This window comes from Spermophilus citellus (genome assembly GCF_964194105.1).
Source record: "Spermophilus citellus genome assembly, chromosome: 4".
In the NCBI taxonomy this organism is placed as follows: domain Eukaryota; kingdom Metazoa; phylum Chordata; class Mammalia; order Rodentia; family Sciuridae; genus Spermophilus; species Spermophilus citellus.
In genome coordinates, this window is record NC_138185.1 from 216,390,015 (window position 1) to 216,896,614 (window position 506,600).

The 506,600-nt window shown below is 45.7% G+C and overlaps 5 protein-coding genes and 2 long non-coding RNA genes across 30 annotated transcripts; 3 read left to right on the plus strand and 4 right to left on the minus strand.

Annotated features, from left to right (window-relative positions):
- Positions 1-8,586: 8,586 nt before the first annotated feature.
- Positions 8,587-273,487, plus strand: UNC79 (unc-79 homolog, NALCN channel complex subunit; the record flags this gene model as incomplete). 5 transcript variants are annotated; one of them, XM_081289012.1, is made up of 52 exons in its annotated part: positions 8,587-8,791; positions 48,968-49,088; positions 54,743-55,047; positions 58,332-58,502; positions 66,945-67,037; positions 76,101-76,156; positions 76,899-77,028; positions 104,900-104,964; positions 108,812-108,900; positions 109,660-109,700; positions 112,819-112,847; positions 126,911-127,140; positions 128,860-129,031; positions 130,397-130,627; positions 142,697-142,887; positions 143,470-143,593; positions 145,583-145,723; positions 148,251-148,472; positions 150,713-150,940; positions 158,373-158,511; positions 161,722-161,801; positions 161,916-162,064; positions 166,169-166,326; positions 168,831-169,012; positions 172,893-173,094; positions 174,484-174,663; positions 176,053-176,118; positions 183,503-183,789; positions 185,409-185,591; positions 186,672-186,834; positions 189,285-189,434; positions 190,014-191,222; positions 199,532-199,639; positions 202,960-203,076; positions 205,695-205,778; positions 208,905-209,007; positions 210,958-211,098; positions 214,277-214,315; positions 219,487-219,599; positions 219,687-219,772; positions 220,507-220,680; positions 222,654-222,722; positions 225,584-225,694; positions 233,766-233,870; positions 240,743-240,820; positions 244,676-244,765; positions 247,590-247,765; positions 248,698-248,884; positions 250,224-250,421; positions 252,537-252,614; positions 271,652-271,693; positions 273,287-273,487. In XM_081289012.1, the coding sequence occupies 50 exons, from the start codon at positions 54,801-54,803 to the stop codon at positions 273,485-273,487; spliced, it is 7,908 nt and encodes a 2,635-aa protein (XP_081145138.1). The 5 variants fall into 5 exon arrangements, with proteins under 5 accessions (XP_081145138.1, XP_081145139.1, XP_081145141.1 ...); XM_081289013.1 differs by lacking the exon at positions 8,587-8,791 and adding an exon at positions 48,099-48,255; XM_081289015.1 differs by lacking the exons at positions 8,587-8,791; positions 176,053-176,118 and having other exon boundaries at positions 48,976-49,088.
- A 12,147-nt stretch (positions 273,488-285,634) lies between these two features.
- PRIMA1 (proline rich membrane anchor 1) lies at positions 285,635-331,961 on the minus strand. Of its 4 annotated transcripts, XR_014021392.1 has the most exons (6): positions 331,268-331,404; positions 330,523-330,646; positions 323,963-324,098; positions 295,670-295,799; positions 289,195-289,361; positions 286,737-286,854 (listed from the first exon to the last, which is right to left on the minus strand). XR_014021392.1 is itself a non-coding variant. In XM_081289397.1 (5 exons), exons 2-5 carry the CDS (start codon positions 330,613-330,615, stop codon positions 286,752-286,754), a joined length of 462 nt encoding a protein of 153 aa, XP_081145523.1. In that variant the 5' UTR covers positions 330,616-330,646; positions 331,424-331,961; the 3' UTR covers positions 285,635-286,751. The 4 variants fall into 4 exon arrangements, 3 of the variants coding, with proteins under 3 accessions (XP_081145523.1, XP_081145522.1, XP_081145524.1); XM_081289397.1 differs by lacking the exons at positions 289,195-289,361; positions 331,268-331,404 and adding an exon at positions 331,424-331,961 and having other exon boundaries at positions 285,635-286,854; XM_081289396.1 differs by lacking the exon at positions 289,195-289,361 and having other exon boundaries at positions 285,635-286,854.
- A 58,047-nt stretch (positions 331,962-390,008) lies between these two features.
- Positions 390,009-428,848, plus strand: FAM181A (family with sequence similarity 181 member A). 13 transcript variants are annotated; one of them, XR_014021539.1, is made up of 5 exons: positions 390,589-391,040; positions 391,617-391,698; positions 392,754-397,520; positions 398,018-398,083; positions 398,215-400,073. XR_014021539.1 is itself a non-coding variant. In XM_081290569.1 (4 exons), the coding sequence occupies exon 4, from the start codon at positions 424,522-424,524 to the stop codon at positions 425,398-425,400; it is 879 nt and encodes a 292-aa protein (XP_081146695.1). In that variant the 5' UTR covers positions 390,125-390,177; positions 391,617-391,698; positions 392,754-392,832; positions 424,435-424,521; the 3' UTR covers positions 425,401-428,848. The 13 variants fall into 13 exon arrangements, 5 of the variants coding, with proteins under 5 accessions (XP_081146695.1, XP_081146693.1, XP_081146694.1 ...); XR_014021542.1 differs by having other exon boundaries at positions 392,754-392,832; positions 393,136-397,520; positions 398,018-400,073; XR_014021543.1 differs by having other exon boundaries at positions 392,754-392,832; positions 397,342-397,520; positions 398,018-400,073.
- A 342-nt stretch (positions 428,849-429,190) lies between these two features.
- On the minus strand, positions 429,191-465,326 carry ASB2 (ankyrin repeat and SOCS box containing 2). The gene is made up of 10 exons (XM_081290564.1): positions 465,170-465,326; positions 454,045-454,320; positions 447,288-447,386; positions 445,183-445,349; positions 444,382-444,537; positions 442,502-442,747; positions 440,045-440,216; positions 433,224-433,785; positions 432,179-432,332; positions 429,191-429,851 (listed from the first exon to the last, which is right to left on the minus strand). The coding sequence occupies exons 2-10, from the start codon at positions 454,248-454,250 to the stop codon at positions 429,715-429,717; spliced, it is 1,899 nt and encodes a 632-aa protein (XP_081146690.1). The 5' UTR covers positions 454,251-454,320; positions 465,170-465,326; the 3' UTR covers positions 429,191-429,714.
- Positions 465,327-465,409: 83 nt separating this feature from the next.
- Positions 465,410-494,471, plus strand: CCDC197 (coiled-coil domain containing 197). Of its 5 annotated transcripts, XM_081290570.1 has the most exons (8): positions 465,424-465,545; positions 469,177-469,296; positions 485,951-486,173; positions 487,235-487,317; positions 488,540-488,718; positions 489,847-489,975; positions 491,016-491,132; positions 494,074-494,471. In XM_081290570.1, the coding sequence occupies exons 3-8, from the start codon at positions 486,079-486,081 to the stop codon at positions 494,446-494,448; spliced, it is 978 nt and encodes a 325-aa protein (XP_081146696.1). In that variant the 5' UTR covers positions 465,424-465,545; positions 469,177-469,296; positions 485,951-486,078; the 3' UTR covers positions 494,449-494,471. The 5 variants fall into 5 exon arrangements, 1 of the variants encoding a protein (XP_081146696.1); XR_014021545.1 differs by lacking the exons at positions 469,177-469,296; positions 485,951-486,173; positions 487,235-487,317; ... (2 more) ...; positions 491,016-491,132; positions 494,074-494,471 and adding an exon at positions 466,152-467,591 and having other exon boundaries at positions 465,410-465,545; XR_014021546.1 differs by lacking the exons at positions 469,177-469,296; positions 485,951-486,173; positions 487,235-487,317; ... (2 more) ...; positions 491,016-491,132; positions 494,074-494,471 and adding an exon at positions 466,388-467,591 and having other exon boundaries at positions 465,425-465,545.
- Positions 467,603-481,133, minus strand: LOC308646963. The gene is made up of 3 exons (XR_014021549.1): positions 478,613-481,133; positions 468,276-468,942; positions 467,603-467,951 (listed from the first exon to the last, which is right to left on the minus strand). It is a non-coding gene; the product is annotated as an uncharacterized lncRNA (long non-coding RNA).
- LOC308646964 lies at positions 481,163-485,360 on the minus strand. Its single transcript, XR_014021550.1, has 3 exons — positions 485,230-485,360; positions 482,568-482,960; positions 481,163-481,456 (listed from the first exon to the last, which is right to left on the minus strand). It is a non-coding gene; the product is annotated as an uncharacterized lncRNA (long non-coding RNA).
- Positions 494,472-506,600: the final 12,129 nt, after the last annotated feature.

Sequence of the window (506,600 nt, forward strand, 5' to 3'; positions counted from 1 at the left end):
TTTCTTTCCTGTCCATATTTTTTACTGGTGCATTATTATAGTTGTACCTACAGATGGAATTTTTGTTACATATCCATACATGTACACAATATAACAATATAACTTGGCCAGTATCACTCCCCAACATTTCCCCTGTCCTTCCTCTCCCCTCATTCCCCGATACCTTTCCTCTACTGATCTCCCATTGATTTTTTTTCATTAGATCCCAATTCCACCTCCCACCTTTCTTTTGCTTTTTATTCTCTAGTTTCTACATACAAGAGAAAACATTCGACTGTTGACTTTCTGAGTTTGGCCTATTTTGCTTAACACAATGGTCTCTAGTTCCATCTGTTTTCCTGTAAATGACATTATTTCATTTTTATTTATAGCTGAATAAAACTCCATTGTGTATATATACAATATTTTCTTTATCCACTCATCCATTGATGAACACCTAGGCTGGTTCCATAGTTTGACTAATGAGAATTGTGGTACTAGAAACATGGGTATACATGTATCACTGTAGTATGATGACTTTAATTCTTTTGGATAAATACGGAGGACTGGTATAGCTGGGTCATATAGTTGTTCCATGCTTAGTCTTTTGAGGAAACTCCATAATGATTTTCAGAGTGGTTGTACTAATTTATAGTACTATGAACTGTAAAAAAGAGTTCTTTTTTTCTTTATCCCCTCTCCCGCATTTTTTTAATTATTTTTTCCTCTTTTTAAAACTTAATTCTGTTTATTCTTTTTAATATGGTGCTGAGGATCAAACCCAGTGCCTCACATGTGCGAGACAAGTGCTCTACCATTGAGCCACAACCCCTAGCCCTTTTGTTTGTATTCCCGATGACTGCCATTCTGACAGGTATGAGTTGATATCTCAGTATAGTTTTGATTTGAATATTTGAATTTCCCTAATAGCTAATGATGTGGAACATTTTTTCATATATTTGTTGGTCATTTGTATTTATTCTTTTGAGAGATATGTTTAATTTATTTGCTCATTTATTAATTGGGTCATTTGTTTTTTTTTGGTGTTAAGTTTTTTTTTTTTTTTTTTTTTAGTTCTGGGGATTGAACCCAGGGGCACTTAACCACTGAGCTATATCCCCAGCACTTTTTAAAATATTTTAGTTTATAGATAGAGTCTTGCTGAGTTGCTTAGGCCCTTGCTAAGTTTCTGAGGCTGGCTTTGAATCTGTGATCCTCCTGCCTCAGCCTCCTGAGCTGCTGAGATTACAAGTGTGTGTCACTGTGACCAGCTTGGTGTTAAGTCTTTTGAGTTGTTTATGTGTTCTAGATATTAATCTTCTGTCAGAAGAGTAGCTAGCAAAGATATTTTCCCTTTATGTAAATTCTCTATTCACATTCTTGTTTACTTTGCTGGACAGAGTTTTTTAATTTTTTGTCATCTGATTTATTAACTCTTGACATTATTTCCTGAAAATTTTCTCCTATTGAGAAAGCTATTGTCTGTACTTACATCCTGGAGTGTGGACTCTTTAAGTTTTCTTCTTGGAATTGCATAGTTTCTGGTCTAATTCCTAGGTCTGAGATTCATTTTGAGTTAATTTTTGTGCAGGGTGAAAGATAAGGGTCTAGTTTCATTCTTCTACATAGGGCTCACCAGTTTTCTCAGCACCATTTGTTAAAAAGGCTCTTTTCTCCAGTGTATATTTTTGGTGCTCTGTCAAAGATTAGTTGACTATAGATGTGTGGGTTTGTCTCTATATTTTTTATTCTGTTCTTTTTGTGTGTTTGTCTGTTTTTATGAAGTTTTTGTTACTGTAGTTCTGTACTATATTTTGAAGTCAGGGATTGTGATGTGAGGCTTAATTTTAACTGCATTTTTTTTTATCCTTCTTGGGGGTTCATACTTTAAAAAAAATTTTACAAGTTTTTTTTTCATTAGTTTTGGAGATTTTCTAGCCATTATTTCCTCAAAAAATTTCTTCCTGCCAGGTCTTTTTATCCTTTCCTTCTGTGATTACAATATACATTAGATCTTTTGCTGTTATCTCACGGGCCCCTAGACTTTGTTGATTCTGTCTTATTTTTTCCCCTTTCTGTTCTGCAAATGGATAATTTCTATTGATTTATCTTTAAATTTACTTGCTATTTCTCTATTTTCTTCTGCCATTAATCCCATCCACTGAATTTTTAAATTTCAAATTTTGTTTTTAAGTTCTAAAATTTCCAATATTTTTTTTAAAAAAAAATTTGATTCTCTGTTGACAATGCATATCTTTAAATCATTATGAACATATTTTTTAACTCTGCTGAGTATTATTATATAATTTAAAATTCTTCTCTCTTATAACATCTAGGCCACCTTGGATTCATTTTCTGTTGTCTTTTTTCTTGACAGTGGGTCAGATAGGTCATAATTCCTATTTCTTTTCTCTCCTTTTCCTTCCTTTTTTCTTCCTCTTCCTTTTCTCTTTTTTTGAGACAGAGTCTCATTTTGTTGCCAAGGCTGCTCTTGAACTCATGGGCTCAAGCTATTCTTTTACCTGAGCCTCTCAAGTAGCTGATGAACTATAGTCTCCACACCTGGCTTTCTGTTTCTTATATTTCTAGTAAGTTTGGATTGTATTCGAGATATTGTAAATGTTATGTGGTAGAGACTCTGCATTCTGTTATTTTCCTCTGCAAAGTGTTTTTGGTTGTAGTTTATTTGTTTTAAAGCAGATAACTGATTTAATGAGACATAAAATACAAAATAACTCTTAGGTGGTAGCTTAAACTTGGTTTAGTTGTTTCATCCCTAGTTGAATTATTGTTGTTTATATGCAGCCCTGCACATATGTGGGTCAGATATCAGCTAGAAATTTGTGCAGAGAAACAATTAGTATCTCTTCCATTCTGGCTCTCCGTCATAGCTGATACCTTCACTTTTTGGCAGTTATGTTTACTTTAAACTATGTGCTTTGTGTCAGTCAAAGAGTCTTTGAGTCTTTGAGTCTTGAGTCTCCAAGTCTTTGAGTTGGAGTCTATAGCCACTATGTGTGGCATCTCTTAAGTTAAAAGCCATAAGGAGTGGAAACACATTTTAGATCATTCCTTTCTTTGAAGTATCAATGTCTTTTGCAGAATGTCTTCAATTTTTTAGATAGTCAGAGTTTATATTTTTGGGGGGAGGGTAGATTTGATGGTCATTTATTTTGTCCTGATAGAATTTGAACCTGCAAGGAGTCTGTATTGGTACAATCACCTCAATGAAGAATTTGGAAGTATCTAATAGAAGTTGAAATTACTTATATCCTTGAGAATTCTGGTCCATGTATATATAAGGACAAGTGTAAGAAAGTTTATTGTGACTTTATCTTTTATTTTATTGGTTGTTCAAAACATTACAAAGCTCATGACATATCATCTTTCATACATTTGACTCAAGTGGGTTATGAACTCCCATTTTTACCCCAATTACAAATTGCAGAATCACATCGGTTACACATTCACATTTTTACATAATGGCATATTAGTGACTGTTGTAACAGAAAAAAAATGGGAAATTTAAATTTTCATCAACAAGATAGTAAATAAGTTGTGGGATATTTATAAAAGGAAATACTATATAGTACTAAAAATGAACAAATTGGTGCCTAATTAACATGTTTAAGATGGACATTTGAGCAAAATGTATTAAGTTTTTTTTGTATGTAGATTTTTTAATTTGTTTTAATTAGTTACACATGACAACACAATGACCTTGACATAGCATACATTTGAATCAGATGGGATATAATATCTCATTTTTGTGAATATACAGGTTGTAGAATCACATCGGTCATGCATTCACATGTATATACACACAGTAATAATAATGTCTGTTTCATTCTACTATCCTTCCTATCTCCCCAACCCCTCCCCTCCCCTCCCATCACTTCTCTCTACTTAATCTAGGGTAATGCTATTCTTTTTTTCCCTCACATCTCCATACATGTATTTTGTATAACAATGAGGGTCTCCTTCCACCATCCATGCAATTCCCTTCCTCCCTCCCTTTCCCTCCCACCCCTCTTCCCTATGTAGAGGTAATCTTCTTCCCATGCTCTTCCTCTGTTCCCCATTTTGAGTCAACCCCCTTATATCAGAGAAGACATGTGGCATTTGTTTTTTTGGAATTGGCTAACTACATTTAGCACAATCTGCTCTAATGACATCCATTTCCCTGCAAATGCCATGATCTTATTATTTTTTAGTGCTGAGTAATATTCCATTGTGTATATATGCCATATTTTTTTTTTATCCATTCATCCATTGAAGGGCATCTAGGTTGGCTCCACAGGCTAGCTCTTGTGAATTGTGCTGCTATAAACATTGATGTGGCTGTGTCCCTGTAGTATGCTGTTTTTAGGTCTTTTGGGTATAGTCCAAGAAGAGGAATACCTGGGTCAAATGGTGGTTCCATTCCCAGCTTTCCAAATCTCCATACTGCTTTCCAAATTGGCTGCACCAGTTTGCAGTCCTACCAGCAGTGTATGAGTGTACCTTTCCCCCTGCATTCTCACCAGCACTTGTTGTTTGTCTTCATCATGGCTGCCATTCTTATTGGAGTGAGGTGGTATCTTAGAGTAGTTTTAATTTGCATTTCTCTGATTGCTAGAGATGATGAGCATTTTTTCGTATATTTGTTGATTGATTGTATATCCTCTTCTGAGAAGTGTCTGTTCAGGTCCTTGGCCCATTTGTTGATTGGGTTATTTATTTTTTTGGTGATTAGCTTTTTGAGTTCTTTGTATAGCCTAGAGATTAGAGCTCTATCTGATGTGTGAGAGGTAAAAATTTGTTCTCAGGATGTAGGCTCCCTATTCACCTCACATATTATTTCTCTTTCTGAGAAAAAACTTTTTAGTTTGAATTCATCCCATTTGTTGATTCTTGGTTTTAATTATTGTGCTATAGGTGTCTTATTAAGAAAATTGGGGCCTTGCCCCCCGCCCAAAGTATTAAGTTTTAGAAAGACATGTAAAATTTGTCAATAATTACAAGTTTTAGTAAACATAATCTTATTTTTTATTTATTTTATTTTGGAGTGCTGGGTTTTAAACCTAGGGCTTCACATATGCTTGGTAAGCACTCAAACACTGTTACCCCCGCCCCGCCTCTATTTTTTTTGTGTTTCTGTATTTCAAGTCCTTCATTAAACAACAGAAGGAAATGTTTGGAGAAGATTTTTTTTAAATTTATTTTTTAATTGTAGTTGGACATAACACCTTTATTTCACTTGTTTATTTTTTTATGTGGTGCTGAGGATTGAACCTAGGGTCTCGCATGTGCGAGGTGAGTGCTCTACTGCTGAGCCACAACCCCAGCCCCTGGGTTGTGAAAAGTGCTACAATATGAAATCAAGGGAAGAGGGAGTTTTAAAAAGCAGTAGGGAGAGATTTCAAATGCTGGTATTTGTCATCAAGAAAAGTTGGGCTGGGGTTGTGGCTCAGTGGTAGAGCACTCACCTAGAATGTGCAAGGTGCTGGGTTCAATCCTCAACACCACATAAAAATAAATAAATAAAATAAAGGTATTGTGTCCAACTACAACCTAGTGGCAGAGCATTTGCCTAACATGTGTGAGGCCCTGGGTTTGATCCTTAGCACCATACACACACACACACACAAAAAAAAAAAAAAAAAAAAAAGAAAAAGAAACAAATAAAGGCATGCTGTCCATCTACAACTACAATTTTTTGTTAAGTTATAAAAAAAAAGAGAGATAAAGTAAGACAGGTGTGGTGGCCCACGCCTGTAATCCCAAAAAGAGGCTGAGTCAGGAGGATTACTAGTTCAAAGCCAGCCTCAGCAAAAGCGAGGCGCTAAGCAACTCAGTGAGACTTTGTCTCTAAATAAGATACAACATAGAGTTGGGGATGTAGCTCAGTGGTTGAATGCCCCTGAGTTCAATCTCTAGAACCAAAAACAAACAAACAGAGGGAGCGAGAGAGACAGCGAGAGAGAGAGAGAGAGAGAGAGAGAGAGAGAGAGAGAGAGAGAGAAATTGACTATTAGGAAATTATTAGTGACTGATGAGAGAGCCTACTTGAGCCAGGAGTTGACTGCAGATGGAGTGGTAAGGAAGTTCAGGCACTAGTTGGAGAAAGAGAGGCCATTTATTCAGTAAGATGATGAGTACAGCTTTTCTAGATAGGAAATTTATCCATGTTTGTAAGCAGAAAGAGTCATGCTTAATGAAATTGCTAGGGAGAGGGACATATAGAGCTCAAATTCTGGAATAAATGGGAGTACATTTTTAATTAGAGGTATAGATTAAGAAAAGACATTTCATTTGACAATGAGAAGAGGCACTGCTTCTACAGTAGAAGAAAAGATACAGAGAAAGGTCAACCCAGTTGGAGATAAAGAGAAGAAAAGAAAAGGTGACGGAGTTTATATTTGTTTCATTAAAGGAGTAAGTCAGGTCATATGTTGGCCTGGAGGAGCTGGGCAGTGGAGATGGTCTGGGTTGAGGAAGTACCCTAGTCACAGGTCTGAAGGCTGAAGTTGTGAGAGCCTCGACTGATGATTAGGGTATCAATAAATTGGTTGATTCAGACTTTGAAAGGCCTTAAACAGTCTGAACTAACCTGAGAGACTGCTTGCATTTGAGCTACTTGAGCAGTAACACCAATAACAGCAATTACTTGTATGGCAGGGATTGTTCTAGTTCTCATAGTATACTCATTCAATCTGGACATTAACTTTAAATGTGACCCTAATAAGGGTCTTTTGTGAGTGAGGAAATTGAGGCATAGAGAAGTTAAATGGCTTTCACAAGATCCCTCAGCTCATAAGAGGCAGAACTGAGTCTCAAACTTGACTAACTGCAGAGTCCATGACCTTAAAACTGTTATATTCTCTCTCAATGGGAGGTTTATTAAGACAATAGCAGAAATAGTAAGCAGATGAAGGGAGAATAGTTTTCCAATAGATACTTTGTCCTTTGTTTCTGTTTTCCAGGACACTTTAAAAAAATTCAATTATTGTTTTCTTAATCAAAGCTTCAAGCTTCCCAGAAATTTCTGAATAAATCCTTCAGTTTTCCTTTAATCATACAAAATGTTTATTATCATCTTCTCAGAAATGTTCATTATATTCATATTCAGAATGATTCCAATATATTTTTATCCAGGATTAACTCTCCATCATTGCTCTTCACAGAATTATTTATCTTTGACTGAAAACTGGAACTTCTTTTTTTGGGGGTGTGGTTGAGGGGGTTTAGGGAATGAACTATGGTATAGGATGATAGCCCCATCATTCAGTCTGGCGTTCCAAGGCCTAAGGCGGCAGGGTCCAGTCACATATATATGCCAAAGCACCAAATCCCACTCCCTGATGAACATTTTGCAATACCATGAAACTTGGCCACTGTTTCATCATAATGCAACTTCATTATAATGGACAATCTCCGTATTGTTTGAGGGCTTTTTTCCTTGTCTCAGAAACATCTTTTCTTGACATTAGTTCATAATATTTTTTCTTAATCGTCAAAGATTTTAATTTGATAATTTGTACATATCATACAGAACTTAATGTTCTTTCCCTAAAATACGGATCATTCCTTTTTTTTGTGAGATGGAAAAATATTTATCTAGTAAACGTTGAAAATCACTGATGAATTTATAATTCCTATAGCCTCAATCAACTTGTTATAACCATTGCTCCTTAGGTTTACAAACTAAACTATTTGAATGAAGAATGGTCACAATGGGTAGCAACTGGACAGTACTTTAATTTTAAAGAGATTTTCACATCCATTATCGTATTTGACCTGCCCTATAACTCTTTGGGTGACAGGGCAGATTTTATTTTTCCCATTGTATAGATAAAGAATCTAGGTTTAGGGAGATTAAAAGATTAGTTCTGGAGAAGTAAGTACTGAACTGGGTCTTCAATCTGATTTTTCCTGACTCCAAATCCAGGTTGAGAATGCCTCTCCACTTTGTAGTAGACTCTTTTGGCATCTTTCTGTTAATATGCATGATGCCCTTTTCTATTGCCTTGTTTTCTATTGGCTTCGATTCCCCAGCAGAGGGGCTTCCTATCGTGCCTGGATTTAGACTGGACGTTTGCAAGGGAGCACACCTGGGTTCTTCCTGTCTCCAGTTTTTCGTCTTCCTTTTCGGTGGCCTTTCCAGCTTCAACATCCGTGGAAATCTCCTCCTTTCTCTAGCCCCCACTTCTCAAGTCTTTTTACAGCCCCTGGCAGTGGGACCTCCCATCCTTAATCATCAGCAGGAGAGCCCATCCGCCAGGGGAGGCAGAGGGCACGGACCGCAGCACGCCGGGAAGCCATGCTAAGGGTTACTTCTGCATTTCCTTCCTTGAGGTCCTCAGGAGCATCCTCGTCGCCCTCCGGCCCTGGCTCTCTCCAGCCCGCCCCGGATCCGCCTCCCTCTCCTTCCTCCCGGAGGTTGAGACGAAGCCTGGGACGCACCTCTGTCCCTCTCCGGTCACCGCGTTGAGACACTGGGGGCTGCTCCGGGAGAAGGATTTACAGGCCCGGAGCACGCCAATGGGAGATCCAAATGGTCGGGGACTCCGGCACTTTAAGAGGCTTTTCCCTGGGAAACACCCGTCCCCTCCGTGCGCCTTATGAATGGAAATACTCCTCCCCCGGTCGAGCCCATTTTCCCATTTCACCAGGAGCCGCAGCTTGCTCTCTCCTTTCGGTCTCCCCGCCCACATCAACGCGGGCAGCTCCAGGAGGGGACGGACAGGAAGCCTTTGGCCGCCTATTAAATCCCACCCATTTCTCCGGGGGCGATTTCCTAACCTTCCGGGACCGAATTCTGCAATTTGATGTGCGTTTTGTCCGAATGGTAGCGACACGGGCCTAAGGGAGGGGGAAAGCGAGGGGGTGGGGGGTGGGGGGTATGCGCTCTTTTCCTCGCAACATCGCTGGCGGAGCGAGGGAGCTCACACGACACAGATTTTGGGGCAAAGCCTTTCCATCTGGACAGCACCATGTCCACCAAAGCGGAGCAGTGTAAGTAGCAGCCGGCCCGGCACTCCGGCCCGGCCCCCGGCGGGAGCTATCGCAGTCGCGGCGTTTGCGGCTGCTGGGAGACCTTGGCATTGTGCTGGTGCGGGGGTGGGGGCTGAGGTTGGGGCGGGTGGGGGGTGGGGGTGGAAGAGGAGGTGGGGGAGGGTGGACGTTGATGGCAGCGCGGCGCTGTCCCCGGTGCTGAAAAATAATGCGGTCTTCCCAGGCTTGTGGTGGTTTCGCAAGACTAAGAGACCCTGCGAAATGAAATTAAAATGGGGTCATTCTTGGGAAAAAGAGAATTCGTATCTTTCAGATAAACATTTCAGTATCTCTTGTTGCAGTGGGGGAAGGGGGGCAGCGGCAAATCAGGGGCGGGGAACTGTCAGTTGCAACCCAAAGCCTGCCTGGCCTTCTGAGCATGCCCAGTTCTTGGTGCTGGAGCCATCGGGGAGTTTGAGTCTGCAGTTTCCACTTCGGGTTGAAGAGGCAAGAAAGGAGAGGAGGGGGAGGGAGCAGGGATCCAGGCAGAATTCTGGATTTAGTATAAGGAAAATTAACTCATGAATACCAACACTAGTGCTAAAAGTAACCACAACCATGCGGTGCTTAAAGAAAGTGCAAGGGGCGCTGGGAAAATGATCTAATGGATCTAATTATTTTTCCAAGAGCAAGCTTCCTTTGTAGGGCAGCTTACACAAACTCTAACACATAGCACAGGAGAATTTTGGCTGTCCCAGTAATGTTAACTGTGTACTTGATTGGAAACAATCTGCTACTCCTTATGGACGGAGTAACTTTCTAAGTCGGTCCCTACAGTCTCTCTTATTGCAGTGCGCACAAATAGGCCTTGGGCATGTACTTTATAGGTTGATAAATGTGAAACATTTTCCTGAATGCACTTGAGGGATTCAGGAGCTTCAACTTCTGGTTGAAAATAAAAGATGTTTTTATTAAGTAATGAGTTTGGATTTTAAACAAATATACCAAAACTTATTCATCTAAATGACTTGTTTTTTCCCAAGCAGTAAACACTTATGTTGATAATGCTGACCCTACTTGAGAGTCTTTGTAATTCTTCTTTGGAATGGTTATTAAAGCCATTTTATGAGACACATAAAACAGTAGTCTCTTTGGGGAGCAGTATCTTATTTTTGATAAAATGCATCATGTCACTTATTCACCAGAAAGGCTGAATGGACTGAAGGCTCAGAATTCTCACACTGCTGGTTCTTTAGGGATTGTGCTGACCACCTACCAGTGCTTTCATCTCTTTACATTGTTTTTGGAATCTGGAAGGTCCTCATTTGAATCTTAGTTCTGCCACTCTTTGACCTTGGGCAAAATAATTGACCTCTCTGAACCTTGTTTCCTCATCTGTAGAGGGTAATAATGTTAATGGGGTTGTTGTGAAGATAAATGAGAGAACACACATGGAAGGTTTAGTAGGCCTAGCACATAGCATATACTCAATAAATGAGGGCCATGACACTGACAAGTATTTTCCACTTAAATAGTCCATCTCTTCTAAATAGTTACGGAAGTCTTTTGTGATTATTTTTTTGCCTGTTTGCAAAAGTTGAATCTACCCTGACAGTGAAATATTCTGCTTCCACAGAAGCTTTTAAAGAAATTGGATGCACTCTGTTTTGAGTAATGGTAACATAGTTGGAATCAGTATAGAACTGCCCACTGGAGAATATCATACCCTTAAGGATTTTATTATGGTATGATTGTCAAAAAAAAAAAAAAAACAACAAAAACCCCCAACAAACCCACCACCTGTCATTTGATTTTACAGTAACATATTACATAAGTAATTTCAGGTTAAAGCCAGTGAGTATTACTGCCCTCTTACTGTGCTCCCTTCCTTGGTATTTTTTCTTTTTTTTTTTTGACATGCACTCAGTGGTTTGTTTTTTCTATTTCCTGGGCAGTGAATGCCAGGATGAATAAAATCTAGATGGGGACTTGCTTGTATAGGGCAATTTGTGGGCTTAAATAGCTATTTTATACTTGTTTATAAAACAGATGTTTTCATCTGTAGAGGATGAAAGACACTGTATTTGGAACTACAATGTGGATTTGAGCTTTGCATGCCCTTCTGATTAACTGTGACACATAGGGTAATTAACTTAATAGTTTTGTGCCTCAGAATCTCCAACTGTAAAGTATGGAATAAGTAGTATTCATCTTTGTTTAGCCCTAAGGGTTTTGGAGGGCAAAGGAGGTAAATAGGAGGAGGCTGTGAAAAGGATAAGGAGGCTTTGGGTGTTTTTAGACATTTTTATTTGGAGTGAAGATGTTAGGAATTTTTTTCTTTCCCTCTTATGTGCACTAACATGAGTGACACTCCAGTGCACATTACGTACCTGAAAATAGAGCAGAAGCACAAAAAGATGCATAGTTGATGTTCTTGAAGAATAAATACTTTTTATTAAAGAGAAGTTGCATATTGGTGATAGTTTATTGTCAGACTTGGTAGGAGTATGACGAGGGGAAAGGAGAGAGAGAAGGGAGGGCCATGAGATTTTTCTTTTCTATTGAGTGTGAAGATCACTAGAAGGGAAGAGACTGAGATTTCATTTCTCCTCTGCATTCAGGAGCATGCTCAGTACCACTTTCCACGGACCAAGGGGGAAGAGTTAGTTTTAATATAATATCAAGATATTATTTTTATTACTCTTTTTCTTGGAGCCTCTTGATGTGGGCAAAGGTTTCACTGGTGCAGGAAGTAGACATAGTTTGGTTGAACCAGCAAAAGGAAGTACTTGCATTTCAACCTAAATAGATTACGTGACTTACCTTTAAAGAGTCATATATCACGGAGAAATGAAAAATGAATTTTATTTTTATATGGTGGCATTCTCTGTTATGAGATAAGTAATAATGATGAGAGACAGGTTAGTTTTAACAAAGATATAGTTTGGAGGCTGTTTTTAAACATTTAGTCTGTTTTTAGTGCTATCTGCAGAGCCTTATAACAGGAGGGGAAATCTTCCTAGCAATTTCTCAGGCGATTACACAAGAGTTAAATTCTTTTTCCTCTAGATGTTTCTTTTTCTAACAGTCAAAGTTCATTATAGTGAAAATGTTTATGTAGCTGACATAGAATTGGGAATAATAAAAGTAAGAATTTATGGTTTCTTTTATTTGGGATTCTAAAGAAGAGTCACTTCCCTCCCCCAACTTTCTCTGTCTTCCAAGAGTTAAAACTGACCAATCAGGAGTACTTTGGAAGTGCTCTTTCAAACAAAGCTCTGCTTTGTATGACAGCAGAAATTAAGAGTTCGGGTTCTAGAGTCAGTTCACTGTCTGGGTTTGAATCCTGGCTCTGCCTGCTGCAAGCTCTGTGACCTTGAACAAGTTAATTTAACTTGTCTAAGCACTGATTGCATCATCTTTATAATGGGGATAGTAATCATTGTTGTGAAGATTAAATGAGGTGATCCATGAAAAGTGCTTACCATGGAATCCTGACACATAATGTGAAGATAATAGATGTAAGCTATTATTACCATCATCAAGAATAAAATTATGTGCTTGCTGCCAAAATGGGGATAATGATAAAGTTTGGATTAAGCCTTTCAGAGTGTAACAGAACAAGAAGTAGCCATGATGTTAAATGGGGTATGGACTGTTGGACTATTCTTCCTTGTCTCCAGGCCTCTTCTCTAGCTGTCAGGGTGGAAGGGCATGCCTTCCCGGCAATTCTTCTGCTTGATATGTCTCATAGGGTACTGGCTAATCCCCTTAACAGAAAATTTCTAAGGTATGAACTGCCTAACTATCACTTTTTATGCTGTGAAGACAGTGTAGCAGCTGTTAAATATACATCCTTTATATAAATATCCATCAAAATATTTTTCAAATTTGGAAATCAATCTGTTGATAATTTGGGTAACAGCTAATTATAGAAATGGGAATGTATAATATTTTTATTGTATTCACCCAACTCCGTATCTTTATCTCAGTAACTAAAAACTTTTGATTACTTTAGATAATTACTTTAGATATTTAAGAATATATTTAATTATCATGATTTGAAGTTGAAATGGTCCCTCTCTCATGCATACTTGACGACCACACTGGAGAAAACGATAGTTTTTTTTTTTGGTTTTGTTTTTTGCACATTATATGGCAACATTTCTAAAGTAGAAAAGTACATTGTTATAATCTTTTAAAAGAACCTCTAATTTTATTCATATATGCAAAAAATTAGAGTATGGCTCTTAACTCTTGTCTGTGGTTGCAAAAAGAACAATGATTTTCAGCCTTTGTTTTGCATGATTTTTCTGTATCATTTGATAGTAGTTGCTGGATTCCTTATTTATGCTTTCCTTTTCTGACTGTTCCTCCTCAGATGTTTCCTGAGGGCTCTTTCTTCCTGATTTTTAAAAATTGTGTTTACCCAAGTTTCCATGATTGGTCCTCTCTCTTTTTAATTCCACAGACTTGATGTCATTCACTTGGATGGTATCAGTTATCTCCTCTATGTGAATGATTTCTCAGTACAATTTTCATTTTTGTTTGCTTGTTTTTGTTTTGTTTTGTTGCTGGTGGTTGAACGCACAACCTCTCAATACAGTTTTCTAGTTCAAACATGTCTCTGAAATTGGAGGCCTCTGTCTTTATCTAAATCTTATCCCCAACGAATCCAAACTCATTGTCCTCTGTTCCAAAATCGGTATTTCTTTTTGTATTGCTCATTTCAGAGGATGGCACTACCATTTTCCAAGTGAAAAATCTGGGAGTCTCCCTAAACTCCCGATCTTTGTGGTAACTCTTTGACAAACCATGCCCTGTTGATTCTAGCCTTCCCAATTTGATCTCAGCCCTGCGTCTTTGCTCTAGTTACAGTGGACCATTTTTCAGTTAGTTCTTCCAGTGCTCCATGCTCTTTTTGGCTGGAATGCCTTCTTTCCCTCCATGGCCCTCTTCTGTGCTTGTCTGATGCCTACTTACTGCTCAGTATTTAGCTTGGAATCCCTGACTGATTTCTGCCTTCTCTCATACCTTGTTTGTGTGTTCACAATGTATTTTAATAATTAGCTTTCTTGTTAGTCACCTCAATTTACTTTTTGTGTAGATTGTGTTATGTTCATATTGTGTCTTCAACATGCAACCCATTTCCTGGTGCATAGTTTGCACAAAAATTCCTTGAGTAAGTAAAAATGATTGAGGGTGGATGAAATATCTTTTATAGGGAAGAATTATATAATCAAGTTTTGGTATAGCATTAATTTGGAGATTTTACTTTTTTTATTATGTGAAGTTCTATATTCCATACAATGTGAACATTGTATAAAATGGATGTTTTTCAAATGTATTTATTGGGAGATAAAGCTATAGTTATCAAAAGTACTTAAAATATATTTGCTAAATTAAATATTATAGTATTTATATAACAAGCTAAACTTTTCCTGAACATTCATTGTAGTTTTGGTTCTTTCTAATTAGCTAAATTTTCCTTTTATTATGTTTTTCATAATAATTATGATTCTAAGTTGGTAAGAAGTCTTAGCACACAGATGACTGTTATTTCTTAAGATAAAGCAGCATTACGTTTGAAGTTGGAAACTCTTTGGGATGTAGTTTTACTTGGATCCTGTTCAAGTTTTATGTATTGATTACTCAACCAATAAATAAGATTTGAGTTGGGATTCTTGTATAGCAGTAATTGTGTTAGAGATTCATGTGCATTTATTTTTAATATTCTAAAAAGATATGGGAGTTTTTTGTATAATTGAACACATATATTGACTTAGAAATGAAACGTTTATGCCTTGAAAAGTATAGTTAGCAAAAATGTGTTCTTATCATTGAACTAGCTTTCTGTAGTGTGGAAAGCCCAACCATTTCATTTAGGATTTTTATCTTCTTTCAGTCCATATGTTCTGTTTTTGTCTTTTTCTTTTCATCTTCTGGACTTTTCAGGAACAATGTTCCCAAGCAATATATTGATTATTATGTGAGTCTTACTTAATATTTGATGTGGATTAAAGTTGGAGGAGTGTTCAGCATTTTGAGGTATCTTTTGTTTTTATAGGTCCTAGAGACTTAGTCTCACACACAGGTAAAATTGAGTGGACATATACATTTGTGTACATATAATGTTAATTTAAGAATAAATGATCTGGCTGAAGTTGTGACTCAGTGGTAGAGTGCTTGCTTAGTACCTGTGAGGCATTGGGTTTAATCATCAGGACCACATAAAAATAAATAAATAAAATAAAGGTATTGTGTCCATCTACAACTAAAAAAATATATAAAAAATGATCTTGCCTCAGAAGTGGAAATATATAATAATTCATAATCATATAACCAAATTAGTATGTCAGAGTTATATATATTTGAATTTAAGCTTTCTAAGAAGGAGAGTTTAGACATTTATTTGTACCTACTCTGTGCTAGGCACTTTGTTATAAAATAATTCATTCTCATAATACCTTTGAAAGACAAGTGTTGTTACCTTAGTTCTATGGTTATATCTCCTAAATATTCCTCAGATATCTCACTTCTTATTTATTCTTACCATCATCAACCTAATTATGGGGTTTATCATCTCTACTATGCCTCCCTGTGTCTGCTTCTGCCCTCACATAGCTGTCCAAATGATCTATTGAAAATACAGAGACCATCATGTCATTCTTCTCTTTAAAACATGTCAGTAACTTCCCATTACTTTTGACCCATATTAAAACGCCTTCTCTTAGGGAGTAGAGAGAGCTTTTCCTCGATGGTAGAATATTTTAAATATATGTAGACTGCTCAATAATTTTTGATAATAACGTGATGAAATTTCTAGACACTTACCTCTTTACATCACTATTTAAAAATGTGTTCCAGTTCTTCCTTATGACCTCTTTAAAATGTGGCACTTATATAAAATACGACTTAGTACTTCATATGTACCCTAGCTAGTGCTGAGTACAGGAATTTTTATTTCAGAATTTAAGTAATCCTTCGGCTCTTTCAATAATCTCAAGCTGCCGGCCCTCTTCAACTGCCAGTTCTGTTCCACAGGAATAACTGTAGTTTTCCTTCATCCTCTATCTGTGCTGTTGAAAGATAAAATGTTCAGCTGTATATTAGTCTCCTAGGGCTGCTGTAACACATTACTACAAACTGGCCACCTAAAACAACAGAAGCTTATTGTCTCACAGTTGTAGAATTGAAAATCTACAAAAAGGTGTTAGCAGGCCCTAGGCCTCCAATCATTCTTGCCTCTCTCTTGGCTTCTGGTGGTGGTCAGCAATCTTAGGAATTCCTTGGTTTGCTGTATCACTCCAATCTTTGCCTCTATCCCCATATGGCCTGTATTTCTGTATACAAATCTCTTCTAAACACACTCCAGTCATTTGATTTAGAGTCCATCTTAATCCAATCTGACCTCATCCTAACTGATTATATCTTTGAAGACTCTATTTCCAATTAGGGTCATGTTTACAGTTACCTGGAGGTAAGAATTGAACATATAATTGAGGGTGGGGGGGCAGAATTTAATTCATTATGATCCTCATTAAGCACTATCTTATTAGTGTTATTTCACTGTTATGACTGATTCTATCATCCAATGTATTAGCCATCCTTCGTCGTGAATTTTGTATCAACTATCAAAAATAATGTGCATTCCTACATGAAGTATCCCAAATGAAAATGATGAGGAAAAAAGAAGCACAAAACCTCTGGGAACTGTCATTAAAATATTTGTTTCAAGTTGGCTCTGAGCCATTAATCAATACTTTTTTAGATATGACAGTTTCACTAACTACAGATCTATTCTATTGTGGTACTACTCAATATTTTATCTATTCACTTATTCAACAAATATTTATTGGGTGTCTACAATGTGTTAGGCACTGAACTAGGTTCTAGGAAGAGCTTCCTTGTGAGTCTCCAAGGGCATCAGATTTTGGAGAAATGTATATATTCTTCAGCTTTTCTTTAGTAACCTATCAAGATCTCTAAAACAATAAGATATTAAAAAGAACTTGGCATGATTCTCCTCCTCTTCCTCTTTCTTCTGTTTAAACTGAAGGCTAATATTTTTGTAGAGAATTTTGACTCTCCCCTTTCTCATTCATTATTCTTAATTTTCAAGTTTTTCTGGCTTTCTTTTTCAAATTCTTCCAAATTAATTTTACAATTGAGTTGAATAGCTCAAAAAAAAGCTTCATAGAGTTATGAATATCACATTACATTCATAAAATGTCTTATTTAGGAAGAACTGACATCTTAATGATATTTAGTTGTACTGTCTGACAACATGGTATGTCTTTTCATTTGTTCAAGTCTGTGCCTTTGCAGGGTAAAGTTTTGTCTTATAGTTGGGCAAGGTGACATATACCTGGAATTTCAGCTACTTAGGAGACTGAGGCAGGAGCACCACAAATTTGAGGCCAGCCTGGGAAACTTAGTGAGACCCTGTCCCAAAATAAAAAATAAAAAAGACTAAGAGAGCACCCTTGGGTTCAATCCCCAGTACCAGGAAAAAAAAGTTTTTGACATATATATTTTGGAATTTTTTATTAAACTTATGCTTAGTATTTTATATTTTTTATTATCATAATAATCGGAATGTTTCTTTTCATTCTTATCTTTTAATTTTATGGTTAAGGCTATTGATTTTTGTCTGCTAATTTTATAAACTTACTTTACTAAATATTTTGCAGTCATTTCCCATCTATTCTTTTCGGTTTTCAAGATATATAATTATATGTTTGCGAATAGAAAATAGTTTTATCCTTTCTTTTTCTATTCAATTTTTATGCCTCTAATTGCATTTTTTTTCTAATTTCATTGGCAAACATCTCTAACACAGTGTTAAATACAGCAGAGAGAGTAGGTGCTTTTTTTCTTGCTTTTACCTTTAGCAGGGAGGGCCTCTGGTATTTCTCTATTAAGTACGATATTCTTTTGAGCTGATGTAATATGTTAAGGAATTATCCATCCATCAAATCCCATTTTATTGTTCTTAAAATATTTTTCCTCAAGGGCACTCAACCACTGAGCCACATCCCCAGTCCAATTTTGTATTTTATTTAGAGACAGGGTTTCACTAAGTTGCTTAGTGCCTTGCTTTTTGCTGAGGCTGGCTTTGAACTCACAATCTTCTTGCCTCAGCCTCTGGAGCTTCTGGGATTAAAGGAGTGCACTGTGCACCACCATTCCTGGCTTTTTTTTTTTTTTTTAACCTGAATGGATGTTGAATCAAATTCATTTTCTCTATATATGGAGACCATATGATTTCTTCTCTTAACTTTATTAATACCCAAGATTGGATTTTGTCACATTTTGCTGAAGACATTTTGTATTGCTATTAGTAAGTTAGATAGATTCATAGTTTTTTGGGGGGGAGGTATAGTGTAAAGATTAATTCTAGTCAGGATCTGGGAACAGTGTTTATTTTACCCATAATACAAGGTGAGTTTGGAAGTTTTCTTTCATTGCTGTGGAATAAAGTAGAATTGGTATTGTCCATCTTTAAAGTCTGTTAGAATTTCACTCTGAAACAATCTGGCCTAGTATGTTTTTTTGTTTTGTTTTGTTTTGCAGTAGAAGTCTTTAACTTCTTTCTGTATTTGCTCTATGACATTTGTTCAATCTAGTAATTTTTTGTTTCTACTGGGGTCAAATCTGGAAGTTTTATTTCCCTAAAAAATTATACATTTCAGGGCTGGGGTTGTGGCTCAGCGGCAGAGTGCTCGCCTCGCACATGGGAGACCCTGGGTTCCACCCTCAGCACCACATAAAAATAAATAAAATGAAGGTATTGAGTCCAACTACAACTAAAAAAAAAACAAAACTAAAAAAACCCCAGTGTATTAAAAAATTATACATTTAATATAAAATTTCAAATATGCATAGAATTATGCAAGGGAGTTCTTAGAAATTAAAAAAACCTGTATTTGATGTTGGTTTTCTCCTTATCATTTCTAATGTTGTGTATTTAATGTCACATTTTTGTGCTTTCTCCATTGGGCCCATCCCTTTTTTTATTGGGTTAGTTATTGGTTTATCTGTTTTATTTCTTTTCCAATGAGGTCTTTTTTGTTTTTATTTATAATGTCTACTGTGGTTTTCTCTTGGAAGGGGCAAATTAATTTCAATATTTATATTAAATACTGATTATTTTGTTCTGATTCTTTGTTTTATTATAGTGTTCCTTTTCTAGGTTTTTGAGTTGGTTGTTAATATATTGAAATTTTTATTCATATAGGCATTTCATACAATATATTTTCTTTGACACTTCCTTTGAGGTAGCCTGCAGATTCTAGTAAGGTCAGGCCTTTATGCTCACTCTTTTCAAGAAATTCTGTAGTTAATTTTGCATTTTGCCTTTGACCCAAAAGTTGTTTGGGAGTGTTTAAATTTCCACATGGAAGGACATTTAAAATTTTTGTTATCGATTTCTAGTTTTATTGCATTATGTTCTGAAGATGCTACTATATTGTTTTTATTCTTTAAAACTTTGAGGTTTTCTCTGTGTCTTAAGATTTCTTCAGTTTTTGTGAATGCTGTTTAATTGTAATTAATTGTAATTAGTTGTAATCTCCATTATTAATACAATTTCATAGTTTGATAGATATCTATAATAGATACCTTATTTATGTTGTTCAGCTCTTCTGTACCTTTATTAGTTTCAGTTCACTTGATCTTGAAGTGTGGGAGGTCTGTTAAAGTCTCTATTGTTGGTGTTTCTGTGTCCCCTTGCATCTTCTGTGGGTGGTGCTTAATGGAAGGTTTTACTGTGTTGCTGGGTGCATAAATGTTAATAACTAGTTTCACTGTGAATTGTGCTATATGCACTAGGTGCATGTAATGCTCTTATCTGTGTAATGCTTTTTGATCTGAATTCCACCTTGTCTGAAATCAAGATTATGACCCCTGTTTTCTTTTATTTGTGTTTGCCTGATATATCTTTCTCTATCCTTTTATTTTTAACTCTTTTGAATCTTTTTGTTTTAGGTGTGTCTCTTGTATTCTGCATAGTGTTGGATTTTGCTTTATTAGCCAAACTGAAAATCCTTTTCTTTCAATAGGTGAGTTAAGCCCATTTACATCTATTGATATGATTAATATGTTTGGCCTCAGTTCTATCATATTGTTTTATCGTTATGTCTTTTCTATCTAAGCTCTTTCATTATGCAGTGGGTTTAATTTGCTCATTTGTTCTGCCATTAACTTTATACTAATGCCTTTCTATAATACCATTAGTTCACTTGTGTTTTTTTGGACTAATTGTTTCCTTATATTGAACAGTGTTGGAGTAGGCTTACAATCTCTTGTTGTCCTTCTCCTCCTTCCATCCCAGTCTCTGACATAAAGTAGTGTCCCTTTATTTCCACTTCATACCCATTAGGCAGTCACATCCATATGCACTACCTATTCCCCACCTGCCCTCATTTCTAAAAATTGTACCTTGTCTATTATATGCTCTGTCTTATAACCATGAATTAGCTTTTTCTACAAATACTTTTACATTTCATATTCTCCACTTGTGCTGCTGCTCTCTCAGTATTTTTGGTTGTGAATCTCCTTTTCTAATAGATTCCTTAGGAAAGACTCAAAAGATCAATATTCCCTGCATTTTGGCAAATTTGTTTGCAGCTTTGTACTTGAAGATCAGTTTGGGAAGCTATAAAATCCTTGATTTTTTTATTTCCTTTACTTGAATGTCTTAAATTCATTATATGATTTTCTTTTGGCATGAAGAATTGGTGAGAAGTCTGATGACAATCTTAGATCTTTTTTCTTATTAACGGTTTAATGATTTTTTGCCTGGTTGCCCAAGTAGTTTTTTATTTTTTTTTAAAGTAGCTTTAACTATAATTTGATTCAGTATTGCCTATGCTTAAATGATTACAGCATATCTTTCCAATATGTAATTTCAAAAATTTTTATTATAAAATAGGGAAATGTTCTGTGTATAACATAGAAAGTGTTCTAGTGAAGTGTTCTGGGAATGGTTTTGGTATTTGTTTTGTTCCATCGTGTAGGCACTCTTCCTTGCCATCCTTACTGTACAAACATTGCCTTGTTCTTTCTTCTGTATGGATTTCTTTCTAATGAATTTTTTTTAAATAGTGTTAGTTGTTATTTATTTATTTATTTTTATTTGGTGCTGAGGATTGAACGCAGAGCGTCACATGTGCTAGGCAAGTGCTCTACTAACTGAGCCACAACCCCAGCCCTCTAGTGAATGTCTTTAAAATCTTTTTGAAACCTTTCTTTTGTATTTTTCTTAGAGCTATGTGTACAATGTACCTTTATCTGTCTACATGTGAATTAGCCTATGTATATTGATTTCATCTATATATAGAAATATATTTATTTAGCCCTTAAAAATAAATGTCAAATATTTCTCATAAATCCAACTTATTCATTTATAAGTATAATCATCTGACTCTGTCATTACATCTTCTAGTGTAGACATGCCCAAATACCTACATTTTTTTTTTTATTGGTTGTTCACAACATTACAAAGCTCTTGACATATCATATTTCATACATTAGATTGAAGTGGGTTATGAACTCCCAATTTTACCCCAAATGCAGATTGCAGAATCACGTCGGTTACACATCCACATTTTTACATACTGCCACATTAGTGACTGTTGTATTCTGCTACCTTTCCTATCCCCTACTATCCCCCCTCCCCTCCCCTCCCATCTTCTCTCTCTACCCCATCTACTGTAATTCATTTCTCTCCTTGTTTATTTTCCCATTCCCCTCACAACCTCTTTTTTTTTTTTAAAGAGAGAGTGAGAGAGGAGAGAGAGAGAGAGAGAGAGAGAGAGAGAGAGAATTTTTAATATTTATTTTTTAGTTCTCGGCGGACACAACATCTTTGTTGGTATGTGGTGCTGAGGATCGAACCCGGGCCGCACGCATGCCAGGCGAGCGCGCCACCGCTTGAGCCACATCCCCAGCCCCCCTCACAACCTCTTATATGTAATTTTGTATAGCCATGAGGGTCTCCCTTCATTTCCATGCAATTTCCCTTTTCTCTCCCTTTCCCTCCCATCTCATGTCTCTGTTTAATGTTAATCTTTTCTTCCTGCTCTTCCTCCCTGCTCTGTTCATAGTTGCTCTCATTATATCAAAGAAGACATTTGGTATTTGTTTTTTAGGGATTGGCTAGCTTCACTAAGCATAATCTGCTCTAGTGCCATCCATTTCCCTGCAAATTCCATGAGATTTCAAACTATATTACAGAGCAATAGTGACAAAAACAGCATGGTACTGGTACCAAAACTGGCGGGTGGACCAATGGTATAGAATAGAGGACACAGAGACTAATCCACAAAGTTACAACTATCTTATATTTGATAAAGGGGCTAAAAGCATGCAATGGAGGAAGGATAGCATCTTCAACAAATGGTGTTGGGAAAACTGGAAATCCATATGCAACAAAATGAAACTGAATCCCTTTCTCTCGCTATGCACAAAAGTTAACTCAAAATGGATCAAGGAGCTTGATATCAAATCAGAGACTCTGCGTCTGATAGAAGAAAAAGTTGGCTCCAATCTACATATTGTGGGGTTGGGCTCCAAATTCCAAATACCTACATATTAAAATGTTATTTTTCCTCTTTTTGTTGATTATGGAAATAATTACATATAATAAAATTCATTCATTTTTAAAACACAGATCGACTTATCATGTTATCACTATCATAAGCAATATAGAGAAAAGTTGCTTTACCTCAAAGAGAATGCTTGTGACCTTTGTTCTCAGTCCCCTCCTTCTAGCCTTAGACCCAGGAAGACATTGATCATCTTTCTGTCATTATTGTGACGCCTTTCAAAGAATTCCATACAAATAGAATCATTCAATACATAGGCTTTCTTGTTTGTGATAGTCAACTTTCTATCACTCTGACAAAATATTTGAGATAACCATTTTATAAGAATGAAAGGATTATTTTGGCTCATGGTTTTAGAGATTTTAGTCCATGATCACTTGGCCCTGTTATCTTTGGGCCTGTGGCAAGGTGGTATATGAGTAGTAGGAATGTGTAGAAGAGGCACGTGCTCACCTTGTGGCAGCCAGGAAGCAGAGATGCTCCTTTAAGGGCATACCTGCAATTATCTAAACTTCCTTCCCCTACGCCCCATCTCCTAAAGGTTAAATTCCCCATCCCCACTGGCACCACAGTCTGGCAACCAAACCTTTAACACATGGGCCTTTGGGGGACATTTATCCAACCTATAGCAGCTTTTATTTAGTATAGTTTTGGGGGGATTAATTTTGTGTTATTGTATTTATTACCACTTCATTCATTTTTTTATTGTTCTATAGTATTCCATGGCATGAGTTTACCATTCACCAGTCAATATACATTTGGGTTGTTTCCAGGTTTTGGCCATTATGAATATTGCTGCTGGGAATATTTGCATACATGTTCCAAGTAGACATATGTTTTTATTTCTCTTGGAAAAACATTGTTTGATAGCATAATAAATGGATATCTAATGTATAAGGTGTTGCTATACTATTTTACCAAGGGACTATAACATTCTGCATGCCCACCTGTGTGATACAAGAGAGAGCTCCAGTTGTTCCACATTCTCCCAACACTTGGTACTAGTCAGCATGCAATGGTATCTCAGGGTGGTTTTAATTAGCATTTCTCTGTAATATAGTGATGTTGAGTGTCTTTTCATGTGCTGATTGACCATTTGTATATCTTCTTTTGGACAATGTCTGTTCAAAACTTTTGTTCATTTTTATTCAATTTTTGTTTTTGTTGAGCTGAAAGAGTTTTTTTATATGCTCTAGATTCAAGCACTTTGTTTTGAAAAATTTTATTTCCAATCTATAGCTCCTTTTCAAGAAGTAAAAGTTAAGCTGGGCACTGAGGCTGGGGAGGCTGAGGCAGGAGGATTGTGAATTCAAAGACAGCCTCAGCAATGGTGAGGCACTAGGCAACTCAGTGAGGCCCTGTCTCTAAATAAAATACAAAACCGGACTGGGGATGTGGCTCAGTGGTCAATTGCCCCTGGGTTCAATTTCACGTAATCCCCGTATCCTCAGAAAAAAAAAAAAAAGTAAAACTTAAATCACATAGTTTATTCTATGGATTTTTAAAAAATCATTTGTCCTTTCAATATCCTGTGTAAAAGATCTTTACCTAGCCCAGTGTCTTAAATATTTTCTCCAAAGTTATCTTCTAAAAGCTTAATATTTTTATTTCTAATATTCAGGTCTATGAACAATTTTGAGTCAATTTTTATGTATATTGTGAGGTAAGATTTGAGGTTATTATTTCCATATGCAAAGTCTATTTATTCTAGCACCATTTGTTGCAAAAATAATCTTGTCTCTATTGAATTATCGTGGGATCTTTGTGGAAAATCAATCAAGTATATGTGTATATATCTATTTATTTATCTCTGGGCTCTATTTTGTTTATCTATCTATATGTCTCTTTATGTCAAGAATATACTGTCTGAACATACTCTCTTTATGACTGTATGTCTTCCATGATTTGTTATTGTTTTCCCAAATTGTTTTAGCTCTTTTAGGTCCTTTGCTTCTTATTTATTTATTTATTTATTTTTGGTACTGGGGGTTGAACCCAGGGGCGCTTAACCACTGAGCCACATATCCAGCCCTTTTTAATGTTTTATTTAGAGACGGGATCTTGCTGAGTTGCTGAGGCTGGCGTTGAATTGGCAATCCCCCTGCTTCAGGCTCCTAAACTGCTGGGATTTTAGGTGTGTACCACCTATAATTTTAAAATTAGTATGTCATTTTTTTCCCCAAAGGAAACTGATTTTCATTGGTTTGTTGATCATTTTAGGGAAGATTACTAACTTAACATGGAGTTCTTCAATCTTGGGATGATACACACACAGACACACACACACACACACACACTCTTATTTAGATCTTACTTAATTCCCGTTTGCAATGTTTTTGTAGTTGCTGTATCCTCAGTAAAATTTATTCCTAAATATTTTTTATGAACGGTGTTGTTTTTCAAATTTGATTTTCTAATTATCTGTGGTCAGGATAATTAAATACAATTGATTTTTGCATGCTTCTCTTTTATCCTGCACTCTGTCACACTTGCTTATTAGGCTGAAAAAAATTATTAACTTTTTTCTTTAACGAAGTTTTTTTACTTAACGTCTTCAACATGATGATCATGTTTATATCTATTTTCCCAATCTCTATGCCTTTTTATTTCTTTTTATTGCCTTATTTTATTACCTTCAGAACAATGTAAAGTGATGTGTAGATTATTATTTTTTTATGGGGAGGTTTTAAATTTTAAATTCAATTTCTTTAATTGATACAAAGCTATTCAAAGTTTTTTTGGGGGGGGTGCTTAATTTTTTCTTGGGTCATCGGATGGTATGGAAGAAAAACAAACTCAGTTTCTCCTAGTGTATGCTTATAATATAGGTCTCTTCTGTGACATCAAGAGTTTTGGGGATTTCTCCCCACAGGTAAGCACTAAGTTAATTCTGTAGTGGATATCAGCTGGGTAGCCTCTAGTTTAGTTCAGTTTGATACTGTGTACCTGGAGATCTCAAAAGGTTGAGGGCTCTGTCCTTGACATTGGGTCCCCTGCTCACTTCAGATGCCAATCTTAGGCCCCAGTTTGTTTTACCTGTGCTTCTGGATGACAAACTATAAATCAGGGCTCCCACACTCCCTCCTGAGGTGTACTAGTTTGCTTGAACCACACACACAGCTTGGGGAAATACTTGTGTATGTTGGTTTATTATTACATGTTATGCAAAGAATACAAATGAAGCTATGCATAGGGCTGAGGTATGGGGTAAGGGTACAGAAGCTCCTCGGAACCTTGTCTTTTGGGGTTTTTATGAAGACTTCATTGCATAAGTGTGATTGAAGCATGTGTAACCATGTAGAACTATGTTTGGAAAGAAAGGGTGTAATCTAATTCTAGGAGAATGACAGGGAACCCAGCAAGGCTTGTTCCATTTCTTCTTGGCTCTCAGTGGCCCGCTTGGCCTCTCTTCCTCCTGGATATTGGGCAGGACCCTTCTGAAATGGCCATCTAATGATCTACTATTATTCAAAGTAGGTCAGAGAAGATTAGAGAAATCCTAGTTCCCTAGCCTGTCTTAGGGAGAAAAAGGAGCAGGTGAAGAAGGGCAGGTGATCAGAGGGAGAGATTTAACTCTTTGAGGCCTATTCTGAGGCCTGAAGTGCCCCACATTATCATAAATCCCTTTACCTTTAGCTCTCTGAAGCAGTTCCAAAGGAACCAAAGACAAAAGGCCATGTACTTGAACTTCACTCTTGAACTTCACTCATTTAGTAAATAACAAGGGCTGTGGGAGTTATGAGCCAGAAACTGTGGTTGAAAACAACAACAAAATATCATCCTGTCACAGGTGGGTTATGGTTATTTGTATCTTTTGAGAAATTTGTCTGTGTGACAGATTTGTCCAGATGTCTATTTATTGGCAAAAAGTTGTTTGTAATAATCCCTTATTGTCCTTTTTACCACCTGTGGAATTTGTTGCTGTGCACTTCCTTTACTTTTGATATTGGCAATTAATATCTCTTTTTTTTTTCTTCATGATTTGTTTGGTTAGATGTTTATAAATTTTTGGGTCTTCCCTGAAAACCAACATTGGTTTTGGTGATTTTCTGTATCATTTCTGTTTTTTATGTAATTGATTTCTGAATTTAGCTGTTTCCTTTTTGTTTAATTTGCTCTTTGTCTAGTGTCTTAAAGTGAAAGTTTGTAATATAGATTTGAGATCTTTCTTCCATTGTAATATAAAACTAATTTATAGCCATAAAATTTTTTATGAGTCTTGCTTTAACTGGATCCTACAAATTTTGATAGGTTTTATCTTCATTATTGCTGGGTTTGAAATAGTCTATAATTTCTCTCTGTTTTGGCAAAGTTTCTTTAGAAATATGTTGTTTAATTTCCACATATTTGGAATTTTTCTGGTTATCTTTGGTTTGGATTTCTAACCTGAATCCATTTTTGTCAGAGAACATGTCTGTGTGATTTTAATTTTTTGACATTCATTGAGACTTGTCTTATGGCCCCCAATGTAGCCTATACTGGTAAACACTCCATGTGCAATTGAAAAGAATGTGCATTTTTACAATTGTTGGGTGATGTTTTAAAATCTTCTGTGCCTTTACTGATTTTTATCCAATTTTTCCCATCAGTCGTGATTTTGGAATTTATTTTTTCCTTTAAAGGTATCAATTTCTGTTCTATGTGTTTTGAAGCTCTGTGATTGGGTTCATATATAGGCTATTCCTGTTGAATGTTCATGTTTTGCTATGAAGTGTATTCTTTATCCTTGCTAATATATTTTTAAATCTATTTTATCTGATACAGATATTGCTACTCCAACTTTTGTTTACAGTTTGTGTGGTATATATTTTCCATCAATTTCCTTTCAACTTTTTAAACTTTCCTATTGGCTTCTTAGGCATTTTTTCTTTCATTTTAAAAATAATGATTGCTCTAGCAATTAAAATGTATATCCTTAATTTTTCACAGTTAACTCATAGTTAATAATGTACAACTTTATTTAAAATATAGAAATTTTGGGCCAGGGATGTGGCTTAGTGGCAGAGCACTTGCCTAGCATGCACCAAGCCCTGGGTTCAGTCTCTAAACTGCAAAGACAGATAAAACAAAACAAAATAAAAGAAATAAAATATAGAAATCTTGCAGATTTATGGGCTCATATATCTATTTGATAATTGTTCTTTGTAATATTTATACATATGTCATAAAATCCATAACACAGTGTTATGACTTTAATTTTAAAGTTATATGGCTCATAAAGAAATTAAAGAAATTAAGAGGAAAAGAAAGTTGAATCTTTTGCTTTTACTTAAGGTATTTACCATTTTCTGAGAGACTTCCTAACTCATGCCATTTCTTTTTAGCCCAAAAAACAACTTCCCTTTTCTTTTTTAGTAGTGCAGCTCTGCTTTTGACCAAATTTCTTAGATTTTTTAAATCTGGAAATGTCTTTATTTTGCTTTTATTCTTGAATAATATTTTTGCTGAATGTAAAATTCTGCTTTGACAGTTGTTTTCTTTCTTTCAGTACTTTAAAGATGTCATTCCATCTGGCCTTCATGTTTCTAGAGGGGGAATTCAGCCATTGTTACATGTCCATGAAGTATATACAATTGCTTTTATCTTGATGCTCTTTGTATTTGGCTTTTGCCAGTTTAAATATCAGGTGGTCTTCTAAGTATTTATTCTGCTCTGTCTTTATTATTTTGTGTTTGAAAATGTCTGCTTTTTTGTCAAATCTGGGAAATCTTTGGCCATTATTTCTTCGAAAATTTTCCCTCCTCCATTCTTTCTCTCCTTCCCTTATGTATTCTCATTACACATACATCTTACTCTTTGATATCATCTAATAGGCCTCTGAAGTTCTATTCTTTTTTACCTCCATCCCCCCACCCCCCTTTTTTTAACCTTGGACACTTACTATTAATCTGTTTTCAAGTTTGATATCCCATCTCATGAATTTTTTTTATTTCAGAAGTCATATTTTTCAGTTCTAGAATTTCCATCTTATTCATCTTTCATTGTTTTTGCTTTTCCTGCTGAGACCTGCCATTTCTCTGTTTAGTGTTTCATGCTTTGAAAGTGTATTTTGTTTTACTTCATTGAGGATAGTTAGAGCAACTGCTCTAAATCCATGTCTGTGAGTTCTGACATCTGTTTTATTTCAATATTGGACTAGATTGACTTTCATTTCTTTTGAGAATGTGTTTAATTTTATTTGTTCTTTTTTGGATAATTTTGAATCCTATACTGGATGTCTTGAATATTAAAGTGTGGAGACTTTGGATTCTAATACCACCCCCCCCCCACACACCCAATTACTATGTTTTCTTTATTTCAATGGGTCATTTTCTTAGTTGGAATTGAAATGCGAATTCTTGCTCAGGTAGTAGCTTGTGACTCTGTTCAGATCTTTTCTCTTAAACTGGTGTATATCCCAGTGTATTATTTTGCACTTGTATGATTCAGGGGTCAGTCAGAGAGGTAGATGTGGAGAGTTTGGGATTCCTTTTCTGTTCCTGCTCCCTTTTAGAATTTCCCCATTTGCATGAGCATTCAGTTTGCTAACTTTCCTTTTCTAGTTTCCCAGGCTAGAAAACTTGAGGGTTTTCCTTGTCTGCCCTTACCTTGTGTGGTCTGAATACTTTATTTAGTCCCAGAAGCCAGAAGCCACTTGGTTCCCTCCTGCCCCTCCTTTTCCTGGGAGCTTGAACTCTGTAAATGATGGCTTCTGTTCATTCTCCTGTAACTTTAGGTGGCTTTTTTTTTTTTCCTTTTCCCATTATGTGAAGCTTCTTTAGTTATTTTCTGTGGGAGGAAAAGGGCTCATTGGTAGAGGTTTAGTTTATCATAACCAGAAACTGCTTCATTTCTTTTTAATTTTTAAGAATTTCTCCTTTACCTGGCTGGGGATATAGCTCAGCATAGAATGCTTGCCTGGCATGCATGAGGCCCTGAGTTTCATCCCTAGCACCATGGAAGTGTGAAAGAGTTTCCCCTTTCTAGGCCTTATTTTTCTTAACTATTACTCTTTGTATTTACTCATTCTTTTATTTTTGACTGATTTAGTTTTAATTTTTGAAATATTTCTTTCCTTTCTAATTCTCTCCATAAAAATTTTACCTTTCTTTTCAAAATCTTTCTTTTAACTGATCACTTAATTTCAGTGTTTTACTAATACAGTTTCAACAATTTCTTATTTTTTCTAATTTTTTTTTTAAATTGTAGATGGACACCATGCCTTTATTTGTTTTTATGCATTGCTGAGGACTGAACTCAGTGCCTCACATGCCAGGCAAGCGCTCTACCACTGAGCCACAACCCCAGCCCCCAATTTCTTAATTTCTTTTAGCTTGTTTTGAAGTCTAACATTTCAAAAAAATATGGCTATGCTGTAATTTTCATCTGTTTAGCAGATATGTGTACATCTTATTCTCATTTTCTTTTTTTCCCCTAAGTTATTTTATTTTTTAAATGGAGAAACTTTATACATACTTATTGTGTACAGTATTTTGTTTTTAAATATGTATTTACTGTGGAATGGCAAAATTGAGCTAACTAGTAAATATATTGCATGTTTTCTGTGGTATTCTTTTTCTTGTGTTGAATTTGTATGGGATTTTATTTTATTATGATTTCTTAAAAACTTTTAAATTAACATTAATGTGTGTGATTTGTTTTTTTTTAAACATCAAATTGTATATTTTATTTATTTTTATGTGGTGCTGAGAATCCAACCCAGTGCCTCGCATGTGCCAGGCAAGCGCTCTACCACTGATCCACAAGCCAGCCCTGGGATTTGCTTTTGATAATTTTTTAGGTGAAATATAATTTTTTCTGTAATTTTTAAGAAGGAGCAATGTAATATTAGGGCCCCTCTTCCATGTATTTATTTACTTATTTTTTGTAACGTGGTTAAAAAATATGCCCTTATTCTTTTTGAGATATGCTTTCTTTGGTTCTCTTCTCTCCTGCATTTATACTTGCTTTTTTATCTAGTGTCCTTACACTGTTTAATCTAGATTCTATTCCCGGTGGCTTCTCCATGCAGCCTTTCTTTGAAGGTAGCTTTGTTTGGCTACTTTGGATTGAGAGGCTCCAGCACCATCAAATCTGTCACCTGGAGAAACCCTTTGCTTGACGGCTGTTTTTGGATTAGACCACCATGGTTTCCAGTGAGTCCTTTTGACCATCTGGGAGGACTCCTGTCCTGACAACCATTTTCTTTCCTTTTGTGACTTCCTGCAAGGATGCTGATACCACATGGGTGTGTCTCTGACCTAAGTTTGTCTTTCCGTTTTATGTGTTTCATGAGGTAGACATTGTTAGTCTTGTTATCCTCATTGATATGTTAAGTTTTTTTTTTTAGATTGTTTTAGTTGTAGTTGGACACAATACGTTTAATTAATTAATTAATTATAATTACTTTCATTTTTTGTTTTTGATACCAGGGATTGAACTCAGGGGCACTCAACCACTGAGCCACATCCCCAGTCCTATTTTTATTTTATTTAGAGATAGGCTCTCACTGAGTTGCTTAGGGCCTCACAGTTGCTGAGACAGACCTTGAACTCATGATCTGCCTGTCTCAGCCTCCCAAGCTGCTGGGATTACAGGTGTGCGCCACTGGTGCCTGGCTTTAATTTATTTATTTTTATGTGGTGCTGAGTATTGAACCCCATGCCTCACACTTGCCAGGTAAGTGTTCTACATTGAGCTACAACCCCAGCCCGATCTGTCTAGTTTTTTAATTATAATATATGCATACATTCACACAATAAAACAGTATAATTTGATCAGTTTCATTCCCCATTCCCTCCCCTTTCCCTCCCCTTGTTTCTCTTCTTCTATTTTACTGGTCTCCCTTCTATTTTTTTCTTTTTTAAAAAATTTGTTCCAATCAGTCACACATGGCAGCAGAATGCATTTGGACACACTGTACAACAAATGGAGCACAGCTTCCCATTCCTCCTACTGTATAGGGTGCAGTCACATCAGTAGTGCAGTTATACATGTACATAGGGTAAATAGGGGCTGTCTCACTCCACTGTCCTTCCCATCCCCACCACCCCAACCTTCCTGTCACCCCCCTCAACACAGTCCAAGTTCCTTTATTCTCCCCCACCCTCCACTATGGATCAGCATCTGCTTATCAGAGAAAACATTCAGTCTTTGGTTTTTAGGGATTGGCTTATTTCACTTAGCATGATATTCTCTAGTTCCATCCATTTACCTGCAAATGTCATAATTTCATTCTTAATTAAAGCTGAATAATATTCCATTGTGCATACATACCACATTTTCTTTATCCATTTGTTGAAGGACATCTAGGTTGGTTCCATAGTTTAGCTATTATGAATTGAGCTGCTATAAACATTGATGTGGCGTGTCCCTGTAGTATGCTGATTTTAAGTCCTTTGGGTATAAACCGAGGAGTGGGATAGCTGGGTCAAATGGTGGTCAATCTGTTGAGTTTTAATGGGAGGCCTTGTGTTGGCTCAAAACTGTGCTGCTGCCATTGCCCTCTTCCCAGAAACCTCCTCTTTTAGCATATTTAAGTTGACTCATTTTTTAAAAATGGCAGTTGCCTTTAGAACCAGCCTTGTGACGATTCACCCACTCTCAGTTTCTGGGTCAAAATAAAGACAGGCAGCTCTTTTATTCCTGAAAAAAAGAGTGATGATCAGGGGTTGTGATTGTGGCTCAGTGATAGAGAACTTGCCTACCACTGGGTTTGATCCTCAGCACCACATAAAAATAAATAAAATAAAGGTATTGTGTCCATCTACAACTAAAAAAAAAAAGAGTGATGATCAAACTTGTAAATATGGGAGCCTTGGCATTATTATGTTTTTCTTACCCTTCTGAGGTTATGCTTGTTCTTCAGTTTTTTAAAATTAATTAATATGATATTTGGATAACAAAACTATAAAGAAAAGCAAGAGAGGGATATCAGAAAAATTCAGAAACTGTGTCTATAGTAAGACAGGGGGATAAAATCTGAGATAGGTACAGGTGAGATACAGAAAATGTTCTGTCTTCTAATCTGGGTGGTAAGTAAGTGGGTGTATATATATTACTGTTTTTGTAAGTGTACACATAATTATATACCCTCTTTCATATCATGTAGACATTGTACTAAATGAAGTCTGGGAAGTTCTGGATTTAGCTTACTTGAGAGCTCTTCCCTGGGATGTCACTGAGCAAGGTCAGAAGTGAGCCCTAGGAAAGAAGGATTCATCCTGCTTGGGGTTTGGTAGCTACACTGTAAGCTGGGAGACCCCTGGGGAAAATGTGGTGGGGTAATGGGTTGCTTTGTATTTTCTGCTTAAGCTCAACATGACCTACCTTTACCTCTTAGAAGTAGGTCAAAACAGAATACTTCTTTGGGGGCAAAATGGGTGTCCTTAGCTATTTGAGAATTTTGTGGAGTGAGAACTTCATTGAACACATAAGAATCTGAACCCAACTTGCCCAGGTATTCTGCTTTTAAAACACAGTATAGTGGGCATGGGCTCTTGATGATGGGAACTTGAACATTCTCTCTCTTGAGCTCTGTTACTCTGGTCTTGATTGATTGCCCTCTCTGCCTGACATACAATTGAGTCTTTCTTATTCCAGGAGAAGGGCTGGCTGGTATTCATGATTTGTAGTTTGCATGAATATAGAATTATAATTTGGGGATGTTTTGTTTTCAGGGTTTTGAAGGCATGGCTTCAGGATTGTCTTGCTTCCTGTGTTGCTTTTGAGGAGGATTAGGCCATTTTGATTCTTGATCTTTCCTAAGTGATGCAAAACATTTTAGAAATACTAGAAGTATATGGAATCTTTTCTTTGTCTCCAGTGCCTGACATTTTGCAATGATGTGCATTGTGGTGTTTCTACATTGTAATGAGTCCTCTTAATTTGCTACTATCTAAAATTTTTTAAAATTTTGTTAATGATTTTAACCCTTCTGCTTTTGCTATTGTCTTTTTCTGGAATCTCCTGTACTAATCATCTCCCAGATTTTGGCTCTTTTTTTTTTTTTTTTTTGGTGTACTTTGGTGAAATTTCCTCACCTGTTTCTTCTGACCTTTCTGTTGATTATTTCTGGGATTATTTCTGTTTTTAAAATGCACAAAATCTTTTTTTTTCTTTGTATGTCATTTTTTCTTAGTATGACAACATTCATTCATGGGTAGAAGATCCTCTTTCTGATATTAATAACAGTTTTTTTTTGTTTTTGTTTTTAGTACCGGGGATTGAACTCAGGGGCACTTGACCACTGACCTTCTGAGAGGCCGCATCCCTGAGCCCTATTTTGTATTTTATTTAGAGACAGGGTCTCATTGAGTTGCTTAGTGCCTCGCTTTTTGCTGAGGCTAGCTTTGAACTCACAATCCTCCTGCCTCAGCCTCTCAAGCCACTGGGATTACAGGAGTGAGCCATCACACCCGGCTTAATATCAAGTTTTTAAAAAAGGTTTTCTTCTTCTGTATAGACCTTCTTCCTGAAAGTTGATTTTCTGTTCCTTCTAGTCTGTCTTACATGTTGTAGGCTTTCTTTAGATGTCTGTCCATTCCTTGCTGTCTACTCATGATTAAGGGTTGGGCCAAGAAGCTGACCTGAGCATCTTGGTAAATCATTTATCAGAGGAACCCCTGACGTCATTGTCTTTAGATCTGGCCTTTTTGGTCAGGTTCACAGAAGGAAAGAGGAAAGAAGAGATGTCCAATCTCCAGCCTAAAGGGTAAGAGTCTGGCTGATAGGTGTTGGGGGTCAGATGTCTGCTCAGCTCTGCGTTTACCATTCACAGTTCATATAACCAGCAGACCTTCTTGGTTTATGTAGGTTGCTTCTGTCTTCAAATGTGTGTGGTCTGCTTTACAGAGTCCCTCTGATGTACGTTCTTTCTAGGTAGATTCTTCAGATCTGCTGAGCTGGGGAGAAATGTCCCCTCAGGGATGTGAGGAAAGGGAGAGAATTTAGGGTTCTAATTTCTCTTAAACTCTTTTCAGCCATCCTGCCTCCTCCCCCACCCCTTTGGCACCCTTACCCCTTCCCTTCACCTCTAGTTCCAGGCTAACTTATGCTGTTTGTTTGGGGCCTTTTGAGAATTCTGAGAGGCACATGCCTTGATTTTTTTTTTTTTTTTTTTTTTTTAGCCTTCTGTGTTGCTGGCCTGAAGAAGATGATTGTTCTGCCCAGTCAACTGCCAGTTGCCTATTGGTTTTCAAGCTTCCAAAATTATGTTGTTTTGTGCCTTCTTGCTTGTTTCTTCTTTCTTGTTGTCTTAAAAAATTTCTTTTCTGCAGTTGAGTGGCATTTCAGGTGTGTGTGGTTTGATTGTCTTCATTTAGTAGACTTAAAACCTCTTCTACTTTTTAAGCCTTGTTGTTTTTTTTTTTGTTTGTTTGTAGTACAACTAAGAATTGAACCCACCAGAGCCTTGCTCATGCTAGACAAGCACTCTACCACTGAGCTACTTCCCCAACCCCATTCCATTTTATTTGAAATAGGGTCTTGCTAAGTTGCCAAAATGGTCTCAAACTCCTCCTTCCCCAGCCACCTGAGTAGCTGGGATTATAGGTGTGCAACTCCAAGCCTGGCTTTCTCTTCTTTTGTCTTAGTATCATCTCTTCTGAGAGGCCTTCATTTAATACTCTATGTAAAAAAGATATTCTCTGACTTTTTTTTGCTTCTCTCTCTAACCTCTTATTTATTCTCTATTTTAACCCTTTGCTTATTTCTTTGTAGACCTTTAAAAAATACTTTTCCTTTTTGTTCATTTATCATGCTTTCCCATCTGCTACATGAGCTCAGGGGCTGTGGTTATATTATACAGTATTATTTTCCCAGGATTTGGCAGATAGTTGACCCTCAATAAGCATTTGCTGATTGAGTGAAATTACAGTTATACATTACTGAATGAATTTTTAAATATATTTTTAGTTGTTGATAGACCTTTATTTTACTTAATTATATGTGGTGCTGAGAATTGACTCCAGTGCCTCACACATTAGGCAAGCGCTCTACCACTGAGTTACAACTCCAGCCCAGATTGAATGAATTTTAAAACTGATAACTAATTCTTCAGTTTTCTTATCTATAAAAATAATAATGGCAGGGGAATAAAATCAGCATCCACATCATAGGATGGGTGAAGCTTACTAGAGTCAAAATTCTTTTTTTGTGTGGTAAAGTGCTTAGAATAGTGCCTGTCACATGGTAAACATGCCAAAAATGTTGGTTGTGTTTTAGAAATTCTTCAAAAATGGTCTTTAAAGAGGTACAGTTTTATATTTAATTGTTCAATTTTGATCAAATTAAAGAAAATATTGTGATATAATGGACTGAATTATTCTTCAATATTGTATACTACACCCTGAAAAAGATGTACATCTGATTTTAGTTCCAAGTTGATCATGAATCGCCACTGACTTTAGTACTGTTGTGAAATGGAATATTTTTCCACAAGAGAGCAGGATCCCAAATATTTCCCGGTGGTTGTCCACATAGGCAGCTATTTGAAAACAGTGTTGGCTGTGATTCCTCTTCTTATTGAAGCAATTCTGGGATATCTGTGTCTGAGGGACTAGAATCTCTTTTCAGCACAATCATTTTCTTTTGAAATTGGACCACATAGATTAGATGGATGTTTTATAATTCCAGGTATATCTTCAGTATTAAATGAAGATGTAGAAACTTAAAGAATGATTCGTAGCCATCAGCCTCTGCATATCTCTGAAATTATTTAATTCCCACCAAATTGCTCCTCAGTTCTTCAAATATCGATGATTTTTATTTTTGGAGGGAACATGGGTCTTGCTAAATTGCCCAGGCTGGCCTCTAATTCATGAGCCTGCTGCCTCAGCCTCCCAAGTAGCTGGGGTATAGGCATGTGCCCTGTGCCTGGCTTATGAGGTTTTTTTTTTTTTTTTAAAGAGAGAGCTTAGTGCCATTTAGAAACAAGATTAAAGCTTTTTCTAGTTTTCATGTGTTAAATCCATGTGCCCAGATTTATACTTTCTGGAACTTATCAGCAATGCTCCTTTTCCTTCCCCTGAAATTTCAAATACTGTATTCACATGCTTTGTCACATGGCAAATACAAGCTTGTAAATCATTCTTTTGATGGGTAGGAGGGGCTGCATAAAATTTGGACTCAAGTTATTTAATTCTATTTATTTATTTATGGTACTAGGAATTGAATTCTGGGCTACTTTGCTATGGAGCTATATCCCTAGCATTCCCTCACCCCTCTTTAAACATTTTGAGTGAGGTCTTGCCAAGTTTCTGAGGCTGGCCTGGGCTCTGCAATCCATCTGCCTCAGCCTCCTGGGTTGCTGGGATTATAGGTGTGCACTGCCATGCCCAGCCATATTTAATTTAAAATCTTGATCTGAAGAATCTTTTTAGTAAACTTTAAAAATGTGCTTCTATGACCTAACTTGATTGCATCAAAATAGGATAATCACTAATATCCCATAAACACTCAGCTTGAAGAAAATTCTCTGCCTTTATCACTTTCTCCATCACACCATGAAATGAATCTGACTTTCAAAATTCCCAGCTGGAGTTTTCCTGACCAATAGCACTAGAAGCTGGAATAACTAGCTTCTATTTTGATGTGCATAAATTCTCCCCATTCCCTTCTGTTTTATTGCAATGTCCCATGTCTGGCAAATGTTGTGTGTCCACATTCAGAACTTTCCTGATTGATGAGTGGTTAAGTCTTACAATTCATGTGTGAAAGCTAACTGGATGATTTTATGTATATATGCATTTTTTTTAATATGCTAAAAATGTGCTGTTGGTCACAGTTCTAGTGTTCCTCTTTTTGCTGACACATCAAAAAGTGGCTATATCATTTACCTCTCTGTGACCTTGGGCAAGGTACTTAACTTGTGTAAGCTATGGTTTTCTCACTGGTAATATGGGAATCACAATGCAACCATTATTTTTATGTTTACTAATGTTCAGTGAAATCAGAATTTAGAATTATTATTGTGACTATTGTGACCTTCTCAAGGATGAGAAGTGCGTCTTATTTATTGTTGATATATTAGCACCTCAAAGTGTCAATCAGTGTCTAATGAATAAGAATGTTGATATCTTTTCCTTTACCTTTGCTGCTTAACTTGTTTATTGTCTAAAATTCCCTAGAACTCCTGACATATTGCTTTGCACAAGTCAGATGCTCAAAAACTTTATTAAATAATGTATGAGGAAATACTTTGAAAAATATAAACGTTATACAAATGTTTGATTATGATGGAGTCAGTTGCCAAAGAACCCTGGGTATTCTTTGTTGACCTTTCCTGTCTGCTGAAAGTGCCAGGTAAAATTGCCACCTGGACCCAAACTGACTGCAGAATATATATGTAAGTATGCAAATATTTGGAAGAGCTTAAGGAGGCCATGTGTGGTTCTGACATCCTCTGCACAGGGTTGGCTTTCTACCTGTGTATCCTGTCCCATCACCCTTCATTTGTATCTTTTGTGAGGTTTTGCTTTCAGTGAGAGGGTGACCTTGCTTAACAGAGGAGTAACATTCTTTGATCAAGGATTTGCAAAGAGCTCTGCTTCACCACTAGAATTCTGAAAACAATGTTTTGTTTTCCCCAGATCTTCATTTCTGAATATCTTATTATTAGCAACATTTATTTATTATTCTTAAAAATATGAGGATGAATATAGAACGTAGTTTCAGTGTCAGATGGCTGCAGTAGAGTGTGTGTGTGTGTGTGTGTGTGTGTGTGTGTGTGTGCACAAGCAGTTATACTTGATTTTTCTGATGCAAGGTCACTGGTGTGTCTTCCTTCCCCCACAGGTTTTAGGAACAGAGTATTAGACTGAGAAAGGAAAGGGAGAGGAATCCATGTGTCATGGCTGATTCTGATCGTAGTTTATTGTCTATTCTGTGCCAGGCTTTGAACTAAATAGTTGATATGTGCAATATTTTAAAATCCTTATAGCAAGCCAGTGAGATAGATATCCTTACCTTTATTTTATGGATTAGGAAATTGAGGCTGAGATAAACTCCTTACTGTATCCACATTCTCATAGCAAGTAAGTAGAAATTTATCCAAATTCAAGTGAAACTTGGGTTTTAGTTTTGGTTGTGACTTTTATTTTCTATATGACTTAGACTCTCGGTGCCACCATTTTTTTCACGTGTAAAATGGACTTTTCTCTTTGTGTGTGAAAAGTTGTAGTTGTTGGGGAAGGATTAGGGAAGGGGCTAACATGACTTTTGTTTTTTGATACTGGGGATTGAATTCAGGGGCACTCGACCACTGAGCCACATCCTCAGCCCTATTTTGTACTTTATTTAGAGACAGGATCTTACTGAGTTGCTTAGTGCCTCAGTCTTGCTGGCTTTGAACTCATGATCCTCCTGCCTCAGCTTCCTGAGCTGCTGGGATTACAGGCGTGCACCACTGTGCTTGGCAGTTGATATGACTCTTGTAGTAGCTGCATTAAGTTACAGATGTATAGTGAAGTAAATGATGAAAGGCTTGGAGATGCTGGACTGTGGAGCTGGAAATGGAAATACAGAAACTACATGGCCTGTACTCTCTCTATGTTCTCATGGTCTTCCTTAGGAGTCTGGTGAGTGGGGATTATGCCTACGAATCTGGAAGGGTATGTGCAAGGGGTGCATGTGGAATTTGGAAAATACCCTTCACAAATCTTGTTTGGATTCTGATATTAAGGGATTTATTTGTTAATTTTGTTGGATGTGATAACAGTACTATGGTTATAAGCATCTTTATTAGTCAGAGATTATACTAGAGTATTTATAAGTGGAATAATATGATGAATAGGGTTTTTCTTAAATACTCAAACAAAAAAAGGAGGAAAAATGGAAGGGGACAGATAGTTACCACTGAAGCTGAGTGATGGGCGCCTTCCAGTTCTTATCCGACACAGGAAGGGAGCCTAACTCATTCTAAATAGAGTAGTGCCTGTTTTAGCTGCACCAAGCCTTGTGTTTTTTCCACTTCTTCTCCTAAGTTTATTTCCTAAAAGATCCTTCCCAATGATATGCCTCTGTGAAGGGTGTGTCACTTATGCTTGGAGGCACATAGCTGAAACCTTGTCAAGACTGACCGACTGACTCAGAATGAAGAATGCCTCTGCTCCGACTACTGTCTGAGCTGGTCATGTTGGGAATGGGCCCATATCCTCCTAGGATCTGAAGGCCAAACTTGGTTTCACACAGCTGGGTCCTTAGAGTGGGCTTTCTGTTTGTTCTGCTGCCTCTTGGAATAGATATTCTCTGCTCTCACTCCGTCCTTGCAGATATTATATCATCTCATCCTTCCAGTCAGCTGTCAGCCAGATCAGCTCCATGCCCCAAAATGGATAGTGGTGGAATTGGGGGGTTTGGGCAGAAAGTGACATAATTGGTTCTGTGATACAAATTGTTGTTTCTATAAGTACTAAGAATTAGAGAAAAGTTAGCATCATATCCATGATCCAAAATTAGTCCATGAAAGCTATTTTGTTACGTTGGGTAATATGACATATTCAACAAACATTTATTTAGAAACAAACACTTATTAAATGCTAACTATGCAAAGATAAAGGAGATATTTCTTTCTTCTCCTCCTCCTCCTTTTTCTTTTTTTTGTACCTGGGATTGAATCCAGGGATTCTTAATGGCTGAGTGATATCCCCAGCCCTTTTTATTTTGAGACAGGGTCTCACTAAGTTGCTTAGGGCCTTGCTAAGTTGCTGAGATTGGCTTTGAACTTGAGATCCTTGTGCCTCAGCCTCCCCAGTCACTGGGATTATAGGCATGCACCACCATGCCGGGCTAAAGGAGACATTTCTAATAGCACAGTGGAGGAGACAGCCATTGAGTTAATGGTTATGCAGTAAGTGACATGACAGAGGGAAACTCTAGGTGCTATGAATGTGCTAAGGAAGTACATCTAATGTAGCTTGTGTCAGGGAAGTAGTTGTAGTTGAGCTTTGAAGAAATTTTAGGAGTTGGTCAAGCAGAGAAGTATAAATTTTATTCCTATAGTAGAGAGTGTGCACAAAACCATGGATGAGTAGGAGCATTGTGAGTTGGAACTTTTGCAAGTTAGTGTGGCTGAAACCTGGTTCACATGAAAAAGAACAGAAGATGAAGCTTGACAGTTAAGTAGGGAGCCATTTTTGTTGGGTGTCATATGCTAAGATAATTGTTTGGACTCCAACAAACAGCAGAGAAAGACAATATGAATTTTAGAAAAGTCACTCTGGATGTCATGTGGAAAAAGAATCAAAAGGGAATAAGTCTGGTTATCACAGCAATTAATCTAGGCAAGAGGTTGTTTGAACTTGAATTAAGGTGATGTTAGTTGGATGGAGAAAATAGTAGATCCTAGAGATGATATTTAGATAGAATCAGTAGGACTAATAAGTAGAATCTATTAGGGGAGACACAAGCATAGTGGATAAAGACTGATGTGCTGTGGTGCTTATGGAGGAGGTCCAATTTCCTGCTGATCCTCTCATCAAAACAAGAAGTTAAAAAGGTATCACGCAAAATTGTTTACTTGAATGATTATGATGAATTGTTATGGCAATCCATATTTGAGAAATATGTCCAAATACTTTTTGTTTATATCGTCATTTCTTAATGGAAAGGTTAGACTGAAAAGAAGGTGCCCTAAAAAGGAACAATGACAGCAGATCCTTTGAATCTTAGGCTTCATGTAATGCTAGAAGAAATCAATAAAAAGTAAGATGGAATTAGAACATATATTATCAAATCTACATTAATAACCAACATTTGCAAAAAATGTGAAGTACTATTTTAATTTCTCAGTTGGCAAAACCAGAACAGAACAAAATAAATAAGAACCCCCGAGGCTCTAAGATATTAAATGGTTTGCCTGAGGTCACACATAGCTATAGGTGAGAACTCCTCTATCCAGGGCTCTCTGCAGGGCAGCAGGATAACTCTAGGACACATGCCTAGCCTGGTAGGGTCCAAGTAATGAAAAGTAGAATCACAATGGACAATCTGAAGAAAAAAATGTCTACCACAAATGATACTAAAGCACCTATAAACAGCTTTCGAATATGTATCAAGAGAAGTGATTATTCTGGAGTTCTGTTGGAATGAGAGACAGAAGGAAATAAATCATGAAAATAATTCTGCATTATTTACATATTATACAGGTATATTTTAACAGAAGTTATTTGTGTAAATGCTGTTATAATTTTAAATAATTTTTTAGAAAGTATCCATAGACCATAAGTTAGTTTACATTTAAACTTTCAACCTATTCCAACCACTGTGGTACTGCTGGCCATCTGCTATGTGCCTAGAATTGTGACACATTCAAAGGGAATTACATATGAAATATAAGACAGTTCTGTCTTCAAGGGTCTTAAAATGTCAAGGAACCTGGATTTGCAAACATGAAACTAATTTGGAACCATCGAATGTAGCTTATACTCAGTGAAATATGTATATAATGAAGTAACAAAGGAGGCAGGTCAGTAGTGCCCTGGATTCAGAAAAGGGAGATATCAGTGATGCGTGGAGTCAATTAGAGACTTCATGAATGATGTGACTCTTAAGATGGACCTTGAAGAATGGAAAATGATTTGATTTCATGGAGAGGGCTAATTTCAAGGAAATAAACTAGTTTTTAGACTAGTTTATATTGAAAAACAAATAGAACAACTAATTTGTATCAACAAACAAATAGAAATTTAGTTTAATAGTTTATCTCTTGACTACAATGTTACTTAATGAGATATTGAAAACAACCTAAATGTCAAACAATACAATAAGGGAAGTATTTCTAATTGAATATTATTAAATGAATAAAAATAGAGAATGTGGTCCAGTAGAAAAGCATGGCCCACAGCCAGTTAAACTATCAGTTCTATCACTTACTTAGGGCACATCACTTACTGTTTTTGAGCTTTGGTTTATTCAGCTTTAAATTGGAATGATAATACCACATGGAAAAGTTATTGTGAGAATTAAAAATAATGTTTATAGAGCACCTTGTACATAATGGATACTCAATATATGTTATTATTCATGCTTAATGAGATATACTCTGCTGGAAGGTACTAGGTACTGTTTTCTTGAAGGGCAGTTTCTCAATTTTTCCCAAAAGTTTGAAAATGGATATTTTCTACTTGACTCAGTGATTTCATGATTGAAAATTTATTCTAAGAAAATAAAGAGGGCTGGAGTTGTAGTTCAGTGGAAGAACACTTGACAGGCACATGTGAGGGACTGGGTTTGATCTTCAGCACCAAATAAAAATAAATAAATATAATAAAGGTATAAAAAAAGAAAATAAAGATATGTGCATATTTTTGAAAATATATTCTTTCCAGCATTGAATAGAACCATGAAAAATAACCTCAAGTCTCATAAATAATTGATGAAATAAATTGTGATTCACTTCAAGAAGAAATTAAAAGGCGATAAAATAATGTAGAAAGGAATTTCATGTATAAATTAAAAAAACAGATTCTGAAACTATATACAATTTAATCCATTTTTATAAGTATATAGTTATGCAGAGAAAATGTTAATTATGGTTTGTCCCTGAGTAGTGAAACTTTAGGTGATTTTTATTTTCTTCATTGTGCTTACCTGATTTTTTTTTTTTTTTTGCTTTGATGATAATGAGGATAGATAAAACTTAAAAAAAAAAGAATGGATCACTTTTAAGCATACTTAGTGACATAAGGAAATGTTTAAGATTTAAAGAAAAAAGATTCAAAGTAACTTAATCTCTGAATCTTGGTTTTGTGACTGTTTCCTCAGAAAAAGTAGCAAAGCTTCCAAGAAAATGGTGGGGATATAATGGGGCGAAAGTAGCTGAGAGTGGACATTAGATTTTTATGTGCACATAAAAAAATCATCAGTTTCTTGGTGATGGATGAAAATAATCACTTCTCAGACTCGTTTTGTTTTTTCTTCATTTTCATCACAGCTTGAACAGTTAGCTTTCTTAACTATAAAAAACAAAGTTTTAATTGCTGTAAAAAGCCACTCTCCCTCTCTGCCTATTTTCCTTTCATCTTTATGAGGAACTCAGTCCTTGCTAGGCCCTGGGGATCCACAGTAGTGAGCAAGAAACATAGTTCTTGGACCTCTCTGTCCTTTTTTTTTTTTTTTTTTATTTGCACCAAGCAGGTTTTGAACTCAGGGGCGTTTAACTACCGAGCCACATCCCCGGCTCCTTTCTCACTGAGTTGCTTATGGTCTTACTAAGGAGCAGAGGCTGGCTTTGAACTCCTGCTTTAGCCTCCCAAGCTGCTGGGGTTACAGGTGTCTACCACTGCACCTGGCTTCTCTCTGTCCTCTTGAAAGAGATTATGAATCTCACCCAAGTAAATGTACAATTACAAATTGTGCTAACTACTGCAAAGACAAAAAGCAAAGAACAAAAAAACCAAGTAGGGTGTTTATATCAAAGAAAAAAGGGGCTGGGGATCTGGGTATCAGGTCAGACAGGAGGTTAACAAAAATCTCCCTGAGGAAGCAGCAAGTATAGTCAGGCAAAATGTGGAGGGACAGCACTCTAGAGACGAGAGCATGCATCAGGTTTTCAGGTAACGAACAATTATGTGTATTAAAAAAACAAAAACAAAAACACAAACTGGGCAAGAGCCACTGAGTCTGGCCCTTGAGACGCAACACCAGATTGGAAGAAGGCCTGGAATCTTGTATGATACAGGAAGGGTTTTGGATTTTGTCCTGAGGGCAGCAGGCAGCCATTGAAGGATTTTAAGCAGAAAGTTATGTGAAACATTTATAATTTAAAAGATCTCTGTGGTTGTTCTAAGGAGAAACTGAAGAGAGGCAAGAGAGAATCCAAAAGATGAGTCTGGAGGCTTTGGGCATGGTCAGGTGGTGGTGCCAAGTGAAAGATGAAGAACAGAAGACAGTTTGGAAGTGTATTTTGGGATAGTGTGGCTGGGACTTAGTGATGGATTGTGTTCTGTGGGGAACAGAGATCTTCCAGAACACTTTGTGTGAGTAGTGATTTGTAGATTATCAGAGGATGGAGATGATTTCTTTTGGGGGAGGAGAGAATTCAGTGGTGGACATGTTTACTTTGAGATATCTATCTGTAAGATCACCAGGTAGAGAAATTGAGTCTATGACGCTTATTATTTAAAAGGTCTGTGCATATGGGATGTATATATATGTATGTATATATGTATATATGTACACATATGTTATGTACTTATTATGATGATTATAATTATTATTACTATTTATAAAGAGTATTTGGCCCATAGGTAGTACTGAATGGAAAGATTGGTCACAGAAAGGACATTCAGAGAGAAGAGCAGAGAGGGTAGGGTTGAGTCCTGATGAATTCTGACATTTAAACTTCAAGTAGAAGAGGAGGTAGCAAAGCACTTTGAGAGGGATGCATTAGGGATGTGTTCCAGGGGAGGAAGCCCAGGAATGTGATGTCAGGGAAGCCAAGGGGAGATGTGTTGAGGAGGAGGACTGACTGTGGCATGTGCTGAAAGGTCTAGTCCTGCGATGGAGGACTAGGTAGGACCCGCTGGTTTGGGAATCTGGAGGCACTAGATGATTACTGGGAAAGCAGACTCAGTGCAGTGGTAGAAGCATGAGCCAGACTGGAGAGAATAGGGGAAAGGAGAGGAAGTGAAGAAGAGACAGGAAGGTGGGTTCTACTCTTCAGAATCTCTGAAGGCAGACTCCAGTAGCTGGGGGGAACGGGAAGGAAAGGGGAGGGGTTTCTTTTGTTTTTACCTTTGAATCAGGACATTCTATAGTTTGTTTAAATGCTGATGGCAATGATTTAGTAAAGTGTGAGAGATTTATATTGTAGAAGGGATGGCTGATGGATGGAGAGCTCACGGAGAGCTGATGGACTGGTGTTTGATTGGACAAGGAAAGGAGATGTAAGTAGGTCTTTGACACCTTCTATATGTCAGGTATATGCCATGCTAAGTGATTTGCACAGTTACTGATTTACTATTCACCATAGCCCTATTAGGTTGATATGAATATCCCCATTTTATAGAGGAGGAAACTGAGGTTAAGTGGAGATAGAGCCAAGGTCTTAATTCAGAACTGTTTGATTTCAGAGTTCATACTCTTATAGGATTTCCTCTGTGATGGTGAATTAGTTTGCTCTTGCTGCCATAAAAGTATCATTTAAATTGAAATTTATTCTCTCACTGTTCTGGAGGCTTGCAGTCCAAGATCAAGGTGTTGGCAGGTTTCATTTCTCCTGAGGCCCCTCTCCTTGGCCTGCAGATAGTCGCCTTCTTCTTATCCTCACTTGGCCTTTCCTCTGTGCCTCCTGTGTGTCCTAATCATTTCTTACAAGAACACCAGGCAGACTGAATTAGGGCACACCACCATTTCGGCTTCATTTTAACTTAGTTACTTCTTTAAAGGCCTTATCTCCAAATGCAGTCGCATTTTGAGGTTAGAGTTTCAGCATATGAATTTCCAAGGAACATAATTCAGTCCATAGCAGATGACTTCTTAAAGCGTAAGAAAAGGGGCAGCCCTGGGCAGTCCTGAAGAGTATGTAATCATAACTGAAGAGCGTAGAAGACTGTTAGAGAGATGTGGCCTTAGAAGCAGTTGAGGTTGGAGATCATTTGCATCTACCTATCCTGCTCAGCTAGCAGCAGTAGTCAGTGTACGCGTGAGTGAAGAACAAGAACTCTGCGCTCCAAGGAGGCTGCTGGGTGTGCACAAGGCCTTATTAACCAAACAACTGACAATCTTTTGTGTGCCCTGTTAAAATGCAAATGAGTTTTACTGATATCCTCAGCACAATTACAAGTTATGGTTTGCCAAGGACCTTTCTGGATGTTCTCAAATAGTTCGAAACATGAAGATGAAATCTCTGACTGCATTCACCACTACACAGATTACCTGGAACATTTTTCCCAGCTTGTTCTATAAGCTGTCTTTTGTAATTACTATTTTGTTCTTTCTCTCCCCTCTTCTTTCTTCCTTTTCCCCCTACCTTCATTCATCAGTAATTTAATGAGTACCTAATAGGTGTCTAGCATTAAGGTTAAAGATCCAGTATACGTATGTACATATACTGAACATATATGTACATACACACTGCACACACACACATATATACACGTATATATCTAAGTGATAAGTGCTTTATTAAAGTGTCAATGAATCCTGTGAATATATTGAGTACCTACTAAATGACAGTGTGTTAGGCTTGGGATCCAGGCCTGAGTAAGATATAGTTGCTGCCTTCAAGAAATTTTATAATCTGGTATAGAAAAATTAACAGGTAAGTGAAAAAAGATAATACCATGTGAGTTTGTAAGATGTTAAAAGATCTCAAAGAAGACAGGGCCTCTAGTTTGCTTTCTCATGCATGTTTAGATACCTATTGAAAGGAGCTATTACTGCATTTTCACAAAAGGATATAAAAAGAACACTCGTTTCACAAACATTTTTGAGTTTTGTATTTGTTGTAGGGTGACAGTTGTAGCTTGAATTATGAGAAACCATTGAGTTGGGGGATCTACAACTTTTCTTTTCTTTAGAGCTCATTGTCCACACTATCAACTCTTTTTTAGGTGGTGGAACAATTAATGGTAATTAATGGTATACCTGACACACTCTACAGAAGCCTGCTAAGTATTAAGACTTGAGAAAAGCTGCAATAACAAAGCATTATTGTGATAGTGGGCGAGCAGAGAGCGTAGGCTGGCCTAGCGTACACCTCGGATACTTAGGATTTAGAACTGTGTATTAACAGGGGTTTCTTGTACTGTGATTTTTAAAAACTATGATGAACAGCAGATTAAAAATACTGAGAAGAAGATGGTTTGCAGATTATGTAATTGATATATTTTCAAGTATCACCTATTTGTACCTTACCTCAGGAAAATAAGTTGTTTACAACCAAACACTCATGGAGTTAATTAAGATGGACATAAATGTGTTGCTTTCTTTGGAGCTGATGCGCTATACAAACTGAAAATATTATTGTCTGCAGTTTCAACATTTCTCTGGGAGAATGCTAACCATATTATAGAAATGGTTCAGGAAGTAGAAGGGAGAAAAACAAATCTGATAAATGGTGTATGTAGATTGTAGGTTCAATGATTAACCTAATAATGTCTGAAGATTGCTTTGATGTCATGCAGTGAACATTGACTGTGCATGTTGACTTCATTTCACATTTGTATTCTAGATAGTATCATAGTGGAAAGAGCACTGGATTGGGAATCAGGAAAGTTATAAGATAGTCTAGCTCTGCCATTTCTCCCTTGTGTGTCTCATTTCCCCATCTTTAAAATGAAGTGGTTCTGGGAAATGGCCTCTGAGCACCTCCCAGTTCTGATATTTTATTGTTCTGTGATTCTACATCCCATGCCTATCAAAAGCATTTTGACTTTCTTTAAGTTGCTTAAGACAGCATTTCAGTTAGAATGTATCCAGCTTATTTCCATGGGCTATTGGGAACAGCAAGGCCTTGCTTCTCCAGGACTTGATATATCTTCTGTTAACCGCTGACAGTGAGCCATACCACCTAAAAGGCTCCTTTGGTAGCCTTAAAGATTGAAAGGACAAATGGACAGTATTGAGAACTCTGTGGAAGAGGAGACCAGAGAGACGTTGATCATCATGGCTCCTTGGGATTTGCAAAGAGGAATGACTAGAACTGGGCCATTCACTACTGCCAGGTCAAAGGTCAGGTCAGGAATGTGGACAATGCTGGTGACTCCAGGTAGGTCTAGGAGGGTAAAAAAAAACCAAAAAAAACCCAAATACCTATTTAGTCCCTCCTGAATCTTGAGAAGATCTGGGCAGCCAAGCTCAGAAAGCAATTAGGAAGTTTCCTAATTTATGAAATTCTTTGGAAGAAAAGTATGACATTTACTTTTTATATCTTTATTACTACACAATCATTATATTCTTACTTAATACCAAACAGATCTACTCTTGGGATTAACTAACATGCTTTCATGGTCACTTATTGAATTAAAAAGTCTGATTTTAATTGATGCTATTATGCAATGGATTCCCTATTTTTTAAAAAGGATTTTTGGAGTGTAGTTGAAAGATCTTCAAGTTTTTCCCTTCAATTTTAGTTAAGCAATATTAAATATAATTCTCTGGTGACAGAGATTTATATCTATTATTATTTTTCTAATAATAACTAATTTGGGGGTAATTAGCTGCTTGTAGTATTGCTTTTCTTAGTGATTAAATAAAGGAATGGAATTTGTGAATAGCATATTAAATTAGGTAACTAAAATAATTTGTGTGCTGAATACAATAAGAAATTAAAAGACTTTTGTAATTGTTCTAGCATGGAATTTCAGTAAAAATTCACAAATATGTTCTGTAAAATACTGATTAAATTAATAACTATGTCTAATACATATTACAAGATGATTCTTCTTCTTCTTCTTTTTCTTTTTTTTGCTTTTATCTAGTTGCTTCCAAGATCCGGTACTTGCAGGAGTATCATAACCGGGTTCTTCACAACATTTATCCTGTACCATCAGGAACAGATATTGCAAACACCTTGAAATACTTTTCTCAGACCTTGTTAAGGTAAGCCTTAAAATAGCCTCCACTTTGAGAGAATTATTAGGTAGTACTGCTGAATTTATTGGGACCTAGATTTCTATTAAACTGAAAGTTTTGAAGGACATTAAATTTTCTAGTGCTCTGCCAGAAGAGTCTGGACACCAGTTCTCTGGGTGTATATAGCAGATCAGATCCCAGGCCTACCTGGAAAAATGGATTGTATGGCTGTTGCCTGCTTTTTCTCAGTTGAATGACTTGTCAAGTGATAGATAAGTGGTGAAAGTTCTGTCTTTGGCACTAAATCAGTGTGGGATTAAAAGAAAATCTTATATTGCTTAAAATCAATCTTTTGGTCTTATCATTAGTGTTTCCTACTTCCCAATATTACCTAATATATGGTAATAATAGTTATTTTTTAACCTGCGTAACACTTCAAGTGTTTAACATGTTTTACTATTGATAACAGAAATTCTGTGGAGTTCAAGGAAACATAACAGAAGCTCTTGTTGTACTGTCTACTTTTACTACAAGGTTGAACCCAAGAGCCTTTTGACTTTACACTTCTCATTAGAACAAGTGAACAAAGGTGATTTTTCAAGCAAAGCCTCAATTATTTTGGGGAAATAACTGCAAAGAAGTCAGAATACCCCACTTCCCAATTAAATTTCATGGCTTGGTCTTTTCCATCACAATGTTCTTCTCCTTCAAGTCTGATTTTCAAAATACATAATTTGATTTGCTACTATCTTGTCTCTTCTAGCTATAACACAGCAGATGTTTTCTAAATTATTTGGAGAAGAACGTAAATTGGAATGATTGTAATGGCACTGGAGTTTCCAGTGCTCTGTGACTTTGCTGTGGGCAGGTTGTATAAAAGAAGCTGTATGCCAGCAGGTTGGTCACTAGTCTTCTGCAGCTCCTGTCTCTCAGCTCTCCTTTTTCTTTGGAGGATCTTTTCATCTTTAGAACCCTTAGTATTGCTGTTCTAGATTGAAGGGATTCTGTTCATTGATGCATAGATGCCAGATTTGCATAGTAAGTTTAGGACCCTGTTATAGGATATTTCCCTTCTTTTCAAATTGCAATATATAATTAGCCCTGTTCTTATAGTAATAATCAGATAAATTTAAGAATCAAGGTATTTGACTCTATTTTTTGAATTCTCCTTTTTGTTTTTGAGGTTGGGGTTCTCAATGGGAAACACTTTTCCTTTATCACAAGTTCAGAAAGTCTCAAAGTAAGAGACACTTTGCAGTAGGAAGCATTGTGAATTCCATTTGCAAAGAAGCTGTGACATCCTAGTTAGCACTTCAGAGTTTGCTGCTTAGGTCTTAATAACTGTGCCAAAAAGTTAAGAAATTTAGGGTACTGAAGTCATGTTTACAAGACATGAGATTCCATTTTCTTGAGCAGTCAGTCATTGGAATATGATCATGGGTGGTAGCATTTTAATGGTTAAGCTGGTTGAAGTGGCTTGTGGAGATTCTGTGCAATTGAAATGAGTCCATTTTCAAAGGGAGGTAGTTACAGTAACTTCTCCTAATGGTAATAATAGCAATAACTATCATCGTAGCAATATTGTGTTATCATAAAATTGTATGTATTAATCATTATTCTAAGCACTTTAAATGTATTGTCCTATTTAATCCTTCATAATGAAATAAGTGAATTATTATACCTGTTTTATAGATAATGAAACTAAGGTACAGAGTGGTTAGATAAGTTTCTCAAGGTTATTTATCTAATATGTATTAGAACCAGGATTTGACATTGGTGATCCTACTCTCAGCAGTTTGATAGCCCCTACTCTCAACAGTTTGGCTGTACTGCTTCTTCTTAGTGCCACTATTTAATTATAGTGGTGGGACACTTCTTTTAGTAACAACAACTTGGTTTGGCTTTTGGGAATGCCTAGTTGAGTCATAGAATAGTTTTGGCTCTCTTTGAGATAAGGGAAGAAAGGGAGTGCTTATCACAAGCTTTGCTGTCTTCTCCGAAGTTGAACAGTTGTATCTGAGGCGATGTGGATAGTGTTTTGGTTCTCACATGCTTTATTTCTACCTTCCACTGATCCTTCCTGGAGGTTTCCTAAACTTTAATCATGAAAGGGAGTCCTGTGTAGTATTGGGCTTGCTAGCCATTGTGCCTAGAGTGGTGTTTGGCCCTTAGAAAGGGATTAGTAAACATTTGTTGAATTGAATTGACTTTGATCAAATTTCATCCAGTGCAGAAAACTTCTAGGGCATTAACTGAGTCTAGTAGTGAACTGAGGTCCTGGGTAAAATTACATCCGAGTGCCAAGTTGTGCTCCTTTTCATTTAGCAGGGACCTAATTCTGGCAGAGGCACATAGTTTACACACAACTTGAGAGTTTAGTTTTTTTGTTTGCTTTTATCAGAGGCAACTATAAAAATCATTTAGTTTTATCCCCTTACTACTGTAGAGGATTCTACTTATTTTATATTAGAAGTATTCTGTGGTCATATTTTAAGCATCTAAGGTCTTTAAAGATCCTGCTTTTTACCTGGCAGAACATTAAAGGATCCCAATCTTCTATTGCAAACATTCTTTTGGAATTCCTTTTCTCAGCTCTCTCTTCTAGTGCTGTTCAAGCTGTTAGCATGTAAATCTTTAAAAAAAAAATCCTTACATTTGGGGAAAGATACTTGCTGCTAACTCTTTAGAAAATTTCAAATATGTTTTTAAATGAGATTCTATTGTCAGCCCAATAATTTCATTGAATAGTAATTTGTAATTGCCTATGAAGAATATATCTATGTATCATGGCATAATCAAGTAAATTCTGTTTAGAGCATAGACACAATTCAAATGTCAAAATTCACAATTGTGTAGAAAATTTATTTGCCATATAACTTTCTTTGCTATAAATACCTCAGGGTGATTTCTCCTCTTCCCCCACCCCTGCAGAAGCCCTCTTCTCTTGCCTTTTCTTGATCATGGAAGCCAGCTTGAGAAGGGGACCTCCGGAGGGAAAAGGGAATGTGAAAAGTCAACTACTGGGTCAAACTCTTCTGAGCAGGGCATCTTAATATTCTGTTTGGTTGGGTGTATAGGCCTCCGGGAAAGAATTTCAGATGGGGAAGATGGTTTGATCTTTCCCAAGGTAGACAATTTGGTTGGGGAAATAAGTTTTTTTTTTTCTCTGAATAAACTTCACAAAGCATCATAAAATCACAATGCATTGTACATTTATTCATGAGCCCTTCTTAAGTTTTTCCACAAATGAAAACATTTCCGTACATTGAGACATGAATGTAATTTAAAACTGGTTTCATGGATAACTCATTTCCGCCATTTTTCTCAACCTCACCTACTTATTAAACCCAGAAGCAGTGAGTGAGAACTTTACTGTTTCAGTGCTGACATTCTTCCCTCCCTGCATGTAGGACACTGTTGTTGCTATCATTTGGGAACCCCACATATACAGGAAGGGAAAAATATCAAAGTAGAGCCTCCAAATTTGATTTGATGAATGCTTGATAAATTATTTCAAACTTTGGAAAAATAGTATTGTCTGTTTGAAAAAAATGTGTTATATTTCCCCCACCAAGGAGAATTTTGATAAGAGCACTGAAATTAATTCAGAAGGAGGTTTAAATATCATTAGTTCATGATATTCAGCTATTTTTATTCTGAAAGGCAAGATGTTGCTGCTCTTGTTATATCCCTTTTGTAAAATCCATATCTTATAATTTTGAAAAGAGGCTGATGGTTGGCCAATTCAGGGTTAAAGTTTGAGAAATAATAAACTGACTTATATCTATTGTGATTCAAAAGGAATTTTCAGTGGGATAGACTCCTACAGGATTTAAACAAATTTTTTGGTGACTGGGCTTGTCAAGAATATGACACTTAAAGGTGGCACTCTTAGGAGTACTTGAGTTCTATGACAAAAGTATGAAGTCTGATGGAAAATCTGATGGCATTTATAATAGGTATAGGCAGGCAGTGGTAACTGGAATGTTGATATTATCCTATTGTAAAGTATAAGCTTACGAAGTCAAATACATCACACACGAACAAGCTAGATTAAATTCCTTTAAAAGCCAAAACCAAAAATTACACCAAATTTTAAGTTATTTATTGCTAAGAAGTATTACATAACTATTCTGAAATTATTTTTATTATCAATTGTTTTTCCCTGGACTTGGGTAACAGAAGACAAAGGAAATCGAGGTAAATTAGGCACATGGAAATTAAAAAGCATGTAGTCATTTTTTTTACTTTATAACTTTTTTTTGTGCTAAGAATAAATAAAAATTAATGTAAATGTGACATAACAAGCATGCTTGACACTAACCAATTCCTCACATCACTGTAAAACTATAGATGTGATATCTAACTAAAATCTTAGCCATGTTTAATGTGCATAGAATAAATGTAAAATAAGGTCATTTTATGTAATGAAACATTTATAAATTGTTATCTGTTTTGACTAACGTAAGTGGACAAGCATAAGTGAAAAGCACATTGTAAGTGCTGCAGACATTATTATAATGTGTAGATATTATCTTTAGTGATAAATAGTATAATCTAGTCTTAAAAACGTAAATATTTGGCTAAGCAGTAATTTCCTTTTTTTTTTTTAAAATCAACAACTTTTCTGCTTTAACTAAAACATTTTTATTTTAAAATTAAGGCTAAAAGAAAAACCATTTTTAGAAGTTATTTTATTCCCATTAAACTTTTTTTAACTTTCTAAATTATCTTTCCTTTAGTTTTTAGAGTTTTGTTGAATAATAACGTAAGTAGCAGTAGTACCATATGAGATCTTATTGTATGTTGGGCAGCTATGTGACAGATACTGCTTGCTTAGTCTTTAGAATTTTGAAGGTAATTATTTAATAAGCCAGTGTTTGTATTCATAAAAATAAATTGTTTCCTCCCCAACACACAAAATTAAAACACACACACACATAAATAACCATTATCATTAGTTCACAAACATATGCTATGGACCATCTACTATATATTATTTTATAGCTTTTCCAATGTAGTTTAGCTAACATTTTAGAAATATGTATTATTTCTAAATTCATATGCCTGTTTAAACTTCATTATCTCAAATGATACTGACAGAATGTCATGAAACAGTATCATAATATACATATAGACATTATTTTGGTGCAATAAACATGTGATTTTTAAGACTTTCTTAATAAACGCACATGTTTATTCTTTGCTAAAACATGTTTCTGCAAGTGCCATACCTATGTTTTGCAAGTTTCTGTTTGCTTGGTTCAGACGGTCTTGCTGAAAACTTCTTTTCTTTGAAAGCTCCTTGTAATTAGGAATAAGAGCCCTTCCTAATTAGACAAAGCCATTGCTTTTACTTCCAGGAAACCTCTCCTTCACCAAATTGACAAACTGTAAAACATGGGTTTGGCACTGAAACATGCATTTTTATATTTTTGCTCCTTACTAACCAGATAACACATGAGATGCAATGAAACTTCCACAAAGTAAACCTGTGTTATTGGTACCTCTGAGCAAAGCTATATGACCAGTACTAGATTTGTAGATCCTGCTGGTGTGGCAATTGCATCTTATGTGGGATGTATCTGGTGTTTTATTATTTGTTTTAGAGTGTCATTTCAATGTAATGTGCTGTTCTTTGTGTCTTTGTTGTCTCTTTTTTTTCTTTGTCCCCCCAACAGCATTTTGTCCCGCACAGGGAAGAAGGAAAACCAAGATGCCTCCAATTTGACAGTGCCCATGACCATGTGTCTTTTTCCTGTGCCATTCCCACTCACCCCATCTCTAAGACCGCAGGTCAGTTCCATCAACCCTACTGTTACTCGCTCCCTCCTTTACAGCGTCCTGCGAGATGCTCCTTCAGAACGCGGCCCGCAAAGTCGTGATGCTCAGTTGTCAGACTACCCTTCTTTGGACTATCAAGGCCTCTACGTGACTTTGGTGACTCTCCTGGATCTAGTTCCTTTACTACAGCATGGCCAACATGGTGAGCATTTAATTGAAACCTTTGGAAATGTACATGTATGTTCATGAATATGTATGATGCTGAGCACGGGGCATGGAGATTTTGTTGTTGATGTAAATTGCTTGAAAGGGCTTTGTGTGGGCCTCAGCCTTTCTTACAATGAAGCTTAATTATGGTGTTTCCCATCCTATCCTTTTACACTGTTGTGGTGCTCAGGGATATTACCTAGCAGGCCTGTGTTGGGGGCAGAGGGGCTGGAGACTGGAGGAAGACTCTCAGGAGGCTCTCTCTTCTCCTTTGATTACTTTATCAAGGGAGGACTCATTGAAATCACAATTGGGGAGCTAAGATTTTAAAATTTGCTTTGAAGAGCAGACTCTAACCACTGATTGATTTTTTGAGTTTTGGGGACAAATCACAAACTCTTTCTGAGACCCATTTTTCCTGACTCAAAAGTCAGGGGGTTAGATAAAATGAACTTTCTAAGAACTTCCAAATTTACTAAGAACTTCAAATAATTATTACAAAATGTTGTAAAATGTTACAGTACAGAGTGTTAGTGGTGATTTAGCATAGAAGCCAGAGAGCATGCTTCCTTTCTTATTGCTTCTCTCTTTCTTCTGTGTCTTCAGTAGATTTCATTATCTTGCTTGCTATTAAATTCTTCTAATCTATAAAAGGGAGTATAGTAATATCTACTGTTAATTATCTAATATGTATTTGAGAGAATCAAATGGAAAACCATACAGTAAGAAAAGAGATTTTTTTTTTTTTTTGCAGAAACTGTACCTTAAAATGTTAGTTGTGTAGATCTTAAAATACTGAAATTTGGTCCCTAGAAGTATGATAACCAAAGTTTCACTGTACAGAAAAGCTGGAGTCTTGGGAAACTGGTGGGCGGTGGGAGTTATTTTGCCTTTTAGTTATAGTTAATTCTCCTAAGAGAATCCTTAATGGTTTATTTTGTATGATGTATCCCTGATTAAAAAAAAATAATGTCTACTTTCACAAAGATGATGAGATAATGATTATTGAATTTGTTTTTTTTACATTTATAATTCTGCATTATAGTGAATATAAAAGTGTAGAAGTTTGTAAAGTTACTTATTGTGTATTTTTGTGGCTGTCTGAAAGCTTAGCTGCTTCTATTGTAATCCTTTCCCAGCTCAGAATCTTAGTGAGGCTAATGTGAACATCAGACTGTCAGAGCTTACTATGGTGGTGAGCTCCTCAGTGCCTCCCCTTTGTGACATTCAGTTCTGAACTCATCACGGACCTGTCTGCTCCTGTCCATGGGTTTGGGAAGCTGCCCTTTATCTTCAAAGTCCCTTGATTAAGATAAAGATATTCAATTTTGTAAATTGCAACCCATATAATTGCAATTAATGTGTGAATTGTGACAATTTCAAGGGAGATGATTTATATTTTTGCTCTTATAACTGTTTTGTGACTTTCCTCTTTATTGTTATCTATAACTTTCTTGTTCTGCATATTTGAGCTTAAAAAATAGGAAAGTACTCACTAGTTCATTCTAGTGAATGGTTCAGAGAAACACCTGAGCGTGGTCTGAAGAGTCTCAGAATCTCCAAGGAGTTTGTGACGTGGAGTTCTTGCCTAAGAGTTATTGAGGGTTGGGTCCTGAGACCTGACATTTTAGCCAGCTTCCTGTGGATGCTACTTTTGCACACTGAGACTGAGAATCCTGCACTGTGGTGGAGGTTGTGTCCTCTTTCTGGGTCTGGGGCCCTGCAGGGAAAAGCATTAGGTAGGGCTTTTGTAACATGTCAGCTAACATTCTCAGGGGATCTTGGGCATTCGCTTCCTCTCTCCAGGTCTCAGTTTCCTAGTATAAAAAAATACTCTAGGTGAACTCCCAGACTCCTTGGGTTGTTAATGTTCTGCACTTTGGCTACAGGGCTCAGTGGAAAGCAGCTAAGGTTATCCTTTATGGTAGTCTCAGATAACTCTTAGTAAACCACCTGTGAATTTTCCATTTCATTGATTTGAGCCCAGGGATTGACTGATCCTGGCTCCCCAGTATGCAGTGTGGCCATGTTCTCTCCATTGTCAGTTGATAGGCCTGCTGAGATGCCAGAGTAATTCTAATGATAATCAGAAATGACATTCAGGATCAAAATGACACAAAGGAGGTAAATCTGCAAAACAGGCAAGAATCTAATACTTTACTATTTCTATGAATGCAAATATGATTTGTCAAATCTTGGCTGATGGCCTACATTTTGGGAGGTCCAGAAATATGAAAATGTACATTTAGTATAATGGAATTTGGTCTACATGCATTCTAAAGCTAAATAGTTGTGGTTTTACTAATGTCCACTATTTTTACTTCTTGTGCAGGTAATAATAATAGTAACTGTTAACATTAATAGTAATAGCTCTTATTTGTGGATTGCACATTATGTGCTATGCTAACCTCTTTACATTTATCACATTTAAAACTCCTAACAATCCTAATGAATGAAGTGAGGTAGGTATTGCTACTATCCCCATTTTAAAACTTTGATAAGTTATTATTAGGAGGCACGCACTTCTATGGTGACTGATGACTAACTGCACAGGATCACACAGTGCTAGCTCATAATTTCCTTTCTTTAGTGTGTGCTGGATTTGTTACTCTATGGAGGTTAAAAATTACCTCATGGGGTTTGGGGGTTATAGCTCAGTGGGAGAGTGCTTGCCTAGCACATGTGAGACACTGGGTTCGGTCCTCAGCACCATCTAAAATAAATTAGTAAATAAAATAAAGGTATTTTCTTAAAAATTACCTTGTTGCCTAGTATTCCAGATATAGAACCATTGTAGCTTTGATTGGTGGAGCAGAAATAGCCTAGCGTTATCTCTATTCCTACCTCAGTGACCTTTTATAAACTTTCAGGGGGCAAATAATCTAACATCTCTATGCCTCAGTTATCTTGTGTAAAAATAAATGGAGGTAAGAATGCTGGAGGGATTCAGAAATCATTTTATATTGGAAAGTGCTTTGAATTTATGAGATCGAAAGATGATATGGATATTAAGAATTTCTTATGATTTATATGATATTGAGAAAAACCTCACGTAATAGATATTTATATTTCTTAATATATTCACTCATCAGTCATTTATTGACCAGCTCTTGTACACATAGCACACTATACCAAACAGTATGTTTCAGAACTCTTGATAGGAAGGAGACTATAGTTGCTTATAATTTAGACCAACTCATTAAAACTTAAGATGTAAAATTAGTATATTTTGTTAATGGGAAAATATTCAGTGACTGATTACTCAATTTTGTTTTGTAGATCTTGGACAGTCAATATTTTATACAACTACATGTTTGCTACCCTTTCTCAATGATGATATTCTGAGTACTTTGCCCTACACGATGATCTCAACGTTAGCTACCTTTCCTCCATTTCTGCACAAGGATATTATTGAATATCTTAGCACATCTTTTCTACCAATGGCTATATGTAAGTTCAATCTTACCTAATACTAGATTATTTTTACGTATTGTACAAATGAAAATTGCTTTTGCTGTTACAGACTCTTGATTTTTAATATTTTAATGGAATCACTGACTGTGTACATATGCTATGATTTAAATTCAGTCATTTTAGTATTAACATTATGATGAAAATCAAAGAAATGAAAGACAATTTATACCTTAGAATTGTTTTATTCACTTAGTTTTATCTTATAGAATAGGAAGAAAGAACAGGTCAAAGAAAGTCTGTATTTCCTAGTTATAAATTAAACATCTTTTGCCACATTAGAAAAAAGGTGAGAGAGTGTTGCCTCCAATGTAGAAATTCTTTCTTTTGTGTCCTAAGGCAGTAGGCTCTGGTGGAAAGAGCAACAGGTAGAGTTGGCACTTGTAGATTCTGGAACCAGCTCTGCCCCTAATTTGCTGTGAGATGGTGGGCAGCTCACAGAGCTGAAACCCCACCCACAGACTGATCCATCAGCTTTCCCTCACAGGGGTGTTGTGATGATAAAATGAGTCAGAATTTTTGAAAACAGCTAAGGAGTCTGTATACAGGAGTCTGTACAGAACTGATTTAAATTCTTTTCCACTTTTAAATACTCAATTCTGCTGGCTTATTGGACATTAAAGCAAACAGGAAAAACATTAGGTTGTGGTCTTTATGATCATGTTTCTTCTAAAGTATTCTTCAAGGAAATGGATCATGGATTGATCTGTTTGTGCGGATGATCTGAAAAGATTGTGTGTTTAGGAGTCAAACAGATCTAGATTCCCCATCTCAGCTCTGCCACTGGCTAGTGTTTGGCCTTAGGCAAGTTAGTTAATCTTTCTGTTTCTTACCTGTAAAATGAGAATAGTATTCACAGAGCTGTAGTAATCATAGGCTGTTGTGATGATTAAGACTTTAACCTGGAACATTGGCAGAGTGCTGGCACAATACTTGCTAGCAGTAACGTTAGTTTACTTCTCTCCTTCCTCAATTTTTGTCTATAAAAATAACTTTAGGGGCTTGGGTTGTGGCTCAGTGGTAGAGCACTTGTTTAGCACATGTGAGGCACTGGGTTCCATCCTCAGCACCACATAAAAATAAATACATAAAATAAAGGTATTGTGTCCATCTATAATTTAAAAAGTAACTTTATTGGGCACATTTAGCTCCTAGTGGTCATTTTTCACCATTTTAATTTTATGTACTTATGATCTTATTAAAGTTGTTGTGGTGTATCAACAGTTGGTAAATATATGCACTAATTGAGCTATATTTGTTTATTTTAAACTCAAGTTTAATTTTAGGTATGGAATTGTAATTTTCATTTTTTTTAGAGTCTTAACTTTTTCCCTAAATTCTATGGTAATTTGGAAAAACTAGCAGATTTGTCATATCATTCAAATAATATAATATTTGGTCATTTTCTTTTTTTGGTTCTCTGTAAACTTATGGACAGGTACTTGTTTGTAGATACGGTCTTAAAGTTGTATAGAGCTATTCTAAAATAAATAATGTTGGGATGGGGATGTAGCTCAATGGTGGAGCATTTGCCTAGCATGTATGAGGCCCTGGGTTCAATCCCAGCACTGGAAAAAAAAAAAGCACTAGAAAAAAAATAGAAAGTCTTGTTTTTTGAATTATTGCAAGTGAGGCTATATCTTTCTAATAACTAATCTAATTTACCGTATTCCTACTTCTTAGGAATAAGTTAATAATTTTGGGAGAGACATTGAGTATGTCAAGATTCTGAAGTTATACTTAAAATTGATCAGGTATTGTGGAGCTGGCCATTCATTTCATCACACTTGATTTTTAATTTCTACTTAATTAGAAATACAGAACCTAGAACACTAATTAACTTGAAGTCAGGTTAGAATCCTTACTCATAAAAATGTGTGCACCTTGGCAATTGAAGAGATCAAAATAGTGAGTCGAGTTTACAGAATTTGTGTGAATTTTAGTGTTGATTAGAGGAATAACTTGGTGTTCATTTAAAGGTGTGAACAAGTTGCTTCATGTCTCTGGAACTTAATTTTTTAAATTATTTTTATTAGTTTTTCAAAGCATTACAATGATCTTGACATATCATACATTTGATTCAAATGAGGTATGAATTCTTATTTTTCGCACATGTACAGATTGCAGCATCACATTGATTGTATTTTTCAACCTTAAAGGAGGTATCTGGAAAAAATCAATCTGTGAGGTTATTTCTGGCTTAATAGTCCTAGGTTAAATCGTATTTTATATAAAAGGCACATGGCTTCCTCTAATCTAGTTATTGATATGGTTCATGTATTTATTTTATTGTCTGAATTTAGTCTTTTAGTTTTAACTTGGATTCTTATCTCCATTTTGGTAGTTCAACATTAGACAATCTTTGTTAGCTTCAAATCTTCAAGAATAAATTGTAATGCTAACTTTTATAGTTGCATTCTGTTACACTGTTCAGATGCTGCTTTTGTGTGCTCATTATTTCACAAAGTAGGTACGAGATAGATGCCAAGATGGAAGGGATCTGGTTCCAGGTTACTCATGTCAAGATGAATTGATGTGAGAATGTGGGACTGTTCATTGTAGGGACCTTGTTTTTATTTTCTGGTGGTTGTTTCCATATCTAGAAATTCTGAGTAAAAAAACACACACAACACAGAAGGCTTTAAGTTCTCCTAGAATATTTTAATTTCAGTACCAAGGAGTTAGGATAAAGATGTTGCCCCTTCCTTCCTGCAGTGCTGGTGGAACCCAGAGCCTTCTGCATGCTGGGCAAGTTATCTATCACTGAGCTACACCCCCAGGCCCAAATGTTGAGTCTTTTATATTCTTGATAAAGTGATAAAAGTCTTTAAGACAGAAGGGCTCTTTTAAAAAAATTCTCTTTGGTGTGGTGTTCCTTAGGTCAAATGTAAAACACAGACAAATTTTCAGGCATTAAATGATTATATCATTGTCTGTATCACCTGGATGATGAAGTTCTGAGCTTTGGAGTGAACCTAATGAGATATTACAGCTCCTTCAGATTAAAAGGCCTTTATGTGTATCTCATTTGTCCTTTATGCCATCTTTGTTGGTAAACTATGTGCTGTGCTTTTAGTTTTAAGTAACTCCTTTTGAAGTTCTGCAGAGCAAATATCAATTTATTTATTATTAAATTTCCCTTTTATATAACCTTTCTTTTTAACTCCTTCCATAAATAAAATATATTTTCTTTATTCCATATGTGTGCAATATGCTTTGTTTATTAAAAAAATTAAAGGAGTTACTAAGAATTGAAAAAAAATTATTTCATGTCACCATGGAAACCTCTCTTTTTCCAATAAAGGATCTGTGATTTGTGAATTGAATTGAAATGTGGATGTTTGGAAGATAATGTCTTCCAAAGAGAAAAAGCAGAGAAGAGAAAAAACTAATTCCAAATGAACCTTAATTGATGCAAACAACCTTGATTTAAAGATACTAATAAAGCTGAAGTATTATATCAGTTCAAGATGCTTCTAGTATATCCTAGTATCGTAGACTGTGCAGGCAAATCTGGTTTCTTTTCCAAGTTAGACTTTCTGAAAAGTCAGTTACCCTCAGGAAAAATAAAGATTTGTTCAAATCTTTGCTTTGACTTAAAAGTAATTGCGTGACTTAATTGAATGTCTGGTCCCAGGCTGTTGGCCATGTGTCATCTGTTTCATTACTTTTATGTAACCTTTTTTAAAAACTATTATTGTATAGGATGTGTGATGTTTCTGTGGTCTTCCAGAGATTAATACTTTATGGAAAAAAAGTTAAAAAAAGAGTGCAAGATACTGATGATGTTTAGTAATATTTAATATATGATGTCTATTTTATTAGCTAATGATTGTTTTTATAAGGCAGGTCTTCTATACTTTAAGAAGACCTTGTTGAATTTTGAGAAATATTTTAGTACTGGAGTTTGGAAGAACTGAATATAGTCCTTTGTCAGTTGGCAAATATCTCAACCTCATCAAACATTAGTTCCCTTATAAAATTGTCAATAATCAAACTTCCCTTGTCCACATCCCATGTTTATTGCAAAGAAAAGGAGATAACTAACATATGAGAATGGCTTTTGAATATTCTATGACATTGTACAAGTGTATGCATAATGGATCAAATGGTAGTCAGATCACAGATATGTTAAATCCCATTATAATTCTAATATTCCACTGCAATTTCCATGTTTCTCTGAAATTTTATCATCTTAAATATTGCTTGAGGTAGAGGGCCATCTACTAGCGGGAATTAGTTTGTTATATAATAACTGTCATTATTATGCCAGATGTTGTGCTCCTAGAACATGTCAGAACATCTCTTCAGTGTTGAGGGCTGTCCTGCCTCTATGACTTTGCACTAACCTGCACATCTGCAAATATTTTAATAGACTTAACCTACAGAAACTCAGGATCATATTGTCTTGTCTTTATGTTTCACTAAAATACCCTTCTGAAAAGTGTGGCTGTCTTTTGGAGAAACCCTCTCTAGTGGAACACAATTAACTCTGCTCACACAAACCCAAGGCACAAGTGCAGAAGAAGACTACTTTTCAATTCAAGTGATGCAGTATAGAGAAGTTCAGGAAGTGGCTCTGTTGCGTACACCTGAATGTGTCTCTTCTTCCCAGATGATTCTCTAAGACCAGTGGGGTTTATTTCAACATATGTCAACTCAGACCACTTTTTACCACCATCTCTCATGTGGACCTACCCAATGAGCTGGTTCTCTGTGTTCCTTTTTAACTCTCCTGAGGGCCACTGGTCCTCGTAACTCACCTCTCTGTTCCTTTTTTAAGCCCTGCTACTGCCTGTTCACTAAAAAGCCAGAACTTTTCTCCAAGCATGTAAATCAGATCATGTCACTTCCCTCATCCAAATCATCTATCTTACTGTCACTCTTAAAAACCAATTTCAAAGTCCTTAGTTGTCCCACAAGGCCCTCTGTGATCTGGCTACTGCTTACCTTATTACTTTCATTACTGCCTGTCTGTGTCCACTCTTCACTATGCACATCACCTTTCTGCAGTTTCCTAAAGGTACTGAGCTTTTGTGTTTTCTCCTCTGTCTCAATGTCCTTCTTCCAGATGATCTCCTGATTTGCTTCCTTATTTTCTTTAGGTCTTAGCTCAAGTGCCACATCTTTCTAGATGCCCTTCCTTTCTTTCTAGCTAATATAACTCCTGGCATTATCCTCTCTCTTCTCTCTTGCCCTGCTTTATATGTCTTCACTAGTAAGACTGAAGAGCTGAATTTTAAGTTTGATTCAGTTTTAATTTAAATACTCAGTGACTTGTGGCTATCATATTGGATAACACATCTCTAGCATCTAAGTTCCAGAAGGAATGAGGACTTGTCTACATTCTTTACTATTGTATTCTCAGGGCTCAGAAAAATGTTTGGTGCATAGGCGGTATTGAGAACAATACTGGTGAATGAATAAGTGACTAGAACATTGGCTGTGAATCCAGTGTGATTTGGAATATAGTCTCAAAAATTAGATTGCAAATATTTTTTTCTCTCTTTTATAAAATGACTTTCCTTGTATACTTACTTTTTTTGGTGACAATCATAAGAGCTCTACATGATAGTACATTAGGAACTATAAAATGCAGGAGCATATTAAGAGATTTATCTTATCATGGAAAGAGGGGTGTTGGTAATGATCGTACTGGTGGTGCTGAGAAGATAGGGAATAAGACTGGAAACTTTTTTTTTGAGTATGATATTAAGTGTAAAATTTTCTCATTTTTTTGTGGTGCTGGGGATTGAAATTTTCTTATTTTGACTATCTTCTATTGTACATATTTTTTTTAACACCCTCTTGGGGAAAAACTGCACATCTGTTTACATTATGCCTTTTAAACAAAATTCAATAAATAGTGTGTACTTGTATTTGTTTATTAAACAAGATTTGCAGTTATTTTGTTCAGTCTAGTAAAAGGCTATGAAATTGGAAGGTACCGTCTGTTTATATAAGTATTAGAGCCAATTTCCTAGGGCCAGAGCCAAAAGAACACTTTTGGCTTTATGGCTGGTCATACTTGAAGGAAGAGCATAGATTTGAAGGGGTAACAGGGACAACCAAAGGTTGCTGAGCTATTTGGGCAGTTCTCCAAATAGACTTCCCCTAAATCATCCGAGACGGTTGGGCATCGCTCCCATTTTTAAAGGCCTCCAGGCACATTGACTCTCAGCCTCTCTTAGCTATAGTCTTCCTGATTGAGAAATGCTTGTTTTTAAAAAATTTGAGATGAATTAAACAGAGGTGAAAATAATTGTCTCAAAAAGAATGGAGATACACAAAAAGATACATTCTTTCTTTCTTGAATATGTTGGAAACTAGACTTTTTTCCTCTTTCTTTAACAAGGGGCACAAAGAATATTGTCTTATTCCTTTTGGTTATAAATGAGATATGTCCCCTATGTATTGTAATTTTATATAAAATAAAGCAGATTTTGAGGTTTTCTGCCAATTATTCTTCTACCCCTGGACATCTTACTGGGCATTTCCCTTCTTATTTCTCATCTCTCTACTAGAACCTCTCAAAAGGAAGCCCTTGGCCAGCTTGCATCAGAGTCACCTGGTGTGCTTATTAATTTGATATGTCTTTCCTGCTTCCCAGACTGTTATAATCTCTAGATATGGGCACCCAAGAAGCTGAATTTGAAAAAGCTCCCTGGCTAAAGCCTTAGAGCAATGCTGTCTTGTTCTTTAAATGTGCCTCCAAGTTCTTTTTCCTTAATTAATTGTATTTGATTAATCAACTTTGTCATCTAAGAACAGTATACTGCTCTCTATATCTCTGTTTAATTATTAATGCTTATTTATACTGTATAGCCAAACTAATTTATCTACCTGAATATTGGCTGCTTGGTGGGTTAGGAGCACTCAGCTGCCAGTAATTGAAAACAAACTCAATGGAATTTAACTATGGATTTACTTTGTTTGTTTTTGTAAAGCTTTTGTGAAAGCAGCCATCCATTATGGGTACTGAAAGTTCTTTGTGTTAAAAAGAAAAAAGAATCATGTTAAACATTGTTTCCTTTATTATGTGACATATCTTTCATTGGTATTTTGATGGTTCTACTATCACATGTTTTATAAAACTGTCTTATCTTTTTGGATGTAAATGAGATATGTTCCCTGTGTATTGTAATTTTATATAAAATAAAGCAGATTTTGAGGTTTTCTGCTTGCTGGTTGTTGCCAAAGTCATGGTATTTCATGTTCAGGATATTGAGAGTTGCCTCTTTGAGGGTTTTATACTTCCTGCACACCGTTCTGTTCATGCTTGACAATTTTCCACATAAACCTAGGAATAAGAGGTATCTTGTACTTTTGCAATTATTCCCCAGAAAAGGAGAATCATTTTTCATTCAAATCCTAATAAAGGTCTTCCTATTGTGGATTCTTTCTCAATTACTGTGCTTGGGATAATAAAGTACCCTTTAGAGACAACACAATACTTCAAGTGACTTCTATCAGTGCTTGACGTGAATCCTTAAAGGAGTTATTTGATGTACTCTATTAAAAAAAGACAATGAAATTTAATATAGTGTTTAATATTGCCATGAAAAAACCACTTAAAGATGTTTTAAAAGCAGTATGTAAATGGAGATCATGGTTTTACATATGTAAGACAGGTTTTCAATAAAACAACTTTTGCTCTGTGATTGATACTTGTTGATGTGGGATAAAATGTCCAGCAATGGCATTATTCACAGATTCAAAAGGTGCTTTATTTCAAACTCAGATGGATTTGAAGATGGTAAGTTTTGTAAAACTTAACAAAGTAGTGATTCTCATGGTAAAGAAGACAATAATGATAAAGTTACATATGAAGGTTTGAATAAAACTGATGATTTATGAGCATTGAAAATAATTTAAAAATTAATATTGTATTTTTATAACATGATTTAAAATTTCTATGTGTAACTAAGAAGTTGCATGTTATACTAACCTTATTTCATCTGCATCTCTAGATAATTTAGTAATTCAAGTTGGGTTTAAAAACATTTTACTTTTTTTTTTCCTTATTGGGACAACCTTCAGTATTCCTTCTTTATATCTGAGCACATAGAAGATTTTTTTCCCTTTCTTTTCCATCTAGACATAAACATATTGGAAGTAGTGATCATATCTGAGCATGGCTCTGTTAAAGCCATTATGTCACATTCTGGCATTGTTCCTTCTTGGTGATACTCTGTACGTGTTTGCTATGATGTTGACAACTGTTGCATTTGTATACAAGGAAAATTTTATGAGTTTTATTTGTGTAAAGTTTCATTGGCTGACTGGGACTTTCTTTTTAAGTTCCTTCTTAGTTCCCATGCTCTATGTGAAGCAGCAAGTATATATGCATATATATGTGTATCTATCTCTCTATCTATATATAGACTAAATTGTGTCTAATCAAAGAAATTTTGGTTTCAGTGGGTTCCTCCAGGAGAGAAGGTGTTCCTGCACATGTTAATCTGTCTGCATCCTCCATGCTAATGATTGCAATGCAGTACACATCTAATCCAGGTAAGTGGAAATCTGTCTTGACTAATTCCAAAACCAATCATTAAGTAAGACGTTAAATAAATAAGCTAGAAGTTTTCATGTGAGAACTTCTCTTGGTGGATTTGGCAATTGGAGGTGTGTTAGAAAACAGATTTTTGAATTAAAATAAATTTTCCTTGCCTATTGTTAAAAGTAATTAGTGCTCTTGCAACTAGTGGTTTTTTTTTTAAGAATGTTTGAGGACAAAATTTTAGAACATTGACTGGAATTTGATTGAATATAAATATATAGAAATAGTTCAATTAGAAATATAAAAATATCTAATTCTAACAACTAAAAATAACTTTGGTTAATAATTTGACAAGTTTGGTCCTCTAATGTCATACCAATGTCCTTGAACACAAACCTTTTACTACATTTCTGATTATTTTCTTTAGAATAAATTAATAAAAGAGGGATTCATGGGTTAAAGGGCTTGAAAAAATTTCAATATTCTCAATAGTTGTATTTGAAAGTACTTGTCTCATTATGACTGGTCACTGAGTATCATCATAAAATTTGTAGAGTTGAATAGATTAAAAAATCTCATTTTGATTTTTATGTCTTGGATTTACTAGTGTTGTTGGACAGGTTTTATATAACTTGCTCTATTTGATTTCCATTTGTCAGTATAATTTCAGATGAACTTTGGGGAGCTGATCTAAAAAGGAGCTGACTATAGGAGTCATATGCTGAGATATGAACTCAGTTTTTTTTTCAGTTATTGTTTATTTGGAAAGTGAATAAATATTATAGCACTGTTTTAAACCTTCTGTTTAATTAAGTAGAATAATAATTGAGATTTTGGAGTTTTTGACTGAAGAATGAGGAAAAAATTTTTTTTCCATTTCAAAATCTTAATGCTTCTTAATCTAGAGTGTTGGCCTTGAAGGTTTTTTTTTTTTTTTTTTTTAAATTGAGATGATGTCTTGCTATTTTCCCTAGGCTGGCCTCTAATTCTTGAGCTGAAATGATCCTTCCACCTCATCTTCCAGATAGCTGGGATTAGGAAGTACACTAACTCACCCAGCTCTCATCCTTTGCCTTAGTTTGTTTGGGCTGCCATAACAAAAATACCATAAACTGGGCACCTTACACATAACATTTACTTTTTATAGTTCTGGAGGCTGGGAAGTCCAAGATCAAGGTACTGGTAGATTTAGTGATCTGGTGCTTCCAGATTCACAGATGGTCATGCTTGTTTTGTATTCTCTCATACGGAAGGAGCAAGGGAGTTCTAATTCCATTAATCCCATTCATAAGGGTCTCACTTCACTTCCTAATACCATTACATTGGATGTTAGGATTTAATATACGAGTTTTAGGGGGATACACATATTCAATCTTTGTCATTCTATCACTGTCCCCAACCCCAACTTCATGTCTTTCTGACATGCAAAATAAATTCATTCCATTCTGACAACCTCAGAAGTGTCAATTCATTTCAATATCACATCAAATGTCCAAAGTCCAACATCTCATATAAATATCATCTAAATCAGATGTAGGTGAGACTTGAATTACGATTTATCCTGAGATAATTTTCTTTCCAGCTGTGAACCTGTGAAATCAAATAAATTATATGTTTCTAAAATAAAATAAAATGATGGGGACTTGGGTTGCAGACACCCAGTGTTGGAGCATTTACCTAGCATATGAGGAGTACTGGGTTCTCTTCCTAGCACCATCAAAACAAATACAACAGTGAGACAGGCATAGGATGGACATTCCCATCCAAAAGAGAGAAATGTACAAAAAGAAAGGAATGACAGGTTCTATGTAGGTCCAACACCCCAAAACATTAAACTTTAGGCTTGAGAAAAATCTTTGACTTGATGTTCTTCCTTCCCAGCAGCTTTGCTGGGTAAGGGTTGGGCTCCAAGGCTCCAGGTGGTCCTGCCTCATGGCTTTAGGGATCCTGGCCAGCATGGCTCTCCTGACATTGCCCGAGAAGGGATTTCCATGATAATCCTGCTGCCATGTCAGTTTTCTGCCTCAGCCTTCTCTGACAGGCTGGGTCCTGTGCTCATGACCCTTTTGGGCTCCACTGAAATCTAGGTGGAAGCCCTCACAGCTTTGTCAGTGCAGCATATGCTATGTTGGGGACAAAGGCACTTCACTGAGGGGCAGCTGAAGCACAAGGCATCAGAGTGTAGGAACTGGAAGCAGCCAGCAGTGAGGTGGGCCAGGTGGCAGGTGTGAAGTCCCCCAAGTGTGGGTGGCTTCTTCTTTTCTTCCTTTTTCCCCCCCTGGTATCTGGGATTGAACCCAGGCACACTTATCCACTGAGTCACATACCCTGACCCTTTTATTTTTAATTTTGAGGCAGGGTCTTGCTAAATTGCTGAGGCAGTCCTTGAACTCGTGATCCTTCTGCTTCAGCCCCCTGAGTTGCTGGGACTATGAGTGCACCACTGTGCCAGGCAGCTCTGAGGATTCCTAAAGTGTCATCCTCCCTCATATGGGGCAGCAGCTCCTGCCTTCTCCTGGGAAGGCTGGCTGTCGTTAGTTTCTGTTCAGTAGACTGTTTATTAGTTGCTTAGTTATGCCCTTAGTGTTTTCTTCCTAACAAGTTTTTCTCATTCTTTTAATACAGATAAGCAGAGAATTTCCCAAATCTTTAACTTTTGCTGCTTTTTTGATTAACATTTCTGTCTTTAAATCATTTCCCACTTGAGGAATTTTACTGTAAGCAGTCAGAGATGCCAGGCTGCTCTTTCAGCATTTCTCTAAGAACTGTGCTCAGCCAGATAGCCAATTTCATCATTCAAAAATTCTACCTTCCACCAAACACTAGGACATCAACATAACTCAGCCAGGTTCTTTGCCACTGTGTCACAGGATGGCCTCTCCTCCAGCTTCCAATATTGCGTTCCTTATTTCTGTCTGACACCTTATCAGAACTGCCTTTACTGTCCATATTTCTACCAACATTCGTTCAGGATCACTTAGGCATTCTTTAAGAAGATGGAGGCTTTCTCAATGGCTCTGTTCTTTTTTATCTGAAACAGTTAAAAAGGTCCATTCATAGCTATGTAGGCTTTTCTAGGGTGTACCTCAAAACTCTTGTAGCTCCTACATATTACTTAGTTCCAAAGCTGCTTCTGCATTTTTCGGTGCTGTTATGGCAACACCCTACTTTTCAGTGCCATTTTTCTGTCTTCCTCTGTTTCAGATACTATAACAAAAATACCTTAAGCTGGGTGGCCTGTGTGTGCAATAAACACTTATAGTTCTGGAGGCTGGGAAGTCCAAGATCAAGGTGCTGGCAGATTCAGTGGTCTGGTGAGGACCCACTATGTGGTTCATAGACAACCATCTTTGTCTATGCCCTCACATGGCAGAAAGAGCAAGGGAATGCTGAGGCCTCTTTTATAAGGGCACTAATTCCATACATGAGTGTTCTGCCCTCATGAGCTAATCATCTCCCAAAGACTCCCACCTTCTAATACTACCACTAAATTTAACATGAATTTTGAGGGAGCATATTTAGTCCATAGCATTTTTTAAGTATAAAATGATTTATGATTATCATGTGGATTTAATTAAAATGTATGTTTGGGGGAATGTTATATCTCACATTTCACTGTTTAGCTTCAAGGACCATCAAAATATCATTTACATTTAAGATCTGTTATGTTCTGAAAAAAACCCTTGATTTGAATCTAATTAATTAAAGTCTTACCACGTAATAAAAGATTGATACTCATTTATGTATTTAATTTAAAAATAAAGTCTTATCATGAAGCCTAGATTCTAACATTGAATGGTAAAATCCTGTACTTTGAGGTACTTTGAGGTACTTTGTATATGGATTTGTATCTGAGTTTACCTACAAATGACAGTGCCGTGTGGAGCAAGTTCTTTAACTTTCCCAAGATCATGTGTCCTCATCTGTGAAATGGGAATAATTCTTCTTATATTACTTTAAAATGTTGTTTTGAATTTGTAGTGAGTTAAGTATAGGTAAAGTGCTTGGCACAGTGACTGGCACATTGTACCAAGTAAAAGAAATGCAAATTCTATGGTTTGGCATTTTCTTCATAGAATTGAATATTTTTATCTGAATATTTTTATCTCTACTGTGATCAGGTAGAATTATTTATCAGATTATTTCCAATGTATTTTCATATGTTCATGGGAAATGCTTATAACCAGCTATTTTATACTAGGAATTACAGTTCTGGCCCCAAATAGTCTTGTGATACGGGAAAGAGTTAAAAAGTAAAGCAAAATCCACTGGGGCCAAGTACACAGACATCATTCTGTTGTTTAAATTTTTTTTTCTTAATCTTATGGCTTGTCTTTTTAAAAAAAATTTTTATTTGTTTTAATTAGTTACACATGATAGTACAATGACCTTGACATATCATACATTTGAATCAGATGGGGTATAATTTCTCATTTTTCTGAGTGTACAGGTTGCAGAATCACATTGGTATATACACACAGCAATAATAATGTCTATTTCATTCTACTATCCTTCCTTTACTCTCATCCCCTCCCCTCCCCTCCCATCACTTCTTTCTGTCCAATCTAAGGTGACGATATTGTCTCTCTCTTTTTTTTCTCACATCTTCATACATGTATTTTGTATAATGATGAGGGTCTCCTTCCATCTTCCGTGAGATTCCCCTTCTCTCTTCTTTTCCCTCTCACCTCTCTTCCCTATCTAGAGGTAATCTTCTTCCCATGCTCCCCCCCCCACCCCGCCCCTTATATCAGAGAAGACATTTGGCATTTGTTTTTTTGGGGGATTGGCTAACTTCACTTAGCATAATCTGCTCTAATGCTATCTATTGTTTAAATATTTATTGAGAGAAGCAACAAGTGGCAGCTTGTTTCTTTTAGCTGATTATGTGTCAAGGACAGAGCAGAGCACTTCCTCAAGTAAGAGGAAGGTTATTCATTGAATAACCTCCATGTACAGGATTCTTTTTTTTTTTTTTTTTTAAAGAGAGAGTGAGAGAGAGAGAGAGAGAGAGAGAGAGAGAGAGAGAGAGAGAGAGAGAGAGAGAATTTTTAATATTTATTTTTTAGTTCTCGGCGGACACAACATCTTTGTTGGTATGTGGTGCTGAGGATCGAACCCGGGCCGCACGCATGCCAGGCCAGCGCGCTACCGCTTGAGCCACATCCCCAGCCCCATGTACAGGATTCTCTGTTAGAAATGGTGATAACCACACAGAAATACAAAATATGACTCTTCTTGTGGAACTTATTTAATTGGGTCAGTTAGGCATATTTATTTAAGTCATTAATTAACCATGTAAAGGGTATGTGGAAAGTGCCAAATAAATGCTATAGATGGTGTTAATTAATCATGGGGGAGAACTCCATGAATTGAAATGATCAGGAAAGGCTTTATGTTCCTTGAGCAAAGAAAATATGGATAGAGTTTTGATTGATAGGATAAGTAAGACATTCTGTGAGGGAAATAGTTTAAACAGAGGAACTTTCCAGGTCTGTTCAGGGGGCAGTAGGTGGAATACTACAGAGGTTCATGTAGCAGAACACGCAGACAGACACTGTATAAGAGAAAATGTCTTGGAACATGTGTACTTAAACACTCAGTGGTGGCTTAAAGACAACATTCCATTTCTAGAGTAATATGGGACCCTATGGTTAATAAAACAAAACAGATCCCACCTTCATCTTGTGAAGCATATCACATTTTGGAGGAGGGGAAATATATTAATCAAGTAATTATAAAACCAAGGATAAAATTTCAGTTGTGACAAATGCTTGAAGTACCTTGTATTATAAAACTCTATGAAAGGAAATTTTGCTTTTGTTGAGGAGTTCGGTGGGGGCTTCTCAGAGGAAGCAAGTTTTGGTACAAGAATTGAATGATGAGTGAGTTGTATTAAGAAGATCTACAGGATGCGAGTGAGACAGAAGTTCAGGTGGCAGAATCTTGTGTCAAGAAGGAGCCTGGCAAGCCAGTGAGACTGAAAGATGAGTGTAGATGGAACTCTAGGGGAGGGCTAGCTAGTACGAGCTGAGAGTTAGAGAACATTCAGGATGTTGTAGGCTGTGTTAGGCAAGAAGTCCTCTGTTTATATCATATCTAATGGGAAGCCACTGAGGGGTTTTAAGTAGATGCAATGGAGAATGGAATGAGAAAGGGCCAGATTGGGTATAGATGGACTGATAAGGCATTCATTGCATTTGTTCAGGCATGCATGTCAAAGGCAAGGACAATTGAAATAGAAAAAAAAATGGATCTATGCCGCAGTCTTGGCTGGGCACAAGATCACAAGCCACTCACAGCTTTGTAGATTCAAACAGCAGTTCTTTATTCCCGAACTCACACCGGCCTCTACACACGTTCTGGGGAAATCCAAGTTCTGCCGCACAATTCACGTCCCAAATACTTTCTCAATTCCATGAGAACTCAACGGGAACTCAGGCAGCAGGATACGCCCTATTCCCAGCAGCAATAACCTTAAACCTGGAACTTCCCTAAACCCAGATTGTCTTAAACCGGGAACGCCTTAAACCCAAATTATCCTAAACCGGGATACTTCCTAAAACCTGCAGGATACACCCTAAACCTGGATCCACCCTCGTCCTTGAGCAGGGTCACCTTTCTCAAACACACATGCAATGTCACAGCGAATTTCCAAGGCAAGTCCATTTAACATGGGGTACGCTGGCAAGGAAATTTTGATGCGTCATTCCTACTTGGCAATGGCCCTCAGCAGATCTACTGAGAGCTATTTATGAAGTCAAATTGATAGGACTTGGTGACACATTGGATCTAGTGGGTTTCTTCTGACTTGCTCTAACTAGGCATGGAGGTTATATTCATTGATAAATGAGGCACCGGAAGATGAGGCTTCTGAGGGAAGAGCAAGAGATCTGTTTTGGACATGCTGTGTTCAAGAAGCCTTTGAGACATCTCAGAGGAGATGGTAATTAGGTAGTTGTGTTATAGTTTTGGACCTCACAACAGAATTCTAGACTAGAGATAATGAATTCTGAGCCTACACCTGAGTGTCAAATGACCTCATCCAATTTCACATAGATGGCTTCTGTAGTTAATATGAGCATGAGATTGCTTGGGGGAGAGTGCAAATGAAAAGTAGAGTGTTTCTTGGTTCAGGCCTCTAGGAACTCCAATAGGAAGTGGACCTGTGGAAGAGGGTAAAGTTGCCAAGGAGATTGAGAGTTTCCTGCTTAGCTAACAGATACTTTAAACTACATGTACAAATGTGTAAGAAATCCCACTATTATAATATTCATATATAATTATACACAATTATAACAAACCAATTAAAAAATGAAAACTGAAATAAAAGCTGCAAAACTCTTTTGTGGTTTGCTCAGTAGGAAGTCTTAAAGTTAGCTCTACAGTATCAAGGGCTGAGATAGCATCTTTGTGTTTCCTTAGATTTTCCCTCACGTTTGTGCAATGGCTGCCACAGTGGAGGTCATTATTTCCTCAGACAACCACATTCAAAAAAAAGATGAGTTAGAGTCGTTAGAAAAAGGTCTCCTGGTTGGCCCTTTTCTTTTAATCAAAGAGGAAAACAATATGAGAAGTTCCCTAGAAGTTTTCTCTCTTAGGTCCTACTGGCAAGGATGGAGTCCTGTAGCTGCAAGGGGATTTGGAAAAGTCTGTGCATTGGCAGATGACAGGGAAAAGGGGTTGTTGATAGCAGTGTCCAACACAGGTGATAGGAGAGGGTCATGTCACATCAGGAAGCCATGGGAAGAGAGTGATTTAAAAAACGACAGTGGTCAGCAGCACTGAATGCCACTGAGACATCAGTGAGATGCAGCCTGAAAACCATCCACTGAACCGAGTGCCATGGGGTCACTGGTGGCTGAAGTGAGAACAATGTCAGGGTCATGATGGAGCTGGAAGGTAGAGCAAAAAGGCATCTAACTAGGATGACAGTGTCTTTACTCCTCAAGTGAACATGGGAAATCAAGGGAGCTTGTTGCTGTGTAGCTCTGAAAAAATTCTTTCCCAAAATGGAATTACTGCTTGCTCTAGTCAGCTGTTTTGCTGCTGTGACTAAAAGATCTGACTAGAACAATTTTTAAAAAATGTTTATTTTTTATTTATAGGTGAACGCAATATCTTTATTTATTTATTTATGTGGTGCTGAAGATCAAACCCAGTGCCTCACACATGCTAGGCGAGCACTCTATCGCTGAGACACAACCCCAGTCCTGACTAGAACAATTTTAAAGGAGGAAACGTTTATTTGGGGGCTCACAGTTTCAGAGTCTCAGTCCATAAAAGGCTGGCTCATTCCTTGGGGCTCTAGGTGAGGCAGGACATCATGGTGCAAGACTGTGAGAGAGGGAAGCAGCTTTCATGGTGAATAGAAAGCAGAGAGAGGTCTCCACACTCCAGATACAAAATATACACCCAAAGCCACACCCCAATTCCCACCTCCTTCAATTACTCCTCAGATAATCCCTATTGGGATTAATTCACTGATTGGGTTAAGACTCTTATAACCCAACCATTTCTCCTATGAATCTTCTTACATTGTCTCACACATGAGCTTTTGGGGGACACCTCACATCCAAACCATAACACTGCTCAAGTGATAAAACTCTCATTCTAATCCCATCAGTCTGTCGGTTGCTATCTGTCCATCTTTGGGCAAGATAGGAAGCTATTTTCTGAACTGAAACATGGAGGGCGTGAGATAATATGCCATAAAGCTTTTAGCCTGATACTTGGTACATAATGAATTCTCAATAAATGAGCTTTCATTGCGATCCTGTTTTCCCTTCTCTGTAGTTCTTTATTGCATTGATACAAGTTTATGTTGCAGAAATATGATCACTAAAGACTTTTATTAACATGTCTAGTAATATGATATGTGTCATACTTTTCAAAGACCTTGAGTAAAGCTTGATAAGTCAAGAGATTATGGTATTTTTGAAAATATGAATATGTGGCAATAAGTAATTAACAATTTAATGATTGGAATTGGAAATCATATTAAAGTAGTTTATGTATCTCAAAGGATGTTTGGTATTTACATTTCATGTGCACATTACATTTTCTTCTTACAGTGTATCATTGTCAGTTACTGGAATGCCTCATGAAATATAAACAAGAAGTCTGGAAAGTAAGTTTGGGGTCAAATTTAACCCATAGTCACTACATTAATTTATATAAAATGGTAAAAATTATTTGCATATTGTATCTGTTGCTTAGGTCAAAGCTATTGTTGTCTTAGTTTTCTTATGTGGCAGTGGATATTCTTTTTTCTTTACTAAACTATCATTTAGAACAGTGTCTTGACAGATAAAGTAATTAAATACATCTTATTCTTGAAATTAGGCAAATATTATGCTGTATGACATGTATTTTTTTAATTTGAAAAGTTGAGAATCTGCTTTCTTTCAAATAGGAGATGTGAATTGTTAAGAAATGTGATTAGGAAAATATTTTTTAAAACTGATGTATGTTATTCTAAACACTTTCTTTGAGTTGGGGTATCGCTCAGTGGTAGAGTGCTTGCCTAGCATGTGCAAGGCCCTGAGTTCCATCTCCAGACTGCTAACAAAACAAAATCCCTAAAATCTTTCTTTAAGATGAATCTAATTTGGGAAAAATTTTTATAAGACAGTGTACTTTTGAATTCTGCCCAGAGGGATCATTTATAGAAGAAAAAATAAATGAGCAAATAATGAATAATTATAATGCTATAATGTGGTCTAAACTGTGAAGCACACCTGGATGATGGATTCCAGGAAAGTGACCCACCTCATCCTCTCCACTGGAATTCCCATGTTCTAGTAATATTGAATGAATATTTATTGTTATTTGATGGTGCTAAGTCAAAATATGCTTCCTGTTTCCTGTAGGACCTTTTGTATGTTATTGCCTATGGGCCTTCACAAGTGAAACCTCCAGCTGTGCAAATGCTTTTCCACTATTGGCCCAATTTAAAACCTCCCGGGGCAATAAGCGAGTACAGGGGGTTGCAGTACACAGGTAAGAAGAGAAGAGGCCTGTGATGCCCCATCTTTATTTCTCCTATGCCACACGTGGCTCATGGATTTTAAAAAAAGGCTTTCGGGATTATATTTACTGTGCCTTTAAACACTGTCATAAATCCTTTCTGAAACTAGGTGGTTTAAAAATAAATTAACTGGCCAGTTGTGGTAATCCAGGCTACTTGGGAGGCTGAGACAAGAGGATCCCTTGAGCCCAGGAACTGGGGGCCAGCCTAGGAAACACAGCGAGATTCCCATCTCTTAAAAAAAATACAATAACTAAAACCAATTTCAAAAGTATTTATGACATCATAGCAAACTGCCAAAGTTCCAATCCCATTTGCTATATACAGCTGACCTACAGTTGTAGCTATTGATAAAATTAATCACTTAATAAGCCTGAATGGTAAGAGTAGTACTACGCATTTGCTCATCATTTAGCAGAAACTCCAGCTGGCTAATTCTGCTCTGAGATTCTTGGCAGCACTTTCAGTGGTGTTTCCATTTTATGCACTAAATAAAAATTAAGTGATCCTGATAGCACCATTGGTCAGGAAGAGTCAATAATTGATGAGTCTTGGTAATTAATCATGTGACGTAAACATTAATTTTAAATGTAATGACATATCTACCAAAAAACCTTGCAAAACAAACAAATTTGAGGTCCTACATTGTTATTTTTGTTTATGTGTTATAAAAACGAAAGGGCGAAAATCCTTTATGGCAAATGGAGTTTCAAAGCACAATCCTACCCCCCCCAACTCCCCTACCCAGCTTAATTGAACACATGTTTTTCTGAGAATGGGAGGGGTGGGTGTTTTTGCAAGGGCAGCCTTTGTTCAGATCATTTTGAGTGTGTACTAATGTTCTGAGACTTTACTATTTTGTTGGCATCACATCTTTACAAAGGTGATTTGAGTTGGTTCTAAGAGGATTTAACTTATTTTAGGTGTCTGATTTATATTCTTGATGAAAGATTTAAAGCCAAGTGTTACTAACACCTATTATTTGGGCTTTGATGGTCCTGTGTGGGCTTATTTTACCCAGACTAAAGGTGGGTACAAGAATAACAAAACAATTAAGATAAATAATAAGTAAATTTTTTGAAGTTGGAAATTGGCATCATTGGTATTTTATATCATCAATAGAGAATGTTTCAGTGTTGCTAACTAGATAATAGAAATGTAAAAATTAGCAAAAAATGTTGAACACATTAATAGAATAAAAGGTGAAACTATTGAAGTATTAGACACCAAACCTTTCTTATTAGGTCCCTGAAATAAGCATATGTGTGATGGTTTGAATAGATAATCAACATCAAATGAAGTTTATTTATTTGATGAGTAGCTACTATGTTCCAGACACTATCCTTTTGCTGATGATATAGGAACCAACTCAAAACCAGACCTCATGGAGCTTAATACAATCTGGATGTGAATCATTCATTTTATTCCACACATGTTTTTGGGGTGCCCATTATTATTAGCCAGGCATTATTCTGGGTACTGATGGCAAAGCAGTGAATTTAACAGACTAAAGTAATTAATATCTTGGAGCTTACATCAGGTTGTGGGGAAAAGACCTGGATACTATAAGTGCTAAGGTGGAGCAAATACAGAGAGCTGTGGGAACACATAGAAGGGTCTCCAAACCTACCCTGATGGTGGGCTAGTTTGGGGAGGTGCATTTGTTAAGGAAGGCTCTAAGTAAAGGACATTTGAGCTAAAACCTGAAGTATCAGTGTGTACACACTAGATGTCAGAAGGGAATAAGTGTGATTGGGTTAAATGTAAGTGTGAGGCAAAAGGAAATCCATGCTTCAGAGGTGGAGGTCAAGAATAGCAGGGTAGTACTCAGGAACTGGAGAAAGTCAAATGCAGCTCCAGACAGTGGAGCTAGAAGAGAGCACTGAGAGGTAGGTAGAAGGGTTGACAGCCTGTGAATGGCGTTTGGATTTTACACTATGAGCAAAGGGAAACCAGGTGCAGGTTTAAATGGAGAAGCCACTTGAAGACATTTGCCTATCCAGAGTATCCCATAATTCCAGCGCACTGACAGTCCCTTCCACTTACTCCTGTGGCCATACTTTCTATAAAGGTCAGACAAACCTGTCTTCCCAAAATAGCTTATGTCATGCCTACTAGGATCAGAGCATCTCTTTCATCCTCTCTTGAGTTGTTTGACCAAGACATGGTTGTCTCCGGTCCTTCTTGAAATTGTATGTCCATGCTTCTGTTCATTCAGCAATGTGTTATGGGGCACCTTCCATGTGCCAGGCCTTATCTCAGGACCCTGGGAGGTAGCTCTCTTATAATTCCAATTCTGGTAGACCATGGAATTCCATGCAGGGAACAAAAGATCAGGAAAAATTAATCATTTTGGTCTTTATATTACTATGTATCCAGCATAAGCTGTTTGTCAGACATTGTTCTAGCTGCTTGCTATCTAATTTTTCAGCCTTCTAATTGAACACAATTTATGGACTAAGACCCACAGTAGATCTTTTAAACTTTCTCAATTCATATTCACAAAAATTTTCAGGAGTAGGTTTTCTTATTTCAATTCTGCAGATGATGAGTGGGAAACAGAATTTAAGTCACATGCCTTCTTTAACACAGATAATGAAGGGACAGCTTGAATTTAAACTTCACATTTTCTCTTCTAACAGTGTGATGTCACTTTTATGAATTCAGTTCTTAATTAAATTTTAGCTAAAGCATTAGAATCTTTCTTCAATACCTGCTGAAATGAAAAGCATACCAAAGGATGTATAGTTAGATGGCACTGCAATCTCAAATATTCTCAATAATAAAATTTATATAGAGATAGGATTTTATGGGCTTCAAAGCTCAAAAATGAAATCTTTCTTAGGGGCCAGCAATTTTTGTATGTTTTCCCAGTGATTTATTTCTTTTTTGAAAAGTAAATTTAATTTTTATGAAAGGAAATAATTGCTTATAGAAAAATTAAACCAACACGTAAGAAGGAAAAAAATATATTGCCACTTAGAAATGACCACTGTTAACATTTTGGTATATTTCTCTCAAATTTTGACACATGTTTTAAAGATCATATTGTATAAAATGATACAAGTTTCCCCTCAACTTTTATTGTATATTTCAAATACAGAGACATTTAAGGAATAATACTATGAACACATATAGCTTTAATAATTGTTATTAATTTGCTGTAATGTATATAAACTGTATTGCTTTTTTTGGGGGTACTGGAGATTGAATTCAGAGGCACTCAACTTCTGAGCCACATCCCCAGGCTTATTTTGTATTTTATTTAGAGACCGGGTCCTCACTGAGTTGTTTAGCACCTCGCTCTTGCTGAGGCTGACTGAATTCTCCATCCTCCTGCCTCAGCCTCCTGAGCTTCTGGGATTACAGGAGTGTGCTACTGCACTCATTTAAACTGCATTGCTTTTTAAACATAGTTAACAAAAATATTTACAACTTATATGAAGAAGATAAAATAATGAGGATTTAGAGATCCAAAATGTTTACTTATTTTTGTTTTATTGATATATACAACAATATACACCAATTTTGATTAAAGTATGAGTGTTAAAGATAAAAAAATTGGAGTCTCATATATTTTATGTATAATTAAAATATTTTTCTCCTGTTTAAAAAAACATACAAAAGATTATAACAAGTTTCTTGATAATGAAAATAACCATTATATTGTTCTAAGCAGCTCTGCTTCTGTAAGGGAGAAAGTAATTACTTAGCAATTTTCTTGTTATAGTGTCCCAACTAATAAATAATTTAGCCTTTGTAGCAAAGAATACCACCAGTTGTTGTTTAGTTTAGATTTGCACTATAAGACAAAAGATGTGGCATCAGAGTTACATTTCTAAGACAGAGACTTTTGCTAAAAATAGGGAATAACTAGAAGGTTAAACTTAGGCCTGTCTACCACATATCTAACTCCACATTAGTATTGTTGGATTCTTGAGTACAAGCAGAAGAAGGTCCATCAGTCCTTTACTCCTCATTATTGAGTTCTGAGTTATCTTTTCTGGCTGAGGATTGAATTTACTATACCACTGAGCCCAACACAGTTATCTTTTTATTATCTTGATTTTATCCCCATATAATTAAAATGTTTTAAACTTTTTTATTGGTGCATTAGACTCATGCAGAAAACCCTCATAAATTATTTGTATGTGGAATGTCTCTCACAATGTGCCCCCTCTCAATAATTATCTCTTTCTTCTTCCAACACCAGAGATTAGATTTGTCTGTTTTTGAGTGTTATAGAAATGGAAGTATCCATTATTTATTTAATTTGTGTGTGTGTGTGTGTGTGTGTCTGTGTGTGTGTGTGCATGTGTGTATATGGCCCATGGTGCTGAGGATAATTGTACTTTATTTTTATTGCTATAGATAGTCTATCAAATGAATATGCCATGTTTACCTATCTCTTCTTCTATTCATGGATATTTGCGCCCATTACAAATAATACTGCTATGAACATCCTTCTGTATGGTTTTTGGTATAAAATTGCATGCAGTTCTGTTGGGTGTATGCCTACAATGGAATTACACACGATCAGAGGGTGCTCACATGTCTAACTTTAATGGAAAATAGCAAACAACTTTCTAAAGTAGTTATACTAATTTTTATTCCAATTATCAGCATATGAATATTATTTTTATCTTATAATTCCACATTTTGGGAATACTTTGTTTTGTTAACTTAAAAAATTTTAGTCATTATCAAGGATGTGTTGAAATATCTTATTGTGGTTATAATCTGCCCTTGCCTTATTACTAATGAAGTTGAACACTTTTTCATGTTATTGGCCACTTGGATATCCTGTGTATATAATCTTTGTCAGTGATATATGTCAATTATAAATACCTTTTCTTATTTTTTACTCTCTGAATGTAGTTCTTATTTTTAATTTTAAAAGATTGGCAATCTTTATGTTTAGTCTTTTTTATATCTTATCTACAAAAAATTTTCCATACCCTAAAACTAACTCAATGTTTTTGTTGTCTTCTATAATCTTTGCTTTTAACCTTTTAGATGTATCTGGAATTAATTTTTCTGTATGGTGTTGAGGTAATGTTCTTTTTTTCTCTTATGGATAGTCAATTGACTCAACATCATTTATTGAAAATATTGTTCTTTCTTTACTGCTCTGTAGTATCATTTTTGTCATAAATCAGTTTTCTATTTAAGGATGATCTGTCTCTGGATTCTTTATTTAGTTCTATTTAAGGATGTCTCTGGATTTTTTATTAGTTCAATTGGCATATTTTTCCCTTTGCCGATACCACAATGTCTTAATTACTATAGCTTAATAATAAAATGTCATATCCAGGAGTGTGAACCCTGCCATCTTATTGTTGTTCTTTTCCTCTTCTTCATTTTCACTCTTCCTGTTCTTTATCCTTTTCTATTTCCTCTTTTGAGAATAACTTGACTATATCCAGCTTTGTTAAGTTGAAGATTTTGTTAAGTTAAATGTAAGTACAACAACCAACTGCTAGGATTTTGATTGTCTTCAGATTATGTTGGGATAATTTTGATCAATTTGGGGAATTGATATCTTTATAATATTGAGTCTCCCAATCCATTAACATGGTATTCTCTATTGTTTTCCTTTCTTTACTTTCCCCCATTGCTGTTTTAGTGTTCTGTGTATATTTTTGATGTTATTGCCAATGATATACCTTTTAAAAATTACATTTTCTAACCCTTTGTTCTGGTATGTGGACATGTAATTAATTTTAGTGTATTGATTTTGTATCCAGCAATATTGCTAAATCATTTTTAATTCTAAAATTTTATTGTGATAGCTTTGTTTAAAAAACTTTTAATGTATGCAACTATATTGTTATTGAAAATAAAAGTATAATTTTTTTTTTCAATTTGTAAATCTTTTATGTCTTTTTGCCTTATTGCCTGGCTAAAACCTATGTTCTGTGCTCATGTCCAAGTTCCTTCATGATTTCTTCTTTGTCCCATGGATGATTTACCAGGGTAATTTAAAGTTTGGTTCTTCTTGGTCAGATAACACACTTTGCTTTATTTTACATAATTGACATTTTAACACTTTCTTTAGGGATAAGCATATAGTTATTTTTGTAAACATTTCTATGTACTTAAAAATTTGTATTTGGCAGTTGTTTTTATAGTGTTTTGTGTATGTCAATTAAATCAATTTTAAATTGTGTAGTTCAGATCTTCTTACTGTTATTGCATTTGTGTTTATTTTTTTTCTATCAGTTACCAAGAGTAGAGTGTTAAAATATCTTACTCTGATTGTGAATTTGTCTATTCCTCCTTGTAATTCTGTTAATATCTGATGTTTGTATTTTGAGACTACGTTCGTTATTAGGTGCAAATTTAGAGTGCAATACTTTTCTCATGAACTGAAACTTGTATCATTTTGAAATTCCTGTTTTTAATCTCTCATGAGGCTTTGTATAAAACTAATGCAGCAACACCAGCTTTTACAAGTGTTTGATTGTTATAACTTTTTTCATTCTTTTAAGATTTTATAGTCTGTATTTCATGTGTGTCTTGTAAGTAGCATGCAATTCTTTTTTAAACTCAATTTTTGTGAACTTTGTGTTTTAATTGGAGCATTTAGGTCAAATAAGATTAGCCCATATATAATAATGGTTTCTTTGCTCTTTTTGGCGGGGCAGGTACCAGAGATTGAACTCAGGGGTACTTGACCACTGAGCCACATCCCCATCCCTATTTTCTATTTTATTTAGAGACAGAGTGTCATTGAGTTGCTTAGTGCCTCACTTTAACTGAGGCTGATTTTAAACTCACCATCCTCCTGCCTCAGCCTCTTGACCCTCTGGGATTACAAGCATGGGCCATTGCACCCGGCTCTTTGCTCTTAAATTCACATTTTTTTCCTCTCCTTTTTGCCTCTTTTTGAGTATATTAAGTATATTTAAATATCTTACCACCTTGTCTTTGTCTTAGTGCATTATTCAATCTTTTTCTATTCTTTTAATCACTACTCTAGAGATTGTACCATACATTTGTGGCTTATAAAATAGTACTTTTACCTTTTTCTGTAAAATGGCAATAGGTTTTAACTTCTTTTATTCCTTACTGATATGTAATGCTATGATATTATTATTATAATTTTGTTATATATAAAATAATTGTTATATCTATAACTTTTCCCCTACAGACTATAATTATTGTTCTATTTAGCTGATATTCATTATGTTTTCTTTTCTCTTGCTCTGTACTCTCTCTCCCCCATTTTTGGCATCTCTTTGCTCCTATCTGGTATTTCATTTTTGTTTTCCTTTTATATTTCCTTTAGTGCCATTCTACTGGGGACAAATTTTCTGAGTTAGTGCTAGTCTGAAAATGAGTGTTTTGCTGTTATTTCTTAAGAATTTTCTCTGTGTATACAATTTTAGATTGGCAGTTCTTTTATTTGCATTCTTGGAAGGAATTTCATAATCTTTTAATTTTTCTCACTTCTTGTTTCTACTGTGAAGTCAGTTGTCATTTATCACTCCTTTGAAGATAAATTGCCTTTCTCCATTATTTAATTTTTTTCTTTATTTATGATTTTTGGCACATCTAGTTTTGATAATTTGTTCTTGTCTTTTTGTGGAGTTCGTATTACTTTCCTATGTGGAACTTGACCTTTTGTCAGTTTTAGAAAACTGTCAGGCATTATACCTCTCTTTCGTTAGAGATAACAGTATTTAATTAAGGCATATTTTGTACATAGCAAGATATACAAATATTAAGTGTACAGCTTATAATTTATGAAAAATCTATAATTCTCATGTAATTATCATCCAGATAAAGATAATATAATGTTACCATCATCCCAGAAAATAATGATATGCCTCTTCTAATCATCAGCTCCTCTTCTACACTTAGATTATCACTAATCTGGTTTCTGTGTCATACATGTATTCATTTAATTCAGGTATGCATATAAATGGAGATCAAACAGTATGTACTTTGTCAAATCTGACTTTAATCATTATAATTTTATTTAGGTTAATCCATCTCCTTGTGGATATTAATTCTTTTTATTCCTAAGTAAGTATTTAATTGCATGAATATGCCATAGTTTAGAGGGATTGCTTTCAATTTTTCTCCACTTAGAATAATTTTGGCCTGGGGCTTAGCATAGATAGCTTTTACAATGTTGAAGTATGTTTCTGTTATTTCTAGTTTTTAGAGGACACTTTTGATGGTGTCCTTTATTTCCTTGTTTTATATTGATCTGTTTAAATTGTGTATATTTACTGTGTATTATGTTTTGAACATAAAGGGATGCTGTAGATTATCAAATGCTTTCTCTGCATCTATTGAGATGTTCATGTGATTTTTATCTTTGAGTCTATTGATGTGATGAATTACATTTATTGATTTCCATATGTTGAACCAACCTTGCATTCCTGAGATGAATCGTATTTGATTGTGGTCACTATCTTTTTGATATGTTTTTGTATTAATTTGCCAGAATTTTATTGGGAATTTTTGCATTTATATGCATTAGAGATATTGGTCTGAAGTTTTCTTTCTTTGATGTGTCTTTGGTTTTGCAATCAGGGTGATATTAGCTTCATAGTATGTGTTTGGAAGTGTTCCTTCTTTTTCTATTTCATGAAATAGTTTGAGAAATATTTGTGTTAATTCTTCTTTAAAGGTCTTGTAGAAGTAGTTGTGTATCCATCAGTCCTGGGCTTTTCTTGGTTAGTAGACTTTTGGTGGTGTCCTCTATTTCCTTGTCTTAAATTGTGTATATCATGCTGATTTAGTTTAGGTATATGGTATACCTTCAGAAATTTTTTGATGTCTTCAATATTTTCTATTTTATTGGAGTACAAATTTTCAAAATTATTTCTAATTATCTTTTGCATTTCTGTAATGTCTGTTATAATATTTCCTTTTTCATCATGGATGTTAGTAATTTGAGTTTTCTCTCTCCTTCTCTTCATTAGCATACTTAATGGTTTATCAATCTTAATTATTTTTTTTAAAGAAACAAATTTTGTTTTGTCAGTTTTTTTAGTTATTTCTTTTGTATTAATTTTATTGATTTCAGCTCTAATTTTAATTATTTCCTGTCTCCTACTGCTTTTGGGGTTGATTTGTTCTTCTCTTTCTAGAGCTTTGAGATGTAATGTTAGGTCATTTATTTGTTGAATCTTTCTTCTTTGAAGGAATGAACTCCATGCAATGAACTTTCCTCTTAGCACTGCCTTCATAGTGTCCCATTGATTTTGATATGTTGTATTGGTGTTCTCACTTACTTCTAAGAAGTTTTTAATCTCCTCCTTGATATCTTTTGCAACCCATTGTTCATTTAATAGCGTATTATTTAATATCCAGGTATTGGAATAGCTTTTATTTTTTATTTTATCATTGATTTCTAATTTATTCCATTGTGGTCTGATAGAATGCAGGGTAGTATCTCTACTTTTATATATTTTCTAAGATTTGCTTTGTGGCATAACATATGGTCTATTTTAGAGAAGGATCCATGTTCTGCTGAGAAGAAAGTGCATTTGCTCATTGATGGATAATATACTCTGTATATGTCAGTTAAGTCTAAGTTATTGATTGTAGTATTGAGTTCTATAGTTTCTTTGTTTAGCTTTTGTTTGGTAGTTCTATCTATTGGTGAAAGAGGTGTGTTAAAGTCACCCAGAATTATTGTGTTGTGATCTATTTGACTGTTGAACTTGAGAAGAGTTTGATTGATGAATGTAGATGCTCCATTGTTTGGGGCATATACATTTATAACTGTTATGTCTTATTGATGTATGGTTCCATTAAGCAGTATGAAATGTCCATCTTTATCCCCTTTGATTAACTTTGGCTTGTAGTCTACTTTATTTGATATGAGGATGGAAACCCCTGCTTGCTTATGTAGGCCATGTGAATGGCCTTTCACCTTCAGTCTATTTGTCCTATAAGTCTCTTGAAGGTAGCATATTGTTGGTTTTTTAAAAAAAATCCAATCTACCAGCCTATGTCTTTTGATTGATAAGTTTAAGCTATTAATATTTAGGGTTATTATTGAGATATGATTTGTATTACTGGTCATTTTTGTTTATTTTTGTTATTTAGCTTGACTTGGTTTCTCCTTTGGTTGGCTTTTCTTTTACTGTATTTCTTCCCTTTGCAGGTTTTCATTGCTGTTTCATTGTTGTTTTTCATTTTCTCCTCCAATATTTTGCTAAGAATGTTCTTTAGTGCAGACTTTCTTGCTGTAAATTCCTTTAGCTTTTGTTTATCATTAAAGATTTTTATTTTGTCATCAAATCTTAAGCTTAATTTTTCTGTATATAAGATTCTTGGTTGTCATCCATTATCTTTTGTAGCTTGGTATATGTTGTTCCAGGATGGCCGGGCTTTGAGAATCTGGGTTGAAAAATCTGCTGAGATCAGAATTGGTCTTCCCTTATAGGTGATCTGATTTTTCTCTCTTGCGGCCTTTAAAATACTATCCTTATTCTGTATGCTACGCATTTTCACTATAATGTGTCTTGATGTAGATATGTCGTAATTTTGTATATTTGGTGTCATATAGGCCTCTTTTATTTGAATTTCCAATTCATTCTTCATACTTGGGAAATTTTCTGATATTATTTTATTGAAGAGATTGTGCATTACTTTGGTTTAAATCTCTGAACCCTCTTCTATCGCAATAAATCTTAAATTTGGTCTTTTGATGGTATCCCATAATTCTTGGAAGTTGTGTTCGTGATTTCTTACCATCTTCACTGTGAGGTCAACTTCATTTTCAAGATTGTATATTTTGTCTTCATTGTCTGAGGTTCTTTCTTCCAAATGGTCTAGTCTGTTGGTGATGTTATCTATTGAGTTTTTAAAAATTGGCTTATTGTTTTTTTCATTTCTAGGATTTCTGTTTTTTTTTTTCAGTATCTCTGTGTCTTTCTTGAAGTAATCTCTTGCAACCTGTTTTATCTCTTTGTTGGTGTGATCGATTTTTGCCTGTATCTGCTCACTTAGGTTGTTCTTTAATTCCCAAATCATTTTAGTTAGTATATTCTGAACTCCTTCTCTGACATTTCACCTACCTCACTAGCTATGGATTCTATTGTTGTGGTGTCTTGGTTTGTTTGGGGCACTTTTCTCCCTTGTTTTTTCATGATGTCTATGTGTCTTCCTCTCTTGCAGTGTAGATCTGAGGTATTACAATTTCTGTCATATTGTCTTATAGTTACCAATACCTCACTTTTAAGGGAGAGATCAATATTATAGCACTCAATGTACCCAACATGTAGCCATATATCAGTTAGCTTCCATTTTTACATTTACAGTTTTGTCACTATAAACAGAAATGACAAGTTCAATTATCTTCAACCATATAATCAACTGATTTGCATAATGGTTTACAATTTCTTATGGTGGATGAGGGGACTGGGAGGTTGGCTGAGATGTTTATGAGGCAGGCTGTGAGAATATGCAGGTATTAGATTATATGACTAGTGAGAGGATAATAATAGGAAGTTGGTTGTTAGTAGGAGAAACAAGAGAGAGGCAATCCTATGCAAGACTCCTTGTTACCTCAGTCAGTAACAGGATAACTATTAGCACCCCTAGTAGAGAAACCTCTGGTGCAGCCTGTCCTTAGTGTCTCTTGATAGAAGCGGCAATATCCCACTTTTGTGGCAGTGGCAACCTCAAGCCTGTATGTTTCCTGATGTTGGACTCTGGAGTCACGCTTTGGTGAATAAGGAACCCCAGCTTGGGGTGGCTCTCAGCATGGGCATGGGGTGGCTCTGTCCTAGAACTCTGGGCCTCAGGTGCAGTGCAGACAGGCAGGCTCTTCCTCCAGAACTGCAGGCAACGGTGATGCAGTGCAGGCAGGTGGGCTCTGCCTCGTTTGGTTTCTTTTATACTATTGTAAGTGGAATTATTCAAAAATTAATTTTCAATTGTTTATTGCTAGCCTAAAGAAATCCAATTATTTTATATATTAATCTTTTATCCCATCATTTTTTTAAAATTCAGTGATTAGACCTTGTGGGTTGTTGGATATTTTATATAGACAGTGAGGTCATTTGTGCTGCTACTTTTCCAAACTTGGTACCAGTCATCATTGTTTTCTTTTTAGTTATCCAGGACCTTCAGAACAAAAGGTCTGATGAATAGAAATGGAAAGAATGGGCAATATTTCTTTGTTTTTAACTTTATAGACTATTTCACCATTAAGTATGGTGTTAGCTGTAGGGTTTTGCAGTTATCTTTTATGTCAGTTAAGAAAGCCTCATTTTATTTCCAGTTTTCTTAGAGTTTTTATCCTGAATAGGTATTACATTTTATTGAATGCTTAAAGTAAATAAAAGCCCAAAATGATGAAAATTATGTCTTTATTTCATTTCTCTGCCTTTAACTTTTACTTTCCTGAATTTAATTTTTTTCTTCTTTTTTCCTAACTTCTTGGAGTGAATGCTTATATTGTTGACTTACAACATTAAAAAGTTATAATCACCTGTTTAAAATGACCAGTTTCAGGCTGGGGATATGGCTCAAGCGGTAACACGCTCGCCTGGCATGTGTGGAGGCCCTGGGTTTGATCCTCAGCACCACATAAAAAAATAAAATAAAGATGTTTGTCCACCGGAAACTAAAAAAAAAAATTAAAAAATGACCAGTTTCCCTTACTTTCTACCTTAGCTGTATTCCACGAAATATGATATATTCTTACAAGTATTCTTTTAAAAATGTTTAAACATTTTTATTGCTATATTTTCCTTTTCTAGTGTTATTTAGATGAGTGTTGTTTAATTTCCAAATATTTGAGTACAGTTAGTTATCTTTTTTTTTGATTTCTACTATAATTTCATACTGTAATTGGTGACTATTGATTTTCTCATTTAACATTACAAAGATGTTAATTAATTTTTTTTTGTTGTTGATGTTACTGGGGATTGAACTCAGGGGCACTTAACCACTGAGCCACATCTCTAGTCCTATTTATTTTTTTGAGACAAGGTCTCGAAAAGTTGCTTAGGGCCTCACTAAGCAGCTAAGGCTGGCTTTGAACTCACAATCCTCCTGCTTCAGCCTGCTGAGCTGCTGGGATTACAAGCGTGCACCACCTCACAGGCCTAATTACTGATTCTACTAGAAAACCATATGCTATTCTTATTTATTGGATCTCTGAATGTAATGTGATAATATATTTTCTCCCTGCCTCTTTTTAAGATTTCTTCCTGGTTTTTTTTTTTTTTTTTGGTAGCTAGTAGTTCCATTGTGGTCTACTTAGGTGGTGTTGTCTTTATATTTATTCTGCTTGGGGTTTGTTGAACTTCTTGATTCTGTGGTTTTATGTCATTCAGTTTTAGAAAAAAATTAGATATTATCCTATCTAGATATTTATTCTACTTTTTTCTTTTTCTCCTATCATTCCAAGACTTTAAAAAAATATTTAATATTGTCCCAAAGTCTCAGATACTTTAAAGAATTATTTATCTGTTCTTTAGTTTGGATTCATTTTAACCTGTCTTGAAGTTCACTGATCCTTTCTTCTTCTGTGTCCAATGTATTTTTTTAAAAAGCCCATTCACTGAATTATTTATTTTATGCATTCTAGTTTTTTTAATTCTAGAATTTTCTTTTAGTTCCTTTTTAGAGTTTTGGAATTCCCATCTTAGTGATTTATTTTTCTGTAATCTTTTCATATATAAATTACTTATTAGTCCTTATTCCTAATTCTGAGTGAGTCTAATCATCTGTGTGTCTTTTTTTTTTTAACTTTAGTTCTTGATTATGGGTCACATTGTCTAGCTCTTTCCCATGTCTTGTGAATTTTTTATTATATGATAGGCATTGGGAAGAATATGTTGTAGAGACTTTGGACTATTTTATTCCCCCCCAAAATATTGAACTTTGTATTTTGCATTTGTGGGAGTGAATTTACTGGTGCATCGCTTTCTTCTTCAAGGCTTACTTTTTTAATGTGTTAAGCCAGGCGTATTTCAGATTTTCCTTTAGTCCTAGAGCATAGCTGTTATAGCACTAGCTTCAAGATTTATGACACGTAGTAAAAGCAGTGCTTAGAAGAAAATTTATAGTATTAAAGACAGATTAGAAGGGAGGTCTAAAATCAGTAATATAAGCTTCTGCCTTTTTCTAATGAAACAAGAGCAATTTAAGTCTAAAAAATCATAATAAATAATAAAAACTAGAGAAAACGTTAGGGAAATTTAAATTTTGAATTTCCATTAAGCAAACAATAGAGAAAATATTGTCAACTGTGGCATTATAGGTTTTCGTTTTTTCTCTTTAGCTGAGGCATATTTAAAACATGTCTATTCACACATGAAAGAAAATTCTGCCTTTACTATAGAAAACATGCAGATATTACTTCATTGTTTTCTCACATTTAGAATTGTAAAAACAAGAATAATTTTATCTTTCATAGGACTTCCTATATTTTTCTTGATTCTTGGAGACATTTATTTATTTATTATTAAGGTTTTTGTAATATTTCTATACATGAATTAATTTGCCTTGATTTTTGCTTGTAATTTGAAGAGCACTTTCAATCTGTGAATTGAGTTCCATTTTTAATCTTTGTTCAGGAAATGTCTCATTAGTGAAGTTTGAAATTTCTGCTTTTCTTCCAATTGTTTTTGTCTATTCCTCATGAACACCTACAATAGTTAAGTCAGATTTTTATTTTCTGTGATCTCTAGCAATTGTAGCCACTGTTTTCATATCTTCCCTCTATAGTCTCAGCATCTCAGGTTGGTTTACTCTCTAACTCTCTAGATTTCCTCTTTTTGTTTATTGCTTTCTGTGAAGTTTTCTAATTGTGCTGTTTTATTTTTAGTTTGTTTACACTTATTTTACATTTATCCAATCCATTTTTATCCCATTCTGTTAGCTTTCCGTCTGACTTTGAATTGCTACGATTTTTCTACTCCTGTTTTTACAGAGCCCATGTGTTCTCATATCATGTTGCCAGTTTCACATGGGTAGATCATTTTCAGCATGTGTTTACTTGCAGCGTTCAGTATGATGTTTCTTTTCAAGTATATTTTTGGTTTGTCCTTAATTTTTTTCCTTTTGAAAAATTATATTGGTATAATTTTCATTCAATCAAATGATCCATTTTAAGCATACTGTTTTGGTACCAGGGATTGAACCCATGGGTATTTAACAACTGAGTCACATCCCCAGCCCTTTTTATTTTTTATTTTGAGACAAGGTATCTCCAAGTTGCTTAAGGCCTCACCAAGTTTCTGAGGCTCTTTGAACCTGTGATCCTCCTTCCTCAGCCTCCTAAACTGCTGGGATTACAGGTGTGTGTCACATCTAGGTTGTTTGATAACTTTGCAGATGTATACACTAATCTAACCAACACCAGAGTAAAAATATAGAACATTCTTGTTACTCCGCAACAGTCTCTTGTTTCTCTTTTCAGTCAGTCCACTACAAGTAGCCACAGATTAGCTTCTTTTCATTATAGTTCTCTTATTCTAAGATTTTTTTTAATGAATGCAATCATATATGTACCATTTTTGTATCTTTTTCTTTCACTCAGCTAATGTTTTTGAGATTTATCCATTTTGATATATTTGTGGTTTATTTCTTTTTTATTGTTGCATCATATTCCATCATCTGGATGTATTATATTGAGCTCTACTCCTTGGTGGTTGTTAGGCTATAAACACTCATGTAAAAGTATTTTGATGAAGGTATTCATTTTTTTGATAAATACTAGTGTGAAAATACTGTGCTATATGATAAGTGTATGTTTAATTTTATTTGAATTGTACAAACAATTCTTCAAAAATGATTGTAACATTTTATATTTCCTCCAGCAATGTGAGGGAGTTCAGTTCTATATTGTTGTCAACACTTATATGTTGATCATATAATTTCTTATCTTTATTCTGTTAATATGGTAAATTATATTGATTTGCTTTACCCTGTTAAACTAATTTTGCATTCTGGTGGTCATGTTGTAGTAGTTTAATTTGCATCTCCCTGATGAATAATGATAGTGAACATCTTTTTGAGTTCTTGTTGACTATTCATATATCTCTTTGTTTGTGTGTAAATTTTCCAATGAGATTTTGGGTTTGCTTTTGTTTTACCCATTTTGAAATTGAGGTACTCATTTTATTATTATATGTTGAATATGTATAATACTTTTGTCAACTTTTTGTGAATGTCTTTTCTAAGTCAGGGGTTTTCTTTTTAAGTATTTCAAAGAGGAAAAATTTTAAATTTGGATAAATTTCAGTTTACTAATTTTTTCTTCTCGTGGTTCTTCGTTCTGTTTTTACCAAGTTTGTTAAGAATGTTCTTGTGCTTCTACAGGTCTTAAGGCTTAAGATTTTACATTTAAGCATACAATCAGTTTGGAATTAGTTTTTATGTGGTGTGAGGAAGCGTTGACTTTTCCCCATTAGAGTTATCTAGTCATTCCAGTTTGATTGCTGAAAAAATTATCCTTTACATATTGAATTAACCTTGGTAATTTTATTGAAAAGTAATTGACTACATACTTTTTGTGGGTCTGTTTCTAGACTAAGAATTTTGTTTAGACTTTTTATATTTTTCCTTACACCAATGTTATACTTTGTTGATTACTGTAGCTTTATAGTATACTTTGAAATCATGTGATACAAATTTTTTTATATTTATTTCTTTTCAAGATTGATTTGACCATTTTAATACCTTTGCATGTTCATATAAATTTTACTATTGGCTTGTCATTTCTACAAAGTAATTTTCTGGGACTTTGGGATTTCACATGGAACATATAGTTTTGGGAGAATTTGGACAATATTGAGTCTTCTGATCCATGAATGTGGCATGCCTATTGTTTATTTAGGTCTTTAATTTTAGCAATATTTGCTTGTTTTCAGTGTACAGAAATTTCAAATCAATATATTGCTTAAGCTACTCCCAAATGTTTTGGATGCTATTGTAAACAGTATTTAAAAATTTAGTATTTAACAAATAGTGTGTAAAAGTAATAAAAATTTAATTTAATTCTATTTATTTATTGCTACTCTTGTAAACATAACTGATTTTTATAGAGACTTTATATCCTGCATCCTTGCTAAATTCACATTATTTTTGTAGTTTTTTTGGGTAGTTTTTTAAGACTTTCTATATAATGAAGACTCTCTGCAAATAAAGGTTCTTTTCAGTTTTTCTTCTTCCTTTCTGATTTATCATTCCTTTCTTCTTCTCTTCCTCCCTACTTCCTTCCTTGCTTCTCTCTTTCTCCCTTCTTTGCCTCCTTTCTTAGATCTTTTTCTCGTTGTTCTGCCTCATGTCTCCAGTTCAGTGTTCAGCAGAAGTGCTGAGAGTGGTCATGCCTATTCTACCCCCAAGCTGTCAAGGAGCGTATTCAGGCTTTCACTATGAAATATGATGTCAGCTGTAGGTTTTTCATGGATGCTTTTTAAAAGATTCAGCTTGAGGAAGTTCCTGACTGTTCTTAGTTTATTGAGAATTTTGATCAATTTTTGGAAAATGCATTTTCTCTTTCTGTTGAGATGATCATATAATTTCTTATCTTTATTCTGTTAATATGTGATTTGCTTTACACTGTTAAACTAATTTTGCATTCATGGGATAAACCTCACTGTTATGCTGTATTACATTGCCAGATTTAATTTGGCAATATAATACAGACTTTGTTCATTGTTATTGCTCCTACCTTTTTTTTTTTTTTTTTTTTTTTGTACCAGGGGTGCAACCCAGGGGTACTTTACTACCGAACTACATCCCCAGCTCTTTTTATTTTTTGAGACAGGGTTTTGCTAAGTTGCTTAGAGCCTTACTAAGTTGCTGACGCTGGTCCCAAACTTGCAGTCTTCCTGTCTCAGCCTCCCAAGTGAGTGGGATTTCAGGCATATGCCGGCATACCTGGCTCTTGCTTCTACATTTATGAGGCATATTTATCTATTTTTTAATCATAATATTTCATCTAGTTTTGTTTGTGGACTAATGTTGACCTCATGCCATGAGTTGAGAAGTATCTCCCTTCTATTTTCTGTAAGAGTTTATGTAGGATTTATTGCTTAAATGATTCATATCATTCACTAATGAAGTAATCTGGACTGAGGGTTTTTGTGGGAAGGTTTTATATTATAAATTTAATATTTTAAATAATTATAGGATTATTTAGATTTTAAAGTTTTTGTTGAACAGTATTTTGTAATCTGTGTCTCTTGAGAATGTGGGTATTTCGTCCAAATTATTGAATTTATTGGTTTGTTTGTAGGATATATAGTGATGTCCTGCTTTCGTTCCTTACATGGTAATTGATGTCTTCTCTATTTTTTCTTCATTAAGCTGGCTAGAGGGCTTAAAAAGTTTATTGAACTTTCCAAAGAACCTGCTTAAAAATTTTATTGATTTTCTCTGCAGTTTTCTGTTTTCAATTTTATTAATTTCTGCTCTTCACACCATCATCATCATCATCATGTACCAGGATTGAATCTAGAGATGTTTAACCATTAAGCCACATTCTCAGCCCTTCTTATTTTTCATTTTGAGTCAGGGTCTTGCTAAGTTACTTAAGGCCTCATTAGATTGCTGAGGCTGGCCTTAAGCTTGCAGTCTTGCTGTCTCAGCTCCTGAATCACTGGGATTACAGGCATGTGCCACCATGCCCAGCTTATTATTTTTTACCTTCTACTGATCTTGAGTTTGATTTGTTCTCATTCTGTTTTCTTAAGGTAGAAACATAAATCATTTCTTACACTTTTTATGTTTTCTAATATAAGAGTTTAAAACTAAATTTTGCTGTAAACATTTCTTTATTTGCATTGCATAATTGTCATGTATGTTGTTTTCATTATATTGCAGTTCAGAATATTTTCTAATATTTTTCATTGACTAGTGAATTGTTTAGAAGTATTTTTTAATGTATAAATATTTGGCAATTTCCCAGATATCTTTGTGTTGTTGATTTCTAGTCTGATTTCATTCTTTTTAGAGAATATACTATATGAAGTAGCAACATCTAAAGTTTTTTCTTTTTTTTTTTTTGTATTGTGGATTGATTGAACTTAGGGCCCGGCCCACACATGCTAAGCACATGTTCTACCACTGAACTATACCCACAGCTCACCATCTAAATTTTTTAGACTTATTCTGCGGACTAAAAATATTGTCTATCTTGGTAGATGTTGCATAAGCACTTGAAAACAGTGTGTATTCCACAGTGGTTGTGTGGAGAGTTTTTATTATCCATTTGGTTAACTTCTTTGAGGGTGTTGTCAAAGTCATATTATGACTGATTTTTATCCACTTGCTTTATCAATTGCTGAGAGGGGATTGTTTAAATTTACAACTTTAATTATGAATTTAGTTCTCTTATCAGTTTTATTAGTTTAATATATATAGACATATTTATCATTATATATTCTTGATCAATTGGCCCTTTTATCTTCATAAAATATATTTCTTTATTTCTGATAATAATCTCTGACTTGGATATACATGTTTGATATTTATATGGACATTCCAGCTTTCTTGTTTTAGCATTTGTATGGCAAAAGTTTTTCTGTTTACTTTTTTTCTTTTTTTAAAATTTTTTTTATTAGTTGCTCAAAACATTACAATGATCTTGACATATCATACATTTGATTCAAATGGGGTACGCAATCTTATTTTTCCATGTGTACAGATTGCAGGATCACATTGGTTATACAGCCATGTTTATACATACTGCCATACTAGTGTCTATTGTATTGTGCTGCCCTTCTTATCCCCCCTCCCCTCCCCTCCCCTCCTGTCACCTCTTTCTACCCAATCTACTGTGACACGTTTCTCTCTTTTTCCTTCTCCCTCACACCATCTTATATGTAATTTTGCATAACCATGAGGGTCTCCTACCATCTTCCGTGCAATTCTCCTTCTCTCTCCCATTCCCACGCACCTCTCATCACTATTTAATGGTAATCTTCTTCTCATGCTCTTCCTTCCTGCTCTGTTTTGAGTCGCCTCCCTTATATCAAAGAAGACATTCTGCATTTGTTTTTTAGGGATTGGCTAGCTTCACTTAGCATAATCTGCTCTAATGCCATCCATTTCCCTGAAGACGCCATGATTTTGTTTTTTTTAGTGCAGAGTAATATTCCATTGTGTATAAATGCCATATTTTTTTTATCCATTCATCTATTGAAAGGCATCTGGGTTGGTTCCAGAGTCTAGCTATTGTGAATTGTGCTGCTATGAACATTGATGTAGCTGTGTCCCTGTAGCATGCTCTTTTTAGGTCTTTTGGGTATAGTCCGAGAAGGGGAGTAGCTGGGTCAAATGGTGGTTCCATTCCCAGCTTTCCAAGGAATCTCCATACTGCTTTCCAAATTGACTGAACCAATTTGCAGTCCCACCAGCAATGTACAAGTGTACCCTTTTCCCCGCATCCTCTCCAGCACTTGTTGTTGTTTGACTTCATAGTGGCTGCCATTCTTACTGGAGTGAGATGGTATCTTAGGGTGGTTTTGATTTGCATTTCTCTGACTGCTAGAGATGGTGAGCATTTTTTCATGTACTTGTTGATTGATTGTATGTCCTCCTCTGAGAAGTGTCTGTTCAGGTCCTTGGCCCATTTGTTGATTGGGTTATTTGTTATCTTATTGTTTAATTTTTTGAGTTCTTTGTACATTCTGGATATTAGGGCTCTATCTGAGGTGTGAGGGGTAAATATTTGTTCCCAGGATATAGGCTCCCTATTTACCTCTCTTATTGTTTCTCTTGCTGAGAAAAAAAAAACTTTTTAGTTTGAATACGTCCCATTTGTTGATTCTTGATTTTAACTCTTAACTTACCTGTTTCTTTATATCTTGTGTGTTTCTACAAGTAGACTGTATTTGAATAAAGCTTTTTGAAAAACTTAAATCCTATTTGACAATCTCTGCCTTTTAGACCATTTGCTTTTAATGTAATCATTGATACAGTGGCCTTTGATCTGTCAGCTTATGCTAATTTAAAAAAATTTTAAGTTATAGATGGACAAATACCTTTATTTGGTTGACTTATTTTTATATGGTGCTGAGGATTGAACCCAGTGCCTCACACATGCAAGGCAAGCACCCTGAGCCACAGTCCCAGCCCTAGCTTATGCTAATTTTATATTTTTCCCATCTATTCTTTATTCCCTTTGTTAATATCTTGCCCTCTTTTGAATTCTTTTTAGTATTCAATTTTATATCTATATTGAATCATTTACTTTTCTTTTGAAAAAATTTCTCTAGTGTTTACAATGTGCATTTCTTTGGTATTTTTTATTTGTTCTATATGGAAATAGAATGCATTTGACACATCATACATAAATGGAATATAATTTCTCATTGTCTGGTTTTACATGATGTAGAGTTTCACAGGTCATGTAATCATATATGTACATAGAGTAATAATGTTAGATTCATTTTACTGTTATTCCTAACCCCATACCTGCCTTCTCTCCCTTCACTCCCCTCTGTCTAGTCCAAAATACTTCTATTCTCAACCACATTCCCCTATTGTGAATTAACATCCACATATCAGAGAAAACATTTGGCCTTTGGTTCTTTGGGATTGGTGTATTTCATTTAGCATGATATTCTCCAGCCCCATCCATTTACCGACAAATGCCATAATTACGTTCTTCTTTAAGGCTGAATAATATTCCATTGTATATGCATACCATAATTTATTTTATCCATCCATCTGTTGAAGAGCACCTAGGTTACTTCCATAGTTCAGCTATGGTGAATTGAGCTGCTATAAACATTGATGTGGATGTGTCATTGTAGTATGCTGATTTTAAGTCCTTTGGGTATATGCTGAGGAGCGGGATAACTGGGTCAAATGGTGGTTCCATTCCAGGTTTTTTGAGGAATCTGCGTACTGCTTTCACAGTGGTTGCATCATTTGCAGTCCCACCCTATGAGTGTATCTTTTTCCCACATCCTCACCAACATTTATTGTTGCCTGTATTCTTGAGGGATTGCCATTCTGACTGGAGTGAGATGGAATCTCAGTGTAGTTTTGATTTGCATTTCTAGAGATGTTGAACATTTTTACATATATTTGTATTTCTTCTTCTTCTTTTTAAAAAAATATTTACAATTTTTTGGTTGTAGTTGGACACACTATCTTTATTTCATTCTTATGTGGTGCTGAGGATTGAACCCAGAGCCTCACACGTGCTAGGTGAGTGCTCTGCCCCTGAGCCACAATCCCAGTCCCAGTTTTTTTTTTTTAAGTTGTTGATGGACCTTTTTATTTATTTATATATGGTGCTAAGAATTGAACTCAGTGTCTCATGCATGTAGGCAAGTGCTCCACCACTGAGCCACAACCCCAGCTGTGTATTTCTTCTTCTGTGGAGTGTCTGTTCAGTTCCTTTGCCCATTTATAGATTGGGTTATTTATTTATTTATTTATTTTAGTGTTAAGTTTTTTGAGTTCTTTATATATCCTGGAAATTAATGCTCTATCTGAGGTATATGTGGTAAAGATATTTTTTCCCATTTCTGTAGGCACTCTCTTCACATTATTGATTTTTTTCTTTACTGTGAAGAAGCTTTTTAGTTTGATTCCATCCCATTTATTGATTGTTGATTTTACTTCTTGTGCTTTAGAAATCTTGTTAATTAAGGAAGTCAGTTCCCAAGTCACCATGGTGGAGATTTGTGCCTATTTTTTCTTCTATTTGGCCCAACGTCTCTCTTCTAGTGCCAAAGTCTTTGATCCACTTTGAGTTGATTTGTGCAGGGTGAAAGATAGGGGTTTAAATTCGTTTTGCTACATGTGGATTTCCAGTTTTCCCAGCACCATTTAATGAAGAGGCTCTCTTTTCTCCCAAGTAAGTTTTTGGTACCTTTGTCTAGTATGAAATAACTGTATTTATGTGGGTTTGTCTTTGTGTCTTCTGTAACATTGGTCTACATATCTGTTGTTTTTGTTACTGTGGCTCTGTAGTATAATTTTATGTCTGGTATTGTGATGCCTTCTGCTTCATTTTTTTTCTTGCTAAGGATTGCTTTGGCTATTCTGTGTCTCTTATTTTTCCAAATGAGTTTCATTATTACCTTTTCTATTTCTATGAAGAATGCCGTTGTGATTTTAATAGGAATTGCATTAAATCTCTCCAGTGCTTTTGGTAGTATGGCCATTTTGGCAATGTTAATTCTGCCTATCCAAGAGTATGGGAGATCTTTCCATCTTCTTCAATTTCTTTCTTTAGTGTTCTATAGTTTTCATTTACAATGTGCATTTTTAACTTTACCTCTACCTGTCAAATATTATTATACCAATTTACATGTTAATATAAGAACCTATTTATTTTCATTTGTCCCTCCTCATTCTTTTTGTACTTGTTATCAACATTTTTCACACACATACACATGCACATACACAATTAACCTCACAATACATAGCTATTACTTCTATTTTAAATAGTTATCTTTTTATAACATATTGAGTAAAGAAGTCTTCTATAGTCTTCTTGTATGGTACTCTTTATGCCTTTGTGTAGCCTGAGCTTCTCTTTGGTATCCTTCAGTGGAGCTCAGCTGGCTATAAATTCTCTTACCTGGTACTTGTCTTCAAATAGTCTTTATGTAATGCTCATTTATGAGGAGTATTTTCTCTGGGGTTAGAATTCTAGGTTGACAGTATTTTTTGCTTTCAGCCTATTAAAGATGTCTTTCCATTGTCTTCTGGCTATTATTTCTTTTGATGAGAAACCAATGATTACTCTTAACTTGTCTTTGTTTTCCTGTGAGTAAAGTGTCTTTTTGTTTGTTTTCTGGATACTTTCAAGACTTCCTTCTTATCATTGGTTTTGTTTTCATTATATTAATTTTGATGTGATTTTCTTAGTTTTTTTTTTCCTTGCCTAGGATTCATTGACCTTCTTAGATCTGTGAGTTAATTATTTTCTTCAAACTTGAAAAATGTGGTCATTTAAAAAAATATGTACTATATTGTGGTTCTTTTGTGCTTTTAATCATATTACCTGAAATTTTCCCGTAGCTCACTGAAGCTTAGTTTTCTTCCAGTACTTCACTTTGGATAGTTTCTGTTATTATGCCTTTCAATTTACTATTCATTTCTTATGCATTGTCTAATATGCTGTAAAACCTATTTATTGATTTTTTCATTTTTATCATCATTATGTTCATGATTATGTTTTCCTTTGAATATGTTTATAATAGTATTTTAAAAACATTGTTTGCTATTTCATCTTTGTAATTTCTGGGCTTGATTCTATTGATTTTTCCCCTGGCTTACAGCAACATTTTCCTCCTTTCAAATATCAAGTGCTTTTTGACTGATGCTTGATTTCATGAATATTGCATTATTGTGAATGTCTGGATTTTTTGTCTTCCATTATAGTGCATTAAATCTTTTTTGGCAATCATGTTACTTGTGGATCAGCTTGACCCTTTCAGGCTTTGTTAGGGAGACCCTAGGGTGGCCTTTTCCATGTTAGCTTAGCCCTATTACTTAGGTGTGGCCTTCCCAGAGTATCTATTAAATGCTTTAGTGAATTCCTCCACTTTAGCGGTTAGAACTAGAACATCTCCCAGCTAGGTATAAACTCTAATAATTATTTAATTTATAGTCCCCCCCAGTCAATCCATTCTCATGGAGATTTATTTACCTTAGACATGTTTGGCTTAATATAAAGCTAAAACCAAAAGAGAATCCTACTTAGATTTTTATAGCTATGATTGCACAGCTCCTGATTCCTTGGTATTCTACCTAACAAAACAGCACTTTGCCTCTTCAAGCTATGGTTTCTGTCCCCTCAACTAAAAACAAAAAACAAAAACAAAAACAAAAAACCCCCGCCCTGCTCTGCTTATCTATCTCCTTTTTGGACCAAGTCTGAGATTGTGTTCAGGCTGAAAACCAAGTGATCATGGGACTGTCTGCATTATTTCTCTTCTCTCATGAAGCACTGTCCTCCCTACATTATCTGTAGTTCAGTTTCCCAAATAGTTGTTTTATATATATGTTTGTGTGTGTATGCGTGTGTGTGTATTTATTTTATAAATAAATAAATGTGTGTGTGCGTGTGTGTATGCGTGAATACACACACGCGCGCGCGCGCACACACACACACACACGTTTATTTATTTATTTATTTATTTATTTTAGTTTTCTAGTTGTTTATGATGGGAAGGCAAGTATAATATCAATTACTCCATCACAATTGGAAACAGATTTTTGTTGTGCTTTTACAATGTCTTTTGTTACTATTTTTGAGTGGAGCTCTATTATTGATATTGCTGGTGATGAGAATCAATCAGGGCTGAGTTCCATTTCCCCAGATATGAAGTTTGAACACCTGAGAAACGCCTTGAAAGGAAAGCGTAGAAAGCAAGTTTTATTTGAAGGATAGAACAGAGATAGACTTCTCCACAGAGAATGGGCAGAGAGCTGGGTATTGGAGGAAGTGGGGGTGTCCTGTCCCTTTTACACATTTTAGATTTTCTTTGTTCTCATGCTCTCCTCCTCCCTTTATCTTGTCTACGTGACCAGATGCCAAAAGATAGGTGAGAAGAAAGCCTTCCAGGAGGTGCCTCTCTGGGGCTGCCCAAACAGGGCAGGAAAAAGGGCCGCCCAGGAGGTGCTTCATTAACAACCTTTTGGGAGGAACAGTTCTCTGGAGGCAGGTAACCTTGGCACCAGATTGGGGGGAGGAGGGGTAGGGCTCTGGAGGCAATAGCATTTCAGTTCTCCAGCAGCAGCCTTCATCTTCCCAGAGCCAAATCAGTGTCCATCTTCCTGATCCAATCCAATTATTTATTATCTACATTGACTGCCTTTTGTCCCCTAGCTTCATTATGACTATATTTGCCACAAGAGTAGGTGTGTAGGTTGTCTTTATATCAGAATAAATTGTAGTGCTTTCCCCATTTACAAATACCTGTGCTCTATTCTCAAGAGGTTTTTTTTTTTTTTTTTTGGAGAGAGAGAGAGAGAGAGATAGAGAGAGAGAGAGAGAGAGAGAGAGAGAGAGAGAGAGAGATGGAGGGAGGGAGGAGAGAGTGTGTGTGTATTACCAGAGATGGAATCCAGGGCCTTGTGCATGCTAGGCAAGTTCTCTTCCACTGGGCCCTCTTTATTTTTTTCTTTTGAAGTAGAGTCTTGAGTTTCCCAGGCTGGGCTTGAGTTCATGATCCTCTTGCCTCCAGTTCCCTGAATAGCTGGAATTATAGGAATGTACCACTGTCCCTGGCTAATCTCAGAAATTTTGATTCAATAGATCTAACATGGGCTTTAGATCTCATATTTTAAAAACCTTAACAGGTTTAAAAACAAATTATTGGAGGATCTCACTAAGTTGCTAAGGCTGGCCTCAAATTGTGATCCTCCTACCTCAGCCTCCCAAGTCTCAGGATTATAGGCATGTGCCACCATATCCAGTGACAAGTGGTTTTTGACATTAGCAAAATCTAAGAATCACCCTTCTCCTAATGTGATGAATATAGTATCCTACAAAATATTTCTAATTCAGTGATACTTGGTAAAAGTAGAATGAAAACTGAGAGGAATGCAACCTCCTGCATATCCCCACTGTCCACACAAAAGGCATGGGTTTATGGCAGAGCAGAAGTATTTAGAACCTTGATCAAGTGCTATGACTTTTGCACATTCTTGCACATTCAGTAGGAAGGAATGCTGTGATGTCTGTCATGAGTTTGGGATTGGAGGAATGAGCCACGTGTCCTATGTATTTACAATGTGTATGCAGTTAAAGGCAATCACTGTCTTTAAGTTTCTCTAATTGCACAGGAAAATATATTGCCACTCTTTGTATTCATCTTGATTTTGCTACATTTGGGAAACAAATCTGTTATGAAATACCCCTATCCAAATTATCTCTTTATTCATTCATTTACTCATTTATTTCTTCTTTCTTTTCTCAAGATGTAAGCAGTATGATACTATGTTATTAGAATAGTGGTCTTTTGTGTATACTTCTTATCTTCTTTTTAAAAAAATTGACCTGTGGTCCTATAAGTTTAGTATATGGCAATTTAGAAGGATGTCCTACTTTCAATCACATTACATTAAAAAAATGATGGAATATTGCTAGTTAACTCATTGGGCTACATGATCATCTGGAGGATGGTAATTACTGGCTGTGATTTTTCCCAGGTCACTTAGTTCTTTTCCTCATCCTTTATATATGCTTAGTTAAGGAGTCAGATACGGATGTCAGCAAACTAGCAGAGGTTCAGAACGTGGGTCATGTGAGAGAGAGAGGTCAGTTTCATTTGGGCAATAAACTTATCTTCCCAGTTTCTACATTTGATGGGGATGCAGTGGGAAATGGAATGTTGGAGGATGCCTTAGGCCATTTATCAATGTGAAACATTTCCTGACACCAAAAAATATAAGATGTTTATTATAGTATACCACAATGAAAAGAGAAGAGCATCAGAAATCAAGGGATATAGGTTCAAGACCCAACTTGTGTTGACTAACTATGACCACGTCAAGCTACTTGACCTTTTTAATTTCAAAACTTACCATTACATTAAATGAAGTAATAATTGGCTATACATAGCCCACTGAGTTATTGTAGAATCAAGTGAAAATATAGTTGTAAAAACTTTTGCAGACTTGTTAATGTTACACATTGTGAGGTAATGTATGGTGTATGCTGCCTTCTGTTGTCTTTCTCTTCTTTGGAAAATGGATAGAATTGTGATATCTTTGCCTGATTTAAACATTTTTCATAGATTTTTTAAAAATGATTCTTCTAGGAAGCCATCTGATGGTGCTTCTACTTAGGGAAAAAAAGCTAGTGAAGTATGCTGCGTTTTCACTAGAGCAGGAATAATTTCAATGATAAGTGCTCATCGGTTCTATTTTGCTTTACAGCTTGGAATCCCATCCACTGCCAGCACATTGAATGCCACAATGCAATTAACAAGCCAGCTGTGAAGGTACTGTTTTATTGGACTTGTTTCCATGTTTTATTTTCAGTGGACACATTATTTGGAGCAAATTACTGAATGAAGTGGAGAAGACTGCATGCTTCTCTGTAAAGCAAAGCCAATAAGTTCAATCACCTATGTTCAATCTAACTGTACTTGAGCAGACTGGGTCAAGACAGAGCGATGAGTAATCATGACTGCAGTTTTTGGATATGAGTTCATGGCCAGGTATTTTGTAGCACTGAGTTGATTATCAGAAAAATCCTGGTGAATCACTTAAATGGCCCTTCTTTGGCTTCTATCTGAGCTAATAAACTCAAGGAAATGTATTTTCCCTCAGTTTTCATATGTGTGTTACAAAGTCAGAGTGCCTAATGTGCAAATGTGCAAATTCAAGAACTCTAGGGCAAAAATAGATACAATTGTGAAGTGTTGGTCAAAGTGACTGAGAGGTGTTTGGATAGCATGCATGTGGAAAGTTACATTAGAGATAAGGAAACTGTGGTCACACAGGCAGTTAGTGTCAGCACTGGGGTCAGAATCAGGTACTCTTATTCTCAGCCTCATTCTTTTCTTAACATCAGATCAGTGTGGTCCTGCTAAAGCCCCAAATCTAGGATGTTGAATGTTAGAGAAACAATCATATCCTTTAAAAAATGGTGTGTGGTGTATTTGTTGAACATCAAACACTTGGCTGGATAGATTAGTGTCTGCATTTGTAAGGGTTAAATGTCAAATGATGAGGAGTTGGTGTCAGCTGAAGTTACTGGAGTTCACTTTTAGAACTACTGTCATGAGAGTTTGTTTCCCTTTTTCTATAGAGAGATGGTGAAGATGATCAAATAATTGAAAATCATACTATCACTTTAGAAAAACAAAGAATGGTTAAAATGAGATCTAATAAATATAAAAAGAACCAAAAATGTATTTTGCCACCAAAAGTGGCAACCAGGTGCCAATAACAACCTGGTAATCTCAAGATATCATAACTGCCTCTGATGAAGGCAGATTTAATGAACGTTGACAAAGAGCAGATGATAGTGACCTGCCAATGGAAGTGTGGGCCCGCCCATTCCACCATGTGCACCTCCTATTTCAGTAGGCATTGGGGTTCACAGGTACTTTGTGGTGAGGTATTTTGAGCTAAACACATGTGAGATCATATATTATTCAAGAAGTTCAGCTTGCTTAATTTTTCACAGGGATGAGATGTGCATGGTTCCTTCTTACTTTTATTTCTATATCCTTCCTTCCGTCTGCCTGTTACAGGTTTCTCTAGTTATTTTTTCCTAGAGTTTATGTCAGACCACATCCTCAGGAGTGCTCTGACATCTGTTACTAATACTTTCTAGCCTTCTAATCACAGAAATAAATCAGGAATTAGATTTCCTCTTCTTTTAGGCAAACAGCCTAGTCCATTCCTCTAGGTTGGGCTTAAATTTTCTCCTCAAAGCCAGTCCTCTAGGATAGGTCTGATCACCCTACTTTCTGTCATTTAAAAAATTGAGGTAAAATTCACATACCATAAAATTAACAATTTTGAACTGAACGATTCAGTGATATTTGGTACATTCACACAACTCCTAATTTTATTTAGTTCCAAGACATTTTCATCACCAAAATCTCATGTGCCGATCTCTAGTTTTCCTAAAGAACTCTCTTTTCTATTTTAACCCTACACTTTCCAGAAAGGTAACATTCTTGTGAATGCTTCCTGTACTTAGACCTGGTATTGTTCTGTATTTCCAGTGTGAGTGCTTGAAAGCATGCATCATACCATGAGACATTCAGATCAAAAGTATCCAACATCCAGATACTTACAAAATTACATTAAGTGAAAATCAAAGTAATGATATTGCATAATATGCTAGTTTAGTTTAAATATCACATCTATACATATTCACAGTAAAAAAACCAAGATGAACTCATTGGAATGTTACAGGCAATGGATCAGGATGGAGAGTTAATGAGTTATTTGAATTTCCTTCTTTTTCTTCATTTCCTGAGCCTCTGTAATGGGCAAATATTTTATTCATAAACAGAAACAGTCATTTTTTAATGCAACATCCAGATATGAACTCATTAGGAAAGGTGTCAACTGCTCTGTTTAGAATAGAACAGAATTGACTCTATTGCCCAGAAATCTGGTGGGTCATGTTAATTAAGTCACTTAACAAGGTAAGTGGTCAACCAGCTAATCTCTAGTGACACTAGTGCTAACATTCTAGGGAGTTTTTCCTTTTGAGTGGAACACCTGGCAGAGGTATCAATGAATTGTTAGAAATGAGAGTAAGGTAATAATGCTCAAGACAAAGTATAGATGAGATGCATGGGAAAGACTCAGGAAAAATGGATTAATCCTTTCCAAAAGGTTGAATTTCCATAATGCCACCAGGCTCTCATGGTTTTCCAAATAGGAAAGCATTATCTATTTTTGTTAAAATAGGGTGCAAAAAAGTAATTTTTAAGTAAAAGTTAACAGCTTCAATAAATAAGGTTAATGTTAAAAATATACTGGAACTTATGGTTATGGTTTATGATATCACCCTCTGCTTTTGGTTTTACTTGGTTCTGTTTGAAGTCCTCTTTATGAAGTACTCTGAATCCCAGATAATTGTTTTAAGACAGGGGTTGGGGCCATCTATGATCCATAGCCGAATCTGGCTGGATGGTTGTTTTTGTAAGTAAAGTTTTATTGAAACATATCTATTCTCATTTGCTTTTGTTTCATCTAAGGCCACTTTCATGCTATATCCGTGGAGTTGAGTAGTTGTAACAGAGACTGTATGGCCCACAAAACCTAAAATATTTACTTTTTGGTCATTCATAGAGAAATTGTGCTAATCTCTGATTTAACAAAAAGTAGTTATTCATTATTGCATATAAGGAAGCATGAAACTTATACAACCAGGCCTTTAGTATCTGGTAATACATAATTGACAATTTTGATGGTGTGTTGATTTAAATTTAGCAATTCTAACTATTATTTTCCCAACCACTGAAACTCATCAGGGTTTTAATTGAATTGCAGTCTGATTTGGGTCATTTTCCCCTTTCAAATCAATGAAAACAACTAAAGAAGAGAGTAAAATTTTAGAAGAATTTGTATACTAGACATTCATTGTGTCATTTGGTATAGCATGGGTTGATTATTTCTTGAAAGCCGGGAACAGAATTTGAAATGACTTTGAGAAATCATTGTGATTTAAATTGAAGCCAAGTACAGAATGCAGCTAATCATCTGAATGTGTTCCCTTGATCTAAAACATCCAGGTATTTGAAATATCCTGACACTCAACTGTGAAGTGAACACTTTTCATCAGTGCTTGGGTTAGTGAAACCCCAGCCATAAACAACAAAGCACTGGGGGTGAAAAATTGTAGGTCATGTGTAGAAAAAATAAAAAACATGAAAATGAAATGTTAGATGACTTTAACAGAGTTAAGATTCCAGAGTAAGAAGAGTGAACTACTCGATGCTAGATTTATGCTATTTTTTCTAAATGGGTCTTAAGAAGCTAAGTTCTCTTCTGCCAGCAGGTTCATATCATTTGTGATTTTAAGATCTAAATAATAATATATTTTCCTTTTTTTAAAGGGAGATTACTGTGTTTATTTTAAGCAGCCATTGAATAGATGATTTTTTATCTTTGTGGAATGTGGGTGGGTTTCTTGACACCACAGCCACGATTAATGTCTCAGTGTGCACTCAGTGAGTGTGGTATGAGCAGTCACAGGTCAAATGGGTTTGACTAATATCTACTCCACTTTGCCTATGGGAATGTGTCACTCACTGTGAAGCACTCATCTCATCATACGGGAGCAGGAGAGTTCATCTGTCTTTTCTTGTGTTTCAGATGTGTATAGACCCTTCCCTGTCAGTTGCTTTGGGGGATAAACCACCCCCATTGTATCTCTGTGAAGAATGCAGTGAGAGGATTGCAGGGTAGGTATAGGACTCTTAATGGGAAAATAAGAAAAAATTATTTGGACCTAAATTGCTTATATTACACAGCTTTCCCAGTAGCCTTGCCATGCTTTTTGTTTTTTTAATTTTTATTTTTGTAGTTATAGATGGACAGAATGCCTTTATTTTATTTGTTTGATTTAATGTAGTGCTGAGGATGGAACCCAGTGCCTCATGCATGCTAGGCAAGGGCTCTACCACAGAACTCCAGCCCCAGCCCCTTGCCATGTTTTTTAAAGGTTCATTTGACATTTAACATGTAGCAAAGTGTCATTTAGAAGATTACAGCTTTGTTTGCAGTGTTTTTCTCCATGTGACACGAGAAAGCAATTCCACTTAATAAAGCAGCTCTAATTTTGAAGTAGCCTTTTAAAAAGGCCTCAGAGAAAAATAGATGTAAAAGGAGACTGTGGTTTCCAAATATGACATGTAATTCAAGTGGTTTCTCTTTGCTTGTTATTTTTGCAGTCACACTCAGTTTTGTGCAGATCATGCAGTATTTTGGTTGGCATAATTAGCATCTGGAAAGTATCATTTAAAGATAACTGAATATGATGAAATGCCTATAATTTATAATTTAGCTGGAATGCATTAGAGTTTTAAAAGTTTATTATGATAGTGCTCTTAATTATCCTTTCTATTAGAAGCCTTTCAACAATAGTGTGCATCTTATAAACATTCATGTGGAAGGGGAGCATTTCAGTGAAGCTCAAAAATGAATTTTATTTTTCTTTATAGGGACCACAGCGAGTGGTTGATTGATGTTCTTCTGCCACAAGGTATGGTTTACTTCAGAAAGTGTGAATAATGAGTAATCACAACTAATGACATGGTTGATTCATCTCCCTTTGTGCTATTTTATTTTACAAAGACAGTAACCAAAGAATAATATCCCATGAATATTCATTGGGATATTCATTTTATCAGTGTCTTGGTGTTATATATCCAAACATTTAATAATGAGGGGCAGAGTGTCAACTCTATCAGAATTAAGGTTAGATGGTGCAGTTAGGCTTCTGTAGGACTAAAGCCCTGCTGAATTGTGTCGTAAGGGATTTTCTGTGTATATAACAGGTTTATCGATGATATTTTGCTGTGCCAGGTCAGAAAGAATAAAAAAAAAACACCAGTAGGAAGAGAATTTAATAATGGGCCTTTTTCTTGACACTATATTTTGGGGGAATGACCTTTAATTGCTCTGAGACTCAGGTTCCCTAACACTAAAATGGGGATAAAGTACATCTAACCCATTTCAATGGAAAGACAAGATTTTTGACACACTTTTTTTTTTTTTTTGATACCAGGGATTAAACCTAGGGGCACTTAACCACTGAGCCACATCTCCAGCCCTTTTTTATATTTTATTTAGAGACAGGGTCTCACTGAGTTGCTTAGGGCCTTGCTAAGTTGCTGAGGCTGGCTTTTAACTTGTGATCCTCCTGCCTCAATTTCCCGAGCTGCTCAGATTACAGGAGTGCGCCACCATACCTGGCCTGCAACACTTTTTGATGTTTGTTTCAATTCTGAAAGTTGTGTTTCAAAAGTTGATTGATCCGGGCTGGGGATGTGGCTCAAGCAGTAGCGTGCTCGCCTGGCATGCGTGGGGCTCTGGGTTCGATCCTCAGCACTACATAAAAATAAAATAAAGATGTTGTGTCCACCGAAAACTAAAAAATAAGTATTAAAAAAATTCCCTCTCTCTCTCTCTTTTAAAAAAAAAGTTGATTGATCCTACTGAGAGCATTCCTCTGCATATGGGAGAAGCAGATATTCTTGCCACCTCATTGGTGGCTACAATGACAAGGGAAAAGTACTTAGCAGAGCAGAGAAAGACAAAGGGTGGGAAAAGCTGGGGACATAGTGAGTATAGATCAATGACACAGGAAGAATTGATATCTGATTTAGTATGTAGATAATAAAAGGATTTATATGAAAGGCTCATTTAAAAAAAGTTAAAACCTTATGTTAATAAATTCTGTGACCATTTAAACAACAGCCTTAAGGCATTTTCTCAATGATAATTACACTACTTCTTTGTAGTCTTACTTGCTCTCTGTAAAATAGAGCGATATATCAGTCTTCATTTCCTTCAAAAGGACATTGTGAAAAGTTATATAAGGTTATGTAAAGGCTTGGGCCTGTAGAAGGCTTGGGCTTGTATTATGGGTAAAGGTAATTTTTCCCCCTTAAACTGGGCTACTTTATTAGTGAGCTTCCAGTGCTCTGAGGTAAAGCTGATAGTCAAGTACTAATAAACTTTCACTTTCTCTTTCTCTCTCTTTCTTTCTTTCTTTCTTTCTTTCTTTCTTTCTTTCTTTCTTTCTTTCTTTCTTTCTTTCTTTTTTCTTTCTTTCTTTCTTTCTTTCCTCCTTTCTTTCCTCCTTTCCTTTCCCTTTCCTTTTCCCTTTCCCATTAGGCCTCTCAATGTTGTATGTTGCCCAGGCTGGCCCTAAACTCCTGTGCTCAAGTGATTCCCTTGCCTCAGCCCCCAAGTAGCTGGGACTATAGACATGTGCCACTGTGCCCAGCTTTTAAAATACATTTTAAATATAAGATATGTTGCTGAATTTTGGTCATCATTTGTCGATGACATTCATCTTTGGAAGAATTGATCATAACTTTTTTTTTTAAAAGAGAGAGAGAGAGAGAGAGAGAGAGAGAGAACTTTTTTAATATTTATTTTTCAGTTTTTGGTGGACACAACATCTTTATTTTATTTTTATGTGGTGCTAAGATTGAACCCAGCACCCCATGCATGCCAGGCGAACGTGATACCGCTTGAGCCACATCCCCAGCCCCAAATCATAACTTTTTATTATTTATCTAGAGATAAGACACTAACCTCAGATTATTTAAGGATATCAAACTGTTAAATTACCATTAGTTATACAAAAGCAGCTTTAAGACTGAGTTATACATTTCATTGACTTGGCATCCACTAATTCATAATTTGCAAACAGTTTGGGGGACATTTACCTTTAATCTTTGAATAAATCGTAACATAGACCATCCTATAACAAGGCGTTAGTCCATTTTTTTTAAGTCCTTACCGTTTCAAGGAAAATGCTAATAGATTTTTGGAAAAATTATTTTCAAGTATTTTTCTTAAGCATCAATTTCCATGGAACTAATTGGTATGCCCACTAAAAAGATTTTTTATGAATTTGTTGAAGTTAATTCTGTAAGTAGACAGTAGTTTGATGGCCTTACTCCAACTGGTCTACCCTTTGGTTTGAGAATTGGTTTATCTTGTATAACCATACAGCTGGTTTTACATGAGTTAAGTCTGGTATAAATTGATAGTTCAAGTGTAAGTAGACCAAGGTAGTAGGCTTTTTCTACACTTTAGATATAGCAGAGCATCGCATGATAGCAATCTAAATATATCATATCAAACCAGTATCATAGTGTATTGGATAAACCTGCGAATAGGGGATGTAGGAACTGTACCTATACATATGTCTCTATCATTGATAGGCTATAAGATCTTGAAGAATTCATCCAACCATAGTGGCCTTAATTTTGTCCTCTATAAAATGAGGAGGTTAAAATTAAAGTTGTTTGACTTTAATGTGATCTGATTTCTAAGTCATAACTGAGAAAATTGGGTTAGTTGTGAGACTAGGTGACATATTTGCTGCATGCAGGTGTTTATAACTTTATTAAACATAAACCCTGATATCACTATCAGGTAAGAAAGAGATATTTTATACTTTAGGAGGAAAATAGAGGCCAGGAAAAGTAGATGACAACTTATGAGACAAGTCCAAAACTGTTTAGCTGAGTTTCAAGGTTGTGTGAATTATGGTTGTTTTTTAAAAATTATCATTCACGGCTGCCCTTATTTAAAATGGGCTTTCTTTCTTTGTTGATATTTTGTGTACCTTCCCCTTACAGCTGAAATATCTGCCATATGTCAGAAAAAGGTAAGAGCCAGCCATCTGTGTGGTGGGGCATGGTTTTCTGTGTTTGTATGTCAATTCGTGCATTGACATCTGCCTCATTTCTGCACCATGGTTTCCTAGTTTGTTCATGTCATTGTATTTGTGAAGAGAAAAAGGAAATAATTTAGCATGCAATATTGTGATATTAAAATGGTCTCTATTTCCATCACTGCTTTTGCTTACCCATCTTACATACAATGTTTTTGTTAAGTAATTTGAAATAAAAGCATATATATAATTCTGAGATAGTCTAATTATAAAAACATTTGAATGACAATGCAATTCATAGAACTTAACTTTAGTAAAGAATGTATCTTATATATTAACAATCTTTATTATTTTGAGATGTAGTATGAATAGTCTAGTATATATGTGTAAAAACATATCCTGATCAAGTATATATGGAAAATATTCATTTATATGGAAATTGAACAATGACCCTAGCTAAAGACTCCTCTAAAATTTCCCTTAGCCACTTTTCATAGTTTATCTAAGCCATTTCTATTTTCTCTTGTTTTAGTGGTTTAAAAGTTATGAGAAGATTATTATAGTCATACAAAGAGCTTTGATGAGTTAGTTGAGATGCATGGGTTCTTTCCAGCTCTGTTCTCTCTTACCTTTGTGGACCTTGTACGACTCATTTAAACATTTTTGGAGGTTGATTATGAGCAGGTATCTTTGGAAGGCTGTCTTGGTTATTTATTATTGCATAACAAACTATACTAACATGTAGTGGCTAATAACAACAACCAAGTTGGACAAATTGACCTATGCTCAACTAGGTAGTTCTTTATAAACTCTTAGGCTCATTGATATAGTTGCGTAAGTTGGTGTGTGGGTTGACAATTGGCTGGTTCCAGATGGTCTTACTCCCATTGTCATGTCTGGGGTCTTAATTGGTTGCCTGGATGGTTGGGATGATGAGGAATATGGGCCTCCTCCTTTCTAGGAGATGTCTCATCCTTCATGGGGCTGGGCTGGACTTGTTTACAAAGCAGCAGTGTTCTGAGAGAGGGAGAGGTGGTTGCAAGGCCTCAGAGACTTAGAAGTCTGTGTCAGTTCTGTTGCTTTTCATTGGTCAAAGAAAGTCCTGAGGTCAGCCCAGATTCAAGGAATGGGGAAATAGGATCCTCATGGTTATAAAAGGATTGGTAATATTTAATCCACCATAATCTACTATTTAGCTATAACTAAATTTTTTCCATATGTAAAATATACTCACCACTTTACAATGCCCCCCCTTCCCCCACCACAAATCTTATCCATTTATGGCTTTAAGCTTAAAGTTCAATACCTCATGATATGATATGATCACCTATGAAATTCCTTGGGTACAAATTCTCTTTATTCAGAGACCCATGAACTACAAAGGAAGATTATCTGCTCCCTGCACATCCAAGACACAATGGTGAGATAAGTATAGGATTACAGCAATAAACCTCTGTTCAGAAAGAGGAAGAGGATACAGTTGGCAGTCCCTGGTGTATAGCAGCTCCAGCCATGAACATGTCAGCAGCTGCTCACTGTCTTCCAGGCATGGCAGATGGGTCTTTATTAGGGTCTTGTTTTAATTCCTGAGAGTAGTTCCCTAAACCATCCCTGCTCCTGAGTTCCTGTCCCCACTCTCTAAGACATCTTTCCTTTATAATTAGAAATGGCCTGTGCTGCAGCAAGTAACTCAACTGGCTTCCTGTGTAGAAGTTGGGGTTCCACATGCCATTTTTTTTTTCATTTTGGATTGTGTTTGTATGCTTTAGTTTTAGCTGGTGGTGTTTTTGCTAATATGATTCCTAAAAACTTTGGGATTTTCAATGAATCTAATTGGGTTTTGGGTCCCCAAAGCTACATTTATAATTATTTTTGAGAAAGTTTTTTTTCTATCGTTGAGCATTTCATACTGTACATAAAATTATTATAATCCCTTTTCTAGCCACAAGGTTCAGCTGTGCACACCTTATAGCTTTCTGAAGTCTTAACAAAGGATCTTCTATTAACAGAGCACACTCTTGATTTGATCTTGATCCTGAGGCCTTTTTTTGAGATTTCTTTTTACAAGTTTGAAAGACTATGATATGAAGGTTGTATTTTTCTTGTTTTGTGATGCTGAATCCCTGTGCATGCTTCAGAAATGTTCTGCTACTGAATTACATCCCCAGATCAAGTTTTATTTTCCAAATCAGTATGTCTTCTGGTGTCATACCTAACATATTTGAAACCCAAATTAGATAATTTTTTAACACTTCTCTTTGCATGACAAATTTATTTTTAGTAATAAGCTTTAAATTAGCACATTTTATTATTCACCCTTTAAATGTTATATTTTATAGGAAAGTTAATTTGGATAGCTTCCATTAAGTTCATAATAGTTCAGAATTGTTTGAACTTGCTTTGGGCACAGTTTTTGCCTCTAACTTTTTGGTATGACATATTCCTACCTTTGAATAGTAGGTTTGAAATAAATAATGTTAGTATCATGATTGAAAGTTAAAGACCTTGATTTATTTCAGTTCTGTCATTATGAGACCAATTGGAATGCATATATTCCTTGGCTTGCATGGGGTTATATCCTGAAAAACCATCATAAGATGAAAAAGCATTTAATACATTTAGCTTGCCAAATATCATAGCTTAGCCTAGACCACCTTAAATGTGCTCAGAATACTTATATTAGCCTACAATTGATGGCAAAGCCACCTAACACAAGGTCTATTTTATAATAAAGTATTAAATATCTCATATAATATATTGAATACTGTACTGAAAGTGAAACAGAGATTGGTTATGTGGGTATACTTTCTCACCAAATTAAAAAAAAATTAGATTGAGCCACTCTAGAGTTGGGAACTGTTTGTGTTTATGTGTGTCTAAAATTCAAAGCAGTAAAACAGAGTGACTGGAGTGAATATTTGAAAACTGCACCCAGGTCAATCTGTATCTAAGGGGAAATCTCTTCAGTTTACTTTGGAAATGAATGCATATAATTGAGTGCACCATCATTCCTATACAGCTGGCAATAAGGGCTATAGATGTCAAAGTAGACACTGGAAATTTATTGTAAGGCTGCACATCTGTTGCTAACATTAGTGATATTCATGTCTCCACCCCCTTTCTTTTCAGAGGTGCTAGAAAGTGATTGGGACACTTCAGGTTCGCAGAGTAGAGACCATGGTGCTCGGCAATACTCCCAACTTAGCCAAGTAACAGCAAATCTCTTCTTACACATGATTTAGCCCCACCTAAGCCTCAAAAATACTTTAACACATAGAATAGAGGAGACAAAAACCTCAAACCAAGGAGGAACAACTAGAGGGGGACCTCAGGTCCCACTCCTGGACATCTACTCATACATCAAAAACGGAGAGACGTCCCAGAACAAAAAAGATGACTACACACAAAAGGACACATGCATAAAAGAGAAGGGGGCACTCATTTCAATCAATACACAAATCCAATATTTTCTTAAAAATATATTTATTTATTTATTTTTATGTGGTGGTAAGGATTGAACCAAGTGCTTCACACATGTGAGGCAGGCGCTCTGCCACTGAGCTGCAGCCCCAGTCCCAAATCCAAGATTTTTGAAAACATGAGGAAATAGGCAAATAATCTCCCTCCAAATTCATTATCCCCCAACAAAGAATTCCACAGTTATGGATGAAATTCCACTGATTATTAAAATGTTCATTGAACTAAGAGAAGATTTAAGGAATGAACTAAGAGATCAAATACAGGATGAAAGGCCATTTCAATACATAGAGATAATGAAAAGAAACCTATCAAAAGGAGATCCTAAGGAAGTACATTTCTTTACAGAGCTGTGTCATACCATCCTTTGGGCTCTCTGCTAGAAAAGTGGAATGAAGTCTCAAATAATTGCCTTTTTAATTGTATCCTCAGGTATTATAGATGTAGGACAGTACTGTATCATACTCTGTGAATGTAAAACCTCTTGTACCTGCTTTATAATACATAGTAGTGAATGTACTTTATCAGAGCTGTTTTTAATGATGTTACTCTAGAATGTTTTCTTTTCAGATGATGATTGAGAAGCTAATATAAAGTGGTTTTTAAAAAAAGAAACCTATCAGAACTCCTAGAAGACACAAGGAATCAAGATTCACTTGAAAGCATCACCAACAGATTAGATTGCATAGAAAACAGAACTTCACACCTTGAAGATAGAACTTAAGGCCTTGAAGATGGGATATATGAACTTGAATACTCAGTATGTAATAAAGGAAAAAGAAAAAGGACCATGATCAGAATATATAAGAACTCAGGGATGGCATCAAGAGAACAAACCTGAGAGTCATTGGGATAGAAGAGAACATGGAGATACAGGCTGAATGCGTTGAGAATATTTTCAGTTAGATAGTAACAGAAAAATTTCCCCATATTAGAAATGAGATAGACATCCACTTATAGGAAGCATACAGGACACCAAACAGAACAGGTCAAAACAGCTTCTCTAAGACACATCATAATTAGAATGCCTAACATGTAAAATAAGGAAAGAATATTCAAAGTTGCAAGAGAAAAGTACCAGGTCATATTTAGCGGCAAACCAATAAGTCTCACTTCTGACTTCTCAACTGAGATCCTAAAATCAAGAGGGCCTGGAATGAGATATTTCAAGCTCTAAAAGCAAACAATTTCCAGCTATGACTGCTATATCCAGCAAAGCTACCTTTCAAAATAAAAACTTTCCGTGACAAGGATAAACTAAAAGATCCATGATCACTAAATCAGCACTATAAAGAATACTTAAAGATATACTGCACATAAAGGGACCCCCCAAAAAACCCCAAAGTTCTCAAATAGATGAAGATCAATAGAAGAGCAACAAGCTAAATGAAAATAAAGATGGAATTAAATACAGCAAATAAACCGAAATGGCATAAAACAACACATATTTGTGGTAACACTGAATGTAAATGGTCTCAACTTTCCAATTAAAAGAAATATATTAGCAGAATGGATTAAAAAACAAATCCAACTATATTCTGTTTTCAGGGTACTCATGTCATGAGCAAAGATACCCACAGACTGAAAATAAAATGATGAGAAAAAAATATTCCATGCAAGAAAGCAGGAGTAGTTATTCTCATTTGACAAAGTAGATTTTGAGCAAAAATTAATCAGAAGAAACAGAGAAGGCCACTATATATTGGTAATAATGCAGCAAGAAGATATAATGATAATAAATATATATCCCAAATTTTCAGTGTACCTAATTAGACACACACACACACACACACGTGCACACACAGACACACACTCACATGAACACAATACTTCTTGACATTAAATCTCAGATAGAACTGAATAATACTGATTGATTTCAATACCCTTGTCACCAATAGACAGATCATCCAAAATATAAAATCAATAAAGATATCTTTGGCCTAAATAATACTATAAATCAAATGAATCTAACACGAATCTACCAAATATCTACCGAATATCTCATCCCAAGAAAGCTGGATTTACTTTCTTATCAGCAGCTCATGGATCCTTTTCCAAAATAGACCACATTCAAGGTCACAGAGTAAGTCTTAGTAAATATAAAAAATTGACATATCCCTTGCATCCTTTCAGATTATAATGGAATAAAACTAGAAATCAATAACAAGAAAAAAATAATAGAAACCACATAAACACATGAATATCGAATAATGAATCATAGAAGAAATGAGAGAAGAAATCAAGAAATTCTTTGAAACAAATGAGAACAGAGATAAAACATAAAAATCTCCAGGGCAGTAGTTCTAAGAGCAAAATTTATAGCACTGAGTGCTTGCATTAAAAAAATAGATCTCAAATAGATTTATTTGAGAATAAATAAGCTTATGCTTTACCTCCATGCTTTAGAGAAGGAAGAATAAACTAATTCCAAATCAGTAGAGACAGGAAACAAGTAATATCTGGGCCAAAATTAGTGAAATTGAGAATAAAGAAACAATACACAGGATCAGTGCAACAAATTCTTTGAAAAGATAAGTAAGATTGATAAACTCTTAGCCAAACTAACCAAAAGAAAGAGAGAAGACTCAAATAAACAAGAGATGAAAGAAGATATTACCACACACACTGCTGAAATCCAGAGGATCACTAGGAGCTATTTTGAAAATTTATATACCAATAAACTGAAAAATCCAGAAGACATTGACAAGTTTCTAGACACATATGACTTGTCCAGATTGAACTAGGAAGATATAGAAAACCTAAGCAGACCGATATAAAATAATGAAATTGAAACAGCAATTAAAAACCTTCCAACAACAACAAAAAAATTCTAGGACCAGATGGATTGTCAGCTGAGTTTTACCAGGCCTTTAAAGAAGAACTAGCACCAATCTTTCTCAGAATTTTCCAGGAAATAGAAAAGGAAGGAGCACTTCCAAGTACATTCTATGAAGCCACTATAACCCTGATAACAAAACCAGAAAAAGATACATGAAGGAAATAAGACCAAAGATCAATAGCAATGATGAATATAGATGCAAAAATCTGTAATATAATATTAGCAAACTACATTAAAAATACATGAAAAAAATAACATACCATGATCAATTAGGTTTCATCCTAGGTTGATTCAACATAAGCAAATCAATAAACGTGATTCACTTCATAAATAGAATTAAGGATAAGAATTATATAATCATTTCAATCGATGCAGAACAGGGTTTGAAGAAACCCAGCCCTCATTCATGTTGTAAATGCTGAAGAAACTAGGAATAGAAGAAACTTACCTCAACATTATAAAGGATATATATATATATATATATATATATATATATATATATATATATATATCCAATAGACATATATATATATATATATATATATATATATATATATGATAAACCCAAAGCCAATGTCATACTGACTGAATATAAACTACAAACATTTCTTCTAAAATCAGGAACAAGACAAGGATATCCACTTGCACCACTTCTATTCAATATAGTTTTTGAAACTCCATCTAGAGCAATCAGACAAGATAAGGAAATTAAAGGTATATAAATAGGAAAAGAGGTCATCAAATTATCTGTTTGCCGATGATATGATTCTACATCTAGAAGACCCAAAAATCTCCACTAGAAGACTTCTAGAGCTGAAAAATGAATTTGGCAAAGTAGGATACAAGATCAGCATTCATAAATCAGTAGCTTTCCTATACTTCAGTATTGATTATGTTGAGAAAGAAGTTAGGAAAACTGTCCTATTCCCAATAACAAAAAACAAAAAACCAACAAAACAACAAAACCTTGGGAATTAATCTAATCAAGGAAATAAAAGATCTCTACAATGAAAATTGAAGAACACTGAAGGAAGAAATTGAAGATAACCTTGGAAGATGGAAAGACCTCCCATGTTCTTGGAGAGGAAGAATTAATATTTTCAAAATGATCATACTACCAAAAGCAACATACATATTCAGTGTAATCCCCATAAAAATGCCAGTGACATTCCTCACAGAACTAGAAAAAAAACAGCCCTAAAATTCATTTGAAAGAATAGGAGAGACAGAATAGTCAAAGCTCCTAAGCAAAAAGAGCAAAGCAGGAAGCATCACAATGCCTGATCTCTAATTGTACTGCAGAGCTATAGTAACAAAAACATCATGACATCAGCATTTAAATAGACACGGAGGCCAATGGACTAGAATAGGAGACAGAGATAAACCCACATACCTAATAGTCATCTGATATTTGACAAAGATGACAAAAATATATGTTGAAGAAAAGATAGCCTTTTAAACAGATGGTTTTGGGAAAACTGCATATCTATCTGTAGAAGAATGAAACTACATCCCTATATCTCACCCTGCACAAAAATCTAATCAAAGTGGATCAAAGATTTTGTAATTAGACCAGAAACTTTGCAACTGCTAGAAGGAAACATAGGGTCAACACTCCATCATATTGGTGCAGACACCAACTTCCCTTCTTTAAGAAGACCCTAAAGTTCAAGAAATAAAGCCAATAATTAAGAAGTGGGGTGCCATCAAATTAAAAAGTTTCTGTACAGTAAAGGAAATGATTAATTAAGATAGAGCCTATAGAATTGGAGAAAAGCTTTGTCAGCTATTCCTCTGATTAATATCCAGAATATATAAATAACTAAAAAAGCATAATAGCAAAACAAAGAAAGAAACAAAAACCCAAATAACACAGCCGGGCATGGTGGCTCACACCTGTAATCCCAGCAGCTCGGGAGGCTGAAGCAGGAGGATCACAAGTTCAAAGCCAGCTTCAGCAAATAAAATACAAAATAGGGTTTAAATAAAATAAATAAAATACAAAATAGGGTTGGGGATGTGGCTCAGTAGTTGAGTATCCCTGAGTTTAATCCTGGCACTCCCCCCCCAAAACCAAATAACTCAACTAATAAGTGGACTAAAGAACTAAACTTCGACCTTTCTCCAAAGAAGAAACATAAATGGCCAACAAATATACGAAAAGGTGTTCAGCATCTCTGGCAATCAGGGAAATGCAAATCAAAACACACCAAGATTATATCTCACTCCAGTTAGAATGGCAGTTATCAAGAATACAAATGCTGAGGAGAATGTGGGGTGGGGGGAGATATGTTCATGCATTGTTGTGGGGACTGCAATGAGTACAACTGCTCTGGAAAGCAGTATGGAGATTCCCCCCCAAAAAAACTAGGAATGGAACCATCATATGACCCAGCTATTCCACTATTTGGTATTGATCCCAAAGACCTACACTCAGCATATGATAGTAATATAGCCACTTCAGTATTTACAGCAGCTTAATTCACAATTGCCAAATTATGGAACCAGCCCAGATGCTAGATGCATGGATAAAGAAAATGTGGTATTCATATACAATGGAGTTTTATTTAGCCATAAAGAAGAAAGAAAATATAGCATTTGCCAGTAAATGGATAGAAATGGAGAACATCATGCTAAGTGAAACAAGACCAGACTCAGAAAATCAAGGGTTGAATGTTTCCTCTCATATGCAGACTAGGGCAAAATTAGGGGGGAAAAGGTGGATTGACTATCTTAAAAATATAGGGAAGATCAGTGGAGTAGAAGAAGAAGGAGGGAGGAGAGCCAGTATATATGACCAGGTGCATAAATTGATATGCCACAGTGAATTCCACCTTTATGTGTATGTAGAGAGCATAAATCAAAATTAAATAAATAAATGAGGGAAAAGACGATCCTAGAATAGAGGAAGGAGAATATGGGTAGGGAAGAGAGGAGGGAACAAAGGGGGTGGGAGAATGGGACTGAAATGGGGTAAATCAAATTCCACGCATATATGCTTTTGTCAAAATGAAGACAATTATTATGTATAACTATAATGCTCTAATAAAAAATAAAAATTATTTTTGGAAGAAATATTTTGTTGCTGATACTGTTTAGACTTGATGTTGCACTATGATAGAGTAACTTTTAGTTATTTTATATATATATGTATAAATATTTTAAATACATATATATGCATTTATTTATTATATGCAGGCACTGCATAAGAAATTACTCAAAATGTGGCAGCATAAAACAAGCCCTGAATTATGTTCACAGATTCTGTGGGTCAGAGTCTTGGAGAGGGCATAGTGGAGATAACCTGTCTCTGAATGTTTGGGGCCTCATCTGGGAAGACTTGGGTACCTGGAACTGGAATTATCTAGAGGCTTCCAGGTCATGTTTGGGCTATGGGATGAAATGACTAGAAGACATGGTTAGTGGGTTCTGTTGACCAGAGACCTAAACATGGAGCCTCTCCATGTGGTTTGACCAGAGTTCCAGGAGAAATATCCAATATCCTGATGAAGAGGCTTCTAAAGAGAGAATGTTTCAAGATAGCCAGATGCAAACCACATATCTTTGGCATTGAGAGTCATATAAGCATCACTTCTGCCATGCTGTTTTTTTTTTTTTTTTTTTCCTCCCATTCCTGGGGATTGAACTCTTGGCCTCAAACATGTTAGGCAAGTGCTTTACCTTTGTGCTACATCTCTAGCTTTTAAGAAAAAAAATTGTTGAGTCAGGGTCTTGCTAGGTTTCCCAGGCAGGCCTTGAATGATTCTCCTGCTTCAGCCTCCTGAGTAGCTAGGATTACAGGAATGTACTGCCATTCCCAGCCTGCAGTATTTTGTTGATTAAAGCAGTTGCAACCGGGCTGGGGATGTGGCTCAAGCGGTAACGCGCTCACCTGGCATGCGTGTGGCCCGGGTTTGATCCTCAGCACCACATACCAACAAAGATGTTGTGTCCGCGGAAAACTAAAATAAATATTAAAAAAAAAAAAGCAGTTGCAACCCCATCCAGATTCAAGGAATGGAAATAAACTCCACTTATTGATGGGAGGAGTGCCTAGTATATTACCCTGCCGGACATTCCTCTCATTATTTCCACATCACTCCTGTAGAAACACTCTTCTGCAGAATGAGGGAATGAGAGTCATACTGAGATTCAGCTGAGCACAGGGCGTCTGTTTGTTATTCCCTAAATTCCTGGGAGTTGATTTCTTGGCTGTTGGCGCCACCGTCTGGGAGATACCCATCTTTTTTTCTATAAAAATATCTCCCATCTTTTTTTCTATAAAAAGTAGCCTGTTTTACAATTAAGTAGTCATATTAGTTTACTTTTTCATCACAAAAAATGTGGAATTTCAAAAGCATCTTCTTTTGAGGCTCTCAGTATGTATTTCTTTCAGTCCACATTGATATAATTCCATTAAAAACATTGTGGCCTTTAATGTAGCAGTTTATAAACCTACTTCAGTAGGCACAAGTTAAATGCACAAACCAGTCTGAGATAAATTCTTTTATATTGTTGAGTCTGTGAGGCAGCTGGGAATAATGCCTTTAAGGTTCTTAGAATCCCTACTATTTAATGGAGAGGATGGTGAGACTTATCCCTCTGAGTCTCAGAGTGGCTTGCTCTACAGTGGTGTATACATGCTATAAAATACAGGTTTCCTTTTTCTAGCTTCCTAAGACCATTTTCCTTACTGCCTTTTTAAACCTCTTCCAGTTTGCATCATTTCGTGTTTGACTGCTTTTCTAGATTCCACCGCTGCCTGGTTCCAACACCAATGCTACATATTTTTAACTTATGCTATGGCTGCACCTTACTTCTGGAGACATTTTCTATTATGGCATAACAAAACATATTATCTTGTTATAATAGCTAATTATTTGTGTTCACAATTCTGTAGACTGGAAATTTGACCTGGATTAACTGGGCAATTCTTCTGGTCTTGTCCAGACTCATACGTGCAAGCATTGTCATTCAGTGGGCAGGTCGGGGGTTGGATGGCCCCAGATATCCTTACCCTCATGTCTGGGGCATCAGCTGGGATGGCTGGAAGGGCTGGAACACTCTCTCTTCTTGAGGCATCTCATCCCCAGGAGGCTAGCCTTGATAGTTCCTACAAGGCGGCAGTGTCCCAAGAGAGCAAGACCTCTTGACACAGAAGCTTGAAGTCACACACTATCACATCTGATATATTCCAGTGGTTAAAAGATAGTACCAAGGCCATCTCAGATTCAGGAGGAGGGGAAATAGACTCTATCTATTGGTTAAAAAAAGTTGGAAGGGCCTCTAGATAACAGGGATTAGAATAAGGCATGACATAAGGAGTCACTGTCTGCTGTTTGAATATGGGTGAACACAAACAGTAGGACAAAATAAAAAAGCAAATGGGCAATTGGTCAACAGTAATGGCCACAAGTAAGCATTTACTTGAGGAATAAATGTTATGCTAGGTATATAATGGACATCTCATATTTTCTTGTTGTATCCATAATACAGCTATGAACCTACTGGATTTCTTTCTGATGTCATCTTTATTTATATAACTCAATCTTTTGGAAGGGTTGTGGACATTTCTCTTTCTTTGTATATCTGAATTGTCCATTCTACATAAGCCATAGCAAAATGTCACACTGATCATAGATAATTATAATAAGAAAAGTTCCCTTTCTTGTACATAGTGAATCAAGAAATCTATAGCAAAAAGTCAGAAAATTTTGAAATGATATTAGGATTTGGATGGCATTTGGGCAGTAGAAAATAGGATGGGAACTAGTAGGCCTTAACTCAGGGCTATATTATATATAGCCAATAACTGCCAACTAATTTATGTCCACATCCTCTTGTTTATGTAACAGTGGAACTCCTGTAGGACCAAAGACTAATTATCATTGTCTTGGTCTCTCTGGGCTGCCACAACACAATACCATAGACTGGGTGCTTACAAACAAGCCTCAGCAGATTTAATGTCTGGTGAGGGCCTGTTTCTCATACGTGGTACCTCTTGCTGCCTCCTCTCGTGAAGTGGGAATTAACTTGCTCTCCTGGACCTCTTTTAAAAGGCCACTATTTCCAGTCATGCAGTGTAGCCCTTGTGACCATTTAATTACCTTTTAAAGGCCCTACTACTAATATCATCACCCTGGAGGTTAAGATTTCAGTATAGGAAATCCTCCCTATATTTTAGGGGGAGGGTTGTGCAATAAACTTAACTAACTGAGAGGAAAAAAATCAACACCAGAATACATCCTGATACATGTGGCTCAGCTGGTAGAGTGGTATGTTTGGTGGGTGAACAGAAGGAGCCCCAAACCAATAATTCATGTACTTCCAAAGGGAAACTGTGAGGGTGAAAGAGATGTTGATCTCAGGAAAAACAACCCATTCTGGAAAAATCAGGCTGATTTGGATGCCAAAGAAGATAAGGAGTCACAACAAATGATTTTTTTTAGGAGTCACAACAAATGATTTTTTCCCCCCAGAATTATTAGTAAAAAGAAAATACACTAGAAATATTTTAAACTCTTAAGACAATAAAGATGTAGCTACCCGATGAAGAGATTGATGTTTTGTAAAATACAGGGGCTGATGATGTATTGGTCTGAGTCCTATTCGGAACTGAGTTTCTAGCACTAGATCCAGAGTCAGCAGCCTTATGATCAAAGTGTAACAAGCTTTGCTTTGAGATGGTAGTTCCCATGACGATTCATTAGTGTCGACAGTTCTGTGTAGGTTTTGGGCTTGCTTTCTTCTTTCCATCTCCCATGGGGATATCTGTCCTGGAGCGTTCTCAAAGCTTTGCCAACCTCTGAGTTCTTAAAGATGACATGCCCCAGAAGTGTTCACATCTTTACAAGCACCATTGAAAGGCTGAAGAGCTCTGACATTGAACATGTGGTGGAAGCATCATAACAGGCTCAAAGCATGTGGTTTTTTGACCATTTGTTTTTGATGTCGGAGTGTCCTGCCTGGTCCTCAGATTGCTTTCCTTGGATGCTGCCTAATTTCTGGCCTCCTGTCAGGGCAGCTCTGACAACAGCCCCCTGAGCTTAGGAATCTATTATGCTGCACCACCCGACTCCCCCTGCCCACCATCACTTTATCTGTTGATGCTTCCTGTGGTTGATTTCAGCAGCTGATTCTGTGAACGGTTCTGGCTGTGTTTTGGCATGTCCTGTGGTGTCCACTGACACGTTCTTCAGGTCTTCAGAGTGTGTTGGTGAGAGTGAGAGGCTTGCTTTGGGGCCATCAACTCAGCACAGCATGGCCCCTTCCTGTCCTTGAATGCAACAAGGACAGACTAGCTGCTGTGGAAATCTGCTCTTCCAGTGGTGGATAAAATAATTTTTAAAGAGTTTATTCCGGGAGTTAAATTCTTCCTTTTCTACTCTGATGTGCTCTCTCTAAACCACAGTTCTAATTTTTCTTTATATTTCTGTTGAAAACTCTTGAATCATTAACTCCAAATAATCCTGAAAGTGTCCTCATCCCCTGGCTTTTCAGTACAGTTCTACTGATCTCTGGAATGTTTCTTACCCTCTCACTAGAAGACACCTTTCACCTTTCTTTTTGACTACAACTGGAATCTAACTGATTAGAGAATAACCTGCATTTTGGAAACCAGCAGTACTTTGAAATGAGCTGTTAACTTCCGGTGGTCCCTTAAGTTTCCCATTATTTTAGTTCTTAGCCAAGTTTACCTAAGGGATCAGTTTTTAACTGATTTCATCACTTTTGCTTCTAGAACTGCAGTTCCCATGTTAGAAGAGCAGTCGTCACCTGCTTTTCCGCAGGGTGCTGCGGTCGTCACGGAAACAGGCCTGTTCGGTACTGCAAAAGATGCCACTCGAATCATCACAGTAATGAGGTGGGGGCCGCGGCGGAGACCCACCTCTATCAGACCTCGCCGCCCCCGATCAACACGCGGGAGTGCGGTGCCGAGGAGCTGGTCTGCGCGGTGGAGGCGGTGATTAGGTAACGCAGCTAGCCAGAGGTGTCTCTGAAGACGCCCTGCGTCCGCACTGACCTTGGTGCACCAAGAAGCTTACATCCAACCCAAGTTCGGATGCCCGCAGTCTAGCAGCTCACCTTCCTGCAGAGTGGCCATGATGATGCTTTCAATTGTGAATTCAATAAATATTTTTGTCCAATGCCAGGTACAGGCCAGGCATTGCACTAGGCACTTGGGAGACGGAAGTGTCTTCTAATTACTCAGGCAGGGACTAGAAGAACTTACAAGTTTGTAATTGTGAACCACTTTAGTGAGCAATGACAGCCCTGAGCCAGGGGTAATAGGTAACTGGAGACCTCATCAGAGTGAGGGGTGGGGATAGGGATGCCTGCCTTGAGTGACAGCAGCATTAGCCAGTAAGGAGGGCAGCAAAGCCACAGGAACAAATCTTTTGCATGTGAGCAAGAAGGGGGACTCCAAGTTCTGTGGTACTGGGGTCAAGCTTGAGGCCCAGGAATTGAGACAGGGCGCGATCTGAAGGCTACAGGGGTTTTCTCCTTCTATTAGATGAAGGAGAAATCAGCATTTGAAATGATAATCTCTATACTTGTTCTTCTTATTCTTTTAAAAATATACGTAATATCCAAGGAAGCAAGATTAAAAACAAAACAAAAACACCACTGTTAGAGTGTAAGTTTTAAGGACAGAGAGGGTCTTTTCTATTTCTCTTATCCCAGCGGTTGACACAGAGTAGAAGAAATGTTTGTTAAATCAAGCATCATGGCAAGTTTGGAAACAGAAAACAAAACAAACAAAACCAAACAGCCATACTGTCATCATGGTTAGTTTTGCACATCATCTAGTTTCATTCGAATTCAAGTTTTATTTATATAACTCTAATCACAGTGAATCTGCCACTCTTTTTGATATAACATTATATAATTAGCTCTTTCAGCGTTGTGAAGTTCCGTATTTTATCACTATTTAGTGAATATATCATATTCATCTAGATATAACTTATTTACTTCCACCATTAGATATTTAGATTGCGTCCAATTTTTCAAATTTTATAAAGAACTCTTTAATATGTTTGTGCATAATGTTCTTCCTGTGCTTTTTACTTTCTTAGGGTAGATTACCAGATATGGGTTAACTGATCAAAGGGTCTGAATATTTTAATTGTTCTTGATAATTTAGTAAATTGCTTTCCAAAGCATGTATATGAATTTACAATGCCAACAGTGTATATGAAGTTATTAGTTTTTGCTAAACCCTTATCAACATTATTATTTTTAAAGTTGTTATTTGTTTAGCAAATTGAAAAGGAGTCTTCATTTATTACTTTCAGGTCTTTGAATACCAAATATTGAATATTTTTCCATTTGGATACAGGTGCTCAGTTTCTCCTTGAATCATACATTTCCTATCTATATGCCTTCATGGTAGACATGAAGAAGAATGGACTCACAGTAGGATGGTTGGTGAACCAGAAATTAGAGACATCAGTTCTGCTTTTTTATAATTGATGGGAGGCAGTAGCCTGGTTGTGCCTCAGTTTGTTTGTTCATCTTTGAAATGGGAATAGAGTACAAAATAGTAAAAAAATGAAATTAGGCTTCTTGATGTAATTCACACCAATTTAAAGGAGGTGATCTGTGATGCTTGAATTAGTTGCTCTGGATAGGTTATGATTTGCAGTGTGTTTTTCCATAATCTAATTTGAAATCACCCCGTTTTGTCAGCTTATTGAAAGAAGCCGAGTTCCATGCTGAGCAGCGGGAACATGAGTTGAATCGCCGGCGGCAGCTGGGCCTCTCCTCTTCCCACCATTCCCTGGATAATGCTGACTTTGATAACAAGGACGATGATAAACACGACCAGAGGCTGCTTAGTCAATTTGGAATATGGTTCTTAGTAAGAAAAAGAAGTTAACTATTCTCTGCTTTCTTGTTTTTTATTGCACCGATGAGGGATTTCTCCTGTTCTTTTGAAAGGAGTAAATACTAAATATTGAAAAATTATCTTAGTGCTTATAAATTAATCTTAGGGCTGTATACTTTGAGGTGCAGTGGCTGTCATCTCTGGGTTGCCCATTAGATTTACCTAAGAAAATGTTTAGAAACTAACAGTCTAGATCTTACCTATAGTTCCGGAAATGTTTTAAAAAGCTCCCTGGTTGACTTTAATAAACACTCAGACATTGAAACCTACAATGTCACATACTTGCTTGGTTGAAATGCACTTTCTTGACAAGGAGCAAATGGGAAACTTGCTAGTATGGATTGTAAAGTACTGGCTTCAACATAATTTACAGATAACTTACATCCTTTCTTTCATGTACATGAAATTTTTCTTGAAAGCCGTTTCTATGGAGCTTTATGTATATTTAAGTCAGGTTCTTGTACACTACAGAAATCACAGCCAAACTTACATAAGGAATCAGTGATAGCAACTGACTGATTCCATTGCAACTCTTATTCAGTGGAGATTAACCCTATAGATCTAAAACCTGAAGCCAGCCAAATGCACTGATTGTGCAGAGAAGCAGGCTTTTATTTATTCATTTATTTTGCTGGCTACAGACATGGATTAAGTCTCCATAGTGATGTGTTTCTTTTATGCTTGCACACAGTTTCCTGAAAAAGTCTTTACCAAATTGGGATTTAATTGTTGATTTTGCATGTCTTGCTTCCAAGAACTTGTTATCTAATAATACCATGACTACTATTGCTGGGAACTCTGAGGGCAGGGGCAGTGCTTTCTTTACTTTTTGTATTCTTGTACCCTGCCACAATACTGAATAAAAGATTATCTCCAAATGAATGAATAAATGATTTTTTTAAAATCTACTTATAATATGGTAATAAAGTAGGGGCCTCAAAGTATTAGAATTATTACTTCTACAAAATTCTTACCTAAATCTGATCATGTTAGAAATGAAATGTATGTATATTATTTTTCTTTGAAGATATTCATGAAATATCACTTCATGGACTTAATTTTAGGAAGCATTATCTAGCTAGGTTATGTAATAGATTTCTTGTAGGAAAAAATGCTATTGGGAGGCAGAATCTTGAGGGGACATTATTGTTGCACTCCATCTGTCCCTGTAGAGAGGAACATAATTTCTGGATAAATGATCATCATTTATAAAACTGCCTGTTTCAAATAGATTTTCTGGAACATTGTTTTTTTTTTTTTTTTTGCCTATAAATGTACATGCAGTAATTTTGTAATGAAGGATGGAGACTGAACAAGTGTCTACTCTTTCTGCCCCAGGTGAGCCTGTGCACACCCAGTGAGAACACGCCTACAGAAAGTTTGGCCCGGCTGGTGGCCATGGTATTTCAGTGGTTTCACTCCACAGCATACATGATGGATGATGAAGTTGGAAGCTTGGTAGAAAAACTGAAGCCACAGTTTGTCACCAAGTGGTTGAAGACAGTATGTGATGTTCGCTTTGATGTCATGGTCATGTGCCTTCTTCCTAAACCCATGGAATTTGCCAGGGTAAGTGGAGGCCAATAGCTTGAACCTTGTTAGGAGGAGGGCTCAGGGAGAAGCACCACCTTGACTGTCAGAGTGTTGTCATTGTGGACAGAGGAGTAGCATCTCTCTTTCATCTTTTTAATTCTGACCAATAGCCAAAGAAGTTTAATAAGTGCATCTTCTGTGATGTGCTGCTTTGATGTTGGTTTGGGATATGGAAGAATGAATGGCAAAATGGATTTTTGAGGTGTCTTTAAGAATTTAAGAAAGCATTCTCTCTTGACATTGCTGAATATATCTTTTAAGAAACAACCAGCCTGGAGTGGTGGCACATGCCTGTAATCCCAGTGGCTTGGGAGGCTGAGGCAGGAGGATCGAGAATTCAAAGCCAGCCTCAGCAATTTAATGAGGCCCTAAGCAACTCAGCAAGACCCTGTCTCTAAATAAAATACAGAAAGGTCTGGGCATGTGGCTCAGTGGTAAAGGGCATCTGGGTTCAATCCCTGGTACCAAAAAACAACCAAAAGCATTCACAGCTTTTTCTGTGGGGTTGCTAGGGCTCAGTCCTTTCCTGGCTTAGTCTGTGGAAAGGCTACTATTGAAGAAGAAGGACTTTCTGTGGTTCTAAAGATGGTGGTACAGTTCCTACACTGCCATTTGAAATTCCAAAATTGCTCAGAGACTGCCAGAACACTTCTATTTTCCCAGTTTAGAGGGCAGATTTCTCTGTGAGTACCTTTTGCTTCCCTCAGTGGATCACAGGTTGCAGATGTACAGCTGGGAACACCTCATATATTTTCAATATGATATAATTTGTGTGTAACCCAGAAAAAATAGATGCCCCAAATCAGTTTTTGGCAGGAATACATGAAATTTTTTTCCAAGTATTTTTTAAATATATTTTTTAGATGTTGATGTACCTTTATTTTATTCATTTTATTTATAGGTGATGCTGAGAATTGAACCCAGTGCCTCAGACATGCGAGGCAAGTGCTCTACTATTGAGCTACAGCCCCAGCCCTCTAAGTAGTTTTTAAGTTTTATTTGTAATTTTTTTGTTTCCTTTAAAAGACCTTTAGGCAATTTTCAATTTAAAACTGCATTGAAATAGGACACTTAAGGATAAAACAGAACACAGACCATCTGAAGGAGTAGCTTTTATTTGATTTCCAGGACTCAGTGATGTGTGCATTTATCAAGATATACTTCTTTTTTCTTTGGTGCCACCTACTGACTCAATGATAAACTTGCATTTTTACATAATGGAAATTTCCCATTTACTGGAATTCTTTGCCTGTGTTAATGTTTTCTATCATTATTTCTCTTAAAGTGGTGAAGAATTGGTGTAATCCAACCCAGGAATATGAGAAGAAATTATTATGTTAATAGGAAAACTTTCCTTAATTGGGTCCAGTTTTTGGTGGTCTGAAAGTTAACTGATAATAGAGTAACAGTAGAGAAGACACGGTTTGTTTATGAGTACATGTGGGAGTACTCAATGATGAATTACTCCCCGAATAGACAGAAATAAAAGATTTATATGTCAAACCGAACAAAGGGTTTTTTTTTTTAGGAGTTGCTGAGATGTTTTGGAAGTTTTTTTATTTTTTATTTTTTTGACACTACTGCATATGGGCAGGAAGTGGCCTGTCTGCATGGCAGCTGAATTCATAGGAAACTCCCTTGGGAGGGAGGTTTATTTTCTGGACTCTGTTTTAGTTCAATATTAGAAATTCAGATAAGGTTTCTTTCTGTTCCTTCTTTAGCTCAAATGTTTTCACTTTAAAATAGTCTTGATGCCAATTCTGGGCGTTTGAGTGGATCCTCACCTTTCTTCCTCTGAAACTTCCCTTGAATTTTCACACTTACAAAAAGAAGCTAGGTAGATTGCTGTGGAGAGTTCTAGTTAGGAAATGTGAGGTAAGAGATCTGCACACAGGAAAAAGCATAGATTAGCATGAGGAACAAAAAAGCAAAACAAAGATTAATGATTGTAGTAAATTATAAATCTAGTTTCTGAGTCCAAAGAACAGTAGTTGAGAACATTTTAGATATTGGACTGGAAGCATCTTGATTTCCGGAAGGGGTGAGAACATTAGTGTCATAATTACATTATTTCCCAGAGCAGAACATGAAAGATCATGGGGGTTTGACGAACTTCTCGAATGGCAGAAATTATTGTAGTAAGCCCTTTGAAATTTATATCAAGCCATCCAGCCTCAATATGTGAGGTTTGGGGACAAGACAATGAAAAGCCTTAATAAGAGTCTGGGCAGTTAGGTTTTAATTTTAAGTTGTTGACACATCAGGAGAAAAAAATAGAAATATTAATCATTGAAAATATGGGCAAGATGGCAAAATCCAGTTTACAAAGGGATGAAAAATAGCTCAAAGATAATTAACAGGACTAGAATCTGGGATGGGTTATACTTTTTCATTGAAACATAAAATTTCTTTCTAAAATCATCAAATTAGTTCCATTAAATCTGGTCTGATGATAAACATAAATACAGCAAGAATGATGATTGACTATACAGGCTTTTTAAAATTTGCTCTGACAGAACTTTTATAAGAAATCTCAGGTTGGACCTTCAGAAGACTCTCAATGCCAGAAACCCAGGCAAGAACTCATCATCAGACTTCTTCCATGGTACCTATAGATCTGGATTCCTTTCTTCCTAAGGTTCCCTAAGTATTCTAGGACCTTGGCCTTGCTAGGAATTCCTTAATCATTTGTAAGGCTGAGGCTGCTGTAAGCCAGATACCAGGCTGGTTTTTTCAAAAAGGGCTTTGTAAGTGCTGGGTTTGTAAAGTCAATCATAGTTCCTTAAAATATGAATATTTTGTTCTATGCACATTTTCAAAGACGACATAACACAAGCTTTGGGAATACAACCAATTTTTTCAATTATGAATGTTACAAGTAGAACAGATTCTTAATGAACTTATGCAAATAACTATAATGCTATGAAAATAAGAATATTCAATAGGAGTTTCCAAATCCTGGAGGAGTTTGCTAGGGAGAAAAAGGTAAATGTTTCAGTTTTGTTTGTGAAGGTATAATCTGCCACATCTTTGTGAGTAGGTGATAGCTTAGAAGAAAAGAGAAGAGGGTTCCTTATAAATCCAGAAAATAGAACATTAGAAAACCATGAAGATTAAAATAATTTTCAACAGTTCATTTCATTTGGTCTCTTTAATCTGCTCTGAGTTAGCAGTTTGACGAGCCACCACCTTCTCCACAAGGGTTTTAGCAATCCGTCCTCATTCCAGTGGTCTGAGCTCAAAGTTACTGAAGCGCTGCCATAAGAAGCCTGTCCCCAAACACACCTGCCACAGTCCTTTCCATGAGCTTCAGTCTTTTGTTGACGATAAAGCATCCTGGCTAGGTGGTGATCACAGGAGATATCAGGAAAGCATCATAATTAAATGATGCCATCTGAGTGACAAAAGGCTTAGAATTAGAATGGCTGTAATGATCCAATGTTTATTATGATGTGGCTAACAAGGAAATTTTGTTGTTTCTGTAGCATACAACTTTCAGATTACTGAAATTACAACTGATAACATTTTGTCATTGTTGTCTCATATCCGATAAAAAAAGCTTAAGGACTTAGGGCAGTGTGGACACTGACAGAGTTCTAGGAATTCCTTATAATTCCTAAAATACTTACATTAGTATCATTTACCTACACGAAGAAAACCTAAGAAAGGTTAAGCTCCTCTTCTCATTTGACAGTGCTTTCCATGCAATTCAACAAGTCAGACAAACCTAATTAGTTTAGCTATGTTTGGCAAAGTGAGAACAAATCTTCGGAGATTTTCAAGGGCTTACTGGGGAAACCTTGAAGTCAGACTGAGACCGATGTTTAATTTAGAATTTGATTTTGGAAAGGCAAAATAAAAAAAAATGTTAAAAAAAATGTCAAAAGTTTCAAACACTGGATTAACCAAAAATCACAGATCACTGTGAAATAATTCTTAGTTGTTCATTTAACTAAAATGGCAATGAGAGATTTTGAAAGTAAATATAGGAAGCAACATGGTCATAAAAAAACAAATCAAAACAAAAACAAAAGAAAAACAAGGGTTGTGATGTAGCTCAGTGGTAGAGCACTTGCCTAGCAGGAATGAGGTTCTGGTTTGGATCCCCAGCACTACAAAAACAAAACAAAACAAAACAAAACAAAACAAAAACATTCGTTCTTTTAACATTGAGAAGACTTTTTTTTCTAGAGTAATCCAGGATGTGCTAAACACAACAAAAAACACAGGAAGTTACTCATTTATTTATTTGTTTTTGTGGTGCTAGAGATGGACCCAGGGCCTTGCACATGCTAGACAAATGCTTTACTGCTGAACCTCACAGGAAGTTGTTGTAATATGACAGGCAATCTTTGTTTTCATCTTAGTTTACTTAAGCTGCTATCACAAAATATCATGGATTAGGGCGGTTTATAAACAGTAAACACTGATTTCTCACAGTTTTGGAGGTTGGGAAGTGCAAGATCAAGGCAGATTCAGGGTCTGGTGAGAGCTTTTCCCTGTTTTATGACAGTTCTTCCTGGTTGCATCCTCACGTGGTAGAAAGGGCAAAGCAGCTCCCTGGGGGTTCTTTTATAAGGCACTAATCCCATTTCAGAGACTCTGCCTTTGTGGCCCCAAAGCCTCCCCAGTGGCTCCTTTTCTAACATCATCACATCGGTGATTAGTTTTCAACATATGAATTTAGGAGACTGTAAACAATGAGACTAAGCAGTTTTCTAGGCAGACTGGTCAAAGGGTCAGAAAAATCTTTTGTAATCTCTTAACAAGAACAGAAGTAACATAATCCAAGAAACTGTTCTAGGAAAGAGAGAATGCCACTGGGCTCAATCCCTTGCACAAAAAAAAAAAAAAAAAAAAAAAAAAAAAAAGAAGAAGAAGAAGAAGAAGAAGAAGAAGAAGAAGAAACTAAACTTTATTTTTCATCAGTATACTAATAATATTAAAGCTCATTTAAAAATGTTGTAATGTAATAAAAACAATCAATCTTAGCCATCATTGCCACCTAGAATTCTCATTCTTTCTCTGTCTCTTCTCTTATCCCCAAGACATATTGTTTGTAATTTCCAGTATCCATTCTGGTTTTGTCCTTCACTTTGTTCTTGATCATTCTGGAACAAACTACTAAGTAACTGCTCTAGAATTACTCCTTTTTTTTTTCCTTGTGGTGCTGGGAATTGAACCCAGGGCCTTGTGTAAGCGAGGCAAGCATTTTACCAACTGAGCTAAAGCCCCACTCCTGCTCCTGTCTTTTTTTTTTGCGTGTGTGCGCGCGACGGGTGGGGTGGTGGTGGTGGTACCAGGGATTGAATTCAGGGCACTCAACCACTGAGCCAGATCCCCAGCCCTATTTTGTGTTTTATTTAAAGACAGGGTCTCACTGTGTTGTTTAGTGCCTTGCTTTTGCTCAGGCTGCCTTTGAACTTGCGATCCTCCTGTCTTAGCCTTCCAAGCCACTGGGATTACATGTGTGCGATACCATTCCTGGTACTGCCCCCCCACCCCAACCCCACCCCACCCGGCTTTTTTTAAAGGAAAGACAGCTACATTTTTTGAATACTTTTCTTAGAGTTTTTCCCTTAACTCTTATTATTATACCAATTGTTTGATTTACATATATTGGTTATAATTTTAAGCCCTATAAAACTTTACTTTCCAGAGAAAACTAGGGAGTAGACAACTGTGACTTTTCCTGTCATATATATTTGCCAGCACTTTGTAGTATAGTAGCAAATTTTGCAGGTGTGCCATCTAACAGTTTCCAGAGATATGTGCTTCTTTGTAGTCCAGTTTCTCATTGTGGCAAAATGTGTTTATCAACAAAACCAAATATCAATAAGCTATGTAAAAAATAAGAAGCTAAAAGTAGATAAACTTATATTCAGTAATTAATGTTTTAATATTTAATCTTTTTTAGAAGTGATCTAGATTTTCACTGAATATCTACCATTTAATTTAACTTAGTATGCCTTGAATGTTTCAAGATCTCAAAAAGATTTTGGAAGCTACCTCTAAGCAGATGTATTATAAAACCCAATTACTGTTGAAATAAAATTTGTCAGAATGATGATTTAATTTGATTAAATTAAAATCAAAATCTGTGTTGTCTTTTTTTTTTTGTACTGGGGATTGAACTCAAGGGCACTCAACCACTGAGCCACATCCACAGCCCTTTTTTGTATTTTTATTTAGAGACAGGGTCTCACTGAGTTGCATAGCACCTCACTTTTGCTGATTCTCCTGCCTCAGCCTCCTGAGCCACTGGTATTACAGGTGTGCACTGTTACGCCCAGCAAATCTGTGCAGTCTAGAACATCTAAATACATTAATGTATTTGACTAGTAAACTCAAGAAGAATAAAAATATAATGTTTATCATATGCAGTGCTAATAATTCTGAAAAACAGTTGCTTTTATTAAACCAACAATATTAAACTAGTTTTATTTACCAAAAATTTACACAGATCACATAAACTTAACACATTTGGGTCAGTCCCTATGTTTTTGGGACTTTTAGGAATATTTAACTTGTATAAGCACTTAATTTTTTAAACCTATTTATAATAGGGCTCTCTTGTAAAGGATTTTATAAATAATTTGGCAGTACTAGTAGGTAGAGGTAAGAAGAGATTCCACATATACATAATGTATATACAAATACATATAGAGAGACAAAATAGAGACCTTGCAACTTTCAAAGGAGTACTAGTTTGTGTAAGGTTTGGTCTTCATCTTTGTCTGACTTTTATTTGAATTGTATTCTTGCAGATGGAATAAGTCCTTCCCTGTTCAATGCAAGGGCTAAAGCTTTTTACCAATATTTGTCAGAGAGACCTTTAAGCTCTTTTTATTTGCCCTGATATGTAGTCTCGGGGAGGTTGTGCTAAACCTCAGGTGGTTGTTTTAGTCTAGAGAAGCTATTTTTTTCCCCATGAATACACCTCACTTCTGTAACCCCATCTCTACCTAAACAATGTACTATTTTTGGTAGTCTTTTTTTTTGCCCCCAGGTTCTTTTATTTATTTATTAAATTCATTTTTCATTGGTGTATTATAATTATACATAAGGGTTGGATTCAATTTATCACATGTGTACATGCACATAGCATAATTTGTTCAATCTCCTTCCCCGGATGTGTGCATATACACACACACACATATAAATACACACTCATATATATAATCCCCATTTTGTGTGTGTGTGTGTATACATACACACATATACATATATATATATATGTGTGAATGTGTGTATATATATATATATATATATATATATATATATATATATATATATAATCCCCATTGTATATACAAGTTGGATTCATTGTGGTATGTTTGTACATGGATATAGCATAATTTGGTAGATTTCATCCCTGAATGGATAGGCTAATTTTTCTGAGATGAACTAAGGAAAAAGGCATTGGGTTTTAAAATTTAAGTGTTCTGGGCATGGTGGCACATGTAATCCCAGTGACTCGGGAGGTTGAGGCAGGAAGATCATCGGTTTGAGACCAGCCTAGACAACTTAGTGAGACCCTAAGAAATTTAATAACACTCTATCTCAAAAAGCTAAAAGGGTAAAAGGGTTGGGGGTGTAGCTCAGTAGTAAATCATCCCAGCATTCAATCCCAGTAACATCCCAGCATTCAATCCCCGCCCCCCAAAGTATTAAGGGTATTAATTGGTGTTTATCAGGAAAAATTAATTTCTCATATTTTATGTCAAGAAGCAGTAGTACAGTAAAGTAACGGGCCTAATTCTGGGGCTTAAGCCAGAGTTCTTTTCCTTGGAGTCTGCATTTTAAAGAGGCTCTCAGGTCCTGTAGGAGATGTCTAAAGTGCCTGCTCTGGGTGTGTCAGGGGCATGTTTGCCAGTTACCAAGTTTTGTGTGGAACAAACAGTGAATTCTCAGGGTACTGTTGAGCTTTTATAAGCAGGCATTTTTAAGGGCAGTCGAAATTACCCGCCCTGAGAGCCTGCAGGTCTTATAGCCAGGCTGAGGGCTAGTTGATGTGAGGTCTCAGGGTGGCTGACTGAGCAGGCGGAGGCATAGGGCAGCTACTATTTGAGCTTTTCTTCTCCCTTAGGGCAGGACAGTTCCTTTTTGTCCAGACTTTTTACAGTATCTGCAAGTATTGTGTGATGAACAGCAGAGGTTTGAGATTGGTAAGAAAGATGGGTGGCTCAGGGTTACTCCTAGAGCCACATTTCTGTTTTTATAAAGTTAGTAAGGCAAGGACAGTTGTTGTTTTTTTTTTTAATATTTATTTTTTAGTTGTAATTGGACATAATACCTTTATTTTATTTATTTTTACATGGTACTGAGGATCGAACCCAGGGCCTCACATGTGCTAGGCAAGCACTCTACCACTGAGCCACAACCCCAGCCAGGACAGTTGTTTTTAATTCTTCAAAGAATTGGGTGGTGGCCTCAATAATAACATTAAGGGGATGGCCTGCTCATCCAACTAAATTATTTTGAATTTGTTTCTTTATATCAGAGAAAAAAATTTCCACTGATATAGAAATGAAGATTTCTATATTCTGGGGTTTTGGGATTTAGAGCTCTATGTTTTGGGAATGTTTTTATAAATTGTTTAACAAAGCCTTTAGGATGTGTTGCTGCCCTCTGAGCAGTTTTACTGTAGTTCAGTTAACCTTCTAGGGAAGGCTTCTAGAACAGTTTCTATCAGAACTTGAACATCAGCCTTCAGCTGGATCATTTGTAGGGAAGGAGTGCAGGGAAGTTTGTGGTGGGTGTGGATCTTAATTTTAGCTCTAAATTTGATTTTTCTTCTTTAATTTTGTTGAGGGAGTCTTTTCGACTAGCCATGGTGCTTTTTTGTTTTGTTCTTTCCATTTGATCCTTTTATATGGGCAAAAGGACATTTGTTCAGTAAGTGCTCTCTAAAAATACTTTTGTTTATTTTCTTTGTCTAAAGTGGTGTGTTTGCCCCCAGTGTTGGGCATTGAACCCAGGGCTTTGTGTATACTAGGCAAATAATGTAGAGCTCCCCTGAGCTATGTATGGCCCCAGCCCCTGAAGTTGGATCTTTTATTCCTCACTTGGGGAATTCCAAGTTACTGCTCTCTTCCCCCATTGATTTCAAGGTAACATAAGAATTGGTGATGTCTGAACTATTTTACCTCTTTTTTATTTATTTTTATTAAATTTTGTAATTTGTTTTAATTAGTTATACATGAAAGTAGAATGCATTTATGCACTTTGATATAACAATCATAGATGGGATATAATTTCTAATTTTTCTGAGTATACATGTTATAGAAATGCTGTTACAGACTACAGTTACCAAATACAAAGTATCAAACCTTCTATTGGTCCCACAATTTCCTGTCTGCTAGGTAGCTTGCTTGCTAGGTAGCTGGCTGCTGTGGTCTTTGTGGAGGAGGACTAGTCCTGTGCAGGTGTAGAGGTCATCTCACTTTCAGCTTATTCTCAGGAATGTCCTTTCAGCCACATAGGTCCTCGTGTTGCCAGGCACCTCTTCTGGTTGCTTAGTGTCACTGCTAGCTGTACAGTGTTGGTATATAGTCTATCACCCCAGTCCTACTAACCAGGCTGGTGCATATTGCCATAGGATCCTCTGGTTATAGTTCATGATATCATTTCTTTAAAAACAAAACAACTGCTCTTCCAGAGACATCTGACTTAAAAAATTGGGTCCCCAACTGTTCAGTACTTCTCAATAATAAAGTTGTTAACTGGTGTTCTTTCCATCTTTATAGGAGTCGGGTGCTCTCCTTATTCAGCCTCTCTTGCCCAGGGTCCACTGTGAATTACAGACCATCTAGTACTTGGTCCTATTGTTGACATCCCACTGAGCCACAAAAACGAGATTGATTATGTAGGCCTTGTTACAGAGTTGGACACAAATATCTCTGGTGTTGTTAGCATTATATTACAGCTGATGGGACCATTTGTGTAGATTTCTGTTGTCGTGTTCTTCCCAGAGAGGGATCCGCAGTCACTCACTTTTCAGAAGGCACAGCTCTGAATGGCATGGAACTCTCATTTTAGTGCATATCCCAACTGGCTAACCATGTCTAACTGCTGGCCCTTGGCCTAGTAATTCTTGCAGGTGTCATTGGGAATGCCTTACTGGTGGACATACTCCCAAACCAGTAGCCTGTGAACTCCCTTACATGCTCTTGCTCCAGAACAAGGTGGAGGGTCCTGTGCCCTTCCTCTTGATGTTGGTCAGATCTGCCCTGGCACTGGTGCTGGTATGTTCCAACAGGAGCTTCAGTACTGGGGGATGTTCCTGGTGACACTGTCATAGTTGACATCATCCACACTCTGCCAATCAAACTCTAGGGCAACTCCATTAGGGACAAGCACTCATGAATCCAGGGGTACATCCTGTACCCCAATGGCACAGCTGATTCCCCCACAGGGGCCAGTAGCGGGTCTGGCCTGGAGGTGGCAGAGGCAAGACTGTACAGTGCCTGATGCCTGCAGGAGCAGCAGCAGCAGCAGCAGCCACAGCTGCACCTGCCTGGATGATGCCTTCCTGCTGGCTCCTGCCCTAGATCCTAAATATTGTGCTGGCTTCCCATCCCTGTGCTGGCCTCGGGCCAGCAAGCACCAAGCCAGCCCTCATGCTCCCATGTCCTGACCTTACTCCTTAAAAATCTTTTTGAGCGTGACAGTTTTTCCAAATAAAACGATCAAAATGATCTATAATCTGGCTATTGACAATTTAGGATCTCCAATGGCATTCTAAAATTTGATTCAAAATCAAGTCTTTACATGGCTTAACCATGAGTTACAATGCAAAGGAACCTCCATAACAATACATTCCAGGTTCTCAACATTACCAATGTCAGCTCTTTGAAGTCTATCTGTGCCGCAGTCTGGCTGGGCACAAAATCACGAGCCACTCAAGCAGGAACAAACTTTATTTTTGAAACTGCCGCCAATACCCCGTACACGTCCGGGAAGAAACCGGTACACACACACACACACACACACACACACACACACACACACACACACACACGGCAGCCTTCTCCCGGAACCCCAGAACAAGTTCCTCCCCCGGAATTCCCTCCTACTGTACTTCCCCAACCAATGGGAACTCTCCAGGAGTCCCCTAGCAGGCTGAGGTGAACAGCAAGAGTCCAATATGCATATGAATGCAAATCTTAACATAATCATATCATCTCAATGGCTAGCTGGCTAGCTTTCAACCAAAAGTGCCATGCATCATATTACTTGGCTGTGGCTCTTAGCATATCTGTAATTAACAGCAACAATAAAAATCCCAGAAATAAATTCATTTTCTGAAAATAGCTAATCATCTGGGATTTTGATCAGCATAACACCAGATAGATGTTTGAGTTTTAAAATAGAATTGGTTAATTTTTTAAATAATCTAGAATTCTAGATATAATCATTAAACATTTAAAATTGGAGTAATTGGGCAGGGGTTATGTAACTCAGTGGTAGAGTGCATTCTTAGTTTGTGCTAGGTCATGGGTTCAATTTGCACAGCCTAAAAACAAACAAATAAAACAAAAAACCAAAAACACAAAAAAATTGGATTCATTTAAAATAAGATGATTTCCTATAAACCTTATCTTCCATGGTAAAGACTCGGGAACTGTCAATGGTCAACCCTTTGTTACTTTTATGCTTATAAGAGAAATATAGTATCTTTAACATCAGAGTTAAAACAACTTATATTTGTAAATTTATGATTAAATTTTTTTCCTCCTCTAGGAAATTGATGTACTATCTTGATCATTACAAAATGCATCTTTTTATTCACAAATTCAACCAGCCTCAAAACATTCTTAGGAAAAAAATTGTGGCAGAATTTGCAGCTTAGAGAAAAACAGAACTCTACTGAAAACCATAACCTGAAAAAATGAGGAATTACAAAAAAATATTCTTGGCCAAGAACTCCGATGTTATGGGCTCTGGCCTTTCTGTGTACCCATTTCCTTTAGGAAGTTCTTGAGTATGATTGTAACAGGAGTGTTTTGTTCTTTTCCCCTGTGGTTGTGAAAACCCCACCAGGTTGGTGGATACTGGGATAAGTCGTGTAGCACAGTCACTCAGCTGAAGGAAGGTCTCAACCGGATCCTTTGCCTGATCCCCTACAATGTGATCAACCAATCAGTGTGGGAGTGTATTATGCCAGAATGGCTGGAAGCCATCAGAACAGAAGTCCCAGATAATCAGTTAAAGGAATTCAGGGAAGTATTAAGGTGGGTAAGTAGTTTAATGAAGTCACTGCAATTATATTGATATCTAACATTTATCGAGCATGTACTGTGTGCTAGGTACTCTACTAAGTATTTTGTGTAATCTCCCTTTTTAACAATTCTATGAGAATTGGGAAGCCCCAAATAAAATAGCTACTATTAATTGAATCAAAATGATTTGAAATTGTTCAGAAAAGATCTTGTTCTTGAGGAATAATAAATATACATCATATTGTTTGCTTATTTTCAAATATGATTTGAAATTGGCTGTGTTGGAAAAGTACAAAGATAAAATATTTATAGAGGCTAGGATGCAGCTCTAATTCCTTAGATATGTAATTCCTTCTGTTAAACCTAATATGCATATGGGCATTAATGTGATTCCATGTGAATTATTTATATGTATTTCTATGATGTAAACAATTCTCTTACAGTGAAACAAGTTATACTAATAATAGGTCAGAACACAAACTCATCTAAAAGGTTTGGCTCTCCAAATAGGGTATAGTGAGAAATACTTTGGTGATATCAGTTTACCCTAATGTGTGCCCATTGGTCATTTACTTTTGTTGCTCTGCTTTTCAGCAAAATGTTTGACATTGAGCTCTGTCCTCTGCCTTTTTCATTGGAAGAGATGTTTGGATTTATTAGCTGTCGGTTTACAGGCTACCCCTCCTCTGTGCAGGAACAAGCTTTATTATGGCTTCATGTAAGTGAATGATACTTATGATTGTTTGGGGTAATAGTTCTTATCCTAGAAGCTAAGTTCTTAGCCTTGTTAGAGGGGTGGGAGGTTTTGCAGGGTCATATGTTCATGTGTTCATTGAGGATTATTATAGACTAATATCTCCTAGTCATAAATAAATGATTAAATTTCAAATATATGTAGCTCTAGTTATGGTTAACAAATATAAATTTATGCAATAGTGTTACTGAATTCATAGAGATTTTTGGTCCTTATATATTACTTGCTGTCTGGGATTCTGAAAAACTTTTAGTATTAAACAGGTCCTTTATTTGGAAGGGTGAGGACTACTGATTAAGGGAGGGAGTGGCTCGTCTGCTTCCTCAACCAGGAATGACTCTCTTTTCTGCCTCTTCTGTGAGCTCCAACCTCTCCTGTAAAGCCCAGCTCGGAGGGGTCTCCTCTGACGTTTCCCGCTGCTCTACACCCCCATTTGTCCATCGAGCACTTTTCTTTCTCCCCAGTATCCAGACAGCTTCTCTGTGTGAAATCTGTTCTTTCTTAGAGTTAGTTTTTGTTTCTTCTCCTGCTTACACACTCCTTGGGTTCAGGGACTGGGTTTTATTTTTTTGAATTTATAACTCTCTTCATCCTTTCCTCTCGTGCTTTGTATTTAATGAATATTTAATAAAAATTTATTAAATCAAGTTGAATATCTGATGTAAAGTTTTGGGCAGTTTCAGAAAATAAGGACAAATTTATTGTTTAGAGTAACTATGGTTATAGTTACTTTTTTACAATTTTCTTTTGCTGTGCTGGGGATTGAATCCAGGGCCTCATGCATTCCAGCATATTCTGTCCCACTGAGCTACGTCTCTAGCCTCAGATGCATTTCTGTGTCACACAAAGACGAACTCTTATACACCTTTCTCCTATGTGCCTTTCAAGTTGCAAAAAAGGCCTTTCTGGCATCTAAACTAAGGAACAATATTTTTTACAATTAACAAAGAGTAAAGGGAGCATTTGAAAAAAAAAAGTCACCTTGGGATTCAGAATTTTAACTTATTTTATCTCCACATAGATTTCAGTAAGATAATTTTTAATTTAGGAAAGCCAGTCTTTCCTATACATGGCTAAATGTTGCCTCAGTATTCTGTGACACACCCCTTAAGCTGCAAACCTCTGTCCCCACCAGAGTTAGGTCAGATGCAGTCTACAGGTTCTATGAACTTGGCTCTAATATGGCCTTACTGTGAAGGCAGTGTGCTGTAGTTGAAGGTTTCAAACTCCTGGTCTCACCTTTTGGGGAGGGGACTGAACAATACAGTGGTTGGAATTGAATCATATATGCATTAGTTGGAAAGTTTTTCAGAGCTCTTGTGTGCCAGGCACTGTAAGGTGGCTCTTCCCCCATACTTCCTTTCTGTAAGCAGATCATGGTGTGAGGGATAGTAACAGATAATTAAATGCAGCAAAAAGTGGTAATTACTACAATAAACATATATATATAAAGCTCTAAGAAGCAGAGACTAGGGTTGTTTCTTTTCTGTCTGAAGGAAGCAGGTATAGATTTCCAGGAAATTCTTTTCAAATAAGATGACTTGATTTTGGCCCAGAAAGACATAAGCTTGTATCAGACAGCAAGATTGGATGGGGTTATCAGGTGACAGTGCAGAGGAACTCAAGGAAGATAACGACCAGATTCTGTTGTCCAGGAGAAAGATGTGAGCAAAAGCAATAGCACTGGGTATAAGGAGGAGGGATAGCATCAAGAGAAACTTGATGATTTCTGTGGAAAGAACATGGCGACTTATTGGATATCAGGGTAAGGAAAACTCAGTTTAAAGACACCCTCGATTTTCTTGGTGCAAAAATTTGAGGATGACTGTAGAATATGAGTAAGGTTGAATGTCCTCATGATTAATAGTTTGATTTAGGGAAAAAATTATCAAATGTAGCTTTCTGAGTTTTAAATTTGACATGTTTGGGGGGAATATGTCCTTTTTTCTCCAGGTATTATCGGAGTTAGATATCATGGTTCCACTTCAACTCTTAATAAGCATGTTTTCTGATGGAGTTAATTCTGTCAAAGAACTGGCAAATCAAAGAAAATCAAGAGTCAGTGAACTGGCAGGGAACCTTGCAGCTCGAAGGGTAATTATTACCTGATTGTTCTTGTCTGTCTTAAGATTTAAAAAATCCTTGTCAGTTTTATCAAGCTTGAAAGTAGCATCATAAGAAATCTCTCTGAAGATACTTTTTAAAATCACATCTCATTTCAGTAATTTTAAAAGTACATTAAATAAAAAATATTTATCCGAGATAGTTTTGGTATAGTCTATAATTAATAAGTTATTGAGTTTTTAATTTTTCTTTGGGAAAAATTAATTTTAGCTCTCTCTCACTACTGATAAAAGGAAAAGACAAAACAAACAAAAAAACATAGCTTTTTTGATGCACCCTCTACCCCACCTCTCCTGATAAATGAGAGTTCATTCCAGCTACTGGGCAAATCAGTGCTTCACACACATTGTGAGGAGTTTGGATGGTTTTTTGTCTTTTGCTTTTTGTCATTGTGTTTTGGGAAAACGAAATCAATTGGTGGTGACTGTAGATAGTGCTGTCAGTATGAACTAACTGAGCTCATTTTATTGACCTCTTTACATCTCTGTGGATGAGAAAAGTGTTCAAAAACTGTTAGAAAGTTTTGATACTGTTTCTGTGGGGAATCTGATGTGGTTTCTGCTGGCCATGTGCAGTTTCTGAGAGGCTGACTCTCCCTGGAGGGTGGGCAAGGACTTCCCAACCCTCCTGTTAGACCTCTCCATGGAACCCGCCTTGTTTAGTCAGCTTTTTGCTGCTGTGACCAAAAGACCTGACAAGAACAATTTTAAGAGGAGGAAAAGTTTACTTTGGGGCTCGTGGTTTCAGAGGTCTCAGTTCATAACCTCCGACTCCATTCCTCTGGGCTGGAGGTGAGGAAAACATCATGGTAGAAGGGTGGTGAGAAGGAAAGTGGCTCAGGACTGGACACCAGTCATCAAAAGACCATTCTGCTCTCCAGAGACAAATATATACCCCAAAGGCATGTCCCCAATGGCCCCCCTCCAGCCATATCCTGTCTGCCTACAGTTATCCCCCAGTTAATCCCTATCAGGATCAATGCACTGACTCTAGGTTAAGGCTCTCGTAACCAATCATTTCACCTCTAAAATTTTTTGCATTGTCTCACACATGAACTTTTGGGAGACATCTCATATCTAAACCTAACACTGTCCCCATGCCACCTGATGTCTAAGGAATAAGAAACCTAACATGATGATAGGATCATGGTTTGTATTCATTACTCAAAAATAAATCACTTCTTTTTCATCGGCCTGTTAGGAACAAGCTTCCAACCACCTAATTTTATTTCTTTCTTCTATAACCTTTAAAATGGTATTACTTTTGTGGTACTTTATTCTGTGCAAAGTATTCACAATGAACAATATCACAGAATTGTGTGAAGCAGTCAGGGAAGAACTCATTATCCTCACTTTACAGCTACTTAACTTGATACTTGGTAAGTGAAGTGATTCATAAATAACACTGTAAATATCCAGGTATTCCAATTCTTAATGGGGTGCTCTTCCTCTTTGCCTTAAAAATAGTGGCTGTGGAGCTTTCGGGTTCCTAGAAAGATCTTTATGAGAGAAAATATGATTTGAAAATAAAAGTGATACACAGTTATGGCAGTCTGGGCTCTGATACAAAATTTATTCCAGATGGTTAAAATGAAGAGACTTTAATGGAAATTCTGCCTGTAGAGTTATGGAAAAGGTTATAGCAGCAATAAGAGTTGATGAAGCACCCAGAATCTAGTGACAGTCTGGTAGGAAGCCTCTATTCCCCTAGGGCTGAAAGAACAAGGAAGAAAGTTCCTGGTGCCAACTAAGAGCCGACACTAGAAGGAAGGGCTGCTGGAGAAGCTTCAGAGTGCTGCGACACTTCCCAGGTGCAGCTCCAAAGCCAGGAAGTGGGTGGGGAGAAACACTCCTGCCTCCTGCCCTGCCAGCTGCAGGTGCTCTCTGGTGCCTTCATCCACTGAACCCACCTGGAAGCCAAGCAGCAAAGGAGCAGGGTATACTTAGTGCACAACACCCATGGCATGAAGGTGGGCAGAGAAGGGCAGTGAGGGCTGGAGGTGAGGCTTGGGGGATATATAAGCAGAGTGGTAGGTTTTGCATTTATTATTTTCTCGTGATAGTTAATCATTATAATATCCAGAGGCCATTCTTCTTTAGTCATATTAATCTGAGATTCTGTGCTTATTTTTCTAAAAATTATCTTGCATTATTTTACTTTTTGTAATTCCTCATTTTTTCAGGTTATGGTTTTTAAACTAGATTCAGACAATCTAGTTTAATTGGAACTGTTTGATAGGATGAAGAATATGACAAATGCCTTCATTTTCCAGTGTTGATGTTTCATTCTTTGACAATTAGTCTGAAAACTTGGATGGTTCTGTCATTTTAATGTGTTGAGAGGATTAGTTGTATTTGGAGGTACTAATGTCATTGGGTAATGTCAAAGGAAATCTGTGTGACAGCTGGAAATGCCTTCTGTAGAGTCCCTAATTATTTTATGCAGCCATTTGAGCTTCTGTGAATTCATTTATGTGTGTTGACATTCTTTCTCATAGGTGAGTGTTGCCTCTGACCCTGGACGACGAGTTCAGCACAGTATGCTGAGTCCGTTTCATAGTCCTTTCCAGAGTCCATTTCGGAGTCCTATGCGTAGTCCATTCCGTAGCCCTTTCAAGAATTTTGGACACCCAGGAGGAAGGACTATTGACTTTGATTGTGAAGATGATGAAATGAATCTAAACTGTTTCATCCTCATGTTTGATCTTCTCCTGAAACAGGTAGCTGAAGCATGAACTTCCCTTAGTTCAAAGGTGAAGAAGGAGGAGAAACATTGTATAGTGATTCTTTCCATGTGTTGGGCATCTTCACACTTACTGAAGTGATTTGAAAATAAAAGTGATACACACTGGCATCACTCAGGTCATTTTACATATTGCTTTGGAAATTTCCTAAAGAGCCTGAAAACTACTTGTGCAGATATCTGCAATGACATGTGAGAATGGATTTGAACTTTAGAAGGTTATGGCTTCATTAGAATTGATTCTGTTGAATAAATTGGATGAACAAACTGGACAAAACTATTTTTGTGAAACAGTGAGGTACAACTCCATAGTGATGAGACTAATTTTAATATATCTTATGGGTTGATTTTCAAAGATAATTTTTAAAATATAAATTAAAAAGACTTTGATCAGAAGAATATTTCTTCCTAATTTTTTATTCTTAAATAATTTTAGATTTGCTGACAAGTTGCAAGGATAGTATAAAGAACTCCTGAGCACTCCTGTCTCAAATTCTTCAGATGTTAATATTTAGCACATGTACTTCTTTCTCTCTCTCTTTCTCTGTATGCGTATAAATGAATTTTCTTAAGGAATCATGTGAGAGTAAGTTGAAAACATGGTATCTTTATCCCCAAGTACTCCAGAGTGGTTTCTAAAAAATAAGGATATTATCTAACATAATCACAGTACAGTTATCAAATCAGGAAATATTTTATCTATCTTACAGAAATTACTCATTTAAAATTGATATAATAACAGTATCATTTTTATATCATAAGGAAAAAACACTGTTTTTTTTCTAGGAACAATCTAGGGTCAATCACGGCAACAACTGGTGCTGGTTTCTTGGTCTTCTTTAATCCATGACAGTCCCTCAGTTTTTGTTTATTGTGCATGTCTTTGACAGTTTTCAAGAATATAGTTTGGTTGTTTTGTTGAATGTGTTTCACTTTGAGTTTGTCTAACATTTCCTTATGACTTAATTTGGCTCATACATTTTTGGCAGGAAGAACCAAAGATGTGATGTTCTGTCCTTTGTAGTGCATCATGTCAGGAGGCACAGATATAATACTGACCCCTTACTCGTGATAACTTTGATCACTTGGTTTACAACATGATTTCTGCCAGTTTTCTCTATTGAGTCATTACAAATCAGCCCTGTGTATGTAGGAGTTCCATATCAGCAGATGTAACCAACCAAGTATTAAAAAAAAATGGAAAACACTGCATTTATAGTAAACATGTACAGACTTATTCTCTTGTTATTATTCTCTAAATATAGTGTAACAACTATTTATATAACATTTACATCATGTTAGGTATTGTAAGTAATCTAGAGATGGTTTGACATAAATGGGAGAATACATGTACATTACATGCAAATATTGTACCATTTTTATATAAAGGACTTGAGCAGCTATGGGAATTCATATATGTGGGCAGGTTCTGGAGCCAATCCCCTGTAGATACCAGGGATACCTGTATTTTCCCTTTTGTAAATAGCAAGTAACTTGTAGGGAAACACTTTCAGATGATGAGATTTCCTTTTTTTTTAATGAGACTGTTTAGCACTGACATTCATTTCATGCCTGCATCAATTTTTACTATGATGGCTGCCAAATGATATTTTTTATTTTATTCGGTAAGTTATAATCTTTAACTATGATTATTTATTTTGTTGCTCATATTGGCCAGTGGGAATCTGTTAAAGCTGGCTCTGTGTTCTCCTGACATGTTCATATCATTCTTTGAACATTTCCTTAATTTCTGGCATGACAAGATATTCCAGGTTCATCTTATATTTTCCTTGCCCCAGCCCTGGAATTGGCCATTTCTCCAAGGATCCCTGATTCCTATCCACTAAGTGGATAGCAGTAATTAGAAACCAGGATCTGGAAAGTAGATGAGGAATAGCATTTTTTTAAGTGTATAAAATATCACAAAGTGATGCATTTTAAAACAACTCCATTAAATGTTATGTGATTTTAAAAATAATTCTCATTATTTTGTCTTGTGTTTATATTTTTTCTAGAAGACTCTTTGGAAACCAATATCGATCTATGATATTGAACCTATATTGTCATTAAATAATTAGTTGGTGTCATTAAACATTAGTTGGTGTCAGTAGTGAAAATTATCTCCATCTAGTATGTCAATGAAATGTTGGATAAAAATACCAAATTCCTTCTTTTTCTTCTTTTTTTTTTTTTTGTCCTTTTCCCAATGTCTTTCAGATGGAGTTACAAGATGATGGAATCACAATGGGTTTAGAGCACAGCTTGTCAAAGGACATTATTTCTATTATAAACAATGTCTTCCAGGCCCCCTGGGGGGGCTCCCACACCTGCCAGAAGGAGGAAAAAGCAATCGAGTGCAACTTATGTCAGTCTAGCATCCTCTGTTATCAGCTTGCTTGTGAACTCCTAGAAAGACTGGCTCCCAAAGAAGAGAGCAGGCTGGTGGTAAGCAGTGGAAGAAGCGAGATGACTTGTGTACAGTAGTAATGAAGATGGCGGCAGTGGTGTAATGGGGTCTTCCTCCAGGGTTATCTTATGCTCTGTGCTGGGTTATATGTGAGACTGTACCAAAAGAAAGTTTTCCTATTACTTCCACTAACACAAGTTCCTGGAAAAAGACTGGAGATGCAGCCACATTATATGGAATTCTATTAGGTGGCTTGAGTTAGGGTTGTAGAATTACATTCATGCAGTTTCCATAAACATAAAGCATTACTGGTATTTTAAAAGAACTTGTATCATACAGATTTAAGATTTTTTTTAGTTGCAAATGACAGCATATTTTGACATATTATACAAACATGGAGTCCATCTTATTCTAATTAGGATTCCAGTGTTGTGGTTGTACATGGTGTGGGGTGTGGAGATTTACTCTGGTGTATTCATATGCATACATAGGAAAGTTATATTAGATTCATTCCACTGTCTTTCCTATTCCTGTCTCCACTCCCTTCCCTTCATACCCCTTTGTTTAATCTACTGAATTTCTGTTCTTTCCCTCCCCACTGGTGTTGTGTGTTAGCATCCTTATATCAGTGAGGACATTTGGGTTTTGGGATTGGCTTATTTCGCTTGGCATAATAGTCTCCAGATCCATCCATTTATTAGCAAATGTCATAAAGTCATTCTTATTTATGGCTGAGTAATATTCCATTGTGTATACATTCCACAATTTCTTTATCCATTCATTTGTTGAAGTTTGGTTCCATAGCTTAGCTATTGTGAACTGAACTGTAATAAGCATTGATGTGGATGTGTCACTGTAGTATGATGATTTTAAGTCCTTTGGGTGTTAACTGAGGAGTGGGATAGCTGGGTCAAATGGTGATTCCATTCCAAGTTTTTGAGAAATATCCATACTGCTTTCCAGAGTGGCTGCACCAATTTGCAGTTCCACCAGCAATGTTTGAGTGTATCCTTTCCCAGCCAGCCTTGCCACCATTTATTGTTACTTGTATTCTCGATATTTACCATTCTGATTGGAGTGAGATGAGATCTAAGTGTAGTTTTAATTTGCATTTCTCTAACTGCTAGAGATGTTAAACATTTTTTAAATATATTTATTGGCCATTCATATTTCATTTTCTGTGAAGTGCCTGTCAGTTCCTTTGTCCATTTATTGATTGGATTATTTGTTTTGTGGTGTGAAGATTTTTGAGTTCTTTATGTATCCTGGAGATTAATACTGTGAGGTGCAGGTGGCAAGGATTTTCTTCCATTCTGTAGGCTCTCTCTTCATGCTATTGATGGTTCCCTTTGCTGTGAAGTTTGATACAGTCCCATTCATTGATTCTTGATTTTACTTCTTGTGCTCTAGGAGTCTTATTGAGAAAGGTGATTCCTAAGCTGACATGATGGAATGCTGGGCCTACATTTTCTTCTAGTATGTGCAACATTTCTTGTCTAATGCCTAGGTCTTTGATCCACTTTGAGTTAGTTTTGAGTTGAGTTTTGTGCAGGATATGAGATTAGGGTTACATTTTACTCTACTACTCTATAGATTTTCAGATTTAATCTATATTCTATATAGATTTTCAGTTTTCCCAGCACCATTTGTTGAAGAGGCTGTCTTCTTCAATGTATATTTATGGAGCTTTTGTGTAGTATCAGATAACTGTATTTAAGTGGGTTTGTCTCTGTATCTTCTATTCTGTTCCATTGGTCATCATGTCTGTTTTGATGCCAATACCATGCTGTTTTTGTTACTATATCTCTATTAGCTATTGTGAATTGAACTGTAATAAGCATTGATGTTGATGTATATCTCTGTAGTATAATTTAAAGTCTAGTGTTATGATGTCTCTGGATTCACTTTTCTCACTAAGGATTGCTTTGGCCATTCTAGGGCTTTTATTTTTACAAATGGATTCCATGATTGCTTTTTCTGTTTCTATGAACAGCATCATTGGAATTTTAACAGGAATCGCATTAAATCTGCATAGTGCAAATAGGAATAGTTTGGGTTCTTCTTTTCTTATTCATATCACTTTACTTATTTTGCCTAATTTCTCTGCTTAGAGTTTCAAGAACTATGTTAAGTAGAAGTAGTGAAAGAAAGCATCCCTATTTTGTTCCAGTTTTTAGAGGGAATGCTTTCAGTTTTTCTCTATTTAGAATGATGTTGGTCTTGGGTTTGTCATATATAGCTTTTACCATGTTGAGGTATGTTCCTACTATTTGTAATTTTTCTATTTGTTTTAAATGTGAATAGATGTTATATTTTGTCAAATTTTTTTCTGCATCTATTGAGATAATCATGTGATTCTTGTCTTTAAGTCTATTGATGTGGTGAATCATATTTATTGATTTCTGTATTTTGACCCAACCTTACATCCCTGGGATGAAACCTACTTGATCATGGTGCACTCTCTTTTTAATATATTTTTGTGTGAAGTTTTCCATTATTTTATTAACAATTTTTGCTTTTGATGGTGTCTTTAATTTCATTACTTGAAATTGATCTGTTTAAATCTTCTATGTCCTCCTTGTTCAATTTAGGTAGGTCATGTCTCTAGAAATTTGTTGATGTCTTTAAGATTATCTAATTTATTGAAGTATAAATTTTCAAAATAGTTTCTGATTATCCTCTGTTTTTTAGTAATGTCTGTGGTGATATTTCCTTTTTATCATGAAATATAATAATTTGGTTTTTTCCCCCTCTTTCTTTTGGTTAGCTTGGTTAAGGGTTTATCAAATTTGTTAATTTTTTCAAAGAACCAACATTTTTGTTGAGTTTTTTAACTTTTACAGTTTCAGTTTCATTGATTTCAGCTCTGATTGTAATCATTTCCTGTCTTCTACTGATTTTGGTGTTGATTCATTCTTTTTTTAGGGCCTTGAGATACAATGTAGATTATTTATTTGGTGTCTTTCTATTCTTAGAACAAATAAGTTAAATGCTATGAATTTTCCTCTTAGAACCACCTTCATAGTGTCCCAGAGATTTTGATATGTTACATCATTATTCTCATTTACTTCTAAGTATTTTTTATTTCTTCTATGATTTCTTCTGCTATCCTTTTGTCATTCAATAGTGTATTATTTAGTCTCCAGGTATTATTTTTTATTTTATCATTGATTTTTAATTTCATTCCATTATGATCTGATAGGATGCATGGTATTTTCTCTATTTTAAAAATTTCATTCCATTGTGATCTGATAGGATGCATGGTATTATTTCTATTTTTTTATTTGTTAAAAGAGTTGCTTTGTGGCCTAAGATATGGTTTATTTTAGAGAAGGATCCTTGTGCTGCTGAGAAGAAAGTGTATTCAGTCATTGATGGATGAAATAGTCTATACATGTCTGTTAGATCTAAATTATTAATTATATTTTTTAGTTTTACAACTTCTTTATTTAGTTTTTGTTTGGACAGTCCATCCAGTGATGAGATAGGCATGTTAAAGTCACCCAGTATTATTGTGTTGTAGTCTATTTGATTCTTCATATTGAGAAGGCATGTTGATATGTGTATTATATCTTCATATTGAAATGCATAGATGTCCCATTGTTTAGGGCATAGATATTTATTGTTATTTCTTGTTTTATAATTCCCTTAAGTAGTCTGAAATAACCTTCTCTATCTCCTATGATTAACCTTGACTTGAAGTCCACTTTATCTGATATGAAGATAGAAATCCCTGCTTGTTTACAAGATCCATGTGAATGATATGTTTTTTTCCAATCCTTTCATATTCAGTCTGTGGGTATCTTTGCCTATGAGGTGAGTCTGTTGAGACAGCATATTGTTGGGTCTTGTTTTGTAATCGAGTCTGCCACTCTGTGTCTTTTGATTGATGACTTTAGGCCATTTACATTTAATGTTATTAGAGAGATGATTTTTAGTCCCTGTCATTTTTATTTATTTCTGGTTTTTAGTTTGTATTAGTTTCTCCTTTGATTGACTATTCTCCTAGTGTAGTTCCTCCCTCTGCTGTTTTTGAATTTTATTTTTAATTTCTTCTTCATGAAATATTTTATTGAGTACGTTTTATAGTATAGGCTTTCTAGTTGTGAATTCTTTTAACTTTTGTTTATCATGGAAGGTTTTTATTTCATCTTCAATTTGAATGTTAATTTTGCTGGGTATAATAATTTTGGTTGGAATCCATTTTCTTTCAGAACTTGTATATATTATTCCAAGATGCCCTAGCTTTTAGGGTCTCGGTTGAGAAGTCAGCTGAAGTCTGGAATGATTTATGTCTAGATATGACCTATGGTTTTTCTCTAGTAGCCTTTAAAATTCTGTCTTATTCTCTATGTTAGACACTTTCATAATAATGTGCCTTGATGTGGGTCTATTGCAGTTTTATATATTTGAAGTCATATAAGCCAACTGTATTTGATTTCTCATTACATTCTTAAGGTTTGGGGCGTTTTCTGATGATATTTCATTTAAAAGATTGTGCATTCCTTTAGTTTGTATTTTCAGAGCCTTCATCTATCCCAATGAATCTTAAATTTGGCCTTTTCATGTTATCCCATATTTCTTGGAAATTCTTTTAATGGTCTCTTAACATCTTTTCTCCATGGTAAACTGTATTTTCAAGATTATATATTTTGTTTTCATTGCATAAAACTCAATCCTCCAAGTGGTCTAGTCTGTTGGTGATGCTTTCCACTGAATTTTTAATTTGGTTTATTGATTTCTTCAGCTTGAGGATTTCCATTTGGTTCTTTTTTAGAAACTATCACTTTATTGAAGTGATTTTTCACTTTATTTTCTTTCCAGTTTCACTCCTTACATCATCTTTTACTTTATAAATCAGTTTAACTATGAACTTTTAAAATTCCTCCTCTGACATTTTCTCCACTGTGATGTCAATGGATTCTGTTATTGAGGTATTTTTATTTGTTTGGGATGGTTTGTTCCCTTGCTTTTTCATATTGTTTGTGTGTCTACCCATTTATTAGTATCAATCTGAGGTGGCAGAGTTTCTACCCTGTGAATTTATAGTATCCATGAATACTTCTGGTACCTAATGGTTTAGGGGAAGACAAAATAATAACAACAACAAATGAAAACAGTATACAGCATTGAACTAAATACTTAGTTTCTATTATGACATCTACAATGTTAATTGGCTCAATAAACACAAATGGGCATGGTGGTGCATGTCTGTAATCCCCAAAACTCTGGAGGCTGAGGAAGGGAGATTGCAAGTTCAAAGCCAGCCTCAGCAACTTAGCGAGGCCCTAAGCAACTTAGTGAGATCCTATCTCAAAATACAAAATAAAAAGGGCGGGGACACCAGGCGTGGTGGTGCACACCTGTAATCTGAGCAATTTGGGAGGCTGAGGTAGGAGGATCTCGAGTTCAAAGCCAGTCTCATCAACTTATCAAGGCCCTAAGCAACTCAGGGAGACTCTGTCTCTAAAAATATATATAAAAAGGGATAGGGATGTGGTCAGTGGTTAAGTGCCCCTGAGTTCAATTCCTGGTACAAAAAAAAAAAAAAAATAAAAGGCTGGGGACATGGCTCAGTAGTTACATGTCCCTGGGATCAATATCCAGTATTAAGAAAATCATGGTTCAGATGCTCATCAACAGATGAAGACTCTTAGAACATATAGTGTCTACTGCATGTAGTAGCTACTTCCTAATTGGACAAGTGGAGATCAGGAGAGTGGGTGAGGACAAGAAGAATGGGCTGGCAGGAGGCTTTGGCTAGTTTGCAAGACAGGTCACATCTGGTCTCTGCCACCTTGGTGGACAGTACTGGAAATATGGGTTCCCAGGTGTATGCAGGAGTCGGTATATAGCAGGCAACTCTCCATTGGGCCAAACTGTGTGAAACTCAGTTTATGATTTGCTGTGGTGTTTTCTTTCTGTTTGTTCCAGGAACAGGGCCAGCCTCAATAAAACTGTAAAGTTGGCAAAGGTGTTTGTTCAGAGCCCTATCAGTTACTGTTTTAGCACTTATTTTTTCTTTTCATGATCTTCTTTGTCCCGCCAATCTTTATCTCCTATTTGCTTGTCAAATAAATTTTGAAAAAATGTTTAGTGGTCAATGTGATAGTTATGAGGATAATTTTATAAGAAGATATTTGAAGATGAGTCATGAAAGAAAAAAAGTAGAAGAGTTACCCGAGGTTAGATGTTTTAAATGGTAGCCATACCTATCCCTCTCTCTTTTTTTTTTTTTTAATTTAATTCCAGATTTATTCCAGAAATGCAAGGGTAGTTCAACATTAAAAGGCTTAAAATGTAACTACAAATTCCAAATAAAGATAAAAACCATATGATCATCTTGTTTAGACAAAGAAAATGTCTCAGAAAATTTATAGCACACTTATGATAAAAACTGCTGGCAAAATAGGAAAAAGTAGGAACTTCATTAACCAGTGAAAGTCACTTACACTAAAATCCATAAATATATATATTTTTTCCAATAGTATAGCATTAGAAACATTGCTTTGGGGCTGGGGATATGGCTCAGTGGTAGAGCCCCCTATCCCTCTCTTTAAAAAAAAAAAAAAAAACCTCAGAAAAATTAAATATTTTCTTTTCCTTCTATTTTTTTGCAGCCTGTTTTATTTGCATGTACACACACATATGCATATACATGACGTGTTATGTATAAATACAGAACTTTAAGTATATTTGCATTGTTATACAACCCATCTCCAGGACTTTTTCCTATTGCAAAACTGAAACTCTAAAACTATTAAATGACAATTACTCCTGTCTCTTTTCCCACAGCCCCTGGGAGCCACCATTCTTCTGTTTCTACATTATACAATGTAAACTATATAAGTGAAACTTGTGTAGTATGCCTGAGCAGAATGTCCTCTAGTTTCCTCCATGTTGTAGCAGGTGTCAGAATCTCCTTCTTTTTTAAGGCTGAGAAATATTCCATTGCATGGACAGACCACATTTTGTTGATTCATCTGTTAATGGACACTTTGGTTGTCCTACCTTGTTCCCTTTTTCTCTCATGTTATGGTAACTTCTTGCTTCTAATATTTTAACTTGACTGGACAATTAGCATTTCTATTTGAACATATCTCTGAAAACCTCTTATTTTCCCCTCCTAAATAAATTCTGAACAAAATGTTCATGGGTGGGAGTCCTTGGGTGGGTGGTATACTTACCAATCTAGGGGATTAAAGCAGAAGTGGAGAGTAGCCTAGGAAGATGTGAGAGTCGCCTAGATGATGTGTTCATTATTTTTTCTTTTTTATTCAAGTGAAAGCAAATGCTTCAATAACATTTGGTACAGTTCTTTCACTGTTATGGAAGCAAACTCAGGCTTCCTGGAGGTGTGCTGCCTTGCCCTCCTAGCTCAGAGGGTTGAACAGATCAGGCCATGATCCATTTTTATTGACTTAAGCCAAACCTTCTGTGCAGCCCAACGGTTTGCTGTGTTTGTTTCAGGAGCCCACAGACAGCCTGGAGGACAGCCTCCTTTCTTCCAGACCAGAGTTCATTATAGGCCCTGAAGGAGAGGAGGAGGACCCAGCAGCCAAGCATGGGGAGAACCCAGGCAGTCACACCACGCCCACGGAACATGCTGGTAGGTGAACTTGGCTGATGGGGAGAGCACAGTATGCACCTTCCAGTTTGCCCAATGCTCAGATCCTTGGTTTCTTAGGTTGATATTGACTAGGGCAAGTTCAGATGCACCTTTCTTAATGCTGACTTATGCAGATGAACCATTTCCTACCAGATTATGAGGTGGAAGATCCATTATAGCTTCAGTGGAACACAATCTGATCATCTTTCTGGAAACAGATCTTGTTACCCATGAAAAACTTATGTTAGTATAGAAAACTAACACAATTCCGACAAAATGAGTTGTGTTCGTTGTGTGCAGAAGTAACTATAAGCAGACGCTGATTGGCTGAGGTGGAGGGTGCTGGCAAGTTCAACAGCTACTCCGGGCACGTGGCCAGAGCAAAGTATTTTCATTCAGAGGGAACACAACTTGCTTCCATGCAGTTTCTGCACCCCATGCACTTGGCTAGGACCCTGGACAGTGCACGTTGGTAGTTGCTAAGGTCTTTCTCAGAGTCTAGATGACTCCACTCCCAGTTGGGAGGAGGTATGACTTTATAATTTGCTTAAAGGCTCTGAGTGGGCAGATTTGGAACAACAAGATGACAGGAAAAATGGATTAATTTGTAATTTGTGCTCTGAGGGAGTTTAGGGAATTCAGGATGTGACTCCCATGTGCCTCTGGAGAAGCCTAATTTTCTAGATCTGGATGGTGGTACTCTGGGAATTTGAACAGTACCTGGGGCAATTTGGGCAGCTTTAAAAAAATATTCCTGCTTTCATTATCCTGAACTATTAGACTATCTTCATCCTGGGAGACTCACTCCAGAATCAGAAAACAAGGGCTTTACATCATTCCTTCGGTGAACAGTAAGCATTCTTAGGGAACTGTTTTGTAGGGTTCACTGTTGCTACTCAGTGTCTTATTCAGACCAAGGTAACCATATCATTGCTACAAAATTCTTGGTCAGAACTGCTTCCACTTGGTAAAGTGAGTATGAATATCTCAGCCCACACCACTTGATACCATTGAAACTTAGAGTTTGAAGGAATGTCTGAGGTGATCCATTTTATTGGTTTTTGAAGGGTACTTCCTGGAGCTATGAAAACTCCCTGTTACTTTCTTTGGAACTTCCTTCATTGGGGTGACAATTGGTGGGAAAATGAGGGCCAATGATAAAGATTTGGGCTCCCTGCCCAGCTCTGTGGGATTGCTCCAATTTGCTTTACTTCATACACTGGAGTTCTAAGCAAGATTTTCCTTAAACAAAGCATCCTTCAGAAAAGAAGGTTGAATCTGCTAATCTAGTTCAGCCTTCTAACTTTGCTGATGAGAAAATAAATCCCAGATGGGTTAAATGATCTGCCCATGGTGGTGTAGCTCTTGTGATTCATTTATAATTTATGCTTATACATAAGTGCTTCCAAGGCTGTGCTGGATGGAGCATCACAAACATCTGAGGACTGGAAACAAACAAAACAAATGAGCTCCACTCTCCACCCCCAAATTTGAGTATATTCTGGGTGGGGGCCTAGGAATTAGAAATTCGAATCTTAAAAAACTAGTAGTGGCAGGAGTTGGGACTAGAACCCAGGTCTCCTGCTTTACTCAAAAGTAATGACAGCCCAGAGTCATGCTTCTTTCAGGCTTCATGCCTAAGGGAAGCCAGGGCTTCACTTAGAATCTCCTGACCTGTGCTCTTTCCACACAGATTTATTTTCTAAACCTAAGATAATGCACAAATCAATCAATTGCCCCTTCTATATACATTATTTTATTTGAACAATGGTTAAAATTGAGCAATTTTTAAAAAATAAATTACAGATGTCCCTCAATGTCCTTAGGGTGCTAGTTTTAAGACACATCTGCTCCGCCTGACAGAGATCAAAGACTGTGTGGTGCTCAAGATAGTGTAATATTTGCCTGTAATCTACACACATCCTCCTATGTGCTTCACATTATCTCTAAGTTGCATATAATCCCTAATATAGTGTAAATGCTATACAAATAGTTGTTGTATTGCATTTTTTATAGAATAATGATTAGAAAAAAATCTGTATATGTTCAGTATAGATGCATTTTTTCCCTCTGGATGTTTCGGAGCCTTAGTTGGTTGAATCTATAGGTACAGAGACCGTGGATGTGGAGGCCAGCTGTACTATTTTTCTTGCTGACATAACATAAACTCTACTTGTAAGGCGTTTACTCTGCCCTTCTTCCCCAGACACTGCTTCAGGTTCTGGCACAGTGTCAGCTGCTTCCCTTCTTTTGCTCTCTGCTGTCTTGCAGGACACAGCTATGGACTGTCTCCTCAAAGAAGCCCCTGTAAACTCTCCCATGACCGCGTTCCTGGCTTCTCAGAGCTGCAGGCTGCCCCAGCTCTGTGGCCTTCAGGCAGCGATCCTCACTCCTCCTCAGGGAGTCAGGGGGTGGCTGCTCCATCCGCATGTTCAGTGATTCCATTACCTTCAAGACAATTTTGTTTTTCTGCACTCAGTGGCCTGGCGCCTATTGCATATGACAGTCATCTGTGTCCACCACTAAAATATTGTATCAAACTTCCACATTAAACAAATAGAGTCAAGGGCTGGTAGCAAGTGTTTAAAATATCTTTGAATGGAATATTCCCAGTAAACTGTTTAATATATAGGCCGAGAGGATTAGACTGACATTGTCTCTAATCCTAGAAATTGCCAAAGCTTACTACATTGGTGTGTTATTTAACACATTTTACACTAGTGTCTTCATTTGGTTAACTTCATTGAAGTTACTATTGTATACTATTGCCCTCTCCCCACCACCAGGGACAAAGGGTTTAGAGATCCTACAAGAAGATAAAACAAAAAGATAAAACGAGTGGTGTTCTCATCTGAATATACTCATCTTTTTTCCTAAATGCCCTATTTTGAGTTAATTTATGGGATAAACCCCTCTGGTGCTAATTGACCTGCACAGGGCTGGGCTGGGGTAGCTCAGGGAGCCAAAGATCTCAGAATCCATGATGGGCCAATAGTGAAAATGGAGGCAGAGAAGCCTACACTGAGGCTTTCTGCACTTGTCTCATGGAAGGGCTATACTCTAATTTGGAGAGCAAATAAAAACATGTAAGGTTTGTGTACAAACACTTATCAATATATTCTGTATTTGGTTTCATAATCTTGATCAACTGATGATGATTGGGGTGTGTGGAGTAGATAGGCTAACCTTTGTGTAATTATTTCTTCACAGCAGTAAAGAATGATACTGAAAGAAAGTTTTGCTACCAACAGCTTCCTGTAACGTTGAGACTAATATACACCATTTTCCAGGTATATTTTCTGAAATCTTTGAATTTTTGGATTAGTAGCATGCTGTTTTGGAAAACCCAGTAACCATGTGGGGTTTTTTTGTTTGTTTGTTGTTTTTGGTTTTTTTTTGCATAGGAAATGGCTAAATTTGAAGAGCCAGACATTCTTTTTAATATGCTCAATTGCCTGAAGATTCTCTGTCTGCACGGAGAATGTTTATACATTGCTAGAAAAGATCATCCCCAATTTTTAGCCTACATTCAGGACCACATGTTGATCGCAAGGTATGTCTTCCTAATGTCTTATTTTGTTTGTTTATATTTTAAGCTTCAGATGTGAACTTAGAATATGACTTACTAGCTCATTTGGGTTATTTTCTCAGGGAGGACAGCTTTATTACCTATGGAACTACTTTTATTTATTTTATTTCACCTGATATTAAATTATGTCAATATGAAGATTATGTTCACTTGCTAGATACTGTAGGAATATTAAAAAGTAAAACATGGGTTATTTTTATGCCTTTTAGTTGTTATATGGGTTAAGAATAAAGCATGCCCTATAAAAAGTCAACAGATAATTTAATAATTACTTAGTATAACTAAGTAAGGATTTACTCATTTTCTCACGTGAAATGGAACTGCTAATAGAAATTTAAAATCCCTCCATGCATTGTCTGGGAAGTTATTTTCTTAGACACTGCTGAGGTATTTTGAGAATAATAATAAAATATTGCCCTGGATATACAGTGCTTTCTTCTGGAGGACCTTAAAATAACTGTTAGAGTTTTCCTGGCAACAAGACAAAAAAATATTATCCTCATCTTACATGTAAGAGAATAAGATGAGACAAAAGGAAAATGATAAAAAAGGAAAAGGAAAAAGGTTCCTTCAGGTTAAGGGTAACTAGGAGACAAAACCAAGTCTGTCTTTACTTATTTTGTTCACTTATTTATTTACTCATTCAAAAACTATAATGAGTGTTCACTGTATACATTACTATTCTAGGCACTTGGGGAGTTTGTAGTCTTGTTTAGAAGGGATTAATTCTCAGTATACAGAAGATGATCACATATTTTATTATTTAAATTGGTCTACTTTTTAGATTAAAGTGGGATGGCCTTCACAATAATATCAAAACAACAGGATAAACTAAGATCTTGGATAAACTAAGACACATGGTCAATTTATACACATGTGCGCACACACACACACACACACACACACACACACACACACCCAAATATGTATATATGTGTAACCCAAGGGAATGTGATAAGTGACTATTTTGCACAATTCACAGGTGGGTGAGCTCTTTTCTGGATGAATGGCTGGGGAAGGGCTGAGCAGTAGAGACGATTTGGGTACTACAGCAAAGAATTTTGGTTGATAAGTTTGGAGATAGGTAGAACCTTTTTGGGGAAGCATAAGTGTTAAGAGCAACCAGAGGATGGAGTTGCAAAGAGGAGGTGAGAAATGAGCAAGGCCAGCCTAGGTGATGCCAAGGTTTCATTTTTGCTTCATGATTCATGGTGTGGTTTTGTGAGGTAATAAGGAAAAAAGAGGCCAGAGAAGTAGGTTGGGACCCAACTGTAAAGAACATTATTCCCACATGTTCTGTCTTTCCTCTTCTTATGAGGCCACCAGTCATTAGATTTAGGGCCCATCTTAATCCGGTATGAACTTGCCTTAACTAATTATGTCTATTCCAAGTAAGGTAACATTCTGAAGTTCTAGGTGGACATGAATTTTGGGGGACACTATTCAACCCACTACAGAAGCACCTATGGGAAAGGCAGAGGAATGATAGAAGGAAAGGTGGAGAGGCTACAGAAGTTTCCTCATAATAAATAGGGATTATCCAGGTGTAGCAGGAGGAAGGAGCTGAGAGGTAGACATGCTGACCTGAATGTGGGGAAGAGTGAGGATGATCTGAAAGGTTCAGGCCAAAGATGAGACAAGCTGCAAATATGGTCAGAATCAATGATGGAACAGTCAGGGCAGATGCTCTGTTAATTCTAGAGGAGTGGGGATTCTTAATAGGCAGACTTCAGTTACTGAACTATTCCCCACAAAAAAATGTGCCCAAGCCTAATGGATTATTGATGCTGTGCTTTTGGGGTACTTAGTCCAAGCTTTTTCCGCAAAGTCCCACCCTAACATCATGACAATGAAGGAGTCTGGGAAAGGACAGTCTTCCTCTTTTCCACCCAAGCTGCCTTAGAGGACTTCAACAGCCAACAGGACAGTCCAGATCCAGCTTCTCGCCCTAGCATGGTGTTCTGGAGGTTCTGTGTGTGGTTCGCCTCCTTTATCTAAGTTGAAAGTTCCACAAAGTGGCAATTATGTCTTCTCTTTCCTCTTCATTCTTCATAGAAACATCATCATGCTCCCTCACAGGGATGATGGTAGTTCAAGGTCTTTGAATAACTCCTGTATGCCAAGCACCCTGCATCAGCCCACATTGGGAGGAACCGAGAGTTCAGAGGAGTTGAAAACTTTGCCCTTGGTTATACAGCTGATTGACGGCAGTGCTGGGATTAGACCCACGTTTGTCTGACTTCCAGTACTCAGGTTGAACTGATGGTGTTTGAAAATGGCTCTTTTTTATGCTATAGTTCTGGCATGTCTTCTGATTAGCAGGCAAATTTATTGTGTTGTACGTCAGTATGCTTTCTGCAAAGAAGAGAGAGAAAGTGTCATTCTGCTCATCTCTCTGTGGTGCATTATAAGCTTTTTTTTTAAGTTGTTGATGGACCTTTTTAAAATTTATTTATATGTGGTGCTGAGAATCGAACCCAGTGCCTCATACTTGCTAGGCAACCGCTCTACCACTGAGCTACAACCCAGCCCTCATTATAAGCTTTTTAAAGTCACAAATTGTTGCCAGCTGGCCAGGCTGACAAGATGATCTGAGTTATATATCAATAACTAAGAAAGTGGCAAAGAAACTACACAAACATGAAAATACCTTTTTCTTAATTGCTGGGGTCAGGGATGGCTCACTGACCTCAAAGATCACCTTCCATGCTGGAAAGAGGGCAAGGGGAGCAAGAGGCAAGCAAGAGAGCCAGCACACCCCAAAGCCCTCTACTTATTGAGGAAAAGACAAGTTCCACCCAAATAAGGCAAGGGATGGGTTTCGAAGGGTGGAGGCTTGCTTGGTGATGTCTTGTGGTCAGGTAATTGATTGACATTTTGGCAAGTCATGCCCATTTCAGGTGCTGTATGGGATCATAGGCAGAGTGAGAGAAAAGGCACACTTGTGTTGCATAGCCCAATAAGTGCTCGACACCAGACCCGTCCCCTCATATGCTCAAATGCGCATAGCTCACACACACAGCTCATGAATGGCTCACGACAACAAACAGTATTGCTTCTGATACTAACTCTGGAGCCACATGAAAAAAAAAATCCCTCAAATAACAAAGAAAACCAATAAAAGGCATGCATCATATAGTTAAATGAAAAATTGAACCCCAAATATATTGAGAATTATTCTCGTAGGGCTTGATAGGGTCTTAGTTTAAACTTATCAGGGGCAAGGTATTACCAGGGACTTTCCTCTTGTCCCCTGTCTGTCTTTTCCCTTTCCCCACCTACCCCATCACTTAGCCTAGGTCCGTCTTGCTTATTAGGTAGAACCAAGTGTTGGCTTCTTCCCAGGCAGGCTGTCCTGAGAAGTGGGGAAGAGAGCCTCTGGCAGCTCCTTACTGACACTGCCCTTTCTTCCTGAGATTTCAGAAGGAAAGAGATCTTTTCTCTCCCAGAGACCATATTGCTCTCTGAACAAACACTTGGACATTCCCATGCTTGAAACATATGCCCACTTGTAAGACTGGTCACTGTTCTGGGTATTGAAAGACTATTGTATTTTGGGTTCACCCTTATGATAGGGGAGTGGGGGAGCTTGATTGACAATACTGCCAGTTCCCGAAGAGGCTGTTTTTAATAGAAAAATAGTTGTTCTTTGCCATAATAAGGGGACAGGGCTGCTGGGCAGGCAAAACCAACAAAACTTTACAGCTGTTCATTAAAAGAAAAATGCTAAAAATCATGTATCACCCCATCATCTTAACTAATGACAGTTTGGTATATTAAGTCATTGTTTATTTCTGTAGCTGAAATTTGTAATATGCAAATTTTAATTTTATGTTAAAATGTAATAGTTATTTTTCTGTATTGTTACATGAAAGTGATTTCTTTAAAAAAATTAACATAACACTTAGAAAATGTTATCAGAGGATTATAGTCTTGCAGATGAATGTAATTTCACTGAAAGCATCCCTAACAGCTGACAATTAACTATACTCACCAGGAGCTAAGATAAGAGGACATTTTTCTGGGAAACAATAAACTCTCACCACTTTGCTTCTCTTGACTCCTCAGCCTGTGGAGAGTCGTCAAGTCCGAGTTCTCCCAGCTCTCTTCACTGGCGGTCCCTCTCCTCCTCCATGCTCTGTCCCTTCCTCATGGTGCTGACATCTTCTGGACTATCATAAACAGCAACTTTAACAGCAAAGACTGGAAGATGAGGTTTGAAGCAGGTACTTCTGTATTAGCTTAAAAATTCTCTGCTCATAATGTAAACCAGATGTCCAGTTCTGACATCTGTTTTTGGCCTCCTTCCTCCTCCTGCCATTTAAGGGACATTCTCCTGATGGCTGGTGTTCCTCAACTGAGTCTCCTCCACACAGTTTTACAGAGTGTTTGACATAATCCAGGCATAATTAGTTAACCCCCCCACTTTTTCACTCCCAAATGTGTCCATTTGGGTTATAAATAATGGAGGTAACTTGTATCAGAGTTACTGAGATATTTGTTAAAAATAAAAGTTATTGAGCCCCACCCTAACCTACTGAATCAAAATCTCAGGGTAGTGGTGAGGATAGGAATCTAGATTTTAAACAAATTATCAGGTAATTCTGTAAGGTTTGAGAATTCCTTCTGTGTTTTGCCATCGAGGCACAAAGAACCAAGTCTGGTGCATGAAGGGTCTAATTTGCTAGTGCATAAAATGGCAAATTCTCAGAGTAATATGGTAGAGAAGGACCTTGGATGTTTTCTTGGAACTTTATATCTTCTGGCTTATTGTTCTCAGGGGCAGCAAGCAGGGTTGGATTGTCAGAATGTTGCTTATAAGAATGGTTCCACGTATTTTAGTGTCTCAAAAGTTTGACCCAGAAATGGAAGTTCCATTAGATGAATTAACAGTTTCCTACACTCTGGCCACTTCAAAGAGTTCTTGCTTTTTGACATTCACATGAATCCCAGGGACTAGTTAATATGCCAGTTCATGATGGTGTAGGAAATTAGATGTTGTAGGGTAAAATTTTCTAGCAAAAATCTGCATGGCATTTGCAATGTTTTATAGGGAATTTGTATTTAAATGCAAATAAAGCAGATAAATATTTAAATATGCTTCTTCATTCCAATTTAAGGATTAGATTATTGCCAGATTAGTCTTCTGAATCATGGCTCTGATTATGTTACTTTTCAAATAAAAATTTTTAATGAGTTCTCAATGTCTAAAGAATAAAAATATTCAGGCTCCTTCAACTGCTGTACAAATTTCCCCATCGCCTAACTGCAAGTGTTCGCTGCCTGGTTTGCCACTCTCCTTTCTCACGTACCTTTGTCATTTGCCCATTGCTTCTTGCTTCCCTTGGCCCATGTCTTGGCCATTCTCTATTCTCTGTCTGAAATCATCTTCCATTCTAGTCCCTGTCCAAATGCCATCTTCATTTTATCTATGCCACCATTGAGTTCCACCTTCAAGGTGATCTCAGTAGAAAGTAGTTTATTTATTCCCTGATCTCTCATTACATTTTATTTGTACTCCATTAGAGTTTTGTATTACATTTCTACTAGTTGTATTTGTCTTATTGCTTTTAGTTAATTTGACTTTGAAGTCAAGAGTTGTGAATGTGGAGAGTCTTCCATTTACTTCCTTTCCCCACAACTGCTTACAATAGTCCCTTAATTTCAAATACATAAAACACATACATTCTTAATAAATTTTAAAAACAAGTGAATCCATGAATTTACTGAATAAATACCACATGTAAGAGGTACTATGTGAGTAGTAAAAGTGAGTATAAGAAAGTGTATGAGAAAATTTTTACCATCAAAAGCCTTCCAACTTAATTGATGAGCCCAAATACAAGCATATATGAAGTTGATAAAAAATAAAAGACATAATGTAAGAACACTAAAGAACACATGTCCTATGGGTATGTAAGATGAATATACAGATGCCAGATGTAAATTAATAATGTGCAAATGAGTAGTATTTTTTATAGGAGTTCATTGGGTGGAAGGCCAGAGGAACTTCATTGAACAGATAGAACCTCAGCAATTAATAGGAATGATAGAATGTCAACAAGGATAAAAGAGTAGAAAGAATATTCTAGGATTCCAGAATAGCTTAATCAAAGTACTAAAATGTCTTTATTCACATCACACTGTATTGCTGTGCTTGGTATGAAAATTTTTTATGAGATTGTGCTGTAAGAATGGCTAGAATAATTTTACATAAATTTAAAGAATAATTTGAAATTCATTAAACGAGGGTATATTTGTATCCTGGAAGAAATGTGTGGCTTCTGCAGCCACAGGAAATTATCCGTCATTTCACATCATGACCATTAAGAGTAGACCCAAACCTAGCGCCTGGCCTGGTGGGTGCCTCTTCTTCCCCGCTGTGGTCCTCAGAGCTCCCATGGAATGGCCACTCAAGTGAGCAGACAGACATTTTGAGTAGTTTGAAATGGAACTGAAAGTTAAACAAAGAGAAAGACCATTTAAAAAGCCTAGACAATGACTAAGAGGTACATCAAGTGAAGAGCTACATCAGCAGGAAGGCACTGCCCCGAGTGGGAACGGCCTCTGCTGCAGATGAAACAACACTGGAGATGGGCACCGGGATCTCCCTTTGGTGTTTACCATTGCCGTGTGGGTCCCTGAGTTAACTTTTTCTCGTGGGTTCAGTTCTCAGAGTAAGTGTAATATGTACCTCTGTACATTTTGTCCTCTGTATTTTACATTGCAGTGGAAAAAGTGGCTGTGATTTGTAGATTTCTGGATATTCACTCAGTGACCAAAAACCACCTGCTAAAGTACTCCCTGGCACACGCCTTCTGCTGCTTTCTGACAGCCGTGGAAGATGTCAACCCTGCAGTGGCTACCAGGGCAGGTCTCCTGCTCGACACCATAAAGAGGCCAGCGTTGCAGGTGATGTATGATGTGTATTTTTGTTCTGCAGATGGTCTGTGCCAGTACCACTAAATCACTGAGGTATTTGTCAATGTCGTAGTCTTTCAGGCTTGCTATAATAAAACACCATAAATGGAGTAGCTTATATAACAATAGAAATTTACTCGTCCTAGTTCTAGAGGGTGCTGGCAGATTTCAGTATCTGGTTAGGGCTTGCCCTCTGGTTCACGGTTGGTGCCTTTCACTATTTCTGGGGCCTCTTTTAAAAGGACACTAATTCCCTTCATGAGGATCCCACTGATAGTACCTCATCATCTCTCAAGGGCCCCACCTCCTATTATGATCACAATGGTGATTAAGTTTCAACAAATAAATTTTGGGGGGAACACGGACCTTCAGACCATGACATTGTATAAATACAATATGGATGACAATGATGGTAACGTGGAAATTCTGTGGGTGTGTTTGAAGGCAGGTTTGTTAAATTTTATCAAAAACAAACAAAAAGATGAGTTATTTGCCCCGAATCTCTACCCATACAGTATAATTATTCAAATTGAAGATCATCCCAGAGCTTGACCTTATTCAGATATTCAGAGATCCCCCTTTATTCTTTTTTGTTGGCTCTTTCATTTTAGTTTTTGTCCACCTGTTGACCTCACTCTTTGATAGCGGTAACTATTGCATAGCTTTTGTTGTGTGTAGCACCTTTTTAAACTAGGCTGGTTTATCCTAGGCCATTTTGTTAACTGCTGGGCTGGAAGCCCCTGTCATTACAGGATAGATGCTAAGAGAAAGCAGATGAATCATAATAGCAATCAAAGTAAAGCTGGAGAAGGCAAGTGTGCCACCAAAATGAAACATCACAAACGTGATACAAGACCTTGAGAGAGTCGTACATTTATCTCCTGTGGCACCTGTTTACTAAACTTCAGAAATTTCACAAGTCCTGGAGAGATAGGACTAATTGAAGGGTACAGAGTAAATCAGTTTGGGATAATCAAGACTAAAATCTCTACTGTTTCTCCATATTGATACAGATTTGTTATTTTGCCATTGTTATCAAAACTAACAGTTAGGGCAAGAGCTAACATTTGTCAAATAGACACTATGTTGCCAATGCCCTGTATTAAAAGTGTTCCATCACGCCTTAGCTTATTCATATTCACAATACCCTTTTGTGCGCTCCCATTTTACAAATGAGAAACGAAGGGTTAGAAAGGTAAAGTACGTCAGAGTCACATAGCTAGTTGTGGCAGAACAAACTCAGGTCTGATTCATAATTAAGTCCATGTTTTTAACTGTTCTGTGTATGCAGGTGTTTGTGTGTACACACTGCCTCCCAATGGTGTGAGGCTTTTTTTTTCCCCCCTATAATTTAAGACCAAGAAGCAAGGACAAACTCTTCAGGATCTGACAAAATGTAAGAGTGTGCTGCCTGTGGCCCGCTTTCCTTTGTAAACCCCAGCTGTCTTCTGGAGTCTCCTCTGATGTCTTACCAGGAATTCTATGTCCCACCCTGCTCAGGGCCTGGAATATAAGAGGCACTTGTTAGATTAAAATTAAATGAGTAAATGAGATGGTTGAATGAATTACAGCTTTTAAATTTCACTCAATTGAAGAGAGGTGAAATGGTAAACTCATGGAATAGAGAAGGGGATTCTCCATCCATTTCTACTCTGATATTTTTTAAATTTTTTTGTAGTTGTAAATGAACAGAATGCTTTTATTTTATTTGTTTGTTTGTTTGTTTATTTACTTATTTTTATATGGTGTTGAGGATTGAACCCAGGGCCTCACACATGCTAGGCGAGTGCTTTACAACTGAGCTGTAGCCCAGCCCCCAACTTTGATTTTTTAAGTCGGTTCCACTCACATTCCAAAAAGACATAGTGACTTTTAGAGAACCATGCAATTTAGAAGTGAAAGGGAATTTAAAAATATCTTCATGTGTATTCAGAAATGTAGCTTTTTGTTGTTCTTGGTTCTTGTTAGTTATACATGGCAGTAGAATCCATTTTGATAAAATTATATAAGCATGAAATATGTCTTATACTAGGACCCCATTCCTATGAGTGGGTAGATGGTGGATTCACTTAGGTATTTTTATATACATGTACACAGGAAAATTATGTTAGATTTATTCTACTGTTTCCTGTTCCTATCCCCCTTCTCTCCCTTTTGTTCCCCTTTGTCTAATCTACTGAACTTGTATTCTTCCCCTCCCCCTTGTTGTGTGTTAGCATCCACTTATCAGAGAGAACATTTGATCTTTGTTTTTTGGGAGATTGGCTTATTTCACTTAGCATTATGGTCTCTAGATCCATCCATTTACTAGAAAATGTCATAAAGTCACTCTTTATGTCTGAGTAATATTCCATATATACCACAATTTCTTTATCCATTCATGTGTTGATGGGTATCTTGGTTGGTTTCATAGCTTAGCTATTGTGAATTGAGCTGCAGTAAGACATGTGGCCATGTCACTGTAGTATGCTGATTTTAAAAAAAAATTATTTGTTTTAATTAGTCATAAATGACAGTATAATGCAATTATGCTCTTTGATATATCAGACATAGATGAAATATAATTTCTCATTTTTCTGAGTGTACATGTTACAGAATTATATTGGTCATTAGTATGCTGATTTTAAGTCCTCTAGATATATACTGAGGAGTGAGATAACTTGGGTCAAATGTTAATTCTATATCAGATTTTTCTGAGGAATCTCCATACTGCTTTCCAGAGTGGTTGCACCAATTTGCAGTCCCATCAGCATGTATGAGTGTGCCTTTTTCCTACATCCTCACCAACATTTGTTGTTACTTATATTCTTGATGGTTGTCATTCTGACTGGAGTGAGATAAAATCTCAGTGTGGTTTTAATTTGCATTTCTCTAATTGCTAGAAATGTAATCTTTTCCACCTGCACCTCAAATAGGGAACGAATTTCCAGGATATACAAAGAACTCAAAAAGCTTAACGTCAAAAACCCCACAAATAACCTAGTCAATAAATGGGCAAAGGAACTGAACAGATCCTTCTCCAAAGAAGAAATATGAATGATGAACAAATACATGAAAAAATGTTCAACATCTCTAACAATTAAAGAACTGCAAATTAAAACTACACTAAGATTTCATCTCACTCAAGTCAGAATGAAATGTAGCTTTGAAAACAGGTTTTTCTTAATGAAACTCCAAAAAACAAAAACAAGGACACACTGCCTTGAGGGCTTGGGGGTATTTGAATTGAATGGTTATTATTTAATGCATTAGAAAACGAATAACATACATTTCATTCACATTTCTGAAGCAAAATTCAAGAGATATTCTCCAATTAGGAGGAGCTTCTCTTCTGCCTTTTTATATTTCCTGCCAAAACTTACCATCAAAAAAGATTTGGGGCTGGGGCTGTGGTTCGGTGGCAGAGCACTTGCCCCCTACATTGAGGCCCTGGGTTCGAACCTCAGCACCACATAAAAATAAATAAACAAAATAAAGATATTATGTCCATGTATAACTAAAAAAAAAATAAATTAATTAAAAAAAGAGATTTCAAGCTGGGCACTGTGGCATATGCCTGTAATCCCAGCAGTTTGGGAGGCTGACAGGGGGATTGCCAAATTCATAGCCAGCCTCAGCAACTTAGAGAGGCCCTAAACAACTTAGCTGAACCCTGTCTCTAAATAAAATATGAAAAGGGCTGGGGATGTGACTGAGTGGTTTCATGCCCCTGAGTTTAATCCCTGCTACCAAAAAAAAAAAATTCACTTGAATCATTCTGCTTATAAGTGTGGATGGAGGAGGTTGCCTTGTTTATGGACCTGTTTAGTATATTGCCATTGATGTACCATAGATATTTACATTTGACTTTCTTTTTTCCCTTCTTTCCCAGGGCCTTTGTCTTTGTCTTGACTTTCAGTTTGATACTGTGGTGAAAGACCGGCCGACAATATTGAGCAAGCTTTTACTCTTGCATTTTCTTAAGCAAGATATTCCTGCTTTGAGCTGGGAATTCTTTGTCAATAGGTTTGAGACTCTTTCTTTGGAAGCTCAACTTCATTTGGATTGTAACAAAGAATTTCCTTTTCCTACAAGTAAGTAAAACAAAAAACTTGTAAATAGTCATAGTCCCTGTTTTTTTTTTTTTTTTTTTTTTAGGGAAGGATGTAGAAGGATGTAGGATGTAGAAGGATGCCTTGATTTCATGTGCTGAACTCATCAAATGTTTATTAAACATCTATTAAACTAATCCATAGATTTAAGTATATACTGGTATTCCAAAATACAAATTATTCTCATTTCCTTGAAGACCTGTGATAACCATTTGTGACTGTGTATTCCTTAAATATTTTTCAATCATTATGCATCTATTGTTTATTAGCATTTTTGTAGATATATTTGCACCTTGCAAGCTCTTGTATACTTATTAATGAGTTGCTTATAGCTCTAAATAGATGGGGGAAAGATAGAAAAATTATATAATTTAATCTGGTGGTCTAAACAGAAAGATTATAGATGACGTCCACAATGGACAGCAATCTTGATTTTTTAAAATTTAAGACTTATCATAGGGGGAGAAGGAGAACTCATACACCCATGAAATATATCTTTTAATACTGAAAATACACATTGGAATGTTTCAAACTAGCTTATTACATAGCAGTGAAGGAAAATAATAACCTCTCTTTTAAAACTGTTTTTATTAGTGCATTATACATAATAGTGGGGTTCATTTTGACATATTCATTCATGCATATAATATAGTTTGCTCCATCTCAGCCCCCACCTTCAGTCCACCTTCCCTTCTCTCCTCCCTCTTCCTATTTCCCTCTCTCTACTTCACTGTTCTTCCTTCTATTTATTTATTGTTGATGCTTTATAGATATACATAAAATGGAGATAATTGTGATACATTCATACATATACATAGTATAATTTAGTCAATTTCTTTCTGCAATTCCTCCCCTTTCCCCATTGCTCCTCCCTCAACTCCTTTCTTCTACTCTACTGTTCTCCCATTTTACATTTTTAAATTTCTCTCTAGCTTATGCATGTGAGTGAAAACAATCCATCTTGACTTTGAATCTGGCTTGTTTCACTTATCCTGATGTTCTCCAGTTACAGTCATTTACCAGCAAATGTCACAATTTTATTCTTTATGGCCGAGAAGAACTCCATTGTGTACACTTTTTCTGCTAAAACTTACAATTGTATACACACGTTTTCTTTATCCATTTGTCTGTTTACAGACACCTAGGTTGGTTCCCTTCCTTGGCTATTGTGAATTGCACTGCTATAAACATTGGTATGCATATATCACTGTAGTATACTGATTTTAGTTCTTCTGGGTAAATGCCGAGGAGTGGAATAGTTGGTCATATGGTAGTTCCATTCCTGGTCTTTGGAGGAATCTCATTTCCAAAGTGGTAGTACTCATTTGCAGTAGCACCAACCACGTAACCTCTTTAATTCCTTTTGCAAAGCCATCACTGCTGTGAGGACCAATGTTGCTAACCTCAGTGACGCCGCATTGTGGAAGATCAAGAGGGCTCGCTTTGCAAGGAACCGCCAGAAGAGCGTGCGATCTCTGAGGGACAGTGTGAAAGGACCTGCAGAATCCAAGAGGGCACTGTCCCTCCCTGAGACTCTGACCTCCAAAATTCGTTGAGTATATTCTTCCATTCTTCATTAAATCTGTTTATGTCTTTCTGAGGCTGATGTGTCTTGTTGAATGTTCACAGAGAGTAGCAAAGTTGGCAAACTGACCTTGTTCAACAAGTTTGGCTTTTAGATTCCCTAGAAAATCACCAGGGATATAAATGGGTGCAGCAAAGCCTGATCCAGTGGCAAATTGTCTTGAAATGTAGAAGGCAGCAAATTCACTGAAGCTTTGCATGAAACTTGGTTTCTAAGTTCTATAATGTGAAAGTATGCACACCAGCCTTGTAACTTAAACACTTTTCTGAATAAGATGTAGATGTTTAGATCTGTGCAGCTAGACATGTAGAGCTGAATTTTGGAATGCATTTTCTCCTCATGCATTCTAGGAGAAGCCACGCGAGCCCTCAAACCAGTAATCATGGCTGCTTTTGAAAAAGAAAAATCAGACTGAGGAGAAGTTGGTTCCTACTCAGCTTCACCAGATAATTAAAACAAGCTTCATTGCCTGTTTTTTTAAAAATCATCTATACTTGTTTTATAAAGTTTTTTCTTTATATTGCATTTTTAAAGAGATAAACTTTCCCATAAATTAATCAATGACTAGATAAACTCTAACGTTTAGCAATGGTACAAGAGTTACAATTAAAAATTCTTAACTAAATCGTCATATTAATGAATGAGTGTATTTAAATATATTACTAACTTGTTAAAACTATTCAATGATTAAATCTTTAAATAAAGCCTATAAAGTTAATAACACATAAAACACATTTCTTATCCTGTCAGAAGCTAAAAGATTTGCTTTTACACTGCTATTTCTTAGAAAACAGCCTTATATAACATGGTCATTTTTAATCATAAATATGATTTTATTTTATTACATTTTCTTTATTTTATGACAAGCTATGGGAATGTGGTATTTTGAACTTGGGAAGAGTCAATGAAAGCCCTTTAAGTAATCACTAAACCAGTTTTTCAGGAAGCAAAGATAATCACAGGTGACCATTTAGGAATGACCTGGAGTAGTGTGAGACCTCAGAAGAAGCTGTTTTAGATCCTAGAAACCAGTACCTCAATTAAATAAATTAATTAAAAGATCTGTTTCCCAGATCAGTTTCTCATCAGTTTGGTATATGAAGTTTATTTATTATCATTTCCTGTTAATTAATTCACAAGACAATTTTAAAGATTTAAGAACTGAAGTAACATTGAAGGATCTTCTTGAGATCCCTATAAAACCACAAAACTTTGGTTGCATAAACATCATTTATGTAATGTTAATTACAAGTAGGAACGTGTTTCTGCTATCAGTGCAGTTAGCACTGAGTATTTTTTCTAGGCTCAAGTTGTCTGTAATGCTTATTTAAATAGAGTTGTTGTTGATTTTTAAGCTATGAGGTTGACCAGGCATGAGCAGTCTGCTCCAGCCCTCGGTGGGACACCTGAACAAACACCAGGTGGGTACTTCTGACGTTGAAGGGCCGTGTGCAAGTGTCTATCACAGGTGGACAAGGTAAAGAATCCGGTGTCTCTAACTGGACCAGAGTGATATTCTTAGAATCTGAGACTTCCAAAGGGTCTTCTTACCCACCATGCTCAAATGTTTGAGTCCATGATATGGAAATTCTTTCCATATTCCCAGCAGATGATTTTTGATCCCTTTAACTTTTGGTCCAGTAAGAAGCATCATATTGTCCCAGTATGCACCTTTTCCCAGAAGCCAATATGACTAGAACTATCATAGTACATATTTCTATGAGTGTTTACACATAGAAATATTATGTTTACATACTTGTCTATATCTGCTATAGACAAAACATACATTTGATTCACATTTTAAGAGGTTATACATTTGAACCACCATCATCCACTCATCATCCCCTTAGCCATTCCTGATTCTTTGCAACTCTACATGCATTTCTGTTTCTCAGAGCAAGGAAGATTTTCATTTTTTTTGGAGGTTCATAGGCCCATATTCAGCATGGCACAGTGTAATTTATCATCTGATGTTCCATGATATGTTACAACTTACCATGAAGTAGCCTAAGGGTTAAATAGATATTGGCAAGGACATTGCAGGCTGAATGTTACCCACATGAATGGTGCCATGACTCACTGGGAAGACGGTAAAGGTTCTGAAAGCCTGCTTATTTGTCAAAAACAAACTTGGTAACTACCACCTGTGTATCATGCTGGAAAATATTTGGTTTTTGATCTAAGGATAGTTGGCAAATTAATCTTTTCAGAATGATATTGACACTCAGAAAGAAAGTTTTAGGTATGAAACTTTGAAGTAGTCTGTATTATGGAAGCGAGGAAGTCAAGAGTAGGAGAGAAGAGAGAGCGTCTCGAAGATCATGAATACAGATGGCAGATAGTGGCCAATAGTGTATTTCCTATTTTAAAATTGATGAGAAAAAATAGGTATAGAAAACACTTCGCACAATCATTCCACCTTGATTTACATATTGCTCATGTCTCTTCTTTCTATGATTAAAAATAGAAATAGGAATTTCTGATCTTAAGCTTTATTAGAAATCTGAAATGCATCCAGTTCCCCTGCAGTTACCTTTTTGAGATTGTTACTACACAATTTCCTAAATGTTCTTCATTTTATCACAGTTTCTCTTTTTGTCTTAAGGCTTACTTGAAAAGTTAGTCTTCAATTATTATCTGCTTTAGCAATCCAGCTGAAAGAGTCCTGTCACATCTCCATGGGAAAGCAAACATACAAGTTTCTTGAAGTTAAGAAAAGCCTTCAGGCATCTCATTAACCACCCAAAATGATCAGATGGTAAAGGGGCAGAGAATAGCATTGTTTAAATTAAATATGTAGCTAAAACTTATGGAAAGATAATTTATATGACACCACCATGAGTAAGAATTGCTTAGATTCGGAAACAGTTGGCTCAGCTTTTAAGGCAAGTTCAGAATGCTGTTCCTTTTTGCATTATTATTTGCTGGACACTGAATATTTTAACTTTGAAACAAAAACATGCCAGGATAATCATAAGATTGTGCAGATAGTTTAAAATAGCAATTAAATGGAAACTAAAGGACTTGCTATTTCATAAACATACTTTTGTTTGGTCTAAATAATGAGCTCCTCTGTGCGGACCTTTTATTGATTAGGCCTGAAATAAAGCAGATGCTATTTAATTATGTAGCAAGACTTAATTTTAATTGCTATTTAGGCTGAAGTTTTGGGCACTGGATTTATAATTTATGACTTTCTGATCTTAGCCTTTACATAAGACACACAGCAACTAAAACAGAAAATTCTATTTTTTTATAGAAGATATATTCTGCAGAGCTCTACAAAGTGGCATTCCTCTGTGATTTTTATGAGTCAAATTAAAGGCCTTTGTTTACATAAGTAAAATTCATAGAATGTTATAGCTGAAACATTAGGGATATGCTAACATTCTCATTTTTCAGTTGGAGAAACTGAGTTTCCCACAAAGGACAAATGTTACAGGCTTGCTGGTGACAGACCTGGGTCTTGAGCTTGGAGTTCTGGAGTTTTCTATTTTTAAGGCACATATGGCCAAGGCTAATAGGCTTTCCACACCTTGTTTTTCTTCCTAATTAATTAAATATGTAATCTTTTAAACTGCTAACCTGAAATTTTAAAATTAGAGATAAGATATATTTTCATCAATGCAGAACCAGGAATTCTTTTTCCTTGGGTGTCCAGAACACCTGTTGAAGAATAAACAAACATAATGCAGCAGTTTTATGAGCACAATACTGAACAGTCAACCCAATGAATATAGGGTGCTTAATTTTACCTTGTTCCTCACTTCCTGGAATGAATAATTAAATGATAATAGGTATATAATAATACATACATACATGAACAGTACTATTATGTGTTTATGCAAATTACCTGACTTCTCAACAACTCTGGATATATGTAAAGTATTATTGTTGTTATTATTATTATTATTATTATTATTATTATTATTATTCACTTTACAGAAGGACAGAAAAACTGAATTACTGAGGGATTAGTGAGTCTGCTTAAGGGACTTAAGATCACATCTGCCTACATAGGGACAGGACTAACACTAGCATCCAGGAGACTTGGCTTTCTTTCCACTGTAATTATCTCTTGATGAATTGGTCTTAGGGTATTTCTGTCCTGTGAGACCTGAGAACACCAGTCTGATTGGGGAGCTGACCTGGACATTCATTTAATCCTGCAGTAGTGTAGCAGAAGCCCACAAGTGTCCAGACCAAAAGACCTTCACCAGCTGGATCCAGAGGTTGGACTCTCAAATGATCCACAGCTGTCCCCATCCTCATAGTCCTTGCATTCTCCTGTTCTACCCCAGCCTGCAGAGAAACCTGCAGATCTTTTGGCCCACATTGGTAATGACAAGAAAAGGGCCCAGTGCTAGTTAGCATTGGTGAAATTTTCTTGCATTGACCTTTCCTGCCTCCTCAATGGTGCCCCAGCCTGGAATTCCAAATTTCTCTCTGGGCTCTTTCTTCATTCCTATAAATGGTTTACAACACTGCTTCACTAACCTGCAAAATCCCTATTGATCATTAAATTCCAACAAATCAAAAGAGTACAGTTGTTTTTAAGGAATGCTCTTGTTTGAAATAATATCTTCAGGAAATAACCTTTATTTAACAAACATTTACTATGTGCCTGACATACCAGGAAATGTGATGAATTCAAAGATGCATCAGAAGTTTTTATATGCTCCACTTGCTTGTGTGTAGGGGAGGTCAAGTATGAACTCTCATCTGGAGTGAAAGTGACAGTACAGGATGGGTCCTGTCAAGTGCAGTGGAAGGAGAGCAGTCTACCAGCGGGAACATTAGGGAGGCTCCTGTGAACAGGCCACTGTCAGTCAGGCTGGGACTGGGGGGCAGGGCGTAAACCCCCTGGTGGAGATACGATCATAGGGGGGAGCACCAGAGGATGTGAAGTTGGCCCTCAGCCCAGCTTTCTAGCCCTTCTATGGCTGCGAGCACGCATAGCAGACCTGCTAGGAGCCACGCTGTAAGCTGAGGCGATGACTGGGGAGCCAGGGGGCAGCGCAGTGGGGCTGCTGTGGGAGTCAGCCTCGTTCACAGCGTCGGATCACCAGCTCTTCTTGAACCAAACACAGAGGGGCCTTGTGGAAGGGGCACTTTCTTCCTCCACCTGCTTGTCATTTGCTGCTTTCCTGGAGTGTCAGCGAGTCAACTTACACAGAGATAGTCCCTGTTTCTCTAGTCACTTCCTTGTTATTTTGGTTCTTCATCAATTTTTCTTTTATATGGAAGAAAAGGTCTAAAATATTAATTGAATTCAGTGCACTTAGACATTCATGAACAATTAGCATCTACAATATCAGACGATGTCCCGTGTTCTGTGAAGGATCTAAAGACACAGCACTGTCTTCAAGGAGTGTGTGTTCTTATAAGGAAAAGGCAAAATAGATTAGTGCAAATTCCTGCCTTGTGTAATAGTTATTTGCCACATGAATGTTAGGAAATGCTACAGGAAATTTCCCCTCGTTCTTCTCTTTCTCCCATCTTTCCTCATTTTTTGTCTTTGAAAAGTAAAAGAATTTAGGGATCACATCCCAAATTACTGAGGGGATATATAATACGAATGGCTTCTGGGGCCAGACCCACAGCAGAAAATAGGGGCCGGGTGGAGGTCAAAAGGCAGAGAGAGCACCGTGAGCAGAGACAACGGTGTGCCGGTGTTGGCTCTGTTCTGAGATCTGCACGCAGCCCAGTGTCTGGGAGCGTGGAGCACTACAGGGGGAGTGACAGGAAATAAGTCTGGAAAAGGGGATCCTGGTCCTGCCTGGTTTCAAGTCATGTGAATCAGTAACGCTGCATTCCACTTTGTGGTTTCATGGGTTACCCCTTGTGACCAGCTGACTGAGTCACACTAAAGCTAGGGCAGGAGTAGCTCTGCCTCCAGGATTATAAAAATGCCTACATTTTTCATTATAGAAACAGTAAAATCAAATCTTTTAACACATTGGATTGCTATGGTTAAGACATCTAAAGGAACTGCATGCACTAGAATTCAAAACTAGTGTCTTAATTGTCATGCCTTAGAGAAAACATTGTAATTTAAAAATGGAAATTTCATACCTGTCACAGGTAATTAAAGCAGTACTGTTTATCACTAAGTGACATTTCTGCTTATCTATATTATTTTTCTTGATTTGATTGAGGTAACTTTAAGCTTACTTTATTTTAAAGAGATTAAGATAAGATTTGCAAAAGCCCACAATAGAAAGAACAAATTATTGGAATAAAAATACTTTTTTTTTTTACTCTTTGCAAAAGGTCCCATTAACTAGCTCTTTTTTCAGTACACCTGATTTGTGAAGGATCACTTAGTACTGGCTGTTCTGGGGAAGCAAACAAGAGCAGCAAACTGCGCACTCAAGCAGCAAAGATCAATGGGACAAGTCTGCAGTGAGACTAGGGTACAGGTGAAAGCAGTACTTAGTCATTGGGAAAACATGATTTGTTAGCAAAACCTAAGGCCACATATTTAAAGAAGCATTGTGATGGTAGGAAGAGTTTTGGAATATGTAAGCTGCGTCTGTTGGCTTATTTTCTATACTTGACTTGTGATGAAGTGAGCAGGGCCCTTTTTGGGAGCTCTTTTCTTCTACAGCCAGGTCCCTAGATTCTCAGGGGTGTAAATTGAAGGTGCAACTCCTTCTCAGGTACTTCCTGCTTCCATTTTTTAATTTTAGGGCTTTGGGGTTGAGTCCATCTGCCTTGCAGGAGGTAGTCAGGACTCAGTGATGCATGTTCCCCTAACCCTTGCCCTCCAGGGCTGAAGAGTGGAGTGTTGAAGCTGTATTCTAACATCTATCGCTTGCTGATGCAGTAACATTGGACCTTGCAGGGAACCTAGATGCCCACGCTCACATCCTTGGCCCAAACTTGCTCAAAGAAATAATGTCCTTCTAGTTTAAAGTAATACTCTAAGAGGGAAAAAAAATCGAAAGAAGATATTTTCAATGCTGAAAAGAGTTCTCTAAAATGTTTTTATTTAATTTTACAGGGGTGTCCATAGGCATTGCTTTTGGCCAAATTGTATATTATAGATATTTAGTTTAATTATAATATAGTGAGGCTTCGTATTGCTAACCTTGCATTGAAATTGTTGTTCCACAAAAAGTGATTTCTTTTCTGATGCACACCTGCTGATAAACAATGATAATATTTATATTTCACTGATCACTCTCTGCACATGAACCACTGAAATAAACAAGTCTTTAGGTTGTATTTGAGTGTTATTTGGTAGAAAAATTTCCTAAAGGACATTGCACATATTCATTTCTTTATGGACAAGCTTAATGAGACAGAAAATATTAATGTTCTAAAGTCACACAGAGGAGTGTCTGATGATTTCCCCGACATTTTAAGTTTTTAGACTAAGTTGACTCACTGTCAATTATCCCTTTTTCACTATATTATATATGAACAGACCAACATTCTTCTGATCATCTAGGGAAACTAAATAATCAAGCTTGTTGCCTTATATGTAAAAATTCTGAATTTGACATTAACTTCATGCTCACTGTCCCAGAGAGAAGCAGTTGGGCTTTTGCCAGCTAATTTTTTGGTCCATAGAAATATTTCTTATTTCTTGCTTCTCTGGACTGTGTCCTGGAAGACTCAGATATTGCCAAATTAGTTGGGGAGTTAATAGGTATAAATAGCTTCCTAACTCTTTGTTGCATTACTAATAGCATGATTATAATGGATGTAACCAGGGCTTAAAAAGGTTTGCAACCAAAGTTTGTCGTCATTTAGTGAACTTTTCCTTGTCGCATGAGAGATGAGAATGCTGGTGTGCTGAGCTCACCTCTCAGACAAAAGCTTTGTTTTCAAATTAGAAATTCTAATGTTGCTTGTCAAAAAAAGGATAAGAATGCAATGAGTATTTTGAATAAGCCCCCAAACTTAAATATAGAAGAGCAAAAGTCCTACACCAAACCTGATCACTAGGGACAGAACAAAGGGAGGCACGATATAATGTCTGACTTTGGAAAATGACAGAGAAAGTCAGTGTCAGGAAAAAATTAGCCTCATAAATAACCATAACTCACATATGGTTATTTATGAGGCTAAGCATAAGCCAAGAGCTCAGGTATTTTTCTTTCCATGTGAACTTCCAGCTCACCTTCATGTGGTGTTTTTCTGTTTTAAAAATTTCATGCTTCTCTTTCTTTCTGTCTGTGTCCCTTCTTATACGTTCTCATTACATATCACAGGGCTTATATTTTGCTATTTGTGATTGTGATTACCTCATTCAAAGAGTACATACACATGCTGATAGCTCAAGATTTGAAAAAGAAAACTTTTGTTTTTTGCACCAGTTGGTTCTTAATTGAGGTAGTATTAAAAAAATAACTCAATGGATCTTTTTATGCGTAGTGGAATTTTAAACTATCATTTTTGTGGTAATTCTTACATGCTTATTTTATAAAGCTCGAATGGAAGCTTCTCTTTATCACTAAGGATAAAATTTTGCCAATGTATTAAAAATTGTTAAATACAAAATTTGCTTAGACATTTGTCTTGTTAGAGGGTAACTTGTTTTATGGTTCCCCAATTTTATTTCCATTCCTTTTTTACTCCCAAGTAAATTGGCGTTTGATGAGCATAGTAACTTCCACCCTGGACTCTGCTTTGCTTAAAAGGCTGTATTGTTCCTTTCAGCTTCTGATCTAGAACAGAACCCTTAAGTACTTAGCAGAAGCAGAAAAAATGGTGCTTTATCAATGTCAAGTGAGATTGCAGTGTAAACTCACTTGCTGGGGAGCTATGCTCTGACAGCCTTTCTTGTACTAACAGGACAACAGTCTCCTGAGAATGACAACACCATCAAGGACCTTCTCCCAGAAGATGCTGGAATTGACCACCAGACAGTGCATCAGCTGATCACAGTGCTCATGAAGTTCATGGCCAAGGATGAGAGCAGCGCTGAGTCAGATATCAGCAGTGCAAAGGCCTTCAACACGGTCAAGCGGCACCTGTATGTCTTACTTGGCTATGACCAACAAGAAGGTTGCTTCATGATTGCACCTCAAAAAATGCGCCTGTCAACTTGCTTTAATGCATTTATTGCAGGAATTGCCCAGGTAAGTGTGATGACAGCTTTGAGAAGTCAAATATAGGGTTTCCATAGAAGCAAGGCATTAAATTCTATTTAGTGAGTATTGAGTGGAGTATAAAGTTTTGTGCACATGACTTGATATTAGGCATGGGTATGTGGATATAATAAAGATGAGCAAGAATTAGTAGCCTGGTACTTATGAAGAGAGTGTATGTGTGCATTCATAAAGTACACGTTAACATAAAATTTACCATTTTAATCATTTTCAAGAGTATAATTCAGTGGTGTTAAGTACTTTCAGAGTGTTATGCACCATCACCAGCATCCATCTCCTGACTTTTGCAAGGTCTTAAACTAAAACTCTGTGCCCATTAAACAATAAGGACATACAAGATTATTTTGTTTGTGTGGGGTTTTAAGATCCTCTTCCTTTTTGGCTTTAAGTGGAGAGAGTTAGTCATACAACCTACTTCACGCCACACTGTTATCACTGGCTTTTTTTTCTGCTACTTCCAACTGCTTTGTCACTTGCCATCTACATGATCTTCCACACTTTATTAACCCATTCCCTCAGTGATGGACACTCATATTGCTCCCACTTCTTCCCTACTCCAGACAGCTCAGTAACGAACATCCTTGTGTAGGTACTTATCAACCAATGTGAGAATTCCCTTGGGAATCTGGGTCATGGGCTGTATACATATGTCTAATTAGATCAGAGCTACACATGTCACTCTCTAGCATAGCTGCACCAGTCTGCAAAGGTGGAGGACTTGGGGTAGAAAGATGTGTATGTGGATTTCAGCTTTGCCATTGTTGTTAGTTCTCATGGCTTTAAACATCCTCTGCTTTCTAGTAGCAGAGATTTATTAGCGACACCGTAGTGGAAAGCACCTTAATTAGTGCCTGTCTCTTGGCAGGAATTCGATGGATGGTAGCTGTTACTCTCAATTGGCTCAAATAGATTGTAAAATAATGAGCACGGATAGGCAAAGTGGGAGGAATTTTCATGTAGTTATCTTGCCTTGATACTGATAGCTGGATGGAGCACCACTAATGCTCAGCTATCTGTGATGAAGAGAGAATCTAACATGTCTTCCTTCCCTTCCTCTTTCCCTTCTTTAAATTCACATTATACATATTTACTTTAGATCTCTATATTGTTGAATATGGAGATCATTTTTAATTTGGGGCAACAAAGCCATGATGAATATCTTTACCCACATACTTTGGAGCTGATTATTCCCTTGGGATATGTTTAATTATTGTGTGAGAGGGTGTGTGCTTTTCCTTACTTCTGAATATATGTTCCTAAATTGCTCTCTTGAAAGTGTCTATTTCTCTACATTGTTACCAGAATGAATTTTTTTGTTGAGACCAGTTTAGTTCTAGTTTAATAGATAAAATTTTAGTTTCAATTGATGATGAAGTAAATAGATAATTAGATAAGAATTTTCAATTTACAAGTTTTTGATTTTTGTGAGGTTGAACTTCACTTTATATAAACTGGCTATTATTGTTCATACTTTGTGAGCGATCTTAATGTTTTGCCAGATTTTTGTTGTGATGGCTCAAATTTTTCTTTTTGAACTTCTAAGTGTTCTTAAAATTTTATTTCAGTTACTAATATTTTTTCTATTTCAGGTTATGGACTATAACATTAACTTGGGAAAACACCTTCTCCCCTTGGTGGTTCAGGTGCTCAAATACTGCTCTTGTCCTCAACTACGGCATTATTTCCAACAGCCACCTCGTTGTTCCCTCTGGTCCCTAAAACCTCACATCCGGCAGATGTGGTTGAAGGCCTTGCTTGTCATCCTTTACAAGGTGAGTTGCCACAGTCACACTGTTTTTGGATGTACTTGTAATATATCTTTGAGCAGACTGTGAAGAGATTTGAATCTCTGAGGACTTGGTAGGAGAAAAATTTGACCTTCAGAAGAAGTACCATGATATTCAATCAGTTTTGGGAAGCAGAAGAGCTATTGGAATGGAAATAGTAGTAGGAGGGCTGGGTTGTGGCTCAGCGGTAGAGCACTTGCCTAGCACATGCGAGGCCCTGGGTTCAATCCTTAGCACTACATAAAAACAAATAAACAAAATAGACGTATTGTGTACAAATAAAAAATAAATATTACAAAAAAAGAAAATAGTAGTAGATTGTGTCAATATTTGCTTTAAAATTGTTTTTAAAGGAGCTGAGGTTGTGGCTCAGTGTTAGAGTGCTTGCCTTGCACGCATGAGGCACTGGGTTCGATCCTCAGCACCACATAAAGTAAATAAATAAGTAAAATAAAGTTATTGTGTCCATATTCAACTAAAAAAATTAAAAAACAATATTTTTAAATGAATTGCCAGTGGCTCAGGAGGCTGAGGCAGGAGATCACAAGTTCAAAGACAGCCTCAGCAGCTTAGCAAGGCCTTAAGCAACTTAAAGAGACCCTATCTCAAAATTTAAAAAAATAAAAAGGGCTGGAAATGTGGCTTAGTGGTTAAGTGCCCCTCGTACAAAAAAAAAAAAAGATGAATTGTGGGAAGTGACCAACGACAACCTCTGATTGTGCACAGAATCTCCTATTTTATCTAAACATTAATTATTATGTCAGAAAACAAAGAATATATTTGAAACTGTATTCATCAGATGTCTGTGCAATATAGTTTTCTTAAAGACAATTGTAACTGTGAAGTCCTTTGTTTCTGTCAGGAGTTTGGTGCAAGAGGAAGAGAAGTAAGGGCATTATATGGCTTTATAAAATAAGGCCATTATCAGAATCTGTGTTTTTACTTTTCTGTATTTTTTCTTTTATCCCCAAGAGGTACTAAGAAAAATACTCGGCAATATTAAGTGGAAAAACTTATTCTTTAAAATAACTATTTATGTTTTTCTCCCTTCATTTTATTGAGCAGTATCCATACCGAGACTGTGACATCAGCAAGATCCTGCTGCACCTGATTCACATAACAGTCAACACACTCAATGCGCAGTATCACAGCTGCAAGCCCCATGCCACGGCAGGACCTTTGTACAGTGACAACAGTAACATAAGCAGATACAGCGAAAAAGAAAAAGGTACTTTCCATATTGGAATTCTATCCCAAACTTAGCTTGAATATATAACACATTTCTGGAAAGTGCTTTTCTTAGGAGACATAGGTGGAGTAAAAAATACTTAATATTTTGTTACTTTCCCATTAACATTACTGCTTTAACTTCTTAATTTGAGAATTTGAGAGAAATAATTGATATGCTTCTAAAACCCATATAGTAAGAAATAGTTTGTAAGATATTTTCTGCTATTTGGTTAAGGAGCCTTTGGAAGCCTGCTCTTAACATGCTGGAGACATCTTGCTTTGGGGCTGTGACACAAACTTAGTTTTGCACTTAGTGGAATCTTGAGGGTCTCTCTAGTTTGCCCCTGAATTTTATACTCACAGAATTTTCATGTAGTCTAAATTTTCTGAAGCGCTTTTCCCTAGTCTCATTATTCAATGTGAAGTGATTCAAGGTGATGAGTGAAACATTTCTGGGCCATAAATTAGAGTAATTTCCAATATTGACACCTTTTTTATTCATGGCTTTTCCTTAAAGGAGACAGTTGAATGAAACTTTAAATAGAGTAAAAGTACAGCCTGGATATTTTCAGGTGCGACGAAGAACTGAGGTATATATCTGTGAATGTCACAGCATGACTAGAGTTGTAAAAGGTGACATTGTCTAATCCAATCCTGGGAAAAAGCCAAGTGCCTGATGACCCTCTGGGTGCAAGAACAGTCTGAATTCCAGACTGCTCTGGAATATCTCAGTGGGATGGATTATAGCTGAGTTCTACTGTTTGTTTATTGCTGAAAGGTTTAAGAATGTAGGTTCTTCAAATTCTGGAAAAATTTAAATCCTTCCTGAAGAATATATTGTCTACTAGCTGAGGTCTTAGTCTCTGGGAAATTGAGTAGGTTTGGTTAAGCTAGGGGTATTCTTTATGCATACTTAGTGTTTGGGTCAATCTCAGTGAACCTGGGTGGGGGGTATCATCTTGCTGTCCTTCCATCTCTGTCATACAGTACATCTTGAGGATTATTCCACAGCTATGTCATGGAAGTCATAATATCTATTTGCAAAAAAAAAAAAAAAAACACACTATTTTTCAAAGGGGGAAAAGCTTAAATAGAAAATGAAGAATTAAAATAGAGCATTTTGATACATTCCCCAGAAACATTGGGACTTGATGGGCTTTTTCATCTTTGTGGGAATTCACTGGGAGCTGTTATAACCATTTTGATTGACAATATTTATTTTTTATTTGGTTAAAAAACTACTATGGATATTTCATCTAAAATTAACAGCTTTAGCTTTCATTTTCTTATAGAACTTGTGCATTAAGAAATGATTGGTCCTTAAAATTAATGCTTATATTCCCCTGTATTCAAGAAATCCTGAATAATCATAATCACACCTGAGCCTCCTCTTGTCATATATAGGTATAAATATGGACTACATATTTTCATCTCAGTGATATTCAACTCAAATAGTAGGTTAATTCCATTTACTGTGGTATTAAATGTGTCTAAGCAGCCTTTTCTCTTGCCACTTTGCATGTGGCTTTGGCTTTTCAAAGGATGAAAGAAGATAATAAGTGAACTTTGTGAGTTGCAGCATAGCAGTTCCTTCCTCATTAATGTGTTTTTGAGTGTATTTCTATTTAAAAATGGCCAAATGAGAAAAGAAGAAAGGACATAGAAACAAACTCAGTAGGCACTTTTGGGGACCCTTTTGTTTATGGAACCCTAGGATCATAACAGTCAAAGATTCTTTGTAGGATTCATGAGATCCGTAACAGTTACAAATGGCCAGTGACTCAGAGAAGAGTCTTACTTTAATAGGAGGAAATGTTTTTTTTTCTGTTTTCTTTTTCCTTTGTTTACTCTTTCAGTCCATAATCATTTGTGGAGCTTTTGAGATAACAAGTGGCTTTTCTAAGCTTTTTCTGTGTGTTGTGTGTTTCATTACCAAATGTAGAGTACAGTATTTTGCATTCACAAAGTATAAGGTGCATGTACTGTTAGGCTGTGTCTATGCCAGTTCCCAAATCCCAGGAAGGCATATATTGTTAGAAGGGGCAAGACCCACTTATGTTGTTTAATTTCCTTTTGCCAAATTAGACATTCAGGCAAGTTCAAGCAGTGTCACAGATTCCTAGATAAAGTTACTAGCATCTGTGTCATTTGGTTTTAAGTGTCATTTGGGAAAGTTTCTCTAGGAAGGCTCTTTTGGAATATTGAGATGCCTCTCAAAAAGTGCTGCCAATTTTCATTTAGAAAATGATGGGCAATCTTGTAACCAGTTGCTTTGTTCAACATATGCATAATTTGATACCTGGATGAAATATCAACCCATGGCTAGACTTGGCTGGTACAGAAACCACCCAGACTGTTCCAGAATGCTTTCACTGAAATGCTTGTGTAGACACAGCCTAAGAGAGAATAACCTCTTAAGTGTAATTTTGACTTTCTCTCCCCAATTAGAAGAAGATAGTGTTTTTGATGAATCTGATATTCATGATACACCTACTGGACCCTGCAATAAAGAGTCTCAAACTTTTTTTGCAAGATTGAAAAGGATAGGCGGCAGCAAAATGGTGAAATATCAGCCGGTTGAGATGAATGTTCAGAGAAGTATGAATTTTTTCTCTTAGTAATTTTATGCAGAAATGTTGTACTCTACCGTTTGTTTGGGGTGAAATCTTACTTTTATTATGTTACTACACATTTTGATACCGTTGATTTTTATATATATGTATGCACAAACAGTATATATATATTCACATTTATATATATACGTGAATTGACAGATACATCATTAACGTCATTATCGTCTTCAAGGGCCATTGCTTGATTTGATTTGTTGCAAAATGTTTGCTTCTCTTCCACACAATTTGAATACAGTTTCCTAGATCTGCCTCAGCCAAAAATGATTCCTTCTCCTGTGCACAAATGAATAGAGCTGAGGAATTATCCCGGAGCTTGATTTTGGGAATCAGATCTTAAACTACCATTTTGGTTTCTTTCATTCCAAAGTTCTCCTGTTTTTGAAATTAGAATGAACCTTAAAAAACCTTGGCCAGAAAGTCTGTTTTTCCTTCTGGTGGAGCTGGGATTGTGATTATGATTTATGCCAATAGTATGCCCAAGTATAAGGGGAAAAATGGTGAAATCTCCAAGTAAAATAGTACTAGCTTTTTCTGTTTTAATCAGGTGAAATAGAACTGGCCGAATATAGAGAAACGGGTGCATTACAAGACAGCATTCTGCACTGTGTGAGAGAAGAAAGCATTCAGAAAAAAAAGCTGCGCTCTTTAAAACAAAAATCTCTTGATATAGGGAACGCAGACTCCCTCTTGTTCACACTAGATGAGCATCGCAGGAAGTCTTGCATAGATCGGTGTGATGTAGATAAACCCCCTGCCCAAGCTGCTCACAGCACCCAGAGACAGAATGACCACGGGCGATCGAGGCAGAACTCTGCTACGCGGCCCGACACTATGGAAATCCCTGAGAACCCAGCTGTGGAAGGTTTTCCAGAGCCCCGAAGGCCTGTAATACCGGAAGTTAGGTTAAACTGCATGGAGACGTTCGAGGTGAAAGTTGACTCTCCAGTAAAGCCTGCTCCCAAAGAGGATTTAGATCTGATAGATTTGTCCTCCGATTCAACTTCAGGGCCTGAGAAACATTCTATACTCTCAACATCTGACAGTGACTCTCTCGTATTTGAGCCCCTTCCACCTCTCAGAATAGTGGAGAGTGATGAGGAAGAGGAGATGGTGAACCGGGGGGCTGGTGGCAAGGGTGCCACCTCCTCTCCCCCCGTCCCTCACCACCCCTCTGCCCTCAGCCTGAGCACAACTCCTCTTGTGCAAGTCAGCGTGGAGGACTGTTCCAAAGACTTTTCTTCTAAGGACTCAGGAAATAACCAGTCAGCAGGTAACAGGGACCCTGCTCTCATAGCCCTGGAGGAACCTACAGACTCAGAAGAATTATCTCAGGCAGAGGAGCTGCAAGAGTTTTCCTGTGGCAGCCCACTGACGCTCAAACAAAAACGAGACCACCTTCAGAAGTCATTTGCTGTCCCTGAGATGTCAACAGATGATAACCCTGAACCCAGCACCGAGGAAGAGAGGCATGGGCAGATGCCAAGTTCAGGGCCCAAAACCGTGCTCCTTAAAGTTCCTGAAGATGCTGAAAATCCAACAGAAAGTGAGAAACCTGATACCAGTGCTGAATCTGATACAGAACAGAATCCTGAAAGAAAAATGGAAGAGGATGGAACCGAGGAATCAGAGTTCAAGATTCAGATTGTCCCCAGACAGAGGAAACAGAGAAAGATTGCTGTCAGTGCTATCCAGAGAGAGTACCTTGACATCTCCTTCAACATTCTAGACAAATTGGGAGATCAGAAAGATCCAGGTAAGCTCCTAATGTGTTTCTTCAAGCCTTTATCTTCAAGTCTGTTTATCTTCTTGGTAGAGTTTTGCACTGAATGTGCATCACACTCAAAATCTTATAATGTCAGAGTGTGGCATTATAATCGCTTCGTAATCACTCTGAATTCTTCTTGCTTACCAGATTATGGTGGATTCAGAGGTGGTTCTACTGGCTTCATAAATGTTTCTGTGCTTGTTGTCACTAAACTCTGTAGTCAGTTCTTAGCCACTGTTGGCAGTAGAGGCAATGATTAATCTATATCAGGATATTTCAAATGAAATTTCAGTCTTCCTCAAGCAGCAGAAGAGATTAAACTCCTTTTGCTTTTTTTTTTTAAATTTTCCTGTTTGACTTTAGCAAGCTATGATATAGTCCAAAGGACAAACAAATGTGAAGGGCTAAAATAAAGCAAAGAGGGCATGGAATTATTTAAGTATTTATTTTAGTCATTAGGACTGTAGCTGATTACATGTGCTACTATTAGGAAACAGAAATTACCAGTTACAGTCTAGGCCCTAATTCACGGACACCATTTGATGGTGATGAGGGCACAGCACAGATTTCCTGCCTTAAGCAGCATTCCTTGTGTTTTCTTGGAGTCACTGAAGATAACTTTTAGAAAGTGGCAAACTGAGAGTACATCTTATTCTAAAACACAGTCTTTCATAGTATCTCAGTGCTGATTGGAAGGCTGCTTCATTTCTTAGTTCAAATCTAAATGATGATGAGGAGGAGGAGGAGGAGACTCTTCAGAAAAAAGGAATTGGCCAGAAATAATTACTTTAGTATATTCATAGACTTGAGACTGGTAAAATTCTTGGATTCCTTTAGACTGGTTCCTGATTTTATACAAGAGGATCCCGAGGCATAGGGGAGGTAGTGTGTCTTGTCCCAGGTCACACTGCCAGACAGAAGCAATGCCAGGGCCATCCTCCATCCTCCTGCCTTTCTCATTGTTCCACCTGAAAGCAACTTATAAGAGAATGTGCCCAGGCTCTTTATTTACCCCAGGTACTATTGAAAGGTTTCTAGCTGTTCTCTAGCTCACAGGACAGAGCTGTGTACCTCAAAGATGCTCTGTGAAAGTCTGTTGAATGAGCACTAGTGTATTTGGAAAGGGTCATGCTCCAGCCAGGTAGGGGAAGAAAAGATCTGTTAATAATAAGAAATTTTAAGAAGCTAAGAAGGTCTCAAGGGAAAGTGGGACACCTTTTATTGTTGGAACCAGAAAAAAATGCTACGTAGGGTTGGAGAATAGTGCTAGCCTAGAAGCTGTAGAGGTCTATGGGGTGTGGATCCAAGAAGCCAACAGGGCCTATAGGATGAGTGTCTATGATCAATAGGCTGTATGTAGGCTGTAATATGTATGTTTGTGCATATGTCACCTTCTTTTTTCATCCTTATGTATGATCCTTCCCCAGGGAGGAAATTGATTTTATATTATTTGATACCAGAACAAGAGAAAAGTATCTGACAAGCATATATATAAATAAAATATGCAGTATGCTATCGTAATGACAAGCATACACATTTCTGCCCTACCCTGCTGGGTAGTGGAGGAGGCCTAAGTTTCCCAGGACTTTCTTGTCTCTCTCTGCAGGAGCCAGGGCGGCCCTGCACCTGCTTCTGGGAACCCTCCCATGCTCACAGCCTTGCTGCTCATTGCCTCAAACCCAGGACTGAGCTCACTGTGCACTTTCTTTCTTTGTGTCAGTTCTTGTAAGAAGCATCAGGGTGCTGGGCATTCTTCACCTCCACGAGGCTTGCACACTTTCTGTTCTTATTTTTTCTTTCAAGTTTCTCTATCCCAACTCCCTAACCCTTCCCTTGTGTCCTCAGAAATTCAAGGACCTTTAGGAGCAAAACACCTTTATGTTCTCTCTCCTGTGATTGTTCCCTTGGCCTTCTTAGTCTAATGGACGTCTGACTTTCCCTGGGGACACTGCTTTTCTCACAGCCTTTGCATGGCTGGGGATAAGGCATCTTCCTTGCCCATCATTACTCACTTCAGACCATTCCTCCCTTCCTCTAAAACCCCAGCTCTGAATCTCCTATCATCCAACCACTTTGTAATGCAGTTTCCTTGCTACCTTGTTACTAACCCTCAGTCTTCTCATTTGCTGTCAGACAAGATTCCTGGCTCTTCTTACTCTCTCCCAAAACACTCCTGCCTTGGTTCTTGTTGATTTCAATATTGGTATAGATGCCTCTTCTAACACTCTGGTTTCTCAATTCCTTGAATCAATCTTTTTCAGTGATAGATTGTGTGTGTGTGTGTGTGTGTGTACATTTTTTTTAATTCCTCACTTTAGCTCAGCTACTTACTGCCATGGGTCATTTCACAGACAAATACCTGCAATCTTTCCAAGATCTCAATTTTGTCTCCTGTTCTCTGATTACCACTTCCTAGCCCCTGCCCCCAGGCAGTACTATATCTTGTGCCATCTTTCCTGGCCTCTCCCCTACTTCATGTCATATCTCCTTACTACTCTTCAATTCAGGTCTCTCAGTGTAACCCTTCCTTGCCTATACCTCTTTGGCTTTTGCTTTTTCAGATTTCCTTGGCCAAACACAACCCTTGTTAAGTCAAAGTCTCCATATACTGGCACCTATTAGATTAGTATTAGAATCAGTATTAGAATCTCCATCTACTGTACCTATTAGATTAATGTGCCTGTATAAAAACACATAATGTGGATGGCCTCATTTTAAATTCACGGCCACAAATCTCAACTGGGTCCTTTTTAAAAATTGGTACATATTAATTATCCAGAATATGGGTTTCATCATGGCATCTGTGCATACGAAGAAACATGTTTCACTCAACGGCACCTTCCCTCCCTCCCTCCCCTCCTCTGCCCTTCTAATTTGAAGGAGTCTCTTTTTCCTCCCTATTTTTTCCTTCTAGTTTCCATGTATGAGAGTGAAACGTACAATAATTTTCTGAGTCTGACTTAATTTCACTCAAAATTGAAGTCTCCAGTTCCACTTTTTCCTGTGAATTATAATTTCATTCTTCTTTATGGCTGAATAAAACTCCTTTGTGTCTATGTAACATATTTTCTTTATCCAGTCATTTGTTGGTGGACACATAGGCTGATTCCACAACTTGACTATTGTGAATTGTGCTGTAAGAAATACAGGGATTCATGTATCTGTAAAATGTGCTGAATTTAATTGTTTTGGATAAATACTAATGAATGGTATAGCTAGATCATACAGTAGATCTATTTTTGGCTTTTGGAGGAAACTTTGTACTGATTTGCATATATACTAATTTACATTCCCACCAACAGTGTTTAAGTATCTCTTTCTCCCGCATTCTCCCCAGTTTAATTTTAAAATATTTTTTAGTTGTAGTTAGACAAAATACCTTTATTTTATTTATTTATTTTTATGTGGTGCTGAGAATCGAACCCAGTTCCTCGCACGTGCTAGGCGAGCACTCTACCACTGAGCCACAACCTCAGCCTTAGTGTAGTTTTGCTTTGCATTTCCCCAAGTGCTAAAGGTGATGAACATTTTTTTCATATAATTCATTGTACTTCTTTTGAGAAGTACAATGTCTGTTCAGTTAATTTGCCCCTTTATTTACAGGGTTGCTTGCTTTTCATATGTTGAGTTTTTTTGAGTTCTTTATATATTCTGGATATTAGTCCTTTGTCAGAGGAGTAGCTGATAAATATTTTCTTCCATTCTTTCAGTTTTCTCTTCACTCTGTTTTCTTTTAAATGCAGAAGATTTTCAATTTGATGCCTGCCTGCCTGCCTGTCTTTCTTTCTTTCTTTCTTTCTATCTATCTATCTATATCTATCTTTTTCTCGTTTCCTGAGCTATAGGCAATCTTATTCAGGAAGTCTTTGCCTGAACCTGTATGTTGAACTGTGTTCCTTTTTTTTTTTCTTATAACAGTGGCAAAATTAAAAAAGTATATTTAGGTCTTTGACCTATTTTGAGTTTACTCATGTACAGGGTCAGCAGGTTCCTTATGGCTACCTGGCAAACATACTTCATTTTCCTGATTCACAGTTCCATTCTCCCAAATGACTATTTCATAGATACTTTTCTCCCTCAATTTTCATTTCCTGTTCCTATTTGACATCATCAGAAGGAATTTTCACAGCCTCCTACCACTTCCTACCTTCCAGTGTTTGCACTTATGCACCCTGACTTCCTGGCTGTGTTCCTAAAGGCACATTTCCTTGATATTTCCTATATCCTACTCAAAGATATAGGCACCCCCAAATTCTCTGCTCTTTTTCCTCCCTCAGATTTTTTATTTCTAAGGGATTCTTGACTTGATCATACAGAAATAATCTTATATATCTCTCTTTATATATTAAAAAAACCCTCTTGATCCCAGTTCTCCCAACTATTATCACTATCTTCAATTTTTTCCCATTGTGTTCTTTCTAAGAATCATTCCAGTGAAGTTTCCATTCTTACTCCACCACCAAAAATGCACTTGTCAAGGACACCAAGGACCTTCTTGTTAATCCCAGCAGTCAACTCTTAGGTCTTTCCTCTGACATGTAAACAGTATTTGACATGGTTCATTGCTTTCATTTCATTTGGCTCGAAGGGTCCTTACTCTCTTGGTTTTCTTCTTATTCAGCGGTCACTCCTTCTTATCTCTTTTGTTGGTCCATCTTTATCTCCCTAATGGGGAAGTACTCTGGGGTCTCTTTCCTTGGTCCTTTGCTCTCTGGACCCTCTTTTTCTTGATGTTCTTATCTAGTCTAAGACTTTGCATATTGTCTATATGCTGAGGCAACTATCAGTTACCTGTTGTTGAAAAAACACTGTGTAACAAAAATCGGTAGCATGTGACAATAAGCATTTCTTTAGTTTGAGACTCTACTGGCCTTCTGGGGATTGCCTAAGCCAGCCTGGGCTGGGGCAGGCTCTGCTCCTCATGCTTGCAGACCTCCGTGGGGCACCATGAGGCCTGGGAGTATTCTCATGGTGATAGCAGAGCCACAGGAGAGCAAAAGCAGTTATGTAAGCACTTTTCCATTTGGTCATACTATACCTGCAAAAATTTTGTTAGCCAAAGCAAGTCATATACAGACATAATCTTATTTCTTATAGCTTGGAGGGGACATATACTCAGTCTCTTTAGTGGGAAGAACTTGGGAATCCCACAGCGAAAGACATCAATTCAAGGAGGAGTGAAGAACTGGAGCCACATCTCTCAAATATTGCGTGGATGTACTCACTCTAAAGGGTGATCTGTAGTTCACCTGAGATTAAAATGTAATTGAGCATTCTTCATTTTAATCTGGCAACCTTCATCTGCCTTCAAAACATCCAGAACATTACCCCTTATTACATTCACTGCTGTGAGCCACCAGTAGTTCTTACCTGGCTTAGGTGCTGTTGCCTCTTAACTGGTCTCTCACCTTCTACCTCGGTTGCCTTCACATCCTCTCAACACAACAGCCAGAGTGATCCTGTAGAATTTGAGATTATGCTTTTCTTCATCTTAAAACCTGCCATTTCTTCCATAGTAAAAACGCAAGTTCTTGAAGTTCTTGGAATTCCCAACATGCTCCTCACCCTCATTAGTGCCCTCACTGCATGTGCCCAGCTCTCTCCACGGCTTCGCTCTGCCACTGTGGCCTCTTGCCAGTTATTGAACACTGTCTACACCTTTCCTCCTTTGCCTTGGCTGTTCCCTCGACCTGGAGCTGCCCGATGCTTGACTCACATCCTCACTTCTTTTAATTCTTTGATCAAACATCGGGTTCTCAATGAGCCCTGCCCTGGATGACACTGCAGTGTCCCACCCCCACCTGACCTTTGCATGCTCACTCTCTCACTCTCTCTCACTTCTCTTCCACAGAGAATTAATCTTCTAACATACAATGATTAACTTACTTTTACACACATTAATTATTGTTTATCTCTCCCACAAAAGTGAGAGCCCTTCGAAGCAGTGATTGTAGTCTGGTTTGTTTGCTGATTGTGTCCCAGTGACTAGGAGAGTGCTGGCAGGTGTCTGATGCGTGAAAGGAGAGCTTCACAGTTTCTGCACAACACTATGAAAATTGAATGCAAATATGTTACGTGGATAACTGTTCTAGTATTTGTCTTAAAATTGTATACAAATAAAAAGTTTTATAAAGTGATTGAAACATCTTGATACACTGCTGATTGTTAATGACTGTCTTACAGTAATGACATTTCTTTAAGATATAGATGTATCAAGGATTTTAATAAGCATAACAGAAACTCCCAAAGTCTTGCTAATCTTTCAAAAAGTTCCCAGAAATTAACTTTAAGCATTTTCACTCCCCGTTCCTGGTGGGATTATTGTGTCGCAGCTGTTGCACACACGGAATGCAGGCAGATCAGGGTGAGAAAGGGAGCTATGCAAGTTTGTGACTTGTCGCTTGGGGAGGATAATAATACCCAATCTTTCCATATCTTGATGATAAATAACTTAAATTAATAACTATTTTGTGCTTTATCAAGATGGCTTGGGAAACTTTACAAGAAATTTTTTGGTTATCAAGAAGTCATTAATCTCACAACTATATCTACTCAGAAAGACCTGTAAGAATCAAAAATAGTTGTTTCAAAATCAATACTTAAATTTTTTTTTTCACAGGCCCTCCCCTGGAATCTATTTTACTTTTTTTTCTGACAGTTGAATAAGTTTAATAAGTAGCAAACTTAAATTATATGTATATATATATGAATGTATGGTGGATTGTTCTATGTCAAGAAAAAAACAACTTATTCCATGCAGATGATGAGATGGAACATTTTTAAGCTTAAGAACTTGGACCATTTAGGGCCAGTCTCCCTGATTGGCAGCATAGTGTATCCATGGAACCTATCATGGTCACTCCAGGCTGGCAGGATGCTCACCATCTGGTGCTACTGAAGATGGCAAGAGAGTCTGTAAGGAATTTTAGGAGGTTTGTTATGACAAACCATTAAGCTTTAAGAAGTTTTAAAGGATAATCTGTAGTTGTCTAGAATAATATGGGAAAACTTATTTCCCAATATTGATATTAATAAGACAATAGTATATGCAGAAAATATTTCACCTTAGATATCAAATAGGAAATGAAAATAGCATTACCTGGTGATTCATGCCTATAATCCTAGCTACTTGGGAGGCTAAGGAAGGAGGATTGCAAGTTCAAGGCCAACCTCAGCAACTTAGTGAGACCCTGTCTCAAAAAAAAAAAGTTTCTTTCTCAACAAATAAAATACAAAATCTGAGTTAATAGTATTTATTCCATTTCAGATACAGTCCGTACTTTTAAATTACTTCTGGTTTACCAAAGTTCATGGGCAAGTACACAGAAAGTTACATTATAGTATGTTAAGTTTGCAAAAAGTTAAGGGCACAGCTCTCTCTGATTATTCAAGAGGTCACTCGACCCAGGGTTTGTTTGTATTTTGGGAAGAAATAGGATTTTGGAAGTATCCTTGGAGCTGGAATTTCTATGTAAATTGAAATATAAATGATGATTAGGAAATTTCCAGACAAAGATGGAGATAGATATTAGATGAAAAGAAATTCAGCATGGAAAGGTGTTTTAGTCAGCTTTTCACTGCTGTGACTAAAGGATCTTACCAGAATAATTGTAGAGGAGGAAGAGTTTATATTTGAGGGCTCACAGTTTCAGAGATCTTAGTCCATAGAAGGCTGGTTCCATTCCATGGGGCTTGAGGGGGGCTAAATATTATGGTGGGAGAGAGTGGCGAAGGGAGACAGCTCATATCATGGTGACAAGGAAGGAGAGAGAGAGAGACTCCACTTGCCAGATACAAATATATACCCCAAACCATGACCCAATCCCAACCTTCTCCAGCCACACCCTACCACTTCAATTACCACTCAGTTAATTCCTACCAGGGGATTAAATTGTTGATTGGGTTAAGATTCTTACAACTCAATCATTTCTCCTCTCTGAACCTTCTTGCACTGTCTCACATGTGAGCTTTTGGGGGACACCTCACATCCAAACATAACAAAAGGTAAGTGCCTCATTTGAAGATGTGCATGGTAAACATTCTGAGCTGTAGCTTTGTGGTCATGCTATCATGAATTTCTAAGAGACACATCAATAGATGCAGAAGGTAATGTAGAATCAACTCCTATAGAGCCCTGAAACTTGTTTGGATGCAATTCCCTTCAGGTAATTATTAGAGCCAAAAAGTACATTAAGATTTGAGTGGGTTTAATAGACAAGAGTGAAAAGGATATGGAAAAAGCTCTTGAACTTGCTTTTCTTCAGTGTCCTGAGTTTCAAATTATTTTTCCTTTGTAGATCCCTCCACTAAAGGACTTTCAACCTTAGAAATGCCACGAGAATCTTCATCTGCCCCTACATTAGAAGCAGATGTGCCAGAAACAAGTAGTCATTCCTCAATATCAAGTAAGAGTCCTTCCCCTGTGCATTGTTTGGAACACGGTCCTGCTGTACTATTTCCAATTGTGCAATCTGGTTGTTTTCTCTCTTTAAAAAATATTGTTTTAGACTCCTAGGTGGCACTATGTTGTATGTTTTATGAGACACTGAGGTGTAGCACAACTCACTTTTGTCCCTATCTCCTGTGTTTGCTTAATCATGTAATTATTGATTGACCAAGAATCCTAATCTGTTAAAGAATGATGACTGAATTTTATCATTCAGTAAAATAAAAATTATCTATTATGAGCCTAAACGTAAAGCATGGAATTGGTTATATGACATGTGGAAATCAATGTTCATGGCAGAATTTTATGCAACATGTTTATTTAATTTGAATCATCTTCATCATTTCCAAAATTTTATCTAGCTGATCATAGAATAAACATGCCATATATCATGATCCCAGATCATGATCACTGAAAGTAAAGATGGCATGATGTTTATAAGATCCATAGGAGGCTAGTGCTTTGAAACTGCCTTCTATTGTTGAGTTCCAGTAAGGTTTCATCAAGGTGTCCATCCAACTTAGCAGGGTCAATTAAGAGACTTTAGCATGGGAAATCCTTAACAGGAATCAGAGATACAAAGGTGCAACTTCTGCAAACATTTGTCACGTGTGCCAATAAATTTTGTGTTCCATGTGGACACTGCCTGAAGAGCTAATTTTTCTTTTGGACATCTTTTGAAATGAGAATGATCCTGAAAAGCCAGAAAATAATCTTAACATAAATGCTGGACTGGTAGTACGAACATCATCATCTTCATCATCCATTCATTCATGCACTCATTCATGCATTTATTCAGAAATTATTTACTAAGAGTCTGCTGGGTGCCAGGCATTGTGCTTGGCACTGAGGATCAAAGGTGAATAAATAAGATACCCCATGTTTTCAAGGAGTTTACAGTCATAAGAATAATTATAGCTTCCATTTATTTGGCACTTCAGATGTGCCAGGCACTATGCTGAATGGTTCATACACATTGTTACCTGAGCCAATCCTTCCATTAGCACTGCATGGCATATTATTGACCCTACTCTGTAGATTAAGAAATTGAGGTTCAAAGAGGTTGAGTGACTTACCTAAAGTCATACAGCTACTAAGTGATAGAGAAAGGAATTAATGCAACTCTGTTAGATTTTAGAGCTCAGGTTCTTTTCAGTGTAACATTGCCTTAGAGTAATTTCAAGTCAACTATGATAGAGATTATGTAAATCCTGAGATAGTTTCCAAGTGACACTTTGCCTGTTTGGTGGCAAAGGAGAACAGCTAGTTCTCAATATAATTGTTCTTCTTTTATCATAAATACCTGTTTGATAACATGATAAAAGGCCAATTTTTAAGTTCACATACCAGAGTCATGAAAATGTGTTTTCTTTTCCTAGTTTACATGAATCATTAATAAAAAGATAATGAATACCAAGTAGGTATAATTTGAGATAGCAAGGATGTTTATGTCCCTGTGACTTCAGTGCTGACAAAATGTATTGTAAAGTAAATGTACCAAAATTGTGACTGAACAAAGTCATGTGTATCATGATCCCAAAGTCATGACTGAACATAGCCTTTTTGGATGTAGCTCAGCATATCATTAAATTTCCATCTCCACTCCTGGCCATTCAAAGCATGTGTGTTGTGACTCTTGGTGGTGAGCTCTTGGAGCCATAATGCCAGGTGCCTTAGACATTAAAGGCTTTTACTCTCAGAAATTCTGCTGCCTTTAAAAGCAACTCAGAGGTGAGGTTGGAGCTCAATGGAGAGCACTCACCTGGCCTGTGTGAGGCCCTGAGTTCCATCCCCAGCACCACAAAACAAATCCAAACTGAGAATTGGAGAAATTTTGCAGTCACTAGAGGTTTTAAATTCTTATTTGACTTAGTATGCAAGATGCTTCTAATTTTTAAATTCGTTAACTCTTTTGAAAGATTTCTGCTTTTAAAAAAATTTTAAAGCTGTACTTTTAAAGTGAGTCCAAAAAAATTGTGAATTTTACAAATCAACAAAGTTAGACTTGTTTAATATTAGGTTGATTTGTCAATTCCCTGAATTCAATTAATATGGACTCCAAGACACAAGAAATCCCATCACATGCTTCTTGCTCAATTTATCAGCTGATTATTTTGTAGCTAAACATGACCACCATAAATCAAACTCCATGCTAATTACATTAGAAATAATGTTATAATTGATTTCACCTCAACCCAAATTGCTGCCTTGGCACTATGACTGTGAAACTTATGTATAACATTCAAGATTTTCCAGGGGCCATACAGTCATCTTGGTTTCTACCATCCATTTCTAGGGCATGTAAGTCATAACTTCATTTTCTCAAATTATCCTGATAAAAGCACGAAAAACCACAAGTTGTCAAATATTCAATGTTTGAGGTCATGAAAAAAGGCCACATGGGTGATGCTCTGTCTTTCACTCTGGGCTGGTTGTTGGGCTGAGGGGGGACTGTGCCATGGAATAGGGTTGAAGGAAGCAGGCTGCCTCTCCACAGTCTGCTGGCAGAGTGCTTTCTGCTGTTTTCCTGTTTGGAGTTGCACGTAACTTGACATTTCACTGGTGGGATATTTGCCAATTCTTAATTTCATGATAACAACTTTATCATTGTTTTCTAAAACAAAAATATGTACTAGAATATATTTGTGGAACATTATTCGATTAACATTTTTCAAACAATAAACAGAAACTCCTACAGAGGTTGGAAACAACATTGACTTTGGAGTTGATATGTTCTGGTTTTAGGACTATCTCAGTTGCTGACTGTTTCCATTTGTTTCAATTTCTTTCTCTAAAAATTGGGGTGGGTATATGTCTTCCCACTCCAACATATATATGTGCACACATACATCATACACACATTACAGTTAGGGACTTTATGGGACACACATTGCAGACTAAAACTGTGTACATGCAAGCTCCATTAAAGACAGTTGAGCTATAAATTCAAAGTAGTAGTGTCTGCCTTCATTCCTCTTTGGAATACAGCAGAGTATATAAGGGAAAAAATAAGTGAGAATAATCATAGTTCATTTTGTTGTTACTGGGATATTTATAGGCAGTAGATCATTGCTAAAGTGTACTGTTATTGTCTGAGTAAAGAAAGACACTTCAAACAGCAGAATGCCTCAGTTTTTCCCTTGGACAGGAGCATATAATTTACCAAAAATTATGACTACCAATGAAGGTTCAATTAGGACTCATATGGTTGTGTAGAGCCTTTGTGTGCTTTGGAAATTGATGCCCCCTGGTAATCATCTCCTAATTTCCTTCATATAGCTCAGTATAGGCAGATGAAAAGGGGATCCCTGGGCGTTCTCACAATGAGCCAGTTAATGAAGCGACAGCTGGAACATCAGTCTAGCGCCCCCCATAACATCAGCAACTGGGACACTGGTGGGTCAGCCTTTTCTTCTTGTTTTACCTCTCAGATTAGCTAATGCCACTTTCTCTGTGTCCACTTTGCTCCCTTGTTAAGGAATACATTTTCTCTCACATTATTTGGTTCAAATAATTTTTAAAAACTACTGTAATTAGTAAGTCTATGCAAACTTTCCAAGTGTTCCAGAGTAACATGTTTATTCATCTAAGCTGGTCTGATTCTTTTTTCCTTTAAGACCTTGATTCCAGATCTTAGATTATCAGTCTGAGGAGGGAATGGAACTATGATCTCATGATGCAAATTAAAACACGCACACATTCACTAGATTATCAATATTTTTTATAAAGTAGCAACAATTAAAGAAATAGTAATAATAATAGCAATAACAAATGTTAGCTTAGCGACTCCCTGATCTCCATTGGGTTTGGGAACCTGAGTCCTATTTTAGTCACAAGGTCCCTAGGCTGCAGCTGCTCACCCTCATGTTCCTAAGATGGAGCTGGATCTAGCCTCAAGATGTGTCTACTTTACACATTATCTGTCTGCATTTTTTAATCTTGGTTCCCACGTTCTGTATATGTACTACCTTCACCAGTCAACAATATGCTGCAATCCTAATTTAAGTGCCCACCCTTCTTTTTTTTTTCCTTTGTAAATTAAATGGGTCATTTGAGTTACAGGATTATATATGTGAATGCACTCTGCAGCATGCATGCATATGAAAATACAAAGGCTTATTATTGTGATATGCTTGGAGGCCAGCACCTGGACTCTTTTAGCATCTTGGTTAGTACTTCCTGGCTGCAGTTACATGAGATTATTTTAATATTCTTTCTTATGATTAGGAAGTACAGTGTCCACAAACTCAAAAATCTGGCAAATGAGTAAGCCATCTTATTTGCACTCAATATTCTTCAAAACAAGAGAGCTCTTCTAGATAACTAAACACCACACCCAATTCCACATGGAATAAATCATTTCAGTTCTCCTGGACTTTATAAGGTTGAATTGTTTTGGTTTGGTACTGTGGATTGAACCCAGGTATGCTTAACCACTGAGACACATTCCCAGCCCTCTTTATTTTTAATTTTGAGACAGAGTCTCACCAAGTTGTTCAGGGCCTTGCTAAAGTTGCTGAGGATGCCTTTGAACTTGAGATCTTCCTGCCTCAGCCTCCTGAGCTGCTGGGATTACAGGCCTGCATTCCTATGAATGGCTGTAAGGTCAACTTAAGGCTTAATGTTTTCTCTTCATTTAGTAATAGGTGGTAGTAAGCAGTGAAAAACCAAATATAAACAGGCAGAAGTGAGGAGACAGACCCTGGATAGCCAGCCTCAAGAGTTTATTTGTTTGGGATAAATACTTTCTATCTAGACCAAAGAGGACTGTGTTTCTTTCTTGAGATGAAGCAATGTAAGGAATGAGAACCAACTTTTATTTGGTTAGGTCTCAGGTATTAGATGTCCAGGTTGACTTGGGGCTTTGAAAATTATTTTGCTATGCTATTGTTTTTTGTAACTAGTGGCTCAGCCTATACTAACCATTTTAGATTTTGACTATAATTACCTAGTTTGATTGACATAGTAAAGTTATGAAATGGCCAATTGATCTCAATTTCCATCTGAATTTTAATCTAAAAACCAATATGATGCTAAATAACCCATTTAACTGAATTTTTCACTTTTTAACCAGATTTCAACTTTGTTCATGTCACTCTGGTTTCTCATTTCATACTTCCCATTTACATACTGTCTGAATTTCTTTCACCTGAGTTTTCCTGGGCTTGTTTTCCATCCTCCGAGTTGGTTCTCTTGTCTTCAAGTGCGACTAGAGCTTCATCTCAATCTTCTTTTTTAAAATTTGTGTTGTAAAAAGTACTTCCCACGTCTAAGCCCAGAAGAGAGCCCATGAATGTGTAGTACGGTGCTAAGTGCCATGTCACTCTAAACCACATGGTCACTTGCTGGTCTCACAAGAACAGATCCAGTCATGTAGGCGTACAGAGAATGACAGCCTAAAACATGGGTCACGTGATTCCCCTCAGCTTTCACCACTGACTCACAGAGCACCTGCCTCTGCTCCATAGGACACATCTACATGGTTTGCTTCTCTGTCTTGTCTTTCGTGTGAACAAATGTTCCTGAGGTACCTGTCTTCCATTTCTGCTGTCACCCTTCATTTCTGTTCTTCATCCCTCAAACATCTCTAATTTCCTTCTACCAGGTCCATGTGTTTTCTGTATGAACTTTCTGGCCATTACATCAAATTATCACTTATGTATTTATTGGTTTGCATAAAACATTTCTTTCATGGCTGTGACATTGATCTTTCATTTCATATCAGGAGATACAGGATTTGCACTTTTTTTGAGGTATGGTGGGATCTGGCCTCTTTTGGGATAGTTTTGGGTGGTCTCCTATTTTCAGGTATATTTCATTTAATTGAATGATAAATTTGTAGCAAAACCTCAAATAATCCTACTCTAAAGTCTAGGCTGAATCCTTTAAATGTTAATAGTCTACAATAATGTTGACACAAAAAGGGCCCCAAGAGATTATTGATTATATTCATTGTGCTGTGAATTGTAGTCACCTGACCACACTGAAGACTGAAATGCTCTATTTATCCACAGAACAGATACAGCCTGGGAAACGCCAGTGTAATGTGCCAATGTGCCTAAACCCTGACCTGGAGGGACAGCCGTTGAGAATGAGAGGTTGGTTGAGTCAGAGTCTCAGCCTGTAAGAGCTGCAAGACTGTACGTGTCCATCACCGAGTCACCCAACAGGAGCAGGTGCTGAAACCTTTTCTTCAGCAGCTCCATGAAGTGATGCAGCCTCTGCAAAACATCTTCAGGGACTGGAATGCATGACAGTTCATCTTATATCATGACCAGAGGAAAGGTCTTCCTTATCATGGATTTCTAGCCCTTAGGGCCACACAATAAAAGCCTAGTATCCACCAGTTTTCTTGACATTTGAAAATATCCACCTTTTGCTTATTCTCTGTTGTTTCTAGGCCCTAGACCCCTCGGTATTCCTCCTAATACGTGTGTCAGTTTTCTGTATCACCTTGTCCCTAGTATGTTGTGATCGTAGGCGAATAGCTTCTTTTCAGCTGCTGGAGGGGTATATTGAAAATATACACTTGATTTTATGTTGTTGATGGTAGCCAGCTAAGCATAAATGTATGCTAACAGCATCAGAGTCTTTATTTTCAAAATTCATCTGTGAATTTTAATTACAAAGGTAATTAATCCTTACTTTGTTCTTTTTTAAATTCAAAGGAAGTTAACCTATCATTGGTTACAAAAAAAAATTAAAAAGAATAGTGATTCCATCTCACAGCTAGTCCCTTACATCAAGTAGGTCTGTTTTTCTAGCCCATGCCACTCTTCTGGGTTTCCTAAGGAGGATGGAAATGTGTAGCTCTCGTCTCCCTCAACACTTGTTGACAGCGAGTAGCAGCTTCAGCTCCTGGATCAGATCAGGTGAGACTCTTCTCACCTTTATGAGTGGAAGCCAGGTGGGTCATACAAATCTCTGGTGCTTGTTTATGATTCAGTAGAAGCAAAATTGCAATGAGGAAAAGGGAACAAAGATGGAAAGTCATTCTCTTTCATGGTGAACAGAAGAGTTGACTTCATGGTTTCTCCTGTCTCCAAGATTCTCAGAGAGACTTTTATCAACATCTCCAGCTTTGAAGTTGGGCTGCGGAGTCCCCTCCTTCTTCAGGTTTCTGAGAACATTCTGTTTCTGCTTCTAGTTCTGTACAGAGGGCATTCTGGATAGTCAGGAGGGGAGCCAGCAATGTCAGTGTTGGCAGAAGTGTTGGCAGCAACTGGGAACAACACTGCAGTCTTAGCTGTGGTGTGACTCAGCTATAGCAAAAGGGAGTTAAGGTCTCCAGCTTCTGTTCTTGCATTTCCCACCTTCTCCTTGTACATCATTCTTTGTTCCCACATCAGCAGAAGGATTCAGAAATCCATGGATTCAGCTAGTGTTATCCTGTGAGGCTAGTTCCCAGTACCACAACCTACCTGCCTTCCTATATGACTGCTGTAAATGTTGCATCATATATTCTGTATTGTCATATGAACAACAGCTTCACAATGCTATTGTCAAAAATACCTCTTCCTTAGCTGATGACTGTTTTGAAAACACAAAAACGACTGGGTCCCTCTTTTTACTTGACTTTATTTGTGATTACAATATAACAGAAATTGACAATAATCCTCTGACAGCCTTAACACAGAGTTGTTTGTTGAATTACTTTTTCATGTTTTTAGTAGGTCTGGATTATGTGTCACCATTATAGGCTTAATTCTTCTGCTTTTAGCACAGGCATTTTGGCATATGGTTCAGAGTTCAAGAAATGTGAAGAATTATATTTAAACTTTCTGTGTTTTGGTTTCTTGAAGCAACTTCATGCTATTTACCATGCTGTCTAATAATCAAGTATGTCTTCTTTTATCTTGGCCTAGTTCTTGCTTCTTCGATTACTAATCAATTTATAGTTATGCTTGTAATACGTTGCTTCCACTCAAAGAAACATCTTCTAGAAGCAGAGATCTTTGTTAATGATACTCTGAGGTATATTTTGGAAAGAACATTATCTCAGAGACAGCTGATGAATATTGTAGTAAAATCTGTATTCCCACTTGGGAGTTTAGGGAGTGACATGAAGTACACGTTTCTGGATACTTTTCTTTGCCTTGTGGGATTACAGGTCTTCCGCTTCTCAAGTACCTTTTGTAGCCTATAATATGGAAGTAACTCAATTATTTTGAACACTTTTATCCCATTTTTTTCCTCTCAGATTGAAACACTTGTCTACTTGGTTAGGTTTCTAAACATTTTATTTTGATTCCTTTAGAAACCAATTCTCTGAATTGTTTTTCTTCTGCTTAAGGAGAGATGGAATTTCTTTCCAGTACCAAGTTCCTTGAGAAGTGGATTTCTTAACGGTCATTGGTTTCTTCTGCCTTCTTTCCTGTTTGAAGAACACAGTCTCAGGGATTCTTTGTATAACATGGTATTATTCTAAATTGTTGCTTTGGGATCTTTTTTGATGCTTCATTTGCATGGTTCTGGAAAACCTCTCCAACACTTGTGGCTTCCTTAATGGAGAATACCCTCCTGATTCTCCAACTTTGCTCATCACTGGAGCATGTTGCTAAGAGCCCTGCCTCAGATTTCTTTGAAGAAAGTGAAACCCAAAGTTTTAAACATGGTGGTACTGTTGGCCAAAGTCAAGTGAGTCACTAAATGGTATCTTCAAAACACTGCATTTTCACTCATAAATACTTCAATATGAAAAATGGTCTTTTGGTTTGGAGCTTATGATATTAATTTCCAAAGTAAAATTTGCAGTGATATTTCTACCTCATATATACCCTGGGATCTTATTTTCTTCCCTCATTAGCAACACTTTAATAGATATATATGGTGCCTTTAGAAATGATGTATAACATGGACAGCTTCCACTGGGGCCTGGCAAATGAGGGGGTGACTGACTTAAGAGTACTCTGGAATAGATTTCCCTCTTGATTTGTCATTTTTTTTTTAGTACCTTGTTGGTACATCTGAATGCTTTCAGATATTTTCAAAGTCAAGAGGCAAGGGAGACATAGACATCCAGTTCTTAACATCATAGAAGTAGAGACAAATCACAATAGTTCGTGACTTCATCATACCATTGAAGCTTTTCCACAATGCATCTGGATGTCCAGGCTGCAACCCTTTGAATGTGATCTGTGGAGGGCTGTAAGAGCAGAGTGGGGACTTTCCTGGTCCCAGGAGCTGAGCTTTATTCACTGGTTGTCTCTTTGCTGCTTACCCAGGTGCCACGAAGTCCAGCCTGCTGTCAGCACCCAGCATAGTGAGCATGTTTGTACCTGCTCCTGAAGAATTCACTGACGAGCAGCCAACGGTGATGACTGACAAGTGAGTGCACATAGAATTAGAGTTTGGTCATCAGAGTTGTGAGAAAGTATAAGAGGAAGCAAATTCTGCTTTTAAGTCATAATTTGTTCTTCAAAAGGCTGTAACTGTAAGTGTTGGTATGTGTTTGTGATTTAGGAATGCTGTCTTATGAACACCTTTTCTTTGTGCTTAGGCTTTGTTCTTTTTGTATTTGAATAAATTTAAATAATGTCACTCACTTATTATCCCTAGTAATAATTTCACACCTATAAAACCCCTCAATAAGAAACCTCAAATTGTTAGATTGGGAATAAGGATGATATTCCATTCTTTTTCCATCCTGCTAGCAGAATCTGTTCTTAAACTGATTGTGTCAGCTCTCAGCTCGTCAGCCTCCAATAGCCCTAAAGCCCTTCTAGGACCAAGCACAGTTGCCTTGGTTTCTTAGATAAGGTCCTTCCGCTTGGGAAGGTTCGGCCCTCCCACTCCTCACCAGGACCCCTTTCCCAACCCCTCCCCTTTTCCAGAGCCCCCCTGCTGTGCCCTCCCTGTGTGCCCTTTTGTACTTTCTCTTCTTGGTGAACTGCTCATGCTTGAAGGTCCAGGTGAAAGTAAGTTCCCTGATTCCATCAGGCAGCATCAGTCACGCCATTCTCCAGCCTCCTCTGCATCCGGTGCATCTCTATCCTGGTACTTACCACATCGCATGTTATATGTGTTTTCTTAAATAACTCACACATGTTCTGTAATAGATTGGGAGTTTCTTAGGGACCAGGACCATTTCTTCTATATTTTATACCCTAAGTTGTATATTGACTGGCACATAAATGCTTGCTCAGTGAATATGATAGAGTATACTTGCAGGATTTCAAGTTTGGAGAGGTCCCTTTGGGTCAGGACCAAGAATTCCAGCTACATGGATACTCATACCTGGTCCTGGTCCAAAGGGGTCTCTCCAAACTTGAAATCCTACAAGTCTTAATTCCTCAGCTCTCATCCAGTAACCATCTGACAGTCCTTGCTGAAGTGGCCTTGGGATGTCCACCTGGGGAGCTTTGTATTACCTGGGAGGGCTCTTCTTGGCTCTTCCTCTAGTATAATGTTTTCCTTTCACATCCTCCCCCTCCCAAGTCCCAATTTTTCCTAGTTGCTTCATATTTACTTTGTTTTTCTTCTTTTTTGGTTACAAATATGAAGGCTATATAAAAGCCATTTTGTAATAAAACTTTTATTTACTTATTTATTTTATTTTTACCTATATTTAGGAGGGTTTCAAATCGAAGATCACAACAGCAATCATAGTTTGGGTCCCTTGCTATTTCCTCCTACTGTATAAAGCTGCCTTGGTTGAGTTTAATTAAATGGAACTCACATTAGAACGCATGAGAAACAGTAAGTTGTAAGTTACTTAAGAGCAGGTACCATTGTTTGCGTTTTCACACATTAGGCTCAGTAAATTCATAAAATTGATCTAAGTAAGTGGTAGAGAAGGGACTCAATTGAGACCCCCAGGCTTTCTAAACTGTTATCTTCACTCAAGTTCCCTATCTCTTACCCACAAATAGAACATTTTTTGAAAGCTTCTATTCGTGCCTAGCCATTTTTCATTTTGACAAAATGAGAAAACTATGTAGTCATTGACAATCTCTAGCCGTATTTTCACAGAAGCTTCACACCGATAGTTCAGCTGATGCTCATTCCAACAGGGTGCAATAACTCCCATTTTCCAGATGCTTGTGAATTTGAAGAGCATTTTCAGTAATTAAAGGGACTTCCACCACCTCTGCCAAGTGTGTTTTTTCTGCGTCTGTGGTGGTGGTGGCCCTAGGTCTCCCGCTTATTGTTACAGTGGGGACACTGACCTCCTTTTGGGGGATTTTCCAAGACTCATGAGAAATGACTGTGTGTTGTATGTTGTATCTTGAAACAGTGGTTGGCTTTCAGGAAGGCATTCCTCTGTTTTCCTTGCAGATGCCATGACTGTGGGGCCATTCTTGAAGAATATGATGAAGAAACCCTCGGGCTGGCCATTGTGGTCCTCTCCACATTCATTCACTTAAGCCCCGACCTGGCGGCCCCGCTATTGCTGGACATCATGCAGTCTGTGGGAAGGTAAGGGTCAGCTCGAGTTGTTTGGTAGGATGGAGCCTATCCAAGACAAATCTTGAGATAAAATCCACCAGTTCAAAAGGCAAGCATGCATTTACCTTGTAGATATCTGTGGAATCAATTCAAACTAGTTTTTTTTTAAATTTTTTTTTAGTTGTAGATGGACACTATACCTTTATTTTGTTCATTTATTTTTATGTGATGCTGAGGATTGGACCCAGCACCTTGCATATGTGAGGCAAACGCTCCACCGCTGAGCCGAAACTTCAGCCCGATTCAGACTAGTTTTAAAAATTGAATGAACTTATTTTGTATTGAATTCCCCAGCTGTGTAGATTCATGAGTTACAACATCAGAGTGAAGCTAGAAGAAGCTGTTCTTGTACTGTTTGTTGTTTGTATTTACTATATGAGCTAACATATGTAACAGTGCTCAGAACTATCAGTTCATATTAAACACCTCATTAGCTAATATTATTATTACTATTATTATCTCTCTTTTTATTTTGAGATGAATTCTCTAGGTATTTTGTAATCTCAAGGGACCCTCACTTAACTATGCAACTTGGCCTAATTATGTGAGGGGATAAATACAAGTAAATAAGTGTAGCAGCTTCACATTTCTGACTCAGATAAAGGAAAGATAAACACATTTTTGCAAACAGGACCTTCAGCCTGAGGGAAAAATAAGCTTAGCTATTTTGAGTGTTCATATAAAGAAAATTCCCTTTAGTAGAAAGACAATAGGAGATGGATGATGTATTTCATGGATATGCATAAAGTTCTAATTCAGTAACAAACATAACATATAGTGGAGGACTGAGTAAAATTAAGTTTCCAAGCTGTGCTAGCATAGTGGTAGGTGCTTTGGATTAAAGGCACTAAGGCCTAGCTCCTGCCTTCAAGTGATTCATGGCTGAGTTGTTAGAAGGAACAGTTCTGTGCAGAATCATTGAGTGGCTATATAGACAGGGCATCGATTAAGTGCTATGTTGAATGGCCACTGGGGTACAGGTGGGGCATAGATTAAGTGCTATGGTGAATAATATGAGTGTAAGTGCTATAGATGGAAAAGATTTCACTGGGGTAGGACAAGAACTGAATTCTGAAAATTCCTGGCATTTAAGAGAAGGAAAGAGCATGAATCTTAATGGAGCTGAAATTAAACCTTTTTTTTTTAAATGAAGAAATACTGGGCTGGGGATGTGGCTCAAGCGGTAGCGCGCTCGCCTGGCATGCGTGCGGCCCGGGTTCGGTCCTCAGCACCACATACCAACAAAGATGTTGTGTCCGCCGAGAACTAAAAAATAATAAATATTAAAAAAAATTCTCTCTCTCTCTCTCTCTCTCTCTCTCTCTCTCCTCTTTCACTCTCTCTTTAAAAAAAAAAAGAAATACTGATTTCAATGTAAACAAGAAAAACATTAAAAACTTGACCCCCAAAGTATCTCCCTCTCTGCAGATTTTTTTGTAGCATCTTTAGAGTCATATGTGCAGAGACAGTATAAAGTGAAGTGTAACCATTCCACCTTCACCTTCAGAGTGGCCGAATGCAGAGGAAGTGATAAGCATGGGGATATGGAGAAGAAAAAACATGAACTATGTCATTTAACCCTTCATTTTGGCTGATCTTAATAATTGTGGAATAAACATTATATCAGCTTTCAGCAATACTAATGGAATTGAGGGTTGTTATTAATGTGTGGTCACAATTCCTACTATCAATACTTTTTAGTTTCAGAGGAGATGGAATTATTGTTTTGATCTGTTATTATGTTCTTGAAACAGTTGATCTAAGTTATTGAGGGGATTGTTTTTGTTGTTTTAACATAAATTGGGATAACCCATGTTCAAGCATTGCCAATTAGTAGGATGGAAACATATAAGCTTTGAAGAAAAGCGAGAAAAAACAGTATCAGACACATTTTTGCATATTTTCATATATATATATATATATATATTTTAATCTCTGTTCTTTGGAAGACTAAGGGGGAATAGGGAAAATATTTCATGCAAACTGTCAGGATTCTAGAAACCTAAGCCTCATGGCCAAAGCTTCCCAGAGAACAGATTCATCCACTTCCTAATTAGGGGCTTCCTTATTATATGCCTCAGTTCCACTGCAAAGAATGGAGGAGGCAATGTGGATTTACAACCATTTCCTTTACTCCCTGCCAGTCAGGAGCACAGGCACCATTCCCAGAGTTTTCTAAGACTCTGTAAACTCAGCTAATCCTTTCATTTGTTAGTTGAACTTCTCTATGAGATTTTGTTTATATTTTGCTCTCTACCTGGATGCCTCTTGAATTTTACCTGTCCCCTTTTTCAGGTACATTCTTTTGACATACACATTTCCTGTACCCTTAATTACTATTCAGTTTATTTGCAAATGTCTTTCGACTCACTGTAAAATGAGAGGACCCACAACCAAAGCAGCCTGGAATCCTGTCTGGTGTTAGTGGTAGCTGGGAGCCATTGTTCCTCTCCAAATGGGTTCTTGGCTCAGGTCACTTCTGTAGCCTTAATGAATTGATTTGTGACCCTCTCCATATTTGTTTCTTTAATGCTTTACTGATTAAAATATATTTTCCTAAATCTTCCAATGTAGTACATTCTCTCTGTATATGATGACATATGGGATATTCATTTATACAGAACCATATAATTATATCTTTCAAAATTATGTTATATATCGATTATTTAACCTAACATATTTCTGTTCTCAATACAACAGTTTTCTCATTGTTTTTATTCAACAGGTAGCTGACAAATACCTGTTATCTATTTTATTAACTCATAGTGTTTTTTACAATTTGTGATTTGTTTGTAGACAGGTTTCAGAGGTTGTAGACTGTGATGAATTTGAGTTAACATGGGAATGAGTTGGGCAAGTATTGTCCTGGTTTCTATTGTCCTACTTGGCAGTGGAAGCCATTTTGTAGGGTGGCCAGTGACAGCAAACTGATTTTGACTATGTGTCACTCTATGGAAATATCTGATTTAATGCAGAAGGCAGATTTTGGGGCTGGGACACTGACCTCTGAGTGGGCCCTCTGTCCCTGGTCAAAGGGCGTTACACAAGTCCCCCTGTTTCTGAACCACAGTAGGTCCACCTCAATACTACAGCATTTGATCATGAATAGCTAAGAAATTTGTGTGACTGTGTTTACTTTGTTTCCTAGATTGGCATCCAGCACTACCTTTTCTAACCAAGCAGAAAGGTAAGATCCTACAATGGGCCCGGATCTCACTTTCTTTTTGTTTCCTGTGCATGTTCATCCTGTTTCTAAGACATGATCTTATTCCAAGAAAGGGTTATTGTTGGTTCCAGTCAGAATTCCAGAAAGCACTAGTTGTTTGATTTGAGTTCATGCCTTTGTTTATCATTCATTAATTCACTCGTTTTAGTAAAAGAATACTTTTAAGCCTACCCTGTGCTTGATACTTAGGCTTTAATTAGGGGCAAAACTAACTGGATTCCTACCCTTAGTGGGGTTTTGTGCTCTGTTAGGGAGGTAAACATGAATGAAATATTCACAGAAATTTGTAATTTTAAAACATACTACATGCTATGAATAATAAGTATAGAGAAACTTACATCAATTCTTCCAACAAGTATTTATGGGGTTATCTAGTGATGTTGAGAATACAATGGTGAAAAGCATACCTAATCCTGGCTCTCAAGGAACCTACATTCAAGATGAAGAGGAATAAGGAAATCAATCAACAAGTAAATTGATAATGTGGTTTAATATCATTTTGTGCAAAGTGCTGTGAAAATCAATTAAAGTGTAGGTGCTAGAGAGGAACTGGAAATGGTCATTTTAGATACAGTGGTCAAGGATAACCTCTCTGCAGAAGAGATAATTAAACCAAGCCTGAGCAGAGTAAGAGCAATCCATGCGGTGCTTTATGGAACGAGCAGCCAGGGCAGATGTGTTAAGTTAGGACAATGCCTAGTGCATTTGGGGGATGAACTAATAACGTGGCTGAAATGAGCATAGAAAGGATGGCAGATGGGATGGACCAGGTAGTGGGAGCCAGGCCAGGTAAAGCCCCGTAGGTTACTTAAGAAGTTGAGCTGTTGCTGAATAAAACAGGGAGCCATTGGAGCACATACTTGATCTTGTGCTTTGAAAGGATCACTCTCTGGTCAAATTCCTAGACTCAGAGTGGAATGATGTTGGTGGTCCAGGGGAGGGGAAGTAGGGAATCAATCAGCAGGCATAAATGTCAGTTAAGGAGCTCTACAACACTGTATCTAGACTCAACAATAATGTATTGCACACTTAAAAATTTAAGAGGATAGGTCTTATGTAGTGTTCTTATTAGAAAGGAAATTATTATTATTATTATTATTATTATTATTATTATTATTATTATTATTCCAGGGATTGAACTCAGAGGCATTTAGCCACTGAGCCCCATCCCCAGCCCTTTTTATTTTTCATTTTGAGACAAGGACTCCCTAAGTTGCTTAGGGCCTTACTAAGTGGCTGAGGCTGGCTTTGAAATCATGATCCTCCTGCATCAGTCTCCCAAGCCTCTGGGATTTCAGGTGTGTGCCAGTGTATCTTAGCGAAAATTAAAAATTTTAAAAAGGAAGAATTAAAAAGAAGAAAAATAAAAGATCACTCTGGCTTATATGATTTAAAACAAGTCACGGGAGTGAGTGGAAGCAGGGAAGTCAGTTTAGAAACCATTTCAGTGGAGCAAGTAGAGGAGGATGGCGACTTGCTCTCAAGTGGTGAGGAGTTGTCACATTAAGGATAATTCAGGAAATACTTTAGAAGTACTCTAGATAAAGGAAATATCATAGAGCCAACAGAATTTTCTGATAGATTGGATGTTTGGTGCAGAGGTAGAGAGGAGGCAAGAATGACGCCCAGGCTTTGGTATGAACAACTGGTGGAGAGATGTGCCATTTACTGAGGTGAAGGGCCTAGGTGAGAGCCAGCGCCATGAGTGGCTATCACCCACTAAATGCTAACCACCTGAAGTTATGTTAGTCACAAGATATGAAAGACTGGGTATTATTTTTCTCTTGAGTATCCTTCCCAAATGACAAGTCACAAACCTGCATAACTGCCTTTCTCACCCTGATCTGCCTGCATTCTGTGTGTGCATCAGCTACAACACAATAATCCCACTAGTAATGGGGAGTGAAAATGCTTAAAGCCAATGTCCACCTCCAGAGAGGCCGACACTATTGTGATGTTCTTCTACCATGGATTAGTTTTGTCTATCATAGGGCTTCATGTAATGGAATTAAACCACATATGCTCTTTTGTGTCTGTTTTACTCAACAGTGTCTTGAGATTTATCCATGTTGTTGCTTATATCTGCAGTTTGTTTCTTTTCCAGAGCTGAATAGTGTCCTATAGTTTGTTTATTCACTTTCTGTTGAAGGACTTTGGGTTATTTCTGGTTTGGGGCAATTATAAATAGAACTGCTATGAATACTCTTATAAAAGCCTTTTTGTAAAAAATATTTGCATTTTCTCTTGGGGATGGATTCATGTCTCACAGGATAGGAGTATGTTTAATTTCATAAGAAATCACCAGCACTTCTCTTACATAAAGATGCTTATATAGAGATTGTTGTAACATTTCTCTTATGTATAAAATAGTAACCATGTTATATTCCCATCATCAATGTATGAGACTTGGGATTGTTCCACATCTTTGCCATATTTAGTGTTGTTGACTTAAAATTTTAACCACTCACTCAGGTGGGTGTTTAGTGGGTATCTCATTGTAGTTTTAAATTCCATCCTTTGGTATATTCTTTTGTGAAATGTCTGCTCAAATCATTTGCATCTTTTTAATTGAATTGTTGTCTTTATCCAGAGTTGTAGGAATTCTTTACATATCCTGAATATCAGTCCTTTATTAAATATTTGAAGAACATCTTCACCCAGTCTTGGACTTATCTATTCCTTTTCTTAATGGTATTATTTGCTGAGGAATATTTAATCCAGATGAATTCTAATTTATTAAAACTTTTTTAAAAATTATAATTGTTGCTTCCTGTTATTTATCTAAGAACATATTGTCTCCTTCCAAGTCATGCAGATATTCCCCAATGTTTCCTTCTAAAACTTTATGATTTTAGTGTTTATGTTTAGCATTTATATGATCCATCTCAAATTAATTTTTATGTATTGTGTGAATTAGGGCTAGGGTATTCTTTTTTATCCAGGGTGGATATAGTTATTTCAGCATCATTAAAAATGGAAAAAACTCAATGGATCCCTACAATGTCTGTTAAACTCAAAATACCATATAAGGGCAGGTCTGTTATATGTGTTTTGTATATGTTCTATGTGTTGACCCTTAAGCTAACACCCACACTTGATTATAGTAGCTGTGTAGTAAGTCTTGAATCAGGCAGTATGAGGCCTCCAACTTTAACTTATCTTTTTCAAGATTGGTTTGGATATCTAGAGTCTTTACATTTCCATATAAATTTTTGAAGCTTCTCATTTTTTTAATCAAAAAAGCTTTCTGGGATTATATTAAAAGTATAAATCAATTTTATATAAATGACATTGAAATATTCAATTCATGAACATGATAATGTATCTCCATTTCATTAGATCTTTAAATTCTCTAAGCAGTGTTTTTTTAGTTTTCAGGTAGATTTTGTGTATATCTTTTGTTAAATTTATTCTCAAGAATTTTGTTTTTTAATGCTAATGTAAGTGGAATTATGAAAAATTTTATTTTCAACATTTGTTGCTGGTATATAAATATAAATTGTTTATTATATATTAAGTGTAGCCCAGCTAAATTCATTTATTAGTTCCAGATGTTGCTTCATAGATTCCTTAGATTTTGCATGGAAAAACAGCATATCATTTGCAAGCAGTGATAGTTTTACTATTCCTTTTTGATCTTGATTTTATTTCTTTTTATTACCTTACTACAATGGCTAGAACCACCAGTAATAGAAATGTGTGAGTGGACATTTTGCTTTGTTTTCTGCCATACAGGGAAAATATTCAGTATCTCACTGCTAGTTATGTTAGCTATAGGTTTTTCACAGATGCCCTTCAGCAAATTGAGGATCTTCGTCCATTTCCAGTTTATTGAGTTTTTAAAATCATGAATGTGTGTTAACTTTGGTAAATTGTATTTTTTGTATCTATTGAAATAATCAAAAGGTTTTGTCCTTTTTATTTAATTACACTGACTGGTTTTTTATTATTAAACCATACCTATATTCCTGAGATAAACCCTACTTGGTCATGATATTGTCATTCTTTTAATCTATAGTTGGATTCAGTGTCCATGAGAAGTATAGGTCTGTTTTATCTCTTACCATTTCTTTTTGGTTTCCTTTTTAGTTTCATTTCTTTCTTTCTTTTGATAATGACTTTATCTGATTTTAGCTTTAGGGTCATGTCAGTCCCATAAAACAAAGTGGAAAGGGCTCCCTTCTTCTCTTCTCTATTTTCTTAAAGTTATTATACATTTGGGGTTGTTTTTTTTTCCTGAAGAACATTTCTGGCTTAAAAGTTTGAACCAGCATTTCAGGGTGGGCTTGCATAATGAGGTATAATTATACCTATTATAATTAGGTAAGCAGAACTTTTCTCCCTTCACCTACCTGAGTGGTTTGATTTCTTTTTTCTTCCTTCTGGTAACTTACTAACCACCCCAGGAAGTCTCCCTTCTGGTCCCTTGGTCTAAGGGACAGGACCACATGAAGATCTCTTGGTTCCCCTTTTTGACATGCAGAAGTGAACAGTGGGTGGAGGAAATGCACCTGTCAAAGTCCTGTCCTTTCCACAGGTGCCAGCTTGGATGCCCCAGGAAGACTCCCCAGGTTTCCCAGCCGGGAAGAACCTCTCCCTCACTGCATTTTCCCTCAGAAAAGCTCTTGCTTAGCCAATTACACTTTCTTGGGAGGATCTTGCTGATAGTTCTCATCCAGGGTTCTTGTCCTAACTCTGCCATTCTCTAGACATGAGGCCTTTGTAGGTCACTTTCCCCACTGGTCCTGGGAGCCCTCATACATACTTTAGGAGGCCTACAGCAAGCCAGGGATCACTCTGGAATTTCATGATTTTATCTTTCTTTTTTTTAAATATTATTTTTAGTTGTCAATGGATCTTTTACTTATTTATATGCAGTGCTGATGATTGAACCCAGGGTCTCACACATGCCAGGCAAGCGCTCCACCACTGAGCCAAGACTCCCAGCCCTTATGGTTTTCTTTTTCTAAAAAACAAAAATTGTTAACAGGGATTAGGTTTGACTAGACTATTTTATTTCACTGATGGAAATGACAGGTTTTACATAAGATTGTTGTGTAAATGCTTCAACTCTAAATAAATAGACTCTTGGCCCATGGTCTCTTGCATCTTCTCTCCCTGCTGGAACGCAGCATGATGGTTCCTGGCAATGCAGCAGGGGTGGCCAAGCAGTTCCTGCGCTGCATCTTCCATCAACTGGCCCCAAATGGCATCTTCCCGCAGCTGTTCCAGAGCACCATCAAAGGTAATTCCCCCGCTGAGGTCTGGACACAACAGACTTGCTGAGTCTCTGAAACCCGATCTCTACTAAAGCTGATTGTTCACTTTGCAGATGGGACTTTTTTGCGGACCTTAGCCACGTCTCTCATGGACTTCAATGAGCTGAGCTCTATTGCTGCTCTTAGCCAGCTCTTGGAGGTAGGTTTGCTTTAATGACACCCTGGGCCCCAGCCGAAATTGCATGCCCTATTTGAGTCACTCCATTAAGTACTCCAGCGGGAGAAATCCAAAGTCATTTAACTTGAAAATTAAATTTAGATTTTGTGTGTATTTCTATTCATTTAAAACTTGTAGACTTCCAACTAAGTGGTGAACCCCAGGATTGAAAACTCACCTCCACAAAACTATCCTGTTCTGAATTTTCAAAATGCATGGTGGGTAGAGCATTACTGTATGGTGAGATTTGGATTCCAAGATCCGCTATGTGCTTATTCACAGAGCAGTATTGTATCGCAAGACTCAGGTTCAAGCCTCTGCTCCAAGGCCTGGTCATTCAGCCATTGCTAGAAGGGAAGCTCCTGCTCCTTAATTTTTAAGTTTTAGTCTTTGTTCTGGAGAATTCTTTCCAGCCAGCAACATTCATTTTGTCCTTTTAGCACCTAACTACATCAATGATAGCTCCTAAGAAGATATTTCTTATTTGTTGCTCACATTTCACCTCTCAATCAAAAGATCCCAACTCCTTGGAGTTTGTCTGAACGTGTCTATTTTCCTTTACATTTCTCTTGCTTATTGCAATGATTGGCTCATATGGTAGGCACTCAAGGCATGTATATAACATGAATATGTGATTTTAAAACTGATCTTCAACAAATAGCTGTCTGAATTCCCATGCTGTTTCAGCAGTTGATTGCCTATGCTTTTGTTTTTAGGGTCTAAATAACAAAAAGAATTTACCAGCAGGGGGTGCTATGATACGCTGTTTGGAAAACATTGCTACTTTCATGGAAGCTTTGCCCATGGATTCTCCTAGTAGCCTCTGGACCACAATCAGCAACCAGTTTCAGACATTTTTTGCCAAGCTGCCTTGTGTTTTACCTCTGAAGGTAAGCTGATCCCAGATTTCACTGTGAATTACCTTTTGACCATTTATCTCTAGAGAGCAACACAAGAAGCAAAGTCTTGGGTGATTTGATAAATCCCAAAGGGCTAGAAGGAATCTGTCAGCTGCAAGTGAAGATTATTATCTGGGTTGTTTTTTGTGCACGATTTGATTAACTTGAAATCAAATGAATCACTTCTTGATCTGACAAGTGAAATAACATGTTAACAACTCCACTTCTGAAATGAGTATTATACGAATGTAAAATTTTATAGAGATCAGCCACCTGCATTGTTGCTAAATTGGCAGACTGCTAATAGGGTCTGTAAGGATGATGAGTCAGGGCCCCTTAAATTTTTCTGTGTGCTTTGAGTTTGAAGTTTCTTTGCAAAACAGGGATACACAGGAAGGATCTTTACTTCTTTCATTCTGTGATCCTTGTTTACCCACAAATCTGGAGTAGCTAAATAAATCCAAGCAAGGAGGATTAGTACTTTGAAAGTATGTCTGTATATAACTACTGTACATACATGCATAAACAAATCAAGGGTATGCGTTTTAACTTAGCCACATAGAACCTCCTTTAGACCAGAGTTATTCAGGGTCATTTATTGCTAATAAGCCACATACTCTAAGAAGAGTGCAGCAGGTATGACAAATTCGAATGACCAGGTGCAGATATGATAGTCAAAATATTTAACTTGAACACTGATCAGTTGGAAGTATTGCCAGCTATAAATTACTGAAATGCCTAATTTGTGATAATCAGCTCTGCCCATAGGGACCCTGCCTACAAGTTAAATGACTAAAGTGGAATGATCTAAGATAATAATAAGAATTGGGACCAGACTCTTAAAAATTGTAATGTACCAGTCCTTCTGCTGGGGTCAACTGCTACCCCAGTAGTTATATGAGAAATGAGGTGTCATGTTGTGGATTTTCCCATCTTTTCTAGGATGACATTTCCTGATTTTTAAATCACTGGGAGGGCCTCATGAGTAGCCAGTTTTCAGCCCCTGGTTTAAATTAAGTAAATTTCACATCAACCGTGATGGGTATTGAGCACATTAAACAGGCCAGCAGTTCCTTTAGAAAGTACTTGTGGGATGCTTTCAGTATTTATGTAAGAATTTCCCCTGCTAGGTCGGATCTGGGCACTGCTTCTGTTTTGTTTTTCATCTCTGAGGAAATTATAAGCCTTTGAAAAACACATGGTTTCACCAGTTTAGAAAAGTGGGTCTCAACGTCTAGTGTGCATCAGTGTCTCAGTAAGTTGCTAAGGCTGGCTTTGAACTTGTGATCCTCCTGCCTCAGCCTCCACAGCTACTGGGATTGTAGGCATGGGTCACCATGCCCCGCTCGTTGTTTATTCTTGCTGTAACATTTCCCCCAAGTCCCAGTAAACTCAATTTGAAAAGTACATTTTGATGTGAAGTTTTGCCAAAATGGAACTCTAATAAATTTGAAAGTGTAATTTTTCCCTTATAAAAATTTTAATACTTTCCCTCAGACTTTTTTCATGTCTTTTCATGGCAGAGAAAGTGAAGGTGAAACTATTTCTTATTTGGACTAATCATTCTTAAATAAGTTTTATTTTGTTCTATTTCTAACATGGCCGTTTACAAATTTGAATTATCTCTTTAGAATTGGATTTATGTAATGTCCTCTTGTCCACCTGCGTGTCCATTTATCCAGCTGGCTATCTGATTCTCTGTGCAACTTTCTGTAAGATTAAATTCTAGAGCTGTGTCTTTGAAAAATAGTTTAGAAGCTGTGTTTAATTATTTACTTATTTTAATTGTTTCATTAAAATATTTTAACCTAAAATAATTGTTTTCAACATGAATATATGGCATGGGAAACTGAACAGAGGTAGTTATATTTCAGATTTTTCTTTTTACAAAAATAAATATAAGAAATACGATGTACAAAAGATATGTTAAAGGAACTGAATTCTTTCTTCATGTTTATTCACAGTGTTCTTTAGATTCCAGTTTGAGAATTATGATATGCCTCTTGAAGATACCCTCTACCAATGCCACAAGGGTACGTATGCTTCAGAAAAATATAGCCAGTTGTTTTTTTGGTCATTTTTTAACCTAAAAAGACAGGTGCATAGCAACACAGAAGACACAGTCCTGACATTCAGCATCCGTTCCTTTCCTCACACCAGGTCATTGGCTAATACAACATAAGGTCACCATGTGTAGTAGGTTCCCAAGGCCTAGGCTATGCCTACCAACCCCTTCTCCATAGACTAATGAGGTGATCCTTCTGAACAGCGCATCATGTTGGTTCCTTCCTTAAAAATCTTGGACAGTGCTTGATTTCTTTCAGGATAGTGTTGGAAATCCTTAGCATGGCACACAAAAGTTTACCTCATTACTCACCAGCCTACTTTCCAGCTTATTCTCTGCTTGATTGTCCACCACTGCCGCTTGTGCTCCTGTGAGTCAGCATCGTTATCCTCCTCAAGGCAACAACGCCATTTGTTGAACTCTTACCAAGTGTCAGGCCGCGGGCTCAGTGCGTTCCATGTAGTCTTATTTCATTTCATACCCTCTTTGCCTTTGCTTAGACCTTTTCTTTTCCTGAAATTCTTTGTACTCTCTAGTGAGATGAACTCATTCTTCAAGGTCCCATTTAAATTTTTTAAAATGCTCATATTATTAGTAACATCTGTGTCCTGTATCAGCTCCCACAGCACGTGACTGAGCTGTGTTAGCACTTGATAGTCTCAAAGCCTCCCCAGGGAGACCATGAGCTTCATGGACTCCAGTACTGTATCTCTTTCTGTATCCCTGCTACATTGTGAATTGCATTATATTCAGTGGTGATATAGTTTGATTTGCAATAGTTTGTAATTACTACTTAATATACCAATAGTGCATGTTTTCTGCAACTGTTTACCTAGACTGTGCTTTTATAGACAAAGCTAGAAAGTTTATGCTGGAAAGTTGCAAAGAGATAATTTGGTTCAATCTACTCATTTATAGATAAGGAAACAGTCTCAGAGAGTTGAAGTGTCTTGGCTAAGGTCACACAGCTGGTTCCTAGAATATTTGAAACTTCAACATAGGTTCTTTGGGTCCTATTTTTCTGTTGTTCCATCATCATGCTGGTTTTCTAGGTATAAGAGCAATTTTCTTTATAACTTTGAATTGGAGTTTCTCTTTTTGACCAATGAGAGTGCTTATGTGTCAACTTGAGAGGTATTCCTATCCCCACCCTCCGCTGTCAGGGTTTCAAATCAGTAGCATTTGAACAAAGAATGCTGGACCAACAGCACTGTTTCAAAAAGTGTAGGATTCCCTACTTGTAAAACACAATAGTTTCTCTGGGGAGTACAAATAAATGAAAGACAATTCTTATGTTCAGGAGCAACTAACATGTAGGGCATTCAGTTTTGTATCAATAAGGAAGAAAAAAAACCTCAAAAATGCACATATCATTGATTTAGTGTTTCCTTTTCTAGGAATCTATTCTAAGGAAGAAAATGATAATAAAAATTTTATGCTGAAATATATTTATTAGGGTATTACTTATAGAAAATTTGACTTTGTGGCTATTAAAATGAATGGGTTATAAGAATTAAGTGGCACTGGAAATTCTTAATGTTATTAAGCTAATAAAAATATTATATTATAAACATATTTGATCTTATGTGAAAATTCAGCTAACTAAACTGGCAAACAATGAAGAAGGGAAATATAACAAAAAAACATGAAGTAGTAGTATGCATGACTTTTATTTCTTCATGAGTACTTTCCTACATATCCTGTGTTTTACATTAAACATGTATTACTTTTATAATCCAGACACTCCAGACTACAGTGGTTGAGAAGTAGTGAAAATCATGGCATGGAAGTCTTTGGGAGTCTAGTTAAAACTCTGACTTCTCTGCAGAGCAGTTAAACCTCTGGAAAATTGCCCTGGAATTTGGAGTTGAATCCCATTCCATAGCTGTATGGCCTTAGGGAAGTTAGTTGTGTACGTAACTGATTCTGCTGTGAACACAGAGTGATACTAGAGCTTCAGAGGGTTCATAATGAAGATTGTAGCTAGCATCCATGGAGAGCTTACTGTTGCCAAGTTCTTTGCATACATTATCTCCTGTAATTCTCACAACAACCCTAATGTGTGTAGTCTATTATTTTTCCACTTTTAGAGAAGGAGAAAACTAAGTCTCAGACAGGTTAGATCGCTTATTTAATGTCAGCAGAACTAGTTTGAACACACTTAAATCAGATTCTAGAGCTGTGTCATTAACTAACATGCTGTTTCCCAGGATAGTTAAGAAATTTGAATGTGATAAACTGTATGAAAGCAATGAGCTCTGCCTAACACTCAGTAGGTACTCAGAAAATGTTCCTAAAGAACTTAATAAAGTGTACTAAGAAATTAGAACTGGCCCTTTGTGGATGGGATTCAGATGAAGAAACCAAATGAACAAAGTCTTCCTTGGCAGGGAGCTGAGGAAGGGTTTCTATCCAAGCTAATTATACTTGGGTTCTTATATGACAGAGTGGTTTGCACTACTGAACTGTGGAGACAGGCTTCTGGAGGATCTGAATCTGAAGAACCAGATACTTAGAGGTTCTGAGGATAGAGTAGAAAATCCTAAAGCAGACCTCGATGGGTGAACAGGGTGGTAGAGTGATGGTCAGATGGTTTGTAAATGATGCCATGTGGAAAAATGAAGTTTTTGAACAATAAAATCATGCTCTTTGAGTCACTGGTTAAAGGTGTAGTTATACTTTAATTAGACCACCAGGGTTGCTACGGTGGCCACCTGGCAGTGATTTTAAATAAAAAAGAATAATTCCATTAAAATATAATAATACTTTAATGGTTTTCTTTATGAAGGAAACAGACAGACATTTTATTTGGCCCCAATCTCATTGCAGAGTTTGTTGGAACCATTTTCAAAACTGCTCAGCTTTGTAATTCAGAATGCTGTCTTCACTCTGGCCTACCTGGTGGAACTGTGTGGCTTATGTTATCGAGCTTTCACTAAGGTAAGGCTGCATGTGTGTGTTCCCGTGAAACTGGAAACTGGCAGAAATATAGTCTTTCTAATCAGTGTCAAATCCCTGTTATTTACTTGCTTTAATACCTTAAAAATTAATAGTTCTTCTAAAGTCTGATAAATAGTATTGGAAGAAAACACTTTAAAAAACAATATACACAAATATTTCTAAAATATACAGATTTGGAGAATTGAGTGTCGTGGTTTAGAAGAGGTACTTTCAGTGAGGGATATTAATTGTCTTAATGATCTTTTAAGGTCCTTTTCAAGGTCACCATCCCACGGTTAGTGGGTGAGTCATCACTACATATCATTTTTATACCCAGAGTGGAACAACACCAGATGGTCATTTGTAGAAGCCTGTGAAGCACCTTAAGGCTCATCATTTGTCTTTCTCCCAGTTCTGGGTTCATGACCTCTGAGATTCAAATCTCATCTTTTGTCATCTTGTCCTAATCATGGTTCCTCTATTGAATTATCTTTAGCACCCCCCTCCCCACAGCTGAGAAAGTGGAAAAATACCGATTGCCCAGTTGGTACAGCAGCCTTATCGGAACCGGCACATGCTGTCCTGATGGAAAAGCAGAAGGCCAGGAAAACTTGGAGCATTTTTGTTCTTAGGACAGTGTGCGAATATTACCCTCTTGATCTCCAAATTTTCCAAATGTCTTTTCAATGGGGTCTCTGTTTCTGTTGTTTCTGCTTAAACACTCAGAATGCCCCTTTATTCATGTCACCAAGACTATGAACCCTTTATTTTCTTCATAAAAATCTAATTTTATAACAAGGCTTTCATTCTATTTCAAACGCCCTTGTCTTCTTTCCTACCAACTTGTGTCCATTCTGCCACATTAAATATTCCATAATAATCTTCTCTTTGGCCTGATTATAAACTATTTATTACCCTGCCTGGAGCAATATATTTTCTATTAAGAGAATCAGCATTTTTAAATTCTTTTAAATTTTTCTTAAAAAAATATCTCTCCCCCTTTATTTCACTTTAAAAAAGTAAAACTACAACAAAAAGATGTTTTATTTTTAGAATCCATTCTAATTCTTAATTGTCTTTATATTTAATTTGTTTAAATTCTACCTGTTTTAGAGAGGAAGACTCACAATGAGTTTGTTCGTCATGTGATGGGCACTATAAGTATTGATTACTATAAGTATTAACTTCCCAGCATTACAAATTTGAGATATTTGTGATTTTGAATGCTATTATACATTATATACCTTCATAATCCATCATAATTTTAATGACATTTCACTACCTGTTGTCATCTATCCTTCCTCATTTCTCCAACACAACATGATTGTTATTTATAGATAGTATTAATCAAGAGTGTCCTACTTTCTTCAAAGATAATGAGAAACTGTAAGAAACAGTTTAAAAACAGCAGTATCTACTTACATAATTAAAAGAAAAAGCATGGAAAAGCAAGAGCTTAGGAGACTTCCTTTTCCGGCAACATGGCAGTCCAGATAACCTGGAAACTATCTCACTTAGAATACAGAATTCTGATAAAAATGTAATAAACATGACTTAAAAGGTTTAGTTAATTTTATAAGAATGAAAAAGGCAAAAACATGAGCTCAGAACTTAAAATTAACTCTCTCCAAATTGAAGAAATAACCTACTACAAGCTAGATTAACAAAGTCAATAAATAGCAAGTTGTCTCCTCCAAGAATGACCAATTTGAAAACAAGACAAAGATTATAAAATCATGCTTTATGCCAAGTATATAAAAGATAAGAAAAAATGCAGGAAGAAATATAGTCATCACAAAAAAGACTGATTAGAATAAAATAGAAAGTCTAGAAATGAAAATCAGTCACTTACATGAGAAAAAAATCACATTCCAAGTGTGGAATCTAAGTGATCATTGACAGTATAAACATTGAATTAAACATAGCTAAAGAGAGAATTAGTGCAATGGAAACTAGACCTGAAGAAATCACATACAATGTAACAAAGTGCAATAAAAAGATGAAGGATATAAAGAGAAGTTCTAACATATATCTAATAAGTGTTTCAAAGATGCAAAATAGGCATTTTATCAATTGCAACGTTAATAGAAATCATTAATTTTCTGATTCAGGAAGCACAAGGAGCCCTAAAATGATTACAAATAAACTGAAGTGTTACCTGCTTATGTCATAATTTATATGAATAGGTATAATTTGACATAAAAACCAAGACAAAGAAACTATTTTAACAGCAACCAAGAGAAGACACTAAAGATAGACTGACAACAAACTTTATAATAGCACAATGGAAGCCCAAAGACAATGGAAAAATGTGTTCCAAATGGTAAAAAAAGAACTGTTCTCCTTAAGTTCTCTACCAGCTACAATATCCTTCTGGAGTAAAGAATATATAAATATGCCATCAGGAAGATAAGAAATGTTCTAGTAGAATTTATGGAAATAATACCTATGAGATATATTACAGTAAGAAGAAAATTGAACTAAAATGGAAGAAGTAAAATGTATGAATGCAGTTTACCAAAGAAGTTGGTGAAGTGTAGAAATGCAAGTGATCATTGAAAATATAAAGCAGCAATAATAATAATAATAATAATAATAATAATAATAATAATGTTAATCAGATAACTATAAAAACAAAAATGACATGAAAATACTGGATATGAGAGCTTATGAGAAGTGTGTGTGTGTGTGTGTGTGTGTGTGTGTGCGCGCACATGTGCATGTACATGCGCATGAGCAATGTTTGTAGTTGGGAATAGAAGCCCAAGCATCCTGTGTATTATTCACAAGAAGGGCAGAGATGATAAATAACTTTAAATTCTTAAGAATACATATAGCAAGGTGTGGTGGTGCATATCCCTAATCCCAGCAACTCTGGAGATTGAAGCAGGAGGATCACAGGTCCAAGACATTGGCAATTTTTCTCAAAATAAAAGATTAAAAAGCACTGTGGGTGTAGTTCAGTGTAAAATACCCCTGGGTTCAATTCCCAGTGCAAAAACAAAAAGGAAAAAAGAAAGGAATATATGTAAATGTTTTAAGTATAAACTCTGAAACATAATGTGTTAGTTCCAAACAAATAGAAGATAAATTAGATATAAAACTCACTCAAGACAAAAGACAATCACAGAACAAGTTATAATAAGAAATTAAGAGGATAAAAATAAATTCCAAATATTTAATCAAATATGTTTGCTAGAATCAGTAGGGATTGTCAGATTGCATTATAAAAATAGACCTATATGTTTTTTTATGAAAGACACATCTAATGACACTCAGAATGTTTGAAAGATAAAGAGTAAAAAAATACACTAGGTAAATACTAATGAAAAGAAAGCTAAAGTCAGTAATCTGACTTTAAGTTAAAAACATTATGAAGTCAGTATATATTGACTAAAGGAACAATTCTTCAGGAAAATGTGATAAGATGTGAAAATGTGTAAAACTCTGTAGAGCTAATAACAGCCTCAAAATATACTAAAACAAAAATTAGGATTATAAAGAGGAATTGACAAATTCACATAGTTTGAGATTTTAGAATTCAGAACTGAAAGATCAAGCAGATAAGAAACAAATGTCCAGAGTTGATTTGAATGACACAGTGAGTAAATTGGATCCAATGGACATGTAAAGAGTTTTGAATCCACGAGTTGAAAACAATATTTTTTAAATTTAGAAATTTTTAAAACACAGAATAGGTAACAGACTATTTTTCTTTGGGGCAGGGGGTTGTTTTTGTGGAACTGGGGATCCAACTCAGGGTTATAAAACATATTGGAGAGTAGGTTTCAAGGAGACCAAGTTTTCCATCATAGTTCAATTAAATTGTAAATCGATAACTAAACCATCTCTTCATGTAGATGTTCAGAAGTAGTTTGAATAAAGCCTCCACATCTATAGAGGCACTATGCACAACATACATATATAAATTTTATTGAGTATTGAGGGAGGTGTAGAGATTTGGGACTCCCTGGTTAAATCCTAAAGCAGCTGGGAGAGCACCCCACCACACACACACACACACACACATAAAAGCCACATCAGCTCACAAGCCTTCAAACATGGAGTAGTATATACATGTATACATCACTGGTATATATATGGCTGTGCTCTGTCCCAGCTATACCCTAGGTGCCTTTAAGAGTCTTCTATTGACTGTTCCTTGTTCTCAGATGTCTATATCCTGTGTCCCCATCAGATTTTGGTGCAGTCCCTTACTTGCTGGGGTTGGAGAGTGTGTGGTCTTGAGGGTGAGTGTGATTGGGTGAGAGTAGATGTGTACATATACAGTCAGGGCTGTTGACTGCCAAAGTCCTGAAAACTCAGATGGTTGTTCAGGCTTTGTAATCATGTATTTGTGTGTGTGTGTGTGTGTGTGTGTGTGTGTGTTTTCAATTCATACAAAGATGCTATATGGGTTATTGGCGTCTGAGATTTGCTATATTTGGAAATAAAAAATACTTGTAGGGCTGGGGATGTGGCTCAAGCGGTAGTGTGCTCACCTGGCATGCACGGGGTGCTGGGGTTCCATCCTCAGCACCACATAAAAATAAAATAAAGATGTTGTGTCCACCGAAAACTAAAAAAAATAAATAAATATTTAAAAATTCTCTCTCTCTCTCTAAAAAAAAATTCTTGTAAATAAGGCAAAGAACATAGGAAATATTATAAGAAAATTTATAGAAGTATTTAATACTAAACAAGTATGAAAATATTCCCTTTTCAAAATTTGACAGATATAGCCGCAGAGATATTTAAGAGAAATTTTGTTTTAAGCACTTTTTACTGAAAAAAACAAAAAGAGAAAGAAAAGCTAAATGAACTAAACAAGTCAGCTTAAGTTATAATAACAGGGTAATCACCGAAAATTTAAGGAAACAAATGATGGAAGATAGAGCAAAAATCAATAACATTAAAAACATAGATATAATAGAGTGCCAATACAACTAAAAAGTGGCTCTTTGATTAGACTAATAAAGTGAGCAAACCTTTGGCAAGATTGATCAGAAAAATAGATAAAAGATATAGGTAGCAATGAAAAAGGGAAAATAACTGTAGACTTAATGGAGATTCAGAAATGACCAGCTTTATGCTTATTCCAGTACATTTAAAATCCTTGACATGAGGGACAGCTTTCTAGAAAAATGTAATGTGTGATAATCTGGAAAAAGAAAAAACTAACTAGTTTTAAATAAGTAAAAAATGCATTCAATAGTTAAAAACCTGTCCAAAAATACTATTACAGCCTCAGAGACACTTTCTGTCAAAATGTGGGAATAGGCTTATCCCTGCTTCACACAAATTAATGAAGTGGAAAAGAGGGAATATTTCACTTCCCAACTCTTTTTATGAGAACAGTAGAATCTTGATACCAGTCATACAAGGGCAATAGGGGAAAGGAAAATTATAGGCCAATATCTTTTCATACATGCAAAAAATAGAATGAATAACAGCAATCAATGCATTAAAAATAGAACATCATGACCCAGTTGGGATTTTCCTGAAGTACAAAAATGGTTTAAATATTAGAATATCTATTAATGTCACATAGTGCCAGATTAAAGGAGAAAACTTTTGGCAATTTTTTAGCAGATGCAAGAAAAGCACTTTTTATAATTCCATATTCATTTATCATATAGTCTTATCAAAGTAGCAATTGAAGGGAACTTCCTTAACTTAATAAAAGGAGGTCTACCAGAAACCTCTAGCAAGCCTTATTTTAATGGTGAAGTGCCACCAATCCCCTTAAAATCATAAGTCAAGGATGCTAATATCATTGCTTCTGTTCATCATAGTGCTACTTTGTTAAGCAAGAAAGGAAAAATAACTTAAGTATAAGACTTAGACAGGAAAAATACAACTCTCATTTTCCCTAGGTGATGTGATTGCAAATGGACCAAAGAGAATCTATAGACACCTTTTTAGAATTTACAACAGAGTTCATAAAGGATGCTAGATACAAATGAATACCCAGAAATGACCCATTTTAATGTTAAGCCACATGTGATTATAAAAATGTACTTTAAATTTCATTTGTTGTGGCAACAAAAAAAAAATCTAACAAGAATGTGCAAGAATGAGACAACCAGAAAATTTTATTGAAGAATGTTGAATAAATGGAGAGATCCTATTTTCAAGGACAAGAACCAATTAATAAAGATAGTTCTTTCAGAATAATCTGTAATTTTAATGATGAGCTAGGAAATTTGCACCTATCTTCCCATTTAACGTTAAAAAAGTTTTTTTAAAAGCACACATTTTCATTTAAACTTCTTAAAACTATCAAAATTCTAATCACATACAGAGGAATTGTGAGGCCAGGATCTCGGAGAACACTGAAACACAGGGTTGCAAGCCTCACACTGAAGGTCAGTTTTGCCCTGTGGGTGTTTGTTGATCTAAAAGATCTGGTTGAGAGGCTCAGTTGCAATTTTGGAAGCTGTGTGAGGCTAGGGAGAAGAAAGTCAGTTGGGGGACATAACAAGAGTGGGAACCCTGATACCATATCCCTCAACCCACACATCTTTGCTTGGGACCACAAAGTACAGATAATTTAGAAGTATACTTGTCTTCAGTGGGCACAGCTTAGTGTCAAACCCAAGGTAAGATATTACAAGCCTGTATGTAGATGAAGGTAACCGTGATTTGCCATGCACCTGGCAAAAAGCAAACTGAAAGCTCTTGGAAGGAAGGTAACATTTTAGCTGCAAGTTATTTCTACGAATAATTTTTAAATGGAGCATCCAGCATACAGTCAACAATAACAGACATACAAGGAGGCAAGATGTGAGTGAAAGTGAATAGCGGGGAAAGATCCTGAACACAGACCCACAGGAACTCTATTACTTACTTATGGAAGGATCAAGGAAGGACTCCCAGGCCCTTGAAAGGGAATTGCAACGTGCTGTTTTCATCTCTGGGTGGCAATTACATGAGTGTTCAATCCATCTTGATCCACTTAACTGTATGCTTATATTTTATGTACTTTTCTGCATGTGTGTTATACTTGACAATAAAAAAGATTTATAAAATTAAAATCCATCCAATGTGCTATCAACAGCAGGACTGATTGATGAATATTGCTATATTCATACAATAAAAATGTTATTAAGCTGCTGAGTTGAGAGCTATGTCTATTAGTAGGGATTATTTTTAAAACTTATGTAGTGGGCTGGGGATGTGGCTCAAGTGGTAGCGCACTTGCTTGGCATGCGCGGGTCGCTGGGTTTGATCCTCAGCACCACATAAAAATAAAATAAAGATGTTATGTCCACCAAAAACTAAAAAATAAATATTAAAAAATTCTTTCTCTCTCTCTTAAAAAAAACTTATGTAGTGAAGTCACCATTATGCACAATATGATGCCATTGTAGAAAGTTTTTTAAAAAATGGAACAATATTCTATGTTCTAATGGAGGTATGTATATAGTCAAAGTGTGAAAACATACATGAAAGATTAAGCAACAGATTCAGAATGGTGCCTACTTTGAAGAAGGGAGGAAGAAAAAGAAGGGTACTCTATAGATATATTCAACTGTTTCTGTAATGTTTCATTTATCATTTTGAAAAGGCTAAATTAAATAAAGCAAATGATACTGTTTGGCAAGATGCGGGTAGGTATACGACATATTCCATTCTCTTTCTTTTTCTGTATGCTTGAAATAGTCCACTTTAAAAATGAGTTCCTTGGAGAAAATATGGAACTTTTTAAACAGTTACATGAGTTTCTCTCTAACTCATTTTGTATTGAAAAATACTTTAGATTTGTTTAATTGTTGCAGTTTTTGGAATCTATTTCTTAAGACTGAGTACTAAATCCTATGGTTTTATATTTAAGAAACAGTCTATCACTTCATACCCATTAAATTATGTGTCCTTATTGCTTCAGTAAACTCATTATGCATGCAAAAATGCCTTTTTTCTTTCTTGCTTTAATTTGATTTCTTCAGCACAGCTGTGCTTTTTAAAATATTCTTATTTCTGATCTTGGAATTTTGGGAAGCTCTTTGACATATATCTACTCTAACTACATTTTAAAATCACTTACCTTTGCTGTTTTGTGTTTTTCCAGGAACGGGATAAATTCTACTTATCTCGTAGTGTTGTTCTAGAACTTCTACAGGCCCTGAAGCTCAAATCTCCTTTGCCAGATACAAACCTCCTTCTGCTTGTCCAGGTAGGCTTATGCTGTGTTTGTAAAATGCTTTATGGGGTCCATGCATACTTGGAAAGATTAAGAGATGAGGGGCAGATGCATAAGTGCCAGGTGCCTTTGTTCAGAGATGAGAAATAATATATTGTATATGAGCCGAAGTTCTAATAAATATGATGCACTCAGCACTTCCACTGGCTTAAAAAGAAAAAAAAAAGAAGCATTAGTTTTGACCCTAGTGAGGAACTGGTTCTGTTAGGGACAAAAAGAAGAATGAGGTGATAGTTTCTATCCTCGAGAAATTTGTAATCCAGTAGGTTGGAGGGGGAGCTCCCTCACCAGAGCGGAGATAGGCCAAACGAAGCAAAACATGGGGCAGCAGGCTCCAGAGTGATCACAGAGTCTGCTCAGTGTGGCTGAGTCAGTGAATGTTCTGGAAGGTGAGGTGAGCCAGGCCAGATACTGTAAATAACAGGATGTGCTGGTCCAGTCAAGGTGTAGGTGGGTGTAAATCAGCTATCGAAAGATCACTGAGGCAGACTCTGGAGAATCAGCTGTCATCATGCTTTTGGGTGTTGCTTTGAGGACACATGCATCCTCAGTGACCTTAACTCAGCATCTAGACAAGCAGACAGATTTTGATCACCTGAGACAGGCTGTGACGGGTGCCATAAGAGAGAGAGGTAAACAGTTTGTGGGGAATTTGAGAGCAGGAGTGATCCCATCTTATATGGTATGAAATCAGGGAGGACTTCAGAAGAAGTGGCATTTGAGTTGGGTCACAAAGGATTAGTGGGTGCAGACAAATTTTTTTTTTGGGCCTGAAGTTGGGGTTTGGCCCAGAGCTTGACTGGCTTCAAACAATAGGGGAGACAGAGGCAGGAAGTTAGGGTAAATTTAGGGACAATGACATGAGGATGGAACTGAGCACAAGCAGGCCGGTAGCGTTAGAGGAGTCCACAGGCATCTAGTAAACTGGGCCCCTGCCTCCACTCCAGGAGCTGAGGCTGAACTTAAAGCCATGAGTTGCAGTGGATCAGGGTATCATTCAGATGGCCATTGCACAAAGTGCTCACTAGCCAAATCACAGCGGTTTCCATTCTCCCTGGATTAGCATTAAGGCCAGTTCCAGAGTCTGGGCCTGCCAGTTAGAGGTTAAATGCCTGAAGGAAATTGGGAGCTTCGCATCAAGGAACTAGAAAGAGAGCTAAGATGTGGAGAGATAAAGACAAAGAGAACATTTAATTGATTAATTGAACGTCTATTTTATGTTAAGCCATTATGAATCTTGAAACATGCAGGTGCTATTGCAGGATGATGGGGAAGAGACAGATGTGCCATATGAGGTCCTTTCCCTCCAGGAGTTTAGACTCTAGTAGGTGAAGTTGATATGTAACCAAAACTTTAAACATAGTGTATAGGTATAAGAGACATGTGTTTAGTTAGAAATTGGTGTCAAAAAGGGACCATGTGGACGTTGAAGGACACACAGAAGTTCAAGTTTACCTGGTAGAGAAGAGGAGAACCACACTTGTCATTTACCATGGGATATCCCCTGCATGGTTCCCTGACTTTCCCACTATACACTAATCATTAGGACCAGAATTGAGTTTTTCTCATAAACCTGAGATTTAGTAAAAAGTTGGTGTTCTTTCAATGTATACCACTTTCATTGTATAGCCCAGGAGGAAGACAGAAGCAAGGACACAATCAGAAAGTATCTGTGCTCCTAAGGAGACAGACTGTATTTCTCCCAGCAGGTTGTTACCAGCAGCCACTCCTACTCACATAACCTCAGTAGCACTATCTTTGAGTACAAGTAAAGCTGACCTTAAAGATGAACAGGTTCTCCCCTGGAGGAGGGGCAGGTGCACAGGCTTTAGTGAAATAGCCCAGGAGGGATTTAAGGGTAGCATTGGTAGTGTCTGCAAGTGCTAATGGCATTTCAGTGGTGGATGTGCACCCAAAACAAAACTAGGTTTCGGGGCCCTGAGGGTGCTTTCCTGTAGACCTCAGTCTTGAGCAAAGCAGTTCTGTGTGGCTGATCTCCTTGGGGTCTGGCATCCCACACAGTAACTGCTAGGGGCTGGATTTCTATGAAGTACGTTAGTCAACCATAATAAGCACTTGTCACTAAATAGCAAAAGAACACTGGCAGTTTAAATTACTTAATGCTTAAGGAAACTATGAAAACAGTGATTATTGCATCACAATTAGGTGAATAAATAACAAAAACAAATTAGCTTTAGGAAGAAAGAAAGCAAAAAGTAGACATTTCTAAGTGTATTTTATGAATTTCACCTTCTGTTTCAAATGTAACACTTTTATCTTAAATATGTATGTGCGCACACACACAGTCATTGAATTGTGAAATTTAAAAAGTCAAGTTGTAAAATTATTCAGATTGGAGAAGTGTTTTGAAGACATTTTAAGTTTCTGCCCATGATGTACAACTTTTTGAATAATGTTTCATCCTTTTATGGCAAAAAAAAGTTAAAAATCATACCATTTTGAAGTAACACATTCTTCTTTTACAACCTCTTAGAGTAAATCATCTCCATTATTAATGAGAGAATGAAAGGGAGGCATACCCTGAGAACAGAGTAGTTCCCTTTCCCACCCAGGGCTTCTGCACAAATTATGGAGTCCTCCATGGGGTAAGGGAGGAGCACCTTTATCCCTCTTCATGACCAGAGCATCTTTCTGTGAGTTTCCTAGTTGCTTTTTTCTTGTCCTTGATGGCCTGGACCCTCATACTATTCTCAGGAGGATGATGGAGGTGGCAGCCTGCTCTCCCACAGCTCCTCTTAGGCTGGAGGCTCTAGGCTGGACTCAAGGGAAGCGTTCTCTTTCCTGATGGGCACTGTCAGTTTCTGGCACCTGGACAACCAGGCTTACAGCACAGACAGAATGGTTCCCGAGAAACCAGACTTTCTTCATGGATCATCAGTGGCCAGTCTGAAGGCAGTAGAGGCATGTCTGTTCAGCTGAAAATGCCCTTGGAAAACAGAAAAGAAAAGAATAATTGGGAGGAAAACTACCCCAGTGAACCCCATGAGCACTGGTTCCATCACTGAGAAGACTCAGTTGTCCCAGCCTTGGGCTCACCAGTGACCCTTTTACCCTGTGAGGAACCACTGTTTGTTTCATCTACTTCTCTAATTCGTACCTTAGTAGACGGGTACTTTACTGAGGTGGAACCTTACGGTCTTCTCAGGCAGGCCATACCTTTGTGGTTTACCAGACACTCTAGCAGTACAAGAAACCCCTCAGAGGACACTGGAACTCTTGCCCAAGGAACGTGGGGTTACCAAATCTAAACAGTCCAAGGCAGTAACAGGTACCACCAGTCTGCTTTTTTTTTTTTTTTTTTTTTTTTGGTGCTGAGGATTGAACCCAGGGCCTTGTGCATGCAAGGCAAGCACTCTACCAACTAAGCCAAGCTATATCCCAGCCACCAGTCTGATTTTTAATTCCCACCAAGTCTGCCTGGGCCTGACATCAGGGGAGATTGCCCAGCCTCTCCTTGTGGTTGTCTGTTATTATTTGTTTGCTGTTGCTGTTATATTTCTTTCAGTGAAGTCAGGTAATCTTAAATTCTCAAGTGGAATTCCCCCCCCCCAAAGAAAAAGAGGCACCCAGACAGGAAGTAATTTGACAAATAGAAAAAAAAGTGACCCTTTTCAGAATCTAAAATTGTCAACCACTAAGCCACATTTCTCCATCTATACTTGGGACAGATGGACTGTCATGTTATTTTTTAATTCAAATCTAGTAACATTTTTGCCTTGGCTTAAACATTTGTCTTCTGCTGGTTTGCTATAGATATTTGATGTGTGAGAGATTATTCTAATTGTTCTTGAGATGGATTAAAGGAAAGCATTCATAATAGAGCAATAATCCACTGAAAGTCATCATAAAAACTAAGTTCAAGTCAAAATGAATTTCCCTCAGCTCTTTTATGGTTCAAGAGTAGATATTCTGCTAATTTGCATGTACCACTCCCATTCTGTGGGATATACCTGCATATTCAAGTTATGAGAAGTCATGTTGGTAAAAGGTTTTCTTTTAAAAATAGATTGATTGTGGGCTGGATGACAAAGAAATGGCAGTGGCACGGCTGTTGTCTCTAATTCACAGTCACTGCTGAGTGGAGTTGTTCATATCAGTTAGGTTCATCATAATCTAATCACTCTCTGGGATGAGAGGTGGAGATACTATTTTGGGTATCATTTTGATAATGAATTTAGTAATGACACATAATGGATATCATGTTTCTTTTGTGTTCTTTTGTACTCCTGGAGGAGTGCATATTTCAGTGTCATATTTCTCTCTCTCTGAAAGTATGGAATTCTTCTTTCTACAGCAATTATCATTCCCCACTCTGATTTTATTTAGTCATATCTTTATACTTGGAGCAGTTCTGTGCAGATCTGGTGGAGTTCTTTACAGTTGTGGTTGGCAGCCATAATGAAGTAAAGACATTCATATGCTGGGCTCTTTGAGGCACCTCCATTACTTTAGGGTAATTTTTGATTGATTTGGACTTGCACAAGTCATCACAGATCTGACAGGTGGTGACTGCTTACATGCTGTTGAGGAGCTCACACTGTCCTCAGTCTGGTTTACTGAGAGTGGCAGGTGGTAAAGGTGCCTGCTGAAGGCACACAATGGTGCTTGAATGTTTTACTTCTTTGCAGATCCTGTCTTGCCATCAAGGGCCACCAGACATGCAAGCACCCATTGGGGGGCCCAGACTTTGAACCATACATAAAGGAACAACTCTAAGCACCCCATACCTCATGCATTAGGTGTACTCTGTCTTCCCTGTAGCCTCTCTTAGCTGTGCAGTTGCAATTCTGTTGTAAATAAATTAGTTAAAATGAATGCTGGTGTCCTGACTAAGATTTTGGACTTAGGTATAAGTCATTTGCTTCCAATTGCAGACTCAGAGAGCTTTGGAAAATACTGTCTCTGTGAAAACATGCAGCATCTGTCAGGAGGTCAAGTTGGGGTGCTCCTGCTGCTTTTCACTTGGTCCTTCTATCAAGTGTTATTTTTTTATTTCTTCACTTACAGGTTTTGGCCAAAGTTAAAAGCTTCACAGTTTTTAAACCTGATTTAGTCACTTTTCCTTATACAGCATTAGAATAAATCTAAGTTAGGTCAAAAGACATAAGCATACCTGAATAAGATAATAGAAATTTTTAGGCTTCCCAGGATAATCCCAGCTGCTACTTTCTTTTCCAGATTCAGAGTAGCTGGCCTAATACATTCCTCACATTCAGTAATAGCATTTGAGACAAATGAAAATGACAAAATGTTAATGAGGAGATCTGGTATCTAGTTCTGTCATGCAACTCCCAGGACAGCTCTGCCTGCTACCCTCTGCCCCAAGCCTGGTTACCTGTACCTAAACACCTTTCATGAAAAACCACATATCCCAAAGTTGAAGACCAGTTCTTAGTCATTATGCAAGAATTCTCAGGGCTCCTGGCCTCAGAAGGCTTTTGCCTTGTTAGCCCAAACCTGCTGCCCAAGAATAGTGCTTAGACTTGGGCCCCTACTTAGCCAGACAATATACTAGTTTCTGTTCGCTTGTTCTAGAGCTCCTCAGCAGGCCTCCCTGAGATTTTCTGTGGGACCCTAGTCTGTGTTACTCCTCCCAGTTTGCAGGGAAGAAGCCTACCTGGCTGCACTTGTGGTCTTGACCCATCCAGCTTCCCTGTGCCTTCTGCATAGATGACAAGGAAGAGCTCTTGGTGTCAAAACTTCTTCAAAGCTTCTGGACTCTGCATAGCAGCTTCAGATCTCAAAGGGTCACTGGCCAAAGGCCAAGGAAGAAAAATTAAACAGGAGTAAATGACTCATAGCCAACTTTTCAGACCTTGTTTAACTTCTTTCCAAAAACTATAAGTAAATAGTTGGATGTTACATTAAGTGGGAAACACCTGCCAAAATCTGTAAGGAAGCAAATTAAATTGTAATCTGGCACATCTATCTTCAGTATGATCTCAAGTCAGAATTGATTAATTGGCTTCTTTCTTAAACTCTTGCTGAGCCCCTCTGGGATGCCAGACACTAGCTAGTGCCGAGGAGAGGTACTTGAAGGCTGGGTTCTTGAGAAGCTTGTGGCCAGCTGAGAAATAGACTGTTAGGTCGCCACCGTCTAATGTGATGGCTCTTGCAGTGGACATGTAAAAAGTCATGTGGGTATGTGGAGCACGACTGGTGTTATTCTCGGCCCAGAGGAGACATGTGAATGAAGTGGGGGGAGGAAGACAAGACACCAAGGATCCTTGGAGGGGATGAAATAGGCAGAGCACTTGCTCTGAAGCTGACTTTCTATTTTCATTCTGAATACATACTGTAATGACAGACGTCATGAAAATCTATGAAACCTTGCTAATAGTAACTGCCAAAAAGTGCTACAGAATAAACAGAATGAGTGACTTGTGGGGGGAGCTGAGGCAGGAGGATTGCAAGTTTGAGGCGAACCTGAGCAACTTAGTGAGACCCTGTCTTAAAATAAAAAGGGTGGGAATGTAGCTTAGTGATAGAGCACCCCTGAATTCAAATGCCTCTCAGGGTGGGGGGATAATAAATAGATTGACTCCAGAGTAACTCTGACAATGTTGACATCTTTTATTTCTTCCACGATTGAACGCACCATTTCAATACCACCTGGTTTTTCTGGGCAAAGTAAAATCTGCATGCTCATGCAATTTCTATGCTGATAGGAATGAACTGTCACGATTAACATGATTAACTGAGGTATCCAGGGCGGACTGTCAAGAAAGTAAACACTAATGAGTTTAAGCCATTTTAATAAAATTACAAATTACTTATTACTGTCCAAATACTCTTAAAAATAATTATCCTTTCTTTTTTATTAGTTTATTTGTGCAGATGCTGGAACCAAACTAGCTGAATCAACAATCCTGAGCAAGCAGATGGTAGCCTCTGTTCCTGGAGTAAGTCCTGACCAAATTAATTGTCTGCATTTTTGTATTTCATAAAATAGTGGTTATGAATGTAGGCTTTAGAGTCACACCAGGGTTTGAGGCCTGCTTTTACTAGCTGTGTGATTTTGTGAAATTATTTAACCTATGATTCTTTGATTTGCATCATCTGTAGAATAAGCTATAACTGGGCCTAAGGTACAGGCTGAGGGTGACTGGGACGATTCATGTAAAGCATATTCAAACAGTGCCAGCCATGTAGTTAGTAATGCATAGATTTCGTTGCCTATAATATCTATTAAAAATAATATTAACAAGCATTGCCTATTGTTGGATACTTTTTATTATTTTCTGCAATTGTAATTAATATGCAATGAACACCTTTGTGCATAAATCTTTGTACTTTGGATTACTTCTTATAGATTTCTGGAGTAGAATTATTATACTTTTAATGATATAAGTTTTTTTAAAGTATTCTTTGTAGTAATTAGGGTAATGAAAGATGCTATGAGATAAAATCCCAATTCCCAGCAATTTAACACCAAAGAAACTTATTGTTCCTGTGAAGTTTAAGTGAGCACGCTGATGTCAAGGGAAAGGAACTACCACGCGTGGGCTCAGGGCTCAGGTTTCTTCCTTCATCTGCAGTCCTCTGTCATTCACTGGTGCTTGGGGAAAGAGAAGAGATTTTCGTGGGTCAGGTCTAGAAGTGCATGTTTCTTCTACTCACATTTTGTTGGCTGGAGCCCAGTCACATGAGCACACACATCTAACAGCCAGAGAGGATGGAGAATGTGATCTACCTGTGTGCTAGGGAAGAAGAAAAGTGGCTCTGGGAAGTGGCCAGTCCCTCTGCGGCACCCTCAGTGTTCCTGATTGATTAACTTTAGAACTCAATATTTGCTACCTATGATAGTTTGGGAAAAAAAAGCCCTAATATGTAAAAGGTTTAATGAAATCAGTAAGTAGAAGGCAAATGTTCAGTAACAACAACAAAGCAGCAGTTGTAGGATTCACATATAGAACCTTTCCAAGGACCAGTTAATAAGCCATTTGAAAGATACCTTTTACCCTTACATGTAATCAATGAATTACAAATTAATAAAATAAAAATAAAAGTAAAGCAAAATAAAAGAATATTTGAAAATATAAAAATTAAAATTGGCTAGTAAATCAGTATATTTATTTTTCTTTTTAAAAAATAGTTGCTTTAAGGGAAGGGAAAAATCCTTCTATTAGCGTCTAGTTGACCTTAATTGGCTGGGGGGGAGGGGGGAGGACAGATATAAAAAGCACTGCGTCCTTAATGTATGCCGCTTGATGATTGGAGATGGAATATACCTGTGGAACTGTCACAGCACAATCTCTGCTTATCTGCCATCTCCCATTTGCTTATTTATTATTATTATGATAAGAACACTTAATATATAAGAACACTTAATATATTATAAGATCAACCCTTGTGACAAATTTTACGTTCATGGTATCATTGCTAACTGCAGGCACTGTGCTGCCCAGTAGAGTTCCAGGGCTTATTTATCTTGCATAACTGAAGTTTTGTACCTTGTGGCCGGTACCCCCATCCCAGAGTTTTCTTGATGATTAAACTTATTTATGGTGAAGGGAAACAAGAATTTTAGCTGTTGGTGGTAGTGAAAGCAACTTTACTAGAGTACAGTTTAACAAACTACTTCTAGGAATATGTTTGAGAAAATAAATATGCATCAAAAGATTTATAAGCAGGTATATGTTGTAAAGCATCTCTTAAACTAGCAAAAATATGGAAACAAAAATAAGTGTCCAATATTAGAGTTTTGTTTAATAAAGTAAGGTACATCTGACTATTATAATGTGGCTACTAAATCAATGTTTCAAAGAATATTTAAGTAATTGGAAAATGCTTGTGATGGGTTTAATTAAAAAGCAAATTAGTAAAAGGTTGTTTCAATCTTATAAATATTATGCATATGTGTGCTTTTTTATATGCATTCAAAAAACTTGAAAGGAAATTTTAACGGTTAGTTTTCAAAGAGGTGGAGAACAAGTATTAGGATTACAGTGATTTTAATTGTTCTTTTTAGTAACTTGTATTTTCCAAATTTTCTACAATGAGCATACATTCTTCTATAATTAAGAAATGTAACTTAAACCTCAAATATGTTTTAAAGAAGAATTGTGTGTGCTCTGCTTCAATTCCTGTGTCTGAGGTTAGAGTACATTTTTCCACTCCTTTTTCATCATTTTCCTATTGAAATGAATATGGGCCTCTGAAACAAATGGAGCTTGACTCCTTATGTTCTGTTTTGTTTTTAAAAATATCACATTTAAGTTATACTTCTGCTTTACAAAGTAGAAAAAGAGGGATTGTAAATTACCTATTTTGTTTTGTGTATGTAGCTGGCTCCCTACATCCTGAATAAAAAGTGGATTTTAAGGCTTTTACTGGGCATAATTGCTGTCTCTAGAACAAAATACCTATGTAATAGTAAAGTCTTTGCTCTCATTTCTTGAGATTCAGACTTAAAAGGTGAATACTGAATAATGCTCCTGGTAATGACTTTCCGTGACATTTGCCTAGTTGAACTGGTATAAAATACTGCTTATGAAAGAAACAAATCCCTTTCAAGAAATTCAAGAACAGAGTCTATGCTCCTATTTGCATGATGTGTGAAAGGTCAAAGAAAATGGAATAAACCAGGGGGAAATCCTCCTTGCACAGAAGGATTCATATTGCAAAAGCAGGAACACAATAACCTTTTACAATTCCTTCACTTGATTCAAATTAAAAGAAGAAAACCTTAGAACATATGAAATGCTTGGAAAACACTCTGACAGACTGCCACTAGCCTTATTTTACTGTTTGTTATCCTGTCAGAAGAACTGACAAGCGTAACATTCTAGAAGAGAGAGGAGGTGATAGAGTTCAGTGCTATGCAGATTTACATGAATATGGGAAAATGAGAGCCACTGGGTGAGCTAGTTAAGTCTATAATGTTCCAGATTTTCCTAAAGAAAGCCAAGAGAAGCCTTTAGCATGGTATTCATACTGCTTCAAAGACTGCCTGCTTTTGATCCACATTATACCCGGCCTGATGTGTGGGTTCTCTCATTCGGCTTTGATGTAGCAGCCTGTCTGTTCATTTTCCTTTGCTTTGCTTATAATCCTACATTTGCTGCATTTCCCCGAGAAGGCAGGTCTCTGCCGCTTAATAACCTCAAACACAAACATGCTTTATTTTCCTTTAAAAGTTCCCTAACATACTTTAGGTATGTACAGAAGGTGACCATTTTTGTTTCTTTCTCCTATCTATCTCTAGCAAGAACTTGACATGGATACCTGTGTCTATTTAGTAGTGCCCCGACTATCTACATGAAGTTAAGTTGTAAGCGACTTGACTTGAACATAAGAATTTTTGAGTCAGCAAAACAATGTTTATATATATTTAGTTAGTAATATATATGTGCACACATTTAAAGAGATAATATTCTGGTGGTGAAATTTGGTAACACATTTTACTTACATTTTAGATTTCCCCAGAGTGATAGTGTTAACAGTAGTTTTGAGGTGATAATGGCATTATGTATGATTCATGTGTACAGACCAGCTTAAAAATAAGCAAAAATCAGTCTCATTACCCAGGGGAAACAGCATTTAACTCTGCCCCTGGAAGGCGCCCCTGTGTCTTTACTCTGCCACAAACCTTTGAGTAATTTCTGCCCAAACCATGGGCAGACAGTCACAGACTAAGCTGGGTGGTAGAGTGAGTCAGAAATCCAGAAAATGCAACAAGTCCTTAGCAAAGAGGGTACAAGTAGAGTGGGTTGGACAGAAATGCAGCTGTGGCCAGTCGTGTGCTTGTGTTTCAGTGTGGGACCGCAGCCATGGAGTGCGTGCGGCAGTCCATTGGTGAAGTGCTGGACTTCATGGCGGACATGCACACGCTGACCAGACTGAAGGTAGGACCCCATCTGCTCATATCTTAGATTCACTAAATGCAAGATGTTTTTAAAGGATTAAACAGGCCATGTGGGGAATTTATTGGTACCTGGGGAGGCAGCTGGAACATTGTTAAATGAGCCCATATCTTGGGGTCTGAAGAACTAGAGTCCAGTTCTGCAAAAAAAGAAAAGAAGAAAGATAGTCATATGACATGAGCTTTGTACACACCTTTATTTTTGCCATTTATTCAGTTTCACAATATCCCTATTATAATATTATCCCCATTTTACAAATTCAGGAACTGAGGCTTGGTCTGATGTAGCATTTTGGTCAAGGTGACACTACTAATAAGTAGTTGAACCTAAGGCTGTTGTGACTCCCAATCCATCTCCTTTTACTGTGCCACATGGAGTCATTTAACTCCCTAGAGCTTCAGTTTCCTCATTTGCAAAGTGAGTCTATGACACCTCCCTTGCCTGATTGTTATAGGGTTTATATAAAATAATGTATGCAAAGAGAATTTCTTACACAGTAGCACGTTATGCAGACATAGCCATTTATTATTTTTATCTGCAATTGAAGTTATCTTCTTCAAGAAAATAATTAAAGAGGGGCTGGGGTTGTGGCTGAGTGGTAGAGCACTTGCCTAGCATGCGTGAGGTACTGGGTTCAATTCTCAGCACCATGTATAAACAAATAAATAAATAAAGGTCCATCAATAACTAATAAAAATTTAAAAAAAGAAAATAATTAAAGAAGGGGAGAGAACAAAATTTAATTTGCATATGGACAAAATCTCAGTGAAGTTGTTGAGTTTATTGATTGTTTTACAAGGTGGAATTAATAACTGATATGGGTCCACTTCTCTTCCATGATTCAACCAGGGAGCCAAAAGATTAATAATCTGAAAGTCTTGAGGAAGGCCCTGGATGGAGGGCAGATGAGAATCCAAACATAATCCAAGAGCAGCCAAATTGCAATTTAGCACTGAATGATTTCTTTTTGATAAACAAGAACTTAGTGATCCAAGAAGTTCAACAGCTAAAAATGTGGTTCCTTTTTCACTGAGCTTAGTTTTTAGACGCTGCTTAGATGATCTTGGTACAGTGATAAATCTGCAAATGTTAGGTGCAAAGGAGAATCAAAATTAAGCTCATTATGTGTAATCTAGAGAAGAAAAATAAAGAATGACATGAAAGTAGGAGGGGGATTATAAGAGAGGTGAGAGGGGACACGGGGGAGGTGGGAGGAGAGGAAAGATAGGGAAGCAGGGAAGGTAGATATGACCAGAGTATGTTATATGCATGTGTGAAATTATCACAGTGAAAGCCACTATTTTGTACAATTAACACATTAATAATTATAATTAAAAAAATAAGCTGAAAATTTTTCATCATGTGTAAACCCTGTCATTTTTTTTTTGGTGGTGGGGGGGGCGGGTACCAGGGATTGAATTTGGGCACTTGACCACTGAGCCACATCCTTAGCCCTGTTTTGCATTTTATTTAGCGACAGGGTCTTGCTGAATTGCTTAGCACCTTGCTTTTTCTGAGGCTGGCTTTAATTTGTGGTCCTCTTGTCTCAGCCTCTGGAGCTGCTGTGATTACAGGTGCCCAGCTTAACCCCAGTCATTTTTTTAAAGCAAGAATATGCATTTTATATCTTTATCTTATTTATTTGTATGTGGTGCTGAGGATCGAACCCAGGGCCTTGCACTTGCTAGGCAAGTGCTCTACCACTGAGCCACAATCCCAGCCCCAACCCCAGTCATTTTTAAGAAAACTCCCCTACCATTTGGTCACATGCTGGTTACTAATTACTGAATATAGGTGCCCACACTTAAATGACATTGATGCATAAAGAAGAGGAAATTATTATTACTCAAGCATTTTGAGATTGTTTTGCAGACATTTTCAAAAAATATTAAGAAAGAGACATAGGCTGGGTATATAGCTCAGTTGGTAGAGTGCTTGCCTTGCATGCACTAGGCCCTGGGCTCAATCCCTAGTACCACACAGACACACAGACACACACACACACACACACACACACACACACACACACACACACAAAGGATCCATGATGATTAAAAGGTTGGAAACTGTAGACATAATCCAACCATCTGACCTTGCATATTAGGAAACAGATCAGAAAGGTCAAGTGGCAAGTGGTTTCTCTCAGGCCGTGTAGCTAGTTAAGACAGGAGTGGGTCTCAAGTCCCAATTCACTGTATTTTCCCATTAAGCCACACTAAGCATAAAGCTTTCAAAATTAATTAAGAAATATGTATTGAGCACCTATAATGTGTCTAGCTCTGTTCTAGCATTGGGGCTGCAGTAGTGAGCCAAAGCAGACATAATTGCTGCCCCCACTTAACTTATAGTCTACTAGAAAGCTGAATTTAATGAACATTTCACACAAACCAAAGTGAAATTATGACTCACAATTGGTATAAAGAATGAGTAGACAGTGGCATGGACCAGCCAAGGAATTCAGGGAAGGCTTCCTAGGGGAAGTAACTCTTGAGCTAAAATCTGAACAAATGGGTGAAAAGGGCAGGGACAGTATTTCAGGCAGAGGAACAGCAGAGCCAGTGCAGCTAGAGCTGTGATGGATGGAGGTGAGATGTGGAGGCTGCAGGAATCAGACATTCTGGCTGTACAGGTCCTGCTGAGGAATGATTCCCTACTTGGTCCTAAAAACGATGTGAAACCATTCTAGTTTAATCAGGTTGTGGGCTTGAGATGGTGATGGGAGGGGAAGGGACAACCTGATGTTTGAAGAGTGCCTGGCATGTCTCCACTGTCTGCCAAAGTCACAAAATATCATTTGGTTTTGCAGAGCCACATGAAGACGTGCTCCCAGCCTCTGCATGAAGATACATTTGGCGGACACCTCAAAGTGGGTCTGGCTCAGATTGCTGCTATGGAAATCTCCCGGGGCAACCACAGAGATAACAAAGCCGTGATCCGCTATCTGCCTTGGCTCTACCACCCTCCTTCTGCCATGCAGCAAGGGTGAGACCCTTGTTATTCTAGGGATGAGGGAAGACAAGACCAGAAACGCCCCTGAGGCTCCTGGGGCTCATCCAGAGCTTGCCATGCACTGAAGAGTCATGAGAGTCAAGTATGATTGGTTAGGAAGATGGAAATCAGGGTCCCACCCCATACCTACTTGCTGACCTTGGGCACCTTGTGGGATGCTGCCAGTAAAAGAAACTTGCCCTTGTACATATGAAAACCTCTATCATCCTCATGGAGGATGAAAACTTAAAACAGAGTTATCACTTTAGCTCAGTTTCAACTAGTGAAATAATTCCATAGGTACATTTCTAGCACTCGCATGGCCTGTGCTCTTAAGTAGCTTAGTTTATAGCTGGAACCAAGTGTCAGCAGGGATGAAATAGTGCAAGGAGATGCAAGCCCCTGCTCCTCCCTCTAGGGGGGCTGGAGGAGAGGCAGGTTTCCCTGGGAACTCAGAGAAGACTTGAGCCTGCTGTTTTGCATGGTCCGCCTTCCTGTAGAGGAAAGGATGGGGGTGGTAAAGAGAGCAGGAGGAGAAAATTGTGTGCAGAAAACTGTGCAGCCAGGTATATGTCTGCTCCTCTGTTCCCTCCCTCTAGTGAGAATGTCAGAGAAGAACTTTCTGATGAGAAGAAAGGAAAGGGTTCAAAAGAAGCAGGTCAGAGGCAGCCAGGCCACAAAGGAATGATACTTAATCCTCTGCCACCAATGGCCGTTCTTTGCTCAAGAAGCTAAGCTGCAGGATTAGAGTGAAAAACAAGAAAACAAATGCATCATTTGATTGATACTCTAGCGCCTTGGTGTCATATTTTATGTAATTGATGGCAAGACCTCATTTTTAATCTCTTCCTTCAATAAACATTCATGTGCCTCCAACAAAACAGAAAAAATAAACTCATCTTTAACACATCCTTCTTCTCTAACAGACCTAAAGAATTCATTGAGTGTGTCTCCCACATCCGTCTGCTGTCGTGGCTGCTTCTGGGTTCCCTCACTCATAACGCAGTGTGTCCGAACGCCTCCTCTCCCTGCCTTCCCATACCTCTGGATGCAGGTTCCCATATTGCAGACCATCTTATTGTTATCCTGATTGGATTTCCAGAGCAATCAAAGGTAAGTGATTTCTGCAAGATTAGGACCATGTGCATCGAAATTGCTAATGGAAACCCTTATCAGCCAATTATGTTTCTTCTCAGAAGTAAATGCATCTTGTCACTTGCCCTCCTGTGGATATTAGAAAAGCAACTTTGTGCTGATGCCTTATTTAAAGTTGTTTAAATTCCCAGACTGTCTTTTTTCCCCCTAAATTGTTTTCTGGCTTACTTTTATGAAGATAAATTATGGAGGCAGGCAAGAGTTGGCTTCCCAGGCTAGAAATATAATAAAAATTCTGTGATCAGTTTTCCAAACCAAGACTGAAGAGGAGAAAAACTTATACTCTAATTCTTCATGCACTCTTTCCAATTAAAATCTCTAGGGGTCCATGAAAATGCAACATGAAAATAAGAAGGCTAGTGGAAGCTCCCTAAAGCACACCCTGGAATCACCTGCACAGAGAAACTTTGTAAATCATAGAGACAGGTGATGTAGTTAAGGGGATAAAGTAAGCTACTGATCCTGACTCTGCTTGTGCAAACCAGACACTCCTAACAAGCTACAATGGCAAAGTCCTTTTCCAGAGCTCAGACGAGTCCACGGAGGTCCCAGTGGGTTTGGGGAAGTTGGGCTTTGGGCCAGAACAAGCTGATAAAATGGAGCACCCACCCATCTATGGTTGCCAAAAGAAATCAAGCAATCCATCAGTTTCTTCTATTTCAATCCAAATCTGTGTTTGATTCCTGACCAAGGTACTTATTAATTTTGTGAGCTTGAGTATGTTACTTATCCTTTCTGAGCTCCTGTGTTCCATCTGCAGAGTAGATTGAGGGGATAATTTGAGAGCGATAGAAGTGATCTTTGGAAAGTCTTTTGTACTGTCCCTGGTATGCTGTAGGTACTTACTCAATGAATCCTTACCAGTGAGGAAGGAAAACCCTTACTGCTGCTGCTGCTGCTACAAGTGTAATTATTAAGAGCTGAGAATTGTGTTCTGTATTACCTCGTTTGCTCCTAACTCCACTTCTTGGAACAGGCTACAATTATTCCCACTTTACAGATGAGGAAACATCCTAAAACAGTAGAATGATTATTCTTCCTGATATGGTTTACGGATGGGAATGTCAGTTTCATTAAAGAGCAAGGGGGGTGAGTAGATTTGTTCTGCTCATGATGATGCCCTCTCTTGGAAAAGAGGCTTTGTTCTCTGAGCACACTCCCACCTACGAGGAAGACCAGACTGTTCTAAGGTGATGAGTCACGAGTTTGTAACTGAGATAACTCCTGTGTGCATGGGCTGTGCTCCCTGGCAAGGCTGCTAGAGGCCCGCAGCAGCGCCCTGTCTTCTCCTCTCCAGACATCCGTGCTCCACATGTGCTCCCTCTTCCACGCATTCATCTTTGCTCAGCTCTGGACGGTATACTGCGAACAAAGTGCCGTAGCTACGAACGTGCAAAATCAGAACGAATTCAGCTTCACAGCAATACTGACAGCACTGGAGTTTTGGAGTAGGGTGACACCCAGCATCCTCCAGCTAATGGCCCATAACAAAGTGGTGAGTTCTCAAAGAAGACTCCCCTCTGGGGGACAGTCTCATAATGTCTAGACCACACTCAGTCCCTTCTGACACCTGTTCTTTTACAGATCTCAGTGGTCAGATTGTGTAAATACGTCAGGGATTTATTTTGTTAATAAGATGGACATTCTACTTGCATAAGAATTTGGTTGAAAACAACACAAATGGTAGTCAAGAGATCTGTTGTACTTCATGGTGACACTTGAAAATTGCTAAGAGGTATATTTTAAGTGTTCTCATCCAAAAATAAGCATACAAGTAATGCATATGTTAAATATCTTCACTTAGTCATTCTACGTTATATATATATGTATCAAAACATCATATTATAGACTGTAAGTATTTAGAAACCCAAAGCAAGTAAAAAGCAAACAATTTTTATTTTTCCTGCCTAATGCCAAATAAACTTTATATGAAATTTCGACCTTTAAGGTTTTATTGTTCTATGAAGTCAGACGGTTAAAAGGGAGATTCAAACAATTTTTGGATTCCAAAGCAATTTGGGAAAATCTTAGCCAGTTAGGTCATCTTTTTAAGAGCGAACTGACCCCAGGAGTTCATTCTAGTCAGCCCAAATGAGCCTTACCTTTTTGGGTTGCCTTAGAAGTGATTTTTAAACTGCTCCCCAGATTTCAAATCCATTTTACTATTTATGGCTCACCTTAGAAAGGGGCTGCTCCAGACTGCATGGGAAATATCTGGAGGATGCTTAGCCTAAGCACACGTCATTGATAAGGCTGGTCCTCACTGAGTCAGTTGGAGGGCATGGGAGGAATTTACAAGGAGTCTGGGTTCCAGTTGCTATGCCAGAGGAGGGTGCTCAGTCAGGAGGACGGCAGCCAGTGTCTTGCTTACAGGGGCACCACCAGTGGACAAGGAGTGGGGGACCCGGAGCAACCATCTGATGATTCCAGTGTGCGCGAAACCATACTGCCCTGTGCACCAAAGGCATTTGGGACATGATTTTTTAGTTGATTGAATATTAATCTAGAAAATATTTTCTTTTAGCTCTAGTTAGGAAGGGAATTACACATTTTCTTCAGTTAAGCCCTTTCTTTGTTTTAGAGAAGCACATGTTGCAATTTTATAGAGGGAGAGGTTTTAGTTGAATGTAAAGAACATTATTTGAAAATTTTAGGCTTTACAAACAATTCTGACTGCTCCAATTCATTGGATCACAGATTCTAGCATTCTACTATGTTATTTTAAATAAAACACTGAAATTAGAGGCTGAGGCAGGAGTATGGCGAGTTCAAAGCCAGCCTCAGCAAAAGCGAGACACTGAGCAACTCAGTGAGACCCTGTCTCTAAATAAAATACAAAATAGAGCTGGGGTGGTGGCTCAGTGGTCGAGCACCCCTGAGTACAATCCCTGGTACCTGCCCCCCAGAGGCCCCCCCCAGGAAAACAGTGAATTTGAATCTTACACTTTAATCTAGATATTAAAACTCTCCTTCTGCTGTCATTACTTTTTTGATACCAAATGTTATGTGTTGCCAGTGAATTTTTTACAAATGATGTTTCAAATGAATTTAAATTAATTTTATTCTGAAAATCTTGTCGGACAATATAAGCCTATCTGGTAAAATCCTTCAGGAGTCTTAAAAATCCAGCCTCAGGCATTTCCGATGAGGGATCTCATCTCCATTGTACTTTGGAACTGTTGTATTTCATGGCTCCCTTGTTCAGTAGAGAACAAAGCCTCAGAGGCAGATCTGCAGTAAGTTAAGCAGCCATTCCCTGTGGGAATCAGGGAAGACAGGATCAAGGTGGAGGAAATGACCCAAGCTTTATCCTCTGGTGTGAGTCCTAGGCTGTGCAGATTAGTGAGGTCAATGCCTGAGTGCCCTCCGCAACCTTGAGTTAGGTGATAAAGGAACGACAATTCCAAGACCTCTGGAGGGTTTTTAAATTCCATTTCCTGTTTGAGTTTTAGAGGTGAATGAACACCACTCTCTGTGGTTCCCTGTGGCCATTATGCAGAAAGCCTTCCTGGGCACAGGGGCATTAGGCGCTTGTGACTGTAGACTAGTTCATTATATTAAGTCGGTATATCACTGGGAGTGGAATTGACTTTCATGTTTGTTGTTTCAGATGGTAGAAATGGTGTGTCTCCATGTGATTAGTTTAATGGAGGCATTGCAAGAATGCAATTCAACCATTTTTGTCAAGGTAGGACAATCTTACAATTTTCTTATACACCATTTTATATCGCCAAAAACCAATGTGGATTTATTTCAAATGTATGTTCCAAAGGAGAAAATAAAATGGATTTAGTTTTAACATTTAGAGTTGGGAGTGGAGGATTTAGGCTTCTTCAACAACCTTTTACCAGATGGTTCTTGTTATTTTTGCTTTTGTTCTACCACTGTGACCAACTCTTCCATGTCAGACCATGACTGCATGTGGCACAGGAATGAAAATATTACTGCGGAACACTGATCTGAAAATGACCCTATTGTAGTATAAATCAGTTGGTGGTACTTCATTTTGTGACAGATATCTGGAAAATCAAGGAAAATAGTCTGTAATTGTTGACCTGCTATCTGGTGCTTTTCTCTAAGATAAATGAATTTTTATTTTAAATATTATATTAAGTCAGTATACAGCATGTAATAATTCAAGCATATGTCTTCTTCCCAGGGACATTAGGAACAGACTAGTGTGGTGCACAATTAAAAAGTAAAGTAGAACTTGGTTCTCACTCCCTTTGTCTTGCTAGCTCCCCCTTTATCTTGTCCTTTCCATCATTCTGCCTCTTTGTTTTACCTGTCATTCTTCTTTCCTCCTCTCTTACCTTTTCCACTTGCCGGAGTGTATCATTTTGGAACCTTAGGACTTGCTATTTCACTTCATGATTAATTTCATTCTTGGTTCAAGACACTTTTCATGTTAACTCACACTGTGATGAAGAAAAGCAGCTTTTTTTCAGGGAAAACTTGACTGTTACCAGAACTGTGCAAGGTCATTGGTTCAATGGTATAGAGATATGTTTTATCTAGCTCAATATAGCACAAGTCAATACTGTGACAGAAATGATGTGACTGACAATTGGATGCTTCTACCTGGTGTTATTTTTTACTGAAGTGTAATAATTTATATATGGCAAATTGCATGTATTTAAATGGTGCATTTTGTTAAGTCTTGACATGTGTTACTCTCATGAACCCATCACTACAATCAAGATTTTTTTACCCCCCACAAAGTTTTCTTTTACTAATTTATAGTCCCTCTATTTACTACTTCCTGTCCCCAGGCAGCTACTATTCTGTTTTCTGTCACATATGTTAGTTTTCTATAAATAGATTCATTCTACTTTCTGCTTTCTTTTTCTCATAATGATGACATTGCAATTAATCCATGTTTTTCCATGTATGAATAGGCCATTACTTTTTTAAAGAATTTTTAATTTGTCCTTTTTCATTATACATGACAGTAGAATGTATTTTGAAATATCATATTACATGGAGTATAATTTCCCATTCTTATGGTTGTAAATGATGTGGAGTTACACAGATCATGTATTTATATATGAACATAGGAAAGTTATTCTGATTCGTTGTATTATCTTTACCATTCCCATCCTCCATTCTTTCCCCTTTATTACCCCCCCCCCACCTGTCCAATCTGGTGAACCTCTACTTCTCCCTCCTCCCTTTCCTGGTCTATTGTGAGTCAGCATCTGCATATCAGAGAGAATATTCGGCCTTTGGTTTTTAGGTATTGCCCTATTTCATTTACCATGATAGTCTCCAGTTCCATCCATTTACCAGCAAATGCCATAATTTTATTCTTCTTTATGGCTGAGTAATTTTCCATTGTGTACATGTACCACATTTTTCTTTATCCATTCATCTTTTGAAAGGCACCTAGGTTGGTTCCGTAGCTTAGCTATTGTGAATTTTATGACTGCTTTTTCTGTTTTTATGAATAACATCACTGGAACCTTAATAAGAATTGCATTAAATTTGTATAGCACTTTTGGTAGTATGGCCATTTTGATAATATTAATTCTGCCTATCCAAGAAAATGGTAGATCTTTCCATTTTCTATTTCTTTTTTTAGTGTTATGTGATTTTCATTGTAGAGGTCTTTCATCTCTTTTGTTAGATTGATTCCCAAATATTTTATTTTTCCTTGAGGGTATTGTGAATGGGATATTTTTCCTAATTTCTCTTTCAATTGATTCATCACTAATATATAGGGATACAATTGATTTATTGGTGTTAATTTTATATCCTGCTACTTTGCTGAATTCATTTATGAGTTCTAGAAGTTTTCTGGTGGAGTTTTTGGGTTTTATAAATATAGAATCATGCATCAGCAAATAAGGATGGTTTTGAGTTCTTCTTTTCCTATTCATATCTCTTTAATTTCTTTCTTCTGTCTAATTGCTCTGGCTAGAGATTCCGTAACTGTTGAAATCTGTGGGGAAAGAGGGCATCCCTGTTGTGTTCCTGTGTTTAGGGGGAATGTTTTAAAATTTTCTCCATTTAGAATGATGTTGGCCTAGGGATTACCATAGATAGCTTTTACAACGTTGAGGTATGTTCTTAGTATCTCAAGTTTTTCTAGTGTTTTGAACATGAATAGATGCTGTATTTTGTCAAATGCTTTTTCTGCATTTACTGAGATAATCATGTGGTTTTTGTCTTTTAGTCTATTAATGTGATAAATTATGTTTATTGATTTCCATATGTTGAACCAACTTTGCATCCCTGGGACGAACCCCACTTGATCATGGTACACTATCTTTTTAATATATTTTCCTATGCCATTTGCCAGAATTTTATTGAGAATTTTTGCATCTATGTTTGTCAGGGATATTGTTCTGAAATTTTCTTTCCTTGATATGTCTTTGTCCAGTTTTGGTGTCAGGGTAATACTAGCTTCATAGAATGAATTTGGAAGTGTTCCCTTCTTTTCTATTTCATTAAATAATGAAAGAAGTTGTTTTGAGGCCTATGATATGGTCTACTTTAGAGAAGGATCCATATGCTGCTGAGAAGAAAGTATATTCACTCTTTGAAGGTCTGGTAGAACTCATCTGAGAATCCATCTGGTCCTGGGCTTTCTTTCTTTGTAGGCTTTTGATGGTATCTTCAGTTTCATTTCTTGAAATTGATCTGTTTAAATTTTCTATGTCCTTTTGATTCAATTTGTTTAGGTCATATGTCTCTAGAAATTTGCTGATGTCTTCAAGATTTTCTATTTTATTAGAGTATAAATTTTCAAAATAGGTTCTGATTATCGTCTGTATTTCAGTAGTGTCCATTGTGATATTTCCTTTTTCATTGCAAATTTTAGTAATTTGAGTTTTCTCTCTATTTTTCTTGGCTAAGGGTTTATCAATTTTATTGATTTTTTTCAACTTTTTCTTTTGTTGATTTTTTTTATTGTTTCTTTTGTTTCAATTTCATTGATTTGAGCTTTGATTTTAGTTATTTTCTGTCTTTACTGCTTTGGTATTGATTTGTTCTTCTTTCCCTAGTGTTTTGAGATGTAAAGTTAGGCTATTTATTTGCTGACTTTCTATTCTTGTAATGAATGAGTGCAATGTAATGAACTTTCCTCTTAGCACTGCCTTCATAGTGTCCCAGAGATTTTGATATGTTGTATTGCTATTCTCATTTACCTCTAAGTACTTTTTTTTATTTCATCCCTGATTTCTTCTGCTCTCCAGTCATCATTCAGTAGTGTATTATTTATTCTCCAGGTGTTAGAGTAGCTTTTATTTTTTATTCTATTGTTGATTTGTAATTTCATTCCATTATGATCTGATAGGATGCAAGGTATTATCTCTATTTTATTGTATTCTCCAAGAGTTGTTTTATGGCCTATGATATGGTCTACTTTAGAGAAGGATCCATATGCTGCTGAGAAGAAAGTATATTCACTCATTGATGGATGAAATATTCTATATATGTCTGTTAAGTCTAAGTTATTAATTGTATTTCTTAGTTCTATAGCTTCTTATTTAGTTTTTGCCTGGAATATCTATCCAGTGATATTTAATTTGAATTAGTGGTGAGAGAGGTTGTTAATATCATCCAGTATTAGGGTGTTGTGGTCTGTTTACTTCTTGAAATTGAGAAGGGTTTGTCTGATATACATAGATGCTCCATAAATACTTATGATTGTTATGTCTTGTTGATGCATAATTCCCTTAAGCAGTGAATGATATTTTGTTTTCCATCCTTTTACCTTAAGTCTCTGCATGTCTTTGCCTGTGAAGTGAGCCTCTTAAAGAAAGGATATTGTTTGGTCTTGCTTTTAATCTAATCTGCCAGTCTATGTCTTTTGATTAATGAGTTTAGATCATTTATATTCAATGTTATTATTAATGAGATATGATTTTTATTCCCTGTCATTTTGACTTATTTCTAGTTTTTAATTTGAATTAGTTTCTCCATTGATTTGCTGTTCTTTTAGTGTAGTTTCTCCCTTTCCTGGTTTTCACTTTCATTTTTCATTTCTTCTTCATGTAATATCTTATTGGTTATATTTTTTGTAATGCAGGCTAATTGTGAATTCTTTTAACTTTTGCTTAGCATGGAAAGATTTTATTTCATCATCAATTCTGAAGCTTAATTTTGCTGGGTATAGTATTCTTGGCTAATTTCCATTTTCTTTCAGAGTTTGGTATATATTATTCCAAGACCTTCTAGCTTTGAGGGTCTGGGTTGAGAGATCAGCTAAGATCCAGATTGCTTTCCCTCTCAATGTTACTTGTCATTTTTCTCTGGCGTCCTTTAAAATTCTATCCTATTCTGTAAAGCATTTTTATTATAGTGTACCTTGGTGTGGGTCTGTTGTAATTTTGTATATTTGGCATCCTGTAAGCCTCCTGAATTTGATTTTCCATTCATTCTTTTTTGGGGGGAGGGACCAGGGATTGAACTCAAGGGCATTCAACCACTGACCAGCCCTATTTTGTGACAGGGTCTCATTGAGTTGCTTTGCACCTTGCCATTGCTGAGGCTGGCTTTGAACTTGAGATTATCCTGCCTCAGCCTCCCAAGCTGCTGGGATTACAGGCATGCAGCACCATGCCCCAGCTCCATTTTATTCTTTAGGATTGGGAATTTTTCTGATATTATTTCATTGAAAAGATTGCTCATTCCTTTCATTTGTATCTCTGAGCCTTCATCTATACCAGTAAATCTTAAATTTGGTCTTTTCAGTTTATCCCATATTTCTTGGAAGTTCAGATCATGGTCTCTTAACATCTTTTCTCCATGGTCAACTTTATTTTCAAGATTGTATATTTTGTCTTCATCATCTGAAATTCTGTCTTCCAAGTGATCTAGTCTGTTGGTGATGTTTTCAATTGGATTTTTTATTTGGTTTATTGATTCCTTCATTTTGAGGATTTCTGCTTATTTTTTTCCCCAAATCTCTCTTTATTGAAGTGTTCTTTTTACTTCCTGTATTTTCTATCTGATTTCACTCCTTAAAGCATCCTTTACTTTGCAACTCTTTCTAAACTCTTTCTCTGACATTTCTTCCACTGTGGTGTTGATGGATTCTGTTACTGGAGTATCTTGGTTTGTTTGGGGTGATTTGTTCCCTTGCTTTTTCATATTGTTTGTGTGTCTACCCATCTAACAGTATGACTCTGAGGCAGTAGAGTTTCTTTCTACCTTGTAGACTTAGAGTATCCCTGAAGGTTTCTTGATGAGAAGCTTCCTGTCTGCTTTCTTGGTTTCATGCCACAGAACAGCTGGAAAGTGACCTCTTCTATTCCACCATCTTTTTTTAAATATATTTTTTAGTTGTAGTTGGACATAATTTTTTTAGTTTAGTCGGACATAATACTAAATGAGTCTTTAGATTAGATTTACTTATTTAGTTTTTAGATTAGATTTACTTATTTAGTTTTTAGGTGTTGCTGAGGTTCCAACCCAGCACTTTGCACGTACTAGGCGAGAACTCTGCTGCTGAGCCACAACCCCAGCCCCTATTCTATCATCTTGAAACCCTTCCCTGGCCATTACTTTTTATTTCTTAGTATTATTCCTTGTATGGTTAAAGATAAATTTTGTTTATCCATTCTTCAGTTAACAGACATCTGATGTGTTTCCAATAAAACTTCTATGAATGTTTACATATTAAGTTCTTGTGTTCATATATGCTTTCATGTATGTTGGGCAAATACCTAGAAATGAAATGAAATTTCTGGGCTGTATGTTGGTATATGTTTAACTTTTTAAGAAATTGGCCAACCATTTTCAGAGTGTTTGTGCCCTGTTGTGTTCACACTCCCAGTATATGAGTGTGTATCCCTGTGCATTTTTGTTAATCAGCATTTGGTAGAGTCAGTCTTTAGTATTAGAGTGTGTATCCCTGTGCATTTTTGTTAATCAGCATTTGGTAGAGTCAGTCTTTAGTATTAGAGCTGTGTACTGGTATCTCACTATTGAAATTTTGTTAAGCATCTTTTTATTTGCTTATTTGCTGTCCATATAACTGCTTTGTGAAGTATCTGTTAATTATTTGCCCAGTTTTTATGGGGTTAAGTTTTTTTCCCTATTATTGAATGTTGAAATACAAATCTTTTATCAGACATGATCTGCAAAGATTTTCTCTGTGGTTTTTTTTTGAAAGTATCTTGTGAACAGTAGAAGTTTTTTTATTTTGATAGAGTATCATTAACAAAATTCCATTTTGAATTAACTTTTATGTATGGTATAAGGTAAGATTGAGGTACTTTTTATGCATATAGTATGCAAGTATTCCAGAATCATTGTTAGAAATACATTTTTTTCTCCTTTGATTTGTCTTTGCAATTTTGTTATAAAGCAGTTGACCATATTTGTATTGTTCTATTTCTGAGTTTCCAATATTGATCCATTGATTTCTTTGTCTGTCTTTATGCTACACAGTCTAGATCACTATAACATTATAATATGCTTTGAAATGAAATAGTGTTAGTCTTCTGAATTTATTAATCTTTATCAAAGTTGTTTTGGCTTTTGTAGGTTCTTTCCATTTCTAAATAAATTTAAAAATCAGTTTGTTAATCTTTTACAAAAAGACTACTGAGAATTTGGTTAGGATGGCATGAGTCTTTAGATTAGACTGAAAAAAATTGAGATCTTAACAATATTGAGTCTTCTGATCCGTGAATGCACTATATATTTCCATTTATACATGTCTTCTTTTTTTTCTCAGAAATTTTTTGTTATTTTTCATATGCAGGCCTAGCATACTTCTGTGAAATGTATCCATATCATATTTTTATTCTATTATATGGGGTTTTTGGGCACTTAAATTTCTTTCCCCCCCTCCTCCTCTTCCTCCTCCTCCTCCTCCCCCTCCTCCTCCTCCTTTTGTTACCAGGGATTGAACCCAGGGGTGCTTAACCACTGAGCCATATCCTCAACCCTTTTATTTTTGATTCAAGACAGGGTCTCATGAAGTTGCTTAGGGCCTTGCTGAGTTGTTGAGGCTGACTTTGAACTTGCAATCCTTCTGCCTCAGCCTCCCGAGCCACTGGGTTCACTTAAATTTTTAATTGTCCATTGGTAGTATTTAGGAATACAACTGCTTTTTTTAAATTGATCCTCTACCCTGAAATTTATTAAACTCATTTATTAGTTCTTATTGATTTTATGTCACCTTCATGAGATTTTCTATGTAGATGATCATGTCATGCGTAGAAAAGGTCATTTTTTTGTCTTTTTTTTCCCCATTATTTGTACTTTTCATTTTTTTTTTTCCTCATTTGATTACCCTGGCTAGATCCCTCAGTACAAGTTGAATACAAGTAGTGAGAACAGTAAAATTTTCCTTGTTCCTGATCCTATGAAGAGAACATCTGGTATTTCATTACTCATTATTAAATAAATGTTAGCTGATAGTTTTTCATAGATAACCTTTATTAGATTAAATAGGGTTCTCTTTTATTTCTACTTTACTAGGAATTTTTCTAGGAAAGGGTGTTGGATTTATCAAGTGCTTTTTCTACACCCATTGAAATTATCATAGGTATTGTATCTATTAACTGTTAAAATGGTGAGTTTCATTGATTGACTTTTAAATATTAAAACATCCTGTATTCCTAAGACAAACTATACTTGATCATGATATATTATCCTTTTTATATCTTACTGGATTCAACTTGCTAGTTTTTTTAAATGAATTTTTCCACAGATATTCATGAGGAATATTGGACTGTAATTTATTTAGTTTTTATACCAGGTCTCATAGAATGAATTGGGAAATATTCTTTTTCTGTTTTCTGAAAACAGTTGTGTAGAATTGATAGTATTTCTCCCATATATTTGGTAGAATTTCCTGGAGAGCCACTTAGATTTTTCTTTGCAAACGATTTTGAATTATAGATTAAATTTTTAAAGAAGATATAGGGCTATACAAGAATCTGTCCTTGAGTGAGCTTTGATAGTGTGTGTCTTTCAGGGAATTTGTTCATTTCATCAAAGTAGTCAATTGGCATGAAATTGTTCATAATATGTCTATTTTAATTTTAAAATTTATAGGGTCAATTGTTATGTCATCTCTTTAATTCCAGATATTGGAAATATATGACTTTATTTTTCCCCTCCTCTGTCTGATCAGATATTATCAATTTGAGTGATGTAAAAAAAATTTTTTTAAAGCCCAACTAGGGCTGAGAGCATGTGGAGTGTGTGCTTCACATGTACAAGTCCTTAGGTTCCATCCCCAGCACTGAAGAAACCAGCCAAAAACAAGCAAAACAAATAAAATTGGAAGATAAAGAGGTATCTGATAGTTTAAAACAACTATTCCAGTTGGTTTTCATTGATTTTCTCTGTTTTCTGTTTAATTGATTTCTATTCTTTATTATTTTCTTCTTTCTAATAAATTTAAATTTGACCTATTTTTCTGGCTTCTTCAGGAGAAATGGAACTCATTAATTTCAGACATTTTTCTTTTCTAACAAAAAACGATTAGTGCTGTAAATTTCCCTGACAGCGCTGGCTTGGCTGCAACCACAATTTGGTATGTTTATGAAAATAACATTTTCATTTCATTCAGAATTTATTTTCTGACTTCTCTTTTGCTTTCTTTTGGTAACTATTGATTATTAGGACATATATTATTTAGCTTCCAAATGTTTGTGTATTTCCCAAGACTTTTCTGTTATAGATTGCTACTTATATCCAATGTAGTCTAAGAATATACTTTATATAGTTTGAAACATTTTAAATTCTTGAGGCTTGTTTTATATCCCAGAATCCTGTCTATCTTAGTAAATGCTCTGCATGTCTAAGAAGAGGATACGACTTCTGCTATGATTGGGTGGAATTTCCTATGAATTAGCTCACACTCTTAGATAGTGATGCTCAAGTCTTCTGTATATCCTTCCTTCTGTGTCTGTTTATATGTTCTATCGATTATTGAGAAAGGAGTATTAAAATATCTTTATAATTGTGAATTTGCTTATTTCTCTTTTCAGATCTACTAGTTTTTGCTTCATATAATTTGAAACTCTGTTATTGGGTGCACAAATGTTTAGGACTGTTACTTGTTTTAATGAATTGAAATTATGAAATGTTCCTCTTTAGCCTTGGTAATCTTTTTTGCTTTAAACATTATTTTATGTGATATTAATAAAACAGTTCAGCTTTCTTTTATTTACCCTTAGGATGATATATCTTTCCCCATCCTTTTATTTTTTTTTATTTTTTTTTAAAGAGAGAGTGAGAGAGGAGAGAGAGAGAGAGAGAATTTTTAATATTTATTTTTTAGTTTTCGGCAGACACAACATCTTTGTTGGTATGTGGTGCTGAGGATCGAACCCGGGCCGCACGCATGTCAGGCGAGCGCGCTACCGCTTGAGCCACATCCCCAGCCCCCCATCCTTTTATTTTTAACCTCTCTTTATATTTACTATTTAAAGAGTGAACCTATCTGTCATTATACTTAATATTTAAAATGTCTGTCATTGTTTTCATTTTCTTCTTCTTCTTCCTTCTTCCTTCTTTCTTCTTTCTTATTTCTTCAGTACTAGGGATTGAATCCAGGGGTACTTTACCACTGAGCTTCATTCCCAGTCCTTTAAACAATTTTTTTTTTTTTAAATTTTGAGATGGTCTTGGCAATTGCTGAGGCTGGCATTACATTTGCAATACTTGTACCTCAGCCTCTTAAGTAGCTGGAATTCAGATATGTATACCCTGCCCAGCTTAAAGTGTACTTCTTATGAATAATATGCAGTTAGATGTCACTTGTTTAAAAAATCCAATCTTACCTTTTGATTGGTGTACTTAGACCATTTTCTTTTACTGTGTTTTGTCATATTGTTGGGTTTAAATTTACCATCTTACTACTTGTTTTCTATATTTCCCATCTGTTCTTTGTGTCTTACTCTTTTTATCTTCTTTTGGATTAATTGAGGATTTTATAATAAAATTTTTGATATACATTAACTTGAGAATTTTCTTCTATTCAGACAGCAATATTTAGTGCTCTAAATTTCCTTTTAAGTACTTCTTTAATTACTTTCCCCCAATTTTGAAATATTTCACTTCTCTTCAGTTCCAGATAATTTCCATTTTGACTTCATCTTTGACCCATAGGTTATTTAGAAGCGTTTTAATAGTCTTACTAGCTACATGTCTTTTGTTGTCTTTGTTTTGGTCATTAATTTAGTTTAGAATATACACTTTTAACTTACCACATTCTGCTGTCAAGTAATATCATACCACTTCCTGTATTATAAGAGAACCGTATGATATATTTCATTTCCCACCTCCTGGTTTTGAGTTATTGTCCTTGTTCATTTACTTCTGTATATGTTATAGACCACACCAATGTGTTGTTACTTTTACTTTAAGCAATCAATTATCTGTTAAAGAGATTTTAGGGCTGGGAATGTAGCTCAGTGATAGAGAGCTTGTCTAGCACTTGTGAGGCACTGGGTTAGATCCTCAGCACCACATTAAAAAATAAATAAATAAATAAATAAATAAATAAATGTATTGTGTCCATCTACAACTTAAACACTTTTTTAATCTTTAAAAAGGAGATTTTAAGTGTTTATATTTATTTAAATTTTCTATTATTGTCATGTTTATGTTTGCTCTTTTCAGTGATCTGCATGCCTTTGTATATCTACAAACTTCTTTTACCAATCATCTTTCTTTCTGCCCAAAAGACTTGCTTTGACATTTCTTACACACGTCTGCTGGTGATTAATTACTTTACCCATTGTTTCTCTCAGAAAGTCTTTCTTTTGCCTTTATTTTGAAAAATAATTTCACAGGATATGAGATTCTAGATTTACTGTGTTTTGGTTTTTCTACTTTTTCACTACTTTACAGATATTGTTTCTTTACTGTCTTCTTGCCTACATTATTTCCAACAAGATTTCCATCAGTCTTTTATTCATCTGTATATAATGTGTCTTTTTTCTTTGACTGCTTTGAAGATTTTCTTTGCCATTATTGTTAAGCTGTTTGATGATGCTGTGCCTTGTTTTCTTTGTGATTCTTGTTCGTTAGTTTGCTGAGCTTCTTAGATCTGTGAATTTATTTTTTTCATTGGATTTGGAAAAGTGTCAGCTATCATTTCTTAAAATATTAGGTGCCTCCATTCAATATGCTCAATCTTTTTCTTCTTCCTTCTTTATTGTACTGGAAATAGTTATAACAGTTGTTTTAATGTTCTTGTGTACTAATTATCTAATTATTTTTAATGTGTCATTTTTAATGTATATTATATTGATAGATTTTCCCCTTATTTATGGGTCACATTTTCCTAATTCTTTGTATGTGGTAATTTCCCCCTTTTATTTCTTCCATGTTTTTATTGGTGCATTATAATTCTCCATAATAGTGAGATGCATTGTTACACATTCATATATAGCACACAAAATAACAATGTCATTTGGCCAATATTGTTTCCCAAAATCTTTTCCTTCTCTCCCCTCTTACTCTCCTTGGTCCCTTTCCACTACTCTACTGGTCTCCCTTCTGTCTTCATGAGATTTCCCCCACCTTTTTTTTTAACCTTTATTTCTCTGTAGTTCCACATATGAGAAAAAAACACAATCCTTTACTTTCTGAGTTTTACTTATTTTACTTAACATAATGCTCTCAAGTTCTATCCATTTTCCTGAAAATTACATAAATTTATTCCTCTTTACTGCTGAATAAAACTCCATTTTGTATTGATGCCACATTTTCTTTATCCATTTATCCATGGACAGACACCTAGATTGGCTATTGTGAATTGTGCTGCTATAAATATGGATATGCATGTATCATTATAATATACTGACTTTTATTCTTTAGGGTAAATACCAAAGAGTGGTATAGCTGGGGTCATATGGTGATTCCATTCCCAGTTTTTGAGGAACCTTCATACTAATTTCCATAGTGGTTGTACTAATTTACAATCCCACCAGCAGTGTGATTGTGCCCCCCCCCCCGCCACATCTCTAGCATTTATTGTTTGTTTTTGTTACTGGGGATTGAACCCAGGGACACTTAGCCACTGAGCCACATTCCTAGCCCATTTTATTTTTATTTTGAGACTGGGTCTTGCTAAGTTGCTTAGTGCCTTGCTAAGTTGCTGAGGCTGGCTTTGAACTTGCAATCCTCCTGCCTGAGCCTTCCAAAGAGCAGCTTGGGCCATGTGCATGCACTAAGCTTTGTTTGTGTTCTTGTTGGCTATCATTCTAACTGAAGTGAGTTGAAATCTCAGTGTAGTTTTTATTCACATTTTCCTAAGTGCTAAAGATGTTGAACATTTTTGTATATTTGTTGGCTATTAGTATTTCTTTTCACAAATGTCTGTTAGTGCCTTTGCCTATTTATTGATCAGGTTATTTTTTTAGTGGTAAGTTTTTTGAGTTCTTTATATATTCTGAGTATATTTTCTCCCATTCTGTAGGTTCTGTCTCACACTCAATTTCCTTTGTGGTGCAGAAAATTTTTGATTTTATGCCATCTCATTTGTTATTTCCTGACTTTTAGAGTCCAATTGAGGAAGTCATTGCCTGTGAGTGGGAGTGCTGATCCTACATTTTCTTCTAGCAGTTGCAAAGTTTCTGGTCTAATTCCTAGGTCTTTGATCCATTTTGAATTGGCTTTTGTGTTAGGATAAGAGATGGGTATCTAGTCTCATTCTTTTACATATGGATAATCAGTTTTCCCAGCACCATTTGTTTAAAAAAATCTTTCTTTTTTCCAATATATATTTTTGGCATCTTTATCAAGCATCAGATGACTGTATTTGTGCGGGTTTGTTTCTGTCTTCTATTCTGTTCCATTGGTGTATGGGTTTGTTTCTATGCCAGTTCCATGCAGTTTTTGTTATTGCAGCTCTGTAGTATAGTTTCAAGTTGGGTATTGTGATGGTTCTAGCATTGCTTTTTTTTTTTTTGGCTTAGAATTTCTTTGGCTATTTGGTCTTTTATTCTTCCAAAAGAATTTTAGGACTATTTTTTTCTAGTTATATAAAGAATGCCATTGGTATTTTGATAGGGATTGCATTGAATACGCATATTGCTTTTGGTAATTCACATGATGCTTTTTGGCCATTTTAACAATATTAATTTTGCCTATCCATGAACATAGAGGTCTTGCCATATTCAAGTGTCTTCTTCCATTTCTTCCTCAGTGTTCTAAAATTTTCATTGAGAGGTCTTTCACCTCCTTGGTTGGATTTATTCCTAGGGGTGTGTATGTGTGTGTTATTTATTTATTTATTTATTTAGGCTACATTGAATGGGATTGTTTTCCTGATTTTTTTTTTTTTTTTTTTGGTACTGGGTATTGAATTCAGGGGCACTCAACAACTGAGCTACATCTGAAGCTCTATTTTGTATTTTATTTAAAGACAGGGTCTCGCTGAATTGCTTAGCACCTCACGTTTTGCTGAGGGTAGCTTTGAACTTGCTATCCTCGTGTCTCAGCCTCCCAAGTTTCTGAGATTACAAGTGTGCACCACCACAACTGGCTCCTGATTTCTTTTTTTAGCATATTCATTGATGGAGTAGAGGAAAGCTATTGATTTTTGTATGTTGATTTTGTATTCTGCTTTTTTTTTTTTTTTTTTGGTAGTGGGGAATTGAATCCAGGGGCACTTTACCACTAAGCTGCATCTCCAGTCTTTTAAAAATTTTTTGTTTTGAGACAGGGTCTTACTAAGTTGCTAGGCTGTCCTTGAACTTGCAAAAACTCCTGCCTCAGCCACCTGAGTTGCTGAGATGATAGGTATGCACCACTACTCCTGGCTATATCCTGCCATTTTGTTGAACTTGTTTATTAGCACCAGCAGTCTTCCAGTGGAGTTTGTTGGATCTTCTAACAAAAGGATCATGTCAATTATAAACAATGATGTTTTGACTTCTTTCATATTTGTGAACCTTTTATTTCCTTCTCTTGCCTAATTGTTCTGGCTAAAATTGCAAGTACTACATTAAATAGAGTGGTGAGAGTTGACATCCATTCTTATTCGAGATTTTAGGGGAAATACTTTCAGTTTTTCCCCATTCACTATGATGTTGGCTTTGAGTTAGTCATATGAAACCTTTATGATATTGAGGTAAATTCTTTCTAATTTTCTTCAGTGTCTTTTTCATGAATAGGTGCTAAATTTTGTTGCATTTATTAAAATGACTATGTGATTTTTGTCCTTAATTTTATTTACGTGGTGAATTACATTTATTGATTTGCGTATGTTGAATGATTCTTGCAGCCCTAGAGTGAAACCAACCTGGTCATGATGTACAATCTTCTTAATGTTGTTGACTATAATTTGCTTATATTTTATTTATGTTCATCACGGATATTAATCTGTAGTTTTCTTTTTTTAATGTGTCCTTGTCTGGTTTTGGTATCAAGGTGATACTGGCTTCCTAGAATGAATTTGGAAGTGTTCCACCCTATTCTATTTCATGGAATAATTGAGGAGCATTGGTAGTAATTCTTCTTAAAGGTCTGGTGGAATTCAGTCCCAGGCTGTTCTTTGTTGGAAGGTTTTTAAAAACTGTTCCAATCTCATTGCTTGTTATTAGTCTGTTTAGGTTTTCTATAGCCTATTAAAACAGTTTTGGCAGATCATTTGTGTATAAAAATATATTGGTTTCTTCCAGATTGTTCAACATATCCAAATAGCCCATAATGATCTTCTGGATTCCTGTGATATCTATGTTAATATCTCCTTTTTCACCTCTAATTTTATTATTTTGTGTCTTCTCACTTTTTTCTTTTGGTTAATTTGTCTGAGGGTTTATCAGTCTTGTTCATCTTTTCAAAGAGCCAATGCTTCACTCATTCTTTGCATTTTTTAAATTCTGTATTTCGTTGATTTTGACTTTGATCTTAATTATTTCCTTCCTTCTGATAACTTTTGGAATTGGTTTGTTCTTGTTTTTCTAGGGCCTTGAGATGATGCTTCATTAGATTATTAGCATCTTTCTGATTTTCTTCTGTATGCACTCATAGCCATAAACTTTCTTCTTAGTGTCCCAAATATTCTGATTACATTGTATGGCTATTATAGTTTGATTCTAAGAATTTTAAAATTTCTTCCCTGATTTCTGTATAACCCATTCATTGTTCAAAAGTGTATTGTTTAATTTCCATGTGTTCATTTAGTTTATATACTTATATAGTTTGTCAATGTGATGATTTCTAATTTCATCCCATTATGATCTGATAAAATGCAAAGATTATATCAATTTTGTTTTGTATTTGCTAAGAGCTGCTTTTTATGCCTGGTAATTTTTTATTGGATTCTTAACATTGTGAATTTGACTTTATTGGGTGCTGGTTTTTTTTTAAATTTATATAAATAAATAAATAAATACTCACAAGCTAAATTACATCTAAGTTTTGTTAGGTGGATAAGAGCAGAACTTTTTGGACAAATAATTACTGAGTACTACTATTGCATTACCAGTGTCCTTATGAGTACAGTGTTATATGATTACAAGATTTTTCAACTGTGACTAGTAGGAACACAAACTATCTTGACCTTATGCGACCACCATGGATTTTATCTTCAGTACTGGGTCATTTTCTTACCTATGTACATTGGTTAATATTCAGCTGAAGACTCAAAGGGATCCCTTTGCATATCTGTCTGTGTCTCTCTCCCTCCCACTCTCTTTCTTTCTTTCTCTCTGAAAATCTCTCCCTTCCAATCTTGTACCCTGCAAATCTACCCTTGACCTCCTGAACCTCAGCTGCATCTTAACCCAAGAAGACTACTGGGCTCCACCTGGGTTCCTCCTGATGTGTTACTACCTGGAAAACTCTCTCCAGACAGTGAGCTAGGGCTCACCTTGTTTGTTTCTCTGTCCTGCATTACCTGATGCTCAATATCTGAAAAATCACTGTTTCACATAGTTTGTCTGGACTTTGTTGTTCTTTCAGGTAGTCTGGTCTTGGCTGATAGAGATGGTTTTACCACCATCTTTAATTCTGAGGGCAGGAACAGGCATTGGTGAAATGAATACAGTCCAATGAAACAGGAAGTTTTCGATTTATTCTGTAGCATAAATCAAGTTAGGAGAAAAGGTATCACTTTTATTTTGGTGAGAAACAGCATATTTTTTCAGTGCCCTTCAGTTTTCTGGATATTGTTTTTAGAGAGAAAAAAAAAACTCAACCAGCTTTGTTATAACATTACAGAGCCCAAAATAAGTTACATCTAATTCTTACTGACAGCTTTGTAGAAACCACTAGCAAAAAGAGAACTAAAATGAACATTACTCAGTAAGTCAAATTAGCATTCCTGAAATAGGATGACTATGGGGTTATATAATGCTATCAGTAGTGATGAGCTTTAATGGATGCCTTCAGTCATGTGATTTCTAAGTCACAAACCTGAGAGTCCCTTGCAGGCATATTTTAGAATTATATGATCACATGTTACATCAGTAGGAAGAGAACAAAGACCCTTTTAGAACCAACATCACTGTGCTCCTTGTTTGCATTATCTGTACCCTTAGTGCCAGTGACATTACTGGAGACAAAGTCCACCCAGGGCCACCCCCCTCCCCTTCCCAAGTCTCTCAGGATTTTTATTAGGAGGTTATTTCAGGTATTTCCCCAGAATTGAGAAATATAGGCCTTCTTCCATAAGAAATAGTCAGAGTCAGTCAAAGTCTATAGACATGAGGACCCCCAGGGCTTGCTTTCTGCTATGCAGATGTTGTGTGGGGAAATGGTTTGACCGTTACTTTTTGCCATTCAGAATGTTTAGCTGAGCAGTCCTGTTCAGAGAGGGCCAGAGAGGGCATGACCTTACCTGGCACCAACCTTTGTAATCTCATGGTTTGGTGTTTTTTGTTTATTTGCTGTTTCTTTTTTAATGAGAGTTCCAGGCTAAGTGAAGCATGGAGAAGGTGTGATTTTGTTTTAGTCCAGTCACATCTTTTGGTACACCATGCTCCATATCTAAACACAGTGTTTATGTTAGCCATAGAGTGGTAGCTGACTGCAGTGTAAACACTGTGTTTAGGAATGTTGAGGACTAAATGTCAATGCAAGTTAGCAACTATATATCTTAACAGAATGTTAAAAGTAGAATAACAGCCAGATTTAGCCTTGGAAACAAAAACAGGGAGAAATGCAGTTTATCAGTTCAAGAAAGTTTATTTTTAGGGAGTGTCTCTGCAGGCAGAATCTTTCTCCATGCCCAGAAGCTGTCCCTGCTCATGGTAAAGGGGGCACCCCTCTTCAGAAGTTGTAGGGATCTGGATTAAACTCCAGGTCCCTCACAGGGCCTCCAGAGTCATCTGAGGGCTGATTCCTAGTGGCCTGGCCTCTGCTTCTCTAAACTCCTTGTCCCAACATGTTCCTGTAAACCTCACTTCCAGCACCATGTGGGTCTGTCCTGCCCCTCGTTGCCTTGTGCACTCCCACCTCGGACCTGTGCTTAGACTTTCTCTTTGCTTCCTGGAGGGCCTTGAATCAACCTGCTAGGGCCTCTGTCACAAAAACCGCAGAGCCTGCTCTCCTGCCATTGCTGGAGGCCAGATGACTAGATTGAGGTATGGGAAGGGCGGGCCCCTCCTGAGCTCCTCTCTCCCTCCTGCCTCTGGAGGAGCTTTGACGTTCCTTGATTTGTGGATCTCTGCCCTCGTCTTCAGGTGGCATTCTCCCTAAGTGTACCTGTGTGTGTTTGTGTCCAGCCTCCCCTCTTTATAAGGATGCCAGCCATATGGATTGGGGGTTCACCCTGCTTTAGTATGACCCCAACTTAAGTAACTACATCTTCATCTCCATTTCCAAAAATGGTCCAATTCAAGGCACAGTGTGAATTTTGTGGACACATGATTTAATCCAAAGCAACCCTACTCTATGTTAGAGTGGAAGGTTGGAAGGAACAGGGAATGGAATGATATGATGTATAGCTTGTTAAAGGTCTCAGAAGTTCTGAAATAAACTAGCACTTCCAAACTTGTTGGCTCATAGTCCCCTATGTCATTGAAACCTCACCCAGGTTGGTTTCTGTGGAACCCACTGTGAGAAATGTCACATTCTGTTCTGGACTTCTGGTTGTACAAGGCCATGAATATTTGCTTATAGTTTAAAGGACTGAAATGTGACCAGGAGACCAAAGCAAAGAGAGGGAAGCTGCTCCTGGAGGCAGTGGGGCCCAGGCTCCTGTGCTCCATGGAAGGGCCACATCAGAGGGACAGCAGAGCCTAGTCACCCCAGCAGGGACTTGCTGCTTGTCTATGTGCACACCCACATTTTACAGATGACCAGCTCCATCTTGCTGAATTGTCCCTTCCAAATCACAGCCAGCACCTCCAGGGGTGCCTTCTCTATCACTGGAGGATTCTGTCTGCTGCCCAGTGGTATCTTCTAATGACTAGAGGCTAGAAGAGTCCCCATTCCTCTCAGAGACTCAGTTCTGAAGAGCCCATAGAGGAAATTCTATTTCAAGAAAGTGAGGGCTTAATTAAATAAATACACATTTAATTTCCTGTGTTTGGTAGCTTTCAAGAGACAGTCATTTGCTCTAAAGTGTGTGTCTCAGGCACTCGCGGGGTGCTTATTAACCTCCAAATGCCACTGGCTCAGTGGGGTTTGGCCTGAGAAAGACATTTTGCTGGGGACTGAGAGCTGCGCAGTGGGGGCTGCTTCCGCACACAGTATAAAAAGCTCCAGCATGGGCTGTGCTCCCTTGCAGTCATGGAAGCCTGTGTGGGAAAGTGGAGAACAATAATAATGAGGCTTCTGTCTCTCTCTGTGCAGCTGATACCTATGTGGTTGCCAATGATTCAGTCGAACATCAAGGTAAGTCACCTCTGGGCCAGTTGGAAGCTGTTCTCTCCGGTAAACATCAGAACATTCATAGCAATTGTTGACATTCCACTTACTGTGAGGAAAAAGGAATTCACCCTGTTCCTGGTCTTAGTGGGCTGATAATACAGGAGACCCTGTGGACCAGGTAGGGGGCCCACAGGTAGAGCACAACAGCCGGAGCCTCTGTCCCTCTGCTCACTGTTGATGAGGATGCAGGTGGAGGGTGCGTCCCTGGGTCTGGGCAAGGCTCAGTCCCCTGATTAGAATGCAGGCCCCAAAGCTGTCCTGTCCTCGGAGGATACCCATGGGATCTGGTCCCAAGCACATTAGTGGTGTTTCCTGACCACTAAGATTGATTTTCTGTGATGGGCAAAATTCTGTTAAGAACATTGAGTGAGTGACCACATAGAGCTAGAAGGAACCTATCCCCTCATTCTATATATGAGGACATATGAGACCAAAAGAAAGAGGGACTTGGATAGGGTCCCACAGCCTGGAGGGGGAAGACCCCGACCAAATCTATGTCCCAATCCCAGGCCTCACCTGGAATGATGTCCTGTCATTGTAAGCATACTTCGTGGCTAGCAAATGTAGTTCCTGGGGCTTGATAGCAAGTTGATGGAGCCAACCACCCACTCCATCCAAGACCACCACATCACAGTGCTAGGAGTATGGAGGCTAGGGGGAGGCCAGCAGCTCTCTTGCTGGATTTCCCCTCCAGGTTGGGGAAGGAAGAGGGTCACAGGGAGCCTGACCAATTGCCAGGCATAGAAAGAGGACAGGCAGCTGTCAACAGTGCTGGCAGCCTTGTGTCCTGATTGTGGCATCAGGACTATTTGTGGCCACTGGCCGTGCAGGGCATCTGCAGTGTGGGAGACCTTCTTTCATACCAGGCACTAGTTTTCCCTGTGGAAAGCGGTGTGGCCCATACTCCCCTGGAAGCATCAGAGCTGCTGTTCCTCTGCTTCACAGAACGAGCTGAAGAGGCCTGCACGACTTGCTGAGGAGCTAGGAGAAGGAAGAAGAACTGTCTGCCTGGCCTTTCCATGCCCTGACATGAGGACAGAGATTGTAATATGTTAAGATGTAATGGGCACCCACCATGGCATATCCTCTAACACTCTGCAACCCACTTGGGCTTTACAGAAGCCCCTGAAGGAAGTGTTACTATTCTCCCACCTCCACCCCTGCCTTGGAGGAACCCCTGACCCAGATTGATGAGCCAAGGGTCAGGATGTGAAGCCAGGGAGTCGGGCACTAACCACAAAGCCAGGCCTGTGTGGTGAATAGCTGCTAGAGACAAGCGCAAGTGTCAGCCCAGCCAATGGTTTCTCAGCTTTGCTTTCCTGTTTCAGACGGGCATGTCATTATTTGGATGGAGTTGGGCTACTGTGACTCTGGAGGTGGGACTGCCCCATGTCCCCCACCCTGAGTATTGCCAGATTTGAGAGCTTCCCTTCTTAGTCCAGAGAGCCCTGGAGCTGAGCAGGGCCCTGCCTGCAGAGCAGCCCCCAGCGATCAGATCCTCCGGGGGTTGCCTGGGCCCCAGCAGGAAGGAGCTAACATTGTGTCTTTTCTTAACAGCACTTGTCTGCAGGCCTCCAGCTTCGCCTCCAGGCCATTCAGAACCACGTGAACCACCACAGCCTAAGGACGCTGCCGGGCTCAGGTCAGAGCAGTGCTGGCCTGGTGGCCCTCCGCAAGTGGCTGCAGTGCACCCAGTTCAAAATGGCCCAGGTGGAGATCCAGTCCTCTGAAGCAGCCTCTCAATTTTATCCTCTATGAGTGGACTCCTCGGCTCTCAGTGACAACACTCTGGTTTAGCAATAATGGGTTTCAAAACAAAACGATTCGATCCAAGCAGGTTGGGGACATATTGGTACTGTACATCCTCTTCCTAGTTTAGTAAAAGACGTGCAAAGGCCGGAGAGGGCCACAATGACGCTTTCTTGCTACACATATTTCTGATGACTCCTTGGGCTATCTGATTAAGTGTTTCCTTACATTATTTTTTAAAAACCAAATCATTTTTCTTTAACTAACTTCTATTTTTTTTAAGAAAAAAAAAATAGACTGGTGGGTACTCACAGAAAAGTTGTATAAGTCCCCCTGTTGCTATTTTTGATGATAGAGAATAAATAGGGTTTTTGAAACCTTTGTAGTGTTTTTTCTTAAAATCTACTCTTGGCAATGCAATAAAAAAAAGAACAAACAAACAAACAAAAACCTGTCACCATAAGCCAGTGACACCTGACTGAAGCTTTTTTGTCATTATCCTGGGAAAAGTGGCAGCTTGCAAGGAACGTTACAAAGTGCACTTAGAAATTAGGTGGTCAAACTGTGCCAGTTGTTTTCTTTGTTTTATAATTCCATTTTCCAAACCTGTCCAGTAAGTTTTATTATTTTTAAAACTAGTTTTTCAACTCATTAGTTTTAGGCTGTACTTTCTTGTAAGCTTTATGATAACCACTTTAGTTTTGTGAATAATAAATTTTACTCTTTGGTTAATGCTTGTATACTATTTGACTTAAAGCTGTAGATCTCATACTGGACCAGACGAGTCCTGCATTGGTTGGCACAGAGCACAGCACTGGAGTGACACCTCTACATGGAGTTTTAGTAGTGTGAGAGCACCAAGATCCCCACCACGCACACCTCGCGTCTGGCTGTGCATTCCAAATGAAATTTCTCCTCTTTATCCCTGTAATGCACTGACTTAAAAGAAGACTCACTACACATTTAAACTGTATATTGACATGCTATTAAATGCATTTTTTATTATCTTTGTGAGCCTGGGGTTTCTTAAAAATCAGTTTATAGAGCTAGAGTTTAGTTCCTGGCAGCCATTTCTTCTAAATTTTACATCTTCTAACTCTTCTTAAATTTGCAGTTAGTAAGAGGAAGAGGCTTTCTTTCAGGTAATTTGGTGAGTTAGATACAATATTGATTTGAAGTCCCTTCTCTCAGAGGACTTGAAGGGCATGAGAGCATTCTTCCCCCCCCCCCCCCAAAACGTTGGTTAGGGAGAGCCTCCCTTTTCTTCAGGGAGGTCTGTTATCTTCATGCTTCTCTAAGGAAAACGAGACCTTAGCAGTGTGAGTGTTTCACGTGAGTTCTAGAAAGACAGAGTGGCAGATGTTCATTCTGTGAAAACTTGCAGGGAACTTTTGGGCCCTGTATTAGGAGCACAAATAGAAGTGATCTTCCTGAGTATTTCACTAACAGTTCTGCTGAAAGGAGGACCTCCCACATAGGCCCAGTGGAGCCTGGCTGTGCTTCTGTGAACGTTGTGTCATGTGTTACAGTAAATTGTGCATCTGTTTATCTCACTTTTAAAGTGACAGCTTTGAGAGTATGTGCAGTGTCTGTGCAGCCAGGCTCTGGCAGTCTGTTTAATGATAATTAATGTCTGTTACATTGGAAAGGATTCAGTGAAGCACCAGGTCTTTTTTGACATGCCCAGTGGGCTCAGCGAAGGCCAACTTGTGACATTCTCTTTTTGTGCAAGGATTCCTGAAGAGGGTTCCAGAAGCAGGCTACAGGATGAGGCCCTGACTGCTTTCCCTGGTAGGGAGGGGTTTTGCTGACTCCTTACCTGGGCTCAGCCACAGGCCTGGCTCTTGGTTAGCTTTGTGCCTGGCCCACCCCAGGTGGCCTGGGTTTTGGTGGCCCCATTCTACCATTAGTCATGAACCGAGGTTTTTCTCCAGCCTCATCTCCATTGCCCTGTGTTTTCCAGATCTCTGTCCCCGCTTTGCTTTGTGTTTGCATTCTCCTTGAGGTGGAGATGAGCCCTAACACAGGGCTCCTCCTGGGCCCCATTTAATGCTTTCTACTGTCTGGACCTATTTCCTTTATCCCAATCACCATCTGGGGGCTCGGTTTCACCCAGGCAAGTCTCTCTCCTTCTGTGCCCTCGAGAACTGTGACCCCTCTGCCAATCAGACCCCGGTACTGTCCCTGCCAGCATGTTGTCACTTCACTGGCTGATAGTACCAGTGAGCTTCCCTAGTCTGTGCGGTGTCCACAAATTTCCTGTATCCTCATCTTCCATTGTTCCTTTAGGTCAGCCCTCCAGCAAGTTGGGCTCAGGTATTTTTAAGACAGAAGACAGGAAGAGAGGGGAAGTAAGGCGCGTTAACAGGATTGGCCCTAACAGGTAGGAGAAGCCATTCACCTAGGTCAAGGACCAGCAAACTACAGACCACAGGCCAAATGCAGCCCACTGCCTGGGTTGTACAGTTTTATAGAAGCAAGCACAGCTGCCATTTGCATATTATCTATGGCCACTGGCAGACTACAATGACAGAGTTAATGATTCGCAAGAGACTGTGGCCCAGAAAGCCTAAAATATTCCCATTTCACCCTTGAAAGGAGGTGTGCTGGCCCCAGCCCAGGTGAAGGCCTCTGAGGAACGCTGAGCTGAAACTCTGCATAGATATATTTTTCCCACCAGTTCAGGGTTTTTAAAATTTTATTATTAGTGTTTCCTCATCTGAAAATAGGAACCGTGACACATTCTACCTCATAGGGCTGTTGAAAGAATGCAAAGGAAAGATGAAAGAAGGAAAAAAAAAAGCTTAAGGTAACACCTGGCATGTGGCAAGCACTCAACAAAAGTTACTGATTATTAATTTTTATTCTCATGTTAAAGCCTAGGAAAGGAGAGGTACTTGTCCAAGGTTACATAGCTTTAAGGGGCAGAACCCAGACTAGACCCCAGGCTGTCTGACCCCTAAAGACTGTTCCAAGCCTCCTCTTATGGTAACTCCCACTAAAACTCACATCAGCCCAGTGGCAGCCATAAAAGCAAGGCAGAGGGCAAAAAGAGACCCCAACAAAATTTTACCTGATCCAGGTTTGGCCAGTACTAACTTGGCTTGGAGAAGGGCTGAGGAATAGACACAGTTTTCCTTCCCTCATGGTATCTTCTGTTTTCAGAGTGTGAACAGGACATTCTGAGATTCTTAAAAGTGGAATGAGCCCAAATCTCCAAATACGGAGATTCCATTCTTCATGATTTTTCACAGTGGGCGTGCCTCTTACTAGTTGAGTGACCTTGGACGAGTTATTAAACCTCTCTGCACCTTTGTTTTTCCTTATCTGTAAAATGGAGCTGTTTACCAATTGCCTTGGGGTGATAAAAAGCTCAAATGGGCAAAGGACTGTGATGGTACTTGGGAGACTGTGCCAGAATCCACGGACCTCTGGGAAGACTGGTGCTACCTTATGGAGATCACACAAGGGGACAACTCACAACTACAGGCTCATTTGGGTTCTTTTCAGCCAATGCTTCAGAATCAAGTCCTACGAGATGGTCCGTAGCCAAGAGTGTCCTGCCTCCATTGTATGCAACTCTTTGCAAACATGCCTTTTTCACCACACATTGGAAAGTTTCCAGCAAAGTGGTTGCTGCAACTTTATCACCATTTCCAAGCTACAGCAGGCCAAATAAGATTGGATTGGATCAGAGAAGATGGATCGTCCACTAAGACTCTTCCATGAGCTGGGATTGAAGGGTCTCTTTCATTAATTGGACAATGCAGATAATTTATTATACTCCTTTAATAATTTGCAAATATGTTTATTGGGAAAATTGGATGTTTTGACAGTAATGGTAGGTTCTTAAGAAAGATGGAGTGGTTGGAACTCAATGGAATGGTACCAAACCATGGTTTTATGAAAGTTGAACCCTTTGGAAGATGCTGAGGTATTACAAGTAAGAGGCTATCCAGTTCCTTCTGCTGCTAGGAGCAAGTGTGAGCCTCTCATGAAAGGGAATCAAGAGAAACCACAATAGCCACCATTTGTGGATCGTCTCCTTGGTCCCAAGCACTTTACATGCATTGTCTTCACCCCTCAACCCCCCTTCCCTGTGTGAGATAGATGTTATTACTTTTCCCAGTTTTGCAGGTGGGACAACAGAGGCCCGGAAGTGAAGTGCCTTATCCAAGATCATGCAGCCAACAGTAGCATTAGGACCCAAAGGCCCTCAGGCTCCAAGTCAGGACCTCACCAGATAAACATTCATTTCCCTTTCATTTTTTCAATTCTAGGGTCTTTTGGCTGCAGTGTGCCAGGAGCATGGGGTAGAGAAATCTGAGAGCTTTTTGGAGGCAGGTCAATTGTATTGGTATCTCTAAATTTTAATCCAGCCACAGTCACTTCATCTGACAAAGGCATTTACCTCCTTTCATTAAGAGTTAATTTATATGGAAAAGATTATGGATCACAATTTAAATCCCATTTAGTCTCCCAATTAATATAATAGTTTTATGCAAAAGAATAAAGTTGTATGAATTGAAGATTCTGATGGTGAACTCTATTTGATCTGTGACCTATTGAGAGTTCACTCTGCCCTAAAGAATTTGCCCTTAATGAACTTTAATTATAGCTACCACTTATGAGAGCTTACTACACATCACACACTTCCAATATAGCAGGTAGCTTAATCTTCACCAGGATGGCGTGAGTGGGCACTCCTGTTATCAACTCCATATTAAAGATGAGGAAACTGAGGCACATAGAAATAGAAGATTTGCAGGAGTTACTCTGTAAGAGAGAGAGCAGCATTTGAATCTGGTGTGTCTGCCTCTGAAGCTATCCATAAACTGGTAGTTGAGTACTGAGTAAAGTCCTTCACTACTCGTGTGACCCGACAGGGTAACTTAGGACCTCATAGACCAGAAGTCACCACTGACAACCTGCGGTTGAGCCTGACCACAGCACATTTTGTTTGAGAGGCTTGAATTTGTAATATCTCCTTTCAATTTGAAAGGTGGAGCTCACTGGCTCCAGCTTGGCTCAGTCCTGCCACTGACCTGGCCTCTGAAGAAGGAAGATCCAACCCCACAGCCTTTCAACAGAGGTTCTGGGACCTCTGGGCAGGTTCACAAGCCTGGGAACTTCCCTCATCCATCCACTGGCCCACAGGCTGAGTTTGCTACCCTGATTTAAACTAACCTCTCACTCACAAGCACCAGAGGGGAAGGGATTTATCCAGAGTCACTCAGCCAGAAACTCAGGCGCAAAGTCAGGCTTGAAGCAGTGCTGTCAGTCCCACATGAGCCCCTGGTCCCTGAATCGCTCTTCTGCCCCAACCACCATGGTGGTTGGGGGCCTTGCTAGGGAAGGTTCTATGTCCTGCTAGGGAGGGTCAGGTGTGTGGGCCAAAGTGAGCCCTGCCCTACTGTGCCCTCCAGGGTGCACAGGACATTTGTGGAAGCCAAGTAAATTTTGGAAGAGGTGGCTTTTTAATTATGCAGTGCAGACTGGCCCCCTGCAGCCAGTGGAGGAGGGACCCCCTCACGGGGCTGCTGGCTGCTGGGTTTCTGCCCCTTGAAGTGAACCAGCAACTAATCCAGTGTGAAGGACTGCAGCGCTCTCCAGGTGAGGACAGTCCTGCAGGCCAGCAAGGGCAAGGGTGTGGGAGCTGGGCAGACCGCAGGGTGTGCGGAGCCCTTGGCCTGTGGGTTGAAGCTGGCGCCAGCTGCATTGGGTGGGATCCTGGACTTGTCTGCGACCTGGTCTCTGACCACAGGGAAGTCGCTGGATCTTGCTAAGCCTGTTTCATCAGCTGCAGAGCGGAGGCATGATTCCCCTGCCCTGGAGGAGCCCTGGGAGCGATGCCTCTCAGGGACTGAGCACAGAGTGGGGGTGACAGAGCCAGGGCCAGTCTTCCTGGAGCGCTCCTGCTCTGTGCGCCCGGCTCCGTGATCCTCGCCTTGCTTTCATGCAGCCATTTATTCTCCAAATTGCAATGGCATGTGACAGCTGTGTTTTGCTGAAATGGAATCACAGCTTGCGATGGGCACTTGGCTCCAGTTCTTTCGCGTGCGGCATTCCCACGCTGCTGCACTTCGTGCGGTGACTCAAGGCTCCCCCCACGCTTCTGGGTCTGAATGAGCAACTGGGAAATCCTCCTCCGTGTGGCACGTTGTGTTGGCATTTGGACTTCACACCGTGTGGGCACATCATTGTGTTTGTAATGGGGATAATATTTTGAAAATAATAAATGGATATGTTTTTTATTCTTCTCCAGGATACTGTGTGCCCCATTCTGTTCCATGGACAGTGTGGGGCAGGAAGAGGCAAGGATTGACGAAAGTTCTGGCCAGTCAGGTTGAGGGTGCAGAGCCCACTTCTTCTGGACCCTAGTGGATTGTTGCGAAAGGGAAGGGAGAGAAGTGTCGGGCTGGGCCGGGAGGCCAGGTGGGCGTGTTTCCTTTCCCTCCTGGTTGAGGACACTGTAGCATTGCTCATTCGGAAATGAACCCCAGAGGCCCAGAGGACAGTGGCTCATAAACAGCAGTGTCTACAGCCCTCCACTGGCCTGTGCAGGTGGGCAGAGGCCAGAAATCCCCAAGGATTTGGTGCTGAGAGAACAGGAAGATGGGCAAAGACCACAATCAGGAGGGTGAACCCTCCAGAGCTGGACATTTTCAGCCAGAGCATGGGGCCCGCCAGAGATCCTAAAAGGCCAGAAGGGTTGAGGCACAGCCCACTGTCACCTGTGCAGGAAGCAAGCCAGGCCAGCCCCCAGAAGCAGGGACCTGCGAGAACTTGGAAGACACCATGTGCCCTGAGGCCAGCTGCCCCGTGCCAGACGGACAGATGCCTGCTCAGGGACACATGGTGGGTGCTTCCTGGAGGGGACACAAGACTAAGCATCTACCCACAAGAAACCTAGTCATCCAGAAGCTACTAGGGAGACAGGAAGAAGCGAAAATACCATCAGCTTGAAAATCCAGGTTTTTCACCCGCACCCCACCCCAAGGAGGCGGGGACTATAGCTATGTGAAATAAAATGCTACATTCTTTTCTTTATGCCTGTGAATACTGTGTTAAATTATACTTAAGTTAACAAATATTCTGTGCCAGGCATGCTTAGATGTTTGCAGGAGGCTGGATACTTGGTAATGAGTAAGACCAAACACTGGAGGAGGCTCCTGTTCCCTTTCACTGTATATTTCTAACAGGAGGAGAAAGACCAGAAGCTTGCAGCAACCCGACAATGATTCTTTGGTGGTGGAAGTGCTATACTGATAAAAACTAAGGGGACAGAACACAGAATGACCAGTGGTGGCCAGAGAAAGACTCAAGGTAGAAATCAGGGCAAGAGTGAGCCAAGTCCATGGCCCCATTTTACAGATGAGAAAACTGAAGCTCTGAGAGGGGAGGAGCTTTGCCAGAAGTTCCATCTAGAATGATCACTTGGGTCCAGGAATCCCTGACTGCACGTCCTGGGGCTGGGAAGATACTTGGGTGCCCATCTGCAGGGAATGGAGCCTTTGAACTCTGAGGGCCCATCCTGGTTGAAAAACCTCGAGCTGTGGCCACCGGGCTGGGCCTGAAATGTGGCTCTGCCACACCTGCTTTGCTGGTCCTTGTCAGCCCCTCATGTCGCTAGGCCTTTGCTTGCTCTCTGTAAGATAAGGGTGAACTTTGTGCCTCTGAGGCTTGAGGGAGGCTCAGAGAAGTCAGGCACAGATGTGCTGAGGAGCTGGCCTGGGTGTCCCTTTGGTCTCTGTCTGCTGTCACCGTCTCTATACACATTGCGGACCCATAACCACCCCCACCCTGTGCCTGAAGGGCAGGCCCTGTCCTGTTTCCCTCCGTATCCCCAGGACACTGCACAGGTCCCCCATCAGCACCTAGGGTATCAGCTGACAGAGGGTCTCGTGCTGGCAGGTTCACGGTGGCGGGATGGGGTGGGGGAGGCAACAGGGAACACCCACAGGAGAGGGCCAAACACGAAAGCTGTGTGTGCAAGACTGTGCCACCCCAGGGGGGGTGACTCCAGCTCTGTGCATGTGTGGGTGTGTGTGCCAGGTGCTCAGGGTGGAGACAGCCTGTAGAGGGACCTGGGCAGCAGATGTGATGTGGCCACCCAGATTGGAGGGGCAAACTGGTCAGGGACTGCAAAACCCAACCAGGGAGTGGGCATAGGGTGCAGAGGAGGCTGACCGGACTATGGGGCTTATGACAGGGATGGGACTGGGGAGGCAGCAGGGCCTACCTAGAGCAGCCAGACCAAGATGGTGGAACAGATGGGTCTACCACAGCCAATGGGGGTGCTTGAGGGAGTTCAGGAGGGCAGACAGTGATCCGGTGGGGAGAGGAGAAACCTGGGGCAGGTGGACAGGGGACTGGAAGTCGGTGGGTGTTGCTAGAGGGGCTGGGTGGGTGGAAGGGCGCCTGGAGGCAGATTGGAGGCCAAGGTGGGATGAGCTGAACCTCTGCAGTTTCCAGCTGAGGCCTCTGCTGGGAGAGCTGGACCCCAGTGTCCCATGTGCCACCTGGCGGGAGCAGATCCTCCGTGTTGGGAACTGAATGAATGAATGAAGGAACAAATAAAGGAGAGCTGACACCAGATGCCTGAGGACACTGGCCCAGGGGACAGGAGAGCCTGGGGAGCAGGGGCAGAGGTGTGAAGAGTGCCTGCTCCATCGCAGAGGATGGGGAGAGGGATGGCGACTTGCATAGCAGACGGGCCGGGAGCCCTGGCTGGGCACATGTGGGGAGGGAGACAGGGCATCTACCAGGGCTTGAGCGCTTGGTCAGATTCTTTCTGAGAGCTGCTGTGGAAGAGGCAGGAAGGCACCTGGTGCCCGGTGGGGGCAGCGTGGGGAATGGGGGAGGAGAAGATGTGGATGCCCCAGCAGGATGTGTCACTAGCTAGGTGGGATCAGCGCCCAAAGGTGAGGCCACGCGAAGCTACACCAGTGAGCTGACAGCCGGCTGGCATCCAGCCACTCGGCTCTCCCAGCCTCACAGGTCTCTGTCCTGTGGGAAGGAGGAGGAGCGTCCCTGCACGGCCCCCGGGGTTCAAGACAGGGATCCCACCTTGCTCCAGGTGGCAGGCAGGTTGCCCTGTGGGTCCTGCTGCTTCTCCTGCTTTGCTATGGCAGCAGGGCCCCAGAGAAGGCAGGGGGCACGTAGTTGGCTGTACTGGGCATCAGAGAAGTGGCCCTGGGGAGCTGGTGCTGGGGCACCCCAGGCCAGCCCCTCCTCCCTCCCAGGCTGGCAGAGCCTTGCCCTCCCCCCACAGCTCCCTGCCTCCACCCTGCCGGCCTCTGAGTGGGCTCTGGGTGCATAGGACTGTGTGTGAGGCCTGAGTGTCCCACTGGCCCTCACGGCACCAAAGCATGGCCCATGTAGGTGGTCAGGGGACAGCAGTTGTCACTCCAGCCTGGATGGCACAAACTACTTGTATTGACTGTGGCAGAGACAGTGACTGTAAGGGACAGCTGCCTTCCACTGTGTGCCTACACCTCACAGATCCAGGTGTGCTGGGGACACTACTGAGAGGTGCCTCGGGCTCTAGTGAGAAGCTCCACGACTCCCCTCCCATCCCTGATGCCCAGAATGCGGGCCCTTCCCGAGTCCCTGCCCTGCCCTGCCCTGACCACCCCAGGGCTGTGGCCAAGATGGGGAGAGATCTTTCTCCCACTCCTGGCAGGAAGGCCTTTTCCAAGTCACTAACTGATGCTGTGGGGAACCCAGGTGGGGATAGAGGAGCCCAGTGGAGCCCCAACTGTGGTTACACGATCTAGGTTGGGGTCCCCTCAAGTATAGAGGGTTGGGGCTGAAGGTTCGGGTTCCACACAGCCCACCGTTCACTGGAATCTAAGTGCTCCCTTTGCACTTCTGACCCGCCGCCTCACTTACCAACAGGAAGGACAAAGTGGCACAGCTCCGGTTTCCTCTGCCTTCCCGCGTCCCGGCTGCTGGGGCCCATCCAAGCAGTGCTGGAAGTGGGGCTTCCTGGTGGTGAGGCTGGGGGTGAATGGGTGCCCACAGAGGGTCATGCTCCAGGGGTGGGCAAGCATGGGGACCATGCTGTCTTGGCCCCTCTGCTTGGTGGGACAGGGCAGGCCATGACTCCATGCAACAAGGTGGCTGGGGACACTGTGGGGCACTGACAATTGGGCACAGGAATGGACACACTGGGAGGTGGACACTAGCTGCAGATTGACTCCTGGCTCCCCAGTATAGCCAGTCAACTCCTGCTCTCTGTGATTCCCATGAGTACTTGCCAAGTTGGGGTGACCAGCTTCTTCCATTTGCCTAGAACCTTTCTGATTTTATCCCAGAATATTGATCTCAGGTGTTAAGATATAAAAGAGAGATAAGACACACACTGTACCATGGAGCCCCGGGCTTGAGCAGACCCTCTGCCTGGCCCGCCCTCTCCTTTCCACCCCACACCCAGGGGCAAGTGCCTACTACAGATGAGAACCGACAGCCATCTTTATAAGTATATTTTTATTGAAAATAAAAAAGTCACGGTGCTTCCTTCCTCATAAGCAGCTTACGGTGCCCCCCACCCCAAGGCTGCTGGTCCCACTTCCTATACAGAAGCCTCAGCATGAAATTGACATTATGGCTTGTTGGTGGACAAGACAGCTTCAACTTGTACATCTGTCCATTGAGACAGAACCCCAAGGGAACAGGTCTTTTCCCCCTGTACACACGGCACGTTGCTAAGAAGGCAGTTTCAGGATATTTACATTCATGCATTACGTGTCTGATGCTACCTGGGCTGCTTAAATCATACTTTGTACAGATGCAGAGTATAGTAATTATATATATATATATGTATAGATATCTCTTTAAATATATATAACTATATATAATATATATGTCTATATTTTTACACCTATTAGTCTTTCTTCCCAAACTTCCTCTAGAAGCTTCTAGGAACACCTGATGACTCCGGCAGATCCTAAATGCCATTGGTTTTCTCCCCATTAAGATGGCTGAAGACATCTGAGAAAATGCTCAGGAGCATGCGTTTCCTCCTTGGCCTCAGAGCCCGGCCTCATCTGAGGATGGGCCTGCTTTGAGCACCACAGATCCATTTTAAAGCAAAACGTCCTGAGCTCACATGCCCTTTGGTCTTAGGGCTAAATTTCTGGTGGCCTCACTCTCTGCATTGTGTATCCTCTGAATGGCCAGCCCTGGGTTGGGGGCTGTTCTCCAGTGAACCCTTTTGACAAGGGGGGCTCCTCCTGGGTTTTCTCTCCCTGGGCAAGAAGGGATTTTACAAGCAAAGGTGAGGGGGTTCACGTGCCAACCCAAGCCCTGGATGTCTCAGAGGCCAAAGCACAACAGACAGCTCAGTCACGGTTCCTGTAGGCCAAAGGTCAAATTTGGGCTAGGCCTGAGCCAAAGTTGGGGACAGTGGTACCTGGTGGGCATGGAAAGCTGCACCATGCTGAACCTCCCTGGGTCTGGTCCAGCCTTCCAGGACCCTGTAGCCACAGGCCTCCCTCCAGCTGAAGGTACCTCCCATGGCTCTGGAGCTTCTGAGTAGCGAGGGGCCAGGTGGCATGAGTTTAGGGCCCATCTGCCCAGGCATCTGTTCAGGACACTGGCGGCTTGCATACCACAGGAGGTACAGGCCATGGGGATGTGCCCTGGGGGATCTGCTGCATTCTCACCTTCCCTGCCCCTATTCCTCTGGCCTGCTTGTCACCAAGTACTGTGTCCCTAGAGTGCTGCACAGGGGCAGCCAGCATGAAGGCCACAGGCTGCCCTGTGCCAATGCCTAGGTGCTGGGGAAGCGAGATCCAGGTCCAAACCCAAGCCAAGTCCTCAAGCCAAGAGAGGGAAGGAAGACAAGGCCCCCATGGGAGGGCATGCCCAGGGCTGTGCCCATCAGCCTGGGGCAGGAGAGTGGCTCACGGCTCCAGCGGCACATGGGCTCCAGGACAATGACATTTCAGCCCAAATGGGGGCTGATTTTCATGGCTGACAGTCTTACCTGGATTTGAAAGTCTCACCTGCAGCCCAAACACTGGCCAGAGAAGCTCAGTGGTGACTTAGGTGGCAAAGCAGGTGCAACCAGTTAATCCCTACGAGGCCAGTGGGTGCTGCCATTGAACATGGCCAGTAGTTTCTGAGCAAGTGTGGGGGTGACGCAGGGAGCCATGGGGTCACAGTGCTCTCCTAACCGTCAAGGGATGCACAATCTCCAGGCCTCCCAGGGCGCAGCAATGAGCCCCCTAGGGCAGGTGACCATCTTGGAAACAGCTGGCAGGGCTGGGGGTCCCTGAGCTTGGAGGGTCCCTCCTTTCCCTCCCCTTCCTTCCCACCCTCAGGAGGGTTCGAGACTCTCAGAGGACGGGACCCCAGAGAAGACATTCACAGGGAGAAACTGGGCAGAAACACCTCTTTCTGGGGACTCTCAGGAGAGGGTCTGGGTGCCATGGTCAGGCCTCGGGAGACGCTGGGGGACAAAGAGGATCTGCACGTGTGGTGGTTCTGCCTCTGCGGCAAGGCCTGGCTCACACGGGGGCTCGTTCCTGTGGGGCCAGGTGTGGGGCCGGGAGCAGGTGCAGGGGCCGCGGCCGTGGCCTGGCCTAGGCTCCTGGGACACACCGCCTCAGTGTGGACGAGCCCCTCTGGCTGCTCCTAGGGGATCTGCAGGTGGGGCTCACCACCCCATGGCAGGCAGACAGGACCTTGGGACCCAGGTGTGACTGGGGACAGAGGGTGGAGCAGGCTGGGAAGACTGAAGACGATAGAAGGGGGGTAAGGACAGATGGGTGGGAAGCACCTTTGAAAGGGGACGTCTGTCTCATGGCTGTATCGATGGCTTCTGTTGGGATGTTCACAGAGAAGCAGGTGGGCTTCCTGGAGGAGGGGTTTGGGGCCTGGGGCGGGCTTTGGATCACTTCTCTTTTGGCTAAAGAGGGGGCACCTCCCCAACCCAGCAGGCAGACCCTCTGTCTTCCTCAGAGTGCGTGCTTCAGGTAGCAGCTGGGGGACAGTCGGGGACCAAATATAAGATGAGGAGGAGGTGGAAGCCTCAGGTGTGACGCTGCCCCAGCGCTGCATGCAGGGGCCAGGCTCAGCTGGATGTCCACGCAGCCCCTGCCTGAGGGCTGGCCGGGGCTGGCCTGGGAAGAGGGTGGGGTCTCCTCAGAAGGCCCGAAGCCTGCAAGACCATGGAGTCCTGGGCAAGCCTGGAGTCAGCTTGTGTCCACTTGGCTTCCCATGTCCACTAGTTCCACCAAGGTGTCCCTGTGGCCTGGGGGTAGACTCACACCACCGCACTGTTCACGTCCACCCCTTTGTTGCTCTGGGAGGAGCTCATGGGGTACTCGGCAATGCTGGTGCCATTTTCATCTTTTCTCAGTGGTTTCCTAGAAGGGGGTTGGGGAGGCAGGGACATGGTTAGATACCAGTCACCGTGGGGTGGACCTCTGTATGTCCTGGAATGAAGCCCTCTCTTCTGGGTTAGCATCCTTACACTGCCGGCCCTGTGGGGTCCATCAGAAGCTGGATTGTTCTTAACTAGAGTGTAGCATGCAATCTAGGAGATGAGACCGTTGCTAACCAAGCAGGCCTGAACTGGGACTGTTCAGACAGATCAGAACGTACAGTCAGCCTCATAGGATCACGCGTGGAGTGATCTCATTGATTGTGGTCATGGACATGGACACAGGGGGAGCAGACAGTGAATAGAAAGAGGCACCAATGGGCAGCTTTACCCTCTTGCTTGTGTGGCCAAAGGAAAATGGAAAATATGATGAAGGGCATGGTGGTGGTTGGAATAATGGAGGAGGGGGTAGTGGCAGTGGTGATGGTGGTGATAGTGATGGTGGTGGTGATGGTGGTGGTGGTGATAGTGATGGTGGTGGAGGAGGTGGTGGTGGTGATAGTGATGGTGGTGGTGATGGTGGTGGTAGATTCAGGTGGTGGTGGTAGTTGTGGTGGTGGTGATGGTGATAATGGTGGAGGAGGTGGTGATGGTTGTGGCAGGGTAATGGCAGTGGTGATGACAGTGATGGTTAGACCCAGAGCAGTAGTGAAAGAGTGGTGATGATGATGATGATGATGATGATGATGATGATGATGGTGGTGGTGAATGCCCAAATTAAATTACCATACATCTGTGCTTTTTGAACCCTTCATCCTAAATCATCTGCAGCTCACTTCAGAGGTTGCTGAACCCCAAGGTCCATTGCTCTATCCACACAGGGGACCAGGGCCATTGGAGGGAGGCTCTGAGAAAGCCCCTGCTCAGTTGTTGAGCTCCTGAAATCTCTGTGCTACTGTCTGTCCTGGCTCCAGTCATTCAGGAGAGCTCCAGCCCCACCTGGAGTATCTACACCCTCCTGGTCTGGGCTGCCCATTCGGTGTCCCAGCTCCATGCCACAGTCCTGCTGTACTGGGTGGACCTGATCCCGTCAGGCACCTCCCAGGTCCCCAGGGCTGAGCCGGAAGGGGCACTTGCTGAGTGCTGTCTCCACTGAACATTGTGGCCACCGTGAGAAGCTCAGGACGATTGCATCTGCCTTCTCGAGTGTCCCCAGAGCCTCCCAAAGGCCATGTGAGCGGGGCTGGCCCTTGGTGGCTGGCTCCATGCCTGCGAAGCAGCCTGTCTGAATGAGCCTGGTGGAGGGAGGTCTGTGAGGAGATGGCCAGTGGTGGCCCGAGTGGAATCGTGGGCCTCGGAGAAGAGGGCTGAGCTGCAATCTGCTCACGGCTCCCTTCTCCCCTGTGGTGGAAGATGCTCACAAAACCAGGAGGAACTGGGGGAGCACTCTGTGCTGTCAAGCCTGCCCAGGGTTTCTTCTAGAAAGGGAAGGGGACACCCACACTTCCTGCCACTTTGTGCAAAGCAGTCTTCTCAGACATGTCCTTGTCCTTCCTCAGAGTTCCCCGAAGAAGCAAGGCTGGAGTTAAGGGTCGCTTTATGGGAAACTGAGGCTTCGGGAGGGCTTTGACCTGCTGGGGATGACGGGACCACCACCCCCTGCCCCTGCATCCTAGGCCACACACCCTCCCAGTACTGGGACAGCATCCCCTAAAAATGGGTCCAAGGTCCTGTGGGCATGGGATGGCCTCCTTCACCCTCCTGAAGGGTCCTCCACACCTGGCTCTTTCATTCACCTCTAACCTGGGACATCTCATGGCATGGGGTCCTAGAACCCTGTCGAGGGAGAGGCTCAGAGACACCTGCACATGGTGAAGGGAGAGGGTGGCATCCAGGGCTCTCCTGAGAAGTGGACGTGGCATGCTCCCCTCCTGCCACTGGAGCCAAGTCCCCAGCCATTGTGCTCCCCGAGCTGTGACCCAGAACTGCTCCTAAAGCCTCTGGGCTTCAGTAGAACCCAGGGGAAGTGGGGTAACAATAACATTGATGCTGAACAGTAACATTGATGCTGCACTTAGGGGCAGATGTCACAGCTCAGGGAAACCTGGCTCCGCTACTCTGGCTGTGTATCTAGGGCAAGCTGAGCAACCTCTCTGTGCCTCAGTTTCATCATCTATAAAATGAGCACAGTAATGGTGTCCATTTCATAGGCTGGTTGGGAGGATTAATTGTGTTAGTGCACGTCAGGCACTTGGATGAGCATCTGGCAAACAGTAAGTGCTCCATAAGTGCTTGTTAACTCTTTGCTCTGTGCTAGAAGGTGCCAGCAGGGGCTGCTCCATTGGGTAGTGGTCAGTGTCCTCCAGTCTGCACAGCTGCCTACCTAACACATGCCCGTGACGATCCAGAAGGGCTATGGGGCGATGCTAGGACCCAGCCTGGATCTGGGCTCTGTGGGCCAGTCAGGGCTGGTCCCCAAACCAAGGAGAGGCATGTCCACCCTGGTCCAGGCAGAGACGGCCACCGAGGGCTCCCTAAGTGGCATGGTTCCTAAAACCAAGAGAAAGGTAAGTGAGCTCTTCCTTGGCCGCACTCAGGACGTGCCCAGGAGGCCAGGCCCTCCCACCTGCCACCTCTCGTGCCCCTTGTGGCATGGGAGCAGCAGGTGCTCTGTGTTCTCTGCTCAGAGTGTGGTGTTGACGACTCTGGATGCCCACTGTCTAGCGACCTTGGCAGAAATTGAGCCTGCCTTGGGCAGGAAGTGCCAGGACCTAGGTGGCACTTTGGGGCTGACTGGTGCTTCCACCCTCCACCGCGGCTCTGCTGGAGATGCTGCAGGCAGGGTGCAGCTCGGGTGGCTGAGAGGGGCCCCCAGCTCCCCTTAGTCTCACCCCACCCCGGAGAGTTTGCTTTCAACAAAGTGGGGGTTCCAGGTCCCAGGTTCTCCCTGCCAAAGGCACCCACCTCCCCGCTGCCCAGCCCAGGACATACACACACACACACACACACACACACACACACACACACACACACGGCAGAGGTCGGCCACGGCCACCAAGCTATCCCTGTGAGGAGCAGCAGTCCCACTTCCAGGCCTGGGCACCTCCCCGCCATGTCCCAGGCAGATGAGCCAGGTCTGAGCACCTGCACACCTGGGTGGAAGCTGAGGGTCTTGACCAGATCCCGGGCTTCAACTGAGAGGCCCCCTCTGGGAAGCCACAGGACCAGAGGGGACAGTGGAGGGTGTGGCTGGCTGGGCAAGGGTCCTTTCACGGGCTCTGCCTTGCAACTCCCCTAAGCTCTGTGGCTGGGATTCATTCAGGATGATGTCCTTCCAAGCCAGGATGCTGGAGAAAGGACCAAAGGGCCACTTACAGAATCCTGGACAGAGGTCTCCACACTAGCTCGAGTTCAGTGACCATCCTTCAAGCCCCTGAGATGCCAGCATGGCTGAGGGGGTAAAGGTCCCTTGCTGGAGGGTCTCTGGGCAGGAGTGGCCCCAATGGCACCTGTCTCATTGGGACACTGAGAACCTGCTTCTCTGAGGCTCCAGGAACAATGACTAGTCCAGAACCTTGACCCAGTGGGCCTGGGGAGCTGGCTTCAGAGAGGGGCGAACTTCTTCATGACAAAAGAAAAAGGCCGCAGAGCTGGGCACAGTGGCACACACTTGTAATCCCAGCGGCTCTGGAGGCCGAGGCAGGAGGATGGTGAGTTCAAAGCCAGCCTCAACAAAAGCAAGGTGCTAAGCACTCAGTGAGACCCCGTCTCTAAATAAAATACAAAACAGGGCTGGGGGTGTGGCTCAGTGGTCAAGTGCCCCTGAGTTCAATCCCCGGTACACACAGACACACCAAAAAAAAAAAAAAAAAGAAAAAGAAAGAAAAAAGAAAAGAAAAAGGCAGAACTCTGTTTGAGTCCACGTCAGCCGGCGCTGATGGAAAGGAGTCCACGCAAGCTCCTGCACCCAGGGCAGCCTGACACCCGCCACATCCCGTCTCAGCCCAAGCCCTTCTTGGAGGCAGGACAATGGTGATGACGGTGGGAGACACTGTGGCATCCGGACTCAAAAGGAGCCTGTGCGTTGACCAGGGAGAAGCCAAACGCCAGACAGCCCAACGACGGGGCAAGGCCCAGGGGCAGTGCTGGCCTCGGGGGGGATAAGTCTGGATTGTGCAGCAAAGTGCAGGTGCCGGCTCCTCGAGTGCAGCAGGTGCCCAGGACAGCAGATGGCTTTAGCAGTTGAGGCTGTGTCCCGAGGCCCAGCACTTGACCAGCAGAGGCCCCTACGGGGAGTGTGCCAATGTGCACTCGACTCCAGAGGGAGAAGTGGTGACCTGGACTTCCAGCCAGGGACAGCACTTGGGCGTGTGTGGGGGGGTTACAGGTGCCTACACAGACAGCAGAGAGACGTGACCCGAGATGTCACACACAGGTGGGAGGGAGGCTATGTTACTCTGAGGTGGAGGGGAGCTGCTGTGTCACTGAGCTAGAGTGTGGAGGAGGCTGAAGAAGGACCCAGAGGGAAGGGCAGAGATGGCAGAGGGTGGAGGAGACCGAACTTGGTGCCAGGGCTGGGCCTGGCATTGAGCCCTGGGCACGTGCTATTTACTCCAAACAGATTCTCCTTCACTCACCCAGGGAGAAGGGGGGAAAATGAGTTTACTGGAATTCTAAATGGCCTTCGTCAAATTCAAAGGTGGAATCTGGCACGTGTGTAAACAGGCCTCCATTCAAGCCAGAGAAATGGTCACCAAGTGGCCCCTGGTGCAGGGGCCGTGCCAGGCACAGGGGGGAGAGATGAGTGAGAGGAGTGGGATCCCGGCTTTACCTCTAGAAAGAAAGAAGCACAGGCGGAGCCATGGACTCAGACAAGCCGTTGGGCGGGGAAGAGAGAGATCTGACATTTTTTTCATTTGCTCATGACCTCTTCAATGCTGCTGTGGTTCGGACCCCAGGGAAACTCATCCCCAGCCCTGTCTGGCAACGCAGCTGCCCAGGTAAGTGGGTCTGCTCTGCAGGAAAGAAGAACAAACCCCTATCTGGGCCACCCTGAAGTCCCAAAAGAATGTAAATTCTGGAGGAAAAAAAAAACTACTTCCACTGATGAGCTTTCTATGGAGTGTATATTTGGGCGCGATCTTATAATAAGTTCCTGAAGGAATCAAGATGAAGAAATGAAGCCCCGGGGCGGGGTGGGGGAAGCCAAGTGTGGAGAGTTCCAGACAGAAGCCTGTTAGGAGTGCTGGCCCTGGAAAGCTGCTGCGGGGACCGCAGCCCAGTGGCTACGCAGCAGGCCCAGAGAGCCACCAGGCCCCCCGAAAGAAGGATGGAGTCTCCAAGAGGAAACTGGCTCCATGGGCCTGATAACACCGAGAGGAAACCCAGGAAAGCAAAGAAACCGTGGTAAACGGCAGGCTCGCATGGTTAGACTAAGGTCACCACTGAATATCCTGAGCCCCACCCTGGGAGGCCACCCGTGGAAGATGGAAGAGAGGAAGAGTTTTGGGGGTCTGTGGGTTAGGGGTGCCGACCCTGGTATTCCATAGTGGAAAGTTAGTAGATAATGTTCCAAATTGCTGTGTGCACATCAAATAGCTGTGTGCACATCACTTAGGATCGGAGGAGACATAGCAGCAACAGCTGTCAGAAGTGGCCGCCTCTCAAGATGGAGATGGGGAAGAGCAGGGGGCTGTTGTTTCCCTAATAACTTTATGGCACACAGGACATTTTAAATTATGTGCATGTATTAACTCTGACAAAAATAAAAACTGAATTAAAAGGTGGTAATGAGTGCGCAAAGCCCTAGCCACACTTTTGAATCATTAAGCTCTTTAAAAAAGTGTGCACAAGACGCCTGACTTGCCAGTTGGTGGAAGCAACCCCTCTGCGTCTCCTCCTTCTCTGCCCGCTCACCTTCTCTTCGTAGCAATGTCTTTTAAACCACCTTGTGGATTAGTTTGTGGGTGTGGGTGTGTTATCTGCCTGTCTCACTGCAGGATGAGGATGGGGTCTCAATCCTGTTCACTCTACATCCCTGGAGCCTGGCCTAGGCCCTGGCCTACAGAAGATGCTCAATACCCGTGGACCAACACCAACTTTCCGAGAAGTCCTGTGCCAGCAAGGGCTTTTCCAAGGCACCACGGAAGAGGCTGGAGCATGGAGCATTCAAAAGTGCTCATTCCACAGGAAGTGGCTCAACAGCACATCTAGTAAGAGCTGGAGTGCAGGCTCTCCAGCCCCGGCCAAGAGTACCCACTGCACTGTCCACAGTCCAGTCTGTAGGACTGGGGCCCCCCGTCGGCCCCACTGTCTCAGCCTGAACATGAGACGGAAATGGCTGTCAAGAGGTTCAATGGCAAAGGCATAGCAGCAGCAAGGACCAGGGCCCTGAGGCCCCCAGGAAAGGCCTCTGCCTGTCCTCGGGGTGTGGGTGCCTCTACACAGGAGCATGGTGTGTGTGGGGGTCATCTCTCCTCAACACAGGGGCTTCCCTGGGGTGAAAGAGTACAAAGGCCACCCCTGGAGGGCAGCTCCCTGCTGAGTGTCCCCAGGTCAGTGGGGATCTGGGGCCTGGCCTTCCCGCTGGGGCAGTGGGTGCCTTGGAATTTTATCTTGGTGACTCGATGGCTCACCCTGGTTTAAGATTCCTCTTCCCCTGTGGACTAAGAGGCTTTGGTTGTCTGGACTCTCAGAGGTTCTGTCTGCCCTCAGCCTCTGCCCTGGCCCTGGAGGATGAGGTTCCTGAGAATGCTGACCACTACACTTCCCATAAGACCAGCCCCTTCAACCAGGCCTCCCGACTATCTTGACCCCAGATGCTCAACCTGGCAACTCCCAAATCGCCTCCTTCCTACCCCAGCTGATTCTAGAACCATCCTCCTGCAACCTGGCTCTGAAAGGCTGGACGGGGGGGCTGTTCATGAGATGGAAATTTCCCCTGGGACTGGAGGCTGCGAGAGCTCAGAAACATGGGGCTTCTCACTGAAGTTTTCTTTCACAGTGACACGGGCTGTGAAAGGCATGTTTCAGATGAATTATTGACCAAAAAGAAATGGCCGAGAGCAGGAAACCCTCCATCTGCTCTGGGGAGAAGTGCAGACAGACCTGGCTAGCACAAGGCTCTCTACAGCCCCCCAGGGCAGGCCCCCCGGGCTCTGGCAGTGGTCTCTTCCTCTGTCTGCAGTATGCACGACCCCCTCCTGGCACCAGGTATTGTGTTTCAAGGACACTGTCTCTGGATTAGGGACTACCTGAAGGCAGAGGCTGGGTCTTATTCCCCGTGTCCCAATCTTGGCCAAGAGGTGGATGGGCATCATGGTGTGGGCTGTCTCCAGGTGCCCCCAGCTGCCCATTTCACTCTCTCCCTACTTGGCACCCCGGGAGGCTGATCTCAGACCGCAGCTCTCCAATTCCTCGGCATCTTGGGTTTGGCCACTGGAGGACCCACGGGAGACCTGAGAGGCGCAGAGATGCTGGGGGACATGTCCTCCCCTTCCTCTGTGTCTCCGCCATCCTGCTGCGCAGACCCTCCCTGGGGCTAAGTCTCCGTTCCCTCGGCTGCTGTGTTGGGGAGCTACTGCCCCACGGCTGCTCTGGCTTCGTCAGCCCCGTTTGCTCCCTGGACCTGCCACAGCCCCTGGAGCGAGCCTTCCCTTCATGCTCCTTCCCTGGTCATCCCCTAGCCCTCTCAGAGCCCAGCTCAGCTAAGGCAGGGCAGCACTACCGTGATGAGATGCTAGTGCGAGCTCTGTCTGTCCTTCCCAGTGCTGCAGACTCGCCCTGCCACACCCACAGGCCCCCCTTTTCCGCACCCCTGAGCAAGAGCAGGAGCATCCAGGCCGGTTCTCGCCCAACACTGGAGTCAAACGTATTGGTAAAGTGGTGCCATGGCCAGGGCTGGGCTCTGGAGTCACATGGTTCTGGGCTTAAATTCTGACTTGACTGCTCCCCGGTTGTACCATCCTGGGCAGCTCCCTAACTCCTCTGGGCCGCAGTTTCCTCATCTGCAAATGGGACTGTTTGGAAAGAGATGAGGCAAAGAGGAGCCAAGAGTGTGGGTGAGGTGGTGAACCTGGTGCCTGGCGAGGAGTTGACCACAGTTATTCCCTGGGTATTGACTGTCGTTTTAGAGACTGCCCTGCAGCATGGGCACTGGAGAAGGGGGGTTCTGGGCTGGGAGGTCCATGCCCAGGGCATGGCCTGTGCTGCTTGCAGCAGCCACACTGGGTCCTGCTGCTGGGTCTGGCCTCTTCCGCTCACTTGCCAGGACACGGTTGGCCCCCTTCCTGGATGCTTAACCATGATTCATTTTAAGACTTTCAACTTGATGATGTTGGTCTCTGCTTTTGAATTATTGAGGTGAGGGTCGCATATGCCAACAGATTAAAAGAGGTAAATGAAACATTTTAGGTGTTATGATCATTCTTCACAGGGACAGCAAGGAATTAAAAACACTTTCTTAGATACACCGTATTATTAACAACTCCCATTACCCTTTGGTGTTTGGCAATATTTTTTGTTCTTTTGGGTTACGCCGGGCCTGACACACAACTGGTGCACGTCAAACGCTCGTGGAATCAAACTCCCTAAAAAAAATGGGGCATCATGACTGAGGTTTACTTTAAAATATTCCAGCAACAAGAAAGAAAGAAGAAGAAAGAGGAAATAGACGCAGCAAATACAGCAAAACCTCGGAAACTGTGGGATGAGGGCGAGGGCGAAGGGAAGTTCGTTGTACAGTCTTTCTGCTTCTTATGGGCTCAGCAATTGCTATGATTTTAAAAAGTGCTGGAGGGTGGGTGGAGGAGCCCGGAGCCCAGCTGTTTCCCCCCGGGACTGGGTACAGTGACACTCACCTTTTTATGGCTTTGTAGCAAATGATGACGAGCACGGTCAGGAACACCAGGGCGGCACAGCCGACGGCCACGATGATCACCAGCCCCGACCACCAGCTCTCCTCATCGGGGCACGAGGTAGAGTTGGGAACTGGAAGACACAGGAGCAGCTGAGTCTCGGGGGGAGCATCAGAGGGTGCCACCGGCATGGACCTTCTGGACATCATTACCCCCAGGAAGGCCCTCTGACCTGTCCTGCAGTCCCACCCCCAGCCTGCAGCGGGTGACGTCATGCCTGGCTCCCAGCCAGCCCCTCCCCCGTGCCTCCATCCCAGCCCTGGCGTGCGCAGAGCAGGGGTTAAGTGCCGCGCCCGGGCCATCCATCCTCCCTTGGCATGAGCTAACTGACAGCCGGGTCAGGTTTAATTTCCCATGAAAAATAACAGAACATCTCATTCTCTCAGTTGAGGCATTAAATCCGGTTCCGCTACAGGTGGGGGTGGGGAGCGGGCTCACAGGGGACTCCAGGGGAGGAGAGAGAAAAGGAGGCGGTGAGGTCAGTTTCTTAAGCTAATTGTTGCAAGCGGCTGGCTCTGTGCAGTCGTGGGTCTGGCCTAGTGGGGACACCTGTGGTCATCTCAGTCTGTATGGGGGTGGCCAGAATGTGGAAAAGTGTCATCAACAAAGCATCTGGCACTGGGTGCCATGAGGCCCTCTCATTGTTATCCCACCCATGAAGTCTTTGGGGTGAATCTGCACCCCCTCGATATGGGCTGTGTCGGGTGCCTCTGAAGCACAGGTGTCAAGAGGCAGGCTCAGGTCCCTCTGAGAAAGCAAAGACACTGCAGAGCTTCATCCCAGAGCCTGGACCCAGAGCGAGGTCCTGGAAAGACCTGGCACAACTGGAAAGCTGTGCTGGGGACGGCAGGAGGGCTGGGTGGGGGAGGAAGGAGAAGGAAAGGGAGGGAAGGTAGAAAAGAGAGAGGAAGACAGGAAGAGGGATGGACGGCGGACAGACAGACAGTGCCAGCCTTGGGCAGGTCTTCAAGATACAAGAATATACCCAAAAGAATGGGATATGCCCAGCCTCTGTCCATTCAAGAATAGGTGGCTTGAGGACAGCCCCCAGGACTTGGGGGACAAGGGGGGACCCTCCTAAGGACAGGCAGACGGTCTTGTCATTCTGATCCAGGGGTTAGCTCCACCTCAAGTGCACCCCTGACAGCTTTGACAAAGGTGTCCACCTGCAGAGGCCACAGCCCATCACAACACAGAACTTCCCACACCCTAGAAAGTACCTCTTTCTAGCTGGTCCCCACCCTGAGGGCAATGGCTATTCTGATTTCTAAAATCATAGATTAGATTTGCTTGTTCCTGACATTCACATAAACAGAATCCCCAACGTTTTCTTGTTTTTCCTTTATTCAGCAGAGTGGTGGAGACTCGTCTGCAGGTTGCACACTTGAGTACTCCTTCCTCTCTGTAGTGGAGCAGAACTCCGCCACGTATGCTACCATTTGTTTACCGTGTCCCTGTGGATGGACACCTAGGCTATTCCCAGGTTTTTGAGCTGCCGAAAGTCGTGCCTGTGAGCCTTTGTGGAGACATGTTTTCATATTTCCCTTGGGTAAACACTTGGGGTGGGGCTGCCGGGTCCTGGGGTCTGTGCAGATTGGCCTCATAAGGAACTGCAAGCTGCTTTTCCCCCATGTTCCCACTTTTGTTCTCTCCTGGGTAGAACCATGGGAGATGCAGAGGAGATAGAGACACGGTGGTGACTAAGTTGTTACTGAATTAACAGCAGCTGGATTAAGAGATCCAGGAAGCTATTATGCACTTCCCAGGGGGGTGGTGCTAAAACACCATTAGCAAATGCAAGGTCCTGGGGTTGGACCTCAGATCCCACGTATAATCAGCTGTGTGCTTCCCATGAAACGGCTGGGACAAGAATGCCACCGGGCTGCCCCAGCCAGGGCAGGATCAGGCCAACACTGAGAAGGTACAGGATCCAAAGTCAGAAAAAACTCAAGTAAGGGGAGGGCGGCCCAAAGAACTGCCCACTTACCTCTTGAGGAACTTGCTCGATGTCTTTTCTTTTTTGAAAAATCAAACCCCAAATCCTTCCTCCCAGTTCCTCAGCTGAGGTGTCCCCGACTTGGGCAAGTCTTCCCAGGGTGACCAGACAGAGATCCAGGCCCCCTCTCTAAGCGGCAGTCTCCGCAGGGGTCAGACATACCATCAGATCACGCAAGGCTGCCTGTCCCCACGGGGCCCACACGCCAACGCCTTACCCTCTGCTCTCACTGACAAGGATTCGGTTCTGGTTTCTGTGCCAGGGGTTGTTTCCCCGAACAGTAGCACTTGGAGTGCTGAGGGCCATTACCAAGTAGGAAATTTCCTTGCCAGCGTACCCCATGTTAATTTCGCTGTTGACATTGCATGTTAGGTGACCCTGCCCAAGGACGAGGGTGGATCCAGGATTAGGGTGTATCCTGCAGTTTGAGGAAGTATCCCAATCCTTGGGTTTAGGGCGTTCCCGGTTTAAGACAAGGCGTTCCCAGTTTAAGACCTTGGATTTTAGGGAAGTTCGATGTTGAGGATTATTGCTGCTGGAATTAGGGCGTTCCTGCTGCCTAAGCTCCTGTTGAACTCTCGTGAGATTCAGAGAGCATTTTGGGAAAGAAGCCTCGTGGAGTAGGTGAATTGGGCGGCAGCAGAACTGGGATTGCCCCAGAACGTGTGTGGAGGCCGGTGTGAGTTCGGGAATAAAGAATTGCTGTTTGAATCTACAAAGCTGTGTGGTGGCTCGTGATTCTGTGCCCAGCCAAGACTGCGGCATTGGAGATTTGTGTCTTTGGTGGTCACAATCCCAGCAGCTACGGGCACTCATGACAGTGAATGAGGTATTAATGCCCAAGGTAGAACTGTCCCTTGAAAGATGCCAACAGGGCGAGAAATTCCATCAGGTTGAGGAGCCTCACTTGGAATCACTCGATTCCACAGCTCCTCCTTCCCCTGCATAACCCTGAACGGGGTAGGAATGTCCTTTGTATGGTCACTTTTCAAAACACAATGGATCCTGACGGCAGTCAGCTCTAACTGAGTGCCCGCCTCCAGCATTCGGAAGAAGCAGCTTTCCCAGGGGCCAGGCTGGAGACCTCAATCTTTGGGCTACCTGCCAGGCCTGCCCCCGCCTCAATTTCCCTGTGCTGGATGTGGCCAGTACCTCTCCAGAGATGGCAAGGCAGCTCATCGTGTGGGTAGCTGACGGTTTGTACCTCAGAGGACAGTGACCTGAATGTGCTCATTCGTTCATTCATCCACCAGATACGCACGGAGCGCGCCTGCTGCTCGACACTGTGCGGGGAGCTGGGGCTCTCAAGATGAATCACACGGAACCCGCCCCCTCCCTAGGCCTGATGCCAGCTACCCCGTGAGTCACTATAAAGCTGACTGAGACCTGATCCTCTTGCTCAGGAGCCGGCAGTCTCCAAAAGAAGAGGCACACACAGATGGCTAACCTGCCAGGTGAGGTCATCTGTGGCTGCAGGGAGGGTGGCTCAGGGGCAGGAGAGATGCCTCGTGAGAGACAGGGAGCAGACAGGGGAGGCCAACGCAGTCAGACTGTCAAGACTGCCGAGCTCCTGCCTCCTCTTGTCACTCTCTCTGCACATGACGGAAAGGCAGGAGGTGTCCTGGCGTCTCAGAGGTCGCCATACCCTTTCCGAGTCTCAGCGAGGCTTTGCCTGCTGTATTCAGGAAACATTCCTGTTGCCTAGAGGGATGGTGAGACTAGACGGCCACCAGAGAGGACAGTTTAGAAAGATCTAGGCTCGTTTTGAATTCATCAGAGGAACCGCGTTCTTAGGAAACGTATCATTAAAAGCTCTGGGACTTCTAGCTGGGTGCAGTCGCACGCCTGTAATCCCAGCGACTTGGGAGGCTGAGGCAGGAGGATGGCAAGTCTGCAGCTAGCCTGGGCAACTTGACAAGACCCTGACTCAAAATAAAAAACCAGAAGGGCTTGGGTGGAGCTTGGTGATAGAGTGCCTCGGGGCTCAATCCTAGGTCACACACACACCAAAGAGCCCCTGATGCTGCTTCCACCCACCCCCGAAACACAAACCTGCCAAAGACCAGATACGCAAAACAAGGGTCCTCACAGAAGAGGACATTAGGCCAGAAGAGACAAGAACCAAGTGAAGCGGGTCCTGCCCTGGGCCCACCTGCCACCTGGCAGTTTCTCTCAGTGGTGCCAGAGGGAAGCAGCCTGCCAGGGCCCGCCAGGTGCCAGTCCAGGGAGCTCCCAAGACAGAGGAAGCCTGTCCCCAGGGGAACTCTGAGGAGAGGAGCGAAGCCCAAAAACAAATCCCTGGCTGAGCATGATTGGGTCTCGCGGCAGGTGCTACAACAGAAATGGAGGCAAAGAAGCCGCCCTGCAGGTGCCTGCAGAGGAAGTAGGAGCAGCGGGAGCTTCAGATGTCCCCTGGACGGGTCCCGAAGGCTGAGCCCATGGGGACCAAGCGGTTTCTAGGGAGAAGTGGGGGCTGGTGGCTCCACCCCAGGTCCAGGGCCACAAAAGAACTGTGAGCTCCGGCCAGCCCTCCAGCCGCTCTCAGTGATGGATGCCTCCCCGGGTTCCTCGTGGGTTTGTGGCTATCGCAGAGTTCCTGTGGGTTGGAGGAGCACAGCCACCTTCACCCGGCGATGACTGCAGGCTCACCATTTGGCACCGTGGCCACGGCCTGATTGCATCTCCCCTTGTAGCAGTAGGACACTGAGGACAGAGCCGGTGTCCTAGAACAGCTCCCAGCCAACTGGGCCCACTAACCCCAGGGATATGCAACCCGGGGAACAGCTGGCTCCATCAGAGCCAGAGCCAGCTGTTTGGAGAAGCTGTGCACAGATGTTTGGCTGTCGGGGGACTGAGCAAGAGACGAGCGAATCAGACAGCAGTGCATAGTTTGGAAGCAATCTGTTTTGCAGCATCTCTTTCAACAGTAATGCAGTCTGCTTCCAGGAAAAGGGAGTGACAGCCATGTCATTTGTTTTAAAACCACATTTCCATCTTGAGTCGGAGATTCCGTCGGTGGCTCAGCCTCTTGGCCCTGTGTGTGGCCCCCTCATGAGGCCAGCCATTTGCTCATGCCACATCCTGCTTGTTGAGCGTAGCCTGAGTTTCAGGCACTGTTGGGACACGGTGGGCCTCGGGGACGTCATCAGACGTATCTCCCAACTTCCAAAGTCTTTGGTGACTCATGCGTGCCCAGGGGCCTGAGTGGTTTCCTTTGGTCCCCAGGAGCTGAATGTCTCGGCTTAACTGGCCTTAATTATGGTCGGGGAGGCGGCTACCCACATTGGCCATCTACCTCCAGCCTCCTCCAAAGCCCGGTGACCAGCCCCACTGACATGTCAGGCCAGTGCCCACTTCTGCAGTCACCAATGCTGTGGAGATGGGTGTCCATCTCCTGCCAGGGGCGAATGTCCATGAACCTGCTTCCCAAACAGCAGACAAGCCCTGCCATTCCCAGGGGAAAATGAAGGCAGAGCTGTGTGGGCTGGGGTCACCTCTCCTTCAGGGGTTCCTATGGGATTGGTGACACCACCAGGCAGAGGTGACAGCAGTCACAGGTCCCCACTTCAAGCGACGGTCTAATGGCACAGTTGGTCCTTCAGTGTGGAGGGCCCCTCTCTGGACTCCTGAAGGGTCCTCAGGAAGTTGTCCAATGTGTGGGACTCTGAGCAAAGAAGTGCCCAAGGGTCTCAGTGTCACCCCAGCAGGCTGTGACTTCTCACTTCTGTCTGGCTCACGAGAGCAGCAAGGGGACAGGGAACTTTGTCAAAGGCTTGTGTGGTGACAGAACCTGTGTCACAGACCCTTGGGACAAAGGAGGAAACCGAGGCTGTGCCCATGGCCGCACGGGGACCAGGCCCTGGTCCTTGTGACTGTCAGTGCTCTTTTAGTACCGTCCTAAAGCACCGCAAATGGTGCGGGTTCTCAGAAGCTCCTTCGTGGTAGACAGCCCTTATCCTGCCTGGGGGCCCAGGGCCCGGGCCTGTTGGGCTGCTGGACGCAGACTCAATGTCCACTGAGGAAGGCGCTTGTGAAGGCAGGGACGCCTCCTCCCTCTCGCACCCCACCCACAGAACCCCATTGTCTCTGGACACAAGGGACTGACTCTCAGGCCGCCACTCTCCACTTACGGACACCAGGCATCCACGGGGAGGCCTGTGCCAGGGGCGCCCCCCTCCCACAGGGGCCCCGGGGCCAGCGTGGGTGTGGGGCGGCTGGCCGGTTTCTTGCCCTAAAGGTACCAGAGTACATGGCTGGATTCACAAGTCACAAGGACAACGTTGGACCTCGGGGCTTGTGCTGACCTCTGAGATCAGCCCCCACTTCTGGGGAGAAATAAGAAATTGCCTTGGGAGTTGTCCAGGTGGACAGGACACCCATCTGTGCCCTGGCCTGGGGGCCCTTCCACCCCTTCTCTGCTGCTGGGACGCGACCTTAGGCTTCTGGGTCTTGGGAAAAACCCCCCTTTCTTAAGTCTTCCCAATCCTCCCTCCGGCTGCAGCCGGAAGCTGCTGGACACCACGCTGTCCTTTTTGTTCCACAGCAGGGCAGCTGATGTGGCTGAGGGTCCGGGGACCAGGTGCTCTCGTGTGACATGAGGGGATCCTCGAGGGGCAACTTCTGAAGGAAGCTGGGGTCCAGGGAGCTCATCCGGAGGGTGTCCGGGGGGAAGGAAGGCAAGGCAAAGGATGGGCAGGAGCGGAGGCCGCTCTCGGGGGCTGGAGGGGGTGCGCCCTGCACAGGGGGCGCCTGGGCCCAGGTCCCGGATCCTGAGGTGCGGGGAAGGCGGGAGGGAGGCTGGGGGCAGCCACGGGGCAGCGGGGACGGGCAGGAGCGTGGGAAGCTCCTTTTGGATTATGCCCATCACCTTAGTGAAGAAGTGTGAGGGCAGGACAGGCGCTGGTGTCCCAGGGACAGCAGCAGAGGTGCAGCCAGGTGTCTGGGATGTGGGTGGGTGATGGACCATGGAGGGGAGGAACGCCAAGGGCCCTGTGGGGTGGATGTCAGGAACACAAACCTGCTGCAGCCACCCGCAGCCCCAGGGGCAGGTCAGGAGCTGGAAAAGCCACCCCTGGTTTTGTCCAGAGCCTGAGTGCAGGGTGGGAGGGGGGTCTCACAGAGAGTGGGGACTCTGGGGACAGTGCCCAGAGGAGGAAGCTGAGGCACAGAACCAGGTGGAGCAAAAGTGGGCCCTTCACTGCAGTTGGCATTTGAACCTGTGACGGAGAGACAGCCGACCAGCCAGTGCCCCCAGGGAACTGTGGACGGCTGAGATGCGGGGAAAAATGACATGGGTACCCGGGGGAAGGGGGAGGGCACCCTGGGAGTGGAAGGGGAGACTGCTGTCACCGTGGGCGTCAACGACACCTCTTTAAAGAAGTGACATTCAAGCTGAGCCCCGTGGGGAGGGAGAGAGGAGGTGGCCCTGTGGAGAGGTCCCACGGGGTTGGCCTAGGCTGGCAAGGGTCGGGATGGGGCCACGGGAAGCTGGCACCCCAGCCTCTCTGCTCCCCTGGCTGGTGGCGGGTGTCCCTGACGCCCAGGGTGAGGGCTCTGGACCCCTCCATCTGTGGCTCTAACCCAGGGCCCGGGCTCCCCGGACCACTGGCCCCTCTGACCTGTTTGTTCTGCCCTGTGTTCTGGGCGCAGAGCCCAGCGTGGTGGCCGAGTGTCTGCTCATCATCAAGAGCAGTGTTCTCAGGCTGGACTCCTGTGGGGCCTTCGGTAACCTAATCCATTATTAATAATTGTCTCCATCGTTCCTGTGCCTGATTAGGAAAGAGAAGGATGAATTGGGCCTGTCTCTCAGGCAGGGGCAGCCACGACTCTTCCCCCTGTGAGGGAAAGACGAGCCGAGGCCGGAGCAGGCGCCCACAGCAGTGGGGGGCAGCTGGCGGGACTCATTAGGCTCCTGATGGCAGCTGAGGACCCTAGTTCTTCCCCCACACAGCCCTCCTGGTCAGGCTCCTGAAGGCAAGGACTGTCACTCCTTACTAGTGCAGTGTGACCTTTGTTCCTTACCCTGGGTCTCCTCCCCAGAGCCACTAGGCCTGCCGCGCCCACCAGAGGCCCAGCTGCACCAAAGTCCCCCACTCGCCAGGTCTCCTCTGGAGACCTGCTTTAAAAATCCTCATGACAGAGTCCAAGGACAAGTTCTAGGTCAGGAACTCACCACGAGTGTGGAACGCTCCGGTGCCTTCATAAAGCATCCAACCAAATCAGGGTTCCACCCCAGCGAGATGCGTGGGACCCTCTGCATTCCAATTTCTTTCTAGAACCACCCTTTGCTAGTTCTCTGGACAGAGCCCAAGTCTTGTTTAAAAGGTCTCTGTTGGGTGAGGCTAAGACCCACCCCAGGATGAGAAAAAATTGCTACTGCTCATTTGGACTTTGCTTAAAGAAAGTAAAGAAAAAAAAAGAGGGGGGAAGAAACCTTACATGTCTATGGCTCTGGGATAAAACCCACAATATTAAAGAGAAAAGTATCCACACTGATGGCCCAGAGGTAACCGTCCAGCCAGTAGCCACCAACCACTTAAATGTGCCGACTTAAATTTAAATTAACTGAAATTCAATAAAGTTAAAAATTCAATCCCCCAGTTACACTGACTGTATTTTAAGTGCTCAGCAGCCACATGGAGCAGACGGTGGCCACATTGGTCACTGCCATCGCTGCAGAGGGTCGGTTGAGGGCGTAGGGCCTGAGCACAGGAGGGAGCCCGCTCTGCTCCCTGTTCTAAAACAGCAGCAACGGCTCCTTCTCTTGTCCCATGGAAAGCAAACCAAGACAGCCACACAAAGGCCACCGGTGCTGTCTGTTGTCACAGCATGGGCTTCTCACTCTGTCTCTGACTCTTAGATTCCTCCCATCAGGAGCAGGCAAGGCAGGAATGACTATCATTTTACAGGTAAGGAAACTGGGGGCTCCTCAGGGTCAGAAAAGCCAAGTCACAGAGCCCTGAGGAACGTGACAGAGGCACAGCTTCTGGGTGGCTGCCCTGGGACAATGAGAACCACAGGGGGCCCCTCCTCACAGGTCAGCCCTGGTGAGCTGGGAGAGGGCCAGGGCACCTTCTAACACTCACAGCCTGGTGTGTGGAATCCCTGGGCCTAAACAGTGGTCTCTGTGTTTCTGAGACACTCACAAAGCGCAGGGCTGCCCAGGGCCTACCTTCCATGATGGGCAGATGTGCCACTGTGTGTGCCAGGCCCAGGACCGCGAGAATCCTACTACTGCCATATCCACGGAAAACTAACGACTGTGTCACTGGCCTCTCCAAGGCCGGGGATGCCGAGACTGGGCAGAAGGCCCTGCCTGGCAACCAGCCCCGCCTGGGAACTTCATCCTCTCTCAGACAAGCACCTCGGTTGAAAGATGAAGGTCGCACATGCTGGGTGCTGGCATTGCCACTGAAACTCTGAGCCTTGCAAGTCACTTCATCTCTCTGGACCCCAGCAGCCTATCTGCCCGATGGGGGTGGTGACCTTGGCCTAGGGCAGGGTCCTCCACCTGGCTACTCTGACATTTGTCATTGTTGCAGGGGACCGTCCTGTGTCCTGTCAGATATTTGGCAGCCATGCTGGACTTGCCCACTAGATGACAATGACACTTCATTCCCACTTGTGATGGCCAAATGTCCCCTGGGAACTAACCCACCCCTGGGGAGACCCACGGGACTGGACAATCTCCAGGGCTTGTCGTGGCTCCTGTGCTGGGTACGGAGACCAGTGCGTCCCACACGGGCGCAGCCAGCAGGACAGGCCTCCCTGGCCAATCGAAGGAGTCAAACTTGTGGCCTTCCAGCTGTGACATTCTGAGACTCCAAGCCAATTGCCTTCAGAATGACCCCCGGCTATGGAGAGGCTGCGCAGCGGAACTGTCCGTAACAGGGTCCCAGAAGAAGCCGAGGCATTATTTCCAAGACCTCCACAATCTTCTCTGCCAACGCAGAAGACAATGCGCCCTTGCCAGCCACAGTCCAGCTCACTCTACACCCGAGGACAAGGCCCCCATTCACTCGGGGCAGAGGTGGAGGGGCCGAGGCTGGGAAACAGTGGCCTCTGGCCTTTTCTGGTTGCCGGCGAGGGTGACAGAGAAGCTGGGGAGCAGGGGACAAGCGCTGCTCATGTTGTCTTGCTTTCCCCCGGTGGAAGAGGGGGGCATAAACCCAGGGGTGCGCCTCGCCTCCCCAGCCCACCTGGCGGACCCTTGCCAGCCTTCCCAGGTGGAAGGCCCAACCGCAGGGCTTCTTCGAGGCTGCCGGAGTGCAAGCCTCACTGGACCCTGCCCCCTTCCAAACAGCACCATCCCCCACAGCCGGAAGGGAGCTATTCCTGCCAGGCAGCTCCAAGTCGGGGTGCACAGGCCAAACCCCAGGATACGCTAAGTGCCCTAACATGAACTAGGAGCAACTTTCCCGTGGTGAAAAGGTGCTATGACCACGATTTATACAAAGCTTCGGCCACAACTGCTTATGTTCATGTAAAATGCCACTGCAGAGACATGCCAGGCTGTCCCTGAGCCGGTTCTAGGATTTGCTGGTCATCTACTAGCAGATAAGCAAACACCTAAGGTTTCAGAAACTTTTGTGGAGGAAAAGAATTATATTAATAAAGTTCAAGGCCAGGCACGGTGGCCCATGAGTATGATCCCAGGAACTTAGGAAGCTGAGGCAGGAGGATCACAGGTTTGATGCCAGCCTCAGTAACTTAGTGAGACCTTGTTATTAAAAAAAAAAAAAAAGAATTAAAAAGTTCAATTTGCTTAATAAAAACATAATGGTGGCAGGTGCCCCTTGGCAGGTGCCCCTTGGCAGGTGCCTGCACATCACCTGATTGAAGTCTCCTGATCCATCAGGAGATGTGCATGTCATTGTCCTCATTTACAGAAGTGAAAACAAGTCCCATGAGGAGAGGTCAGTGGCGGAGTCTGAATTCCAGGCAACCTGACCCCAGTGTGCTTCTTCCTTCTACCACAGTCTATTACAAGTCAAGCAGAGACCTCGGTCCTTGGATTTGGGCAGCAGGGCCTTGGTCCAGCTTGAAGAACAGATTTTATCATCAGCCCAGGGGCCTTGATGTGAGAAGAGCCCCTAACCGCAGTCCCGGCCCCTCCAGCCTCTCCGCAGGCCAGAGGGCAGGGTTTTGAAGGTTTGTGAGCCAGACCTGGGGTGAAGGGCCTCATTCACTCATAGCTTGCTCCCCAGAAATAAGATCAATAAGATTCTCAGCAAGGGAGAAATGGGGGGGGGGCTGTGTCATGTAATTTCCAGGAGGAATGCTCCCCCTTTCATTCCTGAGTCGAGAGCTCCCCAAGTACCACGTGCCCAAATCCAATGGCTTTGTGCTCCTGAAGAACCCACCACTGCCATCTGCTCTTTATTTTCCATGACAGCTGGGCACACAGGCCACCCAAATCAAGTGCTCCATCATTTTCCTTTGACAGGAACATTACTGGGGCCTCAGAGGTGAGACTGCCTCAGACAGACAGACAGGGTGACACTTCAGAAACCAGCAGTGTCCACCTGCTTTAGAAAACCAAAGTGACCAGGACCAGACATCACAGCCAAAGCCCTGGTGAGGCACTCACTGCCTACTCTGGTCTCGTCCCCCTCACTAGGAAATGGGGTGAGGTGTCTAAAGAAAGCCTTTTGGTGCTGATGTTCCACAATTCCAGAACCATAAACCAGGACCAAGACCTAGAAGGTTCTAGAAACACCCAGAAACTAGGTGGAAAAGAAATGAAGGCCTGAGGTTCAGTTGTCTCCCCAGAGGCAACCACTACAGAAACCTTGAACTCTCCATTTCCTTCCACTGACCAGCTTTTCAATGTTTCTAGAATATTCCAGGTCAGGCAGACAACCCATTTGAGAGTCTAAGCATGTATATATTCCAAGTGAGAGCGCTCCATGTGTACTGGGATTCCATCACTCGTGAGCTATAATGTGTATTTCTCATAACGTATTTCAGCAGTGCCTTCAAATCAGGGTGAGTACAGCTGCCTTCTTTATTTAGAGCTGAAGGTAGGGTCACTCTGGATGTGCCACAATTTATCTAGCCACTCAGGAAGGGCTATTTTTCAGACGTAGGACCTCAACCTTTTATAGGTGATTTCTTAATGCAAAAGGAAGTTTGGCACCAAGATGAATCTGGTAGCAACCTGAGCCAAGCAGAGCCACAGGTTCTCCTGAGGAATTTCACCTAGCCCAGGCACACCAGGTGGGGACTGCCAGGCAGTTACTTAACCTGAGGTCCACCCCTACACGGGGCTGCTTTCCTCAAATCCAGGGGTCCAATGTCCAAGCATAGCCAACCTGAACCCCAAGTCTCTGATAGGCACCAGGACCTTTTCCAGAACTTCTGTTAGATGGAGATGTGGAAAACCAGACATGGTGGGCTCCCCCTGGCCTTGGCTCTGACCCAAATCCACCCTGGGGCCACGTGGGCTCCCCCTCCCACCAGCCAACCACAGGAAGTGAGGTCTGGGCCTTGGCCCCCGGCCTTCCTGGAGAGGTGTAGCAGGGCTCACGCACGCCAGAGAGCACGGCCCCCAGTGTCCTGCTCGTCCCTCCCCAGTCGCCCAAGCAGCCTTTTCTTTCCTTTCCTCTCTGCTGACCCCACACTGTTCCCCTGGTGACCTTTAGGAACTCTGCTGAGCCTTTGCTCCCACATCCAATGACAGCACCCGGAGATGCTGGTTCTTTCAAGAGAATAGAAAAATCAGGATTTTAAAATATGAAGTATCTTGGATGGTTAGATACCATTTCCTCTCTCTCTCTCTCTCTCTCTCTCTCTCTCTCTCTCTCTCTCTCTCTCTCGTTGGATGTGGCCTGTTGGCCCATTACTATAGTTTCCAGTATGGCTGGCATTCTGGTACTTCTTAGGGGCAGTGCTCTGGGCTGCAGCCTCTGTGACAGATGGACTTCAACCGATCTCTTTGGGAACAAAGAAAGAGACGAAGCTGTCACCCCCAAGCACAGTAAGAAAAACAAGGGCCGCGTCCTCAGGGCCAAGCCTGTGTCTGCTGCTCCCTGGCCGCCCTCAGCTCCTTAGCCAAGGGTGAGCGGGTCGGAAGGTCCCCGGTGGCTGCTCCTGGCCCCTGTTCTCCTTCCCCCAAGCCAAGCCCATGGCTTCCAGTACCGGCCGGTGGCCGACTCCCACACTCACAGCTTCAGCCCCAACAATTCCCCCAATCCAACTGTGACTCAGCACCTCCACTTGGCAACTTCTGAGTTCACACGTCCAAACTGGAGTCTTCGTTTTTCAGCCCTCAAGCTCCTCCTCCCCCAGTTACCCACTCACCTGGGTGGGAGTCCTCCCTGACAACCCCTCCGCAGTCCTCCCTCCATGCCATCCACCAGTGGGGACCGCAGCCAGTTGACGCCAGTTGTCCTCCTCCACACCAGCCTCCTCTCCGTGTTCCCCGCCATCCTCCACCTCGCAGCCTGAATTAGACACCCGCACCCCGCTCAACCTCTTTCAAAGGCTTCTTGCCAAAGGAAGCCTCATGCCCAGTCTTTTGATCCTGGCCTTGGTTAAATGCTGCTCCCATTTTAGTCACTCAGGTTCAAACTCTTGGAAGGAAGAATCTGGAAACTTTCTGAGCAGCGTTGGAAATTCCAGGGCCGGCACCCACAGGGAGGATGGATGGCTTGTGGGTTTGTGGTTAGAGTAAAGGAAGGAAGGAAGGAAGGAAGGAAGGAAGGAAGGAAGGAAGGAAGGAAGGAAGGAAGGAATTAGTGCCGTTACTTAATGGCTGCACCTCAGAGGCAGCAGCAGTTAATACCTGTCGGCAGCCACCGCCACCCCGGGCCCCCTCCGCTCCTCTCCCACAGAACCTTGAGCCCCTGGGTGGAGCCGCCAGAGCTGGTTAATCCCACAGGGCTTAAGGCGCCGGAGAAAGCATCTTAGAGTTGGATGCGGAGATAAACTGCTTTGCTGGTTATAAAGCCCAGAATGTTCTCAGAGATGAGAAGAAAATCCTTTGTGTATTTCTGGCTGTGAAGGAATCCAGTTCTGGCCTGGCCCAGGGAAGGGCCGTGGGGAGGGGGCTCTGTTCCACAGTGTGTCTGTGTCTGAGGCCTGGCGGGGACCAGCGCACCTCTGTGTAAGGTTGTCTGAGCTGTCCCCAGTCTCTGAGGTGAGCTGGGCATTTCAGGACATACGGGCAGGGAGGAGGAAACATTTAGAAATTTTGAAAGCAGTCAGACCGATTTGGTAGGTCTTCAGGCATGGGATTCTGCCACCTTGGGGCCAAGAACCTGAAGAGAACTTTGTGCTCAGTGGAGATTCTCCTCACAGCGTCACTAAATCATGACACTCATCTGAACCCCAGGCAGGTTCCGCCCCTGGGGAACCAGCCAAAGACAGACCATCAACAGAAATCAGGGCAAACATAGTTTCAAGAACATGGCCCAATACAAGTACCTGGCCCCACAGGACGATTTAACAGTTCAATCTGAAATAATATTCACCAGCAGAGAACAAGGAGAATCGGATGAAGGACGCAGCCTGCCTCCAGCCACGCAGGGTGTCCAGGACCACAACTAGGGTGTCTTTGGGTCAGTTCAATGTGCCACAGATTTCCCAAGTACCCATGAGAAGACCCCATGTGACAGCTTTGTGGGTGGACTCAAGGGACACCCATTTCCAGGTGTCCTTCCCTTCAAGTCAGTGGGGTCACCAAAGGTGGACGGAGACCCCCAGTGATGCTGACAGCAGCTCTGAAGACCTGAGACGGATGGCGCGTGTTACATTTCCCTGCTGTGGGCAACCGTAGGCCCTGGGGACGTGGTTCATAAATTAATCTGGATCAGCCCAAGAGTGAGAGAGAACCATCAGAAGAGACAGCCCCTTCTTCCCACAGTCGCAACGCACGGGGCTGAGTTTTCCAAAAATGGAAGGAGCCACCTCTGCACAGGGTACCCCGTTAGGACTTGAAATCGCTGCTTGGAAAGAAGGCTCAGTGGCTAAGCAGCACCTCTGCAGGGTCCCTCTAGCACACAGGAGGACGGGGGCAGGTCATTGACCACCACAGGCCAGGGGCACCCACCCTCAAGCCAAGTACCAGCAAACAGACACCCCGTCTCCAAATACACCCCTGATTGAGAACCAGGTGGAGTAACAGTCACTTAAGGTGAGAGCGGGAAGGGCGAGACAGGAGCAGCACTGCCCTGGGTGGAGACGCAGGTGAGCCTGGGCCAGGAGCATGAGGAGCGGGGTGACGGGAGGAGCTCATAAATCCAGCGCTCCTGAGGGTCACGATGCCGACGTTCAGACCCAGAGGAGGCAGAGGTGTCCTTGGCAGAGACCACCTGGTGCTCAAACCCTGCTCTGGGCTTGGCAGAAGCCTCAGTCGGGACACCATGGTCTGGAAGCTTCCTGGACAGCCTGGCCTGGGACACTCGAGCCTCCACCGAGTCCCTCCTCCAGAAGCCAAGGGGCTGTACAGATGCCACCACCAGGCCACGGTGGGTCCCCACAAGCTCCAGGAAGGCCCTTAATGCAGGGCCAGCAAGCGCCATTCCCACACGCAGCCCGGCCATATTTAGAGAAAGGAACAGGATGGAGAGGTGGCGTGAATCGAGTCCCCATAAACCAGGTCGTGGAGGGAATGAATCACGGCCAACGTCTTGCACCATCTTAGAAAGAGACGGCTGCCTCCGTGAGCAACCTGACAGAGACGCTCGGCCCCCCTCCCAGCCCCCCTCCTGTCCCCGCTCCTGGCCCGTGAGATGAATGGTCTCCGTGCACCCCGCAGCCGGGTGGCTCCTCCAGCTGCATCTGGGAACTGTCACCTCTCTTTCCCTGAGTCACTGTCCCAGTCCGACCCCCCACTTCTGTCACTAGGACAGCCCTGTAGCTACGCGCTGGCCTCCCCCACAGCCGCTCACCCCCAACCCACTCACGGCCAATGACTGTCCTAAAGAGCAAACCCAGCTGTGTCACTCCCAAGGCTTTCCGCAGCAGCACTCGGAAGGAAGTGTCTCTGTGCTGTGTAACTTATGGTTTACCAGCCTCGTAACCCCTTTTAGGCGGCCCTCTCCCCATCACAGTGCCCAGCAGGGTCATCTTTGGGTTTCTTGAACCTGTCGGTTGCTCCCGCCCCAGGGCCTCTGTGTGCAGTTCCATCAGCCTGGAACGTTCTTCCCAGTATTGACAGGGCAGGTTCTTCTCTCCCTTCAAAGTCCAGCCAGAGAGGCTTCCCTGGCCTCTGTCCAGCACGCAGGGCCTTCCCTCTTAGAGACTTCATTTGGGGCCTGGAATCACCCCTATAGCCCCAGATCCCCCTGACTGCAGCACCTGGCCCGGAGTCCGTCCCTAGGTGTCTCTCAAGTGGCTGAGTGAGCCCTTGAACACCTGCAGTGTCTCCCCGGGGACACCTGCTCCATCTGGTTCTTGACTGGGAAACTAGAGGGCATCTGGGCTGGGACTATTCTGCTTCCGGCACATTGAGTGTCCTCGTTGTTATTTTGACCTCACGTGTCTCCTTGATTTCCTTCATTGATCACTCTCACACGATTCTTAGGGACACTCCAAATCCCTTCTCCTGCCCACAGAAAAAACCTCCCTTGATGGTCAGATGGACTCCCATCTGGGCCAGGGCCTGGACACTGGTATTGAGGTCTGAGAGGCCACTCTGGGGACGCCTGTCCTGGGGTCCTGCGGTGCAGACAGGGCACCCACTCCCGGCCACTCCCAGAAGCATTAGCGTGACACAGTTCACCTCCCACACAGGGGTGCGTTCAGTCCCCCTTTAACTATGGCAGCACCACGGACAGGCTGCCTAGTTCAGGCCTGGCTGGGATCCAAGCGAAGGCTCCAACTGGCTGGCTGGGAGGTGACACCAGATGGCTGTGTCCTGCCTCAGCACCGCCCCTGCCCTGGGGCCATGCTGGGCAACAGCCACTGTCACGGCTTGGGCGGGATCCCAGAGGCCCCAGCCATGCTCTCTGTTCCCATCCTGTCCCCCACTCACCTGGGACACCACCCATCAGAAGGGCAGCAGGCTCCTCTCTGGTGCTGCCTGGTCCCAGAGGCCATCGCCTCTCCCCTGTCACTGAGCTGGTGTCCCTGCTTCCGCCCCAACGCCCACTCTAGTCCCAACACAGTAGCCAGGGGTATTCTGTTGGGAGCTTCCAATGGCAAGGCCCCTGGGCTCCGTGGCTACCTGCGCCCCCTTCACACTGGCTAACGAACCCCTGGCCAGCGGGCGGCACAGCCAGTACCTCCATCTCACCTCCCGCCTGGCTGTGGCCACGCTGGCCTCTGCTGCTCCTCACCCAGCCGGCGGTCTCTGGTGGCTTTCGTGCCTGTCTCCCTCACCCTTAGGGACAGCTGAGCCCAGCTGTCCTTCCACCTGGAAAGCCTCCCCAGGTCCAGCCGGCTTGCCGCTCCCTGTCCCCTCCAGGTCTCCGCTCAGGCTGTGACCAGGCCCCCGGCACTTCCCTCTCAGCACACAGCTGCCAGCTCCAGGGCTGCCGCGTCCACTGCTCCCCTGATGGCTCCTGCCTAAGCATCGGCCGCACGTCTACTTTCCCAGCTGCATCTCAAGCTCCGAAGATGGACAAATGCTCAGGAAATATTTGATGGGTGTCTGCCCGCCCTGACCTGGCACCCCCAGCCTCGGCTCCCAGGGGCTCTGCTCTGACCCCTCCTCGGTGCCCACACCTGTAACGGCACTGACCTGAAGTCCTCCAAGGGCCTCGGTGGCCCCAGGCCACACCCTTGCCTGCTCCCTTACCTCTGGCTCAGGCTGTCCCCTTCTGGGAGGGCAGCTCACCTTCCAAGACCGAGGACATCCACGACCTTCCAGGCCCACAGTGGGCTCTGTCTCCCCAGGCCTCCTGCACCTCCCCAGGTGACGTCACCTGTGGCCTCCGTGGCCCCAAGTGGAGCCACCCTGTGTGTGGGCTCGGGGTGCAGCCTCCCCTGCCTTATTCCTCTGCCTCAGCAGCTCCTAGGTGGCCTGGGCTGAGCTGGGGGAGGGAGGAGCCAGGGAGCTGAGGGAGGTGGGCCCTGGGCTGTCCCCAGAGCTCTTCCGGCCTCAGCAGCCTCCCTGCTTCTGGCCTCTCTCCTCTCCTCTGGTTCCATCTCAGTCCCCTGGTGCCGTCCTTGCCCAGCTTCTCTCCCTCCCCATCCTGGCCTCAGTGGTCTCTGGTGGCTTCGGTGCCTGACCCCTCACCCTTAGGGCAGCTCAGACCTCCGTCCTCTGCTCACGACCCCCAGCTGATGCTGACCCATGACACCTCCAAGGTGAGGCAACAATTCTGGAACTCTGGACCTCCACTATCACAGCATCCTCCTCACCACAGCTGGTCACCTTGTCACCGTCACCTGAGCCCTTCCCTTCCTGACAGTGGCCTGCCACTGAGCCCGGGGGGTTCTCAAGCCCTGCTCTCAGCACGGCCTGGCCGGGCAGGGGACTGTGCCCTGGTCCAGCCTCTTCTCCCTCCCCGCCTCAGCTGCCCTCAGCAGGGCTCACTACAGAGGGCTTAGCCTGCAGGGTCTCCACTCGGACCTGCCGACTGTGCCCCGCCTGGGACAAAGTCCAGAGCTCCCCCCGTCCCCGGGCTTCCTGTCCTGCCCTTCCAGCTCACAGCCTGCCATGCCGTCCAGGCACATTCAGGCCGGGGACAGCAGGTTCCCTTTGCCCAGGCTGTGCCCCTGCCAGGTACGCTCCCTCCCCTGGGAACCCTCCTCCCGCCCCAGCTGAGCTTCCTCATGAGCTCCCTGGTCCTCTCCACTGGGTCCTCCTCGGTGACCACATGCAGTCCTTGGCACACCTGCGGCCCCATGAACATTGGCTGAAGGATACACGTCTGTCCCCCCAGGCCTCCTGCGCTTCCCGTGATGGACAGCTCCCAATCTACCTATTAGGGATCCCTCCGACAGGACGCCTACTTCAACCCTCCCCTACGGAGGGGCAGAGGAGGGAGAGGATCACCTTTCCTTGTAAGCATTTGCCGCTTTCCTGGGGACATTTTGGGCAGGAAACGGCAACGGTGAATCACTGCAGAAGAAGGTGACAGCCTGTGGCAGCTGCTTCTGGTGTCCTTCTAGGACATGTTGCCTCTCGGCCCTGGGAAGAGTCACTCCTCACTCCTGGCTGTGATTGGTGGGCGGTGGCACAACCACCCAGCAGCCCCCATCGCCAGGCACAGTCCCCAGTGGTGCTGAGCACCAGGTGCCGCTGCGGTAACCTGCTTCAGATTGTGCCCCTGAACTTGACCTCGACTTATTGGTTAGACTGACCGCCTTGTCTTGGACACGAGTGAATCTTGAAGCCATGTTGAAGAGCTAACGTGACAGGGTTCTCTCCGTGCCGTGCACTGTTCTAAGCCTCACAGCAACCCCATCAGGAACAGTGCCACAGGAGAGGAAGGCTCTTTCCCACGGCCACACAGTCACAGCAGGCCACCCATCCCAAACCACTCCGATCTGGGATTCGCAGGCAGGTCCTCGGCTGCTGACTCTGTCACGGGACGGATTTGAAGCCTGTGAGTGAATATGTTCTTGCTTCAAACGACCTCCGTTCGGACATTGTCTTCCCATCTCAGTGATCCGCTGCTTCGGGGACACTGAGTCGACTCAGCACCCAGACACCCAACTGCAGCACCCCGTTCCCAGGACCCCCGTTCTGCGCCCCTCTATCCTCTCCAAAGGCCGGATGAAAGTTCTGTTCCCCCAAAAGCTCTCTCCCCAGGTGTTTTAATAGATGTTATCTAATTTGCCTTCATTTATAACATAAAATGAATGTCATGATGTAAACGGGAACCCACATGAAGCCAAGGCAGAGCCAGGCCACCTTCACCCTGCGGTGACCACAGAGGAGTGGCTTTCCACAGGACACTCATCTGTTCTAGACACTAGGTAGGAAGGCGACGCTTCCTTGTAACTGAGTCCAAGTGAGGCACATCCCCAAGGTACCCCACCTAAGACGGGGAGCATGTCTGCCAAGTGCGGTGACAGCAGTCAGAGGAAGAGACCTCCAGACACCAACAACCCAGATTGGGGTCCCAGAGAGTTCTCTTGGGGGTGACCTTGGCCCTTTTGAGATGTCTCGAGGTCAGGTTTTCGGGGAGCTAGTCTCTCGACCCCCGGGTGCCCGCATCAGGTGATACCAAAGAATCCCCGATTCACACCCAGGCCACCCTCTCTCCCACCCATCCTCGGGATTGTGACCAAATGCATTTGGGGCTGCCCACTGCAGACACACGCAGAGCCTCCAATCAGGGGCTTCACGTGGTCACCATCTCAGGCCCCCGGCCTCCCGTGGAGCATGGCACACAGAGCTCACAGACACTCGGGGAACAACCTGCAGATGAAGGTGACCGAGTCCACTACGCCCTTACAACTGGGGGCCCTGGCAGAAGACCTCATTTATTGGCAGCAAAACAGTGACCCGGTCTCCTGCCCTCAGTGCAGGTGACCAAGTCCCACAAAGAAGAAATGAAGGAGGAAAAAGAAGGGGAGCCGGCTGCGCTGTGAGGACCGTGTCACGGGGAGGCAGGGCTCCTGAGGGCGGGCTGCCTTTCGTCCCCTCAGCGTCCCCCAGGCTCTCCAGGCACAACCTGTGGGTCCAGTGAATCAAGACACAGAGACCGTTGAGGAGGTTGAAATACACACAAACTTGCCACCTCTCCTTATTGCCAGATAGAAATTCATAAAGGGAAGATGGAAACTATTCCATGGATCGAACTCTGAAAGGAAAACGCAAATTCACAAAAATAAAATCACTTCGCCCGCTAAGCCCCAGCTTCCAACTCAACGAGATGGACCCAGGTGCGTTAAACAGGCCGACAGCCTCACCTGGAGCCCAGGTTCCACAGATACATCTTATCACGTGCTCTATCCTGCCCCTGTTAGCTTTTCTCAAAAGCCTGGAACTCTGAAAACACAGAATTCTCTCCAGAAGTTCCCGTAAGTGGGAACTTGTCTGTTGCTTAATTTGTCCCCACATCTGGGACCATGGGACTTAGCAGGTTAAAAAGAAACCCAACAGTTGGGCTGGGGATGTGGCTCAAGCGGTAGCGCGCTCGCCTGGCATGCGTGCGGCCTGGGTTCGATCCTCAGCACCACATACAAACAAAGATGTTGTGTCTGCTGAGAACTAAAAAATAAATAAATATTAAAATTCTCTCTCTCTCTCCCTCTCTTAAAAAAAAACGAAAACCAACAGCGGTGCAGGCTCTTAGGGACCTCAGCCACTCGGGCGGGGCCCGCGTCATGCTCACGCCGGATGCCCGTTGGGTACAGGACAGCCTGCCCACGTTCTGGACAGGAGAGCCACCAGGATAAGAATGTGGCTCAAGCAAGGATTGCGCTGACAGTGGCCTCTGGGGGCGGGGGCAGGGGGTTCTTCTCCTACAAGCACCTTGGAGATGGAGAAACAGAGGCAGAGAGGCTGAGGGACCGCACACAGCTGGAAAGAGCCAGAGACTGTCCCGCCCCAGGTCCTGCCGCTAGAAGACCATGCAGGTGGCTCAAGTCAACCAGACAGAGACCTTCCTGCAGCAGAAGGTGAACACCCGGGTCAGGGGCAAGCCAACGATGACAGTGACACTCGGAGCAAGACACGCCCAAAGCAACCCAGCCGTGTCCCACAGTCCCCGTCACATGCACAGTCCCCGTCACGGGCTCACACCACACCCAGCCAAGGCCAAGGTCAGTGGCATCCACCGGCCTCTGCAGCTCATAGGGACCAGCTTCCCCTGCTGGGCCCATCGCTCGGCCTGTGGCCCCAGGGGCTGGGCCTCCTCCCCTGCTTGCCTCCCACGAGTCACAGCCCTGAGTGAGCCTGGTTTGCAGTGGGACCTCAACCTTGGTTCACACCAAAGAATCGGGCCCTGAAAATGCAGCAGCTGAGACACTGGGGGATGTGGGACGGCCACCAGCCCTTCCTGCCCCACCTGAATCTACTCATCGTCCCTTCCGCACGATCACAAACCTCTAGAGGACCAAGGAGAGGCAGCGCTGTGACACCTGGTGGCCTCCTCCGCTGGGTCATTCCTCAGCCTCTAACAGCCCTCCTGCATCCTCCCTCCCCACACGGCCAGCCCTGGGGGCTACCCAGCCTGCCCATCTCCAAATCAGACTCCTCTGCCCGCCCAACACCGCCGTCTCTCCCACCACCACCACCACAGCTAAGAGGTCACCCACTCCACACGGTGGCACCCACAAAGGTGTTTCAGTGCCGAGGACCCAACCAACAGCCAGCACCAACTACCAGAGGGAGAGAGAAGCCTTCCTCTTAGTTATTAACTGTCCTGTCCCACGCAATTCATACAGGTGCAAGAAAGACCGGGGGAGGCCGTCCCACATCAGGGACAGTGTGAGCGAGATCTGCATGAGTTAAGCCTAACTCTGGGGGAGCCTGCAGACAGAGAACTAGAATATTACGAAGGCTCCCAGACAGAGGGACAGAGGCCCACTCAAAGGAAGCCCCCCACAAGCTGACGTCAGTGATGGAGGGGGAGTGTTAAGCAGGAGAAAAAGCAGGAAGTAATCAATGACTTCCCTTCCTCACCTGCTGGGCAGCCTCAAACATGTAACTCACCCTCTCTGAACTTCTGGACTCATAGAAACTGGGAATAGTTTGAGGGCTCCTCCCTGAGGTTGGGACACCACTCCTTCCAGAGCCTGGGCCATCTGAGACACAGGCAGGGACCAGCGGGCTGTCCCTGACATTGACCCAGCAAGCCCAGGTCCTTGGCTCTGAGGCTGCCGTGGGCTTTGCAGCCAGGCCCTGGAGGTGCTGTTGCTGGGCTTGCTCCCGCCCAAGCATTCAGGGAATATCCAGCTGTGGCAAGGGCTGTCCTGGAAGGGATACAGAGGACCCCGAGGAAACCTCTTCCTGTGGAGGACCAGCGGAGTCTACACATCCTTCCGCCCATTTCATCCCTGGGGTTTCCAACACGAGGCTCCTGTCTAGCAGATGCCGGAACCCCGTGGAGCGAGTTCCAGTCTGACAGCTAGTGACCGCGGCTCTACAGCCTCATCAGCAGCCACCGCGCCGCAGCAGTCATTGATGGTGTTGGCTTGTCCTCCAACCACCCGCGGGCAGCAGGGAGGTGGTGGGTCATTCCACAGACTCAGAAACTGAGGTTCCAAGAGCAAAAGATTCCTCACCCAAATCCCATAGCTGAGCAGCCTGGCGTCCAGCCCCGAGGGCAGGGAGGGCGGCTGAGCCATGCACCTCACCTTGAGCCAGCCCCTGCCCCGGGTGGCCTGGAGACCCCCAGCCTTGGCAGCAATCCCGCCCAGTGGGGAGCCATACCAGGGAACTGAGGCTCTGAGAGCGAAGCCCAGGGCCACGGAGCTGGGGCGCCGGGTCTGCTCCCCTGACCAAGGGCACCAGCCTCATGGGAGGGAGTGTGGGGAGTGCAGATCCCCAGGCCCGCCCCAGAGATCACACCATCCAGCGCCCCTCGGCCCACGGCTTGCCCACGGCTTGCACAAGAGTACGAAGAGCAGCTGTCCCAGGCGGGTGTCACCCTGCCTGAGTACAAGGGTGTGGGCCGAGCGTGAGAGAGAGCAGCACAGCAGAGGACGCGAGTTCAAGCCCTTCCACGCTCCTTCCCAAGGGCAGGCAGGGCTCAGGGCGAGGCTGCTGGATGGTGGCACAGAGCTGGGCCACCAGAGAGGAATGCCACACTGAGCTGCCCCCGGCCCCACGTCCAGGGATTCCGGATGCACTCAGGGAAACCAAATGACCCCACGTCAACATAACAAAGATGGATTTTTAAAACGGCCATGACTTTCCCAGAAGAAAGGTGCCCAGGAGTGACAGGTCCCCAGGACGGCGGACTTGAGGGCAAAACCCAGGACAGTCCTGGGCAGAGTGGGACAAGCTGGCCCCAGTGAGTGGCGGCATGGCTTGGATGCAGAGGGAGGCCTGTCTGGCCACGTGAAGGACGCCCAGCCATTCCTGCAGTGGCCTCTGGTCGTTACTTCCAGAGGGGACTTTGCAAATCTGCAGGAATGGCTGTCCCTCTCCCCGTTTCTTTGCCCCTCGGTCTCAGGCACCTGCACTCAAGCCAGCCTCCTGCAGATCAATGGCACTTCTGCTGACCCTCAGGCTCTGAACCCTGGGCCTGTGTCAGCCGCTCTCTTCTCCACACCTGTCTACTCTCCCCCACTCCCTCCTGCCCCGGCCTCCCTGGGAATCCTCTCCGCTTCCCAGGGCCTCCCTGCCTCCCCGCCTGTCTGGTCACAGTGAGAGGCAGGATGGCATGGTCCCAGGCGTTCTCCAGGCCCAAACTGGAGCAACCGCAGTCGCAAACCAGGACCTTGACCACTCAGCGGTCAAAGCTGAAGCCACTCTGGCTAAAGACATGTTCACCCATGGGGTTAAAGCCGAAGCCACTCTGGTAAAGACATGTTCACCCATGGGGTTGATTTCATCCCTTTTGGGATCACCTGTCCCCTCCAATAGCACCTCTTTACCCACCCACCCCCAGTCTAGCTGGCCCTCCAAGCCACCTTTTCCGAGTGGCCACCAGCAGCAATGGATACCTGCCCAGTTTTCCAACGTACTTTCCACTTTGGGGATCCCCAACAGAACCCTGTGGAGTGAGTGTCGTCCATGAACCAGTTTTCTAGAAGAAGAAGATGCTGAGGCCTGAGTTGGCCATGGCTGGTCCACCAGTGGCCCACCGATGGTCCACCGATGGCCACGGGACCCACACTGCCCTATGACAGTCAGCCTGGGACTTTCCCTGGGGGACAAGAGCTCTCTGTGGAGGGAGATTACCGAGTCGGGTCCATGGGATCCTGGAGCCTGCAGCCACGGGACTGCGTCAGCCTGAGAGAAGTCACCCAGGAGGGATCGGGGGAGACGGAAAGAGACTCCACACCCACCGGAGGCACGGTGGGCCCAGAGTCGGCTGTCCCCTCTCCCCACATGTAGCACCCTCTGGCTCCTCCCCGGCTCTGGGCACTGAGTCATATGACACCACAGCCCACCAGCCCGACCCACCCTCCACCATGTCAGGAAGTCGATCTCCCTGAGACAGGCACGCAACACCGTGTCACCTCCCTGCTTGACGCACGTGGGGGTGGGGACATCACTGCCCACGGCAGCTTCCTCAAGATGGCCCATGTCCCCGCCGTTGATTGAGCTCATTTTATTTTATCATTTTCAATTTTGTTTCCTTACTTATTTTCAGGTATTGAGCCCAGGGCTGCCCTAGCCTGAGCCACATCCCCCGGTTTTTGTTTGCTTGTTGTTTAAATTTTGAGACAGGGTCCCACTAAGTGGCTTAGGGGCCTCCTTAAGTTGCTGAGGCTGGCCTCCAATTTGCAATTCTCCTTCCTCAGCCTCCCAAGTCACTGGTATCCAGGCACGAGCCACCACGCGTGGCAGATGAGCCGATTTTAGGTGGTACCTGACCCAACACTCAGAACCCTGCCTCGTCTGGATTCTGACGGTCCCCCACAGGGCCGTGTTGAAGGCTTGGTCCCAGCCTATGACACTATTGGGAGGTGGCAGAACCTTTAGGAAGCAGGGCCTGGGGGAGGAAATCAGGACACTGGGGGTGTGCCCTTGAAGGGGATATGGGGCTCCCCAACCCTTCCTGTCTCTCTGTTTCCTGGTCACCATGAGGTGAACAGGCCCCCTCCACCATGCAGTTCCGCCATGATACATTGTGCTGCCCCAGGCCCAAAGCCACAGAACCCAACCACCACGGACCGAGACCTCTGCCACTGTGGGGCAGAATAAACCTTTTCCCTCATCAAGTTGATCGCTTCAGGTATTTTGTTACAGTGACAGAAATCTGACTCCCACAAGTCCTACGAGAGAAGCACGTGCTCTGGTGATTCCCTCACAACCTTCTGATGGCTTCACAGAGAGTCTCGGCCTGCTGCTACCGTGGCTTGGACACGCTTCTGCCACTGGCTTCTCTCCCTTTCTATCAAAAAGAGAAGGTTCAGAACCTTCCACAGAAGGCTAGAATTTGAAAACGCTGACTTGTTGCATTTCTTTTGATGGCTGCCCTGCTTGTTAAGCAAGTGACCCTGGGTTTATTTCTAGCAGTCTTAAAGAACTTTCTTTGGATATTAATTTTTATACACAAAATGTGAGTCTAGGTAAAAAAAAATAAAATAAAGCGAATAATAGGTGGTATCGGATACGGCGGCTGCCAAGAGCGATCCACAGGATGAGAAGCGGCTGACTCGGCCAGGCACACAGACCCCTGGAGATCAGCCCGTGGGCCACCCTTTGAAACCCTGCCAGGGATTGGGTGTGGTTTATTCCACCAAGACTCGTGCTGGAACTTGGCTCCCAGGGCAGTTGTGTTGGGAGGAAGGACTTTAAGAGAGATTAATGTCTTTCTCATGAAACTGGGTTAGTTCTCTCAGGAATGGATCAGTTATGCCCTTTAGTTTCTCTGCCAGGGTCCGCCTGCCCTTTCACACATTTCCCCCATGTCTTCATACAGCTTCCAGATGTGCTGCTCTGAAGTCTTTCCAGCCTTCAGAACCATGAGCCAAAAAAACCTGTTTCCTTTATAGCTCACCCAGTCTCAGGTATTCTGTTATAGCAACAGAAAACAAATTAAGACAAACCCACTGAAAGACCGGTGACTCCCAAGATGGGTCTCACAGAGCCATAGCACCAGGCCTTTGTCTGTGCTGCTCCTTCTGCCTGGCGCCCTATCCCCACAACCTCCTATCTTCCTAGAAGGATCTCACCCATTCTTTTTCCAGGGCCCAGGACTGAACTCAGGGTCTTGTGCATGCTAGGCGAGCACTCTGCCACTGAGCTAAATCCCAACCCCTCCCATTTCTTCTTAATGACCCAGGTCACGTGCTGTCCTCTGGAGCTCTATTTTTGCTTAACTACTCAGGAATTTCCAGTGTCCCTGGCAAAAAAAAAAAAAAAAAAAAAAAAAATTGTGTTCTCTCAGGCTACTCTTCATGAGTGCTGACAGGATGGCCTTTCCATAGGGGCTGAAAGATCCCAGAAGACCAGATGGCCTTTGATCCCTGTGTATGGAGCCCAGAGAGTGGGAGGAGCAGGAATTCCAAGGAAGGGAAAGGAATGATCTCCAAGGGCAGGTGCCCAAGACCGTGTCCCCCAGCCCAGGACTGGGTACCCTTCAAGATAAGAGGTGAGCAAGCACTTGGTGTAGGAGGATCCCCTGGAGGCCTGGGGTAGAGACCTGTGAGGCCCAGGGTCTCCACCTGAGTCTGCATTTGACTGTCTCGGAGCCTGTCCTCCTGGCCTTCCTGAGCCCCACCCCAAGGCCCCCGACTCTGCGGGCCTGAAGTGGCCAGGGAAGCTGTACTTTAAAACCATTGCTTCAGTCGCTGCTGAAGCAGGTCATTTGAGGGCCACACTTTGAGAAGCATGGGGCCACAGGGTACCAGGCAAGGACGGGGACGGGCAGGGGCCTGGCAGACAAAAATACAGGGACTCGCACTAACAAGATGCCCCAGAACACTACGTCGCCGACTGCATACCAGGTGGGAAACGCGGTCCAGTAGAGAACGAGCCTCGGCGAGGTTATTTAAAATATGCTCCAAATAATTCAATGGAGATGTTCAGTGAGGTGGGGGGACGTGGTCTCGGGGATTCTACAGACCAAAACGTGAGTGGTCCGTCTAAAACACAGTCTCCCTTTAGAGACCCCATCGACTGGCTATTGTAAGCAGGGAACTTGACCGCGTAGAGGTCAGGGCTGGGACTGTTTCTGGCTAAAGAAACGCTCTTCTGTTTGAATGACCAGGCAATCAAATTGCTCAGGGATGCAGTCATCCAGAGAGGACAGGAGGCCAAAGAGGCTTTAGCAGAATTGGGTGCAAATGGCTGAAAGGCCCCCGTGCAAGGCTCCCAGAGCCCGGCCTTCGATTCTACCCCGACTGGCTCCTTACACATGAATTCAAGTCGAGAAATAAAGCTGTGTGTGTGGGTGGGGTGTGCAAATCAGGACCCAGTGGCTGCCCCCTGTAAAGGTCTGGCCTGCAGAACAATGCAGGCCGGGTCACTCATCAAACGGAGATTGACTTTTATCCGATTAACCGATGGAGAAACATCCTTCTCCATCTCGCAGGAGCATTCTGTGGAAGGGCGTTTTGCAGACTGCAGGGAAAAGTTAGGCCTTGGCTTCCCTCCCGCTCGGCCAGTGGAAAATTACAAAGGAGGCAGGACTGTCCTCGGCCTCACTCACAGGATCTTCCCGGGCCCGGGAAAACACAGAGAGCAACCCGGAAAAAACAAGTGAGCCTTTACCTACCTGGGGCGGAGAGGAGCCTGGGAGGCGGCGGGGGTGGGGGCGGGGGGGGCAGCGGAGGCGGGGGCCGGCACTGGCAGATGTGTTGGCAAGTGTCTGTCACCTTGGAGCAGGACTTCTGGGGCTCACCGTGCGTCACCTACAGACATGGGCGCACCCAAAAGATACAGGAGAAAATGAGGCTCTGGAGACCCCAAGGGGCCCACCCAGGTCCCTGCCAGGCTGCAGCGTGGGGCCCATCCCCGGGACCAAGGCAGGGAGAACAGGCAGAGGGCACCGGGGCATCGCCTTGGGAGGCCGGCCCGGCAGCTCTGCAGACCAAGGTTTTGTCCCCAGCTCTGCCAGGATCCTGGGGCAGACGACCTGGATATTAATGGCAGAAAGATAAGAACCTGAAGGTAAACCTCTAGAACTTCCCTCAGGTACAAATAGAGAAACTGAGGCCTAGACAAAGGTGGACAGTGACAGTAGGAGTGATTCTGTCTTTTCAGTCACCTAAGCCCAGCACTTCTTCGACTTTCCCTGCAACAGCACAAGGCCACACCCTCAGCTTCTCCCCAGTCATTGTCCCTGTGGCCTTTCTGTCACCACTCTGGGGCAAGGTCCCCATCTTGGGGAGGAGTCCTACCCGGCTGGGCCTCTTGGTCCATGGGAAACCATCTGATCAAACCCTCTCCAACCGCCGAGGCCCAGGGAGTGCCTCCCCGTGCTCAGGGGTCAGTGGCCCACAAGACCCCGCCTGGGCCCCCAGGCCCCCTCTCTGCCCACCCTCACGCCCTTCCAGGTTCTAGCTCTGGCACATGCTGTTCCTGGGGCAGGACGCTCTCAGGCCCTTGCCCGATCTGTGCTACCAGGCAGCTCAGATGTGACCTCCTCAGGGACGCATCTTGCCTCCTGGCCCAGGGCCAGTGTCCCTGTGGGCCCTACCCCAAGCACCAGGTTCTTCCCTGGTTGCTGCCTGTCTTCAGCATGGAACCGTCATCTCTGAGAGGCAGGGCCAGGCCTTGGGTTCCCTCTCATTATTATTAACAGACGAGGAATGCCGACACTCACAAATGTTTGGCAGATGGATGGAGGGACGGGTATCACAGACGGGAGCAGGCCCTCTGTCCTGGCATCCTAGCCTGTGTTTTCCTAGCCCTGGTCTCAGTTTCTTCATCTGTCAGCAGGAAGCTCATGCTGGACCAGGGGCCCCAGCCCCGGTGTACACTGGAACCCCCCAGGCAGCTCTCACAAATTCTCCCACTTGAGCCTCCCTCATGCCTGATTCCATCCGAATTTCACAGGTGGAGCGGGGCCTGCATGTTTTCTTCAGCTTTCCTCGACGTAGGTAAGGTCAGCCTGAGAGGCTGGCTGAGACCGGCTGCTGGTGGCCCTCCCTACAGAGAGCAGGAAAGTCACAAGTGTGGGTTTCGGGCCTGCTCCAGGGCCTACGCTGACTTCTAGGCGTGAAGGGAAGAGTTGGTGGTCACCACCCACCTCCATGTGGCCATGGGAGACACTAGAAACCCAGGACCCCAACTTCCTTGCAACTATGAGCAGCCTGCTGTTGCACGATGAGGCTCACGGGAGAAAGGCAGAAGGGTTGTGCCCCCTCAGCGCTTGCCAGCTGCAAGAAGGCTTGGTAATGGCCGTGGGGGTGAGGGTGGGGTGGGCTGCTTTACAGCCAAAGTTAATATCTGAGAGGCCAACGGGCTCCTGCTCACCACCGTGTGGGGTTGGTCAAGGACCACGGATCGCACGGGGCGGGGGGGGGGCTCTATCCACAGCCTCCTCCCCTGGGGCAATCACAGCAGCCCCCAACATTGGGTCTGCCACCTCTAGATGACCACTTTCCAAGGCCCCAGGGGTCACTGGAAAGCTCCATGCTCCAACAGCTGGCCCCCCGAGACCGCTTCCACCAAGGGCTTGTACATCAAGCCACATCACGGCTGAAGTAATGCATGCCAGCCTCGATGGCACAACTGGCACGAGGGGCTTCAAGAGGAGCACGCAGGTTAAACCTGGCCTGACACGATGACCTGTTTTTTGTGGGAGGATATAAGGGCACAGATGTGTAAGAGTGTTCAACGAGGGGCAGGAGAATCGGGGCCAAGTTCCAAGGCTTGGGGAGGAAGAGGAGAAGGAAACGCACTGCATCCTAAAAACTCCACGTTCTGGGTCCCCGACTGAGACGGGGGCAGGTGACACTGCCTGGCCTGCTGCTCTCACAGGAGGCTGTCCTCCTTCCTTGCCTGGTCATTTGGTCCAGACAGCAGGCCGTGGCTGCTGACTCTTCCTCTGCTGACGGTGGTTCTTCAGACTCTGGCCAGCATCTCTGCACCGGACTCTAGCAGGACCACCTGGGCAGGCTGTTCTGAGCCCCGCGACTCCGGAATTTAGACTGAGGAGCCTAGCGCTGCTTTCCCACCCTGCACACACTTTTTCTTTGTGGCAATTTCCTGCTGTCTTGTGCTGTCTGACTCCCCACACTAAGTGGAGGGTCTCCTGGGCAGGCAGGTAGGTGAGTCTCTGCAGTATTAACCTGAACAGGTGACCTGCTGAGCCTCGCTGGGTGTCGGCCCCAAGGATGTGCCCTGATTGCTCCCTGAGAACCAGGAAGGGAGGTTTACTAGCCACACACAGGTGGGACAAGGGCTCAGCCAGCCAAGCAATACACCCCGGCTGCCCAGGGCCTGGCGTTCAGTTAGTGCTCAGTGCAAAGGTAGGTTGGGAGCTGGTCTGCCCAGCAGTGGAGAAACAGCATCTACCCTCGTCCCCAACCAGTTCCACACTGGGGTTCTGCTATGTGGCAGTGGTGCAGCCAGACCAGCAGAGAAGGGACCTCGGGCTGGGAGCTGGTCTCAGCACCTGTCCCATGGCTGTTATCTGGGGAGTCTCACCAGGAGAGGAAACTTGCCCTGAAGTCACCTGCTCTTCACTGACTCGACCGACAGAGATCAGAGGCACAGAGAGGCCAATGACTTGCCAAAACCCCACAGAACCCAAACTGGCGTCGTTCCTTACTGAGACGGCTGCTCACTGCTGGCCGCCATGGCCTGCCTCCCTGCCCCACTCAGCAGAATCCTCCTCCAGCCAGGATCCTGCCAGGGCTGCGGCTGCACAGAGTGGGCCAAGGCACGGCATCGCCTGGCTCCGGTGCCTGTCGCTGTGGTCCGAGGGACACAGTGCTTCACGGCTGCCAGTCCCCAGCATCAGCACCCACTTCCCAACCACATCCCACTCCTGCCCCATGAGTGAGGCTTCCAGGTCTGGGAGGTGCTGCCTCCCAGTCAGGGCTTAATGCGTCCACTCCTCTCCATTCCTTCTGCTACCGTCCCCAACCTTGGACCCCCTCAGGTCTCCACTGGGCAGCATCTGCCTTTCACAAGGGTTCTCAGATGGAAAAATGTCCCATCCAATTGGAATTACAGATAAACCACAAAAACTTCTCAGGATAAGCATGCCCCCGCTATCGGATGGGAGATCTGTGCTATCAAGCATCCTGTGATTTATTTGAAATTCAAATTTAACTGGATGTCCTATATTTTTATTTCCTAAATCTGGCGATCCTACCCTCACCAGCCCCTTTGCTCCTTGTCCTATCCCCTCCCTGAATCCATTCTTCCCGCTGGAGCTGGGCTGATTTCTGAAGCGCCGATGTGAGATGGTGTCATCTCTGACTTCAAACCCTCCACAGTCCCCTTGGGCCTCAGGATCAAGTCTAATCTGCAAGACACCATGTTAGGGGCTCACAACCGTAAGGGAACCTCCCCTGCTCGCTCCCTGGCCTCCTGGGGCTCTGGCCTCTGCTTCCCCTCATTTGCATCCTGACTCTCAGCCGCAGCACCAGGGCCAAGCTGTTTGTGCCCACTGAGCTCTCTTGCCTGTAATCACTTATTTAATCATCTCTCCATGGTCAGACTAATAATGCCACAGGGACATTAAGCCCCTTGCACTTAACACAGGCCCAACATATAGTAGGTATCCAATAAATGCCACTGAGTAAATAATCCAGGCTGTACTGACTGTTGCAGGCTTAGGCCTCACCTGGGCCCAGGCTCGATCCTCATCTGCACACAGAGACCCATAAGGCCAGACCTGAGCCTGTCTCCCTGGCGATCGCTCTAGACGGGCAACCTCAAAGATGATGGCTTCTGGCATCTTTTATGGAGACAGGCCAGCACCACAGTAACTTGATGAGACACACTCCTGTCACACCTAATAAATCTGCCAGCCTGTCATCCTTTTCCTTTGCAAAAAAAAAAAAAAAAAAAAGGAAGCATCTGAAGTGAACTTAGAAGAACCCTAAATCACAAAAGCGCAGAATCTCAATTCCACACACATTAAAGTAAGAAGGGGAAAGGAATGCCCCCACCCGCCCTCTGGCAATTTAAATGTCATCTGACTTTAATGATTAAGTCTCTTATCATCTAGCAGCAGCTAGAGGCTTCAGGCTGATTTCAGGGAGGAGCCTGGTGCTTTGGGGACCCCAGGTCTCCTGCCTCACCAATGACCCCGTTAATCGTAAGACTTGGCTGCACTGGCCCTATCCTTCCAAATGTTTACCACCCTGGAGGATTCTTCTGGCAAAATGCTCATGGACGCATAGATAGCTCCAAGCCTTTTCTCCAGCTCCTTCTTGAGAAACTCCTGTGATGTGACAGATTTTATTCTCTCCACTTAAAGAAAAACACATGGCCTCTGCACTTCCATTTGTCCTCTCCCCTGCCACGTTCCTCTGGATTCAGCTCTTCTGCTTGAAAACCAGATCCATTCATTCCAAAACCCCCTTTCCCTTGGCTTCTCTGTCCCTGTCATTTGTAAATTAATTTTTCCAGAGCCTCAAGCCAAGATTTTTACCCATTCTATTTATCTGGAGGATTCCTTTTCTAATTGATTTTCATGACAATTGATTTGTATTGAGTAAGAGGATCTGAAACACACACACACACACACACACACACACACACACACACAATTGCTTGTATGAGCCCTGCCTGTTTCATAGGACACCTTAAAAGCTGAGCTGCTTATACAAAATAATGTCTTGGGGGGGGGGGGTGCTGGGTGGCAGTGGTCTTCTGGTTAGATCCTGCTAATTCGAACAGCAGACTAGCCTAAAAGGCTGTCCACCTGCTTCCCTTGCTTAAAAAAAAAAAAAAAGCCCATGGAAGGGAGGAAGAGAGAAAACGGTCAAGCAATGAATATAAAAGCCAAGGGAACTTCACATCCCAGGCTCAGTTAAAAGTTGAACAAGGGAAAGTAGTCCCTAGCCGCTGAAGTGTTTAGAAGTGACAGAATCCTGAATCCCGGGGAAACGCAGCTGAGTCAAACGGCTGTTTCACACATTCAACAAAACTGTCAGTTCCCAAAAGAAAACAATTGTGAAACTGAAAACAGAGCAGAAGACGGGGCCTGGTGCTGGGGGTGGTGACCTGCTCAGAGCCCTGGCTCTCTATGGGGGTCACCCAGGCCACCATGCAAGTGGGACTGACTGAGCTGGTTCCCAGGCAGGGTCTCATGATTTGGGGCAGCTCATGGACCACAGCAGACTGGCAAGCCATCTCATCCACCCCTTCCTCATTCAGTCACCCCAACTCAGGGCAACCCTCTGAATAGTCACTGACCCCAAAGTGCCACCAGGAGAACATGAAGCTACAACTACCTCAGAGTGGGTCTTTCAATACTCCCAAAAGTAAAACTTCTAACAATTCAAAAATGCCATACTACCTGGTGATTGCCAGAAAACCCCCGGGGCCAGAGAAGAGGGGCATTCCTCATACTTATCTCAGTGGCAGTGACACCTACCCCTTAGTGTTTATTATGGTCCAGGCAAATTGATCTACTTGCTTTATCTCATCAAGTACTTAGAATAAGTAGCACAGTCAAGAAGAGACCAAGGAGCAGAGGGGGTCACACTGGTTGCCCAAAGTCCCTTGGCTGGTGAGGGGCAGAGCTGACACACACCAAAGTCCTCTTCACCTCTCTCCACTGTACCACTGCTGTGTCCTCTCTGGATCGTACCAGGGACCATCCCATCTGACCTTCCCATCAGCCCTAAGAGGTAAAACTTCAGTTGGTGGCTGCCTGGCCTCTGTGCCAGGGTCTGGGAGGTTCAAGGTGAGGGTTCATCCTCAAGTAGTCTGACAGATGGGACAGGTCCTTATATTGGTCACAAGTAGCCACAGGCATAATCTGTCAACATCCCCAGTTCCACTCCCTACAAAGGAACACACAGGGCCCCCGCCTGTGTTGAAGACCAAAATGAAGTGACCCAGTGGGTTCTGGAGGGAAATAAAGAATGCACATTCTTGGGATCATTTTTCTTTTCAAGTTTGTTTCTTTCCCCAAATTTCTGCAATAGAAGGTTACCATCAAAAGCTAGTCCCCAAGCCCTGTTTCCTGCCATGACCTTGTCCTGCAGGCCATAGGCCACAGGCCATAGTTGAAGCCTCTTTGTGGAGTTTCTTATCTTTCCAGGCCCCAGGACCAATCAGTGGCACTGCTGTAGGAGCCAGGCCTTAGGGAGTGAAATGACACCTCCCTCCTCCCTGCCAAAGCGGCCCCCTTTCTCTGCTCACCTGCACGAAGCCCCAGAGCGGGTGGAGCGCGCAGTGCAGCAGCAGCGAGGGCCAGCAGCAGCCATGGCGCAGCACCAGGTCCCGGAGGAGCATCTCGACCCGCGGCGCCCACTGGTGGGGCGAACTGTCAGGGGAGCAAGGCTTAGGTCAGGTGGACACCGCGCGGGCACCGTAGCCTCCGCTCACCAGCACACGGAGCAGTCCCGGTCTGGAGGGCACGCCCCACACTCTGGGGCACCTTTGTAAGTGCACCTTCGATTGAGCTTGCACACACGCTGACTCTCGTGCATCCGGTACTCACAGCCTACCCTGGCTCAAACCCCCAAAATACTGCGTTCACACCTTGGCCCCATGCACACCTCCAGAAAGTCAACTTACTGAACCCCATGCACCCCCAGAAACAGTCATGCACAACTCACTCTTACTGGGAGCACACTTGAAGCTCGGCGGGAACCACTCACCCTGCGCACACACCCACAGAAAGAGCCTTGCGCACCCACTGACCCCCATGCACATTACAGACTACTGCCTGCACACTCTTTGAACCCTCCATGCTCAGCATCACGAAATCACTGGCTGCGTTGCACCCTCTGCCCCGCGGCCTCACTGCGCACACTGCAACATATGCACCTCCGTGTGCACCCGGGTTTACCCCCCCACCCCGAGCCCGGATCTCCGGCTCCGGGGCGTGGGTTTCCCTTCACGCCTCCATCTCCGCCCGCACCCCTCCGATGCCCCACGCCACCTTGCCTGGTGGCGGCCCCAACCGATCTTCGGGGCAGAGAAGAGAGGTCAGCGCTCCCCCAGCAGCAGCTCTGTTTCCCAGCCGCCGGACGGCCCCCATTTAAAGCCAGCCGCCTCCCCAGTCCCCCCGCCCTCTAGGCGGGGCCTCGGTCCTCACCCGGCTGGCTGCGCGGGCGCCTGGGGGCTTCACATGCCTAGCAGGAGCGCCCGGCACTGGAGCAAAAGTTTGCGCTCCGCTTGGGCCTCCAGGGCTGCTGAGCTGGGGCCCCGGGCGCGGCGCGCTCGCACGGGGCGCAGGGCGCGGTGGCTCCAGGCTGCGCCTGGCCGCGCGCGGGGCGGGAGGGGGGGGCGGTACCCAGCGCCCAGGGCCGAGGCGGGGGCGGAGGGCGGGGAAAGTCGCCTCCAGGCCGCCGGGAGCGACCGCTCGAGCCCCCCTCGAACCGTTGGCGGCTCCCCGCGCGGCCCCGGTCCCCGCCCTGGCCGGTGGCGCCGCGCGGCTGCCCGGGGCGCTGGGTGCCGGAGCTTTCCGCGCCTTCCGCCGGCCCGCGGAAGGCAGCGGCGAGAGGCGCCGGCCCGGAGCGGCGGCTCGGACAGCAGGGCCGCGGGCGGAGGCGAAATAAATAATGCACGAAAAAGGAAAACAGACGTGAGCGGAGCCAGAGCCTCGCCCGACTCCCGCCCGAGGCTGCGCTCCCGCCCGCGCTCCCCGCCGCCGCCGCCAGCGCCGCTGCAGTGATTCCTCGTCTCCATCTAGCGAGGCTATTGTGTATTGGGCGCTTAATAATTTATTTATTCGCCCTGGAGGCCGAGGACTCCCAGTTCCAGGGGATCGTGCCCCTTGTTTGCCCTTCTCCCCGGTATATCCCGAGACTGCGGGAAGGTCAGAAGGTCTAAATTGTGGAGATGCCCTCTCGCGCTCCTTCCTTGCTGACTGCCCCCTTCGCGGCCAGTCACTGCCGGTGCCGGGCTAGGAGGTGCAGGCCGCCCCTCCCAAGGCCCTGCGCCTTGTCCTTGCTCCCCTTTACAGTTCCGGGAGCGGGACCTGCGCTCAGAGACTCGGCTGCCTCTTGTAAGGAGTTCAGACGGCCCTAAGGAAAACCTTTGCGCCACTGCTTTTCTTCACCCATCAACAAACTGTTGGAGGCAAGATTATCAACAAGTCGGTTCTTCAGGAAGGAGCCGGGTTGCCTCTAGCTCAGATCATCTGCTCCTAGCCGTTGCACGGGCACCGGCAGGCGCTCCGCTTATCTGGTGGAAGTGCTTTGCAACCGCTTTGATTGATGCGGGGATTGGGGGTGGGGGGTTGTTTCCAGTGAGGGCCCCCATGCCTGGACCATCCTTTTTTTAGGTTGGGCGAGAGAACCAGGGGTTTAGGACACAGCGGAGGGTCAGACATCATAGCCAGCGCCCTGACTAAACATTTACTCAGCACCTTGTCTCTTCTCTGTGGGCGCCCTCCAGTCACCCCGCTGAAACCCACACTGTAAGTGTAAACTGTTTGCTCTGCAAACCAAGCCTCCAGACCCATCTCCTAGCGACTCCTTCATGCCAGAGCCTACACAGGGCTCTTCGCCACATGGACTTGGCAGGTCGGCACTGCCACCAGGGAGATCCTGAGGAACAAAAGTCTCCTCCCTTTCCTCCGAGAACCTGGGAGCTGACCCAGGAGGCATTGAATCAGGCATTGTGCTGTTGTTCTCTGGCTTTGCACCCCAAAAAAAGGAGCGGAAAGAAGGGAGACCCTGGAGAGGGCAATTGAGGCTTCCTGGACAAGGTGGTCTGGGGGTGGAAGAACATGCTAAGCATTTTGGTAGCTGCCTGGGCAAAGATAGGGGACATTTATTCCTCCCTTCCTTCATTCCATTCATTGTGTTGAACACCTACTAAGGGCCAGACAGCATTGGATTTTGCGTATAGACCAGTGAACAAATGGGATACCTGCACTGCCAGGGAGGAGGGATGAGAAGGAAGTGATGGGGAGAGGGGATCTTAGGTGACTCATGGACAGTTGGAAGAAAGGGAATGAAGCACAGAACTGGCCCACCCCAGAGGTCAAGTGACACTGGGAGTTGCTGTGCTTTTCTGGCTTCAGCATGTCAAGGTATCTCGCTCAGTACGGGACTTCTGTCTTTAGGTATGACAACAGCCCTGCTGTCTATACCTGGAGTTCTTTGCCACTTGAAAATACTTAACACCACACACCTTTTAATTCATTTTCCACAACTCTGTGAGGTCAACGTACTTGCCGCATTTGGAAAGTTCAGAGAAGTTTGTGACATACACAGAATCACACAGCTGCACTCTGGGATTCAGAAACACTAACCCCTCATTAGAGCTTCAAGACTTTGGGAGAGCCTGGGCGGGTTTTGTGTATTTCAAAGCCCTCGTTATCAGTTCTAGTCTTCAGTATTCCTGTACTGGACCTCATTGAGGTACCTCTTGAGAGTCACCTGGCTCCCATCTTCCTGGCCCACCAAATAACATGGAATGTCACAGCTTCCCTTGGGGAAGATCTCTGTTATAGACCTCTCATGCCATAGCAGGAGATAGGGCAGCCCTGGCTCCTGTCACTCACCCATCTGGATTCAGATGACAACCTACCCCAGGCACATGATGAAGGGAAATCGAGAAATGAGAGACAGAGACCAGGCAGAGATAACGCACAAGAGTTTATTTGTCAGAGCTGACAAATAAAGGCAGTCTCTCTATAGCAGAGAGAGACAAAACAGGTTTGAGTTCTGGGACTTTTATGGGAGAGGCTTAGAAATCAGAGCCTGGAGGGTCCTAATGAGGGTGGTTAAGGGTTGGGTTGGTATGAGGGAGTGGGGAGCCTTTCTCAGAAAGGCCCTTGGGTGGGAAAGCGTAATTTTTTTCTTAAACTGGCTGCTGTCACTTAAGATGGCTGTCCAGATGGTAAGCAAGGACCTTATATTCCCCTCTTTTTTATTTTTTTATTGGGCCCCTTGGGAACAGGGACCTAGGTCAATCTTCTGTAACTGCTTCCTGCTGGGAAGGGGTGGCGTTTGAATCCCTCATTAGGGGTGCAGGATGTCCTTGGAAGGATGATGGAGGTTGCTTGGTGGTGGAATGCTGTTCCTGGTGCCCCAATTTTTGGTGAGGGATTGGTATTCCTGTAACAAAAGCTGGTTTATAGTTTGATTAGAGATATTTTGGAAGGCCTATGGCAAGGAGAGGGGTCAGGAAAGGAAGTGTCCACTGGACAAGGGGGTTACTTAGCTGCCATCTTCAGTGGAGGAGAGCTATTGTTTCTGATGTTCAAGGTCCTGTTGGGGTTGTTTTAGCTTGTCCTTTACTATACCAGATTGATTGACATAAAAATAGCATTCCTCCTGTAGATACAGACAAAGTCCACCTTTTTGGGTGGTAAAAAGATCAAGGCCCCTTCGATTCTGCAGAACCACAGCAGCTGAAGAATCGAGCTGGTTCTGTATGGTTAGTATGGTTGGAGCAAGTCTCCATGTAAGTCTCCTGGAAATTGGAATGGTAACGCCTGGTAATGGTACCGCTGGGAGGAGGCCAAAAATGAAAACAGGAAAGGTGGTACTCATGGCTCCACAGTGTCCTTGTGGTCCTCAGGGACGAAAGGAAGATGGGGGGTTTCGGCCTTGGAGAGACGCAGCTTGAAAGGGCCTGTGGGTCTCACTGTGAAAAAGGGCAAGAGGACTGTTTTAAATGGGAGTTGTGAACCCAATATGGGTACCCTCAAGGCGGGCCACCGAGGGAGTGGTAAGAATGACCCGATAGGGTCCAGTCGATTTTGCAGAGAATTGTGAGGAGGGGGGCCCTGTTGAGGAGGGCGGTTAAAAAGTACCAGGTCGCCAGGAGACAGAGTGGGAGAAGGGGAAGAGGCAGAACTAGGCTTTGCCAGAACAGCATCGCTGTATTGCCAAAGAAGGTTCCTAATGTATGAAAGAAGGGGCCAGAAAAGATGAGGAGCAGGGGCCCTCCTGTACATGGGAGGGGTGTGGAAGAAGCTCCTCCAGAGTTTCAGTGCATGAAAGGGTAAGAGGAGAAGAGGAGGAAGAGTCCTGAGGATCGGGGAGGAGAGGAGCAGGGTTTAAAGGTGAACACGTGTGGAAGGTAAGACTGGGATCTCCCACCAGGGACACCTATAGAGATACAAGGTAGGGAATGCAAGCCCTCGTAGGTGAGCAGTTCCTCTAGGTGGTGGGGAGCCGGGATGGGGGTGGGGTCCAAAGGTGAGGCTGTGGCCAAAGTTGGTAGGCCAGGGGCCCACCCCTGAACAGTAGGGTCAAGACTCTTTTATAGATAAGCCACAGGGGCAAAGGCTGGCTCAGCATGTGTTCTAGGACCCCTGGAGAAAATCCCTGCTTTTCAGCCACTTAAAGGTGAAATGGGCCTGTGAGATCAGAGAGATAGAAAGTTTTGAAGTCATTCTTTTGTGTTGTAGTCAAGGGAAAAGTTAAGTTGACACTTTTTTTTTTTTTTTTTTTGGTCTTAGGCCTCTTATCCAGCCTGCTGAGTCTGCCCTTTGTATTTCAGTGTTAGCTTCAGTGTGGCCTTGGCCAGGGACATTGCTGCCCAGGGCTTTACAATGTACTGTGCCCATAGAAGCAGGGAGGAGGGTTCTGCGTCCCTTGTTTGTCTAGAAGTAGGGTCTCTGGAGAATCCAGAGCTTTAGTGGCAAGTAGAAGCTGGCGGGGCGGTGGGCAAGAGGAGCCCAGGGAAGGCTAAGAGTGAGAAAGGAGAGAGTTGCACATAAGGGGTTTCCTGCCATTTTCCTGAGCGCTTGCAAACGTTATGAAGATTCCATAAAGCACTGGGATCAAAGGTGCCATTAGGTGGCCATTATTCAAGTCATAGAAGGGCCATGACTGAGTGGAGGGTTGAATTACTCAGGAGCCAGACGGAGTGGGGCTAAGTGGGTGAGGGGGCAGCCAAGAGGTGAGTCGGGGGATTCTGGATTGGGAGTTCCCCATGGTGAGTTGGAGTGCTGGAGTGGCAGGAGGCAGGCGTCCCCGGCTCTAGGACAAACCAGAGTGAGAGAGGGGGCAGCAGTGAAAGGGGTGGTCACCACCCAATTCACTAGCCCCAGGGCTGAAGCCTTTCTGGGACTGAGAGAAGGGAGTCGTCACCTACTATTTCCCTAGTCCCAGGCTTTGCTCATAGAGAGTCTTGTTGCCTGGCCAGGGCTTTCGTGAGCTCTGCTGGGGAGCTGAGAACCAAGACCTGAGAGTGAACTTGCCAAGCGGAAGGGACGGGAAGGTCCGGGGTCTTGGTGCTGGGCCAAGATCTAGGTTAACTTTTGTCGCTAGAGAGGAGAATTGTCACTGCCTCTCCAGGGAGGGGGAGGGAAGGGGAAGGCCAAGTCTTCTCCCCAAATGAAGCCACAGTGGGGACAAAGAAGAACACTGGGTGAATGGCAGAAGGTGTGTGGTCACTGTCCTGGGCCCTCAGGCCAGGATCCCAAAGCAGCCCAAATCCCCGAGGGGAGAGCAAAGCTGATGGGGTGATCAAGGCTGCTCTGCAAAGAGAGAGCAGCGGCAGCAAGGAGGGACAGCAGGTGTTGTGCTTGGGCCAGAAAATGGAGGGAGGTTTGAGACGACGTGAATGGCCTCGTGGTGTGAGGCGATCCCAGCCGGTAGGGTCCACCTGGGAAGGGGTAATGGGAAGGCACTGGCAGATGGAATAGAGGACGGTCCTAAGGTGAGGGTGAGGATCAGGGGAGCAGCAGGTGAGTCTGGATGGAAGTGTACACGAGGGGAGAAGGAAAGCGTCACCTCCAACTTTGTAAGGATGTCCCTTCCCATAGGGAAACAGGGCACTGTGGAATGACCAGAAAGGAGGGGTAAAAATTAGCCAAAAGCGCAAACAAGGCTGAGTGTCTGTGAGGGTTGTAAGGTTTGCCCTCTACCCCACAACAGAGGTCATAGAGCGAGTGGTAGCCCCAGGACTCCTTGAGGACTGAATATGTAGCCCCAGGGTCTAGGAGGAAGGAGACAGGCCCACCTGAAATGCACAGTTACCCTGGGTTCCCGGAGTGAAGGGACTGGTCAGGTGATGGGGACCTGGGCCTCCCCAGTCCTCTGCAGTCAGTCTTAAGAGTTGGAAAGGGGAGCCAGAAGGGCCAGGTGGCTGGGAGCCACAAGAGCTTGGGGACAGTCAACGGCCCAGTGTCCCTCCTGATGGCATTTAGGACAGGGCCTGTAGGCTTGCAAGGCTTGGGACATGTACAAGCCCAGTGACCCAGCTGACCACATGTAAAGCAGGGTCCAAGTGGTCCTGAGGGACCCTTCCGCGGGCCAGTGCAACAGGGACAGATGCTGAGGCTGGTCGGACAACTTGGGCAAGCATCTGATAGTTCTGCTCCCAGGCCTTCTCCTCTCTCCCGTTATCCTCCCCAAAGGCCACTCCCACCACCTCAGCTTGGGGAGTTAGGGGCCCCCTCTCGAGGTGCCTTAGTTTGGCCTTAATATCGGGGAAACTGGGAGAAAGAGCAGCCATGAGAGTTGCCTCCCATCTGGAGTCTCAGGGTCCCGATTAGTATGTGGTAGTGAAGCCTTGGTCAGGTGGTCTAGAAATGCTGAAGGGTTTTCACCCTTATCTGGGAAGATTTCCTGGAGCCTTTCACAATTGACAGCCTTGGGGGCGGCCTTTCTAAGTCCTGCCAGGAGGCGAGTAATGAACTGGTTTCTACTAGTTACTCCTCCAGGCGAATTACAATCCCACTGGGGTCCTGATTGGGATCCCGTCAGTGCCGATTGGATGGGCAGCGGAGGTCTGATGTCCCCGTCAGCATAATTTCTAGCTTGCTCCCAAACTCACTGTGCTCCTCGGGCAGGAGGGTGTTCGACAAGATCATATGGACATCAGGGAAGGTCAAATCGTGATTGGGTCAGATACTGAGACTCTTTGATATGTGTACTTGAAGTGGGACTTGAAGTATCGGACCCAAGCTCCTTTTCTATTGTGAAAGATTTGACAAAGAGAAAGGCACCTGAACCTGGATTACACCATCTACCCAGCCACCTCGAGAAGAGGACACAGAGATGCAGGCTGGGCAGCGGCAGTCCATGAATGTGTGGTAGGAGGGCAGAGGGGCCCAGGGGACAGTGGCCCAGAGGCTTCATTAGAAAGAGAATCGTGGTATGGCAGGGGTTCATCCGCTGGGTCGAAGGAGAAGGAGTCCTGGGTAGGATCTTCTGTCCCTTTGGAAGCAGACTTAGGGGAGGTGAGAGCTCAGAGGACTTGTGCAGGAGAGCAGGAGTTGCAGAGAGAGGGCTTGGAATGCAGAGAGGAGAAGACTGAACATAGGATATCTCTTTCCATTTTCCAGAACGCTCACAATAGTTGAAAAGGCCTCTGGTAATATTGGGATCTAAAGTGCCGTTAAGTGGCCACTTAGAGTCATTGTCCAAAGGATACAGAGGCCAGGTCTGATTGCACAAGCGGATAAGTTTTGGGGGGTTTAGGCCAGGGTGAGAGAGCTCAAAACCCAGGACCCAAATAAAAGACCACGTATAGACCCAGTTGACGGTAGGGATAAGCCGTAGCTGTGAAAGCTGTGGCTGGGGGTGCCTCCAACTACGCAGTAGCCCCAGGAGTGCCAGATGTTCAACAGTCACTTCCTGGGACCCATAGGTCATTTAGGTCGACTGGAGACAGGGGTCTTACCTGTAATGTCCAGTGGTGGGTGCAGAGAGGGCGTTCGGCAGAATGGAGGGCCTGGTCCCACGATAGAATCAGGATTGGAGCCCAGGGACGCTCAGTGACCTTTGAAGAGGGGAGCAGGCACACCGGGGAACCGGATCCCAGGTTTCAACACCAAAATGAAGGAAATCGAGGTAAGTGAGAAATGAAAGACGGAGAGACCAGAGACCCACAAGAGAGTTTACGTGTCAGAGCTGACAAATAAAGGCCATCTCCCTAGGGGAGAGAGAGGCAAAACAGGCTTGGTTCTGGTTATGGGGCAGGCTCAGGAATCAGAGCCAGGCAGGTCCTGATGTGGGCGGTTAGGGGTTGGGTTGGTGTGAGGGAGTGGGGAGCCTTTCTCAGAAAGGCCCTTGGTGGGAAAGAGAAACTTTTTCCTTAAGCTGATGGCTGCCACTTAAGATGGCCATCCAGATGCTAAGCAAGGACTTATATAAGGGACCTGCTAACGGGGGCCACCTGGTAACACTACTCCAAACTATAAGGGAGCTAAACTTTGAGGCAAACTTTAGACAATGAAAGACAAGACATGAAGCCAGAATATGGCCCCCAGGGTTCCTCTTGGTCAGGAGATGGCCAGTGGGGGTCACTGAGGAATGGCAGTACTTTCTTCTGAAGATGTGGTCAGCTGCATGAGGCACCTTCTTAGATTCACTTCCCTCTTTCCTTTCTGACTTCCCCTCCGCCCCCCATTACTGTGGTTGCCCGGGACTTTATCCCTCGATTAAGGGTAAGCCAGTGTTCTAGTCAGTTTTCCCGGAGGACAGAGCCAGTAGAATGGAGTTATTCAATGGGCTCAGACGGTCAGGGGCTGGATAGTCCCAGGACGGCTGTCTGTGGACTGCAGAGCCAGGGAAAGCGGTGGCTGCTCAGTCCACAAGCTGGAGCTTCAGAACAACAGGGACCCGTGGTACAGCCCTGGGGCTGGTGGCCTGGAAGCTCCCTGGAGACTGGTGCTGCAAGTTCTTGTTCAGAGGCTGCAGATTCTGAGTGTGAAGTCTGTGGTCCGTGGAGGTAGCAGGAAGAGCGGAGCTTCCGCACTCATCGGAGCTTCCCCCTTCTTGCGCTCTGATTCTTCCGGGTTCTCGGCCTATTTTCTGCTGCTGGTGTTCAGGGCCGGCCTTCCTTGCTCACTTTTTGACCAACATGTGAGAGGGTCTTCACAGACACACCCAGGGATATGCTTTATCAATTTTCTAGGCATCTCTCAATTTAGTCAAGTTGACAACCAAGGTTAACCATCCCAGCAAGCAAGCTTGGCCTCAGGCTGTGTCTCCTAAGGAACAAGGACAATGGGTACCACAGGAGGCCCTGAAAAGTAGGCATCCAGGAGGGGATGTCAGGGTGGGAGATTCCGTCCGTCCATCAGCCATGGGGCCCCCATAGTTGATGGTAAGCCGGGTTGTACTCGGTACGCAGTGACCAAAGCTTCCTGCAGCTAACTGGAAGGAAACACAGGTAGGGAGCTAAGTGCTAGAGGTCAAGCCCATGCTGCTGCCCCGGCTCAGTGTGGGAGACGTGATGATCAGAAAGAAGGACCATGGGGTCGTCTAGGTGGCTTCTTCTGATGGTGCTGGAAATCTTGTGAAAGTTGCTCAGAGAAGCAATTTTCCAACTCAAGCCATGCTTTGGGGAAGTTTTGAGGCCACCACCAATATCCAGGAGACAGACTGTTCTAGAAATGAAGCTCAGGATCTGAGCATAAGCGTGGCAAAGCTGGAAAAGAGACTGAGCCACATAGGGATCTTATGTCCAAGTTGGGGCTCTCATAGAGAAAGAGTTGGGCTGCATTATCCTGAATAGAAACATTTAGTGAAGTCTAAAAATTTGGGGCCCCCCAAAGCCCCCCAACCCTCTGTATCATAGAAGCGACTCTCTCCCAGATGAGCAGTTCCTCTTGGTCCAGGCACCACAATGACCTCATTAAGGCAGGCACCTTGAAGATGGCACTTGTCTCATGACAATAGCCTCCAGTAAATAAGATGAGAAGTCAGATTTTTTTGGAAAAAATAATGAGGGGAAGACCAGAAGGCCCAGGGAGCAGACACTGTGATCCCAAGACTGAGATCCCATCCCTTGCTTATGTTCCCTGGGAAGAGAAAATGTCCTTTGGTAAGGCATAAAAAGAGCCCTGGTGAGGGGCACCGGCACCTGTAGGGAGTTCACTGATGGCTGTCTTCTGAGGTCTGGTCTGATAATGGGAAATGGTGAGAAATTCACTCTTTTGTATCAGAGGAAGTCAGGTAAAGGCAAAGGCCAGGCGGCCCTCCCAGTCATAAGAGACACAGGGAACATATTTATCACACTAGGCAGAAAGGCCGGGATGGCAATGAGGGTTCCGTGAGCCAGGAATCCAGGCCGATGACTGACAGATGGTGACGTAACTAGAGGTGAGACAAATGGAAAGCTGACCAGAGTGTTGCTTGGTTTGTATAAATATTTTTAAAATCCACAGAGTAAGAGCAGAAAGGTGACGTCAGCTACTGTAACGGACCCTTGTCTAGGTTGGCCCGTAGCTTGGAACCCATTGAAGGAAAAGGAGGCTGAGTTTCTTCAAAGAGGCATCAGGACAGTCGGGAACAACAGCACTCCAACATGCGACAGAGGGGTACACTTAGGACCAGTCTCCAGTAGGCCCCAAAGCAGCAGGTAAGTGGCCGAAATAGCTGGCCCAGCTTCCATGTCACTCTGCTGAAGCTCTTCCTCAACTTACACCTTTAGCCTTAAACAGTAGTTCCAGGAGACAGTCTGATGGAGGAGGAAAGGAGCACGTTGACACAATGCATTGGTGTTAGAAGGAGGAGTGACCAAGGTGCAGACATGCACTCACTGCCAAGAGGGTGCCAACAATGAGTTGGATAGGGTGACCCAGCCTCTCCCTTTGGTCATGCCAGAGCCTCCCTGAATGATGAGGTGGTCTTTTGAAGGCTCAGCCGTGTCATCAGCTCAGAGACAACAGCTTACAGGGTCAGAGCACTGTCCTCCTGGACATGGTGTCAATGAATGTCTCCAGTAGCTAGAAGACGAAGTTAGGTGGAGTCCCCCGAGTCCAGCTGCCAGTGAGATGCCTGCAGGATCTGGGATTCCTGCTCCTGCAACCAGACTTCAACTCCAGAGGGTTCGAGGTCCTATCTCTTAGATGGCTTCACTTCCACTAAGGAATGCAATCAGGCTCCACTAAGCTGGAGGCTGTGACTCTTAACTGGGCACCTTGGGCTTCTCATGCCAAAGGACCAGGAGGAGTTTCTGTACTGGTAGGTGTGGGAGCTGGGGTTGTTTTCCTTCAGTGGGTGCAGGGTCTGGTGCTGAGGACCAAGTTGTATCACCTCAAAGTACAGGTGTTGGGGCCCTCACTCCCAGTGTGATTATATTTAGAGATGGGTCCTTGGGAGTCATCAAGGTTAAGTGAGGTCATAAGGATGGGCCCCTTTCCAATAGGACAGTTGTCCTTTTAAGAGGAAGAAGGACTAGAGCTAGCTCTCCAAATCTGTCTTTCTTTTCCCAGTCAGAGGTGGCTGTCTCCAGGCCAGCAAGAGCGCTCTCACCAGAAAGGCCCCTGCTGGGTCTCAGCCTGGGATGTCCAGCCTCCAGAATTCCTGTGGTTGGCCGGCCTGAGGGCTTTTGTTATGACACAGAGAGTCTGGGACTCCCCCGGGACTTCTCTGCTTGGTGACAACCATGACCAGGACATGACCTCTATACCATCCCGGTAAGAACCCCGGACAGTTGAAGAGCTGGCCCTGGGAGTCTAGAATGGAAGATAGCAGGGAGAAGATGAAGAATGCCAACCATGGCCCGAGGGCGAGCTGGGGCCTGGGACTCTGCCTTACTTGACTCTTCCTTTTGGTCTTTTCTTAGGACGTTATAAATGACCTCTTCAAAAATGGGACTTGTCCCTCACTCTCACATTGATGGCATTTTGTTCTCCAGTTAGATCCAGATATCCCAGGAGGGTGGGAGCACCCTGTCTCGGTCCACAGAGGTTTACTTTGGCTTGTGGTTCTGGAAGCTGAGAACATGGCACCGGCACTTTCTCAGCTTCTGATGACAGCCTGGTGGCAGAAGGCACGCTGCAAGGCACAGTCCACGTGGCCCTGGGGGAAGCAAGAGAGCACCAAGAAAGCCCAGCCTGCCTCTGCTACAGCCCACTGGAGTGGGGACGTCCACTCCTCACGAGGTGGTGTCTTGGCCTGATTACCTCTTCAATGTCCCCCCCTCTGCCCGACACTCACTTGGAGGAATTAAGCCTCAGCAAGAGTATGGGAGGGACGAACCGTGTTCAGACTCGCAGAGTGCCGGGTGATCTGTCCTGGCCCTCTTCTTGCACTGCCCTGCGTTCACTTAGCCTCCCTGCCTCCCCATGCTGCTCATCCAGAGGCCACCACACTATTGTCCCCTCAGAGCTGCCTCCAGGACAAGAGCTGACCCTTGGCATGGCATCCATCATAGAAGGGCCCCTGCAGCAGTAGGGGCTAAGCCTGGCTGAGCAGACTCAGGGAGGTTTTGGTTTCTGCCAAGCCCACGCTCATGAACCTCACACCAGGGGGCGAGGGACTTGGTAGCTGTCGGTGGAGACTGAGGACCAGGACTTGAGGGTGTGGGAGACTTACCTGCCCCCGGGATGAACTTGGGTCAACCACCGGGACTGCGAAGGTCTGGTAGGTGACTTGTCTGTCTCTCTGCATCTGCAGTTCCAGTAAGTCCTGTTCAGTGAGCAGCCGGCTGTGCTCTCTGGGAAAGCTGTGGCCAGCTCAGCACCACCTCCGATTTGCTCTCCTTTCCTCTGCTCTTCTCTCCCCATTTTCCCTCTCTCTTTCCAACCTAGAAACGCTCCACCCTGTAGGTGTCACTACATAAACTTTGCTTCAGGCCCCCTTGTCTAGGGAATCCTTGCTCAGACAGTTCTGAGGGATTTCATGGGCCCCAGAGGTTGGGACCAAATGCATCACATAAAGGAACACCGTGGCAACAGGATATTTCCTATCTGGAACATCTGTGTAACTGCAGAGGATTGAAAGAGGACCTGGGCTCTGGGGCTGGGTGGTGGCTCAGCGGTGGAGCGCTCGCCTAGCACGTGTGAGGCTCTGGGTTCAATCCTCAGCACCACATAAAAATAAATAAATAGATAAATAAATAAATAGATAAAGGTATCATGTCCAACTATGACTAAAAAATATTTTAAAAAGAACCTGAGAACCTGGGCTCTTGAATGGCAGCTCCTGATTCTCACTAATTGATTTCTGGAGAATTCCCTAAACCATCAAGCCTGACTGCTCTCCCCTGTCAATCATGGATTAGAAGAGTATTAGACATAACTGGACCACAGAGAGGTGGAAGGATTAACTGAGTTAATTGATATAGCTTAGCATATTGTAAGTGCTCAAAAAGAAGGGAGTCATCTCTAATTATCTTGAAGGGTAGAGGGGTGGAGATGCTACCGTCTTGCAAGCATGCTAATCAACATCAGGGATCTTTTTGAGGAAAACACTTTTGACCAGTAAAGGAGCGCTCATCATCCAACCTTGAAACTGTGCAAGCTGATTATTTTTTTGAAAGGAAGCAATTGAACATGCAGTTATTTAGGAAGACACCGGTGTTATCCAAAATGTTCAACGTTGCAGCTTGAATTAACTCCGTATTTGTCAATGTCACCACTTACAGGTCGGCTGTGAGTCTGTCTGGAGAAGGTATTTTCCTGATGAGTCAAGGAGGAAGGAGCCCAAGTCTCTCCTGGGCTTTGATGGAGATGTCACTGGTTCTCAGGTTGGTCTGGACCCCTGCAGTAGCCTAAGGGCTGGGCAGGAGATTCCCAGGTCCTGGGAGGGCAGCTCTGCTTTGCCTCGCTGGAGCTGTGAGTTCCTTCTCTCCTCACCCACATCTTGGTCTAGGTCTTTGAGGCTACGGTGCGTTTACACAAGGGCTGGAAAGAGTCAGGTAGAGGCCCATATTTTAAACTTTACTTTAAAACGAGCCATATCTTCCCTCTTGTCATTTTTTCATTTGGGGCGAAAATGCCAGGTTTGGGCTCACTTCATGTCCAAGTCACACCCAGTCCCATTTTCCTACATCAAAAGGGAGTCCTAAAAAATAAGAACCAAGAGAACATTAGGTTGGAGCCACTCGACTGGCTGCGGCTTTGTCTAAGATGGACCGAGGTCAGCCCCATGGGTCAGTCAGAAGCCACCAGCAAGGAGATGGTCCTACTCGTCAATATCTCCTATTCTAATGGGGGAGAGGAAATAAATGGAGCACTAAGCTGCAAACAGGGCCATTAGTCAGCTCTTTCCCTGCTGTGACCCGAAAAGAACCAAAGTTTATTGGAGGCTCACGGTTTCAGAGGTCTCAATCCACAGACAGTTGGCTCCATTGCCCTGGACCTGAGATGAGGCAGGACATTATGGCAGACGGGTGTGGAGGGGGAGAGTGCCCCAGGACATGGCCTCCAGGAAGCAGAGAGAGAGTTTTTCTCATCAAGAACACAATACATAGCCCAAAGGCACCCCCCCACCACCACCTCCTCCAGCCACGCCCTGCCTGCCCACAGCCACCACCCAGTTCATCCCTATCAGGGATTAATGCACTGATTAGGTTAAACTCTCCTAACCCAGCCATTTCACCTCTAAACCTCGCATTGCCTCCCACCTGAACTCTGGTGGCCGCCTCATCTCTAAACCCTAACTTCTTCCCTGCTTAGCACTCCTCAGAAGACTCCCTAATGCAGCCTCCCCCCCCCCCCCCCCCCGCAAGCCCCCTTCTGCCCCTGTGCCTTACACTCCAGGGCCTGCAGTTCCCAGCGGGCGTCTTGCACTTCCCACCTCTCTGTCTAGAATCCCCGCTCCTCTGGTGGACTTCGCTAATTCTTATGCGGTCCTGTCTCCCTCTCTACCTTAGGCAGCCCTATCATGGCACCTGTCACAGTGTTTTAGGCAGGTTTTGTGTCACTGTGACCAGAAGACCTGACAAGAACAATCAGAGGAGGAAAAATTCATTTTGGCTCATGATTTCAGAGCTCTCGGTCCATAAATGGCTGATCCCAAAGCTCTGGGTCCGAGGAGAGGCGGACCATCATGGCAGAATTGCATGGAGGAGGAAAGCAGCTCAGGACATGGCAATCAGACACAGAGAGAACTCCTCTCATCAGGGACAAATACAAACCCCAAGGCCACCCCCCTAGTGACCTCTGTCCTCCAGCCATACCCTCCTTGCCCACAGTCATCACCCAGTTAATCCCTATCAGTGGATTAATCTACTAAATCATGACTCTCGTCATCTAATCATTCGACCTCTGAATGTTTGGGCATTGTCTCACACATGAGCGTATGAGGACACCTGACCTCTACATCATAACAATAATGGACTCTAATTATGCAATTGTGACATGGTTTGGATGTGGCCTGTCTCCCCAGTGTTAGTGTGTTGGAAGCTTGGTATCAGAGTGGTGATGTTAAGAGGTGGTGGGAACTTTAAGAGGCGGGGTTTAGTGAGAGGCAGTTAGGTCACTGGGTCACTGGTTTAGTGAGAGGCAGTTAGGTCACAAGGATTAAGGGAATTCTTGTGAGGCCTTGAGTTGTCATTGTGAAAATGTGTTATTATTAAAAAGTGAGACTGATCCCTCTCTGCTCTCTTCCTCTTACAATGTCATTGCTCTCATACATACTCCCACATTGATGTCATCTGCCATTAGGACCTCACCAATAGGGATGCCTGATCTTGGTTTTTTGCCCTCCAAAACTGTAAGCTAAAGAAACCTCTTTTTTTTTTTTTTTTTTTTAAATAAAGTGCCAGTCCCAGGTGTTTCATCATACCAACAGAATCTAGAGCACGTGAGGTCAGGGAGGTGGTAAACATTGGTGATTGTGGAAAAACCTCTGATTTTGGTGCCACTTGAATCTGGATCAAATCCAGGAAGTCCTCTTAAGCTCTCTGAGCCTTAGTTTCCCTGACTGTAAAATGAGCATGCTGGTATGCACCTGGCTGGATCCTAGTGGGGAATATCAGAAACAATTCCAGTTTCCAGCCCAGACCTTCACAGAGCAGGCCCACCAGAGGTTGGGTCCACTTATCTAATGGCCGGTCCATCTCTTCCCCTGGTGGCGAGAGCCTTGTGGTAGGAGGTCTGTTTATTCGTCTTTGAATTTGGACATCTGGCACCACCCAGTACAGAACAGGAGCTCCACAAGGGTCTGAGAGCCACTGATGAGGCATGATTAACTGGAATCGAGTCCCCCTCACCCCCCCACCTTGCCTTTTCCACATCTCCCGTGAATCCTCCTCCAGTCTCCTGGCTATTTCTCAAACCCACGGACCTGGGACCTGGCTGTTCCTTCTGCCTAGAAAGCTCCATCCCAGCTCTTCCACCTCCTTCGGTGTTGGCTCACCTTCACTTTTTCAACAAGACCCACTACCGTGCTTTGACTATTCTGCCCCCTCCAAATCCATGCCTTGGAAAGTTAAACCCAGTGCTGCAGTGTTGGGAGGGAGCTGAGGGCTCTCCTCTGGTGTTAATGCTGCGATGGAAAGGGCTTTCTCAGTGGGTTTGCTCCCTTCTGCTCTTCCGCCAGGTGAAGAGCAGTGTCCTTACTCTCTGGAGGGCAAAGTATCCAGGGCGCCATCTTGGAAGTGGAGCTGGGCCTCACCAGACACCAACCCTGCCAACTCCTTGACTTGGACTTCTCCTCCTCCAAACCTGTGAGACAGAAATCTTTATTCTTTATAAGTCATCCAGTCTCAGGCATTCTGTTACAACACTGCCCTATTTAAAATTCTGGCCCACACCCACTGGCTCTCACTATTCTCCTTCCTTTACCTCCACCCCACCCCCATGCCTAGTCTTACTTACTACTTTCTAACGCACACATTATTTTCCTTTGTCTATGATGGGTCTCCCTCTCTAGAAGGTAAACCCCAGGAGGGCAGGCTTTGGGCTCTGCTGCTTATTGTCTGGAGTGGACACTCTGTGTCCTGTGTCCATCTAGTTGTAGCAGCAGCCTTGAAGGGCAGTTCCTCTGTACATGGGCTTCCCCCACCAACCTGCAAAGCAGCTGCTACAGGGTCTCTCTGCCTTTCTGCCTGAGAGCCCAGGAAGCCCACTTAGCAGGCAAAACTGGAATTGTGGGGTGGGGGGCTGCCACCCAGGGGAAGTTCTGAACGGTGGTTTGTTCCCACCACTCCTTGGGGGACAGTGGGGTGGTGCTCGATGACCCACAGCAGAACGTGGCTCTAAACACAGCTCACTGGTTCTCCTCCCGCCCACTGCATTCTCTGCAAACACAGCTCACTGGTTCTCCTCCCGCCCACTGCATTCTCTGCGCCTGCCCCCTTCCTGCTTCTGGGTTCATGCCCCACATAAATCCCCTACACCCAAGTCATTGTCTCACATCTGCTTTTAGGAGAGATCAAACCAAGAGACCCAACACGCTATTCCGGGAGCAAGAATCCCCAGCTCGCCCCGCAGTGGCCAGTCCATGTTTGCTGAAGGAACGTGGAAGGCGGTTTGCAAAGTCCTACATTTTGCGTTTTGCCTCACGATTTGCTGTGTGGGTGACTTGATCTGAGGGGGAGCTGGCTGCATTCTGTCTCTTCGTGTTTACAGTAGGATTTTCACAGAGTGGCTTCTGCCTGGAAACCTGTCTGGTTTGACTTTGTAGATTTTTCCGGGAACGAGGGCTTTGCCATTTACTTTAGTCAGAAATGTCATAAGCACACGCGAGCGTGGGGATCCGCTGCTCACCCCGCATTGACCGCCGGGCACCCAGCTGTTATCCATGACTTTTTAAAGAGCACCCCTTCTTCAGGGTGTGACGTGGAGTGGATTTGGTCGGAAATTCCGAGAAGATCACCCTTGCTCACTTAGGCCCTCAATGAATAGGCATTAAACGCAAATTCTGTGCCAGGCCCTGGGCACTGGGGTGGAATTGCCTGAAACCAGGGCTCTGTCCTACCCCAGGAGCCCTGGCCTGGCGGGAAGTCAAGAAAGGAAAGGGATGGTCATGACACAGGGTCGGCTGGGAAGCCCGTGCCCTCTCCTAGGAAGGCCTTCCCGGCAGAGTCTGCTCAGCCCTCAGTGCAGGTGGCACCCCTCCCCCAGGGCCTCCCAGTGTGGGGAGCAGACTGTCTGCAGGGACTTGCTCAGCTGCCCTTTAACCCTTTGAGGTTGGTGACCTGGGAGAAAAACATCTCCACTCTGGTTTCCAACAGCTGGGTTTGCACCCTGGTGCTAACCTGTCCTGTTCTTGGGCATGGCTGGACCAGAGATCCCCAGAGTGTGAGGACTGGGGCTGTGGGAGGGAAAGGTTGTGCCCAGCTGGGCCTGCGAGCCAAGCAGAGATTTCCAGGAGGCACTCAGGGGCCTGTGGGGCAGCGCTGGCTGTTTAAGCAAGACAGCGACATTTGACATTTGTGGTATCCATAGTCCACTCTGGCAGCAGCGAGGAGTGGGGTGCAGGATGGGGTGTGGCCAGGGAGAGGCCGGTGAGCTGAGTGCCCAGGGGGGAGCCTGGACATGGAGTCACTCCCTCAAGGTTTGAATAACAGCCTCTATCCATCTGTCTGGTCCTGGACGGTCAGTTACATTCCCTGAGCCTCTGTTTCCTCATCTATAAAATGGGGATGATAAATATCATCACCTGCCTTGCCTGGGAACATCACAAGAGAACAGGGAGGAGAGGGTGTCTTGTGGACTTTAAAAAGCTAAGTAAGGACCAGACGGGGTCAGCAACACCTAGAGAAGGGGCTTACGCATGGCAGAACTCGCCTTCTCACTCTGGTAAGAGGAATTCCAGTCGAGGACAGTGCTCCACAGAGCAGGGTTCAGGCACTTTCCAGCCAGAAGATCCACCATCTGCAGCCTGTAGGGTCCTCTGTACCCTGTGGTCCAAGACAGCTGCTCAAACCCCAGCCCTCATCCAAACTCCAGCAAAAGGAAGTGAGCAAGAAATGCTCCCCTCAGGGACATTTCTGGAAGATTCAAAGGACACTTCTGCTGGCATCCTATTGACCTGGGCGTGATGGCATGACCACACCTGGCTGCAAGGGAGGCCGGGAATCACATTTCTTAATCAGGGCAGTCACATGTCCAACTTAAAATTAGGGATTCCATCACTTTCCTCATCACTAATGAGGAAAGAGGGGACATCAAGGGACAATCAGACAACCAGCAGTTTCTGTCACATCTTTTAATGATTTGGGTTGTGGAGTTGCATACGTTACACTTCTTAAAAGTGGAGTGCGCCTAACCTGTAGGAGGTTCTGGGCTGTGAGTAAGAGCCCCCGCAGGTGGAAGGCTTGGTCCCCAGCCTGTGCGGCTGTTGGAAGATGGACACATTTAACAGGTGGGGTTAGGGAGTGGTCTTCTGCTCATGGAGACATGCCCTTCAAGGGAACGTGGGGACCTCGGTCCCTTCCTCTCTCTCTCTTTTGCAACTGAAGTGAGCGGCTTTGCATGCGCCTTCACCGTGATGTAATTCCTTGGCGAAGGCTGGAAAGCCACGAGGCGACCAGCCGTGGACTGATCCCTCCAGGACTGTGAGCCAGAGTGAACCTTCCTTTTTAAAAGCCGACTCTTGTCAATGTCTGTTCCAGTACAGGGAAGCCGACCAACGGAGATGAACACCAAGCAGCAGCCCCTGGGAGAGACCAGGAGGGGTGCTGATTGTCATGAGTCGCTCAGAGCTGTCCCTGAGCCCTGGGTTCAAATCATAACCCAAGCAGAGAGAGAGACACCCCCTAAGAGAGCCCCCTCCTGCTGACACAATCCTGATGAGCAAGCAGAGAAAGGCTCGTGGAGCTCAGGTGACGGTGGCAGGCGCAGAGTGACCCATGGCGTGACTGTCCAGGTGGAGCGCCAGAGAGAAGAGAAGCCCAGCTCGCCCTGACCCAGACCCTGAGCTGTGAGGGTGTGGGAAGAGGGCTCTCTAAAGGAGAAGCAGTGACGTGGGACCAGATGACCCCAGACTGTAGGGATTATGGTTTAGATGTGAGGTGTCCCCTCAGAGCTCATGTGTGAGACAAGGCCAGAAGGTTTAGAGGTGAAGTGACCGGGTTGTAGGAGCCCTGACCTCGCCCATGCACTAATCCCCTCTTAGGGACTAGCTGGGTGGTGCTGTAGGTGTGGCTGGAGGAGGTGGGCCTCTGGGTGACTGTGGGGTTTATATTTTGTCCATGGAGAGGGGAGTACTTCTCCCTCCCTCCCTCTCTCTCTCTCTCTCTCTCTCTCTCTCTCTCTCTCTGTCTCCCTCCCTCTCTCTCTCTCTCTGTCTCCCTCCCTCTCTCTCTCTCTCCCTCCCTCCCTCTCTCTCTCTCTCTCTCTCTCTCTCTCTCTCTCTCTCTCTCTCCCTCCCTCCCTCCCTCTCTCACTCCTTCCTGGTGTCTGTCCTGAGCTGCTTTCCTCTGCCCTGCTCCTCCGCCCTGATGTTCTGCTCTGGGGACCAAGCCTTCCACACAGGAGCCTCTGGGGACATTTCATATGACATAAGAGTAGGTGTGAGGCAGGAGGACGTTTGTCAGGTGCTGGTAACTGGGTGTGTTTGCTTTGGCTTCTCCTCCCATGGCCCTGCTGTCTGCCAGAGGGGAAGGTACACAGGGCAGTGTCACGCTGGTCCAGGCATCCCAGCCAAGGCCACCAGCCACCAGCCAGCTGAACCTTGGCCTATGACCAAGTCCAGCCAATGTCCACAAAGTCCCTTGGCCAAAGCCACTTGAAGGTTCGTGAGCAGGGCCAACCAGGCCAGCAGAGCCCACGCAGATCAAAGCATCCTGCAGGCTCACAAGTTGAGGAAAAGTTCCTGCTTACACCATCAAAGCCTCGCAGCACTATTGTGACTGTAGATCGATGAGATGGGAGGTCACAAAATTGCTCAGCTGCCATTGAACCCAAGCAGTTCAGCTGCACACTTCCAGGCACTGTTCCACACTTGGAGTTGGCAGATTGTGGCCCGCGGCCCCACGCAGCCTGCCACCTGTTCTTGGACCACCCACAAGCTCCTTTTCATCAGGGGGACAACAGGGTGTTCTGTCTCTGAAAACAAAGTAAGCAAAATGCTGTTCCATAAAGGAGCTGCATTCCTCACGACATGCCTGTGTTGCACACTTTGCACTTATTACATTTCCCATTTCATTAATAATGATTTGTGGGACTTTCTTCTCTCTCGTGATTTCAGTATCTACCTGGTACCTCTGATTCTGCAGCTTTGTGGTAGGGACAGAGGAGGCAAGGCACTGAAGACAGCAGGAAACCGTTTTGTTTGGCTGCAGCCAGGTGCAGAGGGCACAGCTTTTGCTGTAATCAATCAATCCCCTGAACCCCGAGTAGTTTCAGGATTACCCAGCATGTAAGGGGAGGGGCTCAGAAGTTCACAGTCTGCAGAAGTTCACATAGAAGCAGCTTTTTCTTTCACTCTTCTGGGCAAGTTAACTCTTCAAGGACAACACCTGAGAAGGGGGGAGCTTCTTCTCCCCTTTCTTTCCTCCCCTGCCAGCTGTTACCATGGAGCCTGGTTGGTAACTTCTCTTATCTTAGGAATGTAGACATCTCTGTGAAGCCCAGCTCAAGGCCAGAGGCCTTGTTTGCACATTTCTTCAAAGTCCTATACTGGATACGTTTGTGAAAAACTTGTAAGGGGGTGTCCAGCACCTGGAGTGCTGGTATCTTCCGGGCCAGTGGCCAAGTAAAATAGGGCGGCATGAGAATAGGAAGTTTATCTACATGGGACTCTTTTGCAGAGACTCTTTTGCTGACAGTCCCCAAATCATCTAAGCTGAAGATTTCTGGGAAGGCCCAGTTAAGACTTTTCTGTGGACAAAGGGGGTGCCACTTCAGCTTGACCTGTGAAGCCTAAAATGTACCCTCTGGCTCTTACAGATCGAGCTTGCTGTTTGGCCCTAGGCCAAGGACATGGAAGGAATCAGAGATGCTCTGGGGTCTTCTAGTTCAAACTCAGAAGCAGAATAGATGCAGGTCTCGGGGATCCTCATGGAACCCCTATACTAGACTTGTCCAAAGGCCTCTGAATCTCCAACAGGGCTGTCCTCGGCCCCCCATGGCCCCTCCTGGGCTGCTCCTCTCTCCCCTGTCTGATGGGCTCACGTGAGCAGGATTCACTTTCTCTCTCCAACTCCACCCAGAGATACTGAACATGAATTTCTGCCGCGTGCCTCTGCGATAATTAAAAAATTTAAGCATTTACGACGATTTGTGCCCGAGACGATGGAGACATTCTCTCCTGAAGAGTTTCACAATCTGGTCTCATTAGGAAGGAGAAATGGAATGAGAGAATTAAAGAGAAAACTCATTTCTTCTCCGAGTGTGTTAATGAGCTGTGCCACTGGAGGCCATGTGTAAGTCGGGCTGCAAGCAGCTGTAAATTAAATTTATTACGCGCCGAGGGATTCTAATAAACATTACTTAAAAATAGCAACAGACAGTCATTTGTATTCTGTCATGTGACCTGGTTATGGAGACACTTTTGTGTCTCTGCTATTAATCAGAGTTACTTTGAGAGGCAGTTGGTAAATTCGTTTAGAAGTACTGGCACCTCGCACTTAATTAAGATGGTTCTAGAAAAGAGCAGGGTGAGTCAAAAATAGTCGTAGTGTGTGTATCATGGCACCCTGAGGCCATCCTCTCTGGTTAGAAGATGTTTATCAGACTTTCCAAGAGGGACAGACTTGAACAATTTCCCAACGAACAGGGAGAGACTGCTGGGCCTGGCTGGGACCAAGTGGCCTTGAAGGCCACTGCCAGCCGGGGCCAGCCTCATGGGGGTGCTGCTCAGTCTTTTTTTTTTTTTTTTAATTCTTTTTGCAACCAGGGGTTGAACTCAGGGGCCCTTGACCACTGAGCCACATCCCCAGCCCCTTTTGTATTTTATTTAGAGACAGGGTCTCACTGAGCTGCTTAGCACCTCCTTTCAAAAGCTGAGTCTGGCTTTGAACTCGAGATCCTCCTGCCTCAGCCTCTCGAGCTGCTGGAATTACAGGCGTGTGCCTCCTTACCCAGGGCTGCTCACTCTTTACCCCTCTGGCCACACAACAGATGACGGCCTTTCTCTCAGACTCTGGAACGTGGAGGTTGTGACCATGCTCAGAATTATCTTTGGAAAATACCAGACCCGGGTTTGCTCCCTGATGGAAACTCCTGTCGTTGGTTGCTGTCCCCCACCACTCTGCTCAGCACCACCGACTGCAGATGGACATGCATTTTGGGGCTCAGGATCTGGAGTCAGACTGAATCCCTTGGAATCATAGTTCTGCCATTTATTGTCTGGGGAACTCGCTGGCCTCCATTCCCTCCTCTGTAAAATGGGGACATTATCCCATCACACAAAGTTCTTCGGCCATCACAGGACATAATCCAGGGGAGGGCTGACCCAACGCTTGGGAAAGCTCTTTGGAAATAATTTTAAAATAGTGCAGTGCTTGTCCGGCATATGTGAAGGCCTGGGTTCACCCTCCAGTGTTGCAAAATCAGAAACAAAACAAACAAACAAAAAAAAAAGGCAACAAAGTGCTTAAAGCAGCCGCTTGCCAACCTTGCTGGGCTCCACTCCTGCCAAGTTGGCCCAAGCCCACTGCCCCTGGCTCTGCCTCCTGGGCGAGCTTTCATCGTCGGCAGCTCGCAGCTCAGGCATCAATCATCCGAGAAGCCTCCCCAGACCTGTCTGGCTTCCAGAGCCTTCTTCTGGGCTCCAGGCATGTCACATCCTGGGACACCAGGTCCTTGTTCCCGTCAGTGTGTCCGAGCTGCTGACGCTTTGTCTGAGACCGCCATGCGTGTCGCCAGAGGTCTTTGAGGGCTGAGCTCATGTCTGGTCACCTTTCTTCCCAGCGTCTGCTGCATATCAAGTGCTCAGAAAGTGTCTGTTGAATAAAAGCCACGGCTGAGCAGGGGTGATCAAGAGCAGGGGCGATCGAGGACGGGGATGGGGGTGCTCACTGTCAGAGCCTGAGCTCCCCTGAAAGTGAGCCCAAGGAGCAGAGTTAGGCAGAGGGGGTTTACTTTGGCGGTGAAAGAGGCAGGCAAGGGGCCCAAAGGCAACGACGTGGGTGATGCTGAGCTGGCTTCTGCCGCGGGCATCTGGGGTTCAGTTCCTCCGGGGACCTGCATGAAAGGAGCCTCAGAATTTCTGTGATGGGAGGAGGCTGTGGGGTGCCCCCCTCCCGCTGCTGCAGGGGGTGAACCGCTCTGCACTTCTGGCTGCCCTAAGCTTGGGCAGGAAGCAAAGGTGTGGCAGGTTCTGCCAGGAGTCCAGGAGCTGCCCATCGCAACTCTGCTGACCTCAGAGGTGGTGAGGGGGCAGGACGGGCCCTGGAAGTGCAGGTGACATCAATTCCCAGCCCCTTTCATCTCCCCCTCAGTCTTCCTGCTTCATGTGGTGGCCCCCTGGCCCCCTGGTTTGGGAGAGCGTGGCTGGACAGTGGACCTCCAAATCCGGGCGCTCGAGCCAGATGTGCCGTCTTCTCTTGGCTCCTGATTCAGTTTCCATTCTGGAAACTCATCCTCCCTGGGAGCCCTGTCTACAGAAGCGCATCTCCGAGGTAGCCTGGGACGATGCCTCCTGGTCTTCAGGGACTTGTGTGGTCTCCTTCCACAATGACTCGGCTGGCCCCTGTCACCAATAGGCTAAGGTGGAGGTGACCGTGACTCCTAGGCTAGGCCATGGAATAATTCAGCGTCCACCTTGGCCTCTTGGACGTGTCTCTCTGGGGGAGTTGGTGGCCATGCTGTGAGAGCACCCATGGAGACAACCATGAGGAGGGACACCATGTCCCCAGGGAACAGCCAGTGTCAGCTTCCAGCCCCACAAGAGGCCCATTGTACGCAACTGCCCCAGGTGACATTGATGACTTTCACAAGAGACTCACAGCAGGAGTTGCCCAGGGGGCCCTTCCCCAGTGCCTGACAGGGAAGCCCCTCGTGTGACAGATCTTCTTTAGTGTGCAGCCCAGTCACTGTCACCATACCCCTGGGGGAGGACCTCCGCTTCTGCCTGAGGAGACATGGGTTTTCTCCTGTGACTTTAACAACGTGACCACGCCTCAGCCTAGACTGTCCTGTTCTTGACAAGAGACGCACCCCGATGTTTCCATGCAGCCCCCGCTTTTTTGAAATGCTCAGAGAATGGTGTGAGGAGGTGAACTGGAGGGCAGCCCGGGAGGGGACAGTCCCCAAGCTTACTGGGTGGAGTGGTCCGAGGGACTAACCCGTGTGGACTTGGCCGTGTGGCAGGCTGGGGACTCCGGTGTGGACTTGGGGAAGGGGGAGCCCAGGCTGTGCTGGCCTACAGGGCTGATCCTGAAGGCACATCCCATAATCCACACCACGAACTGGAATGAACCTGGAGCTGGTCTGGGCCAGTGCAAAAACCCCAGGGAACTGAGAGCCACGGCGGACCTGGCCACAGGCAGCCTGCATTCTGGAGGGCAGGTCGGAGGTGGTTCAGGGTTCTGTCCACTGATAGTCACAGTCTGGTTACCTGAGCGGGGCTCAGAGTCTCTACCAGTGGACTGGTTTCCAGGACCAGACCCTAGTCCTCAAACTAGTGTAGGGATCTCGTCTTGGGAAATGATGTTCCTCTTGTACAGGCTCCAGACAGGCCTGGCACTCAGAGCCTTAGCTGGGGTGAGCGACGGTGAAGAGGAGGAGGAGGAGGGAGCCTGGATCAATGCCAGGGGGTTGGAGAGATGGCCCATGGGGCCCCAGGCACATGTCCTTGGCCAGGGCAATGAGAGCCGTCGTGGCTCATACCTGCTGACCGGGCTGCATTGGTCAGGACTGGCTGAGCACCTGGTGTTATCACCCCTCTCCTGGGCTTCCAGCAGGGGACCTGGGAGCTGGCACTCCCTGGAGCTGAAATTCTGGAAGGTGGGACATGCCTCATGGGAGGGGATGAGACAAGGAATAAACAGGCCAGAAATCGGTGGGCGGAGGATGGACAGAGTAAGACCTGGACCAAAAGAAGCTGCTCTGGGGAGAAGGGGTCAGTGACAGGCAGTTCATGATCCTGCTCATAAACCCCTGCTCTTTTTAGAAAAGGATCAGGGTTTGATGTTGGAGAGTTTCAAAATATTTTTCTGAGGGTTCCTTAGTCCTTTGCCACCTGAGGAGAAGACGGGCCTCGAGCTCTCCTTTTCCAGTGTGTGATATGCTGCCTTCCTCAGGGGCTATGGCAGGGCTGGGGCTCCAGGTGGCTGATGGCCTGATGCCCGTGGTTCTTCTGCCAGGAGTTGCCCCCAATCTGCACACTTGCCTGGGCTGATGGGGGTGGCTCTCTGAGGTCAAGGGCTCTCCGCAAGATGGATGGGAGCTGTCCTCCTGTCTGGCCGATGCACAGGCCTAGGGCACAGGAGGAGCTGTGTCCCTGGCTCTGTGGCTCTGTGGCTGTGTGATGGGATTCATTCATTAACATAAGACATGTTCCATGACCCCTGTGCCCAGCACTGTGGCAGACGATGGGGACGGTAAGAATAGCAGCATTTACTGAGCCCTTGCTAAGCACCAGGCGTTTGACACTTTCTAGTCATTTAAACACACGGATCCAAGGAAGAGCTGCTCTCGGAAAACAGGCAACGATGATGGAGCTCCATGCTGGGCTCAGGGAGCCGTGGGGCTCTGGAGGGTGACATCAGGAAAGTGACATCTCAGCTCCAGCAAATAGTGACCAGGAGGGATCAGGCAGAGAAGGAGGCAGAGGATGGACACAGGCCTGTGGACAAGGGGAAGTGGCCCATCTGGGGGCCACAGGGCTCAGAATCTCTCCAGACCTCAGTCCCTTCGCTGTGGAGAGAGAAGAACACGTGGCCACAGGGTTGTTGTGAAGACTAGGTGCCATGTTGGAGGCCCACTGCCCAGGGTGTGCTTTGGGTCCAAGGGGCCCTCAACAAGTGAAGTCTGTCATTACAGCTGTGGCGTGGATCCACCTCACCCCCTCCCAGATCTCCAGGGTCACCTCGCCCTCCTTACCCATGTGGCACACATCAAGGTGGCAGAGTCACAGTCCTTTTAAAATCAGCATTCCTCAGAGCTTCAGGAGCACCCTGATGGGACTGGGGTGCACCTACACCCCAGAAGTGGAGGGTAAGGCTGACTGCCATAGGTAGCTGAAAGAGCCCTGAGCAGAAGGTCGGCAAGACTGAGCAGGTTGACCTTGGGCCTATCATTCCCTGGGCCTCCTTCCCCCTCTGTTCAATGAGAATACACAGCTGTCACTCAGAGCCGCCAGGGGTAAACTGGGGTGGAGTGCGGGGACTGAGGCCCAGGGTCCCTCTGTGTTGGACAGCAGGGGTGCTCCCCGCCCTCACCATCACCGTATCCACTCCACATGTTGGTTGGGAAGGGCAGTGGACCAGGAGTCAGGCCCTGGGTGAGAGAACAGAGGGAGCTTGAGACAGTGTCCACCATGAGAGCACCAGCTAAGGAGAGGACCTGAGGCACAAACGGGGAGTCATGGCTGAGGAGACATGGATGCTATGAAAACCAAACGTCGGTGGCTCATTGTGGGGGAAGCACCACTGATTTCCAGGAGGAAATACAAGCCAGGCTTGGGGCACCATGAACTTCAGTTAGAGTCCTACAGGGCCAGAGGCACAGGGGAGTTTGCAGGCCTGTGGAAATGTCCTGGGACATGGCAACTCTCTGCCATGTGACAGACTGTGATTGATTGTTCTGCCTGTGCAACTGGCCTCTGGCTGTTCCGAGCAGGGCTGCTTCAGTTGTGTGCAACAGATATGCACTGGGGTGTCTACTCTGGGCCAGGGACACAGAGTTCAATATAACCTGACCCTTCTTCAGAGGGCTCACTTCCCAGGAGGCAAGATTGGGGTAAGACAGCCAGTAATGTAGGGCTGAGAGGTCATCCCAGGATGTTGAGGGTCATGGAGAAAGAGCAACCAACTCAAGATGGAGGTACCAGAAAGATCCCAGAAGTCATAAGCTAATCTCAAAATCCAGTAATGTTGTAGGGACAGGCAAGGCAAGGCACTGAAGACAGCAGGAAACAGTTTTATTTGGCTGCAGCCAGGTGCAGAGGGCACAGCTTTTGCTGTAATCAATCAATCCCCTGAACCCCGAGTTCAGGGAGTTTCAGAGTTTTATACCCAGCATGTAAGGGGAGGGGCTCAGAAGTCCACAGTCTGCAGAAGTTCACATAGAAGCAGCTTTTTCTTTCACTGTTTTGGGCAAGTTAACTCTTCAAGGTCAACACCTGAGAAGGGGGGAGCTTCTTCTCCCCTTTCTTTCCTCCCCCTGCCAGCTGCTACCATGGAGCCCGGTTGGTAACTTATCTTAAAAATGTAGACATCTCTGTGAAGCCCAGCTCAAGGCCAGAGGCCTTGTTTGCACATTTCTACAAAGCACTATAGTGGATATGTTTGTGAAAAATAGTAAGGGGGTGTCCAGCACCTGGAGTGCTGGTATCTTCTCTGCCAGTGGCCAAGTAAAACAGGGCGACACGAAAATAGAAAGTTTATCTACATTGGACTCTTTTGCAGAGACTTTTTTTGCTGACAGTCCCAAAATCAGCCATGGTGAAGAGGGCTTTTCTGTGGAGAAAGGGGGTGCCACTTCAGTAACAGCCACCTTCCATTAAGCAACAGGGTCTTTATGTACATTATCTTGTTTGATCCCCATAACAATGATGCAAAATTATCCCTGTTATTTCAAAAGGGAAATAGTCCAGAGATATCCATTTGCCAAAAGTCATGCAAGTAAAAAGAAAAGGAAGTGGGATTTGAAGTCCTGTGTGCCCCATAATTAGGAAAAGAAGAAGAAGAAAGGAGAAGGAGGAGGAGGAGGAGGAGGAGGAGGAGATATCTTTAACAAGAACAGACCCAAAGACCACCTTGATGCTGGGATTGGCATATGAGAACATTTTAAGAAGAACAAAACTATTTTCAAGGACTTAAAGGAAAAGATGGTGTTATCAAAAAACAAAAGAGGAATCTCAACAGAGAAATGGAAACAAAAGAACCATATAAACATTTTAGAACTGAAATGAAATGGAAAATTCACTGGATGGGTTTAACACTGGATTGAAGAATCCAGTGACAGATTCACAGAAATTATTACATCTGAAGGAGAGAGAGAAAGGATTAAAAAAAAGAAGAGGAATAGTATTTTAGTGACCTCTGAGCCCAAACCAAGCAGTGTAAGATATGGTTTCTTAGTCCATTTTGTGCTGCTATAACAGAATTGATGAGGCTAGATAATTGATAATGAACAAAAATTTATTTTTCATAAGGTTCTGCAGGCTGGAAAGATCAAGATTGAGGGGCTGCATCTGCTCAGGGCCTTCAAGCTGTACCATCTCATGGTGGAAGGTGGAAGGAGAGCGGAGGGGGTTGGGAAAGAAAAAGGCTTTTATAGCTAGCCCACTCTTGTGACAATGACATGAATGCATTTATGAGGGCAGAGCCCTCATGACCCCATCACTTCTTAACGATCTGCCTCTCAATACTGTTGCACTGGGAATTAAGTTTCTAACTCTTAGGGTTTGGATAGGAGGTGTCACCCGAGAGCTCCTGTGTTAATGTTTAGAGGCGAAATCATCAGATTATGAGAGCTGTAGTCTAGTCAGTGGGTTGATCCATTTGATTAATAGTTGCAAGTACTTTGTGTTGGGTGGTAACTACAGGGACCTAGGGTATGGCTGGAGGAAGTAGGTCATGGGGGGCATGACTTTGGGGTGTATATTTTATTACTGGTGCCTCAATGTACTCATAGTCTCTCTCTCTCTCTCTCTCTCTCTCTCTCTCTCTCTCTCCCCTCCCTCCCTCCCTCTCCCTCTCCCTCTCTCCCCACTTTCCGGCTGCCATGAGCTGAGTAGCTTTCTTCTGCCATGATATTCTGCCTCATCTCAGGTCCAGAACAATGGAGTTGGATGACCATGGGCTGAACCTCTGGAAACATGACATTAAGTGAAAGGTTTCCTCCTCTAAGTTGCGACTCTTGGGTATTTTGGTCACAGCTACAAACAGCTAATTAACTCACTGACAAATGAACTTTGGGGGACACCATCAATCATGACACCTGGACTCAGACCCCTGGAAAGAATAGAGAAGGAAAATAGGGCAGAAAAATATTTGAGGAAACAGTGACCCAAACATTCCTCCATCTGATGAAAAATACGAGTTGGTGGATCTAAGAAGCTCAGCAAATCCTCAAAAATCTAGAAACATCTCCATCAAACTTCTGGGAGCTAAAGACAAAGACAAAGCTTGATCTGTAGTCAGAAAAAAATAACACACACCACCTACAGGCAACCAGTGAAAATGAAGGCTGTCTGGCTGTTATGGTTTAGATACGCGGCGTCCTCCAAAAGCTCAGGTGTGAGACAATGCAAGACAGTTTAGCGGTGAAATGCGTGGGTTATGAGAGTTCTGACCTAATCAAGGCATTAATCCTGGGTTACCTGGAGGAGGTGGTCCCTGGGGGCATTCTGTGGGGTATGTATTTTGTTCTGGGTGAGCAGGGCTCTCTCTCTGTTCCTGGAGGCCACATCTGAACTGCTTCCCTCCACCACACCCTTCCGTCATGATGCTCTGCCTCACTGGGGTCCAGAGCCATGGAGCTGGCCGTCTGTGGACTGGGACCTCTGAAACATGAGCCCCAAACAAGCTTTTCCTCCTCTAAAATTGTTTTTATCTAGTCTTTTGGTCATAGTGGCAGAAAAAACCAATTAAAACACTTATCATCCAAAATAATGGATACAGATGGAAAGAAAAATGGGATAAGATTTGGACCACTGTCAACATAGAATTTTGTATCTTTTTGAAAGTATGAGTAAAGTCAAGGGAATTGAAAGCAGGGACTCAGATACACTGATGTCACTGCAGTGTTGCTTGTGGCAAAAAAAAAAAAAAAAAAAAGTAGAAACAACCCAACAGTCCATCAGCAGGTGAATGGATAAACAAAATGTGGTATAGCCGGGTGTGGTGGTGCACACCTGTTAATTCCAGCTACTTGGGAGACTGAGGCAGGAAGACTGCAAGTTCAAGGTCAGAATCTGAAACTTAGCTTGATCCTGTCCCAAAACAAAATTGAAAGAGCTGTGTATGTAACTCAGTGGCGGAGATCCTCTGCATTCAATCCCCAGTACTGAAACACACACACACACACACACACACACACACACAATTTTTTTTACAATAGAATATTCTTCAGTCATAAAAAAGAAGTAAATTCTGACACATGCTACATGAACCCTGAAAATACATGCTAAGTGAAATAAGCCAGACCCCCAAAAGAATAATATCATATGATGCCCATTATATGAGGTATCTAGAAAGGGCAAAAATCATAGAGACAGAAAGTGAATTTGAGATTACCAGGGGCTTTGGGTAGGGGAGTTAAGAGCTGTTGCTTGTTTTTTTTTTTTTTTTCCTTGAGGTAATAAGAAAACTTTGATGGTTGTGCAACATTCTCAATGTTGAATTGTGCATTGAAAAATTGTTAAAATGGCTCATTCTGTGAAATACATACTTTACTACAATTTTTAAAAATAGTGTAATGTTATACCCTAAACCATTGAGTTGTATACTTTAGATGAGTGAATTGCATGTTACGTGATTTAAATATCAAAAAATATTAAAATATAAGAAGGCAATGAAGACATTTTTTAGATGTTATGGTTTAGATGTGAGGTGTCCCCCAAAAGCTCATGTGAGAGACAATGCAAAAAAGCTTAGAGGTGAAGTGATTGGGTTATGAGAGCCTTAACCTAGTCAGTGCACTAATCCTGTGATAGGGGTTAACTTGGTGGTAACTGTAGACAGGTAGGTAAGGTGTGGCCAGAGGAGGTGGGCACCTGGGGGAGTGCCTTTGGCACATATATTTTTTCCTTGTTGAGCAGAGCACTCCCCCTCCCTCCCCCTCTCCCTCCCCCCTCCCTCTCCCTCCTGCTCTCCCTCTCCCTCTCCTTTTCCTTCTCCTGCCTGGTACCATGCTCCCAGCTGCTTTCCTTCCCCACACACTTCCACCATGATGTTCTGCCTCACCTTGGGCCCAGAGCAATGAAGTCAGCCATCTATGGACTGAGACCCTCTGAAACTGTAAGCCCCCAAATAAGCTTTTTGTCCTTTAATTGTTCTTGTTAAGTGTTTTGGTCACAGCAGCAAATAAACTGACTAAGACATCAGATATTCTGCACTTCAAGAAATGTTTAGGGAAATTCTTCAGGTTAAATGTAAATGACAGTACAGGGAAATTCAGATCTGAAAGTAGGAATGCTAACCCCAGAAATGTGAGAGCTACTGATAAATTTAAAAGATTAAGTTTCATCTCTTGGTTTCTTTGAAAAGCAAATGATAATTTGAAGCAAAAAATAATATGATTATAACATCAGGTTTATGGTATATATAGGATAAAAATACAACAATAACATCACAAAGGACAAAAAGGTAAATGTAATTATACTCTCGCAATGTTCTCAAATTTGACAGTGTGAAAAATGATACATGATGTGGTGAAAAATTGATTTTAAGCAGACTATGATAAGTTAAAGATGAATATTAGAGTTCCTAGAATGATCAGCAAAAAATTACCAGAAAGCAGTATAGCTTCAAGTGCAATAGAGAAAATAAAATAGAATGCTAAAAATTCAGTTAGGGCAAAAGGAAGCAGGGCAAAAGAAAAGGTAGAAAAACCAAGACAGAGAAGAAAATTTCAAGACTGTGGGCTTAAACATAACCCAATAATAATTACACTAAATGTAAATGGACTAACTCTTCCAGTTAAAAAGCAGAGATTACCAGACTGGATAAAACAGCAAGACCCAACCACACTTCTATATGCCATCTATTAAAATCCTGTGCACTTAACTGTAAATATGCAAATAGGTTAAAAATAAAAGGATGGGAAAAGATATACCACGTGAATACTGATGCAAAGTAAGGCTGATATGTAATTGTATTAATATTAAAGGAGGCAAATGTTAGAACAAAGCCTAATATTACAGAGAAGGAAGGACATTTCATAGTAATGAAGAGGTTCTTCTATTCAGATTTCAACACTTGTTTCTCAGTAGCTGACTTCACAACTAGACACTCATCTGTGGCTCCAGGGACCTGGAGAATGCCCAGCAGCTGCCCCTGGGGATGGACACAAAGTGAATTAACTATCATCATGGCCGGCTGGATTAGGCCATGTGGTTCTTACCACCATCCGTGTTATTTCCTTTGCCTCAGAGTTGATAGCGTCCCATTTTGTCCCATTTTCCACCGGAGGATACTGAGCCTAAGGAACAAGCAAGCCGAGTGGTCAGACCAGAAACCCTGTGGTGACCTGCCTGGATTCTTTTTCATAGAAACTTCTGCCTCCATTGTTTATATTCATCAGTGATTTTGCCCAGTAACTACTCCATGTGCTGGGCCCTAAGCAGCCCCACTGGGGGAGCTGGTAAAAGTTTCCTGATAGAAATGATGTTCCTGTTCTTTTTCCATCCTCCCCACCCTGGTCCTCACTGCTCCCCAAAGGACATGTAGTTTTTACTTGATTTTTTTCTATACAAAATCTGGACTTTTTTTTATTAAGAAGCTTTGTAATGTTGTGAACAACCAATAAAAAATAGAAAAGAAAAAAAAAGAAGCATCTATACAGATTATGAAAAAAAGAACTACTGTTCCCAGCTCAAGACCAAGGAGATTACAGCAAAGTGCAGAAAATAAAGTCTCCAGAGAAAGTCCTTCACAGCCCACACACCCACACTCACGCCTCCTGTGACGTGCTCCGTGTGCTAATGCACACAAGTGTTCACATACTTGCTCATACATGGCTCCCACACCCAGCACACACCCAGGGCTGTGCCTGTACACACACACACACACACACACACACACACACACACACACTCACATCCTCATTCAAAAGCACGTGGAAATACAGTACAGTAGGGATTTCCTCCTGCATCAAGAGAACCGTGTGTTGGCTTGGCTTCTACTTAATGAGTTTTTGATGATGCCGTCACTAGCAGAAAGTCATGAATTATTTATCAGATCACTCAATAATTAATAAAAGCCATCGAAAAAGCTCTGTGGGGACAAAACTCTGCACATACTCCCTCCCTGCCGTCAGAGTGTGGGTCTGTGTGCATGTGAGAAGGAGGGACGGCTTTACATAAGCTTTAAAACGTGCAGTTTATTAAAAACAAAACGAAACAGAACAACCAACAAAAGGGACGCACACACACTGCTGCAGCCTGATTCAGTTTTCCAGCTGGTGACTTTGCAACCCTCAGAATCACGAACCCCTCTGGGCAAGCTGGCTCTGGGAGTCCCTCCTGATAGTTTTGGGGACCCTTGACTCACTGAGGTTTTCTCTAAGACTATCTAAACATGCCACAAAGGGACAATCCACAGGAGGAGAAAAGATGAACAGCTAATGTGCTCGTGAAGAAATGACTCACTCCAACATCGGTGAAAGCAGTGGGGAGCTGGGAGCACCCCCCAGGGGCCACTGGGAGCATCTCCCTAGGGCCAGTGGGAGCACCTCCTGAGGGCCAGTGGGAGCACCTCCCGAGGGCCACCTTCTCTACCAGGTGAGCAGGCATTTTAAACCTGGTAAGAGGACAGCACCATGGTGGTGCTGCCTGGGGCCAGAGCCCTCAGTCCTAGGGGAGTGTGGACGGGAAGAGTGTGGTCAGGACTCGTCATGGCAGGGAGCGTCCAGCACCTGCCTCTGGTGTCTGCAAGGGTCAGGTCCCGGATCCACCTCTACCTCCACAACTCAAATCTGAGAAAACCCTGCCCGGTGGGGAAGAGCCTTGCCAGCCAACGGCTCACCCCGGTGCTAGGCACGCTCAGCAGCATGGCCACCAGCCCAGCCCCCTGGGCCCTCCACTGGCCCGCAGCCCTCGCCTCCTTTGTCCCCCCCCCACCCGTGGACAGTTTCACACTCGCCTCTGTCCCCGCCCTCTGCTGGTACCCTGGCCCAGGACAGAAGCTGGAGGATGGAGGTGCCCTCGCCGCGGCACCCCCGAGGCCTCTGCAGGGCCTGGTACCCCGAGTCCTCCCCTCCCTCCTCCCGGTGGCCACGGCCTCCACTTTTGTCCTCCCTCTCCGGCTGCTCCCAGTGGCTCCCTCTAGCACTGAGGCAGGAAGGAGGCACAGGAACAGCGGGTGCTTCCTCCAGCAGAGCGGGATCTCAGTCCTGGAGCTGGAGTCCAGCTGACGAGCGCCCGGGCACCACAGCCGGCACTCGTGTTTTCTACAGACTGAATAAAGCCGAGGGAACGATGTTCCCAGAGCCTGGTGACGTGGCACATTCCGAACACCCTCTCCTGACTGGGGGCCGTCAGCCTAGGGCTCCTGGAGGAACCAGACCACGGGACCCCCCCTGGGCTCGTGCCCCCACCCCTGCACCTCTCAGGTTCCCCACTGACAAGGTTCCCTTTAAAGACCAGCCCAAGACCCCCAAAGGCTGCCTCACGTCCGGATGGCCTGCCCCGCCCTTGAGGGAAGACTCCTGGCTTTCCCGCCATGCCAGGGTCAAGGTGAGGCCCCTTCTGTCTCCTGGAGGACCTCCTTGAACCCCTAAGTATCCAGGATAGTGCTTCCAAGCTATGAGATGGGGTCCCCGCGTCCCCCTCGGGGGCCCACCCCAGGGGCAGACCACGCTGGGCAGCTCAGGGCCTGCTTCCTGCCCGCATCCTCGTGCTCTGGGCTTTGCCTGAGACCTCCACCTCCCCCAGCGCCAGTCGAGCTCGGCACTCAGCCCTGCACGGGGCACAGCCGTGGCTTCCTCCTTCTTGAGGTACAGCCTTCTCTTGGCCCTTCCTACTCTGTGTCCCCACCCCCGGAGCTGCCCTTCCTCCTGCATGGCCTCCGTGTGGCGGTGACACCCGCCTGGACCTATCTTCCTGCTGGATCCTCCAGGATGGGGCGTGCGCCCACCATGGTGTCCAGCATCCTGAACGTCCCGCGGCCCCAGGCGCTCTTCTGCTGACCAGCCCCTCCCCAACTCCAGCCAGGCCTTGACGACCCCACATTCACCTGTGGTTAAACAAAACACCTGGAAATCTTTCTCATCCCGGGGTCCCTGGCCCCCCTTGGCCCACGTTTCCTCCATTAGCAGGAGCCATGGCCTCCACCTTCAAGGTGCAGCGTGTCCCAATGTCCAGCTCTACTGTCACTACACCTTCCCCACCTGGACCAGCCACAGCCTCCACCCTGGGCCCGTGGCTCCGTTGTGTGCCTGCTGCCGTCCAGTCCTCCTCCCACCACAGCCAGCAAGATCCTAACAGTGGAGTCAACTCCCTCAGCCCCTCCACACCTCCCCCTGCACCTGGGCCAGAATCCAGACCCCTCCACCAGCTGGGGGAGCCCGTGGGATGTCCCTGTCCCTCTCCTAACCTCAGCACACAGGGCTTGCTGTGCAGTTACAGGGAAATGCCCCGTGGGTTCCCAACTCGGGGCCTTTGCACTGGCTTCTCCTGCATTCTGAAATGGCCAGTTGGTCCCCCAGTCTCATCCTCCCACCCTTACTGCCCCGTCCCTTACAGTAGGCTGCACTCCATTTGCCTCTCTGTCATCGTGGTGTCTAAGTACCTGAGCTATTTAGGCACATAATGACAACCTGGCCCATAACAGGTGTCAACAAATCAGCGTGCCACAGAGGGCAGAGAAGCCCAGGGGCTGGACAAAGTGCCCCCAATGGAACTGGAAGGCTATGCCTTTGGTCACCTTGTGAGCCACACTTGCTCTGTCCATAAGGATGGCTTGAAGCTATTGAGCACCTTCTGAACACCATCCCCAAGTCCAGTGCCTTCTGTATACATCATCACTTTTTATTTCCCACCAAACTGCAGGTGCCCTTTTCTCTTCATTCTGTGACGAGGAAGATGGCTAAGACAGGCCGTGACTTGTCCCCAGTGAGCAACTGGAGGAGACCTGAGGTCAGCTGTCCCACTCCCTCGTGTCCGGCACGTCATGTGACTTTGTGTTTAACAAGTGCAATCCAGCAGCACAACCCCCACCGGTCAGCGTCCCTGACAGAGGACTGTTATTCACCTATTTAACGCAGTGGAGCAGGACTCGTGCAGGAACCTCAAACACGAACTGCAGGCCACTCCAGAGGCCATTGTAAACGATCCCGTTTATATGAAGTGTCCAGGGCGGGCTTCTGCCCCTCCTGCCCCTGGTGAAATTTACTATATTGCAGGGCATGTCACTGCCATCTCTATCTGGTTCCAAAATATTTTCATTACCCAAATAAAACCCCGTGCCCACTGGACAGCGCTCCCTGCCGTCCCCAGCCCGGCTCCTGGCGAGCCGCTTTCCGACTCAGGATTTGCCCGCACTGCACGTCTCTGACTGCTCTGCACAGCAGCGCCCAGGGCTTCTCTTTCTCCACATCCTGAAAACCCTTTAAATGAAGTTTTCCTCAGTAACCTGCGTAGGTGTCATCGTCCTGTCTGATTGGGGGGTGGGGCTGGACAGGCAGCGACCTGCAGCTGAGAAGGGGCACGTTCCAGCCCAGACCACCCACCAGCCCTTCTCCAGCCAAAGCCCCAGCAGCCAACCCCTGGAGAGCCAGCTCTGTGGTCCCCAGAACACCCACGGGACGAGCCACACAGCCCCCGCCTCTGACACTCCTGGGGAGGCTGCCGTGCTGTGGCTGAGCTGCTGAGAGGGGACCCCCCCATCGTGCTCCTGAGGGTAGAGCTCTGTGGCCCCGTGTCAGGGCCCTCTCTGGAGTGGCCTGGGAAGCAGCATACAAGGGGGGGGGCAGTAATGTGCACCCAGAGGGCTCCCCCTGGGGTGGGCGGTGAAGATGGACAGCTGTCCTGGGCGGGTTGGGAGAGCCTCTGTCCAGCAGGCTGCTTGGATCCTCATCTCCCAGAGGGAGCATCCCGGGTCTGGGAGGTTAAAGAGTCCAGGTCCTCAGGAGCTGGTCCCCAGGACCCAGGCCCGTGCCCACTGCGTTCTGACCCACCTCTGAGTGCCCCCCACAGGGTCCTGCAAGGCCAGATCTGCTTCCCTGTGCGTGGAGGAAGCTGGGCTCAGGGAGGGGGAGCTCTCCCAGGGCCCATGGACAGCAGTGCCACGGGAGCTGGCACCTGATCTGGTCGCTCCTGGCCAGGGCTGCCTCTCTGCGAGCTCCGCTGTCCCTTGATCTGCCCTGGGGACGTGACATCCCCACCCCCAGTCTTGCTGGTGGGGAAGCTGAGGCCTGGGGATGTGGAATCTGCCCGGTATGGAGTCCAGCTGGATGCACCGCAAGCTTCCCAGACTGGCTCCTTGACTTCCACTGTATACAGCAGGCACTCAGAGGGCCCGGGAGAGTACCCCTTCTCAGGAGCTTCTATGGGCCCCCGAGGACAGCGCTCATCCCTGGGGTGGTGTCCACGGGTCTCGCATACCTCCTCAACAGGAGACTCACTCCTGGTTCCACTTGGGGCCAGCCCCCTTTCTTCTCTGTGACTCCTCTGCCCTGGGCAACCACTGGCTTTTATTTTATTCTTCTTTCAGCTGTGCAGAGCTACTGCTCTGGAGACAGACCTGTCTTCTAATCCTGGCTCCCTTCCTCACCGGCCTCTGTCCTAGGACCAAGAGTCGCCCATCTCCCCTTTATCCTCTCTAAAATGGGGGTGAGAAGGACCCCCCTGTGTGTGCTGTAAGGAGTGGGGGAGAAGGAAGCCCCCTGAAGGAGCTGGTGCAATAGTAGGTGCTCAATAAACAGCATTCATTCAGGTGGTTCCGGTTTCCTTTCCACGTGACCATCCCCGAGGTGTGGATGGTGCACAAGTGTCTGCGACGTCCTTCCCAGGCAGATGCATACCCCCGACACACGTGGCTTCTAGAGCTCCGGCCTCCCTCTTTCCTCCTCTGCAAAGACTGTCTTGGTCTCCCTCCACCCCACAGTGTGTGGGAAGGCTGTGGAGCACTGGAACCATCCAGACTGTCTTGAAGCAAGGTCTAGAAGCAGGACAGGGGGTCCAGAGCACAGCCAGCTTCTCAGGCTCAAGGTGGCCACGAGGTAATGGCCCTGTCTCTACCGTCCACCGCGGTGAGCTGCACAGAGGCTGCCACGGGAACTCCAACCGAGGTCCAAAAGTCCCAGGGGGCTACCCAGACCACAGTGGAGAAAGCCGTGTCCGTGTCAATCTGTCCGCAGCCTGCAGGGACCTGCGGGTACTCAGCCTGTTGTCCTGACTCTCAGCAATTTGTTCCGTAGCTTTCAGTGTGAACCCTGGGAGGCCAGAGCTGGAAGAGGCCCCAGCCTCCTGCCCCAGGCGCTACATGAACAGCCCAGGAAGCCCAGGCCAGTCAGGCTGGGCACAGAGGCCCAGTTAGTCAGCTGAAGCCCACAGCAGGGGTCCCTCCAGGGACCCAGGGGAGTCTCCCAGCACCTGGCAGCTCGACCCTGTGGGTCCCAATCCTTCCTGGCACCTGGCTCGCAGGCTGCCTGCTCAGCTCCTCACGCACACTGGGAAGCCAGCCGCCACCGCACAGCTCACTCTTCCTGGGCCACCACAGGGAGAGGCAAAAGAAAAGGGACTCTCTTCAGGGTCACCGACCAGTGCCTGGGGAAGAAGCCGACTGGCTGCACTTCAGCCAAATGCGACCCAGGCCAGTCCACGGGGCCCGGTGCAGTCTGTTGTCCCTCACATCCTCCCAACAACCCAGACAAGGGCGGGAGTCCATCGCCAGGGGACAGAGGAGTCACTGAGGCCTGGCGAGATGAGGCCACCCCAGGAAGGAATATGGGTGGGGCTGGGCGTGGAGGCTGGACGTCCCACTTCACCGTCAGCCTGGGCCGACTGCCTCTGCAACCAGAGGAAAGGGCACAAGGAGGAAGTTCCCACAATCACAAATCCTGGGAGACTCAGAGACACCAACTGAATCCCTCAGTGGGCTGGTGGCAGAGTGGGGGTTTTACTCTTGTATCACCCACGTGACCAGAGCCCAGAGGTGGGTGATCCCTACACCATTGTACAGACAGGAGCTGGGACTGTGAAGGGGCCAGGGGTCTCGCGCCAGGGCAGACCCTGAGTCCCCTGGACAGAGCACCTCAGGCCCTTTCCCTGCTGCAGGGCCGTGTGTTAGGGGTGTGTATGTGTGTGTGTGGATGTGTGTGGGGGGTGTGTGTGTGTGTGTCTGTGTGGGGGTGTGTGTGTGTGGGTGTGTGGGTGTGTGCACGTGTGCACAGTGCATCCTGACTGCTGGACCCAGGGCCAGGGCTCCTGGCATCTCCCCACCCACTTCCCTGGGCCTCCTCCGGGCCTCCTGACTTTGCTTTACTCGGTCACTAGTGTGGCCTCGGGCTTTGAAGGCCACTTCCTTCTAAGAAGGACTGCTGGCAGCCCATTTGCTTTGAAATGGGCGGCGGGGGCTCTGACTGAGGACCGCATGGCCGGGTGCCTGTGTGTGAAGAAAGGCAGTCCCAGGCTCCGAGGTCACTGACCCCCACCTCTGCTGGGTCCTGACCCCCACCATGGCCCAGCTATGGACCCGGCCCTGCTCCTCACCTCTCAGCCAACCCTGGGCTGGGCTCACTCTAGACCCAGAGGTCTAGACTGGACGATGCCGTTGGGGATTTTAGTGACGTCCTCACTCTGAACTGCATTCCCGTTGGGCCGCAATCTGAGATTTGTCCCCTGCTCCCAGTTGCTAATGGTATCACCTTGGCCGAGTCGATCACCCACTTGGGAAAGGGGGATATCCGGTGACACCTCCTCCGGGGTCTTCCCAGGGCCCAAGGGAGAGAAGGCCCAGAGACCGCTGTGGCTCTTGTCACTGCCACCTGCTCAGCTTCCCCTGGGGACAGGTCTGGATGCCCACGTGGCAGGCGGGCCGGGGTCAAGCACGGCCAGGGCTTCCTGCAGGGAGGATTTGTCATGCCATTGTCTGAGCCCTGCTGTCACCACTTGCAGACAGCTTCCACAGTGGGGGACACTGCGGCCATTGTCAGGCACTCGCCCCAGCGCAGTGACTGGTACTAATAGAGGTCCCAGAGGCCCTGCAACCCTGGCCCACCTGGCCAGCGGGTTTACTGCCCATCAGACGGGGTGAGTCTCCTCCTCTGGCCTGTCACCGGGCTTCCCTGGCCACAGTCTTTGTGTGTGTGTGTGTGGGGGTCACTTAATCAAGATGGAGTTTAGGAAGCAGGAATAATGATTGAACCACATCTTCAAACCTTCTGCTGTGGGAGACAGGGACCGCCAGCGCTGGCCTCTGGGGCCTCTTGTGATCAGCAGGATCCACACCACGTGGAACCGGGGCTGCTCAGGGGTGGAGTCACAGCCGGCTTCCTGGAGGAAGGGGATCAGTGGCCCCTCATGCAGGGGTCACAAATTCGACCTTCATGCCATCGTGGCTCAGCAGGCGACACCTGTGTTCGTTCTTGAACGTCTCCCACGTTCTCGCTGTTCTCCACCTGTTTCTGGCCCGGCTCCCCCAGGCCTCTGTAAGGAAGGACTGCTGCTTTCTTTGAGCACCATGTCCCCCGTCCCGTCACCCCCTGCCGCCCTGGCCTGGGAGTGGAGACCTGGGCTCTGAGTTCCACTCTGCCGTCGGCCATATGTACCATGGCCCGGTTGTCCCTGTGCAGGCTCCGGTGACGGCTCAATCCTGGAGTGCACACACCAGGCCCCCTGCTAACCCCAGGGACGTCCTGCGAATTCCTCGCACCCAGACCACAGGTCACCTCCTTTGGGAAGCCTTTGGGGATCACCTCTCGTCCACCCACCTTGCCGCGCCCAGCTGGGCCCCCTCCCTTTTCTGCTTTGGGGAGCCACCCCAACCTGTACTCAGCCCCGTGGGTGCCTCTTCCTCGGCTCTGTGTACCTGGCATCTAGCATGAGGTCTGGCATCCAGCAGGGGCTTGGGAACGTTGCTGAGAGACTCAAGAACCCAAGTCCAGATGACTCAGTGAAATGGCGACCCCTCTACCCCCAGCTGGAGCTCCTTCGGGATCCCATCTCACGCCTCGGCTTCCTTGTGTAAGGGATTTGACTGGATGGTCTGGGGTCATTACAATCTGACTTAGATTTGTCCACCTGGCATGTCCCCAGCCCCCAGGCTGCCCCCACCCACTTCAGAGAGCAGTCACCAGCAGTGGCCTTCCGGGTCTCTCCAGCTTGCAGGGTGACACTCCATGTGCCAGGCTCTGGGAACACCACGGCCTCGTCTCCTCCTGGTGTCTCTGTTCCGGGGGGCTCTGAGGCCCCGGGGACTTGGAGGAACCTGGGGGAGGGAGCAGAAGAACCCTGAAGGCAAAGAAGGATAGAGCCTCCTAGCTGTGGCCAGGAAATGTCATCTCAGCGCTTCCCAGAGTCACACTGGGGACCCACAGGTGGCCACCCCTGCTGGCCCGGTACCCTCCTCTAAAGGAACACCTCCCACCAGGTCTGCTACCCAGTCCATCCAAACTGGACCTGCTGCTGTGACTGGGCAGGACCCTAGCATTGCCACAGCGAGTCTTCCCACAGCCTCCCCAGGCCTCAGGTGGGAGGCCCAGGCTCAGGGCAGCGAAATGACATGCTGAGGTCCTGGTGCTCTTCCGGTCCTGACCTGGCCGTTTTGTCCCCCTTTTCTGTCCCGGGCACTGGTCTTGAACTGCTGATCCCTTTTCCTGTGTCGAGACACCAACTGCTTAACAAAGGTAAGGATTTCTTTTGAGAGATCACTCTTCTGCTCCAGAACCTTCCATGGCTCCCCACTGCCCTGATGTTGAAGCGTGAGATCCTCAGCCTGGTCTTGGAAGTATCTAGGAAAATTGCACCATGCCTGGGTTCCTGCCCCACCAGCCTATCTTGTCTGGTGCAGATGCCCTTCCCCATGACAACCTCAGAACCACTCCTGACCGAACGTCCCCTTCTGGACATATGCCACTGAGACTTGCTAAGTGCATGTCCTGGTCTCTGCACGGTCCCTCTGAGGCAGACGGGCACCGTGGAGAGGAGCCAGCCCAGCGGGAACAGTGAGTCAGAGCAGAGCTGTCCTGGCCCAGAAGAGCCTAAGACTCCGCCCCCTGGAGCACCCCTGCCTGCCTGGACTTCTGTCTCCTCCTCTGGACTTCGGCTCATGACCTGGCTCTTCCGGCCACCTCTCCTTTACCTGGGCACCTCGAAATATTTACCAGCTGCTGTGATTCCTCCCAGGATGCCACTTCATCGTCACAACAGCCCCTGGGCGGAGGACACCCCCAGTCCCATTTTACAGATGAGGAGTCTGAGGCTTCCCTGGGCCACTGGGCTTGAGGGAGTCCTAGCTAGAAAGAGAGAAGGAGTCACGGTTCTCTCCTTCCTCCCTCTCGTGGCCAAACACCTAAAGGTGTGAACAGAACAGACCTGCCCTCGCTTCCCGGAAACTGAAGTCCCCGAGCCAGAGCCCAGCCCCCAGGAGAGCACAGGGTCTGTCCTGAGCTGGAGACAAGGGACCACGTGCTTCCTGGGCCCGGCTCTGCTTCCTCCAGTGACAGATGGAGATCCACGCTTTCTTCCTGGGCTCTGGGCTCTCAATCTGTCATGGCTTCTGGCACCCAGGGCCGTCCGCGGCTTGGGCTGAAATCCAACAGAGTCATCCTTCCTCCCGCTGAATCTTTAAAACAGAGCCCCAGGGCCGTCAATCACTTCCGCGAGCTGCAGGAGATGATGGTGGCCTGATGGGGCTGTAATTTCCCGAGCTCCTGTCTTCCCTTCCCTCCTGCAAATGGATGGGACAAGGCTGTTGCCTCCAGGGACCCCACTCGTCATCCTGGTGATGCCTCCCCTGTGGGCCCCAGTCAGTTCTCTCCCGGCCTCTCAAGTCGGAGCGCAGCTAGGAGAGTGTGCAGGCTGCGGGGAAAGCCAGCTGCTGCGACAGCTGCCCTCTGGGCACTGCTGTGGCTGGGGGTGAAGGAGTCCGGGCTCCTGAGGGTTAATGCCCGGAGCAGGGGGTGCACCATGGTCCAGAACTTGCTCCTGTTTGGCTGGAGGCGGGGAGAGCACTTCAGAGCACGTCAGCAGTGGGTTTCTCTGAGTCACCCTGGGCTAGACCCTTCCCACAACAGTTGTGTGGAGGACAGAGTCCAGACAAGAAGACCAGCACTCACCGGGGCCAAGTGATTAAGCAGAGCCGGGATTTAGACCCTGAGCTGAGCTTCAGGCCATGATCCTTCCACCGTATTGTAAGGCAGTCTGGAAGCTTAAGGTCTGCTTAACTCCTATGCATCAAAGTGACAAGGGACTGACGTGCAGACTGGAGAGTGGGATTATGGGTTTATAGAGACTGATCAAATTTCTACAGGGCCTGAAATAATTTCTCCTAGCCATCATGGCTAAGTCCATCATCTGCTGGTTTTCAGTAGGCACAAGAGTAGCAAAATCATGCGTTTTGGGGGGATATCTCACGGAGAAAACAGAACAGCCTGGTGAATCCTCCAACCCCATGTGCGAAGTCCTCTAGTGGGTAGGAGGGTAGCTGGATGGGGGGCTGGCGCCCGTGGCTGGAGGACCACTGGCTTGGTCTGTCGCATGCACAAGTTCTGTGGACCAGGAGGGCTTTTAGGCACGGAGAGGAAGTCTGTGTCCACAGCGTCTGGGGCCTCAGCTGGGAAGATCCAAGGGATGGAGGGGACTCTGATGGCCATGGGCTGGAGTCCAGAGTCTTCACCCACAGGCAGACGCCTGGGCTGAAGGGCCTGTTTGGACCTGTGTGGGGTCTCAGGGCCCCACCCATGACCCCAGGCCAGCGCTGTGGCTTTAGACTCGGGCTAGTTAGACTCCTAACCACGGGTGGCTTGGGGCTCCGAGAGACAGGGACAGTGACACACGGCATCGTGGCTGCCCTTCTGACTTGGTTGGAGCAGTCACAAGAGCTCTAGAATCAAGAGGCGAGGACACAGGTCTGCTCTTGAGGGGGGGCGTGTCCGGGACTTGCCAGGTTTCAGCACCACCCCGGCCCCCTGCACGTTCTGGGCACGTTCTTGGGCAAAAACAGCTGAATTCATTCCTGCGTGGCTTTCTTCTTCGGGAGCCAGCCTCGGCTTCCCCTTTGACAGTTCATAAGAAGCAGCAAGTGCTGAACACTTACCTCAGGCTGATGAGGGCGCCTGGTGCTCCGTGGGGGAGCGCGGCCTCCCGTCCAGGCTCCCGATCCACGTCCCACAGACTGAGCGGCCTGGGAATGGCACCCAGTTATTTCTCACGGTTCTGGAGGCCGAGAAGCCCAAGATCAGGGTGGCAGGAGATCAGTCCGGAGAGGGCTGCTTCTGGGTCCTTAGATGGCGCCTTCACTGGGCGCTCACAGGGTGGAAGGGGCAGACAGCTCTGGGGGTCCCCGGCACAGGGCACTGATCCCACTCGAGAGACGTCATCATGACATCATCGCCTCCTAAGGCTCTGACCCTGGGGACGAGGATGTGAATGTGGAGGGACAGAAGCATTCAGACCTTCACATCTTACAAATGTGAGACCCAGGCTCATCGCCCCAGTCTCCGCAGTGAGGAGGGGCCAGAGGGAGAAGCACCCCCGGGGTCTCGGGGCTTCACGCCGGCCCACCTCACCTCCTGTTGGACAGCAGGATCTGATGTTTCCAGTTCTCTGACGTCGCCAGTCCATCGCCCAGTCACCTAGTCTCTGGACGTTTGTTCGCCCCCTCACTTCCTGGGGGAAGCTTCTCTCCATGTTCTAGAGACACCGGGTCTCCCTCTAGTGCTGGCTACAGCTGGCGTGTGTCCAGCAGCTTCGGAGGTGGTCTGTGGGGTCCCCCAAGGACTGTGTCGGAGCAAGCTTGGTCCTTGCTGGCTCTGTTGGGAGGCGCTGGAGCCTCTAAGGGGTGGGGGGAAGGAGTGAGTAAGTAGGTCGCTGAGGGTGCCGCCCTGGGGAAGAATGGAGTCTGGTTAGCTCCTGAGAGGCAGTTAGAAAAAGCAAGCCTGGCTTCTCCCTGACTCTTGGCTTCCGGTCTTGCCGTGTGATCTCTTTCTCTCTCATGCACTCCTGCCATGACACCATCTGCCACCATGTGATGCAGCCAGAGGGGCCTTTCACCAGAGAAAGCGCCAGGCTATTTGGACTTTGAGCCGTCATTGTGAGCTAAATAGACCTCTTTTCTTAATAAAGCATCTGTCCTCGGGAGTTTCATTATAGTAATGGAAAGGGATGATTACTTACTAGATGGGTTCACCATAAAAGTTCATTACAAAGCTGTAATCATAAAAACTGGGAATAACACATATTCATCTTCAGCTTGGAAATGGATAAACGGTGACACATTCATATAATGAAATATCACTCAACAATTAAAGAAAAACAACAAAAGAGCAGCACTCAGAATAATATGGGTGGGGGGGAGGGTCTCAAAGGTACTAAACGGAGTAAAAGGAGAAACTCAAGAGATGCCACTTACCTGACATTCTGGAAAAGGCAAAAATGTAGAGACAGAAAACAGAGTAGGTCCAGGGACAAATGGACTGCAGAAGGGCTTGAGAGAGACAAGGGTTCTTCCTCAGCCTTAAAAAGGAAAGGGAATCCTGCAGGACATTAGGAGGTTGTGAAATGAGACACAGCCAAGGCAAGACGGCTCAGTCATGGCTCCTCAGACCTGAGACTGGTTCTGGGGTCTCCAGCAGGTACCCCAATCTGCAGATGCCCAGATTCAAGTCTTCTCTGGATGACTTACAATACCTGACACGACGTGAACCCTGTGTCAACAGCCGTCATCGTGCATTGTTTAGAGAGTGACAAGAAAGAAAGGTCAGACCTTCTTCCTCCAGTATTTTCAATCCACGTTTGTTTGGACCCCGGTTGGAGAACCCACGGATGTGGAGGCCAGCAGAGTCGCAGGATCCCGTTTATACGAAGCATCTAAAGCACGAGAACTGAAGAAAAAGAAAGCAAATCCGCGTTCTGCAGGGACTGGGGAAGGGGCAGGGGGTCCTCAGCAGTGTAACAGCAGATGGGCAAGCCGAGAAAGTCATGCTGGTCACCTGTGGGAATGCACCTCATGCTATTGAACTGTGCACTGAAAAACGATTGAGATGGCAGATTTTATGTTACATGCTTTTAAAAAACTATTTTTTAGATGTTAATGGACCTTTATTTATTCATTTACTTATATGCAGTGCTGAGAATCAAACCCAGGGCCTCACACATGCTAGGCAAGCGCTCTACCACTGAGCCACAACCCCAGCCCTGGGTTACAAGCTTTTTAACTATAGTTTAAAATAAAAATAATTAAAAAGAAAGGCTTGATAAAGCCCTTTGAAGGGAGTGGAACTATTCTGTATCTCGATTGTGGTAGAGATTCCCCGACCCTATGGATTTGTCAAACTCATTAAACTGGATGCTAAAAAGGGACAATTTGGCTGCCAATCACAATTCAGCAATTAAATTCTATGTAATTTAAATTCTATGTAAATTATGACCATGCATGAAAATTATGTGTGTGTAAATTGTAACTCAATCGACCTAACATAGAAAAAACAAAAACAAAACATCTTTGGAACAACAAAAATTCCACTCGATTGCTCAACATCTACTTAGGGGGTAGTTACCCTGGGCCAGGCCCTGGGCGGGGAGCGAGGTGAGTCTCATGGAGTTTACCCTGTGGTGAGGGCAAATTGATGGAATGAAAAAAGTAGTCCAGAAATAGAGAGATACAGATACAAATATGTAGATACAGCCCTCATGTATCCACCTGTATCCTCTGAATTTAATAGAAGATAAGAGGGCATTAAAAATTATAGACAAGCTGGGTATAGTGGTGCACACCTTTAATCCCAGCAGCTTGGGAGGCTGGGGCAGGAGGATTGCAAGTTCAAAGTCAGCCTCAGCAACTTAGTGAGGCCCTAAGAAACTTAGTGAGAAACTGTCTCAAATTTAAAAAAATAATAAAAAGGCCTGGCAATGTGTCTCAGTGGTTAAGCACCCCTGGGTTCAATATCCAGTATAAAAAAAAAATTAACAGGGAAAATTTGACTATTCCATAACTTCTAACTTTACACCAGACCCCCAAATAAAGTCCATGTTAAGATCACAATGTAGAAAAAATAGTGTTAAAAATGTCAAAACCATAAAGAATAAATAAAATATGAATATTTATGTAGCCTTGGCCTGAGGAAGAGCTTTCTAAGCATGAAGCCAAAGGAAAATACATAAAAGAAAAGATTAATGGGTTTGGCCACTTATAAATTGAACAGCCTGACATCAAAAACACTATAAATAAAATGAAATGTCAGACCACGATGAGTAAATACTGTTTGCAGCGTGTATTGTGGAGCGAGAATTAATAACTTTAATGCATCCAGCGGTGCTATGAATTGATAAGGAAAGGCAGCTATTGGAATAAAATGGGCAGAGGACATACAATGTGACATTTTAATCATTTCAGTTTTGTATTTCAACAAGTCACAAAACATGTCATAAATACAATGACCGAAAAAAAAAAAAAAAAGCCAACCCTCAAGAAGTATATTCAACAGGACTAAAAGGAAAATCAATGAAAGGCCAAGCAAGACAAGCTGGGATTTTTTCCTATCAAATTGGGAACAAAGTTTTAGATGATGGTCTTCAGAGATTTGGGAACGAGGCGCTTCCTGGCCGCCGGCAGGATGTGAACTGAGAGACTCCTTCTGGGACGGTTATCTACCCACGACCTCTCTCCTCGCCCCTCAGGCCCGGCCACCAGTGATTCTGTGGAGTCAGGCGGGGACTGGAGGTCAGCACCCTGCATTTCCCAGCCTCCTGCTGACTGCTAGCTGGGCAGGGGGGAGGGAGAAGCCAGGGGAGGTGCTCCCCCAACTCCATCTAGGCACAGGCCCATGGCGCTCCCTGAGATGGGTGTGGGCCCCACTCTCAGAGGCCCCAGCGCCTGCCACAGTGGCCTCTGAGAGGTCAGGCTCTGAGTGCAGTGTCCCCACCAGGGGTCCCAGCATGATCCTTAGGACTGTGCCTTTGAAACACAATCCCAGAGTCATACCACAGTGATAGTTGGAAGTGGAGCTTTTGAGGGGTGATTAGGGTTAGATGAGGTCATAAGGGTGGGGCCCTCGTGATGGCTGTGTAGGAAGGGGGACCTGGAGGCTTGCTGTCTCACCACTTGATGTCCTCACCATGTCACAAGATCCGCCCCAGACACCCGGCAGATTCTGGAGCCTGGGACTTCAGCCTCCGGAACTGTGTGTCAAATAAAACTCAGTTCTTTATAATTACCCAGGCTCAGGCGTTTTGTTGTAGCAGCAGAAAATGGGTGAAGACAGCAGCGCCACTGCTCCACAGGTGGTTCTACAGCTCCACTTCTCCCCTTTTGTCCCCCAAATCCCAAGGTCCTCACTGCTTCCTGCAGTTTTCATCTGGGTCACCTCAGCATTGTTTTGCTTCCCATCTTCTCAACACCAGCATCATCCAATCCCAGGACTGAATCCTCTCTAAAAATCCCTCTGATTCCCTTCTTCCCCTCCTAACTCTGACTAATGTGCTCTTTGCCCTAGAAATTCCACTTCTAGGAATTTTTTAAAAAACAACAATGGATGTGTCATAAAATGTGTGACCTGACTTATGAATAGCAGGGGGGGGGGGCATCTAAAAGCCTATGAAGGTGAGAGTTTTGGGTTGATTTGTGTCCCCCAAAAGACCTATTGAAATTGTAACTCCCCAAACCTCAGACTGAGTTTACCTAGAAGCAAGAATAGACCTAATTGGAAAAGATGAGGTCTGGTGTAGACCCTTAGTCCAAACGACAGGTGTCTTTATCAGAAGAGAAGAGACACAGACTCACGGGGAGGAATTCACACAGTAGTGGACTCAGAGGTTGGAGTGATGCAGCCACAAGCCAGGCCTGGCCAGCAGCCCCAGCAGCTGGGAGTGGGGGGAGCAGAGCAGGCTCTCCCTCTGAGGTCCTAAGAAGGAACCAACCCTTGATTTTGGACTTCTGGCCTCCAGATCTGTAAGAGGAAACGTTGATTCTGTTCTAAGCCATCGGCGTGTGGTGCTGGTTACAGCAGCCCCGGGAAACGCAGACGATGGGACTGGTTGGTGAGCTGAGCAGAGGCACAAGATGCAAAACAGAAAAATGACTTAAAGGCCGGCATCGCAGTGGGTGTGGAGCCCATGAGAAGATGTGGGCCATGTGTTAAGCTTGAGCCGCTTTGGTACATTTTATAAAAGATGGTGAGCATCAACAGGGCCCTGGGAGGTCATCTGCAAAAATAATGACGTCAGTGATGTGGGTGGGGGTGACTGTGATTTTTGTTGTCTTTGTTTTAATGTCTGTTTCTGAACTTTCTATATTGAGGGTGTTTTGGTTTTGAACAAGGAGAGAAAAGTTTTGTTTTTTTTTTAAGTGCGTTAGTCCTAGTGTGACCCTAGCAAGGACCCTCTAAGAGAGCCTCCCCACTGTGACACTTGGCGTCCTGTGGAGAAACTGAGGATGCTTGTCCCCCTGGGCGGGCAGGTGGACGCACCTTCTTCCTCTCCTGGACATGAGCTCCACTGGGCACCTAGAGAAGGAAGGGGAAGTGTGGGTATCCATGAGAGATGATCCAAGATGACATGTGGACAAGCCAAGGAAGTCTCGCCACTATTTTTAGCATCCGCCTCCTTTGGCTCCACAGACCCTCGGGCAGTTTCCCGGAGAGGTTATTTGGTTATTTATTCATAAACATTTTTTACATTTATTTTTAATTTTTATGATGACATTTTCAAACCGTGGAGAGAGGGCGGAGGCCACCGCGTGCCTGGCATCCTGCTTCATGAAGAGGTCCCGTGGCCACCCACCGGTCCCACCTCCCCCTGGAGTGTTTCAAAGCAAGTGACAAACTGTTCACAGGTCACTCATGGGCACTGCTGTTGGCGTCTCAGAAATGCAGGGTTCCTGTGGGTATTTTCTTACCGACTTCATCGTCTTTATCACATCTAACAAAATGACTCAGGATTCCTCCGTGTGGCCAGATCTTCCGGCCAGAGCCAGCTCTCTCCTGGGCTCACCTCGTGCTCAGAACCCTCCAGGGTGGAGTCTCCCAACCTCTGCGGACTTCCTCCTGCTGCTCTTGCTCCTTCCTGGGCACAGCTGTGGAGGGCAGGCAGGCGGGGGTGCAGCCCCATCAGCAGGTCATCCTAGAGGTGAAGAGTCCCTTAACATCTCTCCCCTCTGTCCACACACGTGCCCCTGTGGGTTCTGTTTCTCTAAAGAACCCTAACTCCAAAAATAGAACCAGCCGACTCTACTGTGTGCCCCTGAACACGTTGCTTAACCTCTCTGTGCTTGTGTTTTTGCTTCTTCGAACTCTGGGGCCAACCCATCCTATGACTCTCTTCAGGACTGACTGACCATTTTACCACCCAGCACCAGGATCTGTCTATAGTGGGTGGCAAGTCCCAGTAGGCGGCTGGCTTTGTCACAGCCTGGAGTCTCCCTTGGAGACTTTAAAAGGGCAGCAGCCACAACAGCAAACCCCAGTGCTCATGGAGGGCAACTGAGCTGGTACAAGAACTGAAGGTGGGAGCCGAAGCTCTGCTTTGAGAGAGAAGCACAACCTGCCCCTCACCCCGTCTCTTGGGTTCCCTCCCTCCCCACCTCTGTGGGCTTCCTGTCCTCTCTGGCGTCTCAGCCAAGTTCCAGGAGAGGTTTGTTCGTGTGTCAATCAGAAGTCCATTATTATGGCCGTGCTGGGCTCTTCGCAGCTGAGCAGGTAGGGTGTGCTAATATTTCCCTTTTACTGCAGAATGTCTTGTTTTCCTAGAATTAATAGTCACCTTGCTGTTGTTTGTTAGTTTTGACATTTCCATGCTTTTTTCTGTACTTGTCAATAATATGCGCCCTAGACGCCTTTGGAAGGTTCAGACGCATCGGCTGTTACATCCACTTTAACCTTCTGGAAGCTTCTCCTGGAGCCTTCAAGTTGCTCTGGCTGCTCTCCAGATCTCCTTCACCAGCATGGGGTGGGGACGGCAGGGGGGTCCTTCAACCCCTCTTTGCCCTGCTGGGCGCTGCTTCTAGAATCTCTTGCTCGCTCTGTGACTTGGGTGGAGCATGGCTTCCAGAGAAGGATGCATGGGGGGTGATTTCGTTTTCTCTGCTGCGTAACAAATTGCCCCCATGCAGCATGTCCCCCAGAGTCTGCGTGTCAGGAGTCCAGGGTGGCTCGGACGCTCAGGTCTTCTCAGGCAGAGCCATGGAGCCACCCATGGCTGTGGGCAGAGTCATCTCAGGTCCTCGTCACGTGGGGCTTTCTTCAGGACGGCATGAGTGGCCTCATGACACACCGGCCAGCTGCCCACAGAGCAAGTCAGTGAAGACAGAAGAGAGTCAGAAGCCACAATGTCCTTTCCAACTTTGTCCTGGAAGAAACACACATCAGTTCTGCTGCCCTGATGAGTGTCAGCAGGTGAACTCCAAGACCCGGGCAGCCTGGGCGCCATCTTGGGGATGGGCCACCCTGGAGGTGGACACGGGAGACCTGCCTTGCTGAGATGCTGCCTAGCAATAGGCCTCATCACAGTCTACTGCCTACACATTTTACAATGGAAATAATCCTCCTTTCGAATCTCGAAAGCACCACTCTGTGGTCTCCTGACTCCACAGTTCTCCCGAGAAGCTACACTAGAGTTCCCATCCTTCTCTCTTTTGAAGGTTTATTTTTATTTCCTGTATCTTCTGCACAGAGCTGCATCGCGGCTCCCCAGGAGGTGCTGTCTGGCCTACCCTGTTCTCGGCGGGTGCTCAGCTCCTCTTCCCTGGAAACCCGAGTCTTCCCTCTTCCCGGATTTGGATCCTGAACCTCCCATTTTCTTATTTTTAGTTCGGGGTGTTTCCTTGTAACCTTTCCTTCATTCCTGGGGGAGCTCCTCAGCTGGACCTCTCTTCCCTCTTTAGGGCTGTCTCGTTTCTCAGTTCCCACGCATTCCTGCTCCCTGAGGGCAAGCACACCCCGGGGTCCAGGCCACCAGGACGCCTGGACACAGCCCCGCCTCCCCCCTGGGCTCCGCAGCCCGGGTAGACACTTAGCCACACTCCCTCAGCGGTAGAATGAGGATACTAATAATAGCGCCTACTGTGTTCCTGTCCTAAGATTGTCACAACAGAGTACCACACACTGGGTGGCTTAAAGAATAGGAATCTATTCTCAGTTCTGGAGGCGTGGGGGGGGGGCTGGTTCCTCCCGGGGGCTCCAGGAGACAGTGGGCTCCCCGCCTTGCTGCCAGCTCCTGTGCTGCTGGTGGTCCCCGGTGCGCCTGACTCACGGGCGCGTCACTCCCCCTCTTCGCCAGGGGTTCTTCACGGTGGCTTCTGCGCCTGTCTGCGGTTCTCTCTCCTCATGTGCCACCGTCATTGGATTAGGGCCAGCCCAGTCCAGCACGGCCTTATCTTGATGATGTGTGCATGAGCCCTTTTCCAAACAAGGTCATGTTCAAAGGCACTGAGGCAGGGCTGGGATGCATCTTCTGGGGACACAGAAGAGGGATTTGTGAATTGTACCATGTCCCTCTTATCCCTCTACGGAGATCAGTAGTTTAGAGGTTTTAATTTCCTCACACAGACCTGTGGTCTCCAACTTACCCTTCTCTGTTGGTTTTGGCCTCTACCAAATGTCCTGGGAGCCCCAGCTTGGGGCTCCCACACGGGGACAGTGACTAGCTGGTTGGAGCCTGGTGGTGCAGGCAGGGCTCGTCCACTGCCGCCGTCACTGTGGTTGGTCACGGTGTTCCATCCAGGGACCAGGTGACTGTGCTTCTAGGTGTTTTCCCTCCAGCTCTTCAGATCCTGTCCCTCACCTAGAAGTCAAATGGCCGTGGCCAGGGACCTGGAGACCAGGTGGGGGTCCCCCCAGGGGTCTCACCCTCTGTCATTCCTGCTGTCCCCCCACGGCCCCCAGCCCAGCGACCCTCTCTTTCATTCTCTGGAGAACAAGCCTTCCACCCTTTGCCAAGACAGGGTGGACACTGCCCCCTCTTCTCTAAGCCATGGTCACCCACTGCCCGGAGTCCCCGGCTGCCAGTGCGGGTCTTGGGGAGAGGCGTTAGTGTCAGCTGGGCTGCTTCTTGGCTTCCCCTGATGCTGACCAGGGAGTTCTCTTTCTCAGATGTCCTAATCCAATCCGCCTTCTCCATCCGTCCAAACGTTGGCTGCCTGCATTTCCGTCTTGGCTTCCTTTAGGGGTGCAGCCTGGACCAAGGCTTAGTGACCAGATGGCATAAGCACAGCCCGTGGAGCCCAAGATGTAGGTCACTGGTGAGGCGCTGGCTGGGGCATGCGCAGGGGCCTGGGCTCTGTCCCCAGCACCATTGAAAAATAAATAAATGAATGAAACCTTGCTGTGTGCTGGACATTATTCTCAGCACATCATGTTCACATATGTGCTGAATCCTGAGGTCCAAATAGGGACAGAAGAGAATAAATCGGGCCAACTGACTTCCATCAGTGACCCAGCTGGTGAAGGCAGCGCCAGTATGGACACCCCACAGTTTGGCCTCCAAGTCCCTGTTCTGAGCCTCCTATTGCACAAGCAGAGTCGTCTACATGGGAGAAGAGGGACAGGCCAGCCCTCTGGGGGCCAACTTGTCCTCAAGAGTGGACACTGCTTGAATCTAACGTTGGATCTCCTTTAAAATGGTGTTTCCAAGGTGAGCTTAAGCCCGAGGAGTGTCCTATGAATGTCCAGGCTGCCCGTGTGTTGTCTCAAGCAGAAGGGGAGCGCTGGCCTTCTGTGCGTGCCTTCAGGCTGAGAGGTCACTTCCTCCTGCGCTGCCTGGGTCTCCACTATGGCCGAGGACAGCCCCACCCCTCTTGTCTGCAAGCTGGGCAGGTGCTCCTGGGTGGCTCCTGGGGACAGAGCACCATCTTACCCACATGTTGGTCCTTAGTGTCTCCCAGGACAAACAGGCCCCGCTGCCTGGGTTCTTCACACCATTCCTGGGCTTCCGATCCTCTTGTCCTGGTTCCTGGTACCTGGCCCCCAGCTGGCCCAGTGGACATGAGGATGGAGGTGCTGCCTCCTGTGGCCCTCTCTGGCGGGGTAGAAATTGGGCCCTCCATCAGGGCAGATGCTGCGCTCCTGAAGCCAAGCCTCCCCCAGGCAGGGCGTACACATCTCTCTCCGGTAGGTGTCTACGTGCAGGTAGACCAGGGACATTATCGGCCCATCTTGAATGGCTTGCCCTGGTCCAGGGCACATGGGTGGAAGTGACAACGTCTCAGAGAGACCAGGCTGTAGGAGGCCTTGCTGTTTCTGCTGCCCGTTTGGCTCCCTTTCTGTGTAGCGTGAGAGGAGCTGTCCCCAGCTGGCCTGCTGGCTCAGGGGAGATGATTTGCCTTTTGTGTGTGTGTGTGTGTGTGTGTGTGTGTGTGTGTGTGCGCTTTATTTTTTTTTTGTGGTGGTGGTGGTGCTGGGATTGAGCCCAAGGCCTTCGAGCATGCTAGGCAAGTGCTCTACCACTGGGCCACATACCCCAGCCTTTTCTTAAATTTCATTTTGAGACAGGATCTCCCTAGGTTGCCCAAGCTGACCTCAAACTTGAAACCCTCCTGCCTCAGCATCTCCAGTAGCTGGGATCAAGGTGTGCACGTCTGCACTGTGGTTCAAGGAAGATGAGAGATTGGGAAGCAGACCCAGAAAAGAGCAGGGGCGCCATGCACCCCCAGCCCAGCTCCATCAGCTGGCCTGCAGGTGGGCATCCTGTAAAATAAATGCTATTGTTGTGCACTGCAGAGTTTTTTGACAGTGCCAGTCCAGGGTGGCCCACGGATGACTTCTACTCCATGAAGGTGACACTCACCTAGGTCTGGGAATCTAGACCTAGCCCTGACTCCCAGCCACTGGGAAGGGGAAAGCCGGAGAAGGAAGCGCTTGGTTTAGGGAACTGAGCAGGAAGTCTACTCAGCGCTTCTGCATGTGTCTGGCGGGAGTGCCCTTAATCCCATGACCATGCCACGCTGCAAGGGAGTCTGGGAAATACAGGCTTGTTACGAGCTGTGTCCTCCAAAACCCTCGTGTTGAAGTCTCACCATCCCCACCCCACCATACTACAGAATGGGACTGTGTTAGGATACAGTGTCCTTAAAGAGGTATTTAAGTTACAAGAGATCATTAGGGTTTTGTCCTAAGGTGATTGTCCTTGTAAGAGACGAAGGCACAGACACACACAGAGAGGAGTCCCAGGAGAAGATGCCAACTCCAAGCAAGGAGACAGGCCTCAGAAGAAACCAGCCCCCAACACCTTGACCTCGAGCTTCCAGACTCCAGGGTTGCAAGAAAATAAATCTCTGTGGTTGAAGCCACCAAGTCCAGCTATGGGGGCCCATGTACATTAACACTGGCTATGGCCAGGGGCTGCTTCCCCGCTGAAACTTGGGGGAAAGCAATGACAGTGTTACTGAAAAATTAAAAGGGACATGTGGACAGTTAATGTCACCCCCAACGTCTCACTCACGGGCCTGATACAGCAACACTCTCACCTTCCAGGCCCGTTTGCCAGAATCCCTTGTGACATGGGAGCCCTAACGTGTATCTGTAGGCAGCTGACCCATAGTGCTCTGTGTTTTATTGAATATGTCGACATCGTCATTCTAAGAGGCCCTAGGTGTCACTAGATTATGGTCAGGTGTCCATGGCTTGTTGCGTACTTCTGGGTCACGGACAGGCTTGTGCCCGTGCATTACTGACATTGTGTTTAGCTGGCTCTGGGGCTCAGCTTAGAGACCCCTCAGCAATCCCACCCCATCGTCTTGCAGCAGGGGTGGGCTGACAGCAGTCCAAGGCGGGGGCAGATACAAGGAGGACTCAGCCTCCTTTGCACAGGATCTGGGATGTGCCAGAGTGTTCCATGCTTTGTACCTGACAAGTCACTGCATGCCCAGAGCTGAGGAGTAGCCTCAGGGTGAGTCGGTGTCCTTGCCCTGAAGGCATATTCCCAGGGAGGGCTGGTCAGCCACCTGCAGTCACAATACTATAAAAAAAAATGTGCAATACAGTAATAAAATTGCCTTTTTGGTACATTAATGTTAAGATAGGGCAACAGTATTCCTAACAGTAGCTAATAACAATCATAATATCAAAGTAGTGATGAAGATAAGTGATACTCAGAAACAGCTGTGACATTTACAGTATGAAGGAAAATTAGAAAAAAAAAACAATGACTATTGAAAACTCTTGTGATTTTTCTTGGTATCAAAGTGCTGTAAACATCAGGGTGACCTGTTACCTATGGTATAGTTTTCCCCATCCAAGTTCATAGATGTCCCTGAATCCTATCTACAGACCACCTAGGGCTCCACAGACCCCGAGCTCAGAACCCTTGCTTAGTTCACTATTAACTGGAAGAAGCTGAAGCAGCCTCAGATGCAGAAGCTGGAATTTGCAGCCACAGCTGCAGAGCTGGTGACTGGCTATAGCTGCTGTCTGGAATGTCTCCCCAGGTGGCTGGGGACTTGTGTATCCATCCCTCCATCCATTGTCCCACCCACCCATCCCTCCATCCATTGTCCCATCCCTACATCCACCCTCCCATCCCCCTCCATCCCTCCATCCCTCCATCTATCCCCGAATTCACTCAGTAAATGTTTATGAGCTTGACTTGTGCCAGGCTCTGGGCTGATAACCCCGGAAGATTCTGGACTGTTGGAAGAGAGATGCACAAATGCACTTTGATATTATATTCAGTCTGATATTCTTCTAATACAGACACAGGACCCAAGTGAGGCAGGAGCCAAGCTGGGGCACAGGGAGCTGCTGGTACAAAGTCCCCAGGGTGCGAAAGGGTGCGGCTGGCAGAGCGTGTGCAAGAAGAGCTCGGGGTAGGCCCCCAAGGGTGGGTGGGTCAAGTTCAGGGGAGTAGATCTCAACAGACTTTCCAGCCAGGCCCCGGGGACTGCTTTTCAGAGGGATGCAGATTGGGAGGGAATCGACTCCAGGCAGGAAGGCCAGCAAGGAGTCTGGGGGACAGGCCAAGCAGGAGATGGCAAAACCCCAGTAATTTGGCTACTGCCAGGTGGCGGTGGGAGAAGGGACAGGCGCGGGAGAAGTTTCTGAAGGAGAATTGACAACCTCTGGGACCCTGGGGGGACCTGGGGGACCCTCTGAACTGGAACCTGGGAGTCTGCTTGTGCCAGTTACGCAGACCTGGGACACAGGCACGAGAGGCGTGAGGGGGAGATGGCGGGTTTAGTGTGAGCTTGCCAGGTCCCTGTGGAGTCCTGGGGGGACGTGGGGGTAGGAAGCCGTCTTGTGGGGTTGGAGGTTTGGGGATTCTCGTGCTGTTTTGAGTTCCATTTCCCCAAAGAGGAAACCGGAGTGCGGCAGGATGCAGAGGACCCTCCCAGGAGAGCCTCTGGGGACATGTGGGACACGTGAACAGAGGCTGCCAGTGGCAGGTCAAGAGTCTGTTGGGCAAAATTTTGAAAGTGAGCAGGTCACAGGGTGAGGGAGTTCCGCCAGAACGTTCCAGCAGTGCAGAAGAAAGATCCAGAGCTCACTGGGGACCCCGAGTCACGGGCCCCGAGAACGTACGAGAGCGTACACTCAGGGCCATGAAGATCCCCCAGGACCAGGGCGCAGGTGGACAGTGTGGCGTGGCAAACAGCAGCCACGGGAGGCCTCTCGGTAGAGGGAGTCCACTCACACGTGTGCTTGGGGAAGGCCTCCTGGGAGAGGGCCAGGGAAGTGGGTGAGCATCTAGTCCCCGGGGGAAGGAACAGCTGTTGGGCCACGATGAATCTTCCAGAGCTTCTTGCCAGGAGCAGACGCCGAGACAGGTTGGGCAGCAAGAGACACAGATACAAATAGGTCTGCGCTGGAGCAGCTTGAGCAGTTCCTGCGGAGTCCCCTAGGATGCTCCGGGAGCCGGAGCCCATCCAAGGCATGGGAAGAAGGAGGCGGCCATTGGGTTAACACCAGTGAAATACAGCCTCCGAGCTCATCCAGGTGACCTTCCCCTTCGAAAGCGGCTACAAAACCATAAAATTAATGGCCCATCATTTAAAATCATTTAAAACAGCTCTGAGCTCTCCAGCTTCCTTCCAGCCCTGCCTCCAGAAGCAGCACCTGGCTGCTGCCCTCTCCCGGAGCCCAGCCCTGCAGACCCTGCGGCACCTACTGAGGCCTGGGGCTGCTGCCTGGGGGTGGATTTTTCCAGAAGCCGTACCTAATTTGTCTGGGCTGCAGATGGAGTGTCTTTCCCAGGGGACGCTGTCCTCCGGCTTTGGCAGCCGCCTTTTCATGCTGAGAGGGGACGTGTGTCTGGGCCAAGTTCAGGAGGAGCTGAGTCTGCTGTGTCTGCAGTCCCCAGCATGGGAGCCCTGGCTGGCTTCTGATCCCAGGTGCCACTGCAGTCATGGGGGCTTGGGCCCTGGTGTGCTTTGGCTCTAATGCATTCCTCACGCTGTGGTTCTGTCCCCTCTGTCTGCCTCCGGGCGTCGGAGCCCTGCCTCTTTCCACAGAGCACAGCTCTGTCTAGATCTGTCTGTCCATGTCCCTCTGTCTGCTGTCCCCTGCGTCTCGAAGCCCCATGTCCCTCAGAATCCCTGCCTGGAATTTCCAAATAACTGTGAGCTGCCTAAGTCCCTGTGGAGCACTGTGTCTCACTGATGACGGTCACACTGAAGGTTCATGACACCCGTCCCTCTGGCCTGTCGCAAGCCCTGGGAAGGTCCTGTCCCACCCTGTGCTTTCCACCTTGCTTGTTCTGGTTTCATAGAAATGCTGTCCCCACCCCCTTCCAAAAAGACACCTTACTGACGTCCTGTGGAGTGGACTCAGTGGCATCTGCTGTCGGGAATTCTCTAGGCTGTGGCCCTGCTCCCTGTTTCTGTCCGTCTTTCCAGGTCTGTCTGTCTCTCTGTCTCTTCCTTGCCGTCTTGTTTCCCCTGCTCCTCTGGACGGAGCTGCCTGGAGCCCAGGCTGGGGTGGGGTCCCGGGGCTCCCACGGGTTCAGGCAGGTACTGCTCTCTGTGGGTCACAGGGTGTGGGACTGGGAACGTTTCCATGGGAACAGGGAGGGAGCCAGAGGGTGACGGTGCCGCATGCACTGGGTGTTCTTCCAAGTCCTGGGTGGGAGGTGCCGCCAGAGGGAAGCAGGGCCAGCCCCACCGCAGGCAGGACAGGGTAGGTGCCTGAGCCCCGCAGACCTCCACAGACACCACCAGGGACCAGGCCAGGCCACGGACCCAGGATCAATGGGAACGTGAGTGAAAAGGGGAGGGGCGTGGCAGCGGCCTTTGAAAGGCTCCCTTCTCCTCCTCCCCACTCACTGTTCTCCCTACCTCCGCCCCAGACCCTGCTTCCTGTACCTGGGTGTTTTGAGCGGGATGTCACCCTGCCTCTGCCCTTTGCCAGGGAGGGTCCTTATGGTGCTGGCGTTTGTCCATGTGCTGAGTGTCTCCAGGGACCTCTGCAGTGGCCGCTGAAGGGATCCAGGGAGAGGGCAGGTCTAATCCCAATTCACAGGTGAGAAGACCAGATGCAGGGAGAGGCTAAGTGACCTGCCCCGTGTCACTCTCTGAATGAGTGAAACATGTCAGTGAAGGCCCAGCCCACCCGTCCGCCCCGGCGGGGAGCCTGGGATGTGGCCCTACAAGCCATTTCCTCAGCCCTCCTCCTGGCCAGGCAGCTTCTCAGGGGGCGTCAGAGGCCCCCCTGGGCAGGCTCCCTGAAGCCCAGCTGCCTCCAAGCCAGGGCAGACGGCAGGGTGGTGGGTTGTGCTCTGGGCCCTGGCGGGTCCTTGCTGACCTGTCTTCTTTTCCTCCTGCTTCTGTGCCAGGAGGAGCGGCAGGCAGGGAGCTGGCCCTGCTGCCAATCTCTTTGGATCCTAGAACACTGACTGTCAGCGACTTTGGTGGCAGGTGAATTTCTAACCCCATCTTACATAAGGAAACACAAAGTTCATGTTTCCAAACGTGCCAGAGGACTCTCTCTCAGCTGTCACCAGTCATCAGTAGGGGCAGAATGAGGACAAGTGGGTACAGTAGAACAGGACAAGAGGAAGGGGACTCAGGGTGGGCTGGGCTGGCCAGTGTGGATTCCAGTGTCCCACGGTGGCCATGCTCCTGGGTGTTTCCTTCCATCTTCACAACAGCCCTGGGAGGGAAGGGCTCTAGCACCAAATCTGTAGAATGCAAATCTGAGGGTCGGGAGGGTCTGCAGCCAGTCCTGCTGTCCTCACCTGGAAGCAAGTTCCTCGAGAGCTAAGTGCTTCGTTGCTGGTGAGTCGATGCACACTTGGGGCTATTGCATGGTCAATGAGCCAGAGAGGAGTGTTGGAGAAATGATCTTGGTCTCCAGGACTTGCCTGAGCTCCATCAGACCATCAGTGTGGCCAGAGCCCAGGCTGGGTGCAGCAGCCAGCAGGAGACAAGAAATAGCCTGACACACCTGCAAGGAAGAGAAGGTGCCCACCTGGGAGAGGAAATGGGATGCCTGGGATGGCAAGGTCCAGATCAGCAACTAAAAAGGCTTAGTTTTCACTCTGAGACTGATGGGGAGAGGAAAGCCTGGGAGAACTCGTTTTGGGGTAAAAGCAAATTGCAAAGTAAGATGTGCCACAGAGAGGCATTGGGGTGAAAAGATACAAAACGCACAGCCTTCCAGCTCCACGTGTAGACCCAAACATTGATGGAAGGAGATCCCTAAGGCTGGCCACGGAGCTCCCTTCTAGATGCTGACCAGGGATGGACCATGAGGGTGCCCAGGGCGAGAGGTTGGGGCGGGAGGGAGTTCTGATTGCTCTGTAGTGTTTGAACTGCCTACAGCAAAATGTAATCACGTTTCTTGGCTAATTATAAATAATTGCATAAGTAAATAAGAGAAGTACAAGTCTACTGTGTGGATAATTAATACTTGGGAGTCAATAATTTGATGGGTTGATTGAAATCAACGTCAGTGTGTGTGTCCTCTACAGACCCCGTGCTGGAGGTTGGAACTGCAGAGAGAAAAGATGGAAATTCTGGCCCCAAGAAGCTCAGAATCCAAGGAAGAAGGTAAATGGAAAACCTGGGATGACAGCCCTGGAGCACTGGGACCCCAGGGAATCACAGAAGGTCACACGTAGGTAGGGCTCTGAAGGACAAGTCGGAGTCCAACTTGGAGACAGGGCGACTGGTCCCGGAGGAGGGAAAAGCCTGGGCAGAGGCTGCACGGCTGCAGGATCCAGGGCTCTCTCCAGTGGGCACAGCCCGGTCTTCCTGCCGCTCCCCTTACTCCTGCCACTGAAACCCCCCGGCTGACCTGCATGAAGACGCCAGATTCTAATCCGACTACGTCCCATGTCACCTCTCTCTCAGATCCTGCTTCCTGTCTGGAAAAGGGGGGTGGGTAGCATTCCTACCCTGGCAAGTTTCTGGAGTCACCGTGGAGATTGGATGGGATAACGTGGCTCAAAACCCAAGAAGCACCAAGTGAACGTTACTCGGAGTCCAGCGTTGCTTCTAGATGCTGACCAGTCCCCTCATCAGAAAAATTCCATTTCAAAGATGATGGAATCTCCCCTCTTGTGTCCCCAGGCCTCCATTAACCAGGGACAAGCAAACCCTCTGGGCCAATGCCCTTTCGGAGAGCTCAGGCTGCGGGGGAAAGAAGGGGGAGGTGTGGGCCGGGGGGAGATGGCTTCCTCACAGCCACGGGTCATGAGGACACATGGTCTATCTCAGCTCCAGCTGCAAAGTCCTTTGCTCTCAGCCTTGGGGGTTTTCAATATATATATATATATATTTTTTTTTTAATGCCTTGCTAAGGAAACCCGCTCTGGGAAGATTCTGGGGTCTTTTCATTCCACAGAGGAGAGCTCTGATCTTCTTCTGGGGGTACCCAGGACCCCTGTACTGACATGGCCATGGTCACTTCTGGCACCCCTCAGCCTGGGATGCGAACAGGAGCACCACTCAGAACTCCCAGGGCCTTTGATGTCATCAGGGATCAGGTGACTGAAGAGACCCAATAAGCAATAAGCAGGCAGCCGTGGTATTTCGTGGGATGGTGGCAGCGGCCCCGAAGCCCTGCTGAGACCAGGAGTTTCTGAAGGTAGAGCCTGGCCCCGAGTCAGCACTGCATACCATTAGCCCTGGTGCTGGCATACAGCAGGCTCTCAGGCCTGAGCGCTGCGTCTGTCCTCTGATCTTAGCCCAGGTGGGCTGGGGCTGGCTGCCCCTTCCATGCCCCCCCACCGGTACAGCATGTGTTAGATTAATGAACCAGCTCTTCCAATGCTAGGAAACCTATTTCACTTTAATGAAATCCAATTAGTGGCTGCACCGTGGAGCCCTGGCCCTTTCAGACTAGGAGATGCTGAACAAAGGGACGCCTCTTCCTGTAACCCAGATGTGCCTTCCCCGCCTCCGCCTCCCTTCCAGGAACAGCACGGCCAACAACTATTTTTCAGCATGTTTTATCTCCACATGCACCTCTGTTCCCAACATTTCCCTGTCTCAGGATCCCACAGGGGCTACCCTGCAGGGGGACACAGGGGAGTGTGCTCTTGCTTTTCATCCACTCATGCACCGTCCAGTCTTCCACTTACTCCTTCTCCTGCACACCGACATATCCACCCATTCACCACCCTTCCATCCACACATTCATTCACTCATTTACCCACCACACCTCCCAAAGACACATCCATTCAAACCACCATCTACCCACCAACGGACTCACCCACTACTTACCATCCATCTGTCCACCCACCCATCCACTCACCCATCAACACATCCACTATGCATGCATCATCCAGCCCCCCACCCAACCATCCACTGCCCATCCACCTGTTCACCCACCCATCCAGCCCACCCATCCAGCCCCCCCATCCATCCATTCATCCACCTATTCACCCATCCATCCACCCACCCACCTACCCACCCATCCATCTACTCATCCACCTATTCATCCATCCATTCATCCATCCATCCACCCACCCACCCAACCTCTTATTCACCCATCTATCCATCCACCCACCTACCCACACCTCCTATTCACCCACCCATCCACCCACCCACCCATCTAAACACACCCAATAAACATTTCCTGGAGGACCTCCTTTATGCGAAGTCCTTGGCCTTGTACTAGAAAAACAATGATGAACAAAATGTAATTACTCCTCGGAGGAAGCATCAGTTGAGCAAAACAGACGCCCAGTTATGGTCAAGAGCCTGAGTTCTTACATCAGAAAAACCTGGGTACGATAGCAGCTTCACCCCTAGGAGCTCAAGAACACTGACAAATTGCTCGCCTTCTGCATACCTCAGTTTCCTCATTGCAATGCCACCACCTCATAGGTAATTGTTGAGATAATTCAAGGAGATAATTTGTGTAAAGTGCTTAGTCTGAATCCTGGTATATATGAACTACTCCACAAGTGATCAATAACATCATTATTTATAATATTGGTACTATTATTCATACCATTCCCTCATGTATTAATTATGAAATGACTTATGAATGTAAGAATGAATTTATCTATTCCATTTATGGAGGCTGTACTGCTTCTCCTAGCTGGGCAGAGCTCTGTGCCCTTCAGGGGTTTATAATCTTGTGCAGATGAGATATAGACACTTGAAATAGCTCAATAATAACAATAACTACAAAAATAGTTGCAATGATCACAGTGAATATTTACTGAGAATTTATGACCTGCCAGGCCTCGTGCTAAATGCTTTACATATATGAAAATATTTTCACACTCCTCTGAGACCGTATCTGGTCTTTTTCTATTTTACAAATAATAAAAACAGGGCAAGGACAGAGTGAGTGCCTTACCCAATGCCAGCACAACCTTGCAGTGGCTCCTCAGATCTGGTATAAGGAGAGTTGGAATTTGGACCCAGCATCATCCCCATCATCCCGTTCAATAAAAAGAGGCTCAATCAGGATGCACTGCAGGGGTGTGAGGGAGACTCCAGAGGGTCAGCTGCTCAGCAGAGAGGAGGAGCAGGTGGGAAGCAGCTTTCTCGTGCAGGAAGCACTGAATGCACTCCACACTCCCTAGTGTGGTGTTTTAAAGCAGATCCATTGTGTGAAGGAGGTGGTGCGCACCAAGCCGAGCCAAAGCCCTGGCTGTGGAGTGTGGAACTCTAAGGGAGTGGCCGTCCCAACCCTCATGGTCTTGTGAGAACAAGGGCTGCCTGCCTCCTAATCTCACAGGAGGTCCTTGCACTTGCAATATCTAACAAGGAAGGGACATTTGCTAGGGCTGCCACAGCCAAGTGCCCCAAACTGGGAGGCTTCAGTAACAAATTTATGATCTGCTGTGGTTGAACCTTGTGTCCCTTCCAAAACCTGTCAGAACCTAATCCAAGGGGGTGGTATTGACACTGACGTCTCTGGGAGGCTATAGGGTCCTGAGAGTTGGTTCCTCTTGCCCTCTGCTTCATGCCACCTGAGGGTCCAGCGCTCCTGCCCTCTCAGGATGCAGCTTCAAGGCACCATCTTGGGAGTGGCGAGCAGCCCTCACCAGGCTACAGAATCTGCCAAGGCCTTGATCTTGGACTTCCAGCCTCCAGAACTGTGAGAGACAAATCTATGCTGGAATTCATGTTGTTGAAGCAGTACAAAACAGACCGAGGCTTCGTCCGACGGGTCTGGAGCCGTGGTTTGTGGGCAATCCCTGGCGTTCCTTGACCTCTGCCTTCACCTCTATATGCATTTCCCGTGTGTGAGTTGAAATGACTATGCATATCCACTGTGGGTGGAAATTTCCCCTGTTAATGAGGACATCATTTCTGTTGGATCAGGGACCCACCTGTTCCAGGGTAAGACCGTCTTAATTTTACTAATTACATCTACACGTACTTTATTCCTAGACAAGTTTACCTTCCGAGATATTAAGACTTATGGATTAGAGGGAGCCCCAGTGTCACCCACAGCAGAAGGGAACTGTGGGAAACAGTTCCCAGCCTTACATGGGTGTGAGGTAGCAGGATGAAAACTGTCCCGCGCAGGGTTGAGAGCGCTGTCTCCTCCTCCTGGGTTCCTGCGTGCCTGAGCACCTGCTCTGGGCCAGCCCCCCAGTGTGGGGTTGGAGACTCAAAGTGCTCTGGGGTGAGCTGACAAGTAAGTTAGCACCGTGTCATTTGGGGCCGAGCACTGGGTGCACAGAGGAGGACGCCTGCTTGGGGACCAGCATCAGCATCCCCGAGGAGGGGCTGGAAAGATGGCACTGGAGCCCGCAGTGGGAAGGGAGGACAGTCCAGGGCTGGGTCCCCAGGCCAGCTCCTATGGGAGGGAGCAGAGGACTCTGGAAGCTGAGAGCCACCTTTCTGGTGGGAAGAGGGGACACGAATGACACACCTCCCCCATCTCCTCATTTTCAGTTTGAGGAAACTGAGGGTCAGTAGGGAAGTGACCTAAGGAGGTGGCCAGCAGGTGCAGCAGTGGGCACACCCTTCACACTGTGGCCATATTGGGAGCCCGTCACCCTCTTCCCTGACTCGATCAGCTTGGCCTGTGAGGCTCTGTCCTGCCACTCCAGAAGCCACCTACCTTCTTCCTTGGGTCCCCAATAGTGGTTCAAACATGGGAGCTCAGAAACACAGAAAACGATTGCCATGGGGTGGTGGAGCTGCCCTGTCCACAGCACCTCATTCGCCAGCCTTCACCCCGGCCTTGAAGCACAGGCCCCGGTGTCTGTGCATCTTAAACAGAACAAGTTATAGCCACTGTCTTCTCTCACCCACCGACCAAGGTAGGAGCGGGTGGTTCCCTCTGCTGCAGAGAAGGAGGATGTGTCTAGACAGGAGGAGTCGCTTGTCTGAGGGTGGAGTGCAGAACTGAGGGGTGCACGGGGGTGATGCTGGGCTGTGGGGGTACGGGTGCAGGCTGAGGGGTGCACAGGCACGCAGAGCTGTTGGGAGCACAGAGATGGCTGTGGGGCAGTGCTAGGATGCAGATGATCCCTGGTGAAGAGCCACCCTTCACCTATGAGGAGGAGACGGGCCTTGCCTGGGGACCCCTATTTGTATGCACACCTGGGCTCTGGTGGAGTCTGCTTGGTGCTCCAGGACACTTCTGCTCCTGGCAAGGTACGGCAACCCCTTGACCCCTGAGGTTGCCCACTCAGCACCTGGTGGGGTACAGGGACGAGATTAGTGCTGGCAGGGATTTCAAAGCCTGGGGACCCTGACCCCCCCAATTTCTATTTGTCCATGAGACACTTAGAAACCACTCCTGCTGCTTTCCCAGGGGACCAGGGGCTCAGGGGACCGTCAAGACATCTCCCAGGGCTGCTTCTGCAGGCGCCTCTGGCAGGTAGCGCGAGGGTTGGGGGGAAGGTCCTCTCTGGCAGGGATTCAGTTCAGGTCCTGGCCACAGGCTTCCCTCCGTATAGGGATGGCCTCTTGTTACCCCTCAGGGTCACTGTCCTGGTTTCTGAGCCACAGGCAGAGCCGGCCCACAGGTCTCCAGCGCCCAGAGCAGACTCCCAGGCTGCAAGACTGTTGTGTGCAATGATCCCTCAATGACAAAGCCAACGAGAAAGTCCTGATGGGGAACTTGCTCAGCAGCTCTGTCCTTGAGCAGCCTCTGGAGCCTCAGTGTCCCCAAGTCTGGCTCCAGGAAAGTGATTCTTGTGTGGCCAACTCAAACCTTTCAAAATTCCCTGGGGCAGGCGGTTTCTGCCTCCTCCAGGCCCCTCGGGGTTAATTTGCATTCTTGGAATAAAGATGTTGACTGTACTCCCTGCTCAGCCACACATTAAAATGCTTCTGCGGGGTTGATTTTGGAGAAGTGACTCTCTGGAACTCTGGCCTGGCGGGGTGGCCCTCCGCCTCCCCTGGGAGAGCAATCAGCCCCCTGCCAGGCTGTGGGAGGAGGACCGAGCCTCTGGCCCCGGGAGGCCTGTCCAATGAGAACCTCGCCCCAGGTGCTGTCTCCAGGCTGTGGAAAATGTCTCATTTTTATATATAAATAAATCATTTCCAGAGATTGCTCAGATCGCAGCGGGCTGCTGCTAAAACGTTCTAAGTGGGCCCTTCCTAGACACTTTGTTAAACGTTGTTATCAAGTTTGGCTGTTTTCTCTGCTAATTTTACAAAGTCCCCAACTCCTGGGGCTCTGGCCTGTTCTGCCAGCCAGCCACATGCTGCATCCATACCTCTGGGGACAGAGAGCTCACTGCCTGCAGGCTGCCGACTCTGTGCCCGGACACCACCCACGGCCCACAGGCTTCTAGAGATTAGTGGTGGCAGGGACCGGAACTCTCTGCAGCAGTTCATCCTGGCTGCATCCCGAGCCAAGCCTGGCCCTGGCCTCAGAGGACGTGCTTGCTCTCTCTGGGAGGCCACCCTTGCTTCTTGAACTGGGCCAGGGCTGTGGCCTCCTTGCAAGGCTGGGAAACCCTCTGCACGGGTCCCTTCCCACGCCCATGCACTTGTCCCTGCAGACTTGGCTGGAACCAGGCTCTCTGTCCCTCAGGTACACACAGCAGGGCCCTTTTCCCAGGGGTCCTTCTTGAGGACCTTAGCTCTCGAATGCTGCCTCCTTACAGAGGCCTCCCTGGTCTCCCAGGGAAAGTGTCCTCCAGGGCCCACCCTCTGTCACAGGACCCTGTGCACCTCTCCGGCTGGAAACACCCACTACAGAGTGTGACGATGAGGCATTGGCTTAGGTCCCAGACTCTGTGGGATTAGAAGGTAAGCCCCCCTGAGGGTAGGTCTTGGGCCAATATGTGAAACAGGTAAGAAAGAAGGTAGCCTGGCTGAGTGGGAGAAGCAGGGTCCCCTGGTCCTTCCTCCTCCCTGAGGCACCTGCCAGGTGTCTGGCTCTTGACCCCTTTTTTCTGATTTTCCTCTGGGGAAACTCACCATTTCCTCATGCATTCTGAGATGGAAATTCCATCCACCAGACTTGGCCGATCAGCCAGAGCCACAGTGGTTGATTCAGGAAGGACCCATCACCAGGTGGGTGCAAAGAGTGTTACCTTGGAACTTTTCCTAAAAGTGTTGAATCAGAAGTTGGTTCTTTGGGCAGGTTTTGCTGGGGGTCAGCCAGGATCTGCAGGGGTCCACAGGAGACAGAGATAGATAGATGATAGAGAGATAGATAGATAGGAAAGCAGTCCTAACAACATGGTTAGGACCCCTGGATCCAACTCTGCCTGAAATCCTGAACTTTGCCTGAGCCAATAGATGTTCCTACTTTGCTTAAGCCTTTTTTAAGCTGAGTTCCCTCTCACTTATAACTGAGTGTTATGCTAGGCTGGGTTGAAAGTGGTTTGAAATCCAATGCTTTGTTGATACAGATACCAGTCACACAGAATGCATTCAATGCTTTAATTTTAGCTAGCTCGTTTTCATGTATATTAATAAAGACAACTACAAAATTTACATGTTTAATATTCTTCAGCCTTCATAAAGTTTCCAAAAGAATATCATGGGAAAAAAAAACTTATTTCAGTCCTATAGATGAGGAAACTCATTTAGGAGACTGAAGGAGGCTGAAGGATTTGCCCAAAGCCACCTAATCAATAAGTAACAGAAATGTCTCAAGATTTGTGCAAATGTGACAGAAATGGGTTCATATTTTGTGTAAAGAACCTACATAAACCAGTAGCAGTGGCACACACCTATAATCCCAGCAACTCGGGAGGCTGAGCAGGAGGATGGCAAGTTTGAGGCCAGCCTCAGCAATTTAGCAAATAAAATAAATAAAATGCAAATAAAAAGGGCTCAGTAGTGGAGCATTCCTGGGTTCAATGCCCAGTAGTGAAACTAAAACAAACAAAAACAACAGAAATTTCTAGATGGAACAAAATAAAACAAAACAAATAAAAACTAACCCTCTTGTAGTACATGAACAAGAAATATAAATATGCATCCATGAAAGGAGCGACTCGGGAAGTAAACAACCAGCAGAAAAAAAATGCCCAGGCTCACTGGTAATCCACCAACTTCAAGTTGAAACAGGGAGATACTACATTTTTCTCATCTTTAAAATGTGCAAAGATTAAAGCATACTCAGAATGCTGGTGTTTACACAGCAAAGTAGATAATCCTCCCTGACACTGAAGGCCACATAAACTAAAACAACCAGTTTTGAAAAGTTATTTGACAAAAACACATTTAAAACAGGGATTGGCAAGTGTTTGTGACAAGGGCTTGGGAGTGAGTATTTCCAGCTGAGAACCACATTACCTACGTCACAACTGGCCCGATCTTGGATGGGGTGAGAAAGTGGCTCTGGACAAAGTGTGAATGAATGAATGCCTGTGGCTGTGTCCGTAAAATTTCATTCATAGGAATGGGTGATGACAGGCTGGAGACCTGCAGGCCCTGGTTTGCAGACCCCCTGGTTTTAACCACTTCTTAATTATTATTAAGATGACAATTTATAAAAGCATGTGCTGCTGGGTACAGGGGCGCACTCCTGGAATCTCAGTGGCTTGGGAGGCTGAGATGGGAGGATCATGAGTTCAAAGCCAGTCTCGGCAAGGGTGAGGCACTAAGCAACTCAGTGAGACCTGTCCTAAATAAAATACAAAACAGGGCTGGGGACGTGGCTCAGTGGCCGAGTGCTCCTGAGGTCAATCCCTGGTACTAAAAAAGAAAAAGTATGTGCTTACATGAAAATATACTTTGGATGTAAAATGAAATGAAAATCAGCAGCTGCCCGACTGTGCATGATTGGAAGCACTGAACGGGAGTGCCTAGGCTGGACGGGGAGAGCAAATGCTTCTGAATGACGCTACATTAAAAGCCCCAGAGCTCAGAATCTCAGAGCCGCCGCCGTTGATCTCTCCTCTTCTACAACCGAGTTGCCCTGCTTCCTGCTGACCTGGCCATCTCCCTTGGTCTCAGGAGAGCTGGGGAGGCCAGGCTGATGTAAAGTGGCCTCCACAGGATATCTCTGCTGCGTGTGGTCAGTGACTCCGGCAGGCCAGCCGGCACCTCACCTGGCCGTGCGAGAGTGGTCTGGGAGAGAGCAGAGGCAGGGCCTCCTGAGGCCTCACTCAGAGCTTCCACATGGCACCTCCCCACAAGGCCCACGGCCAGTGCAGCCACGTGAGGCGTCCAGATGGGAAGAGCTGCACTTCACGTGGCTGAGGCTCCAGGGGAAGAGGCGGGGGCTGCGGGCATCTGCAACACCCAAATGCTCTCTCAGAAGGAAAGGTGTCTCCCCTCCTGCTCCTGGGAAAACCAGAGCTCCCGGGAAGTCCCCAGGGGCTGCAAGACTGGATGGCCCGTGTGTCCCCAGGTTGACTGTGTTAGGAAGTCCTTGGACCTTTAAGAGGCGGAGCCTGGAGGGAGGCCTTTAGGTCCTTGGGGTTGTGCCCTTGAAGGGGATGTGGACCAATATCTTTCGGTTTCTCTACTTCCTGGCTCATGACAGTGGCTTGCTCTGATTTTGCCCCAGCACCTTCATGGGAGGCCCAGAGCATGGGCCACCTGACCTTGGACAGGAGCCTCCAGGACTGTGAACTAAATAAGACTTTTCTCCTCAAAAGTTCATGTCTCGGGTGTTGTCACGGGAAGCTGACTGACAGGGCTGTTGGAATCAGCTCCTAGCTGCACAGGCTGGATGAGCCCTGAGGGTTTACCCTGGCCTTCGCCCAGCAGAGAAGATCCAGACTCAGCCGCTCAGGGTCAAGTCACCACCACAGGCACCACAGGGATACCTCAGGGCAGCCCTGGGGTGTCGATAGATAGGCTCCTGCATCCTTCCTTTAAAGCACTGAGTTTAAGTTGTGGGCAAGTTTTGGTCTACAGAAAATCGAGGAGGTGGTACCCAGAGTTCCCACATGCCCCCTTGCGCCACGCCCATTAGCCTCTTGTGCGAGTGCCGTCCAGGGCTAAGCCATTGTCTCATTGTCTGGCCTCTCGTCCCCAGTCCCCGTCCTGGTGCAGCCGAGTGGCCTGAGCCCTCTGTAGAATCCAAACCGTCCAGCGTGGCTTCGGAGACTGTCCTGTCAGGCGCCACAGCCCCTCCGTCCCCCTGCGCCCTGCTCCCCAGCGGCAGGCACACAGCCACAGCTCCCTCTGGGCTTTGCAGGTCTGTCCACACCTGCTGGGCTTCCCGCAGCCCCTCTCACCCCATCTCCACCGGCTCAGCCCCCTCCACCTCCAAGACCCACTCAAGGGCCCCTTGTCCAGGAGACGCTCCTCAGACCTCCAGGGTCATTTCAACACCCAAAGCGGAGTCTCAGCCCCTTTCTCTGTCCCACCACGGTCATAGAGGACACACCCACAGGCTGGACCTGGTTCTCCATGTGGTTGCTCCGACCCCACCAGGAACGTTCTAGAAATCCAGGTATGGGTGAGAGTGATGTGGGTGGAAACGACCTGAGGGCTTTCTCCTGGGGCTGAAGCAAGGACAGGTGCCAGGCTGTCTGAGGGCCATGGCTAGCGGCAGTGAGTGGCCTTGCCCCTCCCCTCCCAGTGGGCACGGCCCCCAGCGGGTGCCACTGCTGTCACCGCCGCCCTGGCACGGCTGTGGCCAGCTGCATCCTGCCTCAGCAGCCTGCGCCCAGTGGGTGATGTCTCTGCTGCCCTCTGGGCCGAGGCGGTGGTGGTGTAGGATGCCCCTGGGCGGGGACAAGGGCCCCATGCCCCGTGAATGTTCTCCTGTGGCAATGGCAGGAGGTGGGGTGGCCCTCTCTGGCTCCCCAGCTGTGCCTTGTCATGAACTCCCAGGTGCTTGGCGTTCCCACAGGCCTCGAGCCCACGACTGCTCAGCTCTGTGGAGCAGGGGTCTGTTTCCAGGTGGGCGAAGGACGCTGGCAGGAGGGGGTGACTGTCTCAGGCTGCAGTCAGGCCCCCCCAAGCCTCTCTCTCCGTGACGCTTTAGGATGAGCTGAGCTGTCACTGCTGCTTGACTGTGTGTGCAGTGGGGGAGGGGGAGCGGCCGCAGGGTCCCCACCCCCTGGGTCCCCACCCCCTGGCAGGCCCTGGAAGAGGAGCCTCTGGCCCTGGGGTTCCTGATGCCTGGGCCACCTGGTGGTGGCTCTGGGAACTGCAGGTGTAGACCCAGGGGGCAAAGGCCACTCGGTTCATTCTGGCTACAGGACAGGTCCACAGAGGCACCCGTGATTTTAGGGGTCCCCGCCTTCTGAGTCAGGTTTGGAAATCGAGTCTGCAGGTTGGGCCCGTCTGTGTCCTGCGGGCCTCGGCTCCCTGCCTGTCTCTGAGGGCCCTCTTCTGTCGGGAGCAGGTTCGCCCATGACACTTGGAAACAGCTTGGGAGGTTCTGTTCCAAGCGTGAGTTTCAGGGTTTGGGGAGAGGTCACGGCCCCTCGGCTCGGCAGAGTGCCTCCCCCGCTTCCTGGGGAGAGAGTCCATCTCCTCCTGGACGCTGGTGTCCGCCAGGTGGGTTTGAAGATGCTCAAATGACCGAGGCTGTCACCTGGGCGGGTGTGCCCAGGGCCTGACTACCCCGGGCCTGACCTGAGGTCACCTCTGGGTTAACAGCAGGCGGGTGGCGGGCAGGTCACCTCCTCTTCTCCTGGTGTTCACCACAGTCAAAGGCCACAGGGCTCCTCCTCCATTCCAGAGGCAGAGAGCGCTGCACGGGGCTGGTGGGGGGACGATGGCGACCACGACATGACAGAGCACTTCTCCACACACTCCTGGGCTCCGCACCCTGGCCTGGCCTGCTTCCTCTTTTTCTTGGGGCGACAGCACCCCATTTCCCCACTACTCAGGATTGACCTCTGTCCTGTGGGACAGCAGTATGTGCTCACATGTGCCTTCTTGCTCCCAGCGTTTCTTTCCTGCTTTTAAAGAAAAAGATGGTCATTAAAAAAATGATGCGTTAGGCTGGGACTGGTGATGCACACCTGTAAACCCCGCACTCCGGAGGCTGAGGCATGAGGATCGTGAGTTCAAAGCCAGCCTCAGCAACTTAGCAAGGCCCTAAGCAACTCGGTGAGACCCTGTCTCTAAGTAAAATATTTAAAAAAAAAAGGGGGGGGGCCTGGGGATGTGGCTCCATGGTTAAGTGCCCCCTGTGAGATCAATCCCAGGTACCAAAAAAAAAAAAAAAAAAAAAAAGATAGGATATCCCCGTTCTCTCCCTCTGTTCTGAACTTTCCTGGGGACCCTCTTCCCTGCTTCTCTCGCCCCATGGGGCCCCTCTGTCCTTGCCTCCTTGCTTGCTCCTCTCTCTTGGCTGGTCCAGCCCCAGGCCTTCCTGGCTGACCCTGGTCGGTGGCCTTGCCATCTGTGTCTTCTGAGGCCCAGGCCTGGCCCGGCTTTGCCGCCCTCTGTGCTTATCTGCTCCCTGGCGCTGATCGCGTTAGGAAGCCATTACCTCTGTCTCCCCCTCAGGGCTGTGATCACTTTCCTGTTCTTGGCACCCAGCCTGGCCGTGCTAAATAAATATTTGTTAATGATCGTGAATTAAGCTGCTTCAATTGAGCCACTATCAATCAGCGCTCGGCTTGTCCAGGGGCAGGGTGCTCACCGCCTAGAACCGGGCTCCCCCATCGGCTCCCTCTGGGCCGGCAGCGGCTCCCTGGGACGGACAGGGATCTCTCGAAAGGGTGTTCTGCCAGCTTGGCACTCAGGGTGGGGGGCGGCAGAGCAGGTGGACAGAGAGGCTGGACAGCCACATAAGCTGGGGAGGATTGTGTCCCGTCCAAGGGTCGCTAAGTCCTACCCCCAGCACCTGCAGACGAGGTCTCGCTTGGAAACAGGGTCTTTGCAGATGTGATCACTTTAAGACGCTGGTCACCAGGTCGAGGGGGCGCTAAGTCCTTCAGGGGGATGCTGCCACAGTCAGAGGAATGCCAAGGATTGCCGCACCCACCAGAGGCCAGGAGAGGCCAGGGAGGACCCCAGACTTCAGGGGAGCACTGCCCGCAGGCCTCGCCTCAGGCTTCTGGCCTCCGGAGCTGTGAGAAGTGTCCCTGTGTTAAGCCACTCAGTCTGTGGGTCCTGGTTATGGCCCAAGAAATGGACATAGCCCAAAATACTGACACGCCCACTGACAGGAAATGGCATTCATGTGACCTGACAGGGCCGGTGACACTGTGCAGGACAGCCTCCACTCACCAAGAATCCATTTCCTTGTCTCAGCCTGGCTGAGGGTGGCTCGTGCCTGGGGTCTGCGTGCTGGAGGGAGAGGAGGGGGCCTGGAAAGAGAGGAGGACCCCTGCCGGCCCTCTCTCCTTCCCCTGGCTCTGCCTGTGACAACCAGGCCCCAGGGCAGGGGCAGCCCAGTCAGGCCTGTGGCCTCTCCTGACCCAGGAGCTAAAAATGGGTTTTATGTTTTTAAAGGGTTGTAAAGGAGGAGGGAGAAGAAGAGAGGAGCAGAACCCACAAAGTCTAGCGCCTTCCTGAACCTCGCCGTGGACCAGATGCCCAAGGATACTACATGGACAGGAAGAGGACGTCCCATGGCAGAGTTTTATGGTTTAGTCCACTGCAGCATAATCCTGAAGTCCAGCTGTCAGTGCAGGCTAGCCTTGCCGGACTAGCCCAGAGACCCAGGGAGATTTTTACTGAGACTTCTGGGAAAGAGATTCTTATTCTTTCCTCCTAGACCCAAAACCTGAACTGTGTCCCGTCCTGCTACCAGTGAGTTCTGGGACGTAAGCCTACAGAGAGAAGGCAACCGAACCCTAGAGACAGCCATTCCTGCAACTGACCCTGCGTTGGACTGCTCGGCTTACAGGAGCTGACAAACCCTCCCTATGTCTTCAGACACTCTGGACTGGTTTCCATTACGTGCATCCAGAAAGATGCCTAGAGAGTTTGGGGTTGTGAGACATTGACCTTGAACCTGCTGTCATTCACTCAGAAAAAGAAGGAATCGCACAGTTTTGGTGTTTTTGCTGTAGCAGTGGTTACAATTCACGGTGCTGTTGCTCCTAACACACAGAATGTCATGAGGGCCTTTAAGGACAGTGGCTCAGAGCAGCTGCTTTGAACCAGGACTCTGAACTTAGGAGTGGGAGACACGAGGCAGGGGTGCGGTGAAGAGCTTGTCCACGCACCCGTGAAGACGGGGTGCTCTATACAGACCCACGAGGGCCAGCCACAGAGTGAGTGGCAGAGCAAGCCCAGGGGCGCTGCCTTTGTGTACAGGGATGTGCAGGAGGGAGGAGCCAGAGGGCGCCAACCTCGGGAGTCGCCCTGATCTGGAAGGAGACCCCAGGGGCTGGAAACCGTGGCTGCCTGCAGGGGGGCAGGGAGGGAGGGAGACCCCTGTGTCTAGTCTCCTCTGTGCATCCTAGGGGAATGGCTGCAGGAAATGCATACCTATGGGATCCCAGGGTTCAGCCCACAAGTGCCATGAACCATAACCCAAAGGTAGCCCGGCCTCTGCTCATCATGCACCTGTGCTCAGTCGCGTCCTCTGCGGGGTCAGAGAGACCAGGGCTTCTCCTTAAGTCAGAGGTGGCCTGGGAAGACCAAGATGGCCCTGATGGAGAAGCTGGAAATAGCAGCTCTGACTCAGGACCCACAGGGGACATGCCGGTGGCCTCAGCCTGAGGCGTCCCCAGCTCAGGAGACAGCCACGCTGGGGCAGGCGGGTGGGCTCCCTGAGCTTTCGCCACCCCCTGGGCCACCGCCGGGTGCCTGTCCTCCTCTGAAGCCGTGGCACAGCGCTGTGTGCAGGTCCCCTTGGGCGAAGGGAGCAGTCTGAGGGTCGTGCTGCCCGCACCTCCAGGGACAGATGCTGAGCCACATGGGCCCCTTGCAGTCTGCCCTGGGACGGTCGGCAGCTGGGTCAGCCTTCAGAGAACCGCAGGCCTGGGTCCTGGCTGGGCCGGGGGACTGTGGGGCCCCGAGCGTGGGCTGCTGCCAGGTCCCTATGTCAGAGCCACAGGCGGAGCCGGGGAGCAGGCCAGGCCACCAACAAGAGGCAGGGCCTGCAGCGGGGAGGACAGGGCCTGGCCCTCTACCAGCCTCGGCTCCTGCTGCCACACTGGCTGCAGTGTGCCTGTCCCCACAGAGGCCTCCTTCAGCCCCTAGTAGGTCCTCTCCTCTCTCAGAATTGCCACCAGCCCCCTCCCTCAGAGCCGCCATCCCAGCTCCTATGGTGCCCAGCCATGCCCAGCCCTGCCCCTCTCCCCAGGACATCCAAGAGGCTCGGGAGGCACCTTCTGGGGGTGGCCCATGCCCTGCGTCTGCTCTCGAACTCGGGACCCCACTCCGGCTGGGCGAGGAGGCCTGAGCCATACCACTCCCGGGACTCAGTCCTCTCACGGGGTCTGTCCCCAGTCCACAGACCACCCATCGTGTGGGCTCCTGCAGCAAGACCAGCTGACACCTGAGCTGCCCAACCTCCACCCTGCCACGTCCGGTGCAGGGGCACATAGTAGGCACTCAGCAAGTTCGCGCTGCTGTTGTGCTACTGGCCCAGCCTCCTGCATGGGCCTGACCTCTGAGTGGAGCCCGCGCCCTGCAGCCCCCGGGAGGATGGGCTCTGCCTCGACTGGCTGGTGACCCTGGAGTGGCCCATTTGTCTGCACCGCGACGTCCCCATCTGGAAAACAAGGTGTGAGGAGAAGCTTCCAAGAAGCTGGCAGCCGTGACCGGCGTCCTGTAGTCTCCCTGAAGTGCCAACACGCCCAGACCCTGGTCTGCCCCGGGCACCTTCCTGGGGGCAGGTTCCCGGCCCTGCCCGGGCACCTGGGGCTCCCGGGTCCCTCTCCACCTGCCTGGGTGTTTTCATACTGAGGTCCAGGGCAGGGCCAGGCTGGCTTTGCTCTCTGCTCCACCGGCTTCTCCAGGGCCGTGGGTGAAGGTGGCCTTGGCCACCTTGTTAGGACGCCATGGGAGGAGACATCCTAGGCTCTTAGGCAGAGAGGAGCCCTAGTGCGGGCACCCGAAGCTGATGCTGGCCCAGCCCTGGATGTCCTCTGGGGACACTGTCCCCAGCTGCAGTCACTCCTTTCCTGCGGCCATAGCCTTCCGGGCCCCTTGCTGCTGACACTCCAGTAGCGGTCACTCTTCCCAAGCAAGGCACGGCCACAGATTCCCTGCTGTCTGTGTGGACCCCCCCTCCCAGGTCCTTTGTTAGCGAGGGAGTTGGGGCTTGGAAATTCCCGGTGGGGCTAGCTGGCAGCACCCAGCTGGGGGCCGGGGACCCTTAGGCCAGCTCCCCTTAGGCCAGCTCCCCTGGCTCCCCAGGCTCCAGACCCTGCCATCTGGAGAGGCCACAGTGCCCTCTGCTGGCCGTTGGCTGGGGCCGCACCTCTGCAAGAACATCTACAAAGAACTGAGAAGGAGGAGGGAAGTTCTACCTGTGCTCTGCCCAGGCCCTGCCCCATCAATCCCCACCTCCCTCTGGGTCCCTCAAAAAACTCCTGGAGTCAGTCGCCCTCCTAACCCGACCCCCCCGCTATGCTCCTACTGGCCCATCTACTACACACCATTCATCTTTGACTCAGCCAAGCCCACTTCCTCCAGGAAGGCTCCCCAGACTCACCCAGGGGTACTGGCCTCCCCACTTCCTGCCCTGGAAGTCCCTATAAGAATATATCTTACCTGTCCATCTGCCTTTCCCTGCATGGCCGTGCACTCCCTGGGGGTGGGGACAATGTCCATCTGTCCTCAGCCCCAGTGCAGAGCTGCTCAGGGCAGGAGCTCAGGTGGGAAATGTTTGTTGAGGGACATTTTAGTATCAACCTACTGCAAAGGTTCTGAGCAGGACTCTTGTGTTGTGGGTGCCCTAGAACAAGACCCCCAAACAGAGCATGAAAATATGTCCTTGAGAGGAAGCCCAACCAACGTCAAGGTGTAAACGAAGATGGAACCTGCTTCCATCACTTCCCGCCCTTCCCCCTCAAACATCCCTGCTGGGCAGCAGGGGTGCCCTCCTCGCAGACCCTGTCCAGAGTGCCCTTTGACTTTACTTTTCTTCTCCCCCTTTTTTGTGTGACTCTAATGGGGTCATGCTAGACTCATGATTCTGTATTTTTTTATTTCGTGAAATGGTCCACCTTGAGGCCTCTAAGTCAGCACCTTCCTTCTCTTCAGTAGCTGCAAAGCGTCCCCAACCCTGGCACTACTGTACTGTGGGATTGTTGTTTATACCTCAGTGAATCTGGGGAGAAATGCATTTGCTTGGTGGCTTTTAATTTAATTTAATTTTTTTTTTTTTTTTTGCAGTTGCAAGCAACTTTTCTGTAAACAGCCTGGTGCACAATTCTTTGTGCCTGTGTGCGACTATTTCTGTAGAACTGACTCATAGAAGTGGACTTGCTGGGCCGGAGTGGGGGTGGGGGTCTGCTTCACATTTTAATAGACACTCTCAGAATACCTCCAAAGGTGGGTGCTGGCCCACCTCACAACACGGTGCTTCTCTTCTCCCCTCTTTGCAGCTGGGTGTTACCAGACTTAGAAAGGGCGCCCTTGAGGTCTCCCAGAGAAAAGAGGTCTGGGGGTTGCTCGGCAGGTGTGGGAGTCTCCACCTCTGGATCGCAGTGGAGCCACCCTTGCTTCTCCTTGGCCCAGGAGGGAGAGTCTGCCCGAAGCCCTTGCCCAGGCCCTTCTGCAGGCCCCTGCGGGCAAAGGGGCTTGGGAAGCCCAACCGGAGCCCCAGAGCAGCGTCCACATGGAGCTGCCTCTGGCATGGTTTCTAGTCCCCGTGAGATGCCAGGCAGTTCTTGGGGAAGCAGCCCCTCCTGCTCTCTGGGCGGAGAAGCCAGGTTTGGGAGAAGCGAAGATCCCAGGCTTGATTGTGCACTGAGAGGCCAGGAGGACACAAAGCTCTCTGCTGGATCTTGCAAGAAACGCAGGTTGTGGGCATAGACGCCCCTTGTGAGCTGCAAGGCAGAGTCCATTGGGCCCAGAGTGGGGCGTGCGGGGTGCTCGCCTCCTGTCCCAGCCCCTCCTCCTCCCCCCAGCAGGGAGAGCCTATGTGGAGGATGAAACTTGGAAATAGCTTGTCATGTGTGCAGATAGCTGGGGTGGGGGGGACACTGCCAACCCCCCCACAGGCCTCATTCACCCCACCCAGCCATGTCCTAGGCAGCTCACCAGGTCATGGGGGGGGAGATGCTCGCAACCACCTGAGGTGGGTTTTAGAACACGTTAGTCTTCGAGGCGCCCAGGAGGACATGGAGTGGTTTTTGTTGTCTGTTTGACTCCACTAGCCCGCACAGGGGGACTTGAAACGACCATGGAAGAATCAGACTAAGGAGACAGGAGGGAGGCTTTGGCGAGGTCAGCCACCAGGCCACCAGGCCACCAGTCCCAGGGCCGTGGAACCCCCTGGGGACTCTCACTCACAACTCAGGAACATGTGTGGCCTCAAAAGTGCATCTTTAAGAAGGTCAGAGGAGGGGATGTGGGTGCTGGAGAAGGGAACTGAGGGCTCAGGGCGCAGCCAAGGCCAGACACCGTGGGAAGGACCCCGCGCTAACACCTGGGCGTCTGCCCTCCTAGGTCTTCCTTCTTCCCAGGAGGGGAGCAGAGGAGACGGTATCATTCCCCTCTACAGAAGAGGGGACTGGCCCCGCCCCTGGGCATGGGTCTCCCCTCTTGGCTTCCTGGAGCCTGCAGGCCTCACGGGGACCTGGCCGACTGCTTGGTGGCCTTCAGAACTGAGCTCAGGTGCAGGAGCTTCCAGAGCTGCCGTGGGGCCCCCATTACCCTTCCTGCTTCACCACCCCCACCTGATGGCTCCTCAATTCCCCTCTCCTCTTCCCCAGCCCAGCCCCTCCAGGCAAAGTAGAGGAGAGGGCCTGCAGCCGGAGCCCCCTGCTTGGCGAAGACACTGTGGGGTCTCTGAGGGTCCCAGGTCGGCTGGGAAGAGAGGATAACCAATCATGGGGTCGGGTGGAAGACAGGTAGGAAGGAGGATGAGGAAGGATCTGGAATATCTGGGAAGTGCTGGGGTGGGAGGGGGCTCTGGTCAGAAGTCTAGGAGGGCTAGGAGGGGCTGGGCTGGAGGCCCCCAGCACTGGGCTGAGGGCAGAAGCCTGTTGGCCCCATCGCCCGGAGACCTGAGCAATTCCACGGCGCCCTCTCGTGGCCATTCGAGGCCAAGGCTCAGTGCTCAGAAGAGCCCTGCATTGTCCTGTCGAGGGTGCAGAAGGTGGGTTCAGGGCAGAGGGGAAGGCTACTGCTCCCGGGGCCAAGATTCTAGTCCTGAAATGCCACTGATTCTCCAGGTTGCTTTGGGCAAGCCATTCCGCCTCTCAGCCTCAGTCTCCTCATCTGATGAACAAGGAACCAGATGAGATGCGTGTGTCTCACAAATGGAAGTGTCGACCCCGGGCCAGCCCTGGGCGAAGCCCACTGGCTGTGTGATCTCAGCCTCCTCCAAAGACCTCCAGGCAGGTGCTACCTGGCAGTGGAAGAAGCTGAGGCTCAGAGAGGTCACGGAGAGGGGAGGAACTGGGACTTGAAACCTGGTCTGTGACCTCAGAGCCCTTTTCTCCCCTGCCCCAGGGTGCCTCTCATGGTCTCCAGGTCCCTTACAGGTGTCCCCCATTTGGTGTCTGCTGGAGAAAATAGATTTAAGCAAAAATTGGGGTCTTGCTAGGTAGATGAGACAGGAATTAAAGGGTCAGGACATTCAGACCTGGAGCCACCTCATAGAAAAAAAAGCAGTCATTGCAGGGGAAGAAATTATGGCCACAACTCAATTAGCCATCAAAAAATGTTTTCTGGGCCAACCAGCCACCGGGGAACACAGGAAAGGCGTGATGGAAACATGCTCAACAGCAAAGCCCTCGGTGTTGAGTATTAACCTTGCACCTGTTCACACCAAGCTTGCTGCTCCTGAGCAGCTCAGAAGTTCTTGAATAGTCATCCATCCAACCATCCAACCAACCAACCACTCACCCATCCATCCCCGGACCTACCCACCCACCTTTCCATCCATCTACCCATCCATCCATCTGTCCTCTGTCCATCCACCCACCCATCCATCCCCGGACCTACCCACCCACCTTTCCCTCCATCTACCCATCCATCCATTTGTCCTCTGTCCATCCACACATCCATCCATCCCCGGACCTACCCACCCACCTTTCCATCCATCTACCCATCCATCCATCTGTCCTCTGTCCACCCATCCATCCATCTGTCCATCTATCCATCCACCAACCTACCCACCCACCTTTTCATCCATCTACTCACCATCCATCTGTCTGTCATCCATCCATCCATCCATCCATCCATCCATCCATCCACCCACCCACCAGCCCACCCATCCGTTCACCCATCTACTCGTCCCTCCATCAAACATTATTGAGCCCTGAGCTATTGGCACCTGCTTCTCAGGAATCCCTCATCAGATGTGATGGAGCTTAGACACAGAGGCCAATAAACACAGAAGAGTGTGATTAGCTGCATGTTGTTTATCACCTTGAAACAAGCATTTATTATTTCACACGGTGACCTTGGGCCAGGAACCTGGCTGAGCTAGGTCTCTCAGCTCCAAGTGTCTCGTGAGGTTGTGGTTAAGATATTGACTGGGGCCCGAGTGTCTGCTTCCAGGACGGCCTGTCACCTGGCTTTGACAGGAGACCCCGTGTCTTCCCTGGCAGTCGGCCGAGGTCCTCTCAGTTCCTCCTCAGTGGTCCTCTGTTCAGGGTGGCTTGTGAGTCCCCACAGCACTGCAGCCAGCTTCCATGAGTGAGAGAACAAGAGAAGGAGGAGCCGGCTGTACCTGTTGACTTGGTTTTCAGGTGACATTTTTGCTTTTCCTTCTAACAAATATAAATGGATTAGAAGAGCATCTGGTCAAGGAGGCCGAAGTGGGAACGGGGCTCCGCCTCTGCAGGGAGGAGCACCCGAGGGGTTCTGGTCTGCTTCCACCCAGCCCGTGAGTGGCAGGTGCTGAGCTGGAAGTGTGCTGAGGGGTGAGAGGGCTGGGAGTCAGCCCCCCTGCTTCCAGGTGGAGGGAGTCTGGGCAGGGAGACTGTACAGGGGCAGCAAAGAAAGAGCTGGGCTCTGCCTCCTGCCAGCGCGACCTGGGGCAATTGCCCACCCCTTTCTGGGTCTCTGTTGTGGAATGAACCAAGACCACTCAGGTAGCTATTGGGAGACTCAGAGGCTGCAGAGGGAGAAGGGGCGGCTCTCGGGAGCCCAGGGCCCTGGTCCCAGGAAGCTGGTGGTGGGAGGACCAGATGCAGGGCCTCTGTGGCTTTGTGGTTCTGTTGAGTTGGCCACAGGAGCACACAGTAGGGAGCTGGTGGTGAGGGACAGCTTAGGGAATGTGGCCTGGTCTTCTGGCTGGTTGCTGCAGAGACTGGCTCTGAGGCCTACCTGGGCTGGCCCTCGTCCTTCCCTACCTTGAGCTTTCAGTGTCCTCCTCTGAAGGTCAAGGTGGGCTGGTAGAGCCCCCAGGGCCCCCCGTCCTGATATTCCAGGAACTGACTTTCCCACTTGGAAATGTGCTGCAAGACATGGGCTGGAGGGAAAGAACTGGCCAGTCCAAGTGGTCACCAAGCCACAGGTGAAGGCTTCTGGACAAAATGGAGATGGAAAGAAAAAGAGGTGACTTGAGTTGCACCTCGTCCCTGTGGGTGTTTCTGGGGATCTCCTAGTTCTAGGCAGCAGACAGCATCTGGATCTTTGACTCAGGGTGCTCAGGGTTAAAGGTCACCTGAGCCGACACCCCATGCTCACACAGTGCTGGAATCTACACTCCTATCTTTCCCCAGCTGACAGGCCAGCTCCTCTTGGTTGCCTCTAGAGACAGGGAGCTTGCTCCCAGCAGAGGCAGCACCCAGCTGATGTGCTGGGGGCGGGGCTGCCTGGATGATTGGCACTTGTGCAGGGAGCTCAGCCCTCCAGGGCCTGCCCCACCCATCCTGCCCCTCCTCTTCCCCTCAGCAACAGTGGCTGAGGCTTTGCCCCTGGACGTTCCCTGGGGAAAATGATTGCATGACCCATGGGATCCAGGGCCATCTTACCAGATTCCCCCCAGTTTGGAGGATCTGGGAAGGATGTGGGGCTGGGCGATTCTCACAGGGAATCAGGGACTAGGAAATTAGTACAACCAGGGGGACTGTGTGCACATAAACATGCTCTCAAGGGACACGTCATCGTCACCACGGCACAGTCCTACTAGGCCATGGAGCTCCTCTGATAGCCACTGGGTGGGCTGGAAGGAGCCCCTTTTCCAGGTCTCCCTTCTCTGCAAAGCAGCCATCAACTGCCTGCTTGTCCAAGCCTGAGGTCCTGCACCTCCCTCCCTCCTGCTGGGTCTGACCCAGCGTCTCCTTTCCACGCCTCTCCACCCCGAAACATCCTGGCCTGCCCAGGGGTTGGGGCCAAGGACCGGGCTCCTGTCCTGGTGCTGCCACGGGCTATGGGCTGGCCGGGCCGTGCTGGCAGCAGAGGGCCCTTCTCTGAGCGGCTCACCTCTTCTCAAGAGGGATGGAAGGGTGGGGTCCCGGTGCCTAAATACACCAAATATCTGACAACACAGGGTCCTTCTGCAAGGAGCTAAAATCAGGCACAGCAAGAGGCAGCACCATTACCAGCCATTACCGTGCCCCCCTGGGAAAGTCACTTCCCCCTGTGCCTTAGTGTCCTCATCTGTGAAGTGGGGCTGACCTTCCGAGGGAGGAGTGGGCCAGGGCCCCCTCTGATGGCTCTTCCCCCTGCCCCACCCTGTGGACATCTTCCAGCCTGGTCAGACCCAGGGCATCCTTGGGACCCATCTTGGTCTCTACGGTCCCAGTGAGCCCAGCAGAGTACCCTAACTACCCCCAATTCACAGATGAGACAAATGAGGCCCTGAGAGGCGAGGGCACCCACGCAGTGCAGTCATCTGAGGAGTGTCACCCCTGCAGGTGTTGACCCGCTCTGAGGGGGCCTTCCGCGTGCCTAGCCCAGGTCAGTGCCAGAGGAGACAGTGCCAACCTGGGAGAGCTCAGCCAGGGTGCTGGCGGGGAGTGGGGTCGGCTCCAGCATTCACGGTCATCACAGGTTATGGAGCAGAACCTTGTTAGGGAGCCCAGAAGGGAGTACCCGTGCGTGAGCAGGCAACCTGGTCTTTGGCTAGATTTTTTATTTATTTTTTGGTGGGAGGGCACCAGGGATTGGACCAGGGGCACCCAACCTCTGAGCCACATCCCCAGCCCTATTTTGTATTTTATTTAGAGACAGGGTCTCACTGAGTTGCTTAGGGCCTTGCTTTTGCTGAGGCTGGCTTTGAACTCGTGATTCTCCTGCTTTGGCCTCCCGAGCTGCTGGGATTACAGGTGTGCTCCACTGCGTCTGGCTGGCCAGTTTTGCCACTACCCCTTTCCCATGGCAAGAGTGTATAGTCAGGGGATTTTTAAAAGTGTGCTGTGGGCTGTATTTGGGACACCCAGAGTTGTGATCAGAAATAAAAGTTATATCTTGAAGAACAGGCTCCAGGGTATCACTGGAGAGGGACAGGCAACTGGGACACTGGGAATCTGGAAGGCCAGAGGGACAGTGCCCACCGGGACCCATCTGGAGGGCACAGTGGTGTAGACAGACCGAGTTCTTCCATTGCCCCGATCCTGACTTTCCTAACCTGTCAAACGGGAAACGTGACTTCTACCCAGAAGGTTTTATTTATTCGTGGTTTTATCGAGGGTTTAATGAGAATCGGAGACGCAGCTCTTGGCACATGCAGAGGTAAAGGGAGGCAGAGCCCCGCCTGTCACCTGAGGAGAACCCATTCCCTGGAGGCCAGGCCCTCTGATGCCCAGGCTGTGCTGTCTGGGCAATGCAGCTGAGTGACAGGTGTGCCCAGGGGTGGGGACAAAGGTGGCTCTGAGATGCTCTTGCTGTCTGTGGACTGTTTTGCTACTGGCCTTGGGACTTCCAAAATGACTCAGGAGCCACCAACCCTTTTACTCTATGTCCTGCTTTGTTTATTCATCAAGTCACTTCTCAAGCATTTATTATGTACCTACTGCATGCAAAAATGAGAGAGGAATCCCACCTTTCTTCCCAACCTAACCTCCCCTCGCCTGCGCCTGCAGCAGCCCCCTCACCTCCCCCACCCCGCACTGATCCCCTCTATGTCACCACTCCCCACGTGGCCTGGTCCCTCTGTGTGGTGCCTTCTCTCTGGCTGTGTTGTCACCTTTTGCCCCTGAAACTGAGCAGCGTGTTAGAAAGACCCCGGGGTCTGGAGCCGGGGAGGGTGGATCTGAACCTCAGCTCAGCCTCTCACTAGCTGTGAGGTTACTTCCTGAGCCTCGCTTTCCTCCTTTGCCAAATGGGGGACTGTTGGGATCCCTCAGAGCATGTCATGAGGATAAAATGATCAGACACGTAAGCTGTGTCCCACGGTTAACGCCAGGTGTGGGCTCAGAGCTTGTTTGTCAGTGTCTGTTGTCACAGACGTTGAACAGACGTCCCCTGGCCTAGGAGGAGGGAGACGGGTCAAAGGAATAGATTCCTGAATGAGCCATTCCCTTCTCTGGGGCTCTGTCCCCTTGAACAAAGTCACAGGGTTGGGGGATCGAAACACCAGGCTTCGTACCCTGCGATTTCACACTGGACTCGGGGACCCAGGAACACAGCTGGCCTCAGGCCACCCTCGGGGCAGACCTCTCTAGTCTATCAGAGCAGCCTTAACGCTGAGCCAATCCCGGGCCTCGGAATCTTTCCAAAGGCACCTGCCAGCCACCACCCATCAACTCCGAGTTGACCGTTGAGATCAAACTGACTTTTCCTTCCTGGCCAGCACCTTGAGTGGAGGAGAGGCGCTCGGAGAGGCCCTGGAGGACACGGTCAAGGTGACGGGCTTGCAGCGCTGGGACCCAGGTGGAGGACAGTGGCACGGATGTGGGGCCACGGTCCATCTGGGCAACTCCCCAGGGGCACAGAGACATACCAGGTCCTCCAGGGTGGGGACACACACACCCGGGAAGCCTTCACCCAGGCAGCCTTTAGACCCAGCCCAGCAGGGGGCAGGCCCGGGGCACACCAGGCCACGCGCTCTCGCCGATGATCTCTTCCCCTGCCTGGGAACCACGCTGGCTCCTCCTTACGGATGGGGAATCTGAGGCTCAGAGCTTATCGGCCTTGATGAATAATCATGAGATCACAGCAGTGGCCGTGGGTTGGCGCCATCTCCGCTCCCTCCTGGGCAAGTCACTTAGCCTGTGCCTCAGGGTCCTCACCTGTCATCATGGAGGAGCTAGTCCAGGGGAATCTTTGGGAACATTGTCCGGCACTTGGCTGGTGAGCTATTTCCCAGGCTGCTTGCCTAGCTGTCCTACGCGTCCCTGGGACCTTGGAGTCTATGCTGCACACAGTAGGTGCCAACCAGGTGTGCCTGCACCTGACCCTTCCCATGCTCTCCTGCCTTCAGGGGGGCTTTGCTCCCCCCATTTTCCTTAACACGCTCCAGTCTTGCCTCCATCGCCTTGGTCCCCAAACAGAGGCTGTGGAGTATAAGCAAAAATGATCCACGGGCAGGAGAAATGGACAAATCCACAGCCACAGCAGGGGACCTCTGCACGCTCAGGAGTTGACAGAAAATCAGAAAGGACATGGGGGCACTGAACAGGGGCACCAACCAACAGGATGTAATTAACATACACAGACACTCAGGCCAGGCCACCAACAGCAGAATACAGGTTCTTTTTAAGTGAACATTTATAAAAATAGACCATACTCTAAGTGATTAAAAAAAAAAAAAACCTAAAAGTATTTAAAATCTGCTGGGCACAATGGCCCACACCTGTGATGCCCACTACTCAGGAGTCTGAGGCAGGAGGATCACAAGTGCAAGGCCAGCTTGGGCAACTTGGAGAGGCCCTGTCTCAGATTTTAAAAGGGAGGGGACCCCGGGGCGGTAGCTCACTGGTAGAGCACTTGCCCAGGACTTTTGAAGTCCCCAAGTACCTCAAAAAATAAATAATAAATTCTCTGACCATAATGTAACCAAACTAGAAATTAATAAAAGAAAGATAGTCTGAGAACCTTGGAACACTTAGAGATTAAAACAGCACAGTTCTAAGTAATTCATGGATCCTAGAGGCTCTCTTAAGGGAAATTTCAAAGTATCCTGAGCCAAATGAAAACGTAAAGGCAACGTTGTAAAAATGTTGAGGTGCAGCTAAGGCAGCGCAGACAGGAAATGTTACAGCACTAAAATGCCTCCATTCAACAAGAAGGGTCTCAATCATGAAGCCCTACTTCAAGAAGCCAGAAAGTAAAGAAAAATAAACCCAAAGAAAGAGGGAGACAGCAAAGAACAAAAATAAGGCAGAAATCAATGAAACAGAAAACAGAAAAATAATGGGAAAAATGGAGAAAGAGCTGGTTCTTTGAAACTATTAAATATTAATAAACTTCAAGGAAAACTGACAGAAAAAGCAGATCAGCAAATCAGAAATGAAATGGGATGTCACCATAGATCTGGCAGACATTAGGGAAGGACAAGGTGACTGGGCACTGTGTGCACACCTGTGATCCCAGCAAGTTAGGAGGCTGAGGCAGGAGGACCCCACATTCAAAGCCAGCCTAGGCAATTTAGTGAGGCTGTCTCAAAATAAAAAACAGAAAGGGCTGGGGATGCAGCTCAGGGATAGTGCAAACTCATGTAGCATGCAGGAGGCCCTGGGTCAATGCCCAGGAGGAAGGAACAGGAAAAAACTAGGAAATACTATGAACAATTCTGTAAACGTAAGTTCAGTGGCTTAAATAAAAGGAATCCATTCCTCCAAGACCACAAGCGAATACATCCAATATGAAATATGAAATAAACAATCTGAATACTGCAATAAATTCTTTAGAACATCAAATTTATAGTTAAAACCTCCTGAAAAAAGAAATCTCCGGGCCCAGGTGGTTTCAGTGGAGAATTCTACTAACCAGCACTGATTCTGCACAATTTCTTCTTGAAAGCAAGAGAGGGGAGCCCTTCCCAATGCATCCGGGGAGGCCAGTGTTGCCAGATACCAAAGGCAGATGAGAATACAAGAAGAGAGCCGCAGGCCAGTGCCTCCCCTGAACGTGGGAAGCACAGCCAACATCTTCAACAGAAGATTAGCAAATCAAATTCAGCAATTCAAACGCATCATATCAACAGACCAAGCAAAGGACAGCACCCCAACCTCCTCCTCCAGGTGCACATGTGTACAACAGGACGTTATTCAGCCTTTAAGAGGCTGAAGTCTTGTCCCACTCTGTGGCCTGGAGGAGCCTTGAAGACTCAATGCGGAGAAGCCGGAAGGATGGACAAGCACTGTATGATTCCGCACTCACGAGGGACCCAGACTTGAGGTACAGGGGACGGAGTGGTGGTAAAGGGAGGCCCTGGGAACGCTGTGTCATGGAGATGGTGAGACAGTTCTGGAGGTGGACAGTGACTGTCCGGCCATAGGAATGTCCTTAATGCACTGAATGATGCCCTTAAAATGGCTGAAGTGGTAAATATGATGCTGGCATATATACTTTGGCACAATAAAAATTTTAAACAGGCTAAAAACCACCAAAACCCCACATGATCATATCAGTGGAGGCAGAAAAATCATCTGACGAAATTCACCCCCATGCATGGTAAAGACCTAATTAAAGGCACCCCAAAAGCCCCACAGCCACCATCTTACTTATGAAAAATGGGTGCTTCCTCTGAGCTCAGGAGTAGCCGAGGAGGTCAGCCCCCAGCCTCGTCTGCCACACAGAAGCCTGTCCTGGAAGCCCCCTAAGGCACTGGGCGATGAGCAAACCCACAGAGCCACCTGTCTTCCTGGACGCTTTGGTCCTTGAACTCCTCATCAGATACAGTAAGGTTACCTGATGTTAGGAGAGTGACTCTGCCACCCCAATTTCTATCAGGAGAAATCATTTGCCAATTCTGAGACTTTTATGTGTTACACTGACTTATGACACACTAGCCCCACATAAATCTTGCAACTTGGAGGCTGAGAATCAATGATGTCTTTTAGCAGGAACTGAGGCCCAGAGAAGGTGAGTGACTGGTCCAAGATCACACAGCCAGGCAGGGGCAGAGGTGAATGATCTTACTCCAAAGCCAGCTCGAAGTCAGCTGAGAACAGTGTGGCCAAAATCACTTCCGGCAGGGGACACGAACACCCAGACAGTTGCAGGGACTGGCCAGGCTGTGTCATCTCCAGTGGCTCTGCAGGCACCACCCTGCTGGGAGGTGTGGCTGCCTGGGCAGAGGCACTTCAGCTGGTTGCTCTCATCCCAGCGTCCACTCTGATTACAAGTGACACCAGCCGCGGGCAGCTTTGATGGAAGCTGCCGTTATATAAGGGGTTACATAAACCATCCTGTGATGTCTGCGTCCAGCCACGGAGCGCTGGCGGGCCCCGTGCAGCCTGGCTGGTCAGGCCACGCTCTCCGGGGGAGGGCAGGGCTGGCAAAGGCCCTGGGAGGGTCGGGCTGGGGATTGACAGTCGTCACAGAGCATCTCACCATGGTCCCCAGAGCGCGGATCTCACCCGCAGCAGCTGGCGGTGGGATGTGGGTGCGTTCCCTGGCCGGAGGGCACCTGTGTTTCCCTCTTTGTTCAGGGGAATGAGGGTGGCCCCTGGGATGAGCACGTGACTTAGGACACATCCTGAATTGGGATCAAGCAGATTCTGTCCTCCTACCATCAGGTGTCAAAGGAGCTCAGAGCTGGAAGTGAGATCACAGCAGCCACCGCTGGGAGGGGAAGGGGCCAGCCGCCCCCAGGCGGGATGTGGAGGATTCACCACCAAGTACAACTGCAGCAACCTGGAGCATCTCTCAGAGGCCTGCTCTGTGCTGAGACTGAAGACACCAGAGACTCGGCGGCCCAGCTCCCTCCTCTCCTGGGGCTCACCTGGCTGGATAGAAAGGTGTTTCCAGTTCACAGGATCAATACCAATTCATGACAAATTTAATAAGAACTGTGCTGCCTTCCAGGGGCGTCAGATAACTAAGGGCCTTCTGTATGTGGCTAAGGAGGTTGCACCTCATCTTTGTCTCTAGGCACGGGAAAGGGGGTCATTAGTAATGCCAGGAGTTGGTGGAGAGGCTTCCTGGAGGAGGGGATGTTTGCACAGGGCCTCAAAGAAGGCTGAGGGGACAGAGTTGACCAACTTGGGCCCAGCATCAGAGGTTTGAAGCTTGTCTCTGGGTACATCACCAACTGTAAGACAGAAAGCAACTCCCTGCCTGCCCAGATGCAGGGCCAGAAGGAGGAAAGTCCGCAGACCTCCAGAGTGAGGCAAAGTGCCGGCCCTTGGACCAGGTTTTCAGCCACCGTCCTCAGGCCGCAGCTGCTCTCTGTCCCCTCTAGACATGGATCGCCCACAGCTGGACGATGACCATCACACTCTTGACCTGCGTGGACGGTCAGGGGTCCCACGCTCAGCAGGAGGTCGAGGAAGCATTGTGGCTGTGCACACGGAGGCCTGGCTGCAGGTTCAAGTTCTGCAGCTCCTCACTGCAAGGCCTGGGGCGGGTAACTCCACCGCCCTCTCCTGGTTTGTAAATGGCAAGGACGCCGAGGAGTCCTAGGCTGCCCCAGGGGACCGTCCACCAAATGCTGCTGGTGGCACACAGGAGGTGTCCAACACGTCTGCTTTCTTCCTCCCTCCCCCCTCCCTCCTTTCCTCCTCTCTCTGTCCTAAAAGAGAGTTTGGAGGCTGAGACATCGTCATGAGGCACGTGGCTGCACATGACAGGTGTTGGTCACCAAGATGTGAGATGTCAATGAAGCACCATGTGACAAAGCCGCTTGAGAGCTCGGTGCTGTGTGAGGTGCAGAGGCCCAGGCTACTATACAGGCCACCAGCCCTTCTGGTGACCGAGGGGACAGGAGGAGAAGGCATCAGAAGGGGAAAGGAGAGGAAGGGGAGGCAGAGGCAGGGAGAAAGGCCAGGAGGCGGGCGTCCACTGGCCGGGCTGCTGGGAGGCCCTGCCTGTCAGCATTTCCCAGGAAGCTGCCCCGGCCATCGGCCTCACCTTCCCTGTGGCCAGTTGGTGGGCAGGGCCAACGCCAGCTCTGGGCTCCCTTGCTTGCTCCAAGCGAGTGGCCCTGTTTGCAGCCCTGCCGGCGTTGGCACGGTGACAGTAGCCAAGTGTGCAAACTTGTGCCATTGTCCCCAGGCCAGGGGGAGCCATGGAGACTGGCTAATATGACACAGGAAAATGTTTGCTGATGGCAATTCTATGGGCTTTGTCCACCTCTTTCTCCATCATGACGACTCGATTTAAGTCCCTAACTGTTTGACTACAAATGCAAGGGGACCGTGCAACGCCAGCCTTTTGTCCGGCCGCACTGAATGGGCAATTCAGGCTTTGTGCAGCTCAATTGAGGAAGCAAACATAAAGACAAGATTCCTGAGGGCTCCGGCTCCCTTCCCATGGATATGCCAGCACCCGTCAGGGCCGTCCCGGCCACCTTCCCCACGTTGGTGCACCACCGGCCCACGGCCCTCCCGTGCCCCGGCCCTGGGGGATCCTGGGGCAAGGGTGGCGGAGAGGGCGAGGGACAAAGATGGAGACGGAGAGCGAGGCCCTCAACACTCAAGGACAGCGGGGAAAGCAGCCCGCCCGGCTTACCCTGTCCGATTGTCTGTCTGCACTGGAGCATAGCAGCTGCAGTCTTTGGGGGAGGTTTGCAAGCCCGTCTCCACCGGCCGGCCCCTCTGGGCCCTGGACATTCACACACACGCACACACACTCGCACACACACAGCCCCCTCGAGAAACCAGGGAACCGAGGTCAAGGGGAGGAGGGGCGTGGAGGCCGGCCGAGCAGGGCCGAGGGTAGAAATTGACCGGGAAATGATTGCATTTGGGAGCTGTCTTTTTTGTGATGGTCCCCATGGTGACAATTTGTGACGGCAAAGAATGTGGGAACGGGGCGCCGCCGCCTGATTGGGATGCTTTGTATCTGGAGAGGCGCTCCTGATTGGCCTGGGGCCCCGGCCGGGAGCTGTCCTCCATTCAGCCCACTCAAGGGCCGCACATCTCGCCCGCGCACAGAGCTCCCGGCCGCCGGGCCTGCCCCAGGTCTGCGGGGGAACCTGCCGGGCCACGTTGGCGGGCCCGGTCCGCACCTTCGGTTAGTGTGGAGGCTCGGCGGCTCTGGCCCGGCTGGGTGGGGGCGTGGGGCAGACTGGGGCCTGGGGGAGGGGCGCAGTGCCGTGGGTGGTGGCCGAGGAGGCATGAAATTGCTGCAGATGCTTCTAAGAGGGAGTCCCTGCTGCCCGCAGCCTGAGATGAGCCCGCAAGGCAGGTCTCGATTAAGTGCCAGACAGGGGTCCTGCCTGGTCCTGCGTGAGAGTTGGGGGTGGAGCGTGGGCCTGAGGAGGGGGCGGGGAGGTGGGAGGGGGAGGCCACCACCAGGAAGGAGGGGGCTTGGCCTTCTCTAAGTGTGGCAATTGCCTCCGTGTGCAAGTGAAAACCTGGCTGGCCAGTGGAGCTCGTTGGCAGCGCGTGGTGTGGGAGTTGGGCAGTCGGGGATGCCACCCCAGCAGCACCACCTGTAGCTGGTCACCTTGGGCAAGTGGCTTGACCTCTCTGAGCCTCAGCTGCAAGAAGAGGGCAGCAGACCCCAGAAGGCTCACTGAGCCCATTAGTGCCCGTCCCATCACAGAGCTCAGGCAATGCTTAGCCACTGGAACCGTGTCCCATGGCCCAGGACCCTGTTCAGGGCAGAGGGGTGCTGTAGTGGGGACACTCTGCATCCTGCTTTGGTGGCCTGAGGTGAAGGTTGGGTGTGGCTGCTCAGAGTCCAACGGCCTGTCCCGTCCCCCAGGTCAGCTCTGCGCCCCTCCTTGGAGCTGCCGGCTGCCAGCAGAGTCCACCCTCTTCATGGAAAGCCCCAGGCAGTGGCCCCCTGGTGATGGCATCCGACAGTGACGTGAAGATGTTGCTGAACTTTGTGAACCTGGCCTCCAGCGACATCAAGGCGGCCCTGGACAAGTCCGCGCCCTGCCGCCGCTCCGTGGACCACCGCAAGTACCTGCAGAAGCAGCTCAAGCGCTTCTCCCAGAAGTGCTCACGGCTCCCGCGGGGCCTTCCTGGCCGGGCCGCTGAGCCCCACCTGAAGAGGGGGCCCGAAGACCGGCCCGGGAGGCTACCCCTCCACTCGGGCCCTGGTGCCAGCCCCGGCGGGGGAGGGGGCTGCAAGGAGAAGGCTCTGGGGAACCCCTTGAGGGAGGAGCGGCTTCCCAAGGAGCAGAGCCTCCAGGGGCAGAGTCCCGACGCTGCCAAGCCTGGCCAGGTGCCCATGAGGAAAAGACAGCTGCCCGCTTCCTTCTGGGAAGAGCCAAGGCCCACCCACAGCTATTCCTTGGGGCTGGAGGGGGGACTGGGCCCCAGGGAGGGACCTCCCTACGAGAGTAAGAAAAGTTGCAAGGGCCTGGAGTCCTTGGGGCCTGAGACTGCCCCGGTGCCCATGTCCCCAAGGGCACTGGCTGACAAGGAGCCCCTCAAGATGCCCGGGGTCTCCCTGGTGGGCCGTGTGGATGCCTGGAGCTGCTGCCCCCTCCAGTACCATGGACAGCCCATGTACCCAGGCCCTCCAGGGGCCCTGCCCCACAGCCAGGTCCCCGGCCTGTGCCTGTGGAGGAAAAGCCCAGCCTCGCCCGGGGAGCTGGCTCTCTTCTGCAAGGATGTGGAAGGCCCGGGGCAGAAGGTGCACAGACCCGTGGTCCTGAAGCCCATCCCCACCAAGCCGGCCGTGCCCCCGCCCATCTTCAACGTCTTCGGCTACCTCTAGCTGGGCTGGGAGGGACTCGCCCCCCTCCTCCAGATATCAGGGGCCCCAACGAGCTCTCCTGAGGAGGAGGGGGCTGGGCAGTGGCGTGGCCTCTGGGGCATTCCAAACAGCCCTTCCCTTTGTGTGTGTGGGGCAGGGCGGGCAGCACCCATGGGGCTTCTCAGGCAGACAACAGCCAGCCCTGCAGCCTTGGCAGCTGGGGGGCGGGCCCAGCGGGCCCCTCCCTGTCCCGCCTGGCAGATCATCCCCCTGACCCTTAGCTGACCATGGGCCCTTGCTCACCAGCATCGCGGATGCCAATTTCACACCTGTCCGCTGTGAGCCAGTGCCACTTGTTGTCCTGTTTGTTCTCTGTAAATATTAAGAAGGTTGAAAGAATAAAGACGTTTCTTTTGCAGTTTCCACGTCGTCGTGTCATGAAGCTTGGTGGCCCCCGGCCTGGGAAGCCCTGGCTGTGCCGGGGCTGCGGGCTGCCTGCGGAGGCCAGCAGCCAGGGGAGGTCGGAACTGCAAGAGCCTCCTCAGAGTCTGGGGATGGGCGCTGGGGCTGTGGGTCAGAGCTCAGGAAGGAGGGCGGCGGAGGGCAGGGACCCCCGGGGAGGGCTCTGAGCCCACGTCAGAAGAGGCTGGGCAAGGCCAGACCTGGAGGGTCCCTGCTGCTCTGGGCCAGGGAGGCGGGCTGCAGTCTGGTCGCTGTGGGCAGTCCCATGGCCGGAGAAGCCGGGCCCAACCGTTCAGCCCCTTGAGGACAAAACAGGTGGTTTGACCAGACTGTCCCCGTTGTGAGCAAGCCTCGTGTTCTAAGTCCATGGGCAGAACAGAACGAACCCCCTAAACCAGACCCCAACCCAAACAGCAAAGCCACCACCTCTAGCAAATTCAGATCCCAGGTTCCCGCCGATTCCTGTTCTGGTCACTTCTCCATGGAACCACAAGCCTTCTGCCTGCGCCGGCACACAGGGCCACCAGTGGCCAGAGGTGACCCTGGCTGGCAGGACTCAACTAGTGGAGCCCCTGCTCACAGCCCAGAATCGCTCTGCTGCCCTGGCCGTGGTCCTGTGGTGGACAGGGCTGGGCCTTCAGGATACGGAGCTGTCCAGTTGATCAAAACAGGGTCATCAAACGGGGACCAGAGGAGACGGTGGCACCTCATCAGCAGTAGGATCCTGGCTGAGCTAACCCCTGCCAGCTTCGGCCTCCTCATCTGCAGCCCGTGGGCCTGGTCAGGGCCTCCATACGGCTTCTGCATCCCCTCAGCCAGCACGGGCTCCAGGGTTAGGGCTGCGTCGGGCCCCGCTGACCCTCCAGGAGGCCACTGGAGGGCAGCTCGCTCACTGGGTGGTTCACATCTGATGGCCTCAGAAGACTTGGGAGCCATAGGTGCTGGCAAGACCGGGCAGAGTTTCTGAGTGATTATCTGACATTTGGGAGGTGGGAGGTTCTCAGCTGGACCCGCAGCCCCAGACTGCCTGGCCTCAAAGAGGGCTAAGGGGCCAGGATGAGGCATATGCTTTCCTCTGCCCCCAAGCGTCATCACACAGGCCTTCTGAAGCCCGTTTGTGCCTCAGTCACCGCCCCCAACCATACAGCAAGGGGTTAAATCTTTCATTCCCAACCCTGTCACCTACCAGCTGTGTGATACTGGGCAAGTTACTTAACCTCTCTGTGTTGAAATTTTCTCAACCAAAAAAATGAGATGGACCACAGGCCCAGTAACTGCACTGCACAGATCCCTAAAAACTGCACTGACCACAAGTCCCCCTCACACTTAAATGGTGGCGTCTAAAGGCCCTGCCATAGTAAATATCCAAGCAGCCACACTCCCCAGAGTGCTGCCTGAGCCCAGTCCTGCTGGGGTTCTTGGCTGGAAACCAGCTTGTCCCCACTGGAGCTCGACTTTCCAGGGAACCCCTGCAAACCCATGCATCCGAAAGTCGGAGGCTTCATTTCTAAGACACAACCAGAGGCACAACGAACCCCCACATGGAAAGAAACTGGGGAACACACCTGCGTGCATCTGGGGAGGCTTTGCTATTTAAAAAAAAAAAAAAAGGCAGCCACAGCCCCCGGCCAAGAGCACGTGAGGGGACAGGGCCAGCAGGGCTCCTGCCTCTCAGCGTGGAGCCCACCTCAGGCTCAGCACATCTGCTCAGGGCGGAGTCGCTGCCCGCCTTCCAGGACAGGAAGGGTTCTGTGACGCTGTGTGACATCCCTGAGCCTGAAAACCCTCCGGGGCTGGGTCACGTGGCAGGGGCTGGCAGCTTCTGCAGAGGGCAAGGCTGTCAGTTCTTCTGAAGGAGAAAAGGCCAAACGAGGAACACAGGGCCTCACCTGGGCACCAAGCAACTGGAACTGACCCCTGGAGCAGGCCCCAGCCAGGCCTTGGCCACTGGATTGTGGGCAGGAGGGAGCAGGGACCTTAGAAGGCCAGGGCTGGGCAGGGACCTCGGGAGGAGGCGGACCAGAGCTCTGACCCAGTGATGGACAAGGATGACCCTGGTATATCCCAGCTCAGGGAACCAAACCCCTCCACTCGGGGCTTGTACTGAGCTTGGTGGCTGAGCTCCAGGACCCACCCCTCCCACCCGGGTCCTGCACTCTAGCACCCTAGTCTTCTCAGAGAGGTGCCCCATCCACCTGGACCTCTCAGGGAGCTGACTCTGGGCTACTGGCTGTCAGGATTCTCTGGACAGGATGACCTGGGCAGCAGGTGTTGGCCTAATGCCCACCCTGGCCCGCGTGCACCTAGCAGCTCAGCTGGCCTCTGCTCATGTTGACCGGCAGTCATCTGACGTGGGCCGGCAAGCCCTCTTCTAGTCGGGGTACCCAGGAGCTGAGCCTTACCAGCCGCTTCCCCCTGCGCCCCAGGGCTGAGATGCCCAGTCAGGGAGACGCCACGATTCCTCCAGCCACACGGGGAGCTGGAGCCCAGGGGCCTGTGTGTGTCCAGGCACGTCTCCTTCCCGCCTGGGCCTGTCTCCTACCAGTACCACGAGGGCCCGGGCAGGATGTGGCTGGGCCCCGTCTGACCCGGGGCTGCGAAGTGCTGCTTCTCCTGGGATCTCCTGACTCCACGGACACCCGTGTGTCCGAGCAGAAAGGCCACAGGGGCCCCATGGCTCACTGTTCACATGAGGGACCAGAGGAGCCAGCCAAACGGGCCCACAGGCCCAGGAGCTCACCTTCCAAAGGCCCAGAACTCTCCTGGCCTAGCTGAAGATCCCACCGGACCCCAGGCTGGCCGTTCCTGCCCTGCTGAGGCTGTGAGCACCCAGATGCGAGGCTTCATTCCAGGTGCAGGGAGAACACTGAGGAGTTAGGGAGCTCCCGTGAAGCCGGGCTGCGGGGTCTCGGCCCAGGGGCCCCTGAGAAAACCCACGACGGTGGCGAGCCTTATCCCCTCACCTGCCTCACCCCAAAGCCGGGCTCCCCCATGAGCCGCCAGGGCCAGGGCTGTGCCCGCCCGCCCTGCATCCAGCACATCCACCACAGAGCCCACCACGGATTCTTTTCCTATCTCAACTTCTGTCGCAAAACGGGGGGCCAGGAGGCTCAGCCCTGGTGCCTGGTGTCTGTGGGCACCGACACCCTGATCCCGATGAAGCTCCCGTTTCCACGGCGACTGAACAGGACAGGAAAACCACTGGGCCATGGGTCCCTCCTGTCAGTGAAAGATACATCTTCTTGGATGACATGTTCCCCGTGTCTTGTCCCCACCACTGCCTGGAGCAGGACTGAGGACCTCAGGCCACAGGGGAGTCTGGTAAAAGGGATGTCGTCGCTGGGCAGGCTGACGTGTGTGCAGCATTTATTGTACTCAGTGAAGCCCTCCAGACCGAGGGCCCCCTCCCTGGTCCTGGTTGAGGTCAAGTGGGGGGTTACACGAAGTGGTGGGGCGAGCACGGGGAATGCTCTTAAGCGAGGTCACCCCCATCCCAGAGAGGCGAGCCCGTGCCTAGGAGTCCTCCAGCACAGTTCAGGTGGAGGCCAGGGGTCGCTATGGCCCCCACCTTCCCCGGACCCCCTCAAGTTCTGTCCAGGCTCCGGGATGGAGCCCGCCCCTCATTCCCAGTGGCAGAGAAGGTCTGGGCTCTACTCCACAGTCCGAAAACAGATGATTCTTCTCCGTCTCCGGGTGCTGTGCTCTCTGCTCTGGACAAAGCTTGGGCACAGACCCGGCAAGACAGGTGGCTGTCCCAGCCGAGAGGGAGGCAGCCTGCAGCCTTGTCCTGCCCCAGGTGCTCCTGGATGTGGGGACACCACCGTCCTGAAACTTGGAGAACATGTGCGAGGGGCCACTCGGCTTCCCAGGCCCTTACTGGGTGTTCTCGTATTTCAGGTATCTGATCAGTCTCCCTGGGAGGGGCAGCGTGTCCAGGAGTTTGATGCGATACTTGCCGATGGCCTTTCGAACCTGCAGCCGGCAAAGGTGAGCCAGGGGTCTCGGAGGTTCTGCGAAAGGAGGGAAAGAGACACTGGGTGCCACCGACAAGGGTGTGTGTCTGCGCCTCTGGCCCAGGGAGGCCCTTGGGTGGCACAGCTAAGTGCGAGGGGTGTCTGCTTCTGTACCCCCGTCCCTACAACTGAGGAGACCTGGCAAAGCGCCTACCGGTGTCACCCACATGGGTCTGCGCTGCCCCAGGAAGTCAACAGGGTGAGCACTGCTGCCCCCGTTGCACAGCTGAGGAAACTGAGGCTCAGTGAGGTTCTGGGCCTTACCCAGGAGGCTCTGGGATAACGCTGGCCTCTCCCTTGTCTTGAGCTCCTTCCTCTTCACACACAAGGAATTCGCTCTATGCCCTGAGGGCTCACAGTCCCACGGGCTGCCGTCCAGTCTCCCTGGAAGGCCTCCTGCAGCAGTTACTCAGCGGGGAGGCAGGGTGGGGAGAGGCCGGGCAGGGACCACGCACCCAGTAATGGGCCATTTGTTTATTTGGGCAAATCAAAGAACGTCACCACATTCATTAGCAAGCACTTGTGCCCCCTTGCCACCCCAGGCCCATGGTGGCCCAGGATTTGTGAGAAAGCTCCACATCCCGTGGGGTCAGGTGGGGAGGAGGCAAAGGCGTCCCAAGACGGGAAGGCAGCAGGGGCCCGGCCCAGGGGCCACCAGCCGCAGGTGGGGTGGGCGGAGGGTGTGGAGGGAGGGACTGAGGAGGCCGGGGGCCAAGCACCACCTGGTACTCCTGGCCCAGCCACCCACCCCTCTGCTCTCCCTGGGATGGATCCCGCCCTCTGCGGAGGCAGCACCCTTCCCTGGGGAGGGAAGAAAAGACTCAGGGGGGGTATGGGACCCCAGGGGAGCCCTGAGGGCGGGGCTGTGAATCAATGCCCTGCTGCCCTTCAGGGCCTCCTCCGCCTCCTGTCCAGGATAATGAGGTCAGCATCAGAGGCTCCAACGCAAAAGCAGGTGGAGAGGGTCCTGCAGCGGGAGGTGGACTGAACCCAGAGGTGCTGGTTTAGAGCTGTCGGTCCCCTGGGCTGACGCTGACAGAACACCAAGGGCCCTGGGGAAGGCTTAGCTGAGGCACTGCCCCTCCCTGGGGAAGGCAGCCGGGCAGCAGGGGGGGACAGAGGCAGTGGGGCCCACGTCCAGACACAGACCGCTCCACCCTCTAGTGGCCAAGGATCAGGGTGCCAGCTGCCAGTTACTCAAAAGTGGAGGAAGGTTTGCTTCGACACAGAGCTGTGCCTGGAGAGTGGCCGGTCACCGCCCTGCCCTGCTGCTGCCGCAGTGGCTGTGTCAGAGACATAGCTCAAGTGCTCTTGGAGCAGCTGTGCTAATGGAAAGCACTAGAGTCTGGGTTCACGGAGGGGCAGGATCAACAGAGAACCTGGGGAGTCAGTGTCGGGGAGCTGAAGCAGCAGTCTCATGGGACAGGAGCAGCTGAGAGGGCGTGGCAATAGCCTGCCGGAGGTCAGACTGCATCACCTGATTGACAGGCACTTGGCCAGAGCCCAAGACAGCCCTGGGCAGCTGAACTCCTCCGGGCAGATGTCCACGGCTGTCACCAACACTGCTTGTGACGCCTTACCTGCCCAGGTGAGTCCATAATGCCTAAGAAGGATTCTGGCCTCCCTGGACTGAGGAGGCAGGCGGGCTGACCCATCTAAACTGTACTCATGAGCTGGACAGTGGCCAGACCCCATTCCCTGTGCCAGAGCTGGGAGGGGCTGGGCTGTGAGCCTGCCCCACCTCCTCTGTTCGGGTGGAAGGAATCCTGGCTACAACTATCCTGCTTGTGGCTGGTAAGGCTGGCTCAGAGCCCAGGGTCTGCTCCACGGCAGATCTGGGGCCACAGGTAATCTGTGGGCCAGCAGCACCGGCCCCACCCAGAAGCCAGTGGAATGCAATGTCTCAGACCCACCGGCTGCTGATTCCAGCAGCCTTCCTGACAGAGGCCCAGATGCTCAGGTGCACCTTCCATTGGACACACCCCATCCCCATCCTCTCCTCCTCCTCCACACTGCCTCGGGCCCCAGAGTGTGGCAACAGACTCCACAGCCCTCCTCAGGAGGCCAGACACTTCAAACAGCATGGGTGGACGTTGGTCAGACCCGGGTTTGAATCCCTGCCTGCTACTACCTAGTGGGGTGACTTTGGCCCTGGTGACATCTCTGAGGCTTGGTTTTCTCATTTATCATCTAAGGAGGCTCCAGCGACACACTGTAGGTGACAGGCAGCACAGTGCAGAGCCTGGCACTACCCATTGGTAGCAGTCACAGCCCCCGGGGGCAGGGGGTGGGGACCTGCCAGCGGTGGCAGCAACAGCCCCTACCTGCCTTCTCCTTGATGATGGCCCAGTCCTCAAAGCTGTCGATGTGCTCCTTGAGCCGGGAGCAGAGCTGCACGTTGCCCACGTAGTCCAGGAGGACATCGATGATGGGCCCCGCCCAGCGGCTCACCTCTGGCGCTGATAGGACCTCGCAGAACTGAAAGGCAGCACACATTCAGGGACCCTGAGGCCAGGAGGCAGCCGGTGCTCCCGGGCTAGGTCCACTCTGCAAACCTTTTCCCCTCAACACAGACCTCTCTTGACACAGGCCCCTAGCCTGCGAAGATGGCCACCTTAGGCAAATCACGTGGTCTCTCTGAGCCTCAATTCCTTGTCTGCAAAATGGGTATATGCTGCCCATGTCAAGGGGATTTTTAAAAATTAGAATTCAGGTAACAGACACAGAAACTTCTTTGTATACACTAGGCAGTCCATAAATGATGGTCACGAACCATTACAACAGGATGGCTCTTCATTTCCTTTTCATTTTACAGACTGGTTTAAACCAACATCACGCAGGTCCTACCTCTGGGACAGGGCTTTTCTGCCCTCTCCTAACCTCACACCTGCCCTCTGGTTCCTGCCGCTCACCACCACATTCCAGGTGCCACTTTGCAGGGCTGATGAGCCTGGGTTGATCAGTTCCCTACCAACTCCTAGCTGTACTGCTGTCTCTTAACTTTCTAAACACAGCAGATCAAAATAAGGATTTATTTCATCATCCAATGTGACCCACGAAGTTCTGCTGCCTCTGAAGGTGCTAACCGCCAACCCGCTGCCTCCCAAGTAGCCAACTACAAGTTTACACTCCCTCCAAAGCCCCTTAATCGCTAGTTCCCACCATCGTTGAAGCACTGACCACTAACCCACACTGCCTCCCACTCTCATGGGCCTCCATGCTCTGCTGCCCCTAACGCTGTCCACACTCTCGCCAAAGTGTGCTAACTACGAGTCTACACTGCTTCTAAAGTACCCTGACACCTGGCTCCACCACCTCCAATGCACACGGACTGGCAGGCCACCCCTGGACCCCACGATGTCCGCGCACCTGGACCACGCTGGGCTCCTTGTCCACGGGCGCCTCGTAGAACCTGCCGGAGCGCTGCGGGGCAGGCGGGTGCGGGCCGTTGCCGTACAGGCAGGAGAAGCAGGGCTCGCCATTGCAGCCGAGGTCCATGAGGAACTTGAGCAGCGACAGGCACTTCATGGCGAACATGATGGTGGCGGGGAAGGCGGTGGGGTGCGTGGTGATGTAGGCGTCGATGTTGGCGCCGTGGTCCAGCAGCAGCTGCATGGTGCGCAGGCAGCCGTGGCGGATGGCCACCAGCAGTGGGTTGATGATGTCGCGGTTGGGGTCGGCGCCGGCCAGCAGCAGCAGCTCGGTGGCATACACGTTATTGTTGACGACGGCGAAGTAGAGCGCGGAGGTGCGGCGGTCCTCGTAGAGGCGCGCGCGCTCGGGCGCCAGCGGCGTGTTCACGTCGAAGCGCGCGTCCAGCAAAGCCTCCAGCACCGCGTCGTTGTTGCGCTCTGCCGCCAGGTGCAGTGGACTGATGCCGCTCCGGCGCACGCGCGTGCGACTTGTCACTGGCAGCAGCATTTGCACGATTCTGCGGGCGGGCAGGGCAGGCGTGGGTCACTGGGTGGCCGGCAGGTCAGGCAACCCCGCCAACCGAGGGCACCGAGGGGCGATCAGGCTCATGACTACCTCTTTGGGGGCAAAGAGAGTTGTCTCTTTCTGTCCCCGTTTTATAGATAGGGAAACTGAGGCTCAGAGAGCTTCAACCATCTTCTCTAATTCACAGCCAGGAAGGGGTGGAGCTGGCTTCAAACCCAGAACCCTTCCAAAGTCTGGGTTCTTAAAAAAACACCTCAGCCAGGCTAGACTGTGGCTCAGGAATCTCCCACTGACTTGTTTCAGGCTAAGGGATGGGGATTGCCCATTTCCAGCCCAATAATCTGGAGGAATTGACTGGAGGTCCCCAAACCTAGTGAATGTCCAGGCTACTCCCTGCAGGAGGCAGCAGAGCCTCATGGTAAAGCCCTGTGTCCTGGGGCAGGACACCCAGGAAATTTGGTTTGATCTTTATGAAAACACATGAATCACATCTCGTCATTCCCTCTCTGCAAATGAGAAAAGCCAAGGCTCGGAGAGGTTAAGGGGCCTGCTCCGCCACACAGAGAAGGCAAACCAGGGGTTGTGCCCTCCCTCTGGCTCCGGGCTCAATTGCCCTGCCTTAGGCCCTGGTGAAGCCAGGGGTCCTGAGGGACAGGAGAGAGCATACTTATCTGACCCAACCACTCCCGTCCCAGGCTGGTTAGCCAGCTATGTCCTCAGATCCTTCTCTCCCTCCTATGAGATTCAATGCCTCCTCCCCTGAAGCTGACCCCAGCTTCTCCCGGCTTGCCTTTGACCCAATGGGCCACTGCTAAGGCTGGTGCTCCCTGCCATGGGACCCAGACACTGACCTCAACCCTCTGACTCCTTTAATCTCTGAAGTCCTCCCAACAGCCCTTCTAGCTGAGGAGATGAAGCTCAGAGAGGGTATTCGACTTCCCCAAGGTCACACAGCCAGATAGTGGGAGGCCAGGATTTGAACCCTGAGGCCAGCTCTTAACCCCTCCCCTACTTCTGATAGAGCAATCGGAGTGACAGCTGATATATCTCGGGGTTTTGATCTTCACAATGAGTGAACTTACCTGCCTGGTTTCCCTTCACTGAAGCCCCGTGGGGTGGCCGGAGCAGACTGTGGACATCTTTTGAGCCGCTGTGGCTCAGAGAGCTTAATAAAAAGTCGTGCAACGGGGCTCAACCCCAGGACCCCTTGACTTGGCACTCTTCCCCTAAACCCCTGCTGCCCCCAAGAACAAGCACCTGCCACCGACATGATTCCAGACCCTAATCTGTCCAGTCGGGGCTGATAGGTGACCTCACAGCCCTGGGTGCTGTTCCAAGAGGTGGCCGTGAGGGGGGAGGGAGCAGGTGCCACCGGGCTGGTTCCCACGCCTCTCCTACTCTTGGCACAGGGGATCTCTCTGGCTTCCTGGAAATCTGATGCCAGCAGCCTCCTGCTGGGATCTCAGTGGAAAGTATTATTATTGTCAGTGACACTGTGTTTGGCTAAAATCTGCCTCTTAAACCTCAAAAGAAAACCCACACACCCTGGGGGGCTAATTGCCTCCTAATTGTTATTTGTGCAGGCCCTGGAGGCCTGACCTTGCTCTGCAGAGGTGCTGGTCAAAGGCAGGGCTGGGGCCTGGCCCTGGACCACGGCCATGGCCAATAAATGCTCTGTAACAGCCGTGACAGGCCCAGGCACTGCCCCGGGGCTGCTGGCCTGCTATCCTGCTATCCTGGCAGGTCCCAGTGGGTCCCCAGCAAGCCCCTGCAGAAACAAGTACAAGACGTGCTGCCTCAGGCCCCAGAAGGGTTGTCGCAATAACATAGTGAATCACCAGGTTGCTGGCAGGACTTGCCAACCAGGAGATAAATGTGCGGTACCCGCAGCCCCCGCATTGTGAGACTAAGCCTGGGCACGGGCCGGGAAGGATGAGGGCAGAAGGTGGGGGGCAAAGCCTGCGGAATGGAGGTGCCTGCAGGCTAGGCCTTCCCAGGGTGCCTACTCTGCACTGTGGAGAGTGGCTCCACGGGCCTGGCCAATCCTGTCCCCCAGAGCATTTTGTGAATCACAGGGGGCAGGAAGGCAAGGGGATGACCCCAAACAAGGCTGGAGTCATTGTACCTCTCCCAGTGGCAGGTGCTAGGATTAGCTTGCTGTCACTCAAATGCTCCCTTATGGAGAGAAAGCATGTGACCATTGCCCATAGAACCCTAGGTGTCCGAGAGGCCTGGCTCCTTCCCTCCCCAGGCAGGAGCTGCACCCCCCAGCCCAGCTCTGTTGGCAGAGGCCGGGGGCAGAACAGGCCTGCCTAGGACTGTATCTAGGAGCCGCTCGGCTGGCCACCTCTGGTCTGCGGTCCAGACAGCTGGGCCTTGTTCTGAGACTCCCTCCATCACTAACAAAACCCCCTCTCTTCGCCCCTGACCGTGATCTCTGCCGAGAGTTCTAGCTGCCCAAGGCTGCAGCCTTCACACGCGGCCTGTCGTGGGCGGGCTCTGCATCTTGCCTGAGTCCAGCCCAGGAGCAGGGAATAGATGAGGGATTTGGGCCAACGCAGGCTGTTTTTAGCAGTGTGGAGTCCAGTGTGGGCAGCAAGGAAACGGGGGTCCCAGAAATAGGTGGCCCTGGGTGACCAACCAGCTCTGCCTCTCAGCATTGGGCCATCCCAGCCATGTCACTTAACCTCCCTGAACCATGCTTATACAGAGGTACACTTAATCATAATAATGGTGATGGTGGTGACAAGGCTGACGGTTTCAGCTACTTTCCTTGAGCCCCTATGGCTGTGAATACTTCCCTCTCCCAATAACTGTGATCATCATATTGCTGAGCATTCCCTCTGACTGCTTTATACATTGACCTTGCTTAATCTTCAAATGACCCCGAGAGATAAGTATGAATTCTTCCTGACAACCCAGCAAGGCGGGGTGGCCATGTCCAGATTACAGGACACAATTTAATCATCTCTTCCACCAAGGCCCCTATCTAGGGGGGCAAAATGAGATCTCCCCCTCTGTGGGATGAGTGCACAGGAGACGTTCAAGAAATAGTGGCGGGCTGGGCTGGGGCTCAGTGGTGGAGCACTTGCCTAGCACCTGTGAGGCACTGGGTTCAGTTCTCAGCACTGCATACAAATAAATGAATAAAATAAAGGTTCATCAACATGTTAAAAAAGAAAGAAGAAGTAGTGGCTGCCAGTATGCCGACAGTCCCAGCCCTCTGCACCCAATATGACAAGCTCTGGGTCAGCAGGATATGTGGTCTGACCTTCGTCAGCATTCGCTGTCAGTGTGACAGGTGAACTTGACTTTCATGTGGGAAGCAGCTGCCCCACCAGCACAGCTGAGCTGCTCAGACAACCCAGCCCCAGGTTTGTGTGTATGAAAGAAAGAATGTTTGAAAACAAGAGATTAGAGGGAAGCCTCAAATGCAAGTTTACATTTTCTACTGGCCATAAATGCAAAGATCCTGGTTCTCCCACCCCCGCTCCCTCACCAGCTGCAGAGTAAGATTAGCCAGGCAGCTTTAGAAACCCTGAAGTCCCAACCAAAGCCCAGATGGCTACACCAGAGCCTCTGAGAACGGGCCGGGGCATAGGGTTTGCAGAAACGCAGGGTCCCCTGAGCAGCTACGCCCGAGAATCGCCTCTGTCTGGGGGATCTTGGGGGGGTCTGCTCTTGTCTAACTCACACACTTTCTGTCTTTGGTGCTGCTCTCTGATTCCACAAGCTGTCTTTCCAAACTAGAAGTGAAAACAGGAAAAAGTGCCCCTTGGCGGTGACTAAGACATTGGGGTCTTAAGGACTTCTGTCTCAGCCATGCCCGAATGTCACGCCCTCGTGTTCAGTGTGTGCTGAAGAGCAGGGGCATCTGGCCGATGGCCCCAGCCTCCTGGCCCCACTCCAGGTGGTGACGGTAGGGGGCAGGGAGTTTTGGCAGGTGGCTGGCTGTGGAATGCCTATGGAATGTCACACCAGATCCCCAAGCAGCCTATGGGAGGTGGCCGTGGAGAGGGCCTTTAACGCCACAGGCCACAGGCCCGGGTGGAGTGAGAAGCCCAGGCTTGCTGGCCACGGCCCTGCCAGGTGGCAGAAGCTGCTGGGCACCCAGCTTTAACCCTTTGTTGGGCAGCCTTCAAAACATGGGTCGGGTGTGCGGGGAAGGAAGCAGGGCTCCGAGGTCAGCACCCGCCTGGCGTCTTTGCTTCTGTCTCTGGGGTCCCGATGCCCTACTCCCGTGCCCCTCTGCCCAGTGAAGACGGCCGACACCCCTACACACAGCCTGTTCTCCTCTTCTCCCTGCCTAGAGGACCCGGGGTGTGGCCCAAAGCCCCTGGGCCCTGAGATGGGACTTGAGGGGGGAATCTTTTGTCGTTGTAAACTGATCGTTTACCACTAGACCAGTCCGATAAATGTTGGCTTTTAAAATAAATTCATGAAAGTTAACAATTCAATTAAAGAAAGACATTTAGCTATGAGAACACGTCTAAAGTCGGGGAGAAAGGCCAGGCAGGACCTCAGCTGAGGACACGCTGGCCACAGAAGGTGCCTGGCCGGGGGGGATTCAGTCCCAGCCTGGCTGTGGCTCGCCGCGGGGCAAGTCCCTTGGCCACTCAGGCCTCAGGCTCCTGGGAGTGGAGGTTGACCTTCCTCCCTGCAGCATGGTCTTGAGGCCCACGTGGGGAGCACACCCCACCTGGGAAATTCCTGAGCCCAGTCTGTCCTTCAAGGGCAGCAGGAGCTACCCCTCCAGGGCGGGGTCTTTCCCCGCCCAGAGCATCGTGGGTAAATGTTCAACAACTGTCTCTTCCACAGGCTGGGGTGGAGGGCACAGGGAGGAGGGAGCAGACCTATGGCCTCTGTCAACACCTCTGGTGGCACATCCCCCACTGTGGACGATTTTAGCCACCAATTCGAGATTGATGAACATAGAATTGGGAAGAGGTACACACAGTAGGCTCACGGGAGCCAGCATGGGATGACTGTAGCCCACCTCAGCTCCAGCCATGATGGCCTCTGTCCACTAGGACCCCACGCAGCTGAGTGCAGCAAGTTCCTTCCTTATATCACGAATCTGTGCATCTGTGTATGTGTATGCATGTTTATGTGTGAATGTGTGTGAGTGTGCATGTGTGCACGAGTGTGTGAGCATATATGTGTGAGTGTGAAATGTGCACAAGTGTGTGAGTGTGCATGTGTGCATTAATAAGTGTGTGAGTGTGTGCACATGTGTGTGCACGAGTGTGCATGTGTGCATGAGTGTGCACGAGTGTATGTGTGAGTGTGTGCATGTGTGCATAAGTGCATGTGTACATGTGATTGCATGTGTATGAATGTGTACTTGAGTGTGTGCATGAGTGTGTGTGCCACATGTGCATGTGTGTGCATGCATGTGTATGAGTGTGTGCATGAGTGTACATGGATACATGAGTGTGCGTGGGTGTGCACGAGTGTGTGTGCATGTGTGCATGAATGAGTATGTGCAGTGTGTGCCACATGTGTGTGCATGCATGTGTATGAGTGTGTGCCATGTGTGTGTATGCATGTGTATGAGTGTGTGCATGTGTACATGTATGAGTGTGTGCAGTGTGTGCCATATGTGTGTGTGCATGTGTGTGCATGCAGATGTATGAATGTGTGCATGAGTGTGTGTGCATATATGAGTGTGTGCAGAGTGTGTGCCACATGTGTGTGTGCATGTGTGCACGAGTGTGTATGTGTTCTTGCATGTCCATCTTCCCTCCCCTGACAGCATAAGCTTCTCTCATCTTGCTCTCTGTGCCCTGTGCACAGTAATTTGCTCTGGTACCTCGGGTGTTGGAGGCACTGCCTGTATGCCTGCTAACTGCCTGGCAGGATCTCTCTGCAACCCCCCAGGTATGTTCACTGGTTCAGACTCATATCTGGCCCTCTGAGTGGAATTCCTATTGACATGACATTTGGAGCCTGCCACCTACAAGCTGTGTGACCTTGAGCAAATCACTCACCCTCTCTGGGTCTGGGCTTCCTCATCTGGAAAGCAGGGATAATAATAGTATCCATCTGGCCAAGTGGCCGAAAGGATCAAATAAGCTTCGGATGCCTAGTCCAGGCAGGAGCGACCGGCAGTGCGCTCTTATTGCTGTGGCTGCCTCACCAGGTGGCCGCTGCCTGCTTGCTAACAGTGGGGCGTCCCTCCTGTGGGAAGGGTACCCTCCCGCGGCCCTCCCCGTGGCCCTCCCAGGGGTGAGCGGGTTGGCCGGGCTGACCTGTAGTTGCCCTTCCTGGAGGCGATGTGCAGGGGCAGCAAGCCGTCCTTGTTGGCCTTGTTGGCGTCGGCGCCCTGGGACAGCAGGAAGGCCACCACATCCTCGTGCTCGTTCTTGCAGGCCTCGTACAGGGCCGAGGCGTGGTCGCTGGCCTGCGTGTTGATGTCAGCGCCTGGAAAGAGAGCAGGTCCGGAGTGATCAGGGCGGCCCCTGCTCGACGTGGCGGCCACGACCACGCAGGGAGGAGGGGTGGGCTCCGGACCCGGCTCCCCTGGGCAGCTCCCCAGCCGCCCGCCTGGTGGGCCCGGCCGAGCCGACTGTGCCTGAGGTGCCCTGACCCAGCACCTGGTGCTGGGCACTGGTAGCAGCCGCGCCCTCCCTCTGAGTCCCCACGGGTGGGAGCTTGGCGCTGTCCCTGCTTTCCCACCCTGGGGGCAGCGCTAGCCCAGGGCAGCGAGGCAGTCTCCGCAGGCCGCCTGGCTCCGACCTGCGGAGCTGAACTTGAAACTTGGTGGTCCGATGGCAGCAGCCACGCTCTTGACCCTCACTACATCTGAGAGGCCTGGCTCTGCCCTGAGAGAGGCCTCACGATCCTGGCTGAGCAGAGCTTCTCAGAGAGGGGACCCTGATAATCGTATGGCATTTGTTTTCAATCTGCCAGAAATAAAGATAAGTGACTTTCTCTCTCCTCCTAAGAAGTCCCTGAGCCACGCCGGCAGGAGGGGCAGGGGTGATGGATTCAGCTCAACCTCCCACACCCTCTGCATCTCCTGGGGTGAGGGACAGAACGCTGTGTGCATGATTTTTCTGATTTCTCGGCAAAAAGAGGGTTTGTCAGTCTTTCCTTGTTCCTCTGCGAGAGTCTGAGTCCCTGAGGGCTGAGATCAAAGGCTGCGGAACCGCAGCTGCCTTCCTGCCCGGGCTGCTATCTGAGGCTTTCTGGTGACTTTGTTTTCAACTATGTGGGGTCCTTCTCGGGTCCAGTGGAAAGAGGGAGGCTTTGGTGACAGACGAGGACCAGCTCCCGTTTCTGTGTCATGGTTTCTAAGCCCCATGGCCGCAGGCAGCCTTTAGGAGCCTCCGTTGACCATCTGTGGACCAGAATATCAGTCCTACCTCTCTGGTCACTGCAGGAAGTGAAGTGCGGCTCTTGGCACAGACAGGACCCGAGAAGGCGCCCATCAGCTCCACCTGTCCAGGACAAGGGTCCTGAGCAGAGGCTGCCCTGCCCTCCCTGCCCAGGGAGAGGCCCCAGGCCCTCAAAGCCAGGCTCCCTGGAAGGCCTGCGTCCCGCCAGCCCGCCTCCTGCTCACACAGAAAAATATTTGGAATGAGAAATGGACTCAGCCCACCCAGGGGACAGCCCTGCCCGCTGTGTCCGCAGGACACCTGGGCAGATGTTTGCAGTTAGCGGCTCGCTCTTCCCGACGAGCACCCTGCCCTCTGCCCTGCCTCCTGGCCTGGGCTTCAAGGACCCTGCCTGTGTCCCTTTGTTCTCACGCTGGTCTGTCCAGAATCGTCCCTGGCTGCGGGGAGGTGGCTGTGTCTGTTTTCCCAACTGCTCAAGCACGTGCTGAGGACAGGGACCTCCTCTGGACTCAGGCCCGTGACAACCCTCGCAGGCCGCCATGCTGTGGCGAGTCTAAGCAGAGGGTCAGATGGACACGGGTCAGAATCCAGGCTCTGACTCTGACGGGGACCTGTTGTTTAACCCCTTCACGCCCCAGTCTCCTGCGTTTTAGATGTGGACACTGCTGAGCTCCCTGGGCTCTGGGGAAAAACTCCAAGACCTCATCTTCCCCTTAGCAGAGTGTCTGGCACCCAGCAGGGGCGCAGCAAAGGACTCCGGGCCAGCCCCAGGGAATGCAGAACCTCTGGCCTCTGTGTCGCCCTGGGGGGCAGAATCCTTCCCGTGGAGAGGAGAAAGAACTGCCCTGGCCTCAGGGACTTCATAATGTAGGCAGAAATGCTTTAGTTTCTCCCATGAAGAGTTTTCTTAGGCAAAGAAGGCAGAGAACCTGGGTTCAAATCCCAGCTCTGCTACTAATTTGCTGTGTGACCTAAGAAAAAATCACTTTCCCATCCTGGTCCTTGGCTTCATCTGCCAAGTAAAGAGGTGACCTCAGTGTTGTCTAAAGTTCTTTTCTGACCTCGAAGTGTGGCTACTTAGTTCTACAGCTAAGTCTGCTATTGGCTATAGATAGGTCACCTCCTTTTCTAGGCCACAGAGAAAAATGGGGATGTTGGGCTGGGGAGACGGCAGATGTCACCCCCACGGTGCCCGGGCCTAAATGCAGATATCACCAGTGGCCCCCGCAGGACTTGGACACAGCCTCGGAGTCCTTCTTCACACCGCCCTCCACAGAGACACCGTGGGTGACAAGCAGATGACACCTCCACTGTCCCCCGCCGGCTCGTCCCTGAGGTCCTTCCCAGCAGGGGCCCTTGGCCACTCACCGTGCTTGGCCAGGAACCTCAGGGCCTCCAGCTGCCCACTCTGCGCGGCCACGAACAAGGGGGTGATGCCGTAGGCGTTCTTGGCCTCCACCTTGGCGCCGCCGCCCACCAGGATCTCCATGACCTCCAGGTCGTTGCGGGACACCGACTCGTGCAGCGCCGTCCAGCCCCGGTTGCAGCGGTGATTGGTGTCCGCCCTGTGCTGCACCAGGATCCGCACGGCCTCCGCGTTCTTGCGCTCGCAGGCTGTGCCCGGGGACAAGCCAGACGGTCAGGGGCCCTGGCAGGACCCGGCCAGGCGGCTCCGTCTGTCCCCTCACTCACTCATCGGCCAGTCACTCCACCCAGAGCCACTGGATCTGCCAAACCCCAGCCCCTGGGCCGAATCCAGGATGAACAGTTAACAGGGGTACGGAGCCCGGTGCCTTAGGTCACACAGACAGGAAGTGGCAGGATGAGAACCAGGCAGTCAGGTCTGGAATCTGTCCCCTTGAATATATCAGGACGTCCCTACCTCGTCACCCCTTCCAGGGTCACCTGCTCCAGTCCTCCACATCCCCGAGGCCAGGCGGACCTTCCCACGTGAGGAGTGGCTGTTCCTGCTCAAAGCCCGCCCTCAAAGCCTCCTCGCCTACTTTGGGGTGAAGTGTACCTCTGAGCCCTGCTCCTCTCCTCGACCTGTTCCACCTGCCTCTTAAGCCACACCCATCTTTGGACTCCAGACGCACCTGGGGCCCTGGCCAGAGTTCTCACCGTGGAGCCGTAGGTTCAAGCTGGGGTCACCCCGGTGCTTGTCCACACTGACCCCCCGGGGCCCCCCTGGGTCAGAGGTGGAGAGGGGCACAGGGGCTGCGGGTGCCGTGTCTAAGCAGGACCACGCTGCCCACCTCTCCAAGCCTCAGCTTCCTGCAGAAGGTCGAGGCTTCCTGGGAGGATGCTGGGGGGGGGGCACTTGAGGCACTAGCAAGGGGCATGGCCTATGGCAGGACGGGGCCAGGAAACTGCCTGGGACTTAGGGCTCCTGGGAGCTCTGCCTGGGACAGCTGTGGAGCCCACCCGGGCCCCCAGACTCTAGGGCAGACACGCCCACCACAGGTCCTCGAACACTCAGTTACCTGCCACCCAGTCCTCGCCACCCACAGAACGTCCCCAGTGCTGGGCCTGTTGTTTGCAAGACGCCACTGGCCGTGAGTGGGTCCCTGGGAGCTAGACACTCCAGAGTGCAGCACCTGCTGGCACCCAGCTCCCAGGTCCACCCCTCGCTGGCTGTGTGATCCTGGGCGACTTGCCTCACCACTCTGTGCCTTAGATCCTCATCGGCAAAGTGGGGGTATGGCAGTGCCCCTCTTGCACGTGGATGGACACGAGGGCTGGGGAGAGCAGAGCAGTGCCAGGCACACGGTGAGCCCTTGGCAAGTGCCAGCTATTACAACGGCTGGGATTTTGACTCTGGGTGCTGCTAGGGCAGCCAGCGAATGTCCTTGGGTGATGATGGACTGAGCAAGCCCAGAGGATCTATTTTTCTTGAACACACCTCCACTGCCCTCTCCCCCTCCCCCTCCCCCTCCCCCCCTCCCGCCTTCCCCTCTCCCCTCCCCCTCTCCCCTCCCCCTCTCCCCTCCCCCTCTCCCCTCCCCCTCTCCCCTCCCCCTCCCCTTCCCCTCTCCCCTCCCCCCTCCCCTGGGGGTCTTCATTGCCCCTGCTGGGTTGTAGCCCTTCCTGGGCCAGCAGCACAGGCATGGCCCATGTCTTCTCAACTCTGAGCCTCGAATGGCATAAACGATGCAGCCCAGAGAGGCCTGCCCCATCAGAGTGGCCATGGGGGGGCCTCACCCTGGGGGAACAGGCTGCTCCGTTGCCCACCCAGCTCCGGGGCTCACCTTTGTAGAGCGGAGTCTCTCGGGATTTGTTGGAAATGTCAGGCTCGGCCCCAGCCTGGAGCAGCGAGAGGACGCAGTCCAAGTGTGACCTGCATGTGGCCAGGTACAGGGCCGTTTCCTCCTGCAGGGTGCGCTGGTCCAGGGCCCCCGGGTACGCTGGGGAGGGCAGACCAGGAGCTCATGAGAGGGAACCATACCCGTTTCCTCCCCATTCCAAGGCCCAGCTGCATGGCCTCCTCTGAAATTTGCCAACCCCAGAAGACCTCTGCCTCGCCCATCTCAGGGCTGCTCCTGCTTCCTGGTGTGCAGATGCAGCTCAGACGCCACCTCCCCCTGGAAGCCTTCCCTGGTTGAATGGCCCCCTCACCCCCAGCAGTGGGCCTGTCCTGCCTGTGCGCTCCCACTGACCAATGCTGGAGACCCAGCTTCCCCTGGAGCGTTTCTGAGTGTGGTGGGCTTTCAGGGGTCTGGGCTGCTTGAGGGCAGAGGTGACTCCTGCCTGCAGGTGTCACCCCCTGTGAGTCTGGCTCGGAGGAAGATGGGGCTTGGAGAGGAGGCGAGAGTGGCCGAGGGTCGCACAGCTGGTGAGAGGCAGCCTTGGCAGAGCAGAGGCACAGCTGTGGGGTTTTATACCAAATCAGCCCCTGGAACATTCTGGAACAAGCTGGCAGCGGTCCGCCCTAAAGTCAGCCCTCCCTCATTCCTTTTCTAGGAATCAGGCTCCCGGGTCTTGGGAGCCCTGGTGGGAGGGCAGCGGGGGGTGACTTGGGGACTTCAGCCTGCCCCTGCCCTGCCCCTCACCTCGCTGCAGGACCTGCAGGCAGCCCAGCTGGCCATAGTAGGCGGCCTCGTGCAGGGGCAGCCAGCCCTCCCCGTTGGGCTCCGCCAGGTTCTTCCCATCCTTGATCATGGCCTCCAGGCCCTCCTTGTCACCCTCCTTGATGGCCTTCAGCACGGGGTCCACGGCCCTGAGAGAGCAGGAAGCAGCCAGGCCTCAGGTGCGGCCAGAGGCAGGGCCCAGTGAGGAGTCCCTCAGTCCTGGGTCCCAGCTGGTTCTGGGACAGGGCTGAGCCCCCTGCAGCCCAGAGCTACAGGAGACTCAGGGGACCTCTCACCCCTGTGCATTCTACGGCTGACACTAGTTCACGCCAAGGGCCTTCTACCAAGAGGACGCAGCAGAGCACCGGCCCAGGATATCCACCCCCACCCGCACATGTAGCCACTGAGAAACTCAATACCCCCAGGATCAGCAAACTGGAAGTCCTCACGAGGCAAAACTGAGGACCACAGAGACTCCAGGGGTAACGGAAGAGCACCTCTGCTTGGCTTTCTCAGGTCCCTGTTCACTCATTCATTCATTCCCTGAGTGAGGACCACCACGGCTGAGACCCCCAGATCCTCTTCTGGGGAGGGTTCTGCATACATAGCCCCATTCCCCAGATGGAGCAGGTGAGGCGGGAGGCCAGCCTTGTGCCTAGGTGCCTTCCGCTTCAGAGGGGCTCTGAGGGTCTCCAGCACCAGCTCTGCCCCCTCCCGGAGCTTCCTGCCATGTGAACTGCACTTCCTCCTGACTCTCAGCCTCTGCGTTATTAATAGCTCGAGGGCACCGGCTGAGCTAGAGACCCAGCAAGGACGGTGGGAAACTGACCAGATAAGTCCTGGAGTCCCCATCAACACTGTCACTGCCACCTGATGAGTCCACTTAGGCAAGGACAGAGCGGCCCCCCTTTGACCTCAGGAAAAGTCCCAGTTGGGTATGTGGCTCTGCTGAATCGAAAGGGATGGGGAGGGGCCGGCTGGTCTCATGGCCTGGGTGAGGGGGTGCAGCGAGCCCCCAGGACCTGCCGCCCAGCACGGGTCTCACGTGTCTCTCTACTTGCAGTCAAGGACCTCGGAGCCCTCAGTGCCAGACATGGATGGCTCCTCGGTGAGCTCAGACAAGGTCCCTGCCCAAGTGGGGCAGCTGCTGGGGTGTCAGGTCACCAGAGACTAGCAAGCTGGACAGGACCCTAGAGGTCACCTTGACTTCGTCACTTTGACTTCTCCAACCCAGTCCTCCAGAGAGGGAGCCTCCGAGGGACAGCCCCTCTCTGGCAGTCACGCAGGAAGTAGCAATCTGCTGGAGAACGGAGCTGGGCTTCTCCTCCCCAAACTGCCAGACCCTCCCGGGGCACCGGGGAGCAGCGGGCGGGCTCCAGGTCTGGAGAGGCTGGGAAGGAGAGCGGGAGGCGCCGGCTGCCTCTTCCCCTCCCAGCAACACCACTGAGCACAGAAGTGCGGGTACCAGGGCCGGCGCCCCTCTTTTGCTTTGAGCGGCTTCTACCAGGGGGGAGCAGGGGGAAGGAGACAAGCTCTCTCTCTCCTCCTGTGGCTCCAACGATTTCTGGGGTTGAGCACCTGGCACTCGGAGGAAGACAAACGGAGCAAGGCAAAACGGAGGCTGCAGGTCTGGGTGCTTTGGATGTGCTCAGAGGACCCCAGAGGTGGTGGCGGAAGGTGAGACAGGGTGAGAAACAGAAGGTGCAGCTGGCTCCTGGGCTCCCCCTGCCTGCTCCTCTGGAACTCTGGGGCTCTGAGGCCATCTCCCCAGCCCCCTCTTGCTGGGGCCCCAGATTCAGAGCCCTACCGGCCCCTCCAGCACACACACCTCATTCTGGGGGCGTCTCCAAAGGATCCAGCCCAAGCACAGTCAGGGGGCCAGTTCCTGCAGGACAGCAGCCTGCGGCCACCAAGCCCAGCTCAGAAGGAGCAGCTGGGGGCCACACCTGGGTAGGTTTGCCTGCGAGGTGCCCCATGGTGCCGTGTCTTCCTGGGGGCTTCAAACCTGCTCCCCTCCCCACCTTCCCTGACACCCCGGCTGGGGGTGTGCGCGTGGCACTGGTCTGGGGCCCGGTGGGGGCACTTACGCCAGCTGGGAGGTCTTGAGGCTGTTGTATTTCTGCATGACCCCTTGGAACAAGCCCATGGGGGGCCGGGCCGGGGGGTTCTCGGGCAGCGCTGAGGACCTGGAGGGAGCAGAGCAGGAATGAAAGAGAGAAAAGTATTCTGCATAGGAGAAGCGGGTCATGGCCGGAGGCAGGACAGGACGAAGGGAGAGGCTGAGTGACAGACAGACACAGGGCTCTGAACCAAAGCAGATGGCCGGGTCCTCTCTGTGTGCTGGACACAGCTGCTGTGTCTCTGGATTATTTTTGGCCCTTGGAGGAAGCCCTGGGAGATTTAAATGACCATATAAGACAACAATGAGGTTAACCTCACCCACTCCCGCCACCCCCTCCCCAGCCAACCAGGGCGGCAGATAGGAAGCAAGGTGACGTTCTTCACCCAGGAGGAGGTGACAAGTGGTCAGTGCAAGTCCTAGGTTGAAAGGGGCTCAGGGAGCAGGCCAGGAGAGTCCCCATGGAGCTGGACAAGAGATTCATGGGCAAACGAGGGGGCAGGGAGCCCACGCTGAGAATCAGGCCAGGTGTGCCCCTCACCCCGACCTTGTGGGCTCATCCGGCAAAGACCATGCCCAGGGTCAGGAGCTAGACGTCCAGAGGCTACAGGAGGAAGGTGCACACAGGGGAAGGTCATCGGGGCTGGGCTGGGAGGCAGATGAACAGGTTCAACCCCAGGCACCGTACCCACAGAAGCTGGGACTGGATCATCTTCTCTGTGCCTTATTTCCCCGCTAATAAAGGAGCGCAAGAGCAACCCCTGTCTGGAGGACTGGCGAGGCCTGCCCTGGTGACCTGTGTGAAGTGCAGGGGACAGGGCTCCCCCGGACAGCCATTCACTTGACCATTGTGTCACCTCTCGGAGCCTCGGTTCCCCACCACACTGGGCTGTCACAAGGGCAGGAAGGAGGAGTGGCAGCCACCCCATGACCCGGGTTGGCCTGGGATTGTGAGAAGGGGGTAGGGGGTCCCTGATCACCCCTCCTGGGGGTCAGCCCTGACACTCTGGGTACCCAGCAGGGACACCTTCCCGTCTGAACACCTGGGGAAGGGGCTGTCTATGGGACTGGGGAGGACATCACTCCATGAATGGCTCCCCATGGGCCACAGTGAGGGTGACCTCCGGAAGGGCCCATGCTCCCCCAGGCCAGGCCAGAACCTGCAGATTCCCTGGGCCTCTGAGCAGGGACAGGCCTTGGTGCCAAGGAGCCACCAGCCAGGGAGGCAGCCTGCTGGGGGTCTGCAGACCCTCCTCGTCCCGTCATTCCTCTACCTCCTCCTCTGCCTCCTCCCATCACTCCCACCCCCTCCCCCAGACTGGGCAGGACACCTGCCAGGTTCACTCACTAACCCCAAAGGTGGGTACCCAGCGGCTGCTTCCACAGACAAGGGAGCCGAGGCTCTGAGAGTGTGGGTTACTGGCTGGGGTCACGCACAGCAGGTAGGTGGACAGAGCCAGGCTCAGGTGGGCTCTAGGGCAGCCCCTCCTCCAAGCGCCTGCCCTTCCCTGCCTCCCCTCCCCCGCTCCATGGCTGCACTGACAGGCCTGACTGTGAATGGGGCCCCGTGCCTCAGTGGCAGAATGCAGGGTGGGGCTGAAGCACCAGATGGAGGCTTCCTGTGCCCACTGCTTGCAGGACAGCAGAGAAGCTCAGTGTGTCACGCAAACCCAGAGCCACCATCCCAGGCCAGGACCTGCAAGTTCCGGCCTGGTCCTCCCCCCACAGGGCCTGAGGGCTGCTGGCCTGGAGTCGCCTGAACTTGCTGCAGACCTAGGCAGGTGACAGAGCCCTGACCCAGGCCACTTCTGCATTCAGCAGCCCTGTGGTCTTGACAAAGCCCTGGGCTCCCTGGGCGTGCTTTCGATTACTAAAATGTTTTCAGCAGGATGAGAAGCACTGATAAAACCCTGCCACGCTATCCTAAAACTGGGACCTCTGTCTCCCTATAACAACAGCAAGGAGAGTGGCAGCAGCGGGGAGTTGGGGCTGATGGAGGTTCTGCCTCACGGTCTCTGATGGAGGCAGAGGTGCCTTGTTCCCGTTCTGCAGACAGGAAACCATAAACTGAGTCCAATTCAACAACGGCTTCCCAGCTCTGGCTTGGTCCCAAGCCTTGTGCCTGGGCTAAGTATACAGATCACTAAGTCACATCTTTCTGTGGATCTCAAGACGATCAGAGGCCAATGGGGTGGAGACCAGGACAGACAGAGCCACAGCACCACAGGATGGGATCAAGACCGGAAGGCTTGTTTGGGAAGTACTAAAACTGGGGTGCATGAGCTTGTTTTGGGGGCCAGGCAGGATGGCTACCCAGAGCCCACAGACTGCTCTTTTGGGCCAGATTGGGAGGCCCCACTTCCCCGCCCCCAGGGCAGGGGAATTCCCAGCAGAGCCAACCGCGGGCTGAGTCATCAAGGGTGAGAGGAGCCTGGCCTGGGCGGGCGGGATGTGGCTGCAGGTCATGCCCTGGAAGAGGCCCAGGTGGGACCCTGTCTCCCTCTGACACTGAGCAAGCAGCATGGCTGCAGTCTCCCTGTTGGGTCCCCATGTGCCCCTGGTCTTTACCCTCCAGGCCTCCGGCGTAGGGACCACTCAGGTGCCGGGCAGACCCGGCCCATCGCTAGCACACAGCAAGGCAGTGGTTTGGCTGGAGTGGTTGGCGGCTGTGCACGTATCAGCCCAAGCAAGTTCCTGCTTCAGATTTTCCTCCTTTTTCTTAGAAATGTAGCCTTAAATAAAATGAAGAAGTTTAAAGACCGCCAAGACCCAGCTTCCTGGACCCCTGAGTGGTCTCTTCATGGACTTGCTTCCTGGAACGTGGACCCTGCTCACCCTGCATGTTGGGAGCCAGGTCGGCCTCTCAGGGAGCCCTGGAGACCCGAGTTTGACAAGTGACTCCTGCGCATGTTCCAAACCTTGTCCCGACACACTGTGGTAGGGCAGAAGCCACTTGGAAAATGACTTTGAAAGGGAGCATCTATCTTGGGAGGGGGTGCTGACCCGACTTTCTTTTCTAGGATCCCAGAGACTCCGTTCCTGTAATTATCACAAGATGATAACTACAGTCCTAAGAATCCTTATTGACTTCAAGGTGCTTTTATTTCCAAAGAACATCCGTTAGGTGTGTATAATGAGGCTAAGCACCGAGGACAAAAGGGTACAGTATCTGCTCGCTGTCTCCAAGAGGGTCACTCTCAGGAGACCTTCCCAGGGTGACAGGGGAGTTGGCCTCTGAAGCAGAGGCAGTGTGGGCTTGTGCCCCAGGTACTCACAGAGGAGGCAGGGGAAGCTCAGACCAAGCTGTCCCCATATTTGGTGCTCCTAAGAGTCCTGCACTGTACCTGGGGCTGTAGCTCAGCACTTGCCTCTGTGTGGGGCCCTGGGTTTGATGCCCAGCACCATGAGACAAATGAAAATGATAAAGATGATGATAATAATAATGAAAGAAAAGAAAAGAACGGGGGAAAAAGAATACTGCAAGCATTCTTGAACAGAAAAAAATAGGTATCGCCATTTTAGGCATAAGTCCACTGGGGCTCAGAAAGCGTAAGCAGGACCTGAACCTCGAACTCAGTTCTCTCTCCAGGGCCGCCTCCTCCCTTCCTTAATCCTGCATTCACTCCCTCTCAGACGGCTACCTGGCACTTGCCATGGGTCAGGCCTGGGCTCATGGAGAAGGGGACGCGAGGTCCCTGCTCTGGAGGTGTCCACAGGCTCATGGAAGAACAGACACGGTGCTTGTAGCCAGAGCCACTCAGGAAACCCCAGAGAGGGCGCGGGGGCGGGATCCACTTGACCTGGAGGTGTCCTGGGCAGGACTTGCTGAGGAGGTGACATTTCATCGGAGACCTGAAGGATGAGAGGGGCCCCTGAGGCCGTGGTGACATCCTGTTTCTGAACTTGCTCTGGACCACCTGATGGGACCTGCCCTTCAGGGTGGAGGTGTGGGGGGGCGCTCGGTCCTCCACCTCCGCCAAGCCAAGGGGGACTTCTGAGCACCGCGTGTGTGAATCATGTGTCTTCGGGGGCCCTGAACCCTTGTGGGTGGGAGGCGGATGTAATGAGGCTGAGCCCCACTCGGGGGTGGGGGCGGAAAAGGAGCAGAATCAGCAGCACCTGGTGGAGCCTGAGCTCTGGGCCGACCGACTGCCTTTCAGCTCTCGCCTCTGCTGTGATCGTGTCTTGTCCTCTGTTAAGTGGACACAGGGGCGCGCCCTTGCATGGGTTCTGGAGCAGCCAGTGCACGGGTGTGAGCCGGCCAGGCGTGCGTGCCCTGGGGTGCAGAGGAGTGTAGGGGGGCTAAACACAGTACTACAAGGCTTTTCCTTCCCAGCCGACCCCGGCCCACCCTTCCAGGGTCAAGGGGACAGAACTGACGTTCCCAGTCCCCGCAAGAGTGAGAAGATGGCTGGGACGTGGCTCAGTGGCATAGAGCACTTGCCTAGCATGTGGGAAGCCCAGTTCAATCCCCAGCACTGGGAGGAAAAGTGAGAAAACGCCACTAACCCTGCTCCACGCGCCACTTGGCCGGGATCTTAGATGACCCTGGAGAGTGGTCTGGCCCCTGGGAGACTCTTTTCCCAGGAGGCTGGATGAATGCCCCTGTGGGCCTCTGCCTCCTCACCCTTCCCATGGAAGACCCTCTCAGCACCCCCAGGACCCCCAGGAGGAGCCCCTGAGCTGGGAAGAAGGCGGCAGCGACCCTGGGGGACGTGTGGCTTCGTGCAGCTGAGGCTCTGGGCAGCAGGCCCTGTCACTATCTGATCCCCTCCTGAGAAAGAGGAACCTGTGGGCTGACTTCAGCTGAACTGGCCAGAACAGGAACCAGGGGCCTCCTGGAACCCCGCCTTGGCGAACCCTGTCCTGGCCCCAGGTTTCTGTTCTCCGGTCAGGGCCAGCTGGTAACCTCCCTCCTCGCCTCCTCCAGCTCCCCAGCGGGCTGCACACCTTCCTCTCTAGAGGGGGCCCCTCCACAGCAGCATCCTGGGCTTGGGCCCAGCCAGCCTGGGGGAGGTGGGCCAGCCTCCCAGGGCCAGAGCTACATGGGGAGCCCCGGGGAGTGTCTGGGGGGACGGGGCTGAGATAAACCTTCTCCACCGTAGCCCCTGTCACCTGGTCACCTGGGACCTGACATCAGGAAAAGGCTCTTTGTTGCCGCTGCTGTTAGGAGAGAGGGCAGCAGAGGTTCTGACAGGCAGTGACTTGCTCAGGGTCCCACAGGACTTGGTGCTGGACACAGGGAGCTTGGACCCTCCCATTAACGCCAGCGTGGCTGTCACAGCACCTCCTGTCCCCCACCACCCTCCTCCAGGTACACACTCGGACTTGACTTTGAGGAGAAAAATATTTTTACAGTTTATGTATTTCTTTTCTAAAAGCTTTTGAAAGTCAAGTGCTGATTATCTCTCTGGCTCCTGCCTTCTACAAAGAGGGAGATGTGCACTGTCCAGTCAGCGGCCACTGGCTAGGTGTGGCTAGTGAGCGCTGGACGCGCCACTGGCCTGAACTGAGAGAGGTGCCAAGAGGATAAAAACACACACTGGATTTTTCAGGGGGAAAAAAATAAGTTTAGGTAAAAACCTCATTCATAATTTTTATATTGGTTACATGTGGGAATGATGGCATTCTAGACATAAAAAACATTAACTTTGCCTTTTTTTTATCTTTACTTTTTAAAAAAATATATACTAGGAATTGAACCCAGGGGTGCTTACTCACTGAGCCACATCCCCAGTTCATTTTGAAAATTTTTTTATTTAGAGACAGGGTCTCACTAAGTTGCTTGGGGCCTCACTAAGTTGCTGAGGCTGGCTTTGAACTTGTGATCCTCCTGCCTCAGCCTCCCGAGCTGCTAGGGTCCCAGGCACGTGCCACTGCACCTGGCTCGCCTTACTTTTTTAATAAAGCTGTTTGAATATTTAATGGCGCCTGTGGAGCGTGGTGGTGGCTCATGCCATATCTCACTGGGTGGTGCAGTCCTTAGAAGGTACAGAGCCAAGACGGTGAGCAGTGCCTAGACGGGGGAGCCGAGGAGGAGGCAGCACGGCTCTGCGGGTGGACGTCCTGGGCTACCCAGATGGGCTTCCCAGGGGAGACGGCCGAGCAGCCTGAAGTGCCGGCCACACTGAGCACCGTGATCCTGCCTCACTTGAGTGGGAAGCCTGGGGTACGGGGCACAGCCGGGGCGCTGCAGCCAGACAGTCCCGTCCCCACACCCCGCTCCTCCCTGTGCGACCTGGGCTACCCTGAGCTTCAGTTTCCTCATTGGCGAAATGGGACCATGTCCTGGGGATGGCCAGGAGGGTCCTTGGGAGGATTATCACCCGAGGCCGAGCTTGTGAGGCTGGACTTTGATCTCTGTAGGTTCTGCATTCCTTCAGATAAAAAAAGTATTTGGAAAGAAGTGTACCGAACATGCACCAGTTTTTTCCTGTCCTTATTCCCTGAACAATACAGAATGACAAAGATTTCCACAGCACTGACATTATTTGTGCAGACCTGGATATTCGTGGGGGTCCCGGAAATAGCCCCTCTAGGATACCTGGACACAACTGCACAGCACACATTGCAACACTTGGCACTGTAGAGCTTGATACGTTTAGATGACAGACGTAAATCATGAAGGCGTAAAAGCGTGCTGGAGAGCAGGGTGACTTGGTTTGGAATGAGCTGACAGAGGCCCAGGCGGGCCCAGCTCCCCTAGTCAATGTCACCTCGCTTACCTGGTCCATGGGTAGAAATGGGCAGGCTGGTGGTTGGCACGCGAGGACATGGTGGCCTCGGCAGTGGCTGGGCTCCGGGTCTTGTCCGCCAGACTCTGCTCGATGGCCATCTGGACCAGCTCCTCCTCGCTCAGGCTGCTGTACAGGCTGTACTCCTCGTTGCCGATGGCCCGCTGCGGGCCCGGAGCGCTGATCTCCATGGCCATCCCCACCGCTCACCCTGGCCTCCAGAGGAGACGCTCCACGGGGCGGGGGGCTGCGGCAAGTCCAGGAACCCTGCAAGGAGACCAAGGCCATCTTGTCACGCAGGATCTTGCAAGATAGTTTGCCCCCAGCGAAGGCCAGGCTTTTCCCTGATGATCACACGTTCGTTTTCTATTCATTCAGTAGCCATATGATCTTCCAAAGCACCCTCCACCTACACGCTCTCCACCCTGCCGACTGCCACTCACCAGGTCAGAATGAAGGCACCCATCCATCCACACCTCCATCTCTTCACTCACCACCCTGTGCATTTCTCCACCCACCCACTTATATATCCGTCCATCCTTCATCCATCCATGTATCCAAGCATTAGCCATTGACCCACCTGTCTGTCGTCCGTCCATCCATCCATCCATCCTTCCTCCCTCCTGCTCATTCCCCTGTTCATCCACCCATTTACCCTTCTACCCTCCCATCCATCACCATTCACCTATCTGTCCAAACTTCCAACCATCCACCATCCAGCCAGCCATCAATCCACCCACTCACCCCTCTCTCCATTATCCATCCTCTGTCTGTCCACCCACTCACCCATCTACCCAGGGGCCTTCCCTCCGTCCACCCTACCTATATCTATCCGGGCATCCATCCACCCGACTCATTGCTTTTCCTTATTTCAGGCAGCCTATCTAAACATGGATGCACGCATAGATTAACTGAAAGGTCACATGCTGTGCCACTTCTCTGTGCCGGGCACTCTTCTGGGGACACAATACTGGATATACAACCATGACCCGGCAGACCCATCCCAGCCTCACAGAGCTCACCCAGCACGTGTACCCTCTTCCCTTCCAAGCACCCACGACCTCCTCTCCTGGCCTCCTGCACTCCTCCTCCCCGGGGAGGCCTGGGAGGGCCAGAGACGGATCAGACCCAGGCTGGCTGCTGCGGCTTTCCCGGCCTGGCTAAAATCAACCATTAAAAGGGTTTGCCGTGTTCATTACAGGGACCCTCTTCTAGAACAAAAAGGCCTCAAAGAGATCGGAGCTGGTTGAGTCAACCACTTTTAGGAAATGAAATAAAACCAACTGAGCCTGATTTTGCTTGGACGGGCTGGCTTCCATGTGACTGTGGGTCACGGTTCTTACCCTGGTGAGCACTGGAGTCACGTGAGGCCTTAAGAAGACACCCCAGATCCTGGGGCTGTGCTTGGACTCCATCAGCAAACATGCGCTCCCCTCCCCCCAGCAGAGCCCCCCCCCCCCTTCAGCGTGGCTATCGGTCCACGTCCACCTGGCTGGCTCTGCCCCTGAGGACACAACCCTAGCCGGCAGGTGAGGAGAACTCTGGCAGTGCCCTCTGTCACCGTCACCAGGAGAAGGAGGAGATTCCCCTGGAGCTGCAGCCGGGGCCCCTGAGGGGTGGCCTGAGTGCAACCTGCCCAGGGAGCCTGTCCAGCAGGGCCTGCGGCCTGCAGCATCCCCAGGCCCCGGCTGCCCTGGATCCACAGCTGGCAGCGTGCCAACTCAGCTCCAAGAAAACGAGAAAATGCCAAGTGCCGGGAAGGACCCGGTGCACGTCCTGGAGGAGAGTAACACGGTAAAACCGCTTTGGAAAATGGATGGCGCTTGGACCACACACCCACCATGTCACCTGGACAGTCCCCTCCTGGTGGTGCAGCCAAGTGCTCCCCAAAGACAAGGTCAGGAGTACGCACACAGCACTATTCACCACAGCCCAGTGGAGAGGATCCACACGCCCGCCAGCCTTTGAATGGCTTCACACCTGGCGGTGCGCTCACGGGACGGACGGAGAGCACGCACCCGCGACAGCAGAGATACTCCTCTACACACAAGGGTGGACCTCTCCACATCGGCCTAACATTGACCAGACAAGCCAGGTAAGAACGAAGGGACATGTGACCCCATACACACAAGGCTCTGGGACAAGCACAACTACCTGCAGCCATGGACGTCAGGAAAAATGGTTCTCCTTGGGAGGAGCTGAGTGGCAGGGACATTGGGAGACCCCAGGGACCAGGTACTGCACCTCCCTCCATCTGGGAGGTCACGTGGAGTGTAGGTGGCTGCAGGACCCCTGAATGCGCGTGGTTTGTGCATTTCTGTGGACGTGCATCAGAGGTCCAGCCCAGCTACTTAAAAAGCAGATGGACCTGAAAAGCAGCTTGGGACCCGCCTCAGACCAAGTCAGAGTCCCCGAGCTGCCCAGGTGACTGGAACACCTCCTGAAGAATGGCAGCCAGCAGGCAGAGGCAGAGGCAAGGGACACTGAGAGAGGGGGCTGGAGTGGGGGACCTTCCCGGGGGAGGGGACTCACATGGACTCCTGCTGAGCCCCTTAGAGAATTCTTTTGATTTATCCTTGTCACAGCCTTAAGAGTGACAGTCCTCTGCCGTGGCCTGCCCAGCCCCGGCCTCCAGCCTCAGGCAGACCTCACAGAGATCCCCCTCTGCACAGCACAGTAGAGCTGAGCTTCCTTCCCTTCAAAATCTGGTCCCCGCGCCCCTCCAACCCCCCTGCACCCCGGCCTTCAGAACTGCCGGGCTCCTCACTTCTCCAGGCTGAGGCTGCGCCCCTCTTCTGGGAAGCCTACTAGAATCTTCTGCAAAGCAGACACTTTCTCCTTGTGAGCTGCAGCCAGGAGCTTAAGTGTGGACTTGAGCCTGGACGCTCTTAAAGCCAGCACCTTAGGTGAGGAGCTTAAAGTCCATGATTCATCTCATCAAATGCCTCCACTACCAGGGGGTGTGGCAGAGCCCATCATGGCCATTTCCCCTGAGAGCAGAACCCGGCTCTGTGCAGGTAGCAGTGTCCCCAGTCCTATGGATGAATCATGATTTTTCCAAGACAGTTGGGACAATCCTACCCTCTTGGCCAGTGACTCTTTTAGCAGCGGGATCATAGCCTAGTTTTGTTCAAGGAGCTGTGCAGCAATTCTGCTGGGATGTTCCCAGGAAGGGCTTTCTTCCCTCACAAAACAAGAGAGGTAGGAAAGAAAATGACTCCTAGGCCCAGGCCCTGTATTTGACCTGGAGGACTTGATTCTTGGAGCAGTGGCAGCCTTCCTGTGACCACGAGTTTGACAGAGAATGATAAAATGAGTTTGACAGTCTTCTGGGTTCTTGACAGTCATTGAGCTACTGAACCAACCCTGAGTATGCCCACCCCAGCCTATTTGTTAGATAGAGATTGAAAGTCCTGGAGGTTTAGCCAGTATTAGTTGAGTTTTCTGTTACGTGCTGTTGAAATCGTCTTAGCAGATGGTTCTTAGGCCTGACTGAGAGACTCTCAAGAGTTTTAGCCAAGGCTCTGGTCTTACCCCAGACCAATGAGCTCAGGCCTTGGGAACTGGAGCCAGGGCCAGCAGGGTTTGGGGTCTGTGAGGGTCTAGCCTGCGGCCGGGGCTGGGAGCCACTGATCTAGGTCAACATCAGGGGGCCGCTCTGCATCCCACACGGGGACGGCCAGGGCAGCGAGACCTCCGAGTCACCTTATGCCTGGGGCTTGGCCTGATTAGTTTTTAAAGCCATTTCAGCAGCCGAAGTCCAGGCTGGGAAGCCAGAGGCCGGGGTCAGCGTTTCCAATCGCCACAAGCTCCCGCTTCCTCTTTCAGGTCCCCCTTTTACCATCTGTCAAAAGGCAGGGAGCCTGCCCTCGGGCGCTCCCACCCTGCGGGGCCACCTGTGCGGCCCGCGGGTCCCCTGGCCTCTGGCCTGGGCCTGGCCCCAGCCTCTTCCCTGCCTCTGTGAGGCCGAGGCCCCTGCAAGGTCTGAGGCGGCCAGATCTGCCTTCAGCGGGTGGGGACGGTGCTCGGCCCAGCAACAGGAAGACGCCCTGCTCTCTCCAGAGCTGGGGTCTGCTTTTACCCACCCCCGGGGCAGGGCAGGGCCTTGGTCCAGATGCCACTGAACTAAGCAGAAGTGTCAATGTCCAGTGCCACGGCATCGTGGGGTCCCACGTGAAGGTGTCCTTTAAAAGTGGAGGGCAAGAGGGAAGAACACGGACCAAGAGTCAGGGACTGAGCTATGATCCCCATGCCAGTGCGAGGATGCTGTGTGACCTTGGCTAACTCCCTGTCCCTCTCTGGGGCTCAGCTTTCCCATTTCAAAAAGAAGACTCCAGGCTACAAGTTTTCCAGGGCTCTTTGGTTCTAAGGTGACCTGTTCGACACGCCCTCGGCATACCAGAGCTGAGCGTGGGACATGGGAACAGGGAAGCAGGTAAAGGTGGACGGACGGACGGAGGGCTTGATACCAGCCACCCTAGGGCTACTTTCAATTCTGCTATTTGCTAGCTGTGTGACCTTGGGCAAGTCACCTTCCGGTTCCAGTCCCCTGGTTCGTGGAAGGAAGGTGAGCTGCTTCCACCAGCCGAGGGAGACATGCAGGAGCAAAGCAGTGTGTAGGTGGCTTGTGGGGGGAGCCGCGGTTGAACGGGACCCGCAGCCCCACCCCCAGGCCCTGCAGCCTGGACTCACAGGCAGAGGTGTGGGCGGAGCAGGCTGAGGACAGGAGCAGGCCACCGCCCTGCTGGGGAGGCTTGGGTACCCAGGACGGCTGCCAGTGTGCACGCCACCTCTGCCCCCTCCCAGCCATGTCCCTCAGCCTGTTTTCTGGCGGGACATCTGGGGAATGACCTCCCCTGAGGCTCCAAACCAGGGAGCCCAGCCCCATGGCCAGGGCCAGGACCGGCCAGAGCTGGAGGGAGAGGAGGAAGGACCATCGTTCAGCTGCGGGTTTCTAATCCCTGCCACAGCCCTGCCAGGGTCCTGCTTCTCCACCATTTCACAGAGGCAGAAACCGAGCCCCCCCCCCTTGGAAGAGCAGTGGCCGCGGAGGGCCCAGGACCATTCTGACCACTTCATGTGTTATTCAAGAACCCCATGGGAGCTATCCGTCCCAGGGGAAGTGGGCCCTGCAGTCCACACTTGGGTGCTGCAAGAAGGTGACCGGAACTCCTGGAAGGACCGGCCAGCCCTGAGCACCCGCTGCTGGCCCCTGTACTCCTGCTTGCCCTGGGAAAGGGCTATTTTAATCCCAATCTGCCTCCCAGGGGTTCTCCCCCCCCCCGCCCGGGCCACTGGCTGGGACTCAGTCCTGGAGGGAGGCCAGCCTCATCAGGGGCCTTGGAAACGGAGCCCTGCAGCGTAAAGAGCCGGGTAACCTGAGGCCGGGGGAGGGGCAAAGCACCACGGGGTCCATCACCAGGGCCACCCTCCCCAGAGACAGGTGCCTGTTTCACAGATGGAGAAATGGACAGTCCAGGGCGCCTGCAGCTAGGGACTGGGGACCTGGACGACCCTGGAGCTGACTCCACACGCGGCTTCTCGACCTGCAGCTCCAGTGGCCCCAGGAGACGTCCTCAGGGCGTCCCTGGAAGGTGCCACCAGCCCGAGCTGCAGAGGACCGTGAGGAGGAGCGTCCCCCCCACCACAGCCCGGGCGCTCACACTCGCCACCCCTGTGACTCTGCCTCCCCTCGTGGTGACAGTTGCTGAGTCTTCATTTTGCACCAGAGGAGCCTGGAGGTGGCCACCTGCCCAAGGAGCCAGAGGCCAGGGCCTCAGCGGGAAGGCCAGCGTCCCTGGGTGGATCGGCCTCCTCAGAGGCATGTGTCCAAGGCTCCTCACGTCCTGCTGCTCTGGCTGCCGGCAGTGGGCCTGCTCCCTCTAGGATCCAGAAACTTCTGAAGAGCAGGACTGCGTCACCTTTGTGTGTGACCCCAGGACCTACCCGAGGCCAGGTACACTGTGGGTGCTCAATAGCTGCTGGGGGGACCGCGAGTAAACCATGGAGTCATGATGAGGGTCACGCCTGCGGAGGCCAGCCTTCACCTCGCAGGGTGGCCATGACGCTGTGGCCTGGTGCCCCACTGCCCAGAGTCCAGCCCTGCTCTGCCATCTACTGGCCGCCTGAGGCACAGCAGGTCACCCACACCCGGTGCCTCACTTTGTCACCTGTGGAGACAATAGTAGCATCTGGCAGCTGCTTTCAGAGGAGATGAGGTCACAGTGTGAGCAGCATCAGGCCCCTAACGGCCCCCAAGATGCAGCGACTCTGCCCTGCCCCAGAAAGCAGGTGACAAGGGTCAACCTGTCCCTGCGCGGAGGCTGCGCAGCCCACGGCAGCCTTCAGGGAGGCTGAGTGAGGGTGGGATTCTCCCGGGCTCTCCTCACGGAAAACAAGCCCGAACTGCAGCCAGCTCCAAGGCCTTCCTTGGACAGCAGGGACCGTGTCTCCCAGGCCACAGGTCCCAAGGTCAGGCACAAGGTCAGGGATGGGGGAGCTGGGGAAGCATGCCACCTCCCTGGAGCCTGCCTGAGTGCAGGATGCACCCGTCCGAGGGTCCTCCTGCCCCCTCCGCCCTCCCACTTTCAGGATCTGCTGCCCTGGAACTTTGGAAGGACCTGGTCCACCCAAGCCTCTCAATCCTGGGCCTGGATTTCTGCATGAGGCCACCACTTACGATGACAAGACGGGCCTCTCAGGGAGCCCGTAGTCCCTTAGCGGTACAGGGTACCTAAGTGTGCGGGGCCTCCAGTGAAGGCAGGGCCCAGGGTTCAGAGCCACTTGCCACCCTCAGAAATGGTAGCAGTGAGTGGCTTGCCGTGGCCTTCCCTGCTCACCGCACGATTCCATGAGAAGGTGGTGTTGCCCCCATCCTGCAGATGGGAAGACGGAGGACACCCAGGGAGAAATTGGCAGGGAGAGAGGGCGGTGTGCCTGACTTCAGACTCTCACCTCAGGTAACTAACTGCAGCTTTCGGCTGTTTTTAAAGATTTAAGTAAAGGCTGGAGTCAAATTGGAGAATGGAGATATATATATATATATATATATGTTTAAAAGCCTGAAGATGAATGGACATTATATATACACATTTACGCTCCTACGTATGTTTGCAGCTTGAGCCATTTACCATATAAAAATTCCTTATATAATATGCATATATATTTATTCAGTCCTCCTCTGTATTTGTGGGTTCCGTGTCCAGGCATTTAAACAACATGGATCAGGAATATCCAGGAAAAAGAATTGTTCCAATGAGTCTGAACATGCACTGACTTTTTCCCTGTTATTATTCTGTGAGCAACACACATAACAACTATTCACGTAGCGTCCAGGTTGAATGCGCCATCACGAGTCACCTGGAGATGGTGGAGGGTCCACAAGGACCTGTGCAGACACCCTGACGTCTCATACAGGAGACTTTTCCCCAGATGTGGATATCTGCAGGGGGGTCCTGAAACCAACACCCCACAGATACTGAAGGATGAACATACACGATACACATCAGACATGCCATCTGCAGATCAGTTGCAGGATTTTCAGGGTCTCTCAAAAGTCACGTGGCCCTAGCCAGAGGCAGTCCTGAGAGCTGCTGCTTGGGCTACCTGGGGACACAGGAGGAGGAGGGGAATCACCTCGGACTGTCCTTGGCCCCAATATCAGCCCTGTTCTGTTCAGTGCCCCGTCCTGCTGTCAAAACCATCTTTCTAATCTACCAGCCCCAGACCCAGAGGGGTCCTTCCAGTTGGGACTGTGGATGTAGACAGCCAGGTCCTGGGTCCTGTTGTTTAACGCCTAAACAATAAAAAATACGCTGGTTCCTGTGGATCCCTGGCAGGGTCCTAGCTGCTGCCTTGGGCAGAAGCCTTTGACCTTTAAGTACCCAGGAGCATCAGCTCCCCATGTGCAGATGGGGAGACGGAGGTGCAGAATGTAAGGGGCAGAGGGGCTCCGACTGCATCTGCTGGTCCCTCTTTGCATCTGACCCTCTGAACATGGCAAGAGGTTAGTCACTCTGACCCTAAACCTCGCCCTGCAGGAGGTTTCTGCCCTGGAGAAGGAGTGACTGGCCTTGGTGGAGGACAGGGCCCCCCAGCCCTCGGCCCCCAGGAAGGGCTCCAGTCAGAGTCCCGGGTGGCCTTGGCAGGGGCCAGAGCTGACAGGCCTCTGTCCAGGGCCTCACTGCTGCTGAAGAACCTAACATGCCCTCCCAGTGGCCAATGGAAGACTCTTGCACGCTGGCTTTGGGTGCCAGGCCTTGGGGCTTCTGAAGGTGGGCCAGAGTCACCAGAGGACCCAGGACTCTGCTCAGGCTGCAGACCCCACCATGCCGGGCCCCTTTGTCCTTTGTATGGAGAGAAACTGAGGCACCGAGAGAGGGTGCACCCAGCCCGAGGTGGACCAGCCAGACCCAAACCTGTCCAAACCTGGCTCCCCTCCCACTCCAGCACGACCCAGGCCCCTGCCCATTGTACAGAAGGGGAAACTGAGGCCACGGCTCCACCGAATGGAGCCAAAGCTGGGTGGTCCTCTGCGGAGTCTGGGACCCTGACAGTGCAGCTAGGTGGCTCATTTGTTTATTGGCCAGGAACCCAGGAAGCTGCCCAGAAAGAGAGCCAGAGGAGAGAGGGAATCAATAAAACCATGAGAAAGTCTCTTTTCTGTGTCCTGCGCAGACCCACAGCCTCAGGCGGTGCCCAGGAGCAGCATGGGGAAGACATGGGTGGCCGCCAAGTTTCCGTCCTGTTTCTCTGGGCCCACGCCATTGAGCAACAGGCCCGCAGGTCACCTTCCTCTCAGCCTCCTGGGTGGAGGGGCCCTTCCCTGCCTCCTGGCCCTGCAGGGACTGGCCCTCGTCCCAGGCCCCTGTCCTCCCTGCAGCCAGACCCATCAGTGTGGCTCAGACACATTCAGTGCTGGACACAGCATTCCAGGCCCCTGACCCAGTTTCTGCCACGGCTCTAGGAATGCCAGGCTCTGCCAGCTATGCCAGCGGCCAGGGGTGGCAGAGATGGGTGGGCGGGGCTGGCCCGTCCACCTCTGAGCCTCAAAAATAACAACAGTGGCGGTGCCCACCTCTGTCCAGCTCCCCAGCCCAAGTGCCCTGCCTGGCCTTGTTCTGTGCATGGGCAGCACGAGGCCTGGACCCTCTTCCTGGCCCCCTGGGTGGCAGGACACAGGGGTCTGGGAGCAGGTGGGAAGGCTCAGGCGAGGCAGGGGAGCCCTCCCAGCACCCCAGCTGCAGGCCTGGCCGGGAATCTTCTAAGCCCCGTCCTGTCCCCTCCCCTCTCTCCTCCTACCTTTCTCTCTCCTGTGTTCCTTTCTTTAAAATAAAGCCCGAACAGGAACTCGGGTTAGGAATCCGGTAACTACTCCACCACCAGCCCCACTAGCCTCCCTGTCCACCCCAAGCACATGGACTCTGTTTATATTCCTAGGCACTGATTATTCCAGAAGATGGTGTTGAGGGGAGGGGCCTAGAGATGCAGAGAACTCTGTGACAGATGCCACCTCCAGGCAGCCTGGCCTTGGCAGCTCAAGTGGAAGGCCACTGGGCGGGCGCGGGATATTTTTGTGCCTCCTTCTGGAAGGCTCTTCAGGTCCTGCCTGTGCATGATATATGGGCACCTCATGATGCCGGGGCAGTGCCAGGGACATTTCAGCTGGGGGCACGAAGGTGCTGATTCCCACTGTCCCCGCCCCCAGAGAGGCCAGAGGAGGTGGTGACTTAGAAGGTAGGCCCTGGAGACTCAGAGGCCAGAGTTCGAATCCTGCCTCCAATACCTTGTAGCTGTCCAGCCTCAGGCAAGATTCACCCTCTCATAACCTCTGTTTCCAAATCTGAAATATGGGAGCAGAATCATCTCTAGCTCCTGGCGACTTTGAGAAGAGTCAACGAGAGGGTTCACCACAGGTGCCTGGGCCACTGCCTGGTCGTCCTCTGTGCCCAGTGGCCGCTCCTGGCACCTCTGGTGCTATTCCTCATTCTAACATGGATGGATGATGGTGGCCTTCATCCCGAGCTGCCAGGAGGCCCCCCGCCCTGGCCTGTCTGTGCACAGAGGAAGCAGGTTGGGTGGCACTGAGGGGTTCCTGCAGCCCCTGGAGGAGGCCATGCAGCTCGTCCCAGCTGGCTGGACCCCCTCGAATTCCCTGAAGCCTTCCCTCACGAAAGGGGCTTTTCCTTCAGGGCGGGTCCCTCCTGCCCAGGGCCTCAGCCAGCAGCCCCTGCCATTACCTCCCCTCCCCTCCGTTGCTGCCTCCGCTCCTCGTGCCCGTCCACCCCCTGCCTTCCCCGGAGAGGCCTGGTCAGATCCACCCTCCTCTCCTCTGCTCAAACACTTCTAGAAGATGGTGTTGAGGGGAGAGACCTAGAGACGCAGAGAACTTCTAGAGCATGTTCCATCTTCCCTCCGGCCTCCCTGCAGCACCCCTCCCACCATCGTCAGGCCACTGTCTGGTCTGCTTTGTCCCGGCTGCTCCCACACCTGGCCCCTCGCCCCACCCCATGACATCCCCCTGTCCTTCCAAAGGACGTCACCTCTTTAAACGTGCCCTCGTGCGTGCATGGATGTGCAAATGTAAGGAGTCTGCTCGCTTCCCTACCCCCAGCTGTGGACCCCACCTGGAGAACCCTCCTCCCTGTTTCCTCTGCTGAACCCCAAGAGGCTGCAGGTGGAGCCCACAGCACCTCGGTCACTCAGGACCCCAAAATCCTGTGCACGCACAAGCCCCCGGGGAGGCTGCGCTCACTGGAGTCCCCTGCGTGAAAGCATCTGTTTGTTCACCTGACCTGAGACCAGTCCCAAAGACATTTGTCAGACACAGATATTGCCCGAGACCTGGGGACCCAACAGTAGCATCAGTGACAGCCCCTTCTGCATTTCTACTTCTAGACGGTCACAGCAGAGTGCCCAGCTAAGCAGGAGTCCTCCAAAAGAATGGAGAACTACATGCAAGTTGCCAGTTCTCTGTCCCTCAGACCCCAAATGAAAGTCCCCAAGGGGCTGCAGGACTCCAGAGAACAGGACTGCTCTCCAGGGAACAAAGCAACCAGAGGTCCCACTGCAGGACAGCCGGCAGGTCCCCACTGGCCGGGAGGTGGGGCTGCGTTACCTGTTAGACCGGAACCAGGGACTCACCGGGGGGCGGTGGACAGAGCTCTCCTGAGAGTGTGAGAATTCAGAGCCCAGAGCTGTCCTTCTGCCCTGGCCCTGCGCTTCTGGCTGCTGTGCCAGGCAGCTGGGTGACGCGCTCCTTTGAAGCAGGGAGTTTATTTCGGGCCCACCGCATGACCACTGATGGCGAGCCAAGCTATATGGTGCTCCGAATCTCAGATTTCCTGTTCGAAGACAGCACAGAGGAAGCTGCGGGGCCCCTTCCGATCCTCCGGGTGGATTAGAGCCGGACTCTCACTTGGGAGAGCATCTCGGAACGTGGGCCCTCACGTGATGTCACCAGTTGTGATCCTTGACATGGAGGCCATATATGGGTATGTTTCTGGAACTACCCAGGAGGGAGTGAGAGAGGAGAGAGATGCAGAGGGTGAGCCCCAGAGAAGCAGGGAAAGAGAACGAGAGGCAGGGAATTGGGAAAGAGGCAAGAGCCAGGGAGAAGAGATGGCCTCCAGACTGTCCCAGCTAGGGTGGCCCACAACACAGGGGATGGCCGGAGGGGCGGCCGAGGGAAGAGAAGGGGCTGAGGAGTCGGCACAGAAGGCCTCTGGGAAACGAAGGGTCAGTGCAGATGGCACAGCTGCTGTTTGGAGACACAGGGTGTCCTGTTGCTGGACACTGTGGAGGGGGCAGGGGATAAAGGGTAGGACACTAACTAAGCAGTCACCACACATAAAAGCATGTGGGCGAGCTCTGGGCAGACTCACAGGCCAGAAGGACCCCTCCCTCCAGGCCTGGGGGACACTGCCGTCCCTGAGGCAGGGGGATGGCACACATGGCCAGCCACCGAGCATCCAGGACGTGCCCAGGCACTGCCAGGCACTCACAGGGCCACAGGCAAGTCAGATCACAGGCCCCAGAGGTGGGGGCCCGGAGGTGCCGTGGTCCACTCCTCTGAGTGGAAAATGATTTCCGTTTCAAAGCCCCCTTCCTCTTGGAGGACATGGGATTTAGGACAGCCATCAGATTCCTCCTCAACTCAAACTCAGGAAAGTTTGGGATGCCGCGACCCTCACTTCCGATGTTCCACGAGGAGATAACTCTCAGATGCCAGGCGTCCAGGGCTGAGCCAAGGTTCGCCAGGGATGGGAGGGGCATTGTTGGTGCCCGGGATGTCTCCCAGCTACTCCAGCACCTGCTGTGTTGTGTGCCACCCTAGCTGGGACAGTCGGGAGGTCATCTCAAGCGCATCCTTCCAGACCACATGCTGTGGCAGGGAGGGGAGGGGCTCCGTACTGTTTGCAGATTCTCCTGGGGGTAAGACCAAGACCGGCTTAGACTGGAGACGTCTCTCTGCATCTTGTGCTTCCTGGGGCTCCCTGCTGGGGGTGAAACACAATTTCCTCTGCTCACCGACTACCACCAACCCCCTCTGCAGATTTGACCTGGGGAGGGTGGGCCTGGGTCGCCTCCCAGGCCCCCGTTAGGTGCCCCCTGCTTTGCCCTCTCAGTACAAACTTCTCATATCAAGAGAGCTGGAGAAGCTCGGCCTTCAAAGCTTCCTGTCTCATTCCTGAACTCGGCATTTGAAAATCAAGAACTAGCGGAGCACAGTGGGGCACCCCTGAAATCCCACAGCTCAGGAGGCTGAGGCAGGAGGATCACAAGTTCAAGACCAGCCTCAGCAACTTATCGAGGCCCTGAGCAATGCAGCGAGACCCTGTCTCTAAATAAAACAAAAAAAGGGCTGGAGGTGTGGCTCAGTGGTTGAGTGCCCCTGAGTTCAATCTCTGGTAGATGTTCCAGGAGGTGGAGGGCCACCCTGGGCCCCTGCCCAGCACCACCCAGACCCAGGACCCCATGCTCACTCCCATCATGAAGGGATATTGTGGTAATCAACAGCACAACGTCACAATAAATGGCTGTTTTATGCCACTGAGGACAGGGACTTTGGACATATGCAGGAACCAGACCTTTCATCAAACGTTCCCTGAGAATCGGCTGTCACTCTTTCCCACCCCGCTCTCCTGAGGGGGTCACAGTGGGAGAGCCTGGGCTTCCTCAAATTTCCACTTGTCTTCATTTCCATGGAGAAAAAGATTCAATCTAGTTTTGTTTTGTTTGTTTGTTTGTTTGGCCTGTTTATGGGAGAATGCAATCCTAAATCTTTTCCAAGTTCCTGAACTTCTCCGACCATAGGCTTAGCTTAGACTATGTCTCAGTTGTGATCTTTCCAACTGAAAGAGCTCTTGGCTGTTCTGGTGTCCAGAGCCCTCATTTCCCAGTTGAGGCCCAGAGAGGTGCTGTGACTTCTCTCAGGTCACCCAGCAAATAAGGCACCAAATAACTCATACATTGAAAACTAGGCCAGTGGGAACCAGGGTCCATTGAATCAGATGCCAGTCTCCTAAAGTTCAAGTTCTCTCCGACAGAGGCAGGGGCGGTCTCTGGGCACTGATTCAATGGAGAAGGTGAACAGTACGGCCATAGAAAGAACTGTGCTAGATCTAGGCCTGGCTATGGTGCTGCCCTGCTCTGTCCTCGAGCCTGTCACCTCCCTCTCTGAACTGCAGTTGTTCATCTCCAGAATGAGCAAGTCAGGCTCACTGGGTGAGGGCCAGCCCTGCGTACCCGAACTGTACCTGTGCTGGTGTCTACCCAGAGGCTCTGACCTAACTCATTGAGGCCCACACAGCACTGACTGGTTTTTAAATTTTTTATTAAAAGCTTAACAGACCCACAGTAAAGCTCAGCACATCTTCACCAACTGGACACTCCAGCATCTGAATCAGAAAGAGAGTATTTCAATCACCCAGCAGCTGCCCTTTTGTCCCGCGCCCCCCCCCCCCCCGGGCTCGGCCACCCCACCGGTCCCTGGGCGCTGTTGTTTTGAACTCATGTGAATGAATCCTGTGTCCTTGGAGGTGGACACAGGGAGATTTGCCCGCATGGGTCCACCTAGCTGTGGAGGGTTCGCTGTGATCTCTGCGTGGATGTCTCACTATGACTAGGTGACAATTTATCCACCTACTGCGGGTGGATTGGAGCCTCGGGAGACAATGAAGGGTGTGGCCGTGAACCTCTACCCAGTGCCATCAGGCACACACCTGGGAGGGGAGCACGGGGTCCGCCCGTAGCCCTGTGTTGGGTTTGGCGGTTCAGGAGGCCCGTGTGCCCATTCCCTCTGGTCAGCCAGGAACAGGAGTTCCAGTTCGTCCACAGCCACACCACCTGGCCGTCCCTCTGTTGCACGTCCTCCATTCTGATGGACATCCATTTGCATGTCCATGATGACAAATTCCAGCAAACATTCGAGAAAGCCTGGCCGCAGCCTCTCTGGAGCTTTTCCAGGGTCCCCAGCTTGGCGCGAGGTTCAGAGGTGGTGCTAGGGATAGTTCTCCAGGGAAGGCCTGTGTGAAGTCAGGAAGGAGCCGAAGACGAGAGACGCGGAGAGAAAAGCCATACAGCTGCCCGGCCTGCAGAGGAGGAGGAAGGTGGCCCACCAAGGGGTCACCCACAGGACTCGGGAGGCCCCAGGGCCATCTCTCCTGGCCCTGAGAAGAACCCACCTGCCCTGTTCTCCAGCCCCACAGAGCTTGGCTTTTCTCTGGTGCTCACTCTTCGCCCCTGCCCAATGACACACGATCGGCACCGCTTTACTGCCTGTCTCTCTCAAGCAGAATATTTCCTCCCTGGGCTCACTGCCTTCAGTACTGCCTGGCACGTAGTAGTTGCTCAGTAAACCACGGTGGTGTGCTTGGACTCACACAGCCCCTGTGTGGACAGAGTGGGAAAAGGACTTGCTGCTGTCTGTCAATCCCAGAGAGGCCTCTGAACACACACACACACAGAGTCCCCAGGCCTTTCCCTTCCAGACTTCTCTCCATGTTCATGTGTTTATTTTAATCTGAATTCCCATGAATAAAGGGGTGTGTGTGTGTGTGTGTGTGTGTGTGTGTGTGTCTGTGCACATGCACTGGAGAGATATCTTAGGAGACTCAACCCTAGGAGGGTCCGAGGGGAATGAAGACCTGCACACTTTCCTGTGACAGTGCCATCGCTTCCGGGAAGGAGGGAAGGAAAGAGCACAAGAAGGAAGGGCAGCCGGATCCTGGGAGCTGGCCGCAGGTCAGTGCCACGCCCTGGGACGACTGACCCACTGATGGAACGCTATCCGATACCCTGGGCCCTGGCTTCCTGGCTCCCGGCCCGGCTGCCTCTCCATATCTGTTTATTTTGGTTTCAAATAACTGAGGTGAAGAGGAGCACGGGCCCTGGGGAGTACTCTGGAGGGGGAGGGTAGACAGAGTCCCCAAGCCCTGGGAAGAGGAAGGGGCAGCTGTGGGAGGGCCCAGGTGAGCAGGGAGAAAGCTGGTCTCCCCACCCACGAGGGTCAAAGTGCACCCTGACCCACACCCTCAGGTGCACCCTGCACCCAGATGAGGGGGCACCCTGGGATGAGGCTTGGTCACCCAGCAGTGGCTGGTAGGCACTGGCCCAGGGATGGGCCATGCAGCTGGCTCAGGGTGGCATAGGGGGTCTCCCCTCCTGTGCGTCCTGCACACCTGGGTCCCCCAAGGCCTTCCTGAGCCGGGGCCATTCTCTGGAATACTGCACATATGTGCAAAGGGGGAGCCAGCCAGCGGGGTCTTGTAAGAATGTCCATCAGAATTAGCAGACCTGAGCCAGGTGCCGCGGCTCACGCCTGTATTCCCAGGGACTCAGGGGGCTGAGGCCAGAGAATCCCAAGTTCAAGGCCAGCCTGGGCAACTTAGCGAGACCCTGTCTCCAGATAAAAAATTAAAAGGGCTGGCGATGTAGCCATGTGGCAAAGTGCCCCTGGGTTCCACCCCCAGTACCGACAGACAGATGGATGGACACCAATCGTGGTGTCAAGGGGGCGGGGCTGTTTTCAGCTGCCTGCACCTTCCTGAGCCATGACTGACACTTCAGATGCCAACGGCCCAGCCTGGGACAGCCCAGCAGGACAGGCAGCACAGACAGAGCCTTGGCCTCGGCTGGCCTCGCAGCCCCCTGCTCTAAACCCACTCCCCCTACACTCTCCCAAGTGTCCTCCACACGAGCCCCTGTCCCTGCCCATGGCATCCCTGGGACTGCCTGTGTGAGCTGCCACTTCCTCCCAGGAGGAGTGTCCAATGGGAAAAGGTCCAGGCCTGGTGGCCATGCTTGGCTAGCCCTGGGCAAATTGGCCACTCTTGCTGAAGAGGCCTGTCACTTGCAATCCCAACGCCCCCCATGGGCCCTGGCATCTGGGGACCCCTTGCTGTGTGACCCCAGCTGCCCCCCACCCCGTCTCTGGGTGTTTTCCCTCCCGATAGCAGAAGTGAGATCTCCAGGGGTCGTAGGGGATTAAGTGGGATTCCAAACTGCCCGCGGGACCCAGCGGCTTCTTCCTCCCCAGGCCACCTGCAGGAGGGAAAGGCATCTCCCACAGGCCAGGACACATGGGTGCTCAAGTAGCCCATGGGCTGAGGCTGGACTGTCCCAGAGGCTGCTGGCTCTGGTGGCCAGCCCAGTCACTTGGTCTCTCCGAGGCTATGTCTTGCCATCCCTGAATCACCTGGGGATCTTGGGAACGACATTAAACCCCGAGTGGCCACAGGCCCCAGTTAACTGCAGAAACAGGTTTTCCATAAACATAAACATGTTCAGAGCAGAGCTGGGAGCAGCCTGTTGCCCTTCAACTGGACACAAAGGCCCAACAAGGCCAGAATGGGGTAGGCCCAGCCTCGTTCCCTGGGGACTGGTCATTGTGGGCTGGGCCTACATCTCCCTCTGGATGTGACAGCACCTGGCCCCTGGGCAGAGCTGGACCAGCCTCCTCCAGACCTAGCTGCAGCTGGGGAGGGGAAGGAAGGGGCAGGCCCAGTCCAGCCTCTCTGGAGCCAGCGCCAGACACACAGCTGCTACCCCTCTGGTGCCTCTGCGGGGGCAGCCAGCGAAGGGTCCCTGTTCTCAGCCTTTCACCCTGGGCCATGCTCCTCAGGGAATCCTAAGTGGCCTGCGACGTGGTGTTACAGAGGGTCAGCCAGACCTGGCCATCCAAGGGAGGCCGAAGCTCTGTCCACCAGGGGAGACAGGGCTCTCGGGGGGAGGCAGGGCTGAGAACACAGGGTGGGGGGCCGGGCGAGGTCCTGGGGGAGGCCTGACTCCGTCACCTTGACATGGGAGGGACAGGCAGGGCACTCACTTATCAGCACCCCTCCTGGGGTCTGGGCACTTGCCAGGCCATCCCGAGAGGGAGGCGTTGTATGCTGATGTTAGGGACAGGAACGCAGGCCCACCTGGCCCTGCCCAGTCTCAGTGAGGGTGAGACTCAGCCACACGGCCTGTGTCCCACGGAGAACTGAGGGAGCGGGCGGTGAAGAGCTGGGCGGTGTCACAGCCCATGAGCAGCCCTCTTGCTGAGGAAGGGGAACCTTCCTTGAGTCTGGAGGGGGCAGAGCTGTGGGGCCTGGCAGGAGCCATGGCTCTGGCCCTGTGCAGGGCTGTCGCTGCCTCCCATGCAGATGGGCTGGGTGGAGGGCCATGGCACGTCCCCAGGGGCCTCTTTACCTTCCTGGTGCCCTGTCCTGTCACTCTGGGTCAGTTCCCCCACTCCTCCTACAGGAACTCCACAGGTGGCCGGCAGGGGAACCTCTCATTGGGTTAGAGCAACCCAGGAGCAGCGTGGTGACCCCCTTGAAGGTTGGGGGTTCTTGTTTAGACTGGAAAGGGGGAAGCTGGGGGGCCTCATCGGCTGCACCTGTGCTCCGTGGTGCCTGTGACCACCCTGGCCTCACCCCGGAGGAACAGAGGGTGGGCATCCAGCTGCTGGCAGGATGGCTGATGCATGAATCCGCTTTACAGAAAAGTATTAAACGTCAGATCAAATCCCTTATTCTCTGAGTTCTCCGCCTCGTCCCGGTGTGTGTTTGCTGAGGCACATGTGTGAGCTGCTGGATCGTGATGTATGTGCACGTGTGTGTTCTGAAAACTGACAGATACACACGCAAGGGACACCTGACATGATGGAAAGCACTTGGGCCTGACCCCGTGGCTGGTCTTGGCCCTTCTGGAAAGTTCCATGTGACCTGGGCCAACTTTTCCCCTCTCTGGATCCCTGAGGAGTGGAGGAAAGACGGTCCTGTGGCACTGTTACGAGCACGGAGTAGACTCTGAACTCAGCGCCTCTGAACCTGCAGAGTGGCCGTAACCTGCTGTCCCCGGAGCCTGGCTCTCTGAGAGCACAATGCCAGTTGGGAACCAGTGGGAATTCAAGTCAGCCAGCCTGAGTATTCCAAATACAGAAATTTAAAAGTGGGATAATTATTTTGGAAGAGTCTGAATCTTGGGACTTGAGCTTTGTTGCAGATGGTTTCACCATAACTGCCCGCTGCGCAGGTCCAGTGGGCACGAGCTCCTGCAGCTGCGCTGGGTGCAGGGGCACACTCGTGCACACACTCGGCCTGGAGCAGGCTCCAGTGAGACCCTCCCTCCAGGAAGCTCGGGGACCCTGGCACGCGCTGCCACCGGATGAGGAGGGCGAGGGCTTGAGGCGGTCAGGCCTTCGTCCACTCCTGCTGCCCTGGGAGATGGGGGCTCCGCGCCTGGACGTGTTTCCAAGTTCCCGTGGCTCACGTGGGCCAGGTCCTTCTTTCTTCTCCCCTCTTACTTCCCAGTTTTCTCGTTGCCACGGAAGCTGGCCATTCCCGACAAACTGCACCGTCATAGTTCCTGGCCTGGCCCCGGAGAGCGTGTGACCCAGGCACCCAGGCCCAGCGCCCACAACGGCCAGGCATGCCCTGAGGGTGGCTGCCCTCCATCTGCCAGGCCCTGCCAGCCTGGACTCCTGGGACAAGGCTGACCGGGCCAACACACGGCCTGCTCTGGGCCCTCCTGGCCGGCCAGCTGGCCTCTCAGACTTTGCCCTGCCCTCAGGGCGTCTGTCCCTATATTTAGTGTCACTCTTGGCCCAACAGGACGGAGTGTCTGTTGTGCCACACGTCCTGGGATAATCTCCAGGCCCCGATGCCCAGTGGCCTGGTTTCTGACCCAGGGGTCTGTGGGGCCCGAGGGTTGCTGCTTCCAGAGAGGGAATGGCCGGTCTTACAGAAATAAAAACAGGTGCCCATTGATCACATCCCCTGGTCTTCTTTGTGGGGTCTCCAGGGTCAGCCCCAAACGCCTCCCACAGCCTGATTTCTCCCTCTCGCCTCCACCTGTGCCCCACCCGCCTGCCCCTTGATGCCGAGGGGCCCTTTTGGCCCCAGCAGGTCCAAAGAGCAGTTGGTGTGGGGCCGTGGGTGCAGGGCTTGGCTCCATCTTCCTGCCACCCCTGGGAGCTGCTGAGTGGCTGCCCCATCCTTCTGAGCCCAACTTCTCACCTGCAAGAGGGGAGTCACAGCCGCAGCACCTTCCTCCAGGGGCGTGGGGCGGGTGGGGGGTGGGGTGGGACTGAAATGAGGCAACACACTGAGCAGGTTCAGGGCAGAGGTTGCTCCAGGCAAGTGCCCAATAAATGTAACTATTATTATCTTTATCCTCAAGGCGCAAATTATACGCCATAAGCCCAACCAAGAGCCAGAGGCCAACACATGGGGCGGATGGCCCTGCCCAGGGGAGGCAGCCGGGCAGAGGAAGAGGGAGCAGGGGGGGCAGGGAGGAGGGGTGGGGGAGGGGAGCCAGTGCAGAGGGCAAGGGGACCGTGGGGTCCTGGAGGAAGGATGGGGTGAGGATGGGAGGGAGAGGGAGGTCGCGGGGGAGGGATGGAGGATTGGTGGGAGTTAGAGGAGGGCGAAGAGGGGGCATTGGGAGGTCTCAAAGCTGCCAGGCTGCCTTTGTCCAGGGCACAAGTGGGTGCATGCAGATCCAGGGCACAGCACAAGTCCAGGCCTACGGGGACTCCCCCAGGAGCTAGATGTGGCAGGAGTGCAGGGGGCAGGGTAGGGCAAAGTGGGGTCAGCCCTGTGTCAGGGCACTCGGCCACCGTCACCAAGGGTTGGATTGCATCCTACGGGAGGCAAGGGGCAGCGTCTAAGCAGCTCAGAATTCCTGACCTCTCCTCTCTCATTTCTGCAGCTCAGTGCAAGGGTTCTTAGTGGGCGGGGTCAGAGCAGGGACCTGAGCCTTGGGAGGGAGCTCATGGGTGGGACAAGCCTGTGGAGACAGCTCGGGGCAGGGGGCTTGGGTGGGGGAAGTCCAACCCTGGAAGTTGGTAGAAATCTTGGGAGAGGTTTTGGATGAAGGACCCCAAAACCTGATGAGCCATGGAGCAAGACCGTGAGGGCGGAGGGCCCCATGGACACCTGGCTGCACCTGCTGGGCCTGGACTCTCCTCTTGCTTGGCCGAGGCAGCTGGAGAAGCTGGGGCCAGCGTGTGGCATCTGGGCCTCTGACCTGCCCTCCCCGTCTGGGTCTGACCTGGCAGGGAAAGTCCTCTAAGTCTCATCAAGGGGACAGAGCCCAAGGAGGATTAAGACCTGGTTCCCTTTTCAGACCACACTGGCCACCCAGGTGCTGCCAGACCCAGGCTCCACCCTCTGTGCCCAGCTGGTGGCATAGGGTGTTGCCTGGGCTTCCTTGTTCCCAGGATGCCCCGAGGTCCTGCCTCTTGCCATCTGCATTGGCTAAGGCTTGCGCCTGGATCCAGACAATGGGAGGCTCTAGTGGACAGGACGGGGACAGGACCAGGTGTTTCTTGCTCTAGCTTCTCTGTCTCGGGCCACAGTTCTGATAGGCTCCTCCATGGCTGCAGCCCCAGCTGGGCAGCTTCTCACCAGTCCCCAGCGTCGCCACTCCCTCTCCCTGCCTCCTCTCTTGGTGCCCTTAACCCTGTCCCTTCAATAACTTCTTTTTGGTCAACCTTTTTCATGAGCCTGGCGTGTCTTACCTAAGGATCATCAGATCAAATATAGAAATGTCTACTTAAATTTACATTTCCGATGAATAACAAATACTCTCTGTAGTATAAGTGTGTCCCAAATACTTACACTCCATGATTACTGGCTTCTTACCTAAAATCCACATCTTGGCTTTCTTTCTCAATTGGACTATCATTCTCTCAGGGCTCCTGATTGATGCCTCATCATGCCTCTCAGCCACCCCCAACCACAGGAATAGCTGGGTTTGGAAATCTCACACCCTGTCACACAGAGACAGAGTGGGGACTGCTTCTTTCTTAGCTGAAAGTGGGAGTCTTCCCTGCAGCAGGAACCGTGGCCTAAAGAAGAGGAGGGGAGGAGATTGACTAAGACATTCCCTAGCTTCCTGATATCAGCCCCAGATGCCCCCAGGCCCATTGGCAGGTCCTGGCCATTGGCAGTGGTATGGTAGAGGTGTGAGGGGGTTGGGATGCAGGACAAGGGCATCTAGAGAGGGAATTAGAAAGATGTGGAGCCTTTGTCTGTACTGCAAACTGGCTTTGGAGTCAGGTTGAATTCCCTTTCTGTCTCCTCCTAGTCATGTGACTCTGAGCCTCAGTTTCCTCATCCATGAAATGGGGATAATGATTCCTGTAGGCAGCCAGTCTGCAGTGAGATTAAAGGGCCTGTGTGCTCAGGGCACTCAGACAATGAGAACAGGAAGCACCAAGACCCCGCCTCTCGCCCTCTGCATTGGCTAAGGCTTGCTGCTGTGACAAATGAACCCCAAGACTCAAACAGAGGGGTTTCCTTCCTCTTGAAACATCTGCATGTGGCCAGGATCTTCACCAGCAAATGTGTCTCCTCCCTTCGGTGATTTGGGCCCAGGCTGCCTCTATGGGCAGCTTGGCCAGGTCAGAAATGTGTCTCCCCAGGTTGTAGCTTTTGTCTGTGTTAAGCTGGAAGAGGAAAGAGGACGGAGAATGGCGTGTGGAACATTCCACCACCTGGGCCTGCAAGAGGTGAAGTCACTAACGCTCACATCCTGCCAGCCAGAAGGCAGGCAGTGGGGTTCCTTCTAACCAGGCAGCCTGGGAGAGGTTTTCTAGATGTCCTCTCAAGAAGAAGGGACCATGGGTTTGGTGGCCACCAGCAGACTCAGCCACCTCCACTCCCCAGGAACTAACACTGCTAACAGCACCCGAAGGAAAGAGCCCCAGGAAGAGGACAGTCCTGGTAGTCCCCCTGTGAGGTCATGATGGTGAAATATAGGCTGTTCATGGTGAAGGTTCCCTAGAAACTGGTCCTGAGATGAGGATTTGAGTTCTTTTTTTTTTTTTTTTTTTTTTTAAAGAGAGAGTGAGAGAGGGGAGAGAGAGAGAGAATTTTTAATATTTTATTATTTTTTAGTTCTCGGCAGACACAACATCTTTGTTTGTATGTGGTGCTGAGGATCGAACCCGGGTCGCACGCATGCCAGGCGAGCACGCTACCGCTTGAGCCACATCCCCAGCCCCAGGATTTGAGTTCTGATTGTGCATTTAAGAAGAGATCTGTATTAGTATGTTTTCTATTGCTATAACAAAACACCCAAGGCTGAGTGATTTATAAAGAAAAGTCCAACCCTGGAAGTTGGTAGAAATCTTTGTAGGCTGAAAGTCCAAGACTGGGAAGCCCATAGTTTGGCCTCTGGTGAGGGCCCCTTTGGATGGGTCACATCACGGCCGATGTCATCATGGCATCATGGCTGGCAAGCATGCAAGAGGGAGAGATGGCATAACATGACAGAAAGCCAGAGAGAGATTCAAGGGCCAGTCTTACCATTTACCACAATTCACTCTCCGCGGAACTAACTGGGTCCCAGGAGAACTGTGTCAATCCCTTCCTAAGAGCAGCACCCGGGGACCTCACCACTCCGACCTCTTGGCTTCTACCACCTCAGTACAGCCACCCTGAGGACCAAGCCTCCACCACTGGAACACTTAGGGGACAAGTCACACCAAGCCATAACAGGACCCCACAGAATGTGTCAAAGGAGCTGAGGAGTGAGACGGGAGCGGAGCCGGCTGATGGGAGCTGGCCCACAGCACCCAGCCAGGCCTCTGACTTGCCCGTTGAGGGAGTCCGGAGCTGGGTGTTGAGCTCCCTCTGGGCCCGGCCCCCGTGGCCTCTATACTGGGCAGAGGAGGCTCAGGCAAGGACTGCAGTGGAAGCCTGGGCTGTGTGCCCAGTGGTCACGCTGAGGGCACATGAAGGGGACTCCGGTATCTGCGACACTCATCACATGCAGAGGACACCTGATTCCTCTCGACTGGTCCATGAAGGTCAAGGCCAGCATTAACTCCCAACCTGTGGTGGTGTCCGTCACCTGCTCCCCTGTCCCATGACTCGAAGGAGCAAGGTCACAGAGCTGAGAGGCCACCATCTGGCTGGGGGGCAGGCACAGACCTGCGTGGAGCTGCTGCTGTCCTGTCGAGACCTGGGTTCCCTTCTCCCCGCCGTCCAGTCTCTGTTCACCACTGAACAGGTGGCTTTGTGCTGCCTGTCCTGAGGACGCAGCTGGGGAGGGTGACTGCCTGCACCCCAAGGCTCACACTGGACCATGCAGAAAGAGACAGCCCCAGCTTGGGTCATCCCTACTTTGCAGAAACCAACGGGATTGAGGCCTGTAAAGGCCAAGAGGAGGACCCCCAGCCTCGCCCCCAGGGTGACTTCAGATGCTTTGAAAGAATCGACCAAGCACCAAACCCTGGTGCCCGATCCCTGGGTCACAGGCGCCCACAGGTTTCTGCCGGGAAGATGGGTGCATTCATTCTCCCTCCTGAGGCTGAGACTCTGCAGACAAGGACACAGGTCAGGGCTGCTCCATAATCTGCAGGGCCAGTGCGCAGAGAAAGTGCAGGCCCTGGCTTGGAAATGACGGCGAGTCTCAAGACAGCAACGGTGGAGGCTTAACCAGGGGCTTCTGCACGCAGGGCCGTGTGCGTCTGCGTGTCAATGAGGTCTTGCTGCAAAGGCTTGATCAAGGGCCCTGCTCAGGAAAAAAGGGCAACAAGGTCACAAGCACAGCCTTTCAATGGCACCCATCCTGGGGGGGCCAGGCCTGTGCCCATCCTGGGGGAGGCCAGACCCGTCCTCCAGAGTCATCGAGAAGCTGTTGCGGGTCCTGGGGGGTAGAATAGGTTGCTCTCTAAAGGGCCAGCCAGTCCCTTGACCTTGGCTGAGTCCCAGAACCCTGCTCCCAGGTCAGAGGTATTGGTGGCCTGGGCCCCAGGACAAGAGGCACAGACTGGATAAGGACAGCAGGCACAGGGTGACACACAGGGACATGCCATACCTTCCTGAAACCTGCCAGGGCTGGAGCATACCACCACCCAGGGTACCAGTTGCTGGGTCCCGCCTCCCCCCAGGGTGAATACTGCTCTGAGGGGGGGTAGGGTCCTGTAATGCAGCTCTCGTACCCAGCATGCTCTGCTGTGCAGGTGGGTGGCCCTCCTCCTGCCCCACATCCCTCAGGAGAATCACCAAGTATGTTCCCCTGGCCGGAGTTGGGACAGGTCAAGTGGTGGCTAGAAACTCACCTTGACCTGGCTTCTCATGCAGCTGGTCCCGAGAGCCCCCAGGATCCAGCCGTGAGTCCTTCCTGTGTCTCCTGGGGTCTTTCCTGGACCCACTCAGATGTGCTGGGGTCAGGAATCTGGGAGGGCTCAACTGGGTTCTCTTTGGGCCTCACAAGGCCGGAGTCGAGGCCCAGGCTGTGCTCTGGAGGCTTGGGGAGAATCCACTTTCCTACGTCCCCAGTGGGTTGCCAGCTCAGCTCCTTGTGGCCGTGGGACCGGGGTCCCATTCTCTTGCTGTTGGCTGGGGACCATTCTCAATTCTAATGGCTTCTTTGGACTTTGCCCATGACCCCTGGCATTTCAGCCCAGAGAAGGATGCACTCTGTTCCCAGCGAGTCCCGCCCCCACTTCGGATTCCTCACCCGCATCTTCTGGCACCAGCAGAGGAAACGCTCTGCCTTTAAAGGGCCTGACCCAGAGATCATCTCAAGGCCCACTGACTCGTGACCTCGAATCCCTCTGCAAAATCTCTGATGCTGTGGAGGAGAACATACTCCAGGGGAGACCGCGCAACGTTGTCACAGCCCCAGGGACCTTGGGGGAAATCACAGGGCATCCTGGATCCTGGTTCCCTCCCTCCCCCCTGTAGCTCCTGCTCTCTCTCCTCACTGATGTTCCCAGCTGCTGCCAGCATTTTTAAGAACATCAGGATCCCTAAAAAATGATATAAAAAGGGCCGAGTCCAGGCCACCCAGGAAACTGAGAGGAGACCCCAGCTGGAGACTTTCAGCACCCCCACCCCCAGGTTTGAGACCTCTCCCTCCAATCCCGGCCGATGGAGACCACCCAGGGTCAGGTATGCCTGAGGGAGGTTTTGGAAAGTGCCAAGACGCCCTCTTGTGGGCTGAGGGGACAGCTCCGATGGACAGGGGTGAAGCGGGGGTGGGTGACCCAGACAGAACTGGCCCGTTTCCCTGCTTAGCTGGAAAGCATGCCAGAGAGGCCTGGCCTTAACCACAAATGGCTGTGGACCAAAGAATGGTCACAAAAGCTGGAATGCAGAATAATAGTAATAATAGCAATTGATGTTAAGTGCTTTGTGTATATTGACTAATTTAATGTCCACCACAGCCTTAGAGGTAGCCGTGACAGTAGCCCCCCACCCCACTTTTCTGCAGTTTCTCTTCCACGGTTTCAGTTACTTGTGACCACTGAGGTCCAAAAACAATAAATGGAAAATTCCAGAAATAGACATTTCACACGTTTTTAATTGCATGTCATTCTTTTGAGTAGCATGATGAAATCTATTGTTATCCCACTCCATCCAGCCTGGGACACCAATCATCCCTTTATTCAGTGTATCCATGCTGTGTATGCTACCCTCCTGTTGGTCACTTAGTTGCTGTCTCCTCTTATCAGATTGGCCATTGTGGTATCACAATGCTTGTGTTCAGGTAATGCTTCTCTTACTTACTAGAGACCCCAAAGCAAGAGTAGTGATGCTGGTGCTTTTACTACAGTACATTTCTATAATTGTTCCATTTTATTATTATTGACTGGGTCTAATTTATAAATCAACCTTTATCTTAGGGTGTGTATGCCTAGGAAAAAACGCCGTCTATGTAGTTCTCAGAACTATCACAGTGGCGGGCATCTGCAGGTGTCTTGGAAGCCTCCTCCAGGGATAAGGGGGACCCCCCCTGTGTTGCTAACCTTGTTTTGCAGAGGAAGAAACAGGCTCAGTGAGGTTAAGACTCAGGTGAGGTCAGACGGTTCATGATGAAAGAGGAGATGATGGACTTGCCCTTTGTGGTCTTTTCATGCCAAAATTCACAGCTCTGTCCGTGCCGTGATTTGGATCTGGAATGCTCTCCAAAGGCTCCTGTGCTAGACACTTGGACCCCAGCTTGGCACTCCTGGGAGGTGGCGGGACCCTAGGAGTCCTAAAGTCCCCTGCCTACTGGGGGGTCCTCAGGCCTTGAGGGCTTGTGGGACCCCAGCCTCTTCCTGTTTCTCTCTTTCTCATCCTGATCTTGAGGGAAGCAGCTTTGCTCGCCATGTGCGGCTGCCCCGTCCAGAGGCCAAAAAGCCACAGGTCGTGGATGGGACCCTCCACACCTGAGAGCCAGATCAGCCCTCCCTCTTCACCAATTGACCACCTCGCTATTTGCTATCGTTATGGAGGAAGGACACAATCAACCTCCGTCCCAACCCTAGTGGCTCTAATGACCTGAGACTCCCCACGTGGGGAAGAAGTGGGGCTGGAACTACGGGGGGTCACTACGGGGGACAGATCTGGACTCAGCCCAGGGGAAGGTTGACACCCCATGGTCAGGTTGGCCCAGGGCAGGAGGCCACCGTGGAGGGGGGACGCTGGCTGCACGGGATCTGTGCAGGCGAAGATGCCGCTCTCACTTCTGAGGTCCTGGAGTGACACAACCGTCCCAAGCCTCTTGTCTGTGTCACCGCTAGGTTCTCGCGCTCCATCTTACGGGTACAACTGTCCCCACACCCAGGTGAGCACACCGAGACTTGAAGACATTTGTGACTGTCCCCACACCCAGGTGAGCACACCGAGACTCGAAGACATTTGTGACTCATGAGGCCTACCCTCCTTGGTGGGTGGGGGAGTCGTGACTCAAACCCAAAGCCATGTCTCTCCAGACCTCTGCTGGTGACCATGCATCGATTGAGTGCCTGCTGTGTGCACTACTATCCTAGACACCAGGACTCTAGCAGGACCCATCAGTCCCCGTCCTTGCCCTCAGGGAGGTCACATTCCAGCTGGGAGATGACTCAGAGTGCCGAGGGGTGACCGTAATTGGTCAGGGAGCCACTCTGAGGAGGCGACTTCTGAGCAGAGATCTAGAAGGCAAGAGGGAGAGAGCACTGTAAGAGCCAGGAGCATGGCAAGGTGGACAGAGTGAACCACGGGTGCAAAGGCCCTGTGGTAGGGAAAGGGGACAGAGAAGCCAATGTGAGAGGGATGGCCACGGCGGGGCCCCATCAGCGGGAATTTGACTTCATTGGTGATTTAACACAGTGGCCACCAGCCCCAGTGACACGCGGGCTGCTCCTCCAGGCACCTTGTTGTTAAACTGTTAGGAGCCGAAGCCAACCACAGTGGGAGAATTCCCCCATGGAAACTGGCCAGGGCCACAAGAACAGCTTTCCCCCTGGACAGCCCGATGCTGAACAGTCACCTGCAGGTCACTGGTTTTCTGCAGGGAAATGGGGAGGTTGGATTTTCCTAGAAGTGCTCCCCCTGGTGGCCTGGTGAAGAACGGCCTGCAGGGGCCTGAAGCCACAGGAGCAGGGAGGCGGTGGCTGGGTGCAGGTTGGGGAGACCACCGCCAGGCCGGTCAGCGGAGGGAGGAGGAGGGACTCTAGAGGTCTTGGAGGCAGAATCAATGGCCTTGCAGGTTCAACTTGCATCCCAGGTTCAGAGCAGGAAGGTGACATGGCTTGAACCCAGTCGGCCAGGCCTGACTCCCCTGTCCCCCAGACCCGGCTGCCCCTGACCTGGCCTCTGAGGTCAGAGCGCCCGGCCCACCTCTGTCCCCTGGAGGGTGGTTCCTCTCAGGTGCTGCCGGGAGGGGACTGAGACCCTGGACACTGGAAAGCCCAGCCCCCGGTGGACCACAACCAGGGGTCGGTCTTCCCTCCCACGGAGGTTGGGTCTCAGGAGAGCTGGGCCAGGACCTGCTGGTGACTCCCCAGCCCAGAACCTTCCCGGGGCAGGGTAAGGATGAGCCAGGGGAAGCAGGACTGGGCCCAGCAGAAGCTCCGAGGAGCGGGACCTCAGCAGGGCTGCCTGGGCCCTGGGCTGCTGCCGGATCTGTATCCTCATGTGCCAAGGACGGAGGGAAGGGCCAGGTGGACCGCGGAGATTCTCCCTCAGTGAGGAGGGCAGGAGGCCAGAAATGCCTGTCTCGGAAACTTCAGGTGGATCAGCAGAGCAAGTTTGTTTCCTCACCCTCTCTCAACTCTGCCTGTGAGCAACCTGAGGCTCAGAGAGGCTGTTTGCTTCTCCTCTGGTCACACAGCTGGTCTCCCATTGACTCCACAGCTGCAGCCTCACTCTGCATCCTGAGCATCCCTTGGGCGGGAGACGGGCTGGCTTTGTCCCTCTTGGGAACATTTGGGGCTGCTATGAGGATGAGGTTGGAATTCTGGGCAGGGAAGCTGGATCGGGTCCCTTCTCCGTCTGCACCTAATGATCCAGGCCCTGAGGGCTCAGGCCTTTGGAAAGGTGGGTTTCACTGGTTCTACTGCCATTGATGGGCAGCTCTGCCCCAGGGCAGAGGCTGAGCAGAGGTCAGAGACCTGGGCCGTCCCCAGCTGTGTGTCCTCGGCAGGTAGCGGAAGCCTGTCCGTGGGAGAGAGAGAGAGAAGCTAGCGGGGCAGTGCAGGTGTCCCCGGGGCAGTTCGGAGGGCCTGGGAGGAGCAGGGCAGAGTGGGATACCCAGGCCTGGACTTCCTGGGCCCCGTGTGTGCTCGCGTGGGTCTGTGCGCAGAAGAGCCACATTCCATTTTCTCCTCTGCTATCCCGTCTTGCAATTCTTACTGATCCTTAATGACAGCCTCGCGTTTTCACTGTGCACCGGGTCCCCCAGGCGATGTGGCAGCCCTGATACCAGGTCCTAACCCAGACGCGCTCCAGGAGAAGAGCCAGGTGCTGACTATAATAGGGCCACCCCTCATGATGACCGGCACCTGCCAGGGCTGACAGGAGAAACGGCCCCTCCCAGCCTCATCTGTGTGTTCTCTGGGCACTTCATGGGACTCTTCAGGCCAAGATAAGCCCTCACTGGGAAGCAATGGTTCTGCCAACGCCCCAGCCTCGTGCCTATGGCTTTCGGGGGCCACGTGGGTTAGGGACCTCAGCTTCTAGGCAGCGAGGTTCTGGGTTTTGGGAAGGAATGCTGCAGGTAAGCTGCCCCAGCACCTGCTTCAGGCCACAAGAGGGTCAGAGATGCTGATGGAGTCCCTCAAGAACAGCCTTCCAGCTCTATATCCTAGCCGATAGGACCCTGTTGATCCATCTCCAAGTCCTAGCAACTCAACTTCCCGAATGGTCTGGATCTCGACTCCCTGGAAGGACGGCTCAGCTATTTCCCAACAGTGAGACCTTGGGCAAGTTATCCAACCTCTCTGCGTCTCAGTTTCCCCATTTGAAATATCATCTTCGACCTTGTGGGTGGGTCCTGAGGACTAAATTAACCCCCCACAAAAAGTGCGTGGAACCTGCTGCCCAGACACCACCCCCGCTGCTGGTCCCCTCCACTCCTGCCCTCTGAGTCGGGGAGCATGCTCAAACGCACAGTGTGACCAGGACCCTCCCTCTGAGAGCTGCCCGCTGCTCTCTGGTGAAGTGCAAAGCCCGAGCCTGGCTCCCGGGGCTTCCCTGGTCCCCTAACCCTAACCCTGGGTCCCCGGAGCAGCCAGGATTCCCAGAGCAGCAGCCAGGTGCGGGCCTCAGGGTGGGGCTGTCAGTCAAGCCCAGGGCGGGGCCGTGGCCCAGGCTCAGCCAATGGGCTGCGCTCTCTGGGTTCCTGAGAAGGAGAGGACGCCATCCTCCCCACCTCCCTCCCTCCTGCCATCTGTTTCTTCTCTGTGACAGTGACCTGTCACACTGCTGCCTGCCAGAAGCTCCTCCAGCCTCAGCCCAAGTCCCCTGCCTGTGGCCTGGTGGCCTCGCAGGCCCTTCTGTGCCCTTGAGCCTCTGCCCTGCGGTCCCTGCTGGCAGACGCCCTCTCACCGGCTTCTCCTTGACCTGGAGAGTCATGGCTGGCTCCGGCTCCCTGCTCTCAGCTGCGCCCGAGCGCTCCTCAGGGCAGCCCTGGGACCTCTGCCCTCTACCCGGGTTCCCCTCACAGGGACCTGCCCCTCCCTCGTCTGACCCAAGACCAGAGCCTGGGACCTCCGCTGCCGGGCTCAGTGGGCTCCACCCACCCTGGTTTCTAGGACGGGGGGCAGGGGGCTCCCTTAGGGCCTGCTCATGGGCACAGCCTGGCAGGGGCGGGGTCCACTCCCCACTGACAGGGGGGTTGAGGGGAGTGAGGAGAGGGAGGTGGGGGAGCAGCCCAGAATCCCAGTGAGTGGTCCCCTCTGCCCCCCATTAACTGTGGTCATCCAGAAACCAGCTGAGCCCCCACCCCGGTGCCAACTGCTCCGCTCCAGCCACAGACCCGCTCCCCCCAGCCCTGGCTCTCCTGCAGCCCTGCCCGGCCCTGCCCTTCCCCAAGGCCCTGCGTCCCCTCTGTCCTCCCTGAGCTCCCCGCTTCCCTCCCTGAGCAGTGGCCCCCACAGAGCCGACCAGGTCAGCCTGGCCAGCTAGCAGGGCAGGTGCAGGGCAGGATGTCAGAAGGGGCACCAGGCCCAGCGCCCCAGTGACCCTGGCCCAAAGCTGCATGGGTACAGGCTGACCCATGGGCAGGGGACGGTCCAAGGCCTGAGTCCTTCTGCCTGCTGCCCGCACTGGGCCAGGCTTGGCCCCGGGTCCTGGGGACCTAAGCCTGCAGGGGTGCTGGGGACGTGCACAGGCGTCAGTCATCAAAGTCAGGCAGAAGGGGACGGGAGGGATTTGGGCAGACACAAGGTCATCAGGACCTCCACCTTGACTCCAGGTGACCAACCTTGAAGCAGAGGCCCAAGAGTCCCATGGGGTGGCCGATGCCTCTTGTCCCCTTCTCCATGGAACTGAACCAGGAAGGCAGGGCGGGGCAGGGGCCACAGGACATGGTGACTCTGGTTCTGCACACACAGGTCTGTCCCGAGGACAGAGCCAGCATTGTGATGTCACAGCTGGCTGTGGCTCTGTGCTGGGAGAGCGTGAGAGTCAGCTGGGCCCCACTCCTCCAATGCCAGGCGGTGGACAGGCTGCCCAGCCCTGCCCCGGCTCTCTGCTCCCTGGGCATTCGGCTGGGAACACTTGGCGCTGCTGTGCGGAGTCCCTGCTAGCTGCCCTCGTCCCCTTGGGCCTGCAGCTCATTGGAGGTGTCCATCTCAGCCCCAGCCCAGCTCTCCAGCAGGCGCACATGAGTGGTGCCCAGTGGGTGGACGGGCAGTGGGCACGGAGCTGTCATGAGGGCCCTCTGAGCCAGCCCTGCTCTCAGCCCAACCTCTTTCCCAGATGCTGCTGGAAGTCAGCCCCTCTTGGAAGATCTGGGGGTGATGGAGCCCTACCAGTTGTGAGGTGGCCGGGGTGATAATGCCACTGCAGAGCAGCACCCTCAGTCCTATATCCCAAAGGCCCTGGACTTCAGATTCAATAAGCCCAGAGTCCAAACCCAGTTCTGCTGTGTGACCTTGAGTGGGTCCCAGCCCTCTCTGAGCCTCGATTCCGTCCCTGTGTAGCGGGATTGCTAACCGGCTGCAGAGGACTGTCGGGAGCATGAGGAGGAAGCCACTGCTGTGACCGTTCTGACCCGCGACCCCTCCTCCATCCCGCGTGGCCTGGGGTGCTGAGGGGCAATTCTGGTGCCATGGACACAGCCCAAGGAGCTGACCCAAGCGATCCTGGTGACAAGGACGGGGACCTGCAGGTGCTGCTGCAGGAGCTCTGCCAGCTGCAGGCCAAGTATGTGTTGTCCCAGGGCCTGCTGTGCCCTGCCTTGGCCCCAGCCCCAGCGCCACCCACAGTGAGCCCAGTGGCCAGGACGTGCAGAACTGCCCCATAGAGGCCAGGCCAGGGAAGGGACGGGGGTGGGCAGCAAAGCCTTGAAATCAACCCAGCTGTGGCAGGAGAGGTGAGAGGCGTGGCCACCACCCCTTGATGACCTCAGATCCTGGCCAGTCCCTGCCCCCCAGGGCTGAGTGACCTCCTCATGAAGGAGGGGCTGCAAGTGGCCATCCCAATGCACCTGTCAGCTTGACCCCCAGGAAGTCCATCTTCGAGGGTGAGCGGGTCCTGAGTGGAGACCCTGGTCCTCGCCCTCCACTTGGGGCCTTAAGTGGAGGCTGCTCTAACAGCCCAAGTAGATGGAAAGGGACGGGCCCCAGGAAGGGTGAGGGCGTGGGGCACGAGGTACTGAGACAGACGACTCCCCCTGCATGCCCCAGAGAGGTAGAGGGGCTGGCCTGGGTCCCTGGGGGTCACTCCGAGAAGCCACTACAGCCCTTGTTTGCAGAGGCAGACTGGGGCTGTCCCTGCCCTGCCCTCTGCCCTCCAGCGCTGACCTTGACGGAGCCCAGGTAGGCCACCTACTGGACGCTGCTTGCTTAGAGTTCCTCCAAGAGTCAGCTCAGGGGCGGACTGGGGCCACCTCCCCCCACGTGGTCCTGGCCTGCTGTGGGGCTTCTCTCCACCATTGCCCAGGGAGAACCCAGGCCCAGGGAGGTGGCGCACCTGGTCAGGAGGGGTGTCTGCCTCCTGGACGGGCCGTGGCCACCACCTCCCCGCTCCAGTAGGGGTCTGTAGACCACACCAGACAGAGGCGGCTCCCACCCCCACCCCGAACCCCACGCCTGTCTGGGACCCAGTTTGCTCAGCAGTAAGACGGGATGAGAGGCCCGTGGCCGACTGATGGGCAGAAAGTGACCAGCTCAGCACAGGGCCCAGCAGGAACCCACAGAGGTGGCCTGGCAAGGGGCCATGCAGGAGCGGGGTCCCACGCCACGTCCTTGCCTCTGGCCCCACAGGCAGAGGAAGCTGAAGAGAGCCGTGCAGAGGCACAAGGTGTTTGAGGACTACCTGATGAAAGTCCTCAAGAAAATCCCCAAAGGTATGCGCCTCCTGGGGCCTCCAGGGCTGGGGCCGCGCCCAGCGGCTCCTCTGCTGACCCAGAAAGGCCACCACCGTGGCTGAGAAGGGCCGAGTCCCCCTCCTGGTCCCCACCCGGGGCCCCGGCTTGCCCCTGGCTCTCAGGCTAATGGAAACAGCTCTAGTGACGGTGACCAAATAGACTCATTCCGCCACGTGAGCAGCCCAGGGCCACGTTCCACGCTCAGCCACGTGAGCCACGTGGACAACCACCACGGGCCTCTGCGCATCCGCAGACCTGGCCAACCCCAGGTGCAGACCAACACCCCACCTTGCCCTGCTCCTGAGCCACAGGCCACAGCTCACGGACCCTCACGTCACTCAGGCATTACTCAGGTTTCAAGGCCACACGGGCGGGACCTGCGGGTTCTAGGTGAAGGCAATGTCATCTCATAAGGGACTTGAGCAGCCTCAGGTTTGGTGTCCACGGGGGCCCCAGAACCAGAGCCCCTGGGATACTGAAGGACAGCGGTATTTTGTCTGTGGCTTTTTGGTTTTGCTACCGTGGACTAAGAGTGGGTGCTTGAAGGGGATATGGCATTATTTTGTCTTATCATAATTTGTTCCAGGGTCCACTGTTATAAGTGCTGGAAGTTCTTTAGAAAAGGAAAGACAACAACTTTAATTATTTTTTATTTTAATATTATGAAAAATAAAAAATAATGATCAACATTGATTAAGTATTTACTCTGTGCTAAGCTCTTTAGCAAATCTTTATTACACCTCCTTTGCAGCCTTGGGCTACTGTGCTACCCAGGTTCAGAGAGGGTAAGGAACTTGCCCAAGATCACACAGCCAGGAAGTGGTGGGCTAGGTGCAGCCTCTGATCCATCTGTCTTCACAGCCGCTGTGCTCAGGGCCATATTAAAGATACTGGCCAGGGCCGTGGGAGCCCTAACCCCGCCTGAGGGTCAGAAAAGGCTTCACAGAGGAGGGCACCTCTTTCAGGGCTCAGATGAACTCAGCAAAGAGCATGCACGGGGCTGCAGCCCCGGGGCACAGTGGCAGGTTTGGGACTGGTGGGTTCCATGCAGGAGCTGGCAGGGCTGCTGGGGGGGTGGCTGGGGCAGGGCCTCGGGTGCCAAGCCAAGGGCGGGTGTGGGGCTGCTCAATTCGGGGCTCAGCCGCAGACACCCCACCCACCTGGTCAGTGCCCGCCCCTGCCACCCTCCCTGTCCCCACAGACAGCAGCCTTCGGGAGGAGCCGGAGTCGGCCCTGGTGGAGGCCATGGTGCGGCACTACGGGAGGCTCCTCACGGCCAGCCAGGAGGCCCGGAAGTGCCTGGACACTTTCTCCCAGATGAACCAGTCCCTCCTCCAGAGCCTGGAGTTTCTGGAGGAGGGCCACAGGACTCTGGTGCCAGTAAGTGCTACCTGGAGCCGGTCACCCCAACCAGAGCGGCTGGGGAGCCATTTCCTGTCCACCCCAGGGGACCTGGGGTCTCCTCCCTCCCTGTCACTCTGCCTGTGCTTCAAGGGCCTTCCATGGGGTAGGAAATCCAAGAGCTCTGGAGTCAGACAGACTGGGCTTCCAATCCCAGGCCACCCCTGACCAGCTGCAGGATTGGTGTCCTGTCTGAGCCTCAGTCTCCCTGTCTGTCAAATGGGGCCGACACACCCTCTCGTGAGACACCAAACACAAACTGTGTCACATGAAGTGCTCTTGCTGGAGGGGGCACAAGTCCGCGGGGGAGCCCACCCAGCAAAGGCAAGGCGTCATGGAGCCTATACTGCCATTGCCAAGTGAGGAAGAGTGACCAGTTGCTTGGTTTGTCCCAGAGGGCCACTATAGGGTGTTTGGAGCGACTCTGCCCCCTAGTGGCAGTGCTGCAAAACTACGCCACTTGGTAGTTTCTTTTCCTTTGAGGGCGGGATCCACGCAGGTGCCGGACACTGGGAGAAGCACCTAAATGAGCTTTATCTCATTTAAACCTCCCTCCAGCACTTGCAGGCAGGGGCAGTTATTCCTGGGAGATTTGAGAGGAGATCAAGCAAGGGTCGGTTGAATGCTGTCCTCACCCACGAGGTGGAATCCTGTTCCCTGGGGTCCCTTCCCTGTTACCTCTAATAGCTCAGAACACTGCATGGAAATAGCCCTCATCTAACCACTCATGTTTGGGGAAGGGGCTTAAGTTTTGCCTTCAGTCGCAGCCGTGCTGTTCTCATTTTTGAAGCAAGAAAATGAAAGGCCAGAGAAGTGAGGCTGTGTCTGCCCAGTGTCTCTCCCCTCGCAGCCCAGAGTCCAGCTGGGCCAGGGCCGGGGCCAAGCTGGGTCCCGGTGCCACCCAGTAGGTCAAGGCCGGAGCACACAGCCTGCCGGCTCTGGCTCGGGTGAGGGACACCAGGCCTGGGCAGGTCCTTCCCGCGTCTCCCGGGCCTTGAGCAGCCCCAGCCACTCAGACCACCGTGGGCAGGGAGCTTCTCGGGGTGGCCCAGGCAGATGACCCCCAAGAGTCTGCTGCCCCACGATGACCCAGGCCTCTCACCTCAGAGCCTCAAGATCCAGCTGTGTCAGCTGCAGAAGAAGTGTCACAGCACGCAGTGGCAGAGGCTGAAACACAGCATCAGCTACCAGAAAGACGTGGGCGTGGACACACATCCACACATCCGGAAATACAATGTGAGTCCTGTCTGCTGGCCGGGGGGTGGGACCGCTGCCTCCTCAACCAACCATCCCCCCAGCACAGACAGACAGACAGACACAGACACAGAGAAACATGGACATACACACAGACGCACAGACAGACGCACACACAGACATACAGAGACAAGTACAGACACACAAAAAGACACACAGAGACTTGCACACACACACACACACACACACACACACACACACAACCCACCTGTCTCTCCTCAGCTAAGACGGGGAGACAGACAGTTAAGGACCAAGCTCTGTGGAGAAGCAGGGCTGGGCCTGCTGGCCTGTCCCAGGGCCTGGAATTGTGCCAGGCCGTAGTCAAACCTTATGTGATTTTTTTTTTTTTTTGGCCAATAATGGCATTTTAAGTGAGTTACTGTGCAACATCGTAGGTCACCTGGTGTCTCTCTGGCCATGGCCTGGCTGTGCTGAGCGCAGGGCCAAAGTCCTGACCAGGCACCAGGGTGTCCAGCTCTGCTCCGCCCATGGCTGGCCTCAGGGACGTGGCTAGCTCCCCCCAGAGCCCCGAGTCCTCACTGTAGCCAGAGCCAACAGCCTGCACCCCCCCAGCCTCAGGGACTGCTGAGACGTCAGCTGGGGCCCAGGCTCGGGGCTGAGCGCTGTGCCGGGCTCCCTCCCCTGGCGGGACACGGTCACTGAGTGAGTGTGGGACTTCTTGGCCCCGTGGACTGTGCCCGTGGGACCTGGGTGGGCAAGACCTGCGGGCTGGCTGTGGCGGCAGCTGGACTGGACAGTCATGGAGTCCTGGCTGCGGCACCTGACCGTGTGCTGGAGGTTCGGGATCCTCTAGGCCCACTCGCAGCCCCTGCCCCTGGGGAGACTCGCAGATGTCTCCTCTGAGAGGAGGACCTGGGCTCTGGTGGGGAGACCAAGCCCCGGGAGCAGAATACGGCAGGCGGAGGGGGCTCCAGGCTCCAGGCTCCGGACACCCCGGCCTGCGTGAGCTGGGGCAGGGGCGGGCAGCTGGCAGGGCTGAGCCTCGGTCCGTCCTCCTGCAGGGCGAGCTGCTGGACTACCTGCAACTGACCGTGGACAACATGGCCCGGCAGTGCAGCCGCGCGGCCCACAGAGTGCCTGAGAGCCTGGGCCTCTTCTCCAAGCTCGACTGGATTAAGGTGAGGCCAGGGGCTGGCCACTGCCCCCCACCCCCTGCAGGCCTCCAGCCTGAGCCCGTCCTGGGCCTTCACCCACGGCCCCCACCAGCCCTCCCTCACGGCTACGTGGTCCCGTGCTTAGGACCCAAGGCCCCCGAGTCTGTCAGTGAACTTGAGCCCCATCAGGTGACAGGGTCAGGGTGGTGCACAGGGGAACTCCTGTCGGGCCTGATCTATGTGCAGCCCCCTGGACGTCACCACACACACACACACACACACACACACACACTCACACACACAGCTACACACGATGCAGACATGGATGTTGTTCTTTGCACACCAACAATACTCGTGAAACACAGACACACCTGAACACTTGCACACGCGCAGACCCAGGGAGGGTCACACAATTACACACACGAGTGCACCAGAAGGAGGCATTCTATGGACTGAGGGGCCTTCTGCGCTGGATCTTCAGTTGAAACCTCAATGCTGAGCCAAGTTCAGCCAAGTTCATTCTGGTCCCTCTCAAGTTCATTCTGGTCTCTCTCAAGTTCATTCTGGACCCTCTCGTGGTTGCTCCTGCAGGGACCAAATGAAGTAGATGCTTCAGTGTCTGCAGCACACTCAGAATCACACGCCCTCACAGGGGCGAGCTCCAGAACACGTTTGTCTCCCCAGAAGATGCACTTGACATCTGGCTGCTTTCCTTCAGCCCCGCGTTCTTGAGGTTCAGCCACATTGTAGCCCGCATCGACTCCTTCGTCATTGTTTATGGCTGGGTAGTACTGGCACATCTGTTCTTCTCCATTCATTACTTGATGGATGTTTGGGCTGTTCCCACTTTGGGCTGGTGAACATGCTGCTCTGAACATCAGCAAACAGGTTTTTATTCGGACATGTTTTCAGTGCTCTCGGGCACCTGGGTACATGCCGAGGAATGGCATTGCCATCATAGCTCTATTTCCCATTTTGAGGAACTACCGAAGTGCTTGAACAACTCAGGATTGATGCCCGGGGGTCCCGACGTCTCCACCCCTCTGCCAACCTAGGCACTGGCTGTGTCATTGAGCCGTCCTAGTGGGTGTGGAGCAAGTGGAATCTCACCTTGGTACCTTGGTTCCTGTTTGCATTTTCCTGATGACGTCGGGCATTTTTTTTATGTGCTTATTGGCCATGAGTCTCTTGTTCTTTGGAGAAATATTTATTCAAATTCTTTGCCTGTTAAAAAATATAGCTATTCATCTTTTTGTAGCTGGGTTGTAAGAATTCCTTATATACCCTGGATGCAGGTCCTTTAGCAAACAAGGGATTTGAAACCCTCTCCTGTCCTGGGAGGGTCTTTTACCTTTCTAAGGGTGTTCTTGGAAGCACAGATTTTTTAAATGTTGATGATCCAATGTTTTCACTTTGGTTGTTTGTTTGCTGGTGCTTTGTGGGTCATGTCTAAGAAACCAGTCCTCGGCCAAGGCCGCGAGATTCACCCATATTTCTGGTGTGTGGCCGTCCTGCTCTCCTGGTTTTGACCCGTGTGGGCCGGGGCTCCAACTCCATCCTCCTGCGGGAAGCTGGCCACTTGTCCTGATGCCATTTTTTTTTTTAAATAAACAATTCTTTCCCCCGTTGAATCGTCTTGTAACTCCGTCAGACCTCAGCCGACTGTGGACGCTCAGCTCTGGTCCATGGATTTACATGTCTCTCCTCTTTCCTTGCGGGGGAGGGGGGTATCATGGATTGAACTCAGGGCCACTGGACCATGGAGCCTCACCCCAGCCCTATTTTGTTTTATTTAGAGACAGGGTCTCACTGACTTGCTTAGAGCCTCACAGTTGCTGAGGCTGGCTTTGAAATCGCCATCCTCCTGCCTCAGCCTCCAGAGCCCTTGGGACCACAGACGTGTCACTGACCTGGCCTCTTCTTTCGTCAGCACCACTTGGTCCTGATGCTGTGGCTTTGTAGTGATTGGGGGCGGGGGGTATGCCGGGGGTCACCCAGGGCCTGGCACACACTAGGCAAGACTCCACCCCGAGTGACACCAGCCCTTGGGTAAGTGCTGGAGTTGGGCTCGGCCGGGCCCCAGTGCCTCAGTCCCCAGGGCAAGTCTGGTGCCCAGGGTGGGGGATGGGCACCAAGGCTCAGTGGCACATGGGGACCCTCCCCCTCCTGTCCGTCCTCTTCTGCTCTGGCTCCATCCTGCATCCAGACTTGCATTGGAGGCCGGCTCAGGGAGACGCCCCGTCCCAGGATTCCTAGCTCCGGGCACTTATGGGCAGGGCTCTTCTCTGGGGTCCCCTGTCAGCAGCAGCCAGCAACAGTCCCCTCGAGAGGGACTTGTCACAGGAGTCTTTCAGGCCAATTCAAGGCTGCCATGAGACTCGACTTGGGGCACATCCAGCTGGTCTGTCTGGCTGGCAGCCCCGGGTTGTGACTCTGTCACGGGCTGAGTCAGGGCACGTTCATCTAAGTAGCCACAGCATATTCGCTCAATTTTCTCCCCAAGAAAACAGAAGAAATGACAAGGTACTGTCAGGGGGTCCCCAGGGCCCCCCCATAACAATCACATCAGGCCTCGGGGTCAATCTGTCAGTCCTCAACCAACACTAATGAGTCACCCAGATGTGCTCAGCACTGACAGGCTTGGAGGTGGGGAGAGACAAAGACGCACCTGGTCCTTCAGAGAGGGAGAGGGCAGGGTCCAGTGGGAGCCTAGAGGGAGCAATGAGAAGGGGCAGGTGGCCGTATTCAGGAAGTCATCTGCCCCTCCTGGGCGGTGCAACTTCAGGCAAGTCACACGACCTCTCTAAGCCTCGGTTTGCTCATTTTCCCAGAGGCACTGCACCCCGTCCTTTTGAGAGTTGTGGGAGATGCAGGCCAGCCTCGGACAGGACAGTGTTCTGGTCCCTGGGAAGTGGTGTCCAGGGGCCAGAGCCCTGTTGGGTGAGAGACTGATGTCCCTTTGCAGGAATTCATGTTGGACAAAATGGAGATGGTGAGGACGAACTCACAGCTCACAGAACCCAGGGAGTGCTGGGCAGCGGACAGTGCCAAGGACCCGGAGCCCAGGAGCTTCCCCAGGCCCTGCAGGAGCTTTCCAAAGATGCAGGATCCCTCCCCCAGCACCCCCCGGACCCCCGTTCCCGGTGCCCAGGCCTCCGAGTTCTCCAGCCCTCACCCAGGGCCCACAGCATCAGGACCAGTCCTGTACCCGCCTCGCCTCTTTTCTCACCACCGCCAGCCCACGGGGACAGGGGAGAGTGGGGGGCAGAGGGGTGGGCAGGGTCCTGGGGCCAGCTGGGGGAGGGTGGCAGGGATGGAGTCGGGGCCTGCCTGGATCTAGCAGAGAGGAGGAAGAGGGTGGTGGCAGCCAAGCAGGGGTCCCGGGTGGCAGCCGCACACCCAGGAGCCCAGGCTGCGTTTCTCACTGTCACTAGAGAACCTGGCTCCAGACCTGCACCATGAGGTGGCTCCTGAGACCGAGCTCCCGAGGCCCGCTTGCTATTGCCAGCTCTGAGTCCCAACAAATCTGGAAAACGCCACCGGCCATGGGACACGCAGGAGGCGACAGGATCCCTGACGTGGTGCTGAGTCTGCAGGGGGCCTTCCACGCCCTCCCTGAGGGTCAGGGTGGAGGCTGCTCTCAGGGGCACCTGGCAGGGCAAGCCTCTCTCTGGCCTGTAAAAGCCTCAGGGAGTCCCCAACCTGGCCCCCTGCAGCCCCACGTTCTCAGGTCAAGCTTGGAGAAGGTCCATCTAAGTGGACACTGGCTTGGCTTCCTCCTGCTGTCGACAGGGCAAAATCCAGCAACCCCCTCGGCCCTGAAATGACCACTGGAGCCATGCCAATGAGGTCAAGCCAATTTATTGCTCCTATGTTGTTTATTCAGCTGAAGGTTTAGGGTAAGGGCAGATGATCTGTAAACCAGGGAGCTGAGAACAGGTGCTGACGCTTGGTCAGTGGAGCTGGGTCCACGTTCTTCCAGGTCCCGAGGGAGGCACGGGTGGGGAACCTTGAGCAGGTCTTGGCCCTGAATTCATTAGGAGGCTAAGCAACGTGTAGAAGGCAGAGCCTGGGCAGGACTTGAAAGTAATTTGAAAAGAGAACCAAGGCCGGGTGCAGTGGCTGTGCCTGTCACCCCAGTGACTTGGGAGGCTGAGGCAGGAGGATTGCAAGTTAGAGGCCAGCCCCAGCAACTTAGGGAGACCCTCTCTCAAAATAAAAACTTTTGAGAAAAAAGGTCTGTGGTGAGGCGCTTCCATGTGGGGACATGGTCAGAGCCCCTTGGTTCCCTTTCTCCCCTGCTCTTTCCAAAGAGACCTAAGGGGTGGGTCCCACTAAGCTTCCGGTGTGGACAGCTGGGCCAAGGCCAGACTTGCAGTGCACATCCCTCGCAAGTCCTGCAGTGATGTCCCTGCTGCAGGTCCCCAGAGCACAGCTTGAGAACCTCTGCTCTAGACCTGCCCCAGGTTCTGCCCCAGCAGGGCCACGGATACCCCTGCCTGGGCTTTGGATTTCCACCTGCGTCCTGGGGCTGCACCTGGGTTTGGGGGACAACCACCTGCTGGTCTGGCCTCCTGGGAGGGTCTGGAGAACAGCGTCCCCTAGGCCCATCTCTGGCTCTGTGGCTGTGCCTGCGGGGCTCTGTGGATGGCTAGTTGTCCTGTCTGTCCCCTTTCATCTGCCTGCTGCGCATTTGCTGGTCTGGTTCCCACGTTTTGTCACACTGCTGAGGGATGACAGGACATGTCCTGGGTTGTGGTGGCCGGGATATCTGTCTATGCCCTCAGCTGGTTCTCTGAGGAGCCCCTGCCTCTCCTGGGCCATGGAATTGACAGGTGGCGCAGGGCACCTAGTGGGGCTGCCATCTGGGGCTGCGGGGGACTCGACCCAGGGCTCCATGTCCTACCTGCGTAGAAGCCAGCACTCTGGCCCCAGGTCCCTGCCGAAGGCACTTTATTCAAGGTTGACGGGAGACAGGAGGTGCACTTGAATCTGTCCCCTGAGTGGTCCTGGGGAAAGGGGAAAGAGGGCAGTCTGGGTGTGACCCGGGTCTTGGCAGAAGTCAGCACACCGTCCAGGGGGACTGGCAGCTGCTTTGAAGTTGGGGAGCTTCGGTCTCTCCATTATTCTGGTCCCTCTAGGGCTACTGACCGGGGTGAGGGTTGGGGGTGGCTGGCTTCTGACAGGGTCCCTAGGACCCCGAGGCCTGTTCTCGTCCTTGAAGTTGCACTTGTCGGAGACTTTGGTCTCGTCCTTGGGTTCTGTGCCTGCGTCCTGCGTCCTGAAGACCAGCTTGAACAGCCTGGAGCCAGGGAGTTGCCCTTGGAGGGGCAGGATTCACCGGCCTGTGCCAGAATGCTGGGGCTGGCCCTTCTGGGTTGCCACACTGTCCAGGGATAAGAAAGTTCTCTCTGCCCTGCCCCTGCCCCTTTAAAGCTCCCCCCTGGAGGAAGGGGGAGGGAAGAGCAGTGTGATGTCCCTTAGGAAGTCCATCCCACCTGGGTCCTGGGTCCCCAGGACACACCAGGCCTGGGGAGAGGACAATTTCTGAGGACCAGACCTGCCGACACATTACAGCTTTGAGCAACTTGGAGCCTGGGGACCTTCCCCTCCACGCTGGAGGAGGGGGTGACGTCAAAGCTGGGCCCAGGAAACCGGCTCTCGGGGGAGGGTCCATCTGTGTCCTTTTCCCATCCCGTACACAGGAGTCTACTCCAGTCCCTCTGGGTGGTGGTTGCACATCTTTAATGTTCATTAAAACCACCGGTGACACTTGCCGAAAATGGAGGTGTCCGGGGCTGAATTCTCAGAGATTCTACATCTATGTCGGGGCCCAGAAGTCAGGAATTTTAGGAAGCTCCCGGGTGGTTCCGGTGCCGACGGCTCCCAGATCCCAGAGTGAGGAATACCGGGTATTTCAACATTAAAGAGAAATTCTGGTCCATATTTTGTGGTCATCGTCGGGAAGGACTTGGAAACATGAGATCAGCATGAGTGACCCAAGACAGCCAGACCACATGAAGACCGGAGCGGCGTCAAAATATCCAAATACCTGAAAACAATGAGCTGGGGAAATGTTTGGTATTTACAGAGCTCTTACAGATGAAGACAAAACCATTGCCAATCTTTCATAGGCAAATCACAAAGTAAATAAAAATGTTCTCCAAACATGAAAAAAGGTTTCAACCATATAGTTTTTGCCCATCAAAAAAAAAATCAAGCTAATATTCAAATGCTTGTAAAATAGGCTCTCTGATACTCTAGTCCTATTTGCATAAACTCTCTGGAAAGTCATTTGATAAGAGGTCCAGAGGGTTCATGTCCCTTGGCTCTGTAAATCTAGCTCAAGAACTGAAGTTAATAAAGCCAGAGCTATTTGGTTCCAAACGAGAGACCAATTCAACTTGGCTTAGGATAAAAGATGATGCGTGGAGCTGTCAGAGTAAAAGACCAGAGAGTCTAGCTTGAAGCACAGCTTCATCCGGGAGCATCTGTCAACGGAGTCCTCTCTGGCGTCCGGCTTCATCCTCAGGCTCAGCATGGACACGCTGGTGCCCAGCAGCCTCGTCCCTGCAAGCTCTGAAGGCAGAGTCAGGGGGAAGGAGAAATAGCTCTTTCCACATGCTCCTGAGCAAGTCCCAGGATTCACCGTGATTGGGTCACCTTGGGTCATGTCCCCCTTTCCACAAATGACTCATTGGCCAGGCCTAGTCTACAGGTCCATTCCTGAACTATCCTCTCTAACTGGGGTCCAATTTTTGAGCTTTGGGGAGATGGAACATCTTCCATGGCCAGCAGCCATTCCCCTGGGGCCAGTGGTATGTGCCCCGTGAGCCCCATGGACTGAGCGAAAGGGAAGAGGCTCCCCCAAAGGGAAATCAGGACACTGTTGTCAGAGGGAGACAGGACCAGGTGCCGGGCAAGCAGACACAGATATACTCGTGACAGAGGTGACTACGGTTCTCTACCAAGATGTCCATCACACCATTGTGTAGAGCAGCTCAAACAGGAAAATGCAATGATGTACCCCAGAGGGAAGCCCTGGAAATTATGATAAAACTTTATGATTCTGCAGCCATCACATGTTTTCAAAGCTGTTTAAGGAAAACTCTCTCTAGGGCATAAAAATAAGTGGGAAAAAGGAAGGAAGAACATGAGCCAAATTTAGTAAAAAAATATATGTTTAAAAGAGTGGAGCCGGGCACAGTGGCACACACCTGTAATCCCAGCGGCTCGGGAGGCTGCGGGAGGATCCCGAGTTCAAAGCCAGCCTCAGCAAAAGCGAGGCCCTAAGCAACTCAGTGAGACCCTGTCTCTAAATAAAATATAAAATAGGGCTGGGGATGTGGCTCAGTGGCTGAGTGCCCCTGAGTTCAATCCCTAATACCCACCCACCCCCACAAAAAAGAGAAGAAAGAAACACTGTTGGTATCCTCAGGGAACTGGTTTCAGGACCCCCAAAGATACCCAAATCAAAGGATGTTCAAGTTCTTTATATAAAATGGTGTAGTATTTCCATATAACCTGCTCACATCTTCTTGTATCCTTTAAATCATCTCTAGATGGCTTATGACCATGTAAATGCTATGGGGGCAGTTATTGTATTATTTAGAGAATGTGACAGCAAATAAAGTCTGTGCATGTCCAGACAGATGCATGTTTCTCTCAAACATTCTCAATCGGCAGTTGCTCTGAATCTGCAGGTGCACAGAGCCAGGTGTACACCAGAGAGTTGCTTCTAAGAGAGAGGATCCTGGCCCTATGAGGCAGTAGCAAATAGGAGACTCACCCATTGTGGCAGATTGAATAATTGTTCCCAAGTTGCCACCCTGGGGTCACAGACACCCATCCTTGAGCCAGCGCCCCCTGGTGGACAGAGTATGCATTTCCACCTCTTGACTTTGAGTTGGCCAGGTGACTTGCTTTGGCCGATAAGATGCAAGTGGATTATGACACTAGCAGAAGTTTAAAACATGGCTGTGCAGGGCAGCTCACTACCGGTGAGCTTGACTGTGGTGAGAATGTTCCCTGGTTTCAGGAGGATGAAGGCCACCTGGAACAGACACAGAGCCAATCTGTAACTCGGATTCACCTGAATAATCCAGTCATCAGTCAACCCACAGGCCCATCAGAGAGAAATAAATGGTTATGAGTATAAGCCAGTGAAAGATTGGGGCTGTTTGTCACACAGCAATAACTGTCTGATACACCCACATACTCATTCACATTCCATGTCTCTCCAAACTAAGAGTCACCCTCACACGGGGAGCCAGTCCACCTGATGGAATGGTGTACCCCAAAAAGCTGGGGTACTTAGAAGTAGGGAAAAACTCTGCCACGGGTGATAGCAGTTAACTCTATATCAGAGGATTATGGTTTTCTATTTTCTTCTGTATAATTCTTTTTCTTTTGTATGTTTTTCAAAGTTCCCATGTTTAACTTTTATAAAATACATTTTGTTTTGAAAGTTGGAAACCAACTGTCCTTGCATCTCACAGATCCTAAGCCAGGTGTCCCCAAGATCAGGGCTCATTGTCAGGTCTTTCACCCACACGACTGTCTTCAGGGCTCTTGGAACCTGCACATTTTCTTTCCTCAAAGTGCATCTATCACCTCTGGTGCCCCCTCCATGCCCCCTCCACTGGCCCCTGCTCTCTGAGTAGGTCCCCCCCACCCCGCTCTCTAGCCTTGAAACTTGGTGTCCTAATCTGATTCTGCTCCCCAGGCAAGGAGGCTAGCAGACTGTTTCCAGGAAACATCTGGAAGAGGCTTCCTTACCAAGGCCAGCTGGGGAGGGGCCAGGCACTCCAACCATCACCCCTGCCCCTCACACAGGGCTCCATGTCCTGTCCCATCCTGCCCTGGGTCAGGAAGGGCGGGGCCCCTTGGAGGTTTGTGTCCTGAGGCTCCAGGTGCCAGCCTGGCCCATGGCGCTCCATGGGAATTCTCCAACATCCTCGCACCTGTGGGTTCCTCTGCCTGTCTCTGCCTCCCCGGGCTCTCACCCCTCATGGGCAGCTGCTTGGGCTTTCCACAGACACGGTCACATGTGAGGCACTGAACCCACAGAGTGCAAGAGTGGGCACCTGGGGCCCCTGCTGTTGGGCACCGTGGAAGGGGCAGACACTGGGGCGGGAGGTGGCTCTGTGCCTGGCTGGAGCTGGAGGGTGTGGAGGGGTGTGGAGGGGTGTGTTGAACGGGGCTCCCGATGGCCCCCACTGCGAGAGCTTCCAGATAGGGTGCCCGAGTGCTGCTGGCAGGCCATCGTGCCTCCCGGCACCATCCCCACACTCCTGAGCAGAGGCATCAGACTCCTACCTCCCTTTTATGGGTGTCACGCACTCCAGTGCATCGGGTTCCAACATGAACATCCCTAGTGCGCATGAGAACAAGGAGGCTCAGGGAGCTGTGGCCGGGCCAAGGGCTTGTGGGACAGGCCCCAGGGCTCCTTTCACAGCGGGGGCTCTCAGCCACTGCAGGCTGAAGGACTGTAGCGGAGTCTGGGTGGCGTCCCCAGGTAGAGCGAGGGAGGCGTGTGCTCCTGAAGGCCCTGCTGCTCAGTGTGGGGGAGGTCCTGCATCTGGGCACCTCCTGGGAGCCTGGGAGCTGGGAGAGGCAGCCCGAGCCTTCTCACAAGTGCCCTGGTGGCAGCACCTGGTGGGGCCCGAAGGCGTGGCTCTCCTTGGCTGAGCTGAGCCTGGCATCGCCCTCCAGGGAGGGAGGGACCTGGGGACGGCAGGCCATATGGAGGGCTGGGGCAGCTCTCTGCTTCTCTGAGCTTCCCCTGCAGGGCTGGGGATGCCAGCCGCCCATCACTGCCAGCTGCCTGCCGCCACTACTGAGCTCACACTGCAGGACCGGGGAGAGTGGTGGGGGGCAAGTCACCCTACCACGTGTGCTCCTGAGCAGCCCCCTTCCGCCCTGGTGTCCTCCCCTGTTCTCTCTTCAAGCCTCACCTCCTCCGCCATGAAGCACTCCAAGCAGAGCTCTCCCCTGGCCCCAGCCCCTCCCCAAAGCGCCCTCCCTAGAGTACTGCGTGCTCAGTCCCCACTGCGTCACCCACACTCTTCGCCCCTTCCTCGAGGAGTTCTGGGGAAGAAAGGCTCCGTCCTACCACACACAGCACCCAGCGGGCAAACTAGCACAGAACATCCCTCCGTGAATGTGTCAGATGAACACAGGCACAGAGCAAATGGTGAATGCACGAATGAGAGTCTTAAGCAAGGAAATTAATATCTAAGTGAAAATTTAAGGAATGTGTAGGAGCCCAAAGTGAGGGACATTTGGTGGGGTACAGAGGAACCTTGGCTAGCACTCAGGGTCAGCCATGTGCCGTGCACAGGTGCTGATGAACGCCTGGGGCCACGGCAGGCGGGCAGCCAGGGAGGCTCCTGTGTCATCGAACACTGTGGGAGGACTTGCCCAGAGTGCAGCAGAGCCAGTGTGCCTCAGGCAGGGATCTGGGCACAGCTTAGCTGGGTCCCCTGGCTCAGGGTCCTCCATGAGTGTCTATCAAGCTGCTGGCCAGAGCTGTGGTCTCCCCTGGAGGCTCAGCGGGGGATCTGGAGGAGACCAGGCCTAAAGCTCATGGGCGAGGCTGTGGGGAGCTGAGGTTCTCACAGGCTGGCGGTCGAGGGCCTCCAGAGGGTCACCCGGATCTGCTCACTTCATGAGAAGGTGAGAGAACAAGGGGACCGAGCAAGCCAGGCCACAGGCTTTTGGGAACCTAATCTTGGCAATGACATTCATCACCGTGGTTGTGTGGCCAACAGAAGGCAGCCCTGCTGTGAGGGAGGGCCTCACAGGAGGGTCCTTTCCCCGAAAGTTTGTGAAGCCAAGAACAGGTCTGCCAGCATCAACAGCAAAGTTTTATTCTGTAGCCAAAGAAGGGGGCAGCAGGAGCCTGGCTGGGGACCAACCTCCCCACCCCCAGGGGAGGCAGAGCCAGACACAGGCTGCAGAGCTTCGCAGGAGGGGTGGTACCAGGTTTTCAGGAAAGGGGTACAGTTTAGGCGTCCAGGGACCACCTGTTGGTGGTGCACCCTGTCTGGTCCTTCCTGGCCGCTACCATGGTGATGGTCGAAGGTCCTGGCCCTGCTGGGTGTCATTGGGCATGGAGATTAGATGATAAGGAGGCTCGGGTCTGTTAGAGGCCCTGGGCAGCCATCTTGCACCCGGCTGGTTTCAGGTGGTTCCTGCAGGAGAACCTCCTGGCGGCCTGCTCGTGAGGAACAGCACAGTCAGCCGGGCAGGACAGCGGGGCAGGCCGACCGCGGAGACAGGCTGCGCCCTGCTCTGGTGGCAGCTGTGCGCGGTTGATTACAGGTGAGTGGCTTGGTCCATTCCATCCTCAAGGGAGTGTTACTCAAGGGCTCAGGAGAGCGGGGAGGGACCCTGGGGACAAAAGGCAACAGGACTTTGTGTCCGTGCCACAGGGGAGCCAAGACGGGACCCCGGAAACCTGCCACTGACCTCAGCTTTCTAGAGACCACGCCAAGGCTCCTCCCACTGTGGAAGCCAGGGGCATCTGTCACCTCGCCCAGGAGGCACTCAGCACGCAGCCCTTGCTCTCTGAACTCAGAGCCCAGGCCCCCAGGCCCACAGCCGGGCAGTCCTCTGGGAACCTGGCCCGTCACTGTCCTTCTGGGGCTGTGGGCCCTGTTTCCGCAGCAGAGGAACCGCAGCTGGGTGGGGCTAACTGCCCTGGGCAACTGTTTCTCCTCCAGGATTCTTGCCTCACTTCTGAAAGGCCAGAGCAGCTGTTTGTGCCGCCCGCTCTCAGGGCGCAGGAAGCCTCGCTCCTTTGGTGGACTCGGCCTGCATGGCCATCTCCCTGGGAAGAAGCCAGTCTCCCTCCCTCGGGGGCTCCCTCTCCCTCCTCCCCCTCATGGTGATTGTGCAGTGTCGGCAGCTCCTTCAGTGCAGAAAAAGGCATGGCATGACCTGTCCTGGGTCCGAGGGCCACACTCCTTGTTGAGCCACCCAGTGTCCTCAAGGGCAGGACGAGGGTCTCTGCCAGGCCAGGGCCCAACAGGACAGGCAGCTCACGCCTTTCCTCTGATGATGCAGTGGGTGACATGTGGCTGGGGGTCTCCTGTTCCGCCCCAGGAGACACCTCTCTTCTGACACACTCCTTCTACCCTGCCTTATTCCAGAAAGTTCTCCCTTTCAGCTAGCTCAACCTCCCCATTCTCTGATCCCATTGTTCTTCTTGGGAAGATCTTTTCCCGACTTGTCCCTGGGGGTGGGAGCTAGGACACCCACTGAGCCCAGGGCCCCATGGTCCTGCTCCCTGGGGCTGGGGCCAGGGGAGGCCAGGACTGCCACTCCAGCTCTTCTTTCTGATCTCTCAGCAGGGGAGACCCAACATGAGACCCTAGGCTCATGGCTGGGGGTGTCAGGCTGACCTGTGGCCATGGAAACTCCAAACCATGCAGGGCCTGTACTTCACAAGGGGCGAAGTGCTTTGCCCCGGGGGTTCCTGGTTCCCAGGCAGAGCACGAGGAGCCTGCAGCTGCCGGGCAGAGCAAGCAGTAAGCGCACGAAATGGCACCAGGTGAAGAGCCCAGGAGGGGCCTGCGCTGCCCTGGCTCCCCCAATGTGGGGTGGCCGTGGGGTGGCCACCTAAGCCTCCCCTGCAGCATCTCCGCCTCATTACCTGGGGGAGGGTGGGCGACACCCCCCCCCCCCCCCGTTTCAGGCGCAGACACAGCCTCGAAGAGCGCCCTCCTGCCACTTGTGCATCTACACCTTCTAATGTCACAGGGCAGCTCTCAGACCTCAGCGTTCCCTGTCCCCTCAGGCTTAGTCACAGGGGTGAGCAAGAGTCAGGCCCCAGGTCTCTACCAAGCAAAGCCACATTTATTGGGCACTGACTGGATACCAAGTACAGGGTCAGGGTCAGGGCACCCCACTTTACAGACGCGGAAACAAGGCTCAGAGGTGTGACTCATCCAAGCGGTGATGCCAAGGCAACTTGGCACACGTTTGGTGCCACTGCCCGCCCTCATCATCACCATGTCTGCTGTCCCCTCCAAATCACAGTGTCAAGGAGTCAGCACTCAGAGGAAAAGAATCTCCACGGGGTGGAGTGGGGGATTCATGGCCGCTGGCCAGTCTGGGAAAGCTTCCTGGAGGAGGAGGCAGACTGTGAAGGAAGGTGGGATTTGAGAAGCAGAGCCCGTGAGAGGGGCGTTGAGGAGGGCCAGGTGCTGAGAGGTGGGAAGGCACGGGAAAGGCTCTAGGCACTGGACGCCATCCTCCGAAGCTCCCTGAGAAGTGGGGAAGTCAGGAAGACCACAGGAACGTGTGCTGGGGCCACGTGGGGAGTGAGGGGTTCAACCTGGGAGATGCCTGCATATGGCCGGCCTAGGAGGCCAGACCATGAGTCACAGACACGGGGACAGCAGAGCCCAGCCCCAGGGGGGCCCAGCCCTGCCAGGTCCTCTGCTGGAGGACGAGACACCCCAGGCCTCGCTCTCCCCTGTTCTGGTGAAGCCATGGCCTCTGTCCCCACTGGGCACTTGGACGCTGGGCAGCAGGGGTGCTGGGAAAGGGGAGTCGATTCATGGTTCACCCCAGGCAGGACCCATGGACCCTCCCAGGGCAGCCCCAGAGCCTGCTCATATTCTAACTCCGAGCCATCCTGAAGACAGACTGGAGGCTTGGCCAACCTTTCTCCCTTCTAATCAGCCTTCACCAAGCTCAGGAAGGAGCCTGAGTAGTTAGAGTCGGGAGAGACGATGATAATCTTTGTTCATTTGAGCTTCAACGGAAGAAAGATTCCATTTCACGTACATTGGGATTCAGGGCATTTTGTTTGAAATCCTCACTACTATTAGACTTTTTATAACCACCCAGATTGTCCAACCTGCTCATTTGAATGAGAAACAAGAAGCCCAGAGAGGACCTGGGAGTTGCCTGAGGACACACAGCATGAAGGGCAGAACCCAGAGCCAGGGTCCCAGTGTTCCTTGTGGACTCCAGTCCATGCTCCCTCCACACACCATGAGGAGCCTGGGGCTGTGGGGGCTGGGGGGCGGGGGGAGTGGGCCCGGGGCTCAGGTATTCATGCAGCTCGTTCAAGGGCTTCTGGAAGCCTCAGTGGGCAAACTGAGGTGACTCCTGGTCTCACCCATACCCCAAAGCCCACCCCAGAAGCCACTCCTGGCTCAGTCATTCCTCCAAGGAGGGAGGAGGGAGGCCTCACACATCCCGAATTGAGCAATGGAGGAGGAGTCAGAAGTCCAGGGGTCCAGCCTTACCTACCCAGCAGCTCTGCAGCTCTGGGTTGCTCCTGTCACTTCCTTGGTTGTAAAAAAAAAAAAAAAAAAAAAAAAAACAGCCTGTGGTCCCAGCTACGTGGGCCGACGCAGGAGGAAGGCTTGAGCCCAGGAGTTCAAGGCCAGCCTGGACAATGTAGTGAGACCCATCTCAAAGCAAAACACAAAGCCAGAAACTTTCCAAAAAGCAAATAAGTGCATGGAGGCATGCACAACGTGCATATGGCTACAACCACACATATGGCTCTGGTAGAGCGAATTCAGAACCAGCTCTGGAGTCGGACACCTGGGACTAAATGAAAATCGCTTGCATGCAGTGTAGATTTGGGCAAATAACTTAATCTCTCTGTGCTTCAGTGTCTTCATCTGTAAAATACAGATAGTAAAAACAAGACCTACCCCCATGAACTAAGAAAATCAAGTAAGATAATATGTCTTCAGAGTTTGGGACGCTGCCCAACAGGGAGTGCTCTGTGTCACTGGCCACCTGCAAACAGCTGCTATTGCTGCTGCTCCTTCAGCTTCTATTGACCCCATGGTCCCTACCCACTGTATGATACCCCATTGAAGACAGGTGTTGGTCTGCCCAGAAGCCCAGCCTGGGGCCTGGGGCACAGGGTAAGGGTGGGGAGGAGAATAGTCTCCTGGAAGTACTAGTACTGATGCCCCCACCTTATGATGGGGTTACACTTGAAATCAAGACGATGATAAGCCAGATGTGTGTTCAACACACCCGCCATCCACACACACCCCATTTAGCCAGAGCCTCCTTATTTTTCCTTCTGATCATGGTGGACCGGGAGCTGCCCAGCATCCTAAAGCAGTATCAGATGAATATTCCAAGCCCAGAAAAGATCAAAATTCAAAACTCCAAGGATCATTTCTACCGAATGTGATCGCTTTCACACCATGGCAAAGTAGAACCAAGTTGGCACCTGTACTCATAAAATGGGTGTGTGCCCTGGGGTATGCATGTCGGAGTACCCCCACTCCCACCATAAGCACAGTAGCTCCTCCAGGGGTCAAGTGAATGAATCTTTGAATGACAAATGCTCCTCGTTTGAGGCCCAATAATAATGAGCTTGCCAATGTGAGTCACCCACACCTGGTTCATCGTCTGTTCCTCCTACACACTCCTACAATTCCAGAGCCACAGCGTCAACCATGCTGAAAATTCAGCCATTCAACAAACATCAATTGGGTGCATGGC

Coding starts and splice junctions, on each gene's coding strand:
- PRIMA1 (XM_081289397.1), bottom strand. CDS start 330,615: ATGCTCCTCCGGGACCTGGTGCTGCGCCATGGCTGCTGCTGGCCCTCG. Junction 324,099..330,522: donor CGCTCTGGGGCTTCGTGCAG/GTGAGCAGAGAA, acceptor CCATGTCTGTAG/GTGACGCACGGTGAGCCCCA. Junction 286,855..295,669: donor TGCTACAAAGCCATAAAAAG/GTGAGTGTCACT, acceptor ACCCCCTTCTAG/GAAACCACTGAGAAAAGATG.
- CCDC197 (XM_081290570.1), top strand. CDS start 486,079: ATGGACACAGCCCAAGGAGCTGACCCAAGCGATCCTGGTGACAAGGAC. Junction 487,318..488,539: donor CCTCAAGAAAATCCCCAAAG/GTATGCGCCTCC, acceptor CTGTCCCCACAG/ACAGCAGCCTTCGGGAGGAG. Junction 489,976..491,015: donor CACACATCCGGAAATACAAT/GTGAGTCCTGTC, acceptor GTCCTCCTGCAG/GGCGAGCTGCTGGACTACCT.
- ASB2 (XM_081290564.1), bottom strand. CDS start 454,250: ATGGCCATGGAGATCAGCGCTCCGGGCCCGCAGCGGGCCATCGGCAAC. Junction 440,217..442,501: donor GAGGTTCCTGGCCAAGCACG/GTGAGTGGCCAA, acceptor CTCTCTTTCCAG/GCGCTGACATCAACACGCAG. Junction 433,786..440,044: donor TCCAGGAAGGGCAACTACAG/GTCAGCCCGGCC, acceptor GCCCGCCCGCAG/AATCGTGCAAATGCTGCTGC.
- FAM181A (XM_081290569.1), top strand. CDS start 424,522: ATGGCATCCGACAGTGACGTGAAGATGTTGCTGAACTTTGTGAACCTG.